The sequence below is a fragment of the Nematostella vectensis genome, chromosome 2, assembly GCF_932526225.1.
Source record: "Nematostella vectensis chromosome 2, jaNemVect1.1, whole genome shotgun sequence".
NCBI lineage: Eukaryota > Metazoa > Cnidaria > Anthozoa > Actiniaria > Edwardsiidae > Nematostella > Nematostella vectensis.
In genome coordinates this window covers 6,826,826-7,390,826 of record NC_064035.1, presented here as the reverse complement: position 1 = coordinate 7,390,826, position 564,001 = coordinate 6,826,826, and the positions used below count along the sequence as shown (strand labels likewise).

The 564,001-nt window shown below is 40.7% G+C and overlaps 56 protein-coding genes and 7 long non-coding RNA genes across 102 annotated transcripts in view; 39 read left to right on the top strand and 24 right to left on the bottom strand.

Moving 5' to 3' along the window:
• LOC5514375 (thioredoxin-related transmembrane protein 1) overlaps window positions 1-817 on the top strand; it is a 3,085-nt gene extending 2,268 nt beyond the window's left edge. The window contains exons 6-8 of the mRNA XM_032383880.2: window positions 1-6; window positions 261-410; window positions 594-817. The exon at window positions 1-6 is cut by the window's left edge and continues 96 nt beyond it. Of these exons, the coding sequence (XP_032239771.1) occupies window positions 1-6; window positions 261-410; window positions 594-617 (180 nt within the window). The 3' untranslated portion in view covers window positions 618-817. The remainder of the gene's footprint in view (window positions 7-260; window positions 411-593) is intronic.
• A 1,235-nt stretch (window positions 818-2,052) lies between these two features.
• On the bottom strand, window positions 2,053-4,576 carry LOC5514376 (GPI mannosyltransferase 4). Its single transcript, XM_001634525.3, has 2 exons — window positions 2,936-4,576; window positions 2,053-2,487 (listed from the first exon to the last, which is right to left on the bottom strand). The coding sequence occupies exons 1-2, from the start codon at window positions 4,445-4,447 to the stop codon at window positions 2,206-2,208; spliced, it is 1,794 nt and encodes a 597-aa protein (XP_001634575.3). The 5' UTR covers window positions 4,448-4,576; the 3' UTR covers window positions 2,053-2,205.
• On the top strand, window positions 4,571-29,198 carry LOC5514344 (vacuolar protein sorting-associated protein 41 homolog). 2 transcript variants are annotated; one of them, XM_032383879.2, is made up of 38 exons: window positions 4,572-4,723; window positions 4,797-4,817; window positions 5,462-5,608; window positions 6,296-6,379; window positions 6,492-6,566; window positions 6,936-7,067; window positions 9,749-9,865; window positions 10,630-10,694; window positions 11,139-11,220; window positions 11,753-11,816; window positions 11,913-11,971; window positions 12,514-12,558; window positions 13,023-13,161; window positions 15,706-15,750; window positions 15,990-16,051; window positions 16,400-16,453; window positions 16,970-17,026; window positions 17,092-17,153; window positions 18,519-18,600; window positions 19,107-19,199; window positions 19,684-19,755; window positions 20,658-20,713; window positions 20,794-20,841; window positions 21,814-21,910; window positions 22,255-22,296; window positions 22,409-22,459; window positions 22,553-22,612; window positions 22,982-23,059; window positions 23,502-23,556; window positions 24,152-24,216; window positions 24,676-24,751; window positions 25,597-25,658; window positions 26,246-26,320; window positions 26,505-26,548; window positions 26,967-27,022; window positions 27,601-27,645; window positions 27,859-27,938; window positions 28,856-29,198. In XM_032383879.2, exons 1-38 carry the CDS (start codon window positions 4,670-4,672, stop codon window positions 28,931-28,933), a joined length of 2,679 nt encoding a protein of 892 aa, XP_032239770.1. In that variant the 5' UTR covers window positions 4,572-4,669; the 3' UTR covers window positions 28,934-29,198. The 2 variants fall into 2 exon arrangements, with proteins under 2 accessions (XP_048576551.1, XP_032239770.1); XM_048720594.1 differs by lacking the exon at window positions 15,706-15,750 and having other exon boundaries at window positions 4,571-4,723.
• A 1,699-nt stretch (window positions 29,199-30,897) lies between these two features.
• On the top strand, window positions 30,898-62,309 carry LOC116619264 (integrin alpha-9). 3 transcript variants are annotated; one of them, XM_032383873.2, is made up of 34 exons: window positions 30,898-31,114; window positions 31,280-31,515; window positions 32,526-32,653; window positions 33,210-33,328; window positions 33,504-33,648; window positions 34,579-34,689; window positions 34,931-35,011; window positions 35,326-35,370; window positions 35,551-35,594; window positions 36,923-36,991; window positions 37,448-37,500; window positions 37,681-37,765; window positions 37,946-38,057; window positions 38,466-38,557; window positions 38,686-38,776; window positions 38,858-38,903; window positions 39,533-39,646; window positions 40,994-41,049; window positions 41,351-41,520; window positions 42,022-42,156; window positions 42,484-42,560; window positions 42,819-42,966; window positions 48,777-48,863; window positions 52,438-52,508; window positions 52,954-53,037; window positions 53,247-53,349; window positions 54,159-54,269; window positions 54,917-54,976; window positions 55,215-55,277; window positions 55,718-55,831; window positions 56,565-56,660; window positions 56,858-56,983; window positions 61,158-61,260; window positions 61,388-62,309. In XM_032383873.2, the coding sequence occupies exons 2-33, from the start codon at window positions 31,334-31,336 to the stop codon at window positions 61,230-61,232; spliced, it is 3,093 nt and encodes a 1,030-aa protein (XP_032239764.2). In that variant the 5' UTR covers window positions 30,898-31,114; window positions 31,280-31,333; the 3' UTR covers window positions 61,233-61,260; window positions 61,388-62,309. The 3 variants fall into 3 exon arrangements, with proteins under 3 accessions (XP_032239764.2, XP_032239763.2, XP_032239762.2); XM_032383872.2 differs by lacking the exon at window positions 61,158-61,260 and having other exon boundaries at window positions 31,284-31,515; XM_032383871.2 differs by lacking the exon at window positions 61,158-61,260.
• A 2,242-nt stretch (window positions 62,310-64,551) lies between these two features.
• On the top strand, window positions 64,552-71,127 carry LOC5514379 (60S ribosomal protein L5). Its single transcript, XM_001634481.3, has 8 exons — window positions 64,552-64,678; window positions 64,862-64,931; window positions 65,073-65,188; window positions 65,645-65,779; window positions 66,252-66,454; window positions 66,929-67,106; window positions 70,340-70,428; window positions 70,985-71,127. Exons 1-8 carry the CDS (start codon window positions 64,676-64,678, stop codon window positions 71,079-71,081), a joined length of 891 nt encoding a protein of 296 aa, XP_001634531.1. The 5' UTR covers window positions 64,552-64,675; the 3' UTR covers window positions 71,082-71,127.
• A 5,273-nt stretch (window positions 71,128-76,400) lies between these two features.
• Window positions 76,401-78,711, top strand: LOC5514346 (lactadherin). Its single transcript, XM_032383967.2, has 2 exons — window positions 76,401-76,796; window positions 78,342-78,711. Exons 1-2 carry the CDS (start codon window positions 76,467-76,469, stop codon window positions 78,480-78,482), a joined length of 471 nt encoding a protein of 156 aa, XP_032239858.1. The 5' UTR covers window positions 76,401-76,466; the 3' UTR covers window positions 78,483-78,711.
• A 2,003-nt stretch (window positions 78,712-80,714) lies between these two features.
• Window positions 80,715-82,328, top strand: LOC5514380 (homeobox protein unplugged). Its single transcript, XM_032383948.2, has 2 exons — window positions 80,715-81,313; window positions 81,678-82,328. Exons 1-2 carry the CDS (start codon window positions 80,995-80,997, stop codon window positions 82,043-82,045), a joined length of 687 nt encoding a protein of 228 aa, XP_032239839.1. The 5' UTR covers window positions 80,715-80,994; the 3' UTR covers window positions 82,046-82,328.
• A 7,369-nt stretch (window positions 82,329-89,697) lies between these two features.
• Window positions 89,698-93,233, top strand: LOC5514381. Its single transcript, XM_048720465.1, has 4 exons — window positions 89,698-89,995; window positions 90,777-91,054; window positions 91,819-92,551; window positions 92,675-93,233. Exons 1-4 carry the CDS (start codon window positions 89,721-89,723, stop codon window positions 93,231-93,233), a joined length of 1,845 nt encoding a protein of 614 aa, XP_048576422.1. The 5' UTR covers window positions 89,698-89,720.
• A 3,841-nt stretch (window positions 93,234-97,074) lies between these two features.
• Window positions 97,075-99,203, bottom strand: LOC5514382 (poly(A)-specific ribonuclease PARN). The gene has a single exon (XM_001634527.3). It carries the CDS (start codon window positions 99,069-99,071, stop codon window positions 97,275-97,277), a length of 1,797 nt encoding a protein of 598 aa, XP_001634577.2. The 5' UTR covers window positions 99,072-99,203; the 3' UTR covers window positions 97,075-97,274.
• Window positions 99,204-100,894: 1,691 nt separating this feature from the next.
• On the top strand, window positions 100,895-102,572 carry LOC5501226 (hemerythrin-like protein). Its single transcript, XM_032369564.2, has 3 exons — window positions 100,895-101,048; window positions 101,434-101,557; window positions 102,231-102,572. The coding sequence occupies exons 1-3, from the start codon at window positions 100,999-101,001 to the stop codon at window positions 102,462-102,464; spliced, it is 408 nt and encodes a 135-aa protein (XP_032225455.1). The 5' UTR covers window positions 100,895-100,998; the 3' UTR covers window positions 102,465-102,572.
• Window positions 102,573-104,463: 1,891 nt separating this feature from the next.
• On the top strand, window positions 104,464-110,561 carry LOC116608314 (dynein regulatory complex subunit 6). The gene is made up of 3 exons (XM_032369560.2): window positions 104,464-105,063; window positions 108,904-109,090; window positions 109,458-110,561. The coding sequence occupies exons 1-3, from the start codon at window positions 104,548-104,550 to the stop codon at window positions 110,120-110,122; spliced, it is 1,368 nt and encodes a 455-aa protein (XP_032225451.2). The 5' UTR covers window positions 104,464-104,547; the 3' UTR covers window positions 110,123-110,561.
• Window positions 110,562-115,028: 4,467 nt separating this feature from the next.
• Window positions 115,029-159,454, top strand: LOC5501224. 2 transcript variants are annotated; one of them, XM_048723837.1, is made up of 51 exons: window positions 115,029-115,216; window positions 115,295-115,364; window positions 116,514-116,751; window positions 117,011-117,357; window positions 117,444-117,513; window positions 117,686-117,975; window positions 118,504-118,755; window positions 118,998-119,132; window positions 119,578-120,021; window positions 120,431-120,656; window positions 120,766-121,163; window positions 121,682-121,882; window positions 123,177-123,407; window positions 123,724-124,050; window positions 124,474-124,754; window positions 125,997-126,138; window positions 126,755-127,095; window positions 127,359-127,503; window positions 128,107-128,469; window positions 131,303-131,434; window positions 131,803-132,053; window positions 132,535-132,652; window positions 133,964-134,197; window positions 135,243-135,477; window positions 135,831-136,183; window positions 136,481-136,751; window positions 138,654-139,030; window positions 139,389-139,655; window positions 140,755-140,859; window positions 141,139-141,714; window positions 143,964-144,082; window positions 144,505-144,566; window positions 144,953-145,104; window positions 146,060-146,344; window positions 146,428-146,739; window positions 147,404-147,700; window positions 148,177-148,473; window positions 148,948-149,286; window positions 149,757-150,062; window positions 151,015-151,314; window positions 151,884-152,180; window positions 152,366-152,653; window positions 153,252-153,554; window positions 154,390-154,607; window positions 155,163-155,411; window positions 155,920-156,014; window positions 156,607-156,763; window positions 157,068-157,134; window positions 157,388-157,659; window positions 158,378-158,546; window positions 158,877-159,454. In XM_048723837.1, the coding sequence occupies exons 1-51, from the start codon at window positions 115,196-115,198 to the stop codon at window positions 159,104-159,106; spliced, it is 12,255 nt and encodes a 4,084-aa protein (XP_048579794.1). In that variant the 5' UTR covers window positions 115,029-115,195; the 3' UTR covers window positions 159,107-159,454. The 2 variants fall into 2 exon arrangements, with proteins under 2 accessions (XP_048579794.1, XP_048579795.1); XM_048723838.1 differs by having other exon boundaries at window positions 115,030-115,216; window positions 158,880-159,454.
• Window positions 159,455-161,201: 1,747 nt separating this feature from the next.
• On the bottom strand, window positions 161,202-166,514 carry LOC5501222 (heparan sulfate glucosamine 3-O-sulfotransferase 6). 2 transcript variants are annotated; one of them, XM_032369558.2, is made up of 3 exons: window positions 166,399-166,514; window positions 162,823-162,865; window positions 161,202-162,538 (listed from the first exon to the last, which is right to left on the bottom strand). In XM_032369558.2, the coding sequence occupies exon 3, from the start codon at window positions 162,431-162,433 to the stop codon at window positions 161,384-161,386; it is 1,050 nt and encodes a 349-aa protein (XP_032225449.2). In that variant the 5' UTR covers window positions 162,434-162,538; window positions 162,823-162,865; window positions 166,399-166,514; the 3' UTR covers window positions 161,202-161,383. The 2 variants fall into 2 exon arrangements, 1 of the variants encoding a protein (XP_032225449.2); XR_004292611.2 differs by lacking the exons at window positions 161,202-162,538; window positions 162,823-162,865 and adding an exon at window positions 163,968-166,231.
• An 844-nt stretch (window positions 166,515-167,358) lies between these two features.
• Window positions 167,359-175,442, bottom strand: LOC5501221 (methyltransferase flvH). The gene is made up of 2 exons (XM_001622486.3): window positions 175,015-175,442; window positions 167,359-168,107 (listed from the first exon to the last, which is right to left on the bottom strand). Exon 2 carries the CDS (start codon window positions 168,092-168,094, stop codon window positions 167,612-167,614), a length of 483 nt encoding a protein of 160 aa, XP_001622536.1. The 5' UTR covers window positions 168,095-168,107; window positions 175,015-175,442; the 3' UTR covers window positions 167,359-167,611.
• Window positions 169,699-172,405, top strand: LOC116608312 (clumping factor B). Its single transcript, XM_032369557.2, has 4 exons — window positions 169,699-169,782; window positions 170,701-170,973; window positions 171,041-171,955; window positions 172,249-172,405. Exons 2-4 carry the CDS (start codon window positions 170,892-170,894, stop codon window positions 172,269-172,271), a joined length of 1,020 nt encoding a protein of 339 aa, XP_032225448.2. The 5' UTR covers window positions 169,699-169,782; window positions 170,701-170,891; the 3' UTR covers window positions 172,272-172,405.
• Window positions 175,443-176,172: 730 nt separating the features above from the next.
• LOC125561042 lies at window positions 176,173-177,189 on the top strand. Of its 2 annotated transcripts, XM_048723920.1 has the most exons (3): window positions 176,173-176,451; window positions 176,599-176,684; window positions 176,917-177,189. In XM_048723920.1, exons 1-3 carry the CDS (start codon window positions 176,296-176,298, stop codon window positions 177,086-177,088), a joined length of 414 nt encoding a protein of 137 aa, XP_048579877.1. In that variant the 5' UTR covers window positions 176,173-176,295; the 3' UTR covers window positions 177,089-177,189. The 2 variants fall into 2 exon arrangements, 1 of the variants encoding a protein (XP_048579877.1); XR_007307047.1 differs by lacking the exon at window positions 176,599-176,684.
• Window positions 177,190-188,834: 11,645 nt separating this feature from the next.
• On the bottom strand, window positions 188,835-197,767 carry LOC5501225 (TGF-beta receptor type-1). Its single transcript, XM_032369554.2, has 7 exons — window positions 197,553-197,767; window positions 195,124-195,426; window positions 194,046-194,276; window positions 193,385-193,603; window positions 192,633-192,884; window positions 191,672-192,024; window positions 188,835-190,335 (listed from the first exon to the last, which is right to left on the bottom strand). Exons 1-7 carry the CDS (start codon window positions 197,608-197,610, stop codon window positions 190,198-190,200), a joined length of 1,554 nt encoding a protein of 517 aa, XP_032225445.2. The 5' UTR covers window positions 197,611-197,767; the 3' UTR covers window positions 188,835-190,197.
• A 126-nt stretch (window positions 197,768-197,893) lies between these two features.
• On the top strand, window positions 197,894-208,746 carry LOC116601565 (protein BANP). 5 transcript variants are annotated; one of them, XM_048723792.1, is made up of 9 exons: window positions 197,894-198,187; window positions 199,258-199,381; window positions 204,018-204,104; window positions 204,407-204,514; window positions 204,732-204,869; window positions 205,142-205,261; window positions 205,763-205,949; window positions 206,525-206,770; window positions 208,057-208,746. In XM_048723792.1, the coding sequence occupies exons 1-9, from the start codon at window positions 198,105-198,107 to the stop codon at window positions 208,476-208,478; spliced, it is 1,515 nt and encodes a 504-aa protein (XP_048579749.1). In that variant the 5' UTR covers window positions 197,894-198,104; the 3' UTR covers window positions 208,479-208,746. The 5 variants fall into 5 exon arrangements, with proteins under 5 accessions (XP_048579749.1, XP_048579750.1, XP_048579748.1 ...); XM_048723793.1 differs by having other exon boundaries at window positions 197,895-198,187; window positions 204,048-204,104; window positions 205,760-205,949; XM_048723791.1 differs by having other exon boundaries at window positions 197,896-198,187; window positions 205,760-205,949.
• A 739-nt stretch (window positions 208,747-209,485) lies between these two features.
• LOC5517983 (armadillo repeat-containing protein 8) lies at window positions 209,486-231,320 on the bottom strand. The gene is made up of 19 exons (XM_048723871.1): window positions 231,188-231,320; window positions 231,032-231,105; window positions 229,336-229,490; window positions 228,791-228,853; window positions 228,573-228,670; window positions 227,673-227,765; window positions 227,204-227,360; window positions 226,735-226,825; window positions 226,115-226,178; window positions 224,584-224,659; window positions 224,041-224,168; window positions 223,692-223,748; window positions 223,279-223,530; window positions 219,621-219,713; window positions 219,280-219,353; window positions 218,451-218,526; window positions 210,937-211,035; window positions 210,125-210,387; window positions 209,486-209,733 (listed from the first exon to the last, which is right to left on the bottom strand). The coding sequence occupies exons 1-19, from the start codon at window positions 231,206-231,208 to the stop codon at window positions 209,703-209,705; spliced, it is 1,965 nt and encodes a 654-aa protein (XP_048579828.1). The 5' UTR covers window positions 231,209-231,320; the 3' UTR covers window positions 209,486-209,702.
• Window positions 214,943-218,789, top strand: LOC116601541 (protein toll). Its single transcript, XM_032362450.2, has one exon. The coding sequence runs from the start codon at window positions 215,106-215,108 to the stop codon at window positions 218,010-218,012; it is 2,907 nt and encodes a 968-aa protein (XP_032218341.2). The 5' UTR covers window positions 214,943-215,105; the 3' UTR covers window positions 218,013-218,789.
• On the bottom strand, window positions 229,676-231,025 carry LOC125561033. The gene is made up of 2 exons (XR_007307032.1): window positions 229,813-231,025; window positions 229,676-229,782 (listed from the first exon to the last, which is right to left on the bottom strand). It is a non-coding gene; the product is annotated as an uncharacterized LOC125561033 (long non-coding RNA).
• An 823-nt stretch (window positions 231,321-232,143) lies between the features above and the next one.
• Window positions 232,144-239,166, top strand: LOC5517982 (synaptotagmin-1). Of its 4 annotated transcripts, none has more exons than XM_032362495.2 (7): window positions 232,144-232,416; window positions 235,584-235,869; window positions 236,347-236,450; window positions 236,812-237,130; window positions 237,628-237,663; window positions 237,870-237,877; window positions 238,773-238,939. In XM_032362495.2, the coding sequence occupies exons 2-7, from the start codon at window positions 235,609-235,611 to the stop codon at window positions 238,789-238,791; spliced, it is 747 nt and encodes a 248-aa protein (XP_032218386.2). In that variant the 5' UTR covers window positions 232,144-232,416; window positions 235,584-235,608; the 3' UTR covers window positions 238,792-238,939. The 4 variants fall into 4 exon arrangements, with proteins under 4 accessions (XP_032218386.2, XP_001637973.2, XP_032218385.2 ...); XM_001637923.3 differs by having other exon boundaries at window positions 232,148-232,416; window positions 237,870-237,990; window positions 238,773-239,166; XM_032362494.2 differs by lacking the exon at window positions 232,144-232,416 and adding an exon at window positions 233,324-233,422 and having other exon boundaries at window positions 237,870-237,990; window positions 238,773-239,166.
• Window positions 239,167-239,457: 291 nt separating this feature from the next.
• LOC5517981 (cilia- and flagella-associated protein 410) lies at window positions 239,458-243,937 on the bottom strand. 2 transcript variants are annotated; one of them, XM_048723283.1, is made up of 10 exons: window positions 243,740-243,937; window positions 243,616-243,634; window positions 243,377-243,423; window positions 243,074-243,111; window positions 242,629-242,814; window positions 241,971-242,080; window positions 241,839-241,890; window positions 240,295-240,361; window positions 240,043-240,178; window positions 239,458-239,712 (listed from the first exon to the last, which is right to left on the bottom strand). In XM_048723283.1, the coding sequence occupies exons 1-10, from the start codon at window positions 243,817-243,819 to the stop codon at window positions 239,542-239,544; spliced, it is 906 nt and encodes a 301-aa protein (XP_048579240.1). In that variant the 5' UTR covers window positions 243,820-243,937; the 3' UTR covers window positions 239,458-239,541. The 2 variants fall into 2 exon arrangements, with proteins under 2 accessions (XP_048579240.1, XP_001637904.2); XM_001637854.3 differs by having other exon boundaries at window positions 240,295-240,364; window positions 243,740-243,936.
• Window positions 243,938-244,057: 120 nt separating this feature from the next.
• LOC5517922 (ataxin-7-like protein 3) lies at window positions 244,058-252,563 on the top strand. Its single transcript, XM_001637922.3, has 16 exons — window positions 244,058-244,383; window positions 245,480-245,601; window positions 245,946-245,962; window positions 247,222-247,390; window positions 247,888-247,973; window positions 248,134-248,156; window positions 248,228-248,270; window positions 249,302-249,369; window positions 249,714-249,753; window positions 250,681-250,750; window positions 250,935-250,996; window positions 251,066-251,111; window positions 251,423-251,451; window positions 251,518-251,572; window positions 251,938-251,993; window positions 252,318-252,563. Exons 1-16 carry the CDS (start codon window positions 244,288-244,290, stop codon window positions 252,386-252,388), a joined length of 1,053 nt encoding a protein of 350 aa, XP_001637972.1. The 5' UTR covers window positions 244,058-244,287; the 3' UTR covers window positions 252,389-252,563.
• Window positions 252,564-254,620: 2,057 nt separating this feature from the next.
• LOC5517921 (golgin subfamily A member 6-like protein 22) lies at window positions 254,621-265,456 on the top strand. The gene is made up of 3 exons (XM_001637921.3): window positions 254,621-254,703; window positions 255,184-255,956; window positions 265,264-265,456. Exon 2 carries the CDS (start codon window positions 255,190-255,192, stop codon window positions 255,910-255,912), a length of 723 nt encoding a protein of 240 aa, XP_001637971.2. The 5' UTR covers window positions 254,621-254,703; window positions 255,184-255,189; the 3' UTR covers window positions 255,913-255,956; window positions 265,264-265,456.
• LOC125560911 lies at window positions 257,115-260,308 on the bottom strand. The gene is made up of 2 exons (XM_048723279.1): window positions 258,787-260,308; window positions 257,115-258,612 (listed from the first exon to the last, which is right to left on the bottom strand). The coding sequence occupies exons 1-2, from the start codon at window positions 260,306-260,308 to the stop codon at window positions 258,095-258,097; spliced, it is 2,040 nt and encodes a 679-aa protein (XP_048579236.1). The 3' UTR covers window positions 257,115-258,094.
• Window positions 260,419-261,977, top strand: LOC125560912. Its single transcript, XM_048723282.1, has 2 exons — window positions 260,419-260,689; window positions 261,032-261,977. Exons 1-2 carry the CDS (start codon window positions 260,419-260,421, stop codon window positions 261,898-261,900), a joined length of 1,140 nt encoding a protein of 379 aa, XP_048579239.1. The 3' UTR covers window positions 261,901-261,977.
• On the top strand, window positions 262,187-263,609 carry LOC125558933. Its single transcript, XM_048720440.1, has 3 exons — window positions 262,187-262,366; window positions 262,843-262,884; window positions 263,119-263,609. Exons 1-3 carry the CDS (start codon window positions 262,187-262,189, stop codon window positions 263,218-263,220), a joined length of 324 nt encoding a protein of 107 aa, XP_048576397.1. The 3' UTR covers window positions 263,221-263,609.
• Window positions 263,486-265,545, bottom strand: LOC125558932. Its single transcript, XM_048720434.1, has 4 exons — window positions 265,525-265,545; window positions 264,688-264,935; window positions 264,371-264,616; window positions 263,486-264,017 (listed from the first exon to the last, which is right to left on the bottom strand). Exons 1-4 carry the CDS (start codon window positions 265,543-265,545, stop codon window positions 263,831-263,833), a joined length of 702 nt encoding a protein of 233 aa, XP_048576391.1. The 3' UTR covers window positions 263,486-263,830.
• Window positions 265,546-265,658: 113 nt separating this feature from the next.
• LOC5517920 (2-acylglycerol O-acyltransferase 1) lies at window positions 265,659-273,263 on the top strand. Of its 3 annotated transcripts, none has more exons than XM_032362491.2 (5): window positions 265,659-265,822; window positions 267,139-267,228; window positions 269,571-269,793; window positions 272,424-272,614; window positions 272,827-273,263. In XM_032362491.2, coding segments are annotated over exons 2-5 (567 nt in total). In that variant the 5' UTR covers window positions 265,659-265,822; window positions 267,139-267,227; the 3' UTR covers window positions 272,979-273,263. The 3 variants fall into 3 exon arrangements, with proteins under 3 accessions (XP_032218382.2, XP_032218383.2, XP_001637970.3); XM_032362492.2 differs by lacking the exon at window positions 265,659-265,822 and adding an exon at window positions 266,948-266,964; XM_001637920.3 differs by lacking the exons at window positions 265,659-265,822; window positions 267,139-267,228 and adding an exon at window positions 267,750-268,258.
• Window positions 273,061-274,622, bottom strand: LOC5517980 (putative malate dehydrogenase 1B). The gene has a single exon (XM_001637853.3). The coding sequence runs from the start codon at window positions 274,620-274,622 to the stop codon at window positions 273,234-273,236; it is 1,389 nt and encodes a 462-aa protein (XP_001637903.2). The 3' UTR covers window positions 273,061-273,233.
• An 18-nt stretch (window positions 274,623-274,640) lies between these two features.
• On the top strand, window positions 274,641-282,401 carry LOC5517979 (MKI67 FHA domain-interacting nucleolar phosphoprotein-like). Its single transcript, XM_001637919.3, has 6 exons — window positions 274,641-274,850; window positions 277,411-277,545; window positions 277,660-277,768; window positions 278,332-278,438; window positions 281,259-281,369; window positions 281,440-282,401. Exons 1-6 carry the CDS (start codon window positions 274,656-274,658, stop codon window positions 281,491-281,493), a joined length of 711 nt encoding a protein of 236 aa, XP_001637969.3. The 5' UTR covers window positions 274,641-274,655; the 3' UTR covers window positions 281,494-282,401.
• Window positions 282,402-286,862: 4,461 nt separating this feature from the next.
• LOC5517919 (ribosomal protein L11 methyltransferase) lies at window positions 286,863-291,564 on the top strand. Of its 4 annotated transcripts, none has more exons than XM_032362488.2 (4): window positions 286,863-286,985; window positions 288,982-289,088; window positions 289,610-289,982; window positions 290,425-291,564. In XM_032362488.2, exons 2-4 carry the CDS (start codon window positions 288,984-288,986, stop codon window positions 290,616-290,618), a joined length of 672 nt encoding a protein of 223 aa, XP_032218379.2. In that variant the 5' UTR covers window positions 286,863-286,985; window positions 288,982-288,983; the 3' UTR covers window positions 290,619-291,564. The 4 variants fall into 4 exon arrangements, with proteins under 4 accessions (XP_032218379.2, XP_001637968.2, XP_032218378.2 ...); XM_001637918.3 differs by lacking the exon at window positions 286,863-286,985 and adding an exon at window positions 288,067-288,325; XM_032362487.2 differs by lacking the exon at window positions 286,863-286,985 and adding an exon at window positions 288,074-288,200.
• Window positions 291,565-292,630: 1,066 nt separating this feature from the next.
• On the top strand, window positions 292,631-296,413 carry LOC125556687 (ribosomal protein L11 methyltransferase-like). 3 transcript variants are annotated; one of them, XM_048723930.1, is made up of 4 exons: window positions 292,631-292,736; window positions 294,729-294,835; window positions 295,271-295,643; window positions 296,092-296,413. In XM_048723930.1, exons 2-4 carry the CDS (start codon window positions 294,731-294,733, stop codon window positions 296,283-296,285), a joined length of 672 nt encoding a protein of 223 aa, XP_048579887.1. In that variant the 5' UTR covers window positions 292,631-292,736; window positions 294,729-294,730; the 3' UTR covers window positions 296,286-296,413. The 3 variants fall into 3 exon arrangements, with proteins under 3 accessions (XP_048579887.1, XP_048579885.1, XP_048579886.1); XM_048723928.1 differs by lacking the exon at window positions 292,631-292,736 and adding an exon at window positions 293,733-293,946; XM_048723929.1 differs by lacking the exon at window positions 292,631-292,736 and adding an exon at window positions 293,734-294,071.
• Window positions 296,414-297,419: 1,006 nt separating this feature from the next.
• LOC5517978 lies at window positions 297,420-301,733 on the top strand. The gene is made up of 2 exons (XM_001637917.3): window positions 297,420-297,788; window positions 300,004-301,733. The coding sequence occupies exons 1-2, from the start codon at window positions 297,586-297,588 to the stop codon at window positions 300,815-300,817; spliced, it is 1,017 nt and encodes a 338-aa protein (XP_001637967.2). The 5' UTR covers window positions 297,420-297,585; the 3' UTR covers window positions 300,818-301,733.
• A 784-nt stretch (window positions 301,734-302,517) lies between these two features.
• On the bottom strand, window positions 302,518-306,138 carry LOC5517918 (lactase/phlorizin hydrolase). The gene is made up of 4 exons (XM_001637852.3): window positions 305,220-306,138; window positions 304,584-304,851; window positions 304,196-304,377; window positions 302,518-302,991 (listed from the first exon to the last, which is right to left on the bottom strand). The coding sequence occupies exons 1-4, from the start codon at window positions 305,827-305,829 to the stop codon at window positions 302,594-302,596; spliced, it is 1,458 nt and encodes a 485-aa protein (XP_001637902.2). The 5' UTR covers window positions 305,830-306,138; the 3' UTR covers window positions 302,518-302,593.
• A 2,882-nt stretch (window positions 306,139-309,020) lies between these two features.
• Window positions 309,021-332,116, bottom strand: LOC116601510. 4 transcript variants are annotated; one of them, XM_032362382.2, is made up of 22 exons: window positions 332,016-332,116; window positions 328,415-328,594; window positions 327,986-328,159; window positions 327,346-327,534; window positions 325,727-325,915; window positions 325,081-325,239; window positions 324,382-324,552; window positions 321,640-321,919; window positions 320,458-320,744; window positions 319,181-319,747; window positions 318,278-318,844; window positions 317,615-317,797; window positions 316,984-317,184; window positions 316,075-316,263; window positions 315,647-315,811; window positions 314,698-314,986; window positions 313,728-314,008; window positions 311,679-312,251; window positions 310,559-311,335; window positions 310,022-310,319; window positions 309,370-309,671; window positions 309,021-309,254 (listed from the first exon to the last, which is right to left on the bottom strand). In XM_032362382.2, exons 1-22 carry the CDS (start codon window positions 332,068-332,070, stop codon window positions 309,208-309,210), a joined length of 6,123 nt encoding a protein of 2,040 aa, XP_032218273.2. In that variant the 5' UTR covers window positions 332,071-332,116; the 3' UTR covers window positions 309,021-309,207. The 4 variants fall into 4 exon arrangements, with proteins under 4 accessions (XP_032218273.2, XP_032218274.2, XP_032218275.2 ...); XM_032362383.2 differs by having other exon boundaries at window positions 318,293-318,844; XM_032362384.2 differs by lacking the exon at window positions 325,081-325,239.
• On the top strand, window positions 321,918-324,618 carry LOC125561040. The gene is made up of 2 exons (XR_007307046.1): window positions 321,918-322,067; window positions 324,277-324,618. It is a non-coding gene; the product is annotated as an uncharacterized LOC125561040 (long non-coding RNA).
• On the top strand, window positions 331,376-336,286 carry LOC116601512. Of its 3 annotated transcripts, XR_007307045.1 has the most exons (3): window positions 331,376-331,843; window positions 332,005-332,464; window positions 334,446-336,286. It is a non-coding gene; the product is annotated as an uncharacterized LOC116601512 (long non-coding RNA). The 3 variants fall into 3 exon arrangements; XR_004290061.2 differs by lacking the exon at window positions 334,446-336,286 and having other exon boundaries at window positions 332,005-333,172; XR_004290060.2 differs by lacking the exon at window positions 334,446-336,286 and having other exon boundaries at window positions 331,819-331,925; window positions 332,005-333,172.
• Window positions 336,287-336,910: 624 nt separating this feature from the next.
• LOC116601533 lies at window positions 336,911-356,135 on the bottom strand. Of its 4 annotated transcripts, XM_032362439.2 has the most exons (18): window positions 355,497-356,135; window positions 353,478-353,645; window positions 352,279-352,446; window positions 351,852-352,052; window positions 350,761-351,465; window positions 349,818-349,907; window positions 349,214-349,351; window positions 348,065-348,109; window positions 347,217-347,483; window positions 346,061-346,321; window positions 345,181-345,321; window positions 344,139-344,303; window positions 343,763-344,029; window positions 342,598-342,900; window positions 340,026-340,366; window positions 339,453-339,706; window positions 338,195-338,469; window positions 336,911-337,668 (listed from the first exon to the last, which is right to left on the bottom strand). In XM_032362439.2, the coding sequence occupies exons 1-18, from the start codon at window positions 355,561-355,563 to the stop codon at window positions 337,517-337,519; spliced, it is 4,008 nt and encodes a 1,335-aa protein (XP_032218330.1). In that variant the 5' UTR covers window positions 355,564-356,135; the 3' UTR covers window positions 336,911-337,516. The 4 variants fall into 4 exon arrangements, with proteins under 4 accessions (XP_032218330.1, XP_032218333.1, XP_032218332.1 ...); XM_032362442.2 differs by lacking the exon at window positions 345,181-345,321; XM_032362441.2 differs by lacking the exon at window positions 349,818-349,907.
• Window positions 356,136-358,275: 2,140 nt separating this feature from the next.
• LOC125561041 (neuropeptide FF receptor 2-like) lies at window positions 358,276-360,713 on the bottom strand. Its single transcript, XM_048723918.1, has 2 exons — window positions 360,323-360,713; window positions 358,276-359,959 (listed from the first exon to the last, which is right to left on the bottom strand). Exons 1-2 carry the CDS (start codon window positions 360,711-360,713, stop codon window positions 359,316-359,318), a joined length of 1,035 nt encoding a protein of 344 aa, XP_048579875.1. The 3' UTR covers window positions 358,276-359,315.
• A 2,172-nt stretch (window positions 360,714-362,885) lies between these two features.
• LOC5517916 (male-specific lethal 1 homolog) lies at window positions 362,886-372,637 on the top strand. 2 transcript variants are annotated; one of them, XM_032362473.2, is made up of 8 exons: window positions 362,886-363,424; window positions 368,613-368,731; window positions 369,597-369,802; window positions 370,354-370,460; window positions 370,682-370,749; window positions 370,994-371,148; window positions 371,435-371,507; window positions 371,909-372,637. In XM_032362473.2, the coding sequence occupies exons 1-8, from the start codon at window positions 362,966-362,968 to the stop codon at window positions 372,072-372,074; spliced, it is 1,353 nt and encodes a 450-aa protein (XP_032218364.2). In that variant the 5' UTR covers window positions 362,886-362,965; the 3' UTR covers window positions 372,075-372,637. The 2 variants fall into 2 exon arrangements, with proteins under 2 accessions (XP_032218364.2, XP_048579557.1); XM_048723600.1 differs by lacking the exon at window positions 371,435-371,507 and having other exon boundaries at window positions 371,909-372,078.
• Window positions 372,638-373,618: 981 nt separating this feature from the next.
• On the bottom strand, window positions 373,619-375,743 carry LOC5517976 (small ubiquitin-related modifier 1). The gene is made up of 5 exons (XM_001637850.3): window positions 375,633-375,743; window positions 375,489-375,536; window positions 374,931-375,008; window positions 374,465-374,536; window positions 373,619-374,161 (listed from the first exon to the last, which is right to left on the bottom strand). The coding sequence occupies exons 1-5, from the start codon at window positions 375,702-375,704 to the stop codon at window positions 374,102-374,104; spliced, it is 330 nt and encodes a 109-aa protein (XP_001637900.2). The 5' UTR covers window positions 375,705-375,743; the 3' UTR covers window positions 373,619-374,101.
• A 187-nt stretch (window positions 375,744-375,930) lies between these two features.
• On the top strand, window positions 375,931-379,814 carry LOC5517975 (tRNA N(3)-methylcytidine methyltransferase METTL6). Its single transcript, XM_001637915.3, has 5 exons — window positions 375,931-376,219; window positions 377,034-377,171; window positions 377,494-377,664; window positions 378,118-378,259; window positions 378,591-379,814. The coding sequence occupies exons 1-5, from the start codon at window positions 375,962-375,964 to the stop codon at window positions 378,731-378,733; spliced, it is 852 nt and encodes a 283-aa protein (XP_001637965.1). The 5' UTR covers window positions 375,931-375,961; the 3' UTR covers window positions 378,734-379,814.
• Window positions 379,815-379,949: 135 nt separating this feature from the next.
• LOC116601529 lies at window positions 379,950-391,308 on the top strand. 2 transcript variants are annotated; one of them, XM_032362425.2, is made up of 7 exons: window positions 379,950-380,411; window positions 386,569-386,757; window positions 387,395-388,581; window positions 388,922-389,166; window positions 389,607-390,278; window positions 390,512-390,623; window positions 390,754-391,308. In XM_032362425.2, the coding sequence occupies exons 3-7, from the start codon at window positions 387,454-387,456 to the stop codon at window positions 390,769-390,771; spliced, it is 2,175 nt and encodes a 724-aa protein (XP_032218316.1). In that variant the 5' UTR covers window positions 379,950-380,411; window positions 386,569-386,757; window positions 387,395-387,453; the 3' UTR covers window positions 390,772-391,308. The 2 variants fall into 2 exon arrangements, with proteins under 2 accessions (XP_032218316.1, XP_032218315.1); XM_032362424.2 differs by having other exon boundaries at window positions 386,270-386,757.
• A 980-nt stretch (window positions 391,309-392,288) lies between these two features.
• Window positions 392,289-393,161, top strand: LOC125558841 (trans-Golgi network integral membrane protein 2-like). The gene has a single exon (XM_048720421.1). The coding sequence runs from the start codon at window positions 392,289-392,291 to the stop codon at window positions 393,159-393,161; it is 873 nt and encodes a 290-aa protein (XP_048576378.1).
• A 5,717-nt stretch (window positions 393,162-398,878) lies between these two features.
• LOC5517914 (adenosine receptor A2a) lies at window positions 398,879-399,774 on the top strand. Its single transcript, XM_001637914.3, has one exon. The coding sequence runs from the start codon at window positions 398,879-398,881 to the stop codon at window positions 399,749-399,751; it is 873 nt and encodes a 290-aa protein (XP_001637964.3). The 3' UTR covers window positions 399,752-399,774.
• A 350-nt stretch (window positions 399,775-400,124) lies between these two features.
• Window positions 400,125-410,865, bottom strand: LOC116601545 (inversin). The gene is made up of 17 exons (XM_032362457.2): window positions 410,575-410,865; window positions 409,024-409,078; window positions 408,719-408,793; window positions 408,203-408,264; window positions 407,945-408,007; window positions 407,474-407,527; window positions 407,203-407,273; window positions 406,897-406,936; window positions 406,231-406,390; window positions 405,827-405,888; window positions 405,477-405,651; window positions 405,091-405,288; window positions 404,295-404,525; window positions 403,661-403,793; window positions 402,887-403,090; window positions 401,883-401,934; window positions 400,125-401,626 (listed from the first exon to the last, which is right to left on the bottom strand). Exons 1-17 carry the CDS (start codon window positions 410,626-410,628, stop codon window positions 400,325-400,327), a joined length of 2,991 nt encoding a protein of 996 aa, XP_032218348.2. The 5' UTR covers window positions 410,629-410,865; the 3' UTR covers window positions 400,125-400,324.
• Window positions 410,866-411,097: 232 nt separating this feature from the next.
• Window positions 411,098-416,890, top strand: LOC5517913 (pre-mRNA-splicing factor CWC25 homolog). 3 transcript variants are annotated; one of them, XM_001637913.3, is made up of 8 exons: window positions 411,098-411,188; window positions 411,272-411,444; window positions 412,181-412,301; window positions 413,105-413,472; window positions 413,971-414,396; window positions 414,668-414,767; window positions 414,878-414,942; window positions 415,479-416,890. In XM_001637913.3, the coding sequence occupies exons 1-8, from the start codon at window positions 411,171-411,173 to the stop codon at window positions 415,597-415,599; spliced, it is 1,392 nt and encodes a 463-aa protein (XP_001637963.2). In that variant the 5' UTR covers window positions 411,098-411,170; the 3' UTR covers window positions 415,600-416,890. The 3 variants fall into 3 exon arrangements, with proteins under 3 accessions (XP_001637963.2, XP_048579791.1, XP_032218320.2); XM_048723834.1 differs by having other exon boundaries at window positions 411,272-411,448; XM_032362429.2 differs by lacking the exon at window positions 411,098-411,188 and having other exon boundaries at window positions 411,309-411,443.
• On the bottom strand, window positions 416,490-431,347 carry LOC5517974. 2 transcript variants are annotated; one of them, XM_048723832.1, is made up of 13 exons: window positions 430,277-431,347; window positions 429,764-429,814; window positions 425,709-425,894; window positions 424,658-424,788; window positions 423,741-423,820; window positions 422,362-422,459; window positions 421,616-421,706; window positions 420,791-420,854; window positions 420,302-420,434; window positions 419,577-419,677; window positions 417,866-419,257; window positions 417,438-417,623; window positions 416,490-417,331 (listed from the first exon to the last, which is right to left on the bottom strand). In XM_048723832.1, exons 1-13 carry the CDS (start codon window positions 430,413-430,415, stop codon window positions 417,128-417,130), a joined length of 2,856 nt encoding a protein of 951 aa, XP_048579789.1. In that variant the 5' UTR covers window positions 430,416-431,347; the 3' UTR covers window positions 416,490-417,127. The 2 variants fall into 2 exon arrangements, with proteins under 2 accessions (XP_048579789.1, XP_048579790.1); XM_048723833.1 differs by lacking the exons at window positions 429,764-429,814; window positions 430,277-431,347 and adding an exon at window positions 427,814-428,316.
• A 7,815-nt stretch (window positions 431,348-439,162) lies between these two features.
• Window positions 439,163-455,166, bottom strand: LOC5517912 (unconventional myosin-Id). The gene is made up of 24 exons (XM_048723655.1): window positions 454,751-455,166; window positions 453,691-453,784; window positions 452,696-452,861; window positions 452,200-452,253; window positions 451,465-451,560; window positions 450,972-451,091; window positions 450,415-450,621; window positions 448,436-448,690; window positions 447,974-448,084; window positions 447,436-447,495; window positions 446,887-446,957; window positions 446,606-446,680; window positions 446,027-446,081; window positions 445,763-445,840; window positions 445,607-445,687; window positions 445,236-445,321; window positions 444,834-445,038; window positions 444,118-444,239; window positions 443,922-444,023; window positions 443,227-443,371; window positions 442,797-442,883; window positions 442,037-442,144; window positions 441,504-441,649; window positions 439,163-440,007 (listed from the first exon to the last, which is right to left on the bottom strand). Exons 1-24 carry the CDS (start codon window positions 455,052-455,054, stop codon window positions 439,839-439,841), a joined length of 2,997 nt encoding a protein of 998 aa, XP_048579612.1. The 5' UTR covers window positions 455,055-455,166; the 3' UTR covers window positions 439,163-439,838.
• Window positions 455,167-457,907: 2,741 nt separating this feature from the next.
• LOC5517972 lies at window positions 457,908-462,067 on the top strand. The gene is made up of 2 exons (XR_004290081.2): window positions 457,908-458,240; window positions 461,117-462,067. It is a non-coding gene; the product is annotated as an uncharacterized LOC5517972 (long non-coding RNA).
• Window positions 461,834-463,928, bottom strand: LOC116601553. The gene is made up of 3 exons (XR_007306981.1): window positions 463,544-463,928; window positions 463,006-463,077; window positions 461,834-462,513 (listed from the first exon to the last, which is right to left on the bottom strand). It is a non-coding gene; the product is annotated as an uncharacterized LOC116601553 (long non-coding RNA).
• A 916-nt stretch (window positions 463,929-464,844) lies between these two features.
• Window positions 464,845-491,595, top strand: LOC5517971 (1-phosphatidylinositol 3-phosphate 5-kinase). 3 transcript variants are annotated; one of them, XM_048723892.1, is made up of 39 exons: window positions 464,845-465,284; window positions 466,738-466,957; window positions 469,640-469,829; window positions 470,496-471,012; window positions 472,556-472,673; window positions 473,009-473,234; window positions 473,604-473,704; window positions 473,922-474,217; window positions 474,732-474,846; window positions 475,319-475,516; window positions 475,894-476,079; window positions 476,524-476,643; window positions 476,864-477,850; window positions 478,201-478,301; window positions 478,506-478,577; window positions 479,163-479,334; window positions 479,735-479,913; window positions 480,228-480,365; window positions 480,625-480,745; window positions 480,887-481,077; window positions 481,325-481,424; window positions 481,697-482,623; window positions 483,000-483,135; window positions 483,257-483,313; window positions 483,980-484,018; window positions 484,337-484,427; window positions 485,692-485,787; window positions 485,970-486,092; window positions 487,026-487,102; window positions 487,193-487,507; window positions 488,087-488,152; window positions 488,264-488,360; window positions 488,692-488,771; window positions 489,051-489,154; window positions 489,330-489,458; window positions 489,803-489,893; window positions 490,202-490,363; window positions 490,626-490,802; window positions 490,897-491,595. In XM_048723892.1, exons 1-39 carry the CDS (start codon window positions 464,992-464,994, stop codon window positions 490,911-490,913), a joined length of 7,425 nt encoding a protein of 2,474 aa, XP_048579849.1. In that variant the 5' UTR covers window positions 464,845-464,991; the 3' UTR covers window positions 490,914-491,595. The 3 variants fall into 3 exon arrangements, with proteins under 3 accessions (XP_048579849.1, XP_048579850.1, XP_048579848.1); XM_048723893.1 differs by having other exon boundaries at window positions 480,228-480,341; window positions 490,626-491,595; XM_048723891.1 differs by having other exon boundaries at window positions 490,626-491,595.
• A 3,480-nt stretch (window positions 491,596-495,075) lies between these two features.
• LOC116601518 (homeobox protein Hox-D3) lies at window positions 495,076-498,854 on the top strand. Its single transcript, XM_032362396.2, has 2 exons — window positions 495,076-495,456; window positions 497,864-498,854. The coding sequence occupies exons 1-2, from the start codon at window positions 495,285-495,287 to the stop codon at window positions 498,313-498,315; spliced, it is 624 nt and encodes a 207-aa protein (XP_032218287.1). The 5' UTR covers window positions 495,076-495,284; the 3' UTR covers window positions 498,316-498,854.
• A 919-nt stretch (window positions 498,855-499,773) lies between these two features.
• Window positions 499,774-509,550, bottom strand: LOC5517911 (EGF and laminin G domain-containing protein). The gene is made up of 7 exons (XM_032362392.2): window positions 509,393-509,550; window positions 506,867-507,071; window positions 505,649-506,628; window positions 504,169-504,819; window positions 502,861-503,327; window positions 502,028-502,214; window positions 499,774-501,588 (listed from the first exon to the last, which is right to left on the bottom strand). The coding sequence occupies exons 1-7, from the start codon at window positions 509,454-509,456 to the stop codon at window positions 500,696-500,698; spliced, it is 3,447 nt and encodes a 1,148-aa protein (XP_032218283.2). The 5' UTR covers window positions 509,457-509,550; the 3' UTR covers window positions 499,774-500,695.
• Window positions 509,551-510,419: 869 nt separating this feature from the next.
• On the bottom strand, window positions 510,420-516,559 carry LOC5517969 (solute carrier family 22 member 15). Of its 2 annotated transcripts, none has more exons than XM_048723894.1 (9): window positions 516,065-516,557; window positions 514,107-514,294; window positions 513,684-513,923; window positions 512,704-512,925; window positions 512,286-512,420; window positions 511,838-511,947; window positions 511,646-511,763; window positions 510,682-510,754; window positions 510,420-510,608 (listed from the first exon to the last, which is right to left on the bottom strand). In XM_048723894.1, the coding sequence occupies exons 1-9, from the start codon at window positions 516,338-516,340 to the stop codon at window positions 510,420-510,422; spliced, it is 1,551 nt and encodes a 516-aa protein (XP_048579851.1). In that variant the 5' UTR covers window positions 516,341-516,557. The 2 variants fall into 2 exon arrangements, with proteins under 2 accessions (XP_048579851.1, XP_048579852.1); XM_048723895.1 differs by having other exon boundaries at window positions 510,439-510,579; window positions 516,065-516,559.
• Window positions 510,498-514,073, top strand: LOC125561038. The gene is made up of 4 exons (XR_007307043.1): window positions 510,498-510,586; window positions 511,594-511,634; window positions 512,288-512,353; window positions 513,665-514,073. It is a non-coding gene; the product is annotated as an uncharacterized LOC125561038 (long non-coding RNA).
• Window positions 516,560-531,785: 15,226 nt separating the features above from the next.
• On the bottom strand, window positions 531,786-538,379 carry LOC5517910 (trichohyalin). Its single transcript, XM_001637845.3, has 2 exons — window positions 538,227-538,379; window positions 531,786-534,032 (listed from the first exon to the last, which is right to left on the bottom strand). Exon 2 carries the CDS (start codon window positions 534,020-534,022, stop codon window positions 532,118-532,120), a length of 1,905 nt encoding a protein of 634 aa, XP_001637895.2. The 5' UTR covers window positions 534,023-534,032; window positions 538,227-538,379; the 3' UTR covers window positions 531,786-532,117.
• Window positions 538,380-538,475: 96 nt separating this feature from the next.
• Window positions 538,476-540,579, top strand: LOC116601520. The gene is made up of 2 exons (XR_004290065.2): window positions 538,476-538,692; window positions 538,937-540,579. It is a non-coding gene; the product is annotated as an uncharacterized LOC116601520 (long non-coding RNA).
• A 1,985-nt stretch (window positions 540,580-542,564) lies between these two features.
• Window positions 542,565-543,657, top strand: LOC5517909 (protein sprouty homolog 2). The gene has a single exon (XM_048724075.1). The coding sequence runs from the start codon at window positions 543,007-543,009 to the stop codon at window positions 543,466-543,468; it is 462 nt and encodes a 153-aa protein (XP_048580032.1). The 5' UTR covers window positions 542,565-543,006; the 3' UTR covers window positions 543,469-543,657.
• A 229-nt stretch (window positions 543,658-543,886) lies between these two features.
• Window positions 543,887-545,538, top strand: LOC5517968 (rhodopsin). Its single transcript, XM_032362395.2, has 2 exons — window positions 543,887-544,636; window positions 545,073-545,538. Exons 1-2 carry the CDS (start codon window positions 544,016-544,018, stop codon window positions 545,460-545,462), a joined length of 1,011 nt encoding a protein of 336 aa, XP_032218286.2. The 5' UTR covers window positions 543,887-544,015; the 3' UTR covers window positions 545,463-545,538.
• A 6,440-nt stretch (window positions 545,539-551,978) lies between these two features.
• On the bottom strand, window positions 551,979-556,293 carry LOC116601521. 3 transcript variants are annotated; one of them, XR_007307124.1, is made up of 4 exons: window positions 555,896-556,293; window positions 553,656-553,770; window positions 553,137-553,462; window positions 551,979-552,574 (listed from the first exon to the last, which is right to left on the bottom strand). XR_007307124.1 is itself a non-coding variant. In XM_048724394.1 (2 exons), exons 1-2 carry the CDS (start codon window positions 553,705-553,707, stop codon window positions 553,194-553,196), a joined length of 321 nt encoding a protein of 106 aa, XP_048580351.1. In that variant the 5' UTR covers window positions 553,708-553,996; the 3' UTR covers window positions 552,594-553,193. The 3 variants fall into 3 exon arrangements, 1 of the variants encoding a protein (XP_048580351.1); XR_004290066.2 differs by lacking the exon at window positions 555,896-556,293 and having other exon boundaries at window positions 553,656-553,996; XM_048724394.1 differs by lacking the exons at window positions 551,979-552,574; window positions 555,896-556,293 and having other exon boundaries at window positions 552,594-553,462; window positions 553,656-553,996.
• Window positions 556,294-564,001: the final 7,708 nt, after the last annotated feature.

Sequence of the window (564,001 nt, the reverse complement as noted above, 5' to 3'; positions counted from 1 at the left end):
GGCCTGGTAAGTCAAGCATAATTAACTTTGATTTTTTACACCCCATGTACTAGAGATAAGAATGTGGAAAATATTTAAAACATTTTGCTCAAGACAGTTTCATGGTGTACTGTACATAACAAAGAAAAATGTTTTCCGTTTATTTTAATTAGTTATTCAAACAAAAGGTTTTTCTATGGTAGGTGCAGATTGGTTTTTACAGGACATACGCTGTATCCATGATCATCTGTAGTTTGGTGAAGTTTTTTTAAAAATTCCAGGTTCTTGTTTGTGTATCGGAGTATTTATTTGGAGGTCAAGCTGATCACCAAGAAAAGAAAAGAAAACCAACTGTGGAGAAGGCAGCAGAAGGGGAGGAAAGTAAAAAGGAGGAAGACAACAAGGAAGACAGTGGCCCAGTTAGGAAGAGGGTAAGTATTTCTCATGAGGGTATTTTCCGCGGCACTTCCTGGTTCTGCTGGTTCAACAGCAAGTCAAGCTGCATGCACAGAAGTATTACAAGATACTGTACTGTATGCCCAAGCAATATATTAATAATAAGGAAAATGTTGCGTTGAGATTTGATAACTTTTTTAAAATTTTCTTTCCTATAGAAAATACAAGCATCAACAGATTGATGGACTTATTTTTGATAAGTTGAGGTATAGAAAATTGTTAGACAAGTTACAGTAAACAGTAATAAGGTATTTGGTATAAAGGCAGCGACAGTGTACAGTGTAATGTATTTTGATGCAGCTGTTTTTACTTTTTTCTGTAAAACACTGGGTTACAGTACTTGTGTACAGGTTTGAATAAAAAAAAACACTCTACTACAGTACAAAATGAGACTGTCAATGTGGTCTTTAGGAGTGTTCATTAAATACCATGAGGGGAAGGGTAGATTTTGAGTCAGGAAAACCTAAAAATCAGAGATTCACCCAAGATTATGTTCCTTATAAAAGTGCATCCCAAATTCGTAAGGTGTGTCTTTTTAACTTTGATGTCAAAAGATGCTGTCAGTCAATTATTTCCAAGTAACAGTTTCTATTTCATACTTCCAATACCCCCCCCCTCCAAAAAAAATCTTGTTTTGTGTCTTAGCCCTCCCTCAGTGAATTCTGGCTGTTACTGCAGTACTTAAATTTTATATGTAGTGTTTGCATCAACAAATAATATGAGCTCCATTGGGAAATTTGAGTACTGAAATAACAAAGGAATACTCTTGTAAACTTGTAAAAGAAGTCTTTCTACTGCATGCATTCAACTCCTCAAGGAGAAAATACAAAGAAGGAGCTTACAGTTTGATGTTAGTGCAACATTTGCCTTAGGCCACTCACTCCAGTTACAGTAGTTTGAAAGGCAAGTAGACAGGTAGAGTATCGGGTATACAGTACCATGTCCTGATTATCATAATTGATCAAGGGAGCATGGCAGAATGCAGGGGCGTAGCCAGAGGGGTGGCCCAAGGGGCCCGGCCCCCCCCCCCCTTCTAGCAGCCAAAAATACAGTAAATGTATGAGACATCATCTTAAATACAGCAGAAAATGCCTTGAAATGACCTTTTGGGCCCCCTCCTGTTAAAAATCCTGGCTACGCCGCTGGAATGTGTTTCATTTACTAAGAAATAAATGTTATGCAACGATGTGTGTTTGTTTTGTAAGTGGAGATATCAGTTGCGCTGTTTGGGGTGTGTTGCTCGGATTATGAAGTGGATTATGTTTGACAACAGGGTCTTTGTTTGTATTATACCCAAATCCTTTTCGAGGGTAGAGAGTTACAAGGCTTGTGATGCACTTCATGCATCCTTCGTCGGCACTTAGTGCCTACACTACACGTATCTGATATCTTCGGCATTCTGTAACCGATGAAATGAACAAAGACCCTATTGACAAACATAATCCATTTCATAATGCGAGCCCAACACCCCCAACAGCGCAACTGATATTTCCCTTACAAAACAAACGCACATGGCTTACTTTTGTAGTAAATGAAACACATTTTGCTGTGCTCCCTTGAATTGATGTCTTGTAAAGCTCTTCACCAATCAGATAATAATACCATTTTCCCCCAAAATGCTGTTACTCTTATTATTTAATCAAGCAATCAAATGTTTATTTCACCACTTTTCTGCAGAGCTGCAGGACAATATCAAAAAAATTAACATGATTCTTTAGAGGAGAAAACCTTTTAAACAAGTGTGATTTTAAAGATGGGAAAACAATGATTTCATAGCAAAAATTCTGATGTGTATTTGTACAGATTAAGTGCAAACTCTTGCTTGAACCAGTTTGACAGTGTTTCTCTCTTATTAACACAATAGGGTTGATCAACTTTTTGTCCAAGATGTGATTTTAAGGTTGAGCCATGATGACAACGTTCAAGGTTCTCTTGGACAAAGGCCGCCATCACATTGGGTGGGTGTTCCATTGAGAGGTGAGGATAAAACTGTTTGATCAAGGTGAAGTCCTTGTGATGGAATTGAATCTTTGAGGGCGCAACCAGCAAGATCTGCAAAGACAATGCAAATTCTTACTTAAATGAAGATATTCTAAGAATTACAGAATCAGTCTGTTAGCTGATGAAGACTTCCTCAGAACAGTGTCCATTATCATTACTGTACTTGGTTTGAGTAGTGGATCTAGGGTGAGTGTTTAGGGTTTTTAAAAATAAAACCTCCTTTCGGGCTGCAAAAGTACAGTAAAATATTATGGGAAAAGAAAGATGCCACACGAAGAGCATTCTTTTGCTGTGCGGACAAAATTAAAATAAATATAGTGTTTCATTCGGTACATCAAAAGCAAAGCGTTTGAATCGGTGTCATGCTTTTGCCATGCATCACAACTGGTGCAGCACTGATTAGCTTGACTGATTCAGACAAGTTCATTTGCGCAATCCAATCAATTAGATTCTGCATGGCAGAAGTGTGATGTATGAATTGGGCCATTTGGAAACTAACCGTCATTCTTTTTGCATTCTCCTTGTTTTCAACCTTTAGAATTCCTGTAAGTTTTGCATTAATTTCTGTAATAGGTTGTCCTGCAAGATCATAGACATTCAGTCCTGGTTTTCGTGACAATACTTGCTGATTACTGTTATCATGACTGGACCAGGCCAGTAAATGTCGTGGGGGCATGTACGTATTTGAGAAGATAATATGGTAAGTTCCATCTTTTGCATGCATTTGCTGCTGTAGATACACAAGGCATTGTGTAACACCGCCTTGGTGAAGCACACCAAACACAACAGCACCTAGAATGTTCCAGATTATCCAAGATGCTGTAGCTATCCAGTAAGCTTTCTTTCCAAATATGAGATGCGAGAAGAGAATTGCTAAGGGTAGAAGGACGGGAAGGATGAACCGTGGCTCCTGATGTGGAATGACTGAAAGTAGACTAACCGGAACTAAAGCGCTAAGAAGCAGTGTAACAAGGATGAACTTGACTGACGCATATTTAACCATTTTCATGGTATCTCTTGATATCTGAAATGTTTCCAAAGTCTTGACAAAATCTCTTTGCATTGCAAAAGTTACAAGAAATGCACAAAGGAATACAAAAAGTATTCCACACAACAGAGGAAAATTGACCAAAAAGTGAGTAAATCGTGGATGAATTCCATGCTCTTCTACCTTTAATGAGTCCAAGTTGTATCTAAGAAAGTTTAAAGGTGTGATTGTAATTCGGAAATATGCTTCAGAGAAGTAGAATGAATCTATGGTCACAAATATAAGGGCAGCAGCTAAAAATCCTACCGCAATAAACAGAATATCTTTCAATATGATAACAACAAAGCTGGACGCATTCAATGCTGTGTGTCGTAGCGACAATGCTGCAAGTAGACTAAGCACAGGAATCAGACCGAATCCAACGAAGGTAGGTCTATTCCAGAACCCCGAAGCGATAATTACCCCAATAAAAAATAAACGGGCCATTTTAGAGCCCTCATTTTGTCCGGAGGTTGTCCATGTTGATGCAATGACAGCAATAACGAACCACAATAGAAGTGCAAATAACGCTGACTCCGTGGAATTTGAAAAAGGTCTTGTTAGGAAAACAAGAGAAGTGTATGAAGTTCCAATGAGGGTTAGTACGGGTAACGGGTCGATGTGCAACACTTCCGCGATTCGGTAGCCACAGAAATCCACAGCCAGCGAAAACAGGCAGAAGGATAACCGGGGTAAAATCAGAAGGGTTCTGGAATCAAATTCTCCCCGGCCATTGGTAAAGTGTCGTAAAATCCAAAAGGGAAAGCCTGCAGTCAAATATGGGAAAACCACGGAACGTAAAGGAAACGATGAATTAAATTCCCAGGTCCTCAAGGAGTAAACCCCAAGAACATCTCCAGATATGATCTCCGGTGATTGAAAAAACTCATCGGGGTGTATATAGCCTGTTTGAGGATATATTGTCCACAGAAAACGGACACAAATTGAAGTAAGCCATAAAACTCCTAACGTCTTGACCGCCATCTTGTTTTATTCTCTTAAAAACCAGTGCCCCTATGACTGGGTCCCTTTGGCCAAAGGAGACCCAACGATAAAAGAAAACACGCACGCAGAAAATTGCGAAGCAGAATAGCATATATTAATTCATTGTAAACGATAAAGAAAAAATATTCTCCGTTTATAAAAGAATTCAAATATTTGACTCACTGAAATGTTTGGGATGGATGTGGAAATTTGAACCTGACTATGAATCCCCATCATGCAGCGCGAGAGGGCCCTTCCAAAATGGCGGACGGGAAGGTTCGTACAAAATAAAATTGTTTTGATAAAAAGCTTGTGGGACATTACTTAACTTTGTTATTTTATTACGCAGAATGACGCAGATAGCAGAAAGGTATGTATTAGTGCAGTGGAAGTTACCGCGATTGCTTTCTTGAAGTTTTAATCTTGATGATAGCCAAATGTAAAAGTGTACCAGTTTTTGAGAAGGCAAAAAGATTGTGGACACCTCGTCACATTTGTTCAATTTCGCGTGCGTTAATACCCCAGCAGAGTGTCTTGACTAGACTCCTACTCAGCGTTTATCTTGCCACTGGTTGATACACTCCCAAACACAGAGGGGTAATCAAAACATTGAAAATTTAAAGTGAAAGAAAGGGGCCAAAAATAACTTAATAGCATATCTGTCAACCTTGCTTTAGGAGAAATCTTGAGAAAATAGAGTGAATGTATCAGAAGTACCAAGATAGCTAATGCATGGAAATACAGTAAATGTATGGATATGGAAATGTATGGATACAGTAAATGTATGGATATAAAAAAATTAGGCTTGAGAAAAGGTTAAAAATCTTGAGACTCCTGCCTAATGCAGGAGATTTGACAGCTATGTTATAGCATAATTTTGTTTTTGTTTTCTTCATTAGTGCTAATATGAATAATGTCTCATGTATTTACTCAATTTTTGGCCACAAGATAAATAGCTGCATTCTTGTAAGTAAGTGGGTTCCCAGTTGGTAGTATAACCATGCTCTCTCCTAGACGGATGAGAATGAAGATGACGACTCTGAGGGTGACGAGGAAGAAGAAGAGGAGGAGCCTAAACTGAAATATGAAAGACTTGGAAATGCTGTCAATGAGATACTCAGGAAAGATGAGTGTGCCAGTTGCATGGCTGTCCATTCTAAGGCAAATCAACATTTTACTAAAATGTCTTGTCTACTGTACATCCGAACTTTAGTAATGTATTGTAACATAACAATTTGTCTTGAATGCATATGATGACCTTCTTTTCAGCCCTACTACAGGTAGCCCACCTGTGCAGTTGTAAAAGTTACTTAGAATTGTCTCTTAGCTTAGCTTTTTGGGCGTGTCCAGGATTTGATGCAGTCATTGATACCATATGGAAAAAGAATAGTATTTTACTGTCCTTCTTTAAGAAATAACCCATTTTTTGGTGGCTTAGGGAAAAGAGCACACATCTGCTCTCTCCATCATGCTTCCAGATAATAGTCATTTTATTTATTTCCATAATTAGCCTGCAAGCCGGCCCTTCAAATCACAGGCAATGTGTGAATGCCTAGGTTTGCATATAAATGAGAGCTAGTGGTAAAACCCCCTATTTTCCAGTATCAACCCCCTTAATACCTGTGTGTGCTTTAATGTCAACAAGGTGCCAGCAATCAAAATCTTAACAATAAGGCTTGATCCACAGTAAACAAGAACATGTTCAGAGGATTGGTAGTATATATGTCAAACTCAGCCAATCACTGCGCTGCGTTAATGGGTGAACACACAATGCATCACACACTATCCAGTAGTTTGCACCTCAACTTTAGGTAGAGTAGAATAAATGTGTATGCTGTTTTTTTCCAGTTTCTTGCTCTTGGAACACACTACGGCGTAGTTCATGTTATGGACCACTTGGGAAACAGTATAAGAAGCAAGGAGTTCCCATCAGTGAGTCATCTATCTATGCTTATTTTACATTTTAGTGGTATTTTTTACAAATCACCTCTTAAGCACAGATTTTCTATTTTATTGAGAAATTTAATATTTTCTCTTTTTGCAGCACACCACTGCAGTGAACCAGATTAGTATTGATGAGAAGGGGGATTATATAGCAAGCTGCTCAGATGATGGCAGGGTAGGTGTTACACAGGGTACCTTTACTAGTAAGGAATGGCATGGCGGTGGCAGTTGGCAGTGTCTCTCTGTTATCCTTGTGTGACTCACCACCAGGTCCCGGGTTTGATTTCTGGTTTCAACATCAGTAGTGTTCCGCCATCAGTATTGTTTGTTAGTTTTTGCCTTAGCTCTGATTGTGAATAGGAGAGGAGTGTGGGGGGAGTAGAGATCTCACATAATTCTGTGTTGTTGTGTATGATATGGTATTGTTTGTTCTTTGCATTTACTAAGTCATATAAGATTATGAATTTATTCAGGAAGTGAAAGGTAATGATAACAAATTGAATTGCTTTCCAGGAAACAAACCTGTTAATTGGTTTTCCCTTAGGTTGTCATCAATGGTCTTTACAGCTCTGAGAACAATGTGCAAGCAACCTTTGACAGTCCCATCAAATCAATTGCTCTAGATCCAGAATTCTCCACCAAGACCACAAAGTTGTATGTTACAGGAGGGAGCAAGGTAAACTCTAGCCTGAGTATTAGGCGATTTCATTTTTCAAAAGTCGGAGAGGAAAAATAAAACTACGCCTGACACAAATACTAGACGCAACGCCTGCCGTCCCTTTTCAGGCTGCTGTCAAAATACATTGGCTGTCAAATTGTCCCACATAAATGACTCACGTGGTAGCACAATCAAATGACCAAATCAAATTATAAACAGTATTCATGTAAAGCAAAATTACAGTGGTGTTATATGCAAGGGTAGTAACTCAAGTAACGACGAACCCCGGTGAGGTAACTTGAATAAACTGATAGGAAAACGCAAAGATAGTTCACGGCGCAAAAGATTTACAGTTTACGTAACTGCAGATCCACAGATCAGATCACCAAATTACTACATTATATTAACATTACCAATTTACTTAACAGGGTTTTTCGTCTACATAGACAAACCTCTGCTACACCAATTTATTGCTAAGCTCACTCAATTTACTCGCGGGATGTACTACAAACAATCCCAAGAATTCTTCGCTCTCAAAGACAAATTTCTTGAATATTCGGCGCCTGGTTCCTGGTCTATCTAAGATTTTGACAGGGCTTCTGGAAATGCGCGCTTGTGCGGAAGCGCGTATTTTGGCTTTCTCCGCGTAATCCACAAATTTTTGCGCAATCCTGCATAATTTAGCTAAATTTTGAAAGACAAAACATTTTAAGTACACAGCCAATGTGTTCTTTTAGGGTTCTTACCTCTATTTCTTGTAAAAAAAAGACAGATATTCTTCGTAAGAGTGCGATATTTTGAACTGAATTTCACAAATAAAATGACTAGGCATTCTTTGCTAAACCCAGGACTAAGGCCTAGGACTAATAATAAAATACCTTTTTTTATTGGCTGGTGCCTAGGAGCCAATGAAAATTCGCGTAAGATATTTTCGCCCCAAAAATAAACCCTTTTCAAGTTATTTCATGCTTTCCTTCGGTACATTTCTTCGGTACATTCCCTTCGGTACATTCCCTTCCGTACATTTAGGTACATGTACATTTGTACATGCCGATAGGGCCAATCAGAGCACGCTTTTTTATGTGCATTGTTTCTAGCCAATCCCAGTGGTCCCAATTTGCGACCCAAACATGAAAATTTTACAGTATTTGTATCATGCCCTCTTTTTATCGCTTCCCTGTATATACTTCATAGGGAATGATAAAAGGGCCTGACACTCAGGCTAGGTAAACTCTGAAAGTTGTCTGGTGTTTCTCTGAAAAAGAACTGTAGCCAATAATCGAACCCATCACGTCCTTTGTAGCACTACCTCTGTAGCCTTTGTACCTTTGCAAGACAATATAATCTTCTGATTAACTTAAATATGTAAATTCTTGATCTATAGCAGAGGTACCATTATTTTTTGTAGAGGTACACATCTTTCTGTCACTAGCTAATATTTGGTTTTCACTTCATATTTATCAAATAGGCTCCAATTTGTTTCCATTGGTAGCACTTTATCTTAATCTATGCAAATTACCTGTGGCATACCTCAGGTTATGTGTTAGGTCCTCTTCTATTCCTACTGTATTTGATTTTCACCATTTTGCTGATGACTCGAATATTTTCCTTGCCGATTCATCATTATTGGCCCTTGAGGCAAGGGTCAATAGTGGGCTGATAGATATTAACTCTTGGCTTTGTGCGAACAAATTTTCCTAGAATGTAGATAAAACTAATTTTGTTAGTTTCATCCACATAAAAAATTTAATATTACAATTTCTCTAAAAATTTATAAAAAAAACAATTAAGCAAAAGGATAACACCAAGTATCTTGGAGTAATCGTTGATTTTATTTTATGTTGGAAGGAACACATCCAACACATCTACAGTACCAGTCAAGTAAAAAAAATCCCCAGAAGCATAGGTCACTGTCACTCTGTTCTGGCTCTGCCATTATGTTCCACGTACTACTCTAATCCAACTATATTATTCTCTAGTTTATCCTTTTCTGACATATGGTATTACAGCATGGGGCTGTACTTACTGTATGAAACTCTGAAGCCTATTATCCTTTTGCAGAAAAAAGCTGTTAGATTGATCACCTTGTCTTTGTTGATATTTCTCAACTTTCAATTGGCATTTTTATGTTCCTCCTGTTTCAAAAAGGCACAAATATAAAACCAGACTGGCATCCAAAACATCTTATTGCATTTCTTTCCGCTAGGACAAATTACAAGGGAGCTGTCATTTGGAACAGCATTGACGAATCTCTTTTAGGGTCTAAATATTTATTGTTTTAAAAGAAATGCTCAAAAAATCATGTCATCTTACTAAACAATTATCTATAGCTTCCTCCAATCTCGTTATGATCACAGTATTTATTGTATTTATCTATTTATTTTTGTCTGTGTTTTGTCCTTTTCATGTCTATTTTGTTCTTTTTTCTATGAAAGTCTGTCGTCTGTTTTTGTATATGGCTTCTTCAATTGTGCACTTTTCCTGTATTCTGCCACCTAGCTAGATTAGCTTCTTAGTTATTTCTAGGTGGCAGTATGCCTGTCTGTTTGTTTTAATTCTTATAATTCTGTAAATCTATTTCTGTGAAAGACATAATACTGTAAAATTGTATTGTATTGCATTGTATTGTGTTGTGTTGGGATGGGTTGTGTTGTGTTGTGTTGGTTTTAATGGCATCTATTTATTTATTTCCCCCCTAGCTGACATTGACTGAAAGGGGGTGGTTCAGGAACAAGACCACTGTTCTTCACGAAGGAGAAGGGGCCATCAGGACCATCAAGTGGCGTGCTACTTTCATAGCCTGGTCAAATGATGTGGTGAGTTCCCAACATACCAAAATCACCATTAAGGTTTAAAGCCGCATTGTCACCAGTTTACTTCTGAAGGTCCAACGGGGACCTCAACCGTTAAAAGACAAAAGAATCTAATAACATCCAAGATATTAAACAGGCCATCCGCTCTTAATTATCAATCACATTCTCAAAGAAACTTCCAATAAACACACTTCTTTCAATATTTTGAAATATTCTTCGCGTTTTCCTTTTAAAATCATTGGATATTGTTATGTAATTGACCGGAAGTAAACTGGTGGCAATGTGGCTTTAATCATGCTCTATATAACATTCAAAGTCCCTGGGGGCTGTCCAATCTATTTGACGACTCACACATTAACCAACCTAGAGCTGTTATTTTCCGGGAGCTAACCCGCGACGCAGACATGAGCTTTCTGCTAGTGTTTTGGGAGCATTCCGTGACGCAGATGCTAGCTTTCCATTTATGAGCCACAAGCATTTTGCGTATCAGGCGCAAGTTTAGCGGATAACAGAAAACTCTAAGGTCATTTTTTTTTAACGAGAGGTCACATGTGGAGGTTCAGCTGACATGGAATAGTTTAGTCTTGAGCTAACATTATTAGCTCTTTATTATAATCAGGTACACAGTATTACACAGTGGCTTTTGTAGGGACATGTTTTTTTCGTGATACATGTAGCTTGCACAATCATTTGTACTTTAATGTTCCTGGTTATGATTATTCTTATAAGGTTTGAACATAAATTATGGTGCTGTTTTGTTATTATAGGGAGTGAGAGTGTTTGACACAAGTTCCAAAAAAGTTATCACTTACATCAAGCGAGACCAAGGAAGGTACTGTCACTGAATAATACAACTACTAGTATGGGAATTCATTATCCTCATGGGTACAGTAGAGGGCAGGGGTGTCACATGGAGTCATATGGATGGCCAAGGAATGTACTGTCAGTACTATAAGAGAGTATGGGTAAAGCATACAGTACCCTCAGGGGTACCCTAGCTACTAGTATGGGTGCTGCAAAGAGTCATATAGATACTGTGCAAAATAGAATGGCAGACAGAAAGAGATACTGTACATTACTACTAGTCTGGGAACACAAAACATAGGCCCCACAAATTTGTTAAATCAATAACTTTTGTAATGAATGTAAACATTCTCAACTCCTTTCCAATAAACACATACAAACGTATGAACAGTGTTGTTCTAAACCAATAATAAAGGACCTTTTTTTAAAGTTCTCAATACAGTGATTTCCCTCAAAGTAACTTTTTTTGCAGTCCTCGCCCCCAACTTTATCGTGGCAACTTATGGTGGAAAGATGATGTGACCTTGGTAATTGGATGGGCAGACAATATCACGGTAAAGGCTGATTTAGACAGCATGATTTAGTTGTACATATTTGACTTGCCCATGACACTTTCACAACTCCTGTTGCAGAGTGTTAATCAAGCCTACAACTTCACTACAATGTCTGCTGTTATAGAAAAAAGTTGTAGGATTCTTAAAACATGTCAACAAAAATGGCAACAATGCAAGAAAGGAGAAAGTCGAATACAATTTTTGAGATCTCATGTTAAATGGAAAAGTCATAGTGGGTTATCTTCAGGATGATAATACATTTAGGCATGATGGCTGCCAGAGCAATCAGCTACTATTATCTGAGTGCCAGCTACTACCAGAAAGGCAATTAATGTTTATTTGAACTAACAACTTCCACCCCCTTCTAACAATCTCAACCGCCTACTCATCCGCCATGTGGCGTCCTGCTGTCTAAATTAGCCTTAAGGCTGATGATTTAACAAAAAACAGACAGATACATAAATACTTCGGAACAGCTAAAGCTATATCCAGTTGAATAGTAATTGAATAAGTGCAATTTTTATTTTTACAGATTTGTGTTGTCAAAACTCGGGACCATGAAGTGAGGGATCTTCCTTCACGATATGTAGAAATTGGTATGTATGTTGCAGAAAACTCAAGTAATATATAATAAAAATTAAAATTATAGCCAAGGAGGGTACTGACAATAAAATGATTGTGTCTGTGTCTAGTTGGCAAGTACAAGACTGAGTACTACATCAGTGGAATAGCCTCACTTGGCAAAGAGATTGTACGTAACACCATGACACTGCTTTTTTATGTGTGCTGTGTATCTGTTGTGAGGTGAAAAGGACTTACAGACTTTGTCATAGAAAGAGAACCTGGTCAGTGACAGTGCTCACACACTGACTTAAAGCAGGGGCATCAGAGTGTCCTCAAATGTGGGGCTGAAGGGATGGTGTTTTTTTTTTTTTTTGGGGGGGGGGGGTGGGGAGGGGGTACCTCGGTTTGACATAAAGTATTATTTAATAAATATAGACTGATCACAGTGGATTATCACCTTTTTTAAGAAATCGATTTATATATGTAGCCTTTGATACATATTCAGATACATGTGAGGTGTGGAGAGCAAGTCCCTCCCTCTGCCCCTTCCTGTCCGCTGCCCCTTCCCGTCCGCTGCCCCTTCCCGTCCGCTGCCCCTGTACACTCACAACTGTTAACTGTGTAAAGTAAACAAGTAAAGTCAGTAGTCACACGTGTGGCACATTTGATCATGTTAATAAGAGTAAGTTGTATTAAATTACTGTTTTTGTATGTTCAACATTGTTCTAGGTCATACTCTCCTATATGACAGATATTGAGGCTGGCGATAAAAGGGTAGGAGAAGGATTTTTAAAGTATAAGGGAAATGCCTAGGGATAATTAAAATGTCAAAAACTGAAAACCTTTTTTTGCTTTTAAACATCTGCAATCTCTATTTATTATCTGTCTTGTTCTCAGATAGGATTGAAAATGTTTATAGAAATCAATTGTGTACTACTTGATCTTTTTTCTCCTTGTTACCAAGAGATGCACAATGCAATGGCAGAGCTGACATATTGTGCAAGTTCTTGATCATTTTTGCTTCAAAAATCTAGCTTTTTCCCCTGTGAAACAGACACTATTGAAACATAAATGAAAGACTACTGTGTACTGTATGTTATTGGTCATCATGTTTTTTATATAATGTACTTGGAGCCCATATCAACAGTAAGTGGGGCCTTAGAAAGGGGTTTCCTCAAAGGAAGCTTTGAACTTCTGTGGGCATCTTTTTTAAGTTCAGCTTTTTTTTTATTCAACAGCAAGCGGGTGAGCTCTCAGCGCAGCGGCCACAGCTCCGCCTCCTTCAGTGCCTAAGTCTGAACGAGAGTGAAGAGATGTCAGCGGACGCCCTCTCCATAAGAGGATACCAGCACTACCGCTGTGATGATTACCATCTAGGTATGTATACAACTTGTACCAAATACCATCTAGGTATACAACTTGTACCAAATACCACCTAGATATACAACTTGTACCAAATACCACATAGATATAAAACTTGTACCAAATACCACCTAGATATACAACTTGTACCAAATACCATCTAGGTATACAACTTGTACAAAATACCATCTAGATATACAACTTGTACCAAATACCATTCATACAACTTGTACCAAATACCATCTAGATATACAACTTGTACCAAATACCATCTAGTAGGTATACAACTTGTACCAAATACAACCTAGATATACAACTTGTACCAAATACCACCTAGATATACAACTTGTACCAAATACCACCTAGATATACAACTTGTACCAAATACCATCTAGGTATACAACTTGTACCAAATACCACCTAGATATACAACTTGTACCAAATACCATCTAGTAGGTATACAACTCGTACCAAATACCATCTAGGTATACAACTCGTACCAAATACCATCTAGGTATACAACTTGTACCAAATACCATCTAGGTATACAACTTGTACCAAATACCACCTAGATATACAACTTGTACCAAATACCACCTAGATATACAACTTGTACCCAATACCATCTAGGTATACAACTTGTACCAAATACCATCTAGGTATACAACTTGTACCAAATACCATCTAGATATACAACTTGTACCAAATACCATCTAGGTATACAACTTGTACCAAATACCATCTAGATATACAACTTGTACCAAATACCATCTAGGTATATAACTTGTACCAAATACCATCTAGGTATACAACTTGTACCGAATACCATCTAGATATACAACTTGTACCAAATACCATTTAGATATATGTTGTGGTTTGAAATGCTTCTTGGTTTGAAATTGTTAAAACCAGTTTGAAAAAAATTCAAACCATGCCACATTTGTTGTGGTTTGAAATGCTTCTTGGTTTGAATTTTTTCAAACTGGTTTTAACAATTTCAAACCAAGAAGCATTTCAAACCACAACATATACAACTTGTACCAAATACCATCTAGGTATACAACTTGTTCCAAATACCATAGGTATACAACTTGTACCAAATACCACCTAGATATACAACTTGTACCAAATACCATCTAGGTATACAACTCATCCAATTGACAATACTTTTGCGCTACTCTTTCTCATTTTACCTTTTGACACCTAATTTTCGCGATGTCATATGGTGTTGTATTGTAAACAACAGCTCACGCTTGACCCTCGACTTTGCTTCCCCCTGACTGATGTGTGTATTTCCAACACGCTCTCGATTTCCATACCGCTTTGTGGCGTGAAATTGACAACCCCCACCACCAGGAAAACACAATGCTTCTATGTAGTCTAGTCCATTATAGAAGTTGTCTAAAGTACCGAATTTTATCATTGGCAAATATCTCTAAATTCAATGGTTGGTTGTTAAAATATTGTGCGGAAAAAATGTCTAAAAGGTTTTGTTATTCAAAATGTTACAACTTTCTTTTTATTGAACATAGCCAAACCAAATTTGGTATGTGTTATTTTACACAATTGGCGGTTATATTTGCAAAAACGCGGATAATAAAGGCTAACATGAATGCTTTTCGAACTGGCTGAACTTTGCTGTCAATTTTTAGGGTCGAAATTCTAAATATTCATCTAGCTTTTTATCCCCTTCCACAGATTTTTTTCTAACCTTCACAGAGACTGTATCACCACATATTGAACTGATTTTTGGCAATATCGTCAAATAGCTAACACTCAATTGTGCGTCATTCTTAAATAAGTGCAAAAAGTATTGTTTAATTTTTAAGTGCTACTACATTACTGCGTGTTAATACAAATCCAATTTTTAAATGTGCACTCTCCATACTCATGTTATTAAGTGTGCACTCTCCATACTCATGTTATTAAGTGTGCACTCTCCATACTCATGTTTTTAAGTGTGCACTCTCCATACTCATGTTATTAAGTGTGCACTCTCCATACTCATGTTATTAAGTGTGCACTCTCCATACTCATGTTATTAAGTGTGCACTCTCCATACTTATGTTATTAAGTGTGCACTCTCCATACTCATGTTTTTAAGTGTGCACTCTCCATACTCATGTTTTTAAGTGTGCACTCTCCATACATTGAGTCGTCTTTCGTAAAAAATCTAGAGCAATCGCATGAACATTGAAATTTAAAATTGATGATGCACTCAGTTTGTGACCTGTTGATTAACGTGCAAGCGACCTTAATTTTCGTGCATCCTAATTTTCGTGACACTTAATTTTTGTGTCACTTTATTTTCAGGAATTTTTTAAAATCGTGAAATTTGCGAAATTAAAGTGACGCGAAAATCAAGTGTCATAACGTATTCAGCAGTTTTATTTTCTCAAAATCTAAGGGAATTATGTTTTCATTTCTAGTGATTATCATTGTTATTTCTTTAACAGCTTTTTAATAATAACAGAATGTTAATCTTCAATCATAATTTGAACCTCATTGATTTGTGTGAAATAACCTTTCATCTAACATAATTTGTTCCCTGTGTATTAGCCCCTCTTGTTGAAGTTATTGATTCTGGCTCATCCCATATCAAGGGTAAGACACCATAGAATGTTGCAGTAATTTATTTGTATTGTAGAGCGGGGAATGACCATGTCATATTTAGTAAGGTCAAACTTGGTTAGCTCTTGTCAATTAAAATTGACAATCAATGCAACTAGGTCTGATAAACCTATAATGACCTCACACCTGATGCAAAGACATTAAATCTAAGATCTGTTATTTTCTTTTATTCTTGTTCCTGATTACTGCAATGTTTTTTTCTTATTTATCAGAAAATGTTGCAGAAGAGAACTTGTTTTACATTGTCAGTCCCAAAGACATTGTTTTGGCTAAGGTACTATTTTTACCCTATTTCAGTATGCATTTGTTACATATGTATAAAATGTCATTTTTATATTATATGAATTATTATAAAACGTAAAGGGAAAAGAATAATACAGTATTGAAAACAATAATGTTTTTTTTATTATATGATATCATAATACATACGTAAGGTGACGCCCGCATTTTTTACATGTTTTTGCTGCACCACTATGCACTATGCAATTTTGCACAATTATTCTAATTTTTCTGAATCCTGAAAAGACAGACCCCACCATATTTCAACCTAAGGCACTTGATTGGCTGTGTACGATTGTCTCATTGTTCTTCATAGTAGCCTTTGTGTCTTTGTTTGTTTCAGCCCAGAGATATGGACGACCACTTAACATGGCTGATTGAACATGGAAAATTTGAAGTAGGTATTGAGTTCACAGAATAGGAGTAGGTTGTGGAAATTTAAATATGATTAAAAACAAATCAATGTACCTTAATAGTCAACACAGTCCTCATTAGTGCTATAAATGAAATTGTTTGATACACAGTCCCAGTCTGAATGTCACATGTACATAAATCAGAATGATTGAGCTATTTCAGTAGACATTGTCAGTACAAAATTGTGTTTGGCAAATGGCAGTTCGGCAATTGCTGTTTATGGGTAGAATTATATTTTAAGAATGAAAGTAGGAAATGTATTGCATAAGTAATGTATATTTGCGGCCTTCAGTAGAAATATGACAAGTAACATGGTATTTTCGATACCAGTACTGTTGTTTGGCATTTATCATTTGCCATTTAACTGACAACGTATTTTGAAGTGGGTGTATATGGATCAAAGGCAAAGTGAATGTCCAAATTATGAAATGCTGTACTCCCTGAATATAAGAATATTTAGGTGTTTTCTAAATGTCTTTCTTCTCTTACTTGTAAATAGGAGGCAATGGTTGCTGTTGAGCGTCACAAAAAGGAAGTGAAGAAGCACAGTTACCAGGTTGGGCGTGTCTTTTTTATTCCAGCAAAGTTAGTTCACCATCTAATGATTTTGGTCTCTTGCAGGATATTGGGCGTGCCTTCCTCAAGTCTCTGATGGATGATGGAGACTATGAGCAGGCAGCAAGGTCAGTAGGTCAAGAGAAGGTAGCCAGAATGAGCTGGTTTAGATGCATATTTATCTCCAGCTTTCTCCATCTTGGAGAGCCTCTTATTCAATGACTAGGATTAGTGAAATTAATTTCATCATGAGACAGAGGGAGAAATAATACAGTAGAGCATTGAACTATAGAGGGTAAGGTAATTTGAAGATGGCGTAAGGTAATTTGAAGATGGGGTAAGGTAGGGTGAAGATGCGGTGAGGTAGGGTGAAGATGGGGTAAAGTAAGGTGAAGATGGGGTAAGGTGAAGATGGTGTAAGGTAATTTGAAGATGGGGTAAGGTAGTGTGAAGATGGGGTAAGGTAGGATGAAGATGGGGTAAGGTAGGATGAAGATTGGGTAAGGTAGATTGAAGACAGAGTAAGGTAGGGTGAAGGTGGGGTAAGGTAATGTGAAGATGGGGAAATGTAAGGTGAAGATAGGGTAAGGTAGGATGAAGATTGGGTAAGGTAAGGTGAAGATGGGGTAAGGTAGGGTGGACATGGGGTAAGATAGGGTGAACATGGGGTAAGGTAGGGTAAAGATGGGGTAAGTTAAGGTAAAAATGGGGTTAGGTAGGTTGAAAATGGGGTAAAGTAAGGTGAAGATAAGGTAAGGTAGGTTGAAGATGGGGTAAGGTAGGGTGAAGATGGGGTAAGGTAATGTGAAGATGGGGTAAGTAAGGTGAAGATGGGGTAAGGTAGGGTGAAAATGGGTAAGGTGAAGATGGTGTAAGGTAATGTGAAGATGGGGTAAGGTAAGGCGAAGATGGGGTAAGGTAAGGCGGAGATGGGGTAAGGTAGGGTGACGATGGGGTAAGGTAGGGTGAAGATGGGGTAAGGTGAAGATGGGGTAAGGTGAAGATGGGATAAGGTAGTGTGAAGATGGGGTAAGGTAGGATAAAGATGGGGTAAGGTAGGATGAAGATTGGGTAAGGTAGATTGAAGACAGAGTAAGGTAGGGTGAAGGTGGGGTAAGGTAATGTGAAGATGGGGAAATGTAAGGTGAAGATAGGGTAAGGTAGGATGAAGATTGGGTAAGGTAAGGTGAAGATGGGGTAAGGTAGGGTGGACATGGGTAAGATAGGGTGAACATGGGGTAAGGTAGGGTAAAGATGGGGTAAGTTAAGGTAAAAATGGGGTTAGGTAGGTTGAAGACAGTAAGGTAGGGTGAAGATGGGGTAAGATAGGGTGAAGATGGGGTAAGTTAACGTGAAGATGGGGTAGGGTAATGTGAAAATGGGGTAAGGTAAGGTGAAGAATAAGGTTTAAGGGATAAGAATTAAGAGGATCTTCACCATGGAACTGCACGTATGCTTTATGAGTTTATTGTATTGGTTGAAAACTTCTTTAGGGTGTGTGTCAAAGTACTAGGGGAGGACAAAAAGCTTTGGGAAGATGAAGTGTACAAGTTTGCTCGCAAAAAGCAGCTTAAGGTACTGTTCAACTGAAGGTTTGCCAGTTTTCTTGTACTGCAAATATAACTTACTTAGTGAGTAAGTTCTAAGAGTGTACCTAAAGTACCGTTTCATTAAGTATTAAAAACGAAAATTGATATGGAATTAAATATGTTGTCCCCAAAATACAAAAAAAAACAAATAGTTTTTACTATCTCCGAATATTGAGGACGTTTTGAGATGAAAATGTTTGATTTATACATGCCAAGACTTGCATCACTTTTACATTTTAAACGAGCCACAAGTAAATACCAGTGATCTCGCATTCAAAAAATGAACATGATCAAATACGCAAGTGGACACAAGTCAGTGCAATTTGTTTGTCAAACAAAACGTAACTTGTCACCAGTAGAATTATGCCAAAAATTAGTACTCATGAAAATACATGCTAACAGAATAACTGTGCATCGGATATAAGTAATGTTTTTTTTGTACTGTACAGTGTCTGGTTGGGTATTGAGGATCTGTCCATATATACTCAACAGGCCATAGCTCCCTATATACCACGAGGGAATCTTCGACTGAGCAAAGCAATATATGAGATGGTGTTAGATGACTTTCTCAAGACAGATAGCAAGGTAACAGTTTAACTATCAACAGGCGACTTGCACTTAGAGGTCACATAAGCAGCAAACTTACATAAATGGCTGTGGCGGTTAAGCCAGAGAGCAACGAAAAGATAAAATCTTTCAATGACAATAAGTCCTTTATGATATAGAAACTTCTAGTTGATTTCAAAATCTCAGGTTAAAATGTTTTTTGTTGTTTTTTTCATTTTGATGCCAAAGGCTTTAGCTTGTGCTAATTCACCACCCAAAAGTTTTTTTTTCAAGTTGCCCATCAACATGATGTAATAATAACTATGTCTTATGTGTAAATCGCCATACCTGACTATTAGGATACATAAATTATAGATCATAAAAGAGGCCTACAGTTGCTTGTCCACTCATAAATATAGGGCACTACTCAAAGTATCCTACCCCAAGATGTTTCCTTAAAAGGCATTGTATTCAGTTTGTTAAACGTTTTTCTGTAAAATTCATTTCCATTATCTCTTTACAGAAATTTCAAGACTTGGTAAAGGAATGGCCTGCAGATTTATACAGCGTTCAGACAATTATAGCCGCGGTCCAGGTACAGTAAGTTTATAATTACTAGCAAGGATTAGGGTATACCCATGGTTACTGGCAAGGATCAGGGTATACCCATGGTTACTGGCAAGGATCAGGGTATACCCATGGCTACTGGCAAGGATTAGGGTATACCCATGGTTACTGGCAAGGCTTAGGGTATACCCATGGTTACTGGCAAGGATCAGGGTAAACCCATGGCTTCTGGCAAGGATCAGGGTTACCCATGGTTACTGGCAAGGATCAGGGTTACCCATGGTTACTGGCAAGGAATAGGGTATACCCATGGCTACTGGCAAGGAAAAGGGTATACCCATGGTTACTGGCAAGGATTAGGGTATACCCATGGTTACTGGCAAGGATCAGGGTAAACCCATGGCTTCTGGCAAGGATCAGGGTTACCCATGGTTACTGGCAAGGATCAGGGTTACCCATGGTTACTGGCAAGGAATAGGGTATACCCATGGCTACTGGCAAGGAAAAGGGTATACCCATGGTTACTGGCAAGGATTAGGGCTACCCATGGTTACTGGCAAGGATTAGGGTTACCCATGGTTACTGGCAAGGATCAGGGTTACCCATGGTTACTGGCAAGGAATAGGGTATACCCATGGCTACTGGCAAGGAAAAGGGTATACCCATGGTTACTGGCAAGGAATAGGGTATACCCATGGTTACTTGTAAGGGCTAGAGCTGGGGTAAAGGAATCACTTGCAGACTTATACCGTGTCCTGACAGTAATAGCGTCGGTCAATGTATATCTATTGTTACTGGCAAGAGATTTTTGATTCATTGATCATCTGTAGACAATTTGTCTGTAAAGCACAATAAGCTCATGTTCATGTGTATCTGTATTGCATCATCTGTATCTGACATCCTTTTCCTTGTCTGTTCTGTTTTTCGCAGGAGCAGCTAGAGGCTGAGCCAGAAAACATCATTCTATTGGAAACTTTGGGAGAAATGTAAGCTCCTTGCCTTGATTTTCCCACATATTCATCTTACTCTGCCTATCCCCAAATAATTAATCGTATTTATTCTTTAGGTACACGTACCTGAAAAGATATGATAAAAGCTTGGCTATCTTTCTGAAGTAAGTACCTGAGTATTGGAGTCCATCAAGATGAAAAGAGATCAGCCACATGGCAGACGAGTTAACTTATGAAAGCTTGATACAACCTTCTAAAAACACATTTTTATACTTCATTTAACAAAAAGGAATAGCCTCTTTCCCCATTCCCCATCAGCCGATGGCAATGGATGTTTAATTACACTTTTTTTTATCACTTTTTATTTCCCTTTTTAACATTCCATTTACAATTTACATTAAACATTACAACATACAAACTATTATATTACTTTACAGATACATTACACTTCTTCCCTTTCACAAGAGGCCAGTTTCTCCCACTTTTTCAAGTGGGTTATTACATTATTTTTCTGTTTACTGATATGACTTTCAATTTTGTGCACTCTATAAACTAGTGATCTAAAAAATTGAACATTTGGAAGTATTTTCTTTTTTCTACAAAAGTATATGCATTGCTTTGCTATAAGTATTAGATGGTTAATCATCATGAAATCATTTATACCAGAATCCCAGAGACCAAAAAAGATGGTTAATCATCATGAAATCATTTATACCAGAATCCCAGAATCCCAAAAAGAATATACTGATCTGCTAACAAGAAATCATCAGAGCATCATAACACTTGGTATTTTATTAGTTTGAAAAAAATTGCGAGTGACACAGACTCTCATAAGAGCTTTGGTGTGGGTTAATTGGTTGATTTGATTTAGGAATCTCCTCTTTGATTTAGGAATCTCCCTATCTGCAGTGATTAAATCGAATTCGTCGTTTCCACCAAATACTTCGCGTTTTTAAATTTTCGTGTCTAAACACAGTTTTGATTTTTAGTGTCAATGCAGCAATTCACACGGTTGATTGGGGATGGACTTGTACGTGGGTGGCTGAAGCTGTATAATGTGTTAGACATGAAGAAGGTTAAGTTGATAAATGCTATGCATCTATTCAAGGCTTTCCCTTGTGTGTTTTCTGTTTCAGGCTACGCCATCCAGATGTCTTCAATTTGATTCATCAACACAACCTTTTCAAATCCGTCCAGGAAAACATAGTCATGCTCATGGAATTTGACGCAGAGGTCTGTCCGTCAACCCTTCTAATATTTCTGCTTATCTATCTGTGCATCTGTCGGTCTATATCTGTCCGTTTGCTGATTAGTTTCTTTTGCTCCGACGAAGGGCTAACGCTAGAAACGTCAGCGCAACCACTCTGTTTCACAGAGGTGTTCAACATACCTTCTAAACCTTGTGTTGATTCGTACTTTGTCTACACCACGCCTACGCAGACCATCTAGTTTTTCTACAGCTTGCCTGTAATCTTTCTAGTGATACCATTTATGCTGATCTGTCTGCCTGCCTGTCCGCCCATCATTTTATTATCTTTAGTCTCCATCATTTGATTTTCCCTTTATTTATAACACAGAGAGCTGTAAAGATGTTGATTGAAAATGTCGACAAAGTTCCGGTAAATGACACTTTCTCAGTACCAATTGCCGTGTTATGTCTGTTGTCTTTTCGTTATGTTGGCATATCATACTGTTGATAATCTTATAAGATAATCTTATCTGATCACACAGGTGGAGGATGTTGTGCGTCAACTTAGCAAGCGCAATGAGCTACTACACCTGGTAAAAGAAATATTTGTTGATGATTTGAACCGTTTGAACTCATGTGCTATTCTGGCTAAACTTTTCTAAGCCAGTATTTTTGTGCTCCCGCAGTATCTGGATTCTCTATACCAGAAAGACCCTCAAGCAGGGATGGATTTCCATGAATTGCAGGTAATCTAGGTCAAGCAGGGATGAATTTCCATGAATTACAGGTAATCTAGATAAAGCAAGAATGGATTTCCATGAATAACAGGTACTCTAGGTCAAGCAGGGATGGATTTCAATGAATTGCAGACAATCTTGGTCCATGAATAACAGGTAATCTGGGTCAAGCAGGGATGGATTTCCATGAATTGCAGGTAATCTAGGTCAAGCAGGGATAAATTTCCATGAATTCCAGGTAATCTAGATTCGTGTGATTTTATCATGTGCGCAAGCTCTTACCACTCCCACTCCGTCTTCTCTTCTAGTAATTCAAATACAGCTCGGGCGTTTTCCTCATTATGACCAGCTCTTCTTGTTTCTGTGTGACTGTCGCAGGTTGGGCTGTACGCAGAATTCAACAGAAGTCGTCTTCTTCCTTTCCTTCGTAGCAGTAACTATTATCCTCTGCAAAAGGTGCGTATCCTCTTTATAGCGAGCAGATGATGAAGCAAATGGCCTGTCACTTGGTAACTTGGAGTTAATCTAAAAAGCAAACAATGTGTAGTTCCAGAAATAATCCATACCCCCCCTATCGAGGGGGTCGGAGGTATGACCCCTCACCCCTCTGGAATTTCCAACCCCCTGGAAAAAATAAATACGGTAACTGTTAAGGAAAAAGGGCATTTTACCCCCCTCCCCTCTGGAAATTCCTGGGCGTTCATATTCCCCCCCCCCCGGAATTTCCAATCCTCTCAATGGGGGGGGGGGGGGTATGGAGAGGAGCCTTTGTCTTCCATGGTATCTTTTGGAAAAATTGGGTGAAATTTGGCTCTGAAAGACCACCACCTCTGGGGAGATTTTTTTTTCTTGAATAACACGCTGCTCGTGTTATATTTATTTTAAACTTATGTTGCAGGCGTTGGCAGACTGTGAACAGCGTCACCTTATTGCTGAGATGGTCTTTCTACACAGTAAGCCAATAGACTTGCACTGAGTTATCACGTGACTTTTCCAGTGGTAAACTCGCGCCAAAATAAACACAGACATGGTTACGGCCGTCACGGCAGAAAGCGAGGAAAAAAGAAATTAAATCTTATGTGTAAATAAGAAAATCTCTGGCTGATCTGTGTCTTGTTATTTAGCATAATACTTATTTGAGATCACAGCTCATGAGAATCCTAAAGGTGTTTTTTAGACTTGTTAGTGTTGATGCGTCTTCATTAACACTTTACCCTTTATAAAAAATGAAACCATTTTAAATATTTCTAATACTGTTTCACTCACCCGCGTTGAATCATCGATTACATATAGATTACACAATCTCGTTCCATCCCTGAGGCCAAGTGGATAAGGGACTTAGACAAAAATAAGTTTTCCAAACTTGCACTCGTTTAATTGCACTTATTTACTCGTTCTTTGATGAAGTCTCCGGTGCAAAAGATCCTAAATACCTCAACGTCTTATTCCCTGAACTCGATTTATTGCAACTATTTACTCAGTTATTTGATGACATTTCCGTCATGCCATATAATAATGATACCTTAATAACGCCTTGTACCTTTCCAGGCCGAATGGGGAACATCAAGCAAGCGCTGCATCTCATTATCGAGGAGGAACAGGACGTCGATCAGGTACAGTGAAAACGCCCACATTATTTAAGCTTTAATTTAAAAACCTGTATGACGTTTTTGGCCTGACTTCCAAAAATCAATGTTGTTTTTTTACGTTAGCTCAATGTGTGCCAGATGGAGCTTCAGGCTGTGGTTTTTCGTCATAGAAAGTAAAGCTCAGTTCAAAATACGCAAAAAAGTTAATTACTGGATATATAGACCCCTGTTTACTGTTCAACTTTTGTGTGAGACGAAAAACAGCGCGTGTTAGCCGGGAATTTGAGTTATCCGAGTAGAAATGACCGAAAATGGATTCGTAGGGAACTCGAAGTCAGATAAGTTATTGGGGGAATTTAAGATATCACGAGTCCATTGTAAATAAGACCCCTAGTATGTATTTTTATCTTGATGTGAGCCTTTATTTTCTTATTTGGTGTGGTCTTTCGTTCACACCTCTATCATTGATTATTTTTTTTCTAGGCGATCGAATTTTGCAAAGAGCAGAATGACGAAGAATTGTGGGAAGATTTGATCAAGTATTCGCTCGACAAGCCATGTAAGATTTATACAAGATTTCACACATACACCTATTTCACGAAAGGTTGTCAGTCTAAATGGCGAATGGCAAATGGTAAATGGTTTATGGGTACTAATTATTCGTAAATCTAAAGGCGTTAAATAAAGTCCGGCAATGTAAGAGCGAAGCATTGGTAGCCTTTAATGGATAATTTTTTTGATTTATCCATATTCCTCGAGACATGGTTACTTTCGGAACTGCCATTTGCAAATCGCCATTTGCCATTTGCACTGACAACCACAGGAAGAAACTTTATTGTAATAGGTGTATATTCTTCTCGGTACTGATCAAGTATTCGACGAGCCATGTATGATTTCATCCATGTATGTCCCACTCAACATAATTTTCTCTAGGGAAACTATTCTACTATGAATGACGTGTTGACAACATCTATTATGCTTGCCCCTCGCCTCATCCTCTTTGCACATACAATCACCTGCTACCCTCTCGCTTTTCTTCATTCAATTGAACACGTGTTATCCTAGTGCTTTTCTTCATACGTTTCCCAATCGTTTTTTCTATAGTATATCACGTGATACCCTCGTGTTGGTCTCCTTTTTGCTGCTGATCACGTGCAACCCTCGTGTGTTTTTTTCATACATTTGATCACGTGTTACCCTCGTGTTTTTCTTCGTATAATTGATCACGTGTTACGCTCGTGTTTGCCCTCTTTTTGCTTCTGATTACGTGCAACCCTCGTGTTTTCTTCATACAATTGATCACGTGACCCTCGTGTTTTTCTTCATATAATTGATCATGTGTAACGCTCGTGTTTGTCCTCATTTTGCTGCTGATCACGTGCTACCCTAGTGTTTCCTTTATAGCCTTCATCACGTGTCTACTGCACAACATCGGGACCCACGTGGATCCTATCAGGCTCATCAAGGTACGGGAACGCTTGCTCAGAGCAGCGCTTGTGTTAATTTCTTTTACGTTTGCAATCTCTAATGTAAGTAAGTTTGTATCTCTTTCACTGGGGATGGCATCACAGGCCAGTTTCTCAAAGGTTAACCCCCCTCGCCCCTTGTACACAGGCATACTTATTCAAGAAAACGAGGGTATCACGCTCTCAAATGTATAGAGCCATGTTTTTTACGCCTTAGAACAATCTGAATTAACACCCCAATCTAAAGTGACCCGGGATTGAACACAGTATCTCTGTTTTCAGGTCTATGGTCAGTAGATGCTAACAAAACGGGTATATAGCACGGACATCTAGAACAGAGACAGGGGCAGTCTAGAACAGGGACTGGGGAAATAGCACAGCACATCCCCAGCTCCAAGGGAAAGCTCGATCCAGAATCAGGGAATCAAAAACAATTTCGATCGCTGTGTTCCGTGGTCAGACATGAGTCATATGGTGACTGCCTGAGGCGCCTTTGACGCCTCAAAATTCAGCGTTCCCTGACGAGCAATTAGAAATAGAGCACTTAGCTGTAAGTCGTCTAACCTGTTGCGTCTTTTTTTTTGCAGCGAATTCCACAAGGAATGAAGATTCCAGGCCTGCGAGATTCACTTGTAAAAATTTTACAAGATTACAACTTACAGGTAGAAACTGTTTATGTTTGCTAAGATAAATTTATGCATGGCATTGTCTGAAACATTCGAGGCCACTGAAGCTTTCAAGAAAACGAGATAAAACAATGAGAACGATGCCATTCATACATTTGTCAAAGTATTGAACTAGTATGGTGTATGGTTGGTATACTCTTGACAAGTATTTCTGTTGCAGATCTCATTGAGGGAGGGATGCAAAAAAATTTTAGTCAAGGACAGGTATAAGGCAGGCATATTTTCCACTTGCATGACATCGATGTTTTCTATCACATTTACGTAATAACATAATAAGCACGATTAGCTACTTGATTGTTCAAGCGAACGACTATAGTTTTTGTTTAACACAAATCACAAGGATGATATCTCTTCTTTTTGATAGGCGGCTTCTCTTAGAAATCACGTGACTTTTTGGGAGTAAACTCGTGCGGCATACTTTTAGCGGCAGAAAAGAAAAAAGAAATTATTCAGAGATTACTTATCAGCCAGAAAGCTTGAAAGATTTTTTTCATCGCTCTCTGGCGCGACAACCCCAGCCACTTCTGTGTTAATTTTAGTGTGAGTTTTCCAATAAAATATTCACGTGTTTTCTTAGTACAATTCACCTAATGTTTAATAACGCGGCTCTTTTTCCGTTTAGCGTGTCACTCATGAACCGCCTCATCAAAGTCCAGCAACGCGGCGCATGTGTCGATGGTATGTCCGCTGACCACTTTAGGGGACTACCCATTTTACCAATAGTCTATGTGTATTGGTTGAACTCTTTTAAGTGATGTGTTTCCTTGCATATAATCCTCACGATTGCTGCTTTTAAAGGATAATTTATTAATCATAGTCAACGTCAATGTCAACTAACTACCCTAGATGCCAAAACCCTAGCCACACCCTTGCCCATCGCTAGAAGGTTTTTGGCCGCTATGTACCATGGGAAGGCTCAACCAGCCTCAACCATTCCTCAATCCCAAAATGCCTTGCGCGCTTATCACGTTATGCTACAAGTGATGTCTCGGCATTTGTTTGTCGCACCTTCATGCTTACGATAATAGACCGAACGTTAATATTTTACGAGCGGTGTCTCGTCATTTTTTCGACGCATTTTTGAACTTACGGTGATGCGAGAGCTTGACCAGCCTAGGGCATCAAACTACAAGTCTCAGAAGGAATCCCTGTTTAGTTGAGAAAGTGTTCCACTGGCATGTGTCTTGTTCACGTGCATACTACCTTGTGAATTTTTGCTGAACCCTCTAACTTTATGATTCGTATTCCCTTGCCAGAGGACATTGTTTGTCAAGGTTGCCGTGGATCCGTTCTTGCGTCTGGTAAGGTTTAATATAAGTGCTCTGAAACCGTAGCCAGGTCTCTGCCAAACCTCTAAAGGTTCGCTTCTTGTCCCTTGACAATTAACAGACAGCACACAGTAGTGGCCCAGCAGGGCCGTGTTTTTGTCATCTTTGTTTCGACATGTTTACCGACAGTTAAAGGATGTCCGATTTAATCATGATCTTATGATCCTTGTATGGACATGTCCACAGACAGTCGAAGGGCGTCCGATGTCATCGTTTTCTTCTGCAAGCATGTGTACCACAGAGACTGTATAACCCTGCGGGGCGTGGTGAGTAATCCTTACTGTTTTATAATATTTGCTGCGTCGTGAGATTTTCGTCGGCCATGAATTATTTGACAGTCCGCCATCAGTCTACCCTCCTGCGCAGAGCTTTCTGTGTCGCTCGTTTACTTTGCTTGACGTCAACCTCTGCTGAAACGAGCCGGATTTCGGGTCCCCGGAATTGACCAATCACATCGAACCTTCTGGATTCTGGTGGCTAGATCCAGACCCCCGCTAGCTTTTTCATTTCGCGGACATTTTCACGTCCCCTTTTGATTTCCCGCCTGGGTCATCTCCAAAACTTCTGCTTGGATCTATTTATTAATATTCGTCTAGTTGGCTAGAGTTGGTCCAGAGTATTACTATCTATGCATTATTTCGCGCTTTACCACAATTAAATGAATCTTTTGTATTAAAGGATGGATTGAATTCCATCCCCTGCTAGCAAAGCTTTCTTCCTGTTTCTTTTTAGCAGTTCACTTCTTTGTGTCGCGTCCCTGTTCTTTCGTGTTACGGACACATACAAATAAAAACGCCTTTGCATTGATTTTTTCTAGGGGCAGAAAGACGCGCAAATCTGTTCCAGCGTCTGAAATCAATGTTTCAATGTTTTTTTTTTGTTAATATTCGTACTTCATGTGCCTCTAAGTGTTATTTTCTAAGCTCCTAATAGAGTTTGGTTTATAGCCAAATTCGTTGTTGCGCGACCTCCCAGAGTCCAAAATTCCTTTCTTCGTTTGGGAATATCGCGTATTCAATAAACCAAATACATAATTAAAACCAGACAAACCGCCATCAAAGCTTGTGTCTGACTATGCGCTATTCCCAAACGAGACAAGGATTTTGGATTCGCCGAGGTCGCGCAGCAACGAATTTGGCTGTAAACGTTGTACCTCATCTTTTTACCCAATATTTTTTTTCAGGGCCCTTTCTGTCAAATCTGCACAGCACACAGCCAGGTGAAGAGGATGCGAAGTAGACTTGGGACCATGTACAAGTAGGCAGATCAAATAAGGGTTAGGAGCAACTCCCATGGTTCCCATACACGGAGACTCTTATCGTCGAGCAGATCTAATGTTGATTTTTACTTAATAACAGCGTCTTCTTGCACGAGTCAGTATTCGCTCATGGGCGCATGCGTGCGTTGTACACAGGCAACCCATCTACGCCTAGAGTAGAGATAGATTTTGAGGGCGTACACGGATATTATTATCGTCTTGTCAAATCATTTAGAAAAATCCCTAAATACAATATTGAATACAATGATTCTGCATTGACTTGTTTTACTTGTATTTGAAGAGAAAAGAAAGAGATCGCATGAGAAAATTGTAGAGCAACAACGGAGCTAAACATGTCACCCTTCATTGCTGGGAAACCTCAATATAACGATACCAGGGGCGGATACAAAGGGGGGGGTGGATTTAGTGAAAAAAAAATGAAAAGTCACTTTGTTTGAAAAAAATAAATGTCTGAGGGACGGGAGGTACTTTCCATGAGCCTTCGCCTGCTTGACTTTGCTGACGCGACAAATCCAATTCAGCGTAAAGTATTGTTATATCTATGTGACATACCAAGAACCACTGGATCAGTTATAAGTCGGCCATTATCCACCCCACCCCCCACCCCCCCTGGATCTGCCCCTGCATAAACTCTTTTTTATAAGAACGTCTAATTTTCAGTTGAGGCTGGGCCTTTCTTATTTTCGGGACATTTTAAGGCTGAATATAATACCCAATGAATTATTACATTAATTACAAATTACACTAAGAGCACAGTTTGATTCTGCATTTTAGAACGCATCAGGACAAAAAAAGAAAAGTTTTTTTCTGCTATCTGAGCCTCAGCATGTTCTTGAAATTTGGTGAAATCTCAGGCTGGACGTTCTTATTAAAAAAGTTCTAAAAAGTGTACGGCATGGGGGCGAAATGAGCGAAAAAAATCGTTATTACCTGATTGCAGAAACTCCGGATAAAGCGATATTTTGACTTTGTCATACTAGCAAACTACCAAGTGTGAGAAAGCATCCATTAACATCGGCTGATTTAGGGGAAGTTCTTCATAGGAGTTCAGGAGTTGTGTACGGTAAGGGGGTGTCTCTGCACGTTTCACGAGTTTCAAAAATCGGAAATCACGTTTTACGATAAAGTGATAAACTGACGACAAGGATCAATCTTTACTCGGAAATCACGATTCACGATTTTTAAAGAGCATAGATCACGATTCATGATTTTCAAAGAGCATAGATCCACGATTCACGCTGATCAAATTTCGTCATTCACGAATCACGGCGAAGGTAGCAATCACTGATCACGGTTTTCAATTTGTCCTTTTCACGATTCACTTACTCTTATCTTCGTTACCGCATTTCTTGACGGGACGGCACGAAAAAGGGGGGGGGGGGGGAGGGGCAAGACGATATCGGAAAGGGAGGGGGGGGGGCTAGACCAAATTGAACCTTTGTAGGGTGAGTCGGCGCGGAGAGGTGTGAGAGCAAGGGACTGGGCTTAATAACCCCTTTCTTCCTATTGTGAAACACTTTGCAGTTTTTCCAGGTTATCCGACACATTACCCAATTGTTGCAAAAAAAAGCCAACGCGATAGTGTTACAAAAAACATACTGAATTGTCCATAAAATGTATTACACAATCTTTAATCATTCTTCATTGCGAGATGAAGGTAGGTATTTGCACGAGGAAAATATTTATGGAACTGGATCCAGCGTTGCATACTACTAAAAATTACTGCATCGAGTGCGGGAAGTGTGCGAAATTATGCAAACGTCTTATCCGTTCACGCTAGAACGAAACTTATCATTGTTTTGTATCATTATTTATTCCTCGACGTAAAGTATAGTCTATTCACTTTCATTTCACGTTTATAGGCAAATTCGCGTTTTTTAGACATTTTACATTTTTTTTTTCGGTTTTATATTTCCAACTTGGTTAATGATCGCCAGATCTGCTCGGGTGGGAGGTTCATATTATCGGTTGGACCGAGGAAGCGAAGCGGAAAGTTCGCTCAACTTGTCAAGCGTATCCGACTTGAAACACAACAAGAACAACTCACCTTCGAAATACTCAATACTACCATAACAAGATTACAACTCGATGTCTTTCTCTCGATAGACGTGCAGTGAAGAGAAATATCGTTTTATCGCGCGGATACGAGCACATCTTATCGAGGTAGGTTTGCGGTCTTGTGACGTGCAGTCGTGTCAGTGGTTTGAACCTCTTCGCATGCCTCCCTTGTGATAAGGAATGAATTGAAATTAAGTAACCACGATTTCCGACAGTTAATCAGGGTTTTACTTGGATGTAGTTACATGACTAATGATTTTTTCGTCCCAGATAGAACAATTCATGACCCAGGGTCCCTAGCATCGCTCGCCGGTAATCTTCAAGATGGGTAAAATAGCAAGTCATTTGACTTGCTTGTTTTGTTTCCTCCTTGTTTTGGGAAACTCGCGAGCGTTCAATGTCGACACGAGCCAAGCTGTCATCTACAGCCACCCAGGCGGTTCAAGCTCCGTCAATCCTTATTTTGGTTATACTGTGGCGCTGCATTCCTCAGCTAGCAGTAAATGGTGGGTCTCCATTTCTGATCATTAGAGTATTAGAGTATCACTCCCAAATCCAAACTAACCTCATAATGGGGCATTTCCTATTATGCTATTCTCGTAGGTGCGATAGCTCTTTATTCAAGGCTATAATGGTTCTGTAAGGCTAAGATTTATACACATTTTATAGACAGTTTACTACTCAATTTTAATTACTGTGTAGAAATCACGTCTATTGACAGTAATTAAAATTGAGTAGTATACTGATAACTATTAAGGACCACAGTATTGTATATAGCCGTGACTACATTTCATTTAACATTCAAATATATTGTTTTGTGTTGTAAATCAGTCAAGTATGTGGGTTTTAACACTTATGATTTGATTATGTAAATTTGAGTGCATTACAAATATGTTGCGGCTATCCTTGCCGACCCTGTCCGATCTCTAAATTTGGCTTTTATTTACGTACAGTAGAAAGCCGTATAACTTGTAACAATCTATATTTTTGTGAGTTAGCTTGAACAGGTTCTTGTAGTGGTGGTTCACACAAAAATTAGGATAATTAGGTTCTTAAATAGGTTCTTATTTTTTGGAAAAAATATCCTGCTACAGCAGCAACAACAACACCCTAAAGACACCCTAAAGAATATTAACATACCGTAAACGCTCGAATTAGCGCCGCGGTGTTTGTTTAGTTTTTCATTTCCCAGACGAGGCACCTTTTTAATTTCTTTTTTATCTCTAAATGATTTCTATTTTCTTTGCTCAAGGAAAAAAAATCCTCCTTGAAATTTGGTCTTTATGGAAAAAAACTTAACATTGGACAGATGCTAATTTACTTATTATTAAAGAAATGTAATGCAAAACACCCCATCTCATGCCAGAGATACCTTAATTGCCTGAATAATAAGCAACTCCACAAATAAGTGCCTTCCTGGAGAGGAATAATATGAATAAGCACCTTCTCTTTCTCCATTTCTCTTGAAAAGTTAGAGGAAGAACTGCTTTTTGAATTTGTCAATGATCACTTTCAGGATTTTAGTTGGCTCTCCTAAAAGCAATGTCCGATCAGATGCCAATGACATCTTGGAGGAATACGGTGCAGTGTTCAAGTGCAGCACAGGGGGAACCAGCTGCTCAGTGATGAACATTGATAATAAACGTAAGTACTCTAGTAAGGCTCTAGTAAGCAGATCCCCTCATCACCCCCCCCCCCCCCCCCAGCCAATCAACCCTCCACCTCCATCACCCAGGGGAAAATTATTTCCATCTCTTCCCAAACAATAATATTTCCTAGCTTTTCTAATATTTCCTATATTTTCTAAACTCAGCCTTATCCCTATTTTAGAAAGACTCACACTTTTTCTCTTGCATTTGAGTCAACATCTTATCATATTTACTGATTTATTTAAAGGAGTATGGGGGTATGCTCCGTGTAAGCCCACCCTGGTAGTCTTACTATTTCACTGATTTTGCATAGTCAAAGTATACTGTATACATGTTAATCAGGGGCGGATCTAGGAGGTGGGCCGAACTGGCCCCACCCCCACCCCTCTTTTTCTTTGATATTTGGAGTAAAAAAAAGAAATATAAGAAAATCCCCCCCCTGTTCTTGAAACCCTTACTTCAACCTTTCCTCCCCCCCCCCCCCCCCCCCCCGTTTTGGCACTCCTGAATCCACCCATAATTAAAAATGCAAATTTTCTATTATGTCTCAGAGGAAGAAACAGAGCAAGCTCCAATTGACAACACTATAAAGACCGTTAAACTGGAAGAGAAGAAAGGCCAGTGGTTAGGAGGGAGTCTCCATAGCACAGGAATAGATGGGAAAGTTGTGGTAAGTGTTAGAATTTAGTTATTTGATCTTTCTTAGTCGTGATAATTTACACATTTTCCACAAAAAAAAAACTATTTAAACATCAGTGCAAAATGTATGTATTGTCCAAATCAAAATTACCTTGCCTATTTTTGTTTAATGTTGACAGTTGTACTCTATTTGTTTTCACTGAAAGACATGTGCTCCAAGGTATACTTACCGTGGCATGCCTCCAAGTGCAACAAAGGACCTACAGTACCGGTGGATAGTAGGAAAATGCTATGACATCAACTCAAGACTTGACAAGTTCAGTGAACCACCCATCAGCCCGTGTAAGCCAAGTAAGTAAAAACATCAGGTTTATCATAAAGGTATAAAGGTTACAGAGCGTGAATAATAAAAAAAATAGAACTTTAAGTTTGAATAGTGCTTCAATCCAAATCTGCAATGCATGATAGATGAAAACAATTGATGATAAGAAAATGGAAGGGGAAAGGAGGTTCCTTCTGCAATATAAGGCCCACTGCGCTGCCATACAGTTAACATCAACTAACAAGTGTAAGGCCTCAATAACATTACACCGTACAAAATTCAAATTTTAGTCGACTTAAATAGAGCAGTTTTAGATGCTGAATTAAGCATATATAATTAAGATCTAGTGGGCTAGTGGAAAGAGCCTGTGCTGTCACAATGACAGCAGTATATGTCTTGTGAGTTTCACTGTTGATCCGTCATACATGGTTCACTATTGTAATTGTTAGGGTAAAGGGACACTAAAGTGAACCATATATGAATGACCTACCCTTGTGTCACATTCCTTGAAATGCAGTGTGACTTTTTAATTCCATATGCTTCAGCTGAAGCCTTATTCAGCATTTTAAACCAATGCCGTCTTATAGCCGAATTTGCATTCATTACAATAACTTGCATAATAGCTGCATTCTATACAGCACATGGATAATACAGTACCACATCTAAAACCAATTTGACGTAAGCTGTATTATGTGGCTGAACCAGGCGTATTATCTGGCAAACCCAAATTTAATATCACCAGCCATGTAAAATGGTTTTACCAAATTAACCATGTATAAAATGTAGTTTTATACAGCTGAATTTTATGCTACATTAATGCTGCCTTTAAACTAGGCCTAATAGTATGATGATGAAGATGACATTACCTTTTATTGTTATAGCCATTATGCAGTTGTTAAAACCTACAGGTTTGGTATAATTGTTTTTTTTATTGATTTACTATTATTTTTCTATTTTAGAAAAGAAAGGAAATAACTATTTTGGCTATTGCCAGAGTGGCATAAGTGCTGAATACTCCTTGGATAAGCGGGATATCATAATGGGAGCAGTTGGAATAACAAGATGGAAAGGTAAGAAACCTTGGATTTTCAATGATGAAGTAACAAAATTTGTAAGGTAGAAAGTAATTGACATAAGCATTCTCTATTTCCATTTTATTTTTTTCAATTAATTAAAAATTATAGTTTATATGATGGCTGTCTGCATTTAGCAATAGCTATCCGGGCCATGGATGATGATAATGATGATGATGATGCTTTATCAGAACAGCAAAATTGACATTGTTTTAAATTACTTGTTTTTTCTTTGAAGGTGGCATTATATTAGATTCTCCATTGTTCGGTGACCAGACTTTCTCTACTCAAGATCAGATTGACATTGGGTATTATATGGGTGAGATTCCTTGGTTATTTAGTGATTTACTCGTATGGCAAATATTTTTGCATGTATTAGGAAAAGATGTTCAATTACAAAACTTTCCTGAAATTCTAGATCTACCATACCAATCTGTTATATTGCTCAAGCATTGCACAGTATGCCTTTGGTGCAATTGGCTCCAAGCTTCACTGTTCACCTTAGTTGTTGTGTGCCCGTTTGGTTTGAGTAACAAGAAATGAAGCTAGGGTCATCTGGTTCCCAGGGTAAAATATGCAGACATGTATATAATCTATTTTAATTTCTATTCTGGGTTTTTGTCTCTTTAACAGGATATGCTGTAACAAGTGGTCAGTTTGGACAGGCGAACAGAACAGGTAAGTGACAGAAATGTACCAACAATTAGACAGACTACAGGTGCAAACAGACAGACAGATAGAATGTGGTCTGAAGAAACAGACAGACAGACCGTGTGGGAAGACAAAGTGGTACAGTATAGACAGAACCTACTTAACTCAACTCTCAGTTCACCATAGGCTGTTCTTCGCTTTCCACAGACATTGCAGGTGGAGCACCTAGAGCTGAGAACCTCAAAGGAAAGGTAAGGGCTTCCTTTGTTCTTGTTGCACTAAGGTTGCATCACTTCCCAGTGATCAGAGTTTTAAAACTCTACAATAGACCTTGAACGATATAAGAATTTAACTTTGTAAGTTTCTTTACCACACTGTACATGATATATTATGATAGACTGACACCTTTCAGGGTTATTGCTCTCTACTGCACCCGTCGGGGTGATCGCTCTCTGCCCTACCTTTTCAAAGTGATTGCTCTCTACCCTACCTTTCAAGGTGATTGCTGATTATCTTACCTTTTAGGGTGATTGCTCTCTACCTAACATTTCAGGGAAATCACTCTCTACCTCTCCTTTCAGGGTGATTGCTGTCTCCCTTAACTTTCAGGGTGATTGCTGTCTACCCCACATTTCAGGGTGATCACTCTCTACCACTCCTTTGAGGGTGATTGTTGTCTCCCTTACCTTTCAGGGTGATTGCTATCTACCTCACATTTCAGGCTGATAACTCTCTATCTCTCCTTTCAGGGTGATTGCTGTCTACCTTACCTTTCAGGGTGATTGCTGTCTACCTCACCTTTTAGGGTGATCGGTCTCTACCTCACCTTTTAGGGTGATCACTCTCTACTTTACCTCTCAAGGTGATATTGCTCTCTGCCTCACCCTTTCAGGATTGCTCTATCTCACTTTTCAGGGTTATTGCTCTCTACCTCACTCTCTATCTCACCTTTCAGGTTGATTACTCTCTACCTCACCTTTCAAGGCGATCACTCTCTACTTCCTTCTTTCAGGGTGATTACTCTCTACCCCACATTTCAGGGTGATCACTGCTTATTTCACCTGTTAGGGTGATTGCTGCTTATTTCACCTTTCAGGATGATTGCTGCGTATTTCACCTTTCAGGGTGATCGCTGCTTATTTCACCATTCAGGGTAATTGCTGTTTATTTCATTCAGGGTGATTGCTGCTTATTTCACCTTTCAGGGTGATCGCTGCTTATTTCACCTTTCAGGGTGATTGCTGCTTATTTCACCTTTCAGGGTGATCACTGCTTGTTTCACCTGTTAGGGTGATCACTGCTTATTTCACCTTTCAGGGTGATTGCTGCTTATTTCACCTTTCAGGGTGATTGTCTCTACTGCACCCTTCAGTGTGATCGCTCTCTGCCACAACTTTCAGAGTTCTTGATTGCTGTCTACCTTACCTTTCAAGATGATTGCTCTATCTCACCTTCAGGGTTATTGCTCTCTACCTCTCCTTTCTGGGCGATTACTCTACTTTCAGTGTGATTGCTCTCTATTTTACCTTTAACGGTGAGTTCACCTTTCAAGGTCTGACAAACAGACTTTTCTCAACAGGTGCTGATTTACCAAAAGGATTCTCAGTTAACAGTCAGCGCAGCTCTACCCCAGCCTAAAAATCTCAAGGTCAGTGGGGTTGTACAGTGCCAGTGTGGCAGCTTGATTGACGGCTGGCAAGGGTGGAGCTGTTTAGATGTGGATTAAAACTTGTGTAATCAGGTGCCAGGGGTTGAATATGGGTACTAAACTTCCCAAGAAGAAGAAAGACTGTGTTGGATATTTATGTAGTGTAGGGGCTGTTTCATCTATATATGATTTATCAGTTATGCAAGGAATGGATGTGGCCAGAAGGCAGGTGTGAAGGTAGGCATTGACGTGAAGGTGCGAATTGGATGGGCAAAGAAAGCATACTGTACTCGATCTGCAAATTGTGAGGGTGTGTAAAAGAAGCATTGGTGTGAGCCTGGAGGTGGAATCATCAAGCATGGGTTTGGAAGTGCAGAGTGGGTGTGTACAGCGAGTGCTGGATGTGAGGTCAGGGGTGTGGGTTCAGAATTATTTTTAACAGTTGTGATTTTACAGATGGGAAGCTACTTTGGAAGTGTGCTATGCTCAGTTGATCTGAACAATGATGGGTAAGATTGTAAAGATTAAGATTGTCATATTGTAAATTGCAACACTGTTTTGGAGTGTTTTTTTTTTCCTTTGACATATTTACATGAGCACCTCATGTCTGCATTTATTTCTTGGTTTCTTTATGTTCCTATACTAAAGTCTTACTTTCATGTTTGTATTGTATGTGCGTTTTGACACAGGTATTCAGACATGCTGGTTGGTGCGCCCTTATATTCAAACATTAAGGACGAGGGTCGAGTGTATGTCTACCTTAACAACAAAAGGGTAAATGATGTTACCGCCAGGATCATTATCAAAATTGTTGTCGTCGTCCTTTTACATAGCCCAAAAAAGTGTTGTTAGAAACGGGATATCTTTATTCGAGAAGACAAGGGATTTACAGTCCCTGATTTGAGAGCCAATTTTTTCACCTCTTTAAAAATCCCTATTTGTTGACTATGCCAGGGTGCCTTGAACCTCATGTCCAACATGGAACTTGCTGGCGATAAGACTCCTAGTGCCAGATTTGGCTCAGCTATTGCTAATGCCGGGGACCTCAATCAAGATGGATACCTAGGTAAAGTCAATATAATGATCTGATAAATTTGTATAAATTTATATTATGTTTGTTAGTTGTCAATTTATGGTCTTATTATCTGGTTTGGTGTTGCTTTATAGACCTATTGTTCATAATGTATTTTTTAAGTTTTAACATTGAATATGTCGCTCATCTAAGGCTACTTTCTAAAAAGAGGCATTATTACTTCTGCCACGAATTGTGACACAACACTAGCACCAGTGCCTTCTGTGTTTATATCATGTGTTTTTTTTTACCAACCACCATTGTCTGCTGTGTTTATAATTATTGTGCCGTTCTTTGCCTCGTATCATTGTCTGCTGTGATAACATTATCATGTGATTCTTATTTACCAAGCACCATTATCTGCTTTGATGTGATATGATGAGATGTGATATCTCATTGCAGATGTGGCAATTGGGGCGCCATTTGAGGGAGAACATGGAGCAGTTTATATATACCACGGATCTTCCTCTGGAATAGATACCAACTACAAGCAGGTATCAAGCCAGGGACATACTCAGGGGTAGCAGTTCCTGCTGTGGGACTGTCAAAATAGGCTGTTTCAGACCAACTTTGAACAAGTTTAAACAGCTGATCATGCTGATGTGTGACTTAATCATTTCAGAAAATTCTTGGCTCAAGTGTGCATTCTTCTCTCCGCAACTTTGGTCAGTCGATATCCGGAGGACTTGATGTAGACGATAATGGCTACCCAGGTATGTTCTATATGCGATTTCCATCAATGTCATCATATTTATTTTTCCCAATAAAACTCGGCGTTCTCAATGTCATTATAGATTTGGCAATCGGGGCATATGGTTCAAACAATGCTGTTTTACTCAAGTAAGTGTGATATCTTTTAGGGGTAGTTTTTTATGTCGTCCTGAGGATAGGGGCGCTCTGATTTAGAAAGAGCCCCAACTTCTTCAGGGGGAAGCAAATAATATCATGTACAGTACATGTAACTCCAATTTAAGCCACATTTTCTCTGCCCCCCTCCCTTTGTAATTGTCCCTTTAAAGACAGCAAGATTTAGTCGTATGCGACTCTACAGCTCGAGTTGTAGAGTGTAAATCAGCCTATGACTCTGCTACGATGCTGGATTACGAATGTCGTAGTGTGTAATTCAGGGCTGAGACATGTCATAGGGAGGTCGCATACGACTAAATCATGCTGTCGAAATCCGCCTTTAGACATATAACTCCCTATTCTGCACCGCGGTCGGGAGTAATATTCCATGAGATTACTCCTTGGAAGTATGAAAAATTGGGCTTGATAAGTGATTATTTCCGGCATCTTGCCGTTGTATAGTGAATAAAAGTTTCTTCATTATCGCGAATACCAAAAAGACATACGTATAAATAGACTATATAAAAGTCATCGGGCGATACAATCGTCTAGATACACAGTAGTACTCCGTGGCAGTATGGATACTATAGCAACAGTTACAGTGACGTTTCTTTTGGGTATAGGTCACGGCGTATCATTGATGTTGAATCCACCATCACCTTGAGTAGTAACCGTATTGTACTGGAAAACAACAATACTGGAATATGCAGGGAGGATGATGACTCGGAACATAAATGGTAAGTGGACTCAGTGAAGTGTCTCTTTCAGCCGCCATTTTGTCATCCTTGCAAAATACCACGTGTGAGAAAGCATCCGTTTCCATCGGCTGATGTTTGGAAGCTGTTGCGGTATTTGCGATCGAAACTGGTGAAGATTGTATAAACCTTTGTTTTTAGATGGTTATTTCGAAATAACACTGAAACATTGCTTTGACCTGCTAACTTAGTAGCTTGAAGTAAAGCCCTTGGCGTGGCAGCGAGTTCAAAGCGGCTGCAAGTCCTGGTTAGTTTAAATAATTTCTCTAAGATAACAAGAACAGGAGCTGTCACCTTGTGACGATAATTAATGTACCTTACTGTGGAGCTTTCTCAAAATAATATTTTTAGATTCACTTTTGGCAGGATCCGTTAAGCTATATTAATCGTTACAGACAAAAACACAAAGAACACAATAATTATTGGGATCTTTGTAATCACTGTAAGTATTTATACAACATTCTTCAGCAGCTTAGTTCATAAATTTTAAATATACTTATTCATCTCTTGAAATCAAATTCAACATACACAGTTTACCTTTGATTTCAAATTCATCATCATACAGTTCAGCTTCAATGTCTAGATGTGGAAAATGTTTCATGTGTTTTCTCTTCTTTCTTATCTCAGGCGAACAAAGATAACATGACGCCTTTTTTTCATAATTCTTATGCATTTGAAGAAATTTTAATTCCATAGCGAAGCAATCTTTTCCTTTGTCAAAGCGATACCCCGGATCGATTTCCCGTCATCATACGTCTTTGCTAAACTTTCTCAACGCAAGCAACCCAATCTAGATCATCATTTGTATTATCAGACACATCTCAGATGGCCAAAAATCAAGTACTTCAATAAGCTTCCCAAGAATGTGCTATTCCAGGCTAAAATTATGCTTTCTCGGCGACACTTGTCAAAACACGATTCGATTTTAATTCCACTGATTTTCCCCATCATCAGACGAACATTGTTTGTTTCTTCACACGAAGGACCGCCTTCAGAAGAGCTTCATGTCCTTATCTCCAGGCAGGCATGTTTATATGCATAGATATCTCGCACAGTTAGCAAATTTTCAGAATACTTCTCAGGGTTTTCGGAATGTTTTTCTGTGTTTTCGACAATGGTGCCTGCAAGAATTCTCGTTCAAAACCTTGTGCAGGTAGATGACGTCATACCGCTCGACCAATCAAAAACGTTCGCCCGACAGACGTAGCGCTTATGATAGTAAAGATAATCCCACCAGTTCTTTTCTAAATAAGATATATCAATCTTCAAGTCAATGTGTACTTTTTCATGTGATGTATCGTATGAATTTCACGTGATTTTTTATTTCAGTCTAAATGTAACTGCGTGTTTCAAGTACGAAGACAAAAAGCGGACAAACGATCAAGGTATAGCTAGTCGATTATTGACTTAGAGTTTGTCATCTTTTCCGGGTGTTTAGCCAGTAATGTAAAACTCCAATTATGAAATGCCATAACATAGGAGTGTGCGCACCTACCCCCCTCCCCTTAGTCGCCAGGAAGAGGGTTATTTCGTATTGAAAGCTTATCAATACAAATCCATATAATAACTTTGACTGCCCCCCCCCCAACACCCATCATCAAATCCTGGGTATGTACCTGTATCCTTGTATGGTAGTATGTTCCGAGGTATTGTAATGTGCACTGATGAGGGACTTTAACCTGATAGATTTGAATATCACATACAATGTTGAAGTGGACAAAGATAAAGGTTCAGATGACTTGCGTAGAATGTACTTCTACAAAAATGGTGACAAGTCCTTCAGCAATACTGGCTTGTACACCATACCTAAGCAGAGGACGGAGTACTGCTTGCCTCCATTCACTGTGCACTTTAGGGTATGCCACACGTGTAGTCATACACAATCTAAATACCTACGTATGGTACTCGTACACAGTCAAAAGACCTTAATGATGAACTTACTCACTCTACACCTATGTATAGCATCTTCACAATAACCTAAAAGGACACACCAGACAGTCCCTTTAGCACCGTATACAAAGGACCAGAGGCACACTACTCAGGAAGTTAACATACAGGCTAAATATATCAGAGAGATACATAAGATCGTCATCTTTTGACGTGATCCTACATATTATGTGCGCAGTCACTGTCCGCCAGTCACCAAAAGTAGTCAGCCCAGTATAGTCGCTTTATAGAGTCACCGAGCACAGCCATTTTAAACAGTCATCCTACATCAACAGTCTGCATAGTCACCTGAAACCGGCATGTCTACTGAATTACCTAAAAGCACACACCACACAGTCACAACCCACATTCTCGCAACATCATGTTATTATGTGGTGTGATAGCTCTATATTTGTGTTTCATGCCAACAGACTGCTGAGCGGATCTTTGACTTGCTTGGATTGCTAACCTTTGATGTATCGTTCGCGCTGGACAGCTCTTCTTGCCTTGCCGGCTCTCTATGTCCAGTACTTAATGATTACAAGCCTAAGGGTAGCAGGGAAGTGGTACGTACAGTTCTTGCTGTGCCGGCTCTCTATGACCCGTACTTAATGACTACAAGCCTAAGTGTAGAAGGGAGTGGTACGTACAGTTCTTACAGTTCCAGGAACCTATGCCACATACTTAATAATTGCAAGCCTTTAGGGTAGAAGGTTACATACAATACGTACCCTCCATTGTTGCTATTTATATTCATACTGACCGTTGTTGACTAAGATACTTGGTGCACGCAATTTTTCTGACATCATGCAATGTGGAGCACCTTCAACATAGTAGTTCTTGCATTTACCTTGCACAGCTAGACCCAACATACCTTTTCCTCTAATTTTTAGGCCACATTCCAGAAAGAATGCAGAGGGAGTATTTGTAAGCCAGACTTGGCGGTTAAAGGACAACTATCTATTCCCCAGTAAGTATGGAAATAAAATGCTACGTTTTTGAAAACATATTTTTAATAATGTGTTTACAGACTTATTACACGCCTTATTACACACCTTATTACACACAGGCTCAATACTTAGACACAAATGGGCAGCCCTTGTCACCTTTTTTGACCATTTATAGCTATCATCTATTTCGCTATCGCCTTTATGATAACCGTGATAAATTCCGCTGGTTATTTTAAACATTAAATCATACATTTTGTGTATCATCTTGTATCTCGCAGGAATTACAAGGAGATACGCATAGGCACGATCAAGGAGGTGACACTAATGGTGGATATCAAGAACAAAGCCACGGATGCGGCATACTTGGCGCAAGCTGTTATCACCTACCCTTCTAACCTGGACTATATTGGGCCTCGTGCCAGTGATGTGAGTACTTTTAAACACACCATTGATCCACCTGAGCCAGGCATACCCCGCACAGACCATACACAGGCTCACACAGGCATGCCTAGTACACAGGTTGCTTATTACTAGACATCATGTGCGCCCTCACCACACCTCAAATCAGCGTACCTAGCATTAGTTATCTATCACTAGACATCAAACGAGCGTTACCCCGCACAGACCATACACAGGCCCTACACAGGCCATGCCCAGTACACAGGGTCTGGTTACTTATTACTAGACATCATATGCGCACTCACCACAACTCAAATCAGCGTACCTCGCGTTACTTATCTATCACCAGACATCAAACCAGCGTACTTAAGCAACTCCATCGTTTTGTTTTATTTGTTCTTGTTTTGATGAAACTTTCAAGTACGGTAGCGTAACAAATCTTAGTTTCTCCGTTCTTTCAGCATAGGATAAATAATATGAGTTTTTCATTTTTCTGTAATGTGTTGTAATATGTGACAAAAGAATTAGAAGACGAAGTGATATTTGTGACGTCACTCATTTAGATACTTAAAAAAAGCCTCCGATGCGTGGGCGCGCTCTTTAGAACTTCCCCAAATTCTTGTAACCTCCGCGCACCATGTTCAAGCAAATGGAAGCTGGGGAATCAGGAATGGAATGGACTCGAGGGCATAGACCTGGCCAGAGGGTGTACAGAGGTAACAATAGCCACGGCCATCGCGTCCTCGAGACCTTAAATTATGCGACGTTCACTTACGAGCGGGTTCTCATTCATTCCCAGCCCATCGGTGCGTTCTGGCAGCTAACAGCCATTTCTTCGAGTCCATGTTCAATAGTGGAATGAAAAATCCATTGAGAAAACAATAGAGATAAACTTTATGTCTCATTGTACTCTGAGGAAAGTGTTGGAGTTCTTCTATTCGAGTACAATAACCCTTGACATGAACACAGTTTTTGATGTCTTGGATGCTGCTTGCTTTCTTCTTGACACGCTTAGATTCGCTTGTCTGGATATGCTGGCGTCAGCTATTTCTATCGATAATTGCTTCAAAATACGAGAAATAGCGTTGGACTACGAATCAAAAGGACTATACAAGCAAGCGAATAGGTTTATCCGCGCGAATTTCTCACGAATAGTCAGCACTAGCTGTGAGTTTGTGAACGTTACCTCTGCGGAGTTACTAGAGCTGCTAAGCAGCGATGCCATTATGATAGAGAATGAGTCGGAGATCCTTGCTGCGGTCTCACGCTGGATGGGGCACGACTTCCAGACTCGCGGCACCCAGCTACCCATCCTGATGGACGTGGTTAGACTAAAGTGCATGCCTGGGCAAGAACAACTAAAAAACAAGTCCCTTCTGCGTGACGTTTTATCGTGCGTGACAGCTGATTATGTTTAGGTTAAAAGTGACAATGTTGTGCGTCACAGCGTGGCTGGTTTTAAAGTTCTGCGTGACAATATGGCTTGTGTGACAGCACACTGTGAGGATTTTACTAAAATGGCCACTGAAAGTAACAGTATCAATGTGCAAGCTGAGCGTGACAAGTTTCTAGACCAGCAGCAATTAATCTCGTCATTGCCACGAACCCAAAGCATGTGGGTTTACACGTTTTTGCCAACGTGCGACTGCTTGCTCTGCTTTGACACCAAGACGCTGAACCAAAGACACCTCCCGGCATTCCCACGCACGCTGAGGGTCGCACGAGTATTACCTTGTGACAAGACACTTTATGTCGTATCACGCAACCACAAGCAGGACGCTACGCACATCTGGAGCCTTCACTCAGAGAGCTCAGAGTGGCGACAGTTGTCATCCCTAGCCTACCCCTGCTGGGGCTCAGCTTTGGTTCTCCACGCGGATAAGATCTACCTGATTGGTGGATTACGTGATGGCGTGGTCTCGGGTCAGGTGAATTGCTATGATTGTGCACGTGATGTCTGGGTTAGATCACGTGGGTTGTGTGTACCTCGGCATGGTCTCTCCGCTTTATCAGCGCGTGACTCCATGATGGCGCTAGGCGGGATTACCAGTGATGCCCACACCACCTGTTGCGTCGAGCTCTACGATGCCATGTGGGACAAGTGGGGTCTTTTACCGTCCATGATCCACAAGCGGTCTCGCGCAGACGCAGTGGTGCTCCATAACAACGTGTACGTCATAGGTGGCTACGAGTCGTCATCTCGTCTCTCTGCTTGTTAAGTGTATGATGCCGCTGATGGCTCTTGGAATCTTATTGCTCCTCTTCCTGCGGTGTGTTCCTCTCCCCGCGCGGTTGCAGTGCTCAATGGTTACATCTACGCATTGAGTGAGTCGGCGCACGTGCGGTACGAGCGTGCAAGCAACGCGTGGGAGAGAATAGAGACGCTGAGTGTTCCCGAGTGCGTCAATCATCACGAGTTGGTGCCCTGGCGAGTTGCCACCAGAGCGCTCATGAAGATGGCTACGTGAACATGAAATTGTATACTGAGATGGTATAGCAAAATGACATTCCTAACGTTCACGTACTGAAGCCAAGAACAGGTTTATGAGCGGGTAGGGTTTTACGCAGCTGGGTTGGGGCTAGCGCAACGGGTTGGAATGATGGAATCATGCTAAAACAAAGCTGAAGGAAATTAAATTAAAATTTAACCTGCATGGGATCATGTTCAAAAAAAGCGTGAGCCGAAGTTTTTCCATTAACTTAACTACCAAACTGCGATGCGGGAAGACCCAAGGAAAATAAATTAAAATTTAACCACTAGTTTTTTATAGCTTTATTGGACAAGCTGTGATATACAAAATAGATGCCGATAGGGGTCATGCGTGAACGGGCACTAGGCCCATGCATCAATAAAAATCACAATAAAAACTAATTGCGGTGGCATCCACAGTCCCGTGATGCTCCATGTGCAGGGCAAGTCTATGTTGAACACATTAACAAATAACAAAAAGCCCAAATTGCGGTGATCGTGAACCAGAAGAATAAACACAAAGAGTCTGCCCTGAAGATGTCTTTTTGAAAACGAAAATTTGGCAGAGTCGAATACCAGTTTTTGGTGTATTGAACACATTAACAAGTACAGTTATTCTTAAATCACTGGGAGGTGGAATAAGAAAAAAATAAAACGTCAAAATATTTAGTGAAGTGAATCCACGCTGATTGCTGAGCTTCAAATAAGCGTTTTAATATCAGTTTATTACAAAGTGCGTCAGGTTTTATTACAAATTGCGTAAGCTTTTTTGTAACAAAATTCGTCAAAATATATTACAAAGTGCGCCAGCTTATTGCGTCAGGCTTTTATTACAAACAGTTTTTTTATTTAAAAAGTGTGTCACCTTTTTCATTTACAAATTGCATCAAAATTTATAACAGTCAATTTTATTACAAAGCTTGTCATGAATTACAAAGTGCGCCAGGTATTACAAAGTGCGTCATTATTATAAGTTGGTACTTATGCCCTTAATTTTTAAATGTTTATGCTCACATATTAGCTCACTATCAAAGGGATGTATTGTCAAGGCTATGCTCCCGTTCATCTGGCTCCATGGCAATGTTAGTGTTCCCTGTAATTTCTTCTTCCCCGCGCATGGTAATGCTGTCAAGGTTCTTTCCCAGATCAATGGCTTTGTTCGAGTTCCCTGTAATATTCTGTCTCGTGTTGTTGTCTCCAAGACTGTTTTCCCGATCAATGGCTTCTTGTGAGCTTGCTGTAACTGTCTGCCTCGTACTGGTGCTTATATTTGATTGCTGTGTTGACTCTCGTCGCTTGTTATGCTCGGGTGATCCTGACAGAACAGATCGCAATCCTATTCGAAAGTCGTCTAGAAAAATAAAGTACACCACCGGACCGATAGCCGAGTTGGCGTGAAAAGCAAAAAAGAACAGATAGACAGATACTGCACTGAGATTGCTTTCCAGAATTACTATGTTTAGCAAGTACTGTACCCTGTAAATCGATAGAAATATATAAAGCGGCGAGACACAGAGTGTATAGATGAGCAGAGAACTAAGGACCATGCGCACGGCAGAGCGGAACTTCTTTTGTCGCCTCTCTTGCTGAGCTGCAGGAAGGTCGATGGCCGCCTGAGAGTGAACCAGTCTTCGTACGATTTCCAAATTGATGGACAAGATGGAGATCACAAGAATGAGATACACTCCATTTGTTACAAGAAATATGATCGAGCTGTCTATAGCCTGACCACAGTCGCACATATAGTATTCGCCCATCTCTTGCACGGCACACTTCACCAGAGCTACCGCATTCAAGCCAAAAGACACGACCCAAGACACGGCGATCAGCGAAGCCAGACCACAGCGCGATAAGCTCGATAAATGCACTGTCGATGACACCGCCTTGAACCGCTCCAGTGATATGATGAGGAGAGTTAGCAGCGACACCCACGTCAGCGAGTTTATCAGGAGTGAAAAGGCTTTACACAGCCCAATACTAACAGTGTCTCCCCCAATCCACTTATATGAGCGGGATATGATGGTGTATATCATATGAGTAGGTTCAAGTGAAAGCGACAGCAAGTCCGCCACTGCCATATTGACAACGAACAGCGTCATGTTCTTCCTCGGGACTTTCCTGAACACCACCAGGAGAATAACCATGAGGTTTAGTGTCACCCCTATCACCATGATGGTAACGTAGCCGCCTACTTGAGCTCTCTCGCTAGTGGATAGTTCTCCAGGCGGCGGTGGTACTGAGGTATTGCCTTTGGTGACATTATCAACTCGCCCGAGTGTGGCGTTGAGGGAGTTTGCTTGGGACATGCTTCCTGTACACCGGGCTATTGTGATTGACGGCCAATGTAACAAGAGATTGTATTTTGTCTCTCGAGTGTGATGTACACTTGCAGCTGATTTCTGTTTGTTATAACAATTTAACCACAGGGGTCCGTTTTGCTATTAATGCCCTTTTACTTAATTGGACAATCTAGGGCTTTTCAGTTGCCACTTCTTGTGTGTGTGAAACCGTGAAACAATACACCAAAAACTGGAAATCGACTCTGCCAAATTTTCATCTTTAATAAGACTTCTTCAGGGCAGACTGAAACCGTGAAACAGACATAGTTCAGTGTCTGATGTTCGCTTGTTGGGTCTATGATAACTCTGTTTTATCGCAAAAGAAATCAGGACAGAGTTTGAATGTAAACACCTGCCCTTACGCCTCGTCAGAAACAATATTTAATGTCCGGAAATTGATTTCATTGATTCTCCAATTTGCTTATTGTTTTCATATCCGTACCTTTTTTTAACCGGAGATGATTACTTTTCACGAACATTGTTTTCACACTTTTGTGAAATAGAACATTTCTAATAAGTCAGAGACATATTGATACATTGAAAAAAAAGCACAGCTTAATTTACATAACGTGCACCTGGTTACACCAGTCAACATTCTCTTCACTTGACACAATCTTCCATGAAAATAGGGTAGAAACATGAAAACTGCAGCTATTCGCTAACAAATGGTTCAATTTCATATTTAAGGTCTCGCATTTCACTCTCTCTATTTTTAATTCTGATTATCTGTTTTTATGTCTGATATATTTCTATGGGTTTTTATTTCTGATATATGTTTGTATTTTTTCCGTGTGTTTTTAGTTTTGAAATATTTTCTTGTGTTTTTATTTTGATTTACTCTATTTGTTTTTATTTCTGATATATTTCCATGTTTTTCCTTCTTTGTTTTTAACTGTGATTTATTTCCATTTGTTTTTCATTGTGGTATATTTCCATTTGTTTTTTATTGTGATATATTTCAATTTGTTTTTAATTGTTATATATTTTCATGTGTTTTTCTTCCTGAATTATTCCCATGTGTTTTTCAGAGTATTCAGTGCACTACCTCTGCCAGCGGTAACGGTACGGAGTCGGCCACATGTAACGTTGGCAACCCACTCAAGGCAGCAACAAACGTAAGTGCTTCAAACGAGGACAGTCATAGCAGCAGAAAGAAAAAAAAAATTCCACCAAATGTTGTATAATATTGCCAACAGCTACACCCGCCACAATTGAAAATAAAACTGCTATGGTACCTTAGTCATTTGTAGGGATTCTAGCTCTGACTAAAAAGTCTTTGAGTGATTTCTCCCTTCTGTAAGAGACTATAGGTTGATTAAAGATTCTAGCCGTAAAAGGCTGATCCGTAATAAGGTGCCAGTGTTTCGTTAGAATCTTTTTAAGATTCTGTATACCCGGGTTGAATCTCGTGACAAATGGTAAGATTCGTTTGTAAGATGCCTTTTTGCTTTTAAGCGCATTTTGCCTGTCTGTGAACTTAACACTCGCCAGAATTGTTGTTATGAAATCGCTCGGGTAACCGCGTTCTAGAAGGCGATCGGTAAAGTTGCGAATTTCGGTTTTGAAGGAGGCGAGTGAGGAGTTTGTTCTCAACAGGCGTAGGCCTTCTCCCTTGACAAAACCCTTCTTATTACTAAGAGGGTGACAAGAGGAAAAGTGCGTGTACTGAAAGGTTTCAGTTGGCTTAAAGTGTGTACGGACATCAAGGATATTAGAATCCATGAATCTTCCGCCTTTAAAAACTTCTGTATCGAGGAAGGTGATGGTTTCCTGTGACAACTCTTTCGTGAATTTAATAGTCGGGTGGAAATCATTCGCAAAGTTTAAGAAAATCGCGATTTCATCCCCCGGTATAGTCCACACTGCAAAGATGTCGTCAATAAACCTCTTCCAGACTAGCGGTTTGGAGGGACTAAGGCGTAGGAGTTCTTCCTCAATATGTGCCATATAAATGACAGAGAAAGCTACGGCCATTTTACACCTTTTGCTTTTCATTACAGAGAAATACGCATTCATTTTAGCCAAAATTACAAACATTTACGCCGATGTACTGTCATTTAAGCGAAAGTAAAATCATTTGAACTAAAAAGAAATACATTAACGAACTTTACATAAATGAGTGCACACAATTGCATTTTCTTCACATACATTTACACTATTCGACAACCAGGAATGAAAAATCTATTTTCATTTGCGCGTTGATACATAACAGTAGCACAAAAAGAATATCAATAATACGAGAACTCGCAATCAATACAGTGAACGAAATATTCATTAACATTTTTATTACAGCAAGTGCAAACAATAGCATTTTGTGAAAGTCATTTGCGTGCTTCTTACAAACGTTAGCGCCTCCGTACAAACAAGCCCTTTATGAAAAACAACATCCTAAAATAATTATTCAATTACTTCTCGTTTATTTGTGAACTTAAAATGCACATACATGCAAAATAAATGATACTAGCACTCAAAAAAATCATATTCGATCATTTCGCCGTTTTAACCCGGGCCCAAATACAGAAACAAAAATGTTGCCGCCCTACAGTCCGTTTCTTAACCCTGTAGAGCAGGCAATAAGTTGTTTGAAAGCAGCGATAAGCGCAGATATTTCACGGCCTCAAATACAGGCAGAAATTAATAACAGGGATGAAGCAAGGAACAGAGGAGTACCATTAGGTATTTATCGCACAAATTTGTTGCTGGAAGCGCTTCAACGAAACATCAATACCATATCAAACAGCCAAAATGTGCCGAATGGTATAGGTTCATGCAAACCTATCTACCACGCTGCCTCAACGGCGAAATGATCGAATATTATTTTTGAGCGCTAGTATCATTTATTTTACATGTATGTGCATTATTAGGGCACAAATAAACGATAAGTAATTGAATAATTATTTTAGGATATTGTTTGTCATAAAGGGCTTATTGTTTGTACAGAGGCGCTAACGTTTGTAAGAAGCACGCAAATTACTTTCACAAAATACTATTGTTTGCACTTGCTGTAATAAAAATGTTAATGAATGTTTCGTTCACTGTATTGATTGCGAGTTCTCGTATTATTGATATTTTGTTTGTGTTATTGTTATGTATCAACGCGCAAATGAAAATACATTTTTTATTCCTGGTTGTCGAATAGTGTAAATGAATGTGAAGAAAATGCAATTGTGTTCACTCAATTATGTAAAGTTCGTTAATGTATTTCCTTTTAGTTCAAATGATTTTACTTTCGCTTAAATGACAGTACATCGGCGTGAATGTTTGTAATTTTGGCTAAAATGCATGCGTATTTCTCGGTAATGAAAAGCAAAAGGTGTAGTACCCATCGCGATACCGTGCGTTTGTAGGTAGTGCTTGTCATTGAACTTAAAAGAGTTTTCTTTCAGTATAAGCTCCATAAGTTCCCTCAGAGATTCTGTGGAGACGGGTAGTACGGGGTTATAGTGTTGTTCGTATTGTTGACAGACTACTCCGATACCTTCATCTTGGGGGATGTTGGTATAGAGAGCACAAACATCGAACGATGTTAAAAACGCTGGGGATGGCTGGTCAGGGATGACTGTTGACTCGATAAAGTTGATAAAGTGCGTTGTGTCTTTGAGATAAGACTTTTGTTTTTGCGCTATAGGTTGTAGAAGTGAATCTACAAAGGACGATATACGCTCTGTGGGGCCCCCGCTCCCTGAAACGATTGGTCGGCCTATCGGAACTTTCTTGTGAATTTTAGTGAGAGTGTAAAATTCACCGGGTATCCGGATAGGTTTTTGACCGTCGTTGAGCCACTTGTAAGTCATTTTGTCGATAAAACCGCCTGTTCTCAGTGAATCAACGATTCTTTCAACTTTTTTTAGCAGTTTCTTCTACAATGGGTATAGAAAGCGGTTGATAAAACTTCATCAAGAAGTTGTTCGGTGCCTTCTTTGATTTTGGTAGAAGTATCGCAAATGACAGTAGTGGTTCCTTTGTCAGTTGTCAGCTTTGTCAGAGATAATGTCTCTGTTATTTTTTAGATCATTTAGGGCTTGCCTTTCGCCTGTAGTGATGTTATCACTTTGCGCTTCGAAAGATAAATTAGCTAATTCCGATTTAGTTAGTTCTAAAAATGTCTCAAGAGCCACGGAGGGCTGTGGTGGCGGTTGCCATTAAGACTTGACATAGAACTGGTGTGGCTCGGATTTGGAATCAGCGTATTTGTATTGAAGTCGCATTGTGCGGGCGAAGACTTTAAAGTCTTTGAGCAAGCTTTTGTTAGAAGCTGGTATAGAAGGGGTAGGGATAAATAATCAAAGTTATGGCGTGTGATTCCCTTCAAAAATCAAGATCAAATTCTGTTTTGTAGGTGTTTCATTTTGTTGCTCATATTATGTTCAAATTATTAAAGTCAAATTTTATTGTTTTCTAAATTTGTGTTATGTGCCAAATTGCCTTCGCTAAATTGTGTAGTCCAAATTCAGTTCTACTTTATCTAAATTATCTGAATTTTGCATAGTCAATTTTCTTTCAAATTTGGTTCTCTTTCAAATTCGGTTCTCTTTGAAATTCGGATTTCTTCTGCCTAGTTCCCAGGATCATCGGCCAAAACCTCGTTTTCACGAACTGCAATTACCCAGACTGCTAATCGGCCTTATACGTTTTTCCGCCAAACCTTTTTCGTTTTTCCTTTTTTTTTATGATCTGATTTTATTACAGAAAACGTTTGGCATCAAGTTCGGCGTCCAGGGCTTAAATAAAGATTTTAAGATTGATCTTAAAGCTCAAAGGTAAGCTTTCATTTGTATGACTATTTTTCTCTAGTGAGTCGCCTTTTTTAAGCGGTTAAAACCTCTCTACCTAAAAGAAGAAGTAGGAAAAGGTTGAAAAGAATCCGCAAATGCGACGTGGCGAATTATTTCTGAAGCCACAAGAAATCGGCGAAATTTAAAAAAATTACATACCAATCATGAAATCAATGGCGGTCGTGAAATGACCTACCAAATCATTTTTTCTCTAGCAAATCCTTATATTTTTGGCTAAGTACTTAACGTTCGGAAGTGTAGCAAAATGCTCGCTTTGATTTTTTGCTTTTCGCAAAAATGTACGCGGCATCATAAAAGCAACTCCATGATGAAAGCAAGTGACGATGCCCGGGATTTTCAACCTTTTTTTCGGATATTACTACATGATTGTTGATATGCAATGATCGTTGATATATTTTATTTTCTTCAGCGCCAACAAAGATACCGATGAGAACGACAACAGCCAAAGCATCTCTGTTGAAGTTAGATTTGAAGCCGATCTGGAGGTGTCAGGGTACGTGAAGTAATCTCTGTTATGCCCTTTCTTGCTCTTATATAACTTTCGTACGTTTTTATTTTTTATTTTTACGACTTTATTTCGTCCTTGTACAATCCTCTCGTCGCCAAATACACCTTCTTCCACTTCCCTTTACACCGCCCCATTTAAAATTATATGCAAAGAGCCATACAGAAAGCCGTAGGGGAGACTCTTTCTATCTTCAGGTCATCCGAGCCCGATGAAGTCGTGTACGAAGGAAATGCTCTTCAAGTCAAGGACGTAAAAACGCAAGAGGACATCGGACCTCTTATCACTCAGACATTTGTGGTAAGTAATAGCGATCATTGGCGACGGGAAGGGGAGGGTATAGGGGTGCATCTATTGGTGCGTATAGAAGTTGATTTAAGGGTTCTTAAAGCGGTGCGTATAGGTGTTCTTATAAGGGTACATATGAGGGTGCGTATTGGGGTGCATATATTGTTTTGTATAAGGGTGGGTGTACGTATAGGTGTGGGGTACGTATAGGTGTTCTTATAAGGGTGCATATGAGGGTGCGTATTGGGGTACATATATTGGTTTGTATAAGGGTGGGTGTACGTATAGGTGTGGGGTACGTATAGGTGTTCTTATAAGGGTACATATGAGGGTGCGTATTGGGGTGCATATATTGGTTTGTATAAGGATGGGTGTACGTATAGGTGTGGGGTACGTATAGGTGTTCTTATAAGGGTGCATATGAGGGTGCGTATTGGGGTACATATATTGGTTTGTATAAGGGTGGGTGTACGTATAGGTGTGGGGTACGTATAGGTGTTCTTATAAGGGTGCGTATTGGGGTGCATATATTGGTTTGTATAAGGGTGGGTGTACGTATAGGTGTGGGGTACGTATAGGTGTTCTTATAAGGGTGCATATGAGGGTGCGTATTGGGGTGCATATATAGGGTTTTTATAGGGGTGCGTATAGGGGCTCTTAAAGGAGTGTTTATAGGGGTACTTGTGGGAGAGTTCATTGTTTTTTTTAGGGCTGCATATAGGGGCATATAGGTGTACTTATAGGGTTTCTCATATGGGTGCATATAGAGGTCCTTATGGGGGTGCGTAGATTGGCGCTGAGGTTTCTAATGTGTTTTTCAGGTGCAAAATAATGGTCCAAGCGGCGTAGATGGATCAGAGATTACCATCAGTGTACCAAGCTACTACGACTCCAATCTCGACAACTACTTACTTTATATCCTGAGCATCGAGGTATGTAAAGTTCTACGACTCCAATCTTTTACTTCTTACAACTTCTTACTTTATATCCTGAGCATGTTATACTCTGCTGCTACACTTGTTCTTGCTGCTCAGGCTCCTGTTAATATGTTTTCATTTATGTTGCTGCTGCTATTGATGATAATATTTTTCGTCACATTGAATGATAGATGTTATAGTGATGACGGTGACGATGTTGATGATGTTGTTGCTTCTGATGATTGATTGTGATGATGACAGTGACGATGTTGATGGTATTGTTGCTTCTGATGATTGATTGTGATAATGACAGTGACGATGTTGATGGTATTGGTTCTTCTGATTGATTGTGATGTTGACGGTTACGATGTTGATGGTATTGTTCCTTCTGATGATTGATTGTGATGATGAAAGTGACGATGTTGATGGTATTGTTGCTTCTGATGATTGATTGTGATTATGATGGTGACGATGTTGATGGTATTGTTCCTTCTGACGATGATGATCATCATCATGCTCTTTTTTCGTTTTTCGTGAATCGTGAATGTTCTGTTTTAAATCAGTTTATCGTGAAACGTGATTTCCGATTTTTGAAACATGCAGTGACCCCCTTACCTACCCTGATTGCCGGCTGATGCTCATTTTAATTTTTTCTCTTTCAGCTCGGTGGCGCTGCCGGAGGTGTTTGCGACAAGAAAGTCATCAATCCGCTCGACATCAAGGTTAGTATTAGTGAGAGGACGCCAAAGATGTGAATGCCCAAGGTATAGGCAAGATAAGGCCATGGGTTAACCGAGTTCTAAGGCAGGGAACCTTTATACATTACAAAACTAGTCCTAAAATTATTCAGCAAAGCATATATATATAGCCACACCCTTAGTTATCTGTAATTAGGCAACTGTATATTACTATACAGTATATATGATTCAAAGTCTCTGTTGTGTTCTTTGCTTCCTCAAGGTCGGCAATAATACGGAACAGACAAAAGAATCTCGACGAAAACGGCGCGAAGTCACGATGCTGGTGAGATTAGTTTTCTTCATGGAAAGAGTGGTTACATACCGCAAATACTCGTTCTAACGCCCTGGGCGGCAAATACTCGTTCTAACGCCCTGGGCGTTTCCATAACTTGTATGATCGCAAAATCGTAAGGGGGAGCTAATTCAAAGCGGGGCGCTTATTTCAATGTTCAGAATGTCCTGTCTTAGTAAGATATGTTGCGTTCAAGCTTAATGGTGGAATATAAAGAAGCTAGACTCTAAGCTAGAAGCTTGACAAAAAGATGTGGGTGCTAAAACACATGCTTTCGGCCATTCTTGCTTTTTTTCTGGAGTATAGGAGGGGGGATTTGAAGGGCAGCAATGTTTTGGACCTCAAGGTGCTATTTGGGAGCTGTGCGCTAAACGAGCAGTTACTTTAACTAAATTACCGTGATATTGATCTAGTTGTTGTGTTTTGTGTAGAATTGTCGCACAGCCCAATGCAAGTCGTTCAATTGTCGGCTTGGTCTCCTGGGGTCTGGGGACAAGGTCGAGATCAAGATCGTGTCTAGACTGTGGAAAAGCACTTTGCTCAAGGTACGCTCTCAAAAAGGAAAGACGAAGAGAGAGGTAGATAACAGGCGAGCGGAGACGGGTAAATAACAGGCGAGCGAGGAGAATGGCAAATAAACGGATAGATGAAGAGACTGGCAAATAAACAAATAGATGAAGAGACTGGCCAATAAACGGATAGATGGAGAGACTGGCAAGTAAACGGATAGACGAAGAGACTGGCAAATAAACGGATAGACGAAGAGACTTGCGAATAAACGGATAGACGAAGAGACTGGCAAATAAATGGATAGACGAAGAGACTGGCAAATAAACGGATAGACGAAGAGACTGGCAAATGATAGTGTTGCTAAGAGAGAGGTAGATAACAGGCTTGCGGGGAGACTGGCAAATAAACGGACAGACGAAGAGACTTGCAAATAAGCGGATAGATGAAGAGACTGGCGAATAAACGGACAGACGGAGAGACTGGCAAATAAACGGACAGACGGAGAGACTGGCATATAAACTGACAAACGAAGAGAAATGATAGGGAAGCGAAGAAAGAGGTTAATAACACGCTAGAGGGTGTGACTGGTACATAAACGGACAAACGAAGAGACTGGTACATAAACGGACTGACAAAGAGACTGCGGATAATAGGCGAGCAAGGAGATAGAAAAATGAGGCAGAGGCAGATAACAAAGAGACGGGTAGACCAAGACCCCAATTTATGACATGACGTTGATGTATCGTTTGTTATTTTTATGTATTAAAGATCAACCCTGGCCCTGTGAATATGGAGACTTTTGCTAAGATCAGTATTCCTGATAAGCGCATCACGCAGCCAAACGAGGAGAACGACTCGGAAATCGTGAGTATTTATCAAGTGTGAACTCCGTGATGATTTACTGAAGAATAACGAGAAAGTATCAACGAATATAAACTTTACGAACACTTTGCCAAACAGCCTGAATCTCTGCTGAAGCACTGCCCTGTCATGATATCCATTTATATCCATGTAAATGCGCCACAGTCATGATATCTTATTATATTTGTGTGTGTGTCTAGGTAATCACGCGCGCCAACCCGGCCAAGAGCGCTGCAGCCAAGCAATCTACACCGTGGTGGGTCATACTGCTTGCGGTTCTAGGGGGCGTGGCTCTGCTGGCAATAGCTGCCTTTATTATGTACAAGGTGAGTGCTGCGAAAACATCGATAACGGACAAATGGACACTTGGCGCACAAATGGGCACTATGCGCCTAGTTGGGTAGGCCATCAAGCATTGTGCACCTAGTTGGGTAGGCCATCAAGCATTGTGCGCACAGTTGGGTAGGCCTTCAAGCATCGCACGCCTATTTGGGTAAGCCTTCAACCATCGTGCGCCTAGTTGGGTAGGCCATCAAGCATTGTGCGCCTAGTTGGGTAGGCCTTCAAGCATTGTGCGCCTGGTTGGGTAAGCCTTCAACCATCGTGCGCCTAGTTGGGTAGGCCATCAAGCATTGTGCGCCTAGTTGGGTAGGCCTTCAAGCATTGTGCGCCTGGTTGGGTAGGCCTTCAACCATTGTGCGCATAGTTGGGTAGGCCTTCAAGCATTGTGTGCCTAGTTGGGTAGGCCTTAAAGCATTGTGCGCCTAGTTGGGTAGGCCTTCAAGCATCGCACGCCTAGTTGGGTAAGCCTTCAAGCATCGCACGCCTAGTTGGGTAGGCCTTCAAGCATCGCACGCCTAGTTGGGTAAGCCTTCAAGCATCGCACGCCTAGTTGGGTAGGCCTTCAAGCATTGTGCGCCTAGTTGGGTAAGCCTTCAAGCATCGCACGCCTAGTTGGGTAGGCCTTCAAGCATTGTGCGCCTAGTTAGGTAGGCCTTCAAGCATTGTGCGCATAGTTGGGTAGGCCTTCAAGCATTGTGCGCCTAGTTGGGTAGGCCATCAAGCATTGTGCGCCTAGTTGGGTAAGCCTTCAAGCATTGTGCGCCTAGTTGGGTAGGCCATCAAGCATTGTGCGCCTAGTTGGGTAAGCCTTCAAGCATTGTGCGCCTAGTTGGGTAAGCCTTCAAGCATTGTGCGCCTAGTTGGGTAGGCCTTCAAGCATTGTGCGCCTAGTTAGGTAGGCCTTCAAGCATTGTGCGCCTAGTTGGGTAGGCCTTCAAGCATTGTGCGCCTAGTTGGGTAGGCCATCAAGCATTGTGCGCCTAGTTGGGTAAGCCTTCAAGCATTGTGCGCCTAGTTGGGTAGGCCATCAAGCATTGTGCGCCTAGTTGGGTAAGCCTTCAAGCATTGTGCGCCTAGTTGGGTAAGCCTTCAAGCATTGTGCGCCAAGTTGGGTAAGCCTTCAAGCATTGTGCGCCTAGTTGGGTAGGCCATCAAGCATTGTGCGCCTAGTTGGGTAAGCCTTCAAGCATTGTGCGCCTAGTTGGGTAGGCCATCAAGCATTGTGCGCCTAGTTGGGTAGGCCTTCAAGCATTGTGCGCCTAGTTGGGTAGGCATTCAAGCATTGTGCGCCTAGTTGGGTAGGCCTTCAAGCATTGTGCGCCAAGTTGGGTAAGCCTTCAAGCATTGTGCGCCTAGTTGGGTAGGCCTTCAAGCATTGTGCGCCTAGTTGGGTAAGCCTTCAAGCATCGCACGCCTAGTTGGGTAGGCCTTCAAGCATTGTGCGCCTAGTTGGGTAAGCCTTCAAGCATTGTGCGCCTAGTTGGGTAAGCCTTCAAGCATTGTGCGCCTAGTTAGGTAGGCCTTCAAGCATTGTGCGCCTAGTTGGGTAGGCCTTCAAGCATTGTGCGCCTAGTTGGGTAGGCCATCAAGCATTGTGCGCCTAGTTGGGTAAGCCTTCAAGCATTGTGCGCCTAGTTGGGTAAGCCTTCAAGCATTGTGCGCCTAGTTGGGTAAGCCTTCAAGCATTGTGCGCCAAGTTGGGTAAGCCTTCAAGCATTGTGCGCCTAGTTGGGTAGGCCATCAAGCATTGTGCGCCTAGTTGGGTAAGCCTTCAAGCATTGTGCGCCTAGTTGGGTAGGCCATCAAGCATTGTGCGCCTAGTTGGGTAGGCCTTCAAGCATTGTGCGCCTAGTTGGGTAGGCATTCAAGCATTGTGCGCCTGGTTGGGTAGGCCTTCAAGCATTGTGCGCCTAGTTGGGTAAGCCTTCAAGCATTGTGCGCCTAGTTGGGTAGGCCATCAAGCATTGTGCGCCTAGTTGGGTAAGCCTTCAAGCATTGTGCGCCTAGTTGGGTAGGCCATCAAGCATTGTGCGCCTAGTTGGGTAGGCCTTCAAGCATTGTGCGCCTAGTTGGGTAGGCATTCAAGCATTGTGCGCCTGGTTGGGTAGGCCTTCAAGCATTGTGCGCCTAGTTGGGTAGGCCTTCAAGCATTGTGCGCCTAGTTGGGTAGGCCTTCAAGCATTGTGCGCCTAGTTGGGTAAGCCTTCAAGCATTGTGCGCCTAGTTAGGTAGGCCTTCAAGCATTGTGCGCCTAGTTAGGTAGGCCATCAAGCATTGTGCGCCTAGTTGGGTAGGCCATCAAGCATTGTGCGCCTAGTTGGGTAAGCCTTCAAGCATTGTGCGCCTAGTTGGGTAAGCCTTCAAGCATTGTGCGCCTAGTTGGGTAAGCCTTCAAGCATTGTGCGCCAAGTTGGGTAAGCCTTCAAGCATTGTGCGCCTAGTTGGGTAGGCCATCAAGCATTGTGCGCCTAGTTGGGTAAGCCTTCAAGCATTGTGCGCCTAGTTGGGTAGGCCATCAAGCATTGTGCGCCTAGTTGGGTAGGCCTTCAAGCATTGTGCGCCTAGTTGGGTAGGCATTCAAGCATTGTGCGCCTGGTTGGGTAGGCCTTCAAGCATTGTGCGCCTAGTTGGGTAGGCCTTCAAGCATTGTGCGCCTAGTTGGGTAGGCCATCAAGCATTGTGCGCCTAGTTGGGTAAGCCTTCAAGCATTGTGCGCCTAGTTGGGTAGGCCATCAAGCATTGTGCGCCTAGTTGGGTAGGCCTTCAAGCATTGTGCGCCTAGTTGGGTAGGCATTCAAGCATTGTGCGCCTGGTTGGGTAGGCCTTCAAGCATTGTGCGCCTAGTTGGGTAAGCCTTCAAGCATTGTGCGCCTAGTTGGGTAGGCCATCAAGCATTGTGCGCCTAGTTGGGTAAGCCTTCAAGCATTGTGCGCCTAGTTGGGTAGGCCATCAAGCATTGTGCGCCTAGTTGGGTAGGCCTTCAAGCATTGTGCGCCTAGTTGGGTAGGCATTCAAGCATTGTGCGCCTGGTTGGGTAGGCCTTCAAGCATTGTGCGCCTAGTTGGGTAGGCCTTCAAGCATTGTGCGCCTAGTTGGGTAGGCCTTCAAGCATTGTGCGCCTAGTTGGGTAAGCCTTCAAGCATTGTGCGCCTAGTTAGGTAGGCCTTCAAGCATTGTGCGCCTAGTTAGGTAGGCCATCAAGCATTGTGCGCCTAGTTGGGTAGGCCATCAAGCATTGTGCGCCTAGTTGGGTAAGCCTTCAAGCATTGTGCGCCTAGTTGGGTAAGCCTTCAAGCATTGTGCGCCTAGTTGGGTAAGCCTTCAAGCATTGTGCGCCAAGTTGGGTAAGCCTTCAAGCATTGTGCGCCTAGTTGGGTAGGCCATCAAGCATTGTGCGCCTAGTTGGGTAAGCCTTCAAGCATTGTGCGCCTAGTTGGGTAGGCCATCAAGCATTGTGCGCCTAGTTGGGTAGGCCTTCAAGCATTGTGCGCCTAGTTGGGTAGGCATTCAAGCATTGTGCGCCTGGTTGGGTAGGCCTTCAAGCATTGTGCGCCTAGTTGGGTAAGCCTTCAAGCATTGTGCGCCTAGTTGGGTAGGCCATCAAGCATTGTGCGCCTAGTTGGGTAAGCCTTCAAGCATTGTGCGCCTAGTTGGGTAGGCCATCAAGCATTGTGCGCCTAGTTGGGTAAGCCTTCAAGCATTGTGCGCCTAGTTGGGTAAGCCTTCAAGCATTGTGCGCCTAGTTGGGTAAGCCTTCAAGCATTGTGCGCCAAGTTGGGTAAGCCTTCAAGCATTGTGCGCCTAGTTGGGTAGGCCATGAAGCACATTGCTTGCCTTACAGCCCCCCCCCCCCCCCCCCCCCCCCGAGATCAGAGGGTATAATTTTTAAAAGAATTAACGCCTTGCAAGGCATTCATTGGTCATTGGTTCTGGAATCCATTGTACGTCATTCATTGTGGCCTTCATAATGTTCATACCAGTCTCCAATCGTAAATCGTGAACCTGTAGTGCAATCGTCCATATGGTCCATTTTCCAGGATTCTCACTCGTCAGCGTTCACTCATACATTGATTGCTTCCTTTAAAAACATTCAGTCGCCAACATCACTATTATCACGACCCAGTCGCCTGGTCTTATTCAACGTTTTTCTCTGTCCAGCTTGGTTTTTTCAAAAGGAAGCGAATAAAGGATATTTCCGATCCCCAAAGCGAAGAAAACATGGTGACTCAATAGATGGAACCACAATCAAGAACACACCCCTGTAGGTATTGCATGCGTCACTTCCGTCATGCCTTAACATGCATGTCACGCTAATGGACGCGAAGACTTCCGTTACGCTTCTGTTGCAGTTGTCAGGCTAACCGTTTTTTTTTTTTTTACTCCTTCAGTTTGGCTTCTTCAAGAGGCAAAGAGTGATCAAAGATATTTCCAATCCAGCAGTTGAAGGTGCAGATAATGCCGCAGTTAACACACTCTGACATCGTGCGAGCGCGGTGCATGGTTTAGTAAAGGCATTGCTTCACTTCAATTAAAGAGTCTCTGCAGCCGTTGTCTTGTCATCCTAGCGAGATACCAAGTGTCTAGAAAGCATCCATTTCCATCGATCGATTTGAGGAAGCCGTAATATTGTCGATTGAACTTTCTAGATAGTATAAACTTTGTTTTTTTAGATGATTATTTCTAGATTATGTATCATGTGTCTTCCAATGCTGAATGTAAACAACAACAAAGTTATGGCTGACAAAGGCTCTTTAAATGCTCGTGCAAACAAAACTAGCCCAAAAGAATGTCCCAACACCACGCAGAAACACTGTGCACAACATTGATGGGCCCATCAGGGACTGGGTAAATGGCGTGCCGACTATTTCCAACCGATAATGCGGTATTCCTTGATGCACGTACTGTGGGCTCATCAAACGGCTGGAAATCGAGTCTAACGGTCACACGACACAAGGACTATAACAAGAGGAGTCTATCTTTTAGGAAGTGCCGAGATGTGGGTGCGTGTTATAGGTATTTTCAAATTGTATTTTTTTTTGTCTACTGTTTATAAGAATAGTTAAATAAACTCAGGGTTAGTGCCTAGCGAAAAAAAAACAGGTTTTTAAAAACTATTTGAGCGCGGGACACTCTTTCTACATGCAAATATAGCGGTGAATGAATCAAATCTTTCTTGGTAGTCGTTTGAGAAGGTATGCCGAATGTCAATTTAAATATCGACCCTTTCTTAGAATAATTATTACTAATTTGCCGAAACAATTGTAAAAAAAAAATAACTGTAATAATAACATTAAATGTTCTTTTTTTTTCGCTTCTTTTTTACTTTTGTCTAGTGACGTGTAAGGGAAAAATACTCTACCCGATGCTCTTGCTAGTTTCACGGGTGTGTATTTCCTAGCAGTACAGCCACTGTTAGCGGGGGCTTGACACGCTCGATTGTGCGCGTTAGCCTGCGTTCTACAATAGGGCTACGCGCGTTAAGCCTCGATCAAACGGATATGACAGTTCCACTCTTTCTAGCTCTCACAGGGTTGTGATCAAACGGACTTTAAGAGTTTGTATGAGCGATAACTTTTTTCCAAAGAAAAAAAAAAGGATTCACCACTGAGATGGGAATTACTCGTTAAATTTCACTTTTTGTGAAAAATGCTGATCGAATGACCCTCATCCACGCTATCAAATGAAAACAAACAACTCTCATGTCAAATTGAAACAGTTCAAATTAAAATTATAGTCGATTGTGTGATTTATGTGCATGGTCAAACAGACATGGGACTCCCATTGACTCCAGGCCCGTACCCAGGATTTTTCTTGGGGGGATGCGAAATCCGAGAAAGTGGACTTAATTTTTTCCGGGGGGGGGGGGGAGGAGGGAGGTAGGGATATAGTTCTCTGATAAAAATCTAACCAACTCCGAAAGAACAAAAAGGGATTTTTTATGCCTTTGCAGTATCTCCACGGGACGTTTATTGTAGGATTTGGCTACATACCGGAGTGATCTAGCTTATGCCGTTGTGGGGGGGGGGGGGGGGGGGTACGGGCCTGGACTCTAATCAACGTTTGATCGAGGCTTTGGTCTACTTGCGTCCGGTTTCAATATTTTTAATGTATAACAATAGTGGCTTATAAAGATTTTTTTTTACTGTTATACCATAATATGTTATAAAATAAGAATGTTGAAACAAGATGCTAGGCTACCAGCACGTTAGTTTTCTTTATTATATACCAAAGTTTCACATTTCTTTTATTGATGCATCAAAAGCAAATTTTGCACGAAAAGCGCGACATTCTTGCGCACGGTACTGGATGAACTTTTCAAACCTTTCTCGCATGACCTCCATGTGGGGGCCGCATGTGGTTACGGTCTGGTACATGTGCATGCAAAATCCCTCCTAAAACTGCTCATATTCCATTAAAAAGGGTCAGGCGAACATGAGTTTCATATTATCTTGTAAGAATCTAATAGGAGAGAATTATCCTTGTTAAGACATGCCGGCCTGTACCGGCTTTGGGAAGTACCCACAACCCAAAAAATTCATAAATGCAAAATAAACACAACAAGATGAAGATACTCAGGCATCAGTCTAAGGGATAAATGGTCTTGCAGATATGCATCCAACCAAAGTGTTGGCATCTACTCTTAAGCCAAATAATAGCACAGGTTCTTTGACAAATCTCAAATCGAACAAGGAGAGAAAAGCAGAATCACCCCTCTCAATAAAACGCTCAAAATACCACACAAGGGAGAGAGATCAGCAAACACAGCTCAAGACACAAATAGATACCTTTATTCTGATCCTCCAGGTACATTTCCATGGCTTTAAAACACAATGTCCACTCCTTGAAGGATTGTACAACCACGAAGATGTCTTTACGTATTGCAAAGCATTCTGGGAGATCCAGGGAAAAATTCACGAGGGGAGGGCCAGTCGACACTCCTCTCCCCAAAGTCAGATGTTTTTTTACCCCGAAGCCAAACAAATCAATTCCAGGTCATACAGACCCAGAATAGCAGTGTAAACAATTTTGGAATCAATTTGGTTTCAGAAAAGACAGCATTTAGGAGAGCTGTGGTGATTCATTAGAAAATTATTTTCAGTCATCCAGGCAAAGCCAAACAAGAAAAAATCATCATGAATCCACCTTTGCTTGCAAATATCTATAAGCAAAGCACTCAATTATGCCCCAAATAACTTCATGATGTCCTGAGACACTCTCCTAATATGCTCATAGCTGTATTTTTGATGGAAAATACAAGCAACCATCAACTTGTGCTGGCTTCAGCACAACGACGAGGAATTAAAAGTGGGGACCGCAAAGCACTGTTGGAAAGCTTGGATACCGCTGACTAGGTGCAGCTGTGTTTGACTTTGACGGGCTGTATAAAACTCAGAATAGGGGGGAGGTATCTGTTTTCAGTCTGTTTTTTGTAAATTCAGCTAAAAAAAAAAGCCAGGAGTCAATGGGTTAAAATAAACAACTTAGCATGTTTCTTGATCTGAGCTTCCTGTGGTGGCTTGAAGCCTAGGCTGAGGTACGTATCTGCGCATGCGCTGCGTCACGGGGAATCCCATGATGCCACGGGGTCGTCCCCATGCCTTCCTCTTCTCTCTGAATCATCTTTACATCGGTGCAAACTTCGGTTAGCCCGAAAATTGGGACCCATATCCAACAAAATGGTGAGAGTTGAAATGATATTATTTTACGATTATAATAACAAAATATTGTTCAATGATTTGGTGAAAAAATTCTGGTCAAAATAAACCCTGAGTCTGTTATTTTTTCAATTTTGTTTGCCCGAGTGAACGGAATCTCGTGCGATCGTAAACTCACGTGTTCGCTCGTAAAAATGTTCTTTTCAGGGGTTCGTTAAAGTTGTAAAGAATAAAGCATACTTCAAGCGATTCCAAGTCAAGTTCAAACGCAGACGCGGTAGGTAGATGAATTATTTTCTGATAAATCGCGCAAACAATTTGGAAACTTGCTGTTCCCGGGATTCCACCCATGCAACAAGTTAAACTCACTGAGAGCATGATTCCTGCGTAAAAACTTTGCTGTGCGTGTTATTTTCAGAGGGTAAAACCGATTACTATGCACGTAAGCGTCTCATAACCCAGGACAAAAACAAGTACAATACCCCCAAGTACCGGTTTGTGGTCCGCTTCACAAATAAGGATATTACTTGCCAGGTAAGTTAACTTAAGTTAATTGTCATTTTGGCTTCATAGGAAGCTTGTATGCATCCACATTCCTAATTGTGTTTTGTAAGTGTGTCCTTAAACATAATAAGAGGCTTGTTGAAATCTTTAATCACTGGCCACACACTGTATAATAGAACATCCATATGGATTACTGCAGCAAGCTGCCTATTCTGGTTTATATTATTGATACTCATACATGATGATATTGATACTGATACATTGATGTACTGTTCAAATTGATTTATAAAAGGTCACACATCCCATATTTTGTCTCAAAAGTAGCACCCTTAAATAATTGTCACACCTCCACAATATTGTATAGTATGTTAAGTTTGAGCTCTGTTCATTCTTTTTCACACATTCTTTTTGCCATGAACCATGTTAGCCTAGTTTTTAATCATGTTTTTGTTGTTATGGTTTTACCGGATTCCTTTAATTTCAAAGATTGCCTATGCCAAGCTGGAAGGTGATGTTATCATCTGTGCTGCCTATGCACATGAGCTTCCTCGGTATGGAGTGAAAGTTGGGTTGACCAACTATGCAGCTGCCTACTGTACTGGCCTTTTGCTTGCTCGCCGTGTAAGTTATTGCCATAATCTACTATGCATTAAATCAAACAATCTTAGTTTTATTGCTTGATTGTTGATGTCCTTAGAAAAACAGTATTTCTTTTATAAAACAGGCAAGATGGAAAATCTTGTGCATATACACTGCCAAGTTACCATATGTACTAAAGAAGCCATGATTTCATGCACTGTTTTGTTGTACCCTGGATTAAGTTCCCCTATTCAAAACACTGATACCATGAGGCCGGAAAAGCACACCTTAAGATTTTGGATTTTTTCCTGATCGTTCTTGTCCTGTTTCTAATGGCTAGGGCAAAAGCTATCAATTTCAACGTCATTTTAAAAAACTTGCACCACTTACCATACCTTTCTTTGAGTTAAAATAAGCTTATTTGAAAAAAATTCCTACTTGTCTACAAAAAGCCATAACAAAACAGATTTTTTTCTGATAAAATCAATCATTATATTTTGTACTGTATGAAAAGCTCCTGACCAAGTTGAACCTTCATGAGATCTACACCGGCACCGAGGAGGTAAACGGGGATGAGTACAACGTGGAGAGCATTGATGGCTCACCAGGTGCCTTCCGCTGCTTCCTGGATGTTGGCTTGGCACGTACCAGCACTGGTGCCCGTGTGTTTGGTGCTTTGAAGGGTGCTGTTGATGGAGGTCTTGAGATTCCCCATAGGTATGTACAGTACATAACACTTTTCAGCATCAACTGTACAGGGGGGAAGGGCAATAGTAGTTTTGCTTCTGAAAACTGCAGAAAATAGAAGGAACAACGACATCAATTTCCACCTTGTGTAGTCAACTCATTTTCTATACTATATCTTTTTTCACATAAACACTTTTGACATTTATAAAATTCCATAATCTTTTTTTTTTTCTTGGGCTTACTTAAAGTGTCTTTTGGTAACAAATTGTATCAATGTTACTGATCCACTGACTCATGGATTTCCTACAAAGATTTAAACTCCTGGACAAATTATTGAATGTTATAGTGATGTTATTGGTATTTGTATTTTTTTTCTCTCAAAACTTACCCAAAGCATATCTTCCTTTTTATACAGTTAGAACTCCCTCTTCCCACTCTCATGGTTATTATCTGCTTCCTCTTGTTTTTTTACTCATATGTTATATTTTGCATACTGTATTGTAGCATGAAGCGCTTCCCTGGCTATGACTCCGAGTCCAAGGACTTCAGTGCTGAGGTTCACCGCAACCACATCTTTGGCCAGCATGTTGCCAATTACATGCGCCAACTAGCTGAGGACGATGAGGAGGCCTTCAAGCGACAGTTCTCACTATACATCAAACATGGCATTGAGGCTGATGGCGTAAGTATTATCTCCTTTTGTGATTTAGCCGGCTCTCTGGAGATTCGGGATTCCTGTGAAAGGGGGGAAGAAGAGCCGGCAGCAAGACCCTATGTTTTTGCATTCCACCCCTTTCATCCTTGACGTCACTTGTCAAATGAAAGTGACAAGAGCTGTTAAATTGAACCAATCACAGCCATTCAAAAAGTAAACAAAATGGCCAATGTGCAATAAGCAGCAGATCAAAATACTCGCTTGAGCTGTGAACCCGTGATTTTGATAAAATACTAGCACAATGACAAATAGATCGTATTTACAAATGGAGAGAATGTCAATTTAAACAAAAACAGCAATTATAAGCACACTCCCCACACAAGTTAACGACTTCAGTCGAATTTGTATGGTGGGATTCCCAAGTGAAATGCGGAATTCTAAGAAAGTTCCAAGTAATTATTCGACAACAAAATATTTTTCTTCCTTCGCAACCGCTAGAAAGAAATCCTTTGCTTCCTTCACAAGCACCAGAAAGAAATCCTCCTTTAACTTTGAATGTCAAGAAATATTAAGGTCGTCTCATCAACAGCAGTGGCACTTGTTTTGAACAGGGAGGTCACTTCAGCGCTGATTTAAACTCTGAGGCATACACTTCTTCAGCTGAAGCAAATATCTTTGGCATAAAAGTCATTCTCATAAAAGATCATCGGGATAATCCAACTCCTTTACCAAGATTGTGAATGCGCAGTTCTGGATAGAGGCCAAACATCTGAGTGGTTTCAAGTAAAAACTGGAGTAAAACAAGGCTGTGTAATTTCAGGCTTTCTATTCCTTCTTGCCATCCATTGGATAATGCATGAAACAACTAGCCAAGGCAACACTGAAATTAGATGGAAGTTCAACGCCCAACTAGAAGATCTAGACTTTGCGGATGACATTGCGCTCATTTCAACCAACCACAGCCAAATGCAAAAGAAGACGGACAAACTATCTGAGACAGCCCAAAAAGTAGGACTTACTAAAAGTAAACTGCAAGGACCCAGAGCCAATCAAGCTCCAAAATGGCCAAGCCATCAAAGAAACCAAGGACTTTACCTATCTTGGAGCCTGCGTAAGCACTGACGGAGGTGCTGATAAAGACGTCGATACCAGAATTAGTAAGCCAAAGCAGCTTTCAGGAAACTGAAAAAGGTGTGGGGCTCCAAACAATACAACAAGACCACCAAGATCAAGCTATTTAACACCCTCTTGAAACCTGTCCTCTTATATGGGAGTGAAACATGGAAGACCAATGTTAATTTTAAGGACTGCGAAAATCTTGACTCATTCCAGTACCAATGTCTAAAGAGAATTTTGGGCATCTTCTGGCCATACACAACATCAAAAGAGGAGCTGAACCAAGAATCGGGATCTACACGGATGAGCGTAGAAGTGAGAAGAAGGAGAGGGAAGTATCTCGGGCATGTACTCAGGATGCCGCGACAACACCATTGCGCAACTGCACTTACATGGCAGCCCGACGGAAAAAGCAAAGTAGGAAGACCTTAGACAACTTAGAGGCAGTCGGTGGAAAAAGAGAGAACAGAGGCAGGATGGAACTCTTGGGAGGAGGCAAGGGTGGTAGCTCGTGATAGGTGCAAATGGAGGAAAACTATTAAGGCCTTATGCACAACTGAGCGCAAAGAGGATAGGTGAGGTGGTGAAAAGTCATTCTCTAATTTAAGACTTGTTTCTGAGGTTTTCTGACTCCTTGATCTTGTCTCATAACAAATCTTAGAGGGAACAAATGACTAGAATTGTCGGACTTTCACCGCCAGACTCGAAGCTCATGGCGCTTTTTTAAAACAGTAAATAAAGCTTTTACCAAAGCCTGTTAGTAAAATCCCTAAAGAGCAGAGACTCTATAGCAGACTTCTTTCCGTAATAATAAGACTTAAAAGTGATTTTGAAATAGATGGGGAGTGCACAGTTGAAGGACGAACGTAGGCCTATCTTAGATTTTGTCACTTTATTTGATGACCTGTCGAAATAAGCCAATCAGTGTGCTCCGTTCGTCAGCGAACGGAGAACATGCATAAACATGGGGTCTTGCTGCCGGTTCTCCTTTTCCCTTTACCTCGCCACAGGAATCCCGAATCTCTTGAGAGCTGGCTATCAAGCTATTCGTGATTCGTAATCAGTAATATAAATAAAAATGATTGTGCATTATGGTATTACTTTCTGCAAAATTGTTTACTAAAATGGCGACAAGTTTTTTTTCTGACTCCTACAGTATGTAGAGTTTGTAGAATTTGCTACAGTAAGTTGGTTTTTCTGAGGATTTTTATAACACAAATTTTTAACACCAAGTTTGTTACTGGTTTGGTAAACCAGTTTCACTTAAAGATGAGACACAAGACCTTGTAATCACAAGCCAGTTTAAATTTTTGAAGAATTTCCATTAGTGGGTATAAACTATGATACTGTATCTCTCAAACAGGGTCTTGATGCCTACTTACTGTATTTACACTACTTTTTGTTCTATGGAGTACCTTCCAAATTTAGTAGCTTGCATAAATACTTATTCAAGAATACGTCATAAATATACGATACTTCGTAAATAATGACAAGCAAAACAGACTATACTATCAGATAATTTTATGTACAAAAATATGCTCTGAAACAAACCAAAAGTTAAGCGTGCGACACACTAGTCTATTTTGTTTGCTCCTGTGAGCGTAGTCGATCCCTAGCGATCATCAGCAAATTCGATTGCCAGTATTGGGCATATCAGACGTCTAGATATCAGCTAATTCTCCGCTGCAGCAGACAGAAATGACAATTTTCAGTCGTTAATTGAATTTCTCTTGTATAAGTCATAGTTCTAACTATGTAGTACAAAACCGCCTTGTGTGTTGTAGGCTTTATACAAGCTAGACAAAAACAAAACACAAAATATGATGCTCCTTAAATTCCTTGCATATTTCACGTGGTTTTGACCCTGAAGTTGTAGTTGTGTTATTTGTCTAGTTGTGTCAATTGTCTTCTAAATAGCAATAAATCACAAGAGGCAGGAGTAGCATGGGGTAAGCACAGGGGACACGGGCATCACCATTGAGTGAAAAAAAGCAGCTCATTTCTTTTTAAAGTATTAAAGTATCCTGTGATTAAATACTTTATTTTAGAAAAATTGCAAATCATGGCTGTGTGTCTGACTTGCCACCTGAATTACATCCCACCTGGAAAATGTTTCAGAGTAACATGTCAATCTTGTTTTTTAGATTGAGGCTATGTACAAGAAGGCACATGCTGCCATCCGTGAAAGTCCAGAGGCCAAGCCTGCTGCTAAGAGGGAGGTGACTGTCAAACGGTGAGAACAAAATCCCTTCATACCACCTTTTGTATGGATGTTTTACCCTGCACAGTCAGAGCTTTTGGATGATTTTATGCACCATTCCGTTTTTTTAACATAGTAAATTTGCTTTAGCCATATATGATCGCAGGGGGTTGCACTGCAGCCCCCTTGTAGGGCATTTTTCTCTGCAAATTAGTTCCCGTGTAACCCTGCCGAAGTGCTTTTGTCGGAGTGTCCGCATGTTTATGTTCTAAATTTAAAATACACTATTCTAGAGAAGAAACACATTTTTTCTCTTATGTTTGGTGTACAAGTCCGTGACACAGTTTGGTATGTATTTCATTAAACTTTAAAGTGATGCTTTTTGTCAATTTGGAAAACTACTAAAAAGGTTCAGGGTCTGTCGTAATCTTTTTTCGGCCGCAGAAATCACACGGGAAGACGACCGCAAAGCGCACGGGGTCTCCGAGCATGGCCTTTTCCTGACAACAGAATGATTGCTTGATTGGTTTTATTTTCCGGCCTTGTGAAAACAACTAACCCTTGTTTGTTTCTGCTTTTTTTTCTTTAGCTTCCACCGCAAGAAGATGTCTCGTCAACAGCGTGTGGACCGTGTGAAGCAGAAGAAAGCGGCGTTCCTGCGCGCGCAGGGTGAAGACGATGACTAAGCCTTGTATGAATTGCTCGAGTAATAAAAATACCATCTTATCCATTGAGATTTGTGGCTTTCTATAGCACAGGGGAGGGGGGGGGGGTCATGCGTGTGGGGAGAAAAAGGAGGTTGTGGAGAGACTATTCCGAAAAGTTGTAGCTTTGTATTGTTTAATTAGCAATGCATTTTTCATTCCTTCATCACATCGTCCATTGTGTTTACTCTATCTCTGATTTTAGCCTACTGTTACAATCTTACACGTGACCTTGCTCTGTAATTAAACTAATATTACACCTTTAGAAATTAGGTATTTTCTTTTGTGTAATCAAAGACTTCGTTGTCTACTTTATTGAATAGCTCGTTTTGTAGGCGCGTACACAAGGGGTGCGCATACCCCCCCCCCCCCCCCCCCTTGGAGGCCAAAAGTGAAAAAGCTTGGAATCATCAAATCTTACCAAATATATGGGAATAGCTTCCCATGATACCTATGACTAATCCTGTGTACGCACCTGTTTCTGGAAAGCTAAGTACACTTTTTTTTAAAAAAGAACCTTTTTAAAGAGAACGTCTAAGCCTGCTCGAGCGAGAGCAACACTAATTTCGCTCCGCTAGCGATTTGGGCTTCCTGTGTAACAAGCCGCTGCCATCTTGGGAGCGCAAGACTCCCGTACGTCCCCTCCCCCAAGAGACAATGTTTATTCTACATGTGTGCTGGATTTGGACGCTGAGAGTCTGTGTGTAATAGATTTGGGCTTCCTTTGGCAGTCAGCGATACAAAAGCGACAATAATTTTTCGCACGTGCCCTTGTTTACGATAATATTGAAAGCTTCTTCTTCGATTTATACCGCGAATACGATGCCGAAAACAAAGAATAGTCATTTCCTTCGAAGTTTGTAAATTAACGATAAAACAACTCGAAGAAGCGGATAAATTTATGAAGCGAATAATTAAACTAGTTGGTCGTCTAAGGGCAAACAGCCCTAATGCCATTGCCTATGTCTCCATATGTTCAATTTTGTAATATTGCATTTGTGTAACATGTTTTTTTGGATTTACTTTGATAATTCTGTATAGTACACTTATATGTTAACGCATAAACAGTAACCACATTTCAATAGCTGCTTTTATGGCCACCGCCAAGACCCAAATAACTTATGGTATGTACAGCATTTGAAAGTCAGACATACAATGCCCAAATAGCTTATGGTATGTACAGCATTTGAAAGTCAGACATACAATGCCTTCAATAAAATATATATATATATATTATTATTATAGTACTAGTAGCAATTTATTTTTGTTCCTTGCAAAATTATAAACAGATAAAACGGAGAAACCATGAAACAAAGGGTAAGTGCTCAGCCAAGACAGTGGCTGCAAAGAATAGGGAGTCTTGTATAATTAACTTATGGGAAATTTGTAAACTGCACCAAGCAAATCTATAAGAATATAGATTTTACCTTTGCTTTTAAAAAAAATGGAACCAGTGGCATAAAAACTAAAAATGAACTTCCTGGGCTGTTTGGAAATGGAATTGATTGACCAGCCAATCTTTCAGCTCAAACACTTCACTTCTCTGTGAGAACTTCTAGTTAATTATTGATAAAAGCTTATACAATTATTGTTTAGCGAAACAAGCGATAACGTCTAAGTCTAAGAAGAAATGATATGACTTTACCAATATTGATTCTTCTTGGTCTCGTGACAATAATGTGCAACACTCAAGGTAACAACACCAAACCTTTTCTAGACGAAAAACGAGGAAGCGCATCCTTAAGAAAATAATCAGCAGATTATCGATAATTAGTAAAGAACTAAAACTGTGTCAATAGGCTTTTCAATGTAAAGTCAATGTCTGAACCGTTTTGCTTTTTAAGTTCTCGGGCACTAAAAGAGAGGATTAAAATATTTATTATTGAAAACACAACTAGGGAAACATTAACGTGAAAAAAAGTTTTTGTTAACCAACAGGTTTCAAGCGGTACATATGCAACCGACAACAAATTTTTTGAACAGTTTAAAATTCCGTGCATAAAAACCTAGGTTTTCTTCCGCGTTCTTATAAATAGCGCTTAAGAATTTTGAAACCACCACCAGCCCCTCCCCCCTGAAACCACCAGCAACCCCTTCCCCTAAAACAACTCTCCCCCAACCCACCAAAGCACTGTCATTTAGTTTTTTGCGACCGAAAATTCGACAGAAAATTCAAAGATCTTTTTATCATTTCCACATTTTTTAAATTTTTAATTACATAAATGTTTTTCTCTTTTTAATATCATAAGATTTTTCAGGGGCTTAACAAAATAAATGTTTTCAGCAGCAAAAAAAATGATTTTGTTACTGGCTTGAAGCTCTTTGCAACATTTATCAGAACCACTTGGCTAAGTGAATACAAATAATTAATGACAATCAAGTTGAATAAAAAAATAATCATAAATAAAAACTAAGAAAGCATCCGAAAGACCTGACATTCAGCTAATACCGCTATAAGGGCTCTAATTTCTTTTTTTGTCTCGAAAAGGGAAGCGTAAGATACAGAATGTTTATTTCATCTTATAGTTTATTTCATCTCATATTTTATTTTTCATTTCGTATTTTGTCTCTTTCTCCCTGTTTTTGGACCTACTGGAAGGAAGCTATAAACGAGTTGTAAACTTGTTAAGTTCTTAGGGGAAAGAAAAGGGGCTTAATAGTGAAAGCATTATTTGAACAATTTGGCTTTTTAAGGTCTTGGTAAAGGTAAATTGGACACCAGTTTGTTTTTGTGGTTTTTGCAAAAGCACTATCAATAGTTCTTAAACTTTATTTTTGCAAAAAAAAATTCCATAAATCGCATTCTAAGACGGTTTAAGAATTGGCCTTTCCCGTGACCTGTTGACCGTGAATTCACGCCAAATCTTTGACTTTTCTAGCGTATTATTTTGAGGCGAGAACTCGAGCTTGTCGGGTGTAACCTCGCGATGGGTTTTAAGATATCGCCTTCAAATTTTTGGGATCTGATAGATAATTATGCCATGTCATAAAGTGTGTGAGGAATTTTCGATTTTCGACTAGCACTTTTCGTGTCCAAATTTCGCCAGAAATGAGAGTTCCAACTTTGATTCGTGATATTTTGTTGACAGTTCAAATAACAAAAAATCCTCACACACTTTGGTAGATCATCTATCTGTCATTGAGATGCAAATACGTGCAAGTGCATGCGCAATAACGCGAAGGTGCATTACGCTGTAGAGTAAACTCCGTACGTTTGAGTTTGAGGCCTCAAAACTTAAACACGGAATTAGCTATTGCTCAAATAAATATTTTATCTTTTATTTGATATAGTTTGTACATTTAGTGAAAATTGCGGCGCGACAATATTTTTTTCCGCGGACACGTCGTTACCTTTACAGAGACCTTAATTAAAGGGGCTTTAAAGGGACGAGTGGGCAACACAGCCTTACAGTAGATATCACGCGCGAATTATTTTTTGCTTTTACTCACTTTGTCAATCCTTTCAGACCCCTGCCGCAACATGCATTTTCCTTCTCCACTAGAGGACCACGCCCTCTTTAACCACACTCTTCAGAATATAACTGACATATCAAGGGAGAACTGCAAGTAAAGTGCTATGTGAACCGAGCATGTCGTGCTGTGAACTATAAGAAAAAAGCGAACCTCGGGAGTTGTGAACTGCTGTCCGCTAAAGCTGGATCCTTCCCTACAGATCTGCTAAAGTTCCCAGGAATCGACTACTACGGCCCCAATGTATGTCTCAACAACCTCAAGCGCACTTAATATGATATGGTTCTAACAGAAACTTATAAACTTTTGAAGGAATATTTTTACGATGTTAATATGTAAAACAAAACAAAAATAGTACAGAATCATGCTTCCATCGCCCCGCTCGAGTTATCTGGAAGCAAACTAGAGCTATTGTTCCTTTATGTAAATATTATGATTCTTCTTTAACTAATCACTCTTATTTCATATTTCAAAATTTCATCATTACATTTTGATTGACAGTATAACATAATAAGACTCTTTTTATTTACTCCCTCACTCATTTATTAATTCATTCATTCATTTATGTACCCAATTTTATAATTTATTTATTCATTTATTTATCCATTTATTTGATTTATTTGATATTTGATTATTGGATTAATTGATTAATTGTTTATTTGAAACCTCCATCGTTGACGCCGCACCTATGTTAAGTGCTGGTGTTTATGTTGAATAATGTCTACTCACATGTAGCCACCATATTCTAATATTTAGACGATTGCTTGGCTAGGGCTCCTTAAAATGCTGTTTTTTTTTCGAAAGAGGTTTGCTATCCAAATACTTGTCCCTCGGCCAACATGACATGTATTGAGTTAAAGGGGACTACAAGATACAGATGTGAGTGTCTACATGGATACACCGGTGCCGCATGTGAGACAGGTAAAAACAGTTCTCAGAAATCGTAGAATTTATAGAGAACATAGCTGAATTTTGTGCTTCTTGCGTAGATATTGACGAATGTTCTCTTGGAAATCACAATTGTCACCGGGACCGCGCTACATGTGCAAACACCATTGGCTCCTTCGCATGCACATGTAAACCTAGGTATACAGGAGATTGAGTAAACTGCGCATGAAAACCGCCAACCGGATATCAGCATTCACATTGTTACTCCGCAAAATGTAATTTATTTAAATTAACGCTAAATGTAAGTAAGAGTTAATTACCGAGAGCCGAGGTAATAAGCGATGTATAGGCTTATTGCCGAAGGCTCGAGGTAATTAATTGACTTATTACAGATTGACAAAGGTTTCCACGCAAAAATGTTTTTCAGAATCTTAATCTTTGAAATTGAATCCTGATTGAACAAAGAGTGGTGTGGAAGATTAAAAGGCCATTAGCATATTTATCGAAAAGTTATTTCTTCTGCAATTTCTAAATTAAAACGAGTAACAATCAACCACATCGGTATGTGCTTAATAGTAACGAAAAATATTTCATCCTTGAAAACAAAGGCCTTTGTATCTTAATTGCACCAAATACAAAGAAGAGTATTCCCTTCGGCGGCAGTTTATGGCATTTCACAATGTTTTATACAACTATCTATAATAGGGGGGTCTATAGTTGTTCTTTTTTTTAGGAAATAACAATCACGCAATAAACAAGCGATTTCCTTTACAAAAGGAGCGTTTGAATGAGATTTGTTGCACCCTTTAGTTTGCATAACGCTCGTACTTTTCTTTTCTGAATGAGCGCTTGCTTGATTCATTTGGAGGTACATATTTTTAATCTCATTAAAACCATTCTAAAGACACCTAGATCCCCCTAAAACTACCCCTATCAGCCAACACAAAAGGTGTCAAATGCTGGCTCCGCTTTTAGACAGTGCCTATCTATATATTAGTTCCCAATTTCATGACTGTGTACTTGTTATTGACAGATTGCGCTCTTGGTATGGCATCGGGCGCTATAAGTGACTCAGCAATAACTGCATCAAGCTACTATCAAAACATGGCTAACGTACTACTACCTTCATATGGCCGCCTTAATCACGCAAAAGTCTGGGCGTCAGCATCTCGTAACCCCGGAGAGTACATCCAAATCGACTTGGGACGTTTGACAACAGTCACCAAGGTAGCCACTCAAGGTCACGATCATTGGGATGAGTGGGTGATGAGTTACAAGATCGCCTACAGCTCCGAGCTATCCACCTGGCAAGTGTACCGCGAGAGAGGGCAAGGAAAGGTATGAAAAGGCAGAGGGGATCTAGCTTATTTTCTGACGGAAAAGGGGGATGGTATTTGTCCCAATAATCTCCCTCGTAAAGATACGAGCATGTAGTAACCTGTTGCACACTATAGTTTAAAAAGGATGCCCAGAAACGTGTATTTTAAACAGTTACCAAGAGACCATGATATAAGAGAACGAATCCCCGTGGCCCATGATGTCGTCCATGAAAGCTATTTTTAGATTGCGCGAGCTTGTCAATCATAGCATCCATATATGGTTCATCGCGCCATATTTGGTTATGGGCATGTACTTTTTCACAATTTTTTCCCTCTCTGCACTTCTTTACTTCGTTCGCTACCTGTTTTTATCCTTTTAGCTGCTCCTCGAGCTCATGATCACAATGCTACTCGTAGGGTGGTGTCCTGGTATCTGTTAAGTTATCTAATGTTAAGTTATCTAAATGTTATATAATTGAACGGAAAGACGTCGGGGAGACGGCGAATTTGGGATTTATTCAAGATGCATCAGGCGGACTCCTAAAAAGTTCTTTTTCTCTTCAATTCAGTGAGATAGAATACCTAGGCTTTCTCAGAGTCTATGTTATGTATTTTAATACAAGAAGGCCTTTACTTTTCTTTTATTTACAATATTTTTAGATAAATGAACTTCAATTTTTCACGCAAAGGTTCAGAAATCATGTCACTCAAGAAACCCTTGTCACTGGAATAAGATTTACTTCATTATAAAGACTTTTTTTGTGAAATACCTATCTTAATAACCACAATATCGGTGTGAATATAATGGTATTAAGGTTTTGATGTATCTTTTTCATTAAAAGGGAATTGGAAGAGAATTGTGTGTTGTAAACAAAGATTTATGATTGATTATTTGCGAATCAGCAGTGATAACTTTTACTGGGGAAGTTTATCCCCGAGCCTAAAATCACGCACTCTATGCATTTCAATGTCCCAGAAACGGTTGATTGGATCCAGCGTACTCTATAGAAGATCATTTTTACAGCGTTTGTAAAAAAGGATGGTATTTTCGGTCAAAAAGATTTCCATAACAGCCTCTTCCGGTCGCTCAAGATGTGATCGCGCGTAAGACTCGTGTTGCTAGGATACGTGAGCGCTAGCCAATCAGAGGCGTATCTAAAAACATAACTGCTAAGCTTTCACGGACGACATCATTGGAACATACCCTAATACGGGGGATTCGTTCTCTTACATCATGTTCTCTTGCAGTTACTTAATTGCACACAAGATGAACCATTGATGTGAAAGTACTTGCAAAAACTGAGAAATTGTAAACTGGGAATTGTCAAATGGGGGTTAGAGAGTTTTTAACTCTTTTAAAGACGCTGTAAATAGTTATTATCACATCTACATTTAAGTGAGCCACGTGCAAGAACTTTCAACTCTATGGTCTATATTGTCAAAATATATTTTAAAGCATCTTGTATTTATCATGGAACAATTAGAATCGATCACTGGTCTTGCTAATTAAGCAATCAAGGGGTTGTGGTCTTTGCTTTGACTGATGTTTTGTTATCTATTCGAGGTGTTCCCCGGGAACAAAGACAGGAGCTCTGTTGTCTACAGAGTGACACAGCCCATCGTTACACGTGGTATTCGCCGGATTATCGCGGTAACTTTCAGATGGCGGCCTGCTTTGAGGGTGGAGGTCTACGAATGCATGTGAACATCCCTGCCTGTTATACAAGATAAATCTGGCTGCGGCGACTTCCTGTGTGCTTCGGAACGACTAGCAAAATATCACGTTAAATTTACTCTTGCGCTTTGAGAATCAATTATCAAACCAGGCTTAGTTGAAGATATGTGTGAACTCGTACTGTTCTCGACTAATTTCATGTTGAAACGCTCGGATAACAGTTTCCCCTATAAGTCATAGACATCTCAACCACGCTCCATACAAGCCCATAGACACGTCGATTTGCCGATCTCGAGTGTTTTGCCAGGCTTCATGGCGAGCGGAAAATCAAAAGTGATAGACAGGCCTTTCAGCCAATAGAATCCAGGGGAAGAGGCTTGGGGAAGGGATGCGCCACTATCGAAATGAGTGGGTATATAATGGGTATATATATTCGCGCGGCCATATTACTCGCTCGCTCCATATTCCAGCTGAAACTCCACAGAAACGCTTGCTACGCGGGCTACTTCATTCTCGACGTTTTCTTGGGACAGGGCACTTGGATGTTTGAAGAAAATTAGGAAGAGTTCATGAAATACCCTGAGGGGGCTGGGGAGGGGGGAGAATAGATATCGACTCAGGAAGCGTTAGAATTTAAGAGCCCCAACCCCCTTCCTAGTTAATTTATTTTTCGGTGCGTCCCCTCGACTCCCCGTCCCCCTACTTTACTTCCAATATTTGATAACCCCCTCCCCTTCGTAACAAAGAGATAACAACGTAACAAGGAGAGAAAAAAAATTAAAGAGGGAGGGGGATGATCGGGGGAGCGGTTATGACCCAGTCGAATTATAGACTATCGCTGGCGTGTACCCAGGATTGGCTAAGGGGGTTGCGCAGTCATACGAATTTTATGGAAAAAGCAGAGTATTTGAGGATTCCATGATAAGAAATGACCACCTTTTTGGACGCCAAACGGGGGTGCGCGCGCACCCTGCGCTTGTAGATCCTTTAAATGTATTTAAGCAAGATATTATTTTTCAACATCATTTTCCCGGACATTTGGCGGTTTATGATGCGCGCTGATACTTATCCTCATGCCGAAGTAGAATTCATTAGGAAGCAACACTGCAGGGACTACACTGTAGTCACTCTAGTACCGGGTAGAATGTGCGGGGGGGGGGGGGGGGGGGGATGGGGTCTTCTTAATTTTTGAAGAACAGGAGGGGGTTCGGCTCAGAGCTAAACATGACGCTGTTGTAAAGGGGGCCTTCGTAATTTTTCGTTATTCGAAGCTCATTTTACGCCCCCCCTCTCCTGATAATTATTGCACAGTCCCTAATAAGAGGGACTTAGGGACTTTAAGTTATACCAGAAACACATTTCTTAACTGCGACCCGAGAAAGCAGAGCTCACTAAATGGAACTCCATCAATGCGGGGACACTAAGGGAAACTCTTGAAGAAATTTTCGCTTAAGAGAAAGACGCAATCATTTTCAAAACCCCTAATTAGCAAAGTTTTGTTGTCTTAGCATTAGCCTATCGGAATAGCTGCGCGGACATCCTGTGGTGAACAATTAGTCCGTCGCATCGCCACAGGACACCCGAATGGCCTTGTATCTTTTCTTGTACTTTCCAGGCAAGACGTGTAGCCGCTTAGGCAAATTGTTCCGCGAGTCTCGGCTATAGGAAGGCTATCCTAGCTACTCTCCTAGCATGTGTACACTTCTTGTCCAGTACATAACAAAGCGCGCCAGCCAGTAATTAACTTATTGTAAAGTCGATAATCGTCTTGTTGTCTTTCCAAACACCTCGAGCAGACCCGAAGGCGCCCGCAATAGACATTTCACACTTCTGTAAAATTTGTTGAAATTGCCCTCTAATTAGCTAAAGAATGCTGTTTACTCGAAAGAAAACTACCTTTTGAGGCAACCCAAACAAGTGGCCTTTGGAAGCTTTTAACTCGCAAAGACAGAAAATTGAAACGATAAACCTGATAAGTTTAAATATATCAATTAGAGCTTTTTAATTGTTTCAATGGGCCCTTAAAAGTAAACCTTATTTAGAATGCGTAATCTTTTAAGCCTGAAATGCAAACTGTGATTGGTGTGATGTCAGAGTACTAAAAAAAAATGTTTGTTCTGGTTAAGCAAAGGTAATATGTGATAGCATTGGCGATGGCTACAGTCCATGTGTCCGCATTTTGGCATTTTGAGCGTTTATTGGAGCAGTTACGGGTCTGGTAATTTTCATATATATGACAACCGCAACTGCAAGCGCTTCTGTAACCACTCATTGGTCAAACCAAATAGCCAAATAGCGCAACCCGCTCAATTGGATGTACTTTTTGGGAAGATTTATTACCTGCGAAAGAAAATTCAGCAAGCATACTAATCAGAGATAGCTTCCGATCGGACGTACACTCCCGACTACCCGCCGACTATCAACCGACAGAAGATTAGCCAATCACTGAATAGTAACAATTGACGCAACTCGGCGTCTGAGGAAAAGAGTGTGGTAATCCGATAAGTCTCATTTACTCTGTTGGAGTTTTTAGTTGCTTGCTATGCGCCCTCACACTCCTGCCATGCAAAACGCAGCGATTTCGTTCTCAATAGAATCCATAATCTCAAGACGGGACCCTCCAAAGGGTTCACACTATACAGACTTGTACACCACTCCTCGACATGCAATCACCATGAGCTTAGAACAACGTCCTCGGGAGATCTTGTTCTCTTCAACAGCCAGTGTTCAGGACAATGCGCCAAAAGCGCGCGAGGATATCTCTGTGCCAAGGTTAATAGATCCTTGTGAACCAAGACTGCTACGTTCAGAGGACCAAGAGAACGTTCATATCTTAAATGTACCTGGAGATTCGCAAATACGTAAGTAGTGTTCGTAAACACCCCTATCTATTAGGTACATATCTTCCCCAAACATGCTCTTTCGGGGTAATAGTGTAAAAACGACTTGGCCGAAAAGACTTGTGTTTCTTTCTTTGTCCTAGAGCATTCTCGTTCTAACGTTGTTTTCCGCGATTTTGCTCCCTATAACGTGGTTAGCAATCTCTCTCGTCTTTGAGTTTTGAACTTATCTTTTTTAGTGCCATTAATCAAAAATTGACATTGACAAAGACACGTATTGTGCATGCGGTTATAAATACCCTTTCAGACTGCTGCTCCGAAAACAAGGATACCATTTCAGGACAACTGTATCCTAAGTTTGCTAATGGCTTCTTTTTTTGTTCAGCTGAACCGACGGACGGTGATGAAGTTACCTCCGAGGATGGGGACGGTGAGGACGCATTGTCAAGCGCATCTCGTCGACGAAAAAGGACAGCATTTACAAGTAAACAACTATTGCAACTAGAAAGGGAGTTTCATAACAAGAAATATGTCTCACTGGAAGAAAGGTCTGTTATTGCGACGAACTTAAATCTAACTGAAGTCCAAGTTAAAATTTGGTTCCAAAACCGTCGAGCAAAATGGAAACGTGTACGATCACTCTCACACCCGGCACATGGAAATGCCAAGAAGATAAATGTACCCAAACTTGTGGTTCCTATTCCTATTCATGGCAACAGATTTGTGGCTATGAATCAAGCGAATGCTTTATAGTAAATCTTATTTATTTTAGAATGGCTGGTACATCAATATATCGGAACATTTTGCCGTTTACGTTTAGATTTTGTTCGCGCACATCAAGATTTTCGAAATGTTTCAACTGAGAACTCACTTATGCTTTACGTTATATTCAACGGGCTTTAATTTTGGAGCTCGAAGTAAGTTAATTTTAAATTCTGTTTATATGGGAATAGGGAATGGGAAAGACAGAGATTATATTGTACAGTATACATCATATCATATTAAAATTTGTTCAAATTAAATGAGTTCATTTGGAGAGAGATCTTTATGAAATTTATATCACCTTTAAGCAAGCTTGCGCCTCTTTCAAAACTGTTCAACAGTCTAACTAGACAATGTGTGAAAGTTAAAATGTTGCGCTAAGAATGTTTAGTCACTAAACGTGTGTTCTAGAACAATTTTGGTGTACAACATTTGAAGTGTATGCGTGGTTGCTCTTTTCTTTTTCTCGGCGAGTTATTGCTTTCGAAACATTCAGGCCACTCGTAAGAAATATTTTTCATGTAAATGTTTGTGTGGCCAAGGATTTTCACACTTTCTTGGAGCCTCTGTGTCTCGCAAATGCTCCAAGAGCAGATTGTGCCTAGCTTTAGGGTGTGAAGAAACCAAACAACACCTCTTCTTGCAATTAGCCAAATTATTACTTGTCATGCTCTGTTCAATGTTGGCCAGAAGCTTGCCTTATCTCTGTTGGACAACTCACATTGAACACAGCTATTTCTCAGCAAAAAAAATTTTATACTGTATAATGGTTAATATTATTATCGGTTATATCTTTATAATGTTTTAATATTGCTTCAGGTATTACAGTCTCAGGTTTTGAGGCGTGAAGCGAACATTATAATAAAAGGAGTATTCCAACTTTTGTAAATTCCATTACAGTTTGCTTTTTTGGTTACTAGGTAATGTTGGCTTTTCGTATTCTGTCATAGCCTGGCGCTAGCAAAATCGCTTCATATCCTCCAAGAATACTGTATGTTGGACTTTTGGAAGCATGAATTTGTGTACTTCCCGAAATTCGATAGATGATGGCTCTTAAAAACGTGCACACTAATCAACCACCTTTGGAGTTATCTACAAATTATATAAAATATCAATGAATTTTTGAAAATAGTAACAGGAACATCGTCACATAGCTTTACAGACCTTTTTTGCCAGGTGTATTTATTCTAGTGGCTGTAAAATGTTTGAAGAGATTTTGGGGATTTGCGGCTGGTCTGGAAATGTGATCAGTGTTAGATATTGAAGATAACGCAAGGATTAAGGAATACATTAGCACCCCTGTGGACTGATATTCCGATTACTGGCTCTAATGCAATAAGCCAGGAATCCAGATACCATCAAGGGAAGGGCCTGGGAAAACTTTACTTTTTAATCTTTCCTGTTAGTACACCGTACTTAAAAATACTACTGATAAAAATACATTAAAAGAAACCTTAGAAATTTTAGTAACTACACAGGTACCCCAAGCTCACTGTGTGTATGAATAAATTATAGTGGTTCACGTTATGTTGTGTGTTTCATGGTTTACAGTAAACATATGAGATTGGAATAAGCCGTTCACTTTACTACGAAATTATAATCGTAAAACTCTAAAAAATATTCTGACCTGACAGTGGAGTCTTAGATATGGTCTGGGTGAAGTTTGAAGCCAATTGGGCTTGCATTTCGAGAGTTACGTTGTTGGAAACAGAATAGATGACCAGATTCGTAGGCTAGATTTAATTAGGGGGATGCTTTCTATACAAGTCGCTCGAGACTTTGGTACCAGGGTACACTCGCCTTGCCTTGGTTGTCAAGTACGTTTAAGAATTTGTTCTTATAATACTTATCTGAAAAATAATAATAAATAGGCGGCGGGCCTGTTGACTGATAACTCAAACTCGGAAAATTTGAAGTATTTGCTAATTCGAATTATTGGTTTAATTGAGTTACCTTTCTGCGGTAATTTCTACACGGATAACTGAAATTCCCTCCTTGCTCGTGCTGTTTCCGTCTCCCTGACGAGAAAGTAGAGTCATTCCCCTGAATTAGTATATTGTTATAATTAAGGTCTGTTATCAGGTTTGACATTGGTGATGTTTGTAAATGAACGTTGTTTTTTAGTAGTATCCAAATAACAATGGTAAACAAATACAAAAGAGAACAAAGTCATTTATAATACAGTTAGTTGTTATACACTAAAGTGTGATTTACCCGTTCATGGACAACAATATAAGATACTCATTAGAGTATTTAATAAAAGCAATATTTTTTTTTTCTTTTATTCAAATTTTAATTAAAACACAACTCTAAATTGTTTTAAAAATATTCGGTAATTTTCTTTTCGCCAATGAGCACTATTTGAGCACTATTTTGATTTTGGAGCACTTTTCAAGCACTTTTTGGCTGTTTTTGGGAGCACTTTTTTGGGAGCACTATCTGGAAACGTAGGTCCAAAGGCTGGCTTTGGTGTGTATGAGGGAGGGGGGGGGGGAGTGCAATGTTATAAGGTTACCTGTAATACGTTACACTCGTCTTGAAGCCCCCATTTCACATATTCCGCATCCTTATTTATTATTTGCAGCTCTTTTTCCATATTTGGTAATGCCGCATGTCAAAACAACAGTTTTAGAATTACCGCCTTCTTCTTCCGCTATCTTGAGTATTTTCGCAGTCGTAATAATTTTCGCTGACAGTCATTCCTCTCATTTGCGCGTGCTTTTAGCACAATTAATGTATAATTAAAAAAAGTTTTATTCTCAATCACACTGGAAATGTGTACCAAGGACGTAGAAATCTCGTCCACACATCTACGTTCGTATCTAACTACAGTACTAATGTATTCTTAGTTCTTTATCAAAAGTCGTGATTCTACTGAAAATCCCCTATCCACCATAAAATATGATTTTGTCACAGCGTCCATCTCACAATTATATAACAGATACACCTTTTTAAGAACGTCTTATTTTCAGTTGAGGCTGGGCCGTTCTTATTTTTGGGACATTTTAAGGCTAAATATGTTCTCAACGATGTTCTAAAATTTAAGTGTGTATAAGAATATCAAACCCAATGAATTATTATGAAGAGAATTACACAATGATCAATAGCAATAATGAGGTTGTTACTATGAGCACAATTTGATTCTACATGTTAGAACGCATCCAGAACTAAAAAAGAAAACATTGTCCTGCTGTCTGAGCCTCGGCATGTTCTTAAAATTTGGGAAATCTCAGGCTGGACTTTTTTTTTTATAAAAAGGGTTCTTATACAAAAAAGAGTGCATGCCATCGATATCACTTTCCACGTGGTATTTTGCGCATCCAATACAAAACCGTTGATTATAAAAAAAAAAAACTCCGCACAGGCAACCAATAAATAAATAACAACAACAAATCCTTTTTCATTGTGCCTATTTATTTTTGATCCAATTTCAAAGCGACTTTCCTGTTAATAAATATACAGGGTGTTTTAAAAGTTCGTGGACACTTTCAAGATGGTCTTATTCGCTGAGCTTACAAAAAAAATCATCTTTTTCCAATCAGATAGATAATAAATTTAATATGCAAGGCATACTAATAGAGTTTTGGCATCGTGGATTTCGAAAAAAACAGCGAATTAAAATTCCCGCCAAAAGGCGAAAAAAAAAGTGTCGCGCGTCATTACATTTTCACGCCATTTTTGGGTTGGCTGTCAGTTTGGTGTGTTTGCTTAAAATTTGCTAGACGAAAAAAATAGGCTAGGAAAATGGATTCAAAGATTACAGAGAAACACCTGAAAAATTTTCAAATAAGAGCACAAGCAGCAATTTTGTATGCCAACTGACTAATGGTTGGAATAATAGCAAAAATTCTAGGAAGAAGCAAGAGTGGACTCGAGTTCGAGGAAATTTTACCGACACCTCGAATTCGAGGGGCGAAATTGCTCAACCAAGCTGCAAATTACGACTTTGAAAATATTATGCACAAGAGGGGATATTTATCCCGAAAAAAAAGAAAAAATCTCAAGAGAAAAGCTCTCTTAGGGTCTTCGCCAACCGTCTGGAGATACATGACCAGGAAGGGGTGGAAACCTTTTCAGCGGCATAAAAAGCCATTATTGAGCACCCGGGTGTGAAAATCCCGTTTGAAGCTCGCAGGCAAGTACAAGTTTTGTCAGTTACTGAATGGGACGACTTTCTCTTTACTGACGAGTGCCCTTAGTACTTGCTCACCCAAACTCAAAAAACAATGTTGTTTGTGTGGCTCAAAGACCGAAATTTGGGCATCTTATCTTATGCTTTGGTAAAAATTTCTCACCCCATACCACAGCATCTTAAGAAGTTATTAAAGCAAAAGGAGGACACGCAAACTATTGAAATAAATATGGTAGCTTGCTACGTTGATGCACCTTGTTTTCCTGCAAATCTCCTTGAAATCGGACTATTAAAAACTGCAGTTATATTAATTTAAAAAGTGTCCACGAACTTTTGAAACACCCTGTACTCACATCGAACTAAAGTTCGATTCCTTTGAATTTGGATATTTTGAGTAATTCTTAGGTATTGACGAATCCAGAGGGAGGGGGGAAGATAAGAAAACGAACATAAAAAAAGGGAGGATGGTACAAAAAGTATATAAGCAAATTTCAAAAATGGGCGGTGGATAACCACCCTGTAGATTTGCCTCATCGGGTGTGCTCGGGGCAACCGCGAGGGAATAGGTTCTAAATGAGCACGACACTTTCACTCGCCACAGGAAACCCGGTCAGAACACATTGGACTAGGCTGTGAACTTCTGAAACCCACGTATAAAAAGGTTGATAAAACAGAGATATTGATTGATTGTGATTCTCGTGCACGTATTGAATTAGTTAAGCCTATCTATATTCAATACTCTCGATATGTTGATATTGTCTCCATGGGGATTAAGGGGATTAAGGTTTAGCGATGTTTAAAGAATGTCGATCAACCCACGGCCTCCCTAATCAACCACTTATTTGTTATTGTTTATCAATGAAATACAACGGTTTATTCGTAAGGAAACTTCAATATAACAATCAACGAATGTAGTCTGATACGTTATTGACGATATTTCATTGAAAATATCTTGGTTTCTCTTCTTGAATTAGCCTATGGTAATAGATGCTTTGTGCGACTCGGAATTGAGCGGGAGCATAAAATCGGGGCGTGATTGTAAAAGAGAGGCAAACCATTTGTAACGCAGGCTTGGCGACACAGCCTTATATTTCATTACCCCGACAAAACAATGATATGAACAAGATATATCCGAACCCTGAATTAAGACCCTATGTGTGCGTTTTTTTATGATCGATTCTTTTGTACACGGATTAGCTTGACTAAAGAGAAATTGAAAGCACATTATTTGTGCTTTTATAGAAATAAGACACACAAGCTACAAAGATACAACAGCGTGAAACTCAATAGAACATGTTGTAGAATATTAGTACATGAAAATAATAAAAATGCGGGTCACACAAACAAAAAAAGTAATTAATAATCTGCTTGTCATGTTTTGTCACCTTTTCGTGTTGTAATTAACATTTGACACCAGAAATATAGGGGAAAAACTACTCCTCGAAGAATTCAAGTGCAGTGGTAAATATGCTTTCCTCTGTGAGCATAGCCGCTTTATTCAAGTGCAGTGGTAAATATACTTTCCTCTGTGAGCATAGCCGCTTTATTCAAGTGCAGCGGTAAATATGCTTTCCTCTGTGAGCATAGCCGCTTTATTCAAGTGCAGTGGTAAATATGCTTTCCTCTGTGAGCATAGCCGCTTTATTCAAGTGCAGCGGTAAATATGCTTTCCTCTGTGAGCATAGCCACTTTACTCAAGTGCAGCGGTAAATATGCTTTCCTCTGTGAGCATAGCCACTTTACTCAAGTGCAGCGGTAAATATGCTTCCCTCTGTGAGCATAGCCACTTTATTCAAGTGCAGTGGTAAATATGCCTCCCTCTGTGAGCATAGCCGCTTTATTCAAGTGCAGCGGTAAATATGCTTTCCTCTTTGAGCGAAGCCACTTTATTCAAGTGCAGTGGTAAATATGCCTCCCTCTTTGAGCATAGCCACTTTATTCAAGTGCAGCGGTAAATATGCTTACCTCTGTGAGCATAGCCACTTTATTCAAGTGCAGTGGTAAATATGCTTCCCTCTGTGAGCATAGCCACTTTATTCAAGTGCAGTGGTAAATATGCTTCCCTCTGTGAGCATAGCCACTTTATTCAAGTGCAGTGGTAAATATGCTTCCCTCTGTGAGCATAGCCACTTTATTCAAGTGCAGTGGTAAATATGCCTCCCTCTGTGAGCATAGCCGCTTTCAAAGTCCCGAAACATTGGTCATTCAATCACTTTATTTTACACCCCCATTATGCTGTCACCTCCGCCATCTAGGGCACCTGTGGGCACCATCTCATGGTCGAAATTGTTATTTCTCATGTGCGTTGAGCAGCTGTGGACAGCACCTCCCAATGAGATTTCTACAAAGTGCAAGTTTTGCTGGGCCAGAGTCTCACCAGCGCGTGTTGGCTGTTTGCCCCACCATAAGTTTTGAAACCACCGCCTTGCCAAAAGCTGATAACATTTACGTATCAAAAATAACTAAAAAATAACAGAAAATGAGACTTGTGATTTACACTGGGAGGTTTCATTATTTTTTCTATATCACATACAAGCAGGAAGAAGGAATTCTTGCAGAACAAAGAATACAAAGAAATGAATTTCGACACGGGACGAAAATTCTATTTGTGCGGACTTATCATCTTTTTTTGTTAGATTAGTTGTTAGACACACCCTTTAAAGGAATTTGGGTCTCTTTTAATGTTTCAGCAACAACAGAATGTAAGAACTTTGTTTAATTAAAATCTTACTTAAGTAATTGTCTTTCAATTTTTGAAAATTGAAAAAAGGAAGTTTAGCGGCATTGTCAATATCAACGCCAGTATCAATATCATTTCGGATATTCATTTTTGGTCAGTTACATGGTTGTCATATTTGTATATGATTCTTTATAAATTTCACGACCGATTACATTTTGGTACATAAGATAAGTAATCTATCAAAACAAGTGGAATAACAATCCTTTACATTAGTGTGATGTAATCTGTTTGTCTTTTTCTTCTCTTCCCGCTGCCGACGCATTTTATCACCGACGCAAGACAAAGGAAATAATGTAACTCGTCGCATGAGAAATAAAAAATGCTTTTTCCATACATGTTTATTTGCAAGCTCTGCACTATAAATAAGACGCACAAATCTGTTTAACAAACGCTCTCATCGCAAACTGACGAAGAAACTCTGGAATGTATAGAAGGTAAGGGCTGTAAGATTCGCCCTAACATTTATCAACCAGTCTGTCCCTTACTATCCTCTACTCTCGAACATATCAATGGTATATTTGCAAAAAAACGATCCACTAGGTCAACTAAAGGCTGATGCTATCTAAACGATATTTGTGAAAAATGTTTTTTTTGTTGCTTATTAACTTGGCCGACGATGCCAATGGATGCCAAATAGCGGCGTGTGTAGCAGTGTTCAAATGTCTTTCTTGTTTAACTTTTTCGACTTGTCTATACGTTATTGTTTTATGTTTAGTTCATTCGCAAGAAAACGAAATCGTCCGGTTCCATAATAGCCCATGTCTTTTTAAATTTTGCAGCCTGTAGTGTTAAAGATGCGAGCCTGTTACATTGGTTTGGCTTTGTGTGCTGTGATGGTGTGTTGTGATGCATCGTGTGAGATGGCGAACTGGCGGAGCAGCTTTGACAAGAAAGGCTTCTCAACTTGTGGATCCGTTACTCAGTACATGAACGGACTCTACAGAAACAAACCTTCAGGATATCAGGGGATATTTCTGATCGAGCAAGCGCGTTGTTGTGCCAGGCCGAGGCCTTACTGGAACCAAGCCACGTCCTGTATCATGGCTGACTGGTGGAGTAGTTTTGACAGGTGAGAGACTGGATGTTTTTGCAGTTGTTTTGACTTATAAATGACGCGTGTAAATGTATGTCTTACTTTGAGAGAGAACTAAAAATAAGAATAAAGTATTGCACGCAAGTGGGACGAAAGAAGGGGGAGGATTAAGACGGCGAATATAGAAGAATATTAAGGCTGAAGTGATATCCGAAGCTAGTTTTATCTAGTTATAGGTATATACCTATAGATATGGCTAAATTAAGTTTTCAGGTCACGGTACGTCAAATGCGATGTAAGACCGATTTTTTTTTTTTTTCGGGTCGAAAGACCGAAAAATTTGCAAAGGGGACATTAAAACTCGCAGTTTAATTAAGAAAATTCAAGTTATTAGAAATGTGTTTATGTTGGGCATTTGGAATACGCTCCTTGCGCGTTCCCTAGAGGTTCACCCATGCCTATATATTTAGCTAATTACATTCGTCTTTCACTTACCAGTTTGCATAACGCGTCGTTTTTTTTTTCCGGGGTTGTTTTTCCCCAGTCTTCTGCTAGTTGTTATACATGAACATGTTTGTATATTTTACATTACATCTATACTTGTAATATCGTCTCCAATAAACTGGTACGCGTCACTCCTCACACCTTGTGTGTTGTTTATGTAGAATATACAACATAAACATTTTCTGTACGAAGGATCGCAGAGACTAAGCACAGAATTATTGTTTCTTACTATGACACAAGAAGGAGGAAGGGGAGGGGGGGGGGGGGGGAGAGGGAGTCTTCAGTTTTCACGGTGTATTTCTTTATCATTCAGGAACAATCGTTGGAACACATGTCCGAATGGTTACTTCCTCCGTGGATTGTACCGAAACGACGGCCAGAGCCTGGATAACATCGAGGTCGGCAAGTGTTGTAAGCCCGCCAACCACCCTCACTGGTACGGACACTGTTATGATCAAGACGTGCGGGCCAGCTTCGACAAGGAGGGCACCAGCAAGTGTAGGGATGGCTACTTCATGACTGGATTATACAGAGGCAATTGCGATGAGATCTATTGCATTGAAATGTTCAAGTGTTGTAAAATGGTTCCAAGTAAGTTGTGAGCTTAAAAATGCGATTTGCACTATGGAATCACCTGACTCTTTGAGTAAAAACCCGCGCGCGTTTCTGCTTTTGGCGGCACAATAACAACAGCAAAACGTAAAAAGCCAGGACGTTAATTGTCAGAAGGCCTTTATTGTCAAAAGATTTCATTTTTTCGTTGCTTTCTGAGTTGGCAATGGCAGCTATTTCTGTGTTTATTTTGAGTTAGTTTGCAACTCAAAATGTCACGTGTTTTCTTAGTGCAAGTGTGCTGGAAAAGGCCTGGTTCCGTAGCCTTATTAGGGCTCGCGGAGCTCCGCGAAAAAAAAAATAGAAGCACGCGAGGCTTTTGAAAAGGAGTTCTCCAAAGGATGACTATTTGAAATAATGTAAAAATCGGGGGACAAACCTTGGGGACGGTGTTTCCTTGCACGAACCTAAGGACCTTACATAATGAAAGTATACCCCTGAGTGCTTATATGAACATTGAAGCTAAGTTTTGGCGTCTAATTATCACAATTCACATCACACACAGTTAGTTGCTGAATGGCAAATGGTGCTAAAAGGCCGGCCGCTCTGCAAGGATATCCAATAGATTTTTTGTAAGATTACAGATAAGAAATTACTTTCGAAGTAATTTATCCATATTCTCCAAAATATAACATTATCCATTATACCTTTTTAATAGAAGAACTGCGCTGTCTTTGCAATAATATGCACGGACGTTTTTTTTTTAATTGTTGAATTAGTTGATGGTTTACTCCCATTTTTAGCACCCCCAAAGATGCAATCCTTGGATGATGTCAAGACCCGTGTTATGGATGAGACCATGGCAGAGTTGGCATTACTTGCTCACTATCTTGGCTACGGATGGTGCGCGAGCTGCCGCGCCCAGTCCGTAGGAGAGGACTTTAGACGAAACGGGGACAGCTGGGAAGCGGACAGGAAAGGCCCGTGCAATGGCTACATGAATCATCACAGGCTCAAGATGCACTACAGAGACTTCAAGTTTGGCGTCAAGAACATAGTCTACGGCAAACCAGTTATTCAGACATTGAAACCTCAGTCGTACATATCTGGAAGCGAAAGAAATAATGAGGATCATGAAGTAACACGTACGGTTTCTGAGCAAGTGGAAAGCACGCGTACCGTCACCCACACGACAACCAGCTCGTGGAAAAAGACACATGGAGTCGGTATCGAGTTAAGCTACACCCCTCCCGATGCAACAGGAGGGGTGGGAGTAAAAGCGTCGTACAATTTTAACTACGAGAAGTCGTCGACCCAGACGGACAGCACTGCAAATACGCAGAAATACACGAGCACAGTCACATCGACAAAGACGCTCAAACCCTTCACAGCTGCTCAGTACCGTATTCTGCTGACAAAGACGAGAACCACCGTACCGTACACAGCGACTATTATTGTGCACTTCTCTGCAGAGTTGGACGGATTCCTGAGGTGGGGAGGAGGAAAAGACGGAGACTCTACCAATTACCATTACGAGTAAGTCGTGACTACCATTACCAGTAAGTCGCAACTGCCACTACCAGTAAATTATAACCACTATTACCAGTATGACTACAATCGCCACTAGTATTTCTAATGCGAAACTTTCTCTTTCTCAAGGCACCGCGGCTCAAATAGAAGACCAACCTTCAAGTACAAATTTGGCGACTCGTCAACTCCGTTCTACAGCGCCCTTAAGAAACAAAGTGACCGAAGTATGCGACCATGGGAATGGCATGAGATGAAAGCGAGATATTCCCATGCACAAACCCTGATCAATGCTCTTACCGACGAGAGCAAGTATGAATTTACCTTGACTGGGCAATTTGAGGACGTGATTGGCCACCATGTAGATATACATTGGAGTACCACATCGCTAAAAGTACCGCGTGGACTCGAGAGAACCCTTGCTGAGACGCATTTCCCAAAGATCAAACGCACTTCCTCCAAACGTGTCTTCCCTAAGCCACCAGAAGAGCGTCTCTCGATGTCGAAACCTCACATTCTCCCGCTGCTTCTTAATATCAATTACGATGACCCTGATAACAACGTACATGGGAACATGACCGATCCACCGAGAGTGTTTCCCACGCCTCCAAAAGTGGACATCTCCATAAAAGAACCACAAAAAATCCCGCATGTTCCCAACGTGGAAGACGAAAGCGAACTTAACAAGTGAGAAGTACACGCAAACGACAATAATGACTTGACGCCAACTTGATGTGTAAGGGATGAATATGAAAGGGCAGCCTTTAAAAATAAAACGAGCATTTAAAAACAGAAGTGAATTTGTAATATTTCTAGTTTTACTTTTTGCACCCTCTAACTCCCTAACTCGATCAGTTTATGGTTTCCCTCGAGGGTTCGAGTTCCCCTGTATAATGATTGCTAGACTCCTACCCCGAAAGTTCGAGTTAACGGAGTTCCCCTGTACAATGATTGCTAAACTCCTACCTCGAGGGTTCGAGTTAATGGAGTTCCACTGTATAATGATTGCTAGACTTACCTCGAGGGTTTGAGTTTACGAAGTTCCACCGTATAATGAAAAGCTAGATTTTTACCTCGAGGGTTTGTGTTAATGGAGTTTCGCTGTATAATGATTGCTAGATTCCTACCTCGAGGGTTTGAGTTTACGAAGTTCCACTGTATAATGATAACAAGACTCCTACCTCGAAGACTTTCCAAAAGGATCAGTAGTACTTCTTTTGAAGTGGCATATTCTATGATATCACATACAGATAGAGCACCACAAGCCCCTCCCAGTTGGAGTAAGGCATTTCTTATTGCTGGTTAGGGGTGGGGCACCGGGTGCATGTGCCCCCCCCCCAATGTTGTCAAAAATTAACAGAAGGTAGGCATGTGTAGATTGTGCTAGTAAATTTGGGAAAAGTTGCTGAAAATATCCAAAAAAAAAAAAATGCCACCAGAAATTAATTAATTATACGTTGAATAAAAAGAGTTTCGGTACACTTCGCGTGTGGAGTACCTACCCCGATAAATATAGCCGCTGTCCAGATTTCGTGGGCACACGTAAAACGAGTGAGGACTGTCCAGGACCATTTAGGAGCCGTTTTAATAAAATCTACTTTGATAAAATTATTTTTTAGATGAAACAACCAACCTTTTGATGGTTTGGGTCGATTTTATACCAATTTGTTGCTCAAAAGTTGCCAAGGAAGGCAAAAGCTTCCCTAGGTTGCTGGCCCTACGAAAAGTTGCTCAAACGCCAAAAGTTGCTTAAAAGTTGCTGAGCACAATCTACATATCCCTACAGAGCATTCATTGACTATTCAACCCTATTCTCCACTCAAACACACAATATTTTAGGATAACACCCTTCCCATCTTCCACTCCAACACACAATATTTTAGGATAACACCCTTACCATCTCCCACTTCACACACAATATTTTAGGATAACACCCTTCCCATCTCCCACTCCAACACACAATATTTTAGGATAACACCCTTCCCATCTCCCACTTCACACACAATATTTTAGGATAACACCCTCCCATCTACCACTCCAACACAATATTTTAGGATAACACCCTTCCCATCTCCCACTCCAACACACAATATTTTAGGATAACACCCTTCCCATCTCCCACTTCACACACAATATTTTAGGATAACACCCTTCCCATCTCCCACTTCCCACACAATATTTTAGGATAAAACCCTTCCCATCTCCCACTCCAACACACAATATTTTAAGATAACACCCTTCCCATTCTCCACTCCAACACACAATATTTTAGGATAACACCCTTCCCATCTCCCACTGCAACACACAATATTTTAGGATAACACCCTTCCCGTCTCCCACTTCACACACAATATTTAGGGATAACACCCTTCCCATCTCCCACTTCACACACAATATTTTAAGATAACACCCTTCCCATTCTCCACTCCAACACACAATATTTTAGGATAACACCCTTCCCATCTCCCACTCCAACACACAATATTTTAGGATAACACCCTTCCTATCTCCCACTTCACACACAATATTTTAGGATAACACCCTTCCCATTTCCCACTTCACACACAATATTTTAGGATAACACCCTTCCCATCTCCCACTCCAACACACAATATTTTAGGATAACACCCTTCCCATTCTCCACTCCAACACACAATATTTTAGGATAACACCCTTACCATCTCCCACTCAAACACACAATATTTTAGGATAACACCCTTCCCATCTCCCACTTCACACACAATATTTTAGGATAACACCCTTCCCATCTCCCACTCCAACACACAATATTTTGGGATAACACCCTTCCCATCTCCCAATTCACACACAATATTTTAGGATAACACCCTTCCCATCTCCCACTCCAACACAATATTTTAGGATAACACCCTTCCCATCTCCCACTCCAACACACAATATTTTAGGATAACACCCTTCCCATCTCCCACTTCACACACAATATTTTAGGATAACACCCTTCCCATCTCCCACTTCACACACAATATTTTAGGATAACACCCTTCCCATCTCCCACTTCACACACAATATTTTAGGATAACACCCTTCCCATCACCCACACACAATATTTTAGGATAACACCCCTCCCATTCTCCACTCCAACACACAATATTTTAGGATAACACCCTCCCCATCTCCCACTCCAACACACAATATTTTAGGATAACACCCTTCCTATCTCCCACTTCACACACAATATTTTAGGATAACACCCTTCCCATCTCCCACTTCACACACAATATTTTAGGATAACACCCTTCCCATCTCCCACTGCAACACACAATATTTTAGGATAACACCCTTCCCATCTCCCAATGCAACACACAATATTTTAGGATGACACCCTTCCCATCTCCCACCCAAACACACAATATTTTAGGATAACACCCTTCCCATCTCCCACTTCACACACAATATTTTAGGATAACACCCTTCCCATCTCCCACTCCAACACAATATTTTAGGATAACACCCTTCCCATCTCCCACTCCAACACACAATATTTTAGGATAACACCCTTCCCATCTCCCACTTCACACACAATATTTTAGGATAACACCCTTCCCATCTCCCACTTCACACACAATATTTTAGGATAACACCCTTCCCATCTCCCACTTCACACACAATATTTTAGGATAACACCCTTCCCATCACCCACACACAATATTTTAGGATAACACCCCTCCCATTCTCCACTCCAACACACAATATTTTAGGATAACACCCTCCCCATCTCCCACTCCAACACACAATATTTTAGGATAACACCCTTCCTATCTCCCACTTCACACACAATATTTTAGGATAACACCCTTCCCATCTCCCACTTCACACACAATATTTTAGGATAACACCCTTCCCATCTCCCACTGCAACACACAATATTTTAGGATAACACCCTTCCCATCTCCCAATGCAACACACAATATTTTAGGATGACACCCTTCCCATCTCCCACCCAAACACACAATATTTTAGGATAACACCCTTCCCATCTCCCACTTCACACACAATATTTTAGGATAACACCCTTCCCATCTCCCACACACAATATTTTAGGATAACACCCTTCTTATCTCCCACACAATATTTTAGGATAACACCCTTCCCATCTCCCACTTCACACACACAATATTTTAGGATAACACCCTTCCCATCTCCCACTGCAACACACAATATTTTAGAATAACACCCTTCCCATCTCCCACTTCACACACAAGGTTTTAGGAATGCCCCTCCCTCACACCTCATAGTACTTTTCTTAAAAGTACTATTTACTTAAGAGAACTATTTTGCTTTTGTATTAACATTTTGTCCCACAAACCACCAATGCATAGAAGATACAGAAGAAAGTGTACCAAAAATATACCCAAAAATAATTGGTATGGTTCAAACTGTACACTTTACTGCAATATACCAAAAATGTTTTTTCAGATCCTTTCTGCCAAAGAGCTCTCATGCTTTGATGGTTTTCTCTGTGTTTAAAACAATTACACACTGTAAACAAGTTCTACTGTATAAAAAGATTCAGTTTTCATATGCTGGAGTTGTCTTTTATACTACACTAATACGACAAAAACAACAGTTGAATAGGTAAATATTTAGAAAACAATTAACCCCTTCTATACTAATCATTCTTTGTTCAGTACATATATTGAAATATGTAGTGTCATGTCAATCATTCTTTAAAAGATGATCTGAAACTTGGTGATCACCAGTCTTCGGGTTCCTCAAACACTTTCTTCTTCTTTGCTACAGGTTCTTCAGGCTCATCTATTTCCCCATCCTCTAGCTCCTGTGTAGAGAGTCTTGTTTTAGACTTCTTCTCACCTTCCTCATCTGCATTGTCTTCTTTCTCACTAGTATGCTGTCTCTTAACACCTTGTACTACACCTTGTGGGCTTGTCTGGCCGTCGTCATGGATTTCATTCGACCTAGACATGACATCGCCATGGTACTCAGCATAGCTAGTGATTGTATATGGAGCATCATACACATCGAGCGCATCAAGCACAGCCTTGCTTTTATTCCTTACTGCAAGAGACACATAGGCAGAGACATCATTCAGCCAAGAAACATAGACAAATCCAAATGGGCTGAATAAATCCAAGATATCAACATATTTCCAGGAACTTGGGAATGTCAAGAAGAACACATGATCCCTTGCAGGCTTGAGATCTGGTCCTGCCAAGTTGAGGTAGGGGATGTCCTCCATTCGCATCATAAAGATCTTGTTGATAAAAGGGGTAACAAGGGCTGAGTCGGGAGAAATGTGCACCTTGGGAGGGTCTTGGAAACTCCCCAGGTAATTAGCCATGGATACAAATGACAGTCCTGTTATATAGGCATCATATGCAGCCTCATGTAGGTTTTCAGAGCCTTCCTCATACAAACTGAATTGCTGATCCGTAAAAACTTCTGGCCTTCTAAATGGACTTACAGTCAAATGTTTCACTAAATCTCCAAGCACAGTAGATGGAAGGTGGTTTTTGAATGGCTGAGTTGTTGCCATGACTTTAGTGTCAAGAACTCTGGGCAGCAGAGATTGGACGGTGGCCTTGAAGTCATCCAGATCAGCCGGCAAAGGGCAGAAGAACTGGTCAACAATATGAAGCAGGTCAAGAAGCATATTATGACCAACAACAAGTTTTCCAGAATCTGATATCATCTTCATAACAGCAGAAAAACCAACAGCACTCTCAATCAGCTCATCCTCTTTTGCCATTTTTTCCTCTTCAAACGTTTTCTTCTCATTATCATCAACTTTAGTTGCCACTATGAAGCATTCTTTCTTCTCATTCATGTTCTTCTCCAGATGTATACCTGATCTAAACCGATGTTTCACAGTTTGGTATATAAGCTTTCTGAGATAGCCATTGCATGGTGGAAGTGAAGTCCTTTTTCCATCTGGGTCTTTCACCATTTCTTCAATCTTACTGCATGCCCCACTGACAAATTCCTGGTGCTCTGGTGGGACTATAACTGGGGTCTTGTATACATTCTTGGTTGAACTCCCAGTTGGCGAGTGTACTGGCGGAGATGTGAATGGACCAAAGCTGTGCTCAGCCTGGCGTTCTTGAAAGTTGTCCCGTAGTTTTTGCTCATCGTATGGCCTTAGGTACGAGATGCCTTGGGTTATCCACTTTTGAAAGTCAAAATTATGACCAGAGAGAAAATCGAGACTTGAGCTTTGGCAAAGGAACCTCACATCAGGAGTAGATCTGTGGATTTGCCTAGGGAAAATGTAGAAGTTGAACGGTTTTGCTATATATTTATTCAGATTTTCATTCCAAATAAAGGCACACAGTCCAAACTGAACGATAATGAAATCATGAGAAGTGTTCTTGAGCTTCGTGTAGCGTTCTTGCGGAGAGTCAAGCGCATTTTGCTGCTTCCAATGTGAATTTAGTCCCGAGAATTCAGCATCAACTGCTAAAAAGGATGCCTCTTCAATAGCTTCGGACACAATTGGCAGGCATTGTGAAAAGTTGGAACGCAATATTTCCATTACTAGACGTGGTAGAAGCGTATCTTTCTGAATATATGGTTTCACATGCTATTTTTTGCGTTCTTAAACGTCAAGAATCCATGCAACATACTCGACCAAGACCGGAACTTTCCCGCCAACGCGCATGCACAATTGGTTGCGAGAATTATCGCTGGCGCAGGACCTCACTGCCACAGGTATCCTTGCAACTATCAAACGCAATTATTATTTTCGGTTTGCATCTCAGAATATATTAATACTAGAAGTTTCTAATAGAAAGTGAATGCTCGGGGGACGGCACGAATATGTTTCAGTAAAGGAGTTCTCGAAAAAGACCGCTGATAAGCATGAAATCAAAATACAAATCGGCCGACTGGGAAGCCTGTGGTATGGACACGAAAAATCGCATCCACTTTATGAAACTCGCGCATGCGCTAAAAAGACCGCTGATCTGCATGAAATCAAAATACAAATCAACCGAATGGGAGGCCTGTGGTGTGGACACGAAAAATCATATGCGGTACCAAGATTAGAATTGCTCTCCTGTCGCTGCGCTCCCTCCGAGCAAAAACATTAAACAACTGCATATAATCCACACAATAATAATTAACTTAAAATGCGACCGTTCGATGTAAATTGGTCAAATGCAAAATTAAGTAAAATAATTGATCAAATTTATCATTATTTAATCTACCGGAAAAAATCATCGATCACTTTTCATTCAAGGTTGATCACGGAATATTTACCCGACGTTGACGACTGCTCAAACAACACGCCATCTGAAATGGCCAATGCTTGTATCCATATAGTCGCTCAAACCAAGAGACCATCATGGTCTCTTGCTCAAACTTAACTTCACTCCATAAATCAATCCATTTTTTTTTTTAAAAAGGCCAAGCGCTTCCAGGTAAATAACTATCAAGTTCGACATGATCTTAGCATGTTCTTAGAATATGGTAGCCCGGACGTCTTAAAAAAATGTGTGTAGTGTAAAGGAAAGAGATTTGATTTAGAAGGTATTTTCACCTAAAGCTTAATAGACGGTACAGTTCAAGTCGTTTGGCGTAAGAACAGAGTCTTTGTCTTTTGTCTTAATCTCAGTCTCTCTTTTTTTACCCTTAAAAATGCCTTCAATTATAGCAAGGCCGGAGCTAAAAGATTGATTTCAGGGGGGCATGCCTAAGATATTTATTTTATTTTCGGGGGCCAACACTATTTTTTCATGTGTCTCCAACTCCTCCCCTCTGTCCCCGTGCTAGCTACGGCCCTGAAAAGTACCGTGTTAACCAGAGCTTCCTCATCCCGTCGGATTTCCGAATAAACAAGCGAAAATAGAGGCTCTGGTACCCAGTGTATTCAAAAAGAATAAATTTAATTTTCTTGGAATGCAACTGTCGGTGCCTTGAATAGGGTTATATCTGTCGTATATGTGAACCTGAATGTGAAAAGGTTATTTCCCTGTCCACTTCAAAATATTCGATTCTCACGCCTCTCTTGCAATAATCGTCAATCAGATTTTCAGTCATACCCTTAGTTCCATATAAAAAAATACCATGGTTATCGAAAAACGTATCACTTCAATATAAATATTTGTCCGCTAAATTACGTTCACATTTCCTTAGAAGTGACAGGACATTTGACAACAATCTCAATCTACGGACTACTGGCATGCCTTTCAGCACGATTTCCAAATGTCGCAAGAAGATGCAGCCGGCTAAATCAATAATATGTCATAGATGCTGTAGTAAACCATCACTACTAAATACTCAAGCTTTGGCCAATAGTCCTAGAGCGTGCAGTACATCACGCACGGGATACGCCCAGGGCACAATTGGTTAGGTCGGTATATAACCCCAGGAAGCGCTATAAGTCTCACTCGTAGTGAGATACTACAGTGATAATACCAGTCTCCATTCCTTGACTCTGAGGGTGTACTTTAAGTAAGAAGATGGGACTTCCACCAATTGAATGCCCGTTTGATATCCCAAAGCCATTCAGGCATGTATATTACACATTTTTAAAAAAAATAGTTTAGTTTTGGTAATTTTGCTTATATCCAACCGTTATGTGATTTATATAACAGGTAAGCGTGTTACTGATTCTTTAATCAAGAGAATTCTTGTCATTCGCCCGGTCCCCATCTAGCAAACTGGGCGGTTTTTTTCTTTAAATTTGCATGTGTGGTTTGATATCATAAGATTAATCAAGTTTTATTCCATTTATTATTATATTTTTCTATACCAATACTGAACAATTTTTTTTCCTATACCGCCGCTACACGTCTCTCCAATATATACTAACTAATATACCTGTCTTGTGTTGAGCCGGACCTCTTTGATAAATTTTCTAACTGCGATCCTTTGCCAATTTTTTTTCTTAATAGATGGAACGAATCGTTCAAAGTGTTCTACCAAAACCTTGACGATGAGCACAGAGGGCTTTTTGATGTTGTCTTTGATGTGGACGCGAAACGTGGCGATGCTGGGGCGGTTAGCAAGGCAGCCTCGGTGAGTAAAAAGGGAGGTCACGTAGTGTCTTGGGCTTTTTGTATCCTATAACCCATTGTCATAGCATTGCATAAGAGTAGACACGAGGAAGTTTCTTCTGCGAGCCTGCGAGGCCGCACGTAAGCTACATCAACTGCCCTGCTTTATAAGGTTTACCGGCGATATGTCTGGATTACTGGAAGTTTTTACCTTTGAATTTCGTAAAGGGTTGTCCATGACTCTGTCCATGTTGTCTAAGCGTAGAGGTGGCAAGTGTAGACTGTTTAAGTGTGGGCGGAGAATTTGTTGACAGGGGCTTTTGTCTCCTTGTTTTTATACCAAGAGTAAAGGTTAAAGACTGCGTAAACACTCAACCATTACTTCAAATAGAACACACCAATCGCAACTAGATTGGGTCGTTATTTACTTGTCGTGTCTAGACATCTCCTAACCAACAGCTAGACTAGATTGAGATTATTGTTTACTTGCTGGCTGCAGCAATATTTCGTGTGTTTTATACATAGAAAGGATTGATTATTTGAGAAGCGTAACTTTTTTCGACTGGTTATGCAACAGAACTTGTGAAATAACTTTTTTTCTCCTTTTTCTATTTTGTTTGTTTGTTTCTCAGTTTTCTTTCTTTCATTCTTTCGTTCGTTCTTTTATCTAGTCTAAAAATTGTATGTATTTGTAGGCATTCAAGGGTCACTTCACGACCGAGGAGGCAGAGATGAAGAAGGGAGTGGACGCCGGCAAGCTGGACGGAGCACACTACAAGGGACACTGCACGGCTCATAACAAATTCCTGGAATTGTTTGGCTCTTTTGGTAACAACCTTGGCGATGATGAGATCAACTATTCCATGAAGTGGCTCGTAAACCACATTAAGAGCACAGACTTCCACTACAAGGGCAAGCTTATCCAATAGTACCGCTCATTGTACTTGTGCTTTCTTTCAGCGTCAAACATGACAGTAGCTTGTAGTAATACTTGATGAGTCTGTAACCTGTTTTCAGTAGTAAATGCGAGCATTATAGTCTGCGACTTTAATTTCTTTGGCCTCTTTCCTTCTCTTGTTGGGTTTAGCAAAGCTCCTAATAATAAGGGACTGCTCGTTAAATATCCTGAGTGGAGAAGGAAGATATGGAGTGGGGGGGGAGGGGGGGAATTTGGAATTTTTTGTTAGTGTGCGATTTCAGTAATATTGCGTAGAGTAGTTGTGTGCATGACCCTTCACTGTAATTCAGACTTTTGTCTGCGAGAGTGTCGTAATAAACTATTATTATTATTTATTATTATTATTATTAATGACCATGGCCGGGCTCATAGGGAAGGGGAGGGGGCAGTGACCGGGCTCATAGGGAAAGGGGAGGAGGCAGTGGCCGGGCTCACGGGGGAGGGAAGGGGGCAATGACCGACCAGGCTCATTTGGGAGGGGAGAGGGCAGTCGCCAGGCTCACGGGGGAAGAAGGGGTAGTGACCGGGCTCATGGGGGAGGAGAGGGGGCAGCGACCGGGCTAATTTGGGAGTGGAGGGGTCAGTGGCCGGGAGCATGGGGGAAGAAGGGGAAGGGGGGGGGGGTAGTGGCCGGGCTCATGGGAGAGGAGAGGGGGCAGTGACCAGGCTAATGGGGGCGGGGGCAGTAGCCGGACTCATACTGGAGGGGGGCAGTGGCCGGGCTCATATTCTAAAACTCTAAAAATTTGTTTTTAATTTCCTTGCCCGCTCTTCCATAGCGTACCCGTATTTGCCCCCTTTTGTGTTTATAAATTAAAGTTTTATCATTGCTCGGAGGGAGAGCGCAGCAGGTTTAAATTTCCCAGTCGACTGATTTGTATTTTGATTTCACGCTGGTCAGCGGTCTTTTTAGCGCATGCGCGAGTTTCACTTATAGTCCATTTTTCGTGTCCACACCACAGGCTTCCCAGTCGGCTGATTTGTATTTTGATTTCATGCTGACCAGCGGTCTTTATCGAGAACCCCTGTACCATGAAACATTCTCGTCCCGTCCTCCGACCTCCAAGTTAATATTGAAATTCCGACAAATACGATGATACAAGACCTCGGCTTTTTTATAAATTACGGGAGCCCTGTGTCTTTTTTACACAAATGACGTCATTACGCAACCCCGACCCCCCACCCCCTTTCACTTATAGTCCATTTTTCGTGTCCACACCACAGGCTTCCCAGTCGGCTGATTTGTATTTTGATTTCATGCTGATCAGCGGTCTTTATCGAGAACCCCTGAACCATGAAACATACTCGTCCCGTCCTCCGACCTCCGAGTTAATATTGAAATTCCGACAAAATACGATGATACAAGACCTCGGCTTTTTTATAAATTACGGGAGCCCTGTGTCTTTTTTACACAAATGACGTCATTACGCAACCCCGACCCCCCACCCCCTTTCACTTATAGTTCATTTTTCGTGTCCACATCACAGGCTTCCCAGTCGGCTGATTTGTATTTTGATTTCATGCTGATCAGCGGTCTTTATCGAGAACCCCTGAACCATGAAACATACTCGTCCCGTCCTCCGACCTCCGAGTTAATATTGAAATTCCGACAAAATACGATGATACAACCTCGGCTTTTTTATAAATTACGGGAGCCCTGTGTCTTTTTTACACAAATGACGTCATTACGCAACCCCGACCCCCCACCCCCTTTCACTTATAGTCCATTTTTCGTGTCCACACCACAGGCTTCCCAGTCGGCTGATTTGTATTTTGATTTCATGCTGATCAGCGGTCTTTATCGAGAACCCCTGAACCATGAAACATACTCGTCCCGTCCTCCGACCTCCGAGTTAATATTGAAATTCCGACAAAATACGATGATACAAGACCTCGGCTTTTTTATAAATTACGGGAGCCCTGTGTCTTTTTTACACAAATGACGTCATTACGCAACCACGACCCCCCACCCCCTAAGCGGTTTCCGTCATGGTTGTCCAAAGTCAGCACAATCAGAGGCAGACGGAAGTAGATGCAATTTCCTGTTTCATTCAATGCAGAACTCTAACTTTCCTCTCGCTAGGCTGCCTGCCGTTGTCATATTTATCATCGCTGAGTATTTGAGCCCTGGAGAAAAAGCAAATTTATCAAGAGTGGACAAAACTCTACGACGACTGTTCAGTACTTCGCAAGCATGGCGGGAAACCACATTTGTTATCAAAGCCAACAATCGCAAAAAATGCTTACAGGTTGTGAAAACTCTTGCTACGAGGAAAGCAAAACGTGTGCAAATAGATAAAGGCTGCTGTAATGATTACATCGTGAAAACAGTGTTATGTGGATTGCGAGACATTGACGCACTAACTCTACCTCGAGTGTCTCCCTCTACTCTAAAACTTATCAGTAAATTTACACCGGGCCTGCGAAGGTTAGAACTTGGCGAAGTGTATCCATGGCATTTTTCGCAGTTTGGTAAATGTAAACATGCTTCAATATGGTGTTTGGTCCTTCAGAATCTTGTAAACCTGGAAGATCTAACAATTGGCCCTCTTGCAATTGGCCGAGGGGAGGTAAGCAATAGACGATACTCATTACTCAAGTATGTTTGCATTTGTAAATTTTATAAAATTAGTGACATGTTGACTTCTAGTCAAGTAGAGTGTCTCGTTCTGAATCAAGCTATTTCGTTAATATCATTTTGAACTCCAGTAGAAGCTCGCAAAGTTCATGTTTGGACAGTTTTAGATTATTTTACTGGATACAGGAACAGGAAGTTGCTGTTGAATCCGGTTTTGTCTCTGTTATGCATTAGTAGTTTGAAACCCCCAATCTATAGCCACTGAGAAGAGTGGGAGATTAGACTTAAACCCTGAACAAATCTGATGAAAGTCCCCATCCCCCCAGGATACAAATTGTAATCTATCCCGAGTATCAGGCAATTTTATTTTTAAAAAATTGGAGAGGAAAAATAAATCGACACCTGACGCAAATATTAGATGCAACATCTACCGCCCCTTTTCAGGCCGCTGTCAAAATACATAGTATGTCAAAATTGTCCTGCTTCAATGACTCACATGGTAGCACAATCAAATGCACTAATCAAATTATAAACAGTATTAGTGTAGCAAAACTACAAAAGTCTTACAGTATATGCAAGGGTAAAAATTTTAGTAACAACGAAGCCGGTGAAGGTAACAAAATGATTTGAATGCTTTTATGACTTGGTGGTATTTTGGGTTATTTTAGATTTTGCAAAGATTTTAAGTAAGCGATTTTTGGATTGCGATTATAATTGTTTTACATATTTTACGGATTGTTTCTCAAACGTGATTCTAATTCGATCCGTACACGTCTAGGAATTTACTTTCAACGTGCTCAAATTAATCATATCCTGTTTTCTTATCGTGATAAAAAGATGTTTGTTTGTCCTGTTAGTAAGCACAGAAAAGCAGGGGTGGATGTGACCCCATGAAAGAACAATCAAAGTACAGAAAGAACATTGATATAATGAACATGTTTACAAATTCCTTTAGATTAGTATCAATAGCTTGATAGTGCTAATTGAATCAAGTAAGTGTCTTTTTACCATTTCCCAGGAAGATTTGTTTCTAAATTTGACAGGACAATGGACGCTGAGTAATTTGAACGGTAGTAAATGTTAGCGTCCCTAGAAAAATGCGCGTCTCCCAGCGAGTATAAAAGCGGCTGTTTTTACAGTATCTGTTAGTTTTTTTTTAGTTTAGTACCGTTGAGCAAAGGAGACGCATTGCTTGCGCGGCGTGATGCGGGAGCGAGATATGCAGTTGCTCAGGGAAAACAGTCAGCAGAGATAAGCTACAAGCTTAGAGCGCTGTCCGTACGGGCCTATCATGCCAGTTGTGTTCGGTTTGATTTACCGGTTGTAAGTACTTTGTTTTAAAACTAGCCTTTGGTTTAGGTTACCTTTCTCGTGATTTGACTATGTTTGTTATCACTTAAAAGTTATTATTTAATTTGTTAATAAATCCTTATAAGTCCATGCCTTGCATCATGTATTTGTTCTCACGTTGCCTTTCGCTCGATCGTTTTCGTTTCATTCCATTTATTTTTGCCTACTTTTTGGCTGGTGTCAGAACCTGATAGTTTTGCTTTCAGTATTTCATTTGTTTCTAGATTTTTCGTAACTGCAGGGTAAATGTCAAGTTCCGACGGTTACACTTTCAAGAAAGCAGGCCCGTAGCCAGTTGGGGTTCGGATGAACCCCCCCTCCCCCACCCGGCTTGAAGGTCCCCTCAGAGCAAACAAAAATATATAACGTTTGGCTGGAGATATACCGTGCACATCAATATGTCTTTAAAGTGACTATAAAAATCTTTTTTATCTTTATTATTATCGCTATATACTAAAAAGTACCCTATCAATAACATTTTAAATACAAGATTAATTACCTAGTGTAATAAGGCGAGAAGAGAGGTTTACCGGAAATTTGGTCTGCTTAAATGAAAAAACGAATCACCCCGCTCAAAATCCTGACTACGGGCCTGGAAAGTGTAGAGGAAACGCAAAGATAATGGATGTACCCGATGCAAGGGAAAATCGATATTTTACTAAATGTCAGCATCACCAAAATACCGCAGGATATTTTTTCTTAATAGGCAAACCTCTGATTGAACACAAATTTCATGGTTTGATAAGCTTACTTAAATTCATGGGAAGTACTGCAAAAAATCCCAGCACTCTTCACTCACACTCTTTAATATCTGGCGCCAGTTCTGTCTGAGAATTTGATAACTACTACTAATAATATCTACTGTATAGTATTAGGGCAGCTTCTATGGTATCAATAGTTTCATTGCCTTTAGTATAACTAGTAGATCTTAGCTTTGATGATACCGAAGAGAAATAAACAAACACTATGCAAGAATTTTGAACATGCTGATAAGGACCAATCAGAGTGTGCTTTCTTTTTAGCATTGTTTTTAGCTAATCCCATGTTAACTGAACAATTCCTTGGAACCATAGGTGTGGGGTTCCAAGTATGATAAGAAACTGGAGGGAACCAGTTATGGTAGAATGATATATTACCACACCACAACACAAGTGCATCATATGGGATATTTTTCGGTTACGGCATCATCGAAAATTCAATACTAACATGTTTTGCCTAAAACTACTAAAAATAAGAACGACTGAAAGATTGAATTGTGCATTGTGTACCTAACTAAACAGGTGGTCTAGTCTATCATTTCCCTGGCAGAGCATAGCCTCCCCCGCAGCCATTATAAGTGGGGGGATTTGAATCCAGCCCCTAGAAGCAGCTGCAGGCAAGGCTAGGCTGAGCACGGTGCTCACCTAATAAATATGGGCGCAGTTTATTTATATTGCAAAAATCATGCCATTGCTTAACAGCAAAGTTTGGCCCAACCGTGCTGTTTACTCTATTTTGACAATCTGACAAATTTTCTTTCAAGATACTTCCTATTTCTTGACGTTTCGTTTTGTTTTATTGACATTTCAAAGGCCTTCTGTATTACAACATTCTTGTTCACCTCAAGGAAATCCATCTTGGTTATTGTTGTCTTTATTTCCACAAAATGGAAAAAACTTTAAAATTTCTCAAGTTTTTCAATTTTTCAGTTACATTATTTGCCAGAAAAGTGAAAATTAGAATTGCCAAAACTGGTCACAGATAATATGGCAGCCATTTCCCAATTCCTTGTCATGTCTCTAGCAAATGCAATTTTCACAAGATAACCTACTAATCTCTTTTAAGTGGTCTGCTATAAGTTTATATCAAATGCCCTGTAACTTGACATCTTGCACATCAAATCCTGCGACACTTCTTGCTCTTCTCTAGAATCTTCTAAATTATGGGACAGTTTAAATTTTCTGAATGTATGCAATTTGGTCTTTTGGGCTTGTTCCTTTCTGTTGTCATTTTGAATAGAGCTGAGCCATGACTGTTGTTCAATATCATAAAGTATTGTTGTAGAAAATTGTACAGTAGGTTGCTTCAGGAGTGTTAGCCAGTCAGCCAATTATCCCTTCTACCTGCAAGGTCTAGTATTTGCATAATTTTTTTGAACTATGTCAAAAGTTCTTGTTATCAAAATTTGATAAAGGAAAAAAATGCTTGTTGTTGTCTGACCTCTTATTGTTTGGTTCTTTCAAGATTTGGTTTCAACTGTAAGCGAGCAAATGTTTTCTTTTTCTGTTTTACATACCTCAACAAACCATGGTTTGTTGTTCTGATTTTTTATTCATATCTTGCTCTTCTCTGGAACACCATCCCAACCCTTACTCTTTCACTCTATCCCTGTTACACAACTAAGATTCTCTCTTCTCATGTAACAAGTTTCGTATCTTTTTTTTCTCTGGGACCCCATCCCATGTGACACCTCTAAGATTCTTTCCTTCCTTATATTTCACAGAAATATTTTTCTGAAGAACTTAAAGCTGCACTTTGTTGTTGTGGCAATCTTCGGCGCCTTGTGATTAATGGATGTGATGAATTGCCCATCAAATGGATCAGCGCAGTATTTATCAGTAACCCTAATCTCTCATCAATTGGGTTATGCTTTATACGTCATCTTTCCTTAGAAAAAATTATACCAGACCGTAAGTACTATTTCATACATACAAACAATTATTTATTGTTTAAAAAAATGTTGGTTAGACTGCAGAATACCCCACATTTATAGCTATACCCCTAAGTACATTAAGTATAATGCTTCAATGTGACTAAAATTTTGCTGCTGCCAGTGGGTCAACTTTTCAGGGACCATGGCCAAATGCAAAGAAAACTGATGGGTAGATTACATTTTTGTCTTTTTTTTACTCATATTACAATGAAGTTGATAAAGATGATTGTAACTCAACAAAGCTGGTTTTTGATTAAACAAAATAAAACCCTTTGCTTTTAGATATTGCTTAAAGATATTGTTTATACTGTTCACTCTTTTTATAAGATTTTCCTTTTTTATAGAAAATGCAGTATTTGAGAACAGTTGTCCCTCTTCTCTGGAATCCCTTGACATTTCTGGTTCCCTCAGAGGGGGCAGATTTCTGTCATGGACTCTTGAGTGGCTACCCAAGCTGTCGACTTTAACATCCCTAAACTTGAGTCAAACAATGGATGAGCGTCTTCTTGGCCTAGTCTTACAAAACCTGACTGCACTTGCAAATCTCAGACAGTTAAATCTAACATTCAGCTCTGTCAAAGACAATATGTTTGTGGCAAGACATCCAAAGCTATCGTGGTTAGAATTGAAAGGGTGCTTCCAGTTGTCATCTGCCGGCATCAACTTGATTGCTTCATCTTATGGGATGTCCCTAAAGTACCTTGGTCTGTGTAATTGTCATCGAATGACAGATGACAGCATGAAATTCCTTTCCACCAGATTCCCTTCATTAAGAGTGTTGGATCTCAGTAATTGTGTGGCTATCACTGATTTATTCCTGGAAGAGCTATATTTTCCAAGCAGCACATTAATTCAGCCAGCATTGACAAAACTTCTCTTGAGAGGATGCAATAAGATAAGCTTAAACATGGTGGGTAGGGTGCGAGAAAAGCTTGCTAACCAGCTTGCTATTGACATTACAGCAGTTCCTGAGGGAGATCTCTGGTTCTCTTCCTCTCTGATCAATTAAAACCACCAGAAATGATATTCTTCTCTTTTGCAGTTTGATGCAATTCACTGTGTATGTGACACTAAGACTGTTTAGCAATTCCTACATAAGCTTACTTAGCCTGTGATTATAAAACTGAGACTGCTTAGCAATTCCTAGCCTATATGCGTGCTTAGCAATTCCTAGCCTTTGGCGTGACTGCTTAACAATTCCTAGCCTGTGTGTGTGAAACTGAGACTGCATAGCAATTCCTAACTTCTGTGCAAGACACTAACACTGGCTGCTAAGTAGACTATGCTATAAACATTACCTTAATTTAAGCCACATGTTGGCTGTTGCCGTTTAAAGCAGCTATTTTTATACATTTGAAGAACAATTTGATATCAAATTAGAGAAGTTATTGTTGTTTAAAAAAGCATTTGTAAAAGTTTTTTTAATAAACAAGACCTTATATGCTTGACTTTTGAAGATTTTTTGTGCCATGCCCAGGCAACCTACCCCATACCCCAAGGACAAGGAGGTTGCAAGAGAGGGATGGACCCTGGTGCACGAGGAAGCAGGGTCCACCCTACCTCATACCCCAAGGACAAGGAGGTTGCAAGAGAGGGGTGGACCCTGGTGCGCAAGGTAGCAGGGTCCACCCTACCTCATACCCCAAGGACAAGGAGGTTGCAAGAGAGGGGTGGGCCCTGGTGCGCGAGGTAGCAGGGTCCACCCTACCCCATACCCCAAGGACAAGGAGGTTGTAAGAGAGGGGATGGACCCTGGTGCGCGAGGTAGCAGGGTCCACCCTACCTCATACCCCAAGGACAAGGAGGTTGTAAGAGAGGGGTGGACCCTGGTGCGCGAGGTAGCAGGGTCCACCCTACCTCATACCCCAAGGACAAGGAGGTTGCAAGAGAGGGGTGGACCCAGGTGCGCAAGGTAGCAGGGTCCACCCTACCCCATACCCCAAGGACAAGGAGGTTTCAAGAGAGGGGTGGACCCTGGTGCGCGAGGTAGCAGGGTCCACCCTACCTCATACCCCAAGGACAAGGAGGTTGCAAGAGAGGGGTGGACCCAGGTGCGCAAGGTAGCAGGGTCCACCCTACCCCATACCCCAAGGACAAGGCGGTTGCAAGAGAGGAGTGGACCCTGGTGCGCAAGGTAGCAGGGTCCACCCTATCTCATACCCCAAGGACAAGGAGGTTGCAAGAGAGGGGTGGACCCTGGTGCGCGAGGTAGCAGGGTCCACCCTACCTCATACCCCAAGGACAAGGAGGTTGCAAGAGAGGGGTGGACCCTGGTGCATGAGGAAGCAGGGTCCACCCTACCTCATACCCCAAGGACAAGGAGGTTGCAAGAGAGGGGTGGACCCTGGTGCACGAGGAAGCAGGGTCCACCCTACCTCATACCCCAAGGACAAGGAGGTTGTAAGAGGGGGGTGGACCCTGGTGCGCGAGGTAGCAGGGTCCACCCTACCCCATACCCCAAGGACAAGGAGGTTGCAAGAGAGGGGTGGACCCAGGTGCGCAAGGTAGCAGGGTCCACCCTACCCCATACCCCAAGGACAAGGAGGTTGCAAGAGAGGGGTGGAACCTGGTGCGCGAGGAAGTTTCTCATGCATTGGTTGGCATTTGCTGTGTTAAAACCAATCGTTGTGAGATGTGTTCAGGTAGATATACGGCCAATCCGCACTACACGGAAGCTTGTCTTTGTTTTTGTTTTGTTCACTGTCGTTACGTGTGTTTTTGTTTTCCGGGACATAACTTATCCAACTATGTGTGAATCCGCACTAAACACTCAAGCCGATGACAAAATGCATACAGTGTTTTGATAACACGGTTAAAACTCTCGATTAATATCTGTCTAGAATCTATTGCTGTCCGTTGTCGAGCAAGCTGCAACTGGTACGATTCTATAGTTTGCCTGCGATAATATTATTTCGCAACAGCCTAGCTGATTGACAATGTTAAACAAAGTTGTGTTTTTGTTGCGAAACGGCCAGCTCGGCCTGCAGGCCGGCGCATACTTTGATCTTCGGCCCGCCGAGGACAAATTTGTCCACTGTCTACTTTTGTAGAAATATCCCTGTTAAAACAGCTTAAAGTTCTAGTGCGGATTGGCCCACATTCCACCTACCTAGAACCTAGAAATGACCCCGGGGGAGGCTACGTAATAGACAATGTGTGACATGTTCATTTCAAGTCTGTCTTGTCTGGATAAGGTAAGGGAAAAGAGCCGCTTTTGTCCACTAGTAAAATGTCCACTTTTTTTCCATTATTGTTAAAATATTGCCAAGCCTCAGTCATTCCTTGTATTTAATTAAAGGGGGGGGGGGGGGGGGTAAACTATTCCTTGCCTGTACTAGGGACAAGCCGATGTTAACGAGGTGTTTAGGGTCCTAATGATTTGCGACCAATTTTGCATTTATACTAATTTGCTCGCATTTTCATAGTTGACTTTAGCAGGCCGATTAAACAAGGACCCGCACTATAAAAGGAACTTTAGAAGCACACTAGCATACACACATTGGCACCAGTCGGGCCAAGACGGGATGCTAGCACAGTCTATTACCCGTGCAGTTCGGCAACCATGGACTATAAAAGGGCTTAGCTCCGCCCCCTGTCGGCTGAAAAAAATCCAAATTTCAAGATGAAAACACGCCGTAACATTGCGTCGTTAGTGAGACTTTTTAGTTGTGTTATCGTTAATAATTTTAACTAATTTTTACTTCACATTCCTGCTCTTTTGGTGAGTTATTCATTGTTAGTAGTCAAAAGAGAAAACTAGACGCTGCACCAGCGTTAACTCGGGCTACAAAATGAATCACCGAAAAATGTAGTCTGCATTTTGTACCTGCTGGTAAGCTGTTTTCTCGGGGGGCTCGTAAACTTAAAAGCCCCGTGTAAACTGCGCTAGCATCAGCCAGCATTGCTGGGGAATTTCGGCTCGACCTACTATAGGACAAAGGAAATGTGGGAAATTGACTCTATGACATTTCCTTTGTCTTTCGGTCAGTCGAGCAAGAATTGGCCAGCAATGCTGGCTTGTGCTGGCGCAGTTTGCACGGGGCTTTACGCCGTAATACGGTGCTAGACATACTGAAGAGTATGGGATTTAGCATAACGAGACCGGCCTGTAATAAGTATACATTTGACTCTTTATTGGGATAAGACACGCTCGCTACTGATAGCGAGCGATTAACAAGGGAGAAAAATGCTTGAGACACTGTTTAAAATTGCATACAAAACAAACAACAACAACAAAAAAAAAAAACACACAAAAAAACTTATCCAAACTTATCTTCGCTGTTATTGATTCTCTTCTTCTTTCGGAATCACGTGTCCATCGGAAGTTGTTAGAACTAAGAGATATTTACATTACGAGCTGCAGAGAAAAAAGGCCGAGGCCGAGCGAGTCTCTTTAGCAAAACAATTCAAACTTCATCAAATATCTGGTTATTGAACATGAAAGACAGTCCTTGAAACAACCCTGGCCAAAATATACGGTTATACACATCTTTTAGTGTGGGTCTATCGCAGACGGCGTGTACATTTGTGTGAGTAGTGAGCGTTCCTCCGAATTTCAAGAACGAAAAGAGTCTTCCACAAAAGCCGCCTCGTTTTCAGGCAGAGTATACCGCAGACCTCTGAGCATCGCAGGCTTACACGTTTTCGACATGGATAGATAGATAGATTTTTGGTAAGGTAAACCTAGACTCGTGCTACCACAGTTAGCCCGAGTAATAAACCGAGCAAACGAGAAGAAAAGCGCTTCAAAAGTTGAGTTTGGGTTTCGCTCCTAGTGGGTAAACAAGACACGCTTGAATGAACTCTGGAGCTCTGCACCGCGTAGCAGTTTACTGACAACCCGCCTTTCTTGGACCTGGTCCAGGCCCTTTTGTAATGCGGGTCCTTGTTTAAAGTGCCATCGATAATTCGAAACTCATGTATTTTCCAACTGTCCAAAACAACCAATCGTGTTTTCTAAGAGCACGTGATCATGCAAATTAATGCTTTGCTTTTTTTCGCTTCTTGAAAAGACATTCTTCTTCGCTAAAATAAAAACGCGAGTTTTTTTTCTAGAAAGGATAAGAAATCATAATTTGTGATACATTTTTTTAATAATAACGACTGCATTTTAGAAGCCATCAAAACAATATTTTGTTGTTATTTGAGCCTCTGCATGTTGTTCTCAAAATTTGGTGAAATCTCAGGCTGGACGTCCTTATAAAAAAGGTTATTTTTAAAGAAAATGAGCTTACTGGTGTTAATTGCGCGTGAAAGTGTGCGTACATGCCCCCCCCTTGGTTTAAATGATGCAGGTATAACCTTTTGGACAATATCCAAAACGGACTAATAGATGGCTAGAACCATTGTCTGCAAAACTGGCGGGTTTACGTACTTGCTATATACTCGCGTATAAGCGTATACACTTGCTTATAGCTAAAGAAACACCACAATAGATGAATACCGAGCAGCATTAAACGATATAAGATGATTAAAGATGATGTTTTTCTGTTATGCAATGTTTTAAATTAGTCCATTTTGGTTTCCTTAGTTTGCAAGGAAAGTAGGGCAAATAGCGGGAAATGATAAGTGATAGTATAAGTACTTGGCGTGTTTGCCTAACTGTTGCGATATGATATTGTTCATCAAGGGGCTCCTTTTCAATAGGGCAGGTGAAATGACAGCATTTAAAAAAAAAATGCAGTAATTGGCCCTGGGCAGTTTGGTTAAAGCCTTTTTTTACACCAAACGGCATTACGAAAAATTTCAAATCAGCACATCTTTACAAATAACAAGATTATTCAGATAACGAAGGAAAACGCATTTTACTTTTTTCACTTGACATGCAAAGTTGGGCATTTTGCATTTTCTATTTATCTTTATTTATTTTCTACTGACAAGATTACTAAGGAGCCAATAGCCGCGCAGTTTTCTCGACGACAAGCCAGGTGTGTCGGCTTGCTCTCTTTCATTCATTTTTGCGAGTGTTTACACACTTTTCGGTGTTAATATCAGGCTGTTTTCGATTTGGTTAAATGTCAGGTCTAGATACAAGCTCTGGTGTGAGCGAAAATGAAGAGTTGTTTAATTTACCAACAGTACAATGACTGAACAATCTTTTACGGTAAGCGTTGATAGAAAGATTGTAGAGAATTAGTGGAATTGCACCGAATTTAACAGTGCGTGCTTTTTTTTATTTTAGCTATTCATTTTTTTTATCCTGGGTTTTACCGCAGCCGATTCATATCTTTCTTCTTCCAGACCATGCCAAGGTGAGATCCATGGAAAAAGTTAAGAAAATTTTCTACTCAACAATATCGCCACCAAGTATTATCACAAAGAGTTGTTGATAACCTTGAGTTAGCTAACTTTTGTGGGGTTTAGGAAAATAAGAGATGTTTTCTTAAGATAACAAAACCACGGTAAAGCAACATCCTTTTAAGAGTGAAACCACTATGTAGATTTTCAATGAATTTTCTACTGTTTAATATTATAAATACTGCGGAATGATTGAATATCTTAAATTGCTACCTACCAAAAATTATTATTTTTTCATCCCTTGCCATTTTGAATGAAAATAGACTTTCGCGATTTTATTAGAAGATTCGCCAATATTTGACCACCAAAATAGCGTCTGTTTATCCGTCGGTTTCATCGCAACAGTTTCAAGAAGAACTGAGGAAAAAGATGATTAAAATGAATGTTCGCGTGTGTTTGCACCTGCGTTAAATCATTAATTTATAAATCATAATCACCTTTGACGATCACGCATACCTAGGAAAGATACTGGGAATCGTTAGGCTTTATAACCTAGTTAACCATCTCCGCCCGCTTGCAACCTAGTTTAAACGTTACACACAGTATTTAAAGGAATACTGTACTGACTGTTCGGTAAATACTGCTGGGAGGCCATCTTTTTATCCATTTTTCTCCATAACACTAAGTTCAATTGAATAACAAGGTAGACATTATATTTCTGCCCCAGGTTCAAACTATCAGTAGTGAGCAATAATATATTTACTAAATTATCGGGAATTGTTGACTTAAGGGTATTTTAAGAGCTAACCTTTCCATTGTAAACCGCAATATACAGATATAACGCACCATGTTTTGTTGTTTTTTAACTAACAACACTGCCAAATAAAGCATTTGTGAGATTATTTTGCCTATAATATCGACAACAATTTCGAAAATAATCAAGGCTTGAGTATGATTATAATAATGATAATTATAAGAATGGTATTGAATAGTTTAGTATATATGGCTGCTTGCGGGAGACGGGGTATAATTCTGCGTGAGTTCCGATATTGTTTTCTATTTAAAAAGACTAGTAAATGACTTTGAAAAAAAAAAAGACGAATAAGTGCAATAAAATGCAAAAATGTGGGGTATTGTTAAAAAGTGACAATTTGTTTTCTCAGACCGCAGGTTTGCTCTTGACTTTCCTAGCACGAGTGGGAATGGTTTTGCAAGTTCCCCTGTAGAAGCAACACGTCCACTCACGGCGTTCACTCTATGCATGAGGATAAACAGTACCAACACTGGACAAATATCTCTCTTCAGCCTCTATTCACAAGACAACTCAGGGAAGGAAATGGAACTAGTAGACATTCGTCGTGCTGCTTCAGATATAACGGTCAAGATCGGGACTAATGAAACGTGAGGTTCTGTTCCACAACTTTTAAACAGTTAAAATGTAGCACAATGCAAAAGTGGTACGACTTAAGACAAGCTGTAGAATAACTAAAGCCTTTTTTTGCTCAGACGAAGGGCTAACGCTCGAAACGTAAACAAAACTAACCTGTTTTCACGAATGCGCTAATTTATTAGCACAAAAAAGGTTGCGAACAGGGACAAAGTATTTACACCCTTCACATCCTTGCGACTCGCAATACTTTGCCATCTCATCTTATTCTAGGACGTTTTCCGGTGCTTTCCGTCAGAGTTTCTGTTTGACTTGGGACAGCGACAACGGGAAAGTCTTCCTCTTTCCTAGCGGGAACAGCGATTACGGTGTAGCTGCCAAAGGGTACAGGATTCAACCAAAAGGGACCGCTTATATTGGTCGTAAGCCTGCAGGTCTCCTTCGCTTTGATGGAAGTATTGGTGGGGTGAATGTCTGGGATTACGTTCTTCCCCGTCCAGCTATTTACGCACTGACTACCCGATGTGGAGCGGAGGCAGGAAATGTCCTTCAATGGTCTTCCACTAGTTGGCGGATTACTGGAGATGTACGAATCAGTGAGGAAATTTGCCCCACTCAAGGTGAGAGGGTATAATTGTAATGACAAGAGCATTTATTTCTTTACTAACTGAATAAAGCACCTTATGATATAATTTTCTTGTTTTAGCGGATTTGACTGGAGGAGTGTTGGATGCGTCAGCGTATTGGAAGTTGGATGGACAGAATAAGAACGTCAGGTAATAACGGTTTTAGCGATGAATCATTTGAAACCCTCCCTATTTTATCATTTCAAAAAGTGATTAGAATTAATAAATCTCGTGAGAAAATACCTCAAGCAAAAGCAGTAACAACACCTCTCATTAAACAAACATCAACCTTCGTGAAGTAAAAATATATTTGTATCCACAGCCTACAGTACTCTGCCGTTTATTTAGAGGGAACGTCAAAAACAACCAATGCCTTGTACCTCGATGGGACAAAAGCTTTTGCACAAATACCATCACTTCAGCTGGAAAAGACGTTTACTATCGCATGCTGGGTTCGACACATGAACACCTACTCACCATTTCGCGACGTCTTGATATCAGATAAGAAAAGCAACGATAACAGCACCAGTATCATATTAGAGCTATCCACTGATCGTCGGATTACCCTCACAAGAAGAAAGACGACTGGTGAAGACGTAAAGTGGACACTGGGTAAGTCTAACAGCACGATATCATACTCATGTAAAGACGCCTTGAAGAAAGACAAGGTGAAAGACATTGAGTGGGCACTGGGTAAGTCAAACAGCAGGATATCACACTCAAGTAAAGACGCTCAGAAGAACAACGAATGGTGAAGGCATGAATAAGGTGGACACTTGGTAAGTCAAACAGCAAAATATCGTACTGAAGTAAAGACGCTCAGAAGAAGAAAAGACGAGTGTTAAAGACATTGAGTGGGCACTGGGTAAGTCAAACAGCATAAGGTCATACTCGTGTAAAGACACTCTGAAGAACGACGAATGGTGAAGACATAAATAAGGTGGAAACTGGGAAAGTCCAACAGCATAATGTCATACTCGTGTAAAGACACGCAGAAGAACGACGAATGGTAAAGACATTGAGTGTACACTGGGTTAGTCTAAGAGCAGGATACCATACTTATGTAAAGACGCTCAGAAGAAATAGAACTATGATTGGCTTATATGGCTCAGCAACTAATGTAATCATCTCTATTTACAGGGAATAACGCTTTGCCGAGGAACGAGTGGCATCACGTTGGCGTTACCTTTGAGGCAAGCCGGTATGTTATGCTGTGGATAGACGGAAAGCTACTGGACCAACAGAATGTCACTTCATCAGATTTTCTTCCTGGGTCTTCTCAGACATGGGATATCGGTGGAGATCAGTCTGACAGATACGGGTATTTCCATGGCTATATCAGCAATCTCTTCATCTTCTCCAGGGTGGTGGACTCATGGCCAAGAATTATGGGTAAAGTTTTTATTGGTACTAATACATTATTCGGTCACAGAATTAGTTTCTCTGCCTTCTCTTTAAAAAAATGCCAACTTGGTTTCCCTCCCTTTAAACTCATGGCTTGGCCGCATCAATCGAATAATGTATCAACAAAGGATAGGTGTCATTTTGCCAACGAGGGTTCAGAAAAGATGAATATTTCCTTAAAAGATGAATTATCACCTTATCTTTTTTGTGTTTGCCTTTTATATCTACAGCTTTTGACACGTTTTCTAGCGAATTCTCGAGATGGCTTCCGTTGTACCCCACACCCCATAGCCCAGCTATTCAAACACGAGAGCAGACTACCGCCGAGCTCGGCACTTGTTATGAAACACGCAATTATACTTATGGTAAGTCAAACATTTGGTAAAAAAATCGATGAATGGGAGTGAAAAGATTTGGTTGAGTTTCATTATCGATGAATTGGAGTGAGCAGATTTGGTCGTTTTTCATTATCGATGAATTGGAGTGAACAGATTTAGTTGAGTTTCATTATCGATGAATGGGGACTGAACAGATTTAGTTGAGTTTCATTTTCGATGAATGGGAAAAGTGAACAGGTTTGGTTGAGTTTCATTGACGATGAATGGGGAGTGAACAGATTTATTGGTTAAGGTTTGTTACCGATGAATAGGAGTGAAAAAATTTGGTTAAGTTTCATTTTCGATGAATGGGGAGTGAAAAGATTTGGTTGAGTTTCATTATCGTTGAATTCGAAGTGAACAGATTTTGTTGAATTTCATTATCGATGAATGGGGAGTAAAAAGATTTTGTTGAGTTCGCTTCAATTTTTAGTGGACTGTTTTGGGGCACTTCTCTCCGGCAATCATGATGCCATCATCACCGTACCAGACCCCTTCACCGGGATCATGACCACCATGCACTGCGATCACTCCACCAATGGAGGAGGTTGGACTATTATCGCCAGATGGCCCCAAAACACGTCTTCGGAGCGTCCCGATAAAGAATACGAGAAAGGATTCGATGACAGCGTGACCGGGGAGTATTTTCTTGGACTAAAGATGATTGCATGGCTTACTCAATACCCAAGTCAACTGTTGACCACCTACACCAGCAGTTCCGTCACGACTTACGCCTTGTATGATTCGTTTCGTTTGGACAGCACATCGTACGAGGCTTCCTCTGCGGGTTTTTCTGGCAGTGCTCAAGATACGATTTTGTCGGAAATTATAGGCGATAAAAACAAGGATAGTGTATTCAAACTAAGACCTAGAAGAGGTAACTTGTTTGATCTAGTAGAAGCTGTGTTAACGGCACGTTAATGCTATAGTAACAACCACTACAACCACCACCACCACCACCACCACCACCACCACCACCACCACCACCACCACAACAACAACAACAACAACAACAACAATAACAATAAAACACAAGAACAATAACAATAATATTCCTTTATGACAGCAAATATAACAAAACCTGCCGAGACACACAATAATTTAGCATCCTTAAGAAAACAACAAAAAATACAATTGTTAAATAGCAAGAGATCATCTTGTAAATAGAGAATACATAAGGGTGATTTTAGTAGTAGTACAACAATAACAACAACAACGTCATTAAAATCACATCCGTATAGCACGTAACTTGATGTTGATAGGAACAACATGGCGTTTCTTTACAGGAATTGAAAGCGACTACAGCATATTGTTCAAGCGTTCGAGAGAAGCAAATGATTCTCTTGAAGTGAATGGCTTGGTTGAACTAAAATTCTTCACAGCTTGCTTGTGGACCAAGCTAAGAAATAAGAACACCGGATCACTGTTTTCGATAAGGGACTCGAATGACTTTATCACTGCGCGCATAGGACCAGACTACAGTAGCATCCAAATTGTTAACTCAAAAAGCAGGTATTGTGTCCGTCTTTGTGGCTGTTTGTGTATGTACAATACATCTGTCCGTCCGTCCGACCGTTTGTTCGCTCGTCCGGTATCTGTCTTAATTGCGTTTCCCATTCAGTTTCGATTTCAGCGTCGATCTTCATGGAGATCTCTTTGACGACCGTTGGCAGCATTGGTGCTTCACGTTTGACTCGCAGCGGCCATCACCATCAGCTAGTATCTCTTTATACCACGAAGGCAGATTGCAACAAAAGAAGTTCTACAATCTGAACCCTATTCGCTATGGTGGAACCTTATCCATTGGAATGCATAAAACTCTAGATGACGATCTTCGCAAGTTGATTGGTCACATTGCGCATTTCAACTTGTGGGATAGTGTCCTTACAGATGACGTCATAGCTCGGTCGGCCCGAGGCCCTGGCTTGTTCTCTGGTAATGTGGTTCCTTGGACAGTTCTCAGATCCTGGGTATCGGGGAATGTTCCTGTGCTTTACCCAGCGTCTTGTCATCTCCAAGGTGTGTCTATTGTGAAAAGCTGTGTGATACCCTTATTTGATATTAGACAACAAGGGATCGAGTTTACCGCGATGACATCACACCCACTCCCTACTAGTAAAATACGGCCTTCAGCCAAATGTACTCGGAAATAGCTTTTGCCTCTCAGCTTTTATTTGAGACGGAAAAGAGCGACTCACTGATTTCGGTTTTCTACTGATGCAGTATCTGTGCAGAAAAAGGGCCAATCACGCCGATTTTTAAGCTCCCCCACAATACCGAATGACTCAAACAATCCATTTCCATCTGTTAATTCAACCAAGAAAATGAAAAACTTTCAATCGATTATCATTAATTATCAGTCCTCAATCGTGGATGGTTATTTTTAAGTTTTCTTGCAAATAAACCGCAATATTTTCAATTGTAAACTGTAACAAAGGAGTGATTGTTATTTTTTGTGTATTTTTCCGGGAAAGGCGCAAAGTAAGAGCCTAAATTTAAGAAACTTTGCCGAAACTGCGTTCCCTTTTCTTTTTCAGAACTATACCATTGGGGATATAGTACAGCAAATGAATCTCAACTCGTTGATAAGGTACAAGCGAAGCTGGCGTGGATAGAGGGTGGACGAGTTGATAAACGCACTGATGAATGGGTGATGGAGGATCCGGCACGGCTAGTCACAGGACACGTAGGCCGTGCGGACTCTGGGGTGTCAGTATCGTTTTGGATGAGGCAACAAGGTAAACGACAGAAAGATGAACGCAGGGGTATATTACTTACACACTAGGCGACAAGAATAAGATAGACCTAGTACGCGGGGGCATGTAACTTACTCATAAGGCGACAAAATAAGATAGACCTAGTACGTGGGGGCATATAACTTACTCATAAGGCGACAAGAATAAGATAGACCAAGTACGCGGGGGGAGGGGGGGCGTATAACTTACTCATAAGGCGACAAAATAAGATAGACCAAGAACGCGGGGGCATATAACTTACTCATAAGGCGACAAGAATAAGATAGACCTAGTACGCGGGGGCATATAACTTACTCATAAGGCGACAAGAATAAGATAGACCTAGTACACGGGGGCATGTAACTTACTCATAAGGCGACAAAATAGGATAGACCAAGAACGCGGGGGCATATAACTCACTCATAAGGCGACAAATAAGAATAGACCAAGAACGCGGGGGCATATAACTTACTCATAAGGCGACAAGAATAATATAGACCTAGTTCGCGGGGGCATGTAACTTACTCATAAGGCGACAAGAATAAGATAGACCAAGTACGCGGGGGCATATAACTTACTCATAAGGCGAAAAGAAGATAGACCATGAAGGCAAACTGATAAATGAAACTATAATAACAACTAGCAAATAGCTCCCTGGCATTCCTGGAGGGGGGCGGGGAGAGGTTCTCCCCATGTCGGCCTGATAGGGATGCTCGTCGTATAAGGGGGTCAAAATCAGTCCTCAGGTATTTTTAGGGGTTGTCTGAGAGAAAATAGGATTTGCTATTAAAATTGTATTTTAGGGGCTCTAAAAAAGAGCCGCTACGAGCCAATGCTTTCTAGATTATTCCATTTTCTAAACAGAACAATTTGTCTTTGAGTCTTCGTTATACAATGGGATACTTACTAGGTCTAACGTTCTGGTATTTTTCCGGCTTCTGGGGTATTTTTTAGGACAGCAATTTTTCGTGTCCAAGTATTTTAGGGGTATTTTTCGAATTCCTGTCGAGCATCCCATCCCCTCTATCCTAAAAAAATCCCCCCCCCTTCCCGCGCCAGGCCTGGCATACTTACAAGAATATATGAGAGGACATAAAACCTTTTCATAAAGTTAATTTAAAAAAGCCAAGTAGAGGACGAGGGGTTATATGACGTATTTATAGTTATATATAGTTTTAACCGATTTATGTTACGTTTTTTAATATATTTCGTTTAGTTTAAACAATCGTACCATTGCAATACATCAGATATGTTTAAGATCAGAGCTCTATTTGAAGTGCTTTCTTATTTCCCCCAGCACTTATATCACATATCCTTGGGGATAACCAAGTGTTTCATGATTTACTGCGTTCCTGGCTCGAACCTCATGTGGTACCCTGGACTTCCTGGAAACTCTGCTATTCGTCCACCACAGATGGATGGTTCATGTCCAGATTCCACCGGCAGTGTGATTACATGGGTCCTACTCTAACTTTGATGAGATCAGGAGAGAACGTGTTTGGCGGGTTTATTCATCACAGCTGGGGAGGTAATCCCACTACTTTTATACTCTATCTCTGCTCTTTTACAATCTAATGTTTTCTTGTACATTAGTTGCCTCGATCCATCGAATTTAATTGAAAACTTGGAATTAACCGAGGGCAGATGTACGGTGGAGGAATACGGCTGCGTCTCTCCCTTCCATGAATTTTTCCCCAACAACTTTTCGTTACTTTTTTTTCAACAAACGGTTTCCTCTTTGTAACAATCCCAATTTCCACCTCTGCAATATCTTTTATTCACTACTTTATCATGGCAGCCTTCTTTGCTCATTACTCTATAATTATCTTTTCTTTCATCTCCAGATTTCGCAGAGCTCGATGGCTACTTACCCAGCTCCTCGGCATTCCTCTTCGCTCTGATCAACCCGTATAATCTGCCTCCGACTTACTTCCCGGTAAAACAACCGAAATCCAGTCAGGCAGGCCGGTGGAACAGGTTTTTAGGTCCCACGTTTGGTATCGAAGATCTGGTTTGTCAAGAGGAGCGTCATGGCCGCTATGTGTGTTCCAGTAATGTCGGTAGCGTCTACGCGATGCAAGAGAATTTCAATAAGGTTACAAACGGTAGCAGCGTGTTCACGGGCAGTAGATGGTTCATATTAGACGAAATGGAAGTGTTTTTCTATAATGGTAAGACTATTTTATTCGAGTTGTAGACCTCTTCATTCTATCAAGGAGAACAAAGCCATAGTTGAAGAGGGTAACCACACCCTAGTTGAAGGGGAAGGGGGGATAACAACGCCTTAGATAAAGGGAAGGGGGTAACAGCGCTAAGTTATTATTATTATTATTACATGAGGAAAAGAATAACACTTACCTGGGAGGGGAAAGGGAGGGAGAGAACAACGCCCTAGATGAAGAGGAAGAGAGGTAACAACGCCCAAGATGAAGGGGAAGGGGGGTAACAACGCCCTAGATGATAAATAAAATGAGAAAAAGAATAACACTTCCTTGGAGGGGAGGGGAGGGAGAGAACAACGCCCTAGATGATATAAGTGGAGAACTAGATGGTTTTTGAACAAATATATATTTTTATTGTTATTTACCGTTTAGATGCAAATCTTGACAGTATAAACGTCTCATTGACATCCGCTTCCTCTGCTCGGTACGGGTATGCTCCCATCCAAGGCCTTCTAGCAGCAGGTGCTAGTCCCGCGCGTGCATGGTGCTCAGCCGACAGTAATGGCTACCTCGAGGCAGAATGGGGTCAGTACCACACTGTGACCCATGTCACCGTGGAGGGACTCTCTCCTGGGAACTTCACCAAATCGTTCAATATCAGCTACGCGTTGCATAACAGCTATATGAGTGAAGAGTGGAATAACATTCCAGACGTAAGCACAGACATAAACAACCCCTCTAGAAGTATTGGAAAGATCGACAGTGAAAACATTATATATTCAAGAGAGCATAAGATAAGAGAGGGACACTTTTTTTAGTAACCACCACCCCACCACTGCGCGTGAGGATTTGTTCCTTTCATTTTGTCCTACTCCCCCGCGGGTTGCGTGTTGTTGTTTTGCCAACTCGATAGGAATGAAAAGAGATCATGTGAAATACTCGGAAGGAGAAAACAAGTCTAACTTAAGTAAGCAAGATTGGCAAATATACTCACAGAAAGCTAAATCCCTGAATAGCTTGACTGTTTTGTTTGCCTAAGCAGCGAAGTCATGTCGAGAAGAAAGAAAACAACGACTGTGATACCACGTTTGATTCAAATCCCGACTCCAGCTTGTATAATATACTTAATAAGTTGTAGAAATGTCTAGAAACAACATCAAACAAGAACAGTAATATCTCCCTCGTTATTTTCTCACTATTAGAAAAGCTTAGATACTTAAACTTGCTGGCTTTGATCATCACAAAAATGCATTCCTTCGCTACAAGGATAGTTTTATGAAATGTATTTTCTTGGATTCTTTCTCAATTCACCGGAATATTCACAAAAACCAATATCATATATAATGTCTAACTCACAGATTTCGTTTGACCATTAGGAAGATAATGAATGTTGAAAAACCACGAAGAAGCAGCAAGTTAGAGCGGAAGCAGTATTTGAAGCACGAGGTTTTCCGCTCTTGATTTTGAATGAAGTCTTTTTTTTTTTTAAACGTTTTCGAAATCTTGCAATCCTCGAAGTACTACATCCCCTTAATATACCGCAACTGCCTGTATCCTTGATGCAAGAATGAAATTGTCGATGTTATTATTGCAAATAGGGTGGGTTTTTTTTCGGATTCAAGTCACAAAAAAGCGGCAAACAACAAGATGTAAATGCCAATGCGCGGGGGTAGGGTGAGTAAAAATGCTCACGCGCAGTGGTGGGGTGGTGGTTACTAAAAATAGCCAGATTGAAAATCGACATTGCGCGCGGGTAATACCAAAGTGTCCCTCTCTTATCTTATGATCTCTTGTTATGATATATGATAATGATAAAATAATGTTATTGCTATGATTCGATTGGTTATTTCTGTTTTTACCATGTAGATAAACTAGAATTTCCAAGCGTAGTATTTAGTGACATCGTTGCGTGACAGGTGTGTTTCGTGACACGTATTAAAACATTATCTTTGCAGGTTTTCTTGACAAGAAGAGGGGGCCTGGCCACCACACATGCATTCTCGCCGCCTCTACACGCATTCAAGATGAGGTTTTACCCAATCACGTGGTCGGGCGCGTGGCCATGCATGCGCGTAGCTATTTTCTCCGCTCACAAGCGTATGTATCATTACGTGCCTCAGAACAAGACGCATTTCAGCGCTTATTTTCCCTACAATTTATAAGTGGTTACCTATAACCATCAGATCAAGACGCGTTCTAGCCCGACCATCCCGACCATCTATAAGTGTCATTGAATTCTACCTTTCAACCCAACAGTTATAAAAAACGAGAATGATCAAGAAAAAATCATAAAAAATCCAAAATCTTGGAAGTTGTTCATTTTAGCCATTCGGTATTAGTGTTTACTATAGAATTTTTCTTTTAGAAATTTTCTTTCTCGTGGTTTCTTTAGAATCGATTCGCAGTGCACATGCGTCAGGTTAGCAGCATATGAATCAATTGAGCTTAAAGCCGCCTTGTCACCAGTTTACTTCCGGTCTATTACGTAACAATATCCAATGTTTTTAAACCGAAAACGCTAAAAATATTTCAAAATATTGGAAGCAGTGCGTTTATTGGAAGTTTCTTTGAGGATGTGATTGATAATTTAGAGCGGATGGCCTGTTCAATATCTCGGATTTTTATAGATTCTTTTGTCTTTTAACGGTTGAGGTTTCCGTCGGACCTCCGGAAGTTAACTGGTGACAATGCGGCTTTAATTGCTGCATTTTAGGTTGTGGGTCCGCGCATGGCATGGAAAATGAGAAGCTGATTCCAGACGAGAGGTTGACTGCGTCGTCGACATTTCAGATAGAGAAACTTGATAAAATGCACGAGTACCGCTGGCCGCGTCAAGGCCGGCTCAATAATAACCAAGGTGCCAAGAAATGGGTGCCTTCCGCAATGGAGACTCAAGAATGGTACCAGGTAGACCTGGGCAAGGAAAACCAGGAAATCACTTGTGTGGCCATCCAACCTAACTCTAATCACGAACAATATATCAAAGGCTTTGAAGTGCCGTACAGTAATGACGGAGCTGCGTGGGAAATTTTAAAGGGGTATAGCCATGTTAAGGTGATTCAAAGCTCATTGTGCTTACATAGTATTTTATGTCCGGTTCTGTACATGTACTGTATTTGAAGGTTTTGTTCAGATGTTAACTTGCGCTATACAAATACTGAACAATTATGGGCCGTAGGGGTTGAAGCATTGGGGTCAAGTGTCCCCTTATATTTTTAAAATAACAAAGAAGTGAAGATTAAGGGCGTGACTGTTTTCCTAATATTTCTGTGTTGTGTCCATTAATTTTTAGACATTACCCTTTTTATTCTTTCTAGCATCAATTTAAAGCGAACTACAACAACTTACTAAATAGTTTCACAACATTTCCAAGATCTGTCCTGGCGCGTTTTCTAAGAATCCAAAGTACAGAGTGCGAGAAATACTGTACCCTGCGTATGGAGTTGTACGGACGAAATATAGGTATGCAACTTACTTGCAAGAGAACTTGCTTGAGCTTATTGTCCTCCTTGTAACAAACCCATTAAATAAGCAACAATGTTTTGGCATAACAACTCCTTGATAATTGCCATGACAAACTGAAAACCCTGCACCAAGGGATTTTGAGAATCCTATACGCCGTTATGTATATGAAAAGATCACGAATTATTACCTCAGCATTATACCCTGATATAAAAAAAAATTTCCAATGCTATGATTAAGAAGATTTTATTGGCAAATACATTTAATTACAATGAAATGGTGAGCCATCGGGCTCATTTATGTACTCCCCAGGTGGCACTTGCCATGAAATAACGTGACATGACTCATGCCTCACGCAAATAAATCATCAAACGACGAAGGGCTAACCCTCGAAACCTCGGCGAAACTACTTTGTTTTCAAAGAGGCATAAAACATGCCATTTCAGCCTGATTCCACTACGCCTACGACGACCACATACTTATTACAGCTCGTTTGTAGTTTTTCTTGTCGTACTATTTCTCATACATTCTCTCCCATAGAGAATAAACTGTGTGTTGTTTATCTTTGTTGTAGTCCACAGTTTACTTACTTTGGAATTTCAGGGATACAACAGAACATAACAGGTTTGTCCATAAACTTCCGCCGAGGTAAATACGATGTACAATACTCCACGGCAAAGCAAACATGGCAGCTCTTGTACCCAGTGAAAGAAGGTCTAAGTCACGTGATAATCACGTGGTCAGAGGCCAATGGGCTGAAGCTGTTTCTCGATGGTGTTTTAAAGAGACATAGTATAAATCCTGTTAACAAGACTACTATCAGTTCTCCCGTGAACAGCGAAGCTAAGATCGAGATTAAGACGTCGCCGAGAGTTGGCCCTGGTCAGCTCCCAGTGGCTCTTGGTGCGCTGAAGGTCTGGCCAGCAGAACTAGGACAAGAGCAAGTCAAGGGGCTGTACCAGTCAGGTGACTATCAAATGTGTATAAATGTATAAGTGACAATCAAGTCAAGGGGCTGTACCAGTCAGGTGACTATCAAATGTGTATAAATGTATAAGTGACAATCAAGTCAAGGGGCTGTACCAGTCAGGTGACTATCAAATGTGTATAAATGTATAAGTGACAATCAAGTCAAGGGGCTGTACCAGTCAGGTGACTATCAAATGTGTATAAATGTATAAGTGACAATCAAGTCAAGGGGCTGTACCAGTCAGGTGACTATCAAATGTGTATAAATGTATAAGTGACAATCAAGTCAAGGGGCTGTACCAGTCAGGTGACTATCAAATGTGTATAAATGTATAAGTGACAATCAAGTCTAGGGGCTGTACCAGTCAGGTGACTATCAAATGTGTATAAATGTATAAGTGACAATCAAGTCAAGGGGCTGTACCAGTCAGGTGACTATCAAATGTGTATAAATGTATAAGTGACAATCAAGTCAAGGGGCTGTACCAGTCAGGTGACTATCAAATGTGTATAAATGTATAAGTGACAATCAAGTCTAGGGGCTGTACCAGTCAGGTGACTATCAAATGTGTATAAATGTATAAGTGACAATCAAGTCAAGGGGCTGTACCAGTCAGGTGACTATCAAATGTGTATAAATGTATAAGTGACAATCAAGTCAAGGGGCTGTACCAGTCAGGTGACTATCAAATGTGTATAAATGTATAAGTGACAATCAAGTCAAGGGGCTGTACCAGTCAGGTGACTATCAAATGTGTATAAATGTATAAGTGACAATCAAGTCAAGGGGCTGTACCAGTCAGGTGACTATCAAATGTGTATAAATGTATAAGTGACAATCAAGTCAAGGGGCTGTACCAGTCAGGTGACTATCAAATGTGTATAAATGTATAAGTGACAATCAAGTCAAGGGGCTGTACCAGTCAGGTGACTATCAAATGTGTATAAATGTATAAGTGACAATCAAGTCTAGGGGCTGTACCAGTCAGGTGACTATCAAATGTGTATAAATGTATAAGTGACAATCAAGTCAAGGGGCTGTACCAGTCAGGTGACTATCAAATGTGTATAAATGTATAAGTGACAATCAAGTCAAGGGGCTGTACCAGTCAGGTGACTATCAAATGTGTATAAATGTATAAGTGACAATCAAGTCAAGGGGCTGTACCAGTCAGGTGACTATCAAATGTGTATAAATGTATAAGTGACAATCAAGTCAAGGGGCTGTACCAGTCAGGTGACTATCAAATGTGTATAAATGTATAAGTGACAATCAAGTCAAGGGGCTGTACCAGTCAGGTGACTATCAAATGTGTATAAATGTATAAGTGACAATCAAGTCAAGGGGCTGTACCAGTCAGGTGACTATCAAATGTGTATAAATGTATAAGTGACAATCAAGTCTAGGGGCTGTACCAGTCAGGTGACTATCAAATGTGTATAAATGTATAAGTGACAATCAAGTCAAGGGGCTGTACCAGTCAGGTGACTATCAAATGTGTATAAATGTATAAGTGACAATCAAGTCAAGGGGCTGTACCAGTCAGGTGACTATCAAATGTGTATAAATGTATAAGTGACAATCAAGTCTAGGGGCTGTACCAGTCAGGTGACTATCAAATGTGTATAAATGTATAAGTGACAATCAAGTCAAGGGGCTGTACCAGTTAGGTGACTATCAAATGTGTATAAATGTATAAGTGACAATCAAGTCAAGGGGCTGTACCAGTCAGGTGACTATCAAATGTGTATAAATGTATAAGTGACAATCAAGTCAAGGGGCTGTACCAGTCAGGTGACTATCAAATGTGTATAAATGTATAAGTGACAATCAAGTCAAGGGGCTGTACCAGTCAGGTGACTATCAAATGTGTATAAATGTATAAGTGACAATCAAGTCTAGGGGCTGTACCAGTCAGGTGACTATCAAATGTGTATAAATGTATAAGTGACAATCAAGTCAAGGGGCTGTACCAGTTAGGTGACTATCAAATGTGTATAAATGTATAAGTGACAATCAAGTCAAGGGGCTGTACCAGTCAGGTGACTATCAAATGTGTATAAATGTATAAGTGACAATCAAAGTGGTATAAATGAAACTCGGAAATGATCTCAGTTTTAAAGTGCCCTTGTCAGTCAAACCTTTATGATTGTTTTCATTCAATATCGGAAGGCATGGAATGTATTGAAAACTCGAAATAACCATCGACACAAAGTTTTATACTTTATTTACCTAATTAAATCGAAAATATCGCATTGGCTTCCGCAAATCAGCCGACGAAAATGGATGTTTTCTCTCACTTGCTACTATGCTAGGATGACAAAAGGGCGGCTGACAGAGGCTGTTTAAGCTAATGAATATACATATGTCCTATTGCTGCTCCTATCGTATACCTTGCAGTACTCGAATACTCGCCGTCGAAAAATAAGGATGCCCCTTAATCGTTTCTTATTCTTTGAAGAAAAAGAAAACGTTTCAAGCTGAAAGTTGTGACAAATACCTCCCTCCCATAATTGCAACCATTAGCGCACAGACAGATCAGATAAGAAACAGAATTTATTGCTCAAGCAATATGATATTTTTCAAAAATTGTCTAGATCTCCATGGGGGTAGTCCAATCCTTTCTTAGCTCGATTTGTTTTAGTTTTAATAACCCTAGCACAAGAAAACGAAGTGCTCGACAAAGCCATTCAGTAGCTTTTTGTGCGCTGGAGAAGAAGTGCCATCACCCCCCCCCCCCCTGTTCGATACTTACGCCTGTCATCCTTATCATGATATCCCCACCAGAAAAGTTATCATTATGTTTTCCACTCATCTGTTTTTTTTTAGCCGTCTGCGACTTTGAGAGTGGTTTGTGTATTGGCTCAGTCTTTTCACCGGTCACAAATTCTTCCTGGATCCGTACTCTATACTGTGTAAACACAAACATGCCAGGGAATTGTACAGATGGATCCAGAACAGGTACGCCAATAAAGACGCGAAACACTCGATCTTTCTGCTCCTTCTCGGCCCTAGGTAAATAAGGCTGGCACTTTGTTTGAGCTGTGGGGCAGATAGAAATCGATGGAACTGAGTTGCAGACTGCAACATCAAACTCTGATGTCTATTTTTTTGCCATTCCATTTCTAAACACTTGGTGTTCATTTCTAAACATTTTGGGTTTGCGACAACAAACGGATGTTTTTTTTTTGCCATTCCATTTCTAAACATTTGGTGTCCATTTCTAAACATTTTGGGTTTGCGACATCAAACGCGGATGTTTTTTTTGCTATTATCCATCCCCCAACGTTTGGTGTCCATTTCTAAATATTTTTGGGTTTTCTTTTCAGGGTATTTCCTGATGTTAAAGTCGTCACAAGGGCTTCACGGCCAATCATCTATGATTAATACGACCAAGCTGGTCAGCAGATATTCTTGCTTCACCTTTCAATACCTTATGCTCGGTTCAGATGTTGGCCGGCTTAACGTTTATCAGATCGGTTACCATGGAAATAAGACATTTTTATGGATGATGTATGGAAACCAAAGCGAAGAATGGCAGGATGCAAGGATACCGTTATCATCTGTACATGACTTCAAGGTATATGAATTGCTGCAGTAGGATGTTGGTAGTTCTTTTTGGTAACATTTTTTTCCAGCCTTAATTTTCACCACAAACCACGTGTTCATTTCCCGTATGATCTCAAGGGAGCAACATGCTCTTACACCAAGCGCTTTGCTGCATCATCCGTGTATGATATGGTATCAAGATCATGGGATCCTGTGGTATTTGAGTTCGGAAGAAAGGCTTTGACGGGTCGGTTTTGTTACTTTACAACCGTCTTGCAACTTCTCTAAACTTTGATTTATACACGACAATAATGGGAGGTTAACATATGGTTAAAAGTGTGTTGATCAAAGCTACATGATCAACATTGTATTAGACCAATCAAAGCCTCTTTTTCGTACTCAAACGTACTCTAACTCAACGAACTCAAACCTAACGTCTCAAGTTCTTTTCTGTCCGCCACCTCGCTCCATCCTTCCCGTTATTTTATTTCTATTATTTTTCATTTCCGCAGGTGACCCTTGAAGGCGTGTCAGGCGGTTCGTATCAAGGCTTCATTGCAATTGACAACGTCACGGTCACCATAGAAAGCTGTAAGACACACCCTCCGATAGCCCAACCGAAGGCAGGAGGTAAGTATCAAGGCTTCATTGCAATTGACAACGTCACACCGTCATTGAGAACTGTAAGATACACCCTGTTGACCCTGTTTGGCCGATTCTCACTTGTGTTGCGCTTGTGTCTGACCGATTCTCACTTGTGTTGCGCTTGTGTCTGACCGATTCTCACTTGTGTTGCGCTTGTGTCTGACCGATTCTCACTTGTGTTTGACCGATTCTCACTTGTGTTGCGCTTGTGTTTGACCGATTCTCACTTGTGTTGTGCTTGTGTTTGACCGATTCTCACTTGTGTTGCGCTTGCGTCTGACCGATTATAACTTGTGTTGCGCTCGTGTCTGACCGATTCTCACTTGTGTTGCGCTTTTTTCTGACCGATTCTCACTTGTGTTGTGCTTGTGTCTGACCGATTCTCACTTGTGTTGAGCTTGTGTCTGACCGATTCTCACTTGTGTTGCGCTCGTGTCTGACCGATTCTCACTTGTGTTGCGCTTGCGTCTGACCGATTCTCACTTGTGTTGCGCTCGTGTCTGACCGATTCTCACTTGTGTTGCGCTTTTTTCTGACCGATTCTCACTTGTGTTGCGCTTGTGTCTGACCGATTCTCACTTGTGTTGCGCTTGCGTCTGACCGATTCTCACTTGTGTTGCGCTCGTGTCTGACCGATTCTCACTTGTGTTGCGCTTGTGTCTGACCGATTCTCACTTGTGTTTGACCGATTCTCACTTGTGTTGCGCTTGTGTTTGACCGATTCTCACTTGTGTTGTGCTTGTGTTTGACCGATTCTCACTTGTGTTGCGCTTGTGGCTGACCGATTCTCCCTTGTGTTGCGCTTGCGTCTGACCGATTCTCACTTGTGTTGCGCTTGTGTCTGACCGATTCTCACTTGTGTTGCGCTTGTGTTTGACTGATTCTAACTTGTGTTGTGCTTGTGTTTGACTGATTCTCACTTGTGTTGCGCTTGTGTCTGACCGATTCTCACTTGTGTTGCGCTTGTGTCTGACCGATTCTCACTTGTGTTGCGCTTGTGTCTGACCGATTCTCACTTGTGTTGAGCTTGTGTTTGACTGATTCTCACTTGTGTTGCGCTTGTGTCTGACCGATTCTCACTTGTGTCTGACCGATTCTCACTTGTGTTGCGCTTGTGTTTGACTGATTCTCACTTGTGTTGCGCTTGTGTCTGACCGATTCTCGCTTGTGTTGCGCTTGTGTCTGACCGATTCTCACTTGTGTTGCGATTCTGTCTGACCGATTCTCACGTGTGTTGCGTATGCGATTGCGACCTAGTGAGAACCAGCCTCAACGTTTGGCTTCCTCTTCTCTCAGTTTTCAGCTCCTCCATGCTAAGGCACAAGGCCACGCTAAGGGAGAATATCACGGGCATGCTTGCCACACAAGGGCAGGGGTCTCGCTCGTGGATGCCGTGTTACAGACTACGTAGCAATGGCGCAGACCTGACCACATTCGACAAGCTCTGTACCGGCAAGGGCCCCACTGTCACTGTAGCCCGCACTGGGAATGCTCTTCTTGGTGGTTTTACAGAACAGAGCTGGAACCAGGGTACGTGAAATAAACAGAGAGTAAAAATAAGTAAAAATATGATGAAAATGTCACACTTAAAGACCTCCATGCCTGAATGAGTTCACGTCACGGTACGCAACGTGACTCCCTTAACGACCTGTACACAGTACAGGTGTGAGTAACCTCTGGATAATTTCACAGCATGGTATTCTGTGGTAGTACATTTGATTAATTGTACTTTATTGTATTGCTTACTTGTATCTCTGACTCACCTGTAATCCAGTCTATACTGCGAAAGGTTGAATTAAACTCATTATTATTATTATTATTATTATTATTATTATTATTATTATTATTATTATTATTATTATTATTATTATTATTATTATTATTATTATTATTATTATTATTATTATTATTAAATACAACCGAAGCCCATGATTAAAATGTCAAACCTATTTAGCCTTATCGCATTCTCTGATATCCTCTTAAGATTAAAGCTTATATAGCTTACAGCTTAGGGAAATAATCTGTCAGTTTTGCAGAGCGGAACAGGAATTTTCTTCGCAAAAAGGGTGCTGGCAAATATTTCAATCCAAATAATGAATTCTATAGAACACAAGGACAACATTTGCTAACCAAAAGGCGGGAAGGTTTTAGTTTATTAAAAATGGGATGATTTATCTTTCTTGGTGATTTATTTTTTTTATAAGAAAAACCTTATCAAAACTGTATTTAAGAAGGTAGAGAGTCTATAATCATGTTAAGCGTCAACGGGTTTTTACTGTACATCAAAACAACTATATATCTACGACTACTTTTTTTAGCCATTTTTTCTTCTTGTATGAATTGTGACAAAGTATTTGAAATGCTGGAGTTTCAACCCATTTATTCCACGCCCCTAACCGCCGTCGTGCAAAAACCTTCAAGGCCAACTCGGTATCCACAAAAAAAATCCCTCAACATAATTTTTAATAAAAACTTTTGAACGCATAATTTTAAATAATAGTAACTTTGTGTTCTGCCGCCACTCTATTGGTCCTAGAAAAGATGCAAATCTGAACTAATTCACTTTTTTTCGCAGAAATAAAAAACCCTGATGCCTACAGCCTCGATTTCTCGGCCAGTGGTGATAAGTACGTCTCACGGGCGGTGCCGACTCGCCTGAACGCAATCACACTGTCCATCTGGTTGGGGTTCCTATCGGATTCCTTGTCAACGATTGTGTCAGCCACGAACTTGACGTTAAAATGCTTGGCAAATTCCATACAAGTCCAAAAGACACTCTATTTGACCTTACAGATAGGAAGCACTGAAGTGTAAGTGAAGCACAGGGGAATGGAACCATAGAGTCGACCCAAATGTTGTCTATGAAAACAAAAGTTTACAAATTGATACACTTATTGTGAATTTAATTTCCTCGTATAAAACCATCTTTATCTCGTATGCAACAAAGAAATAGCGCTTGTATTGAAAATAAAAGATATCTACAAAGAGGCCCATGCTTCCAACCCAATGATATTCCACAGGCGAGTAAGCTGAGCGTTTAAGCATTTGAAGATGAGACATGGTTAACGTTAACGGGTTCGGCTCTATGTCTTGTATAACGGTATGACAAATTTGCTAAGCAACAGTCACCATGCTTACAATAAACGCCTATTTTATACCATAGACAAACCAGCGCCTTGATAAGGGAGTCCGGCTGGCACCACGTCTGCGTAATGTGGGAGAATGGGGTCAAGTCTGCCGCTATTTACGTAGACGGAGTCATTCTCGCTGAACAAGCCACTGCGGACGATATCATTATTGAAAAGGATTCTGAAGTGTACTTCGGTAACCATAACTTCGGAGGCAAGCTAAGTCAGATCAACGCCTGGTCATTCCGGGTTAGCGGGCCCTTCGTCGCGTTGCTTGCCAGTGGCTGTGGAAGTATATCCCATGGGGACGTGTTGGCGTGGTCGTCCTTTAGAAATAGCATTGTGGGTGATGTTAAGATCATCTCATCGGGATGCGAGGATAGCTCAGGTGAGTTGCTATTTGAGGAATGAAAATGAGGAGTAAGGAGATAGGGAGAACAAGGTAAGGCATGAAGGTAGATGCGAGGATAGTTCAGGAGAATTGCTCTATGAGAAGTGAAAGTGAGGAGCAACAAAGGAAGAAAAAAGGGGGAACAAGGCAGAGCAAGGAAGTGGATGTGAGGATAGCTAAGATGAGTTGCTCCATAATATGTGGAGCTGAGGATTAAGAAGAAAGGGGAAACAAGGCAGTTCAAGGGGGTAAACGCGAGTAATTGAGAGGACATAATATGTATCCATTTCACAGCATTTGATTACGAGGTGTTTTTCTCGTACAAGCAAGGCGAGCGAGGCTTTATTTCTATCCCGAATATTACGATCAGTAACACCTTCACGCTTAGTTGGTGGATGCTTGTCCAAAGTGTTCAGCGCGTTTACGTCATGACAAGTGTTGGTAATCCAGGCTGTGGTGCGTCACCCACCAAGGTCTACCTGAAGGTGTGGTTCGAGTTTGACGGAGTCAAGAGGAAGTTCCATTTGTCCATTAGTCCTCCATGTGAGACGGAAACACAAGAATGGTAAGGATATGTCACGGTCACACAACACCGAAACCATAGACTGTCCATATGTGTGCTTACTATGTCACGGTCACACAACACCGAGACCATGGACTGTGCAAAAGTGTGCTCTCTATGTCACGGTAACACAACACCGAAACCATGGATTGTGCATATGTGCTCACTATGTCACATTCACACAACACTGAAACCATGGACTGTCCATATGTGTGCTCACTATGTCACGGTCACACAACACCGAAACCATGGACTGTGCAAAAGTGTGCTCTCTATGTCACGGTCACACAACACCGAAACCATGGATTGTGCATATGTGCTCACTATGTCACAGTCACACAACACTGAAACCATGGACTGTCCATATGTGTGCTCACTATGTCAAGGTCACACAACACCGAAACCATGGACTGTGCAAAAGTGTGCTCACTATGTCACGGTCACACAACACCGAAACCATGGATTGTGCATATGTGCTCACTATGTCACGGTCACACAACACCGAAGCCATGGACTGTCCATATGTGTGCTCTATGTCACGGTCACACAACTCCGAAACCATGGATTGTGCATATGTGTGCTCACTATGTCACGGTCACACAACACCGAAACCATGGACTGTGCAAAAGTGTGCTCTCTATGTCACGGTCACACAACACCGAAACCATTGATTGTGCATATGTGTGCTCTCTATGTCACGGTCACACAACACCGAAACCATGGATTGTGCATATGTGCTTACTATGTCACGGTCACACAACACCGAAACCATGGACTGTGCAAAACTGTGATCTCTATGTCACGGTCACACAACACCGAAACCATGGATTGTGCATATGTGTGCTCTCTATGTCACGGTCACACAACACCGAAACCATGGATTGTGCATATGTGCTCACTATGTCACGGTCACACAACACCGAAACCATGGATTGTGCATATGTGCTCACTATGTCAAAGTCACACAACACCGAAACCATGGACTGTGCATATGTGCTCACTATGTCAAAGTCACACAACACTGAAACCATGGACTGTGCATATGTGTGCTCACTATGTCACGGTCACACAACACTGTAGCACCACAGAGATGCTTAGAATTGACGACGAGATTATTGAACTGGAGTCTGTAGACTGAACATGCGTGCTCACTATGTCCCTGTCACACACTCTTAATACTCGTGGAACACTTAATACTCGGTCACACACACTTAAATACTCGTGGAACACTTAATACTCGGTCACACACACTTAATACTCGGTCACACACACTTAAATACTCGTGGAACACTTAATACTCGGTCACACACACTTAAATACTCGTGGAACTACCACTATGCCAAATCCTGCTGTTTAGCCAGCACGCTGTGGTAGTTTTGTAAATATCCCTTATCTTAGTTATTCTTCCCTAAAAATATTTTACTAAAGACGCGCTACCCTGATTTTATAAGATTTTATAAGCATATCAGCATGTTAAGGCCCGTGCAAACTGCGCCAGCATTGCTGGCGAGACGCTGGCTAGACGTTTGCCCAGGAATGTTGGCTCAGTTTGAACACCGTGTTGGGAGGTGCTGGCTGGTGCTGGCGCAGTTTTCACAGGGCTTTAGAATCGTGTTGATTCCGTCGCATGTTTGTTGGCTTATGAATAACAAATAGAACTTTTCTCGTACCCTAATTGGCCTTCTACACTGCAATGAATCGATAACCAACCATTCCTGGAGAATTTGGCATGAGCTCGTATTTGTTATTTTTATTTTCATTCTTTATTGTGCTAGGCTCGTGATCTACATTAATGCTACATAATTTTAACATATCAAACCAATAGGAAGAAAAGTCTGGGATATTCCGAGTAATGGAAGCTATTTACATATCAAGACTTTCCCTTGGATGTTTTCTTTATTCCAGGGAACTTGAAGTACCAGATAAGCTTGGTGATCTGTTTTGGCATCACATCGCTGTCACTCACTCGAGTGGCAAAGTGCAGCTGTTCATTGACGGTACATTAAAGGGGGAGACCCAGTTGGCACTAAAAAACATTAATGCTACAGGTAGTAATATCGTCATCTGGCAATTTCCAAATGATGGCTTGCTCAATGGAAGCGCGGATGCGATCACTGGTTCCGGTGGTAGACTTTCTAGTTTTAATATGTGGAATGTCCAGTTTGACCGGGAATCCATTGAACTGTTGGCGACTTCGTGCGGGGAATATCGAGGAAATGTCATCGGCTGGGATTCGCTGCAGAAACGAGCAGTTGGAGCACGGGTGCTGATGAGGGCCGGCTGTAAGTAGCTACCAGCAAAGTGAACATACAATTATCATCGTCATCATCATCACCACCATCACCATCTTTGATCAACTTTATCATTATCATCATAATCATTATAATAGCTCACCACCATCGTTATCATTGTTAATCTTCATCATCATCATTACCACGACGACAACCCTCATCGTCATCATTATTGTCATTATTATCTTTATCATCGTCATCATCAACATCATCGCCACCATTGTTTTCATCACCATCGTCATCACCACCACCCCAATCTTCGTTGTCGTCGTCGTCAACATCATTTTCTTCTCAGGTAATAATAATGGCCAAAGTCATTAAAATATTTTATTATGATTTATCTTCACAGGTAACAGCGACAACTACCGACCTGATTCCAAGGCCTTTGTTTACTACAACGGCTCGGCGGCCATGCGCGTGCGCACTCATTACTCACATGTCGCAACCGCTGACATAGATTATCAAGGACCGGTGTTTGGAAAATTCAGCGATATTTCCATAGGAATAGGAGGAAACATGAGCCGTGGAAATGTCCAGGACTTTCTTTCTTTCGAGGAAAACGCTCATGATCCCGGACGCTTTGTGTTTGATGATGTGGAAGTGCTTTATCAAAAAGGTAAGCGGAATATACGCTTGACAGGGGCGGATCTAACTTTTCGCTGGAGGGGGGGGGGGGGTTTGACTCAGTAACAAAGGGGGAGGGGGTTATCTTTTGTTACTAATGGCTTTCTTCTGGCAGCCCAAGGGGGGGGGGGGGGGGTTAAACCCCTTAAACCCTCCCCCTATATCCGCTACTGCTTTGTGTCATTTGTGGTCAAAACTATTGCAATAAACAAAAAATATTTCCAAAAGCGCTCTCTTAGCCTGCTAGCCGGCTCTCATTCGGAGTTTTCGGAAATTATTTGTTTTCGAAAACTTTACATCCTGAGGCACGCGGGATGGCCGGGGTGCACTGGGGTCGGCCCAGGATTCCCAATATTGCAAAACAAAACATTTCCAAGTAATTTCGAGTGAGCAGCAGCTAGCATGCTATCACTACTTAGTTGTATTTATTTGCTTTTTGTTGTTGAGACTTTGAGGTGCCGTAGACTTCGCTGTATGTGATGTGTTGATTTATTTGGAAAAAAAACGTTTACATTACAAACGACGAATGGCAGTTTTAAGGATATTCGTAGGAGTAAAAGTGATAAACTCACGTGATGCCGGAGCCTGCATATTAAGTACTTTTTAGTTCTCGTCTGTTTTATCCATACTCATGGTGACTTTCCTTGAATTACGATTTGACAATCGAAATTTTTAAGTAGGCATATATTATTGATGTGGTATTCAACTTTTGATCGAATGTTTAGTGATACAGACGTTGGAGAATTGCGATCATACTTTCCTCCTCCTCACAAACGGTGTAATCTACTGTGGGAAACCGAACGTCTACACACTTTAAATCCACACTACTATGGATATGTCCTTTGCGCTTAAATGCCAAATATACCTTTGCCGAAGTGACGGCATTAATGTGAAATACAATTACCTTGATCGATTTTTTAATTATGCAATAATAAAATGTCACTCAAACGTGGCCGGAAAAATCCATAGCAATGTGTCAATTACATCACTTCAGCAAACAAGCACGGCGCTCGATGTTGCTCGCATAAAGCCAATTTTTATGTTATATTAAGATAAAAACTTGCTCGGGATAAATTTTATTATTTTCACAGAGTCACTGTGTGAGCCCGCGTGTCCGTATAATCAACAATGCGACGAGGTCAGCGGTGGCTGTCAGTGTACGCTGACGAACAAACCAACTGGACTTTGTAATATATGTATGTATTTTATCCCATCCTATTTATGTTGATGTCCCTTTAAAATCCCGACAACTTATCATCACTTTTATCAACACCAAAATCATTATCATTATCATCATTATCACCGCCACAAACACTATCTTCGTTATCATTATCATCGTCATCAACATCACCATCGTCATCATGATCATCATTATTATCATCATCACAACCACCGCTATCATCGTCACCACCATTATTAGTATCGTATTTACCAATGAGCAACACATTATCATTTTCATGAACTTTATTTGGCAGATTCTAAATACGCGAATGCGACTCACTTTTGGCCGTTAGATGATACCCGTGACACGGTCAACTGGAATGGCAGATATTGGGACAAGCACGTGGATGGCGCTGTTTACCTGACTCGAGGAGTAAATAACCACGCCCTTTGCACCAACGAGCATATCTACCTGGATACCCATCACACACTTTGCTACAAGAACTCGCCACCTTCTTGCCCCTCGGGGTACACATTCTCAATTTGGATGAAGACCGAAAAAGATGGCAACCCGCTCAATATGGACAAATTTATACTTATATATTTGATTAGCAGTGCTCGTTTTATGGTTGTTTGTAGAACCACAGGTGATAAGTTTGTGTTTGACTTTTCTTATAACATCTGGATTCATTTGGTCATAACCTATGACAAGCCGTCCCTACTGAGATTGTATAAGAATGGTGAAGAGTTGACCAAGGTCGATTCAATTGACAAAGAATCTAGCACTTTAAAGCCAGTGGATATGAGCAAAGGCTGCTTTGATGACATTGCGTTCTGGGACCGTCCCCTGTCTCATTCACAGGTTGTGGACCTGTACGAATCGTACACCAGTAAGTAGAACACGATCGGAGAGTAGAACACATCAGTAAGTAGAACACATCGGTTAATGGAACACATAGGTCAGTAAAGCACACCGGTAAGTAGAACACATCGGTAAGTAAAGCACACCGGTTAGTAGCACACATAGGTAAGTAGAACACACCGGTAAGTAGAACACATCATTAAGTAGAACACACCGGTTAAAAGAACACATAGGTAAGTAAAGCACACTGGTAAGTAGAACACAAGGTAAGTAGAACACATCGGTTAATAGAACACATTAGGTAAGTAGAACACAAAAGGTGAGTAGAACACAACTAAAAGTAGAACACATAGGTAAGTAGAACACACCGGTAAGTAGAACACATCGGTAAGTAGAACACATCATCGGTGAGTAGAACACATAGGTGAGTAAAACACACGTAAGTAGAACTCGTATTAAGTAAAACACATCGGTAAGTAGAACACATTAGGTAAGTAGAACACATAGGTAAGTAGAACACAAAAGAGGTGAGTAGAACACAACTAAAAGTAGAACACATAGGTAAGTAGAACACACCGGTAAGTAGAACACATCGGTAAGTAGAACACACAGATAAGTAGAACACACCGGTGAATAGAACACATCGTTAAGTAAAACACATCTGTAACTAGAGCACATCGGTAAGTAGAACACATTTGTAAGTAGAACACACCGATAAGTAGAATACACCGATAAGTAGAACACACCGGTAAATAGAACACATCGGTAAGTAAAACACATCTGTAACTAGAACACATCGGTAAGTAGAACACATTAGGTAAGTAGAACACAAAAGGTGAGTAGAACACAACTAAAAGTAGAACACATCGGTAAGTAGAACACACCGATAAGTAGAACACATCGGTAAGTAGAATACACCGATAAGTAGAACACACCGGTGAATAGAACACATCGGTAAGTAAAACACATCTGTAACTAGAGCACATCGGTAAGTAGAACACATTTGTAAGTAGAACACACCGATAAGTAGAATACACCGATAAGTAGAACACATTTGTAAGTAGAACACACCGATAAGTAGAATACACCGATAAGTAGAACACACCGGTAAATAGAACACATCGGTAAGTAAAACACATCGGTAAGTAGAATACATCTGTAAGTAGAACACATCGGTAAATAGAACACATCGTAAGTAAAACACATCATTGGTGAGTAGAACACATAGGTGAGTAAAACACATGTAAGTAGAACTCGTATTAAGTATAACACATCGGTAAGTAGAACACATCTATAAAGAGAACACATAGATAAGTAGAACACACCAATAAGTAGAAGACATCTGTAAGTAGAACACATCATCGGTAAGTAGAACACACCGGTAAATAGAACACATGGTAAGTAAAACACATCATTGGTGAGTAGAACACATAGGTGAGTAAAACACATCTATAAAGAGAACACATAGATAAGTAGAACACACCAATAAGTAGAATACATCGGTAAGTAGAACACATCGTTAAGTAGAACACATAGATAAGTAGAACACACCGGTAAATAGAATACATCGGTAAGGATAACACATAGGTAAGTAGAACACATCTATAAAGAGACACATAGATAAGTAGAACACACCGATAAGTAGAAGACATCTGTAAGTAGAACACATCATCGGTAAGTAGAACACATCATCGGTAAGTAGAACACACCGATAAGTAGAAGACATCTGTAAGTAGAACACATCATCGGTAAGTAGAACACATCATCGGTAAGTAGAACACACCGGTAAATAGAACACATCGTTCTATTAAAACACATTTACACAAGTAAAACACATAGGTAAGTAGAGCACATTGGTAAGTAGAGTACATTTAGTTAAATTTTGATATGTCCATGAATAGCTATTAATGAAAAAGGTTTTGTCATTTCATACGTTTTGTTGAAACGTTTTAAAATCCATGCCCAATCGACCATGAGTGCAACATTCTTGAATTCAAGGCAAAATGGGCGGCTTTTTCCTTTTATACCACAACCTTGTGTTTAATGACTGTTTCCATAAAAAAATTGTAAAATAAGATTTTATAAAAATTATAGCATTGTAAGCTGTACCAAACTCTTTATATCAGTTGTAACAAGTTTGCAATCTCAGAATTGTTTTCATCTTGGATATATAAAAGGTATTTGTTGTTGGTTTTTCAATGGAACCCTTCAGCTTAGGCTATTTGACATACTTAGCTCAAAATGTGTGTAAAAAAAATCACTTTTATTTTATTTTAGAAAAAAGCGGCTTTTCTTTAAGTGTGCAAGCCGTACTTACTTCAGAGACCTGGTATTCTGATCACCAAAACCCCGACAGCGAAGCGTACCAGTCCCTTCGTGCCACTATACAAGACAACGTAAGGAAACGCTATTCAGAGCTTATTCGGGCTCGAGGGTTAGTCGTTTAAAGTGTAAACTAAGAGTGTAAACCTAAGGAATTTTTAACCCTGAGAGATAGCAATAAAAAAACAGTGCTCGTTTTAATTGGCTGAAGGATCCTTTATTGTTATGTTACCGACAATAAAGTCGGAAGTATCACCTTGTGGTTTATTGTAAAATACGTTTCGAGCGATTGGGCCACCATTTAACACCCTAAAAGATAGCAGAATCGGAAAAATCCTCCTCCCCGGGCGTGAAAACCCCTAAAAGATAGCAGAATCGAAGAATCCTCGAATTTTATACCCTAAAAGATAGGTCGAGCAGCCCCGACTACTTAGTAAAATTTGAATCTCGGGGTCTAATTGATACAGCATACGTGAACGGGATTTGTGTCTTGTAGGTTCAAAACTGCTATTCGAGCCATAGCGGCGTCACCAGCCAAGTCACCACCATCTCGTTCAGGTATAAAAACAGTTTAGCGGACTCATCCTCCTAATAATAAAGGCCATCGTCGTTGTCACCATCTTTATTGTCATAGTAGTCATCATTATCATTGTCGTTGTCATTTTCACAGCATCATCATTATCATTATCATTATGATATCGTCGTTGTCATTCTCATAGACATAATCATCATCATTGTCATCGTCATCATTACCATTGTGATAGTCCTCGTCATTATCATCATCATCATCATCATCATTGTCATAATCATTATGATCATCGTCGTCATAATTATCTTTGTCATCATTGTCATCGTCATCATTCAAATCGTATCCATCTTAATCGTTATCTGCAGCAGCAGACATGATACCTTCGAATTTGTTATCTTTGTTATTGTGATTTTAGAGAAAAAGACGGTAAGGTGATGGCGAACTTCTCGATTCAACATTACGGACTGACAAGTTATCTCCCTATTGCTATGGTAACCGATAACATGACAACAGATTATCGATTGGGTTCGATACCTGTCAGTGACGCCCGCTACTCATCCCCTGACGGCAAGTGTCATTTTTTTGCAATCAGCTGTATAGATCTGTAAGCAGACACCCGCCCACTTGTGGGTGTCTGTTGCGCCTTGAATAATGACTAGTAATATTTTGATGATGAAATTATGGTGTCTTTTGAGTGCAATAAATTCAATGTTATACTTCGATCCCTGTTTGATGGCTACGGGATATATTAGAGACATTTAGCATTGCGTTTTCAGAATTAACCGCAAACGGCAAACCGCGGTTAGCCGCTAACGTACTGGCGAAAACGTAGTTTAGCACATTTGGCGGGAAATGTGGCATTTGGCGGCAAAAAGTACAAAACATGCGCTCGACTTCAACCGAGCCAAAACTATTAGTAATAGTGCAAATTGTCGATAAAAATATATTATTTCAAGAGTCAAATGATTAAGAACACCAATTCATGGTCTCAAACGTGAGCCCATAGAACATTTGAGGGGAAAACTGCTGAGGTAAATCACTTACCGCTTGACGGTGCTCTTGAGGTCAAAACGCGAACCGCAGGATGCAAACTTGACCGCAAGGCCTTGTCACGTGACACCCAGAAGTTTGACGTTTGCCGTTTCCGAGAAAAAAACGCGGTGCTAAATGCTTCTTTTGTGTTAGTGCGTCAGGTTATAGCGCCATTCACCACAGGTGGCCCAGTGTCTTAGCGCGTCAGGGAATGGGGCCTGTCACCACAGGCAGCCCAGTGTGTAAGTGCATCAGCGCTCTCACCTCTGTTGAAACGGGTTCGATACCCAGTCGAATCATGGAGAGTAGTTTTTTGGTTTCTCGGTTCTAAATTTGACTTGTTTGCCATATATAAGTTGAAGCTTAAATATAGGCTAGAAACTTGTGTTCTTCATTTCTAAGATTGGTCATTTTTAGATTTTAATCTTATGCGCTTAGGACATGGTTGATACTGTAGAAGTGCTATATAAATACAACATTTTTTTTACAGTTTCTGTCAACCCGCCGTCTAACGTCACGGTAGTTGCCAATGCAACATTTTTGGTAGTGTCTTGGACTCCTCCAGATATGGCCGAAGATGTTGCATCCATAGCACAGGGATACCGCGTCTACTGTCGACAGTCACCCTCCAAAAGTCATGTGGTCACTCTGCCTGGTTTCGTCACCAGTGCCCAGTGCGTGAATTTGACGTTAGAGACCACATACGAGGTGACGGTGGCATTTTACACGCTACGAGGGGAGGGGAGAATGAGTGATGCCGTCCGTGCTACCACTAGTAAGTGTCATACGTGATATACCCCTCGTGGAGGGGGAGGGTTTTTTTTCCTGTTCCTGAGCATCATATTTATGTTTTCTTAGGTGGAGAGCTCATTGCACCCAATAACTTCACGGTAGATCACGTGAACAGCACGTGTTTTACTGTCACTTGGCAAACTGTATCCGTAGCTCAGGGTTATAGGCTGTATTACGAACAAGCCTCCAAGCTGAGCCTATCAGAGGATGAGGAACAGATTCTACTGAAGTGCATTCAACATGATATCAACCCTTCAGCTACAAGCGCAACGATTTGCAAGCTGCGTCCACACACCATGTACATAATGGCGATTCGCGCGTATGATTGGCGCGCAGGACCGACCTCGGAACCTATAAACGTCACGACACTTGAAGGAGGTTTGTGAACCTTACGCTTGAAGACGAATACAGGAGGGCTCGCACCCTTGTGTATTGGCTTGCCCGTTCGCAATGGCATTAGTCATTCGCAGAAAATTTAAACTATTTCTAGGCTATGTCACATGATCACATGGGGCGACATTATGTCACGTGATCAAATGGAGCGGCGGCAATACGCTACGTGATCACATGGATCGACATTATACCACGTGACCACATGGATCGACATTGTGTTATTCGATCACATTGAGCGACATTATGTCACGTGATCGCAGGGAGGGACATGTCACGTGATCACAGGGAGCGACATTATGTCACGTGATCACATGGAGCACGTGGCTCACGCCGGCTAGCTAATGTTAGCAACGATGAGGGCAACTGGGAAATATTCTTCGTGGATAAGTGTGAACGCGGATTCTATGGTTACATTACGGATTAATTTGAACATTTCATGGGGAGCCTTGAAAAACGCACTTCCACCCCATTCCAGCGTACGATCCTTGGTGCGCAGGTTGATTTATCTTGTTCTCTAAGGACGAAACCCTCGGACTTTTATTAGCCGACAATAATGATGACATTACCATGTCATAATATGACACACAACTACAACAACTGCGAACAATATCCCACAATCTGACATGTATTTGTTATTGTTCAATAATAGTTCCCAGTGGATACCCCACGAAAATAAGTTGCCTCAACGCCACCTTGACCAGCTTGGCGGTGCAGTGGCAAGGTATCCCCGATAACGCTTCGAACGGCGTTATAAGGGGCTATCACTTGAGTTATCGCCTCAAGGACTCGATCAACTCGACATTCTCCGTATCCATCGCAGCATGCCATTACGTCACGCTCGATGGACTTGGCGGGTCCAAGGCGTACGTCATCACCGTGGCAGGGTTCACAGCGGCTGGGAACGGATCCTGGTCTGCCCCTGTCGTGTGTTGGACTGCGGAAGAGGGTAAGAAGTCATCGGTATCTGTTGAAAATGATCGCAGAAACATTGTGTAATAAATTTGCGTGACACTGCATGTCTGCATATCTTTATATTTAAGGGACGTCATAGTAAATAGATTTAGAACCTGCCTAAAAGCGGAGCAAGCATACATTTAATCTGACCCATACACCTATTTCAATAAACGTTATTATCAATCAGTAAGAATAGAATTGAAAATTAATTTAGTTAATTGAGAAAAGGATTCCCAAAACGAATAATAGTTCGGTAAATTTATTAGAATTGATCGAAGTTTTGCAATAGATTTTATCGTTTCAGAACTATCAAAATCTCAAAATGCCCCCGGGGTAAAATGCTCTCAGTACACTTAATCTAAGATAACATCTAACAGATAATTTACACGTGGCGTTGATTTAAAACCACTAGATGAAAGATGGAACACAGGGGTTTTTCTAACGTTACCTATTTGTCTTTTATTGCAGCCCCTTCCTCGTATCCTAGCAACATCACAATTACCAACGTTACCAGTACCACATTGAGCCTGCAGTGGGGCCCAGTACCAGCGGAATACCGCAATGGACTGATTGTGAGTTATACAGTGCGATACCATATCAGCGGTAACTCCACTTACAAAGAGATGATGATCGCCAACTGTAACCAGTCAGCGGTGATAATCAATCTGCGCATGTTCACTCGGTACATTCTACTCGTACGCGCGTCCACCAAGGTAGGAGGGGGCCCGTGGAGTGATGTTATCAACGTGACCACACAAGAAGGAGGTAAGCGCACGAATAAATCAATTATTTATAATTATTAAAGATAGCAGAACGTCGTAGTCATATTCGCCATTCTAACGTTGCAAAGGGGACTGGGTCTAGTTGATAAGCGTACAGCATGCCTTAGACGATCCTAGCGCAAGCATGTCGATGTGATAATGAATGAAAACTAGAAAATGGAAGGTTTTGAAAATTCTGCTCCCGGAATATCTTCGCTAGTCAGATTCACCACATCAACATTAGCATCGTTCGACGCCATGTTGAATTACGTCCCTTTAGATCCTCCCAGCATGTCGTTCGCTTATCAACTCGACTCAATCCCGATGGAAAATAGAAATAGAATTTAGCCAATCCCCTTCTTCTATTAACATTGTTGTGTTGAATCAATCTCTCCCTTTTGATAGATTGGGCTGTATTTCGTATTCAACTGAATATAACAAACTTCAAACGAAATTCAATGTGTGTTTTCCTTTCCAGCCCCCGCTGTGTCACCACCCAATGTCCGTGGCTACAACACGAGCTCCACATCTATAACAGTCACATGGGGGGACATTCCCACGGGCGAACTGCACGGTATTCTCCGCTACATAGTGGTGGTGTACCACAGGGCCGATGATCGGACCACCACCCAAGAGTATCGGCACCCTATGACAAGCTACCACAGCAGCAGAAGACGCCGTCGCTCGGTGGATAGCAGTCAGATGCTGACGATTGGCAACCTGACCAAATATACGATGTACACGATCCGGGTAGGATTGTATACTCTCACCCTTGGCCCGCTTAGTCCCGCTATCAACGTCACAACTGATGAGGATGGTACGTAAAATGCAAATGTAAAATAACTTGTGTCAGTGTTTTAAGCTTGTGATAGCTGATTGTGGAGACAGGACCTCTGTCCCCAATGTAGAGAGCAAGGTTTTTACACCTTAAAAAAAGGTTGACCTGACCTGGGTTCGACCCTGGACCTGTTGCTTGGGAGACAAAGCCGGTAGGACTAAGCTATGGCGCAACTGTAAATAATGATAAAATGCTCTGTATATAATGATATTTACAAACGTATTATCAACACCATATTTCCCGTAATCATCACCATCATCATCATCGGCAGCAGCAGCATCGTCAACATCATCATTATCATCAACATCATCACTACCAGCATCATCATCATCTTCACTACAGTTATTATAATCAACATTATTATTAATACCAACATTAATTAACATTATTTTCATCGCCATCATCATTATCATATAATCCATGTTCTAAGGCGTGTTTTATCCCATCAGTACCTAGCATGCCCCCATTGAATCTGACGGTGACCAACATAACAACAAGTAGCTTTTTCGTTTCCTGGAGTCCCCTCCCAGCAGACAGCGCTAACGGGGTCCTACTTGGATACGTCTTGCGCTGGTATGAGGTGGACAATTCGACGGGAGAGGCAATAGAACGCGTATACACTGCAGCGTACAACGAGTTGTTCTATACTGTGAATGGCCTCAGGCCTTACACTCTGTACTTGGTCAGTGTGGCGGGGTACACTCAGCGAGGAAGCGGAGCAGTCAGCCAAAAGCCAGCCACAACCGTCCAGAAAGGTATGTAAGTCTTTAACTTACACCATGTGTTTTACACATTATGCGTGGCTTGGTATGTCAGTCAAGTGCTAGCCACAACCGACCAGAAAGGTAAGTCTTTAACTTACACCATGTATTTTACACATTATGCGTGGCTTGGTATGTCAGTCAAGTGCTAGCCACAACCGACCAGAAAGGTATGTAAGTCTTTAACTTACACCTTGTATTTTACACATTATGCGTGGCTTGCTATGTCAGTCAAGTGCTAGCCACAACCGACCAGAAAGGTATGTAAGTCTTTAACTTACACCATGTATTTTATACATTATGCGTGGCTTGGTATGTCAGTCAAGTGCTAGCCACAACCGACCAGAAAGGTAAGTCATACTTAGACTATGTGGTGTTGTGAGAAATATGAATAATCAGACGGTACACTTCCTTAAGTAGCGCCTAACGACTAGCACCTGGTATGGTTAGTAATTTCACAGGGAGCTCACCTAAGCGGCTCAGATGAAAAGTTGGAATTGTTTTTGAGCTTGTTTCTTTAACTGGTGATAACGTACCCATTTTGAAGTACAAAACGTAACGGCCGATGAGAGAGGGCCCACCGCAGGGCTTCAAATTTACATAAATCATAAACAATACCGGAAACAATTCCAACATTATTCGAACCTTTAAGTTGACCTCCCTATGGTAATTTGAGTCTATTGTTAGCGACCAATGATCTGTTATATGCCGACAATACCGGAAACAAAGATATAAACATCTGACACTTATATATGTATACAATATGTATAAACTTCTAGCACTTACATCCTGTTGTGTGGGATCTGATTTGAGTCAGGTGCTTAACATAACAGGTCAATGATCTGTTATATGTTAACTGTACCTTCTAGGCTATAAAGACTAGGTTGATTAATGCAAGCCGTCTCATCTACTTATTTATAACGATTATCACGACTTTTGCTTTCAGCCCCTGATGGTCCTCCATTGAATGTCACTGGTGAACCGCTCTCGACTCACGAAATCCGAATCACGTGGCAACCTGTTGCTAAGCAGCAACAAAATGGCTTGATCACGTGGTACCACGTGGTGCTTTATGACATCACCAAAAGTGTTAAGGTGCGCGAAGCGAATGCAACTGGATCCTTGATTTTTGTAGATTTCGTTGGTCTCTCTGTGAAGACAAACTACACTGTGCATGTCCGAGCATTCAATAGCAAAGGTGCCGGGCCATTCAGCGAATGGAAAGAAGTTTCTACTGGAAAAGCAGGTAACATTGATAATTGCAATTATTCTAGTAGGGATACTCAAGATGTTCCCTTTTAACGATATCCTATCCCACATCCTATCCCACGTGTAGCATCGTTCAAATTTGTGGTACATTTATGAAACTTGGCAGAACTGCAGGTACTCACATTTAGGCTTGGGTCCAAAACTCGAATGAAGTGTTGGGAAGAATAGTACAATTAGGTGAAGTTTAAAGATTGTGCACCAAATAATATTGAATTCAACACTGATCACACAAGATAAGTTATTCCACCCCTAAAACTACAGTTCAAAAAGGGCTTTTTTCAAAAGGGTTTTTTTTCGTGAAACCGTAGCTTATGTTTATATACATCACTTGGTAAAGTTTCTGACCGTCTCTTGAAATGTGACGGGTTTGTTGAAGTGTTTAGGACAATTAGTTCCACCCAGTTAAAACTTAAAGTCTTAATTTGTTTGGGCTGTGCAAACTTTCATAGTTATTACACAAATCTGAATGATCTGCCACTTGACATCGGCCATTTTCCTGCACTTTAACTTCCATCCAATCACGTAGAGCTATTCATTTTCTTGCAGTGCCTAACCTCCCACCCGCAAACGTGACCGCACGCGCTACCGGCAGCACCAGCGCGCATGTGCAGTGGAGTAACCTTCACCTGTCACTAATCGGGGCGATCCGTGGCTACCGCGTAAGATTTACGGGTGTCAATCACCCGTTCGCCGCCACGCGGACCACCGCTGTGCCGTACTCAACGCAGGAAACTAACCTGACGGGGCTGTACATGTATACGTTGTACGAGATCACAGTCGCTGCGTTCACCACCCGTGACGGAAACTACAGTGACCCCGTGTACATCACCACGGAGCAAGGAGGTATGGCGCGCTATAAAGCATAATGTCAGTGGGGAGGATAAGTGACCCTCTTAGACTCCCGTAGATCTGGGAGATTAGGCGACTTACTCCTGCCAGAAAAAGGGTTATAAAGGCTATGAAGGATCTCGCTATCATTTGTGGCATCGGGTCGTATTAGTGACGTTTCTACCCGTTTGTCCTCCCAGTTCCTTCAGTGGCTCCTGGTAACATGGACATCTCGCTTCTAAGTCCTTCCGTCATTTCCATCGTGTGGGACCCGATACCCGCGGGATACCGTAATGGTGAAATAACGGCTTACCGAGTACGGTACCGGAGGCGTGGGGAGAGCGAGTATGTGACGAGGATTACGGCAGCGACGGACATCAAGCTTACGGGATTACAAATGGCGGAGCAGTACGAGATAAGAGTAGCGGCCGGCACTGTCAAGGGCTATGGGAACGAGACTGTTCACATGGTACACACGGGAGAAGACGGTGAGCTATGGCCGATAAGTAGTTGAATACAAACCATACTGATAAAAAGAGAACTGTGGACGGAAATAATAGTTATTAGGGAACTTTGGCGAACACGTTTCTGGACGAGGGACGGCCACCGGAAGTAGACGAATTTTGTGGTTAACGCTATCACGACGCTGGCATGTTTCTAGACCGCGTGCTAGAACAGATACGTCTTCTTTTATTGGTTGGAGCAAAAACTTTCAAAGAAAAACAACATTTATCATCCGGTTAGCGGAACTTAAAAGTTCCCAATTATCAATACTGTAACTCACATAAAATAAATACTAAATTTAAGTAGACCATTAGCTTGGTTTACACGAAATTAGACGTTGAAATGTGATCAAATGTTGTGAATCTCATATCATAGCTAATGGAGGTAGACCGTCAACATGTTACAGACGGTAGAAGACGGTGAGAGATGATTAGTTTTGTAAATCTCTTATCATTGCTAATGGATGAGTGACGGGTTAAGGTCCATACTAGGCGCATCATCATCGTAATCACGCTGTGGATGTGTTTTCGGGATATTCCCATTTCTGAAATTCAGGAGATCATGACATTTATGTTTTTGTAGTGCCTGGCCAAGCTCCATCAAACATCACCGCCCAGAACCGGACCACTCTAACCACCATACCGGTTTCCTGGGTACCAGTGCCTACCGAACACATGAACGGCGTGCTGACTGGGTACTACATCCGGTACGTCCTCGTGCGTCTGGGTGACGAGACGGTCAGCACGCAGGAGCACGTTGGATTGGATGTTCCCCCGGACAACACGTCTGCTGTACTGAGGGATCTTCGAGCGCTCGCCGTCTATCGCATCGAAGTGGCCGCTAGAACAAGAAGGGGAGTCGGTCCAGCCGGGGTGACATTTGGAGGTGATTGTGCATACAGGTCTCATTACATTATTAGAAGATGGTGAGGTGCATGAAAACTCTATAAAGGGGGAAGCTCCTCCCACCCCCGGGCTCAAGAACGATCAGTCATCAATCAGCCGTCAATGCGTCAACATGTTAGGACAATTGCTCTGAGCGCTAAATTCAAATTTCATATTCTAAACCTTTCCCTTTCCCTTGCGGAACCTCGTGTTTAAGCCCTGTTTCGTATTCGGCTTTCTGACGTTGCGTGGGAGACTGGGTCGATCTGATAAGCATGTTAAACGCAATTCAACATGGCGTCGTAAACATGTGATACTGAATAAGCTAGAAAATGGTAGGTTTTGGCAATTTTTCTCCCAGAATATCCTTGTTATTAAAGATTTACAACATCTTTCGACGTCGTGTTGAATTGTGTCCTAAAATCCTCCCTGCATGCTGTTCGCTTATCGACTAGACCCAATCCCCGCGCATCGTAAAAATGGCAAATGCAGGAGTAGAATCGTAAACACGTGACTGTAGGGTGTGGTCACAGCGAAATCGTTATCAATTGGATCCACGTAGTACAGCTCGAAGAGGCTAAAGTGCCCTTGTGTACATGTAGCCTGCTTTTCAGACTGGTAGACTTCTTTGGGATGTATTGCAGGCTATGTACATGCAGCATATATGTTGTACCTAGAAATAGATTAAGGAAATGGGTAAACACAAAGAGAAATACAAGTTGGCTAAGCCCTTGTTGTAGATTACCACAACTATCGTGAGCTACAGGTTTGAGTTCAAATTTTCTGTTGTGTATTACCCCCCTCTCCCTCATCATCCACTGATATGATATTTGTAGAGACCTGCAGATGTAAGAGGAACTTAACGACCAACTGGCGCCAGTACAAGCCCTACGTGACTACAACTGTGAACGGCAGTCCAGGCTTGATCATTCCCGTCATGCTTCAGGAGATGTTGGTTCAATGTTGTGGGAGTTGCGCTGATCACGGCCAATCACGGCTTGATCTTACTGTGGACGGGCACAACAATACGGCACAGAAGAAAACTATTGATGAGGTAAAAATAACCGTGAGCTTCATATACACATTTAAACCTGGGGTAATGTTGCACTCGGAGAATCCATGTATCATAACTCGAATGCTTCACATAAATAAGCAACTAAGCGTAAATAAAAACAAATCCAGGATTGGAAAGCTGTAGAATTCTGTAGAATTGTTCCTGTGAACATTCGTATGGCATTTATACGCTACCAATGATGCACTGCGGGTTACGATACATTGAATTCCGAGTGGAACCTTAATTAAAATAGGTGTATACACATACATGTGTTGAGAAGTGTTGCTTTGATTGTCTCTCCGTCAAATTTCTTTCCAAAGGCTAGCCAACCTTTTAACTTATGGCCGGAGTGATCTAAACTTCTCATAGACAATAGAATAAATCAAATATTATTCCAAAAATTTTACTCGTAGGGCTTTCCGTATATTTTTTTCAAAAGGCTTTTCCACATATCGACATGATTCTGACAATGTCGATAAAAAGTAAAAAAATAAAATAATAATCTTTGTCCAAAAGTCTTATAATATGCACAAAAATGATGGTTTTTGTGTGCAGCTCTTGAATACCATAGACGGCGAGACTGACTTCAGCTTCCCTGTACATGGCTACAAAGGCCAGGACTCGTACAAACGCGGCCTAGGTTACACCCCGATGGTAGAGTCGCCTGGCGCAGCTTTCGTGGTTGGACAAGTAGACACTACGGCAGCACGAGCCGCCATGTTTGACAAGGTGATTGGGACCTGGCCTGTCATTGTACTACCGCTGGTCATGGCGTACATCGCAGGAGCCGTTATGTGGTTCCTGGTAAGTCAGATAATTGAATTACTATGGGCTATTATGAAATTAATTAGACGATTATAATTGAATCTTGAGTCTTAATCTTAAGCACGATTCTCTAAATATCGCGAAAGTAAGGTAAAGCAAAATTTTTGTTGTTCCCCTTATTAACGTATGAAAGGCAAGGGAAAGGACCGCTAATTAGAGCCATTAAGAGGACAAAACTTATGGGGGGGGGGGGGTGCGGACGCCACGCAGCCTATTTTGTTGTTTATGAAGATGAATATTATAATAAAAACTCGAAAAAAAGTTATTGATGACTAAAGCCAAGTGCGAGAATATCCTCCATGGCAAAGTGGAAACGCGGATTCTATTGACGACTGTTTCAATTTTTTATGGGGAGCCTTAAAAAGCGCACAGCCTTAAGCACCTAAAACACACGAATTCCAGACATTAGCGCCAACTCATAGTCTTGACGGGTCTAGTTTAAGTTAAATCTACAAGTTGCAAGCAAATGCCTTCTATTTTCTCGCAGGATTCTAAGATGAACCCCGGGCACTTTCCCCAGTCGTTCATCCACGGGACGTGGGAGGGGCTATGGTGGTCGTTCGTGTCAATCACTACTGTCGGGTAATTGATGCACAAAACAGCGCCAACATCCACCTTTTCCCGTCAACTTTGTTGATTGGAATGTTGCACCAATTTACAGCAACAGAACCACAACTGCGATGGTCGCGATGATTGACGGATGTTTCGAGTTCTTGTGCAAACAAAACCAACACAGCTGTGCCTCTCTAGGCTGACCATAAGAGAAAGGTTTTGCCGACTAAATTTCGTATGATCCGGTGTCAGTCAATCTGTTCTCATCCTTCAAGCACAAGCCTTTTTTCCAGCAATGGTCACATGATATCACACTGCAAGGGGATGTTAAGGTCTAGAGATCTTGTTGAGATCGTGTGGTTTGTTCATTTCTTGATATTTTATGGCTTGTTTAGGTCTTGAGATCTAGTGGTTTGTTTAGGTCTTGAGATCATGTGGTTTGCTTAGGTCCTGAGATCCTGTGGTTTGTTAATTTCTTTAGATCTTATCGTGGTTTGGTATATAGTGGTTTGTTTAGACCTTGAGATTTTGTTGTTTGTTAAGGTTTTGAGGTCTTGTGGTTTGTTAATTGTCTTGAGATCTTGTGGTTTGTTAAGGTCTTGAGATCTTGTGATTTGTTTAGGTACGGTGATCGCTCCCCCGTCAGTTACTCAGGCCGTATCTTTGCGGTCAGCTGGACTCTAACTGGCATCATCATCGTCTCTCTGGCCACTGGAGTGCTCACCACCTCGCTCACAGAAATCACTCTCAAGAGTAAATCGCGCATCTATGGGACCAAGGTAGAATAACTCATCAAGTAACAATTTATTTATTGTTCTGACAAACGCCAGCGAAACACAACACTGTTTTCAGAGGTGTTTAAAATAAAACTCGCTGAGCTTTGGGTTGAACCCTTTGTTGATCTATCTCCCTCGTAATGCCAATACAAGCACCTTCAGGAGGGCTCTGAAGTTTTAAGGTGTCGTAAGTCAAGATCTTCCCTCCTCCCGTTCAGGGTAATCAATGAATACGTACTTATGCACAACTTGGTAACGGTTGCTGTTTCACATATGGGGTAAATTCTTAAGCTTTTTGATTTTGCAGATTGGGGCAATCCATAACAGTCCGGAGTATTTTCTTGGATTGAGGAAGAACGGCTATTACGACGAAGGTAACTATTAAACGCACAAGCACGCAGTCAATGTTTGTGAAACTTACAATTTGTCATTCTTAAGTGACAGATGTGTTGCACTGGAATACCCCTTGCATATGAATTGTTTATTATAAGTGTCATTCATAGCTTATGTTAACCTTTATATTTATTCGGTGCTGGTGCCGTTAGAGAAACCCTAAAAGCTACCGACCATTTGAATTTAGACCTCCCCCACCCTCGCGGAAATAATGACTCGCATTTTGTCCCCTAGAACATCCGTACCACACCCTGGATGAGGTGGTAGCCGCCATCAAGTCTCGGAAGGTGGATGGTGCTCTAGTCGACTCGTTTGCCGGCGGTGCTCGTCCAGATCTGTTTGACACATCCGCCCTTAGGGTCGTCAAGGCGTTTGACGACAAGACAGCTTACGGAGTGGTGACGTCAGGAGATGCTATACAGCTTCGGCATTGTTTCCATGGTTACACATCTGTCAATCGTGTGCAGATCTTCGGCAGGATCAAGGCTAACGTACAACCGATGAAGGTTAGTAAAGTTTATGTTGAGATGATCGTGGTGGAATGTGGAATGATGTTGTTCAATCTTTGTGTTAGCTGTTGTCTTGTTGTGGAATGGTGTTCAATCTCTGTGTTAGTTGTTGTCTTGGTGTGGAATGATGTTCAATCTTTGTGTTAGTTGTTGTCTTGGTGTGGAATGATGTTCAATTTTTGTGTTAGTTGTTGTCTTGGTGTGGAATGATGTTCAATCTTTGTGTTAGTTGTTGTCTTGGTGTGGAATGATGTTCAATCTTTGTGTTAGTTATTGTCTTGGTGTGGAATGATGTCCAATCTTTGTGTTAGTTGTTGTCTTGGTGTGGAATGTTGTTCAATCTTTGTGTTAGTTGTTGTCTTGGTGTGGAATGAAGTTGTTTACATTTGTGTTAGTTGTTGTTTGGGTGTGGAATGGTGTTGTTCAATCTTCGTGTTGTTGTTTGGGTTCGGAATGGTCTTGTTCAATCTAGTTAGTCGCCTGGGTTATGTTCTTGTTTTATATCTGTGTTTTGTGTATCTGTTTTTGTCTGAGTGTGGATTTAGTTCATGTTTTATGTCTGTTATCGCCTTAACTTATTGCAGCCAGTACATAGGTTTTATGCAAGGCGTTAGGCGTTTGTTTTGTTCAAATCCTTGTCACGCCTATTGCAGGGTGTTGAGAGGTCGGTATTGTTTAATCCTTATCCGATCGATCCTATCTTATCTTACTGCAGGGAGCAGGTAAACCCCTTCCCGTCCAGCTCTCCACAGGCCTGTTCGACAGCACCAGTAACCTCTTTAAGAACACCCTGCGAATACTTGCCGTATGGCTTGTTATTATTGTCATGGCTGGCCTCGCTTACGAACTCCGGCGTCGACTAAAGAGCTATCGTAAAGTTCAAGGTAACCAAAATCGATACCAAAGACATAATAAATGAGCCATGTTGAAGTATTTTGATATAAAGATAAAACGGCAAAAATAGTAATAACCCGTGTATAAGAACCAAGTTTGGGTTTTATTTCAGCATACTACCATCATATTACCGAATTATTATTTATATCGAATATATTATAAGTATATCGATATCATCTTATCTCATAAAATAATTTAAATCATTTGTATCGCTTGCGCACTCAGGCGGTTATAGGGCGAACTATCTCCTTCATTCAATCCTTATAACTCTCTAACTTTATTTGTGCATATTTTACCTGATGCTCCCCCATTTGTTGCAGCAGAGATGAATTTACAAGACAGAAGAAGAAAAAAGCTCATAACAGAGATGCGTACAAGACTAGAAGAATTTCACGCGCGCATGACACGCATGGTTGACGAAATGAAGAGCCGACATCTTGCTGAGCTCAGCCGAGCAATAGCACGCAAGAAATGGCTGGATGGTTTGCAAGAAAAACAGCCTGCAGGCCAGGCATTTGATAACGTCAAAATTGAGGATGTAAGCTTATAAAGAGAGAGCGCTTGTTTCCGGGCCCAAAGACATCGAGGTAGCATCGTCAAATTATCTAGATCACCAAACATAGAAAATTCATGTTCATTTGATCATCGCCACAAGAAACGCAAATTCAAATAACACAAGACAGTAAGACCATAGTGAAGCTAGCGGGCAACTTAGCGGGCAACCCGGTGAAGCTTACGGCTCTTCATATAATCGCATTTAACGGCTGACGATCACAGGCCATTATGTACGATAAACTCATCCTGCGATCGTACTCGATTATATAAAACCGGCTCAAAAGGGCAAGAGCGACGCGCGCATGCTATGCATATTGAAGTAATAAAATGCATTTAACGTGTAGTACATTTTTTTACATTTAAAGTGGTATAAATAAATTTGCTACCCAGTCCATAATTTACGCCATTCCCACGCGTGCCCAGTCCATGATTTACACCATTTCCACGCGTGCCCACTCCATGATTTACACCATTTCCACGGGTACCCAGTCCATGATTAACACCATTTCCACGCGTACCCAGTACATGATTTACGCCATTTCCACGCGTGCCCAGTCCATGATTTACACCATTTCCACGCGTGCCCACTCCATGATTTACACCATTTCCACGCGTACCCAGTCCATGATTAACACCATTTCCACGCGTACCCAGTACATGATTTACGCCATTTCCACGCGTGCCCACTCCATGATTTACACCATTTCCACGCGTACCCAGTACATGATTTACGCCATTTCCACGCGTACCCAGTCCATGATTAACATCATTCCCACGCGTACCCAGTACATGATTTACACCATTCCCACGCGTACTCAGTCCATGATTTACACCATTCCCACACGTACCCAGTCCATGATTTACAACATTTCCACGCGTGCCCACTCCATGATTTACACCATTTCCACGGGTACCCAGTCCATGATTAACACCATTTCCACGCGTACCCAGTACATGATTTACGCCATTTCCACGCGTGCCCAGTCCATGATTTACACCATTTCCACGCGTGCCCACTCCATGATTTACACCATTTCCACGCGTACCCAGTCCATGATTAACACCATTTCCACGCGTACCCAGTACATGATTTACGCCATTTCCACGCGTGCCCACTCCATGATTTACACCATTTCCACGCGTACCCAGTACATGATTTACGCCATTTCCACGCGTACCCAGTCCATGATTAACATCATTCCCACGCGTACCCAGTACATGATTTACACCATTCCCACGCGTACTCAGTCCATGATTTACACCATTCCCACACGTACCCAGTCCATGATTTACAACATTCCCACGCGTACCCAATCCATGATTTCCCACGTGTGCATATTTCATGATTTGCACCATTCCCACACGCACCCACTCCATGATTTACACCATTTCCACGCGTACCCAGTACATGATTTACGCCATTTCCACGCGTACCCAGTCCATGATTAACATCATTCCCACGCGTACCCAGTACATGATTTACACCATTCCCACGCGTACTCAGTCCATGATTTACACCATTCCCACACGTACCCAGTCCATGATTTACAACATTCCCACGCGTACCCAATCCATGATTTCCCACGTGTGCATATTTCATGATTTGCACCATTCCCACACGCACCCAGTCCATGATTTACACCATTCCCACGCGTGCCCAGTTCATGATTTACACCATTCCCACACGTGCCCAGTTCATGATTTACACCATTCCCACACGTACCCAGTTCATGATTTACACCATTCCCACACGTACCCAATCTATGATTTACACCATTCCCACACGTGCCCAGTTCATGATTTACACCATTCCCACACGTACCCAATCTATGATTTACACCATTCCCACGCGTGCCCAGTCCATGATTTACACCATTCCCACACGTACCCGCAGCCCATAATTTACACCATTCCCACGCGTACCCAGTCCATGATTTACACCATTCCCACGCGCGTGCCCAGTTCATGATTTACACCATTCTTACGCGTGCCCAGTCATGATTTACACCATTCCCACCCGTGCCCAATCTATGATTTATACCATTCCCACGCGTACCCAGTCCATGATTTACACCATCTCCACGAGCGCCTTAAAAAAATAACTACAAATTTAATTTATATGTACGTTATACATATGTACATATATGTTTATACTCTAATATAAGGTTTCTTCATATATAAAATTAAATATAAGATCATTTGTTTCTATTGTTATAAAATATTTACATAATATATACCAGATATGAAGTTGCATGTCTGATGTCCTGAGGCATTATTTCGGCCATCCGAAATCCTTTCCAACCATTTTGTAAAAGCGTGCGTTATAGTTTCGGTAATAAGCATATAGTTTGTCTAATACTTCCTTTTGAACGTTCGGATGTGGTCTCCCTTTAGTTTTCCCTAAACAGTTGTACGTCGCGTTTCCATTGGAGACGCGTACGTCGCGAAAACAAGGGAATCCTTTTGTCTTATTAAAAATGAAGTCTTTTTCTGAGATAACCGGTTTCACGCCTAGAAATTTCTCCACCTCGTGCAGCTCCGCGGCAGGATTCTTCACCAGTTTCTCTCCGCTCACCACATGGATCTGACTCAATGGGAAATATTTCAGCCATCTATCCAAGTGCTCGCAGTAGCGACCAATTCGAATAAAGTTTTCTTTGTCGTTCACATTTCCATATCCATTCACCACGTAGCTTTCAAATGGTTTCATTTTCGGTGATTTCGACTTAAGTTGAGCATAATCGGAGACAGCTCTTTTTACGGGATCACGCACGACCAGTATGAGTTTAACGTCTGGGGACATTTCATGGACGCGTGCTGGGACTTTTTCGGTTACAAAGTAAGCCGGTGTTTTCTCCATCACGATGGTGTCCGCTGCTTTTGGCACCGCGGGCATCCTTCTCCGGTACCACTCAAGGCCTTTCCTATAATTCACCTCCTTGTCAAAAAAGTGTATCTCTTTCGCGGACACGAAGATATTTGGATTTAATGTCAATGCCTTAAGAAGAGCCCTTGTTCCCCCCTTTCTTACCCCGATCTCAATTGCGTTTGGGAGAATTTGTTGTCTCCATTTTTTGCCAAGAAATAGTGGTTTCTTTCTCAAGAAATACTTCCCAAGAACGCGTCTTCGTTCAGCTATGTCGACACCATTCGCACTACCTGTAGTAGATACAGTACTGTTTTCTGTGGTTTTATCAAAGTTTAGAAGTTTCCTGGCGAATGAATGCCGATGGACGCTAATTCCGTAACCGAGGTATACAATAACCAGAGTAACAAACACGAGAAAGATAACAAATCTCTTATGTTCCAGAAGAACTCGCATGCCACCGAAGTCTTCCACAAAAGGACGGTCTGTCAAGGATTCTAGATCTTCTTGGCGTGAGCTATGACTCAAATGACTTGTTCTGTTACTTGTTTATCTAGAGACCTGTGTAACACACCCAAAGAAATGTTGTATGAAAGAGGTGGGGGAAGGGGGCAAAGAGTACTTGGGGCACGAACGAAATATGGTTAGCATGTTACTGTTTTTGTTTGTTTGTTAGCCAGCAATTCTTGCCAACCAAAAAAAAATTGGAGCCAGAGCCCGCTCGGGCCTGAAATGGTATTGCCTAAATGGCATTGCCTACACGTATGTTTTTAAAGGTGCTATCGTTTGTATGTTATCTCATAGGTTCACGATGTGTTTGCCTCCTTACCCGATTTCTTACATACCTTTAGAGAGCTCAGTTATTCACAGACCGCTTCAATCTATGGACTAACAGCATAACAACAATAAGAAAAATAGGGGCCAAATAGTTTTGGCTAATACCTTAGCTATTCTATAGTGCACACAAAATGACACCCAAGACAAAAATGTGCAAAAAGATGTCAATTAGCATGCAAAAATCTCAGTTTTGTTAACACAAACATCATAAGTAGGAGATATTAATGTGCACTCAATCAAATCTTTGCCTCGCTGGTTGCCTAGTGATCAATCACTTCTTGTCAATCACTTCTTTCCTGCCCATTTGGTTTATATTAGTTAATTTTACAAAACTGTCACGGTGGCCACGGTAGCGCGCGTTGCTCTGTAAGGACGATAACTCGGCAAATTATTTTTGCGCCCCATCTTAACAGTACATCGTGCTTGCGGCCTGTGGCGATTAAAGAATGGCTGGACACATAACTTGAAAGTACTATAATTTTTACTTTCTTGGTGTTACGGAGCACCAGCACCAAAAACACAATAGAACAAAAGCCAAAAACAAAGACCTTAGAACGAGACAATGAAATAGAGAACAAAGGCCTTGAGCACCAAAAACAAAGCTCTCCGTAACACCAAGGAATACCCTTTTTAATAGTATAGAGGTCCATAAATTTGTACCTTTCCAAAAAAATAGTTGGAATACAGTAAATATCAACCTATGTAATTTAACGATAAAGATCTCAATAACCTGGTACAACAAACATGTATAATTCTGTACAATTTATCTGTCTTGCATTAGCCTAGCCAGTAGTTTGCAAAAAAACTTTTTGGGGCAGGTGGCAAGCGAATTTAAAGGTTTTTTTTTAACTCAAAATAATCTGGTTATTATAATCAAGGAAATTATTTTTCAAATTATAAAACCTTAGCCAGCAAAGGAAACAAAATAAGACTCAATAAAGTGATATTTTGTTATTCAGGCGAAACGTTTCAAAGACAAGATGCACTTTGTGTTGAAATATTTATCCTTATAAAACAAAATTTTACCCAAAACCGAATCCTCTTTACTAAGAAATATATAACAATACTTATCAATAATACTTCAGGGTCTGAGTGGAGTTACCTCCATAAAAACGTTGTAGATTGTGCCTGGTAAATTAAACACACAAAAACATCCATAAAACATCTGTTTATTAAAGTTGTGCTTGAATATATTTCTACACAGACAGAGAAGGGTTACATCCTATTTTTACATTATCTTTAATTCAGCACCAATTCACCTCCCTTAAATATCTCATGTGACATTAATGATAATAGGATCCATAAAAGAAATTCAATTGCCATCATATGAGTACCAGGAAGGGGGTGAGGTGGGGGCTATAAAATGAGAATAGTTAGGGAGAGGTCCTGAAAAAATGAAAGGCATTTATTTCAAAATTGTAGCTCCATTTATATCCTGATCATTCTAATCTTCTAAAGAGATTGGTCCAAGGTAGTGGGGTTCTAGGTAGGAAATACAATGCTGGGCTTCTAATTAAATCATTTAATCCTATTTGATAAAGTAAAGAATGTACTTAAAACAAAGTTAAGTATCAGAAAAATGTCAAACAAATTGCCACATGACTGTTTAAAAGAAACGACAAAAAAGGTTGATATGCCATGGTTTGAGAGTGAGAAAAATATTTTTTAGAAGTCAATTGATATTTTAGGCGGCAAATTCAAGCCAAATTCAAGCCAGAGAGAGAGATAAAAAAATATAGCCCTTTCTGAAAAGTAATTTTTTTGGCGGATTTGTAAGTGAACTTAAAGCTACAACTATGTCATTGTTATTTTGCCATTAAAGATGTGAGCATGCAGACAGGAGCAGAAAATGGCAAAGTTCAAATTGTAATGTTGTGTTACATTATATTTGTTTGACTTATTGCATAGATATTCCTTGTGTAATATAAAACGAAATAAGCTTTATTATTTTTTGGTAGATAATCCGTTCTTGAGATATTGCAAATTGTAAAAATCCTGACTTGTCTGAAAGTGCCCAATTTGGGCAAAATCGCTACTTTTTTCATGATCTATGGCAACTTTGCTCAATCACATCTCAAGAACGGATAATCTACCAAAAAGTACTAAAGCTAATTTTGTTTTATATTATGCAAGGAACCTCAAGGCAAAATATAAACAAAATGTAAGCTAACACAACCTTACAATTTTAATTTTGCCATTTTTTGCTCCTGTCAAGCATGCACCCAAAAAGGTCATTTTTTAATGCCAGTACCCTATTACACAATATAAACCTACAAATGTAAACTTTTAAGGGAGATGAAAATCAGTTCCTGTTATCTGCCTTTTGTGTATACAAGGACAATTTACATAATTATCTTGGCTTATAATGCAAACATTGTTTTAATGCAAATCATGAAAAAAGTATCATTATTCAAATATGTGTGATGGAATTCAAATAGCAACAACAAAACCAGACAAAAAATTATAATAGTTGAAAATCCAAGAAACCTAGAATTAACAAGGTAAAATGTGTCCAGGAGTATGAAAAGCGTTATCTGGATACTAAGATGTGCCTGGGTTTTATATCCAAGCTAACTGAGTAGAAAAGGCTGAAAAACTAAGTTTGAGTTAATGGGGGAATTTTAAGGCTTTTCCGTAATGTAACAAATAAAAATTGCTATTGCTGTTGATTATTAGGTATAAGCAGGGGCCGATCCAGGAGTTTCAATAAGTGAGGGTCAGGGGGCAAAGGCAAGAATTTAAAAAAAAGGAGTGGGGTCATTTGCTTCCTTATACTTGTTCTTGCAGAATCTCTAAAAATAGGTGGGTTGGTCATGGCCTGCCCAGCCTATTCCTAGGTCCATTTTTTTTACAAAGATGGCATTAACTGATCTACTGGTGGTAAACCATAATTGCCCCCCCCCATTCCAACCCTCTAGCCAGCTACCTACTGTATCTCGATAAAAAAAAAAAAAAAAAAACAGTGTAAGAAAGATCCCTAGCCTTCATGTATGTTTTGTTTGGTAGGTTTATACCATTTCTCAGTTTATAAAATTGTTTACTGCACAAAGACAACGTTCTATCCTAGTAAAATGCCCAGCATGATCAGAGCTACGGGGAATTCAAACATAATCGAATGAACGCTTCGAGATTCTTTTAGGCGCTATTTCCCATATTCTGCTTAAACCTTTATCTTGTTCTGCACCTGTAACGAACAGCTACAATTCCTGAAATTCGGCCAGGCTGGAGCGAAGAAGGGCTTCATCGTGCTGCAACATGGTTAAGTTTACGTACGACTCCGTAATATGAGACGCCATTACCATTGATTACTGAAAGTTGCATGTTGTTGCCGACTATTCAAAGGCACATCTTTTAAATCTCATCTAAATTTTCGGAAACATTCCGCCTTAGTAGACTTAGGCTCTCTTCTCCTAAATCCTGTAGTAAGAATCAAAGGGAAAATCGAAGCTTGACAAAAAATATTCAGCCAATAAAGTTAAAAGACGCGAGCTTCGAAGAATGCACGTTTAGAAAACATAGCGTAGGGAGTGAAGGCGAATTAAAATAAGCTAGAACATGACGAGAGACAAAAATGCAAACCTTACCTATTCGATTGTAACTCAGTGAAATTTGTGCGTCTATATATCGCGTACATAAAGCGATTAGTTGCACATCGCTTGGGAAACCACATAGCACTCGATTTTCTATCGATATGGACATGCTTCCCACAATTCCCTTGGCTGTCATGACGTGAACGGAAGTGAGACAAGACATCCGTTAAAAAGAGATAGGAGGGGAGGGGGGGGGGGGACTGGTAGGGCCCGCCACTAGTCAAATGTAATTAATCCCTGAACGTTAACCAGTTTCTTTTTTTTCTATTGATAACGGGACATCAATTTAGCATGATCATTTGTGCGAGAGTCAGGCATTTTGGTTTTGAAAAATTTGAGCAAATGAACAGATTTTAAGCAATAATGCACATGAAACCGTGCACAAGAAATTATAGGTCTGCGTGTCTAAAAGACACCTAAATCCCCCCTTAATTTGAATAGGGCTTTTAGCGTAATCTTTTTTAATTCCTGCTTCACAAAGTTAAAATTCCCAAATAGACTAACAATGAGTCCGAGATACTTATACATCTTAGTATTTTCCAACTGCCTCCCATCCAAGAAAAAATAAAAAAAAATATGTGTTGCCTTGCCGCTATTGTTGAATATTATCACCTTTGATTTTGAGGTGTTGACTTTGAGCCTGTTTTCGTTAGAATAATCTTGAAGGCATTTTAGGAGATCCTGCAGACCATCACTAGTTGGCGAAATCAAAACTAAGTCATCCGCATACAACATTCAGTTAATTTTGGTATCACTTATTACATGTCCAGCCCCTGAGTTTGCCAAAGTTTCAGGCAAATCACTAAGAAAAATATTAAAAAGTGTCAGATTCATACATATCCTTGGCATTTCGGGTAGGGGGGGAGGGGTACTCTCATCGAATCGTTAAACTTGGTTAGCTGTCGCGCGTGCGCAGTGCATCATACGTACAAGCTTCTCTTCTGGTAAGACGTCTTTAGTAAAAAATAATTTTATTCACTGTAATTTGACGTTGGGTAAGTGTTTCGATGAAGGTCAGCACTTTATGTATATGAACAATACATGAATGAAGCATCATTAAAAGCTACAGTTTAGAACCTACACAAAGCGGATATTGTCTGGATAAAAACATTTTTAAGAATTTCAATCATTTTTCCTACATCCGTATTCCGTATTCATGTCCATGCCGTGTTAATCTTTAAGGATCCTTAGCGCTTCACCCGAATGCCTAATTATTAACAATCTTTTTAATAGCAGGCGAAATGTGGGCCAATCGCTCTTGCTGTTGCTTGTTGTTGAGATACTTGAATCCGCGCACCGTGCCCAGACAGTCGTCTGCTCCGCACTTGCACTCGAACGGATCATTCATGTCGTACTCAGTGAGTGTGTAGTCAAACGTCACCTCCTCGCCTTGCTTGATTTCACGCCGCGCTACTAGGTACCAGGACAGCTCCTTCCCTTTAGGCACAGTGATCCCATTACGAGGTTTAAACACGAACTCGGCGTTTGGGTCGCACGAGTGGTTGGTGTAGCTAAGGTTGCTGGCGGGAAGGATGTGCTTCTCTTTGTCAACTTGCACCGTGTGCATACCCACTGGCGACACCACCCCCCACAGGTCGCACAAGAACTCCCCCTTCTTCACTTCTTTGACCACAGTCAAACTTTTGAACGAGGCTTGGTTACATATGACCTTTAGGGAGGGAGAGTCCATTTTGCTTTCCAGTCTGATTAAATAAAAATAGTTCAGCAATGATAATTTCAAATATGGTTTTTAGAGTGCAGTAAACAGGTAGTAGTAAAGCGGAAATAATTATTGCATGATTTGAGGAGTTAACTGGAAATGTGCAAAAATTCACATAAGGATTAGCCGATCCTTTGTGTTCCCTCCCTATTTTTGTATATTATGTATCAGGAGATTTCCTGATGAGTGGGCAACCACGAAACAGGGTTGTAGAGATGAAACGGTAGTTCGCGTGTTTTTTTTCCTACAAACCAAGATATATCCCGCTCTACACCTATGTTTTAAGCACTGTTATATGAACGCCTGCACTCATATATATATACGCAAGGTTTGTCAGAAAGGGCTGCAGAGCTTTTCTTTCACTTTCTTTACTTGCCGATTGGTGTCTCTGGGTTCTCGCATTGTTTGGGAAGAATTGCTGAAATTTGACATTCTTTCAGCGGTTACACGTAGGCTACAAACGATACGATACAAACAGTATTAAAATTAATCTTAGTCAGTTGTTAGTTCAGCAAAAGCACGGTAGTTCAGTAGTTTGTTCATATTTAATTTCGTCTGCAATGCCCCGGGTTCGATCCCCGCCATTTCCACGAATTTTGTTTTCTTTCCTTTCTTTCTTTTTTGTACTTGGTGTGTCATCACGTAGGAAAAAAAAGAAAAAGGACATTTTGATGACCCCTCCAGCATCTTTGGTGTACTAATCTTTGATTATTTGTTCATTATCCTGTAAATATTTTATGCACACAAGAAAATAACTAAAATAATTTTGCATTCACGAGCTGGCTCACAGACACTGATTTTTATTGAAAAAAGTAACCGATTGTTGTGCAAGAATATGAGTATCTTGGTGATCGTAAGATATACGAAATATGCAAGTTCTAGGTATTTTCACTAGCCAGACATTTAGCTGATGCATATCATCTTTTTGATTGCAGTCTAAGTTGTTTATTTGATGTAGCATAAGTAGAAAAATGGTCGCTTGATTTTCATGCTATTTCTGAAATAGCTTTGATTGGTTCGTCCACGTATATTTTATATACTAATTAGACAGCAATTTTCAAATACTCTAATTGTGAATGAATTTATCATTACAAACATTAGACTACTCGCCATGATAAACATAACGCTTTTTACTTAGTAAACATTGACCATCGGTGATACTTAACAGGCAAATTCTTGTTCACCAAAGAAGTCAAACTTTGGTTGAGGAGCTTAATCTCATTGAAATGCTGTCTTTATGGATGCCAATCTATGTCAGCAAACAACGCTCCCGCTCTCGTAAAACTAGCTTTTTCAACCTTCGTATAGTAACTTTCGAATACAAGTTTTATAACTCTCTCCCCAAAGTTGAATCTATATCTTTCCTAACTATTCCTTTAATTTCATAGCGAATTAAGTTTTTTTGTACTCCTACTTACTTTTCAAATGTCTTCCCTGAACTCGTTAATTACACCGAAATTTAATGTTATTTGAAGAAATCATTCACCTTGGCTAGCAATGATCAATCAATGCACAGCACACACGTGATCATCGCTTGTCAATCAAATTATAACTAACTCACGCTACAAATAGGACTGCTTGTAGACTCTCTAGTTATTGTCAGCAGTTATATCATCAGCTGTACCTCTGTATTACCTACCCATTGACTGAGTTCGAAGGTATGATTCTAGTAAAACAGAAGCCCTTCTGCAAAATGTGATAACTATCGCAAAATAGAATCTTAACACGAAATGAAATAACTTTCAACGCAAAATGTCTGCAGTTGGCATTTTCTTTCTCTTTGCAACCTCACAGTATCGCAGCACCATGATTTAGGGAAGATTTGCCATCCCAGTTGCTGACAAGTGAGACCGAGACCGATTGTCGACTCGAGATGGACTACTACAATTGTTGGTCACTACATGGTACAGCTTTTGTTGGTACAGATTTTAGCTATCAGATTATATTCATTATCTGATGTTATTACATTTCTCGGTAAGATTACATTTTGCGTTGATATTTATTACATTTCGCGTTAAGATTACATTTTACGTTAGTTATTACATTTTTCGGCGTAACACCCGTGACCAACAAATGCAATGGACAAATGTAAATGGATTTATAAAAGATCCAAGCAACAAATCAAATTGTTATAAACAGCTATCTATTCAAACAAAATTTTCCAAAAAGGTCTTTTTTGTGGAAACACCTAACCGATGCTTGATTTTCGCACTCTTAAATCCATCCTTAATAAATGATAAATTCGTTTGTATGTTTTTTTTTGAAGTATAAAAAAATCCCAGCTTATCTTTTCTGGGTATCATTCCAACGTTATATTTTTTTTGGAAAATCTGTCGTTGTTATAGAAATTAAGTTTCTAAGCAGATCGCTGTATTGTCTTGTTTGTGCGAAATAGGAACTTAGAATGGTTAAAGTCGATCCGCAGCTCTGCTATCTCGATATTTACGAAGCTCCTGGGGGAATGACTCCCCTTTTATAGCGCGAGCTCGTGTTTAAAAGAATGCAGTGTTTTAAAGGATGCAATATGAATAAAATCGAAATCGAAATCATTGAATATTGATTGCTTTTCAATACAGTTTTAAGTGGTTGCGGTTGTGCTTTAAGATGAAAGTCTTTGCCGCGCTCTTTCTATTGGCCCTCGTGGTGTCAATCAACTCTCAACACGGAGATCAACCGAATGTCAATGACAATGCTCTGCCGGAAGCTAAAACCGCTGACAATGTAGACGATGAGGGTGACCCCCATTTTGTGACTGGGAAAAACCCGGATGACGAAGGTGAAAACCTGGATGACTATGATGGTGACGAAAATCAACTTGAAGAAATTGATGAATCCGAAGTTACTGAAACGTAAGTTCAGTCGTTCATTAAAAAAAATCAATTTGCAAGATTAATAAAAAAGACTTTTCTTTTCCAGTGAGCCTAACAAAGACCAGTCGCAAGACGCAAAAACTTTCTCCCGACGCCGATCCATCTCCCGACGCCGATCCATCTCTCGACGCCGATCCATCTCTCGACGCCGATCCATCTCTCGACGCCGATCCATCTCCCGTCGCCGATCCATCGCTCGACGTCGATCCATCTCTCGACGCCGATCCATCTCCCGTCGCCGATCCATCTCCCGACGCCGATCCATCTCTCGACGCCGATCCATCTCCCGACGCCGATCCATCTCCCGTCGTCGATCCATCTCCCGACGCCGATCCATCTCTCGACGCCGATCCATCTCCCGACGCCGATCCATCGCTCGACGTCGATCCATCTCTCGACGCCGATCCATCTCCCGTCGCCGATCCATCTCCCGACGCCGATCCATCTCTCGACGCCGATCCATCTCTCGACGCCGATCCATCTCTCGACGCCGATCCATCTCCCGTCGTCGATCCATCTCCCGACGCCGATCCATCTCTCGACGCCGATCCATCTCCCGACGTCGATCCATCGCTCGACGTCGATCCATCTCTCGACGCCGATCCATCTCCCGTCGCCGATCCATCTCCCGACGCCGATCCATCTCCCGACGCCGATCCATCTCTCGACGCCGATCCATCTCCCGACGCCGATCCATCTCCCGACGCCGATCCATCTCTCGACGCCGATCCATCTCCCGACGTCGATCCATCTCTCGACGCCGATCCATCGCTCGACGTCGATCCATCTCTCGACGTCGATCCATCTTCCGACGCCGATCCATCTCTCGACGCCGATCCATCTCTCGAGCCGATCTATCGCTCGTCGTCGGTCCATCTCCCGACGCCGATACATCTCACGACGCCGATACATCTCCACATCAACGTAGATTTGGCGAGAAGTAATTTTGGCTCCCCAAAGGGTAAAACAACTTATTGAAGGATAAAATCAGACACCACACGAAAAGTTTCGAAAGCTCTTGCTAGCTAGACTGCTTACTTGTTTTTTGACTGTTTATAAAATGTAACGGAAATGGTAAATTTCTATGACGCGTGACTGCCTGAAATCAGGCCAGCTTGCTTGCTTCGTTAGATTGGTATTACAATCATTTTATATCATTGTTAAAATTGTTTCACGTTTGCCCGCTGCTGCTGCTGCTGCTGGTCATTTTCAGGAAGGAAACACAATAGTTAATTGCTTTTATTTCATTTTTAGGCAAAACAAGAATACGAATCTGATTGAGGGAAAGTGGAAATAAATAAACCATGGAGAGCACACTTCAACAATAAACGAAAAGTAGCAGAAGATAGAAGTTTGCCTCTTATACAGAAAGGCAATTAAAGTGTTAAAATAAAAGCAACGCAATATATAACCAAGTTTTTTGCATTTTTTATCTTCTTGCTGTTGTCGAGGCAGCAAATCAAAACTAAGTGTAATGTTGGATAATAACTTCGTGCGCACCATGATACGCCGCAAAATGTAATAACCGACGCATAATGTATTTTCAACGCAAAATGCAATGAAAGGAAAACCGGAAGGAATCTTTTAGTCAAAGAAAGGGAAAGTCAGGGATGAATACTTAGGGTAGCTACACGTACGCTATCGTTACTCTAGTTCTGGCAGGGATTACTATTTAGGGTAGCTACACGTACGCTATCGTCACTCTAGTTCTGGCAGGGATAAATACTTAGGGTAGCTACACGTACGCAATCGTCACTTTGCAGGGATAAATACTTAGGGTAGCCACACGTACGCTATCGTCACTCGGGTTCTGGCAGGGATGAATACTTAGGGTAGCTACACGTACGCTATCGTCACTAGTTCTGGCAGGGATAAATACTTAGGGTAGCTACACGTACGCAATCGTCACTTTGCAGGGATAAATACTTAGGGTAGCTACACGTACGCTATCGTCACTCTAGTTCTGGCAGGGATAAATACTTAGGGTAGCTACACGTACGCAATCGTCACTTTGCAGGGATAAATACTTAGGGTAGCCACACGTACGCTATCGTCACTCGGGTTCTGGCAGGGATGAATACTTAGGGTAGCTACACGTACGCTATCGTCACTAGTTCTGGCAGGGATAAATATTTAGGGTAGCTACACGTACGCTATCGTCACTAGTTCTGGCAGGGATAAATATTTAGGGTAGCTACACGTATGCTATCGTCACTCTAGTTCTAGAAGGGATGATTACTTAGGGTAGCTACACGTACGCTATCGTCCAGAGCTCCAGACACAATTTCCCTTAGATGCCTTTTGCTTCAATGATAGTCTGTCTACCAACTCCTAGCTTAGTCGCATTTCGCGAGCGGCTAGAGGCGTCTTCTTTCGCAGGCCACCCGTAGCTACGCCTTTTGATTTTTTTTTCTTGAATAGTTGATGCTGGTGGCAATGTCATGTGAGACAAATGCATTTTTGGCCGTTGAAAAACAAGTAAATTTATCATTATATTATAAGGTAGACAGACACTTAAATTTCTACGGCTGACGGCAGATAAGACACAGTCATCACGCAACAACGTGAAGAAATTCCACAACGAAGAAATTAAGCCGTTTTAAAATTATAATTTTTTTAAAGTTAGAAAGAAAACTATGGCGTAGCTTACAATATTGTCAGAACATCCGATTATAGCAGTAATTTATTGAAGAGAGAACGGCTATTATCAGAAGTATCAGAACCTGTTATGCACTAGCCCCACCCCCATGGTCCCGGGGAAGGGTAGGGGATTAGACTTTGAGCCTGTACAAAACAGAGAAAAGCCCCAACCTCCACGGGACAAAACTGCAGTCAAATGACCCTACCCCTCGGGATGCAAACTATAGGCAACTACCCGACAACAAGTCATCTGAAATAAGCCTTAATCTTTCAAAGCCAGTACATTTTGAAGAGTACATTTGTACTAATAACTATGAAGATAACAGTTACCCAAAAAATTGAAAAATAAATAATCTGGCGTTAGTTATCATTCATATTCGTTTTTGCACATTTCACCATGCAGCTTGCCACACGCTGATTGATACATGAAATGGGTCAGTACGCAGCTCTTACAAGCTGCAATTTGATTGGGCAAATGAACAATACCCGCACCTCGACACAAAGAACGAGAAGAATAGAGACAAAAGAACTCCTTTGTAGAACAAAGATAATAGGAGACAAAGCAGCTGCGTACTTACTCGTTGAAGACGGACAAAGGTTATTCTGTATGTTCTGTGTATTATTCCAAAGTTGGATAATTGTTTTTATTTTCTGCACTGTAAATGTCCCGTCCTTCCCGGTATAAGGTACTGTAAATAACATCACACTCTCTCATATGCTTAACAAAATATTGTTATAGCTGACTTATGGATGTAGTAGTTCACAGGGGACCGATACTCTGGCCGCCATTTTAAGCATAAAAATCATAGTATGGAAATACATTTTACCATGTAAAGTGGTTTTTAAAAACCTGTGAAATACTATTGGGGTGGTCTTAGCTAGAACCAGTTCTTGACTATTACATTTTAAAAACTACATTTTGTTGCACGGGATTTTGAAAACCACTCTATCCCTCCTTCCAAAAATATAACAAGCAAATAAAAATTAAAATATATATATATAATAGTAATGAATAAATAGATTCCTTATTTCGTAAATAATAATCAACGTACGGAATAAGCTCAATTGAATATAATTTGTTAACCATTCCCTATGAATACAAAAAATATTTCTATAAACATTGATTGAAAGGTCCTAATTCTATTATTATATACTATACGATAGTATAGAATATAGAGGGAAAGTGCAAAGGTCGCCCCCAGTGAATTTACTCCTGACGGACCGCACGACTGCGTTCGACCAGAAATGAGGGAAACCTGTTTTAAACCGGTTAGCTGTAGGCGTTGTACAGCTACTACAGCCAAAAGCTTCCTGATTCAAGTGTTTTTGCTTAAGTAACAATCCAGTGCGAAAATCAAACAATGCTTTTTTTGTACTCACCTAGGCGTACACTCGAGGACAGTTCTGTTAGGTGGTGATGATTATCTATGCAAGAAGGCCGTACGGTTATGCCTTATGAGCATAATTAATCGTTACCAGACCCCGCGGCAAGATGACGGCACTGTTGTCAAGGAAACAGAGGAACGTGTAATATATCACGTCCTTGTTCTCTCTACCTTACGTGAATCTAATCACACTTTTGTTGAGGAAAACGTGCAAAACCTCGTGCCTAAGTCTTCTCTTGCTTACGTGAAACGTCATTTGTTTGATAATACTATCGTTCCAATATAAAAAAAACGTGCAAAGAGGCAGTAGTTCCTTTAGTCTCCTGCGCAGCCGTCCTTAGTGTTCGAGACTGACACTAGGGACGGCTGCGGAGGAGACAATAGTTCCTTGTGATCAGACGGAATTATGCATGCACTCTGTGGTCTAGACATCTGTATCTATCTATACTATATACTAGAAGTTTCTAATAGAAAGGAAATGCTGCGACAGTGATATACAGTTGCTTCAGGGCGTAAGCCCCAATTGAAATTCTTTTCCAACAAATTACAAACAATAAAAATTCTAAAACGAAAATTGAATTACATAAATTTAAGCTCTATGAAATTATGGAGGTTGGTAAAATGCAAGTTTCTCTAAATAGTGAGTTGTCAGCTGATATCTGAAAGACGAAAGCGTAGTGCAAGATTTCATAAGTGAAGGAAGACTATTCCAAAGTTTGACAGTTCTAGGGAAATACGAATTCCTGTAATAATTTTGGTTGAGTGGAAAAAAGGCGGTAATTGTTAGGATGGTAATTTCGAGTATTGTAACCTGTTGAAAATGACATCTAAAAAGTAGTCTTACTGAAATAATTTACAATATGGGAACTTTTTATTACTCATATCCCCCTTCCCCCATTCAAAGTTGCTGTCTAGGGTTGTCAGTAAGAATCCAACATTGATTTGGGGGAGAGGGGGTTGGGATGGGGAGGGGAAGATATCAAAGTCACTATGCTACGTAATTAAGATTTCCATCTGAAACTGCATTTGAAGCGCTAAAATTTTCAACAGTTTTGTCGCTGATTGCAGCTAAGCTAGAAATTTTTAAAAATAGCAAGAGAAGTTTACCTTTAGGCGTTTTTTTTTGTTATCGAGATTTGAATAGCTGCATGGCCAGAAATATTGAACCAAAACGGGAGTTGGGCCGAGCTTTTCCTATTTTGCATATCCATTGTATTTGCGCGCATTTGATTGGTTCCCGAAATCCACAAATCACGGGTCTTAGACCCGTGAAAAAATGGCGGCTAGACGAGAGAAGGGTTTTTATCGTACGCTTAATTCGATCTCTTCCGTTGATCTTTTTTGCGATCGACCTTTGAAACGAATTCAAGGTAAAGGTCGGCTTTGGGAAGTTGATCGGCTTGTCTTAGAGCGCAAGACCACAGAAGGCAAGGTGAGTTTGACAAAGTTTAACTTACAGGTCACATCGCTCCCGGCCTCGTGTCATCGTATTTTTTGTTGGGGTCCGTTGCCCCCGATGGCTTCTTGCTATTTACGATATTGCAGATAAAAATATACTACTCTGCATTCTGATAATCAGCATGAATACCTCGTTTTATGGAAGGGCTTCTCTCCCTACGATGCAACATGGAAACCTGTCGAAAACATGACGTCCGAGTGTGTCCGGTACGTCAGAAGCTTCCGAAGCTCAACTTTACTGGGATGCGGACCTACTATTTACCACTAGGGCTTTTTCACCTATTAGTTTCCAAATTTAAAAAACAAATTGAGACTACAGAATAATAAATATTAGGCAAGTTGCATATGTAACAGATCCACAATAGAAAATTGCCTAAAATCTAGCTCAGAATTATTTTCAGATGCTTTACTTAAATCCTCTTGTGTATTTGTCTTTCAGCTTGTTCTACTCCCCACCTATGCCTGATGGAGGTGTCCTTCATTCCAATGTCGCAGTCTTTCGAGCTGAGGTTGAAGTGCTTTTGAAATCTAGGTCAAGGTTACCAGTAACCTTTTATTTCAGGGGAGATGTTTTTAGATTGGCATTATCTCGAAAGAGATCAGTTCCCTGACACATATTTTCCAAAGGGCTGGGATCAGCTGGCTGACATGCATGGACAGGGGATCAAAGTATTTTATCCCATGAAGGTTAGAAGCTTTGTTAGCTTTACAACAAAGAAATACTCCAGACAACCCCTGCCAGTTTTATTACCTAGGGCTTTTCAAGAGAAAGTAACAATTTCTTTCGTTAAAATTGCACTTGGTGACAAATAAAGTTAGTAGAGCCTTAATTTGTGTTCCCTCGTCTTCGCTTTATCTTAATTTCCTCTTCCCAATATTGGGCATTTCGTTTGACATAGGGACGAGGGAGTTTCTCCCTGTGCTCTCTGTTAAAAGAATTGGGATACCACTTCTATTTTAACTTGGGTATTTATGATTTATAGCATTCAGCTTATATTTCCAGCAACCAGATTATCTAGTAAATATCATGAGTGCATATGCTTATTTTTGTAAATATCATTACTGTACTGTATGTACAAATCAAGATTTGTTGTTGCATTGATGTTTTCTGGGGTGTGATTTGTTGTTGCATTGTTGTTTCCTGGGGTGTGTGTGTGTGTGTGGGGGGGGGGGGGGGGTATCATTTCTTAATACATTTTTGTACATGAATCCTGATTCAAATTACTAACAACTCACCAGACTCTTGATTTGCTCTACCAGTCTCTCCTTGAAAGAGAACTGGGCTCCTGGAACTTGTCCTGGAGTGGGCCTGATGTTGCATTGTTTATTGAGCTCTGAGCGACACTGTTTTATGATATAGCCTCTAGGGAAGCCATCGACTATTCTTGACACCTTTTGGATAAAATCATCCCCAACACCAAATTTGTCCATCAAAAATAGAACACTTTCTACAGTGGCTTTGTCCTTTTCATTAAGTGACAGGTATTGGGCATTCTGGCCTGTTGTTTTGGATCCACCTTGACATGCTGTTGACAAGTCCAGATTGTAGTTTTTCTCATTGACAGAGTCAGTTACTTGGAGAAAATCAAGCTCTAAGCCAAACAATTCTACAAATGCAAGTGCTTTCTCTGCTTTATTTTTTAGTATTTTTATTTTTCGGTTTTTACTTTGTTCGGTCTTTAATTCAGGGATGGGAGTCCCCACATTTGCATCGCATGTTTCCCTCTTCAAGTGCCTAATTTGCTGTCTCAAGGAGTCATTATTACCCTTGAGCCGTTGCACCTCTTTTTTCAAGGCTGTAACTAGTTCATCACGTTCTGCAATGGAAGAAGTTTCCTCGACTCGTTCTTCCACCAAATCCTTTATTTCTACAACTTCTTTCCTCAAGAGTCGGACTTTGCAAGCGCTGGTGCAAAAGTCCAAGCGCTGTTTCACCGATCCCCGTCGGTTTAGTTTCTTTTTCTGTGCCGAACTTCTCCTGCATAGATCGTCAAATCTTTTTTTCAAGTAAGACGCTTTCTGAGCTGATCTTCAGAGTGGCCCCTATAGACTTGTTTAGCAGGTCGATGTACCGAATGTCCTTCATTTTGATTAAATACCAGCCAGCAAGGAGGGGTCGCGGCAAAGTTATATAACCGATGACATCGTTTTCTGCAAGGCGTTGCTTGTGCTCGTACCTGGAGTCACTTTCCGTCAGTAAAAACGCGAAGAATGGATCCGTCCTTTGTAATATATTCGACATAGTGTGTTGCCTGGATGAAAACCTACCGGACTGGTGTTTTTGTTTTCTCGTTATGTCGCCATTTCTTTGATTACTCAGTCATTATAAACTGTAAACATTGCGTAGTATTTTTTTACTACGCGCGTACTACGATGAAACTACAACTTCATTCATGAACTACCCGCCAATGAAATTCCCGCTAAATTTCAAAATGATTGACAGATAAAGCCTGGAGAGGAACGGCCTTTAGCAATACAGGGCTCCCGGCAGTCTTAGACAATTCGTAGCAACATCAACAGCCAGTTTTCAAAGAGAAGGCGCGCGATAAAATGCTTCAACTTTCTCGACAAGCGTTCGATTTATCATTCGAATGCCAGGAAACTACGAACAAAACTTCAAGGGAGATCATGCGTTTTATATCGCAAAAACCGAATTACGATGAAGCGGTAAAGACAATCTTCTCGATGAAGACTCAAGGTAAACATGTCTTTATTATGATTCCGATGCAGGTTTTGAGCCAAGAGATGTTATTACTGAGTGCTAGGTTTTATTTCAAGGGTGTCTGAGACAAATTTACGTTATTTTATTCAGATGCATTTAGCGAACAACACAATGAAAACGCTATTTTTAAAACCTACAAAACCGAACTATTTTTTCATTATGTGTCGAACATTATTCTATATCTGTTATGTTAAATCTTTGAAAAATACGATTCCGATGCAGGTTTTTTCATTTTCACATTCGGATACGGTTAAAAATTCGTTGGTTACGCGTAAGTCATTTCTTAACAAACTTCGTTGTTTCTTGAAAGCCGTTAGTCCAACTTCTGGTTATTAGCGCGCATGCGCGGGGTTCAATATTTCTGGCAATGGGCACAATCTTAAATTTTATTTGGGATTGTTTAATTCCTTGCACCGGTGGTCTTACCCCTGCTACTCCCTCTTGTTTCTGTTATTTTGAAACAAACACAAAGATGGCGGCAGCTTATCGTATCGCACTGAGTTTTTCTTCGCTAAAAATACCAATAAACGTAAGGTAGGCTAATTGTTAGAGAATTTGGCAATATATTAGTCTCTATTTTTAATTCAGAGTCATGATTGGTAGGGATTTTTTTTTTTTGCTTATCCATTTCCTCCCCGTCCTATTTGGTCAGTTTTTAAAACAACACAACAGCCTGGATTTATGAACAAAACGATATAATAATCTGTTTTCATTGTTTTACAGTATTAGCTTTTCTGTCAAGGTGTTTTTCAATTTTTAGCATCACTTGGGTTTGCTAAAACTTGTTGCATGCTCTTCAGCAATTACTAGAAGGCATTGGGTCATTGTTTTGAACTGATATGTTTTCCCAAACGCCGTACAGTCCATAGCCAAGTGAGCTAGAGTATTTAGGCATTGAGTTAGGATGCTCGTTTTGCTTGTTTAGTGTCCAATTTTGTCGAGATCTCGATCGACTTCGGGGGACGCGACCATGGCACGTGTGCTGGTACGAATGGTACGCTTTCGACCCGGCTCAAAATAAGTCGGCAAAATAGAGAGTTTTAAAAGAGAGTTTAAAAAAGCGATGTCAAGATTAGTGTGCTGCTCCTGCGTCGCAGCAATAATACGCTAAGGAATGGACTGTTGACGGGAATTCATATATTAGCTAAGATAGAAAATTAACTTACTAGTTAGTAAATGAAATTGGGGGTCGAAAAAGTTTAGTGGTATTATTTTGAAATTTTATAGAATTTTCAAATTTTATAGAAAAAAAAAAACATACTAGTAAACAAAATTTCGGGGCGAAAAAGCAATCTAACAACTTGCCCCGACTTTTGGTTTACTAGTATAATAATAACTATGCTATTAAATGAAATTACGGGGCGTAAAGCAAAAACGACAACTCGCCCCGAGATTTGGTTTATTAGTACCAAGAAATTAAGGGGGGGAGGGGGGGGGGGAGGAAAAACGACAACTCGCCCCGAGATTTGCTTTACTAGTACTAAGTTATTATAATACCGATATAAATTACGGGGCGTAAAGCAAAAACGACAACTCGCCCCGAGATTTGCTTCACTAGTACTAAGTAATTATAATACCGATATAAATTACGGGCGTAAAGCAAAAACGACAACTCGCCCCGAGATTTGCTTCACTAGTACTAAGTAATTATAATACCGATATAAATTACGGGGCGTAAAGCAAAAACGACAACTCGCCCAGAGATTTTGTTTACTAGTAATAAGTAATTTTTTTTTCGGGGTCCGGTTTCCATCAAATCGCGCGTTCTGATTGGCTCTCGTGAGGTCCGGAATCCTACGATCCGGACCCCGCGATACCGGCCCGCTCACCTCCAAAGCTAGAAATAGTAAGTTGATTTGTAAAATGACCATCGAAAACTGGATTTTTACTCCCGAAGTTATAGATCTTTACCTTAAAACGGCATTTTATTTGTTATATTATCTAGAATCATTGACTTTACGAAAAATCGGCTTCAAACTCCCTGTGTTTTGACAATTTCCCGCCATAATGATTTTGCAACGCGCGCGACTTTCAAGTTTGCTTAAAGTTTATTTGGGTTAAAAAAAGCAGAAAATCGTCTCTTCATACGAAGAAAAACGACAAATCACTCTAGTAATCTACCTGCATAACCAGCTTAAACGTATCCACATTCAAGGGAAGTTATTTAGTGAATAACTTCCCGTGACGATAAGATTATCGTCTGTGGAGGATTTACAGCGAAAGAAGACATTTCTACGATCAATTCGAGTTGAGAACGACGTATCAATCTGGACTAAATTATTTTACAAAATTGTTGGTCAAAACTCAGAGAATTTCTTCTTTGGAGGTTCTGTATTTCTGGAGGATTTAAAGCGTTGCGTGGAAATACAAAATGGAGTTTATTGAATGATCATGAGCGAACAAAATCTTCACGAACATCGACGAAAGTCAGAAGCGATACCTCGCCTCGTGCAACCGTAAGCCCGTAAGGTAAACGTTGGAAATTCTATTGAGGAAAAAAATAAATATGTTATTTACCAGCTAAGGGTCGTATTTTCAAGACCTCGGTCACGGTATTTCACGATACGGACCTCCCAGCTGGTAAATAACATATATATAATACCGATATAAATTACGGGGCGTAAAGCAAAAACGACAACTCGCCCCGAGATTTGGTTTATTAGTACCAAGAAATTACGGGCGTAAAGCAAAAACGACAACTCGCCCCGAGATTTGGTTTACTAGTAGTAAGTAATTTTGTTATATGGCTACGATACTACGTCCGCCGTGATTGGCTAATTTGTAGTCGTGACATTCCCGTATTGCCCGTCTCTGAGGGCATTACGGAAATCCGTATTGCCCTACGAAAAAACTTTGACAATCTTCTGTTTTTTGAAATTTTTTCCTTTAAACTTTAAACTCATCGTCTGATAAGTTTGGGGTCAGGTATCGGATAGCTTGGTAACCGCCTAACCAAGCGCACCCGAGGAGCCAGGCCTCCAGGCCACAGCTCCCCGCCAAAGGGTGCTTGAAAAGGAGGGACTGAGGAACGGAGAGACTGGTGCCTCCTGACCCCAAACACTGACAAGCACCACTGGACCGCAAAATGTTTGTGCTCGAAGAACAACCTGACGATGCCACCTTTTGATGAACGAGAAGCCGGCTGCGGCCATGAAACCCGCAGTAGTAGCCAGGCACTAGCCACTCAACCAGGCGCCGATTACTGCCAGCCGATACGGTGTAAGCATAACACGTGTTAGCTAGGGCTTAGCCCAGACAAAACACACCCCAACAGAAGCTCCCGTGGACGCGCTAGCTTGGACGCGCTAGTTCCTATGAGCAAGCTAGGATGGGGCGTAGAGGGGTGGTCACATGAGCGCGATAGCTTGAACTAGTGCGTACCACACCAACCCGGCAGTATAGCTAGCACAAGCGCGCGAGCCGTGCTAACATGAGCGCTCTGAATAGGACCAACAAACTCCGGAGGCGGTGTCAATCAAGTAAGCTCATAGCTCGCGTAGCCGCCTGAAAGCAGTCAAGAAGAGGTCAAACCTTATCAACTCCCTGGCAATGCACGGCTTGCATGACCCATGCGTAGGATGCACATGGACCAACAGACCTGGCGGTGTCGCTCGCGGAGCGCTAGATAGGGCTCAGTGCAGACCTAACTAACCCCGCAGCACAGCTCGCGTGAGCGCTGAGAGCTGGACTGAGGGTGAACCTCAATTAGCCATCCGGCAATACATGGCTTGCATGCGCCTAGCTAGGTCTACCTATGGATCAACAAGTACGGCAGTGACGCCCGCATAAGCGCGGCAGTTTTGGGGGCTTAGGGCGGACCTAGCGAACCCCGCAGCACAGCTCGCGTGAGCGCGCTTGAGAATGAAGGCAAACCTCGCTTAGCCCCCAAGGCAATACACGGCATGGGCTCAATGGATCAGCAAAAGCGGTTTGGTGTCGCTGGCCTAGTCGCGCTAAATGGGGCTTAGTGCGGACCTATAAAAACCCGGGGCATAGCTCGCGTGAGCGCGTAAACGTGTTTGGGACTGAGAGTGAACTTCATAGCATTTCAGGCAACGCAACGCAAATAAGGGGAGGGCAAATGAAACACACTTAGGACTAATGGCAAACCTCCTAAATATTCCAGGCAACGCAATTAGGGCTTGTGGCGAACCTTATAGGCATTCCCGGGAACGCAACGCCATAAGGGCAAATCTCATCCGCAGGCAACGCCATTAGGGCCGAGGGCAGAAAAAAAACCACATCAGCCTTTCTGGCAACGCAATGCAATAGGGGATAAGGGCGACACCTCATCCGTCTATCAGGCAACGCAACGCGATTGGGATTGAGGGCACAACCTCATCAGCTTTTCAGGCAACGCAACGCAATTAGGGCTGAGGGCAAAACCTCATCAGCCTTTCGGCAACGCAACGCAATTTGGGCTGAGGGCAAAACCTCATCAGCTTTTCAGGCAACGCAACGCAATTAGGGCTGAGGGCAAAACCTCATCAGCCTTTCAGGCAACGCAATGCAATAGGGGATGAGGGCGACACCTCATCCGTCTATCAGGCAACGCAACGCGATTGGGATTGAGGGCACAACCTCATCAGCTTTTCAGGCAACGCAACGCAATTAGGGCTGAGGGCAAAACCTCATCAGCCTTTCGGCAACGCAACGCAATTTGGGCTGAAGGCAAAACCTCATCAGCCTTTCGGCAACGCAACGCAATTAGGGCTGAGGGCAAAACCTCATCAGCTTTTCAGGCAACGCAACGCAATTAGGGCTGAGGGCAAAACCTCATCAGCCTTTCGGCAACGCAACGCAATTAGGGCTGAGGGCAAAACCTCATCAGCTTTTCAGGCAACGCAACGCAATTAGGGCTGAGGGCAAAACCTCATCAGCCTTTCGGCAACGCAACGCAATTAGGGCTGAGGGCAAGACCTCATCAGCCATTTAGGCAACGCAATAAGGGCTGAGAGACGCATAAGCAAAGGCCGCCAGGAGCGCCTAGGCAAAGGCGCGAGAGCTGCAAAGGCAAAGGCCGCGAGGGACGCAAAGACCACGAGGGCCTCAAAGGCAACGGCCACGGGGGCCGCAAAGGCCACCAAGGGCCGCCACAAGGCCACCAGGGCCGCAACAAGGCCACCAAGGGCCGCAACTAGGCCACCAGGGCCGCAACAAGGCCACCAAGGGCCTCGACTAGGCCAACACGGCCGTAACTAGGGCACCAGGGCCGTAACTAGGCCAACACGGCCGTAACTAGGGCACCAGGGCCGCAACTAGGCCACTAGGGCCGCAACTAGGACAACACGGCCGTAACTAGGGCACCAGGGCCGCAACTAGGCCGCAAGGGCCGCTACTATAGGCCACCAAGGGCCGCAACTAGGCCAACACGGCCGTAACTAGGGCACCAGGGCCGTAACTAGGGCACCAGGGCCGCAACTAGGCCAACAGCGCCGCAACTATGCCGCAAGGGACCGCAACAATGCCACTAGGGCCGCAATGGGCGCACCAAGGCCGCAAGGGGCGCAACTAGGCCACCAGGGCCGCAACGTGGCCACCAAGGGCCGCAACTAGGCCACCAAGGGCTGCCACTAGGCCACAAAGCGCCGCCACTAGGCCACCAAGCGCCGCAACTAGACCAACAGGGGCGTTAATAGGCCGCAACTAGGCCACAAGGGGCCGCAACTAGGCCACGAGGGCCACAACTAGGCCGCAAGGGGCCGCAACTATAGACCGCAAGAGCCGCAACTATAGGCCACCAAGGGCTGCAACTATAGGCCGCAAGGGCCGCGACTGTAGGCCACCAAGGGTCGCAACTAGGCCACCAAGGGCCGCAACTATAGGCCACCAAGGGCCGTAACTAGGCCACCAAGGGCCGCAACTATAGGCCACCAATGGCCCCAGCTATAGGCCACAAGGGCCGCAACTAAAGGCCTCAAGGGCCGCAACAATGGGCCACCAAGGGCCGCAACTATAGCCGCAAGGGCCGCAACTATAGGCCGCAACTAAAGGCCGCAAGGGCCGCAACTATAGGCCACAGGGGCCGCAACTATAGGCCACCAAGGGCCGCAACTAGGCCACCAAGGGCCGCAACTAGGCCACCAAGGGCCGCAACTATAGGGCGCAAGGGCGGCAACTATAGGGCGCAAGGGCGGCAACTAAAGGCCGCAGGGGCCGCAACTATAGGCCGCAAGGGCCGCAACTAAAGGCCGCAAGGGCCGCAACTATAGCCCACCAATGGCCGCAACTAGGCCACCAGGGCCGCAACTATAGGCCACCAAGGGCCGCAATTAGGCCACTATGGCCGCAAATAGGCCACTAGAGCCGCAACTAGGCCGCAAGGGCCACAATAATAATAAAAATAATAATAATAATAATAAACAATAGCAATAGCACTAATAATAGCAACAGCAATAACGATAGCAGTAGCAATAATCATAGCAATAGCAATAATGGCGATAGCAAGAACAAGAGCAATAGCCATCAGTAAAAGCAATAATAATAGCAATAGCAGTAACAATAGCAATAATAATAGCAATGACAATAGCGATAGTAATATAATAGCAATAGCAGGAGCCCTAGAAATAGCAATAGAAATGGCAATAATATTAGCAATAACAATAGCAATAATAATAGCAATAGCGATAACAATAGCAATAACATAACAGTAGCAAGCAATAGCACTACCAATAAAGATAGCAATGATTATAGCAGTAGCAATGATAATAGCCATAACAATAGAAATAGCAATAGCAAGAACAATAGCCATAGCAAAATAATAGCAATAACAATAGCACTAGCAATAATAATAGCAGTGACAATAACAATAGCAATAGTAATAATAATAATAGCAATAGCAATGACAATAGTTGACAATAGCACTAGCAATAATGATAGCAATAACAATAGCAATAGCCATTATAATAGTAATAGCCATAATCATAGCAATAACAATAACCGTAGCAAGCAATAGCAATGATAATAGCAATTGCAATAACAATAATAAATGTATGTATATTTACCATTCCACTCGCAGTCAAGAACTGAATTACAGTAACAGGTAGCACACTGAACATTTAGATAGGAGCTGGATTGTCACAAGGTGTTTGTGTGTGGGTAGGTGGGGGGGGGGGGGGGGGGGTTCTTGAGTAAATAAGTTGCGTACAGTGTGGTCTATAGCTAGATTAGATATATATATATATATGACAATGCTCCCGTACAGGCAACGCAGTTATGTGTAAGGCCACACCTCATGGCATTCTAGGGCCTAGATCCACCACAGATGCTGTACTGCTGGGGCTTAGAGGGAGGAGTTGGGGCTTACCCATCCCAATACAACAGCACTGGGGCTGAGGGGGGGGGGGGGTGGGGGGGCTTGCCATCCCCAACACGACACTGCTAGGGCAGTGAGAGAGAGGTGGAATAACCGCCCCAACACGAATCCAGTGTTGAGTCGAGCGAGATTTGCAGACCTCTCAGAGAGGATGCAAACGTGCCAAGGCCTGAATAACCCGGGGCGCCCAAGCCGAAGCTGGGACTAGACCCAGGAGCGCGCAGTCATCCTCGATTTTAACTTAGCTAAATTGCGCTTATGCTTATGTAGCATACATTCAAACTGCAAAACGAGTGACAGCGAACATTCGAGTAGCGAATTCTAACACCCAGAAGAAACAGAAATGTTTAATTGGCGGGCCGTCTTTTTCCGTTTTCGGAGCGGGACATTTTGTGAGCTTTTTTCTGTTGAACGAATTTCGCTAAAACAAAATCTTGTTTTACCGCCTTTTTGAAATCGATCGATAAACTAATCGATATTCGCGCGAAAGCCAAAGTTGATTTGTGTTATTGTCATTTTTATTTGAAAAAGCCATATAAAGCAAAGCCTCGGTCGATACGCCAAAGCCTCAGTTTTATATTTTTTGGCATGACCTCACTCTCGGTTAGTAAGTAGTTAATGTACCGATAAATTACGGGGCGTAAAGCAAAAACAACAACTCGCCCCGAGATTTGGTTTATTAGTACCAAACAATTACGGGCGTAAAGCAAAAACGACAACTCGCCCCGACATTTGGTTTATTAGTACCATAAAATTACGGGCGTAAAGCAAAAACGACAACTCGCCCCGAGATTTAGGGGCTGTTTACATGATACCGGATCGAGTTTCGTTCCGGGTTGACTTTGAGTTTCGTTCCACGTTTACATGGCGAAATGCCTGACTGCATTGCTTCAGGACAGCACTCGCTCTTTCCCTTTACTCGATTCCGCCATCTTGGATATTTGGAGATCAATGCGCGTGCGCTACTCGTTCCAGGCAGCTCGACCGGCAATCTCGCCCCGGATTGAGCTTTCGATCCGCGTTTACAAGATACCGCGAGTAAATGTGAGTAAATTCTCGCACCAGAACGAAATTTCGATCAGGAGCGAGAACCGGTGCGACTGCGATCCGGAACGACTTCAGTTTTGTCGCGGAATCATTTAAACTCGGAGTTTAAAAACGACAACTCGCCCGAGATGGTTTATTAGGGAGTGTTCATTAAATACACATACAAATTAAAAAGTGCCCAGATTCAACCGCGACAGTGTTGCAATCGAAGAAAGGAAAGGAGTGGCCAAAAAAAAAGGAGCAAAAAAGAAAGAAAAAAGGAATCCAGTAGAAGGGAAAATGCTGCCAAGAAGCATTCGCATAAACTTGTTCCAAACTCTATACCACAGATTTTGCGGATCGCCCATAGAGCCACTGTCAGGAGAGGCTGAAGAAAACGTCAGCACCCATAGACTTAGGGAAAGCTAAACTCAGCCAGAAAGGCATCGAACTTAAAGGCATCATCATCATAAAAAAAGGCATACAAACATCAGAGAGTAGCTCGGACGCAGATTAGAAGACTTGGATCATTTGAACGCAGCGCACTTCACAATCTCTTATGCAGCCATTCTTAGTACCTGACAGAATCCGTGACACAAACACTTTATGTTTAATAATGATTTATTATTATTACTGTTGTTGTTGTTATTATTATTAGCCCACGAACGAACCTTTACCTTTTAACACTAAAAAAAATTATTCTACGGGAGAAAAAGTGTCCCAGGTGAATAAGAAATCGCAAAATTATTCCAAACAGATGAACCACCGAACGATGAGGTAAATATTGGTTGGAATTTGAAGCCAGTTATTCAAACAGTTTTCTGCGCGCGCGCTGACGTGCACTGGAATGACGCCATGAGCGCGTCTTGCGTAGGATTAGAAATAATTTTATAAAAGAAATAAAACATTCTTTTTGTGCCTTCATTGAGTTTTGAAAACCTCGGTGTTTGTTTGGGGAATTCTCGAGCAGATGTTGTTATTATGGACCTTTTTTTATCCTCAAAAGAAATTCTAGTCTAGAAACTCTATTCTTCAGGGGGTCATACCCCTAAACTGCCCAAAGATTCTCCATATGTGAATATGGTAATAAAGCTGGCTCCGCTTTTAGGCAGTGCCTAAATCTATTTATTATTATTATTATTATTATTATTATTATTATTATTATTATTATGACATGAGAAGGGTGACAACGTGCACGTTTTCTTGGCAACAAACTTCCTACCAAAATGGGAAAGAATTTACAAATTCAAAAAGTGCACAAACAGTGCATAGATAAAAACAATAGTCAGCAGCATTTAACAAAAACATTTTAATTTGTTTGATATACAATTTTCTATGTCTTTATATAAAGATAAATTATTTCTTAAGATCTTTGACAACGCAAGGTGGGTCACCTTGTTAATCAAAATACTGCTAAACAGAGTGTGAAAAACATGCTTTCCGATGACAGCATGGGTGAGAAATTCTTGTGATCGCATCAGGACATATCTATTAAAAAGTTTGTCATTGACAACTGTGAACTTTGTACCACAGGAAGTCAGAAGGCTGACACTCCAAACACTGTTGTCTTTGGTTGCCATGGTAGCCCACTTTGCATTCTACAAAAAACTGATCAAAACAGAAAACTCTAAAACTGATAAACAGAAAACAACAAACCATTAGAAATTTGAGGGGAATGGAAGCCTAAAAAAAGATCAAGCACTACATAAAATGTGAAAAAAGGTGGATTGGTACAGATAAAAATAATGTGCATTCACCTTAAGTTTCTGATGGCATGTTTCTGGTTCTTTACAATATCATCAAGCTATGTATAAGTGATAAAAATCGCCTTTAGAAGACTGTAATCCTCCTTCCATCTTTTCTCTATTTTTTAATTTTGAAGTTAACACAGACGATATGCAAGTAATCATTATATGATTTCTTGGTAAATACTAGGGTTTCACAAAGAAATCACATAATGATCAGAAGTTTTTTTTTACATTTTCTTTTAAAAGGGGTATTGGTAATCTTGTTCTTACCCCTATTAATGCTACTTCGTTTTTGGAATGTATTTACCTACTCTCCTTAACAAAGCTTTCTGTGTCACTTGTATACTTTACCCCATATCAGTGGAGCAAAGTGAAAGGGTGACACAAGAAGATCTCTGCCCCCGGGGCAAGCTCTTGCCGGGAAGGGGGAGGGGGTAGTATTTACTTTGATTGGCACTGATGACCTCCTTTGTTGGTGCCAATCTTTTCTCAGTTATGATTTGTTGCAGCTCCATTGCCCCTAGGTTTCAGGGGATGACTTTCACACATCACTTCAATGTTCTACCATGACGCATACAGCTAATAGCCTTTACTCAGTTATGATTTGTTGCAGTTCCTTTGCCCCTAGGTTTCAGGGGATGACTTTCACCCAGTTTTTCGAGGCTCCACAATGACCCAAACAGCTTATAGCCTTTTCTCAGTTATGATTTGTTGCAGTTCCTTTGCCCCTAGGTTTTAGGGGAGGAATTTCGCACAGCACTTCGAGGCTCCACCATGACCCAAACAGCGGATAGCTTTTTCTCCGTTATGATTTGTTGCAGCTCCATTGCCCCTAGGTTTCAGGGGATGACATTCACACAGCCCTTCGAGGCTCCACCATGACCCATACAGCTGATAGCCTTTTCTCGGTTATGCTTTGACACAGTGATCTGAGCACTCTTCTGTATAGAGTGACTGCAGAGTTTTCTTAATGCGCAGGGCTGGAAGTCTTGCTTCAGGACTGTGATGCCAACACTCCTGCATGAGTTTAGCAACTCTCATCATCACCTGAAGATAACAGCACGCAATAGCTTAGTCACACAGGCTTCATTTCTCAAACCAACCAAGTTCAACCAAGGATCACGTAAGCTGGACATTGGTCTAGAAACCTGGCTCTTGTCATTGTTTTAAATACCTTATTGTCAATATTTTTCAGTATTAAAATGAAACTGTACTGTTTAATGGACTCTTTCAGATTTGGCTAACTGAAAATTCTAATTAAAGTACTTTAAGATACGAATACGTCTATAAGCACAGCGACAGTAGAAAGCAATGGAATTTTTCCAATTAAAATGCTGCATGTGAAAATCCATTCTGTCTGAAAAATTCCAACCATTGAATTCCAACTATGATGTGAAAATTCATGAATTGCAGTCTAGCAAGGACATGATTGCTTGAAGTATAAACTGGCTATTGTAGAAATAAAGGCTCTTGTGAATTTTTGTCTGTTTTTGGATACACCTATTTCAAATAAGGTTGCAATCGGAGAATCTGTGTATCGTAACCTACAGTGCTTCATAGGTATGGAATAAATAACCAAATGAAGGGTAAAAAAAATACAAAACCAGGTTTCAATAACTTTAACATTCTTGTTTACATTTGTTATGAACATTCACATAGCTTTCAGATACAAGGATTCATCCGTTTATTATGTTACCCATGAACCACTGCCAGTTACAACACATGGATTCTTGGGTGCAACCTTATTTGAAATAGGTGTATAAAGTTTTTGAAAGTAATTTCAAACTTATCTTCAAATGTTTAAGTGTTTTTTTTATCACCCATGCCCTCATACAGTACAGGTCTAGAGTAACATAACCTCCACTCGCGAGTACATGAGACTCGTGCATATTCTTCTCTATAGCATCAACTCGCCGAATATTCATAAGCTTGAGCGTTTTGCGAGTGATTGATTTCGGCGTTTTCTAATCCGTGACTTAGCCCCTTTTTTAAGTATAGAATGATCAGGATTGCCTGCGTGGTTAGTAAAGTAAACTCAGAAACATCGAACAAGATTTTTGCGCTATCTCGCTAACTTTAACAAAATGATCTAAATTTATAAACGAACACTCCTGGGTTTTCGCTTTAAATATAATAGTAAGCGAAGTAAAATAATTCCTAATAAAAGGTAGAAACGGCTCCGATTAAGTTTTTTTTATTTTCTAGGGATTAGTTGCATAAAGCAATTCGAACACGCTTCACTGTACCTAAAAGGTGTGAGCTGTAAAACGAATCGTAAATAATACTTGATCGACTTCGAGTACGGGGCTAAACAGTTGACACTGTTGCATCTTTAAGTCCCTATTATGTACATAAATGGAGCCTACAGTTATGGCAAACTAACCTGATCCTGCAACCAGTAGTTGGGATGGGAAGGCCTGTACTTCTCCAAACAGACCACTTTCCATACTTCCTCAATGCTTGGGTCGACACAGATCTTGTCAAAGTAAGGCAACTGGTAATCCTCACACTTGTCACTGCATATACATCTTCGAGTTATCTCCCAGAGTACCAGACCAAATGCGTAGATATCACCATGTTTGTATGCACAGAAGTTACGCACTTGGTTACTGTCTTCCAGGAACTCTGGTGCCATATAGCGTCTGGTGCCAACACGGTTGCCATAAGGAATATCAAGAGTGTCCTGCTCAGAGTTATGGCACACTGCGAGACCAAGGTCAGCAATACAACAAGTACCTGCAAAACAAATGTTGTCCTAATTATTCAAGTTCGGATACAGTGTTTTAGGTGGATTCTGTCTTTTTTTACCAAAACATATTTTACAAACAATATTCTTAACAACTTATGCACTTGGTATTATAAATCTGGAGATTTCCATGGTGTACATTGACGGGCATTTGTGTTCCTAGTAGAGCCATATCTACGAAGACTGTCCCTAAAAGAACTGTCAGGTAAAGTAATTTATTTGATAAAAGAGACAAAGGAGCCAAGTGGCTTTTCTGCACTGCCTCTCCTCACCAAAAAAATTGTGGATATTCATCGACTCCAGGCAAGTTGAATTGCATAAGCAAAAGGGTTAAAGACATTCATATGACTACAACACTCGCATTGAGGATTGTAATAGAGCAAGGGACTTGTTCTCGATAAAAAAAAATCTACAATAAGACAAAACATTATCACTCACAAACCACATTTTAAGACCACTAAATTACCATCTCCGGGAGGTCAACCATCAGGGGACATGTACTGTACAGTAGGCAAATAATCAAAACTAAACTTTATGACATATTTCAATTCTAGGCCATTCTATATTACTTTTAAGCATGTGCGTGGTAACAACATACCATTGTCCTTTACCAAGATGTTTCTACTCTTTAGATCCCTGTGGGCAATGGCAGGCTTGCCCTGAGTACCAATAATCTCCATGTGCAGATGTGCCAGCCCACTAGCAATAGAGATGGTGAGCTTCAGCATTGATTTCATGTCTAGTGTCACCCTTTGTAGGTAGTCATAAAGAGAGCCATTGGCATGGTAGTCGGTAATCAGCCATAGCTGTGTCCAAGCACCGTTGTCTTTGTTGTCAGCTGCAATAAAACCTAAAGACAAAGGTTTTTCTCCTATGTGAATAAATTGATTTTTTATGGTTTTTATTACGGAAATGGAATTATTTTCTCCATCATCAGCATGATCAGTAAGACCATTGTCACAATTACGGTATCATCACTGCTGTCACCCTCACCATCCTTACTACCATCATCTCAATTGTTATCCCACTGCTGCAGCCACCACCATCACCATCATTATAATCAACACCATCACCATCTTTACCATCACCATAATCACCATTACGATTACCACCATCAACACAATCACCATCATCACCACTACCCCCCCCCCTGATGCCCCTTTCCTAGCTACTGTAGTATGTCTCTGCACATCGTCTTATTTTTAAACTATTATTAAACTACAGTAACCAGCATCAAGAGGAGTTTAAAAGAACTAGACACTAAATCATTACTATGTACTATACAAATAGTACACATTAATAATCACTTTTGGATGTTTAAAAAGGGTAAAATGTCAGTACTGTTCATACCTAGAATGTTTTCATGCCTCAGCATGACCGTCTGATAGATCTGAGCCTCTCTGAACCATGAGCACTCCTCCCTGGATGAGAAGATCTTGACGGCCACATCCTCTCCTCTCCACTGGCCCCTGTACACATCGCCATAGCGACCTGATCCTATCAGCTCTATTGGAGTGATCTGTCTGGCTACTGTCCGCTGAACCAGCAAGGGTAAGCCGGATCCAGAACCTGTCGAATGAAATTGCACTCAGACAACGATAATGGAATAGCCATAAGCTTAAAAGATAACACAAAATATAAAAAAAATATAGCCTAAGGCTACCTTCAAACATCGTAGTATCCATGAGCTGTATTCAATGCAAATGCTTGCAAATGAATCTAGTCGATTGTTTCATTTTCATCTGTATGCATTTGCATTGAATATGGCACATTGATAATACAATGTTTGAACTTGATTTTTATAATGTACTTCATAGGGAAGAGGGTTGGAGGGCCTGAAATTTAGGCTTTTGCTTTACCTCTAGTTTTCCCAACAGGGGTGGATTCTAGGTTACAAGGAATTAGGGCACTATTGACTCATGTGTTGTTCCTATTTGAACATTTTTTTTCCACATGCTTTTTTTTCCATGGATATAGGATGGCTTAATACTGATTAGGGTAAAGTTCTCACCTGTGGATATATCAGCATTTGTTATCAGGTCACATAATGACTTCCCAGCTGGTATAAGGACTTCTTCAGGTGACTCACTTCCATCATTGAGAATGCACTGGCGTTGGGGGTTGCGCTTTTGGTAGCAGTAAATTATGCTCACAGTAGCTAGGCAGATTACTAGAACAGGGCTAACGATCATAGCAACAACTTCCGCCGTACTAGGCCTTCCACTTCTACCAGATGTCTTGCCTGTGACACAAAATTATGTTCTGTTAAATGGAAGCACTTATATTCATAAAGTGAGCATTTTACAGAGGAGCCGAACTGTGGCAATATATAACAAAATACTTATAGTGATTCAAAATATTTATAGTTCATTGATAAAACAATTATTAACAACAGAAATAATGAAAATAACAATAATAAAACTAATAACAATAATAAACAGAATCTGTGTAGGAGAATGGAGGTTTTTGTCTGTTTTGAATGACAGATATACTGCACAGTAGTGTTATTAATCATTATACAACAACACTCGTAAATCATGTGCTTTGATTTGTCAAGGGTCCATGTGTTATTAGAGGACATACTTAAAGCCGCATTGTCACCAGTTTACTTCCAGAGGTCCGACGGAAACCTCAACCATTAAAAGACAAAAGAATCTATTAGAATCCGAGATATTTAACAGGCCATCTGCTCTGAATTACCAATCCCATCTTCAAAGAAACTTCCAATAGACACACTGCTTTCAATATTTTGAAATATTTTTCGCATTTTCCATTAAAAATCATCGGATATTGTTAGGTAATCGACCGGAAGTAAACTGGTGAAAATGCGACTTTAAACATGCTTGGCATCAGCATGCGCACGCTCCCCAAAACTAGATTGTAACGTAAGAAAATTTATAAAACAAGATCTCATTTCTAAAGCATCTGTCCTTTAAAAGATGCACAGATGGCGACTTTGTCTTGTTGCAAACTTTTGATGAGACTAGAAGTTTCAGAATGAACATTTATTATATTGTAACAAAAAGAGGTGGAGCTGCTGGTTTTTATTTTATAATAGAAATGATACAAAGTGAGTCAAGTTGTCTTACCCTCAGCTGGATCTGTTGGAGGGACACTTGGTAATGTAACATTGGTATCAACATTACACATATTGTAATAACAGCAGTGATATAACTGGTGGGGTCTTTCCGTTGAATACCCTGGTTCGCAAACTAGACGGTCCGCTGGGGGATTGTATGTACATGCATGACCCCTCTTGACCTCACCCGTGCTACTATCCCTCTGTAGGATAGTCAGGCACGCCCCTTTTGTGACACAGGTAGAGTTTGTTTCCTGGCAGTAGTCACATTTGCAAGTGATTTGTCTGTTCAGCTTCATGCTTGATACAGGATCTGTGGAAAGGAAAAGGACAGTAACATTGAAAGAGTTTAATTTCTTAGCACCAGTGAGAAACCTCAGGGAGAAACCAATAAGAAGATTAGGTCTCCTTTGGAACTTGCTTTAAGTTTTGAAAACACTGTTCCCTAGATGTTTTTTCTTTTGTAAAAAAAAACTGTGCTTATGAGAATGCAGTGTATTTGGTAAAATACTAAACATCAATAATAGCTATATAGTAATAGCTTTCTTAACTCATAGGACTATTTTCATGTCTAACACATTGGTTTGATTCATTACAATAAAAGACATTTCAGTGAAGTAGTTTTGCCATATTCTTTTCTTTTTCAATTAATGGTTCCTTTAAATACTATTAACAATTAGACTATGAGCTTTCTAAGAGTCAATACATAGTCAATGAGGGGCATAGCATAATGTTTATACTCAAAACGCCACCATTTTTTTTTTGCTTATGATTTCGCGCTTTCTTGTAGCACCCAATATAAGTTAATATAAAAATATTATAGTAGGGTAACGATATTATGTCGCATTTGAAAGAAATACTATTAACAATTAGACTATGAGCTTTCTAAGAGTCAATACATAGTCAATGAGGGGCATAGCATCATGTTTATACTCAAAACGCCACCATTTTTGCTACTCACTATCTATCGCTAAATAGGTAGTGAGTACAGGAGCCAATCAAATAGCAGGATTTGTGATGGTATATGAGTGCATTTACTATACTAAGAAACAATAGCTGAAAGGTTTGTAAATGAGCATTTATAATCCATTTGATTTTGTTGAGTTTAGGTATTGTTCGGGTGACAAAATACATCTCTCAACATAAGGGATTGTGAATATAATGCACTAGTCATTTGAAACCCCAACCCCCATAGTCCGGGAAAGTGTGTGGTTAACGTGGGGGTTTATAGCACTTTTGAACGAGAATATGTCCCGAGGGGGTGGTGGAATTGGCTCTTTTCAACTTGTCCCCACCCTAGGGGTTTGGGGACAAGTGAATAATGTCACAAATGTACTTTGCAAAAGTCATGTCAGTTTCTGGGTTGAGACTCTTTTTCTTCTTTAGCAAACAATTCCATGTACTAGTATGTGGCAAGCTGCATGACGAAATGTGCAAAAACAAATATGAATGATAACTAACGCCAGATGAAGATGTTTTTTTTTATTTATCAAAAAACTGTTATCTTCATAGTTATTGGCACAAATGCGCTCGCTAAGGTGTACTGGCTTTGAAAGATAAAGGCTTATTTTAGATGACTTGTTTAAGGGTAGTTGTCTATAGTTTGCATCCTGAGGGGTAGGGTCATTTGACTGCAGTTTTGTCCCGAGGGGGGGGGGGGCTTTTCTCTGTTTTGTACAGGGTCAAAATCTAATCCCTCACCCTTCCCTGGGACCATGGGGGTGACGGTTTCAATTGACTAGTGCATATTCTTTTTTTGCTTATGATTTCGCGCTTTCTTGTAGCACCCAATATAAGTTAATATAAAAATATTATAGTAGGGTTACGATATTATGTCGCATTTGAAAGAAAAGTACAAATTAGAAAAATACCAACATGTAGTGCTTGAAAAAAAATTGGGAGACATAGTCTTTTAGCCGTTTTTTAAAATCTGGGTCACTAGGAGTTCATTGTTTTAACATATAATAATATGGAAAACTTAATTCCTGTGTTACCGGAGACAAAGACTCGGAGCATTATAAATCGTGGAATATAACCAGATAACAACAGGGCACATAATAAAAATGTACACTCTTGAGCTCGCCAAGAAGAACATTGGAATAAGTTATACTTTAATCGGAAAAGAGCAGGAAATATTAAAATAATCGCTAGAATAGAAATGGTCCCTCCAATTTGTCATTCTGTTCTGGTAGTAAGCGACTAGTATGTAATAAACATTGAAAATGGAGTTACAAAATGTGACCATTGAATGGAGCGCAAAAAGCAGAGACCATACGGCAGAGACTACATGCTTTTCACACGCAATACGTTCGTATATTTACCGGTATTTGGAAAAAGAAACGGGTCGACGGTTGCCGACAATGGACGATGATTTGAGGTAAAAATACAAGCGCGTCCGCAAAAAATCGATTCGAAGCTTGTAGTTATTTACTTACTTACCCGTGACGAAAGCCGCTCCTAAAAACACTACAAGACACAAAATAAGCCTTGCACCCATGTTGAGATATTCTGTATATACTTGACTAGCTAAAAAAATAAAGAATTCGTCAAAACAGGTCACAAACGGCGGTAACAGAGCGAAGGCAGTTCGTGCTATGAAATGAAGTCGCTTTGCCGTCTAGATCTGTCTGGCGAAGCAGACAGGTCACGTGGTCCATTTGGCAGCTGATGCAGTGGACTCATTTCGACGTCACCGGAAGAGGTTCGAATTTTTCAGCAAGACCGTAGAAAGTGTATAGGAAGTGCTGACTCTAGTATAATTTAATTCCCAGCCTCAGATTAAGAAAATGGGAAATAAATTTATCCAGGCTAAGACAGGAGAAAATAAAAATAAAAGATAGAATATGGCTATTCATCTACGACAATATTCCGAACTTTATCCGAATATTCTCCGGAGATTGTTCCGCGTCGCCATCGTGTCTACATCGTTTTAGGCAACGTTTTGCGGTTCATTCGGGAAACGTGATCGTTCGTGACGGGACCGTTCGTCTAATGGAGCCTTGGCAATACAGCGCTCTCAACGCCAAATTCGCATCGTTACAGCAACAGCTAACCAGAAAGCCACCACCACAAAGGTTATTTAGCAATTGCTTTGTTTTGCATTAGAGCATTTTGCATTTTTAAGAAGCACATTTTCCGTGCAGCTCACATTCGCGAACACGGTTCGCTTGTCACCAGCTTGAATAACACTTCTCGAATTATTTCGTTTCCTGCCAATTCTCGTTAAAAATCTAGCTAAACATCATCTCTCTAGAATGAAGACTACTTATATGGTTCCCAGATTGACAGTTATTCAACTCTCGGTGTTTTTTTGTGTGATAACTCGCGGTTTGAGGTTAATTTTGAATCTGACACTTGATGAGATTAATTATGCTGGTTTAACAGGGCCGCAGCAGGGGTGGGGCACTGGAGGTATGTGCCTCCCCACCCCCCTCCCTCCTCCTCCATATTTTTAAAAGTTATCAGAAATATCCATTTTGGGCATGGCTTCTAAGATCAGGCTAAAATAAGTATAGTCGCCTGCAAAATGTGGGAGAGTTGGGCATCTCTGAAATATCCTAAGTAAATGTAGGAATAAACTCTGATGAATAAAACAAATATTATTGACCTTGGTTTGAAAATTTTACAGTCTAAGCATGTTTTTTTTTCTGCATTTGGTGAAATTTATAGAGATGCATAGCTATCATTTTGTTAATACAATTACTATTTGGGAATCACTATTTGCCATTTGCACTGACAGCAATTTTTTTTATAAATAAGTGTAAAATACAGGTGTGATTTTAAAATCCGTGTCATTCTAAGTCCTCAAAATTAACTCATACATAGCTGTCAATTTCTTGCATTAGGCGAGTGTCACAAGATTTTGGACCTCATCTCAGCCTAGTTTTTGTGAGAATGTTCATACATTCTCTGTATTCACCTGCATTGGCTCTCTTGGGCTTTTTTCCACATATTTAAGATTTCTGTCCAAGTTGGGTTGACAGCCATGCTCCTATACTGTCTAAAGAATTTTGCATATAACCTTAACTTCAGTAAATAAAGATTATTGAAGCAAATGAACCTTCTTAGATACAACATGGCACACAGGTTCTTCTATTTGATATTTTTTAAAATCTTTTAATCATTTTTGTTTTGTTTTACCCAGTTTTAGCCAAGGTGCTATCAATAATTGTGAGAGAGTTCAAGGAACACCCTTTGTCTCAATGGATTCATCACAGGTTCGCACTGGAATCAAGAGAAAAGCTGAAGATGTCTGCCCAAATGAACTGGTAAGTCTTAGTTATGCTATAATCATAGCTGTCAACTCACCCGCATTAGGCTGGTGTCACAAATTCTTGACCTCATTACAAGCCTATTTTTTTGTGACAATGCTCATACATTCTCTGTATGCACCCGCCACTGACTATCTTGGGTTATTTCACATATTTACTGTATTTAACCGGATTTCACAAGATTTTTTCTAAGTTGATTTGACAGCTATGTATAACAGTAGGATAATAGTTGTTTGTATATATAAAGGGGAAAGGGTGAGGGACTTACAAGGATTATTTCCAGACTGTATTGTATTGTTGTCGTATAATCAAAACTTGATAAATTTCCTATTTGGAGTAAAATAATAATACTAAAGCAATGCATCATGTGTAGGGCAAGCTTTTTTTTTAATATGTCTTCCTTAACCATAAAAATAGACATTTACACTTGATTTAATATCTAGATTTGTAAAAAGATAAACCTAAACTTGTATCAGATAAATTAAGTTGTCAAGCCGTCAGAAATTAAAAATGTTTTCACTTGAGAGAGAAACATTCCCTTAACATGTATCAGATAAATGAAATTTTTCCTAATTTCTAAATCGTCCTACTATAAAATTGTCCCACTATAAAATCACTTCTACCAAGCAAACATTTTTTATTTGTCCAATGTTCATGAGCTGGTTCTGTTATCTAATCCTAATCTCATTCAAAACTGTTTCAGAAAAGACATGTCGGCCTCAGTTGCTGATGTACCAACATTGTCCTGAAGACTCAAAGCTATGCATTATTCAAGCTACATTTGAATTATCATAATTATCATAACAAGTACTTTTGGTGTATTCCACACTGCTGTAAATATTAATGAAATATCAAAGTACATTTTCGATACTTAAATCTATTTTCTCTTAACTCTCTATTTTCTAATTCTCAATGAAATAAAAACTAAATAAATGTCACTTCAGTATTTCCATGTTTTTGTGTATCATGCAATCAGACAGTAGGAGATGGGGGAGGTTAAAAAAGATGAGGAGAGTTGGGGAGAGTGAAAAGGTGTTGGGACAAGGAGGTGTGAGGATGAGATGTGAGAATGAGGTGTGATGATAAGGTGTGGGGATGAGGAGTGAGAATGAGGTGTGTTTATAAGGTGTGGGAATGAGGAGGTGTAAGAATGAGGAAGTGTGTGGATGAGGTGTGAGGATGAGGAGGTGTGAGGATGAGGAGGAGGAGGTGTGAGGATGAGGAGGTGTGAAGATGAGGTGTGAGGATGATGAGGTGTGAGGATGAGAAGGTGTTAGGATGAGGAGGTGTGAGGATGAGGAAGTTTGAGGATGAGGAGGTGTGAGGATGAGAAGGCGTGAGGATGAGGAGGTGTGAGGATGAGGAGGTGTGAAGATGAGGTGTGAGGATGATGAGGTGTGAGGATGAGAAAGTGTGAGGATGATGAGGTGTGAGGATGAGAAGGTGTGAGGATTAGGAGGTGTGTGGATGAGGTGTGAGGATGAGGAGGTGTGAGGATGAGGAGTTATGAGGATAAGGTGTGAGGATGAGGAGGTGTGTGGACGAGGAGTGAGAATGAGGTGTGATGATAAAGTGTGGGAATGAGGTGTAAGAATAAGGAAGTGTGTGGATGATGAGGTGTGAGGATGAGGAGGTGTGAGGATGAGGAGTTGTGAGGATAAGGTGTGAGGATGAGGAGGTGTGTGGATGAGGAGGTGTGAAGATGAGGTGTGAGGATGATGAGGTGTGAGGATGAGAAGGTGTTAGGATGAGGAGGTTTGAGGATGAGGAGGTGTGAGGATGAGGAGGTGTGAAGATGAGGTGTGAGGATGAGAAGGTGTAAGAATTAGGTGTGAGGATGATGAGGTGTGAGGATGAGAAGGTGTGAGGATTAGGAGGTGTGAGGATGAGGAGGTTTGAGGATGAGAAGGTGTGAGGATGAGGAGGTGTGTGGATGAGGAGGAGGTGTGAGGATGAGAAGGTGTGAGGATGAGGAGGTGTGAGGATGAGGAGGTGTGAGGATGAGGAGGTGTGAGGGTGAGGAGGTGTGAGGGTGAGGAGATGTGAGGATGAGGTGTGAGGACGAGGAGGTGTGAGGATGAGATGTGAGAATGAGGTGTGAGGATGAGGAGTGAGAATGAGGTGTGATAATAAAGTGTGGGAATGAGGTGTAAGAATGAGGAAGTGTGTGGATGAGGAGGTTTGAGGATGAGGAGGTGTGAGGATGAGGAGGTGTGAAGATGAGGTGTGAGGATGAGAAGGTGTAAGAATTAGGTGTGAGGATGATGAGGTGTGAGGATGAGAAGGTGTGAGGATAAGGAGGTGTGAGGATGAGGAGGTGTGAGGATGAGAAGGTGTGAGGATGAGGAGGTGTGTGGATGAGGAGGAGGTGTGAGGATGAGAAGGTGTGAGGATGAGGAGGTGTGAGGATGAGGAGGTGTGAGGATGAGGAGGTGTGAGGATGAGGAGGTGTGAGGGTGAGGAGGTGTGAGGGTGAGGAGGTGTGAGGGTGAGGAGGTGTGAGGATGAGGTGTGAGGACGAGGAGGTGTGAGGATGAGATGTGAGAATGAGGTGTGAGGATGAGGAGTGAGAATGAGGTGTGATAATAAAGTGTGGGAATGAGGTGTAAGAATGAGGAAGTGTGTGGATGATGAGGTGTGAGGATGAGAAGGTGTGAGGATGAGGAGGTGTGAGGATGAGGAGGTGTGAGGATGAGGAGGTGTGAAGATGAGGTGTGAGGATGAGAAGGTGTAAGAATTAGGTGTGAGGATGATGAGGTGTGAGGATGAGAAGGTGTGAGGATTAGGAGGTGTGAGGATGAGGAGGTTTGAGGATGAGAAGGTGTGAGGATGAGGAGGTGTGTGGATGAGGAGGAGGTGTGAGGATGAGAAGGTGTGAGGATGAGGAGGTGTGAGGATGAGGAGGTGTGAGGATGAGGAGGTGTGAGGGTGAGGAGGTGTGAGGGTGAGGAGATGTGAGGATGAGGTGTGAGGACGAGGAGGTGTGAGGATGAGATGTGAGAATGAGGTGTGAGGATGAGGAGTGAGAATGAGGTGTGATAATAAAGTGTGGGAATGAGGTGTAAGAATGAGGAAGTGTGTGGATGAGGAGGTTTGAGGATGAGGAGGTGTGAGGATGAGGAGGTGTGAAGATGAGGTGTGAGGATGAGAAGGTGTAAGAATTAGGTGTGAGGATGATGAGGTGTGAGGATGAGAAGGTGTGAGGATAAGGAGGTGTGAGGATGAGGAGGTGTGAGGATGAGAAGGTGTGAGGATGAGGAGGTGTGTGGATGAGGAGGAGGTGTGAGGATGAGAAGGTGTGAGGATGAGGAGGTGTGAGGATGAGGAGGTGTGAGGATGAGGAGGTGTGAGGATGAGGAGGTGTGAGGGTGAGGAGGTGTGAGGGTGAGGAGGTGTGAGGGTGAGGAGGTGTGAGGATGAGGTGTGAGGACGAGGAGGTGTGAGGATGAGATGTGAGAATGAGGTGTGAGGATGAGGAGTGAGAATGAGGTGTGATAATAAAGTGTGGGAATGAGGTGTAAGAATGAGGAAGTGTGTGGATGATGAGGTGTGAGGATGAGAAGGTGTGAGGATGAGGAGGTGTGAGGATGAGGAGTTGTGAGGATAAGGTGTGAGGATGAGGAGGTGTGTGGATGAGGTGTGAGAATAAGGAGGTGTGAGGATGATGAGGTATGAGGATGAGAAGGTGTAGGAATGAGGTGTGAGGATGAGAAGGTGTGAGGATGAGGAGGTGTGAGGATGAGGAGTTGTGAGGATAAGGTGTGAGGATGAGGAGGTGTGTGGATGAGGTGTGAGAATAAGGAGGTGTGAGGATGATGAGGTATGAGGATGAGAAGGTGTAGGAATGAGGTGTGAGAATGAGGAGGTGTGAGGATGAGGAGGTATGAGGATAGGAGGTGTGAGGATGAGGAGGTTTGAGGATGAGAAGGTGTGAGGATGAGAAGGTGTGAGGATGAGGAGGTGTGAGGATGAGGTGTGAGAATGAGGAGGTGTGAAGATGAGGAGGTGTGGAATGAGGAGGTGTGAGGAGGAGTGAGGATGAGAAGTTGTGAGGATGAGGTGGTGTGAGGATGAGAGTGGGAGGGAGGGGTGGGATGAGATGTATAAGATGGGGAAAAGATAAAGAGGAGGGGGCAATGATGAAGATGAGGAGGGGGTAAGGGTGTGGTGGGGGATAAGGATGACGATAGGAGGGGTTAGGATGAGTTGGGGGGTGGGGTTAAGGATAAGGGGGTGGGGCTAAGGGTAAGGCTTATCTAAGAATTGGGGTTTGGGGGGTAACAATAAGTGGGGGGGTAAGGGTAAGGCATGGGTAAGGATGAGGAGGGTTGAGAATGGGGAGGGGGTGTGAAGACGTGGTGCTTTAGTGGAACCTTGTAGCTTACTTTATGTGACTATCAAGTTAATTTAAAATTACAAACATTAAAGGTTACCTTACCACACACTAATTTTGGCAAACAAGATTTTTGTTTGAAAGAGTGCAGTCCACACCCATTACCCCTGGACCTGTGACTAGGGTAGACGTGTTGGTGGTGAGTCAAATCCATGTACAATGTACCTCTATGATAATGGCCAATCTGGAATAATGAAATTCTATATCCTTATTTGATTTAAATGTCGATCCCTGTGGTAGTCTATCACCAAGAACCGGTCTGTCCTTCAGCTAGATGTGTACACACAGACAGATGAATCATTGCTCCTATCACATCACTTATCCAAGGTATGTAGAATAAGGCAGCTCTTTTGATTGGCTAGCAGTCTTTCTGGAGTGTGAGGTAGTGGTTGTTAGGCAGGCTTTCAGCAAAGGGCAAGAAGGGCTTGCTAGGTTTTACATTGTTTTGAATAAATCAATGTCTTCTCCACCTTTAAACATTGATCGATTTTTTAACGGTACGATTTTGAAAATTTTGAAAGTCTGAAACTTTTAAACCGCAAAAATGTTCCACCAAATACTTTGTTTATGTAGCTGAATCTCCTTCTGATTATATTGTTAGATTAAAAAAAATCCTTTATTATCAACAGAACTTGCAAAGCAAAATTCGAGATGTGATGGAGGAGGGAGGGGAGGTTGCTTCAAAGCCTTTCCTTTACACTCTTTTAATACATCTTGAGGTTCCTTGCACTTTCGAGGTTGTTCATTAAAAAGATAACGAGTTTTTGTTCACGATAGTCAGTGCTGCCATCTGGATATGGTGTGTAATGGGGAGGTTTTATATCGACGGTATTATTATTGACAAATTTACGGTGGCTGCCTGTATATTGTAGCCCACCTGTAGGCTACGACCTGTAATTATATTTGCCATGTGAACACAAACCAAAGAATGTTCTTTAAACGATGTTTTTGTAGACATCAGCTGGTCGACAATTCCAGATGACCCAGAAGAAACTCGAGGAGATTGAAAAAGTGCTACATGCCTTAGGGAACAAGGTTGATATGATACTATCTTCGAGTCACAAAGAGAACGACGTCAAAGTTGAGCGAATGGTGGGTCTAGCAATGTCGTAGCGCTGCTAAATGGGGGAGGGACTGGTTCTCTTTACAAAACTAACAGATGGAAAACAGTGGTTGGCGGACTTCCAAAATTATTTGAGGATAGGGGCATACCACAAACCACATGCCCCTCCCCTGCAATTGAGTGTTAGATAGTGTGTATTTTCTTAATACCGACCCTAGAGCTCAGCTAAATATAGTTCCATGATACAAATACTATGCCTGGCTTTTATGATCTTTCACTCAATCTTTGCTTTGGATTTTAGATTGATGCTAATTCGCCCTCTCCCGCAAGTTCACCGGAAACGCCTGCCACACCCTGTGAATTGTACCCATCCACGGCCAACGCTTTCTCTGTCACGCCCAATATATCGTCACTGTCACAGGTGCCCCCCTTTTGCCCCCTTCCTATTACTTGTAAACAATATATTAATAGCCATGTCTCGTGCGCTCTTGTAGAAGCCGGTATGTTAAATCACGTATCTAAGTACGTCACATATCAGTGGCGTAGAGCTTTATTGATTTACGAAAATAACAGTGTAAGACACAGGCTTTGGATAATTTGATTGATGGCTGTCTAACTAATTTTGGGAAGGTTCTTGGCTATATTTCAATGGCAATACGCGCAATCCCTTTAGTAGCCTGCGAAACAGGCTCTAAAAAGCGCCCCATAAAAAGCGTCCTATCGGACGTACACTCGGACAAAAATAGAGATATTACAATCTGCTCGCTATCGCCTCGCAACTAACTGCTCGGCTAACTAAGTTCGGCTTTTCCGTCTTTCACGCAACTAGCACCTGTTGAGATGGCTATCCCTTCAGTGAAGTAGTATTTTGTGCTACTTCGTATTCTCACATGTTGAATGGGGTTTTGTTGTGTTTAAGAAGGGGACAAATGGTTGGTCTGGTGGAATGCCACAATCAACCGGCAACGCCGCGCAACAGCTGCTAGACATCAGTGTGCTTGACGTAGGACCCAACACCACCTTTCCTTTGATCATCGCATCCGAAGACAAGTGCAGCTCAACGGAGGCCACCGTACAGGACCTGGCTAATGGGAACGTCACGCTAGACGGTAATGCAATCGTTAGTCACGATCTAACGCAACCACAGATGTCTCAAAATAACGTCACACAAGACGGTCACACAATTTTTAAAGTAACGCATCCACAGATGTCACGGTGACGTCGTGCTAAACGGTAACGCAATCCTTAGTCGCGACGTAACGCACCCACAGGTGTGTCAAAAATAACGACACACTAGATGGTCACACAATCTTTAGTATTGAAGTAATGCTCTCACAGGTATCCCATAACAACGTCACGCTGGACGATAACGCATTTTTTTGTCATGATGTAATACAATCCCTAGTAATAGTGTTAACGTCTTACGGAAACGTAACGCCTTCGCTGGCTAACGACAACGTTTTGCCATTCTGTAAAGCAATCTGGATGGAGATGTGAAACTAACAGCGATGTCGGACAATTTAGTTAAGATACAAGCATAGTCGAGCGTTCTCATGATCGCTGATTTGTTCGAGTATTGCGAATACTAAAAAACACTAGGACATTAAGATGTGTATTTTCTTCATGACAAATTAAGATCAAAGTAATGGCATCCGACTTATAACACTCTGCCCTGCACCCACAGGCATTGGGCCTGTCTCGCTCATCCGGGGATGTTGGCTTGGTGACCGCGCCGACCCGCGGTCCCGCGTGTGGTATAGTGGTGAGCCCAAGACTATCATGCAGGCGGAGAGTGCTGGAGGTAACCCTGTCAAGCTCGCGCTCAACCTCATGGACGCACTCTTCACGCGCGAGGAGATGGCAGCTTCTAACGTGTCCGGCGCGCGAGGACACGAAGTTCTCGATCCGGTCAAGATCAAGGCCATTCAAGGTGAAATGTGTGCTATAGAAACCTTGTGCGATATTTTAGATCGAAATAGTTAATTAAAGCATAAAACTATAAAACTTTGCGTTTAGATTGTTATTCTGAAATTTCTTTAAAACAATGGTGTTGCTAACAACGGCTCTAAGTTTTTTGAATTTCGTAAAATTCCGAAAACAGGTTGTGGACGGCCGTCCTTTTTGATTAAACTATTACAGAGTTTGCGTTTCTCTGAATAGTAGACTTTCTCTAAACAGGCTACTAGACATTTTTTTAAATTTTATGGTACACTGATGTAAAACCATCATACAAACCCTGTCGCACTAATCAGTAATACACATCTGGGGCTCGTTTCTCAAAACACCCGAGAATTCTCGGGCCCGAAAACGATTTATTCCTAAAATTTGAAATGCTGGCTAATTTCTATAAAATTTATGGTATTATAATGTGTTGAAATATCGTCAAACATCGTATTTTACCACAAAGATCTATGTAAAGGATGATTCTCTTTAAGAGAGATTATAGATTTATAGATTTTGATCTTTCCCGAACTTCTCTGGCCCCAAATTCACATGGCTTAAATATTAAGAAAGTTCTCGGGACCTCGCAGTCACCCGAGACTTTTCGGGTAACTTTCTGGCTTCTGCAAAACTATGAAAATAGCCCTATTGAGCGTAATCATTTGGAATATGAACCAAGAGGAAGTTCAAACTGTTCTAAAACATGAAAGCGGTTCTCAAAAAGGGAAACATGCAAAATTTTGGGCAAAAATGCAAGATAAAGTTTTCGGGCCCGAGAATTCTCTGGTGTTTTGAGAAACGGGCGCCAGGCGCGTACCCAGGGTTTGCTGAGTTGGGTTGCGCAGTCCTCTAAAGTCATTATTGTCGTCCAACAAAAAATCAGTCGCGACAGGCACAGATTGCACGTGTGACTGAAAATGGATGTAAGCCCTAGCAAACAAAGCGCAACTTCAGCATAGGTTGGAGCAAATTGGCAATAACTTTCCTTAAACATACACCTATTTCAATAAAGGTTGTCAGTGCGATTGGCAAATGGCGATTGGCAAATGGCAGTTCTACGACTGAAAGTAACCATGCGTCTCGAAGAATATGGATAAATCAAAACAATTATCCATTAAAGGTTACCAATGCCTGGCTCTGACATTGCTGGACTTTATTTAACACATTAACTTGACGAATAATTAGTACCCATAAGCCATTTACCATTCGCCATTTGCACTGACAACCTTTTGTGACATAGGTGTATATAACTAATAACTAAAGTGTTGTATTTAGCTCATGTGAATTTCAAGTTCCCGTTGGATTCGCTGAAAGAAGACATGCGATGGCATCTTCTCAAGCCTCGTATCGACAGCAAATGCCGCGCGCAGCGACGCCAGATACGAGAGCAGGCATGCGCAACGGAGTCATCAACTGCAGGCCCTATGGATAGTGGGCACGCTCGCAAACGGGGCCGACCATATAAGGCCGTTATCAACGCTAAAGTAAAGGACGAGCTATTGTACGGATGCGGAAAGTCGAACGCAGGTCTTATAGAGCCCGAATCAACGTCGCCTCGCCCCAGGGCCCCCTCGTATGACGAGACCGTCGCTGTGTATGGGGAGACTGGAGACACTATGACGCAAGTTGTGGATATCGCAGCGCATGCGCATAACGCGCTAGGATTCGCCAGTAATTCTCTACAGCAGCATCAATAAACACAATGACACGGGGTCTCGCGTAATACGCCGAATCTCATACACGTTGATCAGAAATAGCGGATCCTAGGGGATGTGTTACATATCTACGTCCTGCCATATGAATTACATAATGGTACTCCCTCTCCCCCCAATATGACATGAGATACCCAGTTTTAACAGTTGCTATTCTGTTTTCATGTTGCTGAAATTGTGTTTTTATTGGCAGGATCGTGAATCAATACAAATTTAGTTATCTATTTTTCATAATAAAAGAGTTTTATGGTCATAGGGATTGTTGGCTTTTCCTTTGTAAGCTCTATTTCCCAGGCCCCATGTTGTAGGTGTGGTAGGGGTAATGGTGTAGGTGTAGTAGGGTAATGGTGTAGGTGTAGTAGGGTAATGGTGTAGGTGTGGTAGGGGTAATGGTGTAGGTGTGGTAGGGGTAATGATGTAGGTGTAGTAGGGGTAATGGTGTAGGTGTGGTAGGGGTAATGGTGTAGGTGTAGTAGGGTAATGGTGTAGGTGTGGTAGGGTAATGGTGTAGGTGTAGTAGGGTAATGGTGTAGGTGTGGTAGGGTAATGGTGTAGGTGTAGTAGGGTAATGGTGTAGGTGTGGTAGGGTTATGGTGTGTAGGTGTGGTAGGGTTATGGTGTAGGGATGGTAGGGTTAATGGTGTAGGTGTGGTAGTGGTAATGGTGTAGGTGTGGTAGGGGTAATGGTGCAGTAGGTGTGGTAGGGGTAATGGTGTAGGTGTAGTAGGGTAATGGTGTAGGGTAATGGTGTAGGTGTGGTAGGTGTCATTGTGTAGAGGTGGTAGGGGTTATGGTGTAGGTGTAGTAGGGGTCATTGTGTAGGTTTCAGGCCGTGATGTAGGTCTGGTAGTGAGGTTGGGCTGTGTTCATATTCATCGTGTGCACGAAATTCTGAATGGTGTACAAGCTCAAAGTCAGTGTGCTTGCTGTATTGTCCACAGTGTTAGACTTCATGCAATTCCAACCCTATCCACCAATTCAACAGCAAACCATTTCAAATGCCAATATTCAATTTTAATATTCCTCCTTATCCTGATTTATCAGTATTCTGAGGGATTGATAATAGTGCAAAAGCTTTCATCGTCTTCTACTTTTTAAAAAGACATTCCTTTCGCAAACAACACGCGTCCAAAGAGTAATCTACAGTTACTGCAGCTGTAGGTTGCTTTATCTTTATTTACAAAATTTCCCTTTTTTCTGTTGCTGTGTTTACGTAAACTGTTGGAGCGCTGTCTTCACTCTGTAACAAGATACAAAATACAATCACACGGGGAATAACGAACAAAAAGCAACGGGGACTGCAAGAAAGTGAAAAAAATGCTTTAATGCTTGGTGCGACCTTTTTAGGTCGACCTCACGGGTGCATCCTAATAATGCGACCTTAGTTATGCGACCCAAATAGTACGACCCCAGTGATGTGCCTAAAAAATGCGAGCTTAGTGGTGCGACCCAATAATGCGACCTCAGTATTGCGACTCGAGTGGTGTGCCCATAAAATGCGACCTTAGTGATGCGACCCAAATAATGCAACCCCAGTGGTGTGCAAAAAAGTCTTGTAATGCGACCCAATAGTAAAACCTCAGTGGTGTCGCCATTAGCAATGCGACCTGATAGTGCTGCGACCTTAGTACCTCTCGAATAAGTGCGCGTCGGTTGTAGTAAGTAGAGATTGTAGAAGCTTCTGCACGCCCATGTCGCGTAGCTTGGTCTGGCGGTCGATAGCGCCGTCTTCCGTGTTCCACACGAGGTTAGATATGCAGTAGGTGGAGGCCATCTGCAGCTTGACGCTATCGTGCATCATGTAGTGCATGAGTCGTTTGAGGAGCGCTTCGTCACGGGTCAGGAACTCCTTGGCGGAAGCACCGTTTGCGATGTTGGCAAGGACACACAGGGCCTAGGACAGGGCACATAGGTTAAACAAGCAGGCTGTGGAACCTAGGCACAGATGCTAGGACAGGATACATCGATTAAGCAGACTGCAGAACCAGGAAACAGAGACTAAGAAGGGCCATATCGATAAACTGTTAGAGTAGATAATGAGGTTAGAGCAGGACACATCTATTATCAAATTGATTTATGAAAGTATGTACATAGGGTTAGGAGGGATTAGACAGCCGTTAGAAGGTTATATGTGAATAGGGCAGGGAGGGATAAGACAGTTACTGCTTGACAGTAGTGCTTTTCGCTATCTAGCATGGGCCATAGGGGGTGGGGGTGGGGCGGATGTGTAAGGATAAAGACGTTGAGTAGGGATTAGACAGCTGTTACAACAGCAGACATTGCTACTTGTTCTCCAGTATTGGCCAGGGAGGTGGGGGGGGGGGGGGGGGTTAGAGAAGTAAGAGGGCGGGGAAGTCTTCTACATCAGTAGAAAGTGCCGCTTGCTTTCTATTTAAAGGTGAGAGGGTAGGAGGCATGAAGCGGAGACATAGCGCCATTGTACCTGCTCCTTGACATCAACAGACTGCCCTTCGCTGTCCAGAATGGGCTTGACACTATCCATCACTTTGGAGCCATGCAGAGTCATGATATTGTCAATATCCTTCAAAACAAAAGATGACAATAATTGAGATTGTTACACTGTTACGCTTACTTGGAGAACAAATGGGTAACAGCTACGGATCTCTCGGGGGGGGGGGGGGGGGGTAGAGGGGTAGTGAATGACTAGCTTGGGTGTTTAGGTCTCAAACCGCTGTGAATAAAACAATGCTGTAAATGGATTAGTTAAGATAGCGTGACCGAATGATGTGAATGGATTAAATAAAATAGCGTGACTCAATGTTTTGATTGGGTCAGATGAGATCGAGTGACCCAATGCTGTGAATGGATTAAATAAGATAGCGTGACCCAATGCTGTGAATGAATTAAATAAGATAGCGTGACCAAATAATGTGAATAGATTAGATGAGATAGCGTGACCCAATAATGTGAATGGATTAGATGAGATAGCGTGACCCAATGCTGTGAATGGATTAAATAAGATAGCGTGACCCAATGCTGTGAATGGATTAGATGAGATAGCGTGACCCAATGATGTAAATGGGATTAAATGAGATAGCGTGACCCAATGCTGTGAATGGATTAGATGAGATAGCATGACCCAATGCTGTGAATGGATTAAATAAGATAGCGTAACCCAATGTTGTGAATGGATTAAATGAGATAGCGTGACCCAATGTTGTGAATGGATTAGATGAGATAGCGTAACCAATTTCTTTGAATGGATTAGATGAGATAGTAACCCAATGATGTGAATGGATTAAATGAGATAGCGTGACCCAATGATGTGAATGGATTAAATGAGATAGCGTAACCCAATGTTGTGAATGGATTAAATGAGATAGCGTGACCCAATGATGTGAAGAGATTATATGAGAAAGCGTAACCCATTTTTTAAATGGATTAGATGAGATAGCGTGAACCAATGATGTGAATAAATTAAATGAGAAAGCGTAACCCATTTCTTTGAATGGATTAGCTGAGATAGAGTAACCCAATAATGTGAATGGATTAAATGAGATAGCGTGACCCAATGATGTGAATGGATTAAATGAGACAGCGTGACCCAATTCTGTAAATAGATTAGATGAGATAGCGTGACCCAATGATGTAAATGGATTAAATGAGACAGCGTGACCCAATAATGTGAATGGATTAGATGAGATAGCGTGACCCAATGATGTAAATGGATTAAATGAGATTGCGTGACCCAATGATGTAAATGGATTAAATGAGACAGCGTGACCCAATGATGTGAATGGATCAAATGAGATAGCGTGACCCAATGATGTGAATGGATCAAATGAGATAGCGTGACCCAATGATGTAAATGGATTAAATAAGATTGCGTGACCCAATGATGTAAATGGTTCAAATGAGATAGCGTGACCCAATGATGTGAATGGATTATATGAGACAGCGCGACCCAATGATGTGAATGGATTAAATGAGACAGCGTGACCCAATGTTGTGAATGGATTAGATGAGATAGCGTGACCCAATGATGTAAATGGATTAGATGAGATAGCGTGACCCAATGCTGTGACTGGATTAGATGAGATTGCGTGACCCAATGATGTTAATGGATTAAATGAGACAGCGTGACCCAATTCTGTAAATGGATTAGATGAGATAGCGTGACCCAATGATGTAAATGGATTAAATGAGATAGCGTAACCCAATGATGTGAATGGATTAGATGAGATAGCGTGACCCAATGCTGTGACTGGATTAGATGAGATAGTGTGACCCAATGATGTAAATGGATTAAATGAGACAGCGTGACCCAATTCTGTAAATGGATTAGATGAGATAGCGTGACCCAATGATGTGAATGGATTAGATGAAATTGCGTGACCCAATGATGTAAATGGATTAAATGAGACAGCGTGACCCAATGTTGTGAATGGATTATATGAGATTGCGTGACCCAATGATGTAAATGGATTAAATGAGACAGCGTGACCCAATGTTGTGAATGGATTATATGAGATAGCGTGACCCAATGCTGTGAATGGATTAAATGAGATAGCGTAACCCAATGTTGTGAATGGATTAAATGAGATAGCGTAACCAATTTCTTTGAATGGATTAGATGAGATAGTAACCCAATGCTGTGAATGGATTAAATGAGATAGCGTGACCCAATGATGTGAATGGATTAAATGAGATAGCGTAACCCAATGATGTGAATGGATTAAATGAGATAGCGTAACCCAATGATGTGAATGGATTAAATGAGATAGCGTAACCCAATGATGTGAATGGATTAAATGAGATAGCGTAACCCATTTCTTTGAATGGATTAGCTGAGATAGAGTAACCCAATAATGTGAATGGATTAAATGAGATAGCGTGACTCAATGATGTAAATGGATTAAATGAGACAGCGTGACCCAATTCTGTAAATGGATTAAATGAGATTGCATGACCCAATAATGTGAATGGATTAGATGAGACAGCGTGACCCAATGATGTCAATGGATTAAATGAGACAGTGTGACCCAATTCTGTGAATGGATTAGATGAGATAGTGACCCAATGATGTGAATGGATTAGATGAGATAGCGTGACCCAATGATGTAAATGGATTAAATGAGATAGCGTAACCCAATGATGTGAATGGATTAGATGAGATAGCGTGACCCAATGATGTGAATGGATCAAATGAGATAGCGTGACCCAATGATGTAAATGGATTAAATGAGATAGCGTGACCCAATGCTGTGAATGGATTAGATGAGATAGTGACCCAATGATGTGAATGGATTAAATAAGATTGCGTGACCCAATGATGTAAATGGTTCAAATGAGATAGCGTGACCCAATGATGTGAATGGATTAAATGAGACAGCGTGACCCAATGTTGTGAATGGATTATATGAGATAGCGTGACCCAATGATGTAAATGGATTAGATGAGATAGCGTGACCCAATGCTGTGACTGGATTAGATGAGATAGCGTGACCCAATGATGTAAATGGATTAAATGAGACAGCGTGACCCAATTCTGTAAATGGATTAGATGAGATAGCGTGACCCAATGACGTAAGTGGATTAAATGAGACAGCGTGACCCAATTCTGTGAATGGATTAGATGAGAAAGAGTAACCCAATGATGTGAATGGATCAAATGAAATAGCGTGATTCGATGCTGGGAATAAATTAGATGAGGTAAAATGACTCAATCCCGCGAATGAGTCACATGACAATCGTGAATGGGTTAGATGAGATAGCGTGACCCAAGCAACACATTCTTTCATCCTTTGTACAAAACATGACAATACTTGCTAATATAATATTATAGGGAAGTTACTTTAGCTGAAATGAAAGACATAGTGAAACCCTCCTAAAGCTGAGACGTTTCAGCCTTCAAGCTGATTATATGTCCACGATCAAGACACAAAAAATCCACTCACTTTATTATGTTAATCTGGAGGTATTATTCCAAACCGTCAATTGGCAATGGCTTAAATCTTTAATATTTTAAGATGACGATGAAAAATAAGAAAAAACACACACTTCCGGATCTCAACTGAAACCACAAACGCCACTAGGTCTGTTTTGCACTTTGCCGTTAAAGAGACGTGCCTATTGCAAGTGATCATACAATATTAAGCAGGATTACTGAAGTCAGTCAAGATCCCACCAAGATCCTAATTTAGAATGGGGGATTTTGTGGTCATAACACAAACAATGTATAAACAAAGCCAGTTTGACCTTTTCAAAAAAAAAACGTAATTCTAGACTTTTCAAGACGAATCATTCTTGAATCAGCACAACCCAGATAGAATTAGCATTTGAAACAAAACTAGGACTGCAACGCCCCGTAAAGTACGAGGTTTAGATTTCTATCACATCGATAAAAACACTATGGTTATATACATACTGATCTATGATATTGAATTCCGAAGACATTACGGAATTATCCAGAGCAAACTACTCGGTATGACTTCCGGGTATATGTTTAAAGGCTCTACCAATCAGAACACCGGATGTGCCAGAGACGTGACAGACAGCGTGATGTTTATAAGGAAATCACAAAAGTCCACTGATATACTCTGAACATCAGACTTCCTAATCGAGACAACGGAAAAAATATCAGCACTCGAGATGAAGGGTAGCATACTAAGGCAAGTAACTCAGTGTTTTTGTAACGCTTGGGTCTCCGTTCTCTTCCTCCGTGCCTTGCTAATAGCTGGTGCGCCTTCGCGAGATGAGAACTGCAAGAAAGAGTGCGCGAATCTTCGCATGCCGTCGACATTCAGAAGCCCTACAGGCCAGATCCCGATGTTCTTTACCAAGTGTGAGATTAAGGGAGGCGCAGAGTGTTCACTGGACTTGGGTCCGTGGATTCAACCCCTTGCTAACTCATCAACCGTTCAGTACTATCTTGCCATCGTCTGTCGCTCAAGCACGAGAATAATATTTTGCAATAGCCCAGAAGTGAAGCGGAAGAACGTAATTTCGTTTTATCAGATGGCAGGCCCGTGTAGTGTTACAGTTCATGATGTATCTGTTCTTGGCAACGCCACTGATTATCGCGTACAGCTTTTCACACACGGCGCGGAACTACTTTATGCGGATACAGAAAGCATCACGGGGCTGCGCAATATTGGGACATTTTCGCTACAGAGCAGCGGAACAGGGATTCCCAGAATCTTAACGGGGTTTGAATGGCCTCGTATGGCTGAAGTACTGTTATCGAATCTCTCCATCACGGAGATTCCGGAACAGTTTAAGACGGCTATGCCTCGACTACAAGCCTTAGATCTGAACAACAACAGCTTGACCAGGCCACCGGACTTCCCCTGGAGCCATGAGCCGCTGAGTCTTCCCCGGAACCTGAGCCGGCTCCCTGTGTTTAATCATCACTACCAGGAGGGTAGCGTGGTGCAGCCACGCCTTTATCGCCGCTTTCTTGTCCTCGACTACAACCAGATTCGCAATCTCTCACAGTACCCGTTCACGGGTCATCTGCAAAAACTATCGATCAAGGGAAATGGGTTGCGCGTTATCGGAGGCTCTTGTTTCAGCAATTTAAGCGGAGTAAACATCATTGACCTTAGTAACAACGAGATCAGAGATTTTCCGGAACAGCTTTTCAGAGGTCAAGGATCCATGCTTGAGTTACGGCTCAACCACAATTTCCTCTCTACGCTTCCTAATCGCGTGTTTACGGATATGAAACGCCTGAAACGGCTTTACCTTAATAATAACAGACTCCAGCGCTTGCAGGCCGGGCTACTGTACGGGAACGAAGAGATCGAAACACTGACTCTAAATGATAACGATTTAACGGAGATCGAGAATAACGCCCTTCCCGAAAACTCCAACACTCTCAAGACTTTGACCTTACAGAGGAACCGCCTGACCAGGGTTCCACGAGCAGTGTTCCTACTGAGGAACCTCGAGAGCGCGGACTTGTCGTCCAACGCGATCACTTTCGGCGGGATTCTCGACGTGCTAGACTCCGTCACGGCTGATCAGCTTTTTTACAACCTGCGAAGATCCGCGAGTTCCTCGGACAATCAGCTTAAGAGCACCAAAGTCGAGCTCAACCTGGCTAATAATGGAATAAGTAGTATTGACATCGGTAGCCTAAATAAGACCCAGCTGGGGAAGCTGAAAGTGATCCTTCGCGTCTATCACATCGACTTGCGCGACAACCCACTCATTTGTAACTGCAAACTTACAGCGCTGTTCCGCCTCCTGAAACGTTTGACAGCGGATTATCCTGATGTAACACATGCGCAGTTTGATTCCTGGATTTGTTCACAGCCCACAAGATTGCGCAATGTGGCCTTGCTGCGCGTCCCTGAGAACCAGTTCCAATGCATTATGGACTTGGAGAATTGTCCCAGGGAGTGTACATGCGCAGTTCGCGAGATAGACCAAACAGTGCTAGTGGACTGTAGTGAGCGCGGGCTCCATCGCCTGCCGTTCAAGATGCCCGCAGGAGAACTAGAGGTGAATCTAAGAGGCAACGCGATAAGGGAATTACCTTGGCGGCACTACTTAGGCAACATCACAGTATTAGAATTGAGTAATAACGAAATAAAAGAATTAAACATGACATTTGTAGATTCTCTGGCGCGGGTAGTCAATCTTGCGATAAATGACAATAAGCTCAAGTACCTTTCTCGTGGTGTCACGAACCTTACGGCGCGAGAGGGCTTCCGATCATTGTCGATCAGCCATAACTTCTTCGTGTGCGACTGCTACGCAAGTTGGATGCGCGACTGGCTAGCGAACAATACGGATAAGATCGAAGACACGAGTAGCATTCTCTGTGCATCTGGTCGTCTAGAGGGCTTACCCATCATCAGTGTACCTTTAAGTGATTTCAACTGCAGCGCGTACAGACCACCGGTGCCAGGGCACATCACTGATGGATTATCCTTGCTGCTCGCCATCGTGTTGGCGGTTCTCCTGGTCCTTAGTGTGGTGGCGTTCGTAATGACTTACTGCTTCCGATGGGAGATGAAGATCCTCATGTACACGCACTTCAACTGGCATCCGTTCGACCGAGTTGACGACACGGACGTGTCGAAAATCTATGACACGTTCATCTCGTACAGTAGTCAAGACGCCAGCTGGGTGCGGGAAACTCTACAGAGGACCCTCGAGAGTCACGTGCCGCCCTACAGGCTATGCATCCACGACAGGGACTTCGAGATCGGGGCCAGCATTCACGATAATATCCTGAACAGCGTTCGCTTGAGTAAACGCATGATCATGGTATTGTCCAATCATTTCATTGCGAGCGAGTGGTGTAGGTTGGAGTTTCGCGCGGCACACCAGAAAGTGCTCGAAGACAGGACAAACTACTTGATCATCATTCTCTTCGACGACGTCGACCCCTCCACTCTAGACGACGAGACCAAGCTATACCTCAGGACGAATACCTATCTAAGCGTCAGTAACAAGTGGTTTTGGCAGAAACTATTTTACGCGTTGCCCAAACCACTCGCCCCTCCACAGAGTTATGAGGGGCATGTGGAGATGTCAAAGGTCTGAGCTATTGTGTCTCGAGGTGGATAAGTATAAGGAAGTAAACGGAAAGTAGAAGTTATCATAGCAGAGTTAGCTTGACGATGATTTTTGAAAAAGAATGGATGAGGTCAAATCACGATGATTAGATGGAAATTTAAAGAATAGTCATGTGACTCTGCCAAAGTCTTCATAAGTCGTCCTATCGGGTTAAAAAGGATATGAATAGAATATGATAATCCGTGTGAAGTCCACTATGTGTGTGATGTGAAGTCCACTATATTTTTGTGATGTCATCAAGTCCACTATGTGTGATGTGAAGTCCACTGTGTGTGATGTGAAGTCCACTATATTTTTGTGATGTCATCAAGTCCACTATGTGTGATGTAAAGTCCACTATGTGTAATGTCAAGTCCACTATGTATGTGATGTCAAGTCCACTATGTGTGTGATGTTCGGGCTCACCTCTCGACCAGACAGCAAGTTTCGCATCAGTCCCAAAGTCTTCATTACCACGTTTGTGTCTGGATCTTCTAGCAAGCTGAAACATGCAACAGAAGCTTAAAGTCAAGCCAAAGATAGTTATTATTAAATATTATTATTTATCCATTTAGTGTCTTGTGCTTCACTAGCCTTAGTGGAAACAGTATATATCTTGAAACAACCTTAAAATCCTTATACTGCAGTTCCGTTACATTGTTACAATCAGTCCCCTTGAACATAACATAATTGCTTCAGGAGGCAACGGATTCGAATCGATTACGTATAGGAGGTCCCAAATAAACCCTTTCGGATATAAAAAAATCTTTCTGGTTTTATTCGTGAGCGCTAAATAAGTTGCTTTTTGTTGCTATTATTTTACCGGTTAAAGCCTGTGGGGCTAGTTTGCCACCCAAAAAGTCACGTGATCTCTAAGCGATAGTTCCCCCTACAAGGCGCATCTGTTGGCTGGTTATCGAGGGTCGCGTGGTGTCTCAGAAATCGAATGTCTCTTGAAAAGTATTGACGAATTTGTCCCGACTCTTGGCGTGGTCCATCGTCAAAGAGCAGGAAAAAAGAGTATTTTTATTTCAACTGCAGTTAAAAAACAATGACTGTTTCCTCGTTAAACATCACTTGTATTTATTTCGATTTTGTCACCTTCGCCAAAAGTGGCAGGTTTACCGCAATAGCAGGGCCATTAATTGAGGGCCCTTGGATACAAGAAGGGAAACAGGAACACTATGCCCTAGTTTAAACGGCGTTCTTTTCATGTACCAAACCCAAATGTTCGTTTGGAACGGCCTAAGCTTACTTGAAGAGTTGAGTCGGCCCAAGTACTTCCAATATCTTGCTCTTTGTCATCTCGTCCGCTTGGTAAGCCATATTCTAAAGAATATAACGAGGGCATAAACTAGATGAGTTTGCGATATCTGAAAACTTCTTGAAGTTATTGAAAAGTTTAAGTTTAAATAAATAAATAAATAAATAAATAAACAAATAAATAAATAAATAAATAAATAAATAAATAAATAAATAAATAAATAAATAAATAAATAAATAAACAAAAACACAAACGAACGAACGAATGAATGAATGAATAAATAAATAGGTCAAGCAATTCCATGTATGTTCTTTTTTAGCTAGCAGACCTACCATTAGAGCCCAGATCCCGTTAAGTCTCAGTGCGCTTTCAGGTCTTTTAGTCAAGCCAGCCAGCAGACTCACTGCACCAGCTTCTAAAATAGGCTTAAATACAAAGCCCAGAATATTACAACAGGTATTACAATGATCGTGGGCTGTTTTAGCGTGTGTGGTGGGTAGGTGGGGTGGCATGGCGTGGCGTGGCTTGGCTTGGTCCGAGGGTGGGGGGGATTGCAAAGAGTCCGTAACAGTTTTTGAGTGAATTTAATCTTTTAATTAACCATTTACAACTTTTATCGAACATGTAAATCAACACAGCTTTTCCTACAAATTACTAAAAAGCAAAAAGGCAGTTTAGGGTTTTCGTATAGCAAAAAATCAAATACAGACATGGGCTTGTATATATCGCCTACGATCCAGGGCGTCCTGCGATTTTCTGTCGATACGATTTTCTATCAAAGCTGGATGAACTTGGACACGATCCAAGTTGTCGTAATAAACCTGTGCCACAACAATAAATGCTACAATAACTAACATAATTACGAGGTAAAACCCTCCCGTCGCAAAGGCTTCTTCGTCCCCTTGAACAGACGAGTTAATTGCCGGCGTGGTTACTGTCGACATGGTTACCGTTGCCTCGGAGATTACCGTTACCGTTGCCTTGGGGATTACCGTGATCATTGCCGTGGGGATAGCCGTGTCCGTTGCCTTGGGGATTACCGTGACCGTTGCTTGGGGTTTACCGTTACCGTTCCATTGGAGATTGCCGTTGCCTTGTTGATTACCATTGCCGTTGCCTTGGAGATTATCGTTACCGTTGCCATGGGGATTACCGTTACCGTTGCCTTGGAGATTACCGCTACTGTTACCTTGATAACTTTCGGTAATGCCTACTTGGTAACCCCTGGTAACATTGCCTTGGTAACTGCTGGTAATGTTGCCACGCTATCGGGTACTGCTTTGGCTGTCAGACGTCATGGGGCTTTGATTTGCCGAAAGACTGGATGTTGATGAAGAATATCGTTGATGCTGAATATCGTTGATGCTGAATATCGTTGATGCTGAATATCGTTAATGCTGAATATCGTTGATGCTGAATATCGTTGATGCTGAATATCGTTGATGCTGAATATCGTTGATGCTGAATATCGTCAGACTGATTCGCTGTCCTGTTTTTCTTAAGAAGATTTCCAATGTTTTTCGTATCATCAGGGGTCGCGTCACAGCGAAATAGCAGCAAAATAAACAAAGGTACTCCTGGACATCCCCGTTTGAGCCACATCTCTATTACAGGGCGGCGGGGAGCTTGAAAATTCTTCCTTCACTCTCACGGCTTCTAAGGAAACGTTCTCGCTAGCGGTTTTGCTGTGCCTATAGTGTTTTGCATATCCAGCGGATCAGACAAAAGCGCGAGCCATTTAGCCAACATGACGGTTGGTCAGTCTATTGTTGATTATTAAGGATACACTCGCTGAAGAGTTAATAGTCTGAGCTATTTCAATTGGACTAATTTTTTTATAAATTTTTGTAATGGTTATTTTAATAGGATTTTTGTCACCTGTTTACCTCTAAAGGGCTGAAGAAAACCTGAACCGACAAGAGACAAAATAATATATCCGCTCTAAATTATCAGTCACATCTTGAAAGAAACTTCTGCTTTTAAAATTTTGAAATATTTTTCTCGTTTTCCTTTTAAAATTATCGGTGATTGTTACGTACTCGACCGATGGTAAACTGATGAATATGCATAAGATTTTGATAACATAATTTTTCTAAAAAAGAAAAAGACAATCAAGACAATATCAAGTAATGTTGAAATAGATGATTAAGCTATGAAGTAGCAATGAAATATTTTATCAGCATAAAAGGTCCTATGCACAATTTCAAAAATAATAAACTAAGTGTGTACTAGCGCAGTAAAAAAGATGTTAGAATTGTTTTTTTTTAACAAATCATCTAAAAGTATGTTAATTGAAACAAAATATATAGAAAGGTAGTTTTTTAAAGGTTCTTTTTTTCCGAGATGTCTGCGTATATGGTCCAAAGAAACCGTTGTAATCTTGTGCCGTTCAGTTTGCCTTCTACATGATAACCACACACGCTGTGGCAATGAGGTGCTCAAAACTATCAGTTTTATGAGAAGAGGCGAGACAATATTCAAGAAGGCCATCGAGACAAATTTCTTTAGAAATATACCTATTTATCAATCAATACACCTTTGCATTTCTTCAGGGACTGTAAGAATTAATTTCAATTTCACAATAAAAAAAATACTTGACACCAATAAATAATTATTTATATAGTGAAGGATAAAACTCAGTTACCCTGTGAAATCCCTGCCGAATGGCTTCAAACTTAGTCGAGTAATGAGCTTGGGCTGCCTGTGATTGGGGTGACAGGTTGAAGGCCTCTAAAGTATATGAATACATTTATTGGAACTGTCCATACTTTTGGTTCCAGCGCTTTCACTTGTTCATTATAATAAAAATAACTGCAGGAATGATAACTTTGTAATTTGTATCTTAATTCGCGTGTGACACTAGCGAGACAGATTCATTTCAATGTAAGTTTCTGTCTGTCTCGGTAAACTTAATTGGTGCAGATCAACGTTTCGTAAAATTTTGGAAGAATGTCTTGACACTAGTGCGCCATATGAGCCGGCACGCAAAAAAATCTATATTTCTAGTCTTTATTACGTGGTATAACTAGAAAGACTACATATGGTCTGCGTAGGCGTGGTGTAGAAAAGGTATAAATCAACACAAGGTTAAAAAGGTATGTTGAACGCCTTTGTGAAACAGACTAGTTGCGCTGACGTTTCGTTCGAGCGTTGGCCCTTCGTTAGCCCCCTAACGCTAACCACAGGCTTGGTTTCTTTTCTTGGTATCTCGTGTATATTGATGTCTTTGAAGTAGCATATTCACCTCAAAACAGCTTCCAAAACATGTCCAATTTACCCACCTTCTAAAAAATGAGATACGAGTAAAACAAACCAATCACTGCAAAGCGGGAAGAATAAACTTTATTTCTAATCTGATTTTAAAGAAACAAGTGAAAGGACATATGTATTTTTTTCTATATTCTTAATTTTTCTGTTGTTTATGCAGTGCCGATCTCTTATGAGCGTTCATGCGCATAGGGTGGGGAGCCTGTTGGCTAACGCGCATAACGTCAGCGCAACCACTCTGTTTCAGAGGCGTTCAACATACCTTCTAAACCTTGTGTTGATTTCTACCCTTTCTTTATTACGTTCATGTGAGCCCGCATCTTTTAAATTGCTTCAGTCATTGTTTTTTTTTCGCCTTGGAACTGTATAAGTCGAGAATTTCCGAGTCAACTTCAGAAAGAGGCCTAGACCCTAACGTTTTAGATTATCACAGGCCTCCCGCTTCCTAATAAGAAATTTGCCGAGCGAGAACAAAAAAAAAAGTTTGAAATAAATCTGATAAGAGATGTGGACATGGACGAATATGCTGACCTTGACACGGTTTGCTGAAGAAGGGGGAGGCAGGGGATGTAAGGTCGTATGATAAAAAATACCGCTTTTCACGGCCCAAATGAGGGGTTTACGCTCTCCTGTGCCTAGCTCACGTGTGTGACATACCTCTTTACTGGGCCTAAAAATGGAGGGGGGTACACCCCAATGCCTTGCTATGCGCATGCGACATACCTCTTTACTGGGTGAGAACTCGAGGAGCAAGTTGCAGAGTGCAGAAGATGCAACGGTGAGCATCCCCTCGGAGGCGTTATGCATCAGTTTCATGATGGGTTTCCACACCATGGTGTCTTGAAGGCTGGTCCGTAGCTGCTGTACGGACCGTGACAAGCTATGCAGGCATTTGACAGCAGCAAGCTGAACGTCCGGGTTCGTGTCTTCTAGTCCCGTCACTACATGGTCCATGGTACTCTCCAACTCAATAATCTACAAGCATTTGGATTAACAAAACTCATTAGATACTGTAGTATATTGGTCTTATTATGGGTGATTCTCTTTTTTGGGGTACTCCATGGCATGATTCAAGGAGCCCTTCCCACTCCGAAGCACTTAGCACACCCAATAGCTACGCCAACCTTTTATCTTACCTTCTTTCGTATATCTTCGTCATTAGCCCCAAGGGATGCTAACGCCTTGAAAGAGCTCTGCACAAAACAATATAAGAATTGCCCATTAGGGGGGGTGGGGGGGGGGGGGTTGATACATAATTATTAAGATAATATTTGCCGCACAAAGCGCCCAAGGCAAGGAGCCTCATGCTCTTAGAGGGGTTATCGTACTCTACCTTTCCATTGTAATCAAACCGGGATTCTATAAATGACTTGGCATAGGTCACCACTATAGGAAAAACATTATATCTTTTTCTTGAGCAAAAAATAAAATTTCCTTACGTTTGGCAGACGTTTCATGCAAAAAATCTAGGATGGGAGGGGGTACCTCTCTCATGGCTGCATACGAGTCATCATCTAGATCTTCTCGATGAAGAAAGCCAATTAACGTCTTAACCAGGTGATCAGAAATGGCAGCTAGTTGTTGAAGTTCGGTATCTTCCTCAATCAAGTATGCTATATCAAATATACAAAGCAAAATGTGGGCCTTGATCTATTATCAGATTTTTTTAGTAAAAATATTGCTTCCTCTTTAGTTGTCTTTAACTTTTTTAATTGATTTTCCCAGAGAAATATATTGAACATGATTGGATAACAGAAGGATGCTATAATAACTAGATTTGAAAATGTGAAAAAATATTAAAATCGCACAAAAAATGTCTTTTATAAATAACTTATAATAAGCCGTTTGGCTAAAAAAAACTTGTAAGTGCCTTGTAAGTGCCAAAGTTTGGAAGGGGGCATCAAGGTTGAATTGTGTGTTTGGCAAAAGGAGAACCTCTGGCCCAGGTGCTGTTTAGTACTCCTCGATTACTAGCCATGATTGATTGATAGTGGTTGATTGAAAGAGAGAGAATAATAGTCATTTTACCTAATGTTTCTCCGCCCTCAGCACGTACTGCCAATGGTTTGTCCTTACGACACATTCGTACACAGGTGCCCAAGATCTGCCACAACATTTCCAGGTTAGGTGACAAAATAAGGTTGCACCTGCTCAACTGTTTCAAATTAGTTTATAAAACTGAAAAAATTAAATAGCTGTGCTGCTACATACTTCTTCATAGCCCAATTTGTAATCCTGAACAGGAGTTTTATTTAGGCCAGCAAAACCACCAGCTACCAGCTTTTTTTAATGGGGATTAATGTTTTATTTGGACTTATAACTTCCAACCCCTACCTAACAATTTCCACTGCCTACTCTGAAACTTAAACACGAGGTTCCGCTATAAGAGTGGGCTCCTTCCACCCCCAGGCTCAAGAACAATCAGGTATCAATCAGCCGTCAATGAGAGAACATGTCAGGACAATTGCTCTGAGCGCTTCAATGAACTTTCATATTCTAAACCAAAATAAATATCATTCCAAGAGTTGTCCATCTAAAAATGTTTCTATCTATCGTAAAATAATGCTATACCTAGCTGTGTGCACTCTGAAATATGAGCATTTCATCACATCGCGAGAATAATTTATGCAGGTGCACTGATAGCGCAAAATTTTAAATTTTGCACCGAAAACATGAGTGGATAGCAAATAACTAATTTAAAACAACTCTTAACACATCTCTTATCACAACTGTGCAAAATTTATTCCAGCCGACTGAGGCTCAGAGAAAAGCAATTTTACAGGAGGCTTATAATTTGTGACTGCTAGCGTTGCAGTGTTCTGATTATAATGGGGTGGGAGGAGCTTTCCCTTTTATAGCGAAACCTCGTGTTTAATTAAACCCTTGCTAAAAAGCCCAAGGAACTCAGATTGCAACAGAAAAGCTATTTGAATTAGAAATCCAGCTGTAAATGTAGCATACATTATGTAAACATACCAAACTGTATATATAGCAAATATGTACAGTACCTTGAGCAGTATGTAACTGTATGTGAAGCATATACACCTATTTCAATAAAGGTTGTCAGGGCGAACGGCGAATGGCAATTGCCAGATGGCAGGTCTACGACCTTAAGGTGTTTATGGATAAAAATCGTTTGAAAAAATAAACAAGGTGATAAATAAACTTAAGCGATATCAGAACCATATATTCATTTTTTTAATGGATAGCTGTATGTTTCATTTATATTTTTCTAAATTTGGAACAAATAGTTTGGGATCCATGGGTCCTTTCGGTCGTAGAACTGCCATTTGTCAATGGCCATTTGCCATGACAACATTTTTTTTTAAATAGGTGTATGTATAGTACCTTGGGCAGTATGTGTAGCATAATGTACGGTACCTTGAGCAGTATGTAACTGTATGTGTAGCTATGTATTGTACCTTGAGCAGCATGTAGACTGTATGTTTAGCATATACTGTATGCACATTTCCTTGAGCAGTATGTAAACTGTGTGTGGCATAAATGTACAGTACCTTGAGCAGTATGTAACTGTATGTGTATCATATATGTACAGTACCTTGAGCAGTAGACTTTGGCTTGTTGTTGAATCAAAAAGCCCCACTCTAAACATATTTGTCAAGCTGAAAAACATTAACTTCAGTTACAATGGTGTAAGGTCCATATAAAATAGGCCATTGATGCAAGTGCAAGGGGCTTGGGAAAGGAAAAAGAAAATGTCTCTTTATGTCATATGTAGTAGAGATGGAAAGTATTACTGTATAGTACTTTTTGTATTGATGTTCACAGCAGGCAAGTTTTCTAACTGGCTGTACATTCAATCCTGGATAATACTAAATCAAATTAAAATCTTCCAGAGGAATTCTGAGCTCTCTGCACATTCATCACTTATAATTCTGATTCTTTAAACACTTCTACAGGGCAAGGAACTTTATTTTATAGTCATTTAGCAAGGCCTTTTTCTTAATAACATGAACTTTTGTTTTACATCTACAAAATTCAAAATATTAATATGAAAATAACATTAAATATATTAAATAGTTAAAATCAATTGATGGCATGTAACAAGCTGCAACTACAAATCAGTTCTCAATTTTTGTTTCACATCTTCATTACTTTTTCGAATTTGTTTTGGCTAGGCATAATACTAATTCCTTTAATGTCTTGTTAGCATGTTACCATTTAGCAGCAGCAAGCTGAACGTCATCTGGCTTGTCCCTGGAGAGCAGATGTGTCAGCAGGGACTCCATGCATTCCCCATTGTATGAGGCTGTAACATAGGATCAAAGGCTCTGTGAGCTAACATGTGACACCATGCTTCCCCCATTGTATGAGGCTGTAACAAAGGATCAAAGGCTCTGTGAGCTAACTTGTGACACCATGCTTTCCCCATTGTATGAGGCTGTAACATAGGATTAAAAGCTCTGTGAGCTAAGTGGATGCTTTCTCCATTATATGAGGCTGTAACAAAGGATCAAAGTCTCTGTGAGCTAACTTGTGACACCATGCTTTCCCCATTATAATCGGCAAGTAAAGTGCTAAAACAAAGTTAAAGCAAAGCTCTAGAATCAACAGTGATACTGTGAAGAAAATGAAAAAAAAAAAAAAGAAACACTTCAATAGCCTGTGTAGAAGTTTGCTTACACACCTGCTTTCATTGAAAGAGAGACGGGTTCATTCTGATATGACAACGCAGTGTAACACTGAAGAGTTGGGAGCAGAATCTTGGGGATATTACAAGTCAATAATGGAAGAAGGGCATCAACGGCTCCACTATTACACAGTAATGCTTGGTGGCCTGGATTCTATAATAACAATAAGGCTGGAATCAGATACAATAGAGAGCTCACATCTGTTTCACGAAAGGCCTGTGCTTTGATAATGGAAAGCTTGTGCCTGTTTCTCTGAATGCTGATGGGTTTAAAGAGCGACCACACACATAGAAAGTATAAATCCATTAATTCGTGAAATGCTGGTGGGTTAAATGATACCAGAAAGCTTGCTGCTGTTTTCCAGAATTCTAGCCCTATGCAGTGTAGCTTCATAGGTTAACTCACAGAATAGAAAGGCCCACAGTTATGTATGTTTTTGTGAGAGTTTCAAAAGTTGTACTGTACCTGACAGCACTTGGCAATGACAGATGCTGCACACTCGGCTTCAGTGTATGACCCCGAGAGTAGGTCCACCAGCCTTGGAATCACACTGGGATTCTGCCCACAGCAAAAATGATGTCAACCTTTTATTTTCAATCAGAGATACGATGTTTCTAAAGACAGTTTGAAATTGAGTCAGAATATAATTATATATATTCTAAGTACATGCTCTTGTGGTCTGTGAAGAGTTCATGTTTGAAGTACATGCACATTTGAAGTCACTGTATGCCCATGGCTGCAAGATTCGATTTTCAAATATTTGTACTGCTTACTAAAATCTTTTTTTTTCTTGTTTATATAAAACACATTATATTTTCCCTCTTATAGATGCACAAATAGAGTAGCAATGTGTCATGACGTAACAATGTGTCATGAGGTAACAATGTGTCATGACGTAGGGATGTGTCACAAAATAACAATGTGTCATGGCGTAACAATATGTCATGAGGTAACAATGTGTCATGATGTAAACAACAAAAATATGTCATGACGTAACAATGTGTCATGGCGTAACAATGTGTCAATGATGTAACAATGTATCATGACGTTACAATGTGTCATGATGTAACAATGTGTCATGACGTAACAATGTGTCATGACATAACAATGTGTCATGACGTAACAATGTGTCATGAGGTAACAATGTGTCATGATGTAACAATGTGTAATGATGTAACAATGTGTCATGACCTAACAATGTGTCATGGCGTAACCACGAGTCATGGCATAGAAATGTCTCATGGTGTAACAATGTTTCATGAGGTAAAAACGTGTCATAATGTAACAATGTGTCAATAATCCATTTTGTGCAGCAATATGAGGACTAAAACATGCAAAATGAGATTAATTTGTCAGGTACATTACCTCATAAAGGGGGTCACTGGGGGTGAGATTTGACAAGTACAGGGTGCGTAATGACCGCACTGATGCTTCCACAACTCTTCTGTCACTATGACAAATACCTGAGGATCCCAAGTACAGTCAAAGCTAAAATAGAACTCTGAGGAGATGGGGTATATCAGGAATAAAGATTAAAAAGACTGATTACAAAAAATGACAAAAAAACCTAAAATGTATTTTACCTTTGAGTAGAACTTCTAGTACATGGTTCTGTAATAGTGCTGTAATGTTTTCTTTAGAAGCAGCTGGAAATGATCAAGATTGGCACGTCAGGACACACTAGATTTAGTGACCCAATGACAGCCATAAACATTAAAACCATTTTTTTTGCAAAATTCACAAACAGAAGATGTTATTTTGACAATGCTAGCTGTGGTAAAAAATATTTAGCCATTAGGAAACAAGAATGGCAGTTTCAATTGATATTACAGTATGTCTGTGTATCTAGCACATTAAACTTCTCACTTGTACTGCATTATAGTCAAAATACATAATTAAATGCTTTATTTGTGCTATCTAATAAATGATGGAGTACAACTAACAATAAGTTTCATGGGCTAGTTCCTGCAATGGCATCAAAGAATCCCTCTTTGTTCTTTTGGGGGTAGTCAGTTTTTTATCAGAAAACTCACCCCCCTCACCCTCCTCCCCCAGAAAAAAAAGGTATTCTTTTTTGGATTTCGCACTTCCCCAAGAAAAATCCTGGGTACAGGCCTGCATGGTGTACCTCGAGCAAAACTTCCCAAGACGACAATAGCTTCTACAACAAATTCCAAGCCTGCATCTTCTTTGGATAACACAGCTACAAGTTTGGGTATGGCACCAAGGGTAATAAGCAGGCTCTTTTTGGATTTATTGCCAATGGCCATATTCTTGATATTTCTGTAATAAATATTTGAATTAAAAAAACTCATTTAAACAATATCAAAACATATTTTAACAAAATCATTTAAACAATATTACCCTGGTTCCAGAGCCTTAAACGTCTCTCTATTTAGTGGCCAGCAAGCTTGAGACGAGGCTCTGGCCTCTCAAAGCATGATTTTGATGTATTCCTATCTTCTTTGTTAACGTTTTGTGATTAGCATGTGTTAGTTTCACGTGGTACTACCTAGGATGTAAACATCTCTTCACTCAGGAATTGAGTTCACAAGTATGAAAAGAGTATGAAAACCTGATTTAGAAAGAACATTCATCTGAAAACCCATAGAATCATTACTGTAGAGTTAGTGACAAAAACCAGCGCATAAAAAGAGGTGGGGAATACAACATTTTCTCGGGAAGCGCTCCAAGGAGGAGAAAATAGAGGATAAGCTCACAGTTTTCCTCAGAATCAGTCTATCAAAGAACCAAAGGGGCAAATGACCAGTACAATTGTTAGCTTGGGAATAAGCCAGAAAATCAGCGATTTCCTGTAGCCAGTTGGCAGCACAGAGGAGACATCTTGCCGCTTTATGAATTCCTAAAGAGACTCCTCTTGAACAGCTTTACATGTTCAATACTGGTAAATCTTGTAATGAATTTGGACTGCAAAGGACCAACGTGGCCATACATAATGTGACCATAAAATAACGCTTCGAAAGGCCAGGACCTCATCGCAAGCTCGCTGGCCACTAAATAGAAAGAGACGTTTGAGGATCTTGAACCAGGGTAAAACAATATGAGAATGTCACTCAATGCCAAAAAAAGTATAATTCATTTTCTCTAAGCTGTTTGAATGTAACTTTAAATATGAGTATTATACACATCAATTTAAGATAAGGTTGCATAGATCATACAACAGTGCTTCATTTATGGGTATTAGGCTAAGTTCAAACGTCATATTATTCATGAGCTCTATTTAGTAATGCAAATGCACACAAATAATACGGCTCATGGATAATAGGAAGTTTGAACTCAGCCTTACACAAATAAACAAATAAGCATAAATAAAAACAAACCCAGGTGTGTAAAGCTGTAGCATTCTTGTTTATGTTTCTGATAAGATTCACATGGCTTTCAGATACAATGATTCAGCCAAGTAAATGCTATCCATAAAACAATGTGTGTTTACTATACAATACATTTTATTGGGATAGGTGCACATCAAGTTTACATCAGTACAATATCCAAAAGAAAGTTAGGTAGTTGTTGTATGATGTATCTAAACACAGACCTCATTACATCCCTTGCATCTTTTCTAGCTTAGGCTGAAATGAGTCTTAGTAACTTACATAATTTAAGCCCGCGAACATCAACTTTTTTTGTTATAAATCGATTAGAATTTTAAAACACAACATTGAAATCTAGCAACTTCTAATTAAAAAGTGCTAACGTTAGAAGCAATAGAGTAACTGTAAATAGTGTCAATTTCTAGGAGAGAGCTGTGCTTAAATATGCTATTATAAGGTAAATCGGGTCACAATAACACGAAATCTACGTACGTTACGGCGCATAGTCTCGTGTTTGGGTCTGTCGCAAGTAACTCGTCGACGTAATCCTGGTCTTTATCCGTTTCCTATATAATAGAATCGCCATAAAATAATTACACGGAAGCAATGTCACTACAAACACCACAGTATAATATCACGTGTTCTTACCATATATGCTGGCATCTTCATTTTGACAAATGTATATATTTTTTTAAATCCAATTTTGTTGAACTTCTGCCCCGGTATTTCCCTTCTCTCAAAATGAATCTCACAACCAGAGCCTACGAGCACATGGAGTCAGCAGCCTGAGTTACAGTACCCAGCATTCCACGCAATTAGGACCATAGGTAACCCGGTAACTTCCTTTTTTGGAATGAAATATGAAAAATAGATTTTATTTTCGCATCCTCGGGGACCTGGGACGCCCTGGGTCTCTGAGGATGTTGCTTTCGAGGCATAGAAGACTCAGGTCTTTTAGTAAGCGCCAAAAGAACAAATGGCCCCGTATTTCTCCCCATTAAAGTGTATGTTGCTAGCTGCTATTCCTTAGGTGGTGTTCAACAACGTTCCACTTCTGCCATTCCTCAGGGGTCTCACGCTAATTGATTATCACATTCCTATAACAACTATATATGAATGTAGTCGGAAAAGATATATGCTCGAACCTAGATGGCGTCTTTAAGAAAACTGCAATTCAGGAAAACTGAAAATGGGTTCGTTTTTGGTGGTTAGAGCTAGAAATTACTTCGACCACACTCCATGTCCTATCTTTTAGAGGCCAAAATTTCTGTTGAACACACGCAAAGTGCTATCCCTTATGATTTAACTTGATTTTGCCAACCATCACCTCCGTTTTTAATGCCAGTCTCTCCCCCGGGCACAAGGCACATTCAGTCCAAATATTTCGTGTCTCGATTCCCCGCACTTTTAGGCCAGTTCCGCCGTCCCTACACTTTATATACCCAATATGGCAAACAATTGTCTAAGCTCATCCCATTGTAGCTGCGTGACAATGCTAAACATGAACAGTCACACTAGAAACAAAACAACAAATATTTGTTTGATTTGTTTGATGGCTTATAGCACGCTTGACGGGAGACGTCACGCGTGACTTTGACAGTGAATCTCTTCACTCATGTGGAACACTACAACGGTTCCCTATTTCAAAACAAAGGACGACACTTATTGCTTAACGAAGAAAGCGAGCTTTGGCGTATTGGTCTTGCGTTGAACGCTAATAGGATAAAGTTTGTACTTGTATTAATAAGAGTTTATTTTCACCCTTGCAAAAAGAAAAAAGTATTTTATTTTTTGACGTTAGGTATAGTGGTGGTATAGTGTTGTTTGAAAATTTAAAACAGACGAAGAACGAAGAAAAAAGGCCGTCTTTGAAAAAGGTAAAGTGAAAACTAATCAATCGAAAATGATTTATCACTTGTGACATCAAGGAAGTTTCGCTAAAATCTCCTTGCTGACCCTTAACTATAATTTTTGGTACCTTTCCATTAAGATTTAAAGTATACCGTTTTATTAGTCAATTGTCATTATGTTAATTCCATCACGCTGAACTCTCTGCTAGTCTGACCTACCGGTCTACCTCTATCTAAACTACTGACTCTGTTCAAATGGACACCGTACGCCATCGGGAGGGTCGCTGCGCCATAGACCGATAGTAGTGACCGATAGATGTACTAGTGTTATTTGGTTTCGCGAGATTTCTTTTAAAACCAGACAATAATTGTTTTTGTAACTAAGTACCTATTATTTACACCTACAGTGTTACAAAGTAATAGAAATTGAGACAAAATCGTCAAGCACAAGTTCAAAGTTTATAAGTTTAAAGTTTATAAGTTAAAAGTCTTTTGGTTAGAGTGTCAAAAACCAAATGAGAAAATTGACCACAGAAATCGAGCTTTGGAAACAATAAGGCTGGTGTATCCTTAGAAACCGCGTTCATTATTTAAGGGACCCCTCCTCTTGGGTGAGCAAGGGGGATTTCTGTTGACCAAAAGGGGACGACTTCAATTATTAAAGTAGGTATACAAATCGAGCCTATTAGGATTCGAAACTCAGATTTTCAGGGGGAGCCCCAAAAATACTATTTCCTCGCCCAGCCCCTCTCGAACGTTAAATAATTAACGGCCCCTTAGAACGAAAACTAACTTATCTGCTTGATAAATAGCCATAACCATACTAAATGAATACTTAGTTCAGGGCGATTCAAGCCAAATTAGGTATCTTTGTGTTAACTTGATCATTACGACGCCATGTGTTGAGTACAATAACGGAACACGTGTTATGACAGACCCATAGCAGGTGGTCATAGGGGATAACGACTTTTGGCGGAAAGTTTGAATTCATTCCGCTTAAAAACTTTTCTTCTTCATGTAAGAAAAAATTAAGGTAAGAAGTGTAAGAGTTAATTAACCAAATCTCCCTAATCTCGGCTTAGTGTATAATCCATATAGACATTACAGCGTTATGAAATTTATGAAGATTGTGTTTTAAACTCGTGAACTTGGGAGGCAGACCCGGGCTACATACTGACCCGTCGATCCTGTCGTCCTGCCGCCGAAATTTTGTTGATATGGTTCCTCGGGTCTAAATATTCGCTTTTATCATTATGTAGTAATTATTTCACCACAATTTCCGATTTTTTTATCAGTCACTTATACGGCCAAAAAAAGCAATCCTAGAGTCGCCAGGCGTTCTATATGGTATAATAACTTCAAAATAAATCTTAGGAGATTCTACATATCGCTCATTGAAAAAAAGAGACGGATATTTTTGTGAGTTTGTCTATACCTCCTTAACCATGACACCGCCCCCTTATAGCCGTCATAATGCGTTGGTTAAACCCTCGGTTCCTGTCTAGCTCAAAGTGTTTGTTGTGTCCCGCTGTTTTGTTTTGTAGTAGTACATATTATTCAATTTCCTGTATCTGTTAAGATTAAATTTTTCCTTGTCGTAACAAAAAGCTGAACTTAAAATGATAGCAATGAGTGGGATATGACAAAGGTAATTTCGGAAATTGTTTCTTAATGTTTCTATAATGAGATTTTATTTTCAATTTTCAAAATCGATTCGAAAATGTGAAAAGGGGTTTACTGGTTCAAGGGGTGGGACTCGAAATGGGTGGGACTACGGTTTTGCAGCCAAGTGACTTATCATTTATCATTTATTTATTCATTCATATATTCGCATGGTTGTGCAAAGAAGGAATAAGAAAATATGATATACAATAGCCCAAAAATTAAAATCTTTTTGTTGTTTTATTTTCATTAAATTTCCGTTATATGATAGTTTTCTGTTTATTTATCTTAATAAATTAGTTGTTTAAATCATAAGGCTTTTACCACTTGAACCTATAAGATAGAAATAAAAAAAGACGAAGTTAAGTCATGGGCACAGCATAGCATGGCTCCCCATTAGTCCTTACCCTAAGCATCTAGCTGGCTTATACTCCTAATAATTTCAATATTCAGTATTATTTCAGTATTTTTTTACGGCCTAAACCGAAACCAAAAAGTGAATTTTCAATCTAACACATGACTTCTGTCAAAAAGCCATTCAAAAAACCTTTTTGGTTCAGCAATTTTTTAAACCATTTTCAAGCTTTACAGCGTGCTTCGAATGTGACACGAATCTGATCAGATCTAAGTACTGACGGTACTCGGATCTGATTGCTAATTCTAACAACATTTTTAAACAGCGTTGGTAGATACGGGAAGCACTTAAATCCCAGTTACGGGGGAAATGTCGATGAGTATTGCGTCCTCTAGAGTTGCACCTGTCTTTCCAGGCGCCGTCTGTCAGCACAACAGCAGTCATGAATACGACACATCATAATAACACGGAAGTTCACCACTGCTTTTATCCGCTCGCCTTGTGTCCCACTTGTTGTAGGCGGATGTTGGATATAAGTAGCATTTACCATGGTAGTTTTCCTTGTTACATGAAATCAATGCTATTTTACAACAAGATACAGTCTTGGCCAGAAGCCATTTCACTCAAAGTATTGGTTTCTTCCAATTGGTTATGGTAGGATTTTCACCCATAACTCACGACTTGTGTCAAATATCCGATACAAGGGAAAAGAGAGTTTGGAATTGATTCGCATTTTTATACTGTTCTTTATAGTATGGGTTATGTTTTAGACGTTTTCACGTGCGGTTTTTCGGTTTTGTATTTCGATTTCAAAACGTCTTTTTTTTTTCTTTTTTACTATCTGCAGCTCTTTTCTTTTTTAAGCAACCGTGGACAACTCAAACTTTGTACGCTCGTACGAGCGAATTTTAATCGCCGGCTGAAAGTCGCCAGGTCTGTCTCTGACGCGGCGAATTCCTCGATATCTAGACGTCTGATTAGTCCGAAACTGGCGATCAAATTCGCTGGCGAACGCCACCAATCGAATTTTCTCATACGAACGTACAATATCGCCTAGTGTGTTGTAGGCTTTAGCAACGGTGCGCAACTCAAGCATTTAGTGATTGAGCTGTAAGCAGTTAAAAAGATTGCCACTATTATATTCATCCAAAAGAAAGCAATTGTTTTTTTCTTACAGCGACCACATGATCAAGTAATGTGTGATGCCGAGTGTCTGGGTCCTCATTATCCTCGGGGTGACTTGTGCCATCATCTTGTCTGCCTTTGCCGGTCTCCTCATCACCACCGTCTTGCACTACAGGCGAAGTAGACGGGACGCAGATCTAGCTACCAACAAGCCGGAACTGCCCGTAATTAAATGGCCTAGCCTAAGGGTAGGCGCACTCACTGCCGAGTATGCACAATCGCCCATTGACGCCCAGTACGTTGCCATTCAGCCGCGGACATACCATGACTTACAAAAGGTCTGTAAAGTTCTAATTTTGGTGTCTCAATATGGAAAATGATCCCATATATGATATTTTGCCGCTGACGAGGTTTAAACTCAAAATATGGTACCCGTTTACGAGTGGTCTATACTAGCCACATAAACGAATGCGAAGTTTAGCGATATAACAGCAAAGGCGCAGCGGGATAAGGGGGTAATGGTAAGCACCAGATCAGCAAAGGTGCAGCAGGGCAATGGTGAAGGGCTCCGCCCACAGGCTAGTACCAAGGATTTAATGGGGGGGAGTAGAGTGACAGGAATGAGCGCGAAATGTTAGAAGAAAACAAATGGCTAACGTTATTAATTTAACATCCGCTATATGCTTGCTACAAAACATTGGTATCTTTGTTTGAGGATGTCCCCTTTAATTGCTCACTTTTAAGTCTCACTGCTTGCGTGCTCATAAGCGCAATCAAATTTCAACTTCTGGTCCAATTTGGGGCTATATTGTCAGAGTGAGGAGCAGCTATTGTCCGAGAATAGTGCTGGTAGTACCTCCGAAGTGCCAGAGAGAAGAAAAGCGAAGCTCAAGTTCACGCTACAGTACAATGCTATCGAGTAAGTAGTGTTCCTCTTAGCGGAGACCCTCTGATGCCATACTTCAAGAAACCCTTGGATAACCCACCCAAGCCCCTACAACCGCGGAGATATTAGGGTATGGGATTTCTATCGAACGAGTAAATACAAGAAAAAAGGAAATATGTGAACGAGTATTCTAATGTTTAGCCAATACTAGATCGCTCGTGCGTTAGTAGGGGCCAAAAGGTACCAGGGAACAGTGTTGTGTTTAATCAGCTAAGATTAGTTGTCTTATTTTGCCCTCTAATCATATTATGCCTTTGACAACGCTTGTTGCTACGAAGTCTTAGGTCAGTACAACTTGTCCGAATCAGCTAATAGTTGAATCCTTGTACTTTAGGGAAGCCTTGACGGTAAAACTGCTACAAGCAAAAAACCTCTCGATACTAACAGGAACAAATGACGTCACGTATTACGTCACACTTAAAATACTGCCACTGAGCCACCGCTCATTCCAGTCCTCCGCCGTCAAAGGAGAAACAGATACCACCACATTCGAAGACAGCTTCGAGTTTAAAATACCAAATGGCGAGTTGCCGAGACAGAATATCAAATTCACCGTCCGCTGCTTTGATCGGTTCTCGCACCACGAAATCATAGGGGAGTTAAGGGTGAACTTGTGCGAGCAGGAGCCTAGAGGTCTAAGTCTTTCCCGTGAGGTGAGATGGGATGTACTGGGGGTAGGGAGGGGGGGGCGGTGAGGGCGGATAATCAAGATAAATACTGAGATAATTAAAGAAAATCAATTGGTAGATATGATAAATTTCATGTTCCTGAGCTCGATTTTATGTGGGGCGGATCTAGGAGTGAGCTGAGTGGGCCCCGTCTCAATATTTTAATTATTTGGCTTATAAAAAAGAAATATAATCCACGGAAGAACAATGAATCCAACCCCCCCCTCCTCCTCCTTTCTTGAAAGCCTGGTTCCGGCCCCCTTTTCGGAACTCGGTGTCGGTGGCCTTTTCTGTGACATCCCACCCTCACAATACTCGAGTCACTAGATGTTGTTTTCAAATTCCAAACAGTGGACATGGTATGATTTTCGGGCATAAAATTTAACAGGACTCAGTGATAAAACACTCCCGCTATTATGTATTCTATAACAATATACTGTCGAAACAGGTTGAAAATTGTGTTTGCGCTTTTTTTTTAAAAGGTGTTGCTATACAGAGAAATCAATGAAGTCCAAAAGGTGAGAATGTCACTTCATTTTATAAGTCGCACACATTCGAAAATCGTGGTTCATTTTTTTTTTGGTTGCTTACCTGACAGTGTTCGAAACGAAGTAGCATGCTTACAAAAAATGATATTAATGGATGCTAACTTAGGTCTATTGGCGAGTTTTTGGAGATCACATGCATTCCAAATGATTCATTATGTTGGTTGTTTCCTTGCTAGCCTGACAGGTCAGTTGGCGAAGTAATGGTATCTCTTGGTTATCTCCGATTAACTGAGAAACTTGCGGTTGTGCTGGTCAGGGCAAGGGATTTGCAGCCACTCAAGTCCGGTTATAAACCAGGTAGTAGTTAGTCTGTGTAGCGGACCGATGGACGGTCCGCGCGGCCGAGGACGGACACCTCGGCCGCGCGCTCGCGTTTTCTTCTCCTCTCCCCTTCCTATGAGAGCCGCTACGCAGGCTATCGATCGAACAGTAAAAAACAAAAAACAAGCCCAACAAATATTTCAGTGCGCGACTTTCGTTGTCAGATGACAAAATAGAGTATCGTCGGGTGATAAAAGCCTTGTATTAAACGAGAACGCCGAAGAATAGAGACGCGACATGGATAAGTGAACTGATAGAAACAAACAGGAAGAAGAACGCTCTGCTAGCAGGGTACCTTGCATTAAGTCATACTTACATTATATGGGGATGAGAGGGGGTGCTTGTTTAATACATTGGGGAGGGTGGGGGGGCTTATTCGATGCAGGGCGCGGCTTGGAAGTTGCTGACCTCTTGGACGAGCATTTACGGTACTTGAAATGAGAAATTTTATGGACGTTTGCACTCTGACGCCGCCACTATGTAATAAGACTCTACAACATGTTTTTATTTTAATCTATAGAGCATATAAACGCCACCCTCCTGTGTAGAGCTTGTGTCCGCTCGTTTTCTGAGAAACAGAAAGCTCTGCGCATGAGGGTACATCATTACTCATGGAACAATATTCATTATTTTAATATTCTGAGTAATACTGGTTCTTTTAAAAAGTATGCTTTGCGAGCTATAAATCATGGTTCACACTCCCACGGTCCATATTTCATTGAAAATGGGGTAATCTAACGCATAGTCTCTTTTTCTAGATCCTTACGCGGATGTTAGCATCTGTCACGCAGGTCGTTACCTACGACACAAGCAAAGCCACACCCTCCTACAAGAATGCAACCCGATCTTCAACGAAACATTGACTTTCCACATCCCCCATGGGATACTCCACGAGGTCTCGATAGTCATTAGCATAAGACACGACTCAGGCGAGGGGGAGGATGACGTGATCCTAGGGCAAGTCCTCCTCGGCCCAGAGACCACTGGCATACAGTTTGAGCAGTGGAATGACATGCGACTTAATAATAAGCCGATTGCACGCTGGCACAAATTGAATGCGTTTTAGGGATCGTCCAAGGAAAGTGTAGGTCCAAGAAAACAAGGCATGAAATGTTTCACAAAATCAACAAGGCAATAAAATGTTTCACGAAACCAAGTCAATTTCATAACTATAGTGAGCCTCCTTAATTAAAGAAGTCCAATCGAGCCCTATTTTATGCGCAGACACAATACCGACTCACTCAAAGAATCCATTTCCATCGGCTTATTCAAGCAAGGGACTAAAATACGTTCAATAAAATATCGTTAATAAGTACTAAATCTCAATTGTGGATGGTCATTTGAAAGCAAATAAACTGATATATTGTTTATTGTGAACAATAAAAAAGGAGTGGTTGATCAACATTTTAAGGGGGTGGGGTGTGGGACTAAAAAAACAACTGCTTTTATACAGTACAATTTATTTACACTATATATCTTGAACACTGCCACACATGATTGGTCTTTAATGTGACATTACCTTGTTTATCAGTCCATCTCTGGGACAAGAGGCTTGTTGTCAGCGCCTCCATCACTATCTCGCTCAGCATTACTACTACAGTCATGCAAGCGTTTTTCTACTTCTAACTTGACTTCTTCCAGGCTCTCTCTGTCTAGTTCTTTAACAAGGGCACACACTGCTGTAAGAATGTTGTTACTCTGGAAAAAGATGAACACATGCATAAAGATCAAAATGAAACACTGTACATGTTTCTTTTATTTATGCTAATAAAATTCATTAACATCCTAGGCAGGTGCTAGGAGCCACAGCGAGAAGGCTAGCTATACATAAAAAAACAAACCTGATAAAAACATGAAATTAATGTATGCCAGCTGTCTGACCTAAGACATCATTCATCTTATAAATCATAGGGTAAAAAGAGAGGTACCTAAGAGAACAGTAAGGCAAAGTTTCAGAGACAAGTGTTTACAGACAATTCTATATGGATATCTACGATAGAAATGTAGCTTTCATATAGAACTACTCACTCTGGTTTCAGAAATTTGGGAAGAGGAAGATGATGGCCGGCTGTCAGTCTGAGATTTAGACTTGGTTGGAGACTTAGGAGATGGCTTTGGTTCATCCACAACTAGTGGTTTCAATCCCAACTCAGCACGGAGCTTACTGAAATACAAAGTCACAAAGTCATTTTGCCAATTTTGGAAACTAGCATAAACCCATCCAGATTTGATAGTTTGTAGTTAAAAATTGTGTAGATGAAATAATAAGATGTGCCTCACTTTGTTTTATCAACAAGACTTTCTCTTGCGACATCAGGCTCATTGTTAACCGAAGGAACCCTTTGATCTGCTACAGAAAAGAAAGAAAAATCAAATCAAAGAAAAATCAAGGTCAATGAAGTATACTAGATATTTTTAGTGAGTTATATTTCAGATAGGGTATGTAAAGCCATGAACACTGAAATAGAAAGGATGAAAAAATAGAGTATCAAGAGCAACAAAAAGATAGCCAGAGAGAGGAAAAATAAAACTACGCCTGACACAAATACTAGACTCAATGCCTGCCAACCCTTTTCAGGCCGCTGTCAAAATATGTTGACTGTCAATTCCTGCGGTAGCGCAATCAAATGCACGAATCAAATTATAAACAATATTTATGTAAAGCAAAATTGTAATACAGTGGTGTTATATAAAAGAGTAATCATTCTAGTAACAAGGAACTCTGGTGAGGTAGAGTGATTTTCATTAACCTGTGAAATAAGTGTGATAGTCAAAGTGTAATAGTCAGTAAAACACAAAAGAGAACAATGGAATTATATCGCAATAAAGCGTAATAAGCTAAAGTGTAGTTCACAGGTTAATGAAAATCACTCTAATTGTAAAATTAATTGAATGCTTTCAAGAAACTGGAGAGGAAAACGGCACAAGAGATTTACAGTTCACTTATATGACTACAGATCCCCACATCACCTAATTACTACAAGTTATTCACATTATCAATTTGATAAACTGTTTTATTTTGTCAAAATAGAAAACCTCTTCTTGAACACAAATTTCATTATTTGATAAGCGGTGGAAAGTACCGCAAACAATCCCAAGAATTTTTCGATCTTACAGACAAATTTCTTAAATATTCGGCACCTGGTCTATCTAAGAATTTAAGTACTACTAATGATATCGGCAGTATTAATGCAGCTTCTATGGCATCCATATTTCATATTATATGTATAAAACTAGCTTTGAAAAATTATACCGATGAGAAATAAAAACATGCATTGACCGGCCTGGGCATGACATTAGAACATGCTGATAAGGGCCAATAAGAGAGTGCTTTTATATTAGCATTGTTTTCCAGCCAATCCCAGTGGTCCCACTATTTGGGACAAAAACATTAAAATTTTACAGTATTTGTATCAGGCCCTCTTTTTATGGCTTCCCGGTATATGCTTCATAGGGACAATAAAAGAGCCTGACACTCGGGCTAATAAAAAGAGGAAGGCAGAGTGAGTACTTAAGCAAAAAGCTATGAACATTTACTTTTTATTTGTGTGTGTGTGTGTGTGGGGAAGGGGGGGGGGGGCAAAGACAAAAAGTCAAGGTGTGCATTTCACACTATAAGTAAGCATTATAAGCAAGTATTTCCTTTCCCTTCTCTTCTGTATAGCCCCCTTCCCACACATATAAACCCTAAGGTTGTCAATGATGGTACTTTACTTGATCTGGTGGTTCTTTCATTAGTCCCGTCACCAGCCCCTCATACCTCCACAATGACACCCTTTCTCCCGCACAGCCTGGGTTGTCAAGGGTGATACTTGATTACTAACCTGGTGGTTCTTTCCTTATAGACTGTCCTGGATCAGTGCTTCTAGTACTTCCCTGTGAATAATATAAAAGAATCTCAATGTCTGCGTCACATGCTAATGGATCAGTGCTTCTAGTGCCAATGGATTTCTTACCATGGTAGATGAGATGGTTTCCCCAAGGTCAACATGATCAGGAAGGCCATCAGGGATGTCAATCTCAGCACCTTTCTCCTTCGCCAATAGTGGTTCAGTGTCATCAACAGCTATTCAGGAGATAAAACATTTTAGTACAAAAGCATTCTATATAGACCTCTTTTAACAGCAAACAACACCACATTAGTATGTAGCATTCTATATAGACTTCTATCAACAGTTAACAGGAGACAAAACATTAGTAGCATAGCATTCCATATGGACTTCTATCAACAGCTATCAGGAGATTACAACATAAGTCTAATAGCATTACAAATCAACTCTTAAATAAAAATCTAAACTCTGGTTTAACTCTGTTGTTTGTAAAAAGCAACACAAATAAACAGGTACATTGAAAAAAGATTCAAGCGTCAACTACATTTCGAGATAAAAAAGTTTATGCTTTAAGTTTTTGTAGTGCCAACTTGTAAAAACACACAAAAATTATGTGGAAAAAGGTACAAACAACACTGTGCCTGGTACTTGAGTTATAATTCAAGTCAGGTACTGTACCTAGTTTAGTGGATTATATTCAGTATTCTAGTTGAGATTACAGCTACGTGCTGGATGTTTTGATTAACTATAATATATCTGAGACATATTCAAAAGTTTTAATTACCAACATTATCCAGACGGATGAGACGAGGAAGATTTTTTAGTACAGTTTCTCTGTAGTTTTCAGTTGTACAACAAGGATTATCCGATAACCACAGGACTCTTAGCTTTGGTAGTTTCTTTAAAAAACCAATCTCCTTAAGGTCGTTGATACAGTTTCTTCTAAGATAGAGTTCTTTGAGTCTAGGACCTGTCGAGTAAAGGACAAGGAGATAACTATAAGTCAGTTCTAGTTGAAGATTCACCTCCAGTGAAAAGTCCCAATCTAGGTGACATTAAGAATATCTACAGAAAATAACACTCTAAAGGCCCTAAAGGGGTTTTCAGTGAGAGCATAAATGACCCTAAACCCCTATAAGTTAAGCATTTTTAAATACAATATTTGCCTCCCCTCCCTGTATGAGAAATTTGCTGCGACCTCTGCCTTTGTGAATATAAATAATACCTACAGAATGCAAAATCCTTGAGACTGGCAATGCTATTAACACTGAAAAAAAAACATGACATCAAACATTAACAATAGTTTAACAGTGATCACGTGCATCATTGAGCTTGTTTAGCAAAAAAAACACAGGTGCATACACAGGGGGGTGAGCAGGGTGCACGCGCACCCCCCTTGGAGATCAAAAATGGGGTCATTTCTTATTAAGAAATCTTCAAACACTATGTTTTCTCCATATGATATCTACGACTGCGCACCCCTCTCCCTCCTTAGCCAATCCTGGGTATGCGCCTGCAACACGCTCACATACCTTAAGCTCAAGACTTCTACATTAGGTAGCTCACGAACTAGAGAAACCTACAGAACAACAACAATTTTACTGAGAAAGCAAGTGCATCAAATAAAACAAATTCATATCAAACGTTAAAAAGTGTACCCCGTTATCAACGTACACAACTTAGCAACTAGCAAGATAATAAGATTAATTAGAAAATCTTTCCTGTACGTCTTCTAGATTATCCGTAGAACACGACAATTATATGGACTTACATCGGATAGGCTGCTTCCCCTGAAATATAAACAAATGATTTAACATTTTGAAGAAAAATAATTTCAAACAAAGTAACCCCCTTCAGTTCAAACCAACAACATTCATGATCCGATAGATACTCACCAAAAATTCAAATTTTTCACCGATTCCAAACTTTTCGCGCGAGATCTTCCAAGAACTTGCTTTTTGTTAAGCTTAGACATTTTAACATGCGTTAATTAGAGTAGAAAATTAGTTTTTTTAAGCTTCTTCATATAGGTTTACTCGTTGGTTTATTTAGTCCGCCATTTTTTAAGCCTGTCAGAATCACCGCTGACCATAAAACACTAGATCGCATTTTAAAAGTCGGAAAACCGTCGGATTTTTTTTTCTAGTTTACCATTGGTTTGTTTTCCGTAGATTGTTCGGTAGTCCGACAATGTCAACCCGAAGAGCTTTGTAGCCACTCTCTCAACTCAAAACACAGCCAACTTCTTATAGGTATTTTTCACCATGTGACGGATCGACCACACGGCAAAAGATTATAATTTCATTGCTTTTATACCTCAAAAATTACTTCGAGTACAGTTTTGAAATGGTTTATGTCTTTTTTTGATAAAGGTTAATGCGGGCTTTTGTAAATTATCACTTTTTTGACGTGTCTGTTAGACACGGTTGCGCTCGCCACCACCATGAGCGAACGGCGTAAATCCGGGACGCCGGCAACGATACGGAACTTCGACACAGAGAATCTCCCCCGCGACCAAAATGTTCTAGATATAGACCCGGTAAGTTTGTGTTGGACCAGTCACTGATTTTTATTCGGCTCGTTTGCACATTACATTTCTATCTTGTCAATTTCGCACGCAATGTTTCCTGTGTGGTTCGTCATTGTCAATGTCAATCAAGGGAATGGGAAGGGGTCCTTAGTGGTTTTAGGGACTTAAAACAAGCAGCCGTTCACTTAAAAACTACTCAAACTACTGAAACTCTCCACTCCCCTTGTAAAAAAAAAAAAAATGCAGCTAAACGATGCTGAAAAGCAAAGAATCAGTTTATTGGAATGCACCGCCCCCTTCTAAAAAATATTGAAAAATTAAATGTCATAAAGTAAAAAAATAATTATTCATTTATAGTTCAAATAGTGTATGTAAGTACCTACACTTGAGGTTTAGAGGTGGTACAGTATGTTGGATGTTGCATTCACCATAGCCCTGGTTATAAAACTTACTCAAATATGATGATGGGTACTGCAACTTTCAAAGAAAAAAAAATTGTGATATATAATACAAATATAGGACCCGAATTCTACCAATTTTTCCTCTACCACAATTCACTCCTGAACTCCTCAACAATAATTCCTGGATTTGCTTAAGGGATCTAATGCTAATGCTTAGAAAAAAACTCACCCCCCCCCCCCCTCCCCATCCAAATTCCTTTGGAGAAATGCTTATTCATATATAGACATACACCATATAATGTGATATTCACAGCTTTTATTCGTTTATTTTGGCACAATATTTACAAAAAAACATGGATCATCATTACTTTCAATTTTACAATGTTCTTTTATTTCAGTTGGCCCTTCACCCCCCCTCCCCTCTTCCAAAGTTTTCTTGCAATTTTCTTGCAATGTTGGAATTTTTTAACTTAACATGATACCCAGGCGTATACCCAGGTATGGCCGAAATGGGGTAGGCAGTCATAGGTATCATATGGAAAATCATTTCTTAAAAAGAAATGACCCACTATTTGGCCGCCAAGGGGGGTGCACGCACACCCCTGTGTCACGCCTGATACCTCAGTCAGCTTATTGAAAAATCTAGATATGTTGTAATAATAATATATAAATCTTGTTTTCTACAATCAAACTCTTTTTATTAGAATGCAAGTCCAGAGGCTGGGATTGTGTATGAAATAATTGATGACGTCATTCTTAGCCTCTGCTTTGATGTGCATCGATCTATCAAGCTCGGGACCTTTAATATTGAAGATGTAGATGATGAGTATGTAATGCATGCAACACAAACAGAGCTACAATGCTAGACAAAAGTATTCTTACCTGTATATTGGATACAAACTTTATCTTATCTTTGAATTATTGTCTACATCCTTGCTCTCATGTGCTTGTGGGATATCATTATAATGATTTCCCCTTGCCCTTTTTTTGCTTGTGGGAAATCATTATCATAGCTTTTCAATTTTCATAAATCAGCAACAATTTCAATTTACAAAAGATGTCTGTTGTTACATTTTAAAATTCCTTAATAAAATACATGAGATGTTAGGATTTAAGCATGTTATTTCACCAATTCTAACACCTTTTTCCTTCATACTTTTTGCCATGTAGAGTGATCAAGCAATATGGTAAGTGATTCTATTTTTCTTTTTTTTCCCATCTTATTTTTTGTGTGGAATGGGCTCAACTTTGAAAGTTGGATGTAGACCCCCTCATGTACCATAATTCAACCTTTGGCCAACCTTTTTGTTTTTGAGTATTGAGAAAGATTGGCCTTGATTTGTTAAAGACTTCTTTCCATGACACATTAGTTTAGGGGTAGCGTAGTTTCAGAATTCGAGCCTGAGACTTGTCAAATTTTCAAATCCGAGCCTGAGCTTTTTCAGTCTCTTAAGCCCCATCTACACTAACAACTTTTAGTTGACAATTTTTAGTTGACAACTATATTTGTTGGCATCTACACTAGCAATTTTTCATGAGTGACAATTTTAAATTGCTGAGTAAAAGCAAACCTGCTAGCTTTTGAGCAACTATAGTTGCCACGTAAAAATTGCCTACTTTACTCCATCTACACTAGCAATTAAAAATTGTCACATAAAATTGTCAACTGAAAATTTTTAGCGTAGATGGGGCTTTAACAACCGAGCCCAAGCTTTTTTTTAGATTGTTTCCAGAAAACTTGCTTGAAGTATGTCATAAACATCAGTTTAAAAAAATTAAGTAGAGTTACAATACATTACAAAAAAGGGGAAACCTGTAATATGGTAACAACATAAAACAGATCGCGTTTAACAAAAATTTGGGACCTTGAGAGGTAGAAAAGCTAGGCTCTGAGACCACTTATGGTAGATTCTGAGAATTTGCAAAATGTTTGTGAGACTTTCGAAATTTCGAGGTACCTATCACTACAACTTACAGCAGTTTAAGTGCTTTGAGTCTGTGCACATCATTTAATGGAGGGTACTTTTATTATATATGTCACTGGACAGCTTAATAAAAGTAGTAATATGCCATAATTAAAAGAATATCCCGTAATCCTTTTTGTTCTAAGGCTCCCTCATGTTTCCGTGTTCCAAGGCATCACACAGGCCCCAAGCACCCTGTTACCTTGATTTCTTTTGCTTATTGGTGTTTTGTTAAGAGCAAAAAAGTGAAAAATTAGGGTGATTAAATTTGTTTCAAGAACATTGAAACGGTATTAAGACCAATCTTAGTTAAACCCAAACCCCATCTCAGCCATAAAAAAATGTGTGAATGTGTCAATAAATTGTGTCAATCGGAAATCTTATCTTCAGAAAAGCATAAATATGAAGTCATTTTCCATTTTAGAAATATAGAAACAAGTACATATGCTCTCCTATTGATTCCAAGAATATGTATGTTGCAGAAGTTGTAGATTCAGAGGGGCTTGATGTATTTGGCCAGGTTCCACTCAAGAAGCCTGTAGATTGCATCTGCCCTAATTGCCAGCGTAACATGGCGGCCTCCAGGTTTGCTCCACACCTTGAAAAGTGTATGGGAATGGGCCGAAATAGCAGTAGGATCGCCAGCAGGAGGTGAATGCTGTATTAAGCAAAGAGTTCACATCAGTATGCTGGATTTCTCTATTCAGTGGAGAGCTTACCTTAATAATACCATGACCACCTCACACTCTTTTGTTTTCTGAGGGAAGATTACTAGCGAATTTCCCTCGAAAACAATAGATGGTTCTAAATTTCCCTCATGAATTGATTATGAAGGAGATTTAGTTTCTAAAAATACATTAATAATGAGGGAAATTCATAAAAGGACAAAAGAATCTTTTGTCTTCTTCATTTCTCTCTAAATCAGTGCATGAGAGAAATTTAAAACCAAGATGCTTGTCTTCTAATTTCCACCAGGGAAATAAATAGAAAGCAGCTTCCTGATTAGCACGCATGCATGCTAATGACGTCAAAGAACTGAACTGTAGATAGGCAGAGCAACTAATGTAAATCAACTATGTTGATATAGATATAGATATAGATTTCTCTTCTTTCCTTGTATATTAAAACAATACACAATTTCCTTTTAGGTTAGCAACTGGCAAAATGATGGATGAAGATGAAGAAGATGTGTACTTTGATGATGACTGGACCTGGAATACTGACCGTAAACCAGGTAAATAAATATAGCTGATCTTCATCATTTTCCACTGATACCTGGCTACAGTACCAATACACAAATTAATTTTATTATACACAAATATCCCATTCTTCAGAGATGATGCAATAACTTCCTTAATCCTTAGATTTTACTTATCTTTTCTGCTCTTTTCCAGGAAAGAAAAACAAGCGAGAAAGGGTCAGTGGTGATTCAGTGATGTGTTTTCATCTGATAGCCTTGAGACTCACATGTGTTTGCTTTGACTTCAGCCTGGAAACTCACCAAGGCGTGCAAAGGCACCAAGAAGAAATGGTATGCTGAATATTATAGTCAAATAAAATGTTTAGTGTTTGTATACCACAAATTAACATTACAAGACATGATCAAATGTGCCAGGCTTAATGAGAGTAAGGTTTAAGCACTCTCTCTGAAGATGGGACCACAGGCCAACCTGCCTTGTAAATCTTTTACATCCCCAAATACAGGTTTATAAAGTGAGGTGAGAGACTGGACCCTCAGATTAATGTCCTTATCTGTGTAGACAAGGCATTCATAGTCCCCAATGTAGAGCACCAGGTTTTTACCTCTGAAAAAATAACAAGTTCACCTGACCCAAGTACAAACGCTGGTGTCCTTGTTTGAGAGAGAAAGGCCTGTACAACTGAGCTCTTGCAACAATCTCTGATTTTACCAAAGAGGCTATGCCATTAGTTTGGCATAGTTTTAGGTTTCAAATAAACCTTCAGGATGAAATTGAAACAATAAAAATTTATGTGGATTTTTTTCATCAATTACTGGGGGGGGGGGGGGGCTAGGTTTTTCTGGGCGTGGATTAAGGGGGGCACATTTTTTGGGCGTCAAATTTAAGTCTGATTTTAATTTAATACTGAGCAAGAGAGTCATTGTTGAAATGAAAATATTTTATTCAGTTCACAATGTTTCCTACTATTGTATATCTAGTTCCATATTGTTCAGGTACCAATCTTTATATAAATAAATTTTGAGAAAACTTCTCATGGTTGACAGACAAAGCTGCCCGTTCAAATCAGTTGAACAAAACGAATACTCTAAAATGTTTGTAAACCTCAACCGGTAAGACTCAAATGTCGACGACGTAGTCGTTTTCTAGCGACACCAGTATTTGTTGTTTACAAACCTTGCGCATTTTTTTAATTTTTAGCAAACTAAACAGTTTTCACCTGCAATTTAGTCCCTTTTCTGGTGAGATATTTACCTACAAATTCAGCAAAATGCAAAGTAGGATTCAAAGGTTCCTTACACATACTAGAAAGCATGAAATATCCTTTCTACTTGTGCCGAACGTGTAAATGATTTAATTCCAGGAGAGACAGGAACCCCGCGCCCTGGAACTCCAAGCTCAGTAAACAGTGGGGAGATGCCAGCGGCAAGAGTATGTATAGCATGCAGTGGAATGATTTATAGGAAAATAATTAAAAAACTTAATTAGGCTTGCTCCAATTTGCACTCTCTGAACCTCTCAATGCAGAAGATTAGAAGATTTACACGTTGCATAAATTTATGGGAATTGTGAAAATGATATGCTTTGAAAATGATAATCTTACTCGATCTTAATTATACTTTACAAAATCACCCATGTACAGAAGTTGGAAGGAATGGTATTGCTGAAGTGGCTCCAGGTATTCTATCTTCTGCAATGTACGTGAAATATCTTAGGAATAGCTTTGAAGAGCCAGCTTGATTTTTATATAAAGCGGCTGTACTTGATTTTTTCAGATTGGCCCCACGCAAGCGGCATTTGAATCACTAGGAATAGGTAAGCGAGGTGTAAACAGCAGCAATATTTCGGGCGAAAACACCATATTGGCAGCTTGCAACGACAACTTTTCGCGCAAAGGTTGCGTCAACTTTTAATGGTTTGTCAAACGAGCCAACTTTCAGCGCAACATGGATTGACACAGGCATGTTACACGATACATTTTGTTATTTGACATGGCCTCGCTTGAACAGTATTCTGAGAAGGCGTTACCAAAATAAATGATGGCGTTCGTGTAACACGGGACAACTTTTATGAAAATTCGTCATTTTGCGTTGCGTGTTTTTTAATCCAAGTCAGAAACTCGCTACACGATACATTTTGTTATTTGACAAGGCCTCGTATTCTGAGAGGGCGTTACCAAAATGAATGATGGCGTTCATGTAACACGGGACAACTTTCTAAATATTCGTCATTTTGCGTTGCGAGTTTTTTTTAATTCAAATCAAAAACTCGCAACGTTTTGCCGAGCGAAAACTGCGCGAAAAGTTATTCCCGGTACACGGCATCAACTTTTCGCGATACGGCGCTGCGGTAAAGTTGCAAGGTGTCCCGTGAAACACCGCCTTTGGGAGGTGCTGCAAGTGATCTTGCCAACATACCGATGTTGCCGCTGTCATTATTAAAGCCGCATTGTCACCAGTTTACTTCCGGTGAATTACTTAACAATCTCCGATAATTTTTAACGGAAAACGCGAAAAACATTTCAAAAAATGGAAAGCAGTGTGTCTATTGGAAGTTTCTTTGAGGATGAGACTGATAATTTAGAGCGGATGGCCTGTTTTATATCTCGGATTCTAATAGATTCTTTTGTCTTTTGACGGTTGAGGTTTCCGTCGGACCTCCGGAAGTAAACTGGTGACAATGCGGCTTTAAATGGAGAAAGATCCTGGCACTGTAAATTTTTCTTATTATTTCTTGTTGCAGCGGAGAAAAAGGCTTTGATGTCACAGACGTGTGGCGTTATATCAGAGCACACAGGCCGCATGTGTACGCGGTCAGTGGACTTTTGTTGTAAATTTTCTATTTGATTAACGCAGTCTTTTACGAAAACTCTGTCTGCAAATGCCGTTGCTGTTCTGCTAAATCCGCTGATCGTTTCTCTCTTCTTTGCTCTATTGTTATTAATCTCTTGATTGTTTCATATGCGTAGAGACCAATGGTGTTTGTTTTGCTACCAGGTCTCAGCGTTGTCCACAGCACACCGATGAACAACGTCGATTAGTCCGACTGCGCATGCTCGGTAGGTCATCCAATGCTCACCTCAACAGCCATCAGAAAACTGATAGTCTCCATTTGGTCTTGTGTTTAGGTCCGCAAGAAACCGAGAGCGCCTTATCTAGGGTTCGTCCAGACGGGTACGTTAGACATGTGTTATATTACGTTTTCGCATTGTCGCTTGTATTTTGAGAGAGCCAATCACGCAGCCATTTTATGCTCCCGCATATTACCGAGTCTCATTTCCATAGGCTAATTCAAGAGAGTAACTAAGGCACTTTCAAATATTTACAATAGATACAATGAGAAATATCATCATTAACGTATCATACTTTATTCTTAGGTTATAATTTTTAAGTTTTCTCGCAAATAGACAGTTCTTTTTTAGTTGTAAACAATAACAAAGGAGTGGTTGATAGAAATTCTTTAACTCTTTCTCCCTTCATTGCAGCTCTTCTTTTGAACCAGAAGATGTAATAGGTATGGAAAATTGCCGAAAAATGGCACATATTCTTGCCTGATTTCATTTCAATTTTCTTGTTTTAGATGTAGATGGTTATGAAGATGGCGACGGTCCTTCCCTAAGAGACACACTTAGCAGGTAATTGCTAAAGCTAGATACGAAAACACAAAAACACTGGGTTTTGTGTGTTTGTGGAATAGGCGACTTGCAATACCATGATCGCGCGTGACGTTTTGAGTGATGAATTCAAGGCCAAAATAAACACAGAAATTACTGCGCTCGTCAGCGCTAGAGAATGACGAAAAATGAAGATACGCCCTTTCTGACAAAGAAACTTTCTGGCTTATACCAGAGAAGTGCAACTTGCACTTCCCTGCTTTTAAGCGCTAAATAAGTTTTTGTTGTTATTTTGCCGCTGGGAAAAGCCTGAGCGAGCGCTAAATTTGTTACGTGATCTGTTACTGCAAGTCTCCTATTATCTGACCTGACTATTCTTTACGCAGATTGTCTTGGGAAGAGGAATCAAATGCATCCACTGGGGATGATCACTCTCCTGCAGGTAAAAGAGATTTATCGTCCGTCCGTCCGTCCGTCCGTCCGTCCGTCCGTCCGTCTGTCTGTCTGTCTGTCTCTCTGTCTGTCTGTCTCTCTGTCTGTCTGTCTGTCTGTCTGACTCTCTGTCTGTCTCTCTGTCTGTCTGTCTGTCTCTCCTCCCGCCCGGCCGTCTATCTGTCCCTCTGCGTTTGTCTGTCCTCCGTTTATTTGTCTGTCCCATTTCTTTCTCTGCTTAATTTGATATTTTCGTCACTCGTCTTAGCTCCTTCTTGACGGTACCTTCTCTCTTTTTCTCTTATGTTATTTTTATTGTTTTTTTTTTTTGCAGCCTTTGGTATTTCCGCAATCGTAAAGAAAAAAAGAAAGAAAAAAGCGAAACACAAGAGGCGCCCGCGGTAACATAGGGCGTTGATTGACAATTAAATTAGGCGCGCACTTCACACAATATTTCCCGAGATGCTTGCGGGACGTTCGCTGTTGCAAATAATCATGCACGCTGGAAAGCGAGCACGTGACACATGTTCCGTTGAACCACGATGTCGATATATTGCAAATAAAATCACTTATATTTGAAGCAGTATTTCGAGTTCACGCACCCAACCACATGTCCCCTTCCCATGGTGCACCATGGGGTGAGTAAGTCACGTACACACCACACGCTAAGACTTGACATTCCCCCGATCAGTCTAACCCATTTCAACTGTCAACTAAAGACAACGAACGTCAATTGGCCAATCAAAATGGACACTAAGTCTATTTTCTACAGAACTGAAAATGCGTGTGGCCAAACGAAAATTGTATATAATGTACATAATAACTGTATAACAAGGAGTAATGAAGTCTGTAGTTACATACGCAGGTACAGTACGCATATGTAGGTTTTTCAGCACATACTTACTATGAAGTGCCTGAACTGTATTTGCGACGGTTGCTATTGATAGAAATGAGCTTAAACTCATTTGTTACTGTTGGTAAATGGACTCCAAATAGAGAGCTACAATAACAGAGTAAACAAACTTCAAGAATGGATGACAGCGCCCTTTAAAGTCATCACGACAGGAGTGCTTGATAGGAGGGTCTTAGAAGGGGGCCTTGGAAGGCGTGCTTGATAGGAGTTTTATAATTCGCTCGTTTTATCTGCTGTCCCTTAGGGTTAAGAAATGCAGAAACCACAACCATTTTGCTATCCCTTAGGGTTAAAACATCCAGAAACCACACCCATTATGCTATCCCTTGTTCCCATTGCCTGGCGTTTGTACTGTAAGGCTTTGTGCATAAATGCAACTGAGTGAAATAACTTTATGAAGGGAAGACAAACCAACCAAATTCCTAAGATGACGGGTAAATAATAAGCATTCAGTAGATCTCTGCGTTATTTGATAAGACTTTTGTATAAAGGGAAATGTAAAATCAATCCGAAAAATCTCATTTTTCTGTGTACTTACATGCAGAAGCTATTGTTAGGGATAACCAGGAGATCATAAATTCTGTATAGTTCACTATATGTTAATACATGAGCAGTAATCTTTTCAGTAGCTATTATCATGGCCTCCACTTAGACCCAAATAGCTTACTGGGTGTGTACAGGCATGCAGCTCGGGGTGGGCACACGGGTTGTGCCCCTCCCACTCAACCACCAAAAAAAGCAGTCTTTTAAAATATACTTACTTTCCATAATATCTATGACTGCACATCCCCTCCTCAGCTAATCAGATTGTTTGTTATGGTTATCAGACTTGACCTTTCCTTTTCTAGGCATACAATGGCTTCAATTAAATAATTTCTTTTGTTTTTGTTCTACTTCTCTTATAAAACAAACAGAGAAACCATGAAAGGGTTAGTGATCAGCCAAGACAGTGGCTGCAAAGAAAATGGGGTCTTGCATAAACCTGGCTTATGGAAAATGTGCGAACTGCCCTACACAAATCTAAAAGAATATTGATTTAACCCTTGCAATTGAATGACCAACCAATCTATGAGCTCGAGCACTTCACTTCTCCACGAGAAATTCTAGTGGTTAAGATTTATTTTCTAGACGAGCATATGTACATCTTTTTAGGGAGAGTCCCCCCGGTCCATTTCTCTTCTCATCCACATGCTAAGAATTGACATTCCTCTTCCCATGGTGCACCGAGAAAGTCACGTACACAGCACAGGGAGCTCACCTCTACAGTTTTCATAAAGTTAGAGTTGTTTCTTTAGCTTTGCGCTGTTGATTATTTTTGGTGCGCTTGTGCGTTTATATCTCTTGTGTCTACTTTTTCGGCGCCCGGCGCTTTCTGGCGCTCTCTCATTGGTTAGCAGTTTAACGGCCGTCTCGACTGCGAAATGGCTTCCGTGTCACGGCATACCTAGTAAAAAGAGACAAGGGATGAAACTCTCGCTAAAGTTTCTGCCGCTAGCGTCTTGAGCAGAGGTGGACGGAAGTGAGATGAGCGGAAGTGGTTTTAAAGAGTGACGTCACCTTTCAAAAACTCAACGGCAATAGAACCGAAAAAAATCTTTGAAAATGGCTTCGACATCGTCAGCTGGTAAATAGAGACCTTTAGATCCGAGAACCAGGTCCACGACCAGGACGAGTTTTGGCTCGCGAGTTGTGTGCGCATGCGCAGATGTCCTGTCACGGTCACGCTACTGTCAAAAATGGTCGCCCTTGAGTGGGCGACGACAAGTTTACACAGCAAAGTGGTACTCACGGGACCAGTTTGTTCAAGGTATGTTTTTTACTTTTGCAAATCATTCTGTTTATCAAAAGTCTATAGGAAATATTGACAGTGTTGTGAAAGGTATATGTGATAAAGAATTCAAGCAACTCTGTAAAAAGAAGATGTATATCTATCGTTTTTTGAGATACACATAAAGCGGCTAAAACTTCGCGGTCTTCCCTTTGTTGCTTTTCTCAAATTGTTTTGATTCTTCATTTACGATAAAATTTGCATAATTCAGTTACCCTAACGATCATTTTCAGAAAATATATATTCGGAGGGCTAACTAAGGGCTGAAAGTTTCGCTAAGTTTTTTTCACGCCCACATTTTTCGCTTTTATTGTTCCCAACATGTTTGATAACAGTGAGCATTTGCCACCGTAACACTGCAATGTAAACAAACTTCATCTTTTTTACTATAAGCCTAAGTACTCGTAATTTTTTGTAATTGATTAAATTGAGACGCTTTAATCTTGATTTTTCCTACAGTACAAAATGTCTGAGGATAAAAAAGTGGCGGAAAAAAGAGAGCTCTTTATATGGAAATTTGACAGCGATGTCTCACTTCTGAAAGAGGTTATTGCGGAGGAGCCTCACAAGCATCCTTACGCATCAAAAGATAGAGGAAAGAAGTGTGACAAAATCGCCCTCAATTTAAAAGAAAACCATGGGTTTAAGGTCACTCAAAGGTCGGTGAGAAAGAGGTTTAAAAGTCTGCGTGAAGACTTTTTAAAAAAAGAGAAGAAGGAGAAGAGAGACAGTGGGGTAGAGGTGATGTACGATGAAAAGCACCAGATGCTTACAGACTACAACGAGCTTATAGAGGACCGGGAAAGGGAAAGGAAAGAGAGGGTGGATGACGAGAAGGTTATGGCAGAAGATATGAGGAAGAAGGCAACAGAGAGATTAAGTGCAACCAAGAAGAGAAAACAGAGTGGCGAAGACAAGGGCGAAGAAGACCAGCCAAAGAGAAAGACACAGCGAAGCTTGGTGCAATTAATGGAACAGAGCATAGCAGTACGTAGTCAGGAGAGGGCAAGAGAGCTGGAGATCAGAGAAAATGAATTAAAGCAACAGCAGCAATTCCATGGCTTCCTGCTCCAGCAGCAACAACAGGCACAGCAGATGCATATGCAACAGCAACAGAAAGCCATGAATATGGCCATGATGAATGTCCTAACAGAGATGCTGAATGCTGTTAAAAATGCAAGGACCTAGTATTTTTAACAGCATCTCTGCAATAATGTCATGTTTTTATTAAAGTCCGCTTATGATCAAACCGCCTAGAAAGCCGTAAATTTGCTAGATACTAAGCAAGATACCTAATCTAAGCACTGGTCTAGTCAGATTGCTGTAAATGATAGTGGAACCATGTAGAAATTTTCATTAAATATTGTAGGTTAACGTCCGCCATTGATTTGCCGTGTCCCTTTGACCTGGTTACCTTGCATCTGTCAAAATAACCAGGACGTGACGTCACATACTCAATACGCTTTTGGAGCACATGGCTAATTTACTTACTCGAAAGAGATAAACATAAGATAACTCATAAAACTTTTCGCTTTTATCGCATTTAAAATGACCGGATCTCGATGCGTTGCTCAAAATTGTGAAAACAATCATAAAGCAGGGAAAGTGGATACGCTTTGTACGACTCCACTCGAAGAATTTCAATCCGTTGGGGACCAGTCATTATTTATCTATGGGGGGGGCTGGGTAATTTTCCAGTCAAAGGTGAAACTTTTGTCAAAGCCCCCCCTTAATTGAAGAAAATTGCAGATAGCCCCCCCTCCGTATTATAATTTTAAAAGATGACCCCCCCCCCAAAAAAAAATGGGGCACCTGAGACCTACCTAATAAAGAACGAAATCAGCAAATCTTGAATTTTGTGTAGTTTTTCGGCCACTTCTAGATGTAAGTACCTCTGCAGATCCACCTTCCTCATCGCCATCGCAATCACTACTATCACTGTCACTGTCACTGCTGCTGTCACACAAAACGAGGTCTTCATCACTGTCACTTTCATTTTCACTATCTTCAGAACCAAATTGTTGATCAAAATCTGCTACAGGTTGATCATCAGGCACAGCTCTTCTATCCTGATTGTAGTAGTGAACGGTAATGCGCCTGATTTTGTCCTTTTTCTTCCCTGTCTTTGAAAGGTTATAATGGATCAAATACTTATCAAGTTCTGAAACGACAAGTGATGGCAGCTTGCCATTCTCAATAAGTTCCTGCCAGTTGTAATCAGAAACCTCCTTCTTTTTTCGTTCTTGCCTTGCATCTTTGCGTTGCTTTTCCCGGATTTTGGAGATGGTTTCCAATGACGATAGATGTTCTAAATAGGATCTGACATATTTTTCGTCAACAATAAATGCCTGGGAAAATTTCTTGATTTCTTCATTGTCTTCGAGGGACAATTTCTTTTGCTCAAATAACTTCTTAATGTTAGCTCTTGGCTGCCAGTCATCTGGACCACGATCATTTCCCTTGCTGTCTGTGAGTGGAGTGCTATGAACATTCTTGTAATGGAACTCTGGAAGATCATCGGCGCTTGGAAATGGTCTTGGTATACGGGTCATTACTGGGCCGCTTCATGGATTTTTCAGACAATACTCACATGAAGTACCCAGTGTTTTCTTGCATGACTCCTTTAGAAATTCCGTATACAGTTCCCCTGTCTGCAGGTGTAGTTCAATGAACGTGAATATCTTATCAAAATAAGAAGCACCAGGCACAGTTGCTCGAAGAGACTTCGATTTACTTGTATATTGCGACAGATAGTTGTCATTAAAGAAGAACATATCATCTGGACTTTCCGATGCTATACCATTGATGAAATCTGATAACACGGGCGCACCGTCAATTCTTTCAGCAAGTTGGTGTGTGATTCTCCACGCATTCCGTTCCATCCTTTGGTCTTCGAGTGCATCAAATTCTTCGATGGTCAAATCAGCTATCTCCTCTTTCGTCATTCCATGAAAACGTTTGTAATGTTCCCATTTGATAGTGGCTCCATCAACAACAGCGTCACCAATTGCAGAGTTTGTGCGCTCCGCCTCATTCTGCCCACTATCACCCCTTGAACGGTGTACTCGGATACGGTAATCGCGGTTGTATAACCTGTCTAACTCTGCACTTCTAACCTTAACATCAACATTGTTAACTCCCACTCCTGGACCAGCGTCTGTGAACTCAGCCCAACGTGGTTTGACTTGCGGAAGCTTAAGTGAACCCAGGTGCTTTAGAATTTCATCAGCTTGTGATTTCATATCCATAAAACTGCCGATTTCTGGACAGTTATCCTTCCTAAGCGCCTCTACAATTATGGAGCAATGGTTAATCAGTGGTATCATGGAGCTTTGAATGTTCTTGATTAATTCGCATTCTTGTTCACTCATCACACATTCTTTGTTACCTCAACTGCATCAAAGCAGATATCAACTCTGTGTAGAAAATGTGTTAAACGTTTTAGCTCATATTCTTTGTGAGGGCATGGTTCCGATGCACTCATCTTCTTGAGATCTTCTTCCAAAGTCATGTCGTCGAGTAAATATACATCTCCATACAACGAAGAACAAAACTGGCGAAAATTTGCAGAATACTTGACGAAGGCATCTTCTGGTTCAATTTCGTGCATATCTGGGTATACACACCTTAACCTATGAGTCTCATTAGCCCACATTGTTCCTGATGACGGCACGTATGACTTTGGGCGTACGATAACAATGTGATTATCATTAACGGTTATCAGCTTTTCAGATCCATCGTCCATAGTTATACTCTCTTTTTCCATTATTCTATGTGCAGCGGGAGTTTGATAAACTGCTTTCTCTGGCCAGTCGTACTTCGGCAACTGCCTTGCGCCTTCACCGCTAAGTGTTAGAATCTTGGTATTTCGAGTCTTTTCAAGTCCCTCTAGGAAGATTCATTAATTGAATTTTTTCTTTTTCATTAGATTACTCAACCACTCAATTATTGATGCATAACTGGCAAATTATATGTATATATCTATGACTAAAAAGATTACGCCGGCAAGTATTGTGGCCCACCTACTATAGTAAACTATTTTCGTTTGTTATCAAAGTTTACCTGACGTTCCAGGTCGTATGTATGCCTTATCGTCCATAGATTTAATAAAGCTGAACTTCTGCTTCGACTTGTCAGAGGACAGGAATTGTTGGACATTTTTACAGTGACTTCGCTGATGATGAGTGTTTTCGTTATCACAATCTTCTGCTTTCGGTGGCTTTTTTGTGCAAAATAACCCTTTGCCAATATGCAATTTTGCTTGACGACTTCTGACGTTTTTTGGACGGGATCTGTTCCAAGGGGTTGTGGCAGACTTTATTAACTTCTTGCCTTTCTGGAGTAGCCTGTAATTAGCAATTGTCAGTAGATCTCCCTTCTTCACGCGTCTATTTGTGAACATCACAGGATTATGCCTCCTGCCATGGTAAGTGGCTTTATCTTCAATAGCTTTGGCTATGAACTCTTCATCTGAAGAATCAAGTTGTTGATTAGGACCAGCACCCAGTTTTCGTTTTTTCATCCTGTGAGACTCTACCAGATTTTCTGCTGTGCGTTTTACTCTCTGTTGTATTTTCTGCTTCACATACTTGTCAGCTTCATCTGGGTTCTCAAGACATTTAATGTATTTTGCATTGTCATCAAGTTGCTCCTTTGCAATATCCAATTTATCCTTGACTTCACTTATCAGATGATCTTTCCAAACACCATTTTTCTTTTCAATGAGCGATGTATATCCATCTATTTGAGATTTCAGATGTTCTGTCTTATCTCGCAAACGTAACATAACACAGTCACCTGCAGCAACCTTAGCTCTTTCTATTTCCTCGGTAATAGCTTTTACATTTTGCATACTTTTCACCAAAGAATCAGGATGAATGCCAAGCTCTTCAATTTCCGTTCTTGACCGGTTTGCTGCAATTAAAAGTTTTGCACATTTTCTATCCCATTCCGAGTCCATCGAGTTCAAAATACACTTCAAGCTGTTTGTTTTTATCTCAAAACGAGCTCTGTATTCTTGCACATACTCATTCTCACTTGTAACCATGGTAAGAAGCTCAGCAACAAAATTTGGGACATCCAGCTCACTTGTCTTTAAAATTATGTACCGTCTGTTGTACTCAAGAAAGTTTACAATATGTACATGCAAACCATAATCAGGGTGCAGGAGAATGTCTCTAAAGTCTTTTTTCTCAACAGCATTTTCTTGGTGTCCACAATACAGTTCATATGCAGTGTCAAAGTCAATATATCCAATGTGCTTAGCATTGCCCACATCTGGCTTCAGTAGAAAGTGACTATGAATTTCAAGGAGACCTTTAAGTTTTTTCTCCTTTTTTATATGTCCCAGCCTTCTTGCTTCTTGATATTGATAGTTTAATAAAAAAGCCAAGCCATCGTCTTGACAGGCCTGCAATGAAGTTCTTAAATCTATGCTAGTTTCATTCACTGAGATGGACTTACTATTAAGGCGGATATTATGTTTGGTTACTTTTGGATTGGTTGTTGTGTCAGTTGAAGTAACTAGAGGCGAGTTTTCCACATTCTTTTCTGTAACAAGTGATGCATTCATTATACCATCCATGTTTGGACTGCTTTAGTTATTATATAACCTCAGTAAACAGTTTTATAGTGAGCCCGCGTTACAACGACGGAAGACATTAGTCTCCAGACCCCACTCGGCGCTTATTCAAGATGGCGGATGAAGCGATAAACAATGTGACTAAATGGCTCCATGATTGTGGATTATCGGAGTTTCAAAGCCTATTTGTAGACGAAGGATACGATGGTCTTGATGTTGTTGCTACAATAACTGACCAAGAGTTGGAAGAAATAGGAATTTTGAAAAGAGGACACAGGAAAAAGATATTACTCAAGATTGAAGAACTCAAACTTTCAATGAGACAGAAAGCAATTAACAACAAACTCGATGCAGTCAAAACCAAAACACCTTTAGTTCAGTCAGGTATGTTTAAAGTTTTGATATTAAGATCTTTTTAAAATGAAGATATAAACAAGTTTTGTTGTTGCAAAAAATTCAAATTGCTTTAGTGCTATTGTGAACAAAAAGACTAGAATTTAGAATATTTTTACCTTACATAATATAATGTACACTGTACTCTGAAGTTCCAAATAATAGTTCATGCACTTTTATGTATTTTAAAGAAATTTTGATAGCCCATGGTTATTAATTTCCACTTATATATTAATCTGTTTATTTTCCTCTATCCCATATTCAAGACTTCAGAGTATTTTATTACTCACAGTCAAACTTATTGTCATTTTTGTTAATCCTCTTTTTCTCCAGTTCTCCCAGGTTCTTCAAAGCAACCCACAAGAGATCCATTGCCATACCAAAAGTCCAAATATTGGTATGAAAACCCTCAACACCCACGTACTAAGTATTTCAATGAAATCTTGCCAGAGATGTTTGAAGCTGCAAAGCCCCATATGAGTGACTGTGCATTTGAAGAGTACCTATTTAAAGAGAGAAGAAAGAGGTGGGAAGCAAAGACCGAGACAGAGAAAATAGAACAGAAACTCAATTATATTTTGAGTAATGATAACAATGCTTGCTTTGGTAAATACTTGGGCTCTCTGCCATGCATCAGTCCAGCTGATGTTTCAAATTGCGAGCGTGGAGTCAAAGAGCTATCATGTTTGGAAAAAGCACTTCTTGCACGAAAAAGTGAAACTGAAAATAGTTATGGTGAACTATTCATAGCCAGTGGACGACACTCTCATGCATGGGCAAAGGAACAGGAGAAGTATTATGAATCTCAGATTGGGCACTTAAAAGGTCTTATTGATACAATAACAAATGCCAAGTCTAAGCTTATCAGTATTGGAGTAACCTATAAGTCATTATGTCTTGCAAAGAGAAGAAGAAAAGAAAATGCTTGCAAAGCCAAAAAAAGAAAAAGGAAAAGAGAAGACACTGCAATGCATAAACTGATTGTCAAGCTTACAGATGAGTTTACCTATACTCTCTGCTTCCCTGATGGATATAATGTAGCCTTACAAAGTCAACATGCTGTGTGCGAGGATGAGATTAACACTGAGGCCTTAGGACTGTTGAAGAGTTGTGACATCATGAAGTTAGACCTTCTATTCAATCAGGGCTTTTTTGCGCTCGATGCACTTGCAATAATAGGGCAGACCATTGCCGCACTTTAATAAGATGATGTTCACTCTTTTTGTTGAAAATGTTGTTGTTTTACAGAAAATTATTGATAAATGTCATGATATTCAAATGGTATTTTCATAAATTGTCAATTCTTTATCCTACATAACATCTCATCTAACTGGTTTTCAATATAACAACTCTTTGAAAAATCATGCTGATTAACAAGATGGCCCCCCCTGTTTATTGTACCTAAAATACAATGAACCCCCCTCTTTGCTAATTTAAAATGGCCTTGACCCCCCCTTTTTTTCTCCCAGCCCCCCCTATAGATAAATAATGACTGGTCCCTTGGGTCGTTTTGTTGTGTGCTCGGACCACTTCGAGAGAGAATGCTATCACTTTGGCGAGGGGTCCGAGTTAAAGCGCTATTTGATAAAGGGATCCGTACCAACAATTTGGAAACCAAAGAAAACCATTGCTTCACCATCGGATCGGGAATTGCGTCAAAGAGCAAAGGTGAGTTTTATATCTCTACATGCTATTTTTCCTTTTCACCAATAACTGCCATGGAAATTCCTTTCCCCGGCCTAAATAATTTCTTAAGTACAGTTCTTTTGCATTTAACGGATATTTATCAAATAGTTTACATTCACTTCTTATTACAACTCTCCCTGTACTCATGTTTACAATGATTTCACGCATATATTATTGCTAATCCCCAACATTTCCTTTCTAAAATTCAAGTAAGTACTTAACTTGTAGGCTAGCTCGCAGTCTTAGAGTGGTTTTCAAAATCCCGTGAAGTACTATTTAGTTTATTTACTACTAATACACTGCAATGTCTGTTCTCTTTTGTTCTGGCTTGACTATTACATTAAAAAATTTTGTTTAACGGGATTTTGAAAACCACTCTATCTTTCTATTATTACGTGATTACTGTTGGAGAAAGCGGAATTTTTCACTACATAATCTGTTTAATATCCCAATTACAGGAAATTAAGGAGCTTTTAGCAACAGCAGGTGACAGTGGAATGGTAATAATATTTGTTTTTTTTTTCTTATATTTTTTCTTTTTAGATAATAAATTACTCTAGTCAATTAAAAAAGGTTTTTTAAAAGCAGGAAGTTCTTTAAAAGCAGGAAGTATTTTAATTCAAAATGTCTGAAATCCTTGAGAAAACATATTTTCGCTCTCACGTGTTACATTGGCTATCTGACTGTATGTTCTTTTGATGGCTTTCTGAACTCAATCCTTAATTATTTTCTAGGTGCGAGCTCATGAATCTGCCACAACATCTTCCACGGTCTCTACCTTGGACCTACCCGCCTCAGCTGAAGACACACCAACTGAAACCATGCCCCCCCCTTAGAAACCCTCCCCATAGACCAACCTGCCCCAGTTGGAGACATGTCAACTGACAACTTGCACGTCCAAGAATCCCACCCGGTAGACCCACCGGCCCCACTTGGAGATGCGCTAATCAATACCATTACTTCACAAGAATCTCACCCCATAGACCCACCCGCCCTAGCAGAAGACACACCCATAGATGCTACGACCATACCTCCCAGAGCCAATGTGTTCCATGTAGTTGATTAGGGCAGTGAGGGGTCATTATTTATAAACAAATGATCTAAGATTTCTGTTTTTATGTCAGCATAATGGAATGAGCTGAAAATATGTACATACAATTGTCAATTCAGAGCAATTTGGCTAACATGGAAACTGATTAATGAGAAATAAATACGATGTTTCACTGTTCAATTCCACCAGGTGCAAGTGCTTGCTTTGTTCACTTAAGAGATTAGTCATGAAGGAAGAATACCAATGCTGCATAGAGCTTGCAAAAACAGCAAAACAAATTGAGAATGTGGGTTTATAGAGATGTATTGTTGACCATCCAGGGCTCAGTGTAGATTGTCACAACGAGTGGTTACTATGCACAGAAGCTGTTGGAATAAAAACAAGGAAGAAAAATCCTATTCAAACTCCATGTCTTCAGAGTTTGCATCCTCCTTATCCTCTTCAAATCCATGAAATGTTTCGCTAGGGAATGCTTCCCGTATTTTGTTGTAGACACAACTTGGGAGAGATGCCCTCTTTGACCACCCGACACACTCATATACCAGGCGCACGTATTGTCTGTAGGCCACAGACCTCAGAAATCTGAAGAAATAATAATAATATCCTGAAAATGAGTTATTGAAATGGGAGCATTGGAGTTTTGACAATAGGAAATGAGTGTGGGATTGTGGAGTGAATTCAAAGAGGTCAAGATGCATTAATAAATATACTGTATGCTTTGCTTTCAAATTACAAGCTTAATCAGCATTAAAAGCTTCTTGGTTTTAGGACTTCAATACTGAAATAATATAATATGTTTGACTTTTGATCAGATTTAAGACATTATGTATCTCTTGCTTTTTCATTTTCCTAAATTAAAACCCTCTCCCCTCCTTTTTTTTTGTTAGCTAGTGGGAGCATATATTTACATAGATCTTTTATCTTTAGAAACTTACTCAGATTCGGATGCATTTTTTGCAGATTTGACAGAAGTATAGGATTTTTTCTTCCTTGTTTTTAGTCCAACAGCTGCTGTCCGTAGTACCCACTCGTTGAGGCAATTCACACTGAATCCTGGATGGTCAACAATGCATCCCTCCAAACCAACTTCTTGTAATTTTTTGCATGTTGCAAACTCTGTGCAGCATCGGCATTCTTCCTTTGTGACTAATAACTTGAGCGAACAGTTCGAGCACTTGAACCTGGTAAAATTGGATCCCCATGAGCAGTTGGTCGTTACGAAACATCAAAACAACAATATAAAAATACCTACCATGTGGAAATATCTTGCTCCCTTGAAAATCTTCGGAGAAGCTCCTCTTCTTGCTTATTCTCCTCGTGGAGTTGCTGCTCGTATTCAGCAGCCTCTTCCCCGTTTGGGACGGGATCGAGACTTTCGTCGTAGCCATGAAATTCACTATCCAAAAGCTCGGGTTGTGATTCAAGAAGCTCCGACTCTGAGTCAAGACTAGAGCTGACGGATAACTCTTCGCTTTCTGAAATACTGCGCTGCCTCGTTAACTAAGCCATAAGACTTTAGTTCGTAAAGTGTCGAGATAAAAGAAATTCTTGAGTATTTTCAACTAGAAGCGGCGTCTGAGCTCGCGAAGCGTATTGAGTATGTGACGTAGGAGGTGAGAAACCGCATCCTTTTCGCGGGCTCAAGAGAGATCACACCAAAACAATGGCGGACGTAAAAACGATGTTTTAAATGCCATAATTCACACGCCCAAATTCACTAATTAAAAAGATTATGCACTTGAAGTATACATTGAAGATGTAGGAAGGACTCGAAGTTAATAGAAGCTTGAAAATACAGGTCTAAATCTGGTCATAAGCGGACTTTAAATGTTTCTTTTATAAATTTTATTGATAGTCAATTGCTGACATTTTATAGCAGAGTTCAAGTACTTCTCTATTGAACACTTCAGCAATCTGCTTGGTGCCATCTCTTTATAGAGTAGGTCTCTAATAACAGTTTTGACTGTTGACAAGAGAGCATAAGATAAGAGAGGGACACTTTGGTATTACCCACGCGCCATGTCGCGTCCGAATCCGGCTATTTTTAGTAACCACCACCCCACCACTGCGCGTGAGGATTTTTACTCACGCTACCCCCGCGCTTTGGCATTTACATCTTGTTGTTTGCCGCTGTTTTGTGACTTGAAACTGAAAAAACACCCTATTTGCACAAATACCATCGAAAATTTCATTCTAGCATCAAGGATACAGGCACTTGCGGTTTATTAAGGGGATGTAGTACTTCGAGGATTGCAAGATTTCCAAAACGAGACTTCATTCAAAATCAAGAGCAGAAAACCTCGTGCTTCAATCACCGATTTGGCTCTAACTTTTTGCTTCTTCCTGGTTTCTCAACATTCATTCTTCCTAATGGTCAAACGAAATCTGTAAGTTAGACATTAGATATAATATTGATTTTTGTGAGTATTCCTGTGAATTGAGAAGGAATCCAAGAAAAATACATTTCATAAAAGTTATCCTTGTAGCGGGGGAATGCATTTTTGTGATGATCAAAGCCAGCAAGCTGAAGTATCTGAGCTTTTGTAGAAGTGAGGAAATTTTGTTATTATACAAGCTGGTGCCGGGATTTGAATCAAAAGCAGTATCACAGCCATTTTATCTCTCGTCGGTTTTTTCTGTCAAATTTGACTTCGCCGCTCAGACAAACAAAACAATCAAACTATTCAGGGATTTAGCTTTCTGTGAGTATATTTGCCAATCTTGGTGACTTAAGTTAGACCTGTTTTCTTCTTCCGAGTTATTTTACATGATCTCTTTTCATTCCTATCGAGTTAGCAAAACAACAACACGCAACCCGCGGGGGAGTAGGACAAAATAAAAGAAGCAAATCCTCAGGCGCAGTGGTGGGGTGGTGGTTACTAAAAATAGCCGGATTCGGACGCGACATGGGGCGCGGGTAATACCAAAGTGTCCCTCTCTTATCTTATGCTCTCTTGCCCTCTCTTATAAATGCTCTATTGATTATTGTTAACTATTGTCATGTATGTAAATTGTAATTTTAGTTTTCTGACCCTCGCTATAATATTTTACTGTATACTACAAGGACGACGAAAAACTCTATTATTATTGTTGTTATTATTAGTTTTGGGTTTTGTTGGAGCTGACTCGTCAATGGTGATCTTGCGAATTCCATAATCATTCGTACCTGGCGGCTTTCACGACCAGCACATTGATAGATGGGATCTTGTAACCCCCGAATAGATAAAATATTTGCACGCTTTATGGGTATAAAGATTGGGGAGTGTTAGTTTTGGGTTGTTAGTTACGGGTAGGTTGTTTGGGGTATATAGTTTGGGGTCAGGACCCAAAGGAGGTGTATCCCAGGACTTACATCTACCCATAACTCATCATAGTCCGTAAGCAGGAGAGCAGTTGGGATAGAATACTACCCCAAATGCAATCATGTGTAACGATCACTATTTAAACTAGTAGAACAATGACCATCTAGCCAGTTCGTTACTACCACGCGGTCAGCGGACGTCTGCGGATCAGGATGGCAATTATAAGGGTATGTATCTGTTTACGCGCTGGGCACATTAACACCTCCCTCCCCAACCCCTTATTTAATGGTAGACCTTCTGTCTTCTAGCCTGCGGACTTACATCTACCCATAACTCATCATAGTCCGTAAGCAGGAGAGCAGTTGGGATAGAATACAACTCTAACTTTATTCAAACCGTAGAGGTGAGCTCCCTGTGTACATAGCCACACGCTGAGGCTTGATATTCCCCTTCATGGTGGAGCCCGAGGCGCCGTAAAGACACAAGAAGAAGTAAGCAAAATATTTAAAGGGTTATTGGCATTTAATAATTAGCATACCTGTCCACTTATTTGCATTTTCCTTGTAATCACTGTCTCATTGTTAGCTCTTTGTGGACGGGTATTCTGCAGTTGCTCCGTTGCTCGTATGGCGGCCGGGTTATGCGAACTCCGTGTTTTCGGGGTTTTCATGCCGGTTTTCGACTATCAAAGTAGGCTAAATCAGTAGGCGTTCCGGTTGTTGACAGTCAAGTGGGCAAAGAATGCGGGTCATGGTATATATCTTTTATTTAAAAGAAAAACCCGGAGTAACTAGAGTTTTCAGATCTCGAAACGAAAATATATGATCGGGTTTCCTGATAGAGGGCTTTAAAAACAGCGCTTGGCGTGTCCAAGCAAACGTACCATTCTCGCGTGTTTTATCGCTTCTGGCCTGATCTTCTTCCGCGTCGCCCGCTGGCCCGGGGTCATCGATAATGACAAAGCACATTTCAGATAATCATGTTGTTTTCTTAGCAAGGATTTTTGGAGTTCCCACGAGACTTCTATAAAATATTTGCTCAACATTTACATTGTTTGGGCCTTATAGTTTGGGCCCGAGCGTCGCGAGGAAATGGATATTTCACGGGGCTATGTATGGCAGCTATGCAGCGTGATTTTGCTGTACGTGCTAGCCTTTTCTGGTGCGACTTTCGTGATGAGCGTACTGACGTGTGTATTCATTTACGAGTATTTCGCTCACCCCGTTTTTATCTTTGCTATTTACTCGGCTTGGTTACTATGGGACTGGAAGACACCATCAGAAGGGGGGCGATCGCCTCGCTTTTGCTTCCTAAGGCACTCGTCTCTTTTCGATTTTATTCGGGGGTATTACCCGATCAGTCTTGTGAAGACTTCTGAGCTTCAACACGATAGAAATTACATATTTGTTTATTTTCCTCATGGTATGATAGCGGAAGCGGCTATTGTGGCTCTAGGGTCGAATGCTGCGGGAATGTCTCGTTTATTCCTTGGAATAAATACACGAATCGCCGTGCACTCCTGTAAGTACTCTAAAACTAAGGTAATTGTACAGAACTTTTGCGGAAGGCGTTGAAGAAGGGAATTCATGTTGAAGAATGAAAAGGTCGCTATTGTGTTATAGTGTCACAAACAAACAATGCGCGAGCTATGTTTAGATTCAGTAGCAGTAGAATCAATCAAAATGCCTAAATAGTCGTGTTCGTCGCCAGAGTATAAATATGGTGTACCAAAAACTGGCAGTCGACTCAAAATTAAATTCGCCAGGACAGACTGAAGAAGTTACATCAAATTATACCAATTTAGAATGTAATTAGATTTCATTTAAAAAGCACTAACAAAGGAAAATTAGACTAATTTAATGTAAATAACATGCCTTCTGACTCTAAAGAAGTCTTATTTTAAAAAGACGAAAATTTGGCAGATTCGACAACCAGTTTTCATTAGCATTATAAGATGTTTGTTGATTGTAGACATATCATTTTACAAATTGCACTTTTAACATACCTTATTTTCGCGCATCCTAAATTTCGCGAAAATCTTTCTCGGCACATTTCGCGATTGCAGAGAAAACTTTTGTTTGAAGGGGATTTAATTTCACGAATTTGAAGTTCTAGGGACTTTTTTTTCTTTTCATCAAAAAACCTTTTAAAAAAACACGCTGTCTCTAAGCAGTAACTTTGAATTGCATTAAAAGTCAGTCTAACAGTAATGTGGTGATTATGGAGTATCACATGTCCTTTAAAGAGGACACAGATATAAATGGAGCCGTCAAATATTTTCCGTATCCTTTAATTTCGCGATTTTTTTTAAATCGCCAAAATTTCGAATTTAAGTAAGCGCGAAAATTAAGCAGAATAAGGTATATGCGCCGGAGGTTCCTCACTCGAACACATGAGCTATATATATATTTTATTAGTTACGATCTTTCCGTCATCCGCCATTGTAAACCTTTACCGCCAGATAAAATACAAATAACCCCTTAGCTTGACATCCTCTCGGGGCCTCACAATATGTTTTGAGATGAGAAGGGAGGGGGCTGGTTTGAGAGTAGAGGGGGTGGGTTGGGAGACACGAAACAGAGACCTACAGAAAACAAGCTGGTGATCAGGAAGGGGAGGTGCACGGTTACGCCCTTACTCTTTCTCCCTCCCAGATCCCCTCTCTTTCTTGATCACGCCATAGGAAACAGAAAATATTTTCTTTTCTTTTTTTCCCAGCGGAGAAGACTAGTAAATCCAACAATTTGATTGGTCCCCTACGTGAGGCTAAAATATGCAAAGAGATTAAATTCTAGATATGCCAGGTGTTAATGCTTGCCTTTCTTCTTTTCAGTGATTTTCATGGCTCCCGTTTTCCGTGAGATTGCCTTAGCTGCTGGCTTCATAAGTGTTGCACGTGTAAGCTGCCGTTATGCCCTATCTAATGGGAACCCTGGCCAATCAGTTGTCATTTGTGTGGGAGGGTCAACTGAAGTCCTTTACACAGCGAGTAACACCGACTATCACCTGGTCCTTGCGGATCGCAAAGGGTTCTGCCAGCTGGCACTACAATCCGGGTATGGCGTGACACTGCGTGACACCTGGATAACACTCTTATTTTTTAGGTCTAGTCTGTATATTACCTGATCACTAGTATCACAAATTCCAAAGCAAGATTACTACACACATGAGTACATAATCGTACTACTGTATACAGGGGGAAGAGGGGAGGGGGTAAGGGTTGTATCACCCGGATTTGTACTGCAATCACCTGGGATATGTAACACCAATCGGATTTGTAACAACAATCATCCAGACATGAAACAATAACCGGATTTTTAACAAAATCACCCGGATATGTAACAGTCCCCAGGGGAGACTCCGATAAAAACAGACGGGGATGATCGTCGGCAAAATATTTTAACCCTAACAGATAGCAGAAGTAATTGTTAACCAATTTTATACCCTAAAAGATATGACTATCACCCCCGTTTACTTTTATGGAAATTCAATCGAAAGATTGACCAGAACCGGAGGATGTGGACAAGAACTACAAGCAGCCGTATCTAATGTTTCATCACACGACGTACTTCTGATAATTGGTCAGAGCGGTAAAGGGGGGTATGGATAACGTTCCACGAACCAGAAAATGTTTTTTAAAGTTTCAAGAAAAAATGGAGAAAAAAATGGTCTTTACACCTTTCACATTTTCGAAAACCGTAATATCGCGTCCAAAACTCGCAAATACCGTAATATCACGTCCAAAATTCGCCAATACAGTAGTACCGCGTCCAAAACCGAAAATACTTGTATTTACGGCATACAATTAACAGTTATACCATTTTCATTAAGGTGGATAGTGGCGAAATATCTACCGAGAGCCGGAGGCTCGAGGCAGATATTTTTAAAGCCACTATCCGCCGATAGTATATAGAACGAGCTTTAGAGCAATTTTCTTTTCGGATACACTTGCGAATCGGCTCTACACCCGCCATTTTGCTTGATTTCGGGGCGCAGGAAAATATCCACCTCCTGCTAGCAGGTGTATATTGCATTTTCTCAACCAATCAAATCACTTGTTCTTGCGAGGTTCCCGAGTTTTATATACTAACAGTACATGTCTATCTATTTCGGAAAGGTCACATGATTCTCCGTTCAACACACCCAAAAACTTGAGCAAATGAATCTCGATCCACATAGACTTGAAACTTCAAAATCACGTTTCACAGGGAGAGTTAAATGACGTGTCACGGACGTCGAAATAGACGATATCACGTTTCTCGCCAGTGAAAAATGGCCAAATCTCGTTTCACGTAAAAACCCTTTACCACTTTGATTGGAGACATAAAACGTCACAGATGACCACGATAATACTAGCTTTAAAAGGAAAATCGGGCGACAGGCTGCCGCACTATGAAGGATAATGGTTCATCTTAATGAGTTTTCCCCCGAAAATGACAGCGCCATTGGAGGAATCATCTGTCCACATGAAGATATACACAAACTTACATGGGGTTCACCTGTCGGGAAAACATCTTATTAGATCGACCCTATTGTGGGCATTTTGTTTAGTTAACCTATCGCGTTTGACCGGGAAATTTTAAACGCTCGCATAGAAATTGCTTAGCCAAGCAGTTCTTATTTTTAGCACATTGACTCTTTGCACGGGAAACTTATAGGCGTGCCGTTAGTTCTCAAGTGGTACTTGAGAGCAGAGTTTTGAGCATTTGTTTTGTATCCGTTAAAAAAAGCTGTTACACATCACCGCAATTCTGAACAAAGCTCAATGCCCTTTTTTTGCATTTCGTACCATGTGGTAGTCAAGGCAATACAGCCAGAAAACAAAGATACGGGCCTTATGTCCCATCAGGGATGAAGAGGCCTAAGTAAGTAAGAACTATAGGCAAAACCCCGGTGGAGGTGGGGTGGACATGCCCAAGCCAGGCGAGTAGCGCTCAAGTCAGTCCTGGCTTCCTAGGAGGGTTAGGGTTGACGGTCCGAACAGGGTGTGTACTTCCCTTTATTGACTCATTTACATAATCCCAAGGGAATCAATCACCAAAATGAATGACAATACACCAAAAACTGGAAACCGACTCTGCCAAATTTTCGTCTTTAATAAGACTTCTTCAGGGCAGACTGAAGAAGGTAAATCGTTACAAGCTTATTTACATCAGAATAGTGGCGCGAGACGCAAAAACATTACAACTGACAAAAACGCGCATTTCCTAGAATAGCACGCGCTATGGATAAAAAGAATTTACACATCTCTACGTGGGTTCGTAAATTCTTTTTATCCATAGCGCGCGCTATTCTAGAAAATGTGCGTTTTTGTCACTTGTAATGTTTTTGCGAGTCGCGCCACTATTCTGATGTAAATAAGCTTGTAACGATTCACCTTCTTCAGTCTGCTCTGAAGAAGTCTTATTAAAGACGAAAATTTGGCAGAGTCGATTTCCAGTTTTTGGTGTATTGTATTCATTGTACTGGTACGAGATCGCGACAGTTTGGCCTTTTTTATTCTACCAAAATAAATGATGTATAGCACATTATTCTCAGGGCTCAATGCATGTATTAAAATATTGCAAAAATTATCGAGCACAAAAATATCAAAGTTAAATATACAGAAAATCTTTTGGCACAAAGTCAGCCTATGCACAATCTATTGCCTTGCTATTTTTTTAACATTTTCATTTTATTTTTGCAGGGCATCACTTGTGCCGGTATTTGGGTTTGGGCAGAACAATCTGTTTCACCAGCCAAAGAACATGCTCCCACCAAAGGGAGTGTCATGCGTTTACAAGTGGATAGCACTGATAAAAAAGTACTCAACACTTGCATTTTGGGATAGGCAAACCATGGGAATTATACCACGAAGAATACCTATCAATGTTGTAGGTAAGAAAGCATCCAAGAAACGCATCAATCACTACACAAGGGGACAGCAACACTTAGGGGAAAACGGAGTAGTTCTTAGCAGGAGTTGCAAATAGATAAAAAATCTGGCTGTTCTTCAACCAGAAGACATCATATATGCACCCTGAGAACTCTTATAAAATCTTGCTCCTTTATCAACAACCTTCTAAAAGCCTTACTTTTGTTATTTTTAGTTGGAAAAGCAATTCATGTCTCAAGGAATTCATCGCCTACAACTGAAGACATAGATAGTTTACATTCTCAATTTGTGGCCAAGTTGTTGGATTTATACAAGAGTAATAGGGATCTGTATGGTGATAGTAAACATGAAATAGTTATAGCTTGAATTCCTTTTTTAAAAGCAAAAGAATAGTTTCAAGTGATGTTTGGAAGGCTATGATATATCCATACCTTAAAATTGAAAATGATGACAATTAATTATGTCATTTTTAATCACTCTAAAGATTTTCTAATACTATATGTTGTGCTCTAGTACAAAAGAGGTTGTTAATTTAAATTCATGCATTTCTAATATACTTCAGTATATGTACATGTCAGATTATATCTAGCATAAAAACTAATATGCAATAATTTGATTTACTCAAGAACCATTTAAAAGTGCCAATACTTCTTCAGTCTCTGCTTTGGATTCTTGCGCAATATTTTTAAGCACTTCCTTTAAAGAATCACTCAATGCTAGTCCTTCCACTACCTGCCAGGAGCCACCAGTAAATTTCACAGGAAATGAGAAAGCAATACCCTCAGGGATATCATACCACCCCTCTGATATAACACCCAAGGACCACATATCTGATGACGCACATTGGCACCAATCCTGGAGAAGTGACTTCACAGCGACACTACCCATCAATGCATTCTCACCCTCACTTGGCTTCTTAAGAACCTCAACAAACTCTCCTGACAGCCATTTATTATCATGTACCATTTCTGGAACTGGGCGGGTAAACCCTGGGACATGTGGACCCCATATAGCGCCATCAAAGCCGTCAACTCTAGCATGGGAGGCGTCAGGATAGTGATTAAAGCCAGGGTTACCCCAGACTATAAGGTCTTTAATCCCAGCAGTATTGACATTCAAGCGTTTTGCAATAAGGCCCTTGGCCCGATTCTCTTCTATACGTGATAGGGAGACAAAGTTTTTCTTTTGGATTGAAGGAGCAAATTTACTTGCAATAAATGTTGAGAAATTTGCTGGGCCCCCAGCGGTCAAAACCTTGCAATCTGGTTTAGCATGGGCTTCTAGTGCTTTCCCGTAATCTCTGAACAACTTTGCATGTGACAATAAGTACTCTTTCTTGTCAGTGCCTTCATTAATTGCTTTGCCATCTAAAAGAACAACTACACTAGCGTCCTTGAAGGCGACTGCAGGGTCAGAGGTTATGTGAACACCTCGAAACAGCGGCCAAGCGCAGTCTTCGATTTCGTACGCGACACCTTGAAGAGCTTCCTGGTTCTCCGGCGTATCAAGCAAATAAATAGACACCTCTTCTTGGAAGCCAAATACCTCTCCTTGAACTAAGGAAGCAAGCATTCCGTAAGCCAATGGCCCTGAAGCTTTAGATACGCATACACGAAGAGGGTTGATTTTCTTGGCTAGCTCTTCCTCTTCCTTGTCGACCTCGATTTTGGTGGACTTGTTTTCCTCAGATATACTCACTAGCTTGGCGCTCATGAGACGGGAAGCCAGGCCATAATATCCTTCGGCAAACTCGAGAAAGTCGTCACAACCCCCGAGTAAAATCCCTTTTCCTCCTCTGTCGACCAGCTCGCGCCAAATCAACGGAGAGCCGGAGTGTTTCCAACCATTGTCATCGCACATCTTATTCATCCAGTCATCCCACTCCTCTGGACGCTTTACGATCTTGTGAACTTTGAAATCGGGCAGGTTAAGAGAGAGCTCGTCAGCCAAGAGCTCTGCTTTCGCATAGAAAGGGCAGTCCGACCGTCCAGAAACCACAAACTTCGCCATTTTACTTATTGAATTACTACAGATCGTGTTGTCATGGCAATGGGCAAATTTCATCGCGGGCGCAAACCTACCTCGACTGTCATGCGCAACAGGTTTCACGTGGACGAGAATTCCAACATGGCGGAAGAAAATAGCGTAAACACAACCAAGGATATAAATGCTACTTTAGCGCTTGATTCAGATAAGCAAAAAGAATTTGAAGACAAAGTGAAGAAAATCAAACCTAAGGTATGTGTTTTACACAAACTTTTGACATCCATAGCGCATCATGCTTCTCTATATTCTTGTGAACAGATCGTCTATCTTTGAGTTTGTGTTTTTCTTTCTTAGAGAAGCATTCTTTGCCCTTTTCTTTCACACTTCTTTTATTTATTAACGGTGTCCCCCTCTTCCGCTCCTATTGTAAACATTGCGATGTTTTCTTTACTACTGGCCGTAACATTTACTGGTAACAAACGTGTAACTCCGGGCCAAAACCAACTCTGGTTTTATTATGAAAAAAAAAATATATATAAAGTATATATAGATGTTGATCTACACACCGCAAGAACGTGCCACTTTGAAATCTAATAACCTTTCTTTATTGTAGAAGGCAATTAGAAAAGATTGAGTATACATGCATTCCCAATGTTGAACTGGTAGTTGTTTACTACTGTATGTGGTCCTCGTATAATTTCTCCATACTTGATGCAGGTTGGCTCTTTTCACTTTTATAATACATGAATTTATATTCAGTTTCTTTATTGTATCAATGTATGGAGCATCTGTTCTCAGACACTCTTTTATTACAACTTCTATTAGTTCAAAAGAATGGCAATATAGTTATTTTTTTCTGCTGACTCCCCTGCCAACTTTGCCAAACTTCTATCTCAGCTCAAATGGCTGCCTATTTTTGACCTGAAAAAGTTTTTTAAATTACTTGTCTTTTCAATATCACTTAAGCATAATCTTAATCATTTCACTACCATTTGCATCAATCCAAGATACTTTTCATGCATTTGCTCAAGTACAAACTTGATGTTTTTATTTCATAACATGCAGGGTTTTTTTATTAGTATTTGTATTGCATCTCTTCTCTTATGATGTGAAAAATAACAGTACAAACATTCAAAACAAAGGCCAATAAGGGACTTGCACTAAGAGATCACGTGACATGAGTGGCAAATTCAAGCCAAATTAAACACAGAAATGACCGCACCTGTCACTCCAGAAAATGACAAAAGCATAAAATTTTTAAATGAAAAATAACCTTTTCTGAACAAAATATTTATTTGTGAGTGCTTAAATAATTGCTTTTTGTTGCTGTTATTTTGCCGCTAAAAGCCTGAGTACATGCTAGTTTGCCAACCAAAAAGTCACACGATCTTTTAGTCCCCTATTAAAGAGCAAGAAACCAGAGATGTTTTCAAATAAACCAACATGTTTTGAAATTAAACTTTTGTGTTTGAAATGTGAACAAACATTAAATCAAAGGCTCTGTGAGCGAACTCGTGAATGCAAATATATTTTCCTAGTTATTTTCTTGTGTGCATAAAAGATGTATAGGATACTGAACAAACCATGAACACATCAAAGATGCTGAGAGTATATAAAAATGTCCTTATACTGTACCTTTTTTTTTCTTTTCAATGTCATGACACACCAAGAACAGTATAATTAATTATTATTATAAAAAGTAAAATAAAAAATAGCGCTCTCAGTAGGAATCGAACCCAGGACGCTGCGGTCATAGACAAGTGTTCGCACTGCTAGACTGACGTGGCATTACTAAGTTGACCAGTAGCTAAAATTACTTTTATTACTATTGGTATCGTAATGATCAATAAGCTTTTTGCTAGCGAAGGGGTTTTAGTATTAGGCCCTGGCGGAAGTGCCAGCTATTTTCCCCTGAGCACCAGCTACTTTTTTTAAAGTCGACTTAAGTTTTATTTGAACTTAAAAGATAAAATGACTTCCACCCCTTACTTATTAAATTTCCACTGCCTACTCTGAAAGTTAATAAAAACCCTGTTGCATGTCGAATTTCAGCATATTCTTTCTGGAAACAAAATAAAATAGCTGCAATAATTGATCACACTACTATCATACAATGTGTTTTAACATTCTAGAAAGGCGCAAAATTGTTATTCGATGAAGGGGGCTGGGGGCCATGTGTTTGTACGAGTTTTGTTTGATATTTAGTTTAGTTGATTTGGAAGAATTGTGAAGAATTAATTTGTGGAAATCTATCCTCTACTATTTTATCCTTCGAACTTGAGGCTTTTATTCTCGAGACCCAGAGACCCAGCTAACAGAACCTTACAGATTAGAGATCCAATGATGGAGTGACATCAGACTCCCCACAATAACTCGTACATTCTTCCACATATCCGAGTAAAAAATGATAATGCTTTAGAAATGGTTGCCAAAAGTAGTTCATGAAACAAGTTACTAATTCTGGTGGCTGAACAATAATTTGAACTTAGCCATGGTACATTTTTATTTACATCCACCATTTACAGACTTACTCATAGGGAATTATTGACTGGAGCCAAAAAGTTGACAATCCAGTGGATAATCCTTGTTACATTTTTCTGGAAAAAAATAAAGAAAACTGTTTATTGAATAGTTAGGCAGTTTGTTTAATTGTATTTGAAGAAAAAAGGCTGCTTAGATGCATATTGTAGACAGTTCTACATGGCTTTCTGTAGGACCATCAACTTTGTAGTAAAAAGAGCGCTATAATTTTGTTGTCTTATTTGTCAAGAAGGCTTCCCAGGCTTCATATTCTTTCCTGCTCTTGTCTTAGGGTGATGAAAATGAGCTTTCCCCTGGAGTGATCTACCTCGGACACATTCCTCATGGATTCTTTGAAAAGGAAATAAAGAAATTTTTTGAACAATTTGGAACCGTGAATAGAATTAGGTTGTCCAGAAGTAAAAAGGTAAGATTGTGAAGAAGTGCTAGTTTGGTTTATTTCTTCTCAACAGTGATTATCTCTCTCATCATGATCATCTTCTGCATCATCATTGATATTGTTATTAAATTAAATTTGCAGAGTGCAAGATCCAAGGGATATGCATTTGTTGAATTTGCTTGTGATGAAGTTGCTAAAATTGCTGCAGATACAATGCATAACTACATGATGTTTGGGAGACTTCTCAAATGTAAGACTTGAACAAAAAATAGCTTGCAGTAGCTCAGAGATACCGTACCATATCTTCTCAAATATGTGCAGCTTTTTATTAAAATTTGGACAGGACAGTGTCAATGACACTGAGAATACACATGCCTAAAAAGTTTCTCAAACAACTATGATGTCCTATATTCAGATTCTATATACACCATCACACGTGGGTATACTGTAATGGGTTTACCTTTCCATTGCCAAGAAAACAGTCATGTTGAGAAACTTTCATTTTCATAAAGGTGGGTGGTAGGGAAACTCCTTTACCTCTGTGGTTATTTTGAAATGAGATAAAAGTGCTGATATAAGAGTTTGTAAAAAAAAAATAATGCAATCTCTATCTATAAGGGGTGGTTGCTCCCCTTTGAAGAGATTTACATAGCTCTCAAACTCTAAAGATCACATCATTTGTCCTGCCATTGCTTTACAGGAAACTTGTTTATTTTGCTATAAACCTCATGCTAGGGTCTTGATTTCATGCCAGTTGTACTGTGTAACTTGATTACTATGTCACTTTGAAATCACACCTGCTTTCTTTGACAGGCAAAGTTGTTCCAAATGAAAAAATCCATCCCAGATTATGGAAAGGCTCAAACCGCAAGTTCCGCCATGTCCCACGTCGCCAGATTGATATTGTCAGACACAATAAGGTAATAATAATTGTCATACCATAGTTATGCATCAAAGTGTTCTATTTTTTTCTTACACAAATAGTAACTTCGCCAAAAGCTGTTTGGCGAAGTTACTGGTTTGTAGGCTGTGTGAAGTATTGACTTTATATTGAAATTGTTCTAGTGTCTTGGTTGATATCTAAATTTTGTTCAATTATGGACTGTAATGTGAAGAGTGCAATGCAGCACAGCGCATTCCTGCCATCCTCATTGGCATCTTGGACTCCATCACCCATTCCTTGTCCCCGTCATAACTTTCAACTGAGTCCAAAAATTTCCCATCAGTCTCACCACCAAAGACAAATATCCTTCCTTTGAACAAGCATGCTGTTGCGTTCATTCTTGGCTTATTCATTGGCTTCCCCTTAGACCAGGCATTTGTTCTGATATGGAACACCTCACAGGAACACAAGCACCCAGACCTGTTCATTCCACCAATAATGAATATATTGTCTCTGAATATCACTGCTTGGGCATAAGCACGCCTCTCTGACATAAAAGGGTATCTGTCACTACTCCAACTCCTTGAGCGGTTGTCATAGACTACCATGGTGTCTAGAAAGTCTGTACCATCAAACCCGCCAATCACATAGAGCTTATCCCTATACACTGACGCACTGGAACCCGTCCGCAGACAGGGCATGGGGGAAACCAGTCCCCACTCACTGCAATTGGAGCGAAGTCTTTCCATGGAGCAGAGCTCACCGACACCGTCATCACCACCAATACTATACAGACACCCTCCAACTACAGCTGTACATAATTCACTCCTGGGTAAGATCATGGTGGGCATGCTTTCCCACCTGGAATCAGTTGGGTTGAACCTCTCCACAGAATTCAGTTGGATGCATTTCTTGTCTTGGGATAGTAATTCATGGTTTTCTCGCATCTCTTTCTGCTTTGTATTTCTATTCCAGGATAGACCTTGGTTATTAGTGCTTGAATCCTTGTAAGAAGTTCTAGGATTTTTGAGTGGGCTTGTTGCTGGCACAGCACCTTGCGAATAGTCTTGTTCGTATTGTGCTCCTCCTAATATGTAAATGTTGCCCTTGTGAAGAGTCATGCCGTGGTTGAAGCGAGGGGTCGTCATGCCAAGTAGTTCCTCCCAGCGGCGCGCTTCAGGGTAATAAAAGAAAACTTTAGCACTGGCTTCCAAGCCACCTCTGTAATAAAGCCCGCCGGTCAGAATGATCCCATCGTGTGATAAAGGCTTAGCTTTTGCGATTGACTGATCAAGGATATCCGTTACGTACTCAGCAAGTGTACAGTTAGTGTTCACAATGTCGCCAAGTCTTGGTCTGAGTGTTGTGGCTTTTATACAGTTCTCAGAACTTGAGCTAGAAGTATCCTGTGCTGTTTCTTCTACTTCTGATGTGTCAGGTGTACCACTGCCGTATGGGTGCTTCATATTTCTCGATAGATAATGGCCCTCTCCCTGTGCTGTAGCCTCGTGTGCGGGTGTTTTTGTTACACCTATTTTCTGATGTATCCCTTTTACCGTAAACTGCTCTGGTTTGGCTAACGAAGTACGGTTTTCTTGCATGTGCGTTTCGCTCCATTCCGTCTCGGCTTCATTGAGGTAGGCCTTGAAGTAGCACCTCCATGCGAGTAGATCTTTGCGCATGACATTTAGAAGCAATCTCAGGGCCATCTTCCCAGACCGCTTACCCCCTTCACCAGCGGACAACTTCATCAGCAGATATCGAAAGCTCGCAAGATCCTCCTTGTTCCACGCAAGAGATGTGAGCGCACTCACCACATCTGTCTTTTGAAGGCATTCCTCCGTGTGCTTCCGCAGATAGCTCAGAACCTGTCTACGAAGCGCCGCGTTGCGTGACAACCTAGCGGCCCTTAGGGTCTCTAGCCAATTGCCCACTGTCAAGGAGCGTGACAGGAGCGTCACGCATGCGTCCTGCACTCGCAGTATACTCAACTCACACGCTGTCTCCAAAATCGCTGTCACATTTTTCTCGTCAATGTGCAAGAAACCCAACTTGAAGAAGTGTTGGATGAGCTCGTTGGCCTTTTGTTTTTGCTCCTTATCTTGAATCGCGTCCCTCAGTAATCTTAGTTTCTCCAGTATTACTCCCTTGTGTTCTTGGAGTTTTCTCAATGCATCGTTGTCGACAGAGCGCGGCTTGCGGACCTCTTTCAATCGTGCTTTGTCGATGACGATAACGTGCGGTCCTTTATTGTCTCTAACGAACACTATCCGTTGCACGGCTTCGTCCGATGTTCTTTCTTCCATTGGTATTGAAAGTTGATTTTTTGATTTTGACATCTGGGAATGTCCTTTTGTTTGTTTTGTTTCTATGGTTATGTAGATGCTTGCCCGCGCGTGCGTTTTTTGTCTCGCGCGTTTCGTAACGATGGGCGGCGTGCGCAAGCATCATCACGTCAACATTGATTTATACGTCGAGCTTTTGATGTGCCGAATCAAATACCATGAAAGCTTTTTTTTGGAGTCATATTCTCCATGCCGTCGCCTTCGTGTTGCGCACAAGATCTTTCTTGACGGCAGGGGCGATAGAGAATATCCTCGAAAAGCGGACTTGCCCGATTTTGCTGTACTTCTAAAATAGATTGTGTTGAAGAGCCTGTATTTGTATTTGATTTTTCCATTAGATTTTGATACTCCTCCAAAGTTGTACTCTAGTACAAGATTCCACAAATCTTATTTGTTTTCTCCTTTTGTATCAGGTAAATCTTATTTGTTTTCTCCTTTTGCATCAGGTAAATCTTATTTGTTTTCTTTTTTTGTATCAGGTAAATCTTACTTGTTTTCTCCTTTTGTATCAGGTAAAAACGCAGAATGAACACGAGAAGCAGGTGTCAAATCTGCTCAAAAAAGAGACACGGAAGCGAAAAAAGCTGGAAAAACTCGGTATTCCGTACGAATTCCCCGGATATGTGAGTAGGTAGTTTGCCCTTCATTACTCAAGATATACGGATACGATCAGTTCTTCTTTTTCTGTCACAGGCCGGTGAAGCAGAAGAGACCCAGCCCAAGCACAAGCGCTTTGACGAAGACTGAGCTCATGAACTGCTGACAATGATCACGTGAACATTGTCTGGGCTGACGTGATTTGTAGCCTATGGCCACGTGAAGTTTGCTCAATGCCCTCTACCTCCCTAATCTGTTCCCCTTACTCTAAGGATGGATGGGGGGAGGGGTTATGAAGGATGTAAGAGGGGGCCACTGGTACACATGACTATCTGGTACAAGGACTCTATATAAGTTCTTGTCTTGGTTTGCGTTGTAATCGCGAGAAACTGGATAGATCGTCACTGTCAGGTTTTAACTCGCCCCCCCCCCCCCCCCCCCTCGCCTACTCCTATGGTCACGCGCCTTTCAAGATCCAAAATTGAACCCAAGAAGTAGAACAGTGCCTGCGATGATGATAAAGAATGACTTTCTAAGAATCAACTAGTAAGGTATAGGAATGGACCTAAGGAATACGTTGATAGGACCACATTTTAATTTGATTTGCTGTGTGGGGGCACTGAGCGACCCCTTGATTATGGCGCTGTACCAATGTGCCGCTAACTACAAATCTAGCTTGATCGCACGCGCTCAACTCAGTTCATTTTATACAAAGATGGAATAAAGAAATTTAAACGTGAAGTTAATCATTAGTCGTCCAATTACCCATTGTAATTTTTTTTCATGAATTGAAAATTTCAAATGCCTAACACAGCCTAGGTTCCATTTCCAACCGTCGCTGGCCTCATCGGCCTACTTGGGGCTCACAGAAGCGAGCTGGAAATCGAGCCTAAACACAACTAACATTCGCTTTTAAAATTAGTAAGCACAAATAGCGATTGGCGAATAGCGGCTCTATAATAGAAAAGAAACCGTGGATCTCATATTTCAGACAAATGCAGAAAAATGTATAAATTGTCGATTATCAAAGGTGATGAATGTGAATGTGCTGACATTTATTTACCATCTATGTATTGTTTTGAATGGTTCCTGGAGCCGCCATCGCCTTTCCCGGCTCTTTGGAAATCGTGCCTAAGCTTTGCAGGTCCCGGGGTGGGACCTGATTTCCAAATAAATTTTAACCCTAGAGATATTGGATATCATCGAAGCGGAAATAATTTTATTGCAATCCGCCATCGAGGATAAAAGATAAGAATAAGGATAGAAGAATTTTAAGAATGTTTAAATACTCCCTAAGGAATAGCAGTTAAACGACTACTCCTGTCCCCTTGGGTGGGAGGGCGGGGTGGGGGGGGGGGGGGGGGAGCGGGCTTTCAGCCCCTGGGACCTTGGGTATGTGTGATATCGAAACAGAGTCTGCAAATAGTATATCACAGCAGTTTCCTCCGTTATGGGCTAGAGAGATGATATGCTAGTTAAAATGGCCCGTCGTGTGGAGAGAGGAACTTCTGCGCGAAAACAATTTCTAAATTTCTATCAAAGGTGCACTTTATTTAAATAAGTTATCATTCAATAGAAATATAATATCAAATATCGCCCACTCTAGGATCAGATACCTGGATACAGTAAAAACCTGCGAATAAGAAAAAGTTGAATAACTTCCAGGCTTGAATTTAGTAAATAAAGTTACCTCATTGCTTTAATTAATCAAAATTGTGTGCATATATATTTACTTTATCTATTGGTAGCCTTTTATGTTCCTTTTTCTAAGAAACTTTAAGGAGACCCAAGAACGGCCGATTATAACCCTTTATATAAGACCCAAATCACCCTGAACAGCCAAAATGGGTGCTGTTATTCACGGTGTTTTACTGTATATTTTTATGTTGTCATTAGTAGTAGCCCTGTACCGATCATTGCTGATTATGAACGATGCCATCCGTTCGTTGACCGGAGCAGCGCCTCTCGACCGCATCTAGGTCGCACCTGTGGGTTGACAGTCTGCCAGCCGCTGCTTTCCCTCGGCGAGCTCACCTCTCAGCCACCGCCACTTTCAGCCTCCCCTGACCAATCTGAATATGCCTGAGACGGGTGCCTCTCCAGCTTGTGCGATCGGCTTCGATGTCCTCCCAGGAGTTTGTGCCGATGTCGAGCGCCTTCATGCCTCTCTTGCACACGTCTTTGTACCTCAGCTTCGGGCGGCCAATGTGTCTCCGTCCTGCAGCGGGCTCTCCGTATAGGGCGTCCTTTGGGATCCGACCATCCTTTGTACGGTGAACGTTGCCAATTTAACACAACCTTTGTTGTCTCAGCAGCTGCTGCGACAGCCTGCAATGCAGGCGTTAACCCGGTGTTTTTATAGCCGCCATTTTGGATTTTGAGCAAAAATGAAAAACGTCGGGCATGTTTTGGCTCGCACGTCGTGGACTGTTCGGGCGCCATGGGGCTAGTTATAAGAATTTAGCCTAACAAACTGTTCCTACCGCCCTTGATGTCAAGTGGCCAAGCCTGTTTTTTCTTATTTAATTGTCTGGAGTCACTCAAGCAAACGTCCAATGTGTAGTTCCATAAAATATCCATACCCCCCCCCCCCCCCTTTATTGAGGGGATTGGAAATTCCGGGGAGGTGGGGGGTTCAAACGCCCAGGAATTTCCAGAGGGGAGCGGGTGTAAAATGCCCTTTTTCCTTACAGTTACTGTATTTATTTTTTCCAGGGGGTTGGAAATTCCAGAGGGGTGGGGGGTCATACCTCCGACCCCCTCAACAGGGGGGTATTGATATTTTCTGGAACTACACAATTGCGAAAGCAGCGTCTTACACAACGTGTTACCGGAAATAGGCTGCTATTTTGTGACTCCTCCATAATCCAAGTAGGAAAGGAATGTGAGAGTTCAAAGTATAAAGTATATTTGTTGTGAAAGGGCGAGCGCTTCTGAAGCTAACTTTGTTGGCGGAATTGAATGTTTTCTGTCGTTCATGTAAACCATAAAATCGCTGTTTTAGTGACACTTTGGAATTTGCTACAACTGCTCGATAAATGTCGACAGTTCTCAGTTTACGGAAATTGTCAACCTTGTGAGTTCAAGGTATTCTGTATTTGAAGATAAAGGCAAGCAATGGCTTGGGAAAGAGAGACGGAGACGAGGCGCGCGGTATTTCTGGGTGAAAACGAGTGCGTGTAATTATAATTGGAATCGCCTATTCCAAGAGACGTATATCATGGTCTCTTGCATATTCCTAATAGTCCAGTCAATCTACGTAAAAAAAGGCTAACATCGGAGAGGTGGGGTGGTGGTTACTAAAAATAGCCGGATTCGAAATCGACATGGCGCGCGGGTAATACCAAAATGTCCCTCTCTTATCTTATACTCTCTTGATCGGACTTATTGCAACACAAAGTTTTGTAACAGTTTTTGCACAGAAAGTATCCCTCTATAACATACTGAAAGTCTAAAGAATCGGAGCAGGCAAACACCCCGAAAAACGGGATCGAATTTTCCTATACAAGGCATGTAGGAAAAACCACAGGGCTCCCAAATCATGAAAATCACACAAAAAATACATACTTTAGAAAAAGGAAATTTATACCACTATAGATTTACTAGAGATATATATTTCTAAACTATAAGGATAAAAGTTACGTTATTTGAAGTAGTTGAGTTATTTTGGGTAAAATGCACACAAATAGCGGCTATCCTTGTTACCACCACTTTGATCTTTAGTCCCGTCGCTTAGTGTTTCAATCTATACATAGCGGACAAAAGTACCAAACTTGGCATAAAGATAGCCAAGAGGATGCTAATTAATATTGAGACCGGTGCCCACCGGTACCACTTGAGGATTTTGTGTAATAACGGAATAAAAATTAGAAAAAAAATAAAGCGTCCATCACCGGCTCCCTGTGGGGAAATTAAACAGTTAAAAAGACCTTGTTTTTCAAAACTAAGGCAAAATATATGATTGTGTTTTTTTTTTGGTAGGGGAAATATAACGATATTTGTTAATATTCCAAGATAAAACTGTCGTCGGCTGCATTTAAACGCTTTATTCAAGAGAAAAAGTTTTAAAAGCTAGACCCAATCCCCCTCACGGTTATCCAAGATGGCGGCTTATATTGGCACTGTATATGCAGTAAGTACCTAATAAAATCGCGTATATAGGTAAAAAAAAACGCTGGTGATCATAGACTTACAATGTCTATAACCTACTAAATATGATTTTTTTCTTAATTTTAGATTTATTTCCGTGTAATTTAGCGCGTAATTCAGTAAAGAATCCCGCAAAATTTTGATTTTCAAAGAAAAATGTATTGCAAAATCCCGCGTAATTTTGCGCGTAATTTAGCAAAGAATCCCGCGTAATTTTGAGTTTTTTTCCGCGTAATTCCAGAAGCCCTGCCTTTCGGTCACGACTTTGAACTATTTGCATCACGACAACTCACTTTGAGTGTCACGACAAAGCACTATTTGATTATCGGTTAAAACATTGTAGGTTTAGTTCAACATATCGCACTTTGTGTCTCAAAACATTGCACTTTGTGTCTTAAAAAACTCATCATTTTGCCTTTGCTTAAAACAATTTAGTGCCGTTTTTAGTCCCGCAAAGCGAGCTAGAGGTACCTGCATCTGTAGAACACTGAATAAAGCTCGAGCGAGCACTCAACCAGTTCAGCCTTTGAGGCCCATTTGATCCCGTATCGCTAAGGCTCCTTTTCCTCGGCCTATCCTGAAGTTCTGTTCAGTTTTTAGTCCTTGTTGGGAGTTCACAGGTCATTCGTATAGAATCCAGTTATTTGATAATTCTCTTCAAATTTGTGAAATGAAGTTCTAAAACACAAAGTTATTATTTTATGCATAGACAAAAACTGAAATAATTTGGCCATTCGGCAAAACGCGATATTTTTTAAGACAGGAAGTACCATGTTATAAAGCACAAAGTTAATTATTTTATGCAATAGACAAAAACTGAAATGATTTGCGCATTCGGAAAATCGCGATATTTTTTAAGACACAAAGTACCATGTTATAAAGCACAAAGTTAAATATTTTATGCAATAGACAAAACCTGAAATGATTTGCGCATCCGGCAAATCGCGAGATTTTTTAAGACACAAAGTACCATGTTATGAAGCACAAAGTTAAATATTTAATGCAATAGACAAATAGTGCTTTCCCTGCTAGCAGAGGCCTCTCTTCCCTGTATTTCGCTGGGCTGGAGTTCGCGCGCAAGCACAGCCAAATACAGAGAAAAGAGGCCTCTGCTAGCAGGGAAATAGTGCTATGTTATAAGCACAAAGTTGAATGTCGTGAACGACATACTGAAATGTTTTAAGCAAAGGCAAAATGATGAGTTTTTTAAGACAGAAAGTGTAATGTTTTGAGACACAAAGTGCGATATGGTGAACTAAACCTGCAATGTTTTAAGCGATAATCAAATAGTGCTTTGTCGTGACACTCAAAGTGAGTTGTCGTGACGCAAATAGTTCAAAGTCGTGACCGAAAGGTGAGATGTTGTTAACAAAAACCTTGAGTGGCCCTCATGGGCTTCCGTATATAGAGAGAGCAGCGTCTTAAACCTGGGTTTGTGATAACGTGTTACAGGAAAGAGGCTGCTAGTTTGTGACTTCTCCATAATCCGGAAAGTAAGTTCAAAATATTCTATATTTGTTGAGAAAGGGCAAGCGATTCTGGAGCTAACTTTGTTGTCGGAATTGAATGTTTTCTGTCGTTTATGTACACCATAAAATCGCTATTTTAGTGACACTTTGGAATTTGCTACAACTGCTCGATAAATGTCGACAGTTCCCAGTTTACGAAAATTGTCAACCTTGTGAGTTCAAGGTATTCTGTATTTGAAGATAAAGGCAAGCAAAGGGTTATGGGTTATTAGTTTAACAATTTCGCAAAGTTTTAACGTCGCTACAGTGAAATGTATGGCGCCGCTATCTTGGTAGGTAGCTTTACCTACAAAGATGGCGGCGGAATCAAGCGCCTTTAAAATAACTGCAATTATGTTCCAATTATCTTTCTTGTACTTAGATATCACCTAGCAGATATCATCTTAGATATCATCCTAGATATATAAAAAAATCTGAATGTTTTTAGTGGAAATTAACCAAAAATAGTAGAAATTTGACTGTTAAAATAAACGTACCTTGCGGCTGGCTCTTGTTGCGTGACTCTTTTCACAGATGTTTCCAGAACAAAGTGAAATAAATCTTTGCAATTTGTCAAGTAGACTTATTTGTTTCAACAACATTTAAAGCAGATCGCTGTAGGATCACCGACGTGTCTATGGACTTGTATGGACGTAGATTGAGATGTCCATGGCAAAAAAGGGAAATCAGTCGAGTACAGTACGAATTCACACATATCTCACTACTACTGATATTATTTATTTTAACTGAGCCTGGTTTTGATAGATTCTCAAAGCGCAAGAGTAAATTTAACGTGATATTTTGCTAGTCGGTCCGGAACTCACACAAAGTCTGATCCGTGCAGTATTTGTTGTTTAGGCTAGATTGATCTTTTATAACTAGACGCTCATTTGAGCGTTAAGCCTAGTTGGCTAGTAGGAATACATCATGCATTGATGCATGAAACGGCAAATTCGATTGTCATTTGCGCCGATTGGCGTGTGCATTTGTGTGCGAGTAGTTCGGCGTTCTAGGCCTCATTTCTTACCTTACAGTACTTTTTTCATACCCTGGTTACCAGAGCCTCCAGACTTCTCTCGTCCAGTGACGCTCAGCCAAACGGCATTCTGTCTCAGCGTCACAGAACGGAAGTCTGGAGGCTCTGGTACCCAGGGTACTGTTCTCATTGATGGATAAACCACGAGATGCAACCGTCCGTGAGTAAGTTTGGCGTCTAACTCCTAAGGACATTCCTGGGTATAGTATGCAGATATTTGTCAAGTATGGGCCTATTTAAGAAACATCCGACTGAGATTCGTGGCTTTTAGACACATCCTCGAAACTCGGTAAGTCGGGCAGAATTTTCGACCCTCCCACCTCCCCTTTCGGCGACGTAGCGTCCTAGCCCTCGCTCGCCCGGCCTTCAGCCGCTTATTGCCTCGCCAAAATCTGTTCCCATAACTGAATCGCTGAGTCAGTAGGCGGCGTATTCTTTAGTGAAAATGGTTGTTCACTATCTTTCCTTGGTACTTGGTACTTCTGACTCGCTATTATACAATAGTTTATTGAAGCAGGGACGTGATTTAGGATTGAAGCGAGATGCTCGGGAGCTCGGGAAGCAAGTTTATGCATGGGGTGAACTAGCCTTTGGGAAAGAGAAGTCTTGTGTTTTTCCAGGCGTCAGGGACACCTTATCCACAAAGAAAGTTTGACAACAGGGGGCTGTCACAAGACGCCTGATGCGATGCTAGAATCTGGCCTTAGACAACGTTGACCATTCAGTTCCGACAACAAAACAAATTTCAGAATTGCTTGCAAATATTGAATACTTTGAACTTACTAGGGTGACAATTTACGGGGTTATTTGCATAAATTGAAAACTGTCGAGCATTTAGTCCATGAGGACCTGTCCCTAGCCTGCGTAGCGGCTCAAGGGAGAGAGACGGGGGGGAGGGGGCGAGAGAAGGAAAAGACAGCGTGAAAAATACTTCTTTTATTTCAGATATGGCGGAATTTGACGGATATCAAGCCCTGAGCCAAGTTTCGAACCAAACAACAGAGGCTGAAATCAGGCAAATCTACGATAACTGGGCGACCAACTACGAAATGGTTCGTCCACAAGAGGGGAGCCTACTCCCACGCAGATGTTATCTTTAGGGGGCTCTATTTTGCCTTGTCCGTCAAATTCTTTCAAACATGACGTAAAACATAGTTAGAACAGATCTAGCCAAGAGTCCGTCCATTGTCTTGTTTTATTGGGGATTCCAAAATGAAAGTTTTAGAGCTATTGAGCATCGCCGTACACTTCGTACGAAGTCATCACGTAACACTTCTCAATCCAACTTCGACAAACGCGGCAGGACTGAGCATTATCTGATTGAAAAATCAAAGAGCCGTCTGCAGTAAAGCAAATTTTCTCTCGTCATCTAATTAACTATTCCTTTATACCTTACGTTAGTCGTGCTACGTATAGTTGTTCTGGCCGCTGTCACGCAATACACTCAAGCGCATACCGACCCCTACGGTTCCCATTTTGGTTAGAATGTACTATAAATCATTGGGACGAAGTTTTGCCGAGTTCTGACGATATATTATATATATATAATCTCTTTCTATTATTATCTATGAAGGACACAAACAGCCATGGCTATGTTGCTCACAAGACATGCACGGATGTGTTTGACGCCGAGATGGCGAAGGCGTACCCCAAGGATCGTCTCTCTTTGAGGGTAATGGACGCCGGGGCAGGCACAGGGATTGTCGGCGAACACCTGCAACAGCTCGGGTACACTAATGTGGACGGTCTCGACATTTCTCAAGAGATGCTTAACATTGCCCGACAAAAGCGTGTCTACAAGAACTTGATTTGTGCGGGGCTGAGTGAGACAGAAATTGCCGAGATTGCTGATGGCCAGTATGAGGGAATCGTGTGCTCAGGGACAATAACGGTAGCACATGTCAAGGCGGCGAGTCTTGGTGAACTAAGACGATGGCTAAAACCAGGTACAATTTCGTATTTGCTCTATCTTACTCTTCGCACATGTTAAGGCGGCGAGCCTAGGAACTAAGACAATGGCTAAAACCAGGTTCAATTATGTATTTGCTCTATCTTACTCTACGTGGGATAAGAAAAGGACTAAACCCGGTATAATTTCATATTGTTACCCTCTTCTTTCTCTTGCTGCACACACACAGGGCAAGAGTATGGAAAGGGCTCTTTGCATTGCATGTCCCATTACAGTCGTAGCAGGGGTGCCCCCCCCCCCACACACACACCCACACACACACCAATATTTACGGTAAAACGAAATATAAGGAAATGACCAGTAGGCGTGGCTGTGCACCCTAATACTTTCTGCCATAAGCCCTGCATTAATATACCCCTTGTGTATCCCTTGTTGTTGTTTGATGCATAAAGGATATACTGAATTTGGTATGTTTTCAGGCGGTATAATCTGCTTTACTATCCGCCAAGACGCCCTCGAATTACCCGAGTACGGCTACAAGCAGAAGATTGATGAGATGGTTACCACTGGCACGTGGGAAATGAGGCACAAGAGTTTAATTCAATACCATAGCAAAGCGGGTGTAAAGGGAGGTCAGGATAACTGCTTCGTGTTAGTGTTCAAAGCCACCTAGATTCCACTGAAAATTTCTTCAATCACACATATTTTTCTAGCACCAATAAATCTTTTGATGCATCCTGTATTTGAAAGTTATCTAGCTTGTAATTGTTATCGCACTGTTATGGGGTTAAAATTGTAAATAAAACAGCTCTTTAACTTTAAATTATGTAACATGTGTAAGTCCAGAAACCAGGAAAGAATTTAAATACATTATATAAATAAGAGATAGGAAGGGTCTGTACTCCCTACGCCTGGAATTTCTACCCCTTGAATGTCTACCCCTCACTTCATCTGATATTATAATAGCTAAATGATGTTTTTTAAACGTGAACTGACGTAAATTGGAGTAGGTAAGTTTTGCAGGTCATGGCCAGTTTACCAACACAATACAATTTATATCACTCATTGTATACAGATTTAGTATATTGATTTGGCTGAAAGTGAATTATATAATCATAAACTCCAGCAACATTCCCCTTTTTGCCGCCTTTGCTTTTTTCTTTGGAGGGTTAAATATAGAGAGGAAATCTGCCTCTCCGATTTCTTAGCAAAATCAAATCCCCAGGATCTATTAAGTTTTTCGAAAAAGTGTCTTAACTTCGTATATTTACGGCAGTGCACGCCAAAGTGGAACTCGTCCTCTACCGTACTGGCCATGACCTGCAAAACGTACCGTCTCCCTAAACATCCCCCCTCCCCCCTCCCCCCCCCCCCCCCCCCCCCCCCCCCCACTACACTCTTTTTTTATATAAAAAAAGAGTGTAGTGCTATAGGCTGAATTATTGCGAGTCAGCTATGGAAATCAATTGTATAATTATCGCTAAGGCTCCTTTTCCTCGGCCTATCCTGAAGTTCTGTTCAGTTTTTATTCCTTGTAGGGAGCTCACAGGTCATTCGTATAGAATCTAGTTATTTGATAATTCTCTTCAAATTTGTGAAATAAAGTTCTTAAGCACAAAGTTATTATTTTATGCATAGACAAAAACTGAAATAATTTGGCCATTCGGCAAAACGCGATATTTTTTAAGACACGAAGTACCATCTTATCACAAAGTTAATTATTTTATGCAATATACAAAAACTGAAATGATTTGCGCATCCGGCAAATCGCGATATTTTTCAAGACACAAAGTACCATGTTATAAAGCACAAAGTTAAATATTTTATGCAATAGACAAAACCTGAAATGATTTGCGCATCCGGCAAATCGCGAGATTTTTTAAGACACAAAGTTGAATATTTTATGCAATAGACAAAACCTGAAATAATTTGCGCATTCGGCAAATCGCGAGATTTTTTAAGCACAAAGTCCCATGTTATAAAGCACAAAGTCAAATATTTAATGCAATAGACAAAACCTGAAATAATTTGGCCATTCGGCAAAACGCGATATTTTTTAAGACAGGAAGTACCATGTTATAAAGCACAAAGTTAATTATTTTATGCAATAGACAAAAACTGAAATGATTTGCGCATTCGTAAAATCGCGATATTTTTTAAGACACAAAGTACCATGTTATAAAGCACAAAGTTAAATATTTTATGCAATAGACAAAACCTGAAATAATTTGCGCATCCGGCAAATCGCGAGATTTTTTAAGACACAAAGTACCATGTTATGAAGCACAAAGTTAAATATTTAATGCAATAGACAAATAGTGCTTTCCCTGCTAGCAGAGGCCTCTCTTCCCTGTATTTCGCTGGGCTGGAGTTACAGCGAAATACAGAGAAAAGAGGCCTCTGCTAGCAGGGAAATAGTGCTATGTTATAAACACAAAGTTGAATGTCGTGAACGATATACTGCAATGTTTTAAGCAAAGGCAAAATGATGAGTTTTTTTAAGACACAAAGTGTAATGTTTTGAGACACAAAGGGCGATATGGTGAACTAAACCTGCAATGTTTTAAGCGATAATCAAATAGTGCTTTGTCGTGACACTCAAAGTGAGTTGTCGTGACGCAAATAGTTCAAAGTCGTGACCGAAAGGTGAGATGTTGTTAACAAAAACCTTGAGTGGCCCTCATACTCATGGGCTTCCGTATATATAGAGAGCAGCGTCTTGAACCTGGGTTTGTGATAACGTGTTACAGGAAAGAGGCTGCTAGTTTGTGACTTCTCCATAATCCGGAAAGTAAGTTCAAAATATTCTATATTTGTTGAGAAAGGGCAAGCGATTCTGGAGCTAACTTTGTTGTCGGAATTGAATGTTTTCTGTCGTTTATGTACACCATAAAATCGCTATTTTAGTGACACTTTGGAATTTGCTACAACTGCTCGATAAATGTCGACAGTTCCCAGTTTACGAAAATTGTCAACCTTGTGAGTTCAAGGTATTCTGTATTTGAAGATAAAGGCAAGCAAAGGGTTATGGGTTATTAGTTTAACAATTTCGCAAAGTTTTAACGTCGCTACAGTGAAATGTATGGCGCCGCTATCTTGGTAGGTAGCTTTACCTACAAAGATGGCGGCGGAATCAAGCGCCTTTAAAATAACTGCAATTATGTTCCAATTATCTTTCTTGTACTTAGATATCACCTAGCAGATATCATCTTAGATATCATCCTAGATATATAAAAAAATCTGAATGTTTTTAGTGGAAATTAACCAAAAATAGTAGAAATTTGACTGTTAAAATAAACGTACCTTGCGGCTGGCTCTTGTTGCGTGACTCTTTTCACAGATGTTTCCAGAACAAAGTGAAATAAATCTTTGCAATTTGTCAAGTAGACTTATTTGTTTCAACAACATTTAAAGCAGATCGCTGTAGGATCACCGACGTGTCTATGGACTTGTATGGACGTAGATTGAGATGTCCATGGCAAAAAAGGGAAATCAGTCGAGTACAGTACGAATTCACACATATCTCACTACTACTGATATTATTTATTTTAACTGAGCCTGGTTTTGATAGATTCTCAAAGCGCAAGAGTAAATTTAACGTGATATTTTGCTAGTCGGTCCGGAACTCACACAAAGTCTGATCCGTGCAGTATTTGTTGTTTAGGCTAGATTGATCTTTTATAACTAGACGCTCATTTGAGCGTTAAGCCTAGTTGGCTAGTAGGAATACATCATGCATTGATGCATGAAACGGCAAATTCGGTTGTCATTTGCGCCGATTGGCGTGTGCATTTGTGTGCGAGTAGCTCGGCGTTCTAGGCCTCATTTCTTACCTTACAGTACTTTTTTCATACCCTCCAGAGCCTCCAGACTTCTCTCGTCCAGTGACGCTCAGCCAAACGGCATTCTGTCTGAGCGTCACAGAACGGGAGTCTGGAGGCTCTGGTACCCAGGGTACTGTTCTCATTGATGGATAAACCACGAGATGCAACCGTCCGTGAGTAAGTTTGGCGTCTAACTCCTAAGGACATTCCTGGGTATAGTATGCAGATATTTGTCAAGTATGGGCCTATTTAAGAAACATCCGACTGAGATTCGTGGCTTTTAGACACATCCTCGAAACTCGGTAAGTCGGGCAGAATTTTCGACCCTCCCACCTCCCCTTTCGGCGACGTAGCGTCCTAGCCCTCGCTCGCCCGGCCTTCAGCCGCTTATTGCCTCGCCAAAATCTGTTCCCATAACTGAATCGCTGAGTCAGTAGGCGGCGTATTCTTTAGTGAAAATGGTTGTTCACTATCTTTCCTTGGTACTTTGGTACTTCTGACTCGCTATATACAATAGTTTATTGAAGCAGGGACGTGATTTAGGATTGAAGCGAGATGCTCGGGAGCTCGGGAAGCAAGTTTATGCATGGGGTAAACTAGCCTTTGGGAAAGAGAAGTCTTGTGTTTTGCCAGGCGTCAGGGACACCTTATCCACAAAGAAAGTTTGACAACAGGGGGCTGTCACAAGACGCCTGATGCGATGCTAGAATCTGGCCTTAGACAACGTTGACCATTCAGTTCCGACAACAAAAATAATTTCAGAATTGCTTGCAAATATTGAATACTTTGAACTTACTAGGGTGACAATTTACGGGGTTATTTGCATAAATTGAAAACTGTCGAGCATTTAGTCCATGAGGACCTGTCCTTAGCCTGCGTAGCGGCTCAAGGGAGAGAGACGGGGAGAGAGGGGGCGAGAAAAGGAAAAGACAGCGTGAAAAATACTTCTTTTATCTCAGATATGGCGGAATTTGACGGATATCAAGCCCTGAGCCAAGTTTCGAACCAAACAACAAAGGCTGAAATCAGGCAAATCTACGATAACTGGGCGACCAACTACGAAATGGTTCGTCCACAAGAGGGGGGCCTACTCCCACGCAGATGTTGTCTTTAGGGGGCTCTATTATTGGGGATTCCAAAATGAAAGTTTTAGAGCTATTGAGCATCGCCGTACATTTCGTACGAAGTCATCACGTGACACTTCTCAATCCAACTTCGACAAACGCGGCAGGGCTGAGCATTATCTGATTAAAAAATCAAAGAGCCGTCTGCAGTAAAGCAAATTTTCTCTCGTCATCTAATTAACTATTCCTTTATACCTTACGTTAGTCGTGCTACGTATAGTTGTTCTGGCCGCTGTCACGCAATACACTCAAGCGCATACCGACCCCTACGGTTCCCATTTTGGTTAGAATGTACTATAAATCATTGGGACGAAGTTTTGCCGAGTTCTGACGATATATTATATATATATAATCTCTTTCTATTATTATCTATGAAGGACACAAACAGCCATGGCTATGTTGCTCACAAGACATGCACGGATGTGTTTGACGCCGAGATGGCGAAGGCGTACCCCAAGGATCGTCTCTCTTTGAGGGTAATGGACGCCGGGGCAGGCACAGGGATTGTCGGCGAACACCTGCAACAGCTCGGGTACACTAATGTGGACGGTCTCGACATTTCTCAAGAGATGCTTAACATTGCCCGACAAAAGCGTGTCTACAAGAACTTGATTTGTGCGGGGCTGAGTGAGACAGAAATTGCCGAGATTGCTGATGGCCAGTATGAGGGAATCGTGTGCTCAGGGACAATAACGGTAGCACATGTCAAGGCGGCGAGTCTTGGTGAACTAAGACGATGGCTAAAACCAGGTACAATTTCGTATTTGCTCTATCTTACTCTTCGCACATGTTAAGGCGGCGAGCCTAGGAACTAAGACAATGGCTAAAACCAGGTTCAATTATGTATTTGCTCTATCTTACTCTACGTGGGATAAGAAAAGGACTAAACCCGGTATAATTTCATATTGTTACCCTCTTCTTTCTCTTGCTGCACACACACAGGGCAAGAGTATGGAAAGGGCTCTTTGCATTGCATGTCCCATTACAGTCGTAGCAGGGGTGCCCCCCCCCACACACACACACACACACCCACACACACACCAATATTTACGGTAAAACGAAATATAAGGAAATGACCAGTAGGCGTGGCTGTGCACCCTAATACTTTCTGCCATAAGCCCTGCATTGATATATCCCTTGTGTATCCCTTGTTGTTGTTTGATGCATAAAGGATATACTGAATTTGGTATGTTTTCAGGCGGTATAATCTGCTTTACTATCCGCCAAGACGCCCTCGAATTACCCGAGTACGGCTACAAGCAGAAGATTGATGAGATGGTTACCACTGGCACGTGGGAAATGAGGCACAAGAGTTTAATTCAATACCATAGCAAAGCGGGTGTAAAGGGAGGTCAGGATAACTGCTTCGTGTTAGTGTTCAAAGCCACCTAGATTCCACTGAAAATTTCTTCAATCACACATATTTTTCTAGCACCAATAAATCTTTTGATGCATCCTGTATTTGAAAGTTATCTAGCTTGTAATTGTTATCGCACTGTTATGGGGTTAAAATTGTAAATTAAAAAGCTCTTTAATTTTAAATTATGTAGCATGTGTAAGTCCAGAAACCAGGAAAGAATTTAAATACATTATATAAATAAGAGATAGGAAGGGTCTGTACTCCCTACCCCTGGAATTTCTACCCCTTGAATGTCTACCCCTCACTTCATCTGATATTATAATAGCTAAATGATGTTTTTTAAACGTGAACTGACGTAAATTGGAGTAGGTAAGTTTTGCAGGTCATGGCCAGTTTACCAACACAATACAATTTATATCACTCACTGTATACAGATTTAGTATATTGATTTGGCTGAAAGTGAATTATATAATCATAAACTCCAGCAACATTCCCCTTTTTGCCGCCTTTGCTTTTTTCTTTGGAGGGTTAAATATAGAGAGAAAATCTGCCTCTCCGGTTTCTTAGCAAAATCAAATCCCCAGGATCTATTAAATTTTTCGAAAAAGTGTCTTGACTTCGTATATTTACGGCAGTGCACGCCAAAGTGGAACTCGTCCTCTACCGTACTGGCCATGACCTGCAAAACGTACCGTCTCCCTAAACATCCCCCCTCCCCCCTCCCCCCCCCCCCCCCCCCCCCCCCCCACTACACTCTTTTTTTATATAAAAAAAGAGTGTAGTGCTATAGGCTGAATTATTGCGAGTCAGCTATGGAAATCAATTGTATCAATTATGGATTTGCACAGGGTAATACGAGCAGCAAAATTGTACAACTTTTGTGGAAGCGGTCGGGGCCTGGACACACTACAGAATACAATGTCAAGAAATTGGCTTTATAACAGATATATTCGGTGAACAAATTAAAGATAATATTCGATACACGAACATTTTGTCTGGTTCGTCCGTGATGCAACAAAAATATTTCGCGAAACTTTGTATCGTAGAAAGTTTCTGACCTTATAACACATATCGCGCAACACACCTGCCCCTAATTCTTATTATAAATGTTCGCCTTTTCAAGTTGGCCTTTTTGCGCGAGGGCTATTCGCGCCGCGGGGGACTGGTAACCAGCATTTAGCCTCGGTTCAAAGGATGGTGTTCAAAGTCCGTTGAGGCCAGCGTTTCGTGTTTCAGCGATCGTGTTCCACCGGCACAATCTTTGCACACGCTCCTTGCTCGGGTCAAAACAAATATAGAACAGCTTTGGAAGGAAAGCTTTCCTTAGAACAGATGAGCAACAAAACAAAGGATGACAACATCAATAACAACGAGAATTTGGACCCATCGAAAGCATGCTCAACCGAGGATCCGAAAAACCGCCCAGATTCAAATTTCAAAACAGTGAAACAACCCCAACCATGCAAAGAAAAGCAAAGAAGAGTTCACATCAAACAGCAACAGACCAGAAGAAAGAAATGGTGGTATTTTAATCGGTGAGTTTCAAATTGGTATAGACATTCTCTCAAGAATGCTGTGCTTATAAGTACAAGCTTGGGAATTTTTACTTCATACTCACTGGGCTTTGAATGGGTGTGCATTCATATGAATGGTTTTTATTGTATTGTTTGTTGATTTATTTTACAGGGTGAATTCATACTGCTATTTTATGTTAAGCAAAGAATTACCTTTTTGGTTGATTGTGAAATCGCTGTTACTGGGTTATCTGTGAAATCGCTTTTGTAAAAGCATATCATTTGTTTTGGGGTCGTTTTCATCATGCATGTCAAATTCATAACAGATAAATAAACCGTGTGTGTTTGTTTTACTCTCACGATTTCCCAGTAGCTCTTAGCAGTAATAAGCTTTATCAAGTATTTATTATTTTGAAGGTGGTTAGGGCCTTCGCCGAACATACTAGACGATGAATCCGACCGACGTCGCCATTGTACCAAATAGTAACTTCTAGACACGAAATTGTAAACACGTTCCAAATGTTATCGTTTTTCTCAGTTGTGTAGTCGTCCTTTGACACTCTTCTGAGTTATTTTACTGTTATCCATATTTTTGTTTTTAATACTATGCTAAATTAATCGTTCGCTTGAGGATTTTTTCAGAGGGGCGGTGTGGCAAAGTTTTCACATGCTTCCGGTAGAACACGGCTTTGTTATTACCATATTTACTGCCTACTCAAAACGGCCTCATTCCAGAACTTTCACCGTCTTGCTTGGGTGACTTGTAGGAACATACAACAGAAAATAACTTCGATATTTTTCACTATTTTGTAGCTATTTCGTGGGGTTACCCAGTAGGAGAAATGGATTCCTTGGACTTGGTATCACGCTGTGGTTGTTTACCTGCTAGATCTACCCCACATTTTACCACAAAGCTCAATTAAATATTCATTTCACTGCACCCTATTTTGAAATTAAACACTGTCACACCTACGGAAGGCCATTACCAATTTATTCATGTGATACTTCACTAGTTTGATATTATTTAAAATTTGAATTTTTTATCTTAGTAATAGGATCAACTTTTGAAAGCCTCACATTATAAGCTTATCTTCGTTCAATTTACATCAAAATGGAGCGAAATCCAATGCATCAGAACACATGTTATTTGATTTCTAAGGATACCCCCAGCCAAGCTCTAGTGTATGATATGCAATGAACTCATAGTTTAAACTAGATGGATAATGTAAAGATAAAATGCTGCCTCTTGATAGTTCATGATACTTATATCTTCGAACAGACTAGAATCTCGGTTTACATATTCCCTGGTGAAATATGGCAATTTTTGGCATGGTGTCACGATTATTTGAAGTACTGTAATATTATATTACTAAGCTCCTTTATAAAAAAAAAAAGATACACTAGAATCATGTATCATCCTGTTTATAGGTTTACCTCTATTACCTTTCTTATATGTGTTCCTGTATATATTAAACATCTGATTGATAAAGCACACACAGATATTTGAACACTTTTTGTAGTCTGTCGCCCATACCCAGGATTAGAACAGAAATAGGGGTGTTTATTGTGGTGACCAAAAGGAACCATAGATCTCAAAATACTTCTTGTAAATGCATACCAAATATGTTTAAACGGTACAATTATCTATCACCAGTCATCGAAGTATGGCTATGGTGTTGTTGGAGTTTATCTTTTGCTTTTATTCTTATAAACGATTACATGTTTTTTTATGAGAATGTTAATTTTCAGTTGTGGCTGAGCCATTCTTGTTTTGGAGTATTTTAAGGATGACAACGTTCTTATCGATGTACTTAAATTTCAGTAACCTGAAATCATACACACCAGCTGAGTATTAATAACAGAATTACACAAATGATAAATGACAATAGTATTTTAAGTCGTTATTATGAACACAATTTAATTTTTTATTTTTAGAGTACATGACTCTGGTGAAAAAATATATTGCTTTTATCTAAACCTTGACATTTCTTAGAATTTGGTGAAATCTCAGGCTGGACGTTCTTATAAAAAGGCTCTTATGAAAAAGAGTGTAGTCTTCATAGGCACCTTTCAATCTTAGAACTGCCATTGGTCATTCAAAGTTTGCACTGATTTAGTTTCCAATTTTGTGTATACCTGTTTGACACTATTGTATTTGAAGCAGGATCTCAATAACATCTCAAGGAAGTGAATTATCCTTTTAAATTGTCAAGTAAATATGTATTTTATTTTGTAGGGGACTTCAACCAATTTCGGAAGTTGTTGAGAACAAAGATGATGTTACATACACCAATGAAAGTGCTGTGGACATTTTAAGAGACCTTGAAGATACAGAGAAAGCTGTTAAGGTAGAAACCATCTCAGGACCAAATGGTGACATACCTAGTTGTCCCATCAAAGAGGAAAATCCAGGAATTTCCCAGTCAGGATATAGTGCTTGTATAAAGCTGATTGAAAAATTCCAAGAGGCTGTTTTAGACAGCGCAGTGCGAGTGATCCAAGCTGCTTTTAAGCGTTTTCGGGAACGGAGACGGTTTCTAAAGCTGAAGAAAGCAGCTACAGTAATTCAGAGGAATTTTCGCAAATGGTTGGCCATGAGACACATGTGCTTGGGTCCAGGCAGCTTTGATAGACAGAGGTCGGGCAGCTCTATGTCTGATGAGTATCGGGAAACCACCAGTGATTTTATTGACGAAGATGTTGGAGATAGAGAACTTCCGATGAAAGATAACTGTGAAGGTTGCTTTTGTTATGAACATTACGCTGACTCAGATGTGATACTTTGTGAATGCAGTTTACATCTCAACAACACTAAAAACGGTGATGAGGAGAGAGGAGTTTGCTGTGGAGAGGCCGATTCCTCTGAGGACTGTGATAGCTTATTATCAGACAGAGATGAGGGCTTTTCCTCAATGGATGCCCTGTGTTCGTTTGACTGTTGCTGCATCATTGCGGAACTCAGTGGAGGACTGTGTAGATGTACTCTGCCAACTGGATTTGGTGAAGATGACTCGAACATAGAGCCATCCTTGGAACATGTGTCAAGATAGCAATAGCTACTCTGTAGTCTTTTATTGGTGTCTAAGTAAGTGCTCCCTCTCTCTCTCTCTTGATCGATCCTAAGGAATTTGTCAATTGGCTGCCGGCACTTAGGGACAACCCTACTGTTTAACCATAAGTTGATCCTGCAGTTGCTTTGACAGTCTGTATATAATGGTCATAGACGTTTTCTTACTCTTCTTTTTTCCTTCATTGAATTTACAATGAATGGATCATTGAATCATGTTAGGAAACAAAAGGGTAGTTTGTTGGTAGAAATTAGTGAATTCTAAATTTGAATGAATTTTATTTTTTTCAGTATTGAAAAAGACATTTAAAGTTAAGCGAAGGCTAATTATCCATCCATTTTTTAAGCCAAAGCATGTTTTTTTTACTTAGTATAACCTGCCAGTTTTGGAGGGATGTTAAGTGGATTTACATAAAATCAAATATAGATCGGAATTCTATTATTTTCTTTAAATAAGAAAATGCAAAAGTAAGATGTAGTGCTAAAACCTAAAATTGCCAAAAATTATTAATAAATTAATCTGATCATCATCACCATTATTCAGTCTAAGAACAGATCTCCTTCTCTGAGAAAACAATGACCAGATATGCTGGCATTTGATTGGACAAGTAGTGAATTTATTCTTATGGATAGAAGTGCTGCTTGACTGATCTAAAAAAAAAAACAAAGTACAAAGCCAACAATAGAGTGGTTTTCATTAACCCATAAAGCTAAAATTCCTTTGTTTGCTTTGGTACTCCCTTGACTATTAAACTTTGACCATCACACTTTGTTTCACAGGTTAATGAGAATCACTTTGTGATTTGTCAATTCAACTCTCATCATCATGTAACTAATATTAAAAAAAAGAAATTTAGAATATTTAAAAGAATCTATCAAAATAAACAGAATTTGATATATACAATAGTGATATCTGCTAGAGGTTCTTGTCTGTATCACTTGTCTGTACTCTACTACCCTAGGTACCAGAGGCTTTGAGCTTCATGGCGACACGAAGAGCTCTTTCGCTTCACTCAAATCATTGTTGCTGCGAAGCTTGGAGCCTCTGGTACCCAGGGTACTACTCTACCAACTTTATTGTCAACATTTTTTTAAGTCATTTTATTTCCACAATTTGTGGACAATGAAATCAAGCGACACAAGCGAAATTGCAATGTGCTTTAGTCCTCATAATGCTATACTTATTGAATGTGTGAAAACCAAAAAGAATGCTTGGGCTAGATTTAGTCACACTAAAACTAATAGCTACATTACATAATTGGCCAACTCAACACCACGCTGTGTGCATTCCATAAATGGAGTAAGGTCTTGATCAAGAGGTGGCACTAAACTTTCCCTGAAGCTACATCTTTGATGCTATGCTTTCTCTGTTACAGATTAGAAATGGGACAATATTTATACTAGCTGTTGCTATGGCACTCTATACCGATGGATAACGCAGTGGAATAAATGTCAATAACTCTTTTCTGTTGGTGGTGAATTAGATGTCTTAATAGAAAAGGTGAATCCATAAGGCCTGGTTAATATTCCACTTAATGGCTTTATGTGCATCACACATACTGATTTTTGCAGCACTTTATTTTCACAAAATTTTGAAAATCAAATGTGATAAAGACCAAGGAATTGCTTAGCAGCTTTCTGGCCAAATTCTGTGTAAATAGACAGATTTGTTTGCTTGCTATGTTTATTGTTTATTAGTGTCAATAATGATACATCTTCCAAAGGTTTAGAACCATACAAACAATATTTGAAATTGTCCTCATATAAATCCTTTGTTAGCTACAATTTCTTTGAACACAAGGGCTGATTTCTTAGGAGTGCGATGCTTATGTGGGTCATCAAAATCCACATGATGAACCCCGAAACGAAACTTATAACCATCATCCCACTCAAAATTATCCATCAAAGACCACAAAAAGTAGCCTGTTAATTGTACCCCATCTTTAATGACTGACTTTAAAGCCTGGTTTAGGTAGCCCTTAAGGTAATTCACTCGGTGGGTGTCCTCCAGAGCAGCATCTCCACTCAGGTCTTCTTCCCCATCACAGCTAAAGCCATTCTCTGTGATTATGATTTCTGGGTTATTGTAATTTCCCTTTATCCAGTTGAGGATTTTGCGAAGTCCAAATGGCGTGCAATACAGCCAATCAGGTGCACCTTCAGACACAAAAAGGGAAATCCTTTTATTTTTATCAGATTGGAGTGGGATGAGAATTTTCTTTTAGACAATGTTGTTGGGGTGTAGGCAGAACGTTTAGTGCAAAGAGATATATCTGTAATCCATTTTTGATATGCCTAGCACAGGGCTGTGGCAGGGGGTCGTAGCTGTGCCCCCCCCCCCCCCCCAATCCAATATTTTCTTAATGTTTCTGTATTGTACCCCCCAATCTTATTGGGCCTGCTATGGCTCAGCTTGCTAGACCCATCTGACATTATGCTTACCTGCCAACCCCAGAAATTTTTTTGGGGAAGGGTGACAGAAAATCCATGGAAAACACCAAGCTCAGGGGTGGACCCAGGATTCCAAAATGGGGGATTGGATAATGGACAGATAGATGGCTAATAACTGATCAAGAGGTTCTTGGTAGGTCACTACATAGACCTTACATTACACAGTACGTCAAGCTGAATTGGATTTGTCGTGTTAGCAAAGTCAAGCAGGTGGAGGAAATTGGACAGTACCTCCCATCTTTTAAAACAAAGTGACCTTTCATTTTTTTCCTAAACAAAGGGAGTGGATATCAACCCAATCCACCCCCCCCCCCCCCTGTTTCTGCCCCTGAAGCTGTCTGCCTGGGGCTCTAGAAAAAAGCTATAAATTCTCCTTACCATTGCCTTTGTAGGGAAATAGTCATTTTCCTATATCATAGGGGTGCTGTATTATTTGAGCATGAAAGTGAGTTTTTCACAGGTTAGATTTTGGTGCAGCTGTTAAGACTTTTTTTGCAATCTTGCTCGAAGCTAAACACCTGATAAAGTGGGCCAAAATAACAGCTCGGATGATCGATCCGACCATCCAACCATTCAACAGAAGTTAACCGGAAGTTTACACACAGGAAGTTTACACATGAGTGATCCGACGATGCACCTCCACCAACACACTGCAATAACTCAGGAATATGCATTCCCGTGTTAAAAAGGCACATAGTTTTATGGCCTTTCAGCCAATGGGTATGGCTACGAGAAGGCTAAAAAAGGACACTAAATATGGCCATAATTGGCATAGAAATACTGGGGGGGGGCATGATACAAGAAAACCTGGGGGGGGGGCACAGCTCCATCCTTACTGGTCATTTTGTAGTCAATTTAGAAAAAAAACATTGGTGGACCCCTATAGGCATTGGCACTGCTAAAAACATACCTTTAATCCAGTGCTCTCGTCTAGATGTTTTAATTTCTTGGTCTGTTATATAGTTCCAGTTCTCATTGGAATTCATGGGAATATCAATGTGTTCTGTAAGTGATGCAGAGTAAAAGTTGAGTGCAAAAAAATCAATTGTTCCCTTGATGTATGTCTTTTCTTCAGCAGTGAAGGATGGTAATCTGCAAATAAAATAAGAGAGTGTAAGGTTATGACTCGGGACCTTTAAATTTCAGAGCCCCCCTTCAGTGTGAATGTTTTTGGCCACCTCCTTTAACAATCCCCAGGATTTCAGAGCCCCACCTTTGGGTGATTAAAAGTTTTTGGAACCCCCTCTCCCCAGTATTGTTCCTCCTATTGCATCTATTCATTCTGGATTTTATTTTACCTGCAAGGAATCCCTTGCTTTTTGCTTTTCTCTGCAACAACCTGTTTCATCCCTTCAGGGTAGTCTCCATAGACAACAGGATGAGCAATCCATCCAAGATACCATTGTAACCCTCTGTCTGCAGCGGCTACATCGCAAGGCTTTGTGGACTTGGGTTCATAGAATTGACTGTTTGTCACAATGCTCAGCTTGCCATGCTGGCTGCCACGGAACTCCTCATCATAGATATGCCAAGCAGACGCATGTGCCCTTAGCATATTATGGACCACTGAAAAATGTCAATTATGTCAGCCTAACATTCAGACAACAAAATAGTGTAAAACACAAACCATCAGAAATAAAATTTGATTTTGCAAAAATGTTTATGAGGTCTAAAAGGTTTGTGAGGTCTAAAAAAATTATGAGGCCTTAAAAATTCCTTCATACTGCCCTGGGTGTCCTATTGTAAGATCCACAGATGATCCTTGAGCAGAGCCATAGCAGGTCAGGGATGTATGAGTAGAAAAGTTAGGGGGGCGCAGGCCTGTTAAAAGTGATGGGGGAAGTGAATAGCAATAAAAAAAAAATGCGACGGCTGGATCAGGCACAACTACAAGTGCTCCGACGGGTGTATAGATAGTATCAAACATCACCTACCTTGGTATGGCGCTGTATCAAGTCTCTTGATTCCCGGTGCAAAGTTCCCATATCCGTATCCATTCAGTGCTTCCTCATGGGGCTCATTGATAGTAAGCCACAGTCTGACCCTGTCCCCAAACAACTTGAAGCAGACACGCGCATATCCTGCAAACCACTCAATGACCCGCGAGTTTAGCCAGCCTCCTTTATCCTGAAGGGCTTGTGGCAGGTCAAAATGGTAGAGTGTCACAACCGGTTGGATATTCACCGCTAAAAGCTTATCAATAACACGATTGTAGTATTCCACGCCGCTTTTATTTACGACATCTGGGAGTCCATCGGGAAGGAGACGTGCCCACGAGATAGAAAACCTATAATGACTCACTCCGAGTGATTTCAAAAGCTGAATGTCTTCGTCTGTTTTATGGTAGCTGTCACATGCGATGTCGGCGTTCTCATTGTTGTGGATGTTGCCAGTCTTATGTGAGAAGGCGTCCCAGATGTTAGGCCCTTTTCCATCCTCGTTCCACGCACCTTCGATTTGATGAGCGGCAGTGGCGACTCCCCAAATAAAACTTTCGGGAAATTGGCCTTTCATGAAGTCACCCTCTTCGGCGAAACAGTCCATGACTGTACCAATAACCCCGGGAAATGCTTCTAACGCATAGTAATGACACACTGCTGGCCGCTACGTCGGCGAGACAGAGTCACGCAATCCTGATATTCCATATTCGTATGGACGTGGGGTAGCGGGGAGAGGCGGGAATTGGTCTGCACTCGTGAGCACAAGGGCTGAAGAACAGAGTTTGTTAGGCGAAACAATGAAATTCCTACAACTGTATGATTTTCGCTAAAATGTGCCATGTATTGCGGCGCGCTATCCGTGTTACTTAGAAAACGCAGTCAAGCTACGTTGCGTAAGCTGAGACTACCTCGTGGAGCGCGAACCCAGTCCGCGACGCGCTATATTCTTATGATACAAGGCGCATTTCGAAAATAAAGGGAATTTTGCTGTTTAGCCCTACAAAACCGTGTTTCTCCTCCCTTGTGAGCATTTTCGCGAGCAAAGACATGGCGGCAATTAACTTCTGTTGTATTTTCTGTGGGTTAACCTACTTCTAGTCTGTTTTGTTTTCGTTCGTATATTCCCATTTAGGCGAGCACGAAATACGAGTAGAACTATGGTTGGGTTTGGTTCCTTTGCTACGTTATGTTTGGTTTTCTTCGTATTTTACTTTTTTTGATGTAATTCTGTGAACTAGAAATCGTACGCAAGATATTACAAACGCAAATTTGGTCTAATTATCCTGTGAAATATCAGTACTGGTTACGTGACGAGAGTCGTCAGGATGTTCAATGCGTGCGCCTGCTGTTTACGACACGGATTTATTGGGAGATATGCAGAACAAGTCGCAGTGAGTAATATCCTACAGAACAAGTCACAGTGAGTAATATCCTACAGAACAAGTCACAGTGAGTAATACCCAACAGAACAAGTCACAGTGAGTAATACCCAACAGAACAAGTCACAGTGAGTAATAAACAGAACAAGTCACAGTGAGTAATACCCAACAGAACAAGTAACAGTGAGTAATACCACACAGAACACGTCACAGTGAGTAATACCATACAGAACACGTCACAGTGAGTAATACCCAACAGAACAAGTCACAGTGAGTAATACCCAACAGAACAAGTCACAGTGAGTAATACCCTACAGAACAAGTCACAGTGAGTAATACCCAACAGAACAAGTCACAGTTAGTAATACCCAACAGAACAAGTCACAGTGAGTAATAACCTACAGAACAATTCACAGTGAGCAATACCATACAGAACAAGTCACAGTGAGTAATACCATACAGAACAAGTCACAGTGAGTAATACCATACAGAACAAGTCACAGTGAGTAATATCCTACAGAACAAGTCACAGTGAGTAATATATCCTACAGAACAAGTCGCAGTGAGTAATACCATACAGAACAAGTCGCAGTGAGTAATACCACACAGAACACGTCACAGTGAGTAATACCCTACAGAACAAGTCACAGTGAGTAATAACCTACAGAACAAGTCGCAGGTAGTAATACAATACAGAACACGTCACAGTGAGTAATACCCTACAGAACACGTCACAGTGAGTAATACCCTACAGAACACGTCACAGTGAGTAATATCCTACAGAACAAGTCACAGTGAGTAATAACCTACAGAACAAGTCGCAGTGAGTAATACCCTACAGAACAAGTCACAGTGAGTAATACCCTACAGAACAAGTCACAGTGAGTAATACCCAACAGAACAAGTCACAGTGAGTAATACCCAACAGAACAAGTCACAGTGAGTAATACCCTACAGAACAAGTCACAGTGAGTAATACCCTACGGAACAAGTCACAGTGAGTAATACCCAACAGAACAAGTCATAGTGAGTAATACCCTACAGAACAAGTCACAGTGAGTAATACCCAACAGAACAAGTCACAGTGAGTAATACCCAACAGAACAAGTCACAGTGAGTAATACCCAACAGAACAAGTCATAGTGAGTAATACCCAACAGAACAAGTCATAGTGAGTAATACCCTACAGAACAAGTCACAGTGAGTAATACCCAACAGAACACGTCACAGTGAGTAATACCCAACAGAACACGTCACAGTGAGTAATACCCAACAGTGAGTAATACCCTACAGAACAAGTCACAGTGAGTAATACCATACAGAACACGTCACAGTGAGTAATACCATACAGAACACGTCACAGTGAGCAATACCATACAGAACATGTCACAGTAACACTCTCCCAATATGCTCATAGCTGTATTTTCTATGAAAAATACAAGTAACCATCAACATCAGCACAGAGACAAGGATTAGAGATGGGACCGCAAAACACCGCTGACTAGGTGTAGCGCTGTTTGGCTTTGACGGGCTGTATATAAAACCCAAAATAGGGAGGTATCTGTAGGTATCTGTTTTCAGTCTGTTTTTTGTAAATTCAGCTCAAAAATAGCCAGGAGTCAATGGGTTAATATAGATACTGTGAGTGAGCCTATCGCTAGGAGCTTTAACTGTGATATAGGTGCTACAGTGGAATCTGGATTTTACGATAACCTCGATTATACGATGGCGTTCCTTTCTCCCGGCGGAAATACAGTGAAATGTATAAGAAATTACCTCGATCCAACGATATTGGATTTAACGATATTCTCGATTTTACGATACATCTGTTCTCCCAAGCGTAATTTTGACCTCGGTACAACGGTATTACTGATAATGTCTATCAAAATCAGTGAAAAACTCAAGCTCAAGACAGCACACACTTTGTACAGTACGTTAATCGATTCTTTGACTTGACAGATCTTTTTGACAGATGACAGTATTACAGAGAGTAGCTGAGTAGTCTTATACAAATTACAGTTACAATATTATTATTTTGTAAAAGTTGATTATGAACCCGACCTCGCTTCAACGATATTTTCAATGGATTTTCCTTTATATCGTAAAATCGAGGACCTCTTTGCAACGATTACGCGTTTTTATGATTCATTATCTTTCACCCGATGCATATCGTAAAATCCAGGTTCCATCACTAGGAGCGTACAACAGTGATATAGGTGGTATGAGTGAGCCAACCATTAGGAGCGTCCAAACGGGTTAGGTAGGTAGTATGAGTGATACTACCACTGTGTTGTAGGTACCACGAGTGTTTTTTTCTAAAACACGCTGAGCCAATCAGAATCATGTACGCGTCTTGGGAATAAATGAGATCGGCGTCAAAAGATCAATGCCGTGTCTGATGACTTAACGACAAATATTTCTCGTAAATAATATTTATTTGAAAATAAACTTCATGCCACTCTCCTATTTTTGTCTGTCCTCATCTCTGATAAATGAAAGCAGGACTACTTTGATTATGTATCCATTCCGATTGGAAAACTGCAGCTTCTCATGTCCAGCAGATGGAATGGAGACACGTTTATTTGCACAGCAAGTGGCTAATGTTACCATTGTCCTGGTTGCCTTGGCTCATCACTAAGCAATCGACGCTCTGCAACAAAAATATCATTTTAATGTAAGATTTTAATAGCAAGTGAAGATACAGGTAAACGTGTGACGGTTTGAATATAGGATCCACTCGTGTACATTTTATGCCTGATTCTTACCTACTGTACTACATATAGACTGTGAGAGTGACCGATGCAACTTGCTTAAAGCGTCAAAAGAACCGACTCGGAAGATGTAGTCGTTTCGGTTGCTGACAAGTGTCTGAAGCGCTCTTTCGTCTATCTCCTTTCCTATCCCTACCGCTCGGATTGCGATATTTTCTCGTATGAGCGGCTTGATAGCTTGATCGAGGGGTGTGTATCCGGGATCTCTAGACTGCCGGCCGTCGCTTAGTAACACAAGGACCTTGGGGACATAAGGGCGGCCGCCACGGACCAGTTCCACGGCTTTCACAAGAGCTCTAGGAAAATGCAAGCGGTTGTCAATACATAGCCATAACGTCGTAAGAACCTTTTATTCAAACACAAATCGGGATTATTGCCTATTCACATTTCTACTTAACGTTTTGCACATCGCATCGGTCACGTATTAGAAAATTATATGCACTACAACGAATTCTGAGGTTTATATTTTGATTGATAGCGCTGAACCGCCCACATTGATACATAGGTCATTCGACTGTTGTACACCTAGGACCTTTTGACAGGCAGTGGGAATTTAAGTGCGCCCGTGATTCTCCCCACAAAAGATTCTCTTGCAATCAGTGGATGGCGCTTTCTACCACGGAGAAAACACGAACAAACAAGATACCTGTCTAAGCGTGTCCTTCCCTTCATGTACGGTGCATCGTCAACAGCTTTCTCAAACGCGACCTGGGATATACTCGCAGGCGAGGCGAATCGCACATGCATCTCAGCAGTGTCGCTAAACCCTATCAGGCCGAGCATCACCTGTTGCGGGCCAATCACAAAGTTCGAAGCGATGTCTTTGATAAACTCCTTCTCTTGGTCGTGGTTACTAACTAGGATGCTTTCGGAGGAATCCAGGATGAAACCGAGGTCGAATCTCTCAGTGCAGGGACCTGGGTCTCTAGTGGGGAACACTGTGTCTGAGAATTTAAAAAAAGCAGGCAAAAGAGTGAAAACTCTAACCCTACGGCCAAAAAAACATTAGTATACAATTTCAAAATAGGGAGAAGATTATGATAACGATTACCTTCAAAAGCATTGAAATAACTCTCTACCGTTCTTCTATTATGAGCGAGCGAGCAATCTAGAATGCGTGTGGCCTGGTAATAGAAATTTAAGACCGCTACTCAATGTTTATTATTTTAAATACCATACTTACTTTGGCAGGACTTGATGGCCACAGAACTCGCCGCGCTGACGAGGCTATCGAATGAGCGCACAGTGAACACATCTGCAGGGTCCTGCACCATCAGCATCAGCTCGTCAACGCTTATCCGTGGCCCGATTCCTATCACCAGTACGCGCGCATGCGCATCGTGCAACGGCTTGGCCGCCAAATCCAGCTTCACGTAGTCGGGGTCACGTGTTTGCCTGCCGTCAGTCATTATGATGACAGCCTTAGGGAAGCCTGGGCGCGCATTCTTGAGCACTTGCGCGGACATATTCAAGGCCTTGTCGATGCGCGTCCTTTGCATGATGTATAGTAGATTATCAACAGCGTTCAGGAAACTCCCCTGATCTGGGTAGTCGTCAAAGTCAATGCTCAGGATGGGATCATCGCTATAGATGATAACCGCGGCCTTGCTTCCTTTACCCACATCTAGGAAGACAGCAAGTCGCTTGACGAACTCCTTCATGATAACATACTGCCGTACATCCATGCTCCTAGAGGAATCAACCACGAAAATGATATCCATGAAGAGCGAGCACTTGAAATGTCCGGGCGACGGCCAAGGAAACTCGGTGATCAGGGACGTGGTCTCTACACCTGTTGTGATAGGACGGCTTGTTGGGGGGATTGTGGAAGCTCGACGAGTTGTCTTGCGGCGAGTAGACGGTGTGCTAAGGCGTGTAGGACGGCTTGTTGGAATGGTAATAATAGGCCGGCGAGTAGTAGACGGGCTGTTTTCACGAGTTACCTGTGAGTCTGTGGGACCTATAAGAGAAGATTCCCGTGATAATTAATGAGATAATTAATAATGTAGAGAAATTATGTAAATCAACTATTTTTGATTTGAGTATTGTTTGTGAAAATGTGGTGGTCTCTAGAGGGATAAAAAGAACAATGCGTATGCAATGCCCTGATCCATTGAACCGTGCTCGCTCGTTCAGCCTAATATTACACTCGTAGTTGCGAGTGTATTTCCTCGGCCGACGCGCTAACACACTAGGGCGGCGCGCTAACACACTAGTCCAACAGTGTTCCACACGACCGAGGAGTCAGAAATCAAGAGTCCGCAAAATGAGAGGGATGTATTGAGGAATGAAAGTTAACTCACTTGGCTGTATCGGAGCAGGACATGCACGCTTGGAAAATTTCTTCGCCTCCGCGATTAGCTTATCAAAGGACTCCACCTCATAGATATCTTCGTCCCTCTGCACTAACTTCTTCAGCTCATCATTCACTACTCTGTCCCCAACACCAACAGCAAACACGCGCACTCCAAGCTCCTTCAAAGGCTGTACGGCGGTCGAGAGGGACTCAGCTCCAGGTGTCTGACGTCCATCACTCATTACTATGGCAACCGCGGGGTAACCAGGCCTCTGATTATTAAATAAGTTGGCTGCGGCGAAGCGCAGTGCTTTATCCAGACGCGTGTGGCTCTGAAGATGCTGCAATCTGCTGACCGCACTTTTAAAGTCGCCGTTTGACTGGTATTGATCGAAGCTGATACTAAGCTTTGGATTGCCGCTGTACAGCACGACCCCGGCGCGGCTTTGCCCTGGCTGAATGAGGAACTGTTCGCTGATGGCTCGTACCGCGTTCTTCTCATTTATGAAGGCTTCGTCAGTGATGCTTTCTGAGGAGTCGACTATGAACCCAATGTCGACACCCTGCACACACACTTTTCCTGCAAAGTAAGCACAAAAACTAATTGAATACCTAATATCAAAAATTACTCAACTTAACTTTAGAAATACTCTCTTAAAATGCATTTGTGTTGCCCAGCATCCATGCGCGCTTTCATAATGCACACAGCATACCTTGCTTGCTATCGTGATATACCTATCATACTATGCGCGCTGTCATGATACACCCATCATACTTTGCGCGCTGTCATGATACACCCAACATACCTTGCGCGCTGTCATGATGTACCCAGCACACTGTGCGCGCTGTCATGATATACCCAACATACCTTGCGTGCTATCGTGATATACCCATCATACTTTGGGCGCTGTCATGATATACCCAACATACCTTGCGTGCTATCGTGATATACCCATCATACTTTGGGCGCTGTCATGATATACCCAACATACCTTGCGTGCTATCGTGATATACCCATCATACTTTGCGCGCTGTCATGATATACCTAACATAACTTGCGTGCTGTCGTGATATACCCATCATACTTTGCGAGCTATAATGATGTACCCAAAATCTTTCAAGTAAGCACAAAAACTAATTGAATACCTAATATCACAAATTACTCAACTTAACTTTAGAAATACTCTCTTAAAATGCATTTGTGTTGCCCAGCATCCATGCGCGCTTTCATAATGCACACAGCATACCTTGCTTGCTATCGTGATATACCTATCATACTATGCGCGCTGTCATGATACACCGATCATACTTTGCGCGCTGTCATGATACACCCAACATACCTTGCGCGCTGTCAAGATATACCCAACATACCTTGCGTGCTATCGTGATATACCCATCATACTTTGGGCGCTGTCATGATATACCCAACATACCTTGCGTGCTATCGTGATATACCCATCATACTTTGGGCGCTGTCATGATATACCCAACATACCTTGCGTGCTATCGTGATATACCCATCATAATTTGGGCGCTGTCATGATATACCCAACATACCTTGCGTGCTATCGTGATATACCCATCATACTTTGCGCGCTGTCATGATATACCTAACATAACTTGCGTGCTGTCGTGATATACCCATCATACTTTGCGAGCTATAATGATGTACCCAAAATTCTATGCGCGCTGTCATGATAATACCCATTATACTATACGCGCTGTCATGATGTACCCAGCATACTATGCGCGTCACCTCTGCAACGCCATTAAGATCTTTAAAAGAAAAACACCATAACATCGAAATTTTCCTCTCATTGTATTAATTTCAAAACAATTTCAAAACTCTCGACTTTTAGTTTTTGTTAGACATCGTTTGTTTTAGAGCCAGACGATATTTGTGAATCCCTGACAAAAGTCACCAGTTAATATTTCTCTAACGCACCAGTGAAATCACCGGTTAATATTTCTCTAACCCACCATTGACATAATCAAAGGTTTATAATTATCTTACTTACCGGTGACATAATCACCGGTTATTAATTCTCTTACTTACCGGTGACATAATCACAAGCCCTTCTAGCAATTGTCTGTGACTCCCCTAACAGCGCGCTGAATGAGTCCACTGTGAAAACGTTTGAGTCCTTGGAAGCGATCTGATGAAGCTCTTTTTCATCGATCTTACTCCCCACCCCTACCGCATAGATATCGACGCCGTCGTTCTTCAGAGGCTGACTCGCTTGGTCTAGGGGAATCGCGTCTGGATCAGGAGTTTGTCGCCCGTCAGTCAGAACGATCAGGACTTTACTGACGCCCTCGCGAGCACTCTTGAACATCCTATGCACAGGGAAGCATCGTTATACCCGAGCACGTGATTTTGTGAGTGTTTATAAAAACGTCGTAGATATCATTAGTATTAATGACAATGTTGATGGTGTCTAATGGTAATGAAAGTGACAGTGACGAGATGACGATCAAATATGATAATGGAAACATAATCGTCGACGTCAATATCATCACCATCATCACTTTCACCATTATTAGCATCACCACAATCATCATCATCGTCATCATCAATACCATAATTGTCGTCGCATTCATCCACATTATATTCGTCACCGTCACCACCATTAACATCATCGTCATCATCACCACCACCATCATCGTCGTCATCATCAACACCACTACCATCATCATCGTCAATATCCACCACCATCTTCATCGTCATCACCATCATCAGCTCCAGCAGTCATCCTCATTATCGCCGACACCACCGCCACAATCATCATCATCACCAGTGTTGCGTAGTTTCTGACTGAACTGTACGGAGCGCATTTTAGCTGTATAATAATATTAATCACTTATAATCTACTTATCTACTACAATCTACTTATAATCATCATTACTGTCATCGTCACAATTACTATGAGAGATTAACCATCAATAACCGCCCGAGGTATCAAGTCATCACTGATACCATAATTGTTCTTAACAGTATATATTGAGTAGCCACGAGTAATGCTCACTTGGTTGCCTCCTCGAGACCGCGGTCAATCCGAGTTCTTCCGTGGAGGTAAGGTATGGCGTCCACAGACTTTGAGAACGCTTCCGTACTCCTGTGCTCACCCAGCTTGCTCTGCACGTGAGCATCATCGTTGTAGATTATCGCCGACGCATGGCTTGCCTCGTCGCCAACACGGAAAATTCGCGCCAAATCCTTGACGAACTGCTTTTCTCGGCGGTAGTCGTCTTGACTAATGCTCCCAGACGTATCCATGAGATAGACCACGTCAATCTTACCGCTGCACACTTTTCCTAATCATAATCAACAGTAAATAAAACTGGTAACATGTAAACGACGTACGGCCGTTAGTATGCTACAGTCAAACGATGTACAACCGTTTTTATGTTACAGTCAGATGTTGTTTCGTTTCAGCAATTAGGTGCTCAGGGTCATTATCACGTGCCTTGTTTTAAGCGAATGAGATTTCATTGGCGTGTGCTGAGGAGATAAAGGGTTTTTTTCACCTGCGAAACGTTTATCATAATATGATCACACGTGTTTTGGTGTATTGGACAAATTAAAGGTTACTGTCCCGTGACGTATGTTGAGCCAAAAATACTCAAGGTTATTGTAACGTGCTCTGTTTTTAGCCAGTGAGAGCTCAAAGGTAATTTGACGTACCGTAAGTCGAGGCAATGAGAGCTCAAGGCTTTTGTTATGTGCTGTTTGTTGAGCCAATGAGAGCTCAATGTTACTGTAACATGCAGTATGTCGAGCAAATTAGCTCTGGTTCGATATATGCCCCGGTGCTAACAAACACAATCCTCAAGATGAGGCTCTCTTCTAATAATACAGTAGAATGTGTTAGAATTAGAACAAAGCCTCGACTTGATGCTTTTATCATTGTTAGCATTGGAGCGTACATCGAATATAGGCTATCGACAGTTTGTTTTAAACCAGAGATGTTTTACCTGCCGGTCTGCGGCAGATCCGTTTGCATCCATCAAAGCAGCACTTGTAGCCGACCTTGTGAGCGCAATCGACGTCACAGGTACACTCGTCCTGAACCAGTAATGGGCATGCGCGCACTGGGGAGTACGGAGGACAACGGCCTTCCTGGAATGCGGGCTCAGCATCTAAGCAAAATACACGAGGTTAGGGTAAGTCATTCATATATGTTTCACTATTTTGTCTCTAATCCTTACCCTAACCCTAACCATTATTATAGTGAACCATATATAAAGGATCCACGGAGATTTATCAAAAGACCGCTGTGTAAAGAACGCGTGAGTTCCATTCCTCAAGCTCTACGCTTACTTTACTTAGTTTCTTCAGGGATTTTCAAAAGTAAGTAAACTTCTTTGTGCTTGGAACATGTCATTAACTACCGTAAAGTTACCTTTTTCCTCTCTTGTAGAAGTCGTTGTTGCTCGTTCTGCGTCTGCACACAATCGTCGACATCCGTTACTACAGCACTTCTGTGTTCCAGCACAGTCAATATCGTAGTTGCATTCAGTTCTCATCACCTCACCACACACTGCAGGCCTGGTTAGTTTAGGGCAATTACCGGGACGATACAAGCGACTCACTGCAAACATCAAATGATGAGATTGGACAAATCGTAGGAGACGGGGGCAGCGAAGCATACATACAAGGTGCCCCGAGGTCTCTTTTCTAAAACTACGCAGGCTACCATTTTGTTAGATAGGCATGCTCTCTGTCTAGCTACGCAGACTCATATTGTGTTAGATAAGCAAGGGTCCCTCTGCCTGATCCAGCAATTTTGGATGGGCTCTCTATATATTTATAATCTCGGTTTTAGTCACTGTTTTTATTTTAGAATTTGCCACTATACTATACAAAGCTCAGTTTTGGCGAACCATTTTTATACTCTGTTCAACAAACACGACTATTTGTGATTTTGATTGTTACAAAGCACCGTAGATATTATTCGCACATATTTCTTGCAACAGTCAGAGGTTGGCGAATCTGGTCTTTGAGACAAATAGCACATAATATCTCCTAGTTTTCTGTTAGATATTTGTTTATTTGTATATAAAAGAAGTCATATTCACGTGCGTTACGAGAAACCCAAGCTGTTAGTTGTAGTGGTAAATACATTTATCAATCACAGCGAACTGTGCGTGGCGTAATCGTATAAGACAGGGCTTCAAATCTCGTTAGTGCTTCCCTATAAACTCAACTAAACTATCAAACTATAAAAGCTTAGGCAAAACTAAGTTTCTCTCATGCAGCAAATGAAATCTTTATTCTATTATCTAAGCTGTTCAGTTTCCTTCATACTTACGCATTTGTTTTTCCTGTACTTTGGATGGAGGCTCGATGCATAGCATCTGGCTGGCCAAACAGTTGGCGAAATGCTGACGACAGCACTTCTGACTTCCTGGACAGTCCGAGTCCTGACTGCACTGATTAGTAGTCGGACAAGGAGCCTTTGATACTGACATGACCGGACAGATTCCAGGTTTGCGCCTACCACGCACTGGGGCTGAGCAAAAATAGGAAAGACGTGTTGATATTTATGGAAAGATACTTGAAAGGTCCAGCTTAATTGAATTAATTGAACGACTTTGTAAAACAAACGTGATCAAAATAATAAAATTAGAATTTAGTTTTGATCTTTAACTTATTGTTAGGGGAGATAAATTATGGTGGTAGTCACTATGATGTATGTCACGTGGAAACAAATATTCTGAATATGATTGACAAGCTAGTTGATAGTATCAAGAGATGCCATAACGAATAGAGAAACAAAAAAAACTTTTAAAAGAGCAAAAATACCAAATGACAGGTAAAACGAAAAAGTGATAATGGGCGTGTCCTACCTATCATACGACCAGGTAATGTGTAAAATAATGCTCAGAAAATGGTCGTCAGGTGACGTATTCACGTGATCATGTCATGTGGTCACTCCTTACCGTTGACGATATCTAGATCTGTGTTAGTGCAGATCATGGTGCAGCCGTCCGAACAGCACTTCTGGTTACCAGGGCACTCGCTGTCAAGTAAGCACTTGGGCCTTGAACGATTGGAGCACCGAGGCTCCCGGGGGAGGGAGGGACAGTAGCCGGACTTCGCATCTGGTCTCTTTACCACTTTACCTTGACAATTTAATCGAGGATTTCAACTGATATCATGCATTTCAGAGGCGTAGGATTCTTTTTATCTTAATTCTCTTATTTTCCTAATATTAAGGAGAAAAGGCCGCTGCGACCACCATCTTCCCGTCCCAAATGTATCATTAGGTCTTACTTTTAATTCTATTAAGCCGCTAGAAGAAATAAACCCTCTGGAACCCCCTGGTGACAAAAGGATAATAGAAGTGAACAGGTTACTGTTGAGAGCGACAGAAATTTGGTGTAACACGTGCCTACAAGCAATCAATGAAAGTTTGACATTTTGCGGTGGCTTTTATCATTTTTAGTACTATTTGCTGTGCTTTAAACCTCCGTTTTGCGATGTTACATTTATAAAACGGCTATTCAGCACAACTATTTAGAGGATGGCCACTTGATAGAGGTACAACTGCATTAAAGAACAAAACAATTTTGGGAAGGATAGGATAGCTAGATGATGCTTACTTGAGTCCAGCATACCTGCAGCCACCGTTTCGTAAGTTGTAGGAAAGTAAACAGCAGTGCTGTGGCCAGGCGCCTCCGTCTGGGTCTGAGAGGTCTCTGGTCTACTCGTAGAGTCTTTAATCTTTGTACTTAGTCTTCTTAAATTGTCGACGGTCGTTGGTGGTTCAGCTGTTGTTGTTGGTTTTCTTGTTGTTCGCCCTTGAGTTGTTGTTGCTGTCGTTGTTTTTCTTATCGTTGGCGGTTTAGTTTCTGAAGCTGTTGTTGTTGGTATTGTTGTTTTTCTCGTTGTTGTCGTTGGTTTAGTTGTTGCTTCTTCTCTGGTTTTATCCTCTACTGTCGTAGGCGGTGCTGTGGTTGAAGGAGCTTCCGTCGTTTGTTGAACAGCAGCCATCTCTTGAGTCGTTGTTTGATGCTTGCGAGAAGACGAAGGTTTTGCTACTGGACGATGTTCTGTTGCAGCCTTGGAGCTACCAGTTGTTGTTATGATTGAATAGGTTGATGTTGCAACTGGTGTCGTGGGTACGGTTGTTGTTGTTGGCGATCGAGTTGAAAGTGGAGTAAGCGGACCTGTGTTATAGATGAAATGGCCGTTGTGACCTCATCATCACGAATACAAAAATGTACCATATATACATATTACTATTTCCCCATCAGTATCCGCACTCTTTACACTACTAGGCATGAGCAGTATTATCATAATTATTATCTTCATCATCACCATCATGGTCATCCTTTTTATCATCACTATTATGACATCACCACTTCATATTCGCCCTCATTATCCTTATTATTATTTTCCGCATTGTCCGCTTTCTTGCAATTCTACATAAATAAGCACAAACACAATACTAATTTATTTACAAATGACGACAGCGGTATATAAAAATACGAAACGTTGCATACCTGCAATTATATGCTTGAGAAGCCGAGGTATTATACTCGTGAGATCACCAATAGGACTCGTCAAGACGTCTTCTGGTCGCTCTGCGATCTTCAGAAAGTCCTGTCTTCCCGTCTCATCATCCCCGAGCATGACAACATTTGTCCATAATCCTTTCTCGCGCAGCTTCCCCAACACCGGCCACACCTCGTCCATGCCTTGCGGCAGATGCTTCCCACTTGTAACCATTACCGCAATCTTAGGAACACCCTCACGAGTAAAGCGAAGATTTTCCTCCATCGTTTGGAAGACGCTGTCCAATCTGGCGCTACCACCGAGAAACGAGAGCTTGCTCAAAGCGTCGCTAAACTTGTTCATATCAGATCCTGTTAGGAAGCGTATTGATAGAGGCGCTATGACGTCACCGTATGTGATAACGCTGGCGCGAGTCATGCCAGGCCAAAGGTTTAGAAGGCGAACAAGAGAGAGGACAAAGAGCTTTAGTTGAGTGAGGCCTTTTCGACCCACGTATCTGGTCGCGTCTAGGACGAACATGAGCTCAGCCTTGAAGTCGTTAGGGACTACCTCACCTGTTAACGGACACACATGTTAAACATGAACTTACTCGCATACAGAAAGCTAGCTATTATCGACAGAAGGCACCCCCTAGCAAAACTTGTAAAAAATACGAGATTTTTTAAGTGGCTGGTAGTGCTTGTTATCAGACGAAGAATATAATTATATATTTGAATGAACGCTATTCGTTTCGGGAAATAAAAATTACAATAAAAACTAATTGTTGTGGCAGCCACAGTCCCGTGATGCTCCATGTGCAGGGCAAATGTTAAATACATTAACAAGTAAGGCAAAACCCAAGAATGGCGAAGCACGTAACCATGTCTCCATGAACGTGCCAGTGTGTCTTTTGATGTTGTTCCTTTGAATAAAGGCGGAAATTATTGGTAGAAAATTGGAAGGGACCTCCGAGGCCCCTAACTATAGCTAGCTCATCTCTATTCCATCTCAAGCGGTCGCCCTTCTCTGCCTTTGCTTTATGCTGTTGTATTTAGATCGTAGTTCTATCAAGCAACCGACCTCCGAAAGCTACGCGGAAGACACACTGGTAAAGGTTCTCGCTTTATATGAAACTGCCACCAACTGTTAGACCGCTGTATAAAAGGTGACTCGTACAGGCTGGTCGTATACCGGCGCATACAGAGCACTAACAAACAAAAGACCATGGATAACATTTTTCCTTATCAGCATATTTCATTTAACATCATAATTTGTGTTTACTTACTCGTACGCAGTGATATATGCCTGGCGATAATGGTTCCTTGTGATTGGAGGTGGTCTGCTGATGGATAGGTGAACAGGTCCCCTGGCGCTACAACCAGTCTGCGTAGCCGGGTATAGGCTGGGTGCACTCCTAGTCCTACTACGAAAACATGGGCACCCATCGAGCGGAGACCTCGCCTGGAGATTAGTAGGCTCCACTCCGTAGATGTCGGGGAGCCGAATGAAACGATGAGGACGATGGATGGCACGCCAGGCCTGGCAGAACTCAACACATTTTCCTCCACCAACCTACGCACAATCATGTATCCTTATAAAAATCTCTGTAATAAGGTAATAGGTAATAATGGGGGACTTGCGCTAAGAGAAGTCTTTTTCAATAGGGGACTTGCGCTAAGAGAAGTCTTTTTGAATAGGGGACTTGAGCTAAGAGAAGTCTTTTTCAATGGGGGACTTGCGCTAAGAGAAGTCTTTTTAAATAGGGGACTTGCGCTAAGATAGGTCTTTTTCAATATGGGACTTTCGCAAACAATCACGTGATCTCTTAGCGCAAGTCCCCTATTGAAAAAGACTTTCTCAGGGGGCATTAAGCTAAAAGTGTCCATTTCTTAGGCACTGACCCTAACCTGATTACTGCCACTATCTTACACTCACTAGACTTCGTTACGCCCTTACACTCACTAGACTGCGTTACGCTCTTACACTCACTAGACTGCGTTACGCCCTTACACTCACTAGACTGCGTTACGCCCTTACACTCACTAGACTGCATTACGCCCTTACACTCACTAGACTGCGTTACGCCCTTACACTCACTGGACTGCGTTACGCCCTTACACTCACTAGACTGCGTAACGCCCTTACACTCACTAGACTGCGTAATGCCCTTACACTCACTAGACTGCGTAACGCCCTTACACTCACTAGACTGCGTAACGCCCTTACACTCACTAGACTGCGTTACGCCCTTACACTCACTAGATTGCATTACTCTGTAGTACTCACCGGATTTCGTTACCTGATTACGAGGACATTTACTCTGTAACATTCACTAGATTGCGTTACTCTGTAACATTAAATAGATTGCGTTACTCTGTAACCTTGCCCGATTGCGTTACTCTGTAACATTCACCTGATTGCGTTATTCTGTAACATTCACTTGATTATACTACACGGTAACATTCACCTGATTGCGTTGTGTAGTAGTTTTTGCCTCCCTGCCTGTTTCAGTCCGTCCACATGTCGGTCAAGGCCTTCCTGCCCCAGGTTCTTTACCAATATTGGTGTGTTGTTACACGACACAATGGCCGTGCGCACGTTCTCTTGTCCAAGATGAAAGAAATGGGCTACCGACTTTGCAAACTCCTTTTGTCTGATGAAGTCCTGAGGCGTCAGATCTTGTGTTGACGTATCCAGTATGAAGACAAGCTCCGCTTTCGATAGAAATGGAGCAAGCTGAACAGATACTAGAGACAACAAAATGAGTGTTATGATCATAAATGAGCTATTATTGCACCACCCGCCAGCCCAACACCTTTCCCTCTGGATTTCTTTGATGCCACCATTTCTGCGACTCTAAATGCTTATTTTTGTTTCATCTTGCTAATTTCACTGGTACGATCCTTTAGGTTCAATCTTCTATACGGAAAAAAACAGATACAACAGACATTTTTTCAAGTATCAATATTGTGTAACCTCCTAACACGAATACCACCATCGTTGTAACCTTTTAAACACGAGGTTCCGCTATAAAAAGCAAAGCTCCTCCCCCACGGGCTCGAATTTGTAATTATAATCAGATCCCTACCACGCTAGCAGTCCCAAATTATAAGTCTCCAGTAAAAATACTTACCCCTTAGCCTTAGTCAGTTGAAATAAAACTATTAAAACACAGGCAACAAGACATGTGTGTTAAGAGATAATTAAATTAGTCATTTGCTGTCCTCTCCATTTTCGGTACAATATTGTAAATATTGCGCTATCCATAATCTGCATACATCTGCATAAATTATTACCGCGCATTTAATATTCTTGCGCTGTGATGAAAATTCTCATATTTCAAATCGTACACAGTTTGGTATAACATAATTTACTATAAGATAGAAACATTTTAGGTGGACAAGTCTAGGAATGCCATTTTATTTGGTTTATAATATGAAATTTCAATTAAGCGTTTGGGGCCTTGTTATTGAAAGGCCGATTAACTTAACCCTAGATCAGTGCCTAATCAGTGCCTAAAGCCGATTATCGCTAACCCAGGGTTAAATTTGCCCTAACCCACGATTTAATTTTTACCCCCGGATTAGTTCTGTTCCAGAAACGGAAACTGGGTTAGTTTGGAGGTAAAAACTAACTCTGCTCGCGAGGTGGGTTAACTCGCTAACCTACGGTTTAGTTGGCGTACCACAGGCTTCCCAAGCTTTGTAGTAGAACTAAACTTTCATAAAATGAAGTTGCCGACAAAAAAGACGTTAAACAAAAACAATGTAGGGATCAAATGTTCTGACATTTCGCTTTGTTATGCGACCTTCGTTGCGATGCTGACACGGAAATTGTGCTGGGACAGACAGAAAGTTACATGAAATTTATACTTTAAATGAATCTGTCTCGCTAGTGTCACGCACCAAACTCTAATCCTGCAAATGACATTTTTGGCAATGAAATGGAGGTAATTACAGGCGATGTAGAGGTGTTCTGGGGCTTCTCTGCGAAAATAAAATCACCAAAATATTTGAGTTGCTCTCTGTTGATCTACTGTGGGTATACTGTATGAATTTTACTTGTCAAACCAAATTTTTTACTCGCTTAATCCAGGGTTATTAAATCGGAGGATTACTTGGCTTTCGGGAACGGTGAGTTATCCGTAGGTTAGCTATCCTACGATTAGCGAATTTTAACCCGGTATTAGGCGATGATCTGGGGTTCCGTTAATCGGCCTTTCAGAAACCGGCCCCCGGGGGTTAAATTCGCTAATCGTAGGTTAGCTGACCTACGGATAACTCACCGTTCCCGAAAGCCAAATAATCTCCCGATTTACTAACCATGGATTAAAGGAGTGAAAAAATGGTTTGAAGAGTAAAATTCACACAAAATACCCAGTAGATCAATAGAGAGCAACTCAAATTTACCTTAGGTGGTTTTATTTTTGCAGAGAAGCCCCAAAACACCTATCGCTTGTAATTACTCCATTTCATTGCCAAAAATGTCATTTGCAGGATTCGAGTTGGTGCTAAGTTGGTGCGTGACACTAGCGAGACAGATTCATTTAAAGTATAAATTTCATGTAACTTTCTGTCTGTCTCAGTACACATTTTCGAGTCAGCATCTCAACGAAGGTCGCATAACAAAGCGAAATGTTAGGACATTTGATCCCTACATTGTTTTTGTGCAACGTTTTTTTGTCGGCAATTTCATTTTATGCAACTTTAGTTTTACTACAAAGTTTGGGAGGCCTGTGTAAGGCCAACTAAACCGTAGGTTAGCGAGTTAACCCACCTCGCGAGCAGGGTTAGATTTTACCTCCAAACTAACCCAGAGTTAGCGCTAACCGGCGTTTCGGGAACAGAACTAATCAGGGGGTAAAAATTTAATCGTGGGTTTTTCAGGAACCGGCCCCAGAGCAATTGTTCTAACATGCTGACTCATTGACGGCTGATTGATAACTGATTGTTCTTGAGCCCGAGGGTGGGAGGAGCTTTCCCTTTTATAGCGGAACCTCGTGATTAAGATCTTTTAGCTTGCGTCAACTCTAAAATACTTGTGACATACAATTGTATGTTGACAAGGGAATTGACGAAAACTTACTTGACGTTTTGTTATTCAGCATTTCAGCTGCAACGAGAGTGAATAGCTTTTCATATGCATTTATTTACCCTTGTAAGATTTGATTCCATTGGTGAATCACACTATTGCTATGGTGATTTGTTACCTTGGTCGGCGCCTTTGAGCGACATTTCTTTGCCGTGACACTTGTACGTGCATCCGTCGTAACAGCATTTGTTCCCAGTCCCACAGTCCACATCACTAAGACACTCCATCGCCACTCGAACCGGACAATTTGTCGGACGAGCCACGACCGGACATTTGATAAGCAAGCGAGCTATGGATCGGGAGAGCATATAAAAATGTAATCATGACACCAAGAGGCATGACGCTTTATCGAGAAGAAATAGTGTAAAATGACAAAACAACGAGCCGTGCGGAAAGAATGACTATTGAGAGTAGGATGATTGTCAATAAAAGCCACACGTAGCTACACGTGCAATTAAGTGCGGATTAGATCGTCTTGCGTTTAATGTGCAACATGCATGCAATCTGCCGTTTTCATTTCGCCAGTCGATCGTAGATCTTCATCAACAAAAAGCAAAACAGAGGAGCAGAACATTGCAAACATTGTTGGTAATATCGTAATGCGCGCTAATGACTCACTAATATTTTTGTTTTGTTTTGTTGTCTAGCATAAAAGGGTGATGTTTTCATTGTTTGCACGAAGCAAATACCGGAAGGCATATATAGGCAGGATGATCATCATTCCCAATATATTGCAACGCCCTCTAATGGACAGTGACAACGCGGGCGTTTGGATCAAGGAAAGGATGAGGAAAACAAGGCGATTGAATACCGCTACCTTGGGGGTCGAGACAAATATTACGGCATCCATCAGAACAGCATCGCAGGTTTTCCGGACACTCTTCAATCGTATAGCACTGGTGATAAGGCCTTAAAGGGCAGCTGAGCGGCCTCGTTACGAAAGGACACTTATCATCGACAACGACTACGGCATCAGCTATCAAACACATGCAACATGCGGGGGGGTTAAATGGTGTTGTGCTGGCGTGCAAAAAGATCAAGGTAAGATTTAAGAGTGTGAAGTGTTGATAATTGATAATTTCCGATTTTGTGGCGGGTTTATATTAGTGAATTTAAGATGATTATTATCTGACATCTAGCGCGTAGCTAGGGGTGGCTTAGGAAGCGATTGCATCTCCCCTGACCACTAGTATAAGGCTTTCTATTGAAGAAATGTTCATTAGATTTTTCATATGATATCTATATCGGCGCACCCCTGGCTAAGCTTTTGGGAAGTTTAATGGGGAAAGAAGTGATAGAACACAATAGTAAGCGATTCACGTTCAGAAATGTCAAATATAGAATGTCCAGTGATACGGTCTCCGAGGAGAAGTAAATAGGGCAGGCAGACACTCAACGTTTAGAAAGACTTGAAAGAGATCCACGTTCCTAATAAGGTTTGTGTTGTATTAGAAATCTTTTACCTAAAGATTCACTCGAAGTTGTTGGAGGAGGAGGAGGTGTAGAAGCTTGTCGTTTTAATTGAACACATTTCAGTTTACATCCATCTGAGCAGCATTTGCTTCCTTCGTCACATTCCAGATCAGATAGACAATCGTTCTGTGAGCTTGTACACGACGGAGGCCTAGGAAGAGGTGGACATGTGCGCCCGCCTAACGCATGCAAGAGATTGACATTATAATTACTTTACTTTAAGAGGAAGTTCTCTATCCCCTGTAGTGCACGCCCGACACCTTATAACAAGCACCATATGTAAATATCTATCCCCATGCACCAGTACTATCACTTTATTATTAGCACCTCTTGCGTGACATGCATCATCAGCCACTAAAATATCATGCATTATGACACGAATCATCTCGTCGAATAATATGAAGAACAGAACGGTGAATAGAATAGAAAGGAAAATTTTGTATATTTTCGCAGAAATAAGAAACAGTCAATTGTGACAAATAGCTCAGTTAGATAAACATTAAGAAAATATTAGGGGGCACGCCCAGCCACGCCCCTACTGGTCATTTCCTTATAATTTTTTTTAATATTGGGGGGGAGGCACATGCTTGGAACATAAGCTAAAACAATTGAAATTTTGAAAGTTGCCTTAAAATGAGTTAACATTGCCTTAAATGCACCATTTTTGGTCAAAACATCAAACTTGGCAATGTTAGCTTTTTGGTAATATTTTATTTTTAGTGATGACGTCATCCAGCCGATCACGTGACTTTTACAAATCAATATTTAAAAAAATTTTCTACTTGTGGATACGCTATGAAAAAGAAAACATCCCATGTTTTTATGTTCCTTCGAAACACGTCTGTACACTGATGTCTTAACCGGCAAGAAAAGTTTAGACCTTCGGTCACAAATCAACATTTTAATTCGCAGCAGGTCACGTGACTTAACAAAATATTTAATATCTTGTTAACGGCAGAGAAAATCCCGGATGCTAAAACGCTATAATATGACACACTTAAAGTCAACACTTATTTAGTAAACACCTTTGTCCAAGCTGTTTTCCCCACCAGCGGAAAGGCAAAAAACAATTTTGTAACGTGATCTTTGATGTGACGTCATCACCAGCAAGAAAACATTACGAAAATGTTAAGGCTGTCGACTTTAATCATCTTGCCAAAAAGAATGAATTTAAGGCGACGTTAACAAAGTTTAAGGCAAAAAGTTATATTCGATGCTAATAGCAAACTACCCAGGCCTTAATATACTTGAGATATACAAATATAATTCATTTTCAACATCTTACTGCGGCTAGAAGTGAATTCGTCACATCACTAAGTTCGGTAATTGTCATATCGTAAAAGATCTCTCTTGCCCCTCTCTCTCCAGTTTCCCTCTTTTCTAAAAGAACACATTTTGTTTCTCACATGATCCCCCTCTAAGTTTTCTTTTCTCTTTTCCCCTTTGAGTAGAAAACACCCAAGGTGATAATTTTTAACAACTATTGTTCATCTATTATTTTAAGAAATCTCCACACCTATATATCATCAGAAGCCGATCACCCCTTCAAAATATAAAAGTTGTTACTGTGGATAAAGTAGTTGATCAAAGGAAAGGAAAGAAAGAATACCTTTAGCGAGGAGAATCTCGGCTGGATCCAAGCACAGCTTTCTGCACCCATCAAAACAGCACTTCATATTTATCCCTTCATTTTGGCAATCGCCATCGTCTCGGCAGCGATTAGTGAAGCCAGACAGGCAATTAGGGTTTTTCTTGAACACCGGGCACTCGATATTGATCGACGAGGGGCCAGGTCCTCCTATAGTCATGTCAAGGAAGTCGGCTATGAGTAGTGGGACAGGCCACGGTATAAAGACCGATTTGTACGTCACGATTTGTCTGGCCGACATTGAGTGCGATCATATGGTGTCGACCTGACTTCTTAACTGATACTGCGCAACATTTTTTTTGGTATCTGACCCGACCGAAGCCGGAGTACATCGCATATCAATTTATGAATTCTCTGGCCGGCTTGACGAATCATTGCGTTTAAATCAGCCTTATAGCGTGTTTACGTTTGTATTTGTATTTTGGTTCAGTATGGACATCCGACAAAAGCCCAAACAAGGACCGATGTTAGACTTAATAAATTAATGTCACAAATGATTATCTATTCAAACGACAACGCCAATTACTATTCCCGTCTTCTTGAAAGGAGTATCCGGGAATCGAAAAGTGTGTGCGCGCTATTGATTACGCCAAAGCCTTACCTTTCGGTCTTTTGATTTGTGTGGCCAGAAAGCATCTCTTGGTGCACCCGTTGGAGCAGCACTTGAAGGGATCTGGACACTGCTGGTCCGTGACGCAGCCATGTTGGCTAGCGTGGCAGTACTTAGGGATGGGAAGGCGCGGACACTGGCCCGCTCTTGGAAGATATTCGGGTCCTGAATAAAGGAATTAATAGATAAACTCTTCAAGATTTGTCACTTTCAAGGTTTCGTGGATGTTCGTTTCGGACTTCCGAATGCCACTTCGTGAAGGTTCGGGTCGAGCTTCCGAATGTCACTTACCAGGTTCGTGGAGGCTCGGGTCGAAATACCGAATGTCACTTACCAGGTTCGTGGAGGCTCGGGTCGAAGTACCAAATGTCATTTACCAGGTTCGTGAAGGTTCGTGTCGAAGTTCCGAATGTCACTTACCAGGTTCGGGAAGCTTTGTGTCGTTGATTGCCTTTTTAGGTATGGCCATGGCGCAGAGTTTGTTGCAGCCATTGTCGCAGCACTTAAATTCGAAGGGACAATCTTTATCTGATGCGCAGTAGTCGGTACTCAACACGCAATACGAGGGTGTTGGTAAATGGGGGCACACTCTATCAGACCCTAGAAACCATCAAAACATTTCAAACATCAGTTAGTCACTTGTTCGTTACTCGTCACGCAATACGAGGGTGTTGGTAAATCGGGGCACACTCTATCAGACCCTAGAAAACCATCAAAACATTTCAAACATCAGTTAGTCACTTATTCAGTACTCGTCACGCAATACGAGGGTGTTAGTAAATGGGGGCACACTCTATCAGACCCTAGAAACCATCAAAACATTTCAAACATCAGTTAGTCACTTATTCAGTACTCGTCACGCAATACGAGGGTGTTGGTAAATGAAGGCACACTCTATCAGACGCTAGAAACCATCAAAACATTTCAAACATCAGTTAGTCACTTGTTCGTTACTCGTCACGCAATACGAGGGTGTTGGTAAATAAGGGCACACTCTATCAGACGCTAGAAACCATCAAAACATTTCAAACATCAGTTAGTCACTTATTCGTTACTCGTCACGCAATACGAGGGTGTTGGTAAATGAAGGCACACTCTATCAGACCCTAGAAAACCATCAAAACATTTCAAACATCAGTTAGTCACTTATTCGTTACTCGTCACGCAATACGAGGGTGTTGGTAAATGAAGGCACACTCTATCAGACGCTAGAAACCATCAAAACATTTCAAACATCAGTTAGTCACTTGTTCGTTACTCGTCACGCAATACGAGGGTGTTGGTAAATAAGGGCACACTCTATCAGACGCTAGAAACCATCAAAACATTTCAAACATCAGTTAGTCACTTATTCGTTACTCGTCACGCAATACGAGGGTGTTGGTAAATGAAGGCACACTCTATCAGACCCTAGAAAACCATCAAAACATTTCAAACATCAGTTAGTCACTTGTTCGTTACTCGTCACGCAATACGAGGGTGTTGGTAAATGGGGGCACACTTTATTAGACCCTAGAAACCATCAAAACATTTCAAATGGGGTAGGGGTGAGGGGGGAAGGATGTATATATTAAAGTCCTGGGCAGCGTGAACTTAGTAATAACAGCGGTACGTCCCTTGGAGAGTTGTTGCGAGCATCAAAATATTTTTTAAAATGGAGCAAGAAGCACAGGCAAATAGAATTCCGGTTCTTGTTCAATTTCTTTGTTCGCCACTTGCTGGTCAAAGTAGGAAACGTGTCTTTACTTGACAATATCAGACCGTGATTCGCACGTGTTCTGAAGCCTGAAAACCTACGAATGAAGACTGGTACGGTTTTGACGATATTAGATTGGAAATATTTTGGTTACTTGCTTGAATTAGCCGAAGGAAATGGATGCTCTTGAGCGGAAGCACAAATGCCGACGTTATTGGCCTTCTTTAACCCAAGCACGCCCCTAGTGCGGGTGGTGTTCACTGTGGGCGATCTTAGAAAACGAAATTCAACGAGTGCGGGACGCCTTTTTCCTCCCCCCCCCCCCCCTCCCCATTACGCTTGCTCACAGGGTATGAAATATGCAATGTGAGCATGTCTATTGCGCGAGCGTTCGAGCACAGTAAAATATGTATGTAAGGTATTGCTATTGTAGCAGTTTTATGTTTATTGGATTTATGTATAAACCCCTCAGGTAGGGGAGCCAAGAACACCGTCGGTACACCTTTGACCTTAGTCTGATTATCAGGAAGAGACAAGTCAAGAGCTATTTGTACTTATCTAATTCTCCATGTGGGTAACCTTACAAAATATATCCCCCGGGCAGTGGGGGGGGGGGGGGGGGGGGTGGTGGTGGTCGTGACAGCGAAAAATGTGTGGGGATTTTGTGATTTTATAAACTCTGTGATATAGGTAATATAGTTGCATTGTTTTTCATTGGAACTAGCACCGTTATATATATCTTGATAACTTGTAATAACTAAACCTTGCATGTAAGTGTGAATGACATATTTTTTTAAAACGAGAGATGAAAAGTCTACAAGATAAAGATCAACCTTTTTTTTATTAGATTGGTTTTCATAAAAACGGTGAAACAGTGAAAACGGTGAAAAAGTGTAATAGCTAGCATAGAAGAAAATCAAGACACTTAAGCTAAAGTATTCCACGGGTGTATGATCAAAATTGTTTGCTCACATGAAGATCTGTGAGATAAGAAGGTATTTTGAAAAATAATTGACAACACATGATGATTTTCGTGAGAAGGTGCCCCCTCGCTGTGCGGGAATGCATGACAATCCGGGATATCCGACTAGTGGGCGTCACCATCCATTAGACCCTTCCCCTGATAACAGAACTACTTTATTTGTTGATTACAAACAGCAAATTTATCTAGCGTCAAGTTTAAGCTAATCACAATATTATTGAATGATCTATTATGACACAGGCTTTGTTGTATTACTATTCATGTTGTAACGTGTCTATGAATTATAGGCATTAGTTTTCCGGACTTTATCATTACTGAAATTCTTTCTTTTGTATCTCACTAAGGTTTTCTGTAAGGTGTAGTCGCAGGACGGCCGCGACCTTTGCGTCATTAATATCATTATTAGATGTGGGAATATCAGAAAGGGCTTCATGTTTCAGATTTTTCTGGGTCATAAGTGCTACTTATTACATCCCAGACTTTTAAAAAGATGGCAGCCAACTTGTGTTTAGAGTTGATACAACACAGACTGTTGAATGCTGATGCGACTAATTACTTGTCCAAACATCGCAACTTATCAATGCTGCAATTGATGGAGCCCGTTTGTCAGTCACTTCAAGTAATCGTATTACTAAGTTTCGATGACAAAACCTAATGTGATCATGATTGTCTGTGATTCAATTGACCGCGCAGTGCTCACGGAACGGCCTTGGGTAGCGATTTTAATAAACAACACTGTTATCAAGCTTCAAGACCCTGTGTGCCCCTCTCCAAGCCTAGTCACAGAGCATCTTTGTGGTTTTGGTAGTATCGCAAACTTATGATGTGATTTACAGGATTTATTTCAACACTTACACAGCATAGTCACGTTAATTTTCCTTGACAACATTAAACCGTTCAACTCTCTACAGATGCTCACAGGAAATCGCACTCAAATCGCATCAAAAGACTATTGATGACCAACTTACACACCCAATCCACAAAGAACGTTTGTCAAGCGAAGATACACATACCTCAAAGGATAAACAACATAGGGTCATCAAAAAATACAAGTTGACCTCCTTACTTCCACGGCGACTCGAGATGTTATATTAATGTCTTATGTGTGACATGGCGCAGTCGAAACCAGACCCGATGAAAGCCGACTAGACGCTAGGGTCTTGATAACAAGGTACAGCGAACTGATAACATGGATGTGTTTGCTAAACTAGCCCCTATACAACATGTCGACTTCGTCTTCGCGGAGGAACTCGGTACAGTCTAACTTACTTGTTTGGTGTCGTGTATATGTTAGTTGTGATAATCTGTTCTCTCGTGTGCATATCTTTCCAGCGTTTGCATACCTCTCCCTGGTCCAATCCACGCGAGCAGCAAACCCAGTAACGCTGTCCACATCATGCTCTCTCCTCGATTGCCGGAGTTTCACTGTTTTAGCTGCCCCAGGGCGCCGTACCAATATTTACAAGCCGAGGAATCGATAAGATAGAATGTGTTCTTCGAGTAGGTGTGAGACAGCGCTTGTGTGCTTGGATACCGCACAAGTCCGTGTTATAACCGAGAGTGCGACGGCTCTATCGGTAATTGCGATCTGACACTTGCCTCAGAGTATCAAGCACTTCCGGTGAAAATGCGACACCCAGAAGAAAACATCGCGCTCTCGTTACACCTGTTGCTTCTATAAATAACGCCAACTTCCTCCACAAATAACCCAACATCTATACCGAGTGGTCAGAATAAACTTTTGCCTGTCATAATTCTCCGTGCACTCTGAGTTAAGGCCAAACACAACAAGGTAAGCTATAGGAGACCGTGTCGTGAACTCACCAGCTTTCCGTGCTGAGATGAAGTACTCCCAGCGCGTCTCGCAAGTTCCGACTCAGCGGGTACAGAAATGAGGCTCTTCGATTACATAAATATTTTATAGCGAGCAAATAGCGTGCACGGCATGTGACGGTCCTTTTTTTCTGATCAAATTCCTTGCAAAGAGGTAAGACCTGAGTCCATGATAGGCTCGGTCCCAGGCCACGTTTTTGGTCGCTCATGCGATCGCGGTGGCACAAAAGAAAAACACGGTTGTAATCGAGCAAAGAGGCCTGAGAACCAGCTTTGACAAATTTTTTGTCGCCGCCAAAACTTGAAAGCTTTGCGGTATGCACAATTTCTGATTTTTTTTCTTCGGTTTTTTCGAAAATTTCGTGCGGGTTTTGCGGTAATTAGACCCCCGCACCTCCAAAGGTCACACAACACTAATAGGGAGTCCCATTGTCGTAGTCACGGAGATGCCTAGGTCACACAACGCTAATTGAGAGTCCCCTTGTCGTAATCACGGAGGTTACAGTCACACAACGCTACTAGTAATCTTCTTTTCGTAGTCGTGGAGATGCCTACAACGTTACACAATGCTGATACAAAATACAGATATTGTTAGATAAAATTCATCTGTCAAAATATCCAAATAGTCATGCTCGTTAACCAGAGTATAAGTTTGGTTCACCAAGAACTGGTAGTCGAAATCTTCGTCTGTAATAAGATTTTTTCAGGGCAGACTGAGGAAAGGAAATCGTTACAAGCCGTTCGGTATGCAATATTTCCGGTATTTTCGAAAATATCGTGCGGGTTTTGCGGTAATTAGATTAGAATCCCCCCCCTCCCAACGTCCCCCCCCCCCCCTCGTGCCGAAACTAATTGTTTGAATTGGGCCCATGAACAGTTCGACGTCTGAGCTCTGCTCGGCAAAAGCAAAACACCTTTAATCGTCGGGCTTTTGATGTGCCCAATCAAATACCACGAAAGTTTTTTTTCGTCATGTTCTCTATGCCGTCGCCTTCGTGTTGCGCACAAGATCTTTGTTGACGGCAGGGGTGATAGGTGTAATCCTCGAAGAGCGGACGTGCCCGATTTTGCTGTACGACTAAAATAGGTTATTTTGTTTGTAATTTCGTATTTAGTGCAACAGAAACTCTACATCAAGTCAACTTTTACTCCTCGCAACCTATTAAGCGCGACCCGTTCAGTGCGACGTCTAAATCAACGTTGAACCCAATTTGTTTCGATACAAAAGAAACAATTTGACTCGGCACGGTAGAAGCGCGACGTATGAATCGTTCCTTATTTCCATCAAATTTTTGGCGCGAGGCGCAAAACCATTACCCCCCCCCCCCCCCCACGGGCAGATGGGAGGAGGCTTCCATAAAAACAGATAGTACATTTAAGCTCTAAAACCCAGGAGACCCACTAAAAACAAACATATTCTTAGTATTCCTGAATTTTATTGTCCTTGATTGATGTCACTGCCATCGGGCACATTTCAATCTTTAAGTCCTGTTGTTATTGGTTAGGATGTTCCATTGGAAAAATCCTAAACAACCGGTAAGGGATAGCAGTTGGTAGACTTTTATACCTTAAAAGAAAGGACGATCACCCCGCCGTCTACTTTTATTGAGAACCCCCCCCCCCCCCCCTCTGGCTCCAAGGGTACTACTGACAATGCTATACAAGAGCATCAGGACTTTATGACGTTCTGCTCTATAGAGGTTCGACTGTATTTTCATTAGAAGGCAGAAAAGGCTTTCTGTAGGTAGAGAAAGCTCTTTGTCCTCGTTAAGTGTCGCACTACTTGTCCAGTCAGTGATTTCAGTGATTTTCTAATTGCAATTTTATTTCTCTCAGCGGATTTTGAACAAGTGATACAGCCTAGTTAACATATTTAAAGTCCCCGAAAATCTCTTTTAGTATTGACGAATCACCAAATCCTTAGCTCTTTTGTCTTGTAGCCGCTCACAGCTCTTTGGGGGAGAGACGTCATCAGAAATGCGTCAGCAGGACAAAAGCAACAATAACACGGACGCAATGTTTAAATTGCGTTTAAAAATGCTTCCCACGAAGATGTGCTTGTGCTGTCGCCTGGGTTAACACTTGATAAAAGGCAGTTGAATGATAAGTGGGATAGGAAAAAGTGTTAATACCAGTTAATGTCGTGCGGAAATGGAACTCCGCCTATCGCTGCCAGGGAAACTTAGTGGTGAAATTACTTAAATCATCTTATAACTACTACCTAAATACTGTAATTGGTGGAAGTTTGGAATCAAACCCTAAAAAATTCTGGAGCCATGTCAAACACTCTAGAACAGAAAGCTGCAGTATATACGTACTTTGCGTCAAGGTGACTCAATGTATATTTCGGATAAGGACAAAGCTGAGGCATTAAATAAGTATTTTTAGAGTGTTTTCACACCTTCGTCCTACCACATGTACTTCAATCCAAGATATCATATTTACTCAGGCTGGTGTCCACAAACAACTTGCTGGACTAAATGTATCCAAGAGCAGTGGCCCTGATGGTATCTCACCCCGTGTGTTACGGGATCTGGCAAAGGAACTTTCCGGGATGCTGTGCTTTATTTTCAACCAAAGCTACAATGAGGGGACCTTACCAGCTATTTGGCTAAATGCGATGGTCGTCCCAATACATAAAAAGTCAGCTAAAGATCTTCCGGAAAACTATCGCCATATCTCTCTTACCTGTATCAGCTGCAAGATCATGGAACACATTGTTCTCAGCCATCTGAACAAACACATATCATCTAACAACATATTATCAATATTTCAACATGGCTTTCGTGCGGGTTTGTCTTGTGAGACCCAACTAGTCCTCACATTTCATGACTGGGCAGCCGTGCTAAACCATCATGGCCTAGTGGATGCTCTGCTCCTAGACTACAGTAAAGCTTTTGACAAAGTGTCACACCCAAAGCTTTTGAAAAAGCTCTTTTATTATGGCATCAGGGGAAAAACATTGGCTTGGATATCTGGTTTCCTAAATAAGAGGTCCCAGTATGTGGCAGTCAATGGCACCCACTCTGATGAGTACAAGTAACATCAGGAGTACCACAGAGTTCCGTACTGGGACCGACCCTGTTTTTGTTGTATATCAACGATATCTGTAAAGCATCAAATTCTCAAATCAGGCTATTTGCATATGACACCATCATATACCGCCCAATCACATCCATGGATGACCATACTGCACTTCAAGACGATCTGGATAATGTACTTGATTGGTCAGCAGCTTGGCAGCCTACAAACAAAGACTAGTTGTGACGAGAGGTAGAACTGTATTAAGCGGTATTAAAGGTCAAGTGCTTTGTTTATTTCATGTTATCATATGTGGTCACATCTACTGTGGGCCTATACAAAAGTTGGCCTCGGCTGTCGTTGGTGCCCCTGTCTCATCAGATTGAAGTTCTATGTTATGTTATTATCCATTTTCTTTTGTTTGAAGTGTAGTACTTATAGACTTGAGCCAGAGATAATAAAATAAATGAAATTAAATTAAAAATTGGACTCTCCCTACCTACCCGGAATTTCTGAGGTATGATTTCAATTCTATCAAATGTTTCCAGTCCCACGGCGTCTTGTTCCTGGTGAGCTGACCTGGGGTTACTATTAAGCTTTGTCAAAAAAGATATGTGATCTAGAATTCACAAAAAAAAGCGATTGTTTAATGAAAATAATAAAAAAGTCCCATTTCGAAACGTGTTTGCCAAAGACATTAATGTAACGTACATTAAATCGTACACTAGCTTTTTTTATATCGTTTATATAGATATTCCATTCAAAGAAAAATACCCCTAGCGGTTGGTGCTGTTTTTTTCAGAATTACTTTTCCTTTCTTATAACAACACCGTTCAGATTGAGTAGTTCCAGAAAATATCCATCCATATGGCCCCCTCCCCTTTGGAATTTCCAACCCCCTGGGAAAAAAAAATAAATACAGTAACTATAAAAAAAAGTATAAATAGTATAAATATAATAAAAAGAAAAGAAAAAGGGCTTTTTACTCCCCCCCTCCCCTCTGGAAATTCCTTGGCATTTGACCCCCCACCACACGGAATCCCCCCCCCGGATATTTTCTGAAACTGCACATTTTGTGAAAGTTCTCGACGCCAAAATAACGTACTGAAACAAAAACGACTGAATAAGTACCACATACTACACAGGAAATGGATGCTTTGTTTTAATCCCTTATTGTTCGTACTAATTGTATTGTCCCCTCCCCCTTAGCAAGGGAATCTGTTCACCACAGGAAGCACGCGTAGCTATTTCCATTCACTCTCAGTTTTTGTTTAGAGATACCCGTGGAGGTTAAGGCAGCGTTACTTATATCTTTATTCAGAGAGACCGCTTTATTCATAACGGAACGTATCGCTCCTAGACGGCGCATTAATTGACTCAATGATGACTTTTCGTCTAACTTTATTTCAATATAAAAATTATTATCCTTCTATAATTTCTATTTTAGCCAAAATATTTTGTATGCAATTCTCAGGGGCATTTCACTGAATTTTCTTACTTCTTGGACTTTCCAATATCTCGCATTTTTTTATATAACCTCAAAAGGGAAACTAAAGCAAATGCTTGTCTCTGTAAGGACTGGAACAACTTATGGTAATCAACCACATCTCGATTCAGTCTTGCCTGCTTCTCATGACATAAAGTCACTGTCCCTTCGAGGGTAAGGCACAAATATTATAAAAATATTAATCTATTATATCTAAAAATAGAACCAACAGTGGGTAGAAAACTGCCTATTCTATCTTACGAACATTTCATGTGAACATGGAGTTTTTGCGCGTGATCATCTTAGCACACTAACATGTTTTAGTGCCCTAGTTCTTATTTTTGTCTAAAACAATTGCCATTTTTCGATGTGTTTTTATTGTTGCGCTAAAAATTCCAAATTCACAGTTCTTTTAAAGAGAATAAAAAGGTCAAATGAGAATGCCCTTTCAGCTTGTAATGGCTGCCTTAAGACACCGTCCCCTCCGGACCCGTACTTGTCAGTTCAAACGTTAGTCTCCCTGGCCGGGTCAGCATCAGCTTTGCTTCGTTGTTTGCTAATTTGTTTTCTCATGTAAGCCATGGCAATTAAGCAGATGAAACAGAATGCCGCCATTCCACCGACGACCCAGACATACATAGTCCAGCTACTCGCTTCTGCAAAAAAAAAGAAAATACAAGTGGATGGGTGGGTGTGGAAGTTTTCTGCTCTAATGATACAAAAATACAGGATATTTAATCACTCAGAAAGGATTCCCCGCCTTTCTGTTTTGCTGAGACAATCCATAACATCCAGATGATTTTGCTATTTTCCCCCGCCATTTTGTTTGATGGTTTGTTTGTTTACTTTACAAATTCCGCGGGTGATGATTGAAGAATATTTTCCCGGCATTTTCCCCTAAAAAAACAGCCTTCAACATTAACATGCAAGGTACCCGAATTTTAAGTGAATCAGCGGTAGTTTCCCGCCATTCCCCCAAAACAATCTCCAAAATTAACATGTAAGGTACCCGGAGATTGGGTGGTTAGAAGTTTTCGGAGACATCCCTCTATATTCCCTTCCTTCTACACCCCCCCCCCCCCCCCCCCCCCCCTTCACGTTATATTAAACACTCTCTTGTTGCACTAAAGCCAGACCTCAGGAATCATATTTAAGTGTTAGTAAAATATGGTAAACGCGTACCCTGCTTCTGTGTCAGTGTGTCCGGTGGAGTTTGGACAAGCATGATAGGGCCTTGAGTAAGCTCCACCTCGGCAGCGGACCTACGATATCGGCGGGAGAAGGACGAGCAGGACTGAGCGCAGCGAGAGTTTGGATCTGACGCATTACACACCAATAGATGGCAGTGGAGGTAGACGAATTGTTGACCGGGAGAGATGAACTTGAATGCCTTGAAGCTGAACCTTTGGGTGTCCGAGGGCCCCGGGTAGTCTACAACTGTCGGGTCGACTTTACATCTGTTGCGGTACGGAAACATACGAGGTGAGATCGAAATCTTGGGAAGGGGGTTTTTTTTTAAGCCGTGAGCTGTCCCCATATTTTAATCTTTCACTCACCCCTCACCCGTGGCTATACCGCGTACACTTAGTATCGCAATTCGCAACCGTCGTGAATAATGTCATAAATGGTAAATACAACACTCACTCGTCACCATACCCACTCGTCACCATACCCACTCGTCACCATACTCACTCGTCACTATACTCACTCGTCACTATACTCACTCGGATTTGTTGCCATACTCTTAGTAAACCATTCTCACCCGTCGCGAGAATCTTCATAGAGAATAACGTGAAAATAATCGTTATATCACCCTTCACGGATAATGTCATACTGGATCACGTGATAATAATCGTCATATCACCCTTCACGGATAATGTCATACTGGATCACGTGATAACCATCGTCATACTCACCCTGCACGGATGATGTCATACTGGATCACGTGACAATCATCGTCATACTCACCCTTCACGAATAATGTCATACTGGATCACGTGATAATCATCGCCATACTCACCCTTCACGGATAATGTCATACTGGATCACGTGATAATCATCGTCATACTCACCCTGCACGGATGATGTCATACTGGATCACGTGACAATCATCGTCATACTCACCCTTCACGGATAATGTCATACTGGATCACGTGATAATCATCGTCATACTCACCCTTCACGGATGATGTCATACTGGATCACGTGATAATCATCGTAATACTCACCCTTCACGGATGATGTCATACTGGATCACGTGATAATCATCGCCATACTCACCCTTCACGGATAATGTCATACTGGATCATGTGATAGATAATTATCGTCATACTCACCCTTCACGAATGATGTCATACTGGATCACGTGATAATCATCTTCATACTCACCCTGCACGAATGATGTCATACTGGATCACGTGATAATCATCGTCATACTCACCCTTCACGGATGATGTCATACTGGATCATGTGGTTGGGATTTTGTGTGGGTGTCGCGTAGCAACGATCAGCCCGCACGTTCAGCCGTTTGTCTGGCGAGTCGATACTGACTTGAACAAACAGGCGGTTGTTGACTGTTACTCTCAGAGGAAAGTCTGCCGTCGCGTATGCGTTCGTAAAGGACTGCTCTCGAAACAGCTCCATGGACAGGACAAAGTTTGTGGTCGCGTTGCCTCCATCCATGACCCGGCGGATCTGAGGGAGTAATATTAACAAGCGACACTTTTTAGCATGGGATCATTGGGATCATTTAGATCGGCATAAAATGAGGAGGAAAGGGCATATGGCAAACTATTATCTACTTTCAAACCGCAATAGCGATGGATAAACATCTTTATCATCATTCACTGGATTTGAGATAGACGTTTATTTGACCAGGGGTGGCTGGCAACAATTCCATTTTACATTTTGGAAAAATCTTCAGATTACATACCCATAACCGCACACATCTCAACTAATACCGGGTACATGGACCGATCGATTGTTTAACGAAGGGCGACGGTGAATCATGTACCTTCATGGGGAGCAATCCGAATGTCGAAGTAACCCCCTCACTCGTGTAGAAACAACTAAATGGGATATTAACATCTTGAACTCGCGTGATCATGTTATCCGCGCCTCTAAACTCCTTCACCACGTTCGAGTACACGACCGCATCTTTAGCGAACTTGCTCTTAGTACCACACCCCACGAGTGGGGCCTTGAACGAGTAGTGCGTTCCGTTTGACACTGCGCGGCACGAAGGATCAGCCAAACTCAGGTCTTTCACGCTGTATCCATCGAGAACCTTCCGCTCCAGCTCGATGTACATTTCATTCTTCAGGCACCTCACCGTCGCTCCGGGCGCAAAGGATTCTGGGAGAGGAGAAAGATTTTCGAGCAAACTTAAAACATAAAAAAGTGACCAAGCCACACCCTTTCTCATTATACCTAATAGGTGTGGTGTAGACAAGGAATAAATAAACACAATAAACACGCCCCTGTAAAACAGGGTATTATTATTGTGTAGTGTCCAGATAGTTTATCAGAACTGCCGCTTTTTTGATACTACGAGCAATTATTCCCCAAAGGATAACCGGAACCGGAAGGGCATTACCCTGTTTTACAGGGTCGTTGCGCTGACGTTTGGAGCGTTAGCATTTCATTATTATTGTTTTAGAAGAAAACGTCACGAATTAGAACCCACATGATTATATGAGCTATGAATCAACACAAGGTTGAAAAAACATGTTTTGCGGTATAAAATAGAGAGACTACAGACAAGCTCTAGATAAACTAGATGGTCTTGCGTAGGCGTGGTGTAGACAAGGAATAAATTAACACGAGGTTCAAAAAGTATGTTGAACGCCTTTGTAAAACAGAGTAGTTGCGTTGATGTTTGGAGCGTTAGCCCTTCGATGGAGGGTTTGGGCAAAATGACACAGAAGAATGTATCAAAAAAGCGACCATGATCCCTCGCACGTTCCGGTTATCCTATGGGGAATAATTGCTCGCAGTATCAAAAAAGCGGCAGTTATGATAAACTATCTGGATACTATACAGGGCTAAGAATAATGAAGATAAAATTCTGATGGTAACTAAAGCACCTCGGTCGCAAACTAACAAATAATCGAAAGGGCTCAAGTCTTGAATAAAAAAAAGCGATGCTGTTAAAAATATCGGAGTAGAGTGTTGTAGTATCAGTAGTGTAGTATCATGGCGATACGAGGTTTGCCTGGGGGTGAATGGCGGGTGAGACTGCCGCAGAGGATCGCAAAGAATGTCAAGCTAAGAGATGATCGAGCTGTTATCGCCTTTAGTCGACAAAACCATGGCATCCAGCAGCAATTAACGGTCGAACAAGAAATACTTCATTGTTGTAAAGCAGGACTTCACGCTGTAAATTTTCTTCGATTTCCGGGCGGTTCACGCTGAAATACGGGTTTTGTATTCTGCACTGGTTCTAAGACTTTTAGAATTACTATGGTGAGTACTTACCGGGTTCACCGGTGGTCTCAGTTTGAGCATTGCCAAGCACAAGACCAGCAAGAAGGAAAGCAGTTCGAAGCCAAGACATTTAACGGGACTTATGACACCACTCTCAAATCCAAAACAAGACTTAGCTAGTGGTTGGAGGCCCGGCGTGTTGAGCTCTAGTGGCTAGTTAAGCGTTAAACGTACAATGCCGGAGGAATTCGTGTTTAGTGCATCTGTCGTCAAAAGGCCACCGGGGGTCAGTAAGGCTGCGAGAACCTGGGACTTTTAAGTCTGTCGTATCTTAAAAGATATCTTAAAAGATACGACAGCGACGGCTAGGTCTGCTTTAGGAGCCATGTCTCACTAAGACACAGTGTCACTAAAAGATCAGCTGCTAAGTAGATTAAGCTCTTGCGAGGAATGTCAAAATAGTTTCGATGAAATTACCTACACTTTATAACCACACATAACCACTTTTGTGACGAAATACTGTCAGCATAATCATTCGGGACGATTTTTCCCAGCAAACAAGAGGTTTTAATCTTCCCAGTCAGCAAAAAAACGGGACGCGGAACAGATATTTTGCAGAACAGATCCGTTTTGTGCGCTTGGGTTGACCATCCGGAAAAAACTTATTATGGGTTGACCGTAACATTGTCAGGCGTCACCTTAGTGTTGTTGCAACATACTCTACTTGACACGATTCCATTAGACAGCTATCTGATTAGCATCTTGGATACTTGCCTTTCAATGGGTGCTTTAGAAGTCTCGAAGGCAATAAAAGACTTGCGATGTCTGGTTAGCGCCAGTTTCCCTTGTCACGAAAATGTTATCTCATGCGCGAGCCACTTCACGCGAATAATTCTTATTACTTGTATATAAAGCTGATGCAAATTTCGTAGGCATCATAAATATAGGGGCTTGATCACAACTGATGATTGATTAATGCCATACGTTATTCATAACGTGATTAGTTCCACGGGCGTGGTCACTACACTTATCTGATACGGTCAAATTTTACTTGAAGACGGATGGATACAGTAGACACACGAACTATTTCATCAAGTTTTTACAATGGTAACTGGTTGTTATGAAAATATGTCGTCAAAGCTACACGCTTCTATAGTTACCTTGCCACACGGTGAAATCCACACCTTCCACCGCCACCGCCACGCTGATCCCCGTATCCTGCACCACGCCTTCGTCCCCCCCTTGTGCCTTCAGGGTGTAGATACCAACATCCACCGATCGGACGCGGCGGATTCCCAGGGATCCACTCGGGCTCACACTAAAGCGCCCGCTATCCATGTCTAGCGGTCTGCCGCGTTTGTACCAGACGAACTTCGAGAGGGGGTAACTGCGGATAGCGAGGGGGACTAGGCCGATGGCGCCCGGCTTTAGCATGATCGCGTCTCTAAACTCACCGATGTCCACTGCAAAAAGGAGCGGTCGACAATCACCCAAGGGACAACGATCAACTATAATGCGTTGGCATGCCAGGAGGCTCTCTTTCGGAGTTTATTCGGAATGTTTTCAAATATTGGGAGTCCAGTGGCGCGAGCAAAGGCCGAGGAGTTATAACTCCGAATGAAAGTCGGCTAGCAGACTAAGGCTTACATTAAAGTTTACCCAAACTAATGTCCAAACAAGAAAGAAGAATTAACATAAACTGTACACGCATATACTCCTACAGCCCTTTTCCTGTTTGTGTTATTTGTAGAATACACCCTATTTCAATTAACGTTGCACTCGAAAATCTGCATCGTGACCCGCAGTGCTTCATGGGTAGCGTATAAATGGCTGAGTCCTGACATCTGAAAGCCATGCGAACTGGATTTCTTTTATTATTCACGCTTATTTGCTTATACATTCGATAACCCATGAAGCACTGCCAGTTACAGTACATGGTTTCTCCCATTTTAAATAAGTGTACACCTATTTTAATTAGGTTGCACCCGAGAATCAATGTAATGTAACCCGCAGTGCCTCATGGATAACGCATAAATGACTGAGTCTTGGTCTCTGAAAGACGTGTGAACGTTAAGAGGTACATAAACAAGAATACTAAAGCTTTCTAAATATGTGTTTTTATTTACGCTTATATTTTATGATTTATTTGATACCCATGTAGCATTGCGGGTTACGACACATTATCCGAGTGCAACCATATTTGAAACAGATGTATACAACATAAACGTTTCCTGCAGTTCGGAGCGCCGCGACAGAGAGCTGAGCTCGTGACAGTCAAGTGGCAATGCTGTCACGCTGTAAAGAAGAAGAGAGATGGGCACTTACTTTTCACCTTGATTTCGGTCGTCGCGTTATGGAGAGCACCCTGGCACTCATACGTCCCAGCATCCTCTACGGTCACATTACGTATGACAAGGACCTTATATATACCATGATCCTCCACGAACATGCGCTCATCACGTGATGACATAATTTTCTGCCCATTTGATGCGAACCAGCCTACAAACGGCTGTCGGTAGACCAGGCAGACTCGCCTGACAGCTTCTCCTGTGTTAAGCCGGTCGCGACCAGGACTGAACGCCTTCACTTGCGCTAAGACAAAAACAGTAGAATCAGCCCTCCATTTAATTTCTTTTTGATGTCTGATTAGTAATCACGAATGATAGCACAAATGCAATACCAGCAGAGCCAGATATCTTACGTTCAGTCCTGGTCTGGTCAGGCGCGGTACACCTGCGGCTACACGAGTCCGAGCAGCACTTGGCTCCACCAATACAGTCATCGTCAGTGTCACACGCATGCGTAGTAGGATTGCACATATACGGAATACGCGACATCACAGGGCAAGTTGAATGCTCGGCCGGGTCTGGAACGCAAAGGATTTTATTTATTAATTTTAAGGCATTTTATTCTTATGAAATGTGTATACCACAGGGAGTCCAGTTACGCTTTGTGAGAGTCACTGGAACCCACTCCGCATGGATAGTCTTTTTTTTGGGGGGGGGGGGAGGGAGGGATGTGTATTGTAGAATTGTACCTGATACGACAATTTGAGATGTCCTTATGGTCGAGTCGGAGGCATAGAGGCGCCAGGAATCCGCCATGCGACTCATGTCTGACCACAAAACACAACTTGGGTCGAAGTTGTTGGTTTTTGTTTAGGGAAGAAAACAGGAGAACCCGGAGAATGCAAATAGCAAAGGCGAGAACCAACTAACTCAACTCAACTCGCTTTGGAACCGAGAATCGAACACGTGACCCAGTGGTGAAAGATGCTGGCTCCTTTAGTATCAGTACAGCGGTCTAGCGCCCTAAAGTACCCCATACTCACTCATCTAGTGGTTAGTAACGCATTGTATGCTGTTAGTACCCCATACTCACTCATCTAGTAGTTAGTAACGCATTGTATGTTGTTAGTACCCCATATTCACTCTAGTGGTTAGTAACGCTTTGTATGTTGTTAGTACCCCATACTCACTCATCTAGTGGTTAGTAACGCATTGTATGCTGTTAGTACCCCATATTCACTCTAGTGGTTAGTAACGCATTGTATGTTGTTAGTACCCCATACTCACTCATCTAGTGGTTAGTAACGCATTGTATGCTGTTAGTACCCCATATTCACTCTAGTGGTTAGTAACGCATTGTATGTTGTTAGTAACCTTGCTCCAGTGGTTAGTAACACATTGTATATGTTGTTTGTAAAAATGCTTTAGTGGTTAATACCCTTCTGATCTATTTACCGGGTTTAGGGAGTATGCAGTTATACCGACAGCCGTCAAAGCAGCATTTAAATTGATCTTGACAATCTCTGTCTGTCTGGCATTTGTCTATTGCGTCTGAGTCTAGGCAAGCCGCCGAGTACGTTGGTGTTGGGCAACTCTCTAGAAACCATAAATAGATTGCAAAGATCTATCTGTTAATCTAGAAGTTAGTTAGCATAGTATAGTCTATATTAACCTTACCTGACGTTTAATCGAAATCATTAGATGAATGATTAAAGGGTCATTCCCTGTACAACTAATCACATGTTGAATTACGCAAACATTTAACAACTGTACGGACACTTTGAACAACTACCCTCACATTCCACAACTCTACGCTTCTTCAACAACACTATGCTTACCTCTACAACACTACGCACACCTTCTACAACACTACGCACACCTTCAACAACACTACGCACACCTTCAACAACTCTACGGATACCTTAAACAACACTACGCACACCTTCAACAACTTTGAAAAAAGGCGCGCACCTTTTAAAACATAATTAGGAAAACCTTCCACAATGGTAGTGAAATGAACAAACGTCAAACACGCGAAATGAACAACGTCAAACACCCTGAACAACGCAAATACCTAAAAAAAACAACGTAATACACCTTTAACATTTGTGACACACCCTATGCAGCGTCAAACAACTTGAACAACTTCACACACCTTGGGCAACGTCACACCCATGAAATAACGTCACAATTTGAAAAACGTAACACATCTTGGCAAACGTCACACACCATGAACAACGTCACACAACTTGAACAACGTCACACGCCTTAAACAATGTTGCACACCTTACCACAATGTCACGCCTTTGAAAACATGTTAGACAACGTCACGCACCTTGAACTACTTGAACTTCCACGTCTGCCTCCAGCGCGTTATCGAGCACCAGTGAATACATCCCCTTGTCGGATCTCTGGACATTCTTGATCCCGAGAAAACCCATTTTGCCGACGGCGTAGCGGCCCGTGCGGTAGTTTAACGGCTGGTTGTCCTTGATCCACTTACTCTTGGGCAGGGGGTAGCCGCGGATGGAGACTTCGATTAGGCCTACTTCACCAGGCCTCAAATATTGAAAGCTCTTCTTCTTTTCCACGGCAACTAGATACGAGAGAAGATAAACGGTTCCATTAGCGTTGAATGAGACACGGTACAATTAAATTTACTTTTCAATTAAATTTTACTTTATGTTTCAGTTATACTGATGCAAACACGGGCTAAAGGATAATTTGATTCCGAAATGAAGCCTGATGTCTTGTTAGCGTTAAATAAATCACGTATCCCTACTTCAACTGGATGTATTTGCCTTTTAGGTTTCGCTCCTACAGTTCTGTCACTACGCGCTTGCGACCTTTCAAACGACTCGCTGTGTAACCGCCGCCACCTGGTAAATGAGTAACTCGAGCCCTTCGACCCCCAGCGTCGCGTTTTTTCTCTTCCCCACTATAAAATATCATAGCATTCAGGCGTTACAGTTTATTATAGCATTCTGGCGTTACGGTTCATCATAGCATTCAGGCGTTACGGTTTATCATAGCATTCAGGCGTTAAGGTTTATCATAGCATACAGGCGTTACGGTCTATCATAGCCTAGGGTAGGAAAAAAAAAACCCTTTCCATTGTTCTCTCGTCTGCTCGTTTTCTTTGACTTGACAAGTTACTAGGGACAGTGATTTCCCTTGTAATGACAAGTCCAAAGCAGTCCCAGCTGAGGACGTTGGTGGTTGGATTTGTGTTGATAAGGTCGGATGCATCATCACCGTGCTTTATTCAACACTTACAAGACATTAGACTTTATTTCGGAGTCAAATTACCCTATAGCCCGTGAAGTAAACGGACGTAGATTGACGGAGGTAAACTGATTTCTTTTCATTCTGGTAACTGGAAGTGATTGCTTACTAGAATGGATCACAAGAAAAGCCCGCCCTAAGACGGCATGAAATAAAAGAAGAGCAATTCATCTACTGCACTCAGCCTACTGCACGAAATAACTTACCTTTAATCTTGAGGTCAAAGGCGGTCTTCTCGAAGGCTCCGCGACACATGTACTTCCCTCCATGACTGACATCCGTCTTTTTGATGACGAGGAAGTAGTCCTGCCCTTGCTTGGTCACGTGCACGTTATCCGAGGTATCAGTAGAGGTTATCTTGATCCCCTTGGGGGAGTACCACCCCTCGAAGGGCTCCCCCCTGACCGTACACGCGGCACCCGCCGTCTTGCCAGCCTCAGTCATCAGGCGGTCGGGAAAAATCCAGATGCCTTCTGGTAAAGAATCAAAATTAGCAGTTTTAGAAGGGATTAAAAACACCAGGGAAGGGATTTTTCTATTGTTTTGCATAGGACCCTAACCACCTGAATGCCCTGAAGAAATACAGTGTTTGAATGAAATGGTTTTCTTTTTGTTTTATCCCGTATCTAGAATCAAACAATTTAAGGTAAAAGACTGGTTAGACGCCGTTTTTAAGCCGAGCAAAATCAAAATTTGGTGGTATCTCTACCTCTAAGCGCCGTGCATTTTAGCATGTTTTACTGATTGTGACCATTTAACAGAAGTATATGTAATTTGACAGAGGTATATGTAATTTAACAGAGGTATATGTAATTTAACAGAGGTATATGTAATTTAACAGAGGTCCCATTCCACTATTTTGCTTATTAACTTCAGAAAATCCCTAAGAAGTACGATAAATAATTTTGTATTACTGGAAAGAATGGAGCGCGGGTTAGGCCGTGCGGGTCTATTTTACTAAATGCCCTGGCTTTTTAGGAAACATCTCCGGGCTTACTATACCCCCAAGTTATGAGATAATTATATTTAATAGGCTATGATTTTAGATGTGCACCTTTTCCTTCTGAAGGGTACGTCGGTTCTTCAGTGGTCATTACATCTGCAAAAAACGACAACAATTAGTCACAAATCAGTTCCGTAGCAAGCTTTGAAATATTAGAGGGGCACAATAAAGAAACATTAAGAAAATATTGGGGAAACCGCCACACCCCTAGTGGTCATTTCCTTATAAGTTTTTAAAATATTGGGGCGGGGGGTAGGTGCCCCCTGTGCCCACCCCCTGCTAGGGCCCTGAAAAAATTCTTCCGACACAATTGGCAATTTGTCATTCAAGACTTTGTTATACAATGGGATACTTAAATCTGCGTTTTGGTATTATTTAGGGGTAATTTTTGGTCCTGGAGTATTTTTAGGGAGGCATTGTTTTGGTTATGCAGATATTTTTAGCGGTATCGTTTGAATTTCCCGACGAGCATCCCTATCACTTTTACCTGGAAGAGCTGTCTGCTTTTTGGCCGGTTAATTAGCTTAACTTTAGGCCGAATTTATTTCAAAAGACAAGGAGTTTGGAAGTCCAATGGCTTTGATCAATCTGAGCGAATACCTATGGCTTCTTTAGTTCGATATGACTCAGCTTTAGACATCTTCGTTGTTAGTTTTGGCATGGTAGATGGCTTGATGGAGGGCGCGTGCGACATTTCTGTATGAAAAATCCTCTCAAACTAAACATTGAGGCAGTGTAACAGAGCTAGAAGGAATTGCCGAAAAGGCGAGTGAAAAAAGTGAAAAACCCTCTCAAACGAAAATTAAGGCAGTGTAACAGTGAGAAACCTTTGAGTCAGAAGGAAATGCCGAAGAGGCAAAGGTCCGCTAAATGGCCGAATAATCCTATGGATGTTTACAAGAGCTATAAGCCTGAATCACTTCCGTCGATGTCAAAATCTATTATAAATGCAGAGAAAAAAAAAATGACCAAATAAGAAAGTCTAAAAAAAGAAAAAAGGATATCGACGGAAAGTTCGGGAGGTCAAAAAGGCTCAAGCTGAGACATTTGCTTTATAGAAAAGAGACACTAGCTGTAAAAAATAAGTAGCTGAAATTCTCGAGAAGAGGAATTCAAGTGAGGTGGGTGTGGTCGGTTATGGCTTTGCTAACGCAAAAGTTACCGTAGAAAAAGATGCACAAAAAATACATTAGTTTATACCTATTGCAATCGAGGGTGCTCTGGATGTTGCTGAGTTAATATCGGACGTAGGCTTTTGGGACGAGGTGGAGCGCTCTGTTGGAGCTGATGTGGAACGCAGTGGCATTGTCGTCGACTCCAGGGAGGTAGCCAAAATCTCTAGGGGTAACAATGTACGTTCCTTTTTGATTACGGATATATTGTACGTTGAACGGTAGGTAACGCACGTGATGTCACGCCAGATTGTCATATCAGGAGAAATATGTGTGTCACGTCACGCAGGCGACAACATGTAAGTTATGTCACGTCACTCAGAACAAGTGATGTCACGCCAGATTGCCATATTAGGAGAAAAGCATGTGTCACGTCGGCGATATCACGTAAGTAAGGAACAAGTGATGTAAAACGTAAGTAGGTGATGTCTCGTAATTAGGTGATGTCACGTAAGTAGGTGATGTCACGTAAGTAGGTGATGTCACGCCAAATTATCATTTTAGGAGAAGCAGATTATCACGGGTGTACGAAAATGATAAATACATTTAAAAGACGATGGAATTGCATGGTACGAATAACTATTTCAAAGGTAAATAGAAGCCATACATTCACCGAAAACCAAAACGTGTACCTTCCGTCATCACGTTGACAGTCATGGTGTCACCTGGTCGTGGCGAACCTGTTTCCATGGTGACCGGTGACCATGTAGAGAAGGGTGTATCTACGGATGCAATGTCTCCCACATGTTTGAGCACGTTTGGATTGGTGGACAAAGATAAAAAGAATCTCTTTTAGAGTAAGGTACGTGAACAAAGATACGAAAAGAATCTCTTTTAGAGTAAGGTACGTGAACAAAGATAAAAAGAATCTCTTTTAGAGTAAGGTACGTGAACAAGGATAAAAAGAATCTCTTTTAGAGTAAGATAGTTGAACAAGGATAAACAAAATCTCTTTTGGAGTAAGGTAGGCGAACAAGGATAAAAATAATCTCTTTTAGAGTAAGCTAGGTGAACCAGGATAAAAAGAATCTCTTTTAGAGTAAGGTAGGTTAACAAGATTAAAAAGAATTCTTTTATAATAAGGTATGTGAATAAGATAAAAAGAGTCTCTTTTTCCGCATGTTACGATCGGTAAAATGAGAATAGTGGGATTGTCGCGAATGACACGAAAAAGCATAAGACGTTTGTAATCGGTGATGACTGTCTTGTGCTAGATTGTTGTCTTAAAAAATATAGCATGCAATTACACCTTTGATGGCAATAGTTGTCGTTCTCGATGTTGATGTTTTGAACATTTCTGTTAAATAGTGAGCTTCTTCAGACAAAAATTGATGAGAAATTTGATCAGAGAAGATAAAAAAATGCAAAATATCTGCCAATAAGTTCTAAAATCACTAGGTTCTTACACGCGGGCTATTACTGCACTATGAAGCATGCAGATAGGATTAGGGACAGTATATGTACGAAAGCTGGTGCGAAAGCAGCAAAAACTCTCTTCCTCTGAATTTTAGAGCTTCATATTATATGAATTCTGGGTGTAAGGCCCAGACCCTGAAAAGATCATATTGGACTAACCTGGTGTTGATCTGGTCCTGTGCTTTCGCTCAGTCGTCGGCTTTTTCTCGGTCATCGCCGTTTGCTTGGTAGTAGGTATTTGCTCAGTCATCGGCAGCTTAGTTGTCGTCGGCTTTTTTTCGGTGATCGGTAATTGCTTAGTCGTCGGCTTTTTCTCGGTCATCGGCATTTTATTGGTCGTAGGTATTTGCTCAGTCATCGGCAGCTTAGTTGTCGTCGGCTTTTTTTCGGTGATTGGTAATTGCTTAGTCGTCGGCTTTTTCTCGCTCATCGGCATTTTATTGGTCGTAGAAAATTGGTATGTTGCCGGCATTTGCTTGGTGCTACGCATTCTTTCAGTAATCGGTATTTGCTTGGTCGTAGGCATTTCGGGGGTCGCCTGGATTTGCCCCGTCGTTGGCACTCGTTTTGTCGTCGGTTTTTGTTCCGACGTTGGTATTCGTTCTGTCGTTGGCATTTGTTTTGCTGTCGGCGTCCGTTGAGTGGTAAATACCGGTTCGGTGGCTGGTGTCGGCGTTCGTTTACTTGTCGGCAAGGCAGTAGTTTGTTGTGTCACCGGAGGTACGCAAACGCTGGTGCAGCCATTATCACAACATTTCTTATCACTATCCCAGCAGTCGACGTCATAATTACACTCGTAAGCATGCGGATTACAGACTTCTGGCATCTCCAGGATTGGGCACTGACCCGGTTTGTCGAGTATGACTATCATAACAAATAAAGACTGTGTTATCCTCAGGGACCCAGGGCGGCGGAAATAAGAAAAACCGGAATCGAGCGGTCAAGTAGAAAGGAAGAGAGAGGGAGGGAAACCCTGAGAAGAAGCTTTGTAAACGTCGTATTTTCTTTTTTCTATCTGACAACGCTTGAAAGGGAGGAGGGCTGTTTTTTTTCCTTTTGGGGTCCGCGGAAAAAAATACTTAATTGATATTTGCCTCGCTCCTCTGAGTAAGAGCTCGACCATCTTTTAAGACATCGTTGGGAACTTTGAAAAAAGCTATTGTAATACATATATGTGTATTCATAACTGTGTCTTCACAAACATATCACGTGCACGTGCATGAACCACGCCTGTCTGATGCACCACTTACTTGGCTCTGTGATAGGCACGATCTGTGCCTTGCGTCCGATGCCTTCGAGTGTTTGCGACTCCACGCATTTACTGTTACACGTATCTGAACAGCACTTCATCCCAATGCTACAGTGAATGTCACTAGAACATTCGATGACCGGTTTCTCGCACGAGATGGGCGCTAGCAGGAAAGGGCACATGTCCTTCTTCTTGTTTTGTTCTAAAATAAAAATGCGCAGTTTTAGAAGAAAAAAATGTACTATTCTCCCATGGAGGGAATTTTATCAGAGGACGTGGTGGGTTTGGAGGGGGCTCGATGTGCCTGTGTAATTTCGTTACCTGCCAGAAAACCTGCAATGTCAGCATTTTACTTCCGGTCGATTACGTAACAATCTCCAGTTAATTTTTATTTCAATACCCTAAGATAAAGATAGCCACTCGCTTGCCTTTTTTCACTTTAGTGAGATGTTGCGGGAGCATGCAATTTTTCCCGCAGTCCTGACCAATACAGCATTTCTCATCACCAGCACAGTGGGAGTCGTCTAGACAAAAGTCTGCCTTGGCCGTGCAAGGGAACACCATATGCACCCGTGGACATGTGCCATGCTTCGTACCTAGCGCGACACGTGAGCATTATCCAAGTTTGCTAGGGGGGTCACAAAGGGATTTTGGACAGATTTTGAGTGTAGAGAGGAAAGGGCAAATGAGGACGAGCAGACAGACAGATAAATGGACAGATGGACAGTCGAAGGGACTATCAGACAGAGATTAAACAGGCGTACGGACGGACATACACTAGACTGACAGATAAATGGACAAAGAGACAGACAGAAAGACAGGCAGACGGACGATCAGACAGAAAGCTGTATAGTGGATGATAGGGTATATGGGTGGACACTGATTAATGTATGGGTGTACATTGATTGATGTATGGATGGACACTGATTGATGTGTCGGTGGACACTTATTAATGTATGGGTGTGCATTGATTGATGTATGGATGGACACTAATTGATGTATGGATGGACACTGATTGATGTGTGGATGGACACTGATTGATATATGGATGGACACTGATTAATATATGGGTGGACACTAATTGATGTATGGGTGGACACTGATTGATGTGTCGGTGGACACTGATTAATGTATGGGTGTACATTGATTGATGTATGGATGGACACTAATTGATGTATGGATGGACACTGATTGATGTGTGGATGGACACTGATTGATATATGGATGGACACTGATTAATATATGGGTGGACACTAATTGATGTATGGGTGGACACTGATTGATGTGTCGGTGGACACTTATTAATGTATGGGTGGACACTGATTGATGTATGGGTGGTCACTAATTGATGTATGGATGGACACTGATTGATGTGTGGATGGACACTGATTGATATATGGATGGACACTGATTAATATATGGGTGGACACTAATTGATGTATGGGTGGACACTGATTGATATATGGATGGACACTGATTGATGTGTGGATGGACACTGATTGATATATGGATGGACACTGATTAATATATGGTTGGACACTGATTGAAGTATGGATGGACACTGATTGATGTATGGGTGGATACCGATTGGTGTATGGGTGGACACTGATTACAGCGGATAACTCACGCTGGACATGTGTGGATGTCTTGGTGACGTCAGTGCATCTCCTGTAGCAGCCATCCCAGCAGCATTTTTTGGCGGCTGGACAATCGTTATCTCGCGCACACTGGCTAAAGATCCCTCCCGCGCATTTATCTGCGGCTGGAACTACATTACAAGCCGGAGGTGTGATCGCTGGGGAGTAACAATCCAAGCTATATTATGAGAAATTACAAAATATGGTAGTATTTCTGAGAGGCTTTTAGCCCTAGCGACATACTGTCTGGGGTGAATGCGTAGCTTTATTACTGCTATCTTGCGGTCATTGTTAAATTGACATCCAAACGGTAGTCCAATATACGTGGGAAATGATTTGGGCGCGCTTTATATTACAAAGTATTAAGTAAGCATTTTTGTGCTAACAATGTGTTGTTTGTGTTTACAGGGCGTGAGCGTCAAGGAATGTGGGTACAAATAACCGCTTGGTTCGGTGATCGGGGGTTATTTAAATGATGCAGTGGTGTCCGTCTTCGGCTAAAAATTGTTTCATATTTTGTAAAGTGCTGACAGTAAAAATGAAATATAATCTTAATCGAAAGACTTATTCGGATGTCTCATTATTAAACAGCCTTGATGACTACATATCCGTGAATAAACTAAGAGTATACTTGTAACGTTAACTGCGAATAGCGGAATCAAGTACACACAATTGCCGTAACTACAAAAACAAAAGTTAAACATAAAGGTATTGTTTGGCAGTCTAAGTATGGCTCTAATAGGTCTATAAGGCTAGCGCTCCTCACGCTTTTGTGCTAATAATCACTCCATCAATTCAATGGTACTTAGGCAAGAGCCTAACAGAATCGAACCACGCCAAACTTCTCCGCCGTCTACCGAGAGAAAGACGTGCGCAACACATGGCGCAGCCAAGGCCATACTCTATGATACGCGGTCCATTCAATCGGGTCATACTCTAGTCTGTCGGGTCATACTCTGGTCTGTCGGGCCATACTCGAAGACAAGCGGTCCATACTGCTTGAGCCACACAGTGTAGACAATAATCCGGGGTAATTAGTCGCTAAACCGGGCAAGGTCGTCGTTATCTTAAAACAACTCGCGATAACACAGATCCATTACCCGTTATCACTCCTTATCAAACGAATAGATTCATTATCGCTGTTCTTATCTCTATCGAAGCACGCGATCAATCTGGATATTCTGGCTTCCGAGAGCCATTGCCACTTGTCTGGGCTGTGGAGTCGATGGGCGAAACTGCCATGTTATACTGGGCTATTAGTTGGTAAGACGTTATTGTAACAGATGCTGCTATAGTGAGACATACGGCGAGTTTGGATAACTGATCCATAAAAGGCATTCATTTTGGTTCTACTTATGTATTCAAGCATACTTGATTAGCAATTATTGATGTTGGTTAGAATTCTTGGATCAATCACACAAAATATTAAGCTTCTTCGCTTTTTTTTCCTTGTGCTTAGTACATACACCTGCTGTTATCAATTACCGCTCTATATTTCTGGTTCTGTTTTGATAGAGCAAAAATACACAACGTTTAGCGGTTCCGATTCATCATGTAGACGTGCCAAAAAGCGATAATTCAATCTAAAACAGGTGAAACCTCTGTCTCCAAAACCTCGATCACCAGAGCCCGCTAACTAGATGATAATGCTCAACCAGCTGCGATGTTTACACTTATTGGATGTGTTTGCGTGAAGTAACAGTTCTGTCGTGATAATTCTGACAAAAGACCTTGGACAAGATATGAACGTCAGATTAAAGGCAATATGTACAAACTCCTTGTAATAAGTCAGCTCGCTGTAAGGACACTCATGTTACGGCGGCAGGAATCTTATCTCGGGCAGGTCAGACCAGCTCGTGCTTTTGATGTATACTATCTCGCGAATGTTTACAAACTTAGTATGCATGATACGATTAGAGCAATGCTGAATAATCTGAGAATTCCGCGTATAAAAGGAGTTGGAGAAGTTTAAAAAAAGTGTCGAGTGCGGTTTATTAAGCTGGACCTACCTGAGGCTATGCCACGAGTGAAGCACACAACAGCGAGTAGAAGAAACAAATTATCGAGAGGCGCCATGCTGTATCTGCTACCCTAAAGCCTGCTAACTACTGCTGATTTGGACTAGCCGAACCGTGACTAAGTACTGCTAGCAACAAAGAACTCCTCGCATGAACGACTGGGAACCAAAGGGTAGGGTGAGAGCAATGATCGGCCTAGCAGGCGTGCGCCAGTTCTCGGCCGGGCCAAAGTGACGGGAGAGTTGATTGCCCCAGTTTAGCATTCCACCCACACTGCACATGACACGGTAATTGAGCAGACTGGAATTAAGGGAAAACAAACAAGGCTAATACAAGTGCAAATAGCACTTTAGCGATGAATATGCGAAAGTTGTGTGAAGGACAAAGTAAAGCTGTCGCCGGTCTACGCGATTAGTTGACAGTCACGACATAAGGGAGTTTGTAGCAAGACTGTTGAAGTTAGTGTGCAGTATACCCCAGTATGATAACACAATGAATTAATCGATATTGACACTGTAGCGAAGCAAAGCGAACAGGCAAAGGGCCTACTAGTTCCTACTGGATTATACAGCTAAAATGAAATCAGCCGGAGCTTTAAGGCTCACAAATAACACCGCGAAAAAGGCTTGATGGTACCTTATCATTTTAATAACGTTACTTAGCGTTACTTTATACAATCATTGCTAAATAAGAGCAGTGTTCGTCGTGACTCGGGCTCTTGGGTTAAGATTCGTCTGCAGCACCCTCGTACGACAGATGTTGGTTACACAAACTGCACGATACCACTCTTTCTAAATCATACTTGTAAAATAAGTGACCGCTTTTTGTACAAGTTTTGTCCAGCTTATGAGCGTGTAATGTACTATGCCGGAACGGGGTTTTATGAAATGGCGAAAAAAAATTTTTCGTGATAAATGTGTCGACCTATGATAGTCCCGCTATCTTTTACTCTTAGCGATCGGGTTATCAATGAATTACTTATCTGTAGAATAATGAAGTATATTCTTGTTAATTTGACACTTTTTGAATTAAGTCTGAAAGCGATTAACTTTTTTTACAACTGTTTTAACAGTAGTCGGCAGAGAGAGAGAGAGAGAGAGAGAGAGAGAGAGAGAGAGAGAGAGAGAGAGAGAGAGAGAGAGAGAGAGAGAGAGAGAGAGAGAGAGAGAGAGAGAGAGTAGTTGACAGAGAGGTTCAGAGCGGTTAGTGGAAAGAGCAAAAGTTGTATTGTATAACAGCAACCAAATATATAATTGGCGAATATCTGAGACCTTATTATGCTTGAATTCTATGGCTTAATTTGTTTGCTTTGCGATGTTATTGTTTTTCTATAGTGTTTTGTTTTCTTAAGCTCTTCTGTGTTATTTTTATTCTGAGCCATCACATTAGTCCGATGACATTACATGTCAGAGGATGCAAAGCGAGTACCAACGCAATGAACTGAGATTTGAGAAATATTCTTTTGTTTGGTAATAGGCGAATTGACTAGGAATTGATATGACTTTTTGAGTGGCAGACTCACGCCAAAGAAATGAACAGAAATGGCTGAGAGCTAATTTTTTTTCAAACTTTCAGGCTAATTCGTACCCAGCACTAAATGAGTTTTTCACCCGGAAAGTCACGTGATCTCTTAGCGCAATTCCTTTGACTTGTAGGGTGTGGCACAGTAGGGACGAGTCGTTTATTCTAGTAAAACTGCATGCTAGAAGCATCGCTCGCTTTTAATAAAAAATAATGCTCCCTTATAAAGATTATGCTAATTTTTTTCCAACATTGCTCGACAAAAATGGGGAAGATAATGATAAAACATCTTCTTTAATATGGGCTTAATATAGGCGATATTACAACAACCCAGTGATAACGACTTAACTTTTCTTTACTCGCGATAATAATACTTCTTAAAAGATCACAACAAAAGGAGTTGTGATATACAAAAGCGAGATCACTTTAAAAGGGTACATTATAACGGATAAGGGATATACTAGGCTTGGTCTTAACATTTTCGGTCTTCAAAAATACAAATTATTCTGAGAATTGCTTTTTAGCGAAAAGTCTTAAAATTATGCTAGTTATTATGAGCGATTATACCAGAAATTATGCTAACATAATCGACTCGTCCCTAGCGCACAGCGTGGTGGGTTCTAAGCTCAAACGCCTTGCGTGACAAGGTGAGAACAACGCTCGCGCGCTCCCTGTGTGCCCGATCTCCGCGACGCCCTGGGTCCCCGAGGATGAGGACGACTCTGCACATGCGCATCTTAATTTTCTCGGCACATTTTGCGAGTCTTTAATATCGCGATCGCGGAGATAAATTGTGTTTGCAGGACATTTATGTTCGAGAATTATTTGAGGTTCAAGTGCCTTTTTTTTCGGTTTTTACTATAAAACTACGATTTTGCACAATAAAATCAAGCAAAAATAAACATCAAAACATTGAGTAATGCTCACCAAACCAAAGAGTAATGCACTTATTTGAAAAATCAGATATATAATATGTGAAACATAAAAAAACATAGACATGGTATATTCATACAGCTTATTATACGATTTTGTATCTAAAGTCTTATTTAATTTTTGCGCATCTCAATTTTTTAACGGATAAATGGTCTTGAAGATATGTATCCAACCAAGGTGATAGCTACTCTTTAGCCATATAATAGCTCAGGTTATTTGACAAATTTCAAATCATACAATGAAAAAAAAACACCCCACTCAACAAAACTCTCAAAATACCACAAAAAGGGGAGAGATCAGCAAACACAGCTCAAGACACAAGTAGATACCTTTATTCGGATCTTCCAGGTCCATTTCCATACCCTGGTTCCAGAGCCTCGAACCTCTCTATTTAGTGGCCAACGAGCTTCGCAAGCACGCTGCCACTTAATAGAGAGACATCCGAGGCTCTGGAACCAGGGTACCATTTCCATGGCCTTAAAACACAATGTCCACTCCTTGAAGGCGTGTGAAACCAAATGGATGCCATTACGGATTGCAAAGCATTCTGGGAGATCCGGAGAGAAATCCACGAGGGGAGAGCCAGTCAACACTCCTCTCCCCAAAGTCAGACGGTTTTTTAAAAGTCTTTTCACCCCAAAAACAAACAAATCATTTCAGGTCATAAAAACCCAGAATAGCAGTGTAAACAATTTTGGAATCAATTTGGTTTCAGAAAAGACAGCATTTAGGAGAGCTGTGGTGGTTCATTTGAAAATTATTTTCTCATCCAAGCAAAGCCAAACAAGAAATCACCATGAATTTGCTTGCAAAAAACCATAAGCACAGCACTCAATTATGCCTCAATAGACTTCATGATGTCCTAGGACACTCTCCCAACATACTCATAGCTTTATTTTTTTATAAAAAATAAAAGCAACCACCAATTTGTGCATGTATTAGCACAGCAACAAGGGATTAAAAATGGGACCGCAAAGAACTGTTGGAAAGCTAGGATACCGCTGACTAGGAAAAGCGGTGTTTTACTTTGACGGGCTTTATAAAACTCAAAATAGGGGGAATCTGTTTTTAGTCTGTTTTTTTGTTGTTGTTGTTGTAAATTCAGCTAAAAAAAATAGCCAGGAGTCAATGGGATAAAATCATGAAATTCATGAATTAAAGAGACGCAAAGATAAAGTGTAATTCTGTAAACATGAGAGAGGTTGCGTAAAGCAGATGAAAGTATACTCAGCTTTCTGGATAAAGAAAGCCCAGTTTGTTAACAATGAATTATTCATTGTTTCTGTACATTGCTACTTTTACGTATTATCATGGTCTCTAGGGAAATCTTAGTCCTTACAGCACAGAAACACTACATCAATCCTCCGATGGATTGGAGCGTGTTTCTATCTTGGAGCTATGGTTTGCATTGTGACTGTAAGGATGGGGCGAGGCTGGTTCTAGGTGCGCTCGAGGACGAGGATGCGGACGTGCTCGTTTACATTTGGTCAACAGCTCGATCAAAGCTCTCCTAAACTTCTCCATTCTGAAAACGTAAACCGTCGGATTGACGAGAGAGTTGGTAAGCTGAATAATCTCTGTTAGGAGCTCGATGTGATTTTGACTAAATCCTCGTGGTGCATTTGATACCTTTCCGACCTCGTGCACGATGATAAAGGGTAACCAAGCCGCGAGAGATAATACAGTGACGATGAACAGAGTGACTGCTAGGTATCGCTCTTTCTTTTGGCTCCTTCTGACGTTGGAATCAAGTCTTTGATTTTGATGACGACTATTCTGTTGTCTAATCTTCACAAAGATAGACATATAAGAGACGGCGATGATGGCAAGCGCGATAATGGAGATCACTTGCCCTGATTGGTGTAGCCATACATCATGTCCGTAGACACCTATGCCGATGGTAAGCGAAGGAATGGCTGCTAAACCCACTGCGAATAACCATGTCATCACAAATCCCCGACAGTAAATTTTGACGGTAAGTTTACGATAGACGTAGGGTAGCACGGGTGGCCTAGTGTGTTAGCGCGTCGGCCTCTCACCGCTGTGGCCCAGGTTCGAATCCTGGCTCAAACTGGGGATTTTTTCCGGGTTCCTGCCTTGAATCGAATTTGTCACAAGTGAGTTGAAGTTATTCTCCCGTGTTTCCAGTCTTCTCGGATAAGGACACTAAACCGGAGGTCCCGTCTCTTCAAGCTGCACTACATTAACCTGAACCGAAGGGACGTAAAAGAACCACTGGGGGACGCAATAAACCCTCTGGCAGTGACCACCCCCAGTGACAGTGCTTACTTACCGAGGAATCGGTCTCCTAGTATTAGCGAAAGCTACCTATAGGAGTAATATCAAAGTCAAAGTCAAAGTCAACACAGTGGAACAAGCTCTGTCGAGAGAAACGAGGAGTAAAGAGAGCAAAGAGGTTATGACTGCTGTAGTATTGATCACCCCAGCCACAACGTTAATGCTCTTCTTGAATTCTTTTTCGCCAGCCACGAACCCGCTTCTATGCCGAGAGTCGAAGTATAGAAAGTACCAAAAAACAGAGGAAGCCCCATGGGAAGCGTCTGCGACGGCTAAATTAATCAAACAGTACACACCAGAACGATGTAGGTGTGCGTTGATTATGAATGTTATAACGGTAGCAACGTTGGAGACAAAAATTAGAAAAGACACCAGAATAAAAGCACTTAACCATACCAACATTGCTTCTTGAGGCATTTGCTCTTGCGGAAAGGTGAAGTTTGCTGTGCCTTCCATTCTTAACGCTTGTTCGCCTCAAAATGATTAAATAATGAAGCCTTTATTTCTTCTTATATATATTTTAAAGAGCCCAGTTCAACACTTAAGAAAATTTTATTTCTCATTAGCAACTCATCATCTTAACATTAAATACCATCCTAACGAGTCGTAACAAGGCTCTAATTACACAACCATGGTCATAAAACTTGTAAGATTTTCCATTAAAAAAGTCGAATTAAGATTGCATTATCTTAGAATACACTGATGCATTCTTGGCGCCCAGTCCCCTCTCTCGGTTATGTTTTGATGATACCCTGGGTACCAGAGGCTCCGGCGACAACAATTTCGGCTAAGCGAAGTTTTGATGATAGCCATAGTTCGAAAATCTGTCGGGAACTTTTCATGGCGTTCTAGTGGCATAGTAGATTCAAAAGTATTCTTGAATCTTTTGTTTTTGCAAGGATCTGGAAAGGAAAGGTGCCTGGTGCTTTCTTACTTCGGTCGCACTGAGGACCTTGATATGAGTAGTGTATATACAGGCTTTCGTTCTCTTATATCATGATATTACTCTCTTGTCCTAAACTAAATGGAACAAGAGCTTTTTTTAGTTTAAATAACTCAGGCCTCCTGTGTTTTCTCATACAGCCCTTATATCGGAAATTACGATATCTATCAATTTTCCGGCCTTTCCGAAACTATGATAGTGATTTTTGGACGATGATGGAAACAAACTCTAGTATAGCTCTATTTAAACTAACATGAAGATATTATTGTTTTTATAGAAAAAATGATATTTGCTCAACAAGAAGTGGACTACACTCTTTGTTTTTTATATAAGAACGCCTAATTTTCAGTTGGGGCTTGGCGTTCTTATTTTTGGGACATTTAAAGGCTAAAAATGTTGTCCTTAAATTTTAGTGCTTATAAAATATAGCACCCAATAAATTATTAGGAAGAGAATTACAGAAATGATCAATAGCAATATAATAAATAAGGTTGTTATTTATAATGAACACAATTTGACACTTCATTTTAGGACAAATAACACTAAAAATGTAATATATTGCTGCTATCTCGGCATGTTCTTAGCACGTTCTTAAAATTTGGTGAAACCTCAGGCTGGGAGTTCTTATAAAAAAGGTTTTTTTTAAAATAAAATAAAGAGTGTAACGCAATGGGGCAGTGCAAATTGACTATCGAGCACCCTGTACTCCTGTATAAATGATTTTAAATTGCTTTGTTGCCCGTTTTCCTAGCTTTGTGAGAGCCCGAGTAAAGAAAACCTGCTTGATAACTCAATTTGAGAGTACAAGAACCAGAGATGTTTTATAGTGTAAATAATGCAATTTGTATTTCTATTCTTGTTCACGCTTAGAGCATCTTTACTTTTAATCTCCTGCCGTTCTATTACACAATCTCCTAACAGACATATGGCAGCATTAGCGCCATAAAAAAAAGTTGTTGTCCTAACCGGGGTATAAAATTTTGTCCTAAACAGGATGTGTGTGTGTGTGTTTTTAGATATATTGCCATAAACAGGTTCAGGGTTACAGACCCTTGGCGGCACCTCTTTACCCAAACATGGGAACTTACCCCCAATCCGGGGAATAGGGACTGTAAGCAGAAAATTCGAATTTTTTTGGTTACTTTCTCCCTTCCTTCCCAGGCCCGTACCCAGAATTTTTCAGGGAGGGGGGGGGGGGGGGTGCAAAATCCGAAAAAGTGGACCTAATTCTCCCGGGGGGAGGAGGGGGAGGGAGGGAGTTCTCTGATAAAAATTTAACCACCAAGGCTGCCTTTGAAGCATGCCTTTACAGTATCTCCACGGGACGTTTATTTTTGGATTTGGCTACATACAAGAGGGATCTAGCTTATGATTCTTAGTTTTGTCTACAAATAGGCCCTTGTGGGGGGGGGGGGGGGGTGCGTTCGCACCCCCTGCACCCTCCTTGGGTACGGGCCTGCTTTCCTTCCCTCTCTGCGCTTTCTGGGGCCCGAAGCCAAATAAAAGCGATGATCGAAAAGTCAAGAAATATTGCAATTCTCATAAGAATTGTTTTGTTCGCTAGTAAGAGAACATTAGATATTATGCTCTCTTTCGCAAGATTACGTAAGATTGGTTTGATTGGGACAGTCAAACTGATTTGAATTCTAGGCGAACACGTGGCGTCTGCTGTGGCGTGACAGCATATCACAAAGCCTCGCTTTCGTGCCGCTCCGCCATTTTAGACATATGTCGAAGGTCTTTACCAAGTCCGAGCTATGGAGGCATGAATGCGGACAATTCATTTCGTGGCGTGTTCGATAGAACTTGCCGAAGACTTCTCCAGATGGTAATGGCCACAGATTTATCTCCGAAAGGTGTACTTAGTCCGAATGAATTGAAAACAACAGTAAATTCGTCGGACATGAAGGGAGCGCCGAAGCAGAGCACGCGAAGCGAAAGACAATTCAAGCGTCTTTTGAGATCAAAAGCGTCAAATTCTTCCCCGAATTCTGTCACAAACAATGATGTTCAGGAAAGTAATTGCATAGAGCATGAAACTGATTCGTCTGTTAGGCAACCTGGAGCGTTAGCAGTTGGCGAGCCTAACCATAAAAGTGAGCCATGCCAAGTTACACAATTGAGGCAGTTATTGCTACTGCATTTGGAACTCATACAGCAACAACAAGAACAGCTGCAAATGAAAGACAGAGAGCTGAACCAACTCAAGATAGACAAAGAACAGGTATGTTAATTCCTTTAGTGCTCCAAATATTCCAAGAAATTATTATATGTATTTGTTTATTGTTATATTTTTCGACCCGTTTGTAGATCGAGTCAGACTTGTTCTGTCGCCGAATATATTTTCGACACCGGACTTATTATGAGTGGTCAGCGGTAGTACGGACAATTTCAAACATGGCGCTTGATGTCGTGACAGTCACATGATTGGGGTATTATTTCCGGTTCCGGCTTTCATAATGTTTTAATTAATGTTTTTTTTGGGAAAAAAAATAAAAGATAATTTAAAATTACTTTTATTACTTCATATAACTGAGCTAGAAATGTGGGAAAATGTTAGGAGATTTTGAACAGTCTTGTTTTCCTCTGTTTATTACAATTTTGCACAAACAAGGTCAATCACATTTTTAAAATAATTAAAGGGGAACTGCAAGCTAATTACAACCAGGACTTAGATGTAAAAACAAAAAATACGCTTGCTGTAGGTGTTTTCGCGCGGTTATTATTTGTTTTCGAGAAGTTCGATGTTTCGCCGCCACCTTGGCTGTTTTGCTCGTCAGCGCATAAGCTGTCAGCGGTCGCTTTTGTGACGTACAGTATCACGGGCGCGCCTCTTCGAGTAACACTCAGACTACTCCCTGTAAACTTGCTGCAAGTTGTAATCACCGAGGTTTCAGCACATCAAACTCAGAGACAAAGTCTGATGCTACTCCGTAGGACGCAGAACATCAATTAGGAGAACACTGTTTAAAACAAGATCTAAAAAGTCAGACAGAAGACCATGAAGTCAAACCCAATATGTGCGACTTCATGTACTCAAACGACTGTTCGATAAGCTTACAACATAGAACTTATCGTTTGATCCGCCACAACTACCTGGATTTAGCACATTGACCCCTCAACGGGCCTGTATCGGCTTTGGGAAGTACCCACAACCCAAAAAAATCATAAATGCAAACTAAACACAACAAGATGAAGATACCCTGGCATCAGTCTAAGGGATAAATGGTCTTGAAGATATGCATCCAACCAAGGTGTTGGCAACTACTCTTAAGCCAAATAATAGCACAGGTTCTTTGACAAATTTCAAATCGAACAAGGAAAGAAAAGCAGAATCACCCCTCTCAATAAAACGCTCAAAATACAACACAAGGGAGATAGATCAGCAAACACAGCTCAAGACACAAATAGATACTTTTATTCTTATCCTCCAGGTTCATTTCCATGGCCTCAAAACACAATGTCCACTCCTTGAAGGCTTGTAAAACCACGAAGATGCCTTTATGGATTGAAAAACATTCTGGGAGATTCAGGGAAAAATTCACAAGGGTAGGGCCAGTCAACACTCCTCTCCCCAAAGTCAGATGGTTTTTTATAAGTCTTTTTACCCCGAAGCCAAACAAATCAATTCCAGGTCATACAGACCCAGAATAGCAGTGTAAACAATTTTGGAATCAATTTGGTTTCAGAAAAGACAGCATTTAGGAGAGCTGTGGTGATTCATTAGAAAATTATTTTCTCATCCAGGCAAAGCCAAACAAGAAAAAATCATCATGAATCCACCTTTGCTTGCAAATATCCATAAGCAAAGCACTCAATTATGCCCCAAAAGACTTCATGATGTCCTGAGACACTCTCCTAATATGCTCATAGCTGTATTTTAGATGAAAAATACAAGCAACCATCAACTTGTGCTGGCTTCAACGACGAGGGATTAAAAGTGGGGACCGCAAAGCACTGTTGGAAAGCTTGGATACCGCTGACTAGGTGCAGCTGTGTTTGACTGACAGGCTGTATAAAACTCAGAATACGGGGGGAGGTATCTGTTTTCAGTCTGTTTTTTGTAAATTCAGCTCAAAAATAGCCAGGAGTCAATGGGTTAAGTACTTTTCCACGTAACAGAAAAACTGTAAGTGATATTTTGAAATACTATTGAAAATGTTAATAGAAGGCATTTAGCGAATTGGAAATAAATTAGATAAGAGTACGTGTTTACATGCAGCTTTTTTAGTGAGAGAAATAGTTGATGAAGTAGATTTTTTAGATTATTTGGTGATTTTATTTATACTTATTGTATGCTAGCTCTTACTGCTGAACAGACCTTCTAATGAAATTGTGTAGATGAACTGCTAAAAGTTGTGTATTTTGTTGAATACTCTCCTCTCAGTGAGTCTTTTCATTAAAAACTGTTGTAAAATGTGGGTCATTCTTCGGGATTGAACAGAGTAGGAGAACTGGTATAAAGAACCTGAAGGATAACAGAATGAGTTACATGCTACCCAATGATAAGACAAAAAAATATATCTGGGTATAGCAAACATAATACAGTTTATATGTGGGCTATGTGTGCAGAATCAAAAGCAACTCCTCTTTTCTCGAAGGGCTCCAATCTCTTGAAAATATTTCATAGTCTGGGAGAGTGTTGATACAGTGAAATAATCAGTCATCAATTGTTGCGGAATTAAAATTACTGTCTGGTTTATTAGGTAATTTGGCCAAAAAAACTCTCAAAGTACCAGATTCAATTCAATTCTACAGTTCTTAAATACCAAACTCTACTAGAGACCATGATTAACATGCTTACTGGAATTAAAGCGTCAAATCATAAAAACAGGCTTATATTTACGGTAAAATTCTTGTAAAAAGCAACCCTTTTTTCAGTGCATTTCAAGTAATCATGCAGTAGAGAGCGTGCATGGTATGGTGTTCACCATCTTGGTAAAATATGAACAACTATTACAAATTTGGAATCACCATAACAGCATCAAAACCCCCCTACTAAGCCTCACTAGTCAGCCCCTGGGACATTGAGGGGGTTTAGAATGATAGAAATAGGGGTTTTATTTCAAAATCTCTGTCTCTAGCTTTTGGCACTTGGTGATTTTAGCCCCTAGTTAGCAGAGCTTTTACTGTATTCACATAGTAGGCACTAAGCAATAAGCTAATAAATGTTCATATGAAATAAGACAAGACAACTCCTCTCTATTTCCACCATTTATTGGTTCAACAAAAGAATGAATATAAGATTTCTGCAGCCCCAATCCAACAACCACCTCCCCTTCATTGACACACTACAGGCTACAGGCAAGGGGAACACTATACAAAATCATATAAAAACTAGTTCAGATATTGGCAGTGTGTGGTGCCAACATGATTGAGTAAGTACGCAGCTGCTTTGTCTCCTATTATCTGTGTTCTACAAAGGAGTTCTTTTGTCTCTATTCTTCTCGTTCTTTGTGTCGAGGTGCGGATATTGTTCATTTGCTCAATCAAATTGCAGCTTGTAAGAGCTGCGTACTGACCCACTGGATTCTGTCCATAGAAAACTAAAAGGGTTGATCTTTTTGCCCAATCTATGAGTGATTGATATTGATTGTGTTCAAGTAACAGCTGTGTGAGATTCAGATATTTGCAATTTGATTGAAATAAGTCAGTATATTCCACATAGTCAAAATGAATGTAGATTCGCATATATAGCACAGCTGCACAACCTTTTATTGTGGTACAGGTGTGAAGCATGAAGTTTGATTGGACTTTTATCATCCAGAGGTGGGGAATGCAGTCATCAACCACATTCCAGAACTTGAAAAGCAGCATATCACATTGTGATTGCCACCAAAATGAACAAATAAAATGGACTGTTTGTACAATAGTGTTTTAGGTCGCTAGCTTGATTCTTCATTTTTAGAGCATCACTCTAAGGAAAAAATATTTTGCTGATATCTGAGCATTGGCATGTTCTTAGCATGTTCTTAAAATTTGGCGAAACCCCAGCCTGGACGTTCTTATTAAAAAGGTTCTTATAAAAAAAGGAGTGTATTTATTATAGCTTACAGTACTTTCATATTATAAAAGAGTCCAAATACCAACAGACAGTCAAGAGGCTATATTGAAACACTACAGTAGGCATCCATGAGTTCAAATAATTGTGTAAAAAGTAGCCAATAAAATGATGGTTTTACTTTATTGATTAAAAAACATTACAGCATCATTGCAGTATAAATTTTAAATAATATATAATGTATAATTAAAAATAAATGATATATAAACTATTTAAAACAAATGCCATTCATATCATAAAATAAAAATTAAAACCATGGCCAGTCAAAGCTATTATAGTAGCATTACTAAAGATATTTCGCAAAATAAAGAAGAATGAAAACCTGAAGTTTCTAAATAAATTCTCATATTAGCCTAGCGTATGAAGGATGCAATTTCAGATGTTATGTAACACAATTGACTTCAAAGCAAAGTACTCGAAATGTAGAATATATGACAAGGAAAATGATTCACCTAAATCTTCTGATTTACTCTCAAGTAAAAGCTTATTTTACCCATTTTAAGGCTAATAACTTCATTAGCAGCACAACAAAGTTTTTACGCACATGTGCACAACGATTCCTCAGATCCATTGTGATTTGGTTGTGATATGCTTGCTCTTGCGTAGTTTTGAGCTTGAACGATTCAACATGAGGTTGTTTGATGCAACGTGGAATGAGACGAAAACAAATGGCTGCCACAAAGTTTCAGCGGTAATCCCAAAGATCAACATAGACCACGCCATCTTGTTGATATAGTACGTCACAAAAGCGACCGCTGACGAGCAAAACATTCAAGATGGCGGCGAAACATCGAACTTCTCGAAAACAAATAATAACCGCACGAAAACACAGCAAGCATATTTTTTTGTTTTTACATCTAAATATGAGTCCTGGTTGTATTTAGCTTGCGGTTCCCCTTTAATAGAATATTTAAAATATAATTTCCCAGCCTGATCTGATTTAAAAGTCTGACACTGATGTAAAGAACAGGATAAAAATGTTCTTTTTGACTGTGAAGATATTGATATATCTTAAATATATAGTAAAATGAATAAAAATGAGCATACCAAAATATTTTTTTTGTCAAATAAGAGTACTCTATTACCTGACATATCTTGTTTGGCTAAAATATTCAGTTAACTGTGTTGTACTATACATATTGTAAGTCTATGAGTGATTCATCCCAAATGCACGAAAACTTACATTGGATGATGCATTTGCATCAGCATTTGCTTGACCATATTGTTTCTTTTCCATTGAAGTTCTTATATTTAAGGGATATGATACTGTATGTAATTGACATTACATTGAAGTTACCATACAACCTACGTCACCACGTTACAAATTCCCTCCTCATTATACTTTATTTAGTTGGAAGCTCGAATGCATCGTATGGAGAGGCGTATGGCAGTGAGAAAGAGAAGCAGAAATCTTAGCAACAGTGACCAAGAATGCACTGAAGAGAAAACTAAACCACTCGCACCAAAAAGGTAGAACAATGAGATATGATTTTTAGAAACCCTTTGTGAAGGGTTTGGCCATTAAAAGAGAGAAATTGCGGGACCAAAATTATAAACCTGAAACTGTTGTACATTCCATTAAATGTGAACACACTTTCTTATTTTTTTGGTGATGATATTTTTATTTTAACCTTTTTAAGGTTGCTCTAAAAAATCAGTTTATCATAACTTGCAGTGCTTCATGGGAAATATTCAAAGGCTATATCCTGGAATCTGAAAGCCATGAACATGAACAAGCTTTCCAAATTTGGATTTGTTTTTATTTGCTCTTAGGCCATATTTAATGCAAATTCATGCAAATGAATCAATTCAATTGTTTCATCTTCATTTGCATTGAAAATGGCTCATGGATAATATGTTGTTTAAGTGTAGCCTTATTTAGTTTTTTATTTAATACTCATGAAGCACTGAAGGTTACAATACATGTATTCTCCGAGTGCAACCTTCTTTAAATAGGTTTATTATATGATTCCATAAGCAATATTTAAATTTTGCCTTCTCTTTCTGGTGTTATGATATGGCTTTGTCTTAATAGGCCAGTATTATTGATACTATTTCAATAAAACCATGCTTTACACTTTGAAATGTTGTTCCCTTTTTTATATTTGATTAAAAATATCTGTTGAACAAATAAATTGCATGCCTTATATATATATATTTATGTGAAAAACTCCTGCTTAAAGGAGATGCCAATCTGTCAGTACCAGTGGATTGACTTGTAGTTAGAGTTTACCTAAATTATGAGTAATGCTGATAGAATAAGGGTTTCGTTACAAATACTTTTCCCAAAGATTTTGAAAAAAAAAAACATTCTGTGGTTGATATTTGTTTTCAGTCGTCGATTATCTGTGGAACAAATGATCCGGAAGAAAAGAGTCCCCACATCATTTTCAGTGGTGATGAGTTCATGTATGAGTAATGACCTCAGCTATGATACTCATATGAGGACAGAACTCTTATATCTACATAATCTGCCTGAAGGAGAAAAGGCAAAACCAACCCTAAACACCACAGCACCAACTGCTGACAAAGATGTAGTTGGTATGTTCAAGATTCGTGCTGCATTAGTGTGACTGTGCTTTTTCTTATTTTAAGCCAGGGCTTTCCATAATAGTTCAATAAAGCGAAGGTGTGTGACTTCAGATTAAAGTCCCTTATTATTTTTCTGTAGGGACAATATACTGTTTTTGAAGTTAGTAGATTTTCAAAAACAGTACTTTGTTATAAACCCACAATATTGGTTACCAAAGAGACGACTAAACAGATGTAATTCTAGGGGAGGGGCCAGCAGCACTCACCCCTTGTGATAAAAACAGAGCATTTTCCATTTTTTCCTTTCACAGCCCCCCCTCCTCCTTCTTCCCCCCCCCCCCCCCACTCTCCAAATCTGGCTGCTGACCCTGCTAGCTATATTCTGAAAGAAATCTGTACTCACCAAAGCCTAATAGCAAAACTTTCAAAGCAGATTTTTTTAGTCACTACACAATAGTTTATAAGCCACAATAATACAAGATTGGATTTCAAATTTAAAGGCCTGGTTTGGATTCTTATAAAAATAGAGGTAAAAAATTTGGTCTGGTGTTACTTTGCAGTACCTCAATGGCAAGTGAATGTGCTCCAACCTTCACATCCTTCAGGCTCCAAATCTGCCCGTTCTTCTGCAAGAAATGTTCCTCTCACAAGTGAGGACCAGCCTGAGGTACACGCTAACTGTAGTATTAACTGTTGCTTAAATTTTATTAGAATACCCCTAACTGTTGTATGTAACTGTTGCTTGAATTTTATAATATCCCTAACTGTGGTATCTAACTGTTGCTTGAATTTTATTAGCATACCCCCTCAAGAAGAACCGTGTTAAGTTGATTCTTAATTTGCAGAATATTGAATTTGATGTTAAAACAATTAATCTTATGTTTTTAGAATATCGAGGATGATGCGTTTATCAAGCGCCACATTAAACAAGAGTTGGAAGAAAAAAGAAGGAAAAGGTATATTTAAGATTGTCTCTACATATGTAATATGTTGTCTTGTTATAATCTGTTGAATGACACAATTAATTCAATTTTGGCTTTTACTTGCTAAATACAACCAAAGCTACAGTAGGTCAAGGACATTGTAATCAATGTCTATGATAACCCCCTATTTATGTTTTATTTATATCAAGTTTTAATTAGGAGGAGGGGGTGTAAGTAAATGTTCTATCTTTTCAATGTTACATATTTCTTGAACTAGATGGGATGTGCAGCGATTTAGAGAACTGCAACAACATAAAAGCCTTGAAGAAAGGAACCGGATGAGAGAGGAAGCTAGGCTAAAAGGCAGGAAATCACTCAGCAAAGACTGCACTGACTCAGAGCAGCAGACTGTCTCACCATCTGTAGAAGAAAGTAAGTCACTCTTCATTGACTGCTAAAAAGCTACACTCCTTTTACTTTGAGTCTGAGGATTACATGGCTTTTTCTTTAATGTTATAACCTTTTGGTCAAAAAGGTTTTCATCTGGTCAAAGGAAACAGGATGTTGGCCAAACTAAAAACTACTAGTATGCCCTTTCTACTAGTATGCCCAAAACATGTGATAGAAAATTATGGGAATCATGCCAGCTTATGTCACATTCTAAGCTGTTTTATGATTTTTTTTTGTAAGAAGTTAAATGTTTTTGTTATTTTTTTAGTTTTAGCAGTGGAAGTTTCTGACACTGTTCCAGTCTCAGTGTTTGGCTGCCCTGTTCCCTTATTCCAATCAAGGTGAATCATAACGTAAAAAATGAGGTTATAGTTATTCAGGCTTGTTTTAAAGGGTTTGTTGCCATTTTACATGCAGGCAAGTCTGGTTTCTTAGCAGTAGAACTTTTTCCAACAAATTTTGTTTGATTAATTATGACCTAATTGCTTGAATAAGTGCCATGGCAGGTAATTGTGTAAGATTCCATGCCTCAGGTGATGCACTTATAGTTATGGGGGAAGCCCTTGTTTCAAAATATGTTTTATCTCTAGATACAGTAAGGTACCTTTTTACAAAGTTCAGGGTTTTGAATCCTCTCAAAACCAATACAAAACAAGCTTTCAATAATAAAATATTTTGACGGGTAGTTATGTGAGTTATCATTACTTCTCTTCTTCAGTATCTCTCATCTCTTTTGTTTCAGAGAGTTTGATATACCTTGGTTCAGTTTAGAGAGAAGAGAGCTTCAAGAAAGGGCACTTAGGGAGAAACCCAAATCTACCCGTGGCAGAGGCAGAGTCAGAGGGTGTGGAGGTCGAGGGGGTCGAGGTCGGAGAGGTCGTGGATGTTGGATTAGGAAAATGCTTTGACAGTTTATTCTAGCATTGTACATGTACAGTATATATATATATGGACCTTATGCCTGTATATATATATATATATATATATATATATATATATATATATATATATATATATATATATATATATATATATATATATATATATATATATATATATATATATATATATATATATGTGGACCTTATGGCTGCCGGGTATACATAGTTGTAATGATATTGATTTGATTAGGGGTTTACCTGTACATTTTTTTACCAATAATAGTGTTTTAGCCGATTTTCAAATTCAGTTTACATCCCAAGTATTTTTAGTTCAATTTGATATTGAAATTTACTTTGATTTCTTTATTTCACACTTAATAATGGAAAAGACTTGTTTGTTTTTATAGAACCCTATTCATTTTTTTATTTATTGCACACATAGATGCTGAAAGTTTTTGGTGCAGTTATGTTAAGCCAACCCTATCTCATGCATGTACAATAAGGTTGCACAACCCTCTTTATTCAAGTTTCGTTCCATGTTGTCTTAAATGAAATGCAGATCATTCGAATAAAATTTGAAAGGAAATGTATCCTGTTCTTTAAGCTGCTTCTTTAAGTGCCTAGCTTCCAATATACGAGGGAGAGGTGACTATCCAGAATTTCAACCTTAGGCTTAAGAGCTCTGGAATTAAACGATTAAATGGGGTCTTATCCAAATTGCTACTCTATGTAAGGCACTGTTATCATGCAGTTTTAGAAGATCTATAGCTTGGGTAGCTGCTTAAAGGGGGGTCCCCTTTGGCTGCTTGCTTGCTTTTTCTTCTCATCCCCTCTCCCTTGAGCCCCTACGCAGGCAAGAAGATCGACAGAAGTGTGTACACTGCCTTTCATAGTGGTACAATCATGTCCTACAATTATAGATTCGTCAGCTAGATTTGCGAGATGTAACCAAGTCATCTGAGACGCAAGGGATACAGTCCCCAATGTACAGACACAGGATAGTTTAGTGCTGGTTTATATTGAATAAATAGCTTTATTAAAGTCTCTATAACTTATAGCGCAGCACAAGCTATCGCACTAATCGGGGAGACTGCCTGGTGGTGGCAGTGGCTTTGTCTTGGGTATTACAATCTACACTGACTTTTGATGCCATCTACCTTCCTTTTTATAGCTTGCAAAGTGAATGTTAAAAAGAGTTTGAATTTTTTTTATGCCTTCCTTATTAAATATCCAGGTTAAACCTCAATTACCCCCTCCCCTGGGCCAGTGAATAACAGGTGCCTTAATGAAGAGAGAGGGCCAACAGGCAGCCAGATGTTTGGATGCATATTATCAGGACTACCCCTTAGACTGCCCAAGAACTGTACTGCCATATTATTGGTACTCCTCAAAGTTTGAAAAGGCTGGTTGAGGGGTCAATGGATTTAAATAGTGGTTGTAACCTATTTTCAGAAACCAAAATTTCCCAGTATGCTTCACTGCTTTGGAAGAACAGAATACCATAATACACGAGGTAATGATTCTTCTCACAAGGCATAGTCTGTGCTAACATAACAACACCAATAAGAAACTTGAATAAATCACTTTACTCAATAGTCAAAATGAAAAATATATATACTGACTTAGAGGTAACAATGTTAAGATAAAGAGATACAAGGAGAAATTCTGCAACCAGATTGTTCTTTTGATACGTCCTTTAAAAAGCATTTGGTTTGGATGAAGGGAAATTCAAAGAACATATAATAAATGAAAGAAAAACATGTAGTCTTAATTTATTACAAAATGGATATTCAAACATAAGTGGTGCAGAATTTGCTCCTCATCATAAGATGAGCATACTTCTTATTATTGTCATTTGATAGAACTACAACATCAACATTACAAACATAAAAAAAAAATATGCAGATAAAATGGCAATCCATGGTCCTGCCAGCTAGAAAATGTTCGCCTATATCAACAATCCTGGGAAAGTGCAGATCTTGGCATGGTAGCAATGCTGTTGCAGTATGTTTCTAATGTACAGTTTGTATTGAACTCAGGGAATGCACCTCTCCTCATAATCCACCTGTCTGCTCTTGGTATACTTCAATTACATCATCATCTTCCATTTCAAGCTGAAATAGCACAAAATTGCAAAAAGTACATTAGAATTGTAGAATTTTGGTGACAAATGTTTCTGAGTTCATACATACTGTATGTCTGCAAGTTGATAAGAAATCAAGGTTGATGTTTGTCAACAGTTATTCTAATCGCATATCTTGAAAATGAAAATGAGATCATCTCTCCCTTGGATTGTTGGGGTATATTTTTAGGAGTATGGGGGGTTATAAACTCTGATGAGGATATGTTCTGAATTGACCAATCAGAGCACGGCTATATGATCAATTATGTGTTTTTCCTTCACAAAATAAACTAACCTGTTTAGGAGTTTGATCATCATTTATTCTTTGTCCATCGAAAAGAAATCGTACTGAGTTCATCTGAACACCCTGGAAAAAAATATTAAAAAGGTTAATCCTACAAATCAAATAGAATGTCCAACCCCTGCTGTATTGTTGTGATTATCAAGATTTGACTTTAAAACCCTAATTTAGTGGGGTGAGGTTGAGGTTGTGCATAGGTCTGATGGTATCGTAATAATCAAAGCGAAATGAATTGGCTAGTCAACATCTTCACTAATGATAATTTTTACCAATAATAACTTTAAGAGTTTGTTATTTGAATGTTTCCGGGGTGGGAAGTTATGGACTCTTCTTCTTTTAGAAAAAGATGGGGATATGATAGTCATTTTTGGTGTGATATTAAGTGCCCTTATTTGTGATTAACACTATTTCAGTGTTTTTGAAAACCTGTCATAATGGGATAGATAAGTAAACAACTAACCTGTCTGTCACAATAGGCTGCCTTCAATTTTTTCAACTGTGTGGTCTTCTTTATTTTGAAATGGACCTCGGAGTTATCCTGAAATACAAATTTAAGTTTATAAGCAAGACATTATCAGGGAAACTAAGATCATATTGGAATTTGATGGCAAGACACCACGTGGACAATCTCCCGCCAAATGGTATTAGACCGAATGATTTATTAAACCGCGGTAGAAACGTCAATGTCTCGATCACCAACACAAGAAGACACCGAAATAATCGAAGAGTGCAAATTAAGATGAGCGGAGAGCAAATCTGTGAGGCTTTGGAAGTATTCACATGTTCCGCAAATGTCAAACAATCCATTCGAGCATACAATGTCATGTTTGATAGAACTTGTGATGAATAGAATTTACTGCATGAACTAGCTCAGCAAATGTGTAAATAGAGTACTTTTACAAAGTAAAACCTATTTTAAATCCGAGAAAAGAAAATTGCACACAAGTCTAGTCTTGATTGACTTTGGTTGGGTATATTTTCGAGCAAAATTATCGCGAGTGTCAAGTAAAGATCTTACCGAACCCATGACTTTCAAGTTGATGTGCTCCGACTCTGGCTTTACTTCCTATCGAGAAATCACACAAATAAACAGATTAGAATAACATGAATCGCGTTACATCTATTTGCTGCATCTTATAAAAGCTGAGCAATGTCAAAATACCTTATTTTCTTCACTCATTGTGATGGCTTTTTCTTCAAAGTCCAAACTTCGTTCACGCCGCTTATCGCGCATGCAAAGGCTCACGGGACACTGCCTTCCGATTTTCCTCCAGAAATGCACTCTGGGTATTCTATCATACTCAACTATAATAAGACTTATATAAAAAAATGCTTAAAATGTTTTACCGACTTATTGTTCAAGATACAGTTTTGATTTGATTTTTTCTTCTTCTTGACTTGTTCTTTTTTATATATGTTTTTTTTTAACAACATTGATTTTGGGCTACCTGTGTTAGCAAATAACGGAGCGTAACCGGATCCTAGTTCAAGATGGCGGAAGGAAAAGACATTAGAGACATTCAAAATGAGACGGAGTCTTCTATACAAGGTCTATACCCCAGAGTTTTAACAGACGAAGAGAAACAAAAACTTGAACGAGACACTTCCTGTATTTCAGAATTCAAAAGAAACAAGTTAGAGCAAGATGCTCGTAAAAACTGGGATTTGTTTTACAAGAGAAATTCAACAAACTTTTTCAAGGACAGGCGTTGGACAACAAGAGAATTCACTGAGTTACTCAACGTGGAGGTTAGGTTCAGTTGTTAGTGATTCAGATAAACACGACCATGGATTATGGAAATAGCCATGGAAATATGCTCTCTTATCACCAGACCTCGATCCGACACTAAATGGGATCAGAAAAGGTCACACAAGATCAAAGCTCATGGATTTGCAAAATAACTAATAATTGCAGATTATTACCTCTGTGGAACCTCCCAGACACCTCTTAGAAACTTGGGATCATTCGTCTTTATTTAAATAGGAAGGTGCTGCAAGAATAACCCCAAAAGAAGTTCATAAAGAACAAACAAGAAATTACAATTAATTTTATTATGTTATTTCACTAAGTTAAAAACTCATACAAAAAGCTTATAATGTATAAGAGATATACCAATCCATAAACTTTGGTGACCAGTGGGAGAAACACTGACTATTGAGGATTGGGTTTCGCTTTATATTTTGAGTGAATGTACTGCACTGCCCAGTTAACCGTTGAATGCCAGTAGTTTGTCAATGATTTTTTGCATAAAAACTATAAGTTTGGACGTCACAACAGCATGTTGTCAAGGCGAGCTTTGAATGTTGTTAGGTGAAAGGCAAGTGGAAATTTAGTTGGCTGACGACACGACACGAGAAAAAGCAGTTTAAGCTATTTTGGGATTTAGGGTGAGAACATTCACATGTTCACGTTGCATTACAGGCTACTCACCATATGATTGGTCAAAGTAACAATTAAAATAAAAGTTCTGTGAAATGTCGGAATGTTTTCTGTTTTAGTATCATAGTGAAAATTCCTGTTTTGTAAATGGGTTGTTTCTAATTTTGTTTTGTTATTATTTAGGATGAAAAGTTAAATGAAAAAGTTCTTCTTGAAGCTGGTTGTGGGGTAGGAAACCTCATCAACCCCTTGCTGGAAGAGGGCTATAATTTTTATTTCCATGCTTGTGACTTCTCACCTAGGGCTGTTAATTTTGTTAAGGTAGGTTGTTTATTATCCATTTATGTTGTCCAAGAAATAAAGACATTAACAAGTTTCAGATGTCTTCAATTTACTTGCATGAGGATTGCTTTTAAGTCCACAGCATTAACCTATTTGTAGATTTTTTGACACCTTAATCCATTTGTTTTTGTTTTTAATATCATACAAGATAAAGATCCTACACAAGGCATCGAATAATAATATTTGACCCCCCTTACCCCTTGTGAACCCCCTTACTTCATGGACAACAATGAAATCGATTGTAAGCCAATCCCCTTACATCTCCTAATCTCATAAGCGTTACATTTTTCTCATTTTACAGGAGAGCCCCTTCTATGATGAGGCAAAAGTGAATGCATTTCAATGTGATCTGACTAAAGATGATCTACTTGAAAACATTCCTGCGTGCAGTGTTGATATTGCTACCTTGATATTCGTGTTATCAGCAATTCACCCTGATAAAATGATTACTGCTTTGCTCAATATCTTCAAGGTACAACAATTTTTGTAGTCCTATTCTCTTTTACTGTTCTGATCCTCAATTTTTGCAGCATAATGACCCATATTTTTGTTTATAGCCATTAATTAATGATTTTTGTATAACTTGAACCTTGGTACCATGTACCATGGCTGCCGACATGTGGCAGGATTTACTGAGGGAATGAGGCATATATATCACACCTAAAATTAGGCTATTCTTCAATAGGAAAATAGGAAAAGACAGCTTTTGGGGGGTGGAGGTGGGTGTGGCCCTGCAACTACACCTTGCTATGTGCTTGGCTTGAACAGCTTAGTTAATTACAGTCTTGACAGTGTTTCATAATGGTGCTATAGTAATCAGGGCAGTGTACAGCACTGTTATATGGTCTTTTTCACAATTACTTAAAATACTTGTCAATACTACATATGAACAAAATTGGGTACTACCATATTATCTTTTTTACAGGTTCTCAAGCCTGGGGGCTTACTATTATTGCGTGATTATGGACTTTATGACCATGCCATGTTGAGATTTGCTCCTGGACACAAGCTGTCAGAACAGTTCTATGTTCGTCAAGATGGAACAAGAGCCTTTTATTTTTCTCAAGGTATAGCAAGACATTTGAAGATATCTGAATGATTTAAATGTAGCTATTTTCCATATACACCTATTTTAAAGGTTGTCAGTGTGAAATACCAAATTGAGATTGGCAAATAGCAGTTCTATAACCTAAGAAACCATGGGTAGATAAAAGCATGATGAGGTAGTTAATTTTGTATTGGGACATGAAGTTAAAGGAATATTTGTGGCATCATTGTGAACTTGGTACTAAGGAAGTGTACAAAAATAAGTTATGTGGGGGAGGTTTCGGAGATGAACAAAAACCTAATCAACTTCCTATTTGTGTCCTCATAACTTTTCCTTTACTTTTTTTACAGATGACTTAGAAGTGCTTTTTAAAAAGGCAGGCTTTGTAGTACTAATGAATAAGTATGTTGAAAAAAGAACTGTAAACAAAAAAGAGAATATTGATGTTCCCAGGATATTTGTGCAAGGGAAATTTATGAAACCTGAAAGCTGAAAGAGAATTCATGCAGAAGATTTTATTCTTTGTCATTGTAATAATATATATTATATTCCAGTTGAAATCTTTCACCGGGAGCCAAAATAGTGCTAGACTTGACAGTTGCTGTTATACAATCACTTGAGTACTCAGTGCATTAAAATGCATCAAATGCACTGAGTGTCCAAGTAAATATATATTATACAGCGGAACCTGGATATTACAATTCTGGATTTTATGATAACCTCAATTTTACGATGATGTTCCTTTCTCCCGGCGGAAATACAGTGAATTGTTTGAAAAATAACCTCGATCTAATATATTGGATACAACAATATTCTTGATTTTACTATAAAAATCTGTTTTCCCAAGCGTAATTTTGACCTTGGTACAATGATATTACTAATTCTGTCTATCAAGAAAGAGAGTAAAACTTGATACACCACACATGTACAGTACAGTTAATCGATTTTCTTGACTTGACAGATCTTGTTACATGGAGATTAAAGTCTTACAGAGAGTAACTGTACAGTCTTACCCAGAGTACAGTTACAATAATATTATTTCGTAAAAGTTGATAATTAACTTGACCTCGCTACAATGATATTTTCAAAGGGTTTTCCTTTATATTGTAAAATCGAGGACCTCTTTAACAATACCTCGATTTTACGATATATTTTCTTTCTCCCAAGGCACCTAGTAAAATCCAGGCTCCACTGTATGTAGCTTCTGCTGATTTGGGGGTGGGGGGGTGGCTATTCCTAGGATTTTGGTAAAGTATGCTCATCTACATGATTAAAAGAAACCCAAAGGGTATGACCATTATCCTAACAGTTAAGTCTAGGGAACGCCATCTCTCCTCCACCCCATCCCCAGCTGTAAAGCTTATTTGTTCTTTAGAATTTACAGAATGGAACTTTTTATCCCTTTTTCAAGTAGCGCTGTGTCAATTAAAGGCTAAAAATCAAATGAGAATGTATAACATTTTATTTATACAGTAACTTGCTGTTAGTAGACTATGTTTGTAGAATTTTAAATTTGTAATATAAGCTTTTAACTTTTTCATTCACAAAGCAATAAACTTTAATAGTGAATAATAGTGAGAGGTGGCTTTATGCCTGGGACTGTTCTTGTGTATGTCAATTCAAGGCAGATAAGCCAAATATTTAATTAAGTTATTATTTATAGATTCAACCAATAATTTGCCAAAAAATATTCTTACATAAAATTTTACACCTACAGCCTCTTTTGGTACGATTTTAAAGGTTCCTATAAAAGAAATAAAAAATGTGTGCCCTGCCAAAAAATATCATTGAGACCTGTAAAAACGATTTCAAATTTTCTAAAATATTTAAAACAGATATATTTATAAAGGAACTGGCGAATGATTTTGCTTTAAGTTCTCAAGCAATCAGTCTTAATCATTATTTTGGTATGGGTATTTCATCTGCCTATTATGTCTATCTAGGTTCCAAATCATAGAAATTTAATAACCACCCCTCCCCTCCTAACTTCAGTATATGGTCACGTGGTATCCATTGGCGGGAAATTCCCGCCCCTCAAAAACAACACGACCTTTGTCAAGTAGCGACTTCATTCACGAGTGGCTGGTCGAGTAGAAACAACCCGTAGAAGGCGGAATGCTGTCGTCTGTACCATCGGCTCAATGAACTAAAACGAGACCAGGAAGCAAAAGGTAAATTGTTTTACCGCAACTCAGTGAAAGTTTTAAAACACATTTTGTAGTTTCGCTGCTGCTGAAGTCTACGCGTGTGATAAAGTCTCAATCATTCAGGTTTTACTATTGAATCAACTTTTCACCCCTCGAGTCAAAAAAGCATTAACTTCAAGTGCTCTAAGTTACTTTGAGGTTTCTATTTGTTGCTTTTAAAGCTTTTCGTTTAGGCCTTGTTAACAGTCATTATAGTACTGAGAGTGTTGAAGGGTATCGCTTCGTATCAGGCTCGTGATGATCGATAGTTAGAAGGAAAAAAAAAACTAGAAATATTAAAATAAAAGCTTTCACTTGAAATTTGCGCTATTGCAACCTGAAAAAATTGTACTGACTCGGTGGCTAAATTGAATCGAAACACTTGAATTGATTCTGTAAAACTACTATACTGTAACTTACTAAATGATTCTTGTTGCAAGAAGTAAAAATTGACTTGATGTGGAGTTTGTGTTGCTCCCGAATCAAAGCATACTTAAGAAATATGGCATTTTACTTGGCACATCAAAGCTCAATATTTTATTTTATAAGAATGCTTTTGCCATGTAGCAGTACTGTCCCAGCTTTACTCAGGTCCAGATATTGGCTCATAGCCCAATCCAAATTGGCAAGGTAGAAGCGTGACCAGAGTGAAGTTAGTTCCTTATTCGCAGTTCCTTTTTCGTCTGTTTCCTTATTCGCTCAGTTCCTTATTCAAATCCGGGGGGGTACTTACATGATACCTTTTAATTCGAGTTGAAACAGTATTTAGGCATAACAGTTTATTCAGAACAAGTCCAACAGCATTTTCGTCGGGTAAATTTGGATGCTTTAACGGAGCTGTGAACATGAGACTCTATCTGCTACAAAAGGTCAAATTACGCAATGCGTGCAATCGCTTTCACAAATGAATCTAGCAAAAGAGAGGAAATCTACCTCTCATCTAATAAATGTATTTGTATCTTAGGCTTTCTTTTCAAACGCATTAATATATTTAGAGGAGAAATATTCACGTTTTACTTGACTACGTACGCGTGTAGAAGGAATTTGACCTTGCTAACAAAACCACAATTTGACAGATAGTGCTTGTTGTCAAGTAACACCTTGGCTACTAGATATGGCTCTGACAAAACAAATAGATTAGTGCAGTGACACGAATAGGGAACTGTTCCTTATTCAAGTTAGTTTTCGCGGATAAGGAAATGGAATCTCCCAACGTCCGATTTCGTTTTACGACTTATCCGAATAAGGAATAGACTATGAAGAGGATTGTCAGTGTTTGCTCATCATTTCTCAATAAAGGAAAGGAAATATCATGACGCCCGATTTCGCTTTAACGACTCCTTTCGAAAGAGTTCTCGAAAAAGGAAATGGTATTTCATAACTCCCGATCTCGTTTTAACTACTTATCCGAATAAGGAATAGACTAAAAAGAGGGTTTTTTATATTTTCTAAACATTTCTCGAATAAGTAAATGGAATCTCCCAACGTCCGATTTCGTTTTACGACTTATCCGAATAAGGAATAGAGTAAAGAGAGGGTTCTTTAGTACTTTCTAAACATTTCTCGAATAAGGAAATGGTATTTCATAACTCCCGATCTCGTTTTAACTACTTATCCGAATAAGGAATAGACTAAAAAGAGGGTCGTTTATGTTTTCTAAACATTTTTCGAATAAGGAAATGGTATTTCATAACGCCTGATTTCGTTTTACCTACTTATCCGAATAAGGAACAGACTAAAAAGAGGGTTCTTTAGTACTTTCTAAACATTTCTCGAATAAGGAAATGGTATTTCATAACTCCCGATCTCGTTTTAACTACTTATCCGAATAAGGAATAGACTAAAAAGAGGGTCGTTTATGTTTTCTAAACATTTTTCGAATAAGGAAATGGTATTTCATAACGCCTGATTTCGTTTTACCTACTTATCCGAATAAGGAACAGACTAAAAAGAGGGTTCTTTAGTACTTTCTAAACATTTCTCGAATAAGGAAATGGTATTTCATAACTCCCGATCTCGTTTTAACTACTTATCCGAATAAGGAATAGACTAAAAAGAGGGTCGTTTATGTTTTCTAAACATTTTTCGAATAAGGAAATGGTATTTCATAACGCCTGATTTCGTTTTACCTACTTATCCGAATAAGGAACAGACTAAAAAGAGGGTCGTTTGTGTTTTCTAAACATTTCTCGAATAAGGAAATGGTATTTCACAAAACACACAAACACTGACAATATTCTTCATAGTTTATTCCTTATTCGGATAAGTAGTTAAAACGAAATCAGGCGTTATGAAATACCATTTCCTTATTCGAGAAATGTTTAGAAAATACTAAAGAACCCTCTCTTTCTCTATTCCTTATTCGGATAAGTCGTAAAACGATATCGGGCGTTATAAAATTCCATTTCTTTATTCGAGAAATGTTTAGAAAACACAAACGACCCTCTTTTTAGTCTATTCCTTATTTGGATAAGTAGTTAAAACGAAATCAGGCGTTATGAAATACCATTTCCTTATTCGAGAAATGTTAAGAAAATACTAAAGAACCCTCTCTTTAGTCTATTCCTTATTCGGATAAGTCGTAAAACGAGATCGGGCGTTATGAAATTCCATTTTCTTATTCGAGAAATGTTTAGAAAACATAAACGACCCTCTTTTTAGTCTATTCCTTATTCTGATAAGTAGTTAAAGCGAAATTGGGAGTTATGAAATTTCATTTCCTTTATTGAGAAATGATGAGCAAACACTGACAATCCTCCTCATAGTCTATTCCTTATTCGGATAAGTCGTAAAACGAGATCGGGAGTTATGAAATACCATTTCCTTTTTCGAGAACTCTTTTGAAAGGAGTCGTTAAAGCGAAATCGGGCATTATGATATTTCCTTTCCTTTATTGAGAAATGATGAGCAAACACTGACAATCCTCTTCATAGTCTATTCCTTATTCGGATAAGTCGTAAAACGAAATCGGACGTTGGGAGATTCCATTTCCTTATTCGCGAAAACTAACTTGAATAAGGAACAGTTCCCTATTCGTGTCACTGCACTAATCTATTTGTTTTGTCAGAGCCATATCTAGTAGCCAAGGTGTTAATTGACAACAAGTACTATCTATCAAATTGTGGTTTTGTTAGTAAGGTCAAATTCACATGACATACGTACGTAGTCAAGTAAAGCGCGAATATACTCCTCTAAACAAATTGTGAGAAAATACTAACAATCCTCTTTAAAGTAGATTCCTTATTCGAAAAATTATTTAAAAAGAAATCAGGCGTTATAAAATACCATTTCCTTATTAAAGAAATGTTTAGAAAATACTAAAGAACCCTCTCTTTAGTCTATTCCTTATTCGGATAAGTAGGTAAAACGAAATCAGGCGTTATGAAATACCATTTCCTTATTCGAGAAATGTTTAGAAAACATTAACGACCCTCTTTTTAGTCTATTCCTTATTCGGATAAGTAGTTAAAACGAGATCGGGAGTTATGAAATACCATTTCCTTTTTCGAGAACTCTTTCGAAAGGAGTCGTTAAAGCGAAATCGGGCGTTATGATATTTCCTTTCCTTTATTGAGAAATGATGAGCAAACACTGACAATCCTCTTCATAGTCTATTCCTTATTCGGATAAGTCGTAAAACGAAATCGGACGTTGGGAGATTCCATTTCCTTATTCGCGAAAACTAACTTGAATAAGGAACAGTTCCCTATTCGTGTCACTGCACTAATCTATTTGTTTTGTCAGAGCCATATCTAGTAGCCAAGGTGTTAATTGACAACAAGTACTATCTATCAAATGGTGGTTTTGTTAGCAAGGTCAAATTCACGCGACATACGTACGTAGTCAAGTAAAGCGCGAATATACTCCTCTAAACAAATTGTGAGAAAATACTAACAATCCTCTTTAAAGTAGATTCCTTATTGGAATAAATATTTAAGAAGAAATCAGGCGTTATGAAATACCATTTCCTTTCTCGAGAATTGTTTAGAAAACACTAACGACCCTCTTTTTAGTCTATTCCTTATTCGGATAAGTAGTTAAAACGAGATCGGGCGTTATGAAATTCCATTTCCTTATTCGAGAAATTCGAGAAATGTTTAGAAAATATAGAAAAACCCTCTTTATAGTCTATTCCTTATTCGGATAAGTAGTTAAAACGAGATCGGGAGTTATGAATTACCATTTCCTTATTCGAGAAATGTTTAGAAAACACAAACGACCCTCTCTTTAGTCTATTCCTAAGTAGGTAAAACGAAATCAGGCGTTATGAAATACCATTTCCTTATTCGAAAAATGTTTAGAAAACATAAACGACCCTCTTTTTAGTCTATTCCTTATTCGGATAAGTAGTTAAAACGAGATCGGGAGTTATGAAATACCATTTCCTTTTTCGAGAACTCTTTCGAAAGGAGTCGTTAAAGCGAAATCGGGCGTTATGATATTTCCTTTCCTTTATTAAGAAATGATGAGCAAACACTGACAATCCTCTTCATAGTCTATTCCTTATTCGGATAAGTCGTAAAACGAAATCGGACGTTGGGAGATTCCATTTCCTTATTCGCGAAAACTAACTTGAATAAGGAACAGTTCCCTATTCGTGTCACTGCACTAATCTATTTGTTTTGTCAGAGCCATATCTAGTAGCCAAGGTGTTAATTGACAACAAGCACTATCTGTCAAATTGTGGTTTTGTTAGCAAGGTCAAATTCCTTCTACACGCGTACGTAGTCAAGTAAAGCGTGAATATTTCTCCACTAAATATATTAATGCGTTTGGAAAGAAAGCCCAAGATACAAATATATTTATTAGATGAGAGGTAGATTTCCTCTCTTTTGCTAGATTCATTTGTGAAAGCGATTGCACGCATTGCGTAATTTGACCTTTTGTAGCAGATAGAGTCTCATGTTCACAGCTCCGCTTAGCAGCGAGCACGTTAAAGCATCCAAATTTACCCGACGAAAATGCTGTTGGACTTGTTCTGAATAAACTGTTATGCCTAAATACTGTTTCAACTCGAATTAAAAGGTATCATGTAAGTACCCCCCCCCCCCCCCCGGATTTGAATAAGGAACTGAACGAATAAGGAAACAGACGAAAAAGGAACTGCGAATAAGGAACCAACTTCACTCTGGTAGAAGCGTGATATGTGATAGGGCATTAGACCTTTGCTTTATGATATACACATATTTCAAATAAGGTTGCACTCGAGAATCCATGTTCTGTAACCTGCAGTGGTTCATGGGTAGCAAAAAACAAAAAACAAAAACGGCTGAATCCTTGTTTCTGAAAGCCTTGTCAATGTTCATAAGAACATGAACAAGAATTCTACAGCTTTTGAAACCTGGATTTGTATTTTATTTACGCTTATTTGCTTATTTACTTTATACCCATGAATCACTGTGGGATACGATACACACATTCTCTAAGTGCAACCTTATTTGAAATAGGTGTAAACATATGCCTGTACATCACCCCAGGGGGGGGGAATTGGAGATTTTTGAGGTTCTTTTAACTTTATTGTATATTGTTAAACGTATTTCATAATATTCTCCATGCAAACACAATACAGGGATACCACAATACAATACAGGGATACCCATGAAAAGGGGATGGTACTTGGGTGAAGTTTGCCCCCTATGGGATAGGACAAGCATATATGACTACTTTTGTGATTTATGGGGAGTCCCCCCTCGAAAATTCTGGCGATGTTCCTGACAAGAGAGTAGGGAAGCAGAGAAAAAAGAACAAAGCAGCTCCAATTTTCTTTCCTCTCTATCTCTGTTAACCGCACTCCAAGTGTGGGGTTTTCACACATCCTTATTTTTATCCTTTCATGCCAACAGAATGGACCCAAATTGCCATTCTTACCAGCCTTTAAGGGAAATGCAGATCTCTCTGACATACATACCAACAACATCCTCTGGTGCTTTACCCTTGTGGCATCCACCCAATGTGACAAACTCCTGTCTTGTTAAGCCAGAACTGCAGTTTTCAACAGCTAATGATTTCCATCAGTCACAAGCAGAATATACTATGGCTGAAAACAGCAGCAGTTATGAACCGCCAGTACCAATTATCAAGTTGATGAAAGGGCTAACAGCAGTAAATTATGTTTCCTGCAATACATCAAATTTTGTTCCAGTTCAAGTGGCAAGTTCTGATTTGAAGCTTGGATATCAGAACATCGCTCAGTGTGAGTACTATGGTGATGGAGATGTCTACCAGTCTCATGTAAAAAAAAGGCCAATTAGCGGAGGGAAATCCAAGGATGAGTTCTTTAAACTTCTTGCCCAGAAGAATGGAATAAAAGTGGAACCAGCCCCAAAACAAGGTTTGTACTTTGGTTACATTTCATAATCTCAAAGCCACCAAAGTTCTGATAAGATGAATTTGATTTATATAAATTCAGTTCCTGAAACAGAACTCTGTGATAAGATCCACAAATAAAATCAGTGTTATTTGGATCCTATAGGGCAATACTATAGCTACTGTTATGTAAACCAAAGAAGCGAACAAGTTGTTGCTCCCATTATCTGAGAAAGATGAAGACAGGAAGGGGGGGGGGGGGGGGGGGGTTGTGGGGATTTTCGAAGAGGAGGTGGGTGCTTTTGTTTGACATAATACAAGTAAAAATGCTACATACAAGCAGTTAAAGAATGCCACCGATTTTTTTAAATGTTTTTCATTGAAAATACAGCATTTTGCAAGGAAACTTCAAAATAATAATCTACTAATGAAGTCCAATATGTTATGGACAATATTTGATTGAAAGTATATTGGTTACATGCTTGAATTAGCTGATGGAAATGGATGTTATGCATCATTTTGGGTGAGCATTAAATGGTGCCTTGATTGGCCTTCCTTAAAAAATGAATATTATTGTCTTATTATTGTCAAGCAATCCATTTATACATGTAACACTATTTAGATACATGTAAAATCTAATAATAATAATGTCTGTTTTTCAGCCAAATCCAAAGCTTCTGTTGGAAGTAAGATCAAAGATTCACCTTCCCCTCACCGCCCAATGTCAGAATCATCCCATGGATTGTATGGTAATGAGGGGGGAAACAGTTATGAACATTGTGTTGATTTAATTGCTGATGAAATTGTGGATAACCTCCTAAAGAAGCTTGTGAAGGAGGAGTACGAATATACTAATAAAATTGTGACACTGGGAACTAATATCTGTGATTTTAATAACACATCTAATCTGAAGAAACATGAATTGGATTACTCTGAAAACAGGAGCACATGGCCCAAGTCCAGCAAAGATATTATTTCTGTAGCTGATAACTGTGAGTTTGTTTCTGAGGGAAGCAATGTCTCAAACCATTGGTTTCAGTCCTACTCTGCGGATTCACCCAAGGCATGTAAACAGCAATGTTTCACTAAGGATCAGGCTATTCAAACTGTCTCCAATGACGATATTGACTTGACTTTTACTGAAGACAAATTTCTATTGTTTGCAAGGAAATGTGGAATCAAGATAGGAAGTTCTGGAGATTATAAGGTGGAGGAACCCAAACATGCTGGTTCTATGAGCTCAAACTTAGAGTCTCCCAAATATGAGTGCAAGCCAGGCTTACCCTCAAAACAATTAAGAAGTAATATTTTTGAGGAGTTGGCACACAGGAGCGGAATTAAAGTTAGTTCTGGATCAAAAAGCTCTACAAACAAAAAGTCTTGTGGACAAACTAGTGAGCAAAGTAATGTTGGAAAATCACCAAAAGTGGCTCAGTCACATAGAATGAACTGCAGAGAACAGATAGCATTTAGTTTTGAAGAGCTGGCTCGGCGGCATGGCATTAAGATAAGTACCAAGAGGCGTGAACATGTTGCCACTCAAACCCGCCAAAAGGTTACCAATACTAAGAGTTCACAAACAAGTAAACCTGAAATGGTAAACGTAGATGTACAGGTGACTGCAAGAAAGGAAGCATTCCAAAAGGAGTTTGACGTTTGGATGGGAGAGGAATTGTCTGCCCCCGAGTTGACTCACAGGCAGATGTATCTCAGTGAGGTGGCCGCTCGAAAAGATGCAGAGGAGAAGTTAGTGAGCAGCCTTGATGCTAATGTGCGTGAACACAGGGATCACAGGCAAGCTTGTGATGAGATGAAGGAAGTTATAAGGAACCAGGAGATAGAAATTGAGGCAAGTGAACACATAGATGAAAGGGGACTTTTAACATGTTTCTGAACGATAGACGGCAACCCTATTTCTTGCCTAAACCAATGAGTTGACGTATCTGCCCCATCACACGGGCTTAGTACATTCGGAAATTCGGACTGTCGGTCGTCGTCTTAAAACCTTGTTTGCTTATTCTGTTAATCTTTTCAATTTCTCTTTCAAGCCTACAGTATGCCCGGCTGCAAATGTTTTTGTATCCTACCTTGTGCCCCTATTGATAACAAATTATTTCCTAATGTATTTGTATGTAAGATGAATAACAAGTCGAAGCCATATGTGTAATTTTGTACTTTTTGTTCTGCAGAAACTTTCTAAGGAGCTGAAAACGCTGAGGAAACACAAGGACAACGAAATCAAGCAATTGAGCAAAGACCTGAAGCAGAGAGAGGAAGAGCTCTTTGCGTCGAACGAGAAGAACAACGTGAAAGATGTGACTATCTTTAATATGCGTCAGATGGCTGCGGAGAGGAGTGGTGACATTGATCATCTCAAGAAGAGCTTGCAGGATCTGCAGGCTAAGTTGGAAACCCTTGATAAGCAAAACAACAGGTATGCAAAGCCTTATCACACCCTATTTTGCCATTCTATCTTTGGAAAGTAAAACCTGTTCATGACCAAGAAATACAAACATTACTGTACGCGGAATGCCATACACACCATGCTTTTATTGATTGGTAAAACCTTCCTGTTCATAATTACTGTTCATAATTTCCGTATAAAACTGTTTGCAAGAAAAATGTTGCCGAGCTGCGGTCTCCCTTGAGAGGGTCATCTAACATGTGAGATCGTTTATGCCGTGGGCCTCCATAAATAACAAAAAGTTGCAAACTTTGAACAAATTTTCCTAGTGGTCCAAAAAAGCTTGCGTAAAGCCGACAAAACTGCGAAAATTACTGCGAGCAAAAATATAAGTTTGTAGTACTTGTTGATCAATTATCGATCAAGTCTCTGTGCCATTAAATCTTTCAGTTTTTGCTGTTCTTTTTCAGCGTATTCTTAAAAGCACAAAAGGAGCAAAAACATATGAGTATGGAGTCAGAGTGGCAAACAGTCAATGGAAGCAACAAGTCCAAAACGAAAAAAGATACTATCTTTAAGTGTAAACCACATGCTGCAAGTCACCTTTCCTTGTTTGACTCAGAAGCAGAACTTGCCTATTCTGGAGGGGGTTGTGAGCAACCTTCTGCGGATGCTGCAGGACTTACAACAGCCAAGGAAAACCCTCTCATGAAACCCCAAGCACCACTACTCGGAAGTGATAACACACTTGGAAATTCTATCGTGCATATTGCCAACATAAGCCCCAAAAAAGGTGAAGTACCCAGTGATTTTGATGGTTTTAAGGCAACGGACCACACGCAGCAATCTATGAGTGTAATACCGGCTCATTCCGATCCTGCGCAACAAGGAGTGGTATACCCTCTGTTCCCACCTGAGCTACTGGCACTACAGTACTCTTCCGTGCCCATGTTCCCGGGTATTGGAGGTTACATTGGCCAAGTAACACCCAGCTACCCTGTCCCACCTCCTGGGATTACCACGGAACCTGTTCCACTGGGAGATGAGACTGCTAGTCAGCCACAAAAACCTCGCAATGACAAGCACTCGTCGTTTGACAAGCTAATGGTGGCTCTGAAGGAATCATTTCCAGCCTATTCACGGTAAAGCTCTCATTTCCATAACCGCACCACTTTGACATTACAAGTAGTATGATTTGGTGAAATACATATTCAGATTCCATGACTCGAGAACAAAAACTCAAAGAGCTCTGTTACTTGTTTGAAGTGGCCTGTCAAACCAAACCAAACCAATGCAGTTTTTGTTTTAAATATACTGTATTGACACTCTCAATGTTTAAGGATTCTCTAAAAAAATATTTGTTATCTGTTTTCAGGCCTGAGTTGATGATATACCTTAAGCAAGCAAAGGCATCATGCGGCTCCACTGGCTTTCGAGGGAAGCAGATAAGTGAAGTTGTGGCGAAGGTTGCCGAGATTATAAATCAGGTGAGATGCGTGAACATTCAAGGGAAAAGCGTGTTTCAGAAGGCTGAAAAATTGCAAAACTTATTTCCATACCGTGTGCTGACAAATTCCGCTTGTCATTTTTTTGTTAATATTTCATGTTTTGTTATAGGATTCAAGGCAATGTTAAAAGCACGTGGGCTTTAAAGACAAGCAACACCAGTTAAACTCTGTAGAGAGCTCAGCAACTTGTAGCTGTTTTATTATATTTACTGCAATACGTTAAGAACTACCAGAGCATTTGGAGTAGATTCCCAGGACTTACGAACTACAAGAATGATTTGAATTGCCGTCGGTGGCCCGCCTAGGGCAAAGTTCTGCTCAAAATACTGTAGTCTAAGCACATCATTTGGAGGGGACTTGTAAGCTGAGGGACAGACTGTAAGATACTTTGGGGAGAGGGGAGGGGGAAGAAGGGCACGCATCCCCCCAAAATAATTCTCCAAAAGCGAGAAAAATCCCTGAGCAACCTGAGAAACCCAAGAAGCCAATGGATCAGCGAAAGAACACAGGTGCTCCGCGTGCATTCAAGAAAATGTGCACCCCCTAAAATATCTAATGATCCGACCCATTTACGTTACAGTTTTTTTATGCAGTAATTCTCAATTTAGTTGACATTGCATTAAGGTAATTTCCTTGAAATATTTCTACAAACCAGAATTTTTTTAAACTTGGCATAAACAATATTGAAGTTAAGGGCTTTCAAAAAATGTAATAAAAAATGGGGGTACCGACCTCGTTTTCACGACAGAGGGGCGTAGAGTTGACGCGTTTTTACCGATCGCGCAAGAAAAAATCCCAACTCTTAGTTTTCAAAAAGAGTGCCTATAGTCTTTAGAAAATTAAGTTCTGTTTGTCGAGCTGCCAAAATCCGATCTCCTAAACAATAACCCGTAGTAGCTAATGTTCAAAACAAATCACATTTTGAGAGATCGCACTGAAAAACATTGTTTTCGCCACTATTCATACGGTAAAAAGTGCCATTTTGAAGTGATTTTACAGCTTTTCAGAGAAATAACAAAACTTCTACAACTCAACTTTTTTTCTTCTATATCATTTTTTTTCTTCTATATCATTATATCATTTTTCCGTATATTTTTAACTATTTGAGCAAATAAAAAAAATGGGGGTAACCGACATTGTTTTTCTGTCAAAGCAATTTTAAGTAAAAAACGCGCGACTTTTGCTGTGTTTTCTTGTAAAACTGGCGCGCGCGCGCACTTGATACCGGAAAATTCGAACAAACAGCGCGCGCCACTATGCGCAGAAGGGGTGCGCAGTGCAATTCAAGGGAATTACCTTAAGTTGAAATTGTGTAGTTGACACTATTGCATAAGGGCGAAACGAACCAGCATCGATGATTTAAATTTTATCACGTATGCGGTGTTTGTTCAAGTACCTGTAAGACAGACTTAAATGGCCAGAGAGCTGAGCCCGAGTTAAGTTAGGAGATGTGTATGACCTTTTAGCAAAGCCTGGATGAGCTGGGGAGAAGTGCGCATTATCACCTTGCTGAGCCTGAAGGGGTGGGAAGGCCCGCGAGCTGAGCCCAAATGAGCTGGGGAGGGACGCGATGACCAGCGAGATGATCCCGAATGACCTGGGGAGGGATGCGATGACCAGCGAGCTGAGCTGGGGAGGGATGCGATGACCAGCGAGCTGAGCCCGAATGAGCTGGGGAGGGATGCGATGACCAGCGAGATGATCCCGAATGAGCTGGGGAGGGATGCGATGACCAGCGAGCTGAGCCCGAATGAGCTGGGGAGGGATGCGATGACCAGCGAGCTGAGCCCGAATGAGCTGGGGAGGGATACTATGACCAGCGAGATGATCCCGAATGAGCTGGGGAGGGATGCGATGACCAGCGAGCTGAGCCCGAATGAGCTGAGGAGGGATGCGATGACCAGCGAGCTGAGCCCGAATGAGCTGGGGAGGGGTGCGATGACCAGCGAGCTGAGCCCGAATGTGCTGGGGAGGGATGCGATGACCAGCGAGATGATCCCGAATGAGCTGGGGAGGGATGCGATGACCAGCGAGCTGAGCCCGAATGAGCTGGGGAGGGACGCGATGACCAGCGAGCTGAGCCCGAATGAGCTGGGGAGGGATGCGATGACCAGCGAGATGATCCCGAATGACCTGGAGAGGGGCGCGATGACCAGCGAGATGATCCCGAATGACCTGGGGAGGGATGCGATGACCAGCGAGCTGAGCCCGAATGAGCTGGGGAGGGATGCGATGACCAGCGAGATGATCCCGAATGACCTGGGGAGGGACGCGATGACCAGCGAGATGATCCCGAATGACCTGGGGAGGGACGCGATGACCAGCGAGCTGAGCCCGAATGAGCTGGGGAGGAATGCGATGACCAGCGAGATGATCCCGAATGAGCTGGGGAGGGATGCGATGACCAGCGAGATGATCCCGAATGACCTGGGGAGGGACGCGATGACCAGCGAGATGATCCCGAATGACCTGGGGAGGGATGCGATGACCAGCGAGCTGAGCTGGGGAGGGATGTGATGACCAGCGAGCTGAGCCCGAATGAGCTGGGGAGGGATGCGATGACCAGCGAGATGATCCCGAATGAGCTGGGGAGGGATGCGATGACCAGCGAGCTGAGCCCGAATGAGCTGGGGAGGGATGCGATGACCAGCGAGCTGAGCCCGAATGAGCTGGGGAGGGATACTATGACCAGCGAGATGATCCCGAATGAGCTGGGGAGGGATGCGATGACCAGCGAGCTGAGCCCGAATGAGCTGGGGAGGGACGCGATGACCAGCGAGCTGAGCCCGAATGAGCTGGGGAGGAATGCGATGACCAGCGAGATGATCCCGAATGAGCTGGGGAGGGACGCTTATAACCAGAGAGCTGAGCCCAAATGAGCTGGGGAGGGATGCGATGACCAGCGAGCGAAGTCCAAATGAGCTGGGGAGGGATGCGATGACCAGCGAGCTGAGCCCGAATGAGCTGGGGAGGGGTGCGTATGACCAGCGAGATGATCCCAAATGAGCTGGGGAGGGATGCGATGACCAGCGAGCTGAGCCCGAATGACCTGGGGATTGATGCTTATGACCAGAGAGCTAGCCCAAATGAGCTGGAGAGGGGAGCGTATGACCAGCGAGATGATCCCAAATGAGCTGGGGAGGAATGCGATGACCAGCGAGCTGAGCCCGAATGACCTGGGGAGTGACGCTTATAACCAGAGAGATGATCCCAAATGAGCTGGGGAGGGATGCGATGACCAGCGAGCTAAGTCCAAATGAGCTGGGGAAGGATGCGATGACCAGCGAGCTGAGCCCGAATGAGCTGGGGAGGGATGCGATGACCAGCGAGCTGAGCCTTAATGAGCTGGGGAGGGATGCGATGACCAGCGAGCTGAGCCCGAATGACCTGGGGAGTGACGCTTATTACCAGAGCTGAGCCCGAATGAGCTGGGGAGGGGAACGTATGACCAGCGAGATGAGCCCTAATGACCTGAGGAGGGATGCGTATGCCGAATGAGCAGGGGAGGGGAGCGTATGACTGGCGAGCTTAGTCCGAATAAATTTGGTGAATGTGAATTAAGAGAAGAGTACATGACGCTTATTCCGAATAAAGTCAAAAGAGAGTTCGCATAACCCGGGAACCAAACCCGAATAAAAAAGTGCATATAAATCCATATTCGTAATAAGGAACAGGCATGTGATGCCCTTGAATATATATTATCGTAAAGGCATGATAGGAAATTTGATTTGTCTCAAGATAAAAGGCCATTTCACATCTGATTATCCAATAAACAAACCGCTCGTTATGATGTCTTGTCTAAATTCACCGCTCTCGGCAATATGTTCCACTTCAGTGATCGGTTTGTGATGGGACGTGAAATCTGTATGCAAAATTACCACTTCTTATCACTGGGCATGAGACTTACAAATTACGATTTCTGCACTCAGTATTAAGAAAAATCAATATCGGTTGGGCAATGTTATCTGCGAGATTCATCTTCAAATGGCTTTTTTGATACACCCAAGTCGAGTGGGGTCTTGCCGAAAGTGTGACTGACAGTCTAATGGTATAAGAAATATCTCAGATATCAGAAAAAGCACTGGAATTCAGCTCTAGATAAGCCGGATCACAGGGTTGTTTGGAATCTAAATGGGGTCACTGTGCTTGTGTATACGGATTGATTCAACTGGTCGCCTTCATTCAACAGAAATTCGAGATCTTCACTTTGCGGTAATGATTCGGTTATGATGCTTTGGCTTTCAACCGCCGCTTTAAACGATGATCTTGAGACTATATGGTATGACAGGCAGGAGATTCTTCTTGAAATGTTGGATCGTTTTCCTCGCTTACATTAAATTGACGTGACTTCAAGGATAAGTCATCACTGGTCATCTCCATGGACGACGGAAGCAAATACGAGCAAGAGATGGCAAAAGCGTTGGACAAGATCGTTAATAATTTGCAGCGATTAGAAGAAAATAGGCACCGTCCTATATCTGAACGCAAAGAGACAAAACAACACAAAGCGAATACGGAATTTGTTCAAGAAAAATGCGAAGTAGTGGGAGACAAGGATGAGACTCGTTTTAATGAAAAAAGTGGCAAGAATATTAAGAGGAGAAAGCTTCCATCTGTTCCCTCGTCTGTGCGCTCATAAAAAGTCATATAAAAATCAATTTTAACGGATGTTTTTTGCCGTGCAGGCGATCCTGTTATTGAATTACCTGCACTAATGGCTCAAACTCTTGGTAGGAAATCATTTGTGGCCACATTCATCCTCTGGGCGAAGGGTAAATTGGCTGCGGAGCATTCCGAAAAGTTGACGGCACTTCTTTCTCTATAAAACGACTAAGACGTCTGAATGACCTTAACGCAGAATAGCAAGGACGTGTAATAGAACAGAAAGACGGCCATAAGACGGACTTTGGTTGACGATACGAGTGGGACCTGGTCTACCCCGTTTACATTCGTCTTTACCTCGGTTTCATGTTAGCTAGGCCGTCTATGTTAGGCCGTCCCTTCTTTATATTTGAAGACAATAAGTCGTCTCGCAAAGTAAGGTCGACGATAAGGGTATCGCTTTTAAGCCCTTAATTTCTAGACGAAAAAATTGTCTGCATTTAATCTCTACTGTATGCCATATTAAGGACGTCCTAAACCAATCTAGACTTCTTATGCTTGGTGTACACTAGTGACATAACGACATAGGCGCTCGAACTCCTATGTTCGTATGTAAGGCCGACATAACGACATGGACATAATGACATAAAAGAAAAAAAAATGTGTTTTTTTCTCATATGTCGTTATGTCCATGTCGTTATGTCGGGCATATGTCTTTATTTCGAAACATTTACACTTGTACCAGTTATTAGCCGTCTCTAGTAGAAAAACGTCCAATGATTAAAACGGGGAGACTTCAGCTCCCCCTAACCACACCCTCTCTTTTCACAGCTCCTGAGGTATTGTCAGTTGGCGGAGGCAAGGGTGTCCCTATATCCTCCTCCCCCTCCCCTCGAGAAACTGCTAATGCTGATTGTAGAACAAAATAGATTGTAAGAACGAAATGCATGTTTTATATTTTTCTTGACAAACAATTTCAAATTAATGAACATTATTGAATTAATTGATTAATCGTTGTTTTATGTATACTACTGCCTTATTTTACATTTCCGTAGCTTTTAGATTAAATTCTTTTGTAAAACGTCTTTTTTGTACTATGTATACTATATATAATACGGTAAGGAATGGACTGTTGAGCATTTTTTACGAAAAAACCGCTGAGCTAGAAAACTCCGAAACCACGCCATTTCCACACATTGCCGGAGAGGAGGTGTGAAAAATGTTTTTTTAAAGATTATACCGAATAGAAAAGTTCTAACTCACGCGTTTTTGTAAGCGAGAGGATCACACTTGAAGGCGCCATTATCAAGATTTCACAAAAGCACAAAAATAATGTATTTCCCGCAGCAAAAAGGACTAATGACCTTCAGACCTACGTGTCTCACAAAAAAAAACACACTTAAAGTATACAGTAGTAAGTCTATCTCCAAAAATATTATCGTAGAGGAGAAATCTCATTCTAGACAAATTCGGAAGATGTGTAAACAAACCTTTGGAGCGCGCGGAAAATCAAATCTTAAAAAGAATTTGAATACTTGCGGTAGTTTCATTGATTAATTAATTTCATAGATTAATTGTAGCTGGAAACACAACCGTCTTTTATCGTTATTTAGAAAGGAATTATTCCTACCTCGAAAAGAAAGTAGATTCTTCGCGCATAAAAAAAAAAACGGTTCGGCGCAAACAAGAATACTGAAGAAAAGAGCTTTTGCCTACAACTGCAAGACTTTTGACTTTTGAACTTCAATTCAATCCATTCAAGGACGTGCACAACACTTCCTATTTTATCAAATCAATCAGATTTTTTTTTATAAAAGCAAAAGGTTTTGTTCATTTCAAATAGTTGGCGGTCATTTTGTGTTTTCACACCCACATACCTTCTATAATATGTCACATCGATTTTCATGTAAAAGCATGGAATCGACCACCAAATAAAACACACCAAGAAGCCCAAGAAAGCCAACGAAGCGAGGATTCACGATCTACTCTCCGTGGAAGCACGGGTGGCCTAGTGTGTTAGCGCGTCGGCCTCTCACCGCTGTGGCCCAGGTTCGAATCCTGGCTCAAACTGGGGATTTTTCCGGGTTCATGCCTTGAATCGAATTTGTCACAAGTGAGTTGAAGTTATTCTCCCGTGTTTCCAGTCTTCTCGGATAAGGACACTAAACCGGAGGTCCCGTCTCTTCAAACTGCACTATACTAACCTGAACCGAATGGACGTAAAAGAACCACTGGGGACGCAATAAACCCTCTGGCAGTGACCACCCCCAGTGACAGTGCTTACTAACCGAGGGCCATATGTTAGAAAACTGTATATTCGGTATGCTACCCTCGATAAACAAAGATTACAAATTCACAAAACCCAACATATGAACGTTCGAACAGGCAGGGTTTGAATTTGGTTGTCCGATTCCCGCCAAAAACATCATGCACAGGGTTCCCAACACGGATATAGGAAAATGTGGAATACTCAAATGCAGGCGGTATTTTATAGAAAGCGCCTTTTCACATTTTTTATGGTAAATTAATTATGAGATAAATATATTGGGGACTCAAAAGGGAGGCATTTGTTTAATTAATGTTTACGACGACGCATACCTTCCCCTAAAGCAACAGGAAGCCCAATACATTGAAGGATTGAAATATACCTTAAAAAGTTTTGTACAACAAAGAATTGCTTTTCGTGAATATTTCGAGGGTAACCACTAGAGGGTCCTAAAGGGGTAAGACGGGAGCCGGGATTCGCCTTATTTTTTTGCCGGGAAAACGGGATCAGAGTTTCTGGGAACGGGATTTGCTTCCGGGAACGTAAACCAACATGCTTCAACGGGAACGGGATTTTTCAATTATCCTCTTGTATATATTATTTTCATTACCAATCTTTAAACCGTTATGTGGATTTAAAATTCTACCGAGCAGATGTTGTTAAAATGAGAAATACTGCTCTCTCTAAACTCTTATAGCTTATCATTAATTCAAGGCTCCAGTATTGCAAAATTAATCAACAATCTTCAGTAATAACAAGACAGTATTGTCATAGCACCGCACACTATGTCCACAAGTTTGTCAGACCATGCCAAGTTCTGCATTAAAATTGAGGTCAAAATCCATATAGTTAGTCACTGTATGAAGTGAACGTCTCTGTTAGGAGTCTTTTGTTTAACTTATACTTTATCTTTTTTGCTTGATATTAGATAAAGAAAATTTTCCTTTGAGCACCTTGCAGGAATGAAATACACATTATTAAAAGTTTCCCGCCGTAATGGCTATACACTACACATAAAACACTATATCAAAATCTTTAATAAAGTCTTGGCTGCCATGTAGCTTGATAATAACCACTGGCCGCGAACGAATCGAATCGAGAAACGAATCTCGTAGTCTCTCGCAAACACTGCATCTCTCTGGGGATGTGACGCACGTTTAATTAAACAGAACAGGTGGTCAAACACGGCAGCAGGAAAGTTCTCTAACAGTTCACGAACTTTTGCCACTCGACCGATTGTCAGTACTGTAGCTTTACCGAAACGCCATTTTGGCGTTTTCTGGAACGTTAGAGAAACATCAGGGAAAGCATGGACAGCAATTTGTCTAAGGAGTTTTACCAGTGTCATTATTTTAGTAAAATCCAAATGACATACGCGTTTGATCTTCGCCTGACTTATTTTATATGTATTTTACTTAACGGAGTACTGGCACCGATCACCACCTTGGCAAACTTGATCTTGGTCACCTTAATATGGAGAAATAACCATCTCCAATCTCCATCGAATCTGTTGGTGGGAGCACTCGCGCTCTCGGATCTTGGCGTTGGGTGTTTTGTGCAGCCTCTATACATCGCATACAAGGTCGCAGAGATGCAAAGACTTGAGGCGTACTGTTTGCTAGCTGAAGTGTTTAACCTCATTGCGACGGAGTTAACGTGCGTCTCGTTTTTAATCATGACCGCCTTGAGCGTGGACCGCTGGTTGGCGATAACACTTCACCTGAGATATAGCACGATAGTTACACGAAAGCTCGTTCTCGTGGTTGTAATTGTGTGTTGGGTAATATCTCTCGTTCTGCCTGTTGGTTGGTGGTGGAACTTCGACATCTACAACACCGGGATAAGTGTGATAATCGGTTTGTGCTCTCTGTGCACGCTAGTCCTGTACTACAAGATCTACCGAGTCGTTCGTCGACATCAAACCGCCATCGCCGAGGCACAAACCGCCGTATCCCGCGAGGTAAACGTTACCGCGTTTCGTCGGCGTTATATAAGCATGATCTACCTATACAGCCTGTTTCTACTGTGTTACTTGCCAAGTGCATGGATTTCCATAGCCAATCTCACCCTTGGGACACCTACCTTCCTCACCTATAAAACCACACAGTACGGACTGACCTTAGCGTTCATGAACTCGTCTATCAACCCTTTATTGCTGACTTGGAAGATAGTGGAGGTCAGACAGGCTTTCAGGCAGAGACTCGCTCGTCTGTGTGGGACCCAGGAGCAGAGCTCTTAGGGGAAACAGGACCCTTTGAAAAGAAGGACCCTTAGACCAGCAGAACTTTTAGAGAAGAACGGCCCTTAGCCGGCTAGCAGAGCTCTAACGGCAGAACGGCGTTTAGGCCAGCTCTGCTCCCTCTTCTTAGAGAGAAAGGGCCCTTCAACCCAAACAAAACATTTAGGAAAGGACCTTTACACGTCAAGGGCAGCTGGGTCATAAGGCATTGAAAATCCTTTGGCGAAGGGACAAGGTGCACTTAATCGCCTTCTACCCTAATACAAACGTTCTGACTAACCCCAAATTAGAGCCGGTTAGCAGGCTAGAAAAAGGTTCCGAAATTGGTGGTGATCTGTAAAGATAATACACTAGGAAATCGGACTAGACACGGTTTTTAAATTGTGTGTTTTTATACAAGACATCTTGGTATATATACGTTTTTTTAAGACTGGATAAATTAGACTGACCTTTGTTTCTATTTGTAAATAGAAGAATTTAAAATTTTCTTTCTCTAAAATAAATACCAAATGACTCATTTATACCTTGTTAAAGTATCGCCTCATACCAAGGCTTTAATGAGAGACCACTTTACTAGGGTCCCCATCCCGTCCGACGAGTAGCGGTCGGCTTAACTTTGTTACTCCGACGAGGAGTCGATACACGATCGTTCATTCGTCGGGTAGACATTGGATTATACATCTCTAACGCGTTATTGAATGAGATCGCAGCGGGGGAGGGGGCAGAGCGACGATGCCTCCGACTGTCTATGGTGGAATTGTGCCGCGCCGAAGAAATCGATCGCCTTCCGAACACTCCTGACTTGGCCCGCCTGGACTCCGTAGGTTTGCTGGGCTGCTTGGGCGGTGGGCTGGGCGTGGTACTTGGAGGCGTCTTCTCTGATTTAGGCTGCTCCCTTCTAACAGCACTCTGTACCTCACCTATGGGCGGCTGTTCGGGGCTAGATAAAGTAGTTTCCGAGGTTTCTATGCTCTGCTCCCCGTGTTCCTGCGCTTTGTAGGCTTTACGCCTGACGAACCGTCTCCACGCCAGCTGAATCACCAACGCCGCGACCTGGTGTTTGAGCGCTTCCTGGTCAAGTATTAGCTCGGCTATCTCTTTCCTGGACTGGTCTAAGTAGTCGGTGTTTGGGCGGTGTTTTATTGGACTCACGCGCCGAAACCACCGTTGTATTATGGTGGCAGCGTTGACTTTAGTTCGGATCATGTTCAAGCGCTCTCTCTCCCTACGCGCTCGCTCCGCCCACGTCTGTGCCTTAGTCTGATCAGGAAATTCATACATAACGTCCTTACGCGCGCTCTGATAACCCGCACACGCAGAGCTCAAAGCTTGGTTCATCAACTGGAGATCAGTATGTTCTTTTGTTTCAAACGGGGTCAAAACTTGTAAAGTATTCCTCGAGTCGTCGAGCGTGGCGCTCTGTGACATCTCAGGACCAGCGCCGCGCTCCAGCATATCCTTACCTGCGTTTCCATCGAAAGAGGAATTTCGAGAGAGGATAAAGGAGTGTTCGAAGATTGTAGACAGGTTCCCAGAATTTTCGGAGGTGGACTCGTAAGAATACTTTCGCTGTGCAATATCATCGCAGTCTTCGCTGAAGACCATCATGATGGCGGCCTCTGTGTTTGGCGGCATGTCCGTGCTTTCTGCACATTCCTCTTCTAACTCGTGATGGTCCTTGTTCAGCAGCCGTCTCCGATACTTCTCCTGTTTGCGCATTTGAATATCCCTCTTGAGCTGTTCGTGCTTCATGTACAGGTCCTTGCGGTTCTGGAATGGCTTGCGTACGCGGTAGCCGCGCCAGCACGACTGAATCGCGGTTGCTGCAACGTCTTGGATAGCAGTGATAGTCAGACCTCCTTGCTCTATCAGATACTAAAGCAAACAGAAGAAAATAAGCGAAGTATAGAATTGACACTATGTTGACATTCTCCATTTAACATAATAGCAATCACACCATCAGTACAATGACCATTAGCTAGCTAAATTAGCTAAATTTCGTCTGGGTTGGGGAGTTGGGGGTGAAAACTCAGTTATCATCCGGGGGATGGGCACGACTTAGCCAATTCTCATTTTGGCTTGGGGAGGCGTGAGCGTCCAATTCAAGAGGAAGGGGGGAAGCAACCTATACCTGAGCGACGTCCTGATGATCCCCAAATATCGCATAGTCCAGCGGAGTCAACCTACCAAACGCATGCGTTACTGTGAGACAATAATTGTTTGAGTGAAAGTAACTGAATGGAACAGGGAGCAAAACGCACAATGCGCAAACCAGACAGAAACAATAAATGCATGAAAATAATTGCTCGTTTTTAAAAGCGCCAGTTCGAAAAAAGTCTCCCCTCTAAATTAGTGCCTTTTCTAAGGCGCAAAAATCCAAAAAGCGGCTCTTTTCCAATCCACAACCTCGTCACAAACCCGTCCAATGACATAAAGCGGGGCTTCTAGTTCCCCAAAGACAACTATTTTTCAATCTTTGAACAAATAATTATCAACCCTATAATGTTTATCGTTAGTCTAATAATCGTGCAATACATAAGCTCCAAATGGAGACTTTAATGCCCGTAAAGTGCCCAGTCTCAAATAAGGGATGAACGCTCAAAACGAGCATCCACGGTATCAAATTAGTTAAGACCATGTTGTTAGCTTTGTAGCTTTCTAACAAAATACTCTTAACAGAACCATAGTTTTAAAGTGCACAAAGAAATCTGCTGACTTTTTCATGGGAAACACCCCATCTCTCCAATTAGAGACTTTAACCAAAGAGGACCGCAACGTGGACAACGAGGGCCGAAAACTATAGAACTGGACTGATAATTCAATAGCAGTATAGTGATAATGCGATCTGTCTGACGCATTTCAGCCGGTTTCCACCAAACCACGACGTGAAAACGCCAAGTTTTACGTTCCGTTGAGGACGCGTATGACTTGTAATCTCCTCTAACTACGTTCGCTACTGTATAAATAATGTCCCTAGGTTATTTTCATGTTTCTGACCATCATTTCCTTTGCAATCAGTTTGGAAATGACCGCAAAGCGCGAACGCATTTTATTTAGAACTCGTTGTCCTAGCGGTCGCCGTCGTCTTGGCTTTAGTTCCTATTTCCAGGCTTGAGTTCTGCAGATGAGACTTACCTCTCGCCGTCAACCTCCATGAAGTTGAGAAATGCACCATGTCTAAGCAGAAGCTTGACCGCTTCTAGATGACCGGACGAGCATGACCAGTGAAGCGCCGAGATACCATCCTTGTCGCATGTGTTAACCTTTGCTCCATGTTCAATGAGCAACGACATGCAGCTTACAAAGCCTCCATACGCCGCGCACTGCAAAGGGGTACACCTATAACAGACACCGGCCTTTTTTTAAATCACGCACTGCAAAGGAGTACACCTATAACAGACACAGGCCTTTTTTTAAATCACGCACTGCAAAAGGGTACACCTATAACAGACACCGGCCTTTTTTAAAAATCACATAATCAAAAAAACAATACAAAAAATGTTTCTTGGCAAAAAGAAACATGAGTACACTATAAGTGTTCTCTTGAAATTGTGACCTTGTTTAGCCGTGGCTTTAGGCATCTTCACATCACATAAGTACAACCTAAAATTATAAAAGCCCCGCGATTTGCCATGATACCCTTTTCTGGAGACCAGGCCCATTTTGAGAGCGCGCGAAGTACTCTGAGTCCCCAAGCATGCAAGACGAAATTATCCAGTGATACCTCGCGTTTTCCACATGAGGGTTAAGGTCACTTCAGCTTCTCACTGGGGTAAAACCTGATCCCTTTGATTGAGAACTTCGTCAAATAGCTCTCTTCTATCATTTTGAGGTAGCAATGAATCGATCTTGAAGGTGCTCCTTTTTATTTATTTATTATAAACTGATAGAGTTATAAGTTATAATTACCCTAAACGGTCTTTTGCATCTGCAAACACGCCATTCTTGATCAGAGTTTGGCAGATTTGTGTGTGCCCACCCAAGGCTGCCCAATGCAGTGGCGACCGGCCATCCTGGTCTTCTAGAGTAACAGCTGCTCCATCTACGCATAGAAAAACGTAATTCATCTTTAACCTTTAATAATAAACTGCCAAAAACTAACCGTCTCACGAAAACCTGGTTGCTTTGTCCCACCTTGTGGCGCCGAGATTATGGCATAAACGACATGCACGAGATCTATGGCGCCCCACAGATCAATACTAGGGCCCTTTTCCACACTTATTACTATATAATTAATTATAATTACTTAATAAACTGAAATCAGAGAGGTATATTTATTATCTGAAAATATTAACCTTGGCAGTGGCAATTATTCTGTATTTTTAAATTTAATGAAAAGATTACCATAAGAGATCTCGTTGAATTTGACATTGACATAAAAAATTTTACACACTGGCAAAATTTTTTAGTCGAACTCTATAAATAAGAGTCCATTATATCGAGGTTTCACTGTACGGCGAACAAATGTTTGAGTCCTGAGGGTACCTGATATATTGAGTATATTGATACACTGTATAATTGGGTCATTCAGAGCCATACTTACTCTCTAGCAGCAAAATGACCACACTCGCGTGGCCTGTCTCACAGGCCCTGAAGATAGGCGTGTGATTGTGCATGTCCAGAGCGTTCACGCCTGCCCCGTGCTGGAGAAGCAGCTGTACACATGTCAGGTGACCGGAGTACGCCGCAGCATGGAGAGCAGTCCTCTCGAACTTGTCGGCCGCGTGCACGTCAAGGTTGTGATGCAACATTGTTTCGAGAGCCGCACTGGAACCTTAAAAGGATGAAGTAAATAGGGCTTGTAAATCCATGTCATAATCTTTTCACTAACATTATCATATTAGTGTTCTTTGTTCGTGGACATGAATTTACAACCCTAAACAGCTTCTGTCAGCCGCCATCCTTCTGTCAGAGGCATCCATTTTCATCGGCTGATTTGAGAAAGGCAATGCGATATTTTGTATTGAATTTGTTAAATAAATTATTAAACTTTGTTTTTAGATGCTTATTTCGAGATTTTAGCACATCATGTGCCTTCCAATATTAAACTAAAACAATAACAAAGGTGTGACTGACGAGGGCACTTTGAGAAATCCCGTGACAAGTAAGTGGCAAACTCACGCAAAATAAACAAAGAAATGGCTGCCGAACTTGGCAGCCTTCACCTCAGAGAGTGACGAAAGAATAAGAGCTTTCATTGCAATAACTCGTGAGCACTGATTATGTTGCTTTTTGTGTTGTTGTTCTGCCGCCAAAAGTCGCCTATTCTGGACTATGATAAAATTGGGAAAAGAAAACAAATAAACGGGCAAGCAGAGAAAACGGTTGAGAAATTGTACCTTTGCCTGCCGCCCACATGACGGCGGTTTGCCCCTCCTTATCTGGGATGTCCTTCATGCGACTGTAAGAGAGGAAAGTCTCCACCGTCTGAGCAAGGTTGTTCTGTGCGCAGTAGTGAAGAGGCGTGGCACCATTTCCATCCACTGAGTGATAATCGGCATTCTTGCGTAGTAAGATCTTTACTATCTTGGAATTTCCTGAGTAGAAAATTACTTTAGAACTCGCCCTCCAAGGGTAGACCATCTTTTAGGTCAAATTCATCTTTCAGGGCAGAGAAATAACTGGGAAATAGGCTAAGAGAAAGGTTTCTCAGTATTGCGGTGGAGAACCCCTTCAAACAGTTGTCCGACCATATAATGCAATCGGTATGTGTTCAAGCACTTACCAAGTACAGCAGCCCAGTGTAGAGGTGCTCTGTATGTGTTGTCTTGTACAGAGACATCACACGTGTCTACTGAAACTAGAGCTCTGATGACTGCTTCATTCTGTTGAGAGACCGCGAGGTGAAGAGCTGTCCTACCCTCTGTATCAGGCCAGTTGATCATCTCTGTTGACTGCTCCTGTTGGCATTCATCTAAGCTGTAGCAGGCTTCGAAATATTGGGGAGGGGGGCAAGGTACAGGAACATTAACAAAATATTGGGGGGGCACAGCCACGCCCCTACTAGTCACACCACAAGTGGCAATATTTGAGTAATGAATGAAAGAGCCCAATATAAACTAATAAACACCTTACCAATATCAGCTTGACAACACTTGCATTCTGATTGGTAGCTGCCCAGTGAAGTGGAGTCTTTTCTGCAAACAAAATCCAGATATCGTTAACAATAATATCACTTCCATAATAAGAGAATGTCGATCAACCACTCCCTTGGAAATCAACTAAAGATACAACGGTTTTGCAAGAAAAGCTAGAAATAACAATCCACGAATGAGGTTTGATACGTTATAGACTAAATTTGATTGAAAATATCCCAGTTATTGGCTTGAATAAGTCGATGTAAATTGATGCTTTGTGTGACTCGTTAACGTGCGTACAATTGCGTCGTGAACGGCTTTACTCTGGAAGCATTATGGGTTAAATATTGCCAAAACTCTAAATCCTTTTATTTATGTTCAACATAGCGTATCCGTACATACTCTCTGAATCCTGGGCTGTAATGGAGGCTTTGTATTTAAGCAGAAGCTTGACATGATCACCATTACCAAATGACGCTCCCCAGTGTAAGGCAGTCATGGAGTTGTTGTCGGGATCATCGACTTCACCTTTCCCTGCTGTCTTAAGAAGCAGGTTCAAGCACTATCAAACAACAAAAACAATTAACTGTTGACTTCTTTATACAGATAATTACGACCTGTAAAACACCACAAATATGTATGGAATGTTTATTGTCTTTGAGAAATCACAAGCAAGAATTGTGACTTTTGAGACCAGTTCCTAGCTGACTGTTGACTGTTTGAAAATCTTGCATGGATGGGTGAAAAAAAACATTTAAATCATATAAAATTTCCACTTTTCATGGTTTTACCGATGTGCTGTAATTCACGTTAGGGTGCAATTACTTATTAGTATCCACACCCTTAAAACTACTTGGATACATTGTTATGCACAAATGCAGGCGATTCGACATCAAAAGTGGAAAGCAGTACATTTTCAGAAGAGAATGCTTGGCTAGAAGCAGGTGATTTTGTCATTGTGTGAAAAGGCTTTAACCCAGCATATGCAATTGAAGTGAGTTTGTAGCTGTATGTGGTAAACTGGGCCTTGGCCATGGTTGTGTTGGGTTGCAGGAAAAGACTTCACACCTTGCACGAATTGTAGCTAGCTGCAAAATGAAGAGGAGTCCTAGTAACAAAAGAAAAATAGAACAAAACATCAGCAGGTGATGTCAAAGAGATAATGGAGATGTGTAACTATATCTCAAAAGCTGTGTTCTCCAGTGCCCTGGTTTCAAATCTGGTTCTATTTGTTAAACAAGAGTCTTGTGACAGCATCCCATGACCCCCCCCCCCTTCCCTTAGAAACAATGTTCTGCAATAGCTAGACTACTTATGGAAACAATTCTCAACATTTTGCTTTGCCATTTTGGTAATGCAGGCATGTTTCCTTACCTTCCCTCTTTGTCCTTAGACTTCCAGTTTGCACCTTTTGAGAGTAGCAACTTTACACACTTATGGTTTCCCTAAAAAAGAAAATGTACTCATCAAATTCAAAGATGTAGTTATATTGAGTATATGTCCTTTGGGGAGGGATGGGGGGTTAGGGGCCTTTACCCTTGTTGCTGGGGTGGGGCTGGTGGATCCCTGGACATCGACAGGGCAGTTTGTATTAAAGATAACGAGTCTAAAATATGTATATCATAATCAGAAAGTCTAACTATACCTGATAGGCTGCCCAATGAAGTGGAGTTCTTCTATCCACATCAGGATGAGACACCTAGGGGATAGTCAAGGGTTACATTGCAGTCATACCTCTATTAAGCAACCACCCTCTATCAAGTGGCCACCCTCTATCAAGTGACCATGCTCTATTACTGTAAATGGTCACCATCTTTTAAGTGAACATCCTCTATTCCCTCTATTAAGTGACTATTTTTTTTAACTGACCACACTCTATAAAGTCTCCACCCACTATAAAATGACCACTTGGATCAGTCCCGAGGGTGACTGCCTAGTAGAGGTACCAACTGTATTCAATACACACTCCAGTTCACTTTGGTAAAGATATTTCAATATTCTCTTCCATTGATGAAAGCACATCAAATGATGTACATTGGTTGTGCATTACAACAATGGACAGGAATTCAAAGGCTGTCATTATTGCGGATGCTGTACACATTAATGCATAACTTACACTCGCTCCATTTTTCAGAAGAACTTCAGCACATTCCACCCGGTCACCAAGAATACTGTACACCTGAAATAAGATTCCCTTTTAAGATTAGAATAATAACAGTGCTTTAATTGATAATTGTTTTCCTACATTTTCTTGGAGATTTATTGCCTATGTTGTTAGGCTATACTGAGAAATACATATAAAAATCTTTCATCTCTAGCAATATTATTTAGAAAATAGGTTGTAAGATATAGAATAGCGTTGCAATCAACTTACCAAAGGGGTTCTTCCAAAACGATCCTCTGTATCAATGATACTTGCATCACCTTCTGCAAATGCTGTCAAAACATAAATTACATCTAAATATGCACAAATTAATAAAGGATGACAAAGTAATTTATATGAATTCCCACTTGTAAGCAGTAACTTGTCAGTTAAAATCCTACTCAATTCTAACTCATTCCTTGATTATGCCTGTGCATAATGCAGTTCTCTGGTTGTGTGTATCTCTACTTGCGCAATGCACTGTTACACAAGATTTCCTGAAAATGGGTGTGTGTAATCTTAGTGATAAAGTGAGGCTTGGGCAGGCTTCAGCTTGTTGGCAGCCATGTTGGAATATTTTGTGCTTTTCATGAAAAGCTTCCTGGTTAAAATGCTAAAAATGTGTTATTTCGGTAAAAACATTCACAAGGATAGAAGATGTTTATTAAACAGAATCCAAAGCAAGTAAGAGGATGATAAGTATCCCAGATTTATTCATTCAATTCATTTGGACTTAGAGGAGCTTACCTTCTTGAAGTAGACGCTGCAGAAGAGATTTATTTCCATTCACAGCTGCAGCATGCAAAGGAGTATTCAAAGGTCCTGAAAAAGAGCACCTTGACCTGGTCAAAATAAGCTCACAAAGAAAGGTTTCAATCATTGAAAATAATTACTATTCCCCCTGTATTGGCACAGCATCAATTTGAAGGTTCTGCTGATGACTCTGGATAGCGGCAACGGCTGCTGCTGCCATCAGAAGACACTGGAAGCATTATGTGGAGGCATTATATGCCATTAGGCATAAAGAAGGAATAAGTAAGGGGGTGCAGTACCTTCATTGTAAAGGTCAGCATCTTCCCCATCAAAAGATCCGGAGTCAATGTCCAACTATCAATAAAAAATAGCAAATAGTTGTTAATTTTAAATTCTTGGAAGGAATATGATAAGCACCAGACATAAGGCTAATTGAATGATGAGACCCCTCCCCTATATTACCTTGGGCTAAACTTCAAAGTTCAGAATATTCATCTACTTATTTGCATTTCCTTGTATTTACTGGCTGTTCCATAGAAATCAAAGTGTAAATGTAAAGTCCCATTGTGGACTCTTTGAGGATGGGTATTCTGAAGTTGCTCCATCTTTTGTAGGCCATTGGTATGAAATAAGAGATAGTTTAGTGAAAATGGGTTACATGATGCTATGCTGTTTGCATTTTCAGATACTCAAGTAGGAATATAAAAATATATTTCAGCAAATTAAAGGTTATGAAAAAATGATCGGTATTTGCCCTTACAAATATAATTGAGTTACTATTAACAGGATTTTAGATGATAGTTTCATAAATTGTAATTTTGAGATAACCCAGGTGTTTTTTTTCCTGATCCTAAGTAACAGACAGCAAATTAAAAGAAGCAAATGCTCCGCATCATAATATAATTGTCTTTAATTATCAAGACAAAGGTACAGTATCCCGATTCAAAACAAATAGGGACTTTCAGATTTATGGTGCCAGAGACATCACGACGGTGCACACACTACTTTTATCTGTGGTTGAAAGAAAAATGTGGCAGTGCTTGGAATCTTGTGTAATGTTCTTCTGTCGTATGTACTGCACTATCAGGGATGGTAATGGAGACCGAATTCCAGTAAACAGCTGCCAGGAAGAGGCGAACAAGGTAACAAGAGTGGCCAGGTGTCAGACCCCGTTTGGTACTCTATGACTTTACATGATCATGTATGACTTGTTATATCTATCTGATACTTGTGAATGAATGGGGAATTCAGAGTATAAAGGTGGTGTTACACGGGATAACATGCAACAAAAACTTGTCGCAATACATTGTATCAGAGAAAGTTTTATATCGTGCAACACAACTTTCCGCACCTCATTTCACTTGGCAACATGTTGAATGTTTTTAACCCGCTTCAAAAACATGCAACACAGAATGACGAATATCTGGAAATTCATTTGTGTAACATTTGATTGGCAACATGTCGGAATGGATACGATACAATGTACCGCGAAAAGTTTTTGTTGCATGTTATCCCGTGTAACACTGCTACCTTAATGCTAATGAATGCCTTTGTAAAGTTACTACTACACTGTACTCTAAACCGAAATGTAGGATTCAATGAAATTATTGCAGGTAAAAAATATGTTAAATACGATAAAAGAAAATTATCAAAAAGGTATAGTAACAAATTCTGTGGTAATATCAGAGTAGCACTAGAAATAATATAAGTAAGTTAAACGTTTGTTTCTATATCGGCGAAGTGTGACATTGTTGTCATACAGAACTTACTTACTGTCACAGTAAGCACAACTCTATAATAACATTAAAACCACAACTTATCCTGTAATGATAAACCAAAGAAACGCTTACATTTGACGTAGAACAAGCCAGAGAATCGGTGTGGAATGCGATAGTAGCCGTCATTTTGATAAGCAAACATCTACGAACGGTCCCGTCACTTTTCTATCCATCTTTAACTTCTCACTCTATAATGGAAAGGCGACGAAAACTCTCGATATTATACATCACCGAAAGAAAGAGAAAAACGTAGACGTAGTTTCTACGGCATTTGCACAGTTTGCCTTGTTGCTACGCGCTAAATAAACGGCCAACTAGCAAGTTCTTGTGGTTCTGTTATTGTGAGCAGAATGAGAGCACGCATACCTCCCTACCCCTCCCTCCCCTAGCACTGCGAAATGCGGCTAATGATAATCAAACTCTAAGAAATATGCTCTTAAAATTTCACTTAAATATATATTGAATAGAATATAGTCTATTGTCAAATTACATCTATAATATATTCTGTTGAATCAATATTTCTTTTCTTACGTTTTGGTTTGCTGCACCCCGTCCCCCCCCCAGAAAATACGTCTGTACTTACTCATGGGCAAATGGTAGTTACCGCTGTCTAAACTGCTGTTTTGACGAACAACAAAAATTTAGTCGTAACTGAACGTCAATTTAGAATGGGTGGCGGAGATTTAGTAAGTTTTCCCTTTAGCAACTTTTATCAAGTTCGAAAAGAGTTTCTAAATACTATTCTAACATTCTGTGTTCTTGTTTTTAGAATTTGAAAAAGAGTTGGCACCCGCAAACACTTCGAAATGTCGAACGTGTATGGAAAGCTGAACAGAAAGCTGAGGCGGAGAGCAAAAAGATCGAGCAACTTCGCCGTGAATTATTGGAGGAAAAGGCTCGAGAAGAGATGCAGAGACATGCAGTACAACAGGGGATATCAAAGTAAGTCGACAGAAAGTTTATCAAACACTGAAGAAGTTTATCAAACAAGCCGAGATCGACATCTTATTATATTCGATACATCCATCCGACATCTTATATTCGATACATTCATCTAATCTTTGTTGTGCTTTTTATCTTGCAAAATTTGTTATGAACTATATACTGGGTTAAACGAAATTTGAAAGACCCGTTTATTAATGCTGTATAAGATTAACGATTGCTAAATTGATTATCAGTAGTTAATCAACCAACAACATGGCACTGCTTTGCTTATGTTCCATATGTATGGATGCAGATTTGTGCCAATATTGCATGAAGAGAACATAAAAATATAGAGCTTAAGTAAATCAAAAATGATGTCAAAACAGCATTCTCCCTATTTTCATGTTTTATGCAATTAGTCACAGACGCCAAAATAAGTTTTGGAATTTTGATAAGTATTTGTGCTGCTCTTGATGCAGCTTACATTAAATTGCTGAAGCTCTCTAATATCCATGACAGGATGCTGGCAAAAATGGCCTATGCATAAAATTATATATTTTTTGTATATTAGTCACTGTCATGTTGTCAGCATTGTTGATCTAAATTCTCCTACTTTGTTGTTGGGGGGGAAGGTTGGGGGAAATCTATCATGTTTACTAGACAGTTGTAAATATGTACTGTCTAGTACCTTTTCATTTCGTTTCAAATTCATTCCTTTTATTACCATTTAGCGTATCTGTTTTATTCTGTCCAGAAAAAAATCTGAGCGCCTAGACTGGATGTACTCTGCTCCAGGACAGATCAACAGAGAAGAATATCTCCTAGGAAAACCCATTGATAAACAAGTGGACCCCTTGGCTAAGGAAGATGAGGGCGTGAGTATTGGGATTTCTTTAAGATCATTAAAAGAGCATGATCACTATATGTTGTCAATCAGTGGATCAGATAAGAAGATCACTGTATGTTGTAGGTCAGATAAGAAGATCACTGTATGTTGTAGATCAGTAGATCAGATAAGAAAATCACTGTATGTTGTAGATCAGTATATCAGATAAGAAGATCACTGTATGTTGTATATCAGTAGATCAGATAAGAAAATCACTGTATGTTGAAGATAAGTAGATCAGATAAGAAGATCACTGTATGTTAAAAGATCATTAGGTAAGATAAGGTCACTATATGTTATAAGATCAGTAACTTAACCAGAGTTTCTCCATGGAGAGCTGCAAGCTGGTTGATACATACATCTGTTTTCATAACTCTTTCTCAAACCATAGCCTGCTGCTTCTCAAAACTTCTTCTCAATTGTATGGTTACAATATGTATACCCAACAGGTCATTTTCTAGACTTTTTCTATTCATGATGACTTTTTCTATTCATGATGCCCTTAAAAGTTGTCAATGTTATTTTACTTTGTCATAGTAGAATGTGTAGGAAATTGTCCAGGGTGGGATCCAGGATTTCTGTTCTATTCTTTTTCCAAGATTGGGGCATTATTCCTGGATGGGCTTTTACTATATAGAACAATTGGCAGGGTTTAAATATCAGGATTTTAGCTCCCTATGTTTTCTTTTAGGAATTTTAGTTTTTAATGAGAGGCACCAGCATTTAGTGTCATTAGGTTCTTGTTGGTCTATGTTGAGTTATTACTAATGTCTTTAAATGCTCCCTGTTTAGCTTGGCTCTCTCCCCGGGGCTTCTTTCACTGGTGACTCCAGTGCTAACAATGCATCAGACCTCGCAGCTAAAGTGAGAGATGATCCCTTGTTCATGATCAAGAAAAAGGAAGATGAAAAGAAAAAAGAGCTCCTCCAGAACCCTGTAAAAATGAAGCAACTCAAAGAAATGCTAGAAGCAAATGTAGGAAAATCCAAAAAGAAGAAAGGAAAAAAGGACAAGAAGAAGAAAAAGGAAAAAAGAGGGGGGCCAAGTAGACACAATAATGCCTCTGAGGACAGTTTCGATTCTGGTGAGGAGGAAAAAAGAAATAAGAACAGTGCAAGAAAGATGTCACCCATAAATGGACACAAGAGTTCTAGAAAAAGGTATGTCAACTGTAGCCACTTCAGGGGGGATGGGGGTGAAGGAGGAGGGATGATTTTAACACTAAGGTGTTAAAATTGATTTGGCTGACTTTGGGTATGGGCAACAGCCGAAGAGATAGCGCATTGAGTTTTGTCAAAGTATTTTTTTCAAGCCTCAGGGATAGCACTAAAATCAAACACATTTTTAGATTATCTGAATGTTATGGTGCCTCCATCGAGTACATCTCTTTTCTATTGACTTTCGTTTCGTGGGTAGTTTGATCCCTTAACGTGAGAGCCCCTAAGGAATAAGCAGAAGCAGAAGAATTTTTAAACATCCCCTGTGGGATGGTAATTGGTATAATTTTTTACCCTAAAAGATAGGACAATCACTACCTCGCCCATGAACTTTTATCCCCTCTCCCAACACACACATATACACTTTTCGCTCTTTGCTGATCCATGAAAATTGCATTTGTCTTGACCAATGAATATGTGTGATTGTCATCTGGTTTTCAGTCGCCATAAATCAGACAAAAAGGAGAGGGCTTCTCGGAAAAGGAGACATTCCAGGTCTGAGTCTCCACCAGTCAGACATCCATCAGGATCACAAAGTGGGGACAGACAAAGAGAAAGAAGATTGCACAAACACTCATCTCCATCCATCTCACCATCCCCTCCAAGAAGACAAAAATATTCGAATGGACAGTCAGACAGAAAAGGCAAACACAGACACAGGGATTCCTCTTCACCCTCACCACCAAGACACAGGTCAAGATCGCCATTTAGGAATGGAAACAAAAGAAAGGGTTTTCCTACCCATCGAAACAAACAACGATCTCGGTCAGTTTCCCCTGTACAATCAGGACAAGCATCACAAGTAATGAAGAGACGTGTCCCATCTCCAAGGGCGGATCGGCGCCAGAGAGGATCCGCAATGACGAAGTAAGCGTTGGGGTAGGACCATAACTACTAGGGGTACAGTTTACGGTGCAAGGTCTTTATCCTCTTATCTTCAGACAATAGAACTTACCTAGGGGTTGAGGTTACAACATGTGATCCCAAATTATACATATTCAGTTTGGGAGTTTGTGAATTGCTACTGTCCGAGAAAAAGTTTCACATCTTAGGTATCAAGTTATTCTAGTCAGGAAAACTCTTAGCTTGACTCTTTTTTCTTTTCTTTTCTTTTTTTTTTTTTTTTTGCTTTTTGAAGAAAAATGGATCCTGAAGAGCTTGAAAGACGTCGACAAGAGATGCTATCAAACGCCCAGTGGCGAAACGAACAGAGGGTGGAGAACGTGACCAAGTACAAGGTGCGAGTTACATTTAGGCTATTGAATGAGTCATATCATCATACCGTGATTCCTAGAAATGCATAATACAGTGGGAGTTTGGCCTAAAAGTCTGTCTCTTTTATCAATAGGAAGAAGCAAAGAAAGAGGCCGAGGCAGAGGGGAAGAATTCTAAGAAAAGTGCAGACTTTTTGAGGTCAGTGTTATTGTTAATTCGTGAGTTCAAACGTCGTATTATCCATGGGCCATATGCAAATGAAGATGAAATAATCGACTTGATTCATTTAGTATGTCATTTAGTATGCTTTAGTATGTTATTGACAGTCGATGAACAATTTTTTCCAGGCCCGTACCCAGGATTTTTCTTGGGGGGGTGCGTAATCCGAAAAAGTGGACCTTATTATTCTGGGGGGAGGGGGCTTTCTGATAAAAATCTGAACACCCTTGAAAAAACAAAAACGATTTTTTAATGCCTTTGAAGTATCTCCACGGGATGTTTATTGTCGCATTTGGCTACATATCAGACTGATCTAGCTTATGCTTTATAGTTTTGTCTACGAATAGCATGTCTATTGAGAAGTGGACCTGCGGTCGTTATGGGGGGGGGGGGGGGGGGTGCGGGCCTGTTTTCTGTCTGTTCTTCTTTTGAGTTTGGATTTTGGAAGAAATAAACGCGATTGCACAATTCACATCAAATTTTCAAACGCAAAAATGTTTTTGTGTCTTTTCTAGTTCCATGAAAGTTCAGTCTTTCTCGTCCCAGTCTACCGCTTCAGTCTCCGACAGAATCAAAAGAAATATCAACTCCGTTCAGCGTACAGCTCACGCTCTTGACACCTTCCTCAAGAAGTGAGATTATTTGCATCAAGTGAACTTATATCACCTGCACCCATTATACAAGCGCACGTCAAGTGTCCAATTGGCCCCCCACGAACCTGCTAGCCTGCTAGCTAGGTTCTCCGGTCTGTTTATGTACCCGCGTGGGAGCTGGTCATGAAGGCCTTAGACAAACCCTGATATCTCTATCGCGCATGCGTTCCATTGTCCGATCGCTGCTGGATGGGACTAGGTACAACAGATCCTCGCGTTGAGGGGCAGGGCATCAGGGACCAGATATGACCCCACAACGAACTAGGGCATCAGAGAAATAGGAGCAAAATATATGCCCCCTTATAAAAACAACTATGATATGTTTCCATAGGGAGTCAGGGAAATAGGAACAACAAATATGATCCCCGTGTTGAGAGGCATGGTATCAGAGGCCATCAACAACAGATGTGATCCCATAAGAACTAAGATAATATGATGCCATCGGGAGTCAGGGGGTCAGGGAAACAGGAACAATATAGATATGATCCCCACGTCGAGGACGTCAGGGACCTTAGAACAATGGATATGATCCTCGCGTCGAAAATACTGACTGGAAGGAGAGACAGTAGAAATCAGCGCGAAGACATACGCGGAAATGAAATGAATTGAACGGAACGGTTCCTTTTCTTCCTCCTCGGTCTTCTCGCTGTTTGATTATCAAACGCTTGTAAGCTTGCACGTCTTACCACTTTCTCTGTCTTGATTCCTTTGCTTTATAACTGGCTTGAGTAACGTCGAAATTTGAGAGGGCCCTAGGGGATTAAACTGTTGTTTCATAGAAGAGTTAAGATCCTGGAATGAGATCGTCCGTCGTGAGGCTGTCAAAAAACAAGGAACACAATTGTATATACGGTACAGCTGTAAATAATAGAGTTTTAGAAAAAAAAACTTATTTTATTCCCGTTGTATTTTCGTACAAAGAGTATAAGATTGAGAATTTGGACCATAAAGAGCCGAACCAGGAGTATAATATTTATTTATTAACAGGACGTGATGAGTTTATGGTATCACCTTAGGTCTATTATCTATGTATTATGTATTATCTTTTTATTATGTATATCTTTTTATACTTTTCGTATATTTACATAGTGTATAATATTTTGTAAATGGAACTATATGAACTGATATGAACTCATATGAACTTACTTGTATCATTAAGAGTGATAAATCTGTTAATGATTTTATTATATAAAATTGGTGTAATATTCATTAAGCGGTCAACTCCTATTTAGCCACTTTTCAAAATTAAAAATATTGCTTTTCGCTACCTAAAATACTGTAGTTGAATACCTCTATTTACAGCTTACATTAGGCGGTTACTTGGCGTTTACTCGGTCCCGAGGGTGGCCGCTTAACAGACGTGCTACATGGCTGTACTTTGATTCACATAGACGTTCATAACTAACCTATTTAGTCTATTTACAAATCTTGTCTTGAATGAAGAGCGCACCGTTTACCACTACGTCCAAGCTGCTAATGAAAGAAAGTACAAAAACTTAACGGATCTACAGCTAAACTAGAATCTGCTTTCCCTCGACCAGTTTGTCTTTAGAGCTGATCTTGAGTTTCTTCTTGACGAGCGCTTTTTTGAGCGTCGAGATGGTCTTGTCCTTCTGCCCTAACGCTTCCTGCATCTCCGATACCTTGGTAACCAGGTCCCTGACCTGCGACGTAAGGGCCTGGAGCTCAGCGAAGTAAGATCGCGGCACGTTTTCCTATGAATACCAAAAGCGTAACTATGATTTAGAAACTTTGCAAGATGCTTTGGCTTAAGTATAGACTCACAGTTTTAAAATGCTTAAAACAGCTATTTTTTTCTACCTCGACATCCACTGTGTTCTCATGGCCCGCAGTCTGCTTGACGATTGATGTGTTGTCACGTGGTGTGCTGTCGCGTGATAGGTCGTCTGCCGTGTCACGTGCTAACACAAGGTAGACAATGTCATGTTCTTGAAGAGAGGCTATTACGCCATCCAGTGTAGAGTCTAGCACGTTTCTTCCATTAACCTGATGACAAATGACACTGTTATTAGACATTGTGTCTGGGGCTTGCTTTACTACAATACTCAAATACTGAACCCATCACCGCTACGACCGCGTTTAAAAACAGCCAGTGTTGCTGATGTTGGGTGCTTCTTTGGACAATATTTGGATGCGATGCACATGACATGTTCCTAAATACGAGGGGCTCGGAAGATCCATGAACTGTGCCTTTTCAATCATTAGAATAAAATTGCATTCCATCTTACCTCGACTATAAGATCATCTGTCTGTATTATCCCCGCCTCGGCCGCCACGCTGCCCTGTGTGATGCCCACAATACGTACGCCAGGACTCGGTGCCGGGCTTCCCCTCCGCCTCATGGACTCCAGTACGGAAGAAGAGTGGCTTGATGCCGGCGATGGTGGTTGCAGTAAGACTTCTTCAGGCTGCGCAATCGAGGACGCTGTTTCTTCACTCGTCTCCGTAATCGTCACATGTGGTATCCCCATCTTTCGCCTCGACCTCACGTTACTGGGAAATTCATCGCTAGCGCAGGGCAGATCCTCGTGGTTGGCACTCCCAGTTGCATTGCCATCCTTTACGTTATTAGACCCTGATATCGGGATAAACTCGTTGCTTCGGTTGAAATCTGTTGGGCTTGTAAGGACAGAGTTGTTACCATCTCCCGTGTGTAAAACATACACAACTTCTTCATCTGATAAATTGTCGATCTGGTTGCCTGTCTGTGTTACCTGTGCGAGCTCCAGTCCTAACTCGTCACCGTGTTCTCGGCTTAAAGTCACGGCTATCAGTTTTTTATTCTCCACAAGTTTAAACATGCTAACGCTCATGTTACTGTGAACACCGTTCGATTTTGGCGCAAACAGATACCGCATTTCGTGGTCGCTTAACTCACTGGAAGATGACTTTCTAGATAATGTCTCTATCGGGCAACCGCTGAGATGACGTTCAGTCTTCGGAATATCCGGATCGCTTGTTGATCGAAACTCTCCTAACCCATGTTTCTCGTGTTTAGAGGAATAATCCACGGCATGAGAAAAACGCCGTTGCGGATCGTCACCCTTTACATGGTAATACTCCATGAACTTATTTCTGAACCGATCAATCTGAGAGACTCTCCGTTGTGGCTTTGCGCGGGTAACCCCTCTTGGTTTATCGTCATCGTGCAGATCCAGTGCATCGATCTCCGACTTCTTGTATTCAAAGAACTTGTGTCGGAATCGTTCAATCTGCGAAACCTTTCGTTCGCGTGCCTCTGAAGGCTTCTCACTAGGGACGTTATGCAGGTCCAGAGCGTCCAAAGATGTCCTTCGTTTTCGTAGTCTGTCGATCATCTTGCGCTTCTTCTCTGGGTCCATGTCATCGTGGAATGGATCACAGGTCTCTTCAATACGCTCCATTTCTCCGACTTGCTCCGTGTCACTTCTCCCGTACCCGCTGTCGATAGAACCCTGAGTAGTTCGCCTCTCGTTCGCCGGGCTCGCCTCCTCTGTGTCCTTCCCCTTCTCGCTGACCTTTCCATGACGCATACGAGTAACGTAGTCCTGTAGCAAGTCTGTGATCTGGTGCCGCTTGTCCATATCCTTCTTTTGTACTTCCGATGCTGGAGTTGCCTCTACTTCTCGGCTCTTGGAAACCTGGAAAAGAAGATATGAATGAGGTTGCGAATCCAGGGGTGGTTCCGTAGGCTTATTAGAACCACCTATTTAATTACGCTAACTGAATTTTTTCCTTAGGGGCAAACAGCTGAGGGCCTCAATGACATTGGTATGGACCGTTGATCTCTAAAATCTGAATCAGTTTGTATGATTTTTTTTTCTTATTGTATATCGATGCATTTTGTTTTGTGCTATGACATCTATGCGAGTTGAGACTACACCAACACAGACAAATTCACGGTTTTTGTAATGTTTAACGTTCCCAGCTATGTGTACCTTGTGAAAGTTAAGTACTTACATTAGGTAGTTTTCGTGTCAGGAAGAATGAGATGTCATCCTCAGGCTCCCAGCGACTTTGTATCTGGAGCGGGTATTCACTCTCGTCAATGATGCGATCCACTGAAAATGGTGGAATCAGACTCAATCAGCACAACAAGGAGAGCACTATTGGTGGTTTTCAGTTAGTTGATCTGTGAGCTATCTTTTGCCTTTTCACATTCATTGGCGCTGGTTTATGTATAACTATCCTGTTTTAGTTGGCAGAATAATGTTGATGGAAAAGGAAGATGTCCACAATTGATTTAGGGACCTTAAGTAATGACGACGGCAACGTGGACGACGAGGCAGAAAACAATGGAATTTGATTCAGAATTCAATAGAAGCACTTGGAAATGCGTTATGTATGATACCACACACACGATCTTAGGACGCGGACGGTTGCCCTGTAAAGTCCTCGAACTATGTTCGCTACTGTAGAAATAATGTTTATAGTTTATTTTTATCTGTTCCTGATACTTATGTCATTCTTATTCCATTGTAACTAGTTTAAAATTGAACGCCAAGCGTAAACACACTTTTTTCGATATCAATGTCCTGTCGCTGTTGTCCTTGCTTAAACTTTTAGTAGTTGTGTTAATATTTTGCACCCGACTGCACACCCAATTTTCTGTGTACGCACCCTTGTTTGGTAAGAAGGATAGAGCTAAACAAACTTGGTAGAAAAAGTGCAAACAAGCTGCATACCTTCAAGGTTAGCCGAACTCTCGCGAAGGAGGAAGTTGTCCGGTGACTCATCGCTGTTGCTCGTCTTGATTAGAAGTTTGATCAGCTGTCGCGCTGTCGTGTTTCGTGCTATGTACACCGTCTTGTGCGAGGCCTGGATGACAATAAAACACAGTCTGGTTCGGTCTTCTAAATGATCAGATCCTTTTGAGCTGGGAAGCATTGTCTATTCCTGAACTAAGCGTTGTTTCTTGACATTGACTTAAACTGCAGACGAATTACCCATGGATGTCCAAAGCAAAGGTCATATATCTACAGTAAAAGTTTTTGTTTTGATTTGGGATGCGTTATAATGCCGCTTCTCGAGGCTACTCACAACAAACGGAAATGAGTTGATTACAACTGATACAATTCTGATACAATGACTTTGAATGAAGATCAAATAATCTATGTTGTTATGACTAGGATCCGGCGCCCAGACTCCCATCCCACTCAGAAGATGTCACTCACCCCTGGTGTGAGAACACTTGCTCGCACTCTCACTAGCCCACCGCTCCTCATCTTGAGGTGGAAGCTAAAAATGAACATATCTTAATGAGGTACAGAATTTAATCTTTAAATGGTATAATTGCATTTAGCTGAGGCTAATGTTGCAATGGAGTGACCAGCTAAAGGCCTGTCTTAAGGGCTGTATGACCTTTAGCCTTGACTACTATGTCTGGTAGATTATTCCACATAGGGATACTTTGGGTGAAAATGAATGAAGATTTGTAAGCGTTTACTCTGCTAGGTCGATGCCTTTATTTAAGATTGTGTCCCCTGTTTAAGGAGTCAGGTGTGATCTCTACAGGAAATTGAAAATTCATAAGTTGGTGAATATTCTTTTAAGGACTCCCATACGAGGTTTGCGATAATTTTGCTGATGCTGCTGTTCTGATTGTAATCATGCTTTATGGAGCGGGCAGCGCGGCGTTGGATTGATTCGATGGTGTTAACTCCCTTAGATGTGTAGGGGGACCATGCGGTTGTTGCAAATTCCGTTAGGGGCCGCACAAGCGAGAGGTATGTATGCTCCTTGATGGCACTGCTACAAGATGACAAGTTTCGTCATCTTGAGTTACTGTGAGTAACTAGCGTAAATGTTGAGAATAAACCCAAACACTGGGCCCTGGTTAGGGAGAAAAACTATCACCATCCTTTCTTGAGGGAGTGCGTGTACAACCAGGGATTAAGGGTCTTGCCACTCTAACATAATTACGTAATTTTGTAGGCTCTATATGTAAACAGTGTAAAGTGTAGGTGCAGCTATGCATAAGAGATCAGTGCAGATCTCACCTTGTCTCGCCTTGTGGTTGACAAGATTGTAGCTCCAGTGGATGATTATCATTGTCCAATACAATTATCTGCGAAATGGGTAGGCCGGAATCTGAAATGGATGTTCATGGGGCTCACCATTTTTTATTAAACAAAATTAAGAGTTTCTACATAACAATCCACGTACCTCCAGGCCATCATAAAATTAATAAGCGACTAATTGATAGGTGCACTAAGATATCATGTGGTGTTTTTGCCTTCGGAAAACTCGTGCGTTTTCCGAAGGCAAAATAACATCAACAAAATAAATTTTAGCGCCAGAAATGTTTTTCGTTGCTCTCTGGTGTAATGGGTTCTGTCATGTATCTTCTGTACAAGTCCATTATTTAATTTTTTGTTTTAATTAACGGGCTGGTTATAGCAGATTATAGCTCCACCAAGCTTCGTCTTTGGTTTATCTACTTAGCGTTTAATGCTTGCTGGGAGGCCTAAGAAGAAGCATGACCCCACTTTAAAACATTTACCTGATAGACCAAGTTATTTCCTCATATTCTATTATATCATTCGAATTCGTCAAGTTTCCAACTCTTTCCAAATAGAAACCGCTGACTGTTATAAGACATATTGAGAAGAAGATTTATAGACCGCAATGCATTGCGCGTTGATGTGCATCCTAACTATGAACGTGCACATCTTCACGTGTTGGCAAGCCCATCGCGTCCATGCATATTAGCCCAAGATAGCGGTTCCTGCATTTGAAAGTTTACCTTTTTGTTTTATCCCAGTCTCCATAGCAATGTAGTAAACATTCGGGTCCTTCGTGAAGGCGTCACAGACCTCAAGTACCTCGGAGATAAGCTGCTCACTGAAAATAAATTGTATTTGTACTTGTATTTGTGCCAATACATAAGATAAATATAAGGGACTTGTATTTGTGCCAATACATAAGATAAATAAAAGGGACTTGTATTTGTGCCAATACATAAGATAAATAAAAGGGCCTTGTAATTGTGCCAATACATAAGATAAATAAAAGGGACTTGTAATTGTGCCAATACATAAGATAAATAAAAGGGACTTGTATTTGTGCCAATACATAAGATAAATATAAGGGACTTGTATTTGTGCCAATACATAAGATAAATAAAAGGGACTTGTATTTGTGCCAATACACAAGATAAATATAAAGGACTTGTATTTGTGCCAATACATGAGATAAATAAAAGGGACTTGTATTTGTGCCAATACATAAGATAAATAAAAGGGACTTGTAATTGTGCCAATACATAAGATAAATAAAACGGACTTGTAATTGTGCCAATACATAAGATAAATAAAAGGGACTTGTAATTGTGTCAATACATAAGATAAATATAAGGGACTTGTATTTGTGCCAATATTACATAAGATAAATATCAGGGACTTGTATTGTTACCAATACATAACATAAATATAAGGGACTTGTATTTGTGCCAATATTACATAAGATAAATATAAGGGACTTGTATTGTTACCTATACATAAGATAAATATAAGGGACTTGTATTGTTACCCATACATAAGATAAATATAAGGGACTTGTATTGTTACCTATACATAAGATAAATATAAGGGACTTGTATTGTTACCCATACATAAGATAAATATAAGGGACTTGTATTGTTACCCATACATAAGATAAATATAAGGGACTTGTATTGTTACACTTGTATTGTTACCCATACATAAGATAAATATAAGGGACTTGTATTTTTGCCAATATTACATAAGATAAATATAAGGGACTTGTATTGTTACCCATACATAAGATAAATATAAGGGACTTGTATTTGTGCCAATACATAAGATAAATATAAGGGACTTGTATTGTTACCCATACTTTGTCCATTTACGGCACTAAGAGGTCTAGAGAGAGTTATTGGACGACTTTAAAATATTTTAATTCAAGTTAGAGATAATAGATAAGACACTTGCTGTAATTGCAAAACCTTGGTCCCTGACTATATATATATATATATATATATATATATATATATATATATATATATCCCTCCCAAATCCTGTTTTTTTTTTTTTACTCCTAACAGAAAGATTGAAAGGGAACTATCTATAAGGAAATTATGTTGTGATATGATTCGACGAATACCTTGTAGTTTGTGTTGTAATTTCGATGATCTTGTTGTCGTATTCCCTGTGAAGCACCCTAACATTGACTTTTACACTTCCCTGGAAAACAAAACGCGAACCGCTGTTCTTTTAGGAAGCCTCTGGTCCACGACAAGCAGTGCGAGTTGGCTGCTTGGCTGTGAAGTCCTTCACGCTCACTGCGTGTACACGCTTGTTGAAAATGTATTAAGGTTATTCTATCGGGTTGTTTTGTTTGAGGCACATTCTTGGTGGATATGGTTGTTTAATAACAACTCACATTTATTTAGTTATTGATCTTTTTGACGAATTTCAGCCCCGTTGCTCACTAAACCCATCCACATTCTATGTTCGTGAAGTTTGTGATTTGCATGATCGAACTACGAGAGTATGTTTCACGGTCACTTGGTCTGCGTACTGGCAAATGAATTGTCGTCATGGAAGTCTCTTAATCAATTCTCCAGACAAAGATCCCTTTTAATTGTAATCAGCAGGTGTCCTTACTAGCTTTTGATCACGAGATAACAATTGCTAGTCATCAAGTCACTTAATTTAATTTATTTGCCTGATCATCTTATCATAATCCAAATATCTCCAATGTACATAAAACTAAACCAAAGTACTATGTCTCGCAATGTTGGTATTTTCACAGGTGTGCTTGTATAGTTGGACGTGAACCCCCCTGCCTCGCGTGACGTACTGAGGACACCTTGGATTGCACACGACACATGTTTCAGTAGCGGATCTAGGGGGAGGGTTACGGGGGTTTAAACCCCCTTTGGGATTCCAGAAAGCCATATGTTACAAAAAAATTACCCTCATCCCTCTTTTGTCGCTGAGCCAACACCCCCCCCCCCCCCCCCCCCTTCAGCGAAAAGCTAGATCCGCCCCTGTGTTCATAACCCTTTTAAATGATACCGTTTCTGCTGTCTGCGTGATTGACTGAGGGGTCCTCGTCCTTGATTTGTCTTTGAGAATGCCGTGGGGTATGGAGTCGCTGCTTTTGCGAGGAGTCTTCCTCACATCACCGGGCTGATCTTTCGATTTATCTGATAGAAATAAGGAAGGACTTAACCGACATCTACTAATGAGGCAAGCCATGTTACTCACACAGTAATAGGATTAGGAAGCGTACTACTTTAGAAACACCTTTCTAGAATATCAGCACAACACAACGTGCTACAAGTTTATAGGTAAAAGAGATCAAAAGTAGTCCTAGATAGAAAAACGTTTGTTTACTCAATATGAGACAATTAAATACGTTGTAATATTTTAAACAGACCTTGCACGCTGCCGACACATACATCAATCTTGTTGTATCTTGTATCACCTTACTCCTTTAAAGACCATGTCCCTCTCAGGACCGTACGAAAAAGTTTAATCAAGGGCAACTTGAAATTGATGCGTATTTTTTACCCTTTGCCGCTATTAAGAGCTGACCAAACATAGCCTTTCATATACAAATGATTTGATTAAATTCATTTAATAAACAATTTGTTGTTGTACGCGAGCAGTAGACCGATATGACGTATTGTTTTTTCAAAAAAGATTCCTTAGCGTGAAACGGAATTAATCACTTATTGTCATGTACCCATGCTGAAAACGTCACGAAAGAAAACTTTTCTTAAAATAAGTATAGCTATGTTTTAAAAGCTATGTTAAAAGTATGAATTCCTCAAATGGAAACGCCCGTTATGATTATTGTATGAGTAGGCGTTTAGCAAACAAGTTAGTTTGATTCAGCTTTTTGTCTAGCGTTTGATTTTTAGGCTGATTTAGACAGCACGATTTAGTTTTCAGCATTTAGAGGTTCGGCAAATAAAAGCGTTTGCAATGAATTTAAATAGTGCTAAATGTTATTATCACTAAAACAACCGATATTTGCAAAAAAAACACAAACGCACATTTTCACAAATATATTTACTTCCGGAAAACCTAAGACTTGTGAAGACATGACCGAGCGAATTACCTGGATGAGTTTGCCCGTTGGTCTGCATGCCGGGTTTAAGCCGCGGTCTCTTGTTGTTTGAGGCGCGGCGATTGGACATCCGAGGACAACCGTTCCCGTTCTTCAGGGAAGGGCCAAACAGCTGCAACTCGTAGATAGACGCCAACACTTTGTTCCTCATTGCAGGGTTAATCACCCCAATGCGATCTGGCGAATAAGAATAAGGAATAAGGAAGATTTAGAAAACGTGCTTGGGGATGTTTGAATCTCAAGTTCCCTCTACAGCACTTTTTACTGATACTAGGGCGGGAATAACCTTTAAAGATTATTAAAAAAATACTTTCTATATTATAATTAATAAGAACAGTTCGTATAGGCAGTATAGGCTTTTATAGACATATCAAACAATATCATGTCCTTATTATTGTATTCAAATTTCTATAAGAAATTTCTATAAGAAAATTTCTATAATCCCTTGCAGCAACTTTGTTAGCTTCGGTATAGTTTACCTTAGTTTTTGATATTGCCTCGGTCATAGTGATATTACCTCGATCATAGTGATATTGCCTCGGTCATAGTAATATTACCTCGGTCATAGCGATATTTCCTCGTTCATAGTGATATTATCTCGTTCATAGAAATATTGCCAGGGTGATATTTCCTTGTTCCTAGTGATATTACCTCGGTTATAGTTACATTGTCTTGATCATAGTGATATTGCCAAATTGTTTACCTCGATCATAGTGTTATTTTCTATGTTGATGGGCATGCGTCATGTGCTCACACGTTTTTGAATGACGTAAAGGTTCAGAGCGATAACACTTTGGCTTCGCACAAGATAAAAAGGAAATGTTCTAGTCATATTGTCTTTACGAATGACGTAATTACATCTAACACGATATTTAGAATGTTTTCAAAACACATTAGCAGGCGTTAGAGGCAAAAGTCACGACAAGCTCCGGAGCCAAAGGTTACATCAGCGGTGCGACTTCTTATGGAATAGACAGATGACACAAGTATCATGTAATTAGTGATTCTTCTCCTGAAATGTTAAGTACTATTTCTCTAGTTTTACGATATTATTTTTAGAGATTCTCCTTCTGTTATAAGAGGCGGTGCCATGATAGTGAGATGATGTACGATGAGGTGTGATAGCGAGAACGTGAGGAAGATGATATAGTATAGTAACGGCGCCAGTCTCGTTATCAGAACTTGTTGAATCGACAAAGGAGTTGACCCCAGGTCATTCAAGTCGTCGTACGTGCTTATTTCACTACTTGCACTAGTGCTTTTCTCATTATTACTCCATTAGGCAAATATTTGATTCTGCAAAATCAATTAGAGTCGTTTTCACAGCAAGCCCGACTGTATAGGGCATTCCACGACAGCAATGAAACGTTCTCACACCCAACTAGTTAGCTCAGATGAGGGTTTGTGAGTCTAGAATTGAATTGTACATTTACAAGACATAACAAAGGTGGCATTAGCACAATGGATCTGGCCTTCGAAATGGGCAACTCTGTGCGCATGACCAAAAAATAATAATAAAAACGGATATTATGAAAAACGTTATCGACTTGAGTTTTTTTATCTCCATCATATAATTAGATCCAATGTTTTATTTTGATGCCAATTACGATAAAATAAATTTGATTTTTCGTATCCTCTTTGCAAAGCGTGTTACTTGCCCGGTCAAGTTCTGAAAATAATTTTTGCTGCGGCGAATTTCTCCAAAGGTCTTTCTTAGTGTAAAGAATTTGTCACAAATTGGAACTCGTCGTTTTCTATTTCTTTCAAAATAAAATTATTATACAAGTAAACATGTCTTCAATGGAGTGGAAACACTCACTTATTTCAGTTTTCTTGATATGATGCGGAGATGGATAGGCCCTCTATCCGAAATGCAATTATTAGTTTACAAAATAAAACACTTGAATTGTTTAATATTACAAAAGTGTAATCAAAGATCGACCGGCAAAATTATGTGAAGAATTCCCTGAAAGTAATGCTCAAGAAAACGCAGGTGCTTTTCTAAACGTTTTGCTCGACCTGCTCTGGTGTTAAATACACAACATCCCTCTGCTTACGGTAAGCGTTAAGGTAAAACACAGCTCTTTCAGGCTCACCTCCATTTATGCCAAGGTTCGCAAAGAAGACGCTCATCTTGCTAAGAAGATTTTGGCTGCTTTTGTACGGACTAAGTCAGCCCCAGATACGTTACTATTCTCTATAATAGATCCTGCGAGGCTGCGATGGTAATCTTAACAGGAACCCAAAAATCAGACCCGGAGCTCTGAAGAGCTTGCGCCATCCTTGTAGTCTATTGTATGAATCTAACAGTCTTGATGGCAGTCTTTCCTTGTAAAAACTCTCCGAGATGGGTACCGCGATAAGCCTTTCCGAGTAATCAACTAGTTGGTGTTTATTTAGCACCACAGGTGGAAATAAAAGACGGATGACGATAAAGATTGGAATTTGAAATATTATCCTCAGCTCTTGGCATGTGTCAAGACGAAGTGAATCCACGAGAAAAAGAGGGCTATCTGTTACAAGTTTCTTGTGACTAGACACCCACCACCCCACATTCAGCGTATTCCATAGGACCAGAAAAACTTACCAGGCTTTTTATTATAGCAAAATGTACATAGGGATGGAGGTAAAGGCAATTTTCTTTTTTTATAATAGCAAACATACCAATTGTTTTTATCTGGATTCATCCAAACCAGACAAGCCACAAATGAGGTCAAACGTATTGGGTGACCGTTTTTTACGTGTTTTCGATAAATTCAAGACTTCCTACACTCATCATTTTAACCACATCAATTAAAAAGGATTTAGTCAGCCCTGATGGACGGTGTGTCCCACATGGAATGTGTGTGCATGATAAGTCGATAAGTAAATAGCTCACGGGGCATGGAAGTGCTGTGTGCTCAGGATGAAAAAGCTGATCACACATGGCGGTAGAAGCGAGACGGGCTGACATCTGTACTAAAGGAGGTTTCCGCCCCCACTCCTCATATAACCCTCGATAGTTGTCGCCAGATACAATTTTTGTCCGTAAAAAATCTCATCCTCGGGGACCCAGGGAGTCGCGGAGATCGGGCACACAGGGAGCGATAAGCAAGATAGAAACAGGATGAATGGCGTCTTTCAGCCTGTTTCTTTCTCGCGCCGCGCTCCCTGTGTGCCCGATCCCCACGACGCACTGGGTCCTCGAGGATGAGAAATTTACTATCTCGCGGGAGATTGTACGATTTAGAGTTGTCACCTGAGACAACTGCATTCTCAAGGAAATAAAAAGTTTGAATTCTATTTTTATGCAAAAAATCAATTTTTGTATGCACACATTTCACGAAGGTTTTAGCACAATTTCTGATATTTATTTTCATGCCCAGGAGTTCCTGGTAAAATTTGCGGCGGAAGGCATGATGGTCTGCATGATGGTCTTTTCTTCAATACCCAACGACTATTTTGAAAAAGCCTTGATAGTCAGATGGGTCAGATTCAAGTCGCATCATAATTAACCCAGCCAAGCTGATGACAAAATGAAGCTTAAACTACGACCGAGAACACCCGACAGAATACAAAACAATTTCCCAGTTTCTTTCTAAACCTCCTTCCCCAAATTCAACGATTGTAATTCTTGACTAAATATTCCCTGTGAATCTTCGGACACTGCGGAAATGAAATTTTCATCGTTATATTCCCGTTATAAGCCCAGGCTTCAGTTAAGCCTCTGGTTTCTATGGTGACGATGGTGAACACAGCCCGGAGCTAGGAATATATGGAAATGTGTGTAAATGACACCAGGCATTGATTGCGTTAGTGACCTCGGTATTGGAGCGTTTATGGACTAGTAAATGACAAAGTGTTTACCGAAACTACGTGCGAGCTAACCTTTTATAAGTTGTTAACGAGCTACGCATATAAATACCTTTGTTATTAAGATTTTCAAGGTCACCTTGAACAAAGTATTGAGGCTTTTTTTTAGGAATCGCTCTAACGTGGTATTAACTCATGAGTGTCGGAAAGCAAAGAATAATAAGCAAAATGATTAAGTTCCCCACATGACTCACCTAGATAATGGCCGTTTACACTGTAAAGCTTTTTACCGTCAATATGATGATCTAAAATTGAATTGAATTGATTTTTAGCTCCTTGCAATGATTTTTGTGATGTCGGATTTTGAGTGTGCGCTTGTTTTGCGGATCAAATTGTCTATTGCTACAGATGGTTGTTTTAAAGAATACTCTTAAAACCTTACGCAAAGGCACAACAATGTAGCCTGCCTAGCGGTTCCCCTCCCCTTCCCCTTGAGCCGCTACGCAGGCTACAACAATGCGACTGACAAACATAGAATAAGGCGATGGACAAACTGAAAAGACCGACGAGACCAACAACAAAAAACAAGTCCGTCATCAAAATGTTTAGTGTAACAAGACAACCTATGAAGTATGCCTTTGGTACGAGATATTAACAACATTATAAAGATCATTGCCATGATAAATCAAGACCTTTTCAATGTTGAGTCATTTCATTTGAATTCGAACACTTTTTTTTAATATGTTTAGCAGTAAATATTAGCTTACCATAAAATAATCTTCTAGTGCGCTGTCCAACATGTCTGGCATGAAGCCACCAGTAGACATCACGCTCCGTCCAGTGTTGCACCTCGGATAGGATTGGTTTCTCCGTTAACATGGCGCAAGTGTGGCTAGCTGTTAACATTTTCTCGTTTCAAGGTATAAAAAGAGGCTAGTAGGTAAATCTTGTTGAAATGCCGTCTTCATTGATCCATTTTGTTTGCGCAACTTGCGTAACAAAAAGTTAGTTTTCGCGTGGTCTAAATCTTCAGCTACCTGTTACATAAAGAAACAAGCTCTTGATCTCTCGCAATGTTCTGAGGTTATTGTTGATATATCATTTTGATACGCCTTTATAGTCACCAACTTAATGGATATATCACGAAAGTGATCGTTCACTTTATTGTTCCACGGTGCAGTAATCGATCCCTGGGGGCACATAGCATTGGTAGCGTGCTATTATACAAGACTAGTTCATTAAAAAAACAAGTGCAATTCGTAAACAGTCTGGAATTGACTATGGTAAAAGTAGCTATTTGTTGAATAGTCTACACTACAAGGGCTAAGCCGTCCTCGTTTTCGAAGTTTAATTTCTAATCTTAAGCACGTATCTCATGCGTGCATTTGCAAAAAAATGAATTTATTATTCATGAATATACTTTTGACGGTGCTCACGCCATCTATTCAAATCACGAGATCCGAAGAGTAAGAATTTTTCAAAATAAAACTGCACAGCGATTGGGTAAAATCGGATATTGCTGCAACAAATAGATTGGTGAAATCTTACGAGTACACATGCTTAGCGAGTCACTTATTAGCTTTGGCGTGATGCCGACCTGCTTAGCTTGTGCGGTGTACACTTCCTTCAAAGTGATAACTATTGTTTACTAAAACAAAAAAGGCTAAATTTTGGAATAGGAATCACGTCCACATCTGCAAGAGGATACATAGATCTTGGATACAGGAATTCCTGTTTTTGTAAGTTCTAGAAAAGTCGAGAAGTTTATCTAAACTGCCGGGAGAGTTGTTATAAGCAACGGCAGGAGGGCTGATCGAGGACTTCAAACGGCTAAGCTTTTGCAGAATATCCGCTGTTCTCAGTCAACCGTTAGTAAAACAATGAAAACTTGCGGGGGGGGGGGGGGGGGGGGGTGATTTATATCACGTTTTGCTGAGGTTCGCTGAGCTACTTAATAGGATATGGTGTTCATAGTCGTCAACATTGCATTTGCATTATACAGTGGAACCTCTATATAACGGACACCCTCGGGACCGTGAAAAGTGTCCGAGGTGTCCGCTTAATGGAGGTCGACTTTTTTTCGATCAAATTCGAGAGTAAACACATTTTTTATTGACTTTAACTACCTTAGAGTGCATAACTAGCAGTCTCCGTACATTGTTTGCGCAATTTTCATATTGTTGAGACGCGATTGTCTACAGCATTTGGTGTACTGTATAACACCTGAAACAAAACAATGGCGAAGTGTACACGAAGTTACAAATCATGAAGTTAAAAGGTAGAGACTACGCTCCCTATTTAAAAAAGCTATCTACCGTAGTTTGCTTCTTTTGTCCTGCTAATTGTAAAGAATACAGAATGTCATTTGCGCGAGCAAAAACAAGAGACAGTTCCTCGTGCCCTTTGTCTTCGGCGAATTGACGAAGACGTTCACCATGCAATGTACCTTCTGCTAATGTCAGGGTCGTCTCTTTTGTCCCTACTATCTGTACGTCGGGTTCATTGTCATCACTATTTGTTTCATCTTCCTCCTGAGTCATATCGTCCTATAGAATCTCCCTGGCCTGGTCTCTCCAGTCTGCACGGTTTGGATCTAAAACTAGCTGACAGGTTGGCTCGTTAGCATCAATATCTAAAAATTCCTGTGCGGTACAGGGAGCACCTAGCGTTGCTAACATGGTGCCGATTTGTTCATGTTGTACAAGGTCTTCTCCCTCAAACGGGTCGTCGTCTACAGGTTCAGTATCAGGGTAAAGACCAGTGCTCTTAAAGCACTTAATGATAGTGCTTTCCTGTACTTCATCCCACGCCTGCTTACCCCACTCTATTGACATGAGCACGTCGATTGACTTCACAATGTCCGACGCAGTTATTGTAGCTGAAACTTCGCTACAGATAAATCGAAGCATTCACTTTTTGTAATGGATCTTCCAATTTGCAATAATGCCGGAATCTAAAGGCTGGGTCTTCGAGGTCGAATTCTTCGGAAGAAAGATTATCTTGATATTGGAATAGGTATTTTTCAATGAGAGCTGTACAAGTCTCAGCGTATTTTGCTTACTTTTTGTAAAATAAAGTTTCTAAGCAAAGTGTATCGTTAATGGTTATGTCGTTTGGCCGGTTCCATGAAATTATTATAAGAATTCCCGAAAAAGGTAACCGCACGGTGTCCGCTGAATAAAGGTAAAAAATACAGAGATTGTTTAAGACAGGACCGTGAAATGTGTCTGCGTCCGCTTAATAGAGGTGTCCGCTTAATGGAGGTATCATTTACTGAATTTAAGTGGCAAAAAATCGGGACTTCGGTTGGTGTCCGCTGAATAGAGGGTGTCCGCTTAATAGAGGTCCGTTATAAAGAGGTTCCACTGTAATCATTCTCAAGTGATCACTGCTTTTTTATGAACGTGAAATTCACTTACAGTTCAATTGTATTCGTCTAACTACACAACACATTATATCTCGATGAAAGCCGCACCGACACACTCAGAGCCTGCAAGAACACCATACGATAGTTATGTTTTTTTTTTTTTGTTTATAATCGCAGATAAGCAGCACCTTTATTGTAAGAATAAACACCTCTTCCCGAATATCCTCATTCCCAGGCTTCTCTTTTGTCAGCCCTTTTTCATAGTCCGCATGATGCAACGCGGTCATTTTTTATTTTCAAAATGGCGGATTGTGGCGGATTGTTGTACGCTGACAGGCGGCAATTCAAACATGACGTCACTAACAAGAAACCGTGTAGCGAGGAGCCTGGGGACGGGGCTATTTCCCGAAGCGCCTCGACTAAGAGGAAAAATATAAATAGTCCCCCGCATAAACGTTTCGCCTAAGTTCAACAACTTTTCTATTAAAAGGAACGGCGATGATGAGATGGAACGTTTTTTTGATATTGACTGAGTAGGACTTACGATAAATGGAAGTAATAAAAACTGACGCTTCACTAAACGCCACGCCTAATTTTATCAAGCTTGCTTTGTTATTTTTCTGAGAGGATTTTTACCCCCTTTACGTGGTAAAAAGCACTCATTTTATCTAGAGAAATAATGACCTCGCTTGGGACATTAGAGATCAAAAAAAGCGCCAGGCGGTTATTCCAGCATACGTTAGTATCCGCCTACTCGATTCAGGACTATTCTAATTTGCCGTTTATTCGATGAGTTACAAGACTTAATTTTCAACTTCCCGCACAGTGTACGGTAACTTGAGTTTTCTCCTCGTTACTTGATATGTTAAAAACATATAGATTTTGTGCGATTTGATTATCTTTTTAAGAGAGTTTAGGCATCACCACGATTATATGAATAACGATGTTCATGGTTAGTATAGAACTAGATAGAACCAGCTCATATAGGTTCAGATAGGTGTTCAATCGTCCCCAACCCCAAACTTATGTTTGTCTGCTGTCAGAGTTCGAGTTAATCGGGTTTTACTGTGTATCATATGTGTCGGGCTCGGGACATAGTCGTGACATAGCTGTGTACAGGGTCGTCGTTTAGCAACGCTTTTGCACCTTGGTCCACGTCATTCGTGACTTATTTTTTCGTTCAGGTAAAAGTTGCGGTCGGATTTTGTTCGAAATCAAATACAATATAGAACAATCGGCGAATATGAATGCTGAAAAGGGTCAAGTAAAAGCGTAATTAAAATAGAAAACAAGATCGCGGAGAAAAAGAGCATGTTAGAGAATATGCAAAGTTTGAGAGCGAACAAAGCGGTGTCGCCTTCCCAAATCGACTTAAAAAACTCAAAATCGTTGGGTGAAAACAGCAGCGACAGTCAAAAGAAAGCAGCGGTCACCGAGCAAGGGCAAGCTGATAACATAAAAGAGCAAGTCCCGATAATCACAAGGGTTTATTACAAGGCGGACGGCTCACTAAGGCGTGTGTCAAGCCAAAGGGTCATTTTAGAGGCACATTATCCCCAAGTTATGGAGCGAGACGAGGATCACCTCAGGGTGGGCAAGGCTGGTATCGTCGCCGTGGTATTACGTAAAAAAACAAAGTCGTGTGGAGATGTCGAGAGTACAAGCAGCGTTTCCTCTGCTACAAGCACTAGTAGGACTAGTCCATCAGAGGAAGTGCTAGCTAGAATTCAAACAGCTAGAGGTGAAGCGAGCACACTAAACAACGATCCTTATAACATCAATAGTATGGCCGGGGATAGTACCCCAAGAGATATACTGACTAGAGTACAAACAGATGGGAGTGAAGCGAGAAACACACTAAACAACTTCCTTTTTAACGTCAGCACTATTGTCGGGGATGGTACCCCGTACTAGCTAAGATGCAAACATTAGGGAGTGGAATCCTAAACAAACTAAACAGCGTCCTTTATAACATTTCCAACTGTTACCGGGGCTAGCGCCTCAGGAGATGTACTAGCTAAGATGCAAGCAACTAAGAATGAAACAAGAGGCACGCTAAACAACGTTCCTTATGACATCATTAGTAAGGACGGGGCTCATTCAATGGGGGAGGTCGAAGGGAGGGTGCAAAGAGCTGAGACTGAAATCGGTAGCAGTGAAGGCAGCGTCAGTAATGTGACCGGGCTGGCGTCATCAGGGGATGTGCTAGCTAGGCTACAGCCAGCTCACTTGCCGGGCAGCGCCCCATATACCCTTATCGTTGTGTCTGGGACAAATGAAACAGGGGACGTGGCAAGAATGCATAAGGCTGAAAATGGAGCAGGAAATGGTCCATTAAACGTCCCCAAAAGCAGAGTAGCCGGATCCAGTACGTCGGCGGAAGTCCAGGGTAGGATCCAAACACCTTATAGTTCATCATGCAATAGAAGTGATATCACTTATACACCTAAAAGCATGACTGGGGTTGATACACCAGGAAATGTAGAAACAAGAATGCGAAAGGCTGAGAACAGGCAACAGATGTAGTAGCACCTATATTATGAGTGTACCCAGAGCTGGGAAGGTCGGAGCACGAAAGCGGAAGGCAGAGAGTGGAGGAGCCAGAAAAAGGAAAAGTGTCCCCAACACCACTAGCAGTACGCCCAGGGCTTCTGGGAGGGGGGAGGTCGAGGCAAGAATGCGGAAGCCAGAGAGTGGAGCTGGCAAAAGGGAAAGAAGTGTACCTTACAAGTTAAGCAGCAATACATGGGCCTCTACATCAGGAAGGGTTGAGGCAAGCATGCAGAAATCTGAGAGTGGAGCCGGCAAGAGGGCAAGCAGTGTCCATAACACCTCCAGCAACCTACCCGGCACCTTCATACCAGGGGATTTGAAATCAAGATTGCGGAAGGCGGAGGGTGGAACCGGTAAAAGTACAAGAAGTAGAGCCTACACCCTTAGCAGCACCCCTAGGCCTACAACAGGAAAGGTCAGTGCAATAATGCAGAAGGCCGAAAATAAAGTCGGTAACTCTAGCAGCCTGTCTACACAAGGGGATGCCAAAGCACAAGGGGAGGTCGGTGTAAGAATGAGAAAGGCTTAGAGAAGAGTCGCTACTTCTAGCACCACGTCTTTTCAAGGGAAGGTCGAGGCAAGGATGCGGAAGGCTGAGAATATAGCCTGTAACAGGATTTGTTACATCCCTAACAGCACGCCCGTGACTTCTACACCATGGGAGGTCGAGGCAAGAATGCAAAAGGGTGAGAGTGAGGTCAGAAAAAAGGCAAGCAGTGTCGCTTACACTCCTAGCAGTGCGGCCGGGAATCCGACATCAGAAAATGTTAGCGCAAGCATACGGAGGACCGAGAGAGCACCCGGAAACCGGACAATGAGTATCTCTTGCACCCCTAGGACCTCGCCCCTGGCCTTTAAACCGGCGGGGATAAAACATAGAAGGTGTAAGGTAGAGAATGGAGCCGGAAACAGGAAAAGTATTGTGAATACTCCAGAGAAGGCTGAGACGAGGAACCAGATGGCAGAGAGTACACGTGTGAAAGCAACCGAGACAGTAGAAACTTCCAGACCCGCACCTGTAATACAAAGGTACTGTCAAAAAGGCATTGTGGCAACAGCGTCAACTGACGATCAAATCGCTCCGGCAGAAAAACAGCAGAAAACAGAGATGGCTTCTGGAAAAGAGAGCATAATCAAATAAGAAAAGATAAAACACAAACCGATGGAGCTTTTCCCAGTGACTGTTAGAAAGAAAACTGGCGCCGTACAGGCAAGCACACAGTCTCCGTCAGGAAAAGGCGAATCAATAGCGTCCATTACTCCCCGGACCATCCCAGGTTCGACATTATCCAGTAAGACGATCTCGCAGGATGATTTCAAAACAAATAACCAGGACGGTACTAGAAAAGAGTTTAAAGGTGTTACCAATACGCTCAGATCTTCTCATGATACAAGTTTAATATCCTCTAGTTTCGCTTCTTGCCGAAGAGAGCCACCACAGGAAACCCGACTGTCATCAATTATTCCGCGCGAACGATTCCCACAAACTTAATCAACTCGACTAAGCCAACCACAGGCTAACCGATCAGAATTTCCCGCCATTCATCAAGACCAAATTCCCGCAATTGGGACTTTTGATTACGATTTGCTCTGCCAGACCGCGTGCCCTCCACAGACCAACAACTACAACCAGTCCCAAATTTTGACTGGCTTCATGCGGTTCCCTCCTACTGCCCCCCTTACACTACCCCTACAGTCTTTACCATGCCCCATCGTATGCCCCACTTGGCCCGGCCTTACACCATACAGCACAAGCCTAGTTCGTGAGCGACCAATCATTTCAGCTCCGCAAGCTTTCCTACCACTTGTGCGGCATCGGTATCACAACGAGGAGCCCAACAACACCCCAGGTGTTAATCGGTGTCTACCTGGACATGGCACCTCGCCTTCGATAGAAAGTCCAGCCCATAAAGAGGATCACTCTTGATATCTTAGACGTTCTGTGTCATTTTTGCTGAGGTGAAGCAGCTGTTAGGGGCTTAGAAGGACTTTCCCTGATTCCTCACGCTGTTCAGATGGCCATCAAACAGACATACAACCGAGCACGTCCTTTGCTCTGGCTCCTGACAGTTTGGCCTTACACACATGCCCCCATCCACTTCCAAACAAATTTGAAGAGCATAGAGACGTCGTGAAATGGATTTTTTTTTAGTATAATTTAACCTGCTTCGACGATGAATGACGACATCAGGCCCGTACCCAGGGGGGGAGGGGTGCAAGTTGTGCGAACGCACCCCCCACAACGGCCGAATGTCCACTTTCGATTCTCAAAAGACGTGCTTTGTGTAGACAAAACTATAAAGCATAAGCTATAAACAGTCACAGTTTATAGAGGACAGGGACGATCGCACTGTCCACCCAACCATCTTTGTTGGCAGAAATTAGGCTTACTAGGCTACTGTATGTAGCTATAAAATCACCTAATTAATTTGAATGAAACAAGTCTAGAATTTGACCGTAAGCGCAGTCTCCGTCTTAAATAAGTGTTCCATGTAAGAAATAGGCAACCACCTATAGGCAAGTGCACGCTGACATGTCAAAATGCCTTTGAATATTTAAGAAATTTAATTGGCCAAGACAAAAAAGTATAGCAAAAGACATAAGATACACAACACAAAATGATGAATAATATTTTTGAAAATTTTAGTTTTAGGGTTAATTATTATGTATAATATACTTCTTAAGGGCCTATGGTACTATCTCGTTGCTACGAAACTCCGTTGGAAAAGCGCTACATTCGGTTAAATAGACTAAAATCGCCGCGCGCCTGCCATCTTGATTCCGTGGCCCAGTGGTTAGTGCGTTTGGCTCGTAAGCAAGCGTTCCGGGTTCACTACCCGGTCGAGTCTTTTTTTATTTTTATTTTCTTCGAAACTCCAGCTTTAATTTTCCTTTTTCTTTTTTTCGAAGAGATTGAAATAAACATTCGACATTTTGTAGAAAAAATATGCAATTTTTTTATGTTTTTCGATAATAAAAATAGATAGCGAAAAAACAAGATGGCTGGCATTTTCGCGCGATAAAAACACGTTAATTTTGAACATTTTGCAACAATTGTGAATTCTTTTTCAATCAAACCACTGATATTACCATTCCTAGCGCATGGGATTTTTTAAGAAATGAAAAAGTTGTTACCAAATATGTGGTTTTCGAAGAACATAAAAATTCGCCATTTCTCGCGGTGTCAAAATTTCGCAAATCCGATGCGTGAACTTTTAGAAAATAGTAATGTTAAAATATTTCTGCAAAAACAATTATGTTAGATTTGAACAGTAGCTTTTCCGACACGATTTTCTGTTCTGGGTCACGTGACCATGGGAGGGGTCAGATGACGTCAGCACTTGCGTCATTTACGTCTAAAACACTTATGTCGAAAGTTCCAAGAGATTTGAAAAAAACAGAAGCTTTTATAAAACAAACAAATTTCCCTAGCAACGGACTCAAAAGATAATCATAGGCCCTTAAAGGTAAATGTTATGTTGGCAATCTTGTAAATATAAGGCAAATCTATTTTCCTGTTTTTGTTTTTCATTGGTTCGCCACAGAAAACCACAAATAAGATGAATAGGGGAATGTTTCAGGAAATTCATTCAAAATTTTACTATCATTTATATGTTAGCATGTTTATTACAAAATGTGGGGAAATCTATGATAAGCTTTTTGCCGCAGGGCAATGGGACTTGCTAGTTCTTGCATTAAGAGTATATTAAGAATTTGACGACAAACAAGAACGTTGGTGCATTTTTCTTTAATTATTCAAAATATTGTCTATTCGTTGCCTACATACTATTTTCTTTGTTTATTTAAATATTTTGTTTTACAAAAGTGTTGGTGAATTACAGAATTATCTTCTATTAAAAAGTATACAAAAATTTAAAATAGTCTCAACTGAGAGAAAGTTGGAATTATTTTACTGAAATGGTTTTAAATATATTTATTGAAAAATAATCTTCCCTCCTTGTCCATTCCTTCTCGTCTGTCGAGACTGGATTGCACCAAAATGTTAAAAAGTTAATAAAATGAAAATAAACTGCATTAATGCAATGCCCTTATTTGAAGTTTTGAGATTTTTTTATAGCTGAGTATAAAACTCAAGTAGGCAAAGTTTCTGTGAATTTGTGTATATACCTACTGCAAATAAGGTTGCACGTTACATGTTTCGTAACCCGCATTGGTTGGGGTAAAATGGGTAAAATGACTAAATGTTGTCTCTGAAAGCCATGTAAATGTTAACAGGCCCATAAACAAGAATGCAACAGCTTTCCAAAACTGCATTTGTTTTTATTTACGCTAGCTTTCTTATTCGGGCTACGGCACATTCTCCGAGTGGAACATTTGAAATAAGGTGTTTAGTTAAGTGCCTATTAATTTTTTTTTTATCACAAACCAATTCATTTGACAGTTTGTTTCTAAACTTGAATTTTTGGTGAGACTAAAACAAACCCGTCTCCCCCTTGCTTCTTGAACGTCACGTGATCAGCTTTGTCCGTCTCTTCGATTGTCAAGCGCTTGGCTTTATTTCCCAGCACACAATTCGGGTTGGCGGTCACCTCTACTGGAAGCGCCTTTTTCTGTGTCCTGAAAACAAGCAAGAGACCATGATATAAGAGAACGAATCCTCGTGGCCCATGATAACGTCCAAGAAAGCTATTTTTAGATTGCGCGAGCTTGTCCATCATAGCATCCATACATGGTTCGTCGCGCCATATTTGGTTATGGGCACCACGAGCTAGTACAATTTCACACCAAATTTTTTCCCTCTGCACTTTTAGCTTCTCTTCAAGGCCCATGATCACAATGCTACTCATGGGGTAGTGTCCTGTTATCTGTTAAGTTATCTAATGTTCATTTATCTAAATATTATATAAATAATTGAACGGGAAGACGTCGGGGAGACGGTGAATTTGGAGTTCATTCAAGATGCATCGTACAGACTCCTAAAAAGTTCTTTTTCTCTGCAATTCGGTGAGATAGAATACCTAGGCATTCTCAGAGTCTATGTTATGTATTTTAATACAAGAAGGCCTTTATTTTTCTTTGATTTATAACATTTTTAGATGAATGAATTTCAATTTTTTACGCAAATGTTCAGAAATCATGTCATTCAAGAAACCCTTGTCCCTTGTCCCTTGTCTTTTATTTGTAATATCGGTTCGAATATAATGGTATTAAGTTCTGGATGTATCTTTTTCATTAAAAGGGAATTGGAAGAGAATTGTGTTTTGTAAACACAGATTTATGATTGATTGTTGTGTTATAAGTAATTTGCGAATCAGCAGTGAAAACTTTTACTGGGGAAGTTGATCCAAGAGCCTAAAATCACGCACTTTATGCATTTCAATGTCCCAGAAACGGTTGATTTACTCCAGCGTACTCTATGGAAGATCATTTTTACAGCGTTTTTAAAAAAGGAAGGTATTTTCGGTCGAAAAGATTTCCGAAACATCCTTGCCGGATCACATTGCTCAAGATGTGATCGCGCGTAAGACTCTTGTTGCTAGGAAACGTGAGCGCTAACCAATCAGAGACGTATCTAAAAATAACTGCTCGTTCTAAAAATAGTTTTTACGGACGTCACCATTGGAACATACCCTAATATGGGGGATTCGTTCTCTTACATCATGGTCTCTTGAAACAAGTCATATTTTCAATCCCTTGCTCCCCTAGCGGGTTTCCTGCATTAGTACAATCCTTTCTAAATTCTGGCTCAATTATTATTAAAATTAAAGTTCGGCGATTCATTTTTCTATTACTTACTGCATTTTCTAATATACTATCACCGCCCCCTATTAAAACTCTGTTCATTTAATTCCCCTAGCCTTAATCCGCAAGCCTCTAATTCAGGAAAATGTTACGTCTGGAGCGACGGTTTTATTAAGAAAAAGCGCAAATCGTGGCTAGGCTCTGCAGAACAACGATCGCCAAGCAATACTGCACCAGCACTAACCCACTCCCTTATCTTGGTTCAGTACTCCTCTTATTTATTTAGATTTGCTCTCTCTTTTTTCTCTCAATCGCTCTATTCAATTCCTTGTATTCCGATAAGCAGAAAGCCATGATTGTTGTCTACTTACTGGAGAACTTGCTTGTATATAGACGCCATAAACTCGACGACACGATTCGCTTTCTTGTTGTTGAGCAAGCACACCACAAGGTCATTATGCGGGATGTGAACGATGATCAACTGGTCTTGTCCTGCGCTCACAGTCAGTGACGTAATCTGCAAAAGACCTAAACGGTCGGTACTTCCACAGGCTTACCACCAACCCTGTACTCCCTGTGAATGTCCCAGATTGTTTTCACAAAATGAACACGGAATAATAAAAATCACACCAAAAAGAGCTTTTTTATTCCGTGTCTTGAAATAATCTAATAATCGTATAATGGAACTAATAAATAATAAGAATCACACCAAAAAGAGCTTTTTTATTTTGTGTCTTGAAATAATCTAATAATCGTATAATGGAACTTTGGTATTCTTAGGATCATTATTTTTTAAATTCTGATTAAATTTTTTTTGAGAGGGATCTATTCTGCCTGTAGTTCGGGGTATTATATACCTTATCGAGAGGGAAGTATTCTGGCTGTAATTCTGGGTATTATATACCTTGTCGAGAGAGATGGTCTTGAGGACCTTGTATTTGCTGTCCATCTTGAGTATCGCGTTCTCCGTCAGTACAAGAGTTCGACTCTCCTCCTTGCTGTGCTTGTTGATCTACAACATTAAAGAGCTCTGGATCAGATGCGCCTTACTAAGTTGACTCGCTCGCGGGGCTCACTAAGATATGAGAGAGAGAGAGAGAGAGAGAGAGAGAGAGAGAGAGAGAGAGAGAGAGAGAGAGAGAGAGAGAGAGAGAGAGAGAGAGAGAGAGAGAGAGAGAGAGAGAGAGAGAGAGAGAGAGAGAGAGAGAGAGAGAGAAAGAGAGAGAGAGAGAGAGAGAGAGAGAGAGAGAGAGAGAGAGAGAGAGAGAGAGAGAGAGAGAGGAGAGAGAGAGAGAGGAGGGGGGAGGCCCTTTGACCCTTCTTCTAAACCCTGGTGAACTCTACTTGGCATAGCCGTAGCAGGCCTCGAATTATTATTATTATTATTTTTTTTTTTGGGGGGGGGGGGGCACGATACAACAACATTAAGAAAACAATGGGGGAAACAGCCACGCCCCTACTGCTCATTTCCTTAAAAAATTTTTTTTTAATATTTTGGGGGGGGGGGGCACGTGACCTACCCCCCCTGCTACGGCCCTGATTGGCTGGAACTGAGACCATGTGGAGCTCCTTGAGAATGGGGAAGAAGGGAGGGGGGAAGTCGGTCTTATTCCTAGAAACTGAAAACTCAAATCAAACTCAGCTCTTGCTCTAAAAATTCGAACCTTTTGGACACGGGACGAGAAGATAACAGTTCCGGCCTTGGTGTGCACGCATCTCTTGTACAGTTCGGTTTCAGGGTTCTCGTCAGACTGGAAAAACATACAAAATAACGGCATTAACAAGGAGCTGCGAAGTTGTATCTAAAAATCTAGGGGAAACTACAGCCAGCCCACAAGTTGCTTGATTTTTTACTTCTAATGGTACTTCCTAAGCTGCAAATGTATCATAAAGCGACACAGTTTTTACGATTTCATGAGGTAGTAGAATTAAGTTTGATGCTGTTGTTGGATTTACGACGCGTTCATTAGCAGCTTGTGATGACTATAGGATTGTCTGTTAGCAGGCGGTAGATTGTATTTCATGGCGGTTTACCTGTGGTCTACTATTATACCAAAAGTATTATTAACGAGATGTTAAATCGAATGAGCTCACCAGTGCCAGATAGTCACCCATCCATCGTGTCCGTAGCCCCCAGTGCTTGCGCCTGCCATCCAGGCAGTTGTAGGCAGCGGACTTGAGCGCCAACTCCGGCTTGTCTTCCTCAGGGATACGATTGATGACCTTTAGCGCCCACCACCTGTTAACCAGTAAGTCGAAGGAAGAAGACCAGTTACCCCGCCATTTTACGATAATGTTCAATACCGTGTCACAAAAAGCATTCTTTCCGTCGACTTATTTAAATGAGTAACAAGCTATTAATCGACACGAGGTTGAAAAAGTAAGTTGTAAGCTTGCCCTGACGTTTCGAGCGGTAGCCCTTCGTCGGAACTCTTTTTTGCTCAAAACGTCAGCGCGACTACTCTGTTTCACAGAGGTGTACAACTTACTTTTTCAACCTCGTGTTGATAATAAAGGAATGATTGGTGGACTCGTGTTCTGCTGGATGGCCTGACAATGACTTTCTACAATAGTCTCAACCACTTTATGTTTTAGCCAATATTCCCATAAACATCTCCTTAGGGAAGTAATAGGCGCGGTAAGACGCCTTTTCTACTCTACATCTCTCCATGACCATCACCCCAGGGCAGTATTATGTGCAAGTCTCGGATAGATGTCCTTTGTAGTCTATAACCCTATGACCATAATCGCCTCAGAGGTGTGCTACGAAATAAAGAAAGCGCGTATACCTCCCGTAAATAGCCTTCAGGTAGTCACAGAACTCCCGAGCGACTTTGGGCGATTCTGGCCACTCATTGCTTTTGCCGAAGTCTGAACGCTGAGCACAATCCCTGCAAAACATAAAAAAATTAGGCTAAAAAATATAGGCTCTTCAGTATGTTAATAATTCGGAGATTATGTCACCTAGTGCTCGATTCCACTTACTTGAAACGGGTTTCAATTTGACTCAAAAAGGAGCGGAGTTGGTGGCGCTTGAAACACGTCATGATGCAGTAAATAGAGCGCATCCTCTTCGCCCGCATTCGCGCAATCCCTCCTCGCCAACACTGAAAAAATACCATTATCGTTGACATGACCATTTTTGGCACCATCATCACACAATCATTATTATTACCACCATTATCACCACCATCATAATTCTCACCATCATTATAATTACCATCATCATTATCACCATCATTATTATCACCATCAACATTATCATCACCATCATCATTATCCCATCATTATTATCACCATCATCATTATCATCACCATTATTATTATCACCATCATCATCATCATCATCACCATCATTATCACCGTCACCATCATCAACCGTCACCATTATCAACAGATCAACATCATCACCACCTTTATTATCGCTATCTCAATAATTCTTAATAGTTACATCACCAACATCTTTATAACTACCATCACAATCATCATCAACGACATCTTCATAGTATCTAATAATGGTAATAATAATGATAATGATGATGACGACGACGACGACGACGACGACGATGATGATGATGATGATGAATGATGATAATAAGCATATTATTGTTATCGATATCATCATTAATACCATTATAGTACTGTAATCATCATCGCCATCATAAAAAAACAGCACACTTATATCAGCATTTTTGTCTTACCCTCTGTAGCATGAAGACGAGGTCTGGAAGCTTGGCTGCGCGACTCTTCTCTAACTCAAAGATCGTTTGTGGCGTACGAATAAAGATTTTTGTTGTCCCGTATTTTACATCATCGGAAAAGCCATGTGAATCAACAATCTCTCGAACTCCGTCGATATCCTGTCCAGGGTAACTCGGCCAGGTTTTTGCGTCTGTCATCTTGTATCTTAAATAAAATAAAAAAATTAAAAGACGATAGGGGACGATATAATATATGCATCAAACCCTGATCATCTGGTAATTTTAGGATAAAAAAGAAAATGGTTAAAAAATAAATTGGAATGCTGTCCACCTTGCATTATAAACGCTGTAGGAGCTACTACGCAACTGCCGCACTAAGAAGAATTATGTAAGGGTGCATACCTCAGAAGAAATCGCTTGTAGTGCATTCTGAACGCGTAGCCGGCTCGACGAACCCGAACATTCTCCAATAGACCCAAGTAGTCAACCTAGTACATGAGGTAACCACGGTGACGATCAAACAATAACAAGAACAACATCAACGGCGACAGAACAATAACAACCAACAATAAAAAGAGCAATACGAGGATCAACAAAAATGATGCAAGCAACAAGAGCAAATATACCTGTCTTACTTACACCAACAACGACAATAGCAACAACAACAACAAAGACAACAAGAGTTCAATAACAACGGTAATACAAGTCAAGACAATACAAAAACGACAAAACAAGCTACAACAACCAACAACAATGACAACAGTTTGACGCACCTGGTTCCCCACCACCTTTTCGTCGAAAGCTACCGGGGATTTGATCTCATTTGGCTTGATACATCGCACGTAGAACGGCCTCTGAGGAAGAAAACAGACCACCCTGTAAATATACCAAGTTATAAACGGGGTTGACTAGCAGGCGGGTCAGGTCACCTTCGAGATCAGCTTCTCCACCAGTGCAATCATGGAATTCTTGAAAAGGGTTCCTGCAGTCGCTGGCCGTTGAGTCGTCTGTACGGTAAACAACCACAAGGCTAGGTTTAGTATGCTATTGCACCAGCGTAGTACATGACGTTCTTTTCGGGGTTCCTATACACTAGAGTATGGCGCGCGCTTTCACTTTTGTCTCACATCCAAAGACGTTTGCTTAAAAAAATAACATTATTTATCAACGAAGCATTTGTACACTTGACTAACCTTAGTGATCGACTCTTGTCCTTCGGGCCACATGTCCTTTAGACTCTTATGCTTGCTGAGAAAGAAAAAGATACTTGATACTCTTGGCTCAGAGTAATGTTAGAAACCCCAAAATCTCCCCATAAACTCAGATAAACTTATGTCGATAAAATGCAAAGCGTTGTAGAGAAGCATTTCGCTTTATACAGCTATTCAAAAAAACGTTTGTCAGTGCAAACGGCAAATGGTGCTCTTGCACCGTTGAACATCATTTATCACCTTTATTTTTTCAAGTGATTAATACTCATAAGCACTTTTCGGTCGTACAACTTTCATTTGCCATTTACCATTCGCCGTTGACTGACACCGGTTTATTGTATTTGTATCTTTCAGGGTATCAAATAAAGGCAAAGCACTTCACTTCTTTTTGGTATCTTTTAGAGCACCTCCGAATCCTGAGAACATGTAGAACCGCTTATGGTCATCCAGCGTGGGCAATCTTCAAATTCTTATTAATTGATAGAAATTCCATGAGTTTCTCGGTCATTCGTGAACACACTATAAAAGTGAACAGAAAGTTTAAAGCATCTTACAGATTACCTGTTGTACAGCAGTCGCTTAAAGTCCTGGAAAAGCGTGTCCTTATTTTTGTCGAGGAATTCTTCCACTGAGTAGCTGTAACGCGGACGATACAACTATTAGATTGGGCAATAAATGATTCGAAATTGCTAATAAATCATTATGGAAGGCTACTAGTTCATCAGTTTTCTACTGTAAAGTGTTAACCCTCGCTAAATAAAGTTATTATTATAATTATTACAGCATTTATAAGATATTATAATTATTACAGCATTATTAAGAGTGTTTTATATTGTACTTACATCACGTTTCCCGCGTAGTGCTTTATGCAAAAGTCTCGATGGAACTCCATTGATTTATCAGATGGGTCTGTCTGGAAATGGAGACGTTGGAGAAGTATTTATCATTTGTTTTATCCTTTCTACCAAAAGGTGCATCATTTCAATACACACCTACGACAACCAATATTCTGTGCTGTGGTATATTTGATAACTTAAAGAAAACGTCTGCTATTTGAATAAGAAGATTTTATTGAAAATGGATGCTTAGCGTGACAAGGTATTGTGTGCAAACATAAAATGGGGCGAACACCTATTCAAACTTGTTTGGCTTTTGCCATCTCTGGTTCATACGTATTGCGCCTTGCGTATCTCTGTAAGTGTAGCCAGTCCTATCAAAAGTTTTACCACGTCCACAGTGGTCCTTCTACTCTAGTAATTCCTTTACAACAATGTCGTAGAACCCTCGTATTCATTGATCATGTAATAAATATTAAGAGCTACGTAGGTTATTTACCAGGCGACTTCGGTAGTGTGGATCTTAACATATAAAGAGCTACGTAGGATATTTACCAGGCGACTTCGGTAGTGTGGATGCTTGGCTAGCTTCTTGTCCATGGTCTGCAGCAACATCTGTTACGTACAATGTCTTTCAATTGTATTTCTTCTAAAATGTCATTCCGAAAAAGGTACCCCCCCCAGTCCGAAAGAAGAAGCACTACCCCCCCCCCCCCCCCACCAGTTTACTTCTGGTCGATTACGTAACAATCTCCGATGATTTTTAACAGAAAACGCGAAAAATATTTCAAAATATTGAAAGCAGTGTGTTTATTAGAAGTTTCTTTGAGGATGTGATTGATAATTTAGAGCGGATGGCCTGTTTAATATCTCGGATTTTAATAGATTCTTTTGTCTTTTAACGGTTGAGGTTTCCGTCGGACCAGGAAGTAAACTGGTGACAATGCGGCTTTAAAGGCGACATTGAGATGTAATTATTGACAATACCGTCTAAAAGTGTAGAAGAAACGACTGACTGTAGAATACCTGATCAGTTTACAACAACAACAATACTGTCTAAGAGTATTGGGAACCACTAAAGTACTGTAAATACCTGATCCGTGACTTTGCCCACATTTAAGCAACCCTCATCCATGATGGCGATGATTCCTTTGTGACTTTGCTCGATCAGATCACAGATGATCTTGTTGTTGAAGTATTCAACCTGGGAACAACGATGAATACTGATTTAGGGAAGTTATGCCAGCAGCATCGGTACCTAAATAACACCCCACCCCCCTTAGGAAGCCTTGGCACGCCCCTAATGCACGCCAAAGAAAAATAACAAATGTTTCCCTCCCCACTGCGTAACTTTTTTGGGGGCCGTCAAATAAAATCAATTGGTATTTCTAACTAAAGCCTTGTTTTCATTTTATCGTCAATCACTTCGTCTCCGGCAGTGAAAGAAACACTCGCTTTGTATTTCAAAATATATATATAAATCAGGACGGGAAACATTTGCTGCGCGATGTTGTGACGGGTTCGATCTTATTGCAAGACGATGATACACGCCTACCTCCTCCCACTCGATTCCCTCTCTTTGATATTCTTCCTGCTCTTCCTTCAGCACAAGCTCGATAAACAGCTGCTGAAGCTTTTCGTTGCAGTAGTTGATACACAGCTGCTCGAAGCTATTCGTCTCGAAGATTTCAAAGCCATAGATGTCGAGCACACCGATGACTGTGCATTTCCCGTGCTCTTTCTTGTCACGAACTTCGATACTGTCGTTGATTCGGCTTACAATCCAAGAGAACAGACGGTCGTACGCAGCCTACAAAGAGAAAACTAAACGTACTAAATTGACTATTTCTTTCTTACATTGTGTTTTGTTGGAGGCCAGAAGAGTGCTTCTACCAATTTTGACCCGCTGGCGACCATGGTGAAATGAGACGTACCTTGATCAGGGCATGACGACCATGGTGAAATGAGACGTACCTTGGCCAGGGCATGGCGACCATGGTGAAATGAGAACTATCTTGACCAGGGAATGGCGACCATGGTGAAATATGAACTACCTTGACCAGGAAATGGTGACCAAGGTGAAATGATATTTACCTTGGTCAGGGCATGGCGACTATGGTGAAATGAGACGTACCTTGGCCAGAGCATGGCGACCATGGTGAAATATGAACTACCTTGACCAGGGAATGGCGACCATGTTGAAATGAGACGTACCTTGACCAGGGAATGGCGACCATGTTGAAATGAGACGTACCTTGGCCAGGGCATGGCGACCATGGTGAAATATGAACTACCTTGACCAGGGAATGGCGACCATGGTGAAATGAGACGTACCTTGGCAAGGGCATGGCGACCATGGTGAAATGATTTTTACCTTGACCAGGGCATGGCGACCATGGTGAAATGAGAACTACCTTGACCAGGGAATGGCGACCATGGTGAAATGAGTTTTACCTTGGTCAGGGCATGGAGACCATGTTAAAATGAGACGTACCTTGGTCAGGGCATGGCGACCATGGTGAAATGAGACGTACCTTTGCCAGGGCATGGCGACCATGGTGAAATGAGACGTACCTTGGCCAGGGCATGGCGACCATGGTGAAATTTGAACTACCTTGACCAGGAAATGGTGACCAAGGTGAAATGATATTTACCTTGGTCAGGGCATGGCGACTATGGTGAAATGAGACGTACCTTGGCCAGAGCATGGCGACCATGGTGAAATATGAACTACCTTGACCAGGGAATGGCGACCATGTTGAAATGAGACGTACCTTGGCCAGAACATGGCGACCATGGTGAAATGAGACGTACCTTGGCCAGGGCATGGCGACCATGGTGAAATATGAACTACCTTGACCAGGGAATGGTGACCAAGGTGAAATGATATTTACCTTGGTCAGGGCATGGCGACTATGGTGAAATGAGACGTACCTTGGCCAGAGCATGGCGACCATGGTGAAATGAGACCTACCTTGGCCAGGGCATGGCGACCATGGTGAAATGAGACCTACCTTGGCCAGGGCATGGCGACTATGGTGAAATGAGACCTACCTTGGCCAGGGCATGGCGACCATGGTGAAATGAGACGTACCATGGCCAGAGCATGGCGACCATGGTAAAATGAGACGTACCATGGCCAGAGCATGGCAACGATGGTAAAATGATAGTTACCTTGGCCAAGGCATGGCGACTATGGTGAAATGAGACGTACCTTGGCCAGAGGATGGCGACCATGGTGAAATGAGACCTACCTTGGCCAGGGCATGGCGACCATGTTGAAATGAGAACTACCTTGACCAGGGAATGGCGACCATGGTGAAATGAGACGTACCTTGGCCAGGGCATGGCGACTATGGTGAAATGAGACGTACCTTGGCCAGGGCGTCACGACCATGTTGAAATGAGAACTACCTTGACCAGGGAATGGCGACCATGGTGAAATGAGACGTACCTTGGCCAGGGCGTCACGACCATGTGGAAATGAGAACTACCTTGACCAGGGGATAGCGACCATGGTTAAATGAGACGTACCTTGGCCAGGGCGTCACGACCGTGGTAAGCCTCCTTCTCGTTGTGCCCCTTTTCCATCACTTCCCCTCGCGCGGCGACCACTCGGTAACAGAGAGCGCGTTCCAGCATCTCATGGGATAGACCGAGCAGCTTGGCTATAATTTGAAGCACGTCTTTGTTCTCGACTACTGCCTGTTCGTGATCCTCGTGTGTAAATACGACATTGCCCTACAGACAGTATAAAGTCCTGGTTTTAATACGCAGAGGTGCACAGTTGTAATCATTCACGGAAATATAAGGGAGGATCTGGTGGTCATAACTTTACCTGATATATTTTAAGAATTATTGAAAAAAAAATAAAGCCCGCCCACAAGACATAAACAATGCGACGATTTTCATATTGAAGATTTAAAAGACATATCCCTTTGGGTGTTTTGCCGTTGAACGAGAGATACATTGGTCTACTGATAAAATTTAATTTGATTTATTGAAAATATTTGCAAAAGATGAAACCTTCTTGGAAACCTAATATATTTTTTTATCCTGAGACGAGAAAAAAGCAATAAAATTTTACATACCAGATGGAGTATCGCAGCAACTAGCTTCCACACCGTCTTTTGCTCTTCTGCGCTAAATCCAACGGATTTCATCGCATCGCAGTTTAACTTATATAGTGACGAATCATTGATTGTAGAAATCTAAAAAAAAAACACCAGGTTTGATTACTTGTAACCAGGATCTTTCTAGATATGAAAATTACAACACAGGCTTGATACACACACCCCGACCGCTACAAATAAATTTGAACAAAACTTAATTCCATTGTTTAGCACACCAGCTTTAAGTCTGTAGTTGTAATACTAATATGGGCAATAAAACGAAGAAATTATTGCTGAGCATTCACCAGACAGGCGCGTACACAGGGGGGTGCGGACCCCCCTTGGCGGCCAAAAAGTGGCTAATTATTTATAATGGAATCCTCAAATACTATGCTTTTTCCTCGGCCAATCCTGGGTACGTGCCTGCCAGTTCAACAGAAATAACTAAATTTTACAAATGTACACTTCCCACCTTCGGTACTTTGCCCTGTTTGGTATAGTAGTACAACATGGCGTCCCTCTCAAGTCCGTACTCCCCGATCATGGAATCAGATGCTCCATGCAGAAGCTAGGATTCAAGCCACAGCCATATTAAAATGAGAACAACTAAATCATTCAAATGAGCCGTATCACTCAAATGAGCACAGCACTTCAATCAAAATGATCAGGGGCGGATCTAGCTTTTCAATAAAGGGGGAGTTGGGTAAGTGACAAAGGGGGGAGGTAATTTTTTTACATATGGCTTCCTGGCAGCCCAAGGGGGGGTGGGTTCAAAGGGGGGGGTTCAATTTGCATGTATTGATATTTCTAGTCATATGTTCGGTGTAAACATCGGTATAGAGATAATGGAGGGAAAAAATTAGCGTTTTTACAGAAGTTGTACCACGCTTCAGGGTCAATGTACTGATTAAAATATACCATGGCAGAGAAAGAAAAGCGAGGGGAGGAGATAATTCTAGATGATATCACACTTATTTCTACATGGGTGTAGCAGGTGGGTGGGGCCCTAAGAGCATGTGCCCCCAATATTAAAAAAAAAATTATAAGGAAATGACCAGTAGGGGCGTGGCTGTGCCTCCCAATATTTTCTTAATATTTCTGTATTGTGCCCCCCCCCCCCCCAATTTTATGTGGCCTGCAACGGCTCTGTTCTAGGATAACCCATACGGCTAGAATATGTCAATAAGTTTTATTTATTCAAACGTACCTGATAGAAGGAGTGGAAATTGCGTTCTCCTTCTTGCTGCTTCACAACACGTGACTAATAACAAAACACATATCTATCAGTGCACTGTTGACCAACCATTCTAGGTTTCATGTTGAAATGTGCAGTTACATAGACGATTGCTACCTTCAAGCAGATACATTTTCAAGAAAAGCTGCTTCATTTGATACCTCTTTCATATTTGTACAATCAGACCAAGTTTGCTATAAGAGCTCATTATTCAAGTCTCAAAGGGGCACTTAATTGACTAGAGTGACAATTCTTTCCAATCTTCGTTATCTACTGAGCTGTTATGTTTTTATTTAAAGTATTGAATAAAAAAAATTAAATTGAGTAATTTGTGTGGATGCTAAAGTCTGCCATCCTAACATTTTCTTTTCTGGAGAGGGTGCGTTTGTTTGAAGGGGGTGCAAAATTCATATTTTAGGGGGGGGTTATTTGAGGCTGGGAGGTAAAAAGAGCGTGACGGCATCTTTACCTTTTCAAGTAGATAGTTGAATATGTGCCCTCCGATTGGATCACCCTTGAAATCAAAGTCAATGTCCATATACTTTCCAAACCTACTGGAATTGTCATTCCTATTGGTTCTGGCATTACCAAAGCTTTCAAGGATTGCATTTGACTTCAACAGAATGTCTTTAACTCTGCAAAAAGTAATAACGATTAATTGGGTTGTACATAATACAGCATGTGATCTTAAGCAGCTGTTCTCACCCTGAATATTTGCAGGAACCCATCACAACCACATGACACCCTTAGTTAAGGTAACAGCTCATTTATATAAGAATCTTTATAGTACACTAGAGGTATATATATCTATATCATTTTATATTGAATTTATTAATTGATCAGGGGCATAGCCAGGATTTAAGTTACTTCTCAAGAACATTGGGCCCCTGTCCCTTGGGGGTGGGCAGGATGGAGGAATGGTACAGAGACATTAGGAAAACTATGCCACTGTTTAGCATACTGAATATATGTAGTCTGTCAATACATCTCAGGTGCGCAAGGGAGGGGACGAGGGGGGCACTTGCAACCAGCCTCAAAAATATATGAGCAGTCTTTTTCTTATTAAACAATATCTAAATCTGCGTATTTTTGACTGCCAGGGTGTGGATCTAGTATTTTGCAAAAAGGAGGTATTAGATCCAAAGCCAGAATTTTGAGTGGGGGAGAAGTAATTTGACCAGTCCTTCTAGCCCCCTATCCCTTAAATTTATGCTTTTTGATTGTTAAGTTTTGTACAAAAAAATAACTTCAGCATGAAGAAGTAGGGAGGATCTACGACTTTTCAAGTCATCTTAAACGGGGTGGGAAGGGAGGGGGCATCATTGACCTGTAGAGGGGGCAAAAGATAAATAAAACATTTTGCAGAAGACAAATTGTTGGATTATAGCTCCATATATTTCTTCTAAAATCTACCCCCTCTCTCCCCTTCCCTCCCCTCCTGAAACTGATTATCATTTTACCCACCGTTCAATTTCCTTTTGTTTTGATAAGTTCGTGATGGCTGCTATGTATCGCATGATAATCTTGGACGCTTCCGTTTTCCCCGATCCACTTTCACCTATAATGCAGGGATAAAAATATAATTAATAAGCCCACCTACAGACATACATTATCTTTTTTATAAGAACGTCCAGCCTCAGATACATAAAATTCAAAGAACATGCTAAGATCTTGTCGAGGCTCTCAAAGCAGCAAAATGTTATTGTTTTGTGCGATGCGCTCTAAAATGCAGAATCAAATTGTGTTCATTATAACAAAAATATATTTAATCATTGTTATTAGATCATGTGTGTAATTACCCTTCTAATACTTCATACAGTATTGTATTTAACTTATATACATCACTGAAATTTAAGAACGCCCTTAAGAACATTTACAGCCTTAAAATGCTCTAATTTATTAGCGCATTAGATGAGGGGTTTAAAAAACAACACGATGATAATCCTGCCAAAATATATCCTTCATTGTCTGACAGTGTATTGATACGGGCTTTATATAGTACCTTCCTCTCATGTATAATTGTTTCCACAGAAACTAACAATATCTTCAACAGCATTGACAGCGGTTGATCCGAAATACGAATATCCTAGAAATTGTTTGCCTAACTCTTTTACCCCCCCCCCCCCCCTTTTAGAAATGTTTTATCATATTTTATCGTAATATCATTAAAGAATACACACGCGCATAAAACTGTTGGCTATGTTCTCGATAAAAGGTTGATATATGATAAGTGCAAATCACTTTGATTGTGTGAAAATTGATTTTATCTTCCGAATTGAATGTGAGGTGTAAATAAGATATTCATAGAAGACACTAAAATTTTGCATGCAATTATTTCCTCGGGTTTTTACAATATTTATGAATACGACACAAATGGTTGTTTGCAGACGAACTTCCTGAGGCGAAATAAATCCATTACATGCCAATGGCATTCATAGCACTGATTAAACACAACTTATAGCATACCGGTAGACATGGAAGTATTTATTGATATTCAAATCAGTTAGCAGATCCAATATTTTACCTGAAATCATGATACATGTATCTTCGGATCTTCTCTTCATAGCCCTGTAAGAGGCATCAGCGAGAGCGAAAATATGTGGCGGGCGCTCATACATTTCCCTCATCTTGTATTCTTGAATTTTATCGTCTCCGTAGATATCCAAAGTCTTGTACGGGTTTACGGACACAACCACCTCCCCGATGTACGTATAGATTCGTTCTTTGTGAAAGCGGGACTCCAAATTCTCCATAAATGCAGTCTTGGTGACTTCATCGAGAAGGACGAAGTCTCCCTTCCCGTATTCCAGACTTTCTTGCTCAGCCATTTTCGGCAGCAATTGACAACTTCAATAACTAAACAAAATGCCTCTTACTTGCTGCCGATGTGTCAAAACTGATTCTTGCTTAGATATAATCCAACGAGGTACGTAATTGGTCGGTATAAATACCAACCAATGGAATGACGCGTAGTATTAGCGTTTTAATACGGGTGTGAGATGCAAATACGTCAAAAAGAATGCCGATGTATTATGAATGATAATGATTTGGAATACAATAGACGGCTTTATACATGGTGACAAAACTACACAATTTCGTCTAACGTTCCCACTGAGAGAATGACGTCAACTCCGACCTTTATTCTGTTTACTGCCCTTCTCTTAATTAATCTTGATGGTTTATTACTATTCAGACTAAGCTCAAATGCACACTACAATGTGGGCGCACTTTTCAGAAAAGCCGCATAGCTGTGGTTTCAGAGGGCTTGGCACAGACAATTTCTTATTCGCTTGCTTTCTTGAAGATTCGGAACGTGGGATAAGGATATTGCGTTGTTGCTTACGTGACTTGAGGCGGGAGCTGGCTGTCTTTACGCGTGTTTTCTTTTATGCGCCCGCTAAAGACCGCTGGATTTCTGAGCATATTATAATGGAATTGGAGTAATAGGACCTTAAAATATAGGATTCATAAGTGCAATTATGAATATGAAATTTTAGTAAGTTCTAGTATTGTAGAAAGTAGGATCTAGATTGTTAGTTCTAGAATAGTCGAAGAAGTCTTTGTAAATAAGACATGTTTTTGTAAAATTTCGTGAAAGTTTGCATTCATGCGATATTGTTTATTTGATACAGAGACTATTTCTAGGGTGTTCTAAAATGCCTGAAGATGGTGGCCCATAAATGTTATAAACCACGTTAACCATAAATGTAATAACACGTCGCCCATAAATGTTATAACATATAATTTCGACTCATGGAAACAACATTAGACAACCAAACTTGGAAGATGTCATGTTGGTGTCAAGACGGGTGCAACCGATATTTCAACTGAGCATGACGTCATCGATGACGTCACGAAAATGGCAATACTCATATCTCATCATATCATAGAAACATCATAAGGCAGTCTAACTTGGCAGGTATCATTTAGGTGTCAAGGGGGGTGCAACGATATGTCAACTGAGCATGACAAGGCGGTCTAACTTGGCAGATGTCATGTAGGTGTCAAGGGGGTGCAAAGATATGTCACCTGGGCATGACGTCATCGATAACGTCACTAAAAAAGGCAATACTCATATCTCATCATTGAAACATCATAAGGTGATCTATCTTGGCAGATGTCATGTAAATGTCAAGGGGGGTGCAACGATATGTCACCTGGGCATGACGTCATCGATGACGTCACTAAAAAAGGCAATACTCATATCTCATTATTGAAACATCATAAGGTGATCTATCTTGGCAGATGTCATGTAGGTGTCAAGGGGGTGCAAAGATATGTCACCTGGGCATGACGTCATCGATGACGTCACTAAAAAAGGCAATACTCATATCTCATTATTGAAACATCATAAGGTGATCTATCTTGGCAGATGTCATGTAGGTGTCAAGGGGGTGCAAAGATATGTCACCTGGGCATGACGTCATCGATGACGTCACTAAAAAAGGCAATACTCATATCTCATTATTGAAACATCATAAGGTGATCTATCTTGGCAGATGTCATGTAGGTGTCAAGGGGGTGCAAAGATATGTCACCTGGGCATGACGTCATCGATGACGTCACTAAAAAAGGCAATACTCATATCTCATTATTGAAACATCATAAGGTGATCTATCTTGGCAGATGTCATGTAGGTGTCAAGGGGGTGCAAAGATATGTCACCTGGGCATGACGTCATCGATGACGTCACTAAAAAAGGCAATACTCATATCTCATTATTGAAACATCATAAGGTGATCTATCTTGGCAGATGTCATGTAGGTGTCAAGGGGGTGCAAAGATATGTCACCTGGGCATGACGTCATCGATGACGTCACTAAAAAAGGCAATACTCATATCTCATTATTGAAACATCATAAGGTGATCTATCTTGGCAGATGTCATGTAAATGTCAAGGGGGTGCAAAGATATGTCACCTGGGTATGACGTCATCGATGACGTCACTAAAAAAGGCAATACTCATATCTCATTATTGAAACATCATAAGGTGGTCTAACTTGGCAGATGTCATGTAGGTGTCAAGGGGGGTGCAACGATATGTCACCTGGGCATGAAGTCATCGATGACGTCACTAAAAACGGCAATACTCATATCTCATCATTGAAATATCATAAGGCGGTCTAACTTGGCAGATGTCATGTAGGTGTCAAGGGGGTGCAACGATATGTCACCTGGGCATGACATACAAAATTAGCTTCCTTTGCAGACACTTGTTGGTACAAATGTATTTTTTTAAAGGTTTATGTAACAATGTCTGCTTCCTTGAATGGCTGTTACCATGTATTTAAATTATCTGTTCGACCAGGGGTAGCTTCCTTAGCAGACACTTGTTGGTACAAATGTATTTTTTTAAAGGTTTATGTAACAATGTCTGCCTCCTTGAATGGCTGTTACCATGTATTTAAACTATCTGTTCGACCAGGGGTATTCTGGAATACCTTAATTTGTTGCCAATATTATGATGGGAGTAGCAAACACTCCCTGGATACTGCATACCAATGGACTTAAATAATGTCTTAGCACTGTATTTTTTTATTAGTCTGTCCTTTCGTAAATCCAACTGGGCTCTATGACGAACAATTTGAAGTGGCAAGAAATCACTACCTTGGAGGAGGCCAGTATGGGAGAGTCTATTTGTGCAAAGATGTTTTATGGCCATCAAAATTCCATATATTGTCTTTTTCATTTAGACGTTTTACAGCATTCCAGATCACCGTTTTTCCCTTGTTTTAAATCAAAGTTTAGGAATTAGCATTGGTTCGTTTGACTATACCCGGATGTGCCCCTTGGCATTCTCGTCATATTTAGGAGTCATTTTACATCATGCGCGCCTCTGTAAGCGTCAGGTCATAGCGTTTTGCACGATAGCGACTCGGAATACGCCGTCGCCTTGACTATTTACATGCTATTTACATCACTTGAAGCCTTTTATGGTACTTGGCTTTCTTTATGCAGATTTAGCATCAATCTCCTCGTTCAAGTCTACCCACCTCTGTAAAGGAGAGCCTCGTGTAAGTACTGTAGATTGATAAGTCCATTTGTCTGCTTATAGGTCTACATCGTAACTAGGAACAACTTCCCTTCTTGTGAGTGTGCTTTTTATATAACTACTTAATATGCCTTATGAATTCACTGGTCGAAGAATTTATAGACAATAATTCCCCATTTGGAAATAAAACTTCCCCTTCATGCTCACAAGGCCATGGCCACCCGTTGTGATTTCAGTGTCTTTGGCGCTACTACAGACGAGAAAACTTGCCTTTAAAATTTAAATTGTCGATTGTCTTTAAGATGAATATGAAGTCATGAAAACTTACCAAAGTTACTTTATACCGTAATGATTCGAATAAGCGGCCGGGCGCTTTGTCGCCAGTTCACTTCCGGAGGACAAAATAAGGTATTCGATTCCGCGCTTTAACTGTATGGCTTTAACAGGCCATCCGCTCTAAATTTTCGATTACATCCTTAAAGAAACTTCCAATAGACACATTGTTTTCACAATTTTGAAATACTTTTCGCATTTTCCATTAAAAATAATCGAAGATTGTTAACTTAATCAACCGGAAGTAAACTGACACAATGTGGGTCTTAGGGGCGGGCCATTTGACTTTTGAGGGGGTGGGGGGTGGGTGATTTTGAAAAAAATATCCTGCAAGCTACATTTCAAAGAAAAAAAAATTGCATGCAAAGCAAATGAGCAGAAAAAAAATTAATGCACAAGTTTAAGAAAAAAATGTTGCAAAGCCATTGTGTGAAAATATTAACTCTATGAAATAAAATAAAAATTCTGTGATAACTTTGATGTTTTTACTTATAAAACGTTTTCCTCTATATTTTTGCTATGTGTATTTTGTATTTCTCCTCACCATATTTTTGAAAGTTTCTATTGGTTGAGACTCGCCCTTTCCACTATCACACCTAATGTTGAAACTTATAAGTTGTGTGGTCTCCTCCTTTCAGATAAAACTAGTTTCCAATGGTTTTATTTTAGAAATTACATTCTGAAATTAAACAAAAGTGCTCATGCTGGAGATTTTTCAATGATGATTGCTATAATGCCCTTTGCAATCATTTTAGAAAAAATTGCCAAAAAGTTTACTTGTACAACAGAAGTCACATACTTGAAATACCTTTTTTATTTGTTGTTTTATTAAGACTTAATAAAACAACAAATAAATAAATAAATAAATAAATAAATAAATAAATAAATAAATAAATAAATAAATAAATAAATAAATAAATAAATAAATAAATAAATAAATAAATAAAAAGGTTTAATAGATCAATATATAAACTGTAACATCATATTGTATATAAATAGATAAAATAGATAAATATTTCATAATTAATTTGATGGACTATATAAAATATAATGTGAATGAGGAAACAACTAAAATGTTTTTTTCTTTTTGTGTTCACATATAGGCAGAGATACCGACCATCCATTAAAATTCAGGAGATGGGATCTATATAAATGCTCACCCCCTAAAGATGTCCTTGTTTTGTGGAATATTTCAACAGAACCTTAAAAAATATTCTAACAAATGTGAGAGATTTCAAAGAAGCTTTTTTTTTGCTATTTTATCTGACTCAATATGCAAGGTAAGAGCTTGATAGCGAAGACTCATTTGGCTATGACACGAAGGTCTTACCATGGATAATCCCTATACCTAGTGAGTTTATTGAATTATAATTTTAATCTATTCGAAGGTTAAAAAGAATGAAACACAACGTATTGAGTTTTATATTAGAGATATAGGACGAGAAAAGAAAAAAATGCCGATTGGGAAAAAATTCTGCAAAAAGACGTGGGCTCCAAGAAAAAAAAGTATCCTGCATAGCAGTACATGGGGAAAAAAAATTCTGCACATCCGATGGGCGAAAAAAAAATTCTTGCAGACATAAAATCACCCCCCCACCCCCCATCTCTCAAAAGTCAAATGGTCTGCCCCTTAGCTTATTGGGAATGGCTTTTATGGGGAATCGCTTATACGAGAGGGGGCGCTTATTGGGGGGGGGGGGGGGGGGCGCTTATTAGAAGAGCCCAATTATTCTTTGGGCTTAATGACAGTTCTGGGAAATCGGTCTGTTCTTTACTTATTATCCCATCAACTTCTATATCCATATAAGCGCGAAAAAATATAAAAAATTAAGCGCCCCAGGAGGGTATATAATGAACGAAAAAAGATATGGGTTATTTATTACATGATTGACCCTTTTCCATTGTTATTGCCTTTATTTCACGAAAATACCTATTAATAATTAGAACGGGGAGGGCTTGATGTATCAGCAGGGAAAAAGTGGGGTCTTAGATGTACTCATTAAAAATATGAATGAGGTTAAAAACTAGAATACTGATGAGGAGTAGGTTAAAAACTAGATATTAACCGTGAATATTAGTGAAGGACCATTTTATTAAACCTTGAGTAGAAAAAACACCTCTTTTTCGCCACAGGTTTGATAACAAGAACGATTGAATATTAACAATGCATCGATTCAATTGTCATGAAAGCAAAATTTGTATTTGTAACCCTCGAAATTAAACAATACGTTCAGCCAAATTTTTATGTGAAATTTTGCAAAATTATTCCACCAGCAAAGTTAGGCTGTGACGTGGCTATCTGAGGCTTCTACTCACTCATTCCGCCTGTTAATTGTCGTCGACATTACAGTTCTTTAAAAAAGATATTTGGCGTAATAAAAATATGTCGCTCTTCTTAGCTGTCAGTGAGCTCCATTCTCGCAGTGTGCTCACACTGAACCTCCGTGTTACGAAATAGGGAATTTCGGGCTGCGCCCTTCCTCGGTATTTAACCCTTATATATTGCAGGTAGAGGAGGTAACATAACCAGATAACGCTCTTTTAAATATGACTTCATGATTGCAGGATAATGGCAAGTCCAGATGAAGTCGAAGAAGTTCTAAAAAGAATCATAAACCACCCTGGAGTAACTGGCTCTATAATAACCAACCCAGAGGGCGTTGCAATCCGCTCGACAATGGACAACTCCACCACGCAGATCTACCTCTCCAACATCCAGAGTATGACTCAAATGGCGCGTAGTGCCGTGCGGGACCTGGATCCTCTTAACGATCTCAAATTCCTGCGCATTCGCTCGCGCAAGTATGAGATACTTGTTGCCCCAGAAAATGACTATACTCTGATTGTCATCCACTCCTATGATGCTAAGGATTGAGCTCAGAGAGCTGGAGTAAATAAGTTTAGAAAATATGAGCAAAATATGATCGAAGACATAAAAAGAGGGAACAGAGAGACTTGATTTTTGTAGGCAAGTTATGATTACGGTTGCCGGAGCCCTGCGTTTCGAAAGGGCATAACCGTGACGTGGGCGTAGCCATGATACTTGATTCGGGAATTTTACTCATAGGAAAATTTATGATAATTTATGAAAATTTATGTCGGATTTATGACTTTCATTTGAGTATGTCACCAGCCCAATTTCTATTTATCCTTTGGCATTTGCTAGAGAGGGGGCGGACGCCGAAAATAAGTGGTTAATGATGTGACGTCATCCAAAACCCTCTCCTCGTTCTCAGATCTCTTCGCTGTGCGGCGGAACAACAACAAAAAAAAAAACAATTGTGTTTTTTATCTAAAATTTTATTTCGACTTACACTTGAGTAATCATCCATGCAAGAGCTAGACAAAGTCTCATTGTCCTGGGGCAAAAAGCTTAATCATAGCTTTCCCACATTATAGGATCTTAGTTTGTAATAAACATAAGATTGTAAGTCCCATTGTCCTGGGGCAAAAAGCTTTATCATAGCTTTCCCACATTATAGGATCTTAGTTTGTTATAAACATAAGATTGTAAAACATTGCGTACAGGTGATTTCCTGCGTTAAACAAATCAGAAGAAGCAGGAACATTAGCTGTTAGTTACATTTACAAGGTTCCCCACAAAAATTTATCTGAAAAAGCGATATCAGTCATAATAATCTAACCTATAAACAAAATCTTATATTCTGTATATATTTGGCTATGATTTCTTGTTTTGGCAAATCATTTTTCCATGTTTAACACAGGTTGCCTAACCCTTTCACATATTACTTAAAATGTATCTTCAAGATACTAGTTTTTTTAAGCAGCATTCGCCAATAATCCCCTATTTGCATTTGGTCCATCCGCTAGGGCATCTTATTAACCAGTATATTCCCTGCTGGTAGCCTCCAGTGCCGTGCGCAGGATTGTAAGCACATTTGCACGGAGCTCCCCCCTTGTCTGCAGCGAAATCAAGATCTCATCATCCCCAACGGCACGACCTAGACAACACAAGAAGCTAACCGTGAAAACAATATAGAACTAGTACTCTTTTTATAAGAACGTCCAGCCAAAGGGTGGATTTTGAGCATAAACCACGAAATTCCCTCCACTTCTGCTGATGTACCTTGCTTTGCGAAACGCTATTCGTGTTTGCTAAGAAAACCTGGTCAAGTTAAGGGGGTAATCTGGACCTCTATAGCCTGCTCAACAGGAGTTAGTTGCGTGAAAAACGGAAAAGCCGAGCCTAGTTAGCCGAGCTTAGTTGCGCGAAAAAACGGAGGCCTAATTTTGGCCCAGCGCTTCGCCCGATAATACGGCCAGGGAGCTTTTCTGCGGAGCCCTTTTCGGGAACTTGTTTAGCAGACTAGAACTCTTACTCTTTGGCGCGCGAACAGTCCCCGACGCACTAACCGGAGACCTACTCGACTAATAAATAAAGGTCCTACAACCGGATGAGCAAATTGTGTTAAATATAAAATTATTTAACCTACCGTCACTGTTGACAAAGAAGAATAGAATGAAAATTGCAGCCAGCTTTAGTAGATAACCCATCTTGTAATGATCTGTGAAAAAGACGGGGTGGTTAAATTAGGTTAGATTTATGTATATTTTGGTCAGTGGAACTGGTCAGCAAACATGGTTATACAGTTATTTTAAGTTTGTTTTGTTCACAGTTACAGTTATTAGTGATTGTATAAATATTCGGAAAAAGAAAAAATGAATCTGTAGAAATATGTTTGCGTGCCGTTGAAATGCACCTTCTTGGTTGATGTTTTCAGCCAAATTTTCTCATTTTAAACGAGCAATAAACCAAAATATAACAGCGTTGTTATTATCACGATAGCGAACGACACCTATTGTTCAAGTTTTTGGCGCCCAGTGGTCGCTTATGAGAGCAAACTCTCGTAAGAGACCAGCTCCTTTAACGACCACAATTCTCAAGGTGGTCGCTTACGAGAGCTTCAACTGTATACATAAGTTTACTTTATGATGTTGTACCAATGATCAAGTGAGTAGAGTAACATTTACCTGGGTCTGTCGATGACCTTTTCCGATTTCTCTAGGTGGGCTGCTCACTTGCACGTCCCAGTGATTTGCTGTCCTGGGATCAAGTCGTTTTTATACTCATTGTCGGCTCACTGTACTTTACTCGCCCAAAACAAAGGACAAAATCTCATTAGGGTTCTTTCAGTGGATCTAAGCTTTCAATTAATAACTCTAGGCCAGTGATTTCGACTTTGCAGTCGTTCAAAATTTCGCTTCACGGTGATTTTAAAAAGAACAGGCTAGTATCGCGATAGCTAAACATACAGGCCAAGCCAACTTGCATGGCATAGCCGGTTTGCCTCAGTTAAACTTCATCGGCAAAACTGCAGGGCGACTTCGACTCGAACGAAGTGCTTTAAACCACAGCTTAGATCCATGTGGGATCTAGAGCTACGACCGGGCTAGCGTGATGGCTATGCCATGCTGACGAGCCCTAATAAGGACGAAACAGCTGTCCATGGTTGCCGAACTGTGCACGGGTAATAGACTGTGCTAGCGTCCCGTCTTGGCCCGACTGGTGCCAATGTGTGTATGCTAGTGTGCTTTTAAAGTCCACAATTTTGCCTCCATTTCATAACACTTCACAACAAACACAGTACAGGAGAACTGTTTATTTTTGATATGTAGCCAGCGCCCAGTTAGCAGTAATCACTGCTGAATAAACATTACAATGCAAAACAATCTGACAAGCAGTAAACACAATTACAACCTGAAAAGGTGAAATATTATAATCACCTAATTTATATTTACAAGAAGTTAATACTGAGCCGGACACGTAAACCAGAGATAAAAACGCTGTGGGAAAAAACTCTGGACCGTGTTCCCCGAACCAATGCTCAGCATTGCGTGCTCTCGGGGCTTAAGAGCCGAAGAAAAAGTTAAAAAAAAAAAATACACATATAAAAAAAAAAGCAAAAGTCAATATGGCTTAAACAGAGGAGCTGGCTAGAGTGAGACTAGCACGCTATGTCTCCCCTTATATACTCATACCCATCATTACATTCCATCGGCAGAAATGTATCATTTATGTAAAGGATCCTTCGACCACACCCAATGTGCTATCTCTTAGGGGTAAAAATTGTTGTTGACCACGCCCTTAGCTGTCGAGCACCCCCGTTTGTTTTTCTCGAAGTCCCCCCCCCCCCCTGGACTATCGCGGCCATAGAACTTCGGAGCTTATCTGCGCTCTGGCGTCTGCGTGTTTTAACACGCAGTTTAAAAACTTTGACCGACAAGAGTCTGGTAACGAGAGACTGCGGGCTCACTTTAGAGTACAACACTCGTGACACAATTTTTTGACGCAAATGAGAGAGAAACCAACAAGAGGAGAATTTGCCCTGCAAAAAGATGGACTGCAGGGCTCTGATAAACAACTCTTAATCGAGACAAATGGCTTTGGCAGGAGCGAGTGAGATTTTAGCCAGGCTACAATGCAGAGTTCGAAGGCACAGAGACCACAGGCCCCTAACACAGCCAGGAAGATTCCGCCATCTGCAAATGCTGGTGGTGGGTCACACTCAGCCCATAGATTCACTTCCTTTACACCTCTAAGCCCAGAAGAATCGAAAGGGATTTTCAATTTCTCAAAGCTGCTTCCATGGCGACGATCAGAGCAATCTACAGATCGAGCACCAGCTAAAACAGTGGTAAATGAACACGAATCAGATCAAACAAGTCCCAAAAGAGCTGGTACTCCGGAAGTTGCTTCGCCACCAAAACAAAAGTAATGATTTTAAATACTTTTAGTATATAAGCTTAGTTGTGATCAAAGGTTGCAGTGTAAATCTGCTGTAGACTAAATACAAAGCTGCGCTGCGATAAATTATTTCAGGAATTAGCTGGTAAAAATGGTAAGTTTGTGTGGGAGTTTTTGTGCTCCATTTTGCACAACACATCCTCTTTTCATCTCGTCCACAGGTGCTCACTTCAACTTGCCTTCTCGTCAACCCGTCCCCATGTCAAAAAAGTTATAAATTTAAACTTAAGACTAAAAAAAACTTTTAAGGGATTGTCAAACGAAGTTTTGAGTACAATTCAAAATAATTAGCATTTTGGGGGATTGATTGATGATTTGGGGATTTTAGTTGACACAGTGACACGTTGACACTCTTCACTAACATTGCCAATGGCGTTGATGTGTTGACAGTAAGCGGTAATCTTGAGTGGGGGGTATTCTGCAATCTAGCTGATTTAACAACATTCATATATATATATATATATATATATATATATATATATATATATATATAACACACCAAAAACTGGAAATCGACTCTGCCAAATTTTCGCCTTTAATAAGACTTCTTCAGGGCAGACTGAAGAAGGTGAATCGTTACAAGCTTATTTACATCAGAATAGTGGCGCGAGACGCAAAAACATTACAACTGACAAAAACGCACATTTTCTAGAATAGCGCGCGCTATTGCGTCAGATTATATATATATATATATATAATATATATATTATATATTTATTATATATTATATTATATTATATTATATTATATTATATTATATTATATTATATTATATTATATTATATTATATTATATTATATTATATTATATTATATTATATTATATTATATTATATTATATTATATTATATTATATTATATTATATTATATTATATTATTTTATATTATATTATATTATATTATATTATATTATATTATATTATATTATATTATATTATATTATATTATATATATATATATATATATATATATATATATATATATATATATATATATATATATATATATATATAATCTGATACCACTGAAGCCCATAAAGTTACTCACTTTCTTGAAAATTTGTCAGAATTTGCATCCTTGTATAATTGTATTGTACAACTCTTACTTTTGTATCTTTTTCCTGTAAACTCACCTCTTTCATACATGTAGCTAAAGATTATTGTGGGCTGTTTGGTTGTGCCCAAATTGTCTTTTTTGTTTTGTAAAGGGTAGAGGAATGAAAGAAGGGGCAGGCAAGGGGGCTTATTTCATAGTATTCATTCCCTTTGTTTACCTTAGCCATTTATGTCCTCCCAAAAACGTAAGATGCTAAGAAATTTGGCCTTTTTGTAAGATAGCAATGCCTTTTTGTGTTCTTTTTAAAATTTAAACCAAGCAACACTCGCATATAACAATTTAAATTTTTAATGTATATTTTTAGGCCTACACCACGCTCATCACCTCCAAAAGCAGCCACTCCTAGCCCAAAAATAACAAGGTCATGGTCCTCTCCTTTGTTCAATCGGCGCCAAGCACACGCCCTTCCACGAACTTCTGTCTCTAACACAGGACAGTCTAGACAACTCCCACCTTCGTACCGCAACCTTAGTGCATTGTTCAGAAGACTTAGTGTCATAGCAGATCACACAAAGGAAGGACAGGTATATATGTTTGCTGTGTCATAATCTGAGATTTCAGGATTTCATTTTGTATTTTTAAGGTTTAGGTTGGTATCTGTAGACCAGCCATGATCCCCTAGGGGGTCAGTTTGCAGAACTTCACTTTGTCATGCCTGTGCCTCTCAACTGCGTTCCAGGGTCAATTCCTGTGTTGTTTTTTGTGAGTTGAGTTAGTTAGTTCTTGCCTTTGAACCAATATTTTCAGCCTCAGGTTCTCCAGGTTGTCTCTTAGATAAGACAACAGTTCTTATCTATGCTCTCTTCTGTGGTCAGACATGAATGTATTGAACTATGACCACATCATATATCTGCTCTATATCTGTTCTAACCAGCATTCTAGCTGCAAGGAGGGTGATTGGATCCCCAAATCTATTTTTAGCACACTATACATGGCCGCTGATCTCCTTAGTAAGAAATGGATTATACTGTAAATGACCTAAAAAAGCCTGGGCCTTTAATTAAATGATCCGATAATGATCTGGGGGGGGGGGGGGGTAATATATAGGAGGCGTTTATTAGAGAGAGGCGTTCTTTACAAACTATAACAATATAACAAACCCAAGTGCAGTGGGGTTCTAGTCTCAGTCAGAATCACATTAAGTCTTTCAGTGCCATAACGCCCTGAGACGCCTGTAAAATATAGGCCCAACTCCAAAACGTCAAAAATGCAAACTAAACATCACCAGACCCGGATACTCATAGATTCATCCAAGGCATAGACGACCTTCAAAAGCGCATCTAAGCAATGTAATAGAATTGACTTTTTTGTCAAAATATCAACCTTGATTTCTGACCAATTCGTAAACAAATGCTTAAACAAAGAAACATTTCTAACCAAAAAAGACACAAAATTCCGAACTACAAATAGAGACAAGCAAACACAGATCAAGTCACAAATAGACACCTTTATTGCGATCCGTCAGTTCCCATTTTACAGCAATCATTCACAATAATCAATGCTAGAACCTCCATTAGAAGCGAGTCACCATGTTTAGCCTATTTTGCATGCCTGCACTGCATCATGGGAGTCTTGGAAACACCTTGACAGACAGGCGGGCAATCTCCTCCCCCAAAATCATAACAGTTTTTTTTTTATAAGTCTCTTTGCCCCGAAGCCAAACGAAACATTTCCACATCCAAGGAACCCAGAATAAGCCTGAAAACAATTTTTGAATAAGGTTGGGTAGCAAACAAGGCCCACATCGGAGAGTATGAGGCCATTCACCAGAAAATTCCTTTCTCACTTGGTGAAGCCCAGGCAAGGAATTATCCCATTGAATCAACCTTAGCGTGCAAACATCCATAAGCACAGCATTAATTATGCCCAAAAAGACTTCATGATGTCCTAAGGCACTCTCCAGATGTGAAAAAGCTGTAATTTTTAAAGCAAATTACAAGCAAAACTGTTGTAAGCAACAGGCTGTAGTAGTGCCGTCGCTAGAAAGAAAAGGCACCGCAGTGCATTGTTGGAAACTTCAAGGCATACCGTCTTGGGTCAGTGGTAGCTTAGCTTAACTGGTAGTGTTGGACTTGAAATAGGGGGGGAGGTTTCTGTTTTCAGTGTGTTTTTCTTACAATGTCGCTCAAAAGTACCCAGGAGTGAAAGGGTTAAATTATAGCCTGCGTAACAAGCATTTCTTGAAATTGAGCAAGCCTAAGCTCAGTTGAAGCCAAACTCAGTTTAATTAAATTTGATTTATATTACCAAAATTCTTATGTCATTTGTTTTTAAGCTGGGAGAGAGGGTACAGTAGGGGTGGGGCGTTAGATAGAGGGGAGGGGGGTGCTTGTTAGAAAGTGGCGTTTATTACAAACTTGTAAGCTTAGGAGGCGTTCTTTAGATAGGGGGCATTTATTATATCACTTACAGTATCAGAATTGTATGTTTTATTAATTATATTTTAATTTTTTTTAATATGTTTTATTATTTATATAGAAATGTTACCTGATAAAAACCTTCAACACATTACAGTAGATAGGGTTATCAATTTGTAGTGTTAAACTTGAACATTTCCATTCAAAGCTAAAGAATTACATAGCCTGCTCCCCTGGCAACTGTTGGCTAAGCGGCTTGTCGGTTATTGAAGCTCTTGGAAAAGCCTTTCAAAACATGGGAAATTGGCAAATTGAAATCTCTTCAGGCTACTATGATGCAAGAATGAGGTGTATATGGCTTATAATACTATAAGCCATTACATATATAATATAATACTATAATACTGAAATCAGTCAATTACAGTACAAGTTTACACATACAGTATCTCACTACTACTAAGATTATTAACTTCAACTGAACATGGCTTTGGTAGATTCTCAAAGCGCAAGAGTAAATTTACTGTGAATATCTTGTGAGTCACTCCAGAGCCCCCACAAAGTCTAATCCATGAAATGTTTTGTTTATTGCCCCTGCTAAATTATTATTGTATAACAAGCAATCTAAAAACTGCTTAGAATATTTGCCAATATTAATATTTGAATTTAAACAGTTAAAGTTGGGATTTTCTCCTTTGGGAGAGATAGTCCTAGCGTTTTACCAGTTGTCAGGGGACAGCCTATTGCGTAGAATGGGTGACAACAGGGTTATCACAACACACCTGGGGATGAGGTTACGATTACACATTTCTGGATGGCATGGTGTTGATTAGCTAAATGTTTTTCCCCCAGCTGTCTCAGGCATATAAGGAAAGTGATTTCAAGCAGTACTGGATGCCAGATGAGACCTGCAAAGAATGTTATGAATGTGGAGAAAAGTTTAATACTTTCAGAAGACGCCATCACTGTAGGCTCTGTGGACAGATTTTCTGCTATCGCTGCTGCAATGTTGAAGTTCCTGGTCAGCTCATGGGCTACAATGGTGAGTACTGTAATTAAGTATATTACTGGGAAATCATTGAAACCTTAAAAAAAAATTATTCAATGCTTGTTTGTATATTTTCTGTGTTCATTATTCACCATTTTTTCCACAAAAAAATAACACCAACTACTTTGATCTAAGCGTGTTCCTTGGTCAGACATGACTCGCATGTGGCTGCCTGAGGTGCCTTGTGCTCTTGACATCCAGCATTCCACTTGCAATAATTAACAAATAGATATCATTTTTGCATGCGTATGTCCTCTAATGGATGCACAGATGATGTAACAGTGTGTCATGGACAAAAAAGTATGCAATGAGAGGCAGCTGTGACTGTTGTTCATGATATGCTGTGGCATCTTCTGTGCATAGAGAAGGACAGACGACAGATGCATAACAAAATCAGTATTTGTTTTATACAACAGAGAAAATGTCTTTCTTACATTACTATCTAGTTTTTCGGAGCGTGCACGCATGCTGACGCCAAGCGTGCATGTTTCCTCTAATAACACATGGATCCCAGACCTGTGTAAATCCTGATTACTCAAACCTCCAAAATAAATAGAAAAAAGGGTTTCAACCCATCACAGATAATTGACTATTAATTTATTATTTGAGTGATTCAAGGTAATTTTAACAATGTTTTATATTTTCTTTTTTTTTTTCTAGGTGGACTGAGAGTTTGCACTTATTGCCATAAGATCGTCCTCACATACACCCAATCACCTGACATGATCCGAAATCTAGAGCAGCTGCAAGCTGATCTGCGTGCTGTCACATTAGAATCTGAACTCAACTTGTCATGCACTTCTGGAAGCACACTGTCAGTGCCCAGGCCCGGGTATGTCCAGTTTGAAGAGGATGATACATTTTACCAGCCTGTCCCAAGAAAATCAAGCTCCACAAGTCTGTCAGCTTCTTACTTTGACAAAATGAATGATACTCAAAGGCCATCTTCAGCAATGTTGACAACTTCTGGGAGACCCTTTGATGCCTTTGGGGTGTGCTCTGCTGAGGCAGACATGCTAAAGCAAGACTCCTTGCGTGAGTTGTGGCATCAGATCATTTCACCAAAAACAGGAATTGAGCTTATGAATCACAGATTCAGGCTCAAGACCTATCAGAACTGCCTGATAGCATCTGATCTTGTGGATTGGCTTGTGAATTATGACAAAGTCTCTTCCAGGTAAGTCAAAACTTGTAAAACAATAACTTATAACTGCTAAAATGAATATCTGTGCAAGGAGTCAAAAGGAGTAGTGAGGCAACAGCAAATTGTAAGGGCATATTATGTTTCAATGTTTTGTTTCACTTGGAGAATATGGTCTTCAGGTTACTCTGGATTTCAAAGGCTCTGACTTTCACTTGTTCTAGCAACAACAACCGGGGTATCTTAGGACTTTTCCAATCTGGAATTGCATTGTACAGGACCCAAAATGATCCCAGGACCCAAAACGATCCCAGGACCCGAAATGATCCCCAAAAGTACCCCAACTGATCCTCGGACCCGAAACGATACCGAGGAGTCCCCGAAATCAACCCCAAGGAATTGCGGTAATGGACAAAGGAAAAGCAGAAGACATACTTGCAATTCTCTTCTTAACAGCGACTCGATTTCTAAACAACGTGACTTAAAAATATTAAATTTCAACACAATACTTCTATTTATTACATTGCCCGGCGTTAAACCCATAAACAGAGTCTAAAACAAATACACAACTTTTAATTGCTACTGAAAGAAATACAGCATGAATAAACATAGCACAGCTTTGCTCAGATCATTCAAACTTTTGACCTTCCATCACACTCTAAACATTTTGCGGTTCCGACACATGACTCTGACACTATAAATCTCATTTCCGATCACCCCTAAAAATTAATATTCATTTGACAACCTAACATGTATTTCACCACGAAATCCTTGTTCACACGAGCGAATATTTACCGACACATTTTAGGCATTCGGTTTGGCCGAGAAGATGGAATGACAAAAGCACACTGAGTAATACGCTCGAACAACCCTTCTACTACCGATGCAAAATATTAAGAGGATGTGGCTTTTGTTGAAAGCAATATGATGTGAGTTTTGAACTTCCTCATGTAGTCGTGCTGGCATGATCTCATGATATGATAGGTCTTTCATTCACCGAAAACAAACATGCCAAAAAATAACTTTAAAACCTGTCCTATCTGTAAAGACTTTCTTTTATGGCTTGTTATGTAAAAATGATTTATCCACGCCGGGTTCTTCAAATTACGATCACAAAGAATTGTTAGTTGACCCCAATTTCTGACTCAACCACTGTATTCCCCCACAGTCGTATATTAAAATCTTAATACTATAGTTTTAGTTAATGTAAATTCCCTTTTAATGACACAAACAAAGCTAAATATTTCATATGTTTTTAAAACTGAAAGCCAATCCTTACACATTTCTTTACAGTTGTCCATTACTGTAATTCCTTGGGGTTCATTTCGGGGACTCTTGGGGATCGTTTCGGTTCCCGGGATCAGTTGGGGAACTTTTGGGGATCGTTTCGGGTCCTGGGATTGTTTCGGGTCCTGTACAGCATACTTCTATTCTCGAATTTTGAAAAGATCTTAGCTTTAGCAGTCCACTTCCATTTACACATCTGTGCTAAATAAGATTTTTTGGGTGTTCCATTAATTTTGATTTGCATCATATAAAGAAATAGCATTAAAGTTCATGTGTGTGACTTGCATTCCAGAACACAGGCAGTTACCATTGGCCAGGAGCTGCTAGATTCGGGATGGCTTGAACCTGTCCCACAGACCAAAGATGCTCAAATCTTCAAGGATGAATATGCCCTCTATCAGCCAGGGCCCGTAAGTACTGGGTTGCCATTTCATGCGCAAACACAAATAAACAAATTAGCCAACCTTAAACAGGGCAAACACCTCATGCAATCACCCTCAACAACGACAGATACTGTACCTCATGCACTCTCCCACAATCAAGAGAGAAACCTCAAGCACCCTCCCTTATCCAGGACAGACACTTAATGCAATAGACCTCATCCAGGACAAATACAGTATCTCATGCATCCACCCGCAACCAGGACTCCTAACAAGATACCAATAAATATAGTCATGTTATATATATTTATGTTATATTGTTATTGTCACATGTCATAAAACAAAATGTGAATTCCTTGTTTTAGGTTGCCACCAAGGACATTCCTAGCATTACTAGCACCAAATACAACATAGATGAAGAGTCAAACGGAGCTGAATCTGGCAATGAGAATAATGAGGATGAGGATGACGAGGCCTTACCTCAGTGGTTTAGGCAACTGTCAGGATATGAGAGCTGTGAAGAACTTGAAGAAGAAGCTGCTGATGTTGTTGAACCTGTCACCATCAGCCCACAAGCAATCAAACACTCAAGTATGTATCTGAAATTTCCTGAACTCTACTGTACATAAAGGATATCTACTTTAACTGCCAATCCAACATCTTACTATATAACAACATTTCAATTTTAAACGTTTAAACAAACAAAAGAAAAAGTGCCATTTGAGCATTTATTCATTTAGATACTGTAAACATCTTGCTTGAAAGGTCTGCTAATATAATTGCTATAGCCATATCAAGGACACTAGGGAAAGACTGTTTTTTTACCAATAGCTGACTATTGGTGCCACAATGTTTTAAAGCATTGCTGCCTATGTTTGTTTTTAATATACACATTATTTGTAACTGTTTGTTTTTATTAATAGCTACCTACTTCACTGTACCATACTTTGTTTTTATCAGGCTCAAAACTCTTGGATCTTGATGTGACTACAAGCTCCATTGTGAACTGTGAAGAGGAAAGTGAATTGTCATTGAGGGTCAACCTACATCATTTTAGCGAGGTTTGTTCTTTAGTAACACTGGCTGTAGTAATTATGTCAGGCAATACAGAATGGGTGTCTTTTAGACTAAGAGAAAAGTTTCATAACTACTGTATTTATCAATACTTGATTGCACATTCACTTCCTGGAATTCAACCTTAACAAAGATGCACTAACAGTGCAAAAACGTTGGTTAATTGTGCTCATTTTTACTTTGGTTTTGTATCATTATATCCAGGGGAGTACAGCAGATGGCAAGGACGTGCCTTTAGACCCTGCCCACACTGTGTCAATCATCACAGAAGCCCCACCTCCACCCCTTGAGCAGTATGTCTACACAGAGGGTTACCCAATCTCTTCGCTAAGACCAGGAAATAAGAAGCCTTCTGATGTCCCTCATGTGGGCACAAGTTCAGACGAGGTTCTCCATGGTGCAAAGATGGCTCAAAAGATTGGTGTTAGCAGACCCGGTTCTCCTCAGCCATCATCTCCCAGAGAAGACAATGGTGAAAGACAGGCATTGGATAGACTAAAGTAAGTGAATTCACATTTAGAAGGAGAATTACGTCTTACATCGTTGCCTTACAATACGATTGATATGATACAATACGATATGGTCAGCTTTTTCATTGGGAACATTCAGTGCCAAATAACTGGTGTTTGGAAATAGAATTATCTAGTGTTCACGTTGAGAAGGAGAATCACGTTTGACATAGTTGCCTCACAATTGAAGATACAGTATTATGTTCAGCCTTATTATTTGAGATTTTATTAAGCAAAAAAGGTGATTGGAAATTTAACTGTCTAGTATCAGTATCCATCTTTATCCGTAAGAGTGTTGGTTTCTTTATCTGTTCCCTTGCCATTATCATTTTTTTGTATTTATTATTATTTCGTAATTTATTACTATTTATATTAATTGCAAATATTAAAAAATAAACTAAACAAAACTGTTAATGTACTCAACTAAATGTAGAGCAGGTTGTTTCTCTGCCTATATATTTTGTATTGGAATCTATTTTATATTGGAATATTTTCCCCCTTCTAGTTTAGCGCATGCCCTTCATATCTCAAACCTCTTGGAACAGTTACTAACCGATGCAGGCCTGTCGATGAAGTGGAAGGACACAATTTTACCCTTAGTGGATGCAATTAGCGAACGGGTAAATCAATACTTTTGATAGATTACAATCACAGTAGGATCAGAAGTGTTGTGTGTGTGTGTGGGGTGGGGTGGGGTGGGGGGATGCTGTAATTTATTTATTAGCAAAAGTGCAATGCTCATTACAAATTCTTCTATACTTTTTGTATTCTACGTGATGGCCATTATAAAGTTTCTGATGGCTGATTATAAACTCTCACTTCTTATTGCCCATGTTTGATAAGGGAAAGTAAAGCAGCACTTGCTTTAAAATAAAGCATTGACTGTTGGTAAAGAGTTATTACGTTGGGATCATCGTGCCGAAGTGCTGTCATGTTCAAAGTATCAGTTCTATGAAGTATTATTAAATAAACATATGTATTTTATAGGTGTTACCCATTTGATCAATGCAGTGCATGAATAAAAAGGCCCGGTACTTTACCTTTTTTGAGTGCTAAACTATAGTTCATTTTCAAGCTTGTTATGTTCTTTAGGTGCGACCAGATGTTCGGGCAGATGATGACATGAACATCAGACAGTATGTCAAGTTTAAAAAGATTCCTGGCGGATCTCGTGATGAGTGCAAGCTGATCAGTGGCGTAGTCTTCACCAAAAACGTCTCACACAAAAAGATGTCATGTGTTTTCAATAACCCGCAAATCTTGGTCTTGTGCTGCGCAATTGACTACCAGGTATAGTATTAGACACTACGTATACAGTATTCCGCAGTAGCCAATTTGTCAAGCGAATATGGCATGTAAAGATAAAAGATAGACCTCTCTACCTCCTTCCCACCTGATTCGTAGATTATTGTAATTCTGGACAGATAATGTCATTCTTTGATATGCGATCAGAATCATTCCGATAAGTATATATTTTGTGAAAGATAACCATCTTCCACATAAAGACATGCATAAGATGAGACTAAATGTAAACCTTCAGGTAGTAGATTTTTCTGCCCCTTGAAGTCTGTCGCTGACGCTGTCCCTTACTTGGTGAAAGTTTTTGCTTATGTACTCTTATGGCTGGTAGTTGTATTAGATTTGGATTCCCACATTATTTATAACAGCGTAACGAGAACAGGCTAGCCTCGCTTGATCCACTTGTGCTACAAGAGCGAAACTTCCTCAAAAACTTCGTTTCCCGGGTGGCTGCTCTTAGACCAAACGTCCTTTTGGTAGAAAAGACCGTGTCGCGGTTGGCTCAGGAAATGCTGCTACAACATGGCATCTCGCTCGCTCTCAACGTCAAGCCGGTAAGGTCTCGAATGTTATCCTTTTATTATGCTGTCGACATGTGGCTTACCAACACCTGTAATCACAGACATATTACGAATATTACGAACAGAAAAAGCATTCCAGCAAATATTCGAAAAATGCACAAATGAATGAAATGAAAGAAAAAAACACCAGTTATTACAAGAGTGTTCTCAATTTACGTCTAAGGGCTGTCCGTGGTAATAACAGTTGAATGTTCGTACATAAATAATTGGATTTCTTTTGTTACTTGTTTTCTTTGAAGCTTCTCCAATCTAACATTGTTTAACCAAATGCATCGTTTAGTCTTACCGTTTGTGTAAGTTGAATGCAATTAGAACATTGAGCTTGCGGGACAACCTTGACTGTTAACTTGGCACCGTAAAAAATGAAACGACTGTCCATAAGCTTCTCTTAATACCATATATTCTATTCATCTCCAGGCAGTGATTGAGCGTGTTTCCAGATGTACTAAAGCCGAAACCTTGCGATCGATGGAGCAGCTCAGTCGGCCACGTCTGGGGTCTTGTCAGCTCTTCCGAGTTCAGAACTTTAAGCTGAAGGTATTGATTGAAAGCTTAAAGAATGTTGATCATCAACTCCTTATTATTGTTTACATTTTAAAGTACAGTGATCTACTTACAAGAACCCTTCAAAATAACTCAATCCATCCAATAATCCCTGATACATTGTTTGCGTTATTTGATTAGAAATATATCAGTTAATCACTTGAATTATTGGATGTGACCTCATAACTCACGGGTTTACATCGTTAAATTTCAGAATGGCGAGACAAAGACTTTAATGTACTTGGAAGGTTGCCCTACTGAACTAGGTTGCACAGTCACCTTGCGAGGTGGAAATAGCTTTGTTCTTACCAAGATCAAGAAGATAATGCAATTCCTGATCTACGTGGCATACAACCAGAAACTTGAGATTGCCTTTCTTATGGATGAGTTCAGTTTACCTATGGATCCCCAGCCAAGTATTGTGTCCATCAAGTCCATTGATGGGGTGACCTCAAGCCCAGAGTGTTCAAGTGATGACAGAATGAAGGAAGAGTCTGAGGGAAGCCCAAGTAGGACATCAAATTTGGACAAAGTGAAGGAAATGCTGCAAGAATGCAAAGAAAAGTCTAGTGCTGATAACTCTAGGCCTGACACCAGGCCAGATATCCTTGATAATGAGTCTTCCAATTCTAAAGGGTCTGAAGAAAACGATAATGATTTTGCTAGAACGTTCCAGTCAGCTCTCGATCGGTTAATACTATCTTGTTCATTCTTTGTGAGGTACCCATTGCCCCACTTACTCACTAGGGAAGGTTCAAATTGTGCTGTTCGCTCAACACTTCCTAAAGAAATCTACTGGTCCGCCAAGTTACTACCTGACAACTACAGTAAGCAGCTAGCAGAAGATGACTTGGAAGAGCTCGACCTCCCGAATCCAGGACAAAACAAAGCATTCAAAGTGTTTGATGTTCTTCCTCCACACGTATTCACCTCGCCCAAACTCGTGATCGATGCTATAGATCGATCTCTGCTAGGCACAGTAGCAGATTTTCGGGCGCAAGGTGGACGTATTAAGCTTAAGAAGTGGGATGATGGTGAGCGTAGGAGATCAAGGTGGAATGAGTTTCCGTTTAATATGTCATCTGCGGGCAGGAATGAATTTCTCTCAGGTCCCGATGATTTGAGTAATAGAGAGGTGCAACTTGGTAATCCCTCTAAGCGACAACAGTCTAGTAGCAGCCCCCATCAATTAAATCGCAAGGTCAGTTACAAGGCATGTATTGTACAGATGGAGACTACAGAGAAGGCTTCCATAACAAGCTAGCCATTGATTCTTTATAGTTGTTTCATTTTATTTTTCTAGGTATGAAAAGCTACTAAGAAATGGTAACACATTTTCATCCATTGAAGTACTTACTTTATGAGTTACTCCTCAGAGATAATGTTCAAATTAGGCTTTGTTATCAGCTTTTGTAGTCTTCGTATTATGCAAACTGTAGTTCACACCAACAGCAATAGGGGAGAGCGAATGTTGGCTTTCGTCTCCTTCTCCAGTCATTTTAATAGCAAGTTCCACCTGTATTGATTTTCTTGGTGATACTGATGTTTAAGATCGACTGCCTGGATCCCCATCTGCATCAACGGATAGCTGTCTTGTTTAGTAGCTACTCCAGTGAATCCAACAACTCACCGCGGCCCTGCATAAGTCCATGGTAAGTGCTACATTTGCCAACTGTTGAAACCATCCTGACGCGAAAAGGTAACTTCGAAATGTATAATAAACGGCAGTATCTTCGAGCAGTGACAGGCACGGCATATCTGTGCTATTGTCCCCACAATACCTTTATAGCTTCATCTGTGTTATTGTCTCAGTCTAACAGACCCAGGCTAATTTAATTGTTCTTTGTGCCTTACAGGGCTGTGTTCATGGAGTTTTATGGTAGAAATGACATCACTCTTGGAGGGTTTCTAGAGCGCTACTGTTTCCGGTAAGTTGCCATCCACCAGAATTTGATCCACACAGTTTTTTGTGTCCCTATGCTACTGTACCTATGACTTCCCTTGTATGTCTTTATTCAAATTAATCCACACCGTTTGTTGATTTCCCTGTTGACCAGCTCTATAGTATTTTTTGTTATTCTTATGCTGAGGTAACGTTGATTCCTTGATTTCTTTCCTTGATATATCCCTTGTTTTCCCTTTTCCAGACTGTACTGGGTTTTTTGTTTCATATGGTTTTATTTCTGCACCCCCTCCTTTCCCCACAGACCGTGTCTGCCCCATCCAAATATCAGCTCCATAGCTTCAGTGGAGTCCTATATCATTCTTAGCGATTGATTACCCGATGCCTCGCAGGTTGTCTGTCTGTCCTAGCTTAAGCTTAAGCTACCTTTTTTAGTGGCTAATTAGTGTCTTAAACCAGATTTAAACTTCATATCTTTAGTTGATTTCAGTGCGGTTCTTTGTGATATACCGTCATGCCTAACAGATCCTCTGGTTTTGAGGCCTTTGTGTCGTGCAGAGCGTTCTGTTTGTGCTGTAGTTCTTCGTAAATCATGTCCTATGTTTTGTAGACCGTCTTATGTCTGCCCTAACCCAAACTGTGACGTGACAATGGTAGACCATGTGCGGTACTTTGCCCACGGGACGGGCTCTGTTTACATTCACATGAAGAACCTTGAGTCCCCGATTCCCGGCTTCCAACACACCATCCTCACTTGGAGCTGGTGCAAGGAGTGCAAGCAAGTGAGTTACAGGATTCCTCGAAGGGGTGGGGGAGAATGTGCCAATAGTAAGAGGGTCATTAGTAAGAAGTTATAATGTGGCCATCTTAATAAAGATCAATGTATACCATGGAACAAGTTTATCCAATACCAATTTCTCTGTATTTCCTAACATGCTTCAGTGAGAGAACCAGTATGTTATTACGGAACAAATTCACTGCAGTTTCTTTTGCAGGACAATATTTCGACATGAATAAAATCATATTTTTATCATTGGAGTCCATTCCTCTGTTCTGCTTTCTCGGGCGAGTGGCAAATAAAGTATTTATCGAGTATCACTTGAATGGTCACTAGTTTCGTGTTACCCATATCATGTTTCCTTCAGTTTAGTATGTTGCTTTACGCTATGTATTCTCCTTAAGGTGACCCCCATCATGCCGTTATCAGATCGTGCTTGGACGCTGTCCTTCGCCAAGTACCTTGAATTGCGGTTCTATGCTGACTCTTACCGACGTCGCGCCAGCATCAAACCATGTGACCACTCCTTGCACAAGGATCACTTTCAGTATTTCGCTTTTGCCAATATGGTTGCATCCTTTAAGTAAGCGATAAACTAACTATTGGAATTTGTAACGGTCAATCAAGGAATCATGTGTTCCTATTCAGGGTTTTAAAACAACCAGTTTACTTGCAATTTAAATTTCAAGAACTGGTAGATGGCTTTTTGGGAGCCCACTGCCCATACACAACTCAAATTCCTCAAGGAGAATTTCCCAAAGCGAAGTTAGCTATGTTTATTCCTATGTTGGTGCTAGAAAGTGCCTCTAGATATTGGATATGCCAAGAAAATAGAATCTAATTTTCCATGCCAGCATGCAGCTGTTGAGTGGTTTGGTGCTGTTATGTTATGTTCAGGTATCGGCCCATCAAGTTGTTCGAGACTGCCATGCCATCTACTGTGATCTCAATCAAAGACGAGTGCAGAGAGGCGGCCTACTGGCTTAACGACTTACAAGCCATGTCCACCAGGTATGGCGGTGGTGATATTTCTTGGTAAGGGTTGTACTTTTAAAATATTCCATGTGTGAGTAGCCGGAAAGCATAAAAATTCCAGGACATTTTGATATCTTTTCTATAAATCAGCAGCTGTCGCCCCCACCCTTCCACAGTCCCCTTGAGCCCTGACTTATCCCATCTCTCCCTATCCTTCCCCTGCACACCAATAACTACCATTCCCTTCTCCCTTTCTTTATTCTTTTGACCCCTGACTAATCTCATCTCCCCATACCCTATCTCTTTTATCTCATTTTAGGGGCGAGAATGTGTATCATTCCGTGTTAGACAGACTGGAGTCCTTGAAAGCTGAGCGAGTCGTTGAGATCCATGCTAATGAGCGAGACACCAAGCTGCAACAATTTGCCACACAGCTACAGGTACATCAGCATCCTAACGCTAAGACACAGGATTATTTGTTTATCACATTAGCATCCATGGACGTCAGCCACACAGGGTTTAACAGTCTTAGGGAAAATCAGTTTCAAATTTCTCACTTGGTTTTCGTACTTGTTTTTAAGGAAGAGCACGAGCGGTTTCTTGAGCAAGTCCGAGTTGTAAAGAAAAAGGTAACGAACCTCCAAGACTTGCAGGTGCACGAGGATGGAACGCCAGACCCCCGGGAGCGCAAGGCCTTGGAATATGTGATATCTGACAGTCTTAACGGACTCAAAAGGATATTGTGCGAGCTTGCTGATAACTGGACTTCAAGGTATGCTAGACAAGCGGGAACGCAAATGTTAGCTTCCAAAACGTTTTGTAGCCTTTTCTAACCGGTTGCTTTTATTCGATGTATTTTTTATTCTGTTGTCGAGCCACAGTGTCTGAAGCCTTATATTGTTAGGGTTTTTTAAAGGGTTTATAACCCTTTTTGACAACTTGTATGTATGATTAGTTTTTAGTAGCTTAGACAAATAGGCTATGGGGTGATTTTCTGATTGTCTTACTTTTTATGTTAGACTCCAGGAGTTCATCCAAGCAGAGAAAAAGAGAGTTAAACCGTCTACTAACCTTGTACAGCAGCGCGAAGCAAAGGACAAGCAATCGCCGGTTAATTACGTAAGATCAATACAGTAAAAACCCGCATGTGAGAACCTAGATTTTTGAGTTATATATAGGTTAGGGTAAGGGTTGGGGTTGGGGTTGGACATTAGGGTGATGTATCGCTTACAGTAGGTATTTGCTTAAATCTTAACATCCGTTGATACTTTGTGTTATTTTATTTGATGTTGATATTTTGAAATTATAAAATTCGTCCTCAATTAGTCGTACAAAGATGATGAGTTTTGTGGATCATTAATGATAGTTCCATGCGGGTTATTATTTCCCAGTCCATGACAAACAAGTCATCGCCAGCACAATGGATTCCGTCTGATGATGGCGGTACGCCTGTGGTGCGCTCCGCGACCCACACTCCAGTAGAATCTCGTGAGGCATCTGTATTTATTGTACGATCGCCGTATGAAACACTGGCACGAACCATCTCACAAGACGTCACTCAAAGCATCTCGTGTGATAACATTCGAGAAGTCACACAGTCGCCCAATTCTTCTATTACGCATTCGCAGAGTGTTAGTAACTTTCCAGTGATGCCATCTCCGAGTGCGCAAAATACTTACAAAGCAGTGACAGTCACTGACGGAGTGGGTACATTAAACAAGGACTTTTTCTTCCGACCAATCACCGAGACACAAACAGACCACAGGCTCAATTGGCAGCTAGGCGATGATGAAGTAAAACCGAAAGATAGGCTTGCTGGGAATGAAGAAGTTGACATTGACCGCAAGTCACAGTCGTCCACCTCAAACCAACCGTTTTCTGAAAGCGCCGATATAGAGGATGTGACCACAGAGATGTTGCTTGAGAACGAAACATCAGTCAGTCAACAAACCAAAGCATGTGCGAATGCCGAATCGCCCAGCCGGCCAGACAATGTATGTGAGAAGTCACCATCGCCCAGCCAGACAGGTGAAACATTTGAGAACGCATCATTACCACACAAACCAGGCAAGGTATGTAAGGACACAGCATTGACCAGCGACTCAAGCAAGTCAGATAATAACACTTCCTTAGCCAGTAAGCCATCCTTCGTGCGCGGTCATAGACGCGTCATGTCGTCCCCGCCTATTGTATCAGTGTCACCACCCTCGCCATATTCTGACGTAATATTGGGTGCTGGGAGTCGGACAGGGTGTTCGCTGGATCGCAGTCGCAGTGATACAGACGTGCACTTGTCTACATCTGTTGATAATGACAAGGTAAGAAAAAACACTAGCAGCAGCTGGAGAGTGTCTCGTTTGTTTGACCCCTTGTCTGCTCGGGTTTGTCGCCCCTTTTCCTCCATGGCCAGGGGGGAGGGGGTAGGCTGGGCTGAATGAGCTTATGAACTGAGTATCTACTCCAAAGTAGTAACTAATTCGATTGCTTGAGTGTTATTGGGATGATGTCGTGTTTAGTTTACGGATATTATGTTGGGAGGCGGTATAAAAATTTGATCAGGCAACGTTTAGAAGTAGAAAAATGGCATGGTAAGTATTTGTTGGGTCAAAAACAAATCATTAATACCGTACCTAGAGAGATTGGTTCACCCTTTGATAATTTCTACACCCTCTCTAACTCGTCTGTTCTCACCAGATGCTAAGTGTTCTTCTGGGGGACTCTACTCAGGGTCCAGACGTTTCAAACACTGAGGACGGTACTGACTCAGACAACGCATTAAGTCAAGATCCCTTCGCAGTCCCTCATAACGGGAAAAAAAACGATGCAAAAGGTGAGGGTTCTTTAGACGAAAATATTGTATTAATCGCTTTTATTTATTTGTTTGTTTTTGCCGGTCCGTCTACTTCAAAGCAATGTCATAATGTTAAAGGGATGTCTTTTGTGGTTGTAAGGTCATCGAAGAACTTTGTCCTGGGCTGAAAAAAAGTGGCAGGCAGCAGCAAAGAACGGTTGGTCGGCGACCCTGTCCTAAAATATAACAACTACTAACCAACATGCATGTGTAAACTAATGTACTAAATATTAACTATACTAAAAATCGAACAATAACAAACAATGCTTCTGTTGATATAATCTCTAGCTGTTAGCGACAAGATTTACAGTCGCCTCACAAACACCTCGTTATTACGGACTAAAATGCAATTCCCAGCGAGACAGAGATACAATGATATGACCAAAAAGTATCTGCCGCTTTTATGGTTTCTCACTATTACGGACACTAAAATACCATAAGGCGAGAGTAGACTGTACGGTTACTGTGCAAGGAGTGCGGAATTGATAAACCCCTGCAAGTCTAGTACATAACCTTTATTAATGTGAAAATTAAACAAACATGATTAAGGGAAAGGAAAATAAGAAGAAATATTTCACTTTGTCCCCATTTGCGTCTCTATTCGCATTTATTTCCTCTTCATCTGCGCTTTCCTTGCTTGTGGAAAAAAACACCTTAAACTGCATAACCTTATTTTTATAATAAAGACGGCTTAACTTGTGGAAATAGACCTTAAACTAGACCACCAAGGGAAGAAAACAAAGAAACGACGAAAGAAACTTTTTGACGAAAGAAACTTTTGCATTTATAGCGCTGTACCTTACCTCAATGTTTTGACTTACAGCTTTGACGGCGGATGGTTCTGAAACGGATGCGACAGATGGTAAGATGTTACACCAATAGACGAATACCAACGACTGCATCCATCCCAGACATTTCGTTTAATTTCGTGGAAAAGGAGACAATGCCCGTCCACCCTGTTTTTGTCACGTACATCCTGTCTTGCTTGTTTTTAGTTGAGTTTATTTTTTAGAACTATTAAAATATTTGAAATGTGTGCGTTTTTTCTAGTATCCATTCCTAGTATCTTATCGTCGTTTCGCTCGTTGCGCTGACTTCGACGTTCTGGGTTCCCAAGCATGGTTGCCAACCTTGCCAATTTTCTTGTGACCATGCAGGCTTATAACACTCTGTTTTTTAGGTACACCGATGCTAAAAAGGAAGGATAAAGTCAAGAATATGATCGTGAACTGGCTTCCCGGGGCTGCATATCAACCTGTCCCTTCAACATTGTAAGATAGTGTAGGCTTTTATCGATCATTGATAAGAACTGCATTGTAATTCCAACCACCATTGCTGACCATGGATAATGCCATCCGTTCGTTGACCAATTACCGTTTTTCTGATAACTGCTGATTACGATTCTTTTCATTTATTTTTTCTATTGATTTCCGAAGAATCACAAGCAAGACCTCGGGCACTGAAGCTTATTGAAATTTTATTTTAAGTGTTTGAAGAACACTCTTTTGATTGGACGGGTTACAAAACTAGGGTGCTCACGTTGAACGAATGCTGTGTATATCAAACTCTTTTATGCAATGACTACTGTACTGGTTAATTTTCCATGGCTGTTCAATTTTACAAACTGTCATCCTCGTGCCTGACGAGGCTATTTTGCCCCCTTACACTCAATCTTATTTCTTTAATGGGCACGTCTGTGTCCACCCTTATATTTTACTATGCCTAGTCTTATACCCTATGCCCAGTCTTATACCCTATGCCCAGTCTTATACGCTATGCCCAGTCTTATACCCTATGCCCAGTCTTATACCCTATGCCCAGTCTTATACGCTATGCCCAGTCTTATACCCTATGCCCAGTCTTATACGCTATGCCCAGTCTTATACCCTATGCCCAGTCTTATACCCTATGCCTAGTCTTATACCCTATGCCCAGTCTTATACTCTATGCCCAGTCTTATACCCTATGCCCAGTCTTATACCCTATGCCCAGTCTTATACCCTATGCCTAGTCTTATACCCTATGCCCAGTCTTATACCCTATGCCCAGTCTTATACGCTATGCCCAGTCTTATACTCTATGCCCAGTCTTATACCCTATGCCCAGTCTTATACGCTATGCCCAGTCTTATACCCTATGCCCAGTCTTATACCCTATGCCCAGTCTTATACCCTATGCCCAGTCTTATACGCTATGCCCAGTCTTATACCCTATGCCAAGTCTTATACCCTATGCCCAGTCTTATACGCTATGCCCAGTCTTATACCCTATGCCCAGTCTTATACCCTATGCCCAGTCTTATACGCTATGCCCAGTCTTATACCCTATGCCCAGTCTTATACCCTATGCCCAGTCTTATACCCTATGCCCAGTCTTATACGCTATGCCCAGTCTTATACCCTATGCCCAGTCTTATACCCTATGCCCAGTCTTATGCGCTATGCCCAGTCTTATACCCTATGCCCAGTCTTATACCCTATGCCCAGTCTTATACGCTATGCCCAGTCTTGTGTCTTTACACCATTTTGTGTTCAGCCCTAGCCATGAGCACCATCTGTTACCGCCCGGCGAGAAAGTTCTTGTGGTGGTCAGCGAAAAGGAACCGAGCTCCATCATAGCATACGCCCTAAGGTGATTAAGCTATTACTGGACATTCCTTGCTAGCTTCTTAACGGAAAACCCACTTTACATCCCAAGAAATTGTCCCTTTTTGTTTGTAAAAGAAGTGGAATAGCGCCGCCTTTACTAATTAATCAAGCAAACCCATGACTCCACATTATTTCCTTTCTTGGTGTATTTGTTATTTTCAACAGTACCAAGGAGTACCATGTTAAGTTGTGTGCCATCACGCAGACTATGTCTCTTGTTATGAAGAGCCGAGACCCTCAACCCCAACAGCTTTATTACCAGCAGCAGCAAGTCGAGTCCCCCGATAGGTAGGTCACGCGAGATGACAGAAGAACGACCGAGAGGGAGAGATATATAGGCGAGATAGTAGAGGAACACGTGAGGGGGAGAGATATATCGGCGAGATAGTAGAGGGAGACGCGAGAGGGAGAGATATATCGGCGAGATAGTAGAGGAACACGCGAAGGGGAGAGATATATCGGCGAGATAGTAGAGGAACAGGCGAGAGGGAGAGATATATAGGCGAGATAGTAGAGGGACACGCGAGGGGGAGAGATATTTCGGCGAGATAGTAGAGGAAAACGCGAGGGGGAGAGATATATAGGCGAGATAGTAGAGGGACACGCGAGGGGGAGAGATATATAGGCGAGATAGTAGGTCACGGGAGATGGCGGAGGAACTCGCGTGAGAGGAATAGAGGGAGTAGACGAGTTAGCGGGTCACGCGAGATAGTAGAGGAACACAGGAGAGTAAGAGAGAGATAGGCGAGATAGTAGGACACGCGAGATGGCAGAGGAATACGCGAGAGGGAGATAGAGATAGGCGAGCTGGTGGGTCGCGCGAGGTGGCAGAAAAACACTCGAGATCGGGAAAGATAGAGATAGGCGAGATAGTAGGACACGCGAGATGGCAGAGGAATACGCGAGAGAGAGATAGAGATAGGCGAGCTGGTGGGTCACGCGAGATGGCATGGTCTCGCGAGAGGGAGAAATAGATAGATAGGCAAGATGGTAGGTCACGCTAGATTACAGAGGAATACGCAAAAGAGGAAGAGAGAGATAAGCGAGATATTGAACATGCGAAATACAGAGGAACACGCTGGAGAGATAGGTGAAAAAGTAGATTTCTTGAGAAGGGAAAAACACGCGAGGGGAGGGGAGCCCCTGTTAATAACTGTATTGCTTGGGTTTTTTAAAGCCAGGTCACGTCACATCATATTGATAAATGTTTATCCTTGCCAGGGATGTGGAGACCTCTCTTCATCTCACACTGAGTAGAGAAACCATGAGACAGTCAAGCAACGACGGCTCCGAAGAAGGTATTACAGTCAGTCTTTTCCTCACACATTCACCACATCGTAGTAGCTCCCGGATATTACTAGATTTTAACCTGATTGGCGTATTTTCAGATTTTGTAAGCGTAAATATCCAGAATCGCAGTATGCTCGATGATCAGTTCGACCAAGTTTCGATCGACACCGAACACGTAGAAATAGTCGATACGACTTCGGGCCGTGAGCCTGTCGTGCCCGACAGGCGGAGAAAGCAAACTTCAAGTCACTCGGACGACATCGTCAAGTACTCGCGAGGCCAAAGCAGTGACAAATCCAAGGACACCGGGGAGGGGGTAGTGGGGACCTCTCGAGAGCCAACTCGACCTGGTAGTAAATACGAGGAGTCGGTATCGGTTGATGGTAAAAAGAAAGAAGATTCAGAGGATTCAGGTAATAGATGGTCCAAATAAAAGGTGCAAAGTGTGCGGCTCTCGTTTCAACTCTTGCCGTTACAGTTAATTTCACAATATATTTCCGCGGGGGGTTGGGAACTTCTTTGGGTAGTTGGCAACGTACAACGTTCGCAACGTGAGTTCCCAACTTCGATTTTAAAGTTAGGCCCTTCAAAAGGGGAGAAATCCCCTCATGAGGCAAGGGCTAAAAATGCCAACGAATGTTCGGGAGATTATACTTTTTATCTGAAAATGTCAATTGGATTGTTTGGTTGCGGTGCGTGTGTACGTGAAGGTTTCTTTAGCTCTTCTTTTTTTCTTATCAAAGTTCAAATAAAATTTAAATATAACAAACTTTGCAGTGTAATATTCTAATTTCTATTACATCACCGATCTCGAATCTATATTTTTCTAACTCATTTTAAAGGGTCCAGCCTTAAAATCGAAGTTGGGAACTTAGGTTGCGAACTTGGGAACACTAATTCCCAACCCCCCGTGGAAAAGTATTGTGAAATTAATTGTAAATATGAAATTAATCCGATATTACGCCTCTCAATGGAGATTTTTGTATTTTTAGGTCTGGTAGAGTTTGGATTTCCACGTCAAACCGGACAAGAACCTTTAAACTTTCACATAAAAATGCGTAAGCTTCACTTTTGCAGATTATTTATATTAACTGTGTCTTTTCCCCTTTTTTTTAAAGGTTTCCTTTGTCGTCATTATATTTGGCTTAAAACCCTTTCTTTCTTTTTAGAGTTTTCTTACCCTGGATGCCGGTTCGTATGCAGCGTGTATTTTGCTGAGCAGTTCAGAAATTTACGAAAAAAGATCTTTCTTGATGGGGAAGAAAGGTTCGGCTTTTGATCCATATCTTTATCTCACTAGTTAAAACAAAACAAAAATAAGTACTCAAAACATCTTCAAAAATAAGAAAAATTGACACTATGATCGTCCTGTATGATCAATATTTAATTGTAATAGGAAGGTAGAAAGGAGTTGTGTTGTACTGTATAGTGTAGCTTAGTGTATTTAGTGTGATGTTATGTATGTTACGTACTAAATGTATTGTTTGTTTTTTTCAAAAAGCAATAAAAAAAAGTATTTAAAAAAAGGCTTTTGCCCCAAAAGTTTCATAGTTTTTTTTTAAATATTGTTTAAATGCATATATGTACCTTCTTGTAGGTTCATCAGATCGCTCGCACATTGCGTCGTATGGAGGGCAAGGGGAGGAAAGTCTGGTTCATCATTCTCCAAATCATTAGGTGAATAATTCTCAATATTTACTATATCTCGACACTGTTAAGCATTACACAGGAAGCCTGCAATAGCCCACAAACGATCCATTGTTTGTGATCGTGACCCTGTAATATGTCCTGCGATGTCCCTGTTAGGATAGCTTTTCGTCTTCAGGTAAACTTTGATTTCCCATTGAACCTTTACCAAAGAACCAATTGGCAACTCATCCCTTCAGTATCTATAACTCATGTGGTTCTTATATTCTTGCTACACGCCCCTTGACCATTTCGTGTGTTGGTTTGCAGATGACCGGTTTGTTCTCAAGCAGATGTCAAAGCTGGAACTGCAATCCTTTCTGGAATTCGCGCCTTACTATTTCCAGTACATGAACAAGTCTCTTAACGACAAGGTGCGGAATGCTTTAGCCTAAGATAAAAGCCTTGTTTTCACTATACAAATGACAACTCGGGAATTCCGGAAGGGGAGTCCTTTGGGAAAATATCTAACTGGAGCTGCACATGTTTAGTAGTCTGAAAGCAGCTTACATGTAGTTAACGTATTACTTATCTGCCATGTTGCTACAGAGGCCACCATTGCTCGCCAAGATTCTCGGTGTCTATCGCATTGGCTACAAAAACTCGCTGACGAATGCGACGATGCGACAGGACGTCGTAGTGATGGAGAATCTGTTCTACGATCGCAAGATTGATGAGGTAATCTGTCTATCGGCACTCGTTCTATGAGGTAATCTGTCTATCGGCACTCTTTAAATTGATTTTCTTATAGCAACCTGTTTCCTTGCTTTGCCCTTACACTGGGGTTATTAGAGGGGTTTCACCTACATTAGCTGCGGAATCTCCTTCCCTCTAATCTCCTTAAGTACGTTCTTTTAATAACCATGAATACACCCTTTTATCCTATTGTTATTGTAATTCAATCCCTTTTCTCTGGCCTTCACCTCAACTCTCACCCTCAAACAACCCTCATCCTCGCTTCCACCGATTTTATATTTTTCCCCTTTTCTTCTCATTTCTCACATTTGTTTTATCCTCAACAGACGTTCGATTTGAAGGGCTCTATGCGTGGTCGCTACGTCGAGTCGTCAGGTGTCGATAACGATGTCCTGCTCGATGAAAACCTTCTTGAGAGTGAGTGAACACAATCATCAGAAACCGTATTGTCACCAGTTTACTTCCGATGATTTTTAACGAAGAAAGCGAAAAATATTTCAAAATTGTAAAAGCAGTATGTCTATTGGAAGTTTCTTCGAGGATGTGACTGATAATTTAGAGCGGATGGCCTGTTTAATATCGCAGATTCTAATAGATTCTTTTGTCTTTTGTCGGTTGAGGCTGCCGTCTGACATTAACTGGTGACATTACGGCTCTAACATGCTCTTAGAAAACATTCATTTTATAGTATAAAAGAGTTATTTCATGTCTACTCTTTCCTCCAGTGATACGCGAGCACCCGATCTTCATTCGCCCTCACTCAAAGGCTGTGTTATCCAAAGCGATTTTTAAGGACACGGAGTTCCTGGCACAGCACATGGTGATGGACTACTCGCTTCTCGTGGGGATAGACCAGACAAGGTCCGAGCTTGTCATCGGCATTATCGGTAAGTCTGACAACCCGAAACTCGACACTTGCTACCCGATTGTTTATGTTCACTACTCGATACTCGTCACTGCAAGGACACTCGACACTGAAGACGTATTTATTTAAAAAAATCAGTCACTATACCTCGAATTTTTTAGTAGACCTGTATATAACACAGTATTCAAAAATGGCCTCGCAGAGTAAAACGGATAAAAAGGCTAGGACTACAAACCCAGGGCTGGACTAAAAAAACCTACTACTTGCTGTTCGTTTTCTTATAGACTTCATCCGAACGTTCACGTGGGACAAGAAGCTCGAGATGTACGTCAAGTCGAGCGGGATCCTCGGAGGCCAAGGCAAGATGCCCACCGTGCTCTCGCCCGAGCTCTACCGCACTAGGTTCACTGAGGCCATGCAGAGGTATTTTCTTATGGTACCGGACAAGTGGACAGGACTTGGAAACGACTTGGATTAACTCATGAACAAGTGGACTGCTCCCCGGACATTGCCAGAGGCAAGTGCTTATGGTACCGGACAAGTGGACAGGACTAGGAAACGACTTGGATTAACTCATGAACAAGTGGACTGCTCCCCGGACATTGCCAGAGGCAAGTGCTTATGGTACCGGACAAGTGGACAGGACTAGGAAACGACTTGGATTAACTCATGAACAAGTGGACTGCTCCCCGGACATTGCCAGAGGCAAGTGCTTATGGTACCGGACAAGTGGACAGGACTAGGAAACGACTTGGATTAACTCATGAACAAGTGGACTGCTCCCCGGACATTGCCAGAGGCAAGTGCTTATGGTACCGGACAAATGGACAAGACTAGAGAATGACTTCGATTAGCTCATGAACGAGTGGAAATGCTTCCCGGACATGGCTAGAGGCAAGTGCTTATGGTACCGTACAAATGGACAGGACTTGGAAACGACTTAGACTAGCCACTTAAAAACGAGTGGACTGCTTCCCGGGCAGAGAGTTGCTATTTAAACGGGTTTGGGAAGAATTGATTTGAAAATCATTCGTGGTTAACCGACTTCTCGTTGGGTTGCCTGTGCAAATACCCACAGTCCACCCACAAGCGTGATAACAATAAAATATTTATTTTTAAATTTAAAAAAAAAATATCTATAAAATTTGAAACCAAATATACCGATAATATGTCTCAGATATATAAAGTTTATAAAATTTACTCTATGGGATGATGCATTTGGTCGAATAATTAAAACATCTATTCGCATTGTAATCTTTTCATGTGTACACTTGTGACAGTCTTCTTTGTGGGTGAGAGTGATTGATCAGAATGTAGTGACGATAATTTATACAGCTATTTAAATGAACGTTGTCAAAGAGCGCTCTGCCGCACGCGCCCATACCGCGAGGTGGTATGGGTAATATATGTTGCTTCAAGCTCTGCCATCCTTCACCGCCGACACGAACTTCGTTGAACGCTATCAGAATGGCAGTACAGTCTGATTTTCTAAATGTATATCTTAAACAGGTTTGGAACCTATCCCGTAAGAGGTATCAAGCGGAGACTCCTTATATACACTAAAAAAAACCTGAACGTGCCTGAACGAAATAGCAACGACGACGGCGACCGACTGCAGGGAGAACCCAAAAGGCTTTCATACTTTGCGCTCAATTTTAAACCAGTTTAGATAAATTCACTCGTTTATGTATTCCCCAAAGAAACTATAGTAAAACCTAGAATCTTATTTCTAGCATAGCGAACAAGGATAGTCTAGTTTTCAGCGCACACGTTCCCGTCCTAACTAGACCATGAAACTTGGAGTTTTCACGTTGTCGTTTGAAGAAAAACGGCTGAAATGTATCAGACAGAATCCATTTCAGAGTATATTTCACGTCTGGCTCTTTGAATTCTCAATTGTTTCCTGCCGTCGTCTTTCGCGTTGCCGTTGTCGTCCCTATTTTTGCAGATACCTTTTACAATTGTACGCGGCACATAGAAAGAAATGCCGCAGTGTCTTCGATAGATAATGCAAGAAACTGTACCATCCAAATAACTCGCCAGCGAAGGTCTTCACTATAAAATAGCGGCATATTTACTGAAAACATGTTACAACATATATTACCCATACCACCTCGCGGTATGGGTGTGTGCGGCATAGCGCTCTTGGACAACGTTTATTGAAATGGCTGTACAGTATACATCCGACGCGCGCACGGATATCAGGCAAATAGAAGCCAGGGAAGTCCAACCCAAATGTCCCACAAAGTGTACAACATGTTGGAAAGTGTTTATTTGCTTGCCCAAATTCGCAGAAAAATATCTCAAACCCATCTTTTTTCCGTTCGACATTTTTGTGGGATATTTTGGGACCACATGGCTGTTATTACGTCATCTCTTTCCTGATTGGCTATTCGTGCATGCGGGGGTCCTGAGGCGTAGCGAGGATCGCGGAGACTGTCGTTTGCACTCTTTACGCTTGCCACGACTTTAATTTTTAGATAGTTTTTGTTTTTGATTTCCTAAAGATGCCTGCGGATTAGGATATTGGTAGAATCTTCAAGACGAAAATATGTAGAAAAGTGCTTCATCGAAAACATCGGAACCACTTTCAGAATTGCTATGAATTACCTCATGTAAAACACTACCGTTCTATGCCGAATTCAAATGATCCCAATTTCCGACCATAGTTAATCAATAGTAAATACGCAACAATCAATTAAACTCAGCTAAGCGGATTGTTTGATGATACTCTGGATTTTCTTTTCAAATCCGTAAAGAAATTAATCCATGTGGATTTATACAGTTACTGTGAAGAGTGGAGTGGAGACCTCTTGTCTGTGGTGTGTTGCGCTGGACAAACACGACAAACAATGCCACCACAATGGCCGATCAGAAAGCTATAAACACGACCCTTTCCTTGGGTATAAGACATATAGTGCCTTCACAACAGTGGAATAGATAAAACATGACTCTATTACCTTGGATATACGGCTAACAATGCCGTACCAGAGACACGGAAAATCTATAAACATATGGATCTTGTACCTTTTAACAAAACGTTCATCTTATTTTTAAAATTTGTTTTATTTTATGTGATGCTTGACTTTTAAAAACGTCTAGGGACTTTCAGCTAGCAATTTTAGGATAAGGGCAAATTGAGAAATCCTAAATAGGGCGAGTACATCGTACATAACATTATCTAATTGCATACTTCATTCCGTTGGAATCGATTCCTTTTTTCAAATCTGATTAGGGTATTATAGCATGCTGGTCTTAGACTATCGTCTCTATTCCCAACACCTGTAGGATAGCTAGGCGTCAATCGAGGCAGACAAGCGCGAGTTTTAGGCGACGTACTTCTCGAGCCCACAAGCTAAGGCGTCAAGAGACTAGAGCGCCTAGCACCTAGACGGCTCTCTCTGCCGGCATGCTGACACAGGTCTCCGAAATCTAATCGGCCATTGGTACCCGCTTCCAGCAGCTCTTGTTATAGAATTTCAGGCTGAGCCGCGGGACTTATTTAGTATAATATATTGTTTGTAGCATTTATTGTAAATTTGCTTTTCAACGACCAGAATCGGCAATGTTTCAATAAACAGTTTTACTGACATTGATCGATCGAGCTCATGTGTGAAATAATTTACCGATAGAAAAAAAACATCCGTCCTTGACTGAGATGTCCGAGAGATTATGAGGGTCGTAGTAGTTTTCAGTGAATTAATAGCTAGTTTTTTTTCTTTATTTCTTTTAATGCCTTCTTTAAGAACATTAAGGAATGGTGGGTAATATGTCGAAACAAATATTGATAGCTCAAAGATATCGATAAAAGCTTAAAATAGCTGTTGAACTTAGCAATAGAGCATAAGATCTTATTCTCTCTTGATCTTAGTAATTTGATTGATAAATTCCGGTAAGTAAAATAAGCAATGCATTTTGAAATTGCCACCAAAATAAGGCTACTTTGACTTATATTTTTTGTTGTAGTTTATGCCACTGGGACTTAAGCTTTGGTCACGTGTAACTTCTTAGCTGGTTTCATACCATATTCTTCCTGGTACTACAAAGAATCGACTTTTTTTGTTAAGTATATAATTTCGGATAAGATAAGTGTTTTGCAAGTTGTAGGTGATCACAGCATTACCCAGATAAAGGAAAAGCTAGCGGGAAGTCGGAAAAGTTTCCCAAGTCTTGTCAGAATGATCGATGAGGTTCTAAAACGTAGCGTCAAGCAATCCGCTTATTATACCCTTAGAACTAAATCCATTCGTTCTCTCCATGTGTCAAAGCCACTGCTTTTTATTTGTTTCTTATGTAGAGGTGACTCGAGAAGTTCTGGGTAAATCAGTTGTTCTGAACATGCTCTATAGTAAAAAAAAACGACTACAATGCGATTTTCCCGTTGAACAGCAGCAAACGCCTAGATAAACTACATTAGCTACGTTAGGTCAAATTACCAGGTAAATGCTTTTACTGAGAATCGTACACTACAAGGACATGTACTTTAGAACTACATGGAGTACTCGCCTATAGTTCTACCTTTTTTATATCACCGTCTTACATTGTGTACATAAGATTTTTCTTATATTTAACGATACTTAGCGAGGTTCTGTTTTGGGTCATCAAGGTTTCCCGTCTTACGACAGGGCCCTGTCGAAAATGATAAATGATTCCGCTAGGGCAAAACGTCATTTTAGGATTACATTCCTTTGCGCGTAATCTTTAATTAGCGACAAAATGGAGCTCTGTGATTGGCTGTGCCTAGTCCAAATGTCTAGAAAGCCATACATCATAATGCATCATTCTTTTTTGGGCGCTCAGAGGCATACTGCCACCCGGTTTGCGTTGTCATCGTGTTCGCTCCATCTCAGCAAGAAGAGGTCAAAGCTGCCCAGCACACACATTTCTAAAACTTGTCAACTGCAAAACGTAGCCAAAGTCCTTACACATCACGCTGCGTTCCCATGAGTGTACAGAGGGGAGAGAACCGCTCGAATCAGAGCCCATCCTTGACCCTAGAGGCTGAGTCCCGAAACACGAGCGCGCAACGCAGTCCTCAAGCTGAAAACACCGCTACGAATGGAGAATCCCAGAGGAAACAAATCTACCCCTGGATGACTGAATTCCGGGTTAAAGGTAAGCTTAAGAGAAAACTTTGAAGTTAACGCTTGTTTCTGTAACTGAACCAATCTTTAATATTCTTGTGGGCGGAGGCTGTGTATCTCATCGATTTATTTCATTACCTGACTACATCGTTTTAATGATTACTTTAATTCTTTTAAAGCACATTTGCATAGCTAATGCGAGCAAGTGCTGGTAGTTTTTTGCGATGCGTCGCTTGGTTGGTATAGCGTCCCGCTAACGGGTCCTAGCCGTACTGTCGCGGCCCTATTGTGCCCAAGTTTGCACTAGCATCCCAAGGTGTGAATTTTCCTTTTTGTTTTGCTACGAACGGGCAAGCAAATCACTGCTTACAGACTGACTGTCCACGAGTCTTTTAGGAATAGGATAATAACCTGATTTTGCCACCAACTGGGGCTGTCTCGGCGCCAAAGTGTACCAAGTTTTGCGACGCCATATTGAAAATGTGTAGTAATCCGCTTTGGAAAGCATGATGTCGCCTCTGTAAGTGTTGTTTCGTTGCATAGTGGCCACTTATTTTGCCTTGTTAACAGCTATTTCGAGGCGTATTTTATCCGTAGTCACTAGGATTGTACATTAGAAGTAATAAGTCGCTTTAGGGATAACAATCTTAACAACGGAAAGTTGTTCTCAAAACATTCTCTCGCGTCTTCAAAGATTGTTTCGCACATTTTCCCGCGATTCTTAACAGTTGCGTTTCTTTACTTCGGACAAAATCACCCTTCTTGTTTAGCACATAGATTATACGCTTTGTTGAACATTGCTTAGAAAAAGAGTGGAAGCCATTTGTGCTGTAGAGAATCTCGAATTTTGTCGCAAAGAATTCATATGCTTCTGATGGAAGGTCTCAGTTGTTGTTTCGGAATACTGACTTAGGGCAAAACCATGAAGTCGGAGAGTATAGATCTCTACTAAGACTAAATCTTAGTCCAAAGCTCTTTTAAACATTGTTCTACAATGCAAGCGTCATATTAATATGTGCAAAATGAGATTATTTTCTAGCGGACGAGACATACTCGTATTCTCGAATGAAAGTGCCTTCACATCAATTGAGCATTATATGTTTTGAACACTTTATTTTGCTGTCCATATCTTATTTGAAACTGAATTGACGCTACTTTGATAATTCTAATTATTTTGACCATTATAGTTTTAACATAATAATAGTTTTAGTTTGGTGAAGTGAAGCTCTTTTTAGCACGCTTGTGTGTTTGGCTTTGCACACACTCGCTGTGAATCCCTCTCTTACCATACCAAATGTTGCACCCAACGTAAAGTTCCCACTGGATAATCAATTATTCGTTTGCGCTATCCTTGTTTAATACAAGCTTTATTACGTACGTTTGTAAGTTTAAACGGTCACAAACCTATCTCTTTGATATAAGGTTTCTTGAGGAGACCTTGTGGATCATTTGTATTAATTTGAACCTTTAGTGCTTCTTTTAACAAGCACTTTAAAAAGTGCTCTATTCTTCTTTTGATGTTGAGAAATCTTATTAGAAAACGTATCCACGTAATAATAGGACGATAGAACCGAATTGCAATCGAATTCACATCGCAAAGACATTTATCTTTTTTGAGAACTATTCCGCTCACACCACTAGACAGGAAATGATAGCTAGGAAATAAATGTTTGCGCTAATATCACAAATACACTCACTGTGGCTTGTACTCTTAAAAAAGTTCGATCTTGAAGAAGAACAAAATAAATAGAATTAGTTGCCAAATTGTTTAATTTTTGTCTGAATACTGTTTTTGTTTATAAAGAGCTGGATTGTAAGAGTGTGGCTAGGGTTTAGAAAACAGCTTCTAAGTACAAACAAATCTTCCACTGACGGATAAAACGAAAATAAGTTTGCATAAGAAAAAGCGGAAAGACAATCTCATGCAAGGATTTGCATGTTAGTGCCTGGCAAACATTTAGAATTATAAAAATAATAACACACACTGGACTTCCCATTTCTACCTTTCTTACAATTCTTAAATAACTGCGCTTTTGCTAGTGACAACGATTTCAGAAAAAAAACTATTTTGACCTAATATTCAAAGGAGATTTCCCAGTCTTCTTGATGTTTCATTACTGTGTGGCTAGAAGGTAAATTTTGTGTAAAGTAAAACATATTTAAGTATGAGTAAAATGACCATTGATATTTGATATTTTTATCGAAGGGAGACGAAAATGCGAAAAGAAGCTAGCAAAAGTATTTTGAGGACCGTTCACTATTTTTATCATGTTCTTAAAATTTGATGAAATCTCAGGCTGAATTTTCTTATATATAAAAAATTTCTTATAAAAAAATGTGTGTATTGTGAAAGAGTTTCCTGTAAAAACTGAAACTTACTACTATTCTTTAACTTGATTTAATTATTAATCTAACTTGTTCTGTTATTTTTCATAAAGGTCCCCCGCCACAAACCAAGGAGTGCACATCCGATAAAAACCGGACGATCTACTCCACTCGACAATTGGTAGAGCTGGAAAAAGAATTCCACTACAATCGCTACCTCTGCCGACCTAGGAGGATCGAAATCGCCCAGTCTTTAGAACTCACTGAAAAGCAGGTTAAAATCTGGTTTCAGAATAGAAGAATGAAATGGAAAAAAGAAAACAAACTTGTAGAAAAAGCAATCGAGAGTGAAATCAAGGAAAGAGTAAAGAATTTGAGCACACAGAACCCAGATGGGTTTGGCAGCTTACCTATGTACGCGAACGATTTGAACTCACTTCAACAAATGTACAATTTGAGCAGCTCCTGTACTGCCTTCCAGCCTGTTAGCGCCTTTGCTAGCGGCTTTGGAGGCATTTCTATGCACAATGGTGGACAAAGATCAGTGTGGCCTCACTTCAGCTGATTCCATAAACATATATATATATGCAATGACTAAGAAAACACAAGAACACAGCGAGTTCTGGACAAAATTAAGGCTTTCTAGAAAACGATTTGAAAATACTTCTTAAATATGCGTTTTTACCCTTATTTGCTCCAGAGTACTGATATTTCTGTGTGTTTTTTTAATTTAGATTATGCTTTGCAATGTTATGCCTTATACAATATATTTATTTTCGGGTTTTTGTATCTTTGTTATTTAAGTCTAAAGATTACTTCCCTTTTCATTCTATGGCTTGAACTTTGCGCAACATATCATTTAATTCGGCATTATTCGTAGAAGAAAGTCTTCATCGCTGCTACTCTTTTGTTCGCATTTGAATACAGCATTACTGTAGCCATACACAAATTCTTACGCAAAAATATGAATATAGTTGTTACAGTTCGTTGTAAATATGATACAATATTTAAAAAGATGATATATTGCAATGTAAAATGAATATTATGACATGAGAATATACTCAAGATTTATTTGAAAATAAAATTATACGACTTTTAGCGGTATATGTGACTTTTGGCTTCAAAAGTGGGTCGCAGAATAGAGCCCTAGTTAGTAGGGAGTGTTCATCAAAAACCCGGGGCGGTCGGAATTTTTTTTGTTATTACTTCTACTGTAATCCTGAGGGTTGTTTAAGGGGGAGCCTTTTTTTTTACAGTGGAGGGTGCTCGTGTCAAAATCTACCCCCCTCCCCTCAGGGTATTTAATGAATAACTCTTTTAGCTGAATGTTTTCTTTTATTCAATATTGGAAAGACAAATTCTGTTATCTACGTACGAAAAATCGTGGAAAAATTCGCCATGGAATTCATGCCAGTGCCGTAGCAGGCCCGAAATATAGAGAAAATATTGGGGGCTCAGCCACACCCCTCCTGGTCATTTTCTTATATATATTTTTTTAATATTGAAGGGAGGGCACTACGGCCCTGTATGTTCAAGGAGGTTAATCAAGAATATAACTTTGGGGCTTCTGAAGTGTAAGTACGAGGACGGAAGAAGCGTGAATACAAATTCCGTACACTTGAGTTGGGAACAAGACTTGCATGCTTAAGCTAAATGTATTGAAGCTGAATGAATGTATGAAATAAGAGATTTAATAGAGTTCTTTTAATTATTAGAACAGGAATGTTTTGCAATTGTAAGGTGTGCTAACAGGACGAATGTGTTAAATGTTTTTAGTGGCTTGGGATGAAAAAGTTTGTAGAGTCTATTTTGTACACTGGGAATTCGTCACAGTATTGATGACTGTCCTTGTCGTTAGTCCTGCTGCCATTTGCTAAAACCTCCTGTTTTTGGATAAGAGGGGCCAGAAAGCGGGAGAAACTGGTGGAAAGTGTTTAGTACACTCCTACAATGGCAATCTTGGGCCGTTTTCAGTTTAGGAAGGTTCAACTCTCCCTCCCAGTAGAATGAGAAAGGACTATAATCACTCACAAAAACGTTTTTATTAAAATTACAAATATTGAAAACTTTGCACTACAAATAAAATAGGAATTATACAAAGAGCATCTTACCGATAATATACTGATGCATGTACGACAATTTTTTAACCAGTGCACACATTCATGGCAGTGTTGTTTCCCAGGCATTCGTATATTGTATGAGTACAAGCTTGTTTGTGGTTTACTAACTCTAGTGTTATTGCGAAAGACCGCACATAAAATCGAGGAAAGAAAAAAAAAACTTCTCAAGGCACCGGTCATTTGGTATCTGACGGATAGGAAAGCAAACCTAGATTTGAAAATAAAAAAGCCAGATTAGTGACCCCGTCAGAATAAAAAAATGGCCGGCCCCTAAGTAGGCTGGACAACCTCTTGTGTGTCTTTTATAATCTTGAATGTAAACATTGCATTAGCTATACACCAAACATATGTATGCCGAACATTCATAGGAACTGCCACACTACCAGTCTTTTAAAATATTAGAAAAAAACTTTGGGTGCGTACATTTATTGAAATAGTCTACGCTATAAGCTATCTGTTATTATTTAAATTGTTAAAAAAACTGGATTGGATGACATCTGAATGTGAAGACAGCAAATCCAGTAAGAAAAGTTTGTTTGTAAGATTCGCGGCGCTATTATTTCTTTTGAATGTTTACAGTATGACTCGAGTTACAGAAACACGTTATTATATTTTACAGGGCTCAAATTTGACAGAATATTTTCTGACTTCGTAGAAAACTTGACTGAGCTCGAGTGGTTGTCACGTCATGGGTGGAGTGATTTAGATATACAACTCTTTCTTGGGCTCACTTGAGTGGCTGTTATTTTATTGGTGAAGTTATCTAGATACACCACTTTTTCTTGGACTCACACGACTCCGCTCAAGTTGTTGTTAGGGTATCATCTAGATATACCATTCTTTCTTGGGCTTGGGTTCTTCTCCGCCCATGGGCTGTAGACTGATGAATGGCTCATTGTTCTTGGCTAGGGGCTCGTCCTCGTATGTGTGGTACACGCCCTTACGCTTGGTGTAGTACCAGTAAACCAGCACCAGAGCCGCCACGATACACAAGACGACCAACAACACGATGATAACGATGATGGCGGTGTACTCATCGTCCACCCTCCACCTGCGCTCTTCGGGGCCGCCAGGGGGTCCAGGTGGGGGCGTGGCCGCACCATGAGGACCAGGGATGGGACGGGTGGGAACGGATGGCACGTCGTACCACTGACCACACTTGGACTTGGACACGCCCTTGGCCACAATGTTGGTGTCGTCATTGTCATACAGGAGCTGTTTGATTGGCTCTATCGTTGGGCCCATGATTTTCTCGGTTGGCCAGTTCGTGATCTTCACCCCTGAGATGCACCCCTCGAACCGTCCCTCTCCAGTTGCACCGATCAGCAGCTGCTTCGGTCGCTCGAAGGGTTTTGTCAGACGTTCTCCACTGTCTCTCATTTCCGGTCCACCGTCAACTCGGTAGATTAGCAGGTCCTTTTTACGTTCCATGGAGAAAGTGTGGCGTTCGTTGTCGCAGAAAGACTTGCCTTTAGGCGGGAGGATCTCCTTGCCGCCGTCACCAGCCGCGGTGTTGTACTTGAAGATAAGCTTGTTGTCGTCCTGGATGGAGATACGGAAATAGTGCCCTTGGGTGTGACTGGTCATTTCCATGATGGTTCCGGAACACTGACCAGTCTTGAAGCCAACGGCGAAGTCTGTGCCCCACGCGTCTCGCTCGCCTTCAGGGAACGTGTAGCGCAGGTAGCTGTCAGTCTCCTTGAACGCCGCGCCGAGATCTATAAGACAGTACCAAGAAATCTATGACTCATGTAACCTTATTACGCTCCCGCAAAATACCGAGTCCAAGGTATTTTCAATAAAATATCGATGTATACGGATGTTTCGGGGTATTTTTCGGGGTTTCTTGTGGATATTTTAAAATTTTAACAAAAAAGAGGGGATGATCAACCATCTTTAATGGATCGAGCTTTTTGAATAGCCTACGCCAACGAATGGGAACGATTTTGTTGCAAAGATGGTCTAACGCTAATCTTACTTTATCCATGCACTACGAACGCACGAGGAAAGAAATTGTGATTGAACATGAGACGGAAGGCATTTTGCAGTAAAATTTCTTAGAGAAAGGTGATAGCGCCTTGCCTCATAACACGATTAAGACACAGATGCATTCCAAGACAGAAAGTAAGCACAAATAGTTGTAGACTAATCGCTTACCTTGTTCACAGAAATAGCCATAGAATGGTGTGAGGTGACAGTCGCATTTGTAGATGTTGTAGTCATCAGTGCATCGGGCTCCACCTTTACACTGTGTCTCGTTGTTGCAGGCAGAGTAGCATCCTTCATTCACATAGTCGAAATCCTTAGAGAGCCTGGCCAAGTTGAGAACTTCTCCATTGATAGTCTGTGAAAATAAAACACAAACTGAGGATTAAGAATTGGCAGAATGCATTTTTCCGTGTCGAAAAGGGAGAATATAAAAAAGGGAAATAGTGAAAGTCTTTCAAAACATCACAGTTTCCCTTAATAGAGAAATTGCTCGATCGCTTTCTGAAAACGTGAAAGATGTTTATGAGCTTTGGAATGAGAACTGATTACCTCGTTTCTCAGGCCGATAGTAAACTAATGAACAATCTTTCAGAGATACTAGAAAAAGATTTATATACGAGCTACAGTCTAAAGAATGCAACAACACTAAAGAAGATGACACCAAAAGCGGGATAAAAATCCAGTACTATAAAACAACATCACGTGCTTTTTCGTTCGATGAGTCAATGAGCCGTGAATTGATATTAACGAAAAAGTGTAAGTATTTTGAAAAAAAAATGCCCTTAAAAACGTTTCCTCTGTATTTGAGACCTCGTTGGTTCTGTCAGGAAATATCGATCTGAGTGCATCAACCTCCTGGTCTATTACCACGCACTTTCGAGCCATAAACCATATGAATGCTTTCAGCAAGAAAATTGATTGGCTAAGGGGTATAGACTGAAAACGCGTTTTTCACACGAAAAATTATGAATTTTGGGCGGTCGCGGAACAAGTATACTTACAAATCCTCTGATGCAGCCTACAAAGCCGTTCATCATTTCCCTCATGTAGCCACCAATGAAGAGATTCCCCACCACATCGAGCTGTTTGCTCTGCTGCAGCGGGTTCAGTCTGATCTTCCTAATCCCGTCGACCTCCAGACCAAACTCCTTGATGTTGAACCACACCACAACCTTGTGCCACAGACGATTCGTGTTCAGCGGATTCTCGGTGACCTGTACGACGATCGACTGGGGTCCATTGCCGATGTCGTACGACAGTTGAACGGTGTCGTTGGAGGTGATGTTCACTTGGATAAAGTCCCTAGTGTTTCTTGTCTTCTCGCCTTGATGGAATAAGATGCCACGAGTGTAGGGGGTTCGGAAAAACAGCGACACGTCTCCATATTCCCCATCCAAGGAACCCTCGCGGTAGCGAAGAGAGATGATCCCGTCCTCGCGGCTGAAGGTGGCGGTGTTGTTAGGTCGACCTGCACAGGAAAAAAGGTTGGACAACGTGAATTGCGAGTCTTTTGAATTGTAGAGTAGAACACAGTAGAACTGGCACAAAAAAAAAACTAGTTTGGACCTGTAATTTTAGTCTATGAAGCCCTCTCGCGGGTAATTAAAAAAGATTCTTTCAAATTGAAACCCGTTTAGTAACCCCTTCAAAGCGTGCGATCGATCTGATCTTTGGCGAAGATAATCACCAATACTTCTAGTTTGCGAATTCTGAAAAAAAAATTAGATATTAATAATCGGCGAGGCACGACGTGACGCACGTGCAAATGAAATCACAGTTTTGAGGATTTGGTACAAAATCTGAAAAACTGTAGTTGCAAACCACTCCATTTTGCGCATATGTGCTCAGTCCCACTTGATGTCTTAGATGACAAGCGGACAATCGAATCGATTCCTTGGAAATATGGAAGTGTAAGTTAGAAATCAACACTCGATTTTTTTCGATATATTTTACCAAGGAGTCGATTATGTTTGACAAAGATCAGATCGATTGCAGGCATTTAAGGGGTTCTAAACGGGTTTCAATTTAAACAAATTGTTTTTTAAAACAATCACCCGCGAGAGAAGGTACAGTAGAAAGTAAGTCCTGTACATTACAGTAAGTCCTTGTACATTCGAGTCATGTTTAGATGAGTGCTACTGCATATAAGTTAAGTACTGTGAAATGGTTAGAAAGGTGGGGTACACCAAAACAGATTCGGTAACTTTCCTCAAAGAGTGCTTTACATTGAAAATAAATAAATAAATAAATAAATAAAGAGTAGAGAAAAGGAAATACTGGTTTAAAAAAATTAACAAAGGGAATCTTACCATAACACAAGAGGGGTCCAACAGTATAGTTTGCATAGTGATCAGAATCAATATCCACATCACCAAACAAGACTTGTGATACAGGTAGAATCTGACCATTGCTGCCAAACAAGTACCCTTCATCACTCTCGAGGGTGCTGCGACGAGCATCACAGTTACAGCCCTTGTTGTCCAGACAGTCACCTCTGACACCACAGGCACACTTGCCAGGGTACTGCGGGCCGGATCCTCCCCAGTAGTAGTAGTGCCGTCCATGGGACCCCACCCAGTGGCCATATGCAGGGTTGAGGCTGTTCAGCAATCTTGACCCAGTACAGAGGTACTCCACAAACTGTTTGCAGTACTCGCTCGCCATAGCTACCATCTGAGCTGACAAGAAAGTTGGCTTGTACATAATATCTCGGATGACAGATTCAGGTTTCTGGGCTTCCTCTGGGGGGTACTTTTGAAGGAGCACGTTCCAGTCCTCCGTCAACACCTCAGTCCACACTCGTGAGATCTCATCACCAAACCAGTCCAGCTCAGTGGTTATGTTACAGATGGTTTGGTAAGGCTCCTCAGGACCTGAACCGTCAGGGTCAATAGTGTAGTTGCCAGTTTCCAGCTCAGGATACTCTAGCTGCAGCTCATAGCATGTGCGGTAATATTGGGCTGGAAAAAAAAAGAAATGAGAGTATAAACATTACATATTTTAATATTGAGATTCCTTTGCAGATAATGAGAATGGGACACACTAGGTATAAGTTATGGGAAGCAAAAGGGGAATTATTGCCTTTATTTTATTATCAAAGGATTTTGAGTGGGATCATTATGTTGTTACCTTGATATAGCATTACTCAATTTAAAAAAACATTCTGGGTATAATGATATTGATTTCTGGTCCTGCAAACCTTAAGGTTTGGTTTACCTTCACGCTAAAAATAAAATGTGCATGCCAGACTTTTGGTAATAACAAAAAAGCCACTGCATATACTTTTTTAATTTTTCGTTAGGGGCCAAAATACACGGAACCATTCTGTTGTCCTTAGTGAAAACCATAACCGCATGCCTAGATTAATGCAAGCATCTTATTTACATCAGCATATGTTAATCTTCACAAGTGTATCTCATTTTATCCATATCGTATTCCATTTGAAGGGCTATTTTGTATACAACTTTTGGCTATACCCAGTTTTTTGGTGAGAAAACCCAGGCCCGCAGCCAGGGGGGGTTCGGAAGAACCACCCCACATGACTTGAAGGTCCGCCCTGATGGAGGAAAACTGAGTACCACTGCAAGCTAGGACTAGCTACTTAAGAAACCCCCCCCCGCCCATTCAAAATCCTGGCTACGGGCCTGAAACCTATGCATGGTAACCCTCCATGCTCTTGCTCAACAAAATGCTTACTGTACTATTATGGATTATGACTATCAATTAACTTGAACATCACCATGTGTATAGATACAGTACAGAATAATTTAAGATTAAAGAGGTACTTACAAAACTGACAGACAGATCCCTTGTAGTGAGTGTTCAAGCAGTCACAGCCAAACGTCTTGCCATCCTGGATACACTTGCTGCCATGCTGGCACACAGTTGGGAAGCAGAAATCTGTGATATGGCATGTGCCAACTTCAATGTACTCGGTTGGTGATAGAGATTTTGGATCAAATTTAACACCATTTAGTTCTATGTTTAAGACACAGCCAACAAAATCTCCTCCAATTTGCACACTTCCAATGAAGAAATTTTGAGGTAGATCGGCACTTGGGGGTCTCATATCCACCATTTTATCAACATTGATCCAAACGGCAATTGGACCAATCTCAAACTCCACATGATGCCACATACCAGTGTTCAGAGGGGCGTATTGGAACATCTGACGCTGTGACACAAGAGTAAGGCTTTTTCCAATGAGAACAACTAGGGAGATTGATTCAGTGGTGAAGTTGAGAAAGAAACGTTCATTCATGGAAAGGACAGTGCCAGATGACTTGTATGTGCGGAATGACAGCTTCCCCCTGAACTTGTTGATAGCAGTCTGTGTCCCAATTGAGAATTGACCAAGCCTGCCATTCAAGGTCATTGGTTCAAAAGACACCTCGTCATCACACGTCTCCTTGACATCATACTTCCTTAGTGTTGTGGCATCGCCGCTTAAGGCTTGAAGGATGTTTTTCCCATTGACTCTAACACCCTTAAGGCAGCCTTGGAAGTTAGCTCCAGAAATCACATCTCTAATCCTTTTCATATCGTGAGCTCCACCAATAAAGAAGAACTCATCAAGAGTGAGTTGCTTGTATCGGGTTTCTATTCTTCGCCTCTTGTCATCCCGGGTGAGCTGGTCCAGGAAAAGCCATACTTCACGATTATTATGCTCAATGAGGACCGTGTGGAATTTGTTGTCTGCGAGTCCATCCCCAAGGGTCATGTTAACCATGTCATCTATGCCCTGTCTTCGTCCTAAACTTATGGCAAACCTTGGAGAAGAAAATATAAAAACTTATAACCCTATATTTTTCCTATGGCCGATGACTTCACAAGTAGTGTTAGAGACAGGCCAGTGGCTGCCATAAATAAAATGTAGGAACAAATTTTATTCTCATATGAACACAGAATTACATGTAAAAAAAACCTTTACAATGTAGGTGCTAATGAAATTATTTTTGTCAGGTTTTAATAATAATGTATGTACCATCATTTATTAATGTTGCATACCTGAGCTTGCCACCGATAAGTTCAATAGTAAAATAGTCCCCATACTCCTCTCCAGAGCTACTGCCATGTAGCAATAGCCCGTTTGGTTGAATTGTACGGAACTGCAGCTCTATAGTGTTCTTAGGGGAGTCAATCTTTTCATCTTGGTCATGCAGTAAGTACTCTGCATAGGCATTGCCATCAAAGTATCCCTCAGTGTCAATTGCTAAAATACAAAAAGGCAGTGAAATATTCTTTAGACATTCTGCCGAAGAGTCAAACATCGTGTCTAAAACCATCAATATTCTCTAGGTTATATCTACAGTAGCTGTTCTACATCAGCTCTGACATCATCAAATGAAAATATTTTAAAAAGAAAAAAAATTAAAGTGGTATGTATTCTCAAACGAGATGATTTAGGATAACTAGTAATCTAGGTTTTCTCAACACACTCCATTGTCCTTACTAAAGTAGGCAAGGCAGTGGGGACACATTCTAAAACCATATAATTTCAGTCCACCCAGCAGTAACTTTTATCAAGACAATGGGGTGCCCGCAATATTTATGATTTTGCTATGACACTATATGCTTAGAGTTTTTTAAACAATATACATCAAATGACAGAAGACTCTTAAATTGCACAAAATTGTTTGCTGGTTTATGTTTGGGTTTTTCTAATCTGACTTTGATTACACCTTTTAGGAGAAAAAGACAAAACTTGAAAGTTTTAATTTATTAGATTACATAACCATAACCTACAAGTCTGGTAAATTAGCATAAAGATGACCACCATTGGATAACTTTCAAAACGCAATGAATGGCATAAAAAAGATAATACTTAACATGCAATTGGTAAAAATACAATAATTATCAAAATTTAAACTAATCATACAAAGACATGGAAAATTTTCTTTTCCTTCTGAAAATCGTTAATGCATGTCTTCTGCATGACATAACTTGAATTACGATATGGGCTCCCTGATATCTAGGCAAGACTTTTCCAGTGACAGTTGATAATGGGAGAAAGCTCAATGATAAAGTTATCTTATAAATCTTCACAGTGGCATTTAAAACTCTTAAAAGAATTTGGAATGTCAAGATGCGTATTCCTCCAATTTCTCGTCACAGCATGGCTCTAGCCAGAATGTGGAGTGCTAAGGTGCTGTCACAATAATTGAATGATATGTTTTAAATAAAGTCGATAGAAATAACTTGGATAAACACACTTTTCTATATCTAAAGTAATCAGTATACACTATTTGTGGCTTATGTACAATATTGAGGTACAAATATTGGGGTCTTTAATTTAGTAAGTAAATTCTATAAACGAATATGTGTTACTGCATAGAAAAAAGACTTTTTGTCTTGTTAAATTTCAAAGAAATTCAGAGGTAGTTCATGGTTTATCTAATAGAAACGGGTGGATAGTTCAAAGCAATAATCGAAAACTTATACAATTTAAACACCGACTAAAATATTGTGGATTCCGTACACTTATCTAATGGATGTTAAAAACTAGATATATTTATGGTTCTTATCACTTTTTGCATTTCAACCGAAGACGCATGCTTCTGTATAACGTCATGCAAAGTATAATATCGATTTTATAATATGCATACCTCACATACAAAAGATTATTCAAGCGACAACGACCTGGTCTAACTTGAAATCGGAGCTTTCAATAGCTTGATTGGAACATCGTTAGAACCCCATTTTAGATGGCTGACTTATGAAGGCCCACTAAAAAAAAAACTTTGCAAAGAACCCCAAAGACTTCTATTAATTCGTAATTGATTTTCATTCGAAAATGTTGCAAACTTTTGCGTGCTTCTTAGTGGCTACGCTTCGATTACTGCTTTGATGAAAAACACGCTCAGCACGTAGCAAAAGATGTAGTCACTTTTTAAAACCGTTTGAAATTCTAATCACTGAACCCTCGAAAACTATACGCAAACTCTTCAATAAAAGTACATGTTAGCAAATCTCGAATTTATTTGCCGAGAGATTCCCTGCATTGTGGACACTTTGGTAAAATAAACCAAACGGCTGAACTTTACATAACAAGAGCCAAAATAAGATCATGTCGATTTACCTCTCTCGAGAGAGTCACGAATAATCCCTTCAGAAGTTAGTAGCAATATTGAATTTCGCTTAAACTGTATGTCACCTTTGTACTGTTCTTTCAAGTGACATAGAAGAAGAAGTATGTATGCATTAAATAGGACGTTATTGAATAAATTAGCGCTACAGAGAGCAGACAAAGTTGGCTACACTTTGGTGGTTTCATTTGAAGTCGAGAATGTTTGAACAAATCAGTGATATCTTATAGGAATTTTGGGAAGAAGTATTAGTTCTAGCTAGGAACATTGCTTTTCTCTTTTGAGATGTTATCATACACAGTACATACTAAAGTGAACATGCCATGCTTGGGGAGTGTGTTTCGAAGTCTTCCCGCCTTTGACATGACGGCAGCTACGACACTCCAAACAAACCACAAAAGACTATCAAAAGATGCATTATGGCGGGCTAGCTCGGGTAGAGACTCACCTGCTAAGGAATACCTAAAGCAGAATAGCAAGAGAAATATCGTGACTAAGGATCGAGCAATCATCTTTCCGCAGATCGGCAGTGAAGATGGCGCTCGAAAAACAAAGCTACGAAAAACAACGCTACATTCCACGCTCGCTTCGTCAAGGGGTCACGTGACGTAATCACTTGGGGATACTAGCTCGGTAACATCTCGTGTTCTGGTATGTGATTGGTCGATCTTATTCGGCTCGATTCGGGAGTAATTCGTTTGAGGATATCATACACAAACATCACTCATTATCGCAAGCAATGAACCAAACATAACAAAAATCTATTGTTTGTTTTGCAATTGCCAAGGAAAAAAAAGATAAAACCTGACTTTTCCTCCAGTCCGTGCCATCCCCCAGATATTTTATTTCTAATGAGATAGGGTATGATTGAAGGTGTTAAAATGACGACATCCTTTCCATTTTCCAACAAAGGAAAGGAAAAAAAAAAGTAGAGCCAGGGAAGTGGCCCAGGGGGCCCGGGCCCCCACTTCTAGCAGCCAAAAATACAGTAAATGTATGAGACATTATCTAAAATACAGGAGAAAATGCCTCGAAAGGGCCTTTTGGGCCCCCTTCCGTTAAGAAATCCTGGCTACGCCGCTGAGAGCGAAAAGAGGGGTGAGACATTTCGCAATTCTTCTACATGTATCATAAATATTCTATTTTATTACTCACAATATATATTATAATGTACACTCACATACAAAATAAAAAGACTTATCTTATAAATTAACAAACAAGTAAAATGCTTTAATAAGTGACCAAAACGCAATACTGGCTCCTCAAGCACGAAACCTCTTGTTGCAAAAGGTAGTTTGACTGGACCCAGTAATATTGCTCTGTTAAGAAAACAATATGTTGTATAATGTCGTGAGTTGCTTCTTCAACAAAGGGGGGGGGGGGGAATAGCAACGTCAGACGATGCAAGCGCTGTTTGCAAGGAAACTCGATATCTTGGAATAATATAACGATATCTTGTGCGGGTTACAGCACATCTATAGTGCAGTATCTATCGTATCGGTATTATCCGCTGGCAATGCAAACGTCGCGTTGTCACGGTTGACGTCATCTAGGGTTTCCAAAGTTCGTCTACCAAGGGGTTCGGGTAGCAGAAGGCAGAGAAGGCCGGCGATAAGAGCAAATCCCGCCATCAAACTGAAAGGTAGGATGGGGTGTGACTTGTCCTTTAAACAATGGAACAGAGAAACACAATTACACAAAATTCATATCTAGTTAAATTGCAGATACTCTACTCACCAGTAGGATTATAAAAGGTGCCAGAGACGCACCTAGCTGGTCGAACACCGCCATGCTCCCCATGCCTATATTTCTGTTCAATTGAACAATTTAAATGATTAGTTGCATATAGGGTTCAACAAACTTTAAGCTTGGAAAAAAATAGCGACGCAAAAGTTTAATGACACTGGTGTAGAGACCTGACTTTATGATGGGGATTGTGAATTCCTTGACTTGTAGGATAAGGAAGTCTCTTCTTCACACCCTCTCCTCTTTTTAAGACGTTGGATTGCAAAACTTAATAGCAGCGGAACTTGAAGAAATACAACCCTCGCGGCTCCCATTTCGGATAGGGATGCTTGTCGCATTTTAAGGGTCAAAATCGAGTCTTAGGTATTTTTGGATGGGATCTGAAATGTAATAGGCTTTTCTTTTAGAAATAATATTTTAGGGGGTTGCAGAAAAAGCCACTACGAGCCAGACTACGTTTTCTTTTTTATTTAATACTTCTGACTTTAAAGCAAAACAATTAGAGACTTTTATAATTTTGCTGCTAATGTGTTTTTTAGGATAGCAATTATTGGTGTGCAGGTATTTTTAGGGCTATTTTTCGAATTTTCTGACGAGCATTCCTATCACTTGTCCCCTGAAGAACCCCCCTTTTAAATTATAAACATTTATCCGGGATTTGAGAAAAATAAGACTTTTAAAAACCATAAATTTAAGACCTTTTAAAGGCCTTAAAACCCTGGATTTACTGGATTTTACTTTGTCAAAAAAAGGCTGCCCCAGCAAGTAGGAAGATCAACTGCTACTGAAGCATTTCTCAAACATAAATGTCCCAGACAGGGAGGATCCATAAGTTCCAAGAAAGGAAGGGCCGGATTTATTGTTCTACAATGAGTTTACTTATATTTTCTTGTTATTTTTAAGATAAACATCCCTGGATCTGCATGCCCCTGACGAGGGGATAGGTAGGGCTCACCTGATCACTGTGGGCAAAAGTTCTGTAGACGTGACATATATGGTGCAGAACGATATGGATATACAAAACTTGCCCAGGACTGCAGATATTATTTTAATCACTTGGTAGTGTCCAGGCCCTTGGGAAAAAAATAAAGTGATATTTGCAGAAGCTAGACAAAGCATACAAACTAAACCTAATCTAATTGATTACCTTTCTTTGGAAATACAGACACAAAAGTACAAAACAAAGCAGCTAGAATGAGTCCAATAATCAGAGCACGTTTTCTGCCATAGAATTTTATGCCACCAACCTGAAAAGCACTATGAAAACAGAAACATATAGTTCATCTATATTATCTACATTATCTGAATCTACCCTAAAAAATATATTTGGAGACTATATTGACCAAGTATACTTTATTCCTAAAATAAGATCACAAGATCATTTGCATGAAAGGCGAATCTTTACTTAGAATCACCTTTTTTACTAAAATATCACCTACTTTTTAGGATGAATTACATTAGGACAGTAAAAATGCTTTACTAAGAAAAAACAAAGTAAAGCCAAAGTGTTTTGTTTAGGTCGGGAGATTCATAAGAATGCCTCTAAAATTTCAAGTAAAATGGATAGTAATATTTTTTTTTTTTTTCTTACTTACAGGTTCATAAACCAGATGGAGAAGAGGTTCCCGGGTAGCTCCACAAGCGAGGCCAACAGGAAGTTCAGGTACAAGCTACCACCCAGCACACCGGCACTTAACGTCACCCCATAATACACCATGGCATTAGTTAACCTGTGTAATACACCATGGCATTAATTAGACTGTGCAATAGATGAATTAAACACACAAGCACATAGGTGTTAAATAACCTGCGCAAAAGAAGAATTAAACACACTAGCACTTAAAATCACCCCTTACAACATCACAACATAAAACACCATAGGATTGGTAAACCTGTGAAACACCAGGGATGAAATACCAGGTCCACCTTTTGTGATATGAAATGAGCTTATTTGAAACATTTTTGTCATGTCAATGACATGTTGATAATAATAAAGTAAGACAAAACTTTTACCAGGAAAACCATAGTATGAGCGTCTGTTTGAGCTGTTGCCTTGGTTTGAAAAGGTCCAAGATACCCCCACGAAATAACTTTTCCTCCTCAACATTGTTAATAGCTGGCATAACATCTGATGGCAGGTTCTTGCCATTAAGTTTTGCGATGTGCTCCAGGGTCTGTCTAGCTTCTTTGCACCTGTTATTGACAAGCTGCCATCGGCAAGACTCTGGAACCAACCTGAAGTATCAAAAACCTTTTGCATTGAAGACATTATAATTTCACCTAGAATAATGTGAAATTTCATTGTTTTAGCTTGATAGTAAGGATACGACATGTATCTGGGGAGGAGGGGTAGGGGTCATAAAATTTAATGGGTCACACACCAAAAATACTGCATTACTTTTTGTATAATATTACACCTGTTTAGGTTAAATCCAGATCTGGGGCTTGTTTCTCTGAACACCTGAGAATTCTCTGGCCCTAAAGACGTTTTATTCTTTAATTTTGAACAGCAGGCTAATTCCTATAAAATTTATGGCATTAAAATGTTTTGGAATATCATCAAACATCGTATACTACAAAGATTCATGTGAAGGATGATCCTATCTATAGATTTATAGATTTTGATCTTTTCTGAACTTCTCGGGCATGAAATTCACATGGCTTAGTTCTCGGGACCTCACAGTCACCCAAGACTTTTCGGGTAACTTTTTTGGATTCAGCAAAACTTCAAAAATAGCCCTATTGAGCGTAATCATTTGGAATACGAACCAAGAGGAAGTACAAATTGTTCTAAACCATGAAAGTGGTTCTCCAAAAGGAAAACATGCAAAAATTTTAGCAAAAATGCAAAATAAGGTTTTCGAGCCCGAGAATTCTCAGGTGTGTCTAGAAACGGGTGCCTGGACCATAAGCAAGACCCTTTGAATATTATATTTACTCTATCTATATTTTGGTTTCTTCCCTTATCCACTAGTTTAAAAAAAAAGACTTACCACCAGAAAAAAAACAGTGGAAGTGCTGGTACTGAAACAGCGATGGATAGATGTCTCCAGTCATGTAGACCATAAGCAAGGCCATCCAAAGTTATCAAAGAGAGAGTGAAAAACACCCAGTTTAGTGTCCCTGCAAGACTGCGATGTGCTGGCCCAACAAACTCTGTACTCAACACATAGAGAACAATGTATACTCCGCCTTCAAAAAATCCAACAATTGCACGTAGTACCAGGTATAGCCTGTGAAGAAAAAATTCAAAGACATTTTGCTGAAACATATATTTTTCATTATAAACATAGTTTAACCAGGGAGACTAGTTATCAAGGCTCACAATTATTCTAGTCATTTGATGTATCATGTATAAGAATAAAAATGCTATGCCCTTTTAATACTTTTAAAAACATTTTTTAAGCAATACCTACCATAAATGTTGTGCAAAAGAACATGACAATGATGCAACAGCTACAACTGCTATTGAAGGGAAGAGCATTCTGGTACGGCCAAACATGTCAGAAAGTTTGCCAATGATGAATGCACCTGGGATCCAGCCTATAAATAGTATGGACTGAGCAAGGCTAGCCATAGCTGCCTTCCCACATATAAGGTCCCACTGAAAAAAAGAAACAAGAGGTGCATTATGATTTGCGGTAGTAAATCTAGGGGGAAGGTTTAGGGGTCTTAAACCCCTTCTTTGGGCTGACAATAAAAACTAATATCCGAAAAAGATCCCATTCATTTGAGGTGCATGCCCCCACCCATCTCCTTTGATGAGCCAAGAAAAAAGAGAAGTTAGAGCACCAGCATAAAATAATTTCCCCCTCCCCCTTTGTCACTCAGCCAAGCACCCCCCCCCCCTATCAGTGAAAAGTTAGATCCGCCCCTGATTTGAAAATCCATCAATACACATAATCTATTAAAAATTTGTTGAAATTCACAGGCCATTTTCGGCCCAAATTAACCAATACACAATAAAAATGTTCCCACCCGTAAATTAAGTAACTTATTTTAATAATTTTACACAATCTTTGGATAACGTCAAAATAGGAATTTAAGTGCCACCATTATTATTATTATTATTATTATTATTATTATTATTATTATTATTATTATTATTATTATTATTATTATTATTATTATTATTATTATTATTATTATTATTATTATTATTATTATTATTATTATTATTATTATTATTATTATTATTATTATTATTATTATTATTATTATTATTATTATTATTATTATTATTATTATTATTATTATTATTATTATTATTATTATTATTATTATTATTATTATTATTATTATTATTATTATTATTATTATTATTATTATTATTATTATTATTATTATTATTATTATTATTATTATTATTATTATTATTATTATTATTATTATTATTATTATTATTATTATTATTATTATTATTATTATTATTATTATTATTATTATTATTATTATTATTATTATTATTATTATTATTATTATTATTATTATTATTATTATTATTATTATTATTATTATTATTATTATTATTATTATTATTATTATTATTATTATTATTATTATTATTATTATTATTATTATTATTATTATTATTATTATTATTATTATTATTATTATTATTATTATTATTATTATTATTATTATTATTATTATTATTATTATTATTATTATTATTATTATTATTATTATTATTATTATTATTATTATTATTATTATTATTATTATTATTATTATTATTATTATTATTATTATTATTATTATTATTATTATTATTATTATTATTATTATTATTATTATTATTATTATTATTATTATTATTATTATTATTATTATTATTATTATTATTATTATTATTATTATTATTATTATTATTATTATTATTATTATTATTATTATTATTATTATTATTATTATTATTATTATTATTATTATTATTATTATTATTATTATTATTATTATTATTATTATTATTATTATTATTATTATTATTATTATTATTATTATTATTATTATTATTATTATTATTATTATTATTATTATTATTATTATTATTATTATTATTATTATTATTATTATTATTATTATTATTATTATTATTATTATTATTATTATTATTATTATTATTATTATTATTATTATTATTATTATTATTATTATTATTATTATTATTATTATTATTATTATTTATTGGCAAAAGCATAATAGACTCCAGAGAGAGTAACTGCTATAAACCTGTAGCTAGTTATAACTGGGGCAAAATATATAACCCGTAGGGGTGCGACGACGCGGAGAATTGCACACATGCAAGACCACGAGGAAGCTCCCGACAGCTGAACACCTGTTGGTCAAATTTCCTGCTGTGTTTACAACTCACCTCACTCACTATTGACGTAAATCCAGAGGTGAACTCCCAATCGGAACGATTCATGCTACAGCGAGAATCATAATTCTCGTCACCGCTGGAGAAAGTACCATTTAGTGTACAGGTTGTGCTATCTTGGGCACATTTCCATGGCGGCTCCATGCCCACGAACACAATCAAGACCGTTTGAAACGTCGCAATAAAAATCACTAAACCTAGAATGAATGAATTGCGCTTCTGAAAAAATCCAAAACCGCCTATAGAGCTAAGAATTTTATCTATATCCATTACGTCAACTGAAGGATGAGCGACAAAAACACCCCCTTCGTCAATAAAAGCAAGAGTGATCAAGAAACCGACAGGCGTTCATTGTATTGCAACAGCTAGCCAAAGAAAAATTCGAAAGCCTTGGTAAGAGTCTGCTCGTCATAGCCTGCGTTCAGCCGGAAATAGTTCCATTATTAATAATATAATTAATAATGTAGCCGGCTGCACGCAGGCTAGATCGTCAAAGAGAGGGTACTTTGACATTGGGAGGGGAAAGGTATGGATAACATAAAAACAAAAGGCAATCTGAAAGAAAAAGTAATGTTGTTTGCTGGCACAATAATTATAAAATTAGAGGGTTCCATTGATGAGCATGCAAGTGTAGTGTCCGCCGCGTTGCATTATGGATTGTTAAGGTGCGCAATGCACCATGGTAGAACATCATCATCATTGGCAGTCCGTCGAGGCGACGATGACTGTTCTATTGTGTTGGTCCTTTGATCTTAACTCTCCATGCTGGACGATCCCGAGCAGTGGTTTGCCAAGAGTTTGAGCTTATATCCCTCCACTTCAGGTTCCTCTTTACCACATCTTTGAACCTGAGTCTAGGCCGACCCTGATTCCTGGTCCCTGTCGTGAGCTGAGAGTAGAGCAGCTGCCTAGGCAATCTGTCAGTGTCCATGCGGTGAACATGCCCAGTCCATCTGAGATTTTTCTCAATGAGTGTGTCAGCCATTGACCGTAATCCGGTCCTCTTGTATATCTCTTTGTTTGTGACTTTATCCATCCAAGTAATTTTCATTATTTCTCTCAGGTGTCGCATCATATATGCATGTAAATTTTTCACCTGGCTGCGATATACAGTCCATGTTTCTGCACCGTATACTAGGGCCGATAAGACAACTGCTCGATAGACCTTGCCTTTAACCTTGAGCGATACGTGATGGTTGTCCCACAGCCGCTCTCTCAGCTTAGCATATGCTGCGCTGGCCTTCCCCTTTCTGAAGGTGATCTCATTATCTATTCGTGCATTGTCAGAGATGGTACTTCCCAAGTACACAAAGTCTTTGGTCTGGACCAGGGTCTCATTTCTTACATGGATTTCGCCAGGGAATTGAGTCAATGTCTGACGCTTCACTGGTTGAAATAAGCACTCTGTCTTTTTGATGTTGATTTTCAGGCTGAATTGTTCTGCAGCTGAGGAGAATCTGTCTACTAATCTCTGCATACTTTCCACATCATGTGCCACCAATGCGCTGTCGTCCGCATACAGCATTTCTCGTACTATGACCTGGCATGTTTTCCTTTTCGCTTTGAAGTGAGCAACATTGAATAGGTCGGCGTTATGCCTTGTTTGGATTGACACCCCATCAACACAGTCCTTGAAGGCTATCTCCAACATGGCCGACAGGTATAGAGAAAAGAGCGTTGGCGCCAGGACGCACCCTTGCTTTACTCCATTGGAGACATCGAATTGCTTCGAGTCGTTTCCGCCTTGGGATACAGAAGCTTTCATACCGCTATGGAGGGATCGTATAACATTGACAAACTTGGGTGGACAGCCAAATTTGACCAGGACCTGCCAGAGTGCCTCTCTCGATACAGTGTCAAAGGCTTTTGAGAAGTCAATGAACACTGCATATAGCGGCATGTTTTGCTCTATACACTTCTCCTGGGTCTGTCGCAGACAGAAAATCATGTCCATTGTGCCCCTGCCACTCCTGAAACCACACTGGGACTCGGGCAGTATGACTGGTGCTATGTGTCTGTTAATCCTGTTCAGCAGAACACGAGAGAGGATCTTACCAGCGATGGAGAGCAAGGATATACCTCTGTAATTTCCACAGTCTCTCCGACTACCTTTCTTGAAAATAGGGATAATACTGGCATCTCTCCAGTCATGAGGTGTGTTCTCCGCTGACCAGACTTTGAGGACAAGTTTATGCAGCTTGGACACAATCTCTGTACCACCATGCTTCCAGATTTCCGCAGGTATACCACATTTACCAGGTGATTTCCCCTCTTGTGTAGCATCGATTGCATCCACAACCTCCTTTATGTCTGGCTTCCAGATTTCCGCAGGTATACCACATTTACCAGGTGATTTCCCCTCTTGTGTAGCATCGATTGCATCCACAACCTCCTTTATGTCTGGCGGCTCAGAAAGGCACACTACCTCTGGTCTTGTTTGGAGACTGTTGAGTGCTCCCTCATCCACAAGCCCTGATACATTCAGGAGTTGGTCAAAATGATCGGCAAATCTGTTTAGGATCTCCGATTTCTCCTGAAGTATTGTGCATCCGTCAGTAGCAGTGAGTTGGGTTGACCCACGCTTTGCAGGACCGTACACCTCTCGTAGTCCGTTGTAGAAGCCCTTCATATCATTTACATCCGATGCCTGTTGTAGACTTTCTGCCTTTCGTTCCCACCAGTCTGTCTTGAGCTTTCTCGTGTACTGCTGAAGTACCCTCCTTGCAGCCGTGTACTTATTCTTGTTGGACCTTGTGTTTGTTTGCAGCATATTGGCTCTAGCAGCATTCCGCTTTTCCAGCAGACATTCCAGATGTTTATCGTTTTCATCAAACCAGTCTTGGTGTTTTCGTTTCGGCTTCTCACATACTTTTTCTGCTGTTTCATACACAACTGTCTTCAGAGTATTCCACTGTGCCTCAATCTCACTCCCATCCATCTCTTCAAGATTTTTCAGGGCCTCATTCATTTCGTGTTGTAGCTTAGCCTTCATGTCACTTTTCAGGGCCTCATTCATTTCGTGTTGTAGCTTAGCCTTCATGTCACCACTCCTGATCTTCCGCACATCCAGTTTTGTTGGTGGTTTAGCCTTTGTCCGTGCATGCGGTCTCCTCAGCGAGAAGGCCACCTTGGACCTGACCATCTGATGATCTGTGGCGCAATCAGCCCCTCTCATAACTCTTGTGTCCAGTATGTCATTCAGATCTTTCTTTCTCGTTATCATGTAGTCTAATAAGTGCCAGTGCTTGGAGCGGGGGTGCATCCAAGTGACCTTATGATGCTCTTTATGTCTGAAGATAGTATTGGTGATCACCAAGCTATGTTCAGCGCAGAGGGTGAGCAACAATTCTCCGTTTGAGTTGCATTTTCCAATCCCGTGGTGTCCTAACACACCTTCCCACTTCTCGTGTTCGCAGCCAACTCTTGCATTGAAATCACCTGTGACAATGAGCTTATCCTTCTTTGGGACTTTGGAAAGCACCTCCCTCATTTGACTGTAGAACTGCTCTTTGTTCTCATCTGGGTTTGTCAGAGTCGGTGCATAAACACTTATGACTGTCGCATACACATTCTTCTCTAGCGGTAGACGCATGGTGATTATCCTGTCACTGACCGGTGTTGGATCCTCTTCCATGATTCTCGTGATCTGGTTTCTGATAGCGAAACCCACACCAGATTCCCTGCGTTCTTCCTCTGTCTTTCCACTCCAGAAGAAAGTATAGCCACAGTCCACCATACTGTCATAATTCGCCAGGCGAGTTTCACTAAGGGCGGCGATATCAACCTCATATCTCGACAGTTCCCGCGCAATGAGGGCAGTCTGTCTCTCAGGTCTCTCAGATCTAGACCTGTCCATGAGTGTTCTCACATTCCATTCTGCAAGAACGAGTCGTTTCCTGCTTCCTAGCTTACTTTTCACTGTCATCCGGAGCGGGAGATGATCAGCGCGAACCTTGTTTGTCCGGGCGACGTTCGAGCCGGCATTGGGTAATTCAGATCTGACCATATTTCATAGAACTGCATGCAAGCGCTGATTCAGCGTGATTTGAAGTAAAACTAGGTCTTGCTCTTCTAGATTCACTCTCTCGGCATTTCCTAGAGACAGTTATGGCAGGCAAGGGCAAGCCGAGACATGTCATAGCTCCAGGCATGCTGCAGCGGCTGATCGGAGAACCAGTCTGTCGGTTTCCGCTCTGAGGGTGCCACATACTCCTGTCTGATTTGGCCCACCAGAGACCTTAAGACAGATTTTGTTTTTAGTTCTGCCAGGATGATCAGAAGCACCCTTCCACCTGGAGTAATGATACTCCAGTGGGCTGCCAGTTTAGTCGCCAGCAACTCGACCTGAGACAGGTAGTACCGGGCTACATGTTTACCGGTAGCAGGATTTATTGACCTGACCTGACCTGACCTACATGTTTACCGGTAGCAGGATTTATTGACTTGACCTGACCTGACCTGACCATGGTAGAACACATGTCAGAGATCCGCCATCTTGTATTAAATGTGGAAGACCACGAGTCTGTTTCTTTTTGCTTTGTTCCTTGCCGAACACCACATTCTGGCGACGAGGATGGGATCAACAACTGGATAAACACATACTGAAGTTAAATCTGTCAAAAAAAAGCCGGTATGGCCGTCTGTTTATCAGGATTACCAACGCCAAAAGCCTTCGACTGCATTGGCGAACCAGCCACGCTGGAACAAAGATGGACAATCTGGAAGTTCGAATTTGAGCTCTACTGCACTGGATCTGGCATCAAAGACTCGAAACAACAACGAGCAATACTTCTTCACCTAGCAGGAGCTGGAATACGAGAAATGTTTCACGCTTTTACGGCTGAACAACAGGGGGAGGACTATAAAACAGCCATGGACTCTCTCACTCAACACTTCAAACTCAAGAAAAACGTACCGATGGCCAGGCAAGCCTTCTTGACAGCGGTACCAAAACCCGGTGAGAGGATTCATCAATTTGCAATTAGACTGCAAACCCTTTGCGAACACTGCGAGTACAACGACCAAAAGGACAGTCAAATTCGAGATAGAATTTTGACCTTCATATTGGATAAACCCCTCAAAGCAAAACTCTTTCGTGAGGAAGGTCTGACTCTCAGCAAGCTCCTGGAAATTGTCAACACGTACCATGACAAAGAAGCACTAGTTCTTGTGCCAGATCAAGGTGGTGTTAACCAATTGAGAGTACAACAGAAGCCTGACAGTGCTGGTCCCAAGTTTGATGGCAGATGTCATCGTTGCAATAAGCAGGGTCATAAAGCTGCTGACTGCAGATGTAGCCAAAAATCACCAATGTGAAAAATGTGGGAAAATTGGACATTTCAAGGTCTGCTGCAAATCAAAGCAGACATCTGGAAAAGCAAAGTCTGCAAGTGGACCAAAATCAAAGGGCAGGAAGCCATCTCATGTAAGACAAGTGGAAGCTGTTGATGTTCAAGAAACTGATAGCGAAGAGGAAGATGTTTTTAATGTATTCTGCACGCACACAGAGTCACCGCCTGGTACTATGGAGATATCTATTGGAGGTGTTATACAGAATGTCATCATTGATTCGGGTGCAAGCTGTAACCTTATGTCAGAAAGGACATTCAATGACTTATCAAAAGGAGACATTGTTTTGAAGCCAAGTAGCAAGCAAATTTTTGCATATTCGTCTAGTGATGCTTTAAATCTTAAGGGTAGTTGTATGCTTAATGTGCATGTACCAGAAACAAATGTGGATAAGCGCGCAAAGTTTTTCATTGTCTCTGGAAAAGCGTCAACTTTGTTAGGTCGTGAATTATCTGAAGCTCTAGGCATACTCAAAGTAGGAGTTCAGGTTAATAGTTGTAGCTCAGATTTCTCAGCTATAAATACTCAGTTAAACAGCAAAGCAGCGCTTAAGGCCAAATCTCCTAATGTTTTTCATGGTTTGGGCAAGCTTAAAGGTTTTAAACTCAAGTTACATATTGATCAGAATATTAAGCCAGTAGCACAACCATTGCGTAGGATTCCTTTTAGTCGCAGGCAGAAGGTCGCTGACAAGTTAGAGGAACTTGAGAAGCTTGGTGTGGTGGAAAAGGTAAACAGTCCTACAAGTTGGATCAATCCCCTTGTGGCAGTCGAAAAGCCAAATGGAGATGTTCGCATTTGTTTGGACATGCGCCAGGCCAATCAGGCTATCTTAAGAGAAAGACACCCAGTACCTACTATGCAAGAAACCCTACAGGAAATCTCAGATGCAAAGATTTTCACCAAATTGGATTTAAACATGGCTTTCCATCAAATCGAGTTATCCCCAGAGTCCCGAGACATAACTACTTTCGCAGCGCCAACAGGTTTATATCGCTACTGTCGATTGCTCTTCGGTGTGAACATGGCTACCGAGAAGTTCCAGAACCTGATATGGCAAGTTTTGAAAGACTGCCCTGGAGCCTTCAACATGCATGACGACATTCTTATAGTGGGTAGGAACCAAAAGGAGCATGACGAGAACCTGGAAAGAGCTGTCCAAAAGCTGCAAGACAGCGGGCTCACCCTCAACTATGAGAAATGTGTGGTAGGAGCCTCGAGTATGGATTTCATGGGAGACACCATTTCTGCAGATGGTCTTAAGTTATCTGACAAAAGAGTCGAAGCAATTGTCGAGGCACCTGCACCAACCAACAAATCAGAGGTGAGAAGTTTCCTTGGTTCTGCTCAATTTTGTGCCAAATTCATTCCACAGTTTGCAACCATTTCTGCTCCCCTGTGGGATCTTACCAGTAAAAATGCTAAATGGAAATGGGGTGCCAAAGAGGCAGAATCATTTGCACAAATTAAGCACTTGCTAACATGTGCACCAGTCATGTCTTATTTTACACAGGGAGCCCAGACCAGGATTATCACTGACGCCTCACCAGTTGGCCTGGGGGCCATACTAGAGCAAAGACAACCTGGTGATGGTCAATTTCGACCAGTGTACTACGCAAGTCGTAAGCTTAGTAAGGTTGAACAGCGCTACTCACAGTTCGAGCGAGAGGCCCTTGCTGTCAAATGGGCCTGTGAGAAATTTCACATGTTCCTTTATGGAACCCATTTTGAAATACTAACTGATCACAAACCCTTAATTTCAGTCCTAGGTCCAACGTCTAAACCCCCGTCTGCTAGGATTGAACGCTGGCTGTTGTACCTTCAGCAATTCAGCTATGTGGTCAGGCACATTTCCGGAAAGGAAAATTCAGCCGACGCCCTGAGTCGTTTACCAGTTGGTCCAGTACAGACAGCTGATTCTAAAGCAACCAGCGAGTATGTGTTTAGCACTGCAAAGGCCGCAGTACCTGTCGCCATGACCCCAAAGCATGTAGAGGTTGTTTCAGAGAAGGACCCAACCCTTATTCTGGTACGCGAAGCAATTAGAAGTGGAGACTTCACCCGCCTCACAGGTACCTTGTACAAAGCAGTGTCAAAGGAGTTGTGGATTGCCGGACAATTAGTGATGCGTGGAAACCGAATTGTGCTACCAGAATCCCTATGGAAGCAAGCAATTATTTTAGCTCATGAGGGACACCAAGGAATGGTGCGCACAAAATCCCGCCTGCGAAGCAAACTATGGTGGCCGCAGATGGATGCACAGGCTGAACAGTTCATCAAGGCCTGCTACCCCTGCCAGCTAGTTGGACCACGTGGCAAACCGGAACCTGTTCGATCAACAGAACTACCTGAAGAACCATGGGAGGACCTCGCCACAGATTTGACTGAGATACCTGGAGGAAACCACTTGCTGGTAGTTGTGGATAACTACTCCAGATGGCCAGAGGTAGTACTCCTTAAGAAAACCGATGCGCCACACGTCATCACGGCATTGGAGGGAATATTCAGAACACATGGCATACCATACACGGTTCGCAGCGACAACGGACCGCCCTTTGCCTCGAAAGAATTTGAGAATTTCTTAGAGTTCTTAGGCATAGAACATAAGAAAGGAATTCCATATTGGCCACAGAGCAACGGCGAAGTGGAACGATGTAACAGAACAATTCTTAAAGTGATTCGGATAGCAAACTTGCAAGGAAATGATTGGAAGAAAGCGCTTGATGATTTCCTTTTTCAGTATCGCACAACAAACCATGCCGCAACTGGATGCTCGCCAGCCGAACTCCTAATGGGAAGGCAGCTCCGAGACAAGCTACCTAGTGTAAAGATTCCGAAGGATAGAGCGACAGAGTCAGAGTGGCAACACAAACTTAGGGACAGAGACGCTCTATCAAAACTCAGACAGAAAGAGTATGCTGATGCTAGAAGACATGCTGAGCCAAGTGGAATTGATGAAGGCGATGAAGTACTGCTGCGACAGACTCGCCGCGAGAACAAACTCTCTCCAGTTTTTGAGCCTGAAGCTTACAAGGTTTTGCAGAAGACAGGTAATGCAGTTGTACTGGAGGATTCTGATGGAAATAGGAAGATGAGGAATGTAGCACAAATGAAGAAGTTCATCAAACCACAGGAAGCAGTCGCCGCAGACATGCTGCCTACTCCACCTGAAATCGCGCAGGAACACCAAACCGCACCTGAGACCCAGAACCAGTCCACACTTGATTGTACAGCTGAAATGCCAGCGTCTCCTGGTTCTCTAGCCAATCAGCGACCTGCGCGCAACAACCTGTTCGTTTTAAGGATTATGTGCTACAATAAGTTTTGTTAGTTTTTTTTTTTTTCAGTTTTACATACATGCGTAGGACCCCTACTATAGCTGTTATAGTTATTTAGCTCCTAGTATGGACTTTAATGCTAAGTAAGGGGGGGATGTAGTGTCCGCCGCGTTGCATTATGGATTGTTAAGGTGCGCAATGCACCATGGTAGAACACATGTCAGAGATCCGCCATCTTGTATTAAATGTGGAAGACCACGAGTCTGTTTCTTTTTGCTTTGTTCCTTGCCGAACACCACAGCAAGTTTTTTGGCTCGGGATAGAGAACGGGTTAAAAATACTTCATTCTCGATCATAACTTGGTGAGTAACTGTATTGTAGGATCTCCTAAGCTCCATGTAAACAAGGAAGCACGGAATTGCTTAAAAGACATTGAATTTTCAAGAGGATTCGAAATCTAAATAAGAATTGTTGGAATTCACTCTTTGGTCCTGTCTTCAGTGCCGTACATTACTATTTTTGGTTATATCGATTTACCTACTTATTATGCAAATATTCAAAATGGCCGCGCGGAGTTTGAAACTTGAATTTGTTTTGTTAGCGAGACGTCGCATCACAAAAATCGACCAAAACAGCAAAATATCCTGCTCTATACCAAGTTTGATATTTGATTGATGAGTTCCTGTGCTCGAAAGTAAAATATCGTTTGGGAAACCCTTTCAAATTGAGCGCTTTTATTGGAGACTGCCGAAAAATCGAACTCTCTTCGTAATGTTTACGTTTAGAAAAAGAGAAATATGAGTGTGATGGACCAAATTCTACGGCTTAGGACCTTGACAGGACTAAACTAGGGTAAATGAGGATCATGGCATACTAAAACAATTTTCACCACAAGCCGAAACGAGTGCCCACAGGGTATGGTGAAAGTTGAGAAGAGCGGAGGTTGAATTGTGAGGACGAGAGTGCGAGTCATGGCCCAACGTCTATACAACAGGGAAAAATCGCCGAAGAATAGGTATGAAAATTTGTGTCAACATTTAGCCGAAAAGCATTTTACCCTACCCTTGTCTCTCGGGGGTTCGCTTCTTATCATTCTTTAGCTAAATGTCTTGCCCTGCGACCACCACAACAACATGGGGGAGGGGGGGCACTCTAGCTGTAAACATGACTGTTGGTTCCGACAGATACGAACATTTTAAAACAAAAGCTTGAAACTTGCCAGTCCCGTTAAAAAGTTTTAGAAGGAAAATTTGCTTATCAAATTTAATTTATTTTTATTCCCTTTTATAAAAAAAACTCTATCCTCCTCACCTCCAAGGCCCTAGTCATAAAACCCGGTACAATTTTACTTCCTTGTCTTCGCACCTTGTGTGAGCGCACCACATGTGACATGCCCTCAGTCATCACAACCTCACTCCCCTTACCATGCATTTCACAACCTTTAATTTTACACTCTATGACTTTTCCTATTTGTCTGCACACACCATAAAATAGCCCTTACCTCCCAAATAAATAACCAAACCTAAATTCTATAGCCCAAGCATACAAAATCTTGCTATAAGGGAGCTTCAACTCTCAGATTTGCTTATTAAATAAAATCAATTTTATTCCATTTTTATAAAAAAGACAACAAACAAACTCTGTGCAATAGGCACTGAGATAAAAAATGCTCCTGAAGTATCTCCAAATATAAATATTTATTTTCCATGCAGTATGATATCTATGACTGCACAATCATACTCCTACAATCTCCAAGGCCTAGTAATCAAACCTGGTACAAGAGGGGTAAAAAGAAGGGCATAATATGCTAAAATAAGCATTTGCGATATGGACTTTTTGTCAAATTAGCCCCCCCCAAAAAAAAAAAAAATACCCAAACCTGAGTTCTATACATAAAATATACCAAGTGTAGAAACTTACCTCCCAAACAATTACTCAAACCTATATACCCCAAACATATAAATTCTTAATATCACTATAGTTTTAAAGGGGAGCTTCAACACTCAGACTTGCTTATGAAATCAAATTAATTTAATTCCCTTTTTATAAAAAAAAAAGACTCTTTGCGCATATAATAGAGACTGGCAAGAAAAAAAATAAGCCTGAAGTATCACCAAATATGAATAGATATTTTCCATATGATATCTGCTCTAGTGAAGCTTGGAGCCTCTGGTACCCAGGGTATGACTATACTACCATTCTCCTATTATCTCCAAGCCTAGTAATCAAACATGGTACAAGTTTACTTCATCTTCACAACCTGTGTCAGCACCCCCAATTAGACATACCCTAAGTCACCACCCCTTTGCCCTTACCATGCCTTTTCCTCACCCCAGTTTACACTTTATGCCTTTTTCCATTTGTCTGCACACACAATGAAATACACCCTCAATGGCTCTAACTTGGTGTTAGAACCTGTGTATTAAGCACGATTTGTGTCACAAAACTTCCTTTTTTTAATAAAATGAATCATGATGAAAACAGAGCTGGATACAATGAAGTCCTTTGGGGATGGTTCTGACACTGAGGTATACATACACCCCTCATTGAATAAGCACATTACATAGCCCCTCAAACAAGTGCCCCCTCTAGAATCCATTTATAAAAAAAGCCATAATGTGAGCATTTGTGGTAAGGACTTTTTTTACAACGAGTAATAGCAAAGTAATGCAGCAATGAATAATGACTGCCATCCCTGAGATTTACTGATAATAGCAAATCTATTTATTCCAGGATCAAATATAAACATTTAAACAGTACTTTCATGTAGTGTCTTTAAATTGCATACAATAAACAGTGACTCGCGGCCAATCTGTATACGATTTAGCTTCATTATTTTTAATGAGACTCGCTGCCATTCTGTATAAGATTCATTTTAGTTTCAATATCCCAGCTAAAATTTTTCTTGGAGTGTCTTCATTCCGAGTGCGACAGCAAGATAAATCCAGGGAAATTTTGTGCATTTGTATGACTTGATAAAACGTACAACTAGATAATTGGTGATCAATGTTATAGCCTGCTAGCAGTGGCTTACCCTTCCGCGTTCATTACAGTACGATTCGGTGAAGTCGTAAAAATAACCCTTCGCCCCATGACAGGTAATCCGGAATCCATGAAAAAATGAGATATGGGATCCGGAATCCATGAAAAAATGAGATATGGAATCCGGAATCCATGAAAAAATGAGATATGGAATCCGGAATCCATGAAAAAATGAGATATGGAATCCGGAATCCATGCTGCTGGGATCCGGAATCCACGAGAAAAAACCCACATGGAATCCGGAATCCACACACTAGGATCCGGAATCCAGAACCCTATTGGAGAACCTGACATGGGGCGAAACCCTGCAAATGAGGTCTGTTGCCAATGAGAAACAACACAAATAGGGTATATATGACGCACTTAGTCGGTGAAATCCCTGCTTAAACAGATAAGAAGAAATCACTGCTAGCAGAGAGTTAAAAAGCGGCGTTCAACATGATTTTCCCGATTCAACGGAACCGCCATTTTGTTTTCCCACTCTGAGTTGAGGCGTGTCCGCGTGAGACTGGGCATATTAATACTCATCTCTGATTGGTTAATCAGATTGTTTATCAAATATAACCAAAAATGGTAATGTTCCGCACTGGTCTTATCGAAATAATATATACCGCTGTCCTTTTTGTGTATATATGAAGACAACCTCTAAGCTTTCATTTGCTGAAAACAACAAAGGTGTATCTGCTCTCAGTAAAACAAATTGAAGGATAACGCAATGTTGCCCGAAGCAAAGGTAGAACATAGAGTATGCCAACAACAACAAAAATTACATAGTCAGTTTAGACTTGCCACCATTATCCCCATCATGCCCAAGTCATGTCTCTCCGCAAATTTAAAGAAAAAGCATCGGTTATTTTTAGAAATATTTTGAAACGTTCATAAAATACTGTTCTGTTCATATGTTAAATAACATTTTTAAATCGGTTACCGATAAATAAAATAAAACAGTAGCCCATCGGACGAGTTGAGACAACAAGACGTCAATTTTATAACAAGTAAAATGAAAAAAACAATGCTATAAAGAATGACAAGCGAGCCTCCTTAAAGAGGAACGTTCACTTGTCTGGTCAACAAAACACAGCCAGACTTAATGGTACAGAATCCTGGTTGACAAAGGAGCATAGCGCGGCTGAGTAAACTTGATCATCACGGTATCCGAGGTGTAGCATTAGACTAAGTAAAGGCTTTCTTTTCTGACCGTTACCAGTTTGGCCAGGTATCCTCATCCTTGTCTCGTTTTCAGTGCGGTGTGCCACAGAGTCTATACTAGGGCCTATATTCTTTATTTTATATATCAATGACCTCCCTCAATTTCATCTTTGGTCGAAACGCTACTTTTTGCTGATGACACTAGTATTATATGTTCTCATACAAACCAAGATTGCCTTCCCTGCTAGCAGAGGCCTCTTTTCTCAGCGAAATACAGAAAAAAGAGGCCTATGCTAGCAGGGAAAAGATTGCCTCATTTCCACTATTAATCAGGAGTTACAAAAAAATGAAACATGGATGAAATCAAACAAATTGTCAGTAAACCTAAAAAAAGACTAATTATTTGTTATTTAAACCGGCCCAAAAAACAAGCAAGGAAGTATAATTTGAAAGAGATTTATTAAAAGAATTAGAATCAATTAAGCTCTTGGGAGTTTACATTGATAATAACCTGAATTGGAAATCACATATTAACGTACAAAAAATGTCAAAGTCAAAGGGATAATTTATAGATCTCGTTTTTTTCTATCTGAAAAGTCTCTTCTATCGTTATATTATGCTCTAGTATACCCTTATTTATCTTACTGTACAGTAGCTTGGTGTTCTACATATTCTTCTAATCTTAATCCGATTTATTTCCTTCAAAAGAAGAAATGCGCACTCTGATGCGCCGCTATGTCTTTAGACTTGGACATCTTCCACTTGGACATCTTCTAGATTAATTCATTACATACAGCCAAGTTTATGTTTATGTATTATCATTGCATGCTTCCACCAGTTCATTATTTCTAAATAGCTATCAACTCCATAATTATAATACTAGATTCGCTTCCAGCCTACGGCCTCACCATTGTCGAACTAATATAAAGAAATTCACAATTCTTTACCAAGGTCCTAAAATTTGTAATGCTCTTCCTGAATCAATTACATGCTCGTCTAATATTTCCTCTTTCAAGAAAAACATGAAAAAGTTTTTATTTAGTGTTTGTTCGTACACCCGTGTCAATAGCTTTTATTTTAAATATATTAAAATGGAGGAGCTCCCCTCCCACCAAAGCCTGATGGTTTCAAGGGGACTCCTCGCCACCTAAGAATTTTTTAGCTTTAAAAATGTAAATATCTGTTATTATATGTGGCAAACAAATGAAATGAGTGCTTTTTGACTGACAGATATCAAGTTGAAAGTAGAGACAGAAACAGTAATCCCCACGGTGAGGTATTTATTGCAGCGAACAAAGACCTGGTCCTAGATAGAGAAAATTTCCTTGAAACAAATTGCGAGATACTTGGTGCAAGTTAGATATTGTGGGAAGGAACACATTCTATATTGGAGCTTATCACAAAACAAATGTTGGTGATGAAAAAGGCTTACTAGAGCTCGAAAAATCCTCAGCCTAGCTCAACCCAAATCATGATTTGCTGCTAGCAGGTGACTGGGATTGGAAGAGCCAAACTCTCTCAGCCTGTGTTACAACGCCAATTTGCTGAACTGCTCCATGACTCTGGGCTAAGTCATAGAGAGACCTACTAGGGGGTCCTAATATTTTAGATCTGGTCATCACAAATACACCAACCAGGAACTCTAATTCAGTTGTGCTTCAAGGTATTTCTGATCATGACTGCCCCCTAGTCGAACTTGAAATTCACCCCATACGTCATCAACAGAAAGCTCGCAAGATACCGCTGTACTCAAAGGCACATTGGGCTGAATTTGAACCCGACCCGATCACAGGAAAAAATCGAGATTAACAAAGATATCTTAGCGGGTAATGAGCTCTGTGTGCTGTCGACTTGGCAAAATACCTTGGGGTCACCGTAACATCTGACAAGGTGGAATACGCATATAAACAACATTTGCAACAAAGCAAACAGCAACCTCGGTTGCCTTCGGCGTAACCTGAGAATACGCTCCCCCGAGCTTAAGACGTCGGCTTACTTCCCTCTAGTGCTACCATCCCCTCGAGTATGCGTGTGCTGTATGGGATCCATTCACAAAGACAAACATCGACAGAATAGAGATGGTACAACGTCGCGCTGCAAGGTTTGCGCTTCATCGCTACGACAGAACAGCAAGTGTGAGTGAGATGCTCAATTATCTGGGCTAGTCCTCCCTAGAAATTTGAAGAGAGCAAGGCACCTGGTGTTCTACAAGATACACCGAGGCCTCGTTGTCACTGATGGCCTACCAACAGTCCCGCCGATGGAAAGAATTAGCAGGCCAAAGCTACAAAGTGCCACCTTCAAGAACCGACTATCACAAAAAATCATTCTTCCCGCGGACCATCAGGGATTGGAACTGTCTGCTGGAGCTAACTGCAAGTGAAGCCAGTCTTAAGGCTTTTAAGAAAGCAAGCGAACTATTAATGCATTGACTTATGTAACTTTACTTATTATATATTTATTTGTTATTATCGTTTTTGTTGACATTTTAATACCTCATAAGAATCGCATAGGAGGAGATGGGATTATATGGAAGAAGAACAGATGGTACAATTTGTAACCACTCAACCATCTTCAGCAATAACTAAGAAGACATGTAAACGGGAACTAGTATAGCGTGCTTTACAGTTCACGGCCTTTTTTCCGAGGGTTGACCAAAATACCACAATATTACATATTTGAGTTATAGTTATATTTATAGGGTCCATACGAACAACATGCCATTTAGAAGATTCGATTCCGGCATGCGCCTCTGTACAGTGTGGTGGATTGAGGGGGTGGGAGTGCACGTGCTGACCCTCATTCTGTTACATCATATCTAAACTTTATATCTTAAACTGGCTACATGTGAGTGATGAGTGGGAAGTGTTAATAGTGCAAATGCCATGCCGCTTTTGTCCAAGAAATAAAATAGAATATATTTTCAATTTATCATGCGACATAAATCTACTTGCGAATGAAAATTAATCCAAGGATTCTTGAAACTATTAATCAAGAAGTGTTATTTCAAATAAGGTTGCATCGGAGAACCGGAGTATCTCAAATGGCAGTGCTTCATGGGTATCAAATAGGTAAACAAATAAGCGTTAGTTTTGTAAAATTATAGCATTTTTTTGTATCTTCATGTTACCATGAAGCACTGCGGGATACAGCACAGAATATCGAGTGCGACTTTGTATGAAACAACAACAAATTAATTTAGCGTCCAAAAATTATTTATAACTATGTATCAATTCGGTGGCTGGCTTCGTCGTCTGAATAATGACGAAAATAGTCCTTTTTTCGTGTTTTTAGAGAAATCTTGGCCATTGTCGCCATCGAGCACTATGTTAGGAATTCCAGATTTTTCTTTGCGTGCCTTAAGCAATAGCTCCATTTCAGCCTCGTGGAATCTCCGTAGTTCTTCTTCTTGCTGTTTCTGCTGGAGCTGGCGTTTTTTTAGCGCTTCTACCCGGTACCTCTCCTCGTCGTCCCCCCTGTCCGTCTCATTAAAGCGCCCAGTGTCCGTTGTTCTCTTTAAGGCATCATCTTTTATTCTTTGCTGCTCAAATAGAAACGTCTCATTTTCAGTTGTTATCTGGACCTTTATGTTATCTTTTTGTTTTTGGGCCTCAAATAGCTTTCGCATTTCGCAATCTTCAATATCTCTTTCTGCTTTTCGTTTCTCAAGTTCTTTTTCCTGTCTTTTTCTTTCCATTCCTCTTCTTTTGTCCTCTTCCTCTCGGATCCCTTCGTCTAGATCAGCAACCACTTTTCGAGCTTCCTCGGTCGTTCGTTCTAGATCTTTCTTCTTGCTTCCTTGCAAGGTGGCTTCCAATTCGGCAGTTCTAAGAGCTTCCTTCTCTTGCTCTATTCTCTTTTCTCTCTCACTTCTTCTTCTTTCTGAAATTTCATAAGCTGTTTGTTTGTCAATCTCGAGATGCCTCTCAAAGTCCTTCAATTTCTCGGCGTCTCTTAAAGTCTTCTCGGCATCGCGCTGTTTGAGTTCTTCCTCAAACCTGCTCCACTCATCAACCTGTTTCGCATGGACTTCTTTCCGTTTCACCTTCTCTTTAGCTAGCGCCTCCATCTCCATTTCCAAACGTTTACTATCAGCCTCCAAGCGCTGCTGTTCTAACCAATCATTCCGTTTTTTCGCCTCGTCGCGTTTCCGTTGTTCTTCTTCGAACAGCTCAGCAAGTCCAATTTCTTTCAACCTCTTTTCCTGTTTAGTCTTAAAATCTTTAAGACCTGCTTGCTCTAGGTTCTGCGATTCCCTCTCCATTTCCTCCCTTTCTCGATCTTGTTCTTTTATTTTTCTTTCTAGTATCAGAGTTCTCGCCTTTAATTTTTCTTCAAATTCCTCGTCCTCCTTCATTTTTTCCTCTTCCCAGCGCCTTAGTTTTTCTTCCTCATCTCGCGCTTTGGCGAGTTGTCTTATCTTTTGCGCGTAAGTAAATTCTATATCGTCGTCTCGTACTTTGACGGCCTGTTCGTTTCTCTGTTTTAACTCTTGCAGTGCTCTTTCCATCTCAGCCTGTTCGAGTTTCCAGATTTCTTGTTCATGCTCAATTTGCTTTTGCAATCGTCTTCTTTGTTCTTCTGTTGCTTTGCTGTATTCTTTTTTCATTCTGTCCTGTTCAACCAAGAACAATTTCTTTTCTCGTTCTAATCGAATCTTGATTGCCTCCTTCCTCTTTTCGTCTTCCATCTCCTTGCGTGCCACACCTTCTTCCGTTACTTTTGTTAATTCACATTTCTTTTTCTCTTCTACTAGCTGTTTCCTTATTTGCTCCTCTGTTTCCCATGTCTCTACTTCTTCATTCTGCTTTTCCAACAATGCAAGATTGTTTTCGCAATGAAGGTTTCGAGTTTCTTCTTCTTTTTCGAGCAACTGTTCATTTTGAATTTTCGCTTGAAGTTTAGTAATCTCCGATGTCTGTTTACGGTTTTCACAAGAAAACAAACTATGCTCCTCCGCTTGTCTTTTCTCGTATTCTAGCTGCGCAATTTTCTCGTTGTTCTTATTATGTTCTTCCAACAGCTGTCTCCGTTGCTGTTCTTCTCTGCGTTTGGCATCGTCAAACTCCAGTACACCTTGAGTGTCCAGTTTAAGGGAGAGACGCTTGGTTCCGAGTTCCGCATTGTCGGCCATCTCACACTAACTGTTGGTAAATCATAAATTTTAAGTATAATTGTTTTTGCTAGTAGGTAAAATTTTACACAAAGCTATACTTTAAACTACGATAACGGCGTCGTAGGAAGAATGGTAGAAACTTGGAACTCACAAACATGACCCCCTATTCCTTTAATTAACAATTAACAATGGCCAATCAGAGCAAGTGGATAACTATAAAAGTATGATGGATTATTTCATGATTAAATATTTTCAACAGATACCAGTACGATTGGGTCCCAACGTATCCCATTCCACAATTTTGCATCATAAATCTGCTATTATTTTTCTTGGATTAAAAGAGTAAAATATTTTTTTCTATAACATCTGCCAGATAGTGAAGATCAAGTATCATAATTATCAACATTTTCATAGCTTAATAAATCTATCAAAATGTCAGGTGCTAAGTTGTTATTAATTTCATACATTAGAAATGTGTTGGTCGATAACAAAAAATTACTGACAGAAAAGGAAGTTGTATTTGAAAATAATTGCATGGGTTTTCCTAGTTGCAAAACAAAACAAAAACATATAAAAACAAAGCTTTCTTTTGCAACATTAAAACATATGTCTTAAAGGCCTTTCCCAAACTGTTGCAGTATTCTATGGGTCGCATTATCAGAAATCGATAAATACTTAGAAGAGTATGATAGAAGACTTCCGAAGTGTCGGAACACTTAGCAATTAGATTTTACAGATCTTAGTTGTTATCAATATATGATTATGTTATTTCCACGATATACTATATAGTTTATATATATATAACTACAACAGCTACAACAGCTCTAGCAAAAGATGTAATCTCTGCCTCAAAGAAAAACTTATCATTATCCGCCAACCCAAGCTATCAACTTTAAACAAGCCTAACGAGCTAGTGTCTTCGTGCCGCCACAGGAACAAAGCCTTGTTATGCAACAGCTGAACTATTCAATTTCATCATAACAGCCATTCAAATTTCGCGCCCTATTTTTATGTTAATTTTATACATAGATAGTATATAAGTGATGGTAATATTTTCTTAATATATACGTAATATATACGAAACAAGCTTGTAGAGATGAAACGGTAGTTCGCGTGTTTTTTTCCTACAAACCAAGATATATCCCGCTCTACACCTATGTATTGAGCACTGTTATATGAACGCCTGCATTCACGCATTATATATATTTATATATATTTTAATATATCTTTTGTTATGTTTTAGTAACATGCAAGCACCATTTAATTCAGTATTTTCACGGTATGCTTAACACATTGACCCCTCAACCGGCCTGTACCGGCTTTGGGAAGTACCCACAACCCAAAAAATTCATAAATGCAAAATAAACACAACAAGATGAAGATACTAAGGCATCAGTCTAAGGGATAAATGGTCTTGAAGATATGCATCCAACCAAGATGTTGGCAACTACTCTTAAGCCAAATAATAGCACAGGTTCTTTGACAAATTTCAAATCGAACAAGGAAAGAAAAGCAGAAACACCCCTCTCAATAAAACGCTCAAAATACCACACAAGGGAGAGAGATCAGCAAACACAGCTCAAGACACAAATAGATACCTTTATTCTGATCCTCCAGGTTCATTTCCATGGCCTCAAAACACAATGTCCACTCCTTGAAGGCTTGTAAAACCACTTAGATGCCTTTACGGACTTCAAAGCATTCTGGGAAAAATTCACGAGGGGAGGGCCAGTCAACACTCCTCTCCCCAAAGTCAGATGTTTTTTTTCACCCCGAAGCCAAACAAATCAATTCCAGGTCATACAGACCCAGAATAGCAGTGTAAACAATTTTGGAATCAATTTGGTTTCAGAAAAGACAGCATTTAGGAGAGCTGTGGTGATTCATTAGAAAATTATTTTCTCATCCAGGCAATAAGCCAAACAAGAAAAAATCATCATGAATTTACCTTTGCTTGCAAATATCCATAAGCAAAGCACTCAATTATGCCCCAATAGACTTCATGATGTCCTGAGACACTCTCCTAATATGCTCATAGCTGTATTTTTTATGAAAAATACAAGCAACCATCAACTTGTGCTTGCTTCAGCACAACGACGAGGGATTAAAAGTGTGGGACCGAAAAGCACTGTTGGAAAGCTTGGATACCGCTGACTAGGTGCAGCTGTGTTTGACTTTGACGGGCTGTATAAAACTCAGAATAGGGTATCTGTTAGGAGGTATCTTTTTTTAGTCTGTTTTTTTTTTGTAAATTCAGCTCAAAAATAGCCAGGAGAACACAAATATCATATCATAGATTTCTATCAGCCGCAAAGAGAAAAATATCAAATTCATTGGAACAATACTGGAAACATCAATAGACCTAAAAATGGTCCTTAAGACAGACCACAAGTTATTTTTGCATCCTTTGAAATATGTTCTCTAACTTGAGTGTCTGAGTTCTGTATATAATTTAAACCAGTCATTTATATTACCTTGAAATCCATAATACTGTAATTTGTCTAACAGAATACAATGAGCATTGATATCATAAGCTTTTTTAAATCTCTAAATACTCTGCAAGAATATAATTGTGCATCCATACAGTAGTTGAGTGAGCTTCACAGAACCAACACTGAGATGAGTGCAAATCCATAATTTTAATATATATATATTTTTTTTAAGAAAATCTTAATAAAATTGGATATAGGTCTATAACTATTACAGGCTTAGCTTTGAGATCATCTGGCATAGCACTTGACAAGTGTTGAGCTTAAGGGTTGGGAAACAGTGAGTGTCCCCCTCACCTTAGTCACATTGAACTTTTGCAAATGATATCTATGTCTGTCTTAGGCAAATACTAGCTACCCGCTTTTTAAGATCAGCTGCTTTGCTAGACAGAGGTGAGGGCAGATGTAAGGAGACTAGGAGAGAAAAATCTTCCTAAAAAGCTAGCTAGAAAAGCACTAAAAATACTCAGGTAGGCTTATCAATTTTGTGGTTATTCTATAGGTTTGCATATACCAAAACCTGGACAGGCTTGGCCATAAGAAAGTAAAGGTCACTTGTATGCAGGCTAAAAAAATGCAGATTATAATATTACATCTCCAGTGTGTAAATAAAGTTGGAAAAAGGGAAGAAGTTCTATTTTCCAAAATGAAAAAAAAAAAAAAACAGCCAAAAATTATGAAACTTTGGAAAACATAGCAACTATAGTAATTAGTTTTCAATAATCTGCAAACTTTTCTGCCTTCTATCATTCAGACTATAAACATAATTACATTTGGTGCTTTTTATTGGTCATCTGCATCTTGTGGAGAGTTGGCATGATTGGGACCCCATTTCACCGAGACAAATAAAAACAGTTCAAATATTTTGAGTGAAGGAAGCCAAAAGGCAAATTAGCTGGTGAAAATCGTCAGCAAGAGTTAACAGATCATTGAAAACCGCATTACAGGAGGCATGCATTCTCTTCCCAGAGCTCCTCGGTCATGCTTCCTGCCGGAGACAGTGAAGAGCTCTGGGAACAAGAATGGCAGGCATGATGACAGGACTGATACCACAGGCACCCCAAGGGGTCTTTTCATATAAAAGTGCTTCAATACTAAAGTTTATATGGACATAGAAACGTATTAAAAAACAAAACAATTGGTAGTGGATTTTGGCTCTGGGGTTTGAGGAATTGGCGGACCCTTCTCTGAACTCCCAAAACGGCCCAAATGGGAAAGAAAGACACAGAGACTTCTTGTAAGACTTCAGTCTTTATTATACACAAAATCCACCTTATTTTTTAATACATTTCTATGTCAGACTTTAGTATCGAAGTGCTTTCATACGAGAATCACTGAACTTTGGGCGCCTGTGCTCATACTGATGCAGAAAAATCAATAAGACGGGATCAAGAACCTACATCTACATTTTCTTGTCGTTTGAGATATGAATTTCAGAAGGGTGCAACATATTAATCACGATGCATCATCCCCTTCTTTGCCCCATTGATAAATCTGTCCGAGTTTGATCAAAACTGAAATTTTGTTTGAGTTTAGCTCGTGACTCGAACTCATCTTAGCTGAGTCAAATCACAACATTTTTTCATTTTAGCAATATCATTAAGTTAAACTTGTTCCTATTCATCTAGTCAATGCTTTCGATGTGATCATCGAGCGAACAAATGGAACGGGAAATTATGCAGTGTCGGCAGAGAATCATATCAAATCATATGTTCAAAGAACAATTCACTTACCTAACATGCCTAACACAATCAGAATCACAGAGGCAGTGAATATTTGCGCGGTTTCTTTCTCCACGGTGGTAGTTTAGAGCTGATAGTCCACGCCATTACACAGTCCATCGGTTTGTTTGCATATTGTGTTTATCAGGTGACAATCCGTAACTCACTGGGGCGGTGACAGGAACGACAGGTGAAAATCAAGCCGACGGGATACCTGTGTAGCACTGTTTACTACAGTAGTCTCGAAGTTTATTTATCACCAAAAGGCTTTTTGTATTTTTAATGGCTCTGAGTTAAGCCCAAACAAATCCAACTCGCGCTAGAAATGTTTGGTTTTTATTTTGAAAAATTCGATTAAAGAAGAAAAAAAGGTGAAGAAATTAGTAAAAAGAGCGACAATTTTAAGTCACGTGAAGAACTCTCTTAACCTCTAAATTCCAGTCATGTAACAAAAAACACGGATTCACAAGGATCCAAGGTAATGATATCCGTAAACCTTAGCTAAGAATTATTCTGTGTAAAGTATATTTGAGGGATATGATATACCTTAGACCTAGGAGGGATTCAAGGCTTTGTATATTAGGGGGTTGTGGTTAATAGGGGTAGAAAATGTAAAAAACATAGCGAGACAGCCTCTATCATTTTCCAGAGACATGAATTTCCCTAATATCACATTAGCGTCTCACAACCCGATAACATTATTTGCTTTTCTTTTTATACAGACAGGCAATACATGGCTGCTTAATCAATCGACAGCTGAGGCCAACATCCATCTTTGTTCTTGAGCTCTTTATTCCTCGACACTGCAACATTTTCGAGTGGCGAAAGCGATCGTGCCGTGTAACACATTTTCGCCATATGTGCACCGTATTCTCATCTTACAGGTACTCCCTGTGGTATGGCTTTTAAAACGAGGAGACAGAAAGCGAAATTATGGGCACAAGGCATTATGGCCATTATCTTCAACGCCTAAAAGAAAATCTAAAGATGAAAAAAGGTCAACCAAATAAGAAAGAAGAGACAGAAAAACGAACATGACAAAAACACCAAACATCTGGATTTGATCACAAGTTGAGCCTAGCGTTGAATGTTGGGAGACCTCTGGGATATTCTGCGCTAGGTGTCTGGGGACTTGTTTCATATATTGGAACGTTTCTTTTGAACTTATACACGGGTGTACTTGATATAATCGAGGGTGTGTGCGATCTGGCTAATCAGCTCATCCGGGTGGTGAGATTATTTATCAAACTGGTGTTCTCGGTGTTTGATTTGTTGCGTTACATAGTGGACACGCTGACGCTACCAGGTACATTGATAATTTTGCAATGTGGACTTATGTACATTTGTGCCCACGTAGACGGGTGGTTAGTGAGCGTAGCTCTGTCAACGCTTGGTATCCATGTGGTTCATCTTCGCTTGATTATGTACACGAACTGGGTTATATTTGCGTTAACCTCAGTGATTAATGGATATATTGCTATGCGCCCAAGATTAGAAAACATATTGTAAGAAGGATAACATATACGTTGTGAGGAGATGATTCACAGACAGCGCACTAGCGCTAGCTTCCTTCCTTTTCTCCTCCTAGTCTCCCTCGGCACCTCCCTCCGATATTTTCTCTCGTCCACGGACACCTTCCCCCTCCCCTTTAGCGCCGCTACGCAGGCTACCCTTCCTCCGACTGCAGAACCATCCCCAGACCCCCCTTCCCCCGGCTCCTCAGAAACCCAATTCCCCTCCTTTTTTTAGCCATACCAAAGCAAACTAAAAGACATACTATAGTATATACTCTTGAAATGATTTTTGTAATTCCCGCTTGCCGCTTGTTTCCATAGTAATGAAGGGAGCCCGTCTTTTACAACCTCAATACAGTCATGATATCTGTGTTATGATAGACATTTCGGGTCCCATACAAATCAAAAAGCATAGGAAATATTCTCGGTTTAAAAAATTATTGATAAGAATATTCAAATCCTCTGTCCCTTGCCATATTGCATTTTCAATGATTTTCTGTAATTACCGTTGGCGAGAATGACGTCAATGCATTCTAGATTGTTTTCCATTGTGAGCTAGGACAGTCACACGGCCATACATTTCAACTGCTTGGATCTGGTTTAGCTTTATAACGACAGTAAGGTATGTTTCGCTTGTTTTGTTTTGCTTGATGTTTTTTTTCGGGACTGGTTGTGTTTCTTGGCGAAGGTTAGATGTACGATCTGTTGTCCACATTTTTTTACAGTATTTCTTACGTAGTTACTGGACCGTCAGATATCAAGGTCGGTTTTAGTGTTCTATTTTATTTGGCGAATTGCATTTGAGTTTATGTGTCCAGTGGCATTAACTAAAATAAAAATAAATAACAGAATTCTTGAATTTATTTTTAAACTGATGCTAGAAGAGCTTTGGTCAGTTAGGGGTAATATTTTACTTTATTCTTCTGTTCAATAGCCATTTGCCTACGCCAAACAAAAATAAAAAGATAATTTAAAAATGTGGCTGTAGTAAAAAAATGGATGTGCAGTAAAAATTGCGATGCATTTGTGGAAGGTATTTTTTGTTGAAAAGCTTTGTTTGTGCGTTTTTGGACGAGCTAACCAAAAAAGCATTGTAGATTTGAAATTTTCATATTCAATTTCAGCTTTCCTTTATCATTATTATTATTTTAAGATTCTTGATCTTAATGCATTCAAAACGCTATTGGAAGTGCAATGACCAAAACTTAAGAGATTTTTGATCGTTAGGGTGCTAAGGGACGGTTTATTTTTTAGGTGGGTGGCGGCATGCAAAAAAATGCGACCTAAGGGGGGGGGGGGGGTAGATTACACAAAGAACGAAAAAGGGGGATTTGCTAAATGTTATGCACATTTAAAAGAAAATCACCGCTCAGGGTGCAAAAATTGAGAAATACTCCTCCCCCCCAGCCCCCCTATAGACGGGTGTCAACTTACCTTGATCAATCTTTCTAGGGATTGTAGTGATTGCAGTCACTGCAATAATAGGAAATCTTCTTGGGGGAACTGCCTTCAAAAACAGCGGTGGGTCCAAGGGGGGCCGCCCCCTCCCCCCTTCGGTGTGAAATTTCAGAAGATGTATGGGACTAAAAAATTAGAAATTTAGCTTCCGTTATTTGTTTTATTGGTGGTCCTCTACCCCTTCGGGAAATCCTGGTTCCGCCCCTTATACCCCTGTAATAGGTACAGTAAAAACAAAGGTATAAAAAACTATAAGCAGGAAATCTGGATTTTAATACTCGAAGTAAAAAAAAGAGCCTGTTTAAGCAGAAAACTCACTCCTGAAAAATAAAAATAAAGTGGAACAATCATCGTAGCTGATTTACACTCTACGATTCTAGTTGTAGAGGTGTCGCATACAACTGAATCGTGCTGTCTAAATTAGCCATAACAAATTAATAATATCTGTTAAGATGGAGGAAATAGGTTCCTTGTTAGAACGAAATCAAAAAATTAACTTCTTTTGGGAACATGTCCCCAAACCCGGGAGGAGGACAGTGGAAGAGAAGCACTGTGCAATGATGAGCCATCCAATCACTGATTATCGGCGTTTTGTCTTGGTCTAGGTCACATCTGCTACACCCAAATTCAAAATGGCAATGTCAGCAAAATTCAAAAAAATGCACAAGGAATCCGAGGAAGCCTCTCATTCACGAACGCCATTAGTAAGATGGTGGGATAACCAGCCTCTCATTCACGAACGCCATTAGTAAGAGAAGCAGACCGCTAAGAAGCCTTTCGCTCCCGCTCAGTACCACTCCTCCTCCGCCGGAAGATAGCACGTCATGCCTCTCTTCACCTGTATCCGTCAGCTCTCCAGTCCTTCTCTGCTCGCCCGATGATAAAACGCACTTCTTTAGCGGGGATATTGAACAATTAGTCAATTATAGTCTTCAGATTCCACAGCCGCGATCTCACAAAACACGCGAGAGATCGCAAACGAGTGGCACGAGCCTAAGGAGCCAGGAGGTTGACAGTCCCAGCTGGCCTTTCGCTGACTTCTTTAGGACCAGCAGATTATGCTCTATTCCTAGCCCGGTGAGTTACCATTCCCCTCGCAGCTCATGCAGTCGTGCAGTCTAGCGAGTTATAACAGTATAGGTGATGACAGCGTCTGGATCTCTCCTAATCATAGTAGGAGCGGGTCAGGGGAGAGTGAGGTCAGCGTTAAGGGTAACGCGTCTGACTGTCTTCCACGTCGGCTGTCACCCGTGCCAATCAGCGTAGAGCCTGTGCCAGCCCAGAATGGGTGTGGTCACTGGCAAATTAGCAATAGCAACGGAAGTGGAAGACCAAACACAAGCAGTGATCTAGGCCACTGGGTGCTAAATAACCCTATTACTCAGGAGCCACACCCAAAAGAGAGAGCACCACTACGGGAGATCCACCGCCCTCGTCCTATTCCAATCTTTCATTCCGATGCATCATTTGCCAATCAACATATGAATTGCTCCCAGTTCCATCCATTGGACTCTTCTTATCCCGACGCATTTGTTGACTCGAGTATTCTTGATGAGCAGTCTCTCTATGACCAAAGGTTCCCAAGTCAGATCACAGACCGGGTCCAGTATGGTGCATGTCAAGCGAGCCCCACCTGACAGAGAAGCTCCATTAGTGCATACAACTTAAATAACACGTTCCACAATGTACCATCCATCAACGTGAACTCTGAACTAACCCCACCGCACTACCCAGATGTCTTCGTGTATTTGGATGTCTTGGACTCCCAATCCTACTACGACGATAGGGGTAGGGCGGCGCCACCCACCCATTCACTCCTCATGACAGAGCCACCTTTCAAACCGCGCAGCGACTCCCTATTCTCCATGTTCTCAACAGCCGACTCAGCACAATATTTACTGGCTTGTCCCTCGGAGAGCAGACGAGAGAGCGCAACGCCTTCAGTCCTGAGCAACATGTCAAGTCACGTGAGCGACAACCTGATCAACAGCCACAACAGCGACGACAATGAAGAGGAGAGTGCCGCTGACCGGTGTATTGATTACTGCACTTGCATGTGCTGCGCGAAGGCGCTGTTTTACCACTGGGCGCATGCGCATGAGATACGACACGAAGACGACCCGTGTTACTGTGGGAGACTGGGGATAGATTGTGCACAGCGTTGGGCCGTGTTGTCGCTTCTCTCGTGCTGCATGCCGGGACTGTTGATGTACGCCCCACTGAAGGGTTTGCAGAAAGCCAATGACGGCATAAAAGGATTAATTAGTAGACATTTTACATGAACACTCGGATCAAGTTTTTCTTTCTCGTAAGATGAGTTTGGCAGTTACTACTTCAACTTAATTACACAATTACCAGAGCTACAATATGTCTCGTGGTGTTACCTCATTGGAGAAAATTTTAAGACTCTCTCCTTGGTGTACATTTTCATTACACATAACAAAATAAAGAATTCAACTTACTTGAAAAAAGGCATTTATTAACAGAAATGCTAACAAAATGGGTTAATTTAATAACTTTTTTGAAATCATACAATCACATATTAGAATATATAAGTTCATTCAGAGGGAACTGTAAGAAAATTTCGTTTTTACGACAATACCAATAAATGAAACAGGACTAGAAAACTTTTAAAAGGATAATTGTAAATATTTTTGGATGTTTCGTTAGATTGTGTACTAAGCGGATATGGCTATTAAGTTTGCCGGTCAGCAGGTGTTTAAACGAGACAAGCAGCCCATCAATTCGTGCGGCAATTCAGACACACTGTCCTGCGACACACGTTAGCGAAACTTAATCTGTTTTAACTCTTGATGTCCTGCTTGCTCGATGAATTTATCTGGTACTGATTATCAATGCGGGACCCAAAGTGCTCAACTCTTTTTGGTAATCTCATTGCTAATCATCGCGTTCGTGGCGAACACCATCCTCTGGACCATCATAGTTCGCTACAAAGCTCTGCGGACTATCCCTAATATCTTGTTGGCAAATCTAGTGATCGTCGATATGTTGAGCGCCCTCGCCAATTTGCCTCTTTTTATGCTAGATGTCGTAATATTCAATGTGTGGTTTACTGGTCAACTGACGGCTTTCGCCACAGTCTTTGCGTACCTGCTTTTTATCTTACTAAAGCTATACTCGATGGTGCTAATGATGTGTGATCGATATGCGGCGATAAGTCAGGGGATGGCTTACAAACAGTGGATCTCAAAGAGGAAAGCCCTTTCGGGGATATCGTGTGTGTGGCTTTCAGGGATTACGATAACTAGTTGTGCAATGTTGCCCGTATGGAGTGTTAACTTAGGGAGCAGCCTAGTGCAAGAATATCGGGCAATCTACTTCACGAGGTCTATCCGCTACTGTCTTCTAAGCAACCTACCTCTATGTGTTGTGGTAATAGCTGTGCTCTCGCTTGCAACATACTGTAGTATGCATAGACAAGTTAGCCAGGTACGTCTATGTTGAAATTAATAAAAAAATTGAAAAAAAAGAAAATAATATTTGACGCTTATAGTTAAACGTTGCTAACTAAACTCATTATTTGTCTTATCAAAAACGGATTTGGTTAGTTTGAGAATTGCTGTGTTTTGCTGAACATTTCGAATTCAAGCTCTAGAATTCAGAATACGATTTTCTTATGCTTAAAATATTAAAATAGCTTCTTTTAAAAAAAACATCTGGGTAATTAAAATCACCAACTCGTAACAAATTTTAATCCAAATCTTAATTTCCCTTGATATATTCGTGTTTTCGCCTTGAGCTAGCAGCTGCTTCTCGCCACTCACAAAGTAAAGTAAAAATAATCACGCTCACTGTGGGATCTCAAAATTTCATCAAACCCCTCCCCCTCCCCTTTGTTTAACACGTTTTTGTTTATCACTGCCAGCTCCAAGAAACCCTAGAGCGACGCATGCGCAATGAAGCACGTGCTGCCACCACTATCGTCATTGTGTTGTTGGCTTACGTTATCTGCTTTATGCCAAGCATTGTGTTCACGTTAGCCGTTAGGGATCTGGGAACTATCAATCAATGGCTCCTCTTCATACCGCCTTACTTCGCATTTCTCACAAGTGCGTTTGACCCAATCATGTTTATTTGTCGCTCAAAGTCGCTACAGTCTGCCTGTGCGAGGCTTTTAAGGTTGCGGAGAAACTCAGTCATGTGTTCAGGGAATAGATCAACGGCGACGCACAGTAATGCCACAGGGCGGCTATTCACGATTCGCAGGGTGTACCACGACAGTGAGAATCTGCGTAGCTTAGACTTGAGATTTTAATTCAAATGAGTAGTAGGACGCTGAAGAGTCCACAAATGTAATACACCCACAATTGTAATAAATTGTTGCCCACAAATGTAATAAACCTATCATATAGAGATTTAGGCACTGTCTAAATCAAATTTTCAGAAATTCATAATTTTTTTAAAATTATTATTATTTTTTTTCAAGGCTATCAATAAAGAAAATATATCATGTATATAAGCCTTTAAAGAATTTGGTTCTGCAAACTGCTATTTCTTAGCAAAATAACAAATGTAAGCAAGCACCCATTAAGATAGGCTTATTTTGGAAAGCTGTTTTTTATTGATTCTGGTAAATAGACAATTATTTCAATTCTCTTAATTTGTCCTCCAATATCAAATGCAAACGATTACAAAGGTCAGCTGGTTAGATATCTTTAAATTTTGGATAGAGATGAAATCGAAAAGGTGTGGTTTTCAATATGTGCAGAAAAAAATCCATAAACCCTACAAAATAAATATACCATTATCTCTCAAGGGTAAGTGAAACAATGCAGCAATGATAAAAAGACAAAACTTGACACATCTACTTGACCTAGTTTGATATCAGGTAGCCCAGGAAATGCTTTTGAAGTTTGTTTGTAGCTTTAAATTAGCTGTTTTGAGATGTAAAACGAGGGATATGTAATGTGGACTTTTTGTGAAATGAAAGGAATAAAACTTCCTTTAAGCTTACGTCATATCTCAACGCAGTCTTATTGATTTCTGATTTACGGGTAAATGGCGTATTTATTACAAAAAAAGATACGAGAACCCTTCCTATACCAAGATAAAAAGGAATGTAATAAGCATTCGAAACCGGCCGAATTTCGCAAGAAATCGTTTCATTATACTATTCCAAGCTACGAAAAAGCTTCAAAACCATTATATCTGGGCTACCTGAGGTTTGGCGATCATGATTCAAGCGTCGCACCCATAGATCTCGACTCTCATCGCAGGCAACCAAGAGACCATGATGTAAGAGAACGAATCCCCTTAGGGTATGTTCCAATGATGACGTCCGTGAAAGCTATTTTTAGAAGAAGCAGTTATTTTTAGATACGCCTCTGATTGGTTAGCGCTCACGTTTCCTAGCAACATGAGTCTTACGCGCGATCACATCTTAAGCAATGTGAACCGGCAAAGGCTGTTTTGGAAATCTTTTTGACCGAAAATACCTCCCTTTTTACGAATGCTGTGAAAATAATCTTCCATAGAGTACGCTGGAGCCAATCAACCGTTTCTGGGACATTGAAATGCATAGAGTGCGTGATTTTAGGCTCTGGGATCAACTTTTCACTGCTGATTCGCAAATTATTACACAACAATCATAAATCTGTGTTTACAAAACACAATTCTCTTCCAATTCCCTTGTAATGAAAAAGATACATCCAGAACGTAATACCATTATATTCACACCGATATTGTGGTTATTAAGACAGGTATTTCAAAAATAAAATATTTCAACTCTTTGTAATGAAGTAAATCTTTATTCCAGTGACAAGGGTTTCTTGAGTGACATGATTTCTGAACATTTGCGTGAAGAATTGAAGTTAATTCATCTAAAAATTTTGTAAATCAAAGATAAATAAAAGCCTTCTTGTATTTAAATACATAACATAGACTCTGAGAATGCCTAGGTATTCTATCTCACCGAATTGCAGAGAAAAAGAACTTTTAGGAGTCTGCACGATGCATCCGAGGAGCCCCAGAGGGGAGAAAACGGTACCAGCGGGGATGCTTGTTCCCAGCATGCGTCAAGCATTTTCGTGTTAATCGAATATATTTTAGACAGCACTTTGATTGGTGCCATGTGTGTACAGTGTGTATTTTCTGTCGACACTTGGCCTATATAAATATTGGATTATGCTATATATGGGAATATGGTAGAACATAGCGCCAAATATGAATCAAAGCGCGCGCTCTATTGATTCAGTCTACAACATTTGACTCGTCGGCTAAGACCTCCTTTCCGATTTCATGATGTAATTTGAGGTGATTTCATTGAGGATTGACCCAAACAAAAGATGGTACGCACTTAATATTGACTTATGCCGTTTACGACCACGAAAATTCGTCAATATGAGGTTCTTTGAAGCATCCCGGCCGAAGCTATAAGATAGCGTCGAAGGATGTGAGAGGACGCTTGCCGGCGATTCAGCTCCGATCAAATGGTTTTAAGCAGATTGCGTTGCCTGAAACAGGGCTAGAACGGAAGAAGTCTACGTCCTTTAAGCGTTTGGAGTAATCGGGGAGATTTCAGCAAGTAGGGATTCCTTCAGACTTCTAAACGTACTGCCGGGAACCGACAAGGAGATCAACCACGTTTACCCCAACTCATGCTCGAAAACACTGGCACAGCATGAAGTAAGAACGAAAGTGGAATCGCTTTCGGTAAAGATCGAAAAGCTAGAGAGAAATTTGGCGGACAAGAGTTTGGTATTGTAGCAATCAGCTGACAAATAATAACTTATCCTTAATAAATATATTTATGTTTTTGCTTGTAATAATTGTAATAATTATATTTTTGTATTTTGTTTTGGGCGGCACGCCTTGAAGACTTCATCCGAAACATATTGCTGGATATATTTTTTTCATATAGGAGGTTGTGTAATCAGGTAATGTGCTTTATGTTCTCACTGTTGTTTTGGGCGGCACGCCTTGAAGACTTCATCTGAAACATATTGCTGAATATATATTTTTTCATATAGGAGGTTGTGTAATCAGGTAATGTGCTTTATATTCTCACTGTTGTTTTGGGCGGCACGCCTTGAAGACTTCAGCTGAAACATATTGCTTAATATATTTTTTTCATATAGGAGGTTGTGTAATGTGCTTTTTGTTTTCATTGTTGTTTTGGGCGGCACGCCTTGAAGACTTCATCTGAAACACATTGCTGAATATATATTTTTTCATATAGGAGGTTGTGTAATGTGCTTTGTGTTTTCACTGTTGTTTTGGGCGGCACGCCTTGAAGACTTCAGCTGAAACATATCGCTGAATATATATATTTTTTTCATATAGGAGGTTGTGTAATGTGCTTTATGTTCTCACTGTTGTTTTGGGCGGCACGCCTTGAAGACTTCAGCTGAAACATATTGCTGGATATATTTTTTCATATAGGAGGTTGTGTAATGTGCTTTATGTTCTCACTGTTGTTTTGGGCGGCACGCCTTGAAGACTTCATCTGAAACATATTGCTTAATATATTTTTTTCATATAGGAGGTTGTGTAATGTGCTTTGTGTTTTCACTGTTGTTTTGGGCGGCACGCCTTGAAGACTTCAGCTGAAACATATTGCTTAATATATTTTTTTCATATAGGAGGTTGTGTAATCAGGTAATGTGCTTTATGTTCCCACTGTTGTTTTGGGCGGCACGCCTTGAAGACTTCATCCGGAACATATTGCTGGATATATTTTTTTCATAGAGGAGGTTGTGTAATGTGCTTTGTGTTTTCACTGTTGTTTTGGGCGGCACGCCTTGAAGACTTCAGCTATAACATATTGCTTAATATATTTTTTTCATATAGGAGGTTGTGTAATGTGCTTTGTGTTTTCACTGTTGTTTTGGGCGGCACGCCTTGAAGACTTCATCTGAAACATATTGCTGAATATATATTTTTTCATATAGGAGGTTGTGTAATGTGCTTTTTGTTTTCATTGTTGTTTTGGGCGGCACGCCTTGAAGACTTCATCTGAAACATATTGCTGAATATATATTTTTTTTCATATAGGAGGTTGTGTAATTTGCTTTATGTTTTCACTGTTGTTTTGGGCGGCACGCCTTGAAGACTTCAGCTGAAACATATTGCTGGATATATTTTTTCATATAGGAGAATGTGTAATGTGCTTTATCTTCTCACTGTTGTTTTGGGCGGCACGCCTTGAAAACTTCATCTGAAACATATTGCTTAATATATTTTTTTCATATAGGAGGTTGTGTTATGTGCTTTGTGTTTTCACTGTTGTTTTGGGCGGCACGCCTTGAAGACTTCAGCTGAAACATATTGCTGGATATATTTTTTTCATATAGGAGGTTGTGTAATGTGCTTTATGTTCTCACTGTTGTTTTGGGCGGCACGCCTTGAAGACTTCATCTGAAACATATTGCTGGATATATTTTTTTCATATAGGATGTTGTGTAATCAGGTAATGTGCTTTATGTTCTCACTGTTGTTTTGGGCGGCACGCCTTGAAGACTTCATCTGAAAGATATTGCTGAATATATATTTTTTTCATATAGGAGGTTGTGTAATCAGGTAATGTGCTTTATATTCTCACTGTTGTTTTGGGCGGCACGCCTTGAAGACTTCAGCTGAAACATATTGCTTAATATATTTTTTTCATATAGGAGGTTGTGTAATGTGCTTTGTGTTTTCACTGTTGTTTTGGGCGGCACGCCTTGAAGACTTCATCGGAAACACATTGCTGAATATATATTTTTTCATATAGGAGGTTGTGTAATGTGCTTTGTGTTTTCACTGTTGTTTTGGGCGGCACGCCTTGAAGACTTCAGCTGAAACATATCGCTGAATATATATTTTTTTCATATAGGAGGTTGTGTAATTTGCTTTATGTTTTCACTGTTGTTTTGGGCGGCACGCCTTGAAGACTTCAGCTGAAACATATTGCTGGATATATTTTTTTCATATAGGAGGTTGTGTAATGTGCTTTATGTTCTCACTGTTGTTTTGGGCGGCACGCCTTGAAGACTTCATCTGAAACATATTGCTGGATATATTTTTTTCATATAGGAGGTTGTGTAATCAGGTAATGTGCTTTATGTTCTCACTGTTGTTTTGGGCGGCACGCCTTGAAGACTTCATCTGAAACATATTGCTGAATATATATTTTTTCATATAGAAGGTTGTGTAATCAGGTAATGTGCTTTATATTCTCACTGTTGTTTTGGGCAGCACGCCTTGAAGACTTCAGCTGAAACATATTGCTTAATATATATTTTTCATATAGGAGGTTGTGTAATGTGCTTTGTGTTTTCACTGTTGTTTTGGGCGGCACGCCTTGAAGACTTCATCTGAAACACATTGCTGAATATATATTTTTTCATATAGGAGGTTGTGTAATGTGCTTTGTGTTTTCACTGTTGTTTTGGGCGGCACGCCTTGAAGACTTCAGCTGAAACATAATTGCTATGATTTAAAACCTGCAAATGAGATGTAATGAAGTTATCCAAACTAATAGCCAATCAAGGTATATGTAAATACCGTACTGTATTTATTTCATTTTCTCTACTTTCAAAACAACAGTTGAATGCAGTGTTTCAAAAGATCTGCAATACGGTTGACTATATACATCACAAAGGAAATCTCCACAATGACATCAAATCCAATAACGTTTTAGTCGAGGAGCGGGAAGGGCAAAACTGCCCTGTTATCATCTACTTCGGGAAATGCTGCCGCAAGCACTTTGAAGCTCCATCATGAGAGAAGCTTTCGACCGCCGAATATACGGCCCAGAAGTTCGAGTCCCTGGCAGTTAGAGTACCAACGCCATTGATGTGTTTTCAGTGGGATTTATGACGACTACTTCTCTTTAATTGGGTTTTTATAAAGGACGCTACAAATTTTTCTGCTTGAAAAAGACCATCACTCAGAGACCTTAGAGGAAAGATTAGAAAGAATGTGTAACCTGGACAAATATAAATTTGTAAGAAAAAAATTCAGCTTGTATGCTTTTTGCGCAGCTGGCGGTTTTATTTGGTCTCGGAAGTTGTTCGTTCGGTACTCGTATAGTTGTTGTTTGGTAACCACAGGTAGCCCAGGCAATGGTTGCTTGTTCGTAGCACGGAATTCGGCTGTTCTGAGAGAGGACGAGTAAAGCGTTATTTGTGTGAAATGTTGTAAATAAAATTGCCTTAAAACTAAGAAGATGCCTTGTTGTTGTCAAATTCACGTGTAATGCACGATTTTTTTTTTTTTTTTGGGGGGGGGGGGTTCTTAACGGAATTTATGACTTCTCTCCCCCTACTAAGGAAAGCAACAAGGTTGGAGGCGCCATTTTCAGTAGCACTCAAATACCGTTGAAATTTGAGAGGAAAAAACAACAAACAAAATATTTTTATCTCGCAGACCTATGCCAGGGTACACTTACATTCGATATGTGGCAACACATCCGAGCTAAACTATTTTCCCTTGTCGCTAGCCGTATTTTAAAACGAGAAAGTAGCCACAAGTATCCTTGACCGACGCCGTTGGACGATTAGTTACGCTTGACCGCGCTGGGAAGAAACACAGGTAGCCCAGGCAATGGTTGCTCTTGTTCGTAGCTCGGAATTCGGCTGTTCTGAGAGGGGACGAGTAAAGCGTTTTTTGTGAAATGTTGTCAATAAAATTAAGGCATGTTCTAAGTTTTAAGGCAATTTTATTGAAAACATTTCACAAAAAAAAGGCTTTACTCGTCCCCTCTCAGAACAGCCGAATTCCGAGTGTCTCTGTCCATGAGCGAAACGTGGCGAGTTTGGAGTTAGGAACACAAATCGTACTCCAGGCTCCGTGACGTTGAAAGATATAAACAGTAGTTGTGTAATACGACCCCGCGCGTGCTTACAGATTTTATACACCTTTTGACCACTAATCCCCTGCTAAGGTGTATTTTTGCACGCCTAAAATAGGTGTGCAAAGCCATTTCAGGCCGGCTGGGGCTCCTCATGTGAATGAACTCCAAATTCACCGTCTCCCCGACGTCTTCCCGTTCAATTATTTATATAACATTTAGATAACTTAACAGATACCAGGACACCACCCTTGTGATCATTGTGATCATGAGCCTTGAAGAGAAGCTAAAAGGATAAAAACAGGTCGCGAACGAAGTAAAGAAGTGCAGAGGGAAAGAAATTGTTGTGAAATTGTGCCCATAACCAAATATGGCGCGACGAACCATATATGGATGCTATGATTGACAAGCTCGCGCAATCTAAAAATAGCTTTCATGGACGTTATCATGGGCCACGGGGATTCGTTCTTTTAAATCATGGTCACTTGAGGCAACTCATTCCAAGCCTTCACCACGAACCGGATGTACCTGGTCTGAATGGTGACCGGAAGGATGTGTGACACCACCGTGTCACGGTCGGTATTTCCAGAAAATTCCTGAAAAAGAAGCCACTTATCATAGTAAGACTGCAAAGATACAAATTGTTTCTTAGTCAAATTAAAAAGAAATGTCGTTGTTGGATACACTTCCTTCCTGGTCATTCGATACATATGTTCCTTTCTGGTCATTTCACTTCGTAGTGACATGCCCCTTGGTTACTAGATACATGTTCCATCCTGGTCATTAGTTACTTATTCTTTCCAGGTCATCAGATACATATCGCCTCCTGGTCCATTAAATACATTGCCCTTCCTGGTCATTACATACATATCTCCCACTTGTCATCGGATACATGTCTTATGTCTGTATACTCACACGAGGGTAGGTTGTCCAGGCGACATTACATACATATCTCCCACTGGCCATCGGATACATGTCTTATGCCTGTATACTCACATGAGGGTAGGTTGTCCAGGCGACATTACATACATAACTCCCACTGGTCCTCGGATACATGTCTTATGTCTGTATACTCACACGAGGGTAGGTTGTCAAGGCGACATTACATACATATCTCCCACTGGCCATCGGATACATGTCTTATGCCTGTATACTCACACGAGGGTAGGTTGTCAAGGCAACGGCACCAAGGCTGAGCTCGTATCTAGTCACCCATTAGTTCAAACTCCTCGAATTGATATTCGACGGGTTCCCTTGTGTGGCGACTTTGTTGATGTTCTTCACCACGAGTAAATCCACCTGTAAGTACTCGCCGGCTTGCTCTCTCTTGGCTCTCCAGATCCCAAATGTCTGGCCGGAAGTGTATTGGTTATTCAAGAGTGCACTGTAAGGCATTGAAGATCCAGCCATTGAAGATGAGCCTGTCATCTGCCAGTTTGCGATGAAAGAACTTTCCACTCCAAGAGCGAGCAAACAATCTGAAGCTAAAAATTAGATTTACAGTTCAAAGCGATCACCATCATCAATCAGCCAGTGACAAAAATGGACAAAACGTTGGCGTCATGTGGGTAAAACAAGTAATCTGTCTGAGATCGCTAAAAAAAAACAAGTTTCAATGTCCGTAAAAATTTTGGTTAAGGCGAAACGTGAATCTATAAAAAAGCATTTAACTTATACCTTTTTCACATCTTTTCCCGAGGTATCCAGGCTTGCACTCGCACACCCCCATGTTGCTCTCATAGCTAGCGTTACATTTGGCGCCATTCAGGCACGTCAAGTCATCAAAAGGATTCTATAAGAAGATGGAAAACATTTGTATATGGCGTTAATCTTCGGCGATCTTCGGTTGTTTTTGTTGTTGCTTGTGACTTTCAGTAGGTGATTTGATTTGTTGTTGTTAGTGTTATGTATGGCATTAGAACCCCACCAAAAATCGACTTTCGTTTTCAACTTTAAAGTTTAACTTTCGACTTCTATTTCCTTCATTAAAGTTTCTTCTTTAAATTGCATGTTTGAAATTCAATTTATAATTGTTTCTTTAACGAAGTCAATAATGTGCAGTATTCCCAGCGAAAAGCGGAGCAGGGTTCAGAATCTAACTATACAAAACTACTATATTTCATTCCTTAACAAATATTAAATAATGTGTTAGGATATTTTGGGTAAAAAGGAAAGACTGAGTCTGATAAATAAATAAAGTTGCTTCTCGTAGCTGAACGTCTGTTGTTGATTCAACTATACATTAATATTATAAACTCAACTTTAGAGAGATTTAACATTTGTTGTCCCCCATTATGGTTATGGTTATAGTAAGTATTTGTTTTAGTTATTAGTTATAGTTATAGTATTCGATAAGCGCCTTGCCAGCATTTCGATCCTTGCGGATCCCTGGACACCTGCGACGTCTTCAGACGCCACCACCTAGACATCAGCGCCAAGCTAGAATAGGTCAATTTAATTAAGTATTTAAGTATTTTCAGTATGGTGCACATTGTCGTTGCAGTTAGTGGTTAACGGTATACCTTTTTCCTATTCAGAAAGCATGAATTTATAACTCTTGTGTTCATGAAACCTTGCCTCATAAAACTATCTCAAATGAACGCTAAAGTGATGCCACATGTCATCTGACTCAAAACTGTCCGGCGAGTTGTGCATATGAAGAGCGAGCAGTTCGCACAAGAACTTAGAGACGGAGTCAGGTCGGATATTGAATGAAAAACATGAGGATTTCTCTAAACGCTTTAATGAACAAGATAAAAAAAATCCCGTTTCAAACTTTTTGAGATAGCATCAACCCTCAAATAAGATTTCGGATGACTGATTAATTCCTTGTTGTTTGAAAAATCACAATCGTCATCAGATGAGGCTCCCTACACAGAAAAGTTCACTGTTGAGACAAGCAAGCAAACAGGGAGCCACATTCCTTACGACACATTCGCGGCAAACTGACTCGACGTTTTTGATTCCAAGCAATTATTCTAATGGTTTAGTTCTCGTGCTTATTAACCAAGTAAAAAATATGCAGTATTAGGTCAATTAGTTCAAGTTAATTATCCACATCCAGCGAAGAGCAGAGCGGGATTAATAATCAAACTACAAAAACTACAATTTTTTTTTCTTCCTTTATAAATATCAATAATGTGTGAGGACATTTTGGGTAAAAAGGCTTGTCCAATCTGTAGAGATGTCAAAATGATTCTTCATTTTGCCCTATTATTACAAAGACTGAGTCTGATAAATAAATAAAACCATAGAAAGTTTGACAAACAAACATTTTATTCATTGTGGATAATGTATGTAATTAGTGTTTGCCCTCGTCGCTTGTTTAAATTTTTTCTCGCGATACGGAACTGCGATATTTGCGATCGAACCGCCGGGCCTTACTAGGCCACTACGCCACAGCGAGGCGATAGCAAATTCCTGGAGAAGTTATTTAAATGTTCTTCGGATATTCTGCCATAAATGTTTTTTTTTTGTATTTTTGCAAGTATAATGCAGCAAATTACATGTACTTTTCGAGTATGATCGAATTTTCTGCGATAAATATGCAAACCATTTCCCAGGACTTGCCCGCGAATTTGACGGTTTATTTTGAAAGGTTTTAAGAATATAATCTTAGCGTATGTTTTGTTTGGAAGCGCCCGCGATCAAAAACATTCGGAGTTTAGTTTCTGTTACTTATGCATGGATAAAAAAATACAATATGTTGCCCATTAGTTGAACATCTCGTTTGCGCATGGGGTTGGACAAAGAAACCATAAAAGATCATATGGGATTTTTCCTGCCATCTTCTGTGAGAACTTGCTGTTGAGGAGAACCTCGTGAACACGTCCCTTCAAAGCGACAGTAGTCAATCTTACATCGGAAATACATTAAATAGAAATTGAACAATATAAGTTATAACAATTATAAACTACATGGAGTAGTCCTGTTGGTTACTAGTAACTTGTATATGAGAGGTTGAGGAGTGAGAGCTTTTTTAAAACATCTATTACTTTTGTTCATTTTTCCCATTATTAAAGATGTGAAAAAAGCAATATATGAGTTCTGCTTCTAAAAGTGCCAATTTACTGATAATCTTAGTGAAATAAAGGGTTTAATTATCAAAAGAAAAGCGAATAATGACCAGATAACGACTGTACTTGCGATTGGATATTGGTTACAGTCTTGACCGATGATGACACGTTGAATGAAAGTGTTTTATCAATATCAGGTGTTATAAAGGAAAATTATCTGGCGCTTATTGCTGTGTATTCCATGTACTCTTGTTCGCTGCAGTTGACAGATGTAATGCCAGTCGTATTTGGTCAGCACTTAGCCGAACTACAGTTGCCTTGACACATGGAAACTTCACCCAAGACGGGGTCCTGATTTGTGTCAATGTTTATAGCTTTAGCTTCAAACTAATGAACAATGAAATTAACACGACTAAATGTACTTTTCCACAAGTAATGATTGCAATTTTATCAGAATTTGAGGTGTTTATTTTTTTTCCTACCGACTCATTAACGTTATGAATATCATAGGTAGCCGAGCGCTCCCATTTACTGATGTAATGAAATTGCACAATTAGAACTCGCTTTAAGAAGATTGTATTTTTTATCAGGGATTAGTCACCCGGGGTTTCTGGGACGTCGTAAGAAAGCGATAATCATGAAGATTCAATGTTCTGTATCGTGCTCAAGCTATTTTCTATTAGGAGATCGTCACCCATTACAGTGTACACTTTCGTGGCAGATTTGTCAGAGTAAAGAGCTCAATCTGTATCCGTCCACTTGCGATCATCAAAACGTCGGCATACAACCAGTGTCGACAGCGCGACGACAAATATTTTATTTTTCAAAAGTCGGAGAGGAAAAATAAAAGTACGCCTGACACAAATACTAGACGCGACGCCTGCCGCCCCTTTTCAGGCCACTGTCAAAATACGTCGGCTGTCAATTTTCCAATGACTCGCGTGGTGGAACAATCAAATGCCCAAATCAAATTATAAACAGCATTTGTGTAAAACAAAATTACATTGGTGTTATATGCAAGGGTAATAATTTTAGTAACGACGAACCCCGGTTCGCTAAATTATTTGAAACGCAAAGATAGTTCATGGCTCAGGAGATTTACGATATAACTACAGATCCACACATCACTAACTTACAACAGCATATTAACATCACCAATTTACTACAGGCTTTTTTGTCTAAATAGACAAACCGCTGCTTGAACACAAATGCCATTATTTGATAAGCTCACAAGATCAACAAGGCAACTGTGTATGTAGGCCGGGCGCGTCCGGACTGGGGGGTTCGTACAAACGAGAATAACCCGCGCCCCCCAGCCCGTTTTCCGTAGTTTTTCGTATGCCCTAGGGCATACCCAAGGCCTGGGGTATACCGTCTGGGGGCCTCGCGGGAGAGGGGTGTGTTATAGGGGTCGCTTAAAGCATTTTCTTTAAGGGGATGGCGGCGCGTGCCCATTTTCGGTAGCGCTAGGCGCTGGGGGAGGCGAGGGGGGAGCCTAGCGCCTAGCGCTAACGATAACAGGGTGGCTGGCCCCCCTTGGGTGGTAACGTGTGGGAACCCAGCTGTGCTTAGCAGGGCGTGTCGCACGCGCAACGCAGTCGATTCTCACACACTATACGCCCATTTAGACCTATTTTTGGATTGGTATATGCGAGCAGGCTATGAGAGGTCAAAACCTGTGTCAGTGGCTCACGGTTGGGAGCTTAGCCCATTGCGGGAAAAGTTGCATCTATGAGCATTGCAAGTTACATCGCGCTAGGTTGAGGAAGGGCGCAATCGAACCTCATCCCTGTAGAAAGTGTGGGGTGGGGACCCAGTCCGAGGCTCGGCTTTGCGAGGCCTGCGGTAATAACCCTGTAAAACACAAGCTTGTTTACAAAGAACAGCGGGCTCGAAGGGTATTCCCCTACGTCCTAGCAGAGCTGAGAGGTCGCTTTAGGCAGTAGCATCCCCATCCCCGTCTCCAGGTACGTCGAGACTTTCGTTTTAGAGACACGCCACCCAGAGAGTATGCCCACTAGGATGGACGCTTACATAGAAGAGATTCTCAATGATATGCCTGATGGTGAGGCACCTGATGTGTTAGCAGAGGTGGCGCAGAACATTCTCGACGCGGATATCCCCGAGGATGTCAAGCACACGCTGCTCATGCCGCACACCCAAGGAGGAAGTCTGGCGCGAGTTCGACCCTTTGCTGAAGCAAAAGAGCCCAGAAAAGCTGAACGGCAACGAGTATTACTCGCTTTTTGTCGGCGGCGTTCATCGTTTGTATCCAGACGGAAGTGCTGCAAAGTTAGGAAGAAGCATTACGCCTCACACACCTATGAAGAGATCCGTGACCTCGGCGAGGCAGGCGTCGTGCGCGGCCCCGATATCGGCGACGACGGCTCGGTTTGGTGGATCTCGCACGAGCAAGAAGCACTGCGTGGGAACGCTCTGCTGCCAGAAGTGATGGAGATGCTTGACCCGGATCGGCGCTACAGACTCTTCACAGTAGTCGGTAAGGCACCCGCAGACCCCCTAGCTCTAATATCAGAAGAGGAGGGACGCTCAGAACACAGAATGGACGGGTCCTCGGTGAGAAGGGGCATAGAGGGCATAGACGCTGGCATGTGGGAGAAAGGCAGGGAATACTTGGTGTACATGCGTTACTAACTTCGTCCTTTGCCAGAGCAAAACGGAGAGCCCGGGCCCATGTCCGAGCCTGCGGAAGACAAAGAGATAGTCAACTGTGTTGTCGCCTACGTGGCCGACTACCTGACGAATCGGTGCACAGCGCGTTCTTTAGGGATGACAAAGAAACGAGCCGAGGTTCTCGAAACCTTCGACGAGAAATTAGCGACTACGGGATGTACAAAGGAGGATCTCTTTCGCTTGGAGAGAAAGCTGGAGATCAATCTAGTGGCTGTCGATGCCCTTGGTAACACTCTCTGGGACTCAGGGAGATACAAAAGAGGGTACACACAAATCCACATCCCATGTCACAATAACCACGCCTGGACGGAGCTTCCGACTGAACCACCTGCGATCACGAGCGTCCACGGCCTAGACCTCGAGGCTGAGGACGAGCTTCGTTCGCTACGTCAGGAGAAGGTTTTAACCAGTGCCCCCGCGAAAACGCGCGAGGCAAAAGTGCGAGAGGTGCTCATTCGCTTTACAAACAGGGCGATTCCAAGAAGCACGAGGATCTGGCTACGCGGGCGCGTTATGGTCACGCACGAGGGGAAGCTATACCGATCGGAGAGGGATAGCGTCGCGATTGACAGAGCCTTTACAGATGAGACCGGTCAAGTCCCCCAGGAGCTTCCGGGAGATCATCCCGCTTGGGAAGAGTACCTGGAGGCTACGCACAGCATGGGAGGGGCGACAATCGGTTCAAGAAGTGGATCCAAAGAGAGAACATCAGGCCAACGCCTCTTAAATACAGGGACGTCTGGCAAGCGGCGCAGGTTGAGTCCAAAGTGTGGAATAACAAGGAAAACCTAGAGGCGCAGCCTCATGCGCACATCGACGTGCGTGCGGCGTACCTAGGATGCGAGGACAGTGTCTTCGGCGGCGCCTAGGACGCCATTGATGTGGTACGGAAATACGGCTTCCCTACGAATGTGTATCGTATTGCGGATGTTGTGGGACGGTCATTGAGCGAGGTTCTTCAACTAACCGGGGTCATTCAGCTGACCGAGTGGGGGTTCTCTGAGGCCTGCCACACCTACACTTCCGGGAGGATAGGGCAGCACGAGGGCAAAACGAGGGCTGGATCACCACGCCAGAGCTCAAGGACTTGTTAGACTCGGGTGACCTCGTCATGGCTACGGCGAGGTAGGTATTGTATAGCGTCGGAAAAAAGTACTCCATCAGGTTCCCCCACTCTAGCGCGAGTAGCGAAGACCCGCAGTATCCTGAGGGTCGAGATCTCGCTGTCCGTTTCGTAGGCAAGTGCGCTCGCCGTGGCGATCGTAGTTCGTGACCGTGAAGAAGCCGCGTATCTGACAAACCTCCTTGCGGGCACCGACCACTTACTTAACTTCGAGCATGCCGACGGGGCTCATCTGATCCAATACAAAGACGGTGTCCGACGCTCACAATGGTACCATATCAGGGCCTCCCTCTTGGCGTACACAAACATAGCGTTGCGACGCATGTTGAGGCGGATTCCTCGCGAAGACGTCCTCCGGGTGTGCCGAGTCTGCCGTGGGATCTAGTGGCCGCAACCTCTGCAAAGATGTATCTAGCCGGTCAAGGAGGATCGGGGAAGACCGAGTGGGCGGTGAGCATGTTCCGCGGCCGCAAAGTTGTGGTGCTCACTCCCGAGAACGACGTCGCCCACGACCATCGCAATAACCCGCGCCTCGCGGTGAAGGCTCAAACCTACCACCATTACCTCTGCATACCAGCGGAAAAGCCGATAGAGGAGTGGAGACCGTCCGAGCTGGGGCACAAACTCGACCATCTTGCAGAAGTAATCATCATTGACGAGTGCTGTAAGGTACAGACTAAAGTGCTACGCGCCATCCTAGAGTATCTCGCCACGCGGCCGTGTCAGGTAGTGTGTTGTGGCGACTATGGGCAGGTTCCCCCCTGGGGAGATATAGAGGGGCCTCACGATATGCTCGAGGAGTGGGCAGAAGGGAACATCCGCTGGTTCGAGTCCGACTACCGCTGCCTGTGTGAAGACTGCGGAAAGCCGTACACTACATGCGACTGCCTGCCCTCCTCAAAGCTCCACGACATAAAGGACCGGATTTGATGTCGGTCAGATTCCCAACAGCGTGAGGTATTTCGAGAGGAGTGGGATGGGGTAGCGTTCGACGCGGCGATCGAGCAGGCCCACCCAAACGATATGTGGGTGTGCTCGACCAATAAGATAGGGGCTCTTGTTGTTCAGCAGCGATTGATAGAGCACCACAGGAAAAACTACCCCCGATTGCCAGCAAGCAAGGGCGGCCAGTGCCCGTGCCAGGCAAAGGGGTGAGAAGGTCGACGAGTACAAAGGCACGGTAGTCGAGGTTCGGTGTCTGCTCCGAGAAATGGGCGTATGTAGTCGGAGTAGGGGGTGTCTGTGTGTAGCCCCCGACGGGCTGCGAGCTTACCCACTTGCGCACTCGATCTATGGAGGCTGAGCCCTTGGGAAGTTTGGCATGCAGATCGGTCACGCATCGAGTTCTTCGTCGGACATGCGCTTCGCCGCCATTATGTATCGGCAATGTATTGCAACAGGTGTATCAGTCTCCAACAGGCGGTTGCTGTCTGCGCGGGTAGTGCCGAGGCGGTCTTTCTGAGGTCGGTAGGCCCTCAGAGAACGACATTGGCGAATCTCTTAACGCACTCGCTGTCTGTGCGCCACAACTCGAGGCTTTGGTTAGCAATGTCACCAAAGCTACATAATCCACCCACCGGCATCGCAGTCGACTTGTCTCGCTTAGCGGCGGCTGCTACCTCGTGCATAGCACTCCACAACCGGTCTGCAATCATCTTTGCGTGTACGCGCAGTGTGGAAAAAGGTCGCCTAGATCTAGATCACAGCAAGCGGCTAGCTGTGTAGCCGATGGCGAGAGCGCCGGCGCAAATGTACGACAACTCGGCGTTTTTCTGCGTTTTGCTGGGGATGTAGTAGTCGGACAGCTCAGGAGCCCGCATCGACTCCAGGGATTGTTTTGGGTCTGGTTGTAGAGTTTGAGCGCGTAGTCAGTGTCGGTGAAGTTTTGCTTTGCGAGGGCCCCTCTCTCGCGACTTTGCGCTTGCCAATCGAGGACTTTTGTCGCCGCTGTTGGTAGCGTCCATAGTCTCGTTGGTATTTCTCGAGGGCCTTGTCGTGCCTCTCCTTCTCAGCTAAGGCAGGGCTCTCATCGTTCGACAGGAACTTTGAGAGGTAGTTGCCACCAACGAATACAGTCGCGTTTAGGACGGCGCCACCAACCAAAATTGCGATGGAGGCCATCGAGTAGTGTGTGGTGCTGTGTACGTGAACACGAGTCTAATACATGGCCTACACAAGACTACATGGGCAGGATCTTCTGGTCCTCAAGGTAACCCTTCAAAGCGACAGCACCCGCAACGGTGGCAGTCATTTTTGCGTAGTTCATGGCGTTCGCGGAGGGGTCTTTGGTGAAGTCTTCGCGCAAGACCTTGCGCCCAACCCAGCCGATACCGGCGACGAGGCCGGTTATGACTGCGGCGTCGGTGTAATCTTGCTTTGCTGCGTCGTCGACATTGCGATATACGGATATGGGAGGGGCTCTCGTGTTTAAATGTCTGCTTACTCCATGGCTAACAGTCGAGATTTGCATTGTCCGGGTCGGCTCGCCGGAACGGCAAGCGGTGGATGCTGTGCATTTGCGGGCGGAGTCACGTCGTCGGTTTTGGATGTGGTTGTACGAGTGAACGCGGCAGCTAGCTCCCGCCTACGTGTGTAGAGGCCGATCAATGACACTAGAAGACCAGCGACCCCGATAACCGAGCTAGCCGACCAAGCAGAGTTGCTTTCCGGGACTGGTGTGTGTTCGTCATAGTCCTCGCGTCCCTGCGACTCGCTAGCGACCGGCGACTCAACGTGTTTCACAGCTTTTTTCCTTCGCTCTGTTAAGTCGGTTCCACTTTGCCAAGCGCCTTCCAGCTTCGACTCGTCCAGGGTGTTTAGGTCGGGTCGCGGGTGGTTCGGGGCTCGTGATTCTCTCCATTTTCTCACGTGCAGGTTCATGAGCAGTATGTTCCGCAGCTTGTTCGTCGGATTCCGCGAGATGCTGAGCACTAATACTTCCTTGAGGGTCCTCCATTTGTGATGCAACTATTTGGTTGCCATCTGGTGAGTCCGCGACTGTTTACCTCGTGCATACTAACGCCGTTGGTGTTCACATGACGTGCTACGTGTAACGCCCCGACGGCTAAAGCCATCAAACGACCGCAGCGTAGAGACTGGCTTCCGCACAATGTGCGGAGCTCGTTGTTTATGATGTAGTCGGAGACGAGGTCATTGTGAAGATCGACCACACTGTCTATCGGCAGCGTCATGCCTACTAGCTTGGTCGTAAGCTTCAGGAAGCTGTCTGCCAGGGCGTCTGTAGTCCGGCTGGCTAGAGCGGTCTCGTATCGCTTCTCGAACTTCCTCACCTCCTCGGCGCTCATGCGTTTGACGTCGTCGTGGGTCAGAGCGCCTCTTTACGTCTTTTGAGGCCGCACAGTCGTCGAGTATGATTAGCGTATTAGTGCCTTCGTAGACAGCGGAGACAAACCTCAGCAGTATGTCGATCTGACCCGCCTCAGGTGTGACGACAAACAGACGATTGTCGGCCTCGCCGTAGCCGTCGTACGTTTTGCTGCAGACAAAGGTAGGGCACACGAGTACGATGTAGTCAAACTTGCCCCGGAAAGGGCCGGGCAGCCGGTCCACTATGAATCGGGTCTTCTTGCATGACGTCGGGCCCACGATGAGAGCGTTAAATGGGATGTTTTTCGGGTCCATACTGTACTACTGTGCTCAGTATTGTATGGACTCTAGCTGTCCGTTCATAGGGTTCATTTGGGCGTCGGCCACCACAAACACGTGACACGCTTGCCGTGCGTTTTATCTCGAGATGCACACCGTCGCGGGTGTTGACCAATTGGAGGCCGCCCCCATGGATAGCATTGTCGTCCGTCGTTCGAAGGTCGATCCACAAAGCAAACTTGCTATCGCCATAGAACGACTCGGGGCTGACACTAGGCGCTCCGATGCCGTTGACGAACCGCCTTTTCGCCTCCCTCAAGAAATCCGTGGGGCGTAGCCCCTGGCTGAAGACCTTGTTTGGCATGCCATCGATTGTAACGCGAACGCTCTTGATGTCGGGGTACATGAACTTCTCAGAGTCGCGAGCCCCTGCCGTGTATGGCTCCACAAAGAGGAGCAACAGACCACTCATAGACCTTCGCGGCAGGTTAACACTCTCGTTGATTATGCTGTACGTCCCTTTGCTAATCACGAAGGTCTTGTGGAGGTTTACTTGCTCGTAGAAGAACGTTGTGCCGTTTTGG

Coding starts and splice junctions, on each gene's coding strand:
- LOC5517912 (XM_048723655.1), bottom strand. CDS start 455,054: ATGGCTGAGCAAGAAAGTCTGGAATACGGGAAGGGAGACTTCGTCCTT. Junction 442,145..442,796: donor TCTCGTCCCGTGTCCAAAAG/GTTCGAATTTTT, acceptor TTAATGTTGTAG/ATCAACAAGCACAGCAAGGA. Junction 441,650..442,036: donor AGACCATCTCTCTCGACAAG/GTATATAATACC, acceptor GGTCTTTTGCAG/ATTACGTCACTGACTGTGAG.
- LOC5517974 (XM_048723832.1), bottom strand. CDS start 430,415: ATGTTAACAGCTAGCCACACTTGCGCCATGTTAACGGAGAAACCAATC. Junction 420,435..420,790: donor CAAGTGTTCTCACACCAGGG/GTGAGTGACATC, acceptor ATTGTCATCCAG/GCCTCGCACAAGACGGTGTA. Junction 419,678..420,301: donor GAGTTCGGCTAACCTTGAAG/GTATGCAGCTTG, acceptor CACCATTTTCAG/TGGATCGCATCATTGACGAG.
- LOC5517982 (XM_001637923.3), top strand. CDS start 235,609: ATGCCGAGTGTCTGGGTCCTCATTATCCTCGGGGTGACTTGTGCCATC. Junction 236,451..236,811: donor CTACAGTACAATGCTATCGA/GTAAGTAGTGTT, acceptor CTTGTACTTTAG/GGAAGCCTTGACGGTAAAAC. Junction 237,131..237,627: donor GTCTAAGTCTTTCCCGTGAG/GTGAGATGGGAT, acceptor TTTTTTTAAAAG/GTGTTGCTATACAGAGAAAT.
- LOC116608314 (XM_032369560.2), top strand. CDS start 104,548: ATGCAGAACTCTAACTTTCCTCTCGCTAGGCTGCCTGCCGTTGTCATA. Junction 105,064..108,903: donor TTGCAATTGGCCGAGGGGAG/GTAAGCAATAGA, acceptor TATATTTCACAG/AAATATTTTTCTGAAGAACT. Junction 109,091..109,457: donor AGAAAAAATTATACCAGACC/GTAAGTACTATT, acceptor CCTTTTTTATAG/AAAATGCAGTATTTGAGAAC.
- LOC116601565 (XM_048723791.1), top strand. CDS start 198,105: ATGGAGCCTTGGCAATACAGCGCTCTCAACGCCAAATTCGCATCGTTA. Junction 205,262..205,759: donor ATATATCGTCACTGTCACAG/GTGCCCCCCTTT, acceptor GTTGTGTTTAAG/AAGGGGACAAATGGTTGGTC. Junction 205,950..206,524: donor TGGGAACGTCACGCTAGACG/GTAATGCAATCG, acceptor CTGCACCCACAG/GCATTGGGCCTGTCTCGCTC.
- LOC5517910 (XM_001637845.3), bottom strand. CDS start 534,022: ATGGCCGACAATGCGGAACTCGGAACCAAGCGTCTCTCCCTTAAACTG.
- LOC5514381 (XM_048720465.1), top strand. CDS start 89,721: ATGCGAGCCTGTTACATTGGTTTGGCTTTGTGTGCTGTGATGGTGTGT. Junction 89,996..90,776: donor TGGTGGAGTAGTTTTGACAG/GTGAGAGACTGG, acceptor TTTATCATTCAG/GAACAATCGTTGGAACACAT. Junction 92,552..92,674: donor TCTACCAATTACCATTACGA/GTAAGTCGTGAC, acceptor CTCTTTCTCAAG/GCACCGCGGCTCAAATAGAA.
- LOC5517968 (XM_032362395.2), top strand. CDS start 544,016: ATGAATTTATCTGGTACTGATTATCAATGCGGGACCCAAAGTGCTCAA. Junction 544,637..545,072: donor TGCATAGACAAGTTAGCCAG/GTACGTCTATGT, acceptor TATCACTGCCAG/CTCCAAGAAACCCTAGAGCG.
- LOC5517979 (XM_001637919.3), top strand. CDS start 274,656: ATGGCAATGGGCAAATTTCATCGCGGGCGCAAACCTACCTCGACTGTC. Junction 274,851..277,410: donor TGAAGAAAATCAAACCTAAG/GTATGTGTTTTA, acceptor CTCTTGTCTTAG/GGTGATGAAAATGAGCTTTC. Junction 281,370..281,439: donor CGTACGAATTCCCCGGATAT/GTGAGTAGGTAG, acceptor TTTCTGTCACAG/GCCGGTGAAGCAGAAGAGAC.
- LOC5501221 (XM_001622486.3), bottom strand. CDS start 168,094: ATGGACTCTCCCTCCCTAAAGGTCATATGTAACCAAGCCTCGTTCAAA.
- LOC5501222 (XM_032369558.2), bottom strand. CDS start 162,433: ATGCGAGTTCTTCTGGAACATAAGAGATTTGTTATCTTTCTCGTGTTT.
- LOC5501225 (XM_032369554.2), bottom strand. CDS start 197,610: ATGGGTGCAAGGCTTATTTTGTGTCTTGTAGTGTTTTTAGGAGCGGCT. Junction 192,885..193,384: donor GAGGCATGAAAACATTCTAG/GTATGAACAGTA, acceptor CTTTGTCTTTAG/GTTTTATTGCAGCTGACAAC. Junction 192,025..192,632: donor CATCTTGGTAAAGGACAATG/GTATGTTGTTAC, acceptor TTTGTTTTGCAG/GTACTTGTTGTATTGCTGAC.
- LOC5517913 (XM_001637913.3), top strand. Junction 411,445..412,180: donor GTACAACAGGGGATATCAAA/GTAAGTCGACAG, acceptor TATTCTGTCCAG/AAAAAAATCTGAGCGCCTAG. Junction 414,943..415,478: donor AAAAGTGCAGACTTTTTGAG/GTCAGTGTTATT, acceptor TGTCTTTTCTAG/TTCCATGAAAGTTCAGTCTT.
- LOC116601545 (XM_032362457.2), bottom strand. CDS start 410,628: ATGACGGCTACTATCGCATTCCACACCGATTCTCTGGCTTGTTCTACG. Junction 403,794..404,294: donor GGTCATTTTGCTGCTAGAGA/GTAAGTATGGCT, acceptor TTCTATGCGTAG/ATGGAGCAGCTGTTACTCTA. Junction 403,091..403,660: donor GATGCAAAAGACCGTTTAGG/GTAATTATAACT, acceptor TGTCTGTTATAG/GTGTACCCCTTTGCAGTGCG.
- LOC5514344 (XM_032383879.2), top strand. CDS start 4,670: ATGAATCCCCATCATGCAGCGCGAGAGGGCCCTTCCAAAATGGCGGAC. Junction 5,609..6,295: donor GCATGGCTGTCCATTCTAAG/GCAAATCAACAT, acceptor GTTTTTTTCCAG/TTTCTTGCTCTTGGAACACA. Junction 10,695..11,138: donor ATCAAGCGAGACCAAGGAAG/GTACTGTCACTG, acceptor CTTTTTTTGCAG/TCCTCGCCCCCAACTTTATC.
- LOC5517916 (XM_032362473.2), top strand. CDS start 362,966: ATGAATGCGGACAATTCATTTCGTGGCGTGTTCGATAGAACTTGCCGA. Junction 363,425..368,612: donor TCAAGATAGACAAAGAACAG/GTATGTTAATTC, acceptor TACTTTATTTAG/TTGGAAGCTCGAATGCATCG. Junction 371,149..371,434: donor CTCACCATCTGTAGAAGAAA/GTAAGTCACTCT, acceptor TTATTTTTTTAG/TTTTAGCAGTGGAAGTTTCT.
- LOC116601533 (XM_032362439.2), bottom strand. CDS start 355,563: ATGGCGCCTCTCGATAATTTGTTTCTTCTACTCGCTGTTGTGTGCTTC. Junction 344,304..345,180: donor CTGCATACTCCCTAAACCCG/GTAAATAGATCA, acceptor TTTGCGTTCCAG/ACCCGGCCGAGCATTCAACT. Junction 342,901..343,762: donor GACCGAAATCAAGGTGAAAA/GTAAGTGCCCAT, acceptor TCCTTTTTGCAG/TGGACATCGGTGAGTTTAGA.
- LOC5517919 (XM_032362489.2), top strand. CDS start 288,482: ATGGTTGTTCACTATCTTTCCTTGGTACTTGGTACTTCTGACTCGCTA. Junction 289,089..289,609: donor GGGCGACCAACTACGAAATG/GTTCGTCCACAA, acceptor TTATCTATGAAG/GACACAAACAGCCATGGCTA. Junction 289,983..290,424: donor AAGACGATGGCTAAAACCAG/GTACAATTTCGT, acceptor GTATGTTTTCAG/GCGGTATAATCTGCTTTACT.
- LOC116601529 (XM_032362424.2), top strand. CDS start 386,271: ATGGACCCAAATTGCCATTCTTACCAGCCTTTAAGGGAAATGCAGATC. Junction 386,758..387,394: donor GGAACCAGCCCCAAAACAAG/GTTTGTACTTTG, acceptor TCTGTTTTTCAG/CCAAATCCAAAGCTTCTGTT. Junction 388,582..388,921: donor ACCAGGAGATAGAAATTGAG/GCAAGTGAACAC, acceptor TTTGTTCTGCAG/AAACTTTCTAAGGAGCTGAA.
- LOC125561042 (XM_048723920.1), top strand. CDS start 176,296: ATGGCGGCTAGACGAGAGAAGGGTTTTTATCGTACGCTTAATTCGATC. Junction 176,452..176,598: donor GCAAGACCACAGAAGGCAAG/GTGAGTTTGACA, acceptor TCTGATAATCAG/CATGAATACCTCGTTTTATG. Junction 176,685..176,916: donor ATGACGTCCGAGTGTGTCCG/GTACGTCAGAAG, acceptor TTTGTCTTTCAG/CTTGTTCTACTCCCCACCTA.
- LOC5517921 (XM_001637921.3), top strand. CDS start 255,190: ATGTCTGAGGATAAAAAAGTGGCGGAAAAAAGAGAGCTCTTTATATGG.
- LOC5514346 (XM_032383967.2), top strand. CDS start 76,467: ATGACTGTGTACTTGTTATTGACAGATTGCGCTCTTGGTATGGCATCG. Junction 76,797..78,341: donor GCGAGAGAGGGCAAGGAAAG/GTATGAAAAGGC, acceptor TATCTATTCGAG/GTGTTCCCCGGGAACAAAGA.
- LOC125560911 (XM_048723279.1), bottom strand. CDS start 260,308: ATGGATGGTATAATGAATGCATCACTTGTTACAGAAAAGAATGTGGAA. Junction 258,613..258,786: donor CATACGACCTGGAACGTCAG/GTAAACTTTGAT, acceptor GAATCTTCCTAG/AGGGACTTGAAAAGACTCGA.
- LOC5514380 (XM_032383948.2), top strand. CDS start 80,995: ATGCGCCCTCACACTCCTGCCATGCAAAACGCAGCGATTTCGTTCTCA. Junction 81,314..81,677: donor ACCTGGAGATTCGCAAATAC/GTAAGTAGTGTT, acceptor TTTTTTGTTCAG/CTGAACCGACGGACGGTGAT.
- LOC5517978 (XM_001637917.3), top strand. CDS start 297,586: ATGAGCAACAAAACAAAGGATGACAACATCAATAACAACGAGAATTTG. Junction 297,789..300,003: donor AAATGGTGGTATTTTAATCG/GTGAGTTTCAAA, acceptor TTTATTTTGTAG/GGGACTTCAACCAATTTCGG.
- LOC125558933 (XM_048720440.1), top strand. CDS start 262,187: ATGACTGGTCCCTTGGGTCGTTTTGTTGTGTGCTCGGACCACTTCGAG. Junction 262,367..262,842: donor AATTGCGTCAAAGAGCAAAG/GTGAGTTTTATA, acceptor TCCCAATTACAG/GAAATTAAGGAGCTTTTAGC. Junction 262,885..263,118: donor CAGCAGGTGACAGTGGAATG/GTAATAATATTT, acceptor ATTATTTTCTAG/GTGCGAGCTCATGAATCTGC.
- LOC5514382 (XM_001634527.3), bottom strand. CDS start 99,071: ATGGAAATATTGCGTTCCAACTTTTCACAATGCCTGCCAATTGTGTCC.
- LOC5517911 (XM_032362392.2), bottom strand. CDS start 509,456: ATGATTGCTCGATCCTTAGTCACGATATTTCTCTTGCTATTCTGCTTT. Junction 504,820..505,648: donor GGGATCTGTCTGTCAGTTTT/GTAAGTACCTCT, acceptor TTTTTTTTCCAG/CCCAATATTACCGCACATGC. Junction 502,215..502,860: donor TAGGCTGCATCAGAGGATTT/GTAAGTATACTT, acceptor TTATTTTCACAG/ACTATCAATGGAGAAGTTCT.
- LOC116601518 (XM_032362396.2), top strand. CDS start 495,285: ATGAGTGTACAGAGGGGAGAGAACCGCTCGAATCAGAGCCCATCCTTG. Junction 495,457..497,863: donor GACTGAATTCCGGGTTAAAG/GTAAGCTTAAGA, acceptor TTTTTCATAAAG/GTCCCCCGCCACAAACCAAG.
- LOC125558841 (XM_048720421.1), top strand. CDS start 392,289: ATGACCAGCGAGCTGAGCCCGAATGAGCTGGGGAGGGATGCGATGACC.
- LOC116608312 (XM_032369557.2), top strand. CDS start 170,892: ATGACGAAGGTGAAAACCTGGATGACTATGATGGTGACGAAAATCAAC. Junction 170,974..171,040: donor GAATCCGAAGTTACTGAAAC/GTAAGTTCAGTC, acceptor TTTCTTTTCCAG/TGAGCCTAACAAAGACCAGT. Junction 171,956..172,248: donor TAATTTTGGCTCCCCAAAGG/GTAAAACAACTT, acceptor TTTCATTTTTAG/GCAAAACAAGAATACGAATC.
- LOC125560912 (XM_048723282.1), top strand. CDS start 260,419: ATGGCGGATGAAGCGATAAACAATGTGACTAAATGGCTCCATGATTGT. Junction 260,690..261,031: donor AACACCTTTAGTTCAGTCAG/GTATGTTTAAAG, acceptor CTTTTTCTCCAG/TTCTCCCAGGTTCTTCAAAG.
- LOC5517971 (XM_048723892.1), top strand. CDS start 464,992: ATGCAGAGTTCGAAGGCACAGAGACCACAGGCCCCTAACACAGCCAGG. Junction 474,847..475,318: donor TGGATGCAATTAGCGAACGG/GTAAATCAATAC, acceptor TATGTTCTTTAG/GTGCGACCAGATGTTCGGGC. Junction 483,136..483,256: donor GAAAAAAAACGATGCAAAAG/GTGAGGGTTCTT, acceptor TGTGGTTGTAAG/GTCATCGAAGAACTTTGTCC.
- LOC5514379 (XM_001634481.3), top strand. Junction 64,932..65,072: donor CAAGTTCAAACGCAGACGCG/GTAGGTAGATGA, acceptor TGTTATTTTCAG/AGGGTAAAACCGATTACTAT. Junction 70,429..70,984: donor AGGGAGGTGACTGTCAAACG/GTGAGAACAAAA, acceptor TTTTTTCTTTAG/CTTCCACCGCAAGAAGATGT.
- LOC116601541 (XM_032362450.2), top strand. CDS start 215,106: ATGAAGGGTAGCATACTAAGGCAAGTAACTCAGTGTTTTTGTAACGCT.
- LOC5517983 (XM_048723871.1), bottom strand. CDS start 231,208: ATGAAGATGCCAGCATATATG. Junction 231,106..231,187: donor TGAAGATGCCAGCATATATG/GTAAGAACACGT, acceptor TCTATTATATAG/GAAACGGATAAAGACCAGGA. Junction 211,036..218,450: donor ACTTGCTGTCTGGTCGAGAG/GTGAGCCCGAAC, acceptor TTTGTTTTGAAG/GATATTGACAATATCATGAC.
- LOC125561041 (XM_048723918.1), bottom strand. CDS start 360,713: ATGGAAGGCACAGCAAACTTCACCTTTCCGCAAGAGCAAATGCCTCAA. Junction 359,960..360,322: donor CAGAGCTTGTTCCACTGTGT/TGACTTTGACTT, acceptor GGCCACCCGTGC/TACCCTACGTCTATCGTAAA.
- LOC5517918 (XM_001637852.3), bottom strand. CDS start 305,829: ATGGACTGTTTCGCCGAAGAGGGTGACTTCATGAAAGGCCAATTTCCC. Junction 304,852..305,219: donor TGATACAGCGCCATACCAAG/GTAGGTGATGTT, acceptor GACATTTTTCAG/TGGTCCATAATATGCTAAGG. Junction 304,378..304,583: donor AAGCAAGGGATTCCTTGCAG/GTAAAATAAAAT, acceptor TTTTATTTGCAG/ATTACCATCCTTCACTGCTG.
- LOC5514376 (XM_001634525.3), bottom strand. CDS start 4,447: ATGGCGGTCAAGACGTTAGGAGTTTTATGGCTTACTTCAATTTGTGTC. Junction 2,488..2,935: donor AGAATGCAAAAAGAATGACG/GTTAGTTTCCAA, acceptor TTGTCTTTGCAG/ATCTTGCTGGTTGCGCCCTC.
- LOC5501226 (XM_032369564.2), top strand. CDS start 100,999: ATGGGACTTCCACCAATTGAATGCCCGTTTGATATCCCAAAGCCATTC. Junction 101,049..101,433: donor GATATCCCAAAGCCATTCAG/GCATGTATATTA, acceptor TTTTCTTAATAG/ATGGAACGAATCGTTCAAAG. Junction 101,558..102,230: donor CGGTTAGCAAGGCAGCCTCG/GTGAGTAAAAAG, acceptor ATGTATTTGTAG/GCATTCAAGGGTCACTTCAC.
- LOC5517969 (XM_048723894.1), bottom strand. CDS start 516,340: ATGGATATAGATAAAATTCTTAGCTCTATAGGCGGTTTTGGATTTTTT. Junction 512,926..513,683: donor CCACTGTTTTTTTTCTGGTG/GTAAGTCTTTTT, acceptor TTGATACTTCAG/GTTGGTTCCAGAGTCTTGCC. Junction 511,948..512,285: donor TCCATCTGGTTTATGAACCT/GTAAGTAAGAAA, acceptor CTGTTTTCATAG/TGCTTTTCAGGTTGGTGGCA.
- LOC125556687 (XM_048723928.1), top strand. Junction 294,836..295,270: donor GGGCGACCAACTACGAAATG/GTTCGTCCACAA, acceptor TTATCTATGAAG/GACACAAACAGCCATGGCTA. Junction 295,644..296,091: donor AAGACGATGGCTAAAACCAG/GTACAATTTCGT, acceptor GTATGTTTTCAG/GCGGTATAATCTGCTTTACT.
- LOC116601510 (XM_032362382.2), bottom strand. CDS start 332,070: ATGATGTGGACAGCGTTACTGGGTTTGCTGCTCGCGTGGATTGGACCA. Junction 317,798..318,277: donor TGCAGGTATGCTGGACTCAA/GTAAGCATCATC, acceptor TAAATTGTCAAG/GTAAAGTGGTAAAGAGACCA. Junction 316,264..316,983: donor AGTACAGGAAAAACAAATGC/GTAAGTATGAAG, acceptor TGATGTTTGCAG/TGAGTCGCTTGTATCGTCCC.
- LOC5517920 (XM_001637920.3), top strand. CDS start 267,829: ATGGATATTTCACGGGGCTATGTATGGCAGCTATGCAGCGTGATTTTG. Junction 269,794..272,423: donor CAGCTGGCACTACAATCCGG/GTATGGCGTGAC, acceptor TTATTTTTGCAG/GGCATCACTTGTGCCGGTAT. Junction 272,615..272,826: donor AATACCTATCAATGTTGTAG/GTAAGAAAGCAT, acceptor TGTTATTTTTAG/TTGGAAAAGCAATTCATGTC.
- LOC5517922 (XM_001637922.3), top strand. CDS start 244,288: ATGAGCGAACGGCGTAAATCCGGGACGCCGGCAACGATACGGAACTTC. Junction 247,974..248,133: donor GAATACTGACCGTAAACCAG/GTAAATAAATAT, acceptor GCTCTTTTCCAG/GAAAGAAAAACAAGCGAGAA. Junction 248,157..248,227: donor AGAAAAACAAGCGAGAAAGG/GTCAGTGGTGAT, acceptor CTTTGACTTCAG/CCTGGAAACTCACCAAGGCG.
- LOC116601521 (XM_048724394.1), bottom strand. CDS start 553,707: ATGGGGGTGTGCGAGTGCAAGCCTGGATACCTCGGGAAAAGATGTGAA. Junction 553,463..553,655: donor CGGGAAAAGATGTGAAAAAG/GTATAAGTTAAA, acceptor TCTAATTTTTAG/CTTCAGATTGTTTGCTCGCT.
- LOC5517914 (XM_001637914.3), top strand. CDS start 398,879: ATGACATACGCGTTTGATCTTCGCCTGACTTATTTTATATGTATTTTA.
- LOC5501224 (XM_048723837.1), top strand. CDS start 115,196: ATGACTGAACAATCTTTTACG. Junction 144,567..144,952: donor GTCACCACCATCTCGTTCAG/GTATAAAAACAG, acceptor TTGTGATTTTAG/AGAAAAAGACGGTAAGGTGA. Junction 152,654..153,251: donor GGTACACACGGGAGAAGACG/GTGAGCTATGGC, acceptor ATGTTTTTGTAG/TGCCTGGCCAAGCTCCATCA.
- LOC125558932 (XM_048720434.1), bottom strand. CDS start 265,545: ATGCCAAAGCGCGGGGGTAGC. Junction 264,936..265,524: donor TGCCAAAGCGCGGGGGTAGC/GTGAGTAAAAAT, acceptor CTTATGGCTTAG/TTAACGAGGCAGCGCAGTAT. Junction 264,018..264,370: donor AAAAATGCATCCGAATCTGA/GTAAGTTTCTAA, acceptor TTATTTCTTCAG/ATTTCTGAGGTCTGTGGCCT.
- LOC5517980 (XM_001637853.3), bottom strand. CDS start 274,622: ATGGCGAAGTTTGTGGTTTCTGGACGGTCGGACTGCCCTTTCTATGCG.
- LOC5517975 (XM_001637915.3), top strand. CDS start 375,962: ATGGCGGAAGGAAAAGACATTAGAGACATTCAAAATGAGACGGAGTCT. Junction 376,220..377,033: donor CTGAGTTACTCAACGTGGAG/GTTAGGTTCAGT, acceptor GTTATTATTTAG/GATGAAAAGTTAAATGAAAA. Junction 377,172..377,493: donor GGGCTGTTAATTTTGTTAAG/GTAGGTTGTTTA, acceptor CTCATTTTACAG/GAGAGCCCCTTCTATGATGA.
- LOC5517981 (XM_001637854.3), bottom strand. CDS start 243,819: ATGTCTAAGCTTAACAAAAAGCAAGTTCTTGGAAGATCTCGCGCGAAA. Junction 242,815..243,073: donor TCTCAAGGATTTTGCATTCT/GTAGGTATTATT, acceptor TTTACTCGACAG/GTCCTAGACTCAAAGAACTC. Junction 242,081..242,628: donor CATCCGTCTGGATAATGTTG/GTAATTAAAACT, acceptor TCTCCTGAATAG/CTGTTGATGACACTGAACCA.
- LOC116619264 (XM_032383872.2), top strand. CDS start 31,334: ATGGGTAAAATAGCAAGTCATTTGACTTGCTTGTTTTGTTTCCTCCTT. Junction 41,050..41,350: donor AAAGCGGACAAACGATCAAG/GTATAGCTAGTC, acceptor TTAACCTGATAG/ATTTGAATATCACATACAAT. Junction 48,864..52,437: donor CACTCAAGGCAGCAACAAAC/GTAAGTGCTTCA, acceptor ATTTTATTACAG/AAAACGTTTGGCATCAAGTT.
- LOC5517909 (XM_048724075.1), top strand. CDS start 543,007: ATGACAGAGCCACCTTTCAAACCGCGCAGCGACTCCCTATTCTCCATG.
- LOC5517976 (XM_001637850.3), bottom strand. CDS start 375,704: ATGCGCGATAAGCGGCGTGAACGAAGTTTGGACTTTGAAGAAAAAGCC. Junction 375,537..375,632: donor CAATGAGTGAAGAAAATAAG/GTATTTTGACAT, acceptor ATTTCTCGATAG/GAAGTAAAGCCAGAGTCGGA. Junction 375,009..375,488: donor ACTTGAAAGTCATGGGTTCG/GTAAGATCTTTA, acceptor TTTGTATTTCAG/GATAACTCCGAGGTCCATTT.